Raw genomic sequence first — 460,000 nt, 5'->3', positions numbered from 1 at the left:
TCTCTCTCTCTCTCTCTGTGTGTGTGTGTGTGTGTGTGTGTGTGTGTGTGTGTGTAAGAGAGAACAACTTTCAGGAGCTAGCTCTCTCCTCCCACCATATGGATCCCAGGGATCAAGCTCAGGGCATCAGGTTTGGCAGCAAGTGCCTTTACCCCCTGAGCCATCTCCCAGCCCAACATGCTACCTTTTAGCACCTAATGCATCAGATTCTTAGAAGTCTAGAGAGATGAATCAGCAGTTAGGCATACTTGCTGTTTTTTCAGAGTTCAGTTCCCAGCACCTACATTGGACAGTTCATAACTGCCTGTAACTCTAGCTTCTAGCTCGCTCCATTCCTCAAGTGAAGGAATACGGTGCATGCACAGACATGTGCTTCTAAAGTGGGGGGGTGGGGAGCACACCTCCATCCCAGAGTAGCTTCTTGAGGACAAGTCCTATTCTAGCCATCTCTTTGGCTTGTCTTTCTCTTTTTTTTTTTTTTTTTTTTCTTTTTTTTTTTGGTTTTTCGAGACAGGGTTTCTCTGTGTAGCTTTGCGCCTTTCCTGGAACTCACTTGGTAGCCCAGGCTGGCCTCGAACTCACAGAGATTCACCTGGCTCTGCCTCCCGAGTGCTGGAATTAAAGGCGTGCGCCACCACCGCCTGGCTTTGTTTTTCTCTTTTACTTCTGCTGTGGATGTCATTCTGTATGCTGTGAATATGTGTTGCTCTGATTGGTTGATAAATAAAACGCTGATTGGCCAGTAGTCAGGCAGGAAGTATAGGTGGGGCGAGCAGAAGAGGAGAATTCTGGGAAGAGGAAAGGCTGAGTCAGGAGTCACCAGCCAGACACAGAGGAGGCAAGATATCAAGGCAGAACTGAGAAAAGGCACCAAGCCACATGGCTAAACATAGATAAGAATTATGGGTTAATTTAAGTATAAGAGCTAGTCAGTAATAAGCTTGAGCTAATGGCCAAGCAGTTATAATTAATATAAGCCTTTGAATGATTATTTTATAAGTGGGCTTCGGGACTGCAGGGGCTTGGTAGGACCTGAGAAATCTTCTGACTACATACTTCACTTCAGATATGGAATGAAGCTGGGTGGTAGTGGCGCACAACTTTAATCCCAGCACACAGAGGCAGGTGGATCTCTGAGTTCAAGGCCAGCATGGTCTACAAATCAAGTTCCAGGACAGCCAGAGCTACACTGATAAACCCTGTCTGGAAAACAAAACCAAACAAAGGAATGGAATGAGTAGGAAGAATAAATAAAACCGAGTGGATGCATAATTAACTAAAAAGCACACCCAACAAGGCAGTGAACCCTAAAAACACAGTGAAGGATTATTTAGATTATCTTCTGGGCATGCCTGTGAGGGATTATCTTTATTAGGTTAACTGAGGTGGGGAGACCGCCCTAAAAGTGCGTGACCCCATTCCCTTCGCTTGGATGCTGGACTGCATACAAAGGAGAAAGGTAGCTAAACGTGAGCATTTGTTACTCTCTGTTTCCAGAGTGTAGATGCAAAGTAACTAGTTACCTCAAGCTCCTGCCCCCAGGAGCTCCCACCTCAAGCCACCTCACCTTCGAACAAACCCTTCCTTCCTGAAGTTGCTTTTGCCAGGGTATTTTATCGCAGCGATAGGGAAAGTAACTAAGACAACGTCCAAAGTTGTGATGTCAAACACGATCATGTGGTTGCTAACGTAGGGATGGGGATCTTAGGGTGGTAAATGAAGAAAAAGGGGGATATTTAAAGGAATACATCAGTAGACAAGTGAGGGTGTTTATGAGGAACAGCATGGGCAGAGTGCCATTGAAGAGGACAGTTAACATTGAAAGCAGGGTGTGTCCACACATGCTTGTAGCCCATGTTGGGAGACAGACAGGAAGTTGCTTCAAGTCCCAGATCCCACAGGCTGCTCTGCCTGACCCAAATGGCCAGCTTCATGTCAGTGAAAGACCCTGTCTCAAGGGACTAAGACAAAGAGTGGTAAAGGAAGACACTAGTGTCCTCCTCTGGCTTCCATATAGGTGAGTGCACTTGCACACACACACACACACACACACACACACACACACACAAAAAACCATACTGTATAGTCAGTTCTTGGGAGCTCAGGCATTAAAATCACCCAGCCTCTCAAAGAAGAAAAAAAACCACAGTGAGATTCCATGTTAGAACAGCTAAACTCAAAAAACATTGACAATACCAAGTGTGGACAAGCATGTAGAGTAACTGGAACACCTCATACACTTTTCATGGAGTATAAACATGCACAGAGTGTAGATGCTTAAGAAAAGAAGCCAGGCCGGGCGGTGGTGGCGCATGCCTTTAATCCTAGCACTCGGGAGGCAGAGGCAGGAGGATCTTTGTGAGTTCCAGGCCAGCCTGGGCTACCAAGTGAGTTTCAGGAAAGGCACAAAGCTAAACAGAGAAACCCTGTCTCGAAAAACAAAAAAAAAAAACAAAAAAAAAAAGAAAAGAAAAAAAGAAAGAAAAGAAGCCAGCTGCTTTCTCTTAAAACGAAATGCCTTCCCTAGGACCCAGCAACTCCACTCCTAGATATTTACCCAAAAGACACACATAAAAAGTTCTACACAAAACAATCACAGCAGCTTGACTTCCAACAGCCACAACTTAGAAACCGTCAAAGTGTCAGGCAAACAGATAAGCTGTTTTTAATAAAAAAAGAAACCAACTATGAATACACACTGTGTACGGACTTCAAAAACACTGCGGAGAAATCAGAGACACACTGTGTGACTCCATCGATCTTCAAACCCAAAGCCAGATGACATTTAAGGGATGTGTCACCATTCAGAAGGGCAGAGCCTGGGAGGGTGGGACAGGAGTTGTTGGGGGCGCTAGAAAGAGGATTCAGGGAACCTTTTGGACTGATGGACCTGTTCTGTATGCCAATGTGATGTAAGGGACACAGAGCAAAAACGCCCACTGAGGAGCTGTGCATTAAAGGGCCTTCGAGAAGGCCCTGCAGGTAGACGTTTGTTGCAGACCTGAATTCTATCCCTCAGGACCCACATGCTAGAAAGTGAAAACAGACTCTGACAAGTGGTCCTCTGAACCTCCACGTGTGCAGCCTGCAACGTGGCAAGCGCGGGCCCGTGTGTGCGTGCACACACAAAAGAATGATAAATGTAAATGCTTTTTTTAAAAAAAAATTAAATCTATACATTTTGTTTCACTCTTCCACGCTAAGTTTTAAAAATTATACCTGTGGTGCTTAAAAGGCACACACACACACACACACACACACACACACACACACACCGACTAAATCAGGGAGTCCTCTGCGTGAGGCCCAGGAATCTGCACTCTGGGGGGGGGGGGGCTCCAGCTTTAGAGAAAACATCAGCCCTCGGGTCCAGGTCCCCAGGGGTGACACCCTCCCGCCCCTCCCCCACCCCGGCCGGGGACACTAGCAACTGGACAGGCTTGGCGTGCCCCCCACCCCACCCCACCCCAAGCTCCCAAGCCCTCTACCCAGTCGCCCCTAGCAACCAAGAAAGGACTTGCAAATCCTCAAAGTGCAGCCGCCCGGAGAAGGGGGGGGGCCCCCGGTGTCAGCGAGACAAGGACACATCCAAACTGCGGGGTAATTGCCGGGCTCCTAATGCGCGGCCCTTTGTGCGGCGGCGCGGAGCCGATGCTCCCAAGCCCCGGCCTTTCAGGCGCGCAGGGGGCCGGACGGCCGCGCTCCCGCGCTCCGCGGCGCATAATTAATCGACCTTCACAGAGTAGGGGACAAAGGCGCCCATTCACCCCGCCGCTCCTCCCCTCCCCGGGATATTGTTATTGCGAAAAAACTGCAGCCAGCTGGGCCGCAGGGCAACGTCAGCGCTGTGGGAGAACCGGGCGAGGAGACCCGGAGTTGAGTTCTCTCTCCTTCCCGAGAGATCGGGGATCAGGGTGGCCGGGACCCGGGGTGAACAGGACCCAGGGTCCCTTCTGAAGGATGCAGGACCTCCTGCAGGCCTTGTGATTTCCGTCGGGCCCCCAGGAGCTGGAGCCGTGGAAATGGGGATGGCACGCGCCTAGGCTGGCTTCTAGGGGAGATGGACAGTACCTGCTCAGGCTAGGCCCGACCTGTGTCAGCCCCTCCCCAACACCAAAAAGAATGGGTCTGTGGTATCAGCAGTTACAGTGAGGGCCTCCAAGGAGTTGGGGGTGGGGGGGCCTGCCTGGGCCTCACTGTACCCTTACCAAATCTAACTTCTAAAGTGTGAGCCCGATGTACGAGATGGATAAAGGTGCCTGCCATTAAGCCTGGAGACCTCCGCTCAGTCCCTGTATCCCACATGAAGCATGAAAGGAGAGACTTCTGCATGTGTCCATCTCCACCCCAAGCATGTCACCCACCCACCCATCCCACGGTAAAGGTAAATAAAATTATTTTTAAAACAAAATAAATTGGGGGCCTTAGACATCTGTATTTTCTTGTTCTTCAAGCCCTCCGACTCCCACTTAATACAGCTGCAGAAGATCGCTCAGCGCTCCACCACCCCAGGTCATGGGTGAAGAGACGGTCTACAGAGGTGAATTGACTTGGCCTGGATCACAGAACGGAGCTGGCACTGGACCCTGAGCGTTCTGACCGTGAACAAAAGCGGAGAGTGTAGAAGCTGCTAGAACAGGAGGCTCCGGCCTTCGGAAGCCCAAGCCCTCCCCGGCTGCTCAGTCCTGGTCTGGGTGTCTCAGTCCCCCACTGAGACTATCTAGCAGGTCAAAAGACTGGCATGTTCTGTTCAAGAGGTCACCGGGGGTTCTCCTGCCCGATTCATCCAAGGTGCCTTCGAGACCAGGCCCAAAGGCTTCATGGCTTTGTGTCAAGGAGGTCACCGCCCACCAACCTCGGTCATGGCTGGTGGTGGCACCAGCCTCTCACCATTCAGAGGACCAGGCCTGTGGGCTCCATTCCTCTTCCAAGGCCAGTGTCCCCCACTCCCACCCCCAACCCAGGTTCCAGAGAACCTGCAGAGGCCCAGGTTCCAGGCTGGCAAGGCTGGGCTTCACCTTTACTACTGAACCCAAGACATTAGGCACCAGTTCATTCCTCCTCCGCAGAGCAGCACCATGGCTTTCCAAAACCTCAGCGTTCTGAATAGCTCCCAGAACAAGCAGGGGGTTTTCCAAAACCCTGCCTGCCCAGACCAGCCCATCTCCCTGAGACGTTCTGTCCCTCAGCTGTGCTTTGGAAAATGTTCCCTTGGCCTAAGACTTCCAGGCTTGAGCAGGACCACAGGACAACGAGCCAGACCACCATAGAGCCCCAGTCCTCCTGGTGAAATGGAGACGGGAAGCCTTCCTTGTTTGCCGAGGGGCCTATTCTGGCCTCCAAGGCACAGAGGGTGCCTGACCAAACTCCCTCTGTAGTCAACATACCATGTCGGACACTGGAAAGGCAGTATCATATGACAAGTCACATCTGTGGGTGGGAAAATGCACAGAAAATTCTAGAACAAAGTGGAGGAAAACAAAGTGAAACAGAGTTCAACCAAGGCCCCGCCAGGCCTCTAAGGGAGCAGACTAGCCAGAAAAGCAAACTCAAGCGCGGCCCCTGAGGCCAACACAGTTTTGAGAAGACTGGGGACCTAGGCAGACCCCAGTGGCCGGGACACCAGCACAGTGTCATACAAATGGGTAGTCGAGCTGAGTCCCGCAAAATAAGCTTTATTTACAAGCTTTACAAGCTAGAACAACCCACCTGGGTCTGGAGGAAGGCTTAGCAGAAAGGAGAGCAAGCAATGTTAAAGGATGTCCTTGAAATTACCCCCCGAAGTAATTAAAAGGAAAAGGTCGAGATGTCTGACTTTTTTCTCAGATGGTTTCAGAAACGTAAACAATGGGTGACTCTGGGGGAAAGGCTACGCAGCGATGCCAGCCTCCTGCTAGCCATCCAGTCTTCTGCAGCAGCTGGGCACACGCACACCACAGCGTCAGCATTCCCACACCCAGGCATGGTACTCACTTCCCTGTTGCCTGCAACCACATCCCCTAACACATTCCCACTCAGAAAGCACCCCCCACTGTCCTCCATAAAGGCATTTTGTGAACCCCAAATCGGTCTGATGATCCTTAAGGGCAAGTCGTGTGTTACTGGTCTCTGAATTCAGCTAACCTTGTGCTTTGTGAATGCTCCACATCCCCCAAACCCGAATCCAGTCATGGATTGCCCATGGATGGATTCCAGTGCTGAGGGAGAAGGAAGGAGAGAGAAATGATCAATAATGTTTTGATGAAACAAAATGTTTTGATAAAACAAAACAAAAAGTGTGGTGGTGTAGACCTATAATCCCAGGACTCGGGGTGTGGAGGCAGAAGGATCAGAAATGAAAGGTCAGCCTTGGCTACATATCAAGTTAGAGCCTGAGCTACAAGAGAACTTTTCTGAAAAATAAAGGAAAGGCCGGTTGGTGGTGGCGCACGCCTTTAATCCCAGCACCCGGGAGGCAGAGCCAGGCGGATCTCTGTGAGTTCGAGGCCAGCCTGGGCTACGGAGTGAGATCCAGGACAGGCACCAAAACTACACAGAGAAACCCTGTCTCAAAAAACAAAACAAAAAATAAATACATAAAGATAGCAGAGCCCACATAGATTTTTACTGTCCTACACACTCATGCCAGAGCTGGTGGGGTCTTTTCTTTAGCCAAAGCTAGTTAGTGAACGAGCAGCCAGGCCCACCGACGGGGCCACCTAGCCTGGACCAACAGGTTCTTAGCTCTCAAGAGAGCACTTCTTAATCCTCACCTCACTCTCTGAACGCTTCAAGTGTTTGATTATTGTCTCCTCAAGGAGATGAAAGATCGAAGTCTTGCTCCCTCCCACTTTCCCCTGGCCACCCTCACAGCTTGGGAGAAACACTGGCCCACGATGAGCCCTCACCAGACTCCAGTTCCGGGAGGAAATGAATTCTGTTGTCTAACCTATGGCACGTCTCACAGCAGCTGACACACACTGGCACTCAAGCGGAGTCCTGAGTGGGGTTAGGTGAGCAGCTGTGCTCACCAGGGCACACCCAGGTGGCTGTTGGACCTCGGATGGTCAATGGTAGAGTAGAGTCAGCACCAGTGAAGACGCACATCCTCAGAGCAGGTCCTTCTGCTACGGCTTAGAGAAAGACCGTGACATGGTTTCTGGGGCTGGCATCCCCATGTTGGGATGGAGTCTGCTCCTGGCCCTGGGCACAGGAACCCCTCTGGAAGAGCAGCTCTGCTCAAGTACATTTCTGGTGGGGGCAAGACCTTCTGGAAGAGTGTTGCAGGTTGACGTAAGTCACGGTTCCTCCATCCCCAGCCATCACTGCCAGGCTCCAGCACGTGAGCAGGGAATGTCTGCTGTCAATCAACCACCCAGTTTAGGGTATCTTATTATGGTGACTTGAGGGAACGAGAGTCGTTCCTTTGACCTCCTATTGGGGGCTGGGTACCTCCTTCCCAGCCTCTGTCCTACCTTTCTGTCCCCTCGGGGCAGTCATCACTTGGGCCTCTGAGGTGACTTGGCATGTGCCCAGCACATTCAACCTTTCCTTCCAGCATTAAAAAAGCCAGGCATCCTGGCTGAGAACTCTCTCTCTCCTCCCGTTGCCCATTTCTCTCTCCCTCCCTGCTCTTGTTCTGCCCCATCCCCCATCCTCTAGTTCCAAGTGACAAAGCACGGATCCAAATCAAACCTCTGTCTTCAGGCCCCTGCTGGATCTCTTCTGGATGACTGCCTGCCTGCCTTCCTCCCCCAGCTCCTCTAGCTGAGGCCTCCCTCAACCTCACCTCCACCCCTCCACCCTTCACCCCACCCCCACCCCTCCACCCCCTACCCCACTCCACTCCTCCACCCTTCACCCCACCCCCTGCCATTCCTGTCTGTGAACGGCTTTCTAAATACAGCCAAAACTTCCCCTTTCTGCCCAAAGGCCTGCAAAATGGCTGCAGAAGGTCAGCAGCTCGGCAAAGGTTATGGTGCAAAGTCTGGCTGAAGCCAACACCCTCCAGCTCCAACCACCGTTTCCCACCTAGGCTCTGGAAGAAACTACGCCCTCCAAAAATGGAGAGAGGCGCACACAGTCCCCCTACCCTCTGCCCACCTTGTCGGGAGAGGGGTGAAATTTATAGACAATTCACTGAATCCAGAGAGGGACGGGATCTTGCAGACAACTCACTGAGGGTCCTGAATGACCGGGTTGTATAGGAAAGCATCCCAAAGGTTGACCTGGATTCTGCCTGCCCCTGCCCCAGTGCCAAAGCCCCCTCATTTCTGGAATGAAGGGCTAGTTTAGTAGATTTGCCTGACCCAATCTCTGGTTCCCTTACTCAGCCATTTCTCCCCAGGATGCTCTTGTCCAATGATTGGAGAAACGGACTTGGCCAGGGATACTCCCCTGAGCCAGGGATACTCCACTACCTTAGAGTAATCACCATTCCAGCCCAGGGCTCCTGTGTGGGACCCAGTGCTCTTTCTGTGATGACACTCTTCCCTCAGGAAAGCAGTCCTCTCAATCTCGTCCACAAAGTCAGGGGCAACTCCTCCTGGGGAGACTCCTCCTGTGGAGACAGATAGACACACACACACACACACACACACACACACACACACACACACACAATTTATTTAACTTTATTTTATGCACATTGGTGTGAAGGTGTCAGCTCTCCTGGAACTGGAGCTACAGACAGTTGTGAGCTGCCATGTGGATGCTAGGAATTGAACCCAGGTCCTCTGGAAGAGCAGCCGGTGCTCCTAACCCCTGAGCCATCTCTCCAGCCCCCTGGGGAGATTTTATAAGCATCCCTGGCCTGTCCTTAGGTCCACTTCACATCAAAGAAGTCAGTCTATCTGAGAAGTGACCAGGTTACTCCGACTGAGCAGTCAGGGGTGAAGGCCCCTGCAGAAGGGTTCCCAGAGGCTGAAGACAGTGCCGTCGGGCCAAGGCGACACATCCATCCACCTCCTCTGCTGAGCAGGAGTCTGGGGCTGTGGAAAGAGCTAGTACAAGTGTCTGTCATGAGCGATGAGGTGGGCGCGGGCCATGTATTTGCGACCCAGCCATGGAGGCCTAGAGGCCCTGGACTAAGGACGTCGTACAACGCCAGCCTCCAGGCTGTGGTCAGCGGGGAGGGCTTCGTCCAGATTGAGAAAGGAAAAATACAGAAGGGAAACCAAAGCGGGCCAAAGTGCGTGAAGGAGATAAAGACCAGAGGAAGGAGAAGGGCTGAAGTCGGAGAGTCATGGCAATAGCGTTCAGACAACAAAGCCTCTCCGTCCTACCTCACTGGCTCTCCTCCATCAATCATTCCCCAGGCCAGGAGGGGAAAAAGCACTCTGCTAGCGGGGCACAGAGCACAGGACACAACACCCCCCACAGGGTCCAGGACAGAAAATCTAAAGCAGACAAGTGCCACCTCTGAGCCAGAGAGCCCTGTGTGTCCCCACTGAGCCAAGAGCCCCCGTATACATACACACAGAGATGCTGCAGACTCCACCACCACCACCACCTCTCCTCAGTACACCAGAACCATGGTCTCTTGCAGTGAAGCAAAATAACTTGGCCATCCCAAGGCCAAAGGGAATGTTAAATCAGATTCTGGAGACACTGGGCTTCTTATCAGGGGACCCAAATGCAGCTGTGGCTGAGCCCTGTGACCCTCCCTGATGGAGACAGCTCTCCCATACTTCATCTGCCTTCTGCAAAGACGTACTAGCAGGAAAGGCAGGCCGTGGACTCTGCTGCCAGCCAGTCCACACCTGTTCCCTCGCCTATACAGCGAGTCAAATAGACCTAAGGGAGAAGACCACAGAAGGCCCGCCCCCAGAATGTGGCACTCATCACAACTGTACCAGGGCTGCCCTTTGCAACCCTAAAGAAAATACAACCTCGAGAGAAAACCTACGGGGAGTGTAGCTCAGGGACAGAGCATTTGATGAGCATGCATGCATGCATGCATGAGGGCCTAAGTTTCGTCCTCAGCACCACAAGAAGGGAGAGGGAGACAGAAGGGGAACTGAGCAAAGGGTGTGAGCAGGCAGTTATCAGAGCTGGAGGGATGTGTGCAACTCGGGGGATATGGAGTAAGCTCACCCAGAGGCCTCCATCGGTGAGTGAGAGCAGTGAGGAATGGGGACATCGGGGATGCTGGATCAGAGTCTAGGGGGCTTTTGTCTCCCCGCCTCAGAGGACACTTGGCAATGTCAGCATACATTTCTAGCGGTCTCCATGGCGGTTGGGCTACTCATATAGTGAGAGAGACCGGGGAATACTGTTTAACATCTCACGCTGCATGGGACAGCTCCAAACCAGCAGGCTCGAACTATCAACTGTGCAAAGTGGAGAGACTGTGGCCTAGATACACTGATAAACAAACAGGTACTGTACCAGGTCAGACAATTACAAAATTAAAAAAATAATAATAATAAGTTGGGACTAGTAAGATGACTCAGCAGGTTAAGGTACTTGGTGCCAAGCCTGATGACCTGAGTTCAAATCCACAGGACAGAAGGAGAGAACTGGCTTCCAAAAGTTGTCCTCTGACCTACACACACACACACACACACACACACACACACACACACACACACCTTTGCATCATGTGCCTAGACATACAAAATAAACTTTTTTGTTGCTATTGTTTTGGTCTTGTTTGTTTGCTTTGTTTTTGGACAGGGTCTCTCTACATATCCCTGACTTTCCTGGAACTTGCTATGTTGACCAGGCTGGTCTCAAACTCAGAGATCCGTCTGCCTCTGCCTCCGAGCTGCTGGGATTAAAGGCGTGCGCCACCACCGCCCGGCCAAATGTCATTTTTAAAAAGACACAGTCTCGCCTGGAGACTGATAAAAGTACATCAAGGAGCCAAGACACAGAATTAATTTAAATAAATAAAAGGCAAGCCCAACAGTGACAGCTCCATAAGCAGCCCACAGTGTGTGTGAGTGCTGTCCTTGGATCTGTGGCTTCCCCGTCTCGACTCCTTCTTCTGTGTACTCCAGCATCCATCTGGGGCCTCGGGCCAGAGGGACCCCCTGTCTCACCCAGAGAGGGAGGAATGGTTTTAGGTTGCAGCTCGGCAGCTGCCTCTGCAGCCAGATGGAGGTCAAGAGCCGAGTGAGGTGCAGTCGGGGAGGAAAAGGGTGGGCGAGAGTGACTGGGGCCAGAGGAAGAGGAAGAGAAAGAGATGCTGCAAGTTTCTGTGTTTCACAACGCGACAAAAATACCAGACAGCCTGGGGGCCACAGGGAGAAGTTCAAGTTGAGCAACAGCTGTACTGCTGTTTTCTAATCCATGGAAAATTCTCCTCTCATTAGAGACTCCCCTGCTCCAGAGAAGTCAGACCCTTCCTTACCACCGCAGTGGCTGAGAAAAGGACATTTGTCCCCTGTTCTCCCACACACCCAGGCCAACGTTCTGCCCTGATTAAGCTTCTGCCCTGATTAACAATAATTAACCAATTATTGTTTACTGATCCCCGCCCCCACTCTGGCCTCACTGGACCCCAACATACACATGAAACCATCACTATAACGAGGTATGTATCTGGCCCAGGATCTGGAAAGAAGCCAACTCTCTCAAAAGACAGCCCACGAGGTCCTCCAAGAGTCTTAAGGTTGACCTCAAATTCGCCTGTAGTTTTCTGGCAACCCAGATGAAGAAAAAGTTGGGCATCTGGCATACAAGTCTCGGGGTCCACACGTCAGAATTCCCTGCCCCCAATTCGTCAGCAGATTCAGCTTTTTGCTGGAAGCCAGAGCCTAAAAATGTCTTCTGCTGCTCATGGTCCGAGGAAGGGACCAGCTGGACAACAACATCCCAAAGTGCACACCACTGGGAAACTCCTCTTCCCAAGTCACAAGGGAGAGGCGGATAAAAATAAAGATTCTGTGACGACCAAGAACCGCTCCGTTTCCAGATCCTCTCACTAGCTGGGGATAAGTATCTGGAAGAATGGATGGAATGTGTGCCCTTTAAGTGACCCCCCCTTGAACTTTATTTCCCTCAACTGAGCTTTTGATAAAACTCAAGCAGCAGGAGGCAGCTGGAGGTTGTAGCCACCGAGCATGGTCTAGCTTCAGTACCCTGGCATGAGGCAAGGGTGGAGCCCAGGGCGCCTGGCTCCTGCAGAGGCATCATTCACGAACTGAGCCAGTCACCGACTCCCTGAAAGGCCCAGGGAGAGCCCTTTGCTCTGGTGAAGTGACTGAGAGAAGAGGACACACAACGGAGACCCGGGGGGGTCGCCCCCCAGCGCCCCCCTCCCCCCGCCCCCGCTATGGGTCCACATCCAGCTCTGAGCTTCCACCTCATTTTGGGTTGTCCTGAGGGAAATAAACACCCTCATTTTACTGTGTGCCCGGACACTAACTATGTCATGGTCCCCAGTTAGTCTTCACAAGCGAGCTCTTAGCCCAATACTATGCTTGTATTCATTTTGCAGAGAGCAAACTGAGTCACGAGCAGTTAGGTCAGGTGCAACGCAAGCCAGGAAGGGTGAAAACTATGTTGCCTGCTCAAATCTATTCGGTTCCGAAGATTATATCCTTTTAAGAGCTAGCTGCCTGAGAGACCTTGAAACCTAGAAGAGATAAAGTCTTTCAGGAAAGTGTAAAGGCAGTTAACTCTCAGTGTGAGACAGAAAACTCAGAACTCTCGAGAAATATTGACAAAGGAGGAGGAGAGGGAATATACAAAATTGTTTCTCCACTTGTCCTTCCTGGTTCCAGGACTCAGCGATACCAGAGCCACAAGGTCGGAGCCCGGGGTACCTGAATCCTGCCTCCATCATATCTCTGCCTTGTCATAGACGTAAAAGCAACGGAGCCACCAGCCCCTCCCATGCAGAGCCCCCTAGGCTCCCCCTTCACTGGTTTATTCCTAATCATCCTTCAAGTCTGGCACTTCTTCAAGAACTTTTCCTGACCTTCTGGACTAGGCGGCATTCGGCTACGCTTGCTTACATAATTGTTAAGATGCCATGAAGAAGCATCTCCCTCGCAGGACCGGACCTGTATCCATTCCGTTCACACTGATGTCAGGAGTCTTATTCTGTGTCCACCACACAGCAGAACTCAGACAATGAATGAATGCAGGTATCTGAAGACCAGGAGTCCCCACACACTGTTGAGGAGCTCACGTCACAGACAATTTTTGGCTGTGATTTTTCAACCCTGATGATTTTCAACAGTGGTGCAAAAGCAACATGCATTCAGTAGAAATTGCACTCCAGGTTTGGAATTGGTTTGTTCTGGCCACCACAGCTAGTCCCCTGTGGGAGGGGGCTCTGCATGGGAGGGGCTGGTGGCTCCATTGCTTTTACGTCTATGACAAGGCAGAGATATGATGGAGGACAGCTGTTTACCTCATGGCAGCTAGGCATCAGAGAAAGCCAGAGAGGACGGGGGTGGGACAAGGATACAGCCTCAAAGGCATCCTCACAGAAGGCTCCAACTTCTTCAGTTCCTGCCTCCTCCCACAGGCCGAGCAGTTAGGAAGCAAAAAGGATGACACTCTCCGTTGATACTGGTCAGCAGCATTGAGCTACCCGGTCCTGTCAGCCTACGAATGAAGGGGTGTGTGTGTGTGTGTGTGAGAGAGAGAGAGACAGACAGACAGACAGACAGACAGACAGACAGACAGACACAGAGACAGAGAGAGAGAATCAGACTGTTTTGATAGCAGTTATGGAGGCTGACATGTCTCAAATCTGCAGGGCTAATATCTCAGTTTCGGTATAAAGTAGCAGGCTGCCTCGGAATCAGGAAGAGCTGTCAATCCAAAGGCTGTCAGATGGGGGAACTCTCTTATTCAGGGTTAACCTTTTGTTCTCTTCAGTGTCCCACTGACTGGATAAGCCCCACCCACATTTTGCAGAGTAATCTGCTTGTAAAGGTTTAAATGTTAATCCTCTTAAAAACACCTTTATAGAAACAGCCAAGATATTTGACCAAATATCTGGGTACCCAGTGACCCAGTCAAGTTGACACATAAAATTGAGCATCACGGGAATCATATAAGAAAGTAGATGTGATCAAAGCTTAATCAGTGTCCAAGGCCAGTGTACAAATGAACAACAGCCCTGGCGTGGTGGTTAGTCACTCGCTCATTCCAAACGCATTTATCACACATCTACGACAAGACTCTTGGTTCTTACTGCTCTGTAACAAACCACTCCTAAACCTAATGGCTTAAAACAACAAAGCTTTATTTGCTTATGATTTTATAGGTCAATAATTTGGGAAGGGCTCAGCTTGGTGCCTCTTCTGTTTCAGGCGGCTTCAAGTAGTTCCCTCATTCAGTCGAGTTAGCTTGAAAAGTCCACAAAAGCCACTCGTCCATACTATATGCCAGGTGATCGATCACTCACGAATCTACACCTCTGTCTCTTTTCAGATCGGTGCCTGTCTTCCGAGAGAATGTTCCAGAAGGAATGAGAAGAGGCAAGGAGGCTCATCAGAACTATGCTCAGCCGCAGTTTGCTGATGTCATGTGTTGTTTTGTTTTGAAGGAGGGGTTGGTTTTTTCAAGACAGGGTTTCTCTGTGTAGCTCTGGCTGTCCTGGAACTCATTCTGTAGACCAGGCTGGCCTCAAACTCACAGAGATCCGCCTGCCTCTGCCTCCGGAGTGCTGGGATCAAAGGTGTGTGCCACCATCACCCCGCTCTGATGTCATGTTATTAAAAACAAGTCACATTTCCACAATTACAGAAGAATAGAACTATACAAGACATTTGTATCAATCGGTGTGGTTCACTGGGGACCCAATACAGCTATCTACCCCAAGATACAAGGGACTCCATCCTTCCTCCTGTTCCCCAAGGATCTGGAATCCTAGTGAATGTCAATATCACTCATGCATCAAGAACGCCCTTATGAATTCCTGATATGTTCTGATGGGGTCCCACACAGTTTTGTTATTGTTGTTGTTTTGGTTTTGGTTTTTGAGACCGAGTTTCTCTGTCTGTCTTGGAACTCACGCTGTAGACCAGGCTGGCCTCAAACTCAGAGATCCACCTGCCTCTGCTCCCTGAGTGCTAGGATTAAAGGTGTGTGCCACCATAAGCAGCTTAATTTAATTTTAGTACTACTGTTGTTTCTAGGTGTGTGTGTGTGTGTGTGTGTGTGTGTGTGTGTGTGTGTGTGTGTGGAGTGTGGCTTAGGCCATGGCACATCATATATGTTGAGGTCAGAGGTCAGCATCAGTTCCCTAGTTCTGGCTGTACATGGGTTCCAGGGACTGAACTCAGGTCATCAGGCTTGTGTCATTAGGCAGCAAGGACTTGATGTTCTGGGCTCTCTCACTAGCCCTCAGAATAATTCTCCAAAGAAAAATGTTGCTACTTGTATGCACTTGTGGGAGAATGACTAGAGATTAAAAGTTCTGAGTCTTGCTGAGAGAGAGGGGCGGGGCGGGGGGGGGGGGAGGAAATTGGATTCTGCTTCCTGGTGGGAGGAGGCAAAAGGAAGAGGAAGTTCAGGAAAGAGGCAAGAGATGCAGATTTCCAGAAACTTCCCCATTGCTTCCTCCTCAGTACAGCTCATCCTGTCTACGCCTACCCTTTGGGGCAAACCCAGTTCCGCCCTGCCTCCTTCTCCCTCCCTCACTTTTAGAAGGGGGGGCGGCTTGTTTGGCACACTTCAAGAGGCCCTCACTCCTGCCTTCTCTTTCCATACCGCCGGTCCCAGCCTCAGGGATGCTGGGCAGGTTGCTACGGGAGACCGAGGAGTCTGACCTACTCTACACACTGCAGGACCTTGAAAGGCACAGCTTAGCTCAGAGCCCACTACAGCAGGTTAGCCAGTGCTGGTGAGGACAGCGGAGGAGGTCCCTCCAGCACCACACACTGATCCACACCCTCAGGCCACCCTTTGCTCCCCTCCATATTTCAGCAGGCTGCTCTTGCAGAGGACATGGGTTCAATTCCCAGCACCCACACGGGGGCTCACAAACACCTGCAATGCCAGTCCCAGGGGATTCCGTGGCCTCTTCTAGGCTCCACAGACACTGCATGCGTGTAGTATATAGACACACGTGCAGGAAAAACACCCATACACACGAAATAAAACCAAAGATACACGTTTTTAAGAAGCACCTCCACTCCCCTCAGAGCTGGCTCCCCGGTCGGAGGTCTGGGCTTTGTTGCCGTTGGCCGTTTTCACAGTCCTGATTTAGTCCTATGTGTTTGAAACCTTACTTGGAGAAGGACCCACACTTTGCCCAGATCCCTAAGGATCCAGGGTACACAGATGTCAAGTTCTAGGATTCTCACACTCAGCGTGAAAAGCCACACCTCACCCCAGAAGCGTCCTCTGCTAGCTTTGCATTTCTGGGGTTCTCTTGATGGATGACAAGCCTTGAGAGCCGAGAACTCTTACGTAACACTGCCTTGGCACAAATGTGCATTTGATTCACTAGCAACAGTATCATCTCTTGGTATTTGCAAACCAGGCCAGGCTGCTTGAGAGCTTCCGGGAGCTACCCCGACCACTGTTGCATTCTCGGAGTTAAATTACATGAATCTACCAAGTAGAGGTTGTGGACCTCAGTGTGAGCCACGCCCAGCCTGAGCCTCAGGAGACAGGCAACAAGGACGAGTTGCCTGGGGGTGATCTGGGTTGGGCTATCTCTGGGTAGAACACAACTTGAGCCCCTTACCTCACTTACGTGTGGGGGAAGCTGTGAGGAATATTGCCTGGATTAAGCAGAAACAGAGCACCCCAGTTGTATAGATTTGCAGCAAATAATAAATAACTTTTTAATGTAAATATCTCCCGTGTAATATTCAAGACATGTCTATACTGAAAAAAAAAAAAAAAAGAATCATGTGGTATCTGTCTGAAGCCACTGAGGCAGGCAAGCACATGGAAAAATTTAGAACAGCCAAACTCAAAAACATTGGCAATAGTAAGTGCAGACAAGAATGTAGAGTAACTGGAACATCCCATATACTTTTCATGGAGTATAAAGATGCACAGAGTGTAGATGCTTAAGAAGCCAGCTGCTTTTTCTTAAAACGAAATGCCAGCCAGGTGTGGAGGAACACTCCTTTAATCCCAGCAGAGTGTCGGGCCAACCTGGTCTATGGAGTGAGTTCCATGACAGCCAGGGTTACACAGAGAAACCCTGTCTTAAAAAAAAAAAAAAGAAAAAGAAAAGAAAAGAAAAAAAAAGAAAAAGAAAAAAGAGCAAGAAAAAGAGAAGAAAAGGATGCTTTCAAAGCCAGTACAGCCTCTAAGCCTAGTGTTTCTTGGGTGGGCAGGCTTGTATGGCCTCTGTGCACTCTAGTCCACAGTCATTCACTCCACTGACATTCCCACAAGAGCTGCAAGGATTCTGTCAGAAAGGACCCAATGGCTAGGTCCCCAGCCACACACACAATTCTCCTTCAACTGAACCCAACTCATTGAAGGAGAGTGAGGCCATCAGAGTGTCAGGGGTAGACTCACAACCATTCCCTGAAGGTGAGACCTAGGCCCACATGGCTCACTCCTGGCATATACACATCTCCCACACACGTCTCCCTCCCTCTCTCTCTCTCTCTCTCTCTCTCTCTCTCTCTCTCTCTCTCTCTCATACACATACACATACACACACACACACACACACACACACACACACACACACACTCAAACAGATCACAAACTACAGTCACTTAACTGCACACACTGACATACACACAGTCCCTGAAGATGACAGGAACCCAGTCAATCCTAGCTGCATCCTCAGACACCTGCTTGTAGTTGTCATGAACCCAAAATGTCTGAAGGATTTGGGGAGGCCCATTTCCCCCAACTGCCACACTCCAAGGCTCCCAGAGAAAGATCCTTGTCTTCACTCTGAGCTAAAGCAATAGACTGCCTTAAAACTTCATCCTAGGAATGAAAATGGCAACTTTGAAGATTATATTAATAGTCATAGCCACTGCAGTAGCAGCAAAATCTACATTTGCCAGCATTTATTGAGCACCAAATGTTAATATTCTGATCCGCACCTTGAAATCCCACCCCTTGGTGCCACCCTGCATCGTGACATAAAAGCCTCATTCTAAGAAAAAACTCCTCTCCTTCCTCTCTCTCTTTTCTGCTTTTCTCCCATGAGGTACTCTCTCTCTCTCTCTCTCTCTCTCTCTCTCTCTCTCTCTCTCTCTTTCCTATCTTTCTCTTCATCTTTCTATTATAATAAACTCTCCATGTGGATGCAGTGTCTGGGTTGTGAATTACTGGCCACCACTGCCGCATGCCGCCACCATGCCTGCATGGCATGCATCTGCCCAGCCCACCACTGCATCTGCCCAGCAAGTTTCCCTGAATGCACTAGATACCCTCAGGGGTCCCCCCCAATCCTGCACAATAATTCATAACATTGGAGCCCCATGTGGGGCTGTTAAACTGATACCCTAGCCATCAAACATCAGATCTGAGAAGGATAAATTTAAGAAGTGAGACAACTTTCCAGCTACCTAGGCAGCAATCCCAAGTCTCTCCATGGTCGCTGGGGGGACAGAGGCCCCAAAGGCAGCACTTCTTTAGCTGGTAGGCCCAGAAGATATAACAGATTTTTTTCTGTGGAGTAGAAATTTGGGAAAATTGACCCACCTTGACTTTGCAGTATGGGGCAATTGGTCCTCCATTGTTCCACTTATTCACAGTCTGGACAGGATCTCAGCTTTTTACTATGTGGCCAGCCTTGCCATGAGCTTCTGAATGGAAGTTCTTTTTTGGCCATCCGTCTTCTTGGAGGGCATATAGGATGCTGCCAGGAGTGGACATGTCTCTTTATTATATTTATTATATAAATATAATAAATATATTAAATGTTCCCTGCCTGTACAGCCAGGTCAGATAACCACATGCTTCTGACAAATGCCCAATGCCCAGCCTTTGACTGCCTTTCAGCCCTTTTGGGGCCCTGACAACAACGCCCAATGCCAGCTCAAAGCAGTTCCAGAAGAGAATACATCATCCCATATGTTCCCTGTCCAGAATAGGCTGAAATACTGGGTCAAAAGGCAACCCTCTGGCGTAGAGGACTGATTGGCTATCTAATGCCCATTGATGTTTGTTAATTAAAATGGTTCTACAATAAGAGACTTGGCCCTCTTTATGCAGAACCAGGGAGGTATTGTATGACCTTAAGAAATTTATTATTTCTATATGAATCAATCAGGATGGAGTTTCTGGTCCACCAAGAGGGTCCTTTTCCTCTTTGCAGAGAGTCCTTTTCTCAGAGTTGGGCTGCACCCTGACTCCAAGCCCTTTTCTCCTGTTCTCATTCAGCCCCGGGATCTTTCCCCTGTCACTCTTCTTTGCCTTCTCAGGAGACAGCAAGTCCTAGCCTTACGGAAGCTGCTAAGATATGAGAGACTTAGGGAATATTAGCTGATAGTCAGCCATTCATATCTAATAGACAGGCAGTCCTCAAGTGCTCAGAGATCTGCAGAATATGGCATTTAAAATGTTAATCAAAAAAGCTTATTATATCAGACAGAGACTCCCAGATGCTAACAGTTACCCAAGGTCTCTGAAGATGTCTCCATCTGGATGATGGCAACACTGACCTCTGGGCAAGTTGCCCAAATGCAACACCTGCCTCCAGGACCTGGCCCAGACTGTGGACAAACAGCAGGACATCAGGGACTTGATTGCACCCCATTTTGCCTAGGCAAAATAAGATCAGCCTTCTTTATGTCCCTCTTCTATGGGAAAACTCCCACCTCATGGTCCTGATGGGCTGAAGAATGATGCTGTTCTGATACTTCTGCCAATAATACGGAGACCTGGGTATAGCTAACTGGGTATGGACTGGTCCCTGTCATTTTTAACAGATTTGAAAGCTGCTTGGTCTGCACTCAGTCAGATATGATTTATCCTTCTCAGATCTCTGATTCCATTTGATGACCAGGCTTTGTTTCAGCTGCTTTCTCAATTCTCTAAACAAAATTCACAAGTCCTCGTCTCCTAGGTGCTGGAAAGCTCTCTCACTTCTTCTTAAATTTATCCTCCTCAGATCTGACAATGTTTGATGACTAGGGTATCAGTTTAACAGCCCCATGTTGGGCGCCAATGTTATGAATTATTGCGTGGGAGTGGGAGGGACCCCAATGGTATCCCTCGCATGCAGGGAAACATGCTGGGCAGATGCAGCAGTGGGCTTGGCAGATGCACACCATGTGGGCATGGCAGCAGCAGCAGCAGCAGCCAGTAATTCACAACCCAGACACTGCATCCACGTAGAGAGTCTATTATAATAGAGATATGAAGAGAAAGATAGGAAAGAGACAAAGAGAAAGAGAGAGAGAGGTCAAGGGTGCATACCTCATGGGAGGAAAGCAGAAGAGAGAGAGAGAGAGAGAGAGAGAGAGAGAGAGAGAGAGAGAGAGAGGAAGGGGAGGAATGTTTTCCTAGAATGAGGCTTTTATGTCAGGATGCAGGGTGGCACCAAGGGGTGGGATTTCAAGGGGCAGATCAGAATATTAACATTGGTTTCCAAGGGGCGGGTCAGAATATTAACACCAGCTACATACACACAAGGAACTCTGGTAAACCCTTCTGTTACCTTCCCTCCAACTCTCCCAACAACCTAGAAAGTGTAGGAAGAAATGTCACTAAACCCATTTATGGATGAGCAAACCAAGGCTCCGGGGAAATTAAAGTTCTTGTTTCCTGTATATTGCAGCATCCGGCTCCAGGGCTGACTCCAGAACATACCCTGACCCACAATGCCATAGGGTAAGATCCAAGGATATTGGGCCTGTTCCCATGCCTCACATTATGCATATACTCCTGGCCCTCAGGAGATGCTGTGGGTGGGGCTTAGCTGTGGAGAATGTAGGAATAGTGGTGTGTCAGGGAGTCTGAAGTCCTGTTCTCAAAGCCCTACCAATCCCTTGAAAGGAAAGGCAGGTGGGAGACCCCCCCACAGAGAGATGCTTCCATCTCCATGGCTTGAGAAGGTAAGAGAGCCTCTCAGAGTCCTCACCTCCCTGCCCCTCCTTTGGAGCCCCATCCCCAGAGAATGGGAGCTAGGCCCCCATAAATTCTCCACAGGAGACAGAGGCCTCCACTGGGCACCAAGAACCCTGGATTACCCAAGCCCACCTAGAACTGTGCAGAGGAAGGCTGTGTCTGGGTAACTAGCCTCTGGGACATTCCTAACCCCAGCTAAAGGGGATGCCTTCTGCAGCCTCTACTGCTGCCCTGGGGCCTGGCCAACAGCTGTTCCTAGCTGCAGGCTCGCTCTGTCCCACCCACCCAGTCATCCCCTAGGAGACATGCAAGCAGCTTTGATGTGCCTGTCAAAGGTTCTTGACAGCCGTCCCCCAGGAGGGCAGCTACTGTCATAACCACCTCCCACATCTGGCTGTGGGACTGAGAATCAGTGCCCCACCCATCAGCAGACAGAAATACTTAGCACACAGGGACGGCCCGAGGACCTCGGCCCATTGGGACTGAAAGGGGTCCCTCCGTCCCCATTTATAGATGAGGCCAGGCACTCCACTCCCAAGGGGCTCGCTACACTACCTCAAGAACTCTAATCCAGGCCTGGATTCTCCTCCTTGCCTCAGGCCCACCTCCACTTGCACAGGCCCTACCAGACCAGAAAAGTATTTCAGGACAGAGAAGGGGCAGTGAGACTCCACTCAGTGGACTGACCACCTCTCCTGTGGGACCCGCCACTCTTCCTTTTTTTTTTTTTTTTTTTATTTATTTATTATGTATACAGTGTTCTGTCTGCACATATCCCTGCAGGCCAGAAGAGGGCACCAGATCTCATTACAGATGGTTGTGAGCCACGATGTGGTTGCTGGGAATTGAACTCAGGACCTTTGGAAGAACAGCCAGTGCTCTTAACCTCTGAGCCACCTCTCCAGCCCCCCGCCACTCTTCTTGGTCACTAGAGTAATACCAAATCTGAATTCATTTTGATCAGCATTCATAACCTGGGCACTATTCTTGGTACCCTATAGGACAATGCATCCCTAACATCCATTATTTATTTGTTTGTTTGTTCGTTTACTTATTTATGTGCATTGGCATTTTGCCGTGAGTGTCGGGTCCCCTGGAACTAGAGTTACAGACAACTGTGAGCTGCCATGTGGGTGTTGGGAGTTGGACCCCTGTCCTCTAGAAAAGCAGTCAGTGCTCTTAACCACTGAGCCATCTCTCCAGTCCCCTTGACATTTATTCTTAAGATGCCAGTAACACCCAGCCCCCACCCCAAACCTCCCATTATCAACAGACATTGCCAATGTGCCCCAGGGGCAAAACCACACCCAGGTGAGTACAGCTGATTTTAAAATAACTTCAGTCCCAGCACCTGTGAAGCTGAGACAGGCAGAGAGTAAGTTCAAGGCTAGCCTGGGTTACATAGTGAATGTGAGGCCAGCCTGGGCTACACGACACTATGTCCAAAACAAAACAACAACATGTATGATCTGGTCCAGGAAAAGAGGCAGCATAAGCCTTGCCTCCCGTGATCCCAGCTTCTAAGGATGTGCTCAGGACAACGGAGTATGTGTGCAAAGTCATGAAAAAAGCCTGGAGCCAGAGAAAAATCATTCAAGCCTGGGGCCATCTAGGAAGGCTTCCTGGAGGAGGGGAGAAATTTATTTGTCCAGATACAGGTATCCTGGAAAGAAAAGAGTGTGGAGGAAGTCAGTCTCAAGAGCAGTAAATGATGTTCGTGGTGGGGCGGAGTTTACCAGCTTCCCCAGAGGCACTTGATAAAGCCACCAGAGGAGACTGTACAGGCAGGGCTGAAGGTTACCTGGCCTCTGATGAGGGGCAGGGGCAGGCCCAGGGCAGGCAAGCCTATCCCTGTCTGATGTTTCCCCCAGTCCCTGTGGGCTTTCTGGGCTTGAAGAGATGTCAAGGGCCCAGAAAGCCTAGTGAACTTTGTCTTGGGAGTCTGGCTCCCCGCATCCCTTCCTCAGCCTGGACTTCCTGCTGCCTAGGTGCACTTTTGACTCACAGTGGACTTCCAGAGGGCGAGACCCCTCCTGGAGGTCACAGCGGAGGAATGTGGGGTAGGGGCTGCCCACAGGGCGCTTCTGAGAGAACTTGCCAGCAGGGGGCGCTGTGGGCTCAGGCACACAGCCCAGGCTGGGGGAGAGAGAGGCAGCGGCCACGTGGTGAGGCCTCAAGGCTGCTAGCCTGATCTCCACCCCAGGGAGCTTGCCGGCCTGCCTGTGCTCAGCAGGGTGTCTGCCTCCTCACAGCTTCCCACCCATCCTTCCCACCTCATCCGAAGAAGCAGCAGCGACTGCGGTGCCCATTGGTCAGGGACCGCAAAAGCATAATACAACAGCCTGCAGCAGACGCAGCTGGCCCAGCATGCCTCCAGTCCCCTGTGGCTGGGACAACCTTTAGGCCTTGTTGGCAGGCCACGCCGGTGACAGCCTACCCTGTCCTCGGGGTGACATTGCAGGCTATAGGATGGTGTGGACAACCCCACGTCCTGAGAGGAAGTTCTGGCCAAGGGGAAGAGGTGCTTGCCCAGGCCCAAGTCTGGCGGAGCAGGGTGTGACCAGCGCAGCGGGCGGGCAGAGGGTGACAGGGCACTGTCCGATCTGCACTCTCCACCCCAGCACCTCACATGGATGACAATGATCCATGGACACCACCGTTTCACACCGGTACCTCTGTGGCGGCTGGGTACCACGGCCGGTACCCATCTGAGAAGCAGCTGTGACTAAACCAGCCCATTTGACAGATGAGAAAATGAAGGCTCAGTTAAGGTGGCCTTGGAGGCTTGCTCTGAGGTTCCCAGCAGAGAACCAGTATAACCTAGCCTGCATGGATGGCACTTGCCTGTGATCCCCACACTCTTGGTGGGCCTAGCAGTTTAGGTGAAGAGAGAGTGGAGCCTGGTCTGTGGCCAAGGTCCTAGCTGAGTTTGTGGCTGAGGAGGGCGCCACTGAGGATGGAGGGGGCAGGGGAGGACTTCCTGGAGACCCAAGGAAGGAGTCCATCAAGCCAGCTGGCTGTCTCTAGTCAGAGGCTGTCCTGGAGGGGGCGAGCCTTGGGCAGCCTGAACAAAGGCAAAGAATCAGTTCACACTAGCCAGTTCCACTGTGCACCTGGCTTGCCTGTGCCCAGCAACATCAGAGTCCAGCTAGAAAGGAAGGCAGGAGCTGCCAGGACCCTGGGCACCATGGACCTGGGGAAGGGACACCAGAAGATTGTGCGGGTCCCATTGGTCATTCTTGGTAGATGCTGACCTGGGGAGGACAGAGGAGTTGGGCCTGGTAGCACACACTTGTTTTTTCCTCACTTGGGAGGCTGAAGCAGGGGGATCTTGAGTTCTAGGCTAGCCTGGGCTGTACGAAACCCTGCTTCAGAAAATCAAACCAATGAACAAAGCTACCACCCCAAAAAGGGAGCTGTGGGTGTCACTCATCCATAAGACACCTGCCTAACATGTGCAGGGCCCTGGGTTCAATCCCCAGTAGGGTAGGGAAAAAAGAAAATGGGATGAGAAAGAAGAACAAAGCCACTAGGTATTAAATTAAATTGTCTGAAGAGATGGTTAATTGGGCCTGTCACCCCAGCTCTGGGGAGGCTGACACATGAAGACTGTAAATTCCAGGCAAGCTCCGGACTACACAGTGACACGTTGTTCCTCCTCAAAAACATACGGCTAATCGAATGTGGCAGATGGAAGATGGGGTAAGAGTGATGGCGGCTAGCTTGGGTAATGGAAGAATGTGACTTTGAACCAAGACCTCGCATCCAAGTAGAGGAACGAGCTGGAAAGAGATTGCCAAATTCAATCTGGAACACTTGAATAAAATGTGTGGACTTGGAAAGCCGCGGTGAGCATTGAACACAGCGATGAAGAGGGCCGGGCTAGCGAGGGTGGCACAGTGAATAAAGGCGCTTGCCGCCAAGCCTGACAACCTGAGTTCAAATCCCGGAACCCACATGGTGGAAGGAAAGACCCAACTCATATGAGTTGTCCCCTGACCTCCACACAACCACCATGGCATGTGCACTCACACACACACACACACACACACACACACACACACACACACACACTGAAACATATGTTTGTTTTTGTTTCCTAAGTGAGGGAAATGAATTCAAAGGACCAGGCAAAGTGTACTCTCTCTCCAACAAAGACAATCAGGGTTGAGCAGAATCGGAACCGGGTCTGCAACCAAGGAAGGAAGCACAGCAGTAGGAACCCCCAGGAGACCTGGCTAGCCTGTGTTCTAGAACCTGAAGAAGGATCCAGAGGTCTAAGCAGGTCACAGGAAGAGTTCAGCGGTGAGGACGAAATTCAACCGTGTGTACTTCTCCGGCAGCATGAATGAGAATTCAGCTCAGGGCAGAAAGGGGACCCAAGAGCTCTGAGACCGGGACTACTCAGCTGTCCTTAACTAAGGAGTAGGCTCTTACTTCTCTGAAACTCCCTGCCACCCTCTTCCTGTGCCCAGGACTCAACCTCTCTATTATCACAATGCTTGCTTAGCAGCGGCTCTGTGTGGCAAGCCAGTGCTGGCACCGGGGAGGGGACAGTGAGAGAGGCCAATGCCTCGGGAGAGACAGGAGCAGGGAGACAGGATGCTGCTGGGCAGAGCTGCAGGCTCCTAGGGCCGGGCTCTGGTGCACCAGGCTTCTCTGGGGCTCTGTTTCTCAACTGATGGTGGGGATGTGACCTTGGTGGTAGGCTGTCTTGCCTCTGTGGCTTCCTGTCCTTTTTCTGTCTAAGGAACCATTTCTTTGGGTCAGACAACTAGAGGAGAAGTGGATGCTGTTTAAAAGCCTGTATGTGAGCTGTCTCTTGGGGGTCCCAGAGGGCATCTTGGTGGGCTGACATCTCTCCCTGCCTGTTCTCTCTGCCTCCTTGGCCTGCCAAGCTTGGGCAGCCTCCTGGCAAAGGGGCCAGCCTCTCATGAAGCGCTCTAGCCTCCGCTTGTGGTCCAGCTCAAAGGACAGGGAAGATGGGTGTGGATCCACCCTTCCATCCTGCCTCTGCAATGGAGCCCCATGTGCTCCCGGCCACCCCGTTCCTTGCTCCACTGATCCTCTGGCATCTTCCATATGGCACTGACCATAGATCAGCATTGAGAACAATGACAAGGCCAAGGAAGAAAGAGATACAGGGCTGACCTCGGCTCGTAAGAGGTGGCCAGGTACACATGGGCAGAAGAGGCCACAGTGGGTCCCAGAAGAATAATTGTGCAAAGGTGCACAAAGGCCAGCCAGGTGCCACAGTCCGGGCCTAGGTGAGCTAGGAGGCCCAGTGACTCCATCCCAGAAGCTCCAAGGCTTCCTGGCCAGCAATAGGCAGAACTTGGGGAGCCCCGACCCAGGCCACAAGGTGTGGGATTCAAAGCTTCTCTCCAAGAATGCAAGTGGGCATCCTTCTTAGGAGATCGCTGGCTGAGGAAAGGGAGGGAGCAAGAGAGGGCCGGTGTGGGAAAGGGCTCACGGCACTTAACTCCATCTTGGTAGCCTATCCCTGTAGGTAGACTGGGACTTGTACAGCAAAACCAGGAGTAAGAAGCTGAGCCTCCAAAGACACCCCGCCCCCCCGGGAGCTCCCCTGGTGGCCTCTGACAAGAGCCTTACAGGCCAATGCTCCCAGGACGTGTCAGGTTATTAGGCTACAGTGCCGAGAAGCAGAAGACAGAGGTGGGTGATGTCACCCAGGAATGAAGCAAGCGAGCCTATTGATAACATCGGCAGCCAGGCTCACTGTGGGCAAGGTGACTCACAGCCGCAGCCACCGGGCCATTGTTATTGTGCCCAGTCAGTAGGACTGGGAGGGTTGGCTCCTGCAGCTGGGACAGGTCCCCACTGAGGCCTCTGTCTGGTGAGACCTCAGAACACAGTGTCCCCAGCCTCCGGCACCCTACCACCTCAGGAAACAACCCTCTCCACAGCGGTTGCCATTATCTTGGTCCCCGGCATTTGGTGGGTGTCTGTGGGGTGTGCCGGGTGATTTCCCTACCCACCCACTGAGCACAGCAGGTACCAGAGACTGCTAACAGCAGCACGCCAGTTGCTCCCCCTGGGTTGGACAACTGTCTTTGGAGACAACACCGGATGGCAAACTGCTAACCACGACCACGTGGCACCCTCGTGGAGGGTACAGCCTGTTCCTCCTGCTGAAGACACCCCTAAGCCTGCCTCCAATCCATGCATCCGTGCCACCCCAGAGCCTGCTGAGGCCAAGGCTTTGCCCTCCCCCCACCTGGGGGGGTACCACGTACTGTTGCCCAAGTTGGAGCTGGAGAAGACACTGTTCATCTTTGAGGTCTCTGTCGTCAGACCACATGACTGGTCATGGTGGCCCCGTTCCTTCTCTTTTTAAAAGAACTTCTCGTTCCCCTCAGCTGCCTAGAATTATCTATTTGGCTTGCCTTTAGTAACTCCGCCCTCTCACTGCACTTTCTCCCACTCAGCCTTCTTCCACGGCCCGACTTTCTTCATTCATTCATTTATCTATCCTGTGAAAGAACAGCTGGGTTCCTGCAAGGCACTCCTCTAAGCAAGGGACCAGACAGACGAGGACCTCTGAGGGTCATGTTCCAGCTGGGGGATAAATAATAAGCAGATTAACTGGATGCACAAACTAAGTAGGCAGCCCTGGTGGCACAGGCCTGTGATCCCAGCTGTCTGGGAAGCTGAGGCAGGAGCATGGAAGGTTCAGGCTGTGTGTCAGGGCCAGAGAGTGAGTTCAAGGCCAGCCTGGGCAACCTGTGGAGAACTTGTACCCAAGTGAAAACATATGGAAGAGCTGGGGTGCAGTATATGGAGGCTCCCAGCTTTTAATCCCTGCACTCGGGAGGTAGAGGCCACCCGCTGTCTGCGTGTTTGAGGCCGGCCTAATCCAGATCACAATTTCCAGGCTAGCTGGGGCTACACAGTGAGACCCTGCCTCAAAAGAAAAAGCACCACTAACAACAAAAATCAAGAAAACAAGCAAACAACAACAACAACAACAAAAAAGAGCGAGGGAATATTGCTTAATGGCAGAGTACTCGCTCGCCTAGCATGTGAGAGGCCCCGAGTGTGTTCTCTCCAACACTGAAAACGGCAAACCGGACTAAAAACTGTAGGTAGTAGCAAAAATCAGGCGGAGGGCAGAAGGTAGCAGGCCCTGCTGCAGCCGGGGCTTTCTGAGGCCAGCCCTGGAGGTAGCGATGGGGGAGCTTTCCCAGCAAAGGCCCTCCCACCAGGCTCCCTTGCCAAAGAACATTCTCCACCCCAGCAAGGTACTGCCAGGATCCCATGGCATGGCCCGGGGCGCTTGCTTCCTTCTTAATAAACAGGCGGCCTCTGAGGACTCCTCCAGGATGAATGAACTCTCCGACCCCTCCACACACTCCAGCTAGCCGGAGCCAAGGCAGAGCGGGCAGGTGGGCAGGCCTGCTCTGCCACCTCATCTCAGGCAGGTTCCCTAGCGTCACCGAAATGGCCTCCTCGCCTCTAAAGGACAGGGTGGCATCGAGGCTCAAATGAAGACGTGGCTATGAGGTTATCCAGCCCACAGTGGGTGCCATCCATCTTTCCTAGGGTGGCCCTTGGGGAAGGGTGGCCATGATCGGGCTGGTTAACAATAGGTCTGCTGGTCACCCAGAGTGTCAGTCACTGCCACCTGGTGCCCTGCCACCAGGCAGTGGGGGCGGGGGTGGGGAGGCACTCCCCATGACATCAGCAGGAGATGCATGAGGCCCTGGAACTGTCCTACCACAGCCCAGCTCTGACTTCCTCTGGGCAGGGCACTCAGCATGCAGCTTGTCTTCCTTCCTTCTGCATTTGGAGAGAGCTACCCACCCTCTCAAGATCCAGGGCAAGAAGGTGGAAACAGTATGCCCAGGTGTTGGGGGGGAGGGGCGGGCAGGGACAGCCACAGTCCGGTCACCTGGTATCACCTGTGCTGTGGGGATCCTCAGACCCTTCACACTCAGACCCAGGGCTTCAAGGAGTAAAAGCTGCAGGATTCTGGGTAGCAGAAGAGATGCAGGGCAGAGGCTTGGAGGGGCTGTGTGAAAGCTGGGGCCATGGCAGCAGGACCCGCCTGAGGCTGGGTTGAGAGACCTGTGAAGGGTTCCTGTCCTACAGAAGATTGGAGATGGAAAACGAGATTTCCCTCCCAAGCTCCCACTCCTGCAGCACCAGGAACCTATGGGGTGCCAGAGCCCCCATGAAGCCCCCAGGGTCTTGGAGGTTTATTGGCTGAGTCTGCTAGGCTAGAGCTGACAGACCACGACTGGTCCCCTTGGAGGCAAGAAACCCTAACAATGGCAGCCTGTCTTTGCTGACCACACTTCCTGCACAGTAGACTTCACGGGAATTCACAGAGCTCTGCAAAAAGAAATAACGTGACGAGGCTATGTAGCCTGCCTCAGGTCCTACGCAGCTGGCACTGAACCCGGACCCTGGTTCCAAAGTGTCCCCCTCAAAGCCAGCAAGCCTGGAATAGAAACTGCAGCCTGGGGTGGACTGGCGTTTTGGGGGAAGATCTCCCAAAAGCCAGGCGGATTTCTGAGCATGAGCGAGCTTGGCCACCATGGGTGCCCCTGTTGAGCATGGAGTAAGCAAGCGGGGCCTCACTGAGGGCTGAGTGTGGAAGCTGGCCCATGGGGAAGTGGTTTGAACATGAGAAGGCGAAAGAACCATGCTTCCCCCCAAGACAAAACCTGATAAACAGCCGGGTGCCCTCTGCGAGGCACAGAAAACCAGAGGTGGAAGTTCAGAGGCAGGAAGGTGCCCTCGCCGCTTCCTCTACCTCCCCGTCCTTGGCAGGGTTGAGTGCAGGGGGCTGTACCTAGGTCTAAGGTCTAGGGGCTGCTGGGCTAGAGCAGTTGTTTGTCCACACGTGCATGCTGAGATGTGCAGGATGTGTGTGTGTGTGTGTGTGTGTGTGTGTGTGTGTGTGTGTGTGCAAGCAAATGTGTGGGCAGGATCTGCTTTTACACACACACACATACCCGCACCACAGCCTCAGAGGACAGGATGCTCCATCTCTGGTCTACCCCAGGGGCTCCAAACCACATGCAAAGAGGCTGAAGAGGAGGTGGGTGTCACCTCCACAGGGTTCATAGCTTGGCACCAGCATGTGTGCATGGGGTGGTATGCATGTCAGTCACACCCCTATTCTTTTGTCCTGTCTGAAGCCTCACCAGGGCTTTGGGGAGGGAGATCCTTCATTTCTACATTGGGTGCTCGCCCCTCTTGTCTCTTGTCTAGACAGCAGCAGATGCTAGAACACGTTTCTAAGCACCTGGGGACACCAGGGTTCTGCAATGCTCCCTGCACTCAGACCCTGTTTATATTGGATACAGTCTAACCTGGCAAAGACAAGAGCAGCCAGCAGTGAGCAGCAGCACCAGGTGGTCCATACAGCCCCATCATGAAAGCAATATTTCAATACCCTGGGGGAGGGAGCCACACAGGGTCTGGGGAGGATGCTCCTCTAAGTCTGTGCTTTGTATCACCCCTTTCTTCTCACCTTCTCCTCCCTCACCCTGCCTCCTGAGGGCCCCAGTGGTCTCCCAGTACCTCAGGTTACCCTCCTGGCTCCTCCCCTAAGACTGACTCAAGAGACAATCTCTGAACGCGATGTCCACGCCACACCAGCCAACTGCAGCTCCATGTTTTTTCCTCCTTCGCTCCAACCCTTACTTACCAGCTATCAACTGTTTCTCTTAAGATGAAGTCTGGGATAGCAGAGATGGTGATGATGTCTGCTATGATCCCGGGCTTCTGGAATTGTACCTGGGTCAAAGGATCCAAGAACTATAGAAGGAGGATGGATGGATGGATGGATGGATGGATGGATGGATGGATGGATGGATAGGTGGGTGGGTGGATGGATGGATGGATGGATGGATGGGTGGTAGGTAGGTGGGTGGATGGATGGATGGATGGATGGATGGATAGGTGGGTGGGTGGTGGGTGGATAGATGGGTGGGTGGGTGGATAGATGGATGGATGGATAGATGTGTGGATGGATGGATGAATGGATGGATAGGTGGGTGGATGGATGGATGGATGGATAGGTGGGTGGGTGGATGGATGGATAGGTGGGTGGGTGGGTGGATGGATAGATGGGTGGGTGGATGGATGGATGGATGGATGGATGGATGGATGGATGGATAGGTGGGTGGGTGGATGGATAGATGGGTGGGTGGATGGATGGATAAATGGATAGGTGGATGGATAGGTGGATGGATGGGTAGTTAGGTGGGTGGATGGATGGATGGATGGATAGGTGGGTGGATGGATGGATGGATGGATGGATGGATGGATGGATGGATGGATAGATGGATGGATGGGTGGGTGGGTGGATGGATGGATGGATGGATGGATGGATGGATGGATGGATGGGTAGATGGATGGATGGATGGATAGGTGGGTGGATGGATAGATGGGTGGGTGGGTGGATGAATGGATGGATGGGTGGATGGATGGATGGGTGGTTGGGTGGATGGATGGATGGATGGATGGATGGATGGATGGATGGATGGGTGGATGGGTGGGTGGGTAGATGGGTGAGACTGAAAACAGAGAAGCATCTATAAAGCCAGGTTGGTGGAACAAGGCATCACTCTGTTCCAGAAATTATTGTCCCAACATTTTCTTACCTTCACACACTGCACATATGGAAGGTGAGAATTGTTCTCATTTTACAGGTAAGAAGCCTGAAGATCACACAGGTCATGACCTAGGTGGCTGGCTGCCCCTGTCTGTGGGGAAGGCTCTTCCATCTTCAGAGCCAGTGTGTTTCTCTTCCCTCATCCCATCCCCACTACAAGGCTGTGACCTGCTGCGGCCAGCAGAATGTGGCAAAAGTGATACCAGCCACTCAGTCTGCAGGGTGTAAAGCCAGGTCCACACACAAATACACACACACCACACACTCACATACACACACACTCTCATACACATGTTCACATACACGTTCACATACACATATGCTCACACACACAAATACATGTATATACCACTTACTCACATACATACATCATATATTCACACATATACCATATATTCATACACATATGCTCACACAATGCTCACCCACACACACAAACATGCTCATACACATACTGCATGTACACTCATATATATATATATATATATATATATACACATATATATACATATACATATATGTATATATATATATATACACATACGCACATACCTATACACATATACTCAGACACATATCCTCAGACACACAAACTCACACATACCATACACTGCCATACACATACACACACTCACATGCACACACACTCACAGGTGCACACAAACACTTACAAATACACACACTCACATACACACATAACATTTTAAATATTGTTATGGTAGCACACAATTACAATCTAAGCACAAAGGCAGAGGCCGAAGGATTAGGAGTTTAAGATCGTCTTTAGTTACACAGCAAATTCAAAGCCAACCTGGGACACTCGAGGGTCTAGCTCCAGAGAAAAGGGAGGGAGGGAAAAAGTACTGTTCTTTTGTTTGTTTGTTTTTGTTTGTTTGTGTTTGTTTTTGTAGACAGGGTTTCTCTGTGCAGCTTTGGAGCCTGTCCTGGAACTCACTCTGTAGACCAGGTTGGCTTTGAACTCACAGTGCTTAAAAGGTAGAGGCAGGTGGATCGCTGTGAGTTCCAGGCCAGCCTGGTCTACAGAGTGAGTTCCAGGACAGTCAGAGCTACACAATGAGACCCAGTCTCAGATTTAAATTATATATATATTCTAGGGTTCGAACCCAGGGCTTTATGGCATGTTAGGCAAAACTTTTGCCAACTGAGCTGCATCCCCAGCACTCTGGCTACTCCATCAGTAGCTGGTTATACAGCAGCTGATGACCGACACAGGGCTCAGGAACTCAGCATCGGTGGGAGAGCAGGCCTCGTCTGAATCTGTCTGATCCAGTTCCCGGGTCTACATTCCTTTCACCAGCACCCAGGTCTGCTCATAATTGTCCCCCAGTTTCCTCTGGGTCCTTTTCCTGGTGACTTGGTAAGCCTGAGGTTGAGCGAAGGCTAAATGCCGCTGGGTTGTGACAACTCCAAAGGATCATTAACACACTGAGGCAGCCACATCTGGACCTTGACGTGGGGAGCAGGGGCTTGCTGGGCAGGTCAGAGCTGAGAAGAGGCCCACCCCTGTCCAGGCTGAGCCTGGGCCCAGCAGGGATCCTGAGCACATGTCTCCTGTCCTGACTCAGTGAATGAAGCCACTCTCTCCTCAGCCCCCAGCCTCCTCCTTGGCCGAACCGACAGGAAGTAGGAGTCAGAAGAGGGTGTGGGCCCCTCTGATGGAATGAAGGAGATGCTGGGTACTGAACCAAGCTGGGGTGCTCTCCCCCTCTGAAGCAACAGGGGAAGGCTGCTCACGGCCTCCCTCAGTGAGGGAGTCTGATTTTCCTCACCTAACATGGTTCTGTCCTGTGGGTGGTGGTTGGTTCTCCCGTTTCCACCTCAGACCTCAGAGCTCTTTTGATGACAAGAAGCAGGAGATGTCTACGCAATGTCCTTGGACAATAAGGAAAGCACATTTTCTCACAGAACAATAAGTCCAGAGGAAGGGCTTTTTCAAGACAGGCTGACCCTGGGGCTCAGCATCATCAAGGATCCAGGTTGTTCCCTCTTCCCCTCCCCTCAGTTGGCTGCCTTATCCTTGGCTAGCTCACTTTAGGGTTGCAAGATGGCTGCCACCACCCCAGACATCACATCATCGTAAAACAATGTTCCCAAGCAAAATAAACAAATAGCAGGAGGCATCTCGCCATCTGTCCCACTGTAAGATAAAGGAAATCTTTTTTCCAGAAGCACTCAGGAAACTGACCTGACCAGACGTTGGCTAGAATGGTGCCACATCTCTGGACAAGGAGGACCTTGGTACCACGCCTGCTTCAGCATTGACCTTTATGAGGAGGGGGACAGAGACCTGGACTGCACGGATACCTGGGAGAGACCAGTAAGCGGGACAAGGGCTCTGGGGAGTCCCTGCTGGTGTGCAGCGCAGGTCAGGCTCCCACCCAGGGAGCCCCAGTTCATCAGTTTCCAGACAGCATACTTGCAGGGACTGTACCCTCCCGAGAGAAGTGTGCCCCAGAAGTAAGTAAAAACCCGCCACTGAGGCAGATGCTTGGCGTGCACTCTGACCACGGACTTGGTTCCTAAGAGCACTGCTGTTGGAATTAGACACAGAGCTGTTTTCTGGTTTGTTTTTGGTGTTGTTTTGCTTTGAAACAAGGTCTGTCTGTCTGTCTGTCTCACTTTGCAGTTGGACTTCACTACGTAGCCCAGGCTAGCCTATAATTTACTATGTAGCTCGGGCTGGCCTGGAACTTCTCACAATCTTCCTGCCTCAGCCTCCTAAGGGCTGGGATTTTAGGAATTCATTACTGCCTGGCTTTGCCCAGATGTGAATTCTGACCCTATTCCTCTGTTCTTACTTTTTAGATATGGAGTCTAGTTTTGTAGCCCAGGTTAGCCTTGAATTCAAGATCCTTCTGCCTCTGTGTCCTGGGTGCTGGGATTACAAGAAATTCTTTATTCTCTACCACTCTTTCTTTGTATGAAAAGTAAATGTTAAAAATACCCAACTAGGGGCTGGAGAGATGGCTCAGAGGTTAAGAGCACTGACTGCTCTTCCAGAGGTCCTGAGTTCAATTCCCAGCAACCACATGGTGGCTCACAACCATCTGTAATGAGATCTGGTGCCCTCTTCTGGCCTACAGGGATACATGCTGTATACGTAATAAATAAATCTAAAAAAAAAAAAAAAAAAAAAAAAATACCCAACTAGCGCCCAGTAGTGGTGGCGCACACTTTTAATCCCAGCACTTGGGAGACAGAAGCAGGTGGATCTCTGTGAGTTCGAGGCCAGCCTGGGCTACAGAGTGAGTTCCAGGACAGCCAGGGCTACACAGAGAAACCCTGTCTCAGGGGGAAAAGGGAAGGAAAGAAAGAGAGAGACAGAGAGACAGAAAGAGAGAGAGAAGAAGAAAGAGCGAGAAAGAAAGGAAAAAAGAAAAAAAGAGAGGGGGAAGAAAGAGAGGGGAGAGGGAGGGGGAGGGAGGGAGGGGCAGGCAAAGGCTATGACCTACTCGATCTAGCATTTGACACTTGTTCCCGGCTCAGTTTCCCAACCTACAGAGCAGGAATGGGTGGCCCCGGGCAGGGCTGGCAGTCTGCTCACGCCCATGGTGGAATTATCAGTTCTTGCTCTGAGCTCAGTTCCTTCTACACCACCATTCTGTCCCCAGAAGCTGGAGTCCTGAGGATAGGGAGGGCCAGGCAGGCCTGGACAAGGGGCTGCGACTGGGCCCCTCTGCCTGATCCCCCGAGGGGACATTCCTCCAACTCCTCATTCCAGGATGTCCTTTTAAGCCAGAAAAGATGGTCAAGAATCGGTCCCTGAGGCTAGGGGTGGGAGAGCAGTGTGTGACAGGCCTGGTGTGTGCAGGCCTGGTGTGTGCAGTGTGACAGGCCTGGTGTGTGCAGGCCTGGTGTGTGCAGGCCTGGTGTGTGCAGGCCTGGTGTGTGCAGGCCTGGTGTGTGCAGGCCTGGTGTGTGCAGGCCTGGTGTGTGCAGGCCTGGTGTGTGCAGGCCTGGTGTGTGCAGGCCTGGTGTGTGCAGGCCTGGTGTGTGACAGGCCTGGTGTGTGCAGGCCTGGTGTGTGCAGGCCTGGTGTGTGCAGGCCTGGTGTGTGCAGGCCTAACTAGCACAAAGAGTAGAAACTGCTTTTGCTCCCATTCTCCCTCCCCACCTCCACTCTCCCCCATTCCTCATTCTCTCCCTTCCCCTCCCTCCCTCCCTCCCTCCCTCCCTTCTTCCGTTCTTTCCTCTCTCCCTCCCCCTCCCTCCCTTCCTCTCTCCTGCCCGCTCCCTCCCTCCCTCCCTCCCTCCCTGTTTGGAGACAGGTCTTACTGAGTAACCCGTACCCACTGGAGCTCAAACTCTTCTGCATTAACCTACCAAGCACTGGTGTCTCAGGCCTGTATCACCATGGCCAGCTTCAGACTATTTTCATGTATCATGTATACATACATATGTATTCTTTTATATATATCTCTCTTTTATAGACTACATATATTAGTATAAATCTGGTTGATAAATTAATAAATATATATGGAATAGAAAATATAAAGCCAATAGCAGAAAGGATGGATGGAAGGATGGATGGAAGGATGGATGGAAGGATGGACGGGAGGAAGGGTAGATGACAGGTACCATCTGTTGCTGCAGAATATTACTTTAACTGTGCAAAGGTATGCTACTTTCCTTTATGCTACATTTGTTTACTTATGTAAAGATGTGCTGCATTTGTTTCACTTTGCCTGCCTAAGGCACCTGATTGGTCTAATAAAAAGCTGAGCGACCAATAGCTGGGCAGGAGAGGGGCAGGCGAGGCTGGCAGGGAGAGAGAATAAAACAGGAGGAGGAATCTAGACATGGGAGAGGAAGAAGGAGGAGGAGGAGGAGGAGAGAACAAGGAGATGCCTGGGGCCAGAAGCCAGGCAGACGCCAGCCAGCAGACACAGGAGCAGTGAAGGTAAGATACATAGAGGTAAAAAAAGGTAAAAAGCCCGAGGCAAAAGGCAGGTCAAGAGAAACTGGTTCATTTAAGTTAAAAAGAACCAGCCAGAAAAGAGCTAAGCTAAGGCCGAGCATTCAAAACTAATAATAAGTCTCTGTGTGATGATTTGGGAAGAAAAAGCCTGTTACAATCTGTAGGGAGGGACTTTGGAGCAGGAGACAGAGGACAGAGCCAGGATCTATGGGAATGTGTAGGGAGGAGTCAGGAGCATCTCTCAGGAAGCCTGGAGCATGTAGAAGGCTCAACAAAGAGAAAGGCAGATTGCCGTTCTGTCCCAGGAAGTCTGTCTATCCTTGTCCCCCTGAAGCTCCTCCCTAGAGCACATTTCAAACCTGGAAGTTCTAGTTCCCAGCCTGATACTTGGTGTACCATGGTAAAAAAAACAAGAACAGGTTGGGAGGTGGTGGTACACGCCTTTAATCCCAGTGTTTGGGAGGCAGAGGCAGGTGGACCTGAGTTCGAGGCCAGCCTGGTCTATAGAGTGAGTTTCAGGACAGCCAGGGCTGTTAGACAGAGAAAACCTGTTTCGAAAAACCAAACCAAACCACTAAAAACAAAAACAAAATAGTGGTCGATTGAATGGATGGACTCAGTCACCAGTTAATCCCAGACCAAAGTGTTAGTCACTCCTGTCTTCTCCCCAGACACCTCCCTCCAACTCAACAGCAAATAACTCTCTAGACTGTCATGGACAGCTGCACAGGCTGTCTGCTGCCCAGAGCCAACGCCGCACACAGTCATGTGAATAATGCTTCCTAACATGAGGCATGCGGTGCATTTACAGATCACTGTTCCTTCCTCTTCAAAGCTCAGGGAGAGTAAAGTCACATCGGGCGCCTCCCCCACCCAACACCATGGGCTCTTCCCGACTTTCCTCTCTGGTTCTTAATGCCCCGTCCTTTGCTTCTTTCTAGTCTGGGCTTGAGATGACTTTAGGCCAACGGACCGGTTCTCTGTTCCTAGACTTGAGTCTTGAGCTTCAGTGAGGTCTTGGGTGTGTCCTAGGACGTCACTGCATCTCAGTTTCCTCCTAAGAGAAAAGAGTTAGGTGAGGGCCCAGCTGGCCATTGCTTGCCCAGCATGCGGGAAGCCCTGGGTTCCATCCGCAGCGCCAGGGCCCTGACCACCTGTGTCTTTCAGCCACACAGCAGCCTGCCTTTCTGGGGAAGCAGCATGGTGAGCCTTAGGATGTGAGGAATCAGTGCAGGGTAAGTTAGGGTTCATGTGATGGTGCCATTGGGTAGCATGAAGGAGGTGGAGCCAGAGATAGAAAGGAAGGGGCCAAACTGTCCCCCAAAGACACCGTGAAACTGTTAAGCAGGTGTTTTTTTTCTCTTCCCCGCACTCTGCATTTTTAAAAGGAAATGGAGCCCATTGTTGGAAGGGGTCAGGTGAGGGAGCAGCCCAGGGCTGAGGGCTCGGGACTGGGGGCACGAGAATTCCAGGTACCTGTACCTCCTCCCCACCTGCCTTCTCTCCTCACTCCCCAGCCCAGAGGAGTGTCCCATCACCCCCCGCTGGGTGAGGGCATCAGAACCTTGCTCATGTATGTGCACCCACATGTGTGTGCACGCATGTGTGTTAGCCTCCTCCCGAAAGCCTGCCTCTGTCCTAGTCCTTAGCCCAAAGTTATACACAGTCAATATCCCTGCAGTCCTATTGCATGGCAGGGTGGATTCAGGTGGGACCAGCCTGAATCCCACCCATGTTCGGTTCTAGTTGCAGGCTCTGGACCAATTGTCTCACTCCTCCCAGCTCAGTTTTCTTCATTTTTATAAAATGCATTAAAAAAAAAAAAAAAAAAAAGCCAGGCAGTGGTAGCGCACACCTTTAATCCCAGCACTCGGGGGGCAGAGCCAGGCAGATCTCTGTGAGTTCGAGGCTAGCCTGGTCTACAAAGCGAGTTCCAGGAAAGGCACAAAGCTACACAGAGAAACCCTGTCTCGAAAAACCAAAAAAAAACCAAAAAAAACTGCCAAGCAGATGACACAGAATGCAGAGGCGTGCATGCTCTGGACTCCAGCTCTAACTGCCCTGACCTTGCTTCTCAAGTTTCAAAGAGGGAAAGTGGCCTGAACAGAGCCCGAGACACAGCAGGAGCGTGTCCTAGCCTGGCTGAGGGCTTCCTGGGAGGAGGGGACAGAGCCCCACAAGAAAGGATTCATGTCACCCACCTGTCTTAGTTAGGGTCACTATTGCTGGGATGAAACACCATGTCCAAAAGGAACTTGAGGCAGCAAGGGTTTATTTCACTCACAGTATCATATAACAGTTCATCATCAAAAGCAGTAAGGGCAGGAACTCACACAGGGCAGGATGCTGGAAGCAGGAGCTGATGCGGAGGCCATGGAGGGGTCCTGCTTACTGGCTTGCTCCCCATGGCTTGCTCAGCCTGCTTTCTTACAGAACCCAGGACCACCAGCCCAGGGATGGCACCACCCACAATGGGCTGACCTCCCCCATCAATCACTAATTAAGAAAATGCCCTATAGGCTTGCCCATAGCCAGATTTTTTTTTTTTTTTTTCTTTTTGGTTTTTCGAGACAAGGTTTCTCTGTGCAGCCCTGGCTGTCCTGGAACTCACTCTGTAGACCAGGCTGGCCTCGACCTCACAGAGATCCGCCTGCCTCTGCCTCCAGAGTGCTGGGATTAAAGGCGTGCGCCACCACCGCCCAGCTAACCTATAGCCAGATCTTATGGAGGCATTTTCTCAGTTAGGATTCCCTCCACTCTGGTAACTCTAGCTTGTGTCCAGTTGACATAAAACTAGCCAGCAGACCACCAGAGAGAGCCTCAAAGCTTGCCTTTCTATCAAGAGCCATAGACCATTCTTTAGTAGAGGAGGATCCAAAGGATACAATGTGGCTGGATCCCCGGGCCTTCCACTTCCCCACCACTGTCTGGCGTCTAAATGTGTCTGTCACTCCACAGGGAGGGGCTTCTGAGATACAGCTCAGCTCTACCAAGCGTCCATCCAGAGACCAGCAAAGACCAAGGAAGGACCCAGCTGACTAGGGACTCTGGGACAGGCTGGATCTCCTCTGTGCTGTCCTCCTTGGGGACATCTGGATCAGGAAGTGGAGTCTCAGCGCTGGCCCTAAGGGCTGTTGTAAGAGTTCACAGGCATGAGGCATGGCACACAGGCCGAGGCCTGGAAGGTTCCGGAGCTCTGGGCCTCCTTCAGGGTACCCAAGCCTGGGAGATAGGAGGTAGACCTGCAGATGTGAGCATAAAGGAGGGAAGCTAGGATTTTCCTGTTAGATCAGCAGAGCAGCAGAGCCTTGTTCCAGCCCACCCTGGTGAGCTAGGCCGGGAGGCTACTCCGTCTGAAGGGTGAGCCTGCCTGCGTGGTAGAACGCAGAAGCACTGGCTCTGACAGGTTCCCTCTACAGGGAGGCTCGCTGGGCCCTCTCCAGCAGCTGGGCACCTGAGCAGGTGTGGAGGCAGGAGCTACAGGCTGACACGTCTAAAAATAGAGTGCCATAGCCTGGGAGTGAGTCAGGTGTGTCTGCCACGTAACCTCCCCAGCACAAACACCCGGGCCAGATCCAGTGAACACTGACTGGGGCCTGGCCCTGTGGACGGTTAGGCCCCCTTATCCAAACTCCCATAAACAGCAGGATGTCTCTCGAGCCCTCTGACCTGGGACATCAGCTTCTTGAGGTCAAACCTAATGGCTTCCTCTGCGGCTGGCTGTGTCTTCCTTGTCGATAGGAGTCCTGGCCTGTGGACTGCTCAGAAAATGAGTGCTCCATCAATGGCTGCCTCCTCAAGCCATGAGAGTAATTTGTGAGAGAATCTCTGTTGGTAAAACACATCTCAATTTAAACCTCAGGGGCTGTGACTGTAGTTCTCTGTTGGTAGAGCACAAGCCTCTGGGTTCAGTCCTAGGCTGTATAAAGCCAGGTGGGGTGGCCCATGTCTGTCATCCCAGAACTTGGAAGGTAGGAGCCAAAGGAACAGAAATTCAATGTCTCCCTTGGCTACGTTGAGACTGTGAGGCCAGCCTGGAACACGTGAAACCCCATCTCAAAAATCAAAACACAGCCGGGTGGTGGTGGCGCACACCTTTAATCCCATCACTCGGGAGGCAGAGGCAGGCAGATCTCTGTGAGTTCGAGGCCAGCCTGGGCTACCAAGTGAGTTCCAGGAAAGGCGCAAAGCTACACAGAGAAACCTTGTCTCGAAAAACCAAAAAAAAAAAAAAAAAAAAATCAAAACACATTTAGTCAACAACAGTATATGGGTATTTTTAAAATCATGTCATGGAGGCTGGCAAGATGGTTCAGTGGGTAAAGGTGTTTACTCCAAAGCCTGACACGAGTTCCCTCATTAGGACCCATATGGAGAGCCAACTCCTGAAGGTTGTCCTCTGACCCCCACATGCCACTGCGCGCGCGCGCGCGCACACACACACACACACACCAAATAAATATAATAGTTTTCAAAAAATTATCTCATATTTTCACGAAAATGTTTGCTGCATTTTGCAAAATGTCAGCTCTCCAAAAGTATGTCCATTAAAAAAAAAAAAATGTACGTCTGTCCAAGTCTGACATTTACTTCCATGGCAATTGCCTGGATCCCAAATGTGTCCTCGTTCCCCACGGAGTGGCTCCTAAGACATGGGAGCATGTTGGCACACAATTGTAACCCCAGAACTTGAGAGGTGAAGACAGATGGATCCCAAGTCAAGGTCATCCTCCGTTACATTGACTTCTGGGCCAGCCCTAGACCACAGGAGAGCCTGTCTCCAAAAAAGAAAGAAAGAAAGAAAGAAAGAAAGAAAGAAAGAAAGAAAGAAAGAAAGAAAGAAAGAAAGAAAGAAAGGAAGGAAGGAAGGAAGGAAGGAAGGAAGGAAGGAAGGAAGGAAGGAAGAAAGAAAGAAAGAAAGAAAGAAAGAAAGAAAGAGAAAAGGCCAAGGAGAAAAGGCTCCGCAGTTGAGAGCACCCACTGCTCTTACAGAGGAGTTTGGTTCTCAGCACTGACACTAGGTGACTCACACCTCCTGGAACTTGAGCTCCAGGGGACACCACCTGCTGGCCTCCATGGGTACCTGCGCTCACGTGCACATACCCACGCACAGACAATCATGCATAGGCACAAATAAAAATAAGTCTTTTGAAACAACGAAGAGTGCTCAGGAGTCTCTCCTCCCACTGTATTGCCCGTCCAGCGCTGCCCTGTGATGCAGTGTCGTACCAACACTTGGGTTCATGCAGCAAGTACAAGGTGCAGCTCAAGAGAAAACATTTCATTCGAATCTGAACGCGGCATCCCTAGCACAGGGTCTGTGTTCTGCATCTCCACACAGTGCTCCGAACTCTACGAAGCCCTAGCTAGGGCAGATCTGGGCTGCCGCTCCCACCCAGGATGCTAACAGCTTCAGGGGAGGGAGCTAGACCCAGAAAGCAAGAGGATTGTGGGGAGCAGCAGCTTTGAGCCTTGTGGGAGGTGAGAGAGGACCCCCCCATTTTTGACAGGAAAACCTCCCTAGCCAGAAGCTCCGTGCTGAGAATGAGAGGTCGGGGAGTCATCAGACTGTGCCTAAGTCACAGATGACCCCGATCAGTTTTCCTATAATTTGTACATGATTGCAACAGATGAGGACCTAGGGATGCCTGAGCTCATGGCCCATGGGTGAGTAGCCAGGAAGACACCCCGGAAGAGAGGAACTGCAAATTTGAAAGACCACAGAACCTACTAGAAAGGGAATGGAGGCGTAGCTGAAGTCGTTGGTGGATTGGGGTTTTCTGTTCTGTTTTGTTTTGTTGTTTTTAAGTTCAGGGCTGGCAAAGTGGCCATATCTGTGCTGGGGCCTCATGACACCCACTAAGGGGGGGGGGGGGGTAAGGACTGAGCATCAGGAATGAGGAGGGTGTGCCATGACAAGGAGATCCGTCAACAGGTCAGGCCCTGATCCCATCTTGCATTGGATGACTTGAAAATGGTGTACCTGAGGAGGCCGGTGATGAAGGGGAGGCAGCCCGCAGGCAGTCACGTGTCTGACCAAAAGCAACTTAAACGTCCCACTCACAGTCCATCGTTAAGGGAAGTCAGGGCAGGAACTGAAGCAGGACAGGAGCCTGGAGACAGGAGCTGATGCAGAGACCGTGGAGGAGTGCTGCTCACTGGCTTGCTCTCCATGGCTCCCTCAGCCTGCTTTTTCATACAAAACCCAGGACCACCTGCACGGGGGGGGGGGGGGGGGGCGCACAGCCCAAGTGGGCTGGGCCCCCCGGCATCCATCATTAATCAAGAAAATGCCCCCACAGACTTGCCCTACAGGCCAGTCGGATGGAGTCATTTCCTCAACTGAGGTTCCCTCTTCCGTGATGACTCCAGCTTGTGTCAAGCTGGCAAACAAAACAAAGCAAAGCAAAACAATGCTAACCGGCACAGAGTGTTTCGTGTTTGTGTAATACAGGTGGGTACACGTGCACTTGTGCGCACATGTGAGTGCACGCGCATGCACACCACAGCATGTGTGTAGGAGTCAGAGGACAGCCCCAGGTGTCGTCCCTCACCTTCCCCCTGTATAAGCCTGGCTAGCGGGTGCCTTCTCTCCACAGAGGCCCGCTGGGGTTACAGACCCCTGCGCTGCTACATCCAGCTTTATGTGGCTTCTGAGGACCAGAGCTCAGTGTCAGAACTGCATGGCAAAGGCTTTACTCACTGAGCCAATTCGTCTGCCCTCCCCACGTGCCTCCTGGCCAGCATGAAGTGAACGTCTCTGTTCTGCTGAGCCCTCCCCACCATGACGGACTGAGATCTCTGAGACCATGAGATCACGAAATAAATCCTCCCTGATGCCATTTTTTTTTCACGTGTTTGTCAAAGCAAGGGAACACTAAGATAGAGGTAATGCCCCTCGGGTTTACCCGTGTGACACACAACTGGGCCTCCAGAAATGTTTGTTGACTAGATGAAAACGTTAGAGCCAGGAGCTGGGTAAGAACCAGCCTGAGAGGGGCTGGAGAAATGGCTCAGAGGTTAAGAGCACTGACTGATCTTCCAGAGGTCCTGAGTTCAATTCCCAGCAACCACATGGAGGCTCATAGCCATCTGTAATGAGATCTGGCTCCTTCTTCTGTATACATAATGAATAAATAAATCTTAAAAAAAAAAAAAAAAAGAACCAGTCTGAGAAGTCGGCATGGACCAGAGGCTCTGGTTCTAGTCGGAGCAGGAAGTCCGCACAAACCTGGGCTGGCTATAGCAATGAGCGTGGCCAGCACCCAACAGCAGCGGCAAGGGCTGTGGGGTGCAAGCGGGGACTTCAGCCAACGTTGGGGGCTCCCCGTCTCCTGCTCTCCCACCCACCACACCTCAGGGAAGCACAGTTAGTTAGTGCCCGGGCAGGCCCTCTGCCAACTCAGCAGGAGACTTTGGATATGCTGACAATGGTCACCCCACCACGCCCTCTGCCAGAGCTGTGTACCAGCCTGGGCCTGGGAATAACTGGATGACAGGTAGTTTCATTTGCTCAACAAGGACCAACACACCCGTATGGTATTTCCTCGGTGTAGAGAAGCCCTTTCCTGGACAATTCGGTTCCGTTCGATTATTGTAATGATGCTATGTATGAGGGAAACAGTGTATATGTATATGTATAGTATATGTATATGTATATGTATATGTATATGTATATGTATATGTATATGTATATGTATATGTATGTAGGATGGGGTATATATGTGAGTGTGCTCACCTATGTGTACCACGCAGAGGTCAGAAGTCAACACTGGGTGTTTCCTTCTACGGATCTTGTCCTGGGCTAGTTTACGTCACCTGACACAAGCTGGAGTCAACTGTAAGGAGGAAACTCAACTGAGAAAAGGCCTCCATAAGGTCCAGCTGTAGGCAAGCCTGGAGGGCATTTTCTTAATTAGTGATTGGTGGGGAGGGCCCAGCCCAGGTGGGTGGTGTCATCCCTGGGCTGGTGGTCCTGGGTTCTATAAACAGGTTGAGCCAGCCATTAGGGCAAGCCAATAAGCAGCACTCCTCCATGGCCTCCATGGCATCAGCTCCTGCCTCTAAGTTCCTGCCCTGTCTGAGTTCCTGTCCTGACTTCTTTCAGTGATGAACAGCAATGCAGAAGTGTAAACCAAACAAACCCTTTCCTCCCCGACTTGCTTTGGTCACGGTGCTTCCGCACAGCAATAGTCACCCTAAGACGTATCTCCTCCCTATTTTTGAGGGAGGTCTCCCTGACCCTGGGGCTTGCTCTTTGGCAGGGCTGGCTGGCCAGCAAGCCCCAGACTTGCCTGAGATGTCGGCCGAGGGATGCTGTATAAACTCCCCATAGATCCGGGCCCTGACAGACCCTCCTCGCTCTGCTTAACTCAGAGACCTGGCAACGACCCCTGAGCCCAAGTTCTGGTGAGCTCTGGGAGGAAGGAGCAGTGTAGGGTCTGAGGACAGGGAACTGACCCGGCCTGGAACAATCCAAACTAGTAACGCCACGTATGGGCTGGCGAGAGGATTTAACAGGTAAGGGAGGCTTGCTGCCAAGCCTGAGGACCTGAGTTTGATCCCTGGGACCCACAGGCTGGAAGGAGAGAGCTGACTCCCTCAAGTTGTCCTCTGACCTCCACGCCCACTCCGGGAGGTGTGTGCCCACACACACTCTCACAAGCTCACACCCAGCTGTGTTCTGACAATATGAAATGTCCTGGCATGGGGCTCAGGCAGCTAGGAAGGAGAATGGGGCTGGGTGAGAACAGGGTGTGTGGGATAGAGCCTTCTGGGTCACCCACAGAGAACCTTCCATGCTGAGGAGCAATGGCTGAGAGATGGAGCTGTGGACCCCTTCCCTGGAACAGACAGTAATTCTACTCATGTGCTGATCTCCCATTTTACACACACACACACACACACACACACACACACACACACACACACACACTCCCAGACTCCTCTTCACCCCTCAAGGTTCCCTCCCACCTACCCAAGCCCTGTAGAAAGAACATCTAGGCTGGTAAGACGGCTTCAGGGGTAAAGGTGTTCACCACCAAGCCTGACAACCTGAATGTGATCTCCAAGCCCCGCGTAGTAGAACACAAGTGACTCACAAGTGACTGTCCACTGACTTCTGTGTGCTTGTTGTGACACATATGCATCCACACGCACACACGTGCAAACAAACAACAAATGTAATAAAATAATAATAATAATAAAAGAAAGGCCATACAAGTCTCACAGTCTTGGACTTCCCTCAGCTCTGTAGTCTGGGCAGGACCCGGCAGTCAGTCTCCGGGTCCCTCTGCCCTGGGGACCCCGACTCCGCCCCCCCACCATGATGCACACGGGGTCACGGTTCACTCTGCGGTGGGTGCCGCTCCACGCAGCTCCATACACCTTGAGCAGTCTGCTCCCGCCACAGGGCACAGCGGCTCCGCTGTTTCCAGGGTGGCCACCCCGTCTGCCTTGGAGTTGTTTTCCCATGCTGTTTGCTCTGCCCCAGACAGCCCACGCCTACTTCCTCACCACCACAACATCAGCTGTCCACACAGAGGCACCCTATCACTCCGTCCCTGAGCTCTAGACACACGGATGCATCTGCTGCCCACAAGGCCTGTGAAGAAAGTACACCAATCACACCCGTTGTATAGATGGAAACGGAAGCCGGGCGGACTTGATCTACCATCTGCTACTCTCCCAGGGTCACATTCCTTCCCAAGGACTCCCCCTTCCAACACCCGCCCCCAACACACAACTCCTGGCAGGCAGAACTTTTTCTCTTCCAACCACCGTCCTCTGAGGTACTTCTGGGTACTCCATCCTCAGAGACTGACTTTTGTTTTGTTCTGTTTTTTTCGAGACAGGGTTTCTCTGTGTAGCTTTGCGCCTTTTCTGGAACTCACTCTGTAGCCCAGGCTGGCCTCAAACTCACAGAGATCCGCCTGGCTCTGCCTCCCAAGTGCTGAGATTAAAGGCGTGCGCCACCACTGCCCAGCTCGAGACTGACTTTTGCCTTTCTTTCTATGGCACAAACTCTGTGACAGCCGGGGCTGGACCTGGCCTGTGTCACCGGTCACCTTAGACCCAGCACTGAGCTAGCAAACTGGACCCACACGTGGCTGCTGTTTGGAGAAGTAGGCAGTGGAAAGAACGGAGAGGCCTTCTTCCTTTACTGCCTCTTCCCCACATACCTATCCTCAGTCGTCTCCCGTCTGTCTCTTCTCCCCACGCGTGACCCGGCCACATGTCCCTGTCTTGCCTTGCTCTGGGGTTGGACCCTGCAAATTACGAAGGGGAACTCATCCTGGGCTCAGTCTGGGAGGAGCTAGAAACAGCAATCACCCCTTCCAATGCCTCCCCAGCTCCAAGTGGGTTCAGCCGGGCCCAGCACCTGGTCACCTGGAGGCTTTAGGCATGTTTGTATGTATGAGGGGCAGAGGAGGCACACAAAGGAGGAACAGCAGACGAATCAACTGGGATCCAGCTCCAGCAGCACGTTATTTAATGGGCATGGAGTTAAAAATAGCGCCTGAGAGCAGGCAACAGACAAGGGAGCATTCTGGGAGCCCTGGGGACAACAGAGCCGCCTCCTGACTCCCCTCTTCCCAAGGGACATGGGTTGGGGATTCTGTCAAGTGTCACACGCTCATCCCTACGTTCCTGGGTGGCCCCAGTAATAGGTTCCGTGCGTCACACACTGGAGTGTTTCACAGCATGAAGAGTGGACTTTAGACCCCATCAGAATCCGGCAGAGGATGACTGAATACCCGTCCCCTCGCCACACCAATGCCCAGAGTGAGGGACTGAGGTTCAGGGAGAGGTGACTGGCTCAAGGTTGTGCAGAGAGGCGAGGGCAGGCCCTCCTGGCTCCCACCTCGGGCTCTACACAATGTGCCACGCGGTGTCGATGGGATCAGATGTCACAGGCTGGGATGTGTTTTATTGCGTGTTGTTGTGTCAGCAGTGGGGAGGGGAGTGGCTAGGAATGAGGGCTGGAAAGAAAAAGGTGACCAAAAAGGCAGCAAGGCTGAGGCACAGGCGGGGAGACCGGCCCTCCGCTCCCCTGAGAAAGCCGGTCAGGTGTAGCGGGTGTGGCCAGGCTCAGCACCCAGTGCCCTAATTAGCTCCTGGTGACAGATTCTGGTCCTGTGTGTTATCACCTTGGGCCTCTTATCTTTATCAGAACCAAAGGTTGATTGGAGGCCCTGGCCAGGGCTCAAAGCAACTCCAATTCTACAGAGCATTTATGACTACGGTGAATGAACCTCTCTCCCCAGAGGTGGCTCCCTCCCAGAGGCCTCTCTCTGTTGGTTCCTCCCTGGGCTGTGATCACTCCCTGAGAGGATCATGACACTCTTTCTTGTCTGGCCACTGGAGAACTGCAGGGCCTCGGCTGAGCTGGCTGGGACCCAATCTCCTGATGGCTACTCTCTGCATCCCATAGTTGTGCCCTCAGCCAGAGACCTACCAGAGACTTACAAAGTATCCCTCGGTGTTTACTCCACCGCCACTCACTGGGACAAAGGTTCTGGGTTTATCAATGGAGGGGGAAAACATTCATCTGACTATCTCCAGCCCTGACCCCCTGGCGGCCTCTACTCTCCTGGGGACAGGTGTCTATGTCTGAGGACAGGCGAGGTAGGAAGGAGATGGCCCTGAATGGGGTACTGTCCCCTCAGATTCCTGTTTGGTCCCTTGGGGGAGTAGGCCCTGAGTCTGTTAGCACACAGAATACCTGAGTGCTTCTTGCTCAGCCATGGTCTCCAGCCTCAAGCCTATGGTAAGTCCCTACATACCAGATCTCAGCCTCACCACCTGCAGGTTAAGTGGACTTTGAACTGTGGTGAGTGAGACCCTTACTCCTGTGAGACTTAGCCCCTGAGCCAAGTGATCTACCTAGGACAGGATCCTGACCCAGGGCAGAATTGTTTTGTGTTTCACACTCACTGGGCCCTACCTATAACCCTTGGCATCTGGTCCAGAGACCACCTGAGGAGGCAGGGGTGCCTTGCAAGAATGTCCTAGAGACTTCAGCAGAGGTAGGCTGAATTCTTGATTGGTGTGTGTGTGTGTGTGTGTGTGTGTGTGTGTGTGTGTGTGCCCGTGCCCACAACACCCTCCTGAGACATTCATTGTATAGAGGGACACTGTCCGCAGGCCAGGCGGTTGCCTTTATGGCCAAGTATAAAAGGTAATCATTGACCACACGAATGCCGCCCTGCGCGTCACAGCCACCCAACCTCGACCCCGCCAGGCCCTGGATTACTTTACAGTCACATAAAAGGAGCCTCCAGACTGTTCCCTGAGGACTTTGGCCCTCAAAGTGGGGGGAGTGGTTCCCTGGAGACAGCCTTTTCTTATATTTACTTGACCAGCGAGGAGACCCATGCCTTTTATCAAACACCGGGATTGTCTCCGCACAGCCCGCTGAGCCACACAGCCTATCTACATCTGTCTTCCTCCACCTGCCTCTTCTGTCAGGACCCTCCAGAAGCCCAGACCCACTCAGCAGGGCCCTCCCCAACCCTGGAGCTTGGGCAGAGCTGAGAAGTGTGGTTTCCTTCAAATGGTTTGTCTCCTTGAGTCCTTGTGTCCTGAGTCCTGTGTGGTAGGCACCAACATAAGGCCACCCATTTCACAGACGGGAAAGTCTGGGATCAGAGAGGTCAAGTGACTTGGCCCTAACCACACAGCTTCGAAAGAGCCAAGCCCCCAAACAGCATGGTCTCCAGACTCAACTATGTACTGCTATCATTGAAAAACAACTCGGCGTGTACTTTACTATGTTTACTTGTACTCATAAAGCATACGTCCTGTGACCAAAAGTCTGTGTGTCACCTATCAGTGTCAGCACCCGAACCAACTCAACAGTCTTCCCACGTCTCAGGCCCAACAGGGGCCTCTGGGCTGAACTTGGGAGGGAAGATGGGCAGGTAACGTGTTAGGAAACGCCATGCCCACAGAAAAAAAACAGCACGAAATGGCCGGGAATACTTGGCACGGGTAAAGCCCCGGGGACGAGTACAGCCGGACAGTTTCAGCAGAGGCTGAAGTTGCCTCTGCCTGCCAGTGCCAGGCCTTGTCTAGCTTGTCGCTGGGAGCCACAGAGGGCTCATGAGCAGAAGCGTGACCTCACCAGAGCTGGGTTTCAGAAACTCCTCTCTGGCCCCAGAGAAGAGTGTGGATGGAGCGCCACAGTCTTAGATTCGTATTTCCCGAGCTTCGTAAAGCACCCCTGGGGTAGAGGGGCATGGGACCGAAGGTCAACTGGGGTCGTTTCTGGGTCTAAGTACCCACACTGCGTTTATTAGCTGCCCACCTCAGTGCCCTTGGTTTTTCATCTATAAATGGAGATGGTAATAGTGCACAGCCTATAGCTACCAGGCTGGGTAGTGGTGGCTTTTCTCGTTAGTAAGAGGTACCACGGTCTTCGCTCTCCTCGAAGGCCCACCCCAGCCCTTCATATTCATTCTGAGCACCAATATTCTTACGGCTTCCTCCTCTGGGCTCGCCTAGGCCTGGACTCCCACGGGCGATAAGCACTTAGCACATCACGTGACCCTTGCTTGCACATGTATCTGTCACCCCCATCATCTGGGTGCCTCCATTCCACAGGCTAGGCAGGTCTGGGTGAAATGTTGTGGCTTGGCTTAAAGGGACATGACAAGTGACTTTAGCATCAGAAGAGGAAGGTGGGGTGGGGAAGAAGCACATTAAGGGTGCTCAGCTAACCCCATTACGTGAAGGAGTTATCAAACTCCCATCAACAGCGAGGTAACAGTGGCAGACAGGAGGAGGAAGTTTACGCTATAGCTACAAACATCTCAGGCCTGGGATGTAGCTCAAAGGTAGAGCACTTAGCTTAGCTCTGCAAAACATTTATTAAAAATAAATCCCAAATATTCTAGAGGCTTAGAATAGCAAAGAAACCAGTGTAGTGGTGTATACCCTTAATGCTAGCATTTGGGAGGCAGAGGCAGGGAAATCTGCATGAGCCCAGTCTCCATTACAGAGCGAGTTCCAGGCTGGCTAGGGGATACATAGTAAGGCAAGACCAGAGTAAGCCGCCAGCACACGTCTTTAATCCCAGTACTCAGGAGGCAGAGGCAGGCGGGTCTCTGAGTTCGAGGCCAGCCTGGTCTACAGGATGAGTTCCAGGACAGCCAGGGCTCCACAGAGAAATGCTGTCTCCAGAGCATTGCAAATCCCTGGCAGATTCTGAGCTCTGCTGTCTTCACCAGGAGACAAAGGCTGGAGAGGAAACAGAGCGGCATCTCTGTTCACGACTGCCATGGCAGCAAGGCCAGAGGAAAACCCATGCCTTAGCTCTTACTGCGGCTACTTCCTTCCTGCAAGGGGCAAGGGTCCATTCAACTCGAGTTCACTGGCTCAAGCCATGTGACCACGCTCGCCTGCAGTCTAATGCAACTGTCAGCACAAAGACCACCATCTCCAGTTGCATGAACAGCCAGCTGTTCCCACTGGGGCCTCGAAAAAGCCTTCTTTGTGGCAAAGAGTTGACTCCACCCTTCTAAGGGACACCCATCTCCTGTATCTAGAAATGCTTCCCACAGGTATCCACACACCAGAGTCTGGGCCAGTCCTTTTCCAGGAAACCTGAACTTGTGGAGGAGTCCAGCCTGGACCCTGGTGAGGCACAAAGACCACAGCCAGATTTTTTTTTTTTTAAGACAAGGTTTCTCTGTGTAGCTTTGCGCCTTTCCTGGGACTCAATTGGTAGCCCAGGCTGGCCTCAAACTCACAGAGATCCACCTGCCTCTGCCTCAGGAGTGCTGGGATTAAAGGTGTGTGCCACCACCGTCTGGCAGGATTCCAAGTCTTAAAGAAAGCCTTCCAGCCCAGCAGTGATGGCGCACGCCTTTAATCCCAGCACTCGGGAGGCAGAGGCAGGCGGGTCTCTGTGAGTTCGAGGCCAGCCTGGTCTACAGAGTAAGATCCAGGAAAGGCGCAAAGCTACACAGAGAAACCCTGTCTCAAAAACACCAAAAAAAGGTGCTGGGAATGCACCTCGGTGGATAGAGTGCTCATGTAACATACACAAAGCGCTGGGTTCAGTCTCAGCACTGAATAAGCTGAATAAGCCCTGAAGGATGGCTCGCACCTACAATCCCAGTACTAGAGAGGTAGAGGCAGTCAGACCTAAAGGTCATTGTCTGCTGCAAATCAAGGTCAGGTCCATCCGGCTACCTGAGTTTCACATGGGAACCTAAGGGAAGGTAGAGAGAATGGACTCCAAAGTTGTCTTTTGGCCTCCAAACATGACACACACACACACACACACACACACACACACAAAGATAAAGAAAAGGCACTCCACTCCCTAAGTGTGTGCTTAGCCAACTCCCTGGGAATTCCAGCACACAGGAATGGCCTTAGCCATGGACATTCTTCACTTGGTTCTCTGCTCAGAGTCGGGAAGGAGAGGGCCTTGACAGGAAGTTGGAGAGAGACCAGGGAGACTCGGGCAAACTCTTAGTGTACACACTGCCGAGAAGTGGGGGCTGAGGTCAGTGAGAAGAAGGAACACAGATTGGAAGTCTCCTGCTTACTCATTTGCTCTCCATGCCTCAGTTTCCCTCAGGTTTACAGAGAGGTTAATGAGAGCTGGGAAGTCACAAGGCTGCTTATAGGCAGGAGTGAGCTTGTGAGGGACGCTAGTACAGGCTTGACCCCAAGGAACTGGGTAGACAGAGCCCTGCCCTGGAGGCTAAGCCAGTGGCTGGGTTTCCCCTGGCCCTGGGGTGGGGTGTGGCCCGGTGAGCAATCTTATTACTGTCTGGGCCTATGTGATCTATAGAATGGGGGCAGACGTGCCACCCAGGAGAATGGCTGAAGGAGATTGGCTACCTAGACAGAAGAGCTTGTCTGACCCCCTAGTCCTGCTGTCGGTGTCGCAGGACTTTTGGCTCACGTGCTGGCTTTCAGAATTGGAGGTCTTAAAGGCAAAAAAAAAAAAAAAAGCCAAAAACCTTTAGGAGCTCACAGGTTAACTGGCTCACCATTCAGCATACAGGAGAAAGAAGCGGGTTTGGAGAATGAACAGTAAGGGGCCATGTGGAGGCAGGAAGAAGCTGGAGCCTGCATGCCGTAGAATTGGGGGGGGCGGTGTACTGCACACCACCACAAAGGCCTGGACCAGTGACTGTGAGGCAGGTCAGTATCGATGAGGATGCTATAGAGAGGAACAGAGGCTGAGCCATGAGTGGCTGGGGAACTGAGAAGGATAAACAGAAGTGCCACGGGGCCACATCTGGTCAGCCTTGGGCGGGACAGCTACAGCACTGGGTGAGGATGTAAGGCAAACTCTGGGGACTCAGAATGCTGAGTGCACCGCACCGCCACCACCCAAGTGCATACAGCCGCTGCCTCTAGATCGGCTCCTAGCTCCCCTAACCAGCATGCCAGGGGATAGCTCCCCCACACACACACACTGCAGGCCCCGACTGTGTTGACAAATGGGCCCTTCCTCCCGCCCCATGGAACTGAACTATGACATTGTAAAGGTGGAAGTGAGTCATAGTGTTCTTCCTTCCTTCTCTTCCTCTCCACTCTGCCTGCAGACACCCCTACATTCCCATTCTCTCAACCCCCACACCTCATCTTTTAAAATCCATAAACTACATATAAGTGGCCAGGAGCATAAATGCCCCCCAATCCAGGCTGGGGATACTGAGGAGCTTGGCAAGGGCCCTGGATGTGGGGTCTGCACATATGGGTAAGCAGTCTGGGACACGACAGGTGTCTGAACCTGTGAGCTTGCTGAGGTCAGTAGGGACCTGAAACGTCGCTGTCTGGGAGGTTATGGTTGGGGTGGAATTTCTAGAAGCATTTTTGGAACTGACATGGGTGCGTATTTGTCAAGTGCTCTACTATTGAAGGGGACTCTGTGAGTGGCGAGTGTATGTGGGTCCCAGTGTGTCTTCACGAACATCTGAGCAGTAAGTGTGGGAGGAGATGGTTGCCCTGGATGGTGGAGGTTACCCTGCAGGGTGGAGTGTTTCTGTCCCTGGGAAGGGAAGGGGTTGGAGAAGCAGGGGATGGGGGTCTGCCGCTGGACAGCCTGCCTTGGCCTTTGGTAATACAGGATGTGAGCGGGCTGTTCTTGGAGTGAGCCCACCATTAGACCCTCCGATCCAATTTCCTCATCAGGCCCAGAGTGTCAGTTAGTGGCCGTGGGTGGGGGGCTGTGTCACTTTCCCAGGGGACAGCAGCGGGTAGGGAAGCTCATCGCATGTCCCAAGGTCCTTGCAACCCACCCCCACCCCCACCTCCCTCACCAGAGCTCAGCGGGAGAGAAGGACCACCAGGAAGGTGGGCCACAAACACCACTCAACAGCATCTTTCTCCTCCCTGCCTCAGTCTCCCCGAGTGGAAAAGCAGGACAATGGCCTCGACAGAGAGACCCTACCTGCTTGGAGTCATGGCCCACAGGGAGCTTAGCCCTGCATGTGGACTTTCATTTTCATACCCACCCTTCCCTCCATCAGAGACTCCCTGGCTGAGGGCTGCAGTTATCTCCAGGAGGTACTGCCAGGCAGCCAACCCAGGCTCGAACCCGTCTACAGATGATGTAGAAAATTAAAAAACCCATGGCAGACCTGGGTGAGTCAGACGGGGGCTTAAGGAAGTTCAGTGGGAGCCTGGCAGGGTCTATCTGTGCGATGTGTGACTTCTCACCCATTGGCCGGAGGAAGAACACAAGAGGCCCCCTGAGGATAAAAGCCCAGGGTAATAAGGGATGAGAGCACAGCATCACCTTGTCCCTGGAGGCTCCACTGCAGGGGCTGTGAAGGGGTGTGGGGTAGAAATCGGGTCTGTCTTCTTCTCTTCTTCAACGCTGGCCTCCCCATCTGTCAGTGCCCTTCAGATGGCCATCCTCAGTCCCAGGGGCTCCTAACAAGCTGACTGACGGGAGTCATCCCCCATCATGAACTCTGGAGGGAGTCCTCCCCAGGACTCTCTAGCCTTCCAAAGATGGCTGTCTTCTCCTGGGATTTTTGCCCATGGTACCCGGGGGTCCTCGGAACAAAGCCAGCCACCACCCCCACCACCCCCACCCCCGCCACCAGGTTCAAGCATCCCTGGGTGCCAACATTGCCAGGATGAATTCTGGGGGTGGTCTCAGCTCGGGAGGAGCTGGTTCCCTGCGCTACCCATCCATAAAGGGCGTTTGTGCCCAGGAAGCCCCCTCCCACCTGGGGCTGCTGCTAACACAGTGTGGCAGTGAGAGGCGGACAAACGGGCCTGTGTGCGCCTGGCTGAGGTGTGGAGGAAGCGCAGCTGGGCCCGAAGTGTTAATGGGCCCCCTTCCCTCCCAGCCTGGGCCAGCTCCTCCAGGTTCACCCCTTCTCCCCAGAAACGGCTCTTCCTCTCCGGGTCCCAGCACGCTCCACGTCCCTGGCTGCAGATCTGTCCTACTTTGACAAACATCCCACTCAGCCCTTGGGTTTATGGCTTTTCCGAGCGCCTTCTTTTATGTGGTTGGGAACCGGTGCTGTGGTCCTGGCAGGGTGGAGGAGTCTGGGCTAGGCATGGGGGGCTGGGCCTGGCCAGCAAACTACAGGAGCGCGAGGGCCAAGCGGCAACATGGAGAGGCACACTTGCCGGGCCAACCTGTGTGCAAGGGACAGGTCGTGGGAGCCAGGAGGGGGTCCCAGAAGCTGCTGAGCTTGGAGGATAGAGAGGACACAGGAGAACATTCCTGAAGGGGACAGCAAGTAGCAAGAAGTGAAGCTGGGGTCCCCATGGATTGGTCTGCTTGCGGACTTTGAGACAGGGTCTCACATATTCCAGGTTGTGCTGGAACACACTATTTTTTTTTTTTTTTTTTTTTTTTTTTTAGCTTTAGCTATTTGCTTCTTTTATTTTATGCAGATGAGTGTTTTGCCTACATGGACATGTGTGCACAGCATGCATGCCTGATGCCCATGGAGGTCAGAAGAAGTTGGTGGATCTACTGGATTAGAGTGTGGACGGTTGGCAGCCACCATGTGGGTGCTGGGAACCGAACCCTGGTCCTCTGTATGAGCCACAAGCGCTCCTTAACCACTGAGCCACCCCTTCAGCCCCGGAACTCACTATTATAGCTGATGATGACCTTGAACTTCTGACCCTGCTGCCTCCATCTCCCAAGTGCTGGGATTATAGGCGTGTATCACCACACCTGCTTTTATCCAGTGCTGGGAATCAAACCCAAGGCTCCATCCGAAGGGCGAAGAATGATATCTTCAGGCCTTTGGTTTGTTTGGAAATGTCATATTTGTTAAGTACCGGCTGTCTTATGAATTCCTTATCTCATTTCCACCAAAAAAAAAAAAAAAAAAAAAAAAGAATAAGAATAAGAATAAAAACATACTGGGGCCCAGAAAAGTGACATAGGACATACACACTGTAGAACCGTTGGTTGGAGGCAGAACAAGCTCTCATGCCCAGGCAGATGGCAGAGGAAGCTGCACATTGCTAGAGAGAAACCACCACACTGTTCGTTCATGTCAGGCATTGTGGAGTGTTCATATCTGGGCCTCTGACTGCTGGTTCTGCGCTCCAGGAAGGCTGATAAAAGCTCACTCTAGTCCGGAACTATCTGGGGTATCTTTGATACCCCAAGGTCCAGGGTTCCTGGGGGCCGTTAGCCTTTTAAGTATCTGCATCTTCCCCAAGCTAATGTCTCCCACATAGGGTACCACATGTTTAACGGACATAGAGGTTACTGAATAGACTACGTACTCTAGGGCTGGGAATGTAGCTCGATTAGTAGAATGCTTGCCTAGTGTACATAAAGTCCGAGGTTTGACCCTCAGTATCCCATAAACCAGCCTTGATGGTGCACGCCCAAAATCCCACTACTCAGAAGGTAGAGAAAGGAAGATAAAAAGTTCAAGGCCAGGGGCTGGAGACATAGCTCAGAAGTTAAGAGCACTGGCTGCTCTTCCAGAGGACCTGAGTTCAACTCCCAGCACCCACATGACAGCTCACAACTGTTTGTAACTACAGTTCCAGGTGATCTGGCACCCTCACACAGACATACATGTGCATTTTATAAAAATAAATAAATCTTAAAAAAAAAAAAAAGTTCAAGGCCAGATTCAACTATATAAGGAATTTGAGGCTATCCTGGGCATATTGCTCTCCACCAGGATTCCAAGTCTAGCTGCTATCCCAGGAACCAGGCCTATAAACCATGTTCACTGTGAAAAAAAGACTTTTATTTCAAGAGCTCGGGAACCACTTTGCAGACAAAGATACTGAGGTAACATTTGGGCCAAGTTTCAGAACAACATGGGACACAGTAGGAACAACCAGACCTCCCGGGGCTCCTTGTCTGTCAGGACAGGGCAGCCCCTCAGTCCCAGGAAGCAGCCCAGTTTGTGGTGGTACATGCCTGTAATCTCACACCACTGAGGTAGGAGGGGAGAGACAGGAGTTTCAGCCCAGGCTAGACAGCCAGGGCTAGGTAGTGAGAAGCAAGTAGCGGGGGGCTGAGGCAGGAGAATCAACTCAAGTTCAAGGCCAGGCAGGCAAACACAGCAAGACCCTGTCTCAGGAAAAGAGGAGAGAAGAGAGGATACAGAAGAGAAGCAGTGATGGGAGGGGGGTGTGGGGGTGGTGGCGTGAGGAGAAGGCCTCTGTCTGGAGGGAGTGGGTAGAGGCATGAGCATCAGAGACTAAGGAGCTAGGAGATGTTTGGGGACAAGCTCAGCCTGTCTCCCAACAGAGCAAGGACAATTCCAGGAACCATGCAGCCCCTGGACTTGCCTGCCACCCATTCCTTGTTTCTCAAGCTTTTTAGAAGTCTAACACGGCCAGGCCAATGTTGGCAGGTCTGCTGTGGAAGGAACCAGCTTTGTATGGAAAGACGAGAGAAGCTCCATCCTGCTTCCCCTACTGTGCTCTGGGCCAACCGTTCATGCTGCTGAGGGAAGGAAACCCAGGAGGGACCTTCTGGAACACCCACTGCAGGTCCGTTGAAGTCTTTTGTCTTTTCAACTTCGTATTATTTATTTATTTATTGTTTGTTTGTTTGTTTTTACCCTTGACAACCCTGTAAAGGGAGTCTGAGGACTCCCATTTTTACACAGAAGACTCCGAGAAGTCAAAGCGATTCAAAGGTGAAGCCAAGCCCCTCCAATCAGGCAGGCCTGATCCTGGTAGTGGGGGCCTCGAGGTGGGGAGGGGAGAGGAGAAGGTGTGGGCTTGAGGGGAGGGCGGGGGCGGGGGTGGGGTCGGGGACGGACGGACCGACACATCCTCCTGCCTGCCTTTATTGTTCACAGAACCGAAAAAGTGATGATCGCTTTCCTTCCTGTCTTTAAGAAAACAACAGAATATGACAACAAACAGAGAAGGGGAACTCCCCTCCCTCCCTCCCCGCAGTCTCTGCCAGAACTAAAAGGAAGGGCTCCCGCGGACGGCGACCTGTGCTACCTCACGCTGGGACAGAGGCGGCTAATCCAGCGCCCACACCCAACCCGGGGGCTGCGATGTCCCTGCATGCAGAGTCCGGCCTTGAGAGGGACGCAGACTCCCCCGAAGGCAGCTTTGCAAGTCCAGGGCCCAGGAGGAAACAGAAATATACAAGTCCAAGATCTGAAACCAACCGCTTTGCAAATAATCCCCAGTTATCACCCAGGGCGCCCAGGCCCCACCTCATTTCTCACGCCTGAACTACCCACACTTAATGAAGTGAGGAAAGGGGGAATCACCTCCCTATCTACCTGTCCTGGACTTGCCTATATGTTGCCTTGGTGACCTTGCCAACAAAGTCTAGAATAGCCACCGAGGCCGGGGGGTGGGGATGTGGGGTGCGGCTCCTGGCAATGTAATACCCCCACCTTACCCAGATCTCTTCTCCTTGGGTCTTTTAGTCCCAGGGAGCTTGTGATAATTGGTTGTCTAAGGCAACCAAAAGGATCTCTGCCCCTCTGGACACAGGGCTGAGGCCCCAAAGGCTCACAGTGTCACCATTACTAACCCCACAGTGACAGTGTTTTACCCTACAGGTCCACGTGGGTCAGCCTGTGCTTTAAGGCCATTTGCACACGTCGAAAGCTTTAGTTCAGTTAAAGAATTTGTCTGTGGTCTGGGTTGACAGTGAGTCGGTAGCTGGGAGAACAGTTATTCTCCACGGAGGCTAATTCGTCTCAGAAAACACTTAAGGGAAGCCCGCATTATGCACGTGGGCCTGCACCTGCTCCTTTGGGAAGTGTCGGGTGTCTCCCAGGGCTTGAGAGAACTGGGGGAACCGAGAGGCGTCTAAAGGGGAACTCCTGGGAGGCTGGACCCGGGAGAGCCGCGGATGTGACGTTGCTATGGTTGAACAATTGCTCTTCCCTCCGGCTCCCCACGCAAGGACTGGCTTGTTCTTATCCCAGGTCCTGCTGGATTGATGTCAGCTGAATGAATGGTCGCTGCCTGAGCTTTACGGGCAGCAGATGGTGAGAGGTCGGGGGGGGGGGGGGGGTTGCTCTCTAAAGACCAGGCTAGAGCAGAGCTGAGGCTGGATCTTCTAAACCCCCCACCCCACCCAGATGGCCCTGCCCTCCCTCCAAAGGTTTTTGCTGACATCCCATTGTTTGTTTGTTTGGTTGGTTGGTTTTTGGTTTATCAAGACAGGGTTTCTCTGTGTAGTTTTGGTGCCTGTCCTGGAACTCACTTTGTAGCCCAGGCTGGCCTCGAACTCACAGAGATCCTCCTGACTCTGCCTCCCAAGTGCTGGGATTAAAGGCGTGCACCACCACCGCCCAGCTGCTGACATCCCATTGCTTAGTGGGTAAAATTCTGGTCCCTTGGCCCAGGGGTTGAAGGGTATAACTGTCACTTTCTTGTATCTCAACTCTTGTCCTGCATCTGGGTTGAGTATGGTGGGTAGAGGGCAGATGTGTTGGGAGAGTTACCTCACATGTAGCTGCGTTCCCAAAGGCCCAGTTTTTTTTTTGTTGTTGTTGTTGTTGCTGTTTTTTGTTTTTGTTTTTTTGTTGATTTTGGTTTTGGTTTTGGTTTTTCGAGACAGGGTTTCTCTATGTAGCTTTGCGCCTTTCCTGGAACTCACTTGGTAGCCCAGGCTGGCCTCGAACTCACAGAGATCCGCCTGGCTCTGCCTCCTGAGTGCTGGGATTAAAGGCGTGTGCCACCACCTGGCGAGGCCCAGTTTCAAGAGAGCCACCATAGGCTCTTCCTTTCTCTCTCCTCTCCTTCCTGAGTACTGTGACTCTAGGACCTTGCACGTACCCGGCAAACCATCCTGAAAGCTGTATATCTCATGTAGCCCCGGCCTGGAACTTACCCAAGCTGGCCTCGAGGCTCACAGAGATCCACCTGCCTCTGCCCCTGCCTCATGAGTGCTGGGATTAAAGGTGTGCTCCACCCACTGAGCCTGTCTTTACTTCATCTTTTGAGACAGGCCCTCACAAAATTTCCCAGGCTGGCCTGGAATCCTCCTGCCTCAGCCTCCTAGGTAGCCTAGACCTGGCTAAGACCTCTAGAAAACTTCCTGACCCACAGGTCAGGCCAGGCCCCGCAGCATCCTCCCTGCACACAGGGCAGATAAGGCTTGTTCGTACTCTATTGTAGAGCAGTTATCTGTTCACACAGCTGGCTCCCCCGACCCTGGGCCTCCCCAACCGCCCCATCTCTGGAGTCTGGCTCAGCGGCACTCCAGCCAACTTTGGATGGATGAATTTGCTCTGTAACTTCCAGCCAATTCTCTCTGCTCTTTTGTCATCAAAAGAAGACTCTTTCTGGGTAACTGGGAAGAAGTAGCCTATAGGTGGAGGGGGCCGTAGAGGACGGGGGTGGTTTGTGATACCCACCAGGGTCTAATGGGATTCACCACGAGTATCTACATCGACTCATTAGTAAATCCTGTGCTAGGCAATTGTCCTGTGTCCTCATGTGGCTCTCACAGGAGACCTTGGGGCTACATGGAAATGCATGGTGCCTCAACAATGGGAATGTTTTTAAGAAGTCTGGGTAGGGGTGTATTTCAGAGGGAGGGCACTTGCCTGGCATGCGTGAGATCCTAGGTTCCACCACCAGCAACAAGCAAAGAAATAAGTAAAGAAATAAATACACAAATATAAAAAAGGAAGTCTGTCCAAACCTCCCACAATCTGTCTTCCTCTTGCGTCCACGTGATCTCCAGTGGTCACCCACTGCCCCCCCCCCCAAGCCCTCACCTCCACTAAAGAGGCTTCAGGCACCACCCTAAGCAAAGCCTGGGACTGGGGCCCAGAACGAATCCTGGCTAGCCATCCACCTCTAACTGGGGAGTTGGCGCAGGCCACGGGGTTTCAGGTTTCAGCTCTCAGAGTGTTTTCCTGTCTCGGGCACTTTCTATTTTTCAATACTTTTCCTATCACAGCCAAATAACAGAAAAAGGAAATTAGTTGAGCCTCCTAAAGACCAAGGGGTGGGGGGTGGAGGGGTGGAGGGGTGGAGGGAGGGCAGAAAAGCTGGAGGCTGGGGGGCTAGGTCACCAGGACCACTCCCCCTGTTCCCTTCCCAGGCTGACTCATTGTTTTCAGCCAAACAGCCCAAGAGCAGGCTGGGTGCAATCCTGGCCTCCCAACAGCTGGGCCTGCCCCAGAGCAACCGAGTTATCTCTGCCTGCACCCACTTCATGAGGGACAGCCACTTGTTCCCTCAAGGGCCCAAGCCCTGCACACGCGTGAGAAGACAGGAGCATGGGCAAGGTGGTTTCCTGGAGCAGCTCCTTTCTAACTAAGTTCAGTCTTCTCAAAGATGGGGGGTGGGGGGGCGAGAGGGGTGGTGACTGAGCACGCCTCAGGCTCCCAGTCTGTAACTTGTTGGAATTTTAGTAACCCTGCATCTTAGAGGTACTCGGTGAGTCAATAACTTTATCTTTATGAAAGGCTGTATCAATCACGGAATTCTTTCGCACGTGTGGCATGCATGTAAGTATGTGTGCATTGCTCATATTGCTCAGGTCAAGCCCTGCGTTCTGCATCCTGGGCTACATCCTTCACCCTAACCATGTGTTTCTCTCTCTCTCTCTCTCTCTCTCTCTCTCTCTCTCTCTCTCTCTCCCCACAAGGTCTCACGCAGTCCACGTAGTTCAGGATGGCCTTTACTTCCTAATCCTCCTGATTCCACCTCCTAGTGTTCTGGGGTTGCAGAGACATCACCACCCCCAGTTTTAATGACACTCATTTTCTTTAAAAAAAAGAGCTACGTGTAAGTGTTGTTGACAGGAGTAAAAAGGTGTTGTGGGGGGAGCTAGCGTTAAATAAAACACACCCAGAACCCCAGGCCAAGGTCAGAAGGAATATTCAGCTGTGGGGGTTGGAGGAGGGGGCTCCCTCAGGTCCCAGCAGGCCGAGCTCCGGCAGCACGGTGAGTGAAAGTATTGATGGGTCCCAGCGGGATCTGCCCAGAGCCCCTAAAGCCCTTTTCTCATGGAAGCTGTGCTGGGCAATCCTCTAGTGAGCCAGGCGCCAGCATCCAGCTGGCTTTCTGCCCACCTGGGCCATTGCTGAAGAGGCTTTGGGTTTCCATCCAGAGCTTTTGAAATTTCAAAACGATAGACCTGTGGGGATGGTGTGGTGGGGGAGGATAGCCAGGCTCCAGCGCCCCCAACAGTGAGGCCAGGCCCGTCTGTTCTTATCTGAGTTGGTGATCCAAATTGCTAATTTGGGGGGGCCCCCCCGGAGATACAGCTCAACAGGGGAGCACTGGCCTTGCATGTCTAAGGTCCTGAGTCTAATCCCTAGGATCATAAAAAAAAAAAAAAAAAAAAAAATGGAAGGGAAAAAAAATTAGTGAAATCAACCAAATAGCTGCTTTCTTGGGCTGGAATTGTAGGTTCGAATTGGGCTTGATACCCTGAGATACCCTGAGCCAGAAGTTTCTGGCATGTTAGCTCCTATCTTTACCTATCCGTTTCCTTGTCAGTATCAAGAGAAGAATCCTTGCCTTGCATGTTAGGACAACACAAAGTGCCACAGACACAGCTGAGTGGCTAGTCCATGTGGAAACAGGACTTCTTTAGCTTCCGCAGGATCCCCACCCCCCACCCCACCCCCCACCCCCGCGCGACCCCAGCTTTACTCAATCTCCGCCAGCTCCGTCCCTCAGCCATGTACCCTCAGGCCTTGTACAGGTCAAGTCTCGGTCTTTGCGTCCCTGCACCTTAGCCTGACTCTGTTCACAGTGGCCCAGTGGCCCTTCCCAACTGCCTTGTCATTTTGACTGAGCGTCAGGCCTCAGAGGTCTGGCTGCTCGGCCACTTTGTGCCGGCCACTTCATGGTGTGCCGTTAACTCCAGGAGTTAACCATGCTCGCTTTGTGCGCCATATGCATGCCTGGTCTCTTCAGAAGCCAGAGAGGACAGCAGACTCCCTGAAACTAGAATCACGGACAGTTGTGAGCCACCATGTAGGTGTTGGGAATTAAATCAAGGTCCTCTATAAAAAAAAACAGCCAATGCTCTTAATTGCTGGGCCATCCCTTCAGTCCCAGGACCTATTTTTAAACTTTATTTTTGACATAAAGTCTTAACTCTGTAGCCCTGACTGTTCCAGAACTTGCTATGTGTACCAGGCTGGCTTTTAAACTCAAAGAGATCTGCCTGCCTCTGCCTGTCCAGTGCTGGGATTAAAGGTGTATACTGCCATATCCGGGGTGTGTGTGTGTGTGTGTGTGTGTGTGTGTGTGTGTGTGTGTGTGTCTGTCTGTGTCTGTGTGTCTGTGTGCGTGTGTCTGTATGTAGGTGCCTGAGGAGGCCAGAGAGCTCTGATCCTCTGGAGCTGAGGTAACATGTGGTCATAAGCCGTCCAGTGTGAGAGCTAGGGCCTGTATTTAGGTTCTGTGCAAGAGTGGTAGATGCTCTTAACTACTGGGCCATCTCACCAGCCCTAACAATGGCCAATTTAGGACCCAAGAGATTAGGATGATGTCTGGGCCTCTCCATTGACTAGCAGTCAGTGTGATCCCACACAAGTCCTGAGTCATCTCACACCTCCCCCCCTCCCCCGGGGGGGCTATGGGAAATGATGCAAGGAAAGCCCGCAGTTAGAGACAAGGAGCTGTGAGGGTCCATATGGGAAGCAGCACCTTCACTTCCAAGAGATAAAAGCTCAAACTGGCCTTAGGGATTCATTCAAAGCATTCCGATAGCTCCCGCCAGCCAATGAAGAACTTACCACCAACCCCCATGCCGAGGGGCAAAACGTGCCCGCGTGCACTGTGCCCACCTCACGGCTGTCTGTGACAGCTCTGTATGACCTGCAAGTAGGGTGACTTTGAAGGGAGTTTCCTGGGAACCCCTCCTCACCTGCCACGGACTGAGGCCAGTTCCACAAACCTTCCCGGGGCTCCATTCAGTGTCTTCTCTTGTACAGTGGAGGAGCCTGTCCCAATGTCCGTCAGGCGTCCCTGGGGACCAAATAAGGGAGCAGATGTGCACACCAAGGACGAATGAAGGGTTTTGATGTCATCCAAATGACCAAATGGAAACTTTGCTACCATTTGTTGTCCTGTAGGAACACCAGTTTACGGTGTGTGTGCGTGTGTGTGTGTGTGTGTGTGTGTGTGTGTGTGTGTGTGCCTTGTTTTAAAGTAGACACATGCTGCAGTCACTATGGTCGACAGTCTAACCCAGCTAATATCAGATCTACACTTGCTCTTGCTTTGGGGCAAGGAAGGAGCCTTAGGAAGGAATGTTGGGAATACAGTATTTCCCAGCCTTTCCCTCCCGGCAGATTGAACAAGGAGAGCAGTATAAACTCCTGCCCCCCCCTCCCCCCAAGACAGCTTCTGGAAGTCCCGGGAAGAGATCACTTCCTCGGACTCTAGAGATCCCATCGGAAAGAGTGGCGGTGCAGATCTCCCAGGCCTGAGCACTCTGGAAGGGGAGCAGCGTACCCCAGATCAAAGCAGGCTCCCCAGTCTTTGATTCCCAAACAAGCAGTGTGGGACTGTTGCTTCATGAGTTGGAGACCACTGGCCTTGGGGCCCAGGAAAAGTAGTGAGAGGCTCTGGCCAACTCTCTCTCTCTCTCTCTCTCTCTCTCTCTCTTTCTCTCTCTTCTCTCTGCATAACAGCTTGGCTGTCTAACAAAAGGACAGTCCTTAAAAGTTCTACAGGGCTGTTAAAAGCTTCCGCAATGGTTTAATTGGGGGCGATTTAAAGTGTCCTCCTCAGGAAGGCTAGCCCTTCAAAGGCCAGGCAGGCCTGGCTCTCCTGTCCTCCATACCCACGGCTCCCCCAGAGCTGGGCCTACCCCAGCCTGTCCCTCCTCCCCCGGCTCCCTGCAGACCTAGCAAGTCAGTGGACAGACCCTTTGGCCAGCCTGTCTGAGGGGATTCCGTCTCGGCCCCTGGCCCGACAGCACCATTTGCTCACACAGTTTGGCCTCCTCGTGGCTGGGTCTGGAGCCAGAGGGAGAGTGGGAAGGCTGAGCCAGACACACACAGGAGTTGGGGGACCACTCAAAACACCTTGGTTGCCCCCCCCCCTTATCACTCCTTTTTCCCTGCTTCCCTCCTTCCTCCCTCACTGTCTAGAACTCCATGGCCACTGCTGCGGGGTCTGGGGAGGGGGTGTCCATCTCTAACGAAATGTTAGCCCTTAGCCTTCCAGACGTGACATCGGTTAAGCACACCAACTGGATGGTATTGATGACTCAGAAGTGACCAGACGCGAACCAGACCTGTGGAGCGGGAGATAACAAGAGGCAAAAGCCTTAGGGTGTGAGGCGTGAAGTGGGGCTGGGCAGTGGAGGGGCGGGGCTTCTGGAAGCACAAAAGGCCTGGTGTTAGAATATGACCAGCTCTGCTGGGATCACCGGACGACCCTGATGATAATAACAACACCATAGCCAGCTTCACGAAGGCTTTAGTCACTGAACCAACGCAGGGTCCCGAGAGAGGAAGCGGGAAGACTTTGCACCCAGTCTAAAAGTGTCCCCCTAAAAGCACAGGGACAAGTGTCTTCCCTAGAGCTCCGGCACATCTGACCTGTGGGAGCTGTGTGAGGAACTGCCCAGGATACGCTGTCCTCTCTCTCCCCTCTAGCCCTCCCAAACCCTTCTTCTCCCTGCAGGGTGCCTGCTCCCCAGGAAAGCCCTGTTCTTGTCCCTGTCTCCGATGCCCATCTGAAAAGGGGCTGGGGACCCGGAGTCTCTGAGACACCTTCACCTGCTGGCAGGGATGAGTGTGGGGGTGGACCCTGACAGCAATTGCTGTCTCAGAGATGAGCTGCTCACATGTGTGGTCTGCAACCCGGCTCTCAAACCAGAACAGCAAGAGTGGAGTGCCCAGAGCCCCTGCTGAGAGAGGTCTCTGTCGGAAGTCTAGAAATAGACCACCAACTACAGCAAATCAGCAGCCCGTCCAAGCCTCCATGGGCACAGAAACCCTCTGGCAGGGAATCCAGCTCTATATTGTCACCTCCATATGTAAGCAAGTCCCTCTAGTACAGATGCAGGATGCCCCTGAGGCCAGGTGGAAGGGCTGGGAACTGGACAAAGCTTCAGCCCTGCCTCCTACCTGCTGCTCCATCCCCATCACCCGCGTCCTCGATCACAAACCCAACATTCATCCATTCACTCCAAAAGCGGCCACCTCTCCTTGGGTGCCTCAAAGGAAGAGGGTTCCCTGGAAGAAGGTCTTTCAGCTTTAAGACCTGACAAGCAGCCCTGCTGGCATAGGTCTGTGGAGTTTCCCAGGAAATGTGGGAAAGCCCCAGGCAAAGCGTGGAGACTTAGTTACCTTTGTGATTGCTTCATGGTCTGTTCTCTTTGCTATTGGTTCCCTGAAACAATGCCTCTTCTGGTTTCTCTTGCCCCGTGGGGGTAGGTGGGAAGGCTGGGGCTGCACCCAAGGGGCCTGGAGGGGTCAGGGTGGGGGTGGGGGAAAGGATCAGGGAAGTGACAGTGTTAGAGCTACTCCAGCTTTGCACAGCTTGTGTCCTGTCTCCTTGGGCAGGTTGCAGGCCTGTGCCCTTTATCACCTTTATGCTGTTTGGGCTGCTGGAGAAGCACCCCCTCCTCACCCACTCCAGCTCTGTCAGGACTCAGATAAGCTGAGGCCCCCCTCTCACCCCAGCCCCGGGAAGAAAGAAGCAGAGCTTTGGCCTGGCTCCTCCCCCAACCCTGGGCCTCCACACTTGACATGGGCCATGCATCCTTCATGTATGTAGCCGCAGTAGTCCTTGCCACTAGAGGTGGTGGTGGTGGGTATACGCTTCTGTGCCCACATGGCGGTTGACAAGACAGAGGCTGGGAAATGACTGGCCTATGGTCATCAGGCCAGAGGCACAGAAAGGGACCTCAGTGGGCATGCCAGGGGAATTTCATGGAGATTTGTACTCCAAGTCTAGCTGCGGAACCCACAGATGCAAACCCTGCTGGTCCTGCACCAGCTGCCCAGCTCCATTGGCGCCCAAAGCTTTGGGCCCCTCTTGTCCCTGCTCCTGCCCCTCGGGACTAGCTGTCTCAGACAGACCATCCCCAGCCTTACGTTGTTTCTTCCTGCCTCTGCTTGTCCCTTCTCAGGGAAGGAATACGTCCCTTCTCCCTTGCTGGAGGGATCCTGCTAATCCTCCAAGAGGGTATATGACTCTTCCCCCAGGAAGCCTCACTGAACATGCCAGTCAGGGACATGTTCTCCTTCAAATGGCCGCCCCACTCACAGTGCACCACAGCATCGGGTCCTGGGTTTCATTACAACACAGCCATCACTGGGTGGTGGTGGCACTCAGGAGGCAGAGCCAGGTGGATCTCTGTGAGTTCGAGGCCAGCCTGGGCTACAGAGAGATCCAGGACAGATACCAAAGCTACATAGAGAAACCCTGTCTCGAAAAACAAACAAACAACAACAAAAAGTCAGCCACCATAGGCAGCTGGCACTTGACTCTCGTCATTCTTGGTCCCCTTACACAGCTAGCAAGGCCCAGGGATGGAGACATGGCTCACTGCTTAAGAACACTTGCTCCTGCAGAAACCCAGCTCCAGTTCCTGGTACCCACATAACGGTTCACAGGCACCTGTAACTTCAATTCTAAGGGACCTCTTCTGACATGGGTACCAAGTCCGTGTAGGGTACATGTACGTACATGCAGACAAAACACACATACCCATGAAATAAGTCAAAGTCTTTTTAAGAAGAAAGAATCAGAGTCAGAGCGGGATCCGGCCCAGCTGGAAACGGACAGACAGGATTCAGGCTCTGGACTCAGGGCTCAGTCTGAACTCTTAGATAGCAGTGGTCTGTCTGGTGGCATCTGCCATTCCTTGTGGGTGTCTCCCTGGGTCACTGTACCCTTTTATTCCCCGTCTCGTACACACCGGACAGGGGTCCTTGAGCAGGAAGCCCACGTAAGGCCTGGCTTCCTGCAGAGGAGCCTTCTTGAGCAGAGATCTCCAAGAGACCCCCTCCTGGCCCATGCAGTCTGCAGGGCCGTGCTGGGCGGGGCACAGGGAAGCGCAGAATTCTGTTTCTATCGACTGTTAGCCGGGCTTCTCGGGAGCCGGGCTTCTTCTTGTCTTGGCGAACCTGGGCCAGAACTGAGCTTGACGTGTGGTCACTGGGTGAGGGTTGGAGACTCAGGTTCTGGGAAGCTACAGGAACCCCCAGAACCCAACCCCCTCCTTAAAGGTCAGCTTTACACCCACCTCCTCCAAGGAGCCCCATCTGCGCCCCCTCCGAGGCTTGTCTCACCCTCCCCTATCTAGGGATGTCTGGAGTCTCTGTGCCCTGCAGCTCCTACCCAGACCCAGGGATTACACAGTCCTCAGCGCTGGGTGAGAGAGACTCGCGCCCTCCCTAGCTGCCCATTGCCTGTGTGTACCTGCGTGGGGACTAGCCGGTCACAACAGGGTGTGTCTGGGGAGTCTGTGATGTGCCTTGTACCACGGGTTCCAGTGTGTCACAGTACCTATCAGAAGGGACACAATTCCTTCTGATTCCCGGCCGTCTCCCCGAACCCTCTCCTTACTGACTCACCCCTGAAGTCGGCCGGCTCTGATCCTTAGCCCACGCTGCCCTTCCTCCCCATGCCCCCACCCTGGTGACCCTCTGGCCCTGACCTGTTGACCTTCCTTACAAACACTGCCTCTCTTGTTCTGATTCAGTTCTGGAACCCGGTCACCTTTGCTCTCTCCCCCCTCCCCCCTCCTCCCTCCCCCTCCCCCCCCTCCCGGGGGTGGTGGTGGAGGGGGAGGAGGTTGACTGTTGTTTTTTTTTTTTCTTCACGGTTAGCCTTGCAGCCCAGTTTGGGACCTGGGCAAACAGACTCGTTAATAACCATTTGATTACCCGAATTAAAACCAGCTCCAGGACGGAGCAGGGCGGACAGCTGAATGGAAACAACATTGCTCGCTCTGTTCTTTCATCCTTGCGCCTTTTATGGCTCTGCCCCGGCTATCTGCTTTCAACTCCGCACCTTTTTGTGGGGACTGCCCTTTTCGGGAGTTGGTGCTGTCTCTAACCAGCTTGCTATCTCCGTCTTCGGTCTAGAAAGTACTTCCTTATATGCTCACATCTCATTCAAATCTCAAGACAATCCTTTCAAGCTCTGAATACGTTTCCTCATTGCGAAGATGAGGGAACGGGGAGGTGAGGGTCGGGGAAGCTGTGTGCCTTGCCCAAAGTCACAAGGCCTGTAAGGAGATAGCAGTCATTACAACTCTCATGCCTGGATATCACTCCCAATCACTGGCCACCTAAAGAGCCCCTGGGTTAGGAGATGCAAGGTCTCGAGGGGACTCTTTCTACTGTCTCCATGCCCTTAATTACCATAGAAAGAGCCACACCAGGACCCCCAGGACCCTGGATGACTCCCACCCAGCCAACACCCCCCAGCCTAGCCAGGAGAGGCAAAGACATCTGTGGACATTGTTCCCCAGGCCTGTGGTTACTGATTTGACAACAGCCCTTCCTCCCCAGCCAGCCAGAGAGTTAATGATTAAAAAACGGATTAAATATTAACCACCTGTCGGGCTGTGGCGTAATGTCTCGGTCTGTACCTGAGCCTGGCTAAAAATACCTGCCCCTGCTGCGGGCTAGCCCCACACAGGGCCTCTAAGCCCCTGTGCCTGGCCACCTCCTCCCTAGGCACCCCATCTGGGGCCTTGGATCTGCCTTTGGTCACCTGGTCCCTGGCCACCCCATGCTGTCCCTCTGCATCCTGTTTACACACTGCAGTTCCATAGCATGCTCCATACCACCCCCAGACACTCCTGGTGGGCTTCCTGGAGGAAGAGCCAGCTGCTACTTGTTCCTGGGAGAGGGGGGCGGGGTCAGTGGGTTACATTCCTATGTGGGACCTTGTTTATCAGCATTCTTGTGTCCTCTGGATCCCTGTGATCGCTACATCTCCACAGCCCAGGCCCCAGCACCCCGGGCTATAGCAACAGGTCATGTATTTCACTGAAGAATCACAGAAAAGCTCTTCTTGATCTTCTGGAAGTTAGGACCTGGGTGGCCGCCTCCAGGAAGCCCTTCAGATCAGCTTAGGGCCTGGGATCCCTGTAGATCTTATTTTCCAGGTGTTCAGGCTTGAGAGACTCAGGGCTGCTTATCTCCAGGAAGCTACATCTGTTAGAACAGCCCTGGGACCCTCCACAGGTTAGGGGCAAGAACCCCTGAGCCTGAGTCCTGTACATGGGTCAGCTTCTCCACAGCAGGAATTGCAGGAGAAGGGTGTACTCAGTCTTGTCCTAGAAAACTCCTTTCTGTCTTTCTGTCTTTCTGTCTTTCTGTCTTTCTGTCTTTCTGTCTTTCTGTCTTTCTGTCTTTCTGTCTTTCTGTCTTTCTGTCTTTCTGTCTTTCTGTCTTTCTGTCTTTCTGTCTTTCTGTCTTTCTGTCTTTCTGTCTTTCTGTCTTTCTGTCTTTCTGTCTTTCTGTCTTTCTGTCTTTCTGTCTTTCTGTCTTTCTGTCCCGTCCCCCCCCCCCCCCCCCCGGAGCTGAGGACCGAACCCAGGGCCTTGTGCTTGGTAGGCAAGCGCTCTACCACTGTGCTAAATCCCCAACCTGAAAACTTTCTTATTCAAGTCCTAATGTCACAGATTAGCTTCTTAATTAGAATTACGATTAACTTCTGCTTCCTGGGGAACCCTCAGGGAACCACACACAGTCCCAACCACCCTCCCCAACATCTTCCTGAACTGCCCTATGCTACAAACCTAGTTGTTGACTTTATAACTCCTTTGTAGATTGGGAGACTGAGGCAGGCCAAGCCTGCAGGATTCAGCTAATTCCAAAGAGCCAAGAAGGAGCAGAGACTGGCCCGTCTTATTAGAAATCTGAAGGATTTGGACATATGGAAGCCCTGTTTCTCTCGCAGTGGCTATAACCAGACTTAGCTATTCCTGGGCCCCAGTTTCCCAGGCCACCCCTGCATGGAAGAGATGATACCAGCTCTTCAGCATTGTGCTTCCAGCCTCAGTGGAGACCCAGGGACTACAGATGGAAGTTTCAACTTCCTTGGCAAAAAGGTTCATGGTTTTCAGACCCTTCATTAACTCTTCACGAAGGACCCACTGGGACTCTGAGTTTGGTTCCCAGCACTCACTGTCAGGGAGCTCAAGGAACAGGGGAGGTTCCGCAACACCTCTGGTCTCTGTGGAGACACACAGACATGCACCAGTGCACACAATTAACAATGACAATAATACAGCTTTAAAAGAACCTCTGAGCCAGGCAGTGGTGGTGCACGCCCTTAATCCCAGCACTGGGGAGGTAGAGGCAGGCAGATCTCTGAGTCTGAGGACAGCCTGGTCTATAAAGTGAGTTCCAAGACAACCAGGGCTCCAGAGAAACCCTGTCTTGAAAAACAAACAAACAACAGGACCTTTGGTCTCCTTCCTACAAGAGCACCAAACCAACCCCGCAATGGGGAATGCCTCGATGGCACCCCCCACCCCCACCCCTTGAGTCACCAAGCCGTGATGGAGTCGAAGAAAGGATGATTTCAAGTTAGCACTGAGGGGCCATCCTTTTGGGGTCACAGTCTCCTGTCCCAGACTCAAAACTGTCCCCCCGAGTCCCCCCACCCCACTCCCAGGTTATCCTTGTAGGTTCAAGTTGCTCCTCTCTTGCTCTGGCATCCCTGCTGTGGAGTGTTTGTTTAACAGGGCAAAGATGTGTTACATTCGTTCATGCTGCATTTGTTCAACTCTGCAAAGATGTGCTGCATTCGCGTTAATGAAATAAAGTTAACCTGGGTTCAGAGAGGCGGGGTGAGCAGCTAGTTGACAGGAAGTAGCAGGTGAGAGGTTAGTGTGGGTTTTTGAGTTGAGGCGGTGTGGGAGGGAGTGGCTTCTGGGACGCCAGCTAAGAGAGAAAGTTAGTCAGTTGCTACCCTAACTCTCTGAGCTGGCAGGTTTTCACCCTAGCCTTTGAGTCTCCAGTTTTATTAGAAGGAGAGAGATTTAGTTCAAGCTGCCTCTAGCGGGGGCGCAACAGAGCCATTGTCTGGAGGTGCAGAATGCCCCCAGGCTGTGGCCTTAGCGGCCTGGCTGCTAGTGGTTTAATGTGAAGCCACTCTAAGGAAGGTAAAATGGCACATCCCTGGACTTCTGTCTCCAGCACCCTACCCACCTTGCCCTTGCCAGTGACCCCAAGGTTTCCTAGAGCTCAGGAAATGTGTGTTTGTCTGCTATGAACAGTGTTCCCACCCCAACCCCACCTCCACCTCACTCCTTCACCTCCCGCCCCCATTCCCTTTGACCCTGTCACAGGTTCAGATGTCACAGGTTCAGGTGTCACAGGTTCAGGTGTCACAGGTTCAGGCGTCACAGGTTCAGGTGGCGCAGGCCAAGGAAGCAGTCTCCGAAGGAGGTGCTGGTTTTATCGCAGACGGTCAACCTGGGTTTTGTGTACATTTGCGTGGGCTTCGCTGAAAGTTCCCCATTTCCCTAAAATCAGTGAGAGGTAACGGGTTTGTGGGTCCCGGGGACATGAAGGTATCAGCCACCACCGCCTAACAGGATGTGGGTCTGGGATACAGAAGCAGAAACAAACAGGGTATTGATTCAGTAGGAAAGAGGGAGAGACAGCAGCAGCGTTCAGCCTGGTCTGGAGGAACCCTGGGCCTTGACTGCCTTCTGGTGACACCGACCCCTGTTCCAGGGTCTTATCTAGTCCCAGGCCACTGCCCAGCCGGACTAGAAGCAGCAGGCATGGAGTTTTCAAAGGTCAGAGCATGCTGAGGTCCAGCTCTAGGAGACCAAGTACAGAAGCGGGTAAAAAATAAGGGTGATGCAGAGCCAGAGAAGCAAGAACCCAGGGCCTAGAACGCCATGGTCTGGCGTTCATGAGGTCAATGGAGACACTGCGGGCCCATGCTAGCTGCCCTCAGGGGTACAGTCCCAGCTTTCTGTAGAACTATAGATAGAAGTCTAGGCAAGCAGAAGGTAACCTGGGCAACACTCTTCCTCTCTGGGCCCTAGTCATCTCTCTACTAAATGAGGAACAGGTGGGTTTTCAGCAGGTCCTCTCAGGTCTAAAAGCGGGTACCACCCTGGCCCAACCTCACTTCTCTGTGGCTCAGGAATCTTCCATGTGTACCTAAAGCTCAAATCTGAGTGTCCTGGGCTTGGCATCACCTAAGTAATTAGCCTTATCCTTCGCTGGTTTTGACGTTCCGACAGAGCCAGCTCTTCCCTGTCCCTTGGGGCCTTGCTCCAGCCTTCTTTCCTTTCTTCACGAGGTTCCCCTCTGTGGAACACTTGTCCCTCTGCAAGGACAGCTTCACGGACACACTGCCTGTGCGGGCTCACAGGGTCCCAAGCTAAGAAAAGCCCAGGGGCTGGTGAAACGCTCTGTTGAGGACATTCTGAAATGTTTGTTCACTGCGATGCTGAGACTTGAACCCAGAGCCTTGCACATGCTAAGCAAGTGATCTACCGCTGAGCTGCATCCCCCGTCCCCATCTGAAATGGAAAAGGTGTGAGCAAAGCTTCTGTCACTTCGTATCTGTTTATTCATGCCTTTTAGTTGAATGTTTCAGTTTTCTACACATGCGTTTTTATAAATTACTTGCTGGATTTATTTCTGACTCTCTTTCTTTGTCTTTTGAGATAGGGTCTTATTATGCAGCCCTGACTGTCCTGGAACTCCTTGCTCTGTAGACCAGGCTGGCCTTGAACTCTCAGAAATCTGCCTGCCTGTTTCCCGAGGGCTGAGATGAAAGGTATCTTCTAATTTTCTGTTTACTACGAATCATCTCTCCCAGAACTCCTCCTCAGCTACAGCTCCCTGTGATGTCTTCATAGGCACTTTCAGGAAATATGGCCCTGGGTGGCCAGTTGAACAGCCCATGGCAGAAGCAGAGAGGCCTGCACATCACGGGCCCAAGCTTATGTCACTTGGGACAAAGACATAGACCTGCTAGGGGTGTGGAGAAGAGAAACAGGTTTCCTCAGGAGACAGGGCTCCTGCTGCCAGAATGCCCCAGAACAGAGAGGCTAAGTGCTAGCCAGGAAGGTCTTCATCACAGGGCAAGCAGGGTTACTGTGGGGGGCAAGGGTAAGCACATCCTGTGCTTCACTTTCACTCTCTCTGGGACTCTTGCCAGAAAGAGGACATGTAGCTATTCTGGGGCTGGAGAAAGAGAAGCTGGGGTCCCATGGTGCCCCAACTCTCACCTGCAGAATGCTTATCTCAAAGCACCCCTTCGTGTAACCCCAAGTGAAGCGTCTTTCTTCCACACTTTATCAAGAGAAGGTAACTTTTCATCTTGCAAGGCGCCTCACCTAGGGGTTTCCGAGTGGGTGTGCCCCTGGTTGTGGCTTCCTGCCTGCCTGCCCCATCCTCCGTGGCTCCAGAGTCTGGACGCAGACTTATGCCCCAGGCTGACTCCTGTGTCTCCAGGGGCTGTGTGAATTGCCTGCTCCCCCCACAAACCCTGGGGTCTAGAGGTAGCCTCCCTCAGCTCCTGCTCACCTTCAGAGGTTGACTGCAGGTTGGTAAGGGGGTCCGGACCCGCAGGGCCTATGATCCCATAGATCCCAGCAAACAGAGGGAGGCCTTAGGCTGCTGGACCACTCTCTGGGGACTGGAGTCAAGTTGGGATGAGCAGATGAACTGGCCTTGGGGTGTCTTCTCCCAGTTGCTTCATATTTTTTTTTGGAGGGGGGCGGGTTCTGAAACAGGATTTTTCTGTGTAGCCTTGGTTGTCCTGGAACTTGCTCTGTAGACCAGGCTGGCCTTGAACACAGAGATCTCCCTGGCTCTGCCTCCCAAGTGCTGGGATCAAAGGTGTGTGTCACCACTACCCGCTTCCCAGTTGCTTCTTTAATTACATCCCTGCCCATGCCAGGTGCTTCCTTGTGGGCCTTTGCTATTGAAATACCCTTACCCTCTTTCCCAAGGACCTCTATTCCCCCTCGAAATTCTGACTACAGGACATTTCTATCTGACACTGAATACTCCCGTGTGCTCCCTGAAGTGGATACTTAGCACCGAGACTCTGCCTCCAACTTCAACTCAGGGCTTCCTCAGGGTAGGAAGTTCTGTCCTTTACCCCTGGAGTCTGTGGTACGTTCTGGAGCTGGGATCCAGTCTGTGGGTGGGAAGGGGCATCAAGGCTGAAGTCAGAGGTGAGGGGTGGTGGGTGGTGTGGGTAGTATGGCAGTGAGAGACCAGTGTTGTCCTTTGTGAACCCAGGCACCCGGGAAGAAGCTAGGGCTGGGCTAGATAAGTGGGGAGTAGGAAAGTCTGCCCACAGAGGGAGACGATGTCCCAGGCCTCAGCTGCCTGGCTCAGATATATCCTTCAGGGAGCCAGGTGCCAAAGCAACCCACCAGTCGCAGGCTGCAGGTCTGAGGAGTTGGGCCCTCACAGGGCTTGTCTCTATGCTTGCTAAGCTAGCAGGCCCCCAACCCACTCCCTCCTGAGTGGCCCCCCTACCATCAGGCCAACTGGCTCTGTTCAGCTGCAGAAACGGCCAAACCGTCTCTCTGGAACCCAAACAGGAAGCTGAGGAGGAGAGGGCCAACGGCTGGGGATCTTTGAGCCTCCTCCAGGAAACTGTGGGAGACAGGAGGAGGCACAAAGACAGGCCCAGCTCTCCTGCCCCAGGGCTGGGAACCCACCAGAGTCTCTCTCACTTCCTTAACTCTCCCCCACTAGCCATCCCCAAACCCAAGTCCCTGGCAGCAGGGACCAGAAAGAACCCTAAAGGAGAAAGACCAGAGGGACACTCCTTCTCCTGAGCCATGGTTATGATTGACAGGTTTTCTTTTTTTTTTTTCTTTTTTTTTTTTTGGTTTTTTCGAGACAGGGTTTTGCTATGTAGCTTTGCGCCTTTCCTGGAACTCACTCTGTAGCCCAGGCTGGCCTCCAACTCACAGAGATCCACCTGCCTCTGCCTCCCACATGCTGGGATTAAAGGCGTGCGCCACCACTGCCCGGCTATTGACAGGTTTTCTAGCACAGGCTGGCCTCGAACTCAGAGTGCAGCGGAAGATGACCTTGAACTGATGATCCTCCTGCTTCCACCTCCCGAGCGTTGGGATTACAGGTGTGCTGTTGTTATTTAAGTAGATGGGTTTTCTAGAGTCTCAGGTTCTGGAGAAACTGAGCAAAAAGAACAGAGCTGCCGCCGCACACGCCACCACTTTCCTGAGCGACCAGCATCACTGCGGCGTGGCTCACGGGTTGCAGCAGATGAGGGAACATTGACACACTGCACCCAGAGTCCATCATTTATATTAGGGCTCCCTGTCAACGTGGTGCATTCTGAGGCCATGAGACAGACTAGTTTCCTGCCCTAAAAACACTCTGGCCTCACCTGCTCGCCCCCTGCCCCTGCCCCTGCCCTCAGGCAACAGCTGATATTTGATCTCTTCCCTGCCCTTTTCCAGAATGCTACCCGGAATGTAACGTAGCCTTTTCGAACGGACTTCTTTCACTCGTCAATATCCATGAAGTTAGGGCTGGAGTGGTGGCTCAGTGGTTAAAGGCGATTGTCGCTCTCACAGAGGACCCAGGTTCTAGTCCCAGCACACACCTGGCAGCTCACAAGCATCTCTAACTCCAGTCCCAAGAGAGGCAATACCCTCTTCTGAACTGCGAAGGCACCAGGTGCACACGTGGTACACTTAAATACAATGCAAGCAAACCCCTCATACACATAAAATAATAAGATAAATCTAAAAAATATGCATGGGGCTTCTTCATGTCCTTTCATAGCTTGATGGCTGAATAATATCCCACTGTATAGATGTACCATGGTTAATTTGAAGCCTTGGAGAACATTTTGGCTGTTTCTAAGTTTTGGCAAATAGGTTATTTGCAAAACAAAACAAAACCTATTTAAACATGTGTCGGGTTTGGGAATGGATATACTCGCCATTCATTGGGTAAATGTCAAAGAGCAGCATAAGAACATGTTTTCTTGTCTAAGGAACTGACAAATTACCTCCCAAAGTAGCTGGACCCCCTTGTATCCCTACTAGCAGTGGATGAGAATTCCTTTTCATCCTGGCCAGCCTCTGATGTGACTGTGTTCTGGTTCTGGGCCATTCTAATAGGTGTGGAGTGTCTGTCATGGTGTCTTTTTGTTTGTTTTGTTTTTATTATCCTTTAAAAAAATGTGTATGTGGCTAGATATGGCGGTTCATGTCTTTAATCCAGAGGTAGAGGGGTGTAGATCTCTTTTGAGTTTGAGTTCAAGCTCAGCCTGGTCTATGTGCCAAGTTTGAGGCCAGTCAGGGATACATAGTAAAGACCCTGTCTCAAAAATAGATAGATAGATAGATAGATAGATAGATAGATAGATAGATAGATAGATAGATAGTTGTGTTGAGTGAGTCTGTGCATGTGAGTGCAAGTGTCTGAGGAGGCCTGAAGAAGGCATCAGATCACCTCGAGTTGGAGTGACAAGTGTTGCCAGGCTCCTGACATGGGTGCTGGGAATTGAACTCACGTCCTTTGCAAGAGCTGCACACTCTCTTAACTGCTAAGCCATCTCTTTAGTACCTTATTATCATTCTTAATTTCTGTGGTGCCGGGTTGGAACCCAGGGCCTTGGAGATAAGCAGCTTATACTGAGGTACATTCCACACATATCCCAACCCTGTTGGGCTACACCCCCAACACCCCAGTTCTGATGCTTTACACCCCCCTCAACTATTTGACCCCACACATATCCCATCCCTGCTATTTTACTTTTTTTCTTTTCTTTTTTTTTTTTTTTTTTTTTGACCCAGCATCTCATGTGGCCCAGGCTGGCCCTGCACAACACACCATATAGCCAAGGATAACCTTAAACTTTGCATCCTCCTACCCGCGCCTCCAGGGAGCACACACAGGCGTGTGTACCACCACACTGTATGTGGCCTTAGGGACTGAACCCAGGGCTTTGGGGTCAGTCTACTTACCAAACACTACTCACTAGCCGCGCTACATCCCCAGCCCCAGTGCTTAATTTTTGAATTCACAATTCTAGATGGTACTTGAGTCATTTCTTCTCAGAACACTCTAGAAGCCAGACGCTGTGGGTCTCGGGCCTGTTCCATCCTCAGCTCCCCCTCGGGTTGGTAGTCACTCCCCTAACCTGGGCCTCAGACTCTCAGCTTATGAGGTGGCACTCTGAATTGGCAGTGGGGGGGGTGGGCGGTCTGTCCACAGGGTTGACAGCAGCAGCTTGGCACAGTCGTTAGCCACAACCACTGACCTCGGAGACTACAGCCCGCCGCTTCGCCATGCCGGGCCAGCGGTGACGGCAAACTGGGCAGTGTGGGCACCTGGAACTGAGGAGAAAGTTGAGTGTGGCCGCTGAACCCTGTAATCTTCCGCACACTCTGAAGGTTGAGGCAGGAGGATCTAAATGAGTATGAAGCCAGCCTGGACTTGTAAATGTGTTTGAGGCCATCCTGGGCTACAGAGTGTGATCCTGTCCGCCCCCCCCCCCCCCCAAAACACAAAACCAAACAAACCACCGAAAGACCTCAAGGGAGAAGAGGGCTCTCAGCTGCCCAGGCTTTCCCCAGCTTGCTGGTGGGGAGGGCCCCCTGACCTCACATCTGCCATAGAGAGGTAGGCAGGTTCCTGTGAGGGCAGGACTTGGCATAGGGCACCTGGCCACTGTCCTCAGGCACTGTTGGGTCAGGGGCTCAGAAAGCACAGGCAGCTGGCAGGGCACAGACGATGAGCAGATCTGACGTAGAAGAACGGGGCCTGGCTGGTGCCCCATAGTAAAGGAATCAAAACTCCTGGAGGCCCAGCTTACACAGGGGAGATGGCCCGAGAGCCTAAGGCCTGTCCTGGGTCCCTCAGAGACCATCCCAGCCAGAACTAAGGAGCAACAGTTCGGTGGGACTGTTCCCCAATGTGCTGGCCCCTTCCAGCCCCTTCCAGCCTCTTGCCCCAGGAAGTCTCCCCGTCTTCAAGAGCAAGATCTGACAAAATCACACCCCGTCCTCACCAACTCTCAGCACCCGCTTCCTTTCTGACTACAGAGAAAAGAACAGAATGGGTCCGATAACATCTGTTGACGTTTAAAAACAGTAATAATATACGCACGGCGGTAAAGCAGTGAAACAAAAGAGAAAGGTTTTGAGTAAAAGGAAATAGCTCCCTCCCGCTGACCCAGCCCCGCTTTGAAGGTGACCGGTTCACGGTGCCTACTGCAGCCTGCTGGAGAAGCACGCACGCCGGTTAGAGGCAGGTCTCCCCGCACAGAGCATCCCCGCTGGAACACGCTGTTCTTCCTTCATTTTTACACCTCCACCTCGAGGCCTGAACACTCTCTACTCAACACAAACAGCCCTATCATTTCCTAGCCAACCGGAATCCATTTCACAGCCGGGCTATGGCAGCTGGGGCCCCTGCAAACAGGGCCTCTGTCCAGTGACCTGGGAGAGTATTTAAAATGTTCACTTACCTCTTTCCTAATCGCCCCGGGGCACTTCCGGGACAGAATCTGGTTGGCCCACCTCAGAGCCCAGAAATCTGAGCACAATTAAAGCAAGACAGGCAGAGAGGCCTCAGGGCACAGAGGCCCAAGTGGCCTTGGGCAAACGATCCTACTTTACTGGAACCTGGTTCTACTTTTGTAGCTGGGGGTGAGCCATGAGATTTCACACAGAATAGTTGAACGAACGGGCTGCCTAGATCTTTCTGGACCTTACTGCACACCTGGGTTTCCAGGGCATGGTGAAGCAGAGGGAGTGAAAGCTGAGGAAGCCGGGGCCCAGAGAGACTGAGACACTTGCCCAAGGTCACACAGCCTGTAACTGGGAAACCTAGGATGGAAGGAGCCAGTCGGGTTCCTAGGTTACATTCTGGAACGTTGGATGGGCAGGAGCATGCAGAAGTGTCCAGGGGAAGGCTAGACCAAGTTGGGGAGAAGGGATACCAGGTGAGCAGGCACTAGAACAAGGCGTGTACCCCCACACCCTTCTAAACGCCCCCACTTCCCGCCCCCCCCCCCAAACCCTGGGCAGAGTGAGGAGCTCACAGGTTTCTGTGGACTTTCTCTCCCGCAGAGTCTGAGGCCAGGAGGAGCCCTGTGGGGTCCAACTGCATGTGAGAAGTAGCCCCATGGGGACTGGGGAAGGCCCTGACGTTGTTGAATAACACTGTGTGCCAACTGGGTATATTTTACACATTTTATTTAATCTTTGAATGAAAGATTCCTGCTGAGGGAGGCTAGGCATTCTAGTTCTAGGACCATAACCTGCTCCCTCCTCCGAAAGGCCTGGAATGGGGGTGACCATGTGGGGCAGCCATCTCAGGGAACAGAGGGAAGAAGACAGCGTAAACCCGAGTCCCCGGGACCTCCCGATCTAGCATCCCTGAAGTGTAAACCTGAGTCCCTGGGACCTCCCGATCTAGCATCCCTGAAGTGTTACCCTGAGTCCCTGGGACCTCCCGATCTAGCATCCCTGAAGTATAAACCTGAGTCCCTGGGACCTCCCGATCTAGCATCCCTGAAGTGTAAACCTGAGTCCCTGGGACCCCCCAACCTAGCATCCCTGAAGTATAAACCTGAGTCCCCGGGACCTCCCGATCTAGCATCCCTGAAGTGTTACCCTGAGTCCCCGGGACCTCCTGATCTAGCATCCCTGAAGGATACTTCCTCATAGCTTCAGAGCTAGGCTCAGACACCTCTCCCCAAGCTCCCCGTTTTCTGCTGCTGTGGCCAGAGGGACCTTCTTAAAGCCCCCTGGCTGCAGGTCTCTGGGTCAGAACCCAATCCTCCTGGGGCCAAGAAGCTCATTTTTGTCATCTCCTACTTCACTCCCACAATGCCCTGCCTTAGGATGGCTGAAATTGAACCCAAAGCAGACTGCCCCTCTGGTCTAGAGGAAAGCACAGGCCTCATCTCTTGCCCTGAGGCCAAGCTGGTGGGAAGCAAGAACCCTGACTTCCTAAGGGTGGACTGGCCCACACACAGCTGACCTTGTACCTCTGGGATTCATCCTGAGACTGAAGAAGAGAAGAAGGCTGGGGCTGGGTACTATCAGCCTAGTGATGAGGTCAGAGAGAGGAGGCTGGGCTATGGCAGATGCAATCCCAGAAGCCTCCCTGCAAGAGGCAGCATGGTTCAGGCGACAGCACCAGGAGCTTGCTGCTGTGGGAGACGCTGGAGCAGGACTGAACACCTGGCCTGAGTCCCACAGCAGAGGGGTGGAGAGGCCTCAATGACTCTTAGATGCTTGGTAAAGCATCCACTTTTCTCCAGGCTATTTGAAGAATCTGGAGGGTTGAGGGTGGGGCTCAGTGGTAGAGCACTTGCCTAGCATGTACCGGGCCCTGGGTTCCACCCCCAGCACTGCAGAACAGACAAAGCACTCATGAACACCAGCAAGGAGGTCTGCTTTCCTACGCCTTGCCTGTGAGTTTCCTTTCCTGGAGCTGACGTTTTAGTGGCAGCAGACCTTAACAGACAAACGTATAAAGTATGCCCTGTGTTAGGGATGGAGGGATGGGGGGGGGGGGGGGAAGAGCAGGAAGAAGAAGGGGGGTAGAAAAGGGCAGGAGGAGCAGGGGGTGGGTAGAGCCAGGGGTAGGGGGCTTGTGCAGAAACAGGACTTGCCCCTAAGCAGCATGGATAAGAGGACAGAAATAGAGAGTAAGGGGAAAAATAGAGTCCTGTGCAGGGAAGGAAGGAAGGCAGGAAGGCCGGGTGGATGACTGTGCTGGGGCAACCTGTGGCCTCCAGACCTTTCCAGAGTGGGCTGATGGGCAAATCACCCTGACTGGGTATTCTCAGCATCGCCTAGACCAGAGGTTCTCAACCTGTGGGTCGCAACCCACCCCGACCCCCCCACCCCCACCCCGCGCCACAGATCAGATATTTACATTGTGATTCCTAACAGTGGCAAAATTACAGTTATGAAGAAGCAATGAAATCATTTTATGGTTGGGGGTCACCACGCACAAAAGTGCCCCATAGACCTCTTGGAAACTTTGTGAGGAAGTGCCCTGGCTAGTCTTCACTTTGCACCCTGAGGAGACAGGCTCAGAGATGCCCAGGAGCTGCTTAAAGTGAGCACGCCCTTTACATGCCATTCAGGTATATCCTGCTCCTCTCCCCCTCCCCGCCCAGTGCAGGAGATCCGTCAAACCCAGGGGGGGCTTGTACGTGGTAGCCAAGTGCTCTACCATTGGACTATATCACCTCTCTACCCGCTAGACGCAGGGATAGCCACGGCCTCTGAGTATATAAAGGCCGGCCGGAGCTGGCCGGCCAGGTGGGTAAGCGTCAGGGAAGGCAGGCCTGGGTGGGATTTCCTGCCTTCATGAGCCTGAAGGTGTGAGGACACGGGGCTTGGGCACAGAGCTGCCAGCCGCTTGCACAACCATGCCCACGGAACCTGGGGCTATACACTTCACCCCTCTCCACGGGGATCTTGCATGTAATAGCAGGAAGTGCTTTATTAGGGTTGGTGTGACAATGACATGTCCCACGAGGACACCTCCAGGGACTGGGTTTGGCAGAGCGAGGCCATTATTATACACTGTGGCCATCATTATGAAGATGCACAGCTGGAGAGCAGCGGACAGTTGTGCAAGGCCAGATGTCTAGCTGGCCATTCGGAGGCACCCGAGGGGTTCAGAGCAGAGAGCTAGGCCTCCAGGGCGGCAGCCTACGTCCAGCACAGGTTTCTGGAAGTGGAGGTCTCAGGTATAGGGTTCAAGGGCTGGAAGGGTGCGGGGCCGGGAGGGGGAACACAGTGTGTTTGAGAGAGAGATAGGGAGATTGGCCCTGAGGGCACAGCACAGGGCAGGTAAGCTATGAGGTTCCGACATGGGAGCTGGTCACCCAGGCCAATGAGATGACCAGCTCCCATGTCAGGGAAAGGCCTTTGGGCCAAGGGAACCCCAGAGGCTCTAAGGAAAGGACCGCTGTGGGGGGAGGGAGGTAGTGGGCAGCTTTTGTGGAGACACATGACCCCCAGCAGACTCCTTGGGCCAGTATCAAGAGCTGTAATCCAACCCAGAACTGCAGAGTGCCTGTGACCCCTGGCCTGGGCCCGAGTGCCCAGCCCAGCCCCCAGGTCCTTGGGCTGTGGGAACAGAGGACAGGAAGTGCCTGGCTATCCAGGGGTGCCTGCTGGAGGGCAGCAGGAAGAGAGAAGAGACTTTACATCTTCTCTCCTTTTCCTCCCCAGGCGGCTGGCAGTTATACCACTGTGGTTTGCTGGCCCCAGGGGGCATTTGCATTACATAACGCGGGACCCAACCGCTCCTAAAACATTCTCACACCACCACAGGAGAGTCACTTGACTCTTACCACATGCAGCCACACACACTCATGTACATCTCCACACACCCTAGGTCACACGGGCAGGGCCTCCCCCAAGGCTAAGTCGGGTTTCTTCCTAGTCTTTGTCTCCCAGGCCCCAGGAGCCCAGTGGGACTGACCCAGGCCTGTCCTGGTGCTCCCAAGGCAGAGGGTAGAGAAAGAGCAAATAGACTCCAGGGTGGGGAGACCTTGTCCTGTCCACTCCAGAGCTACAGGCCAGGCCAACAAGGAGATGAAGTGGGAGGGAGTATGGAGGGGGGCGACAGAGGCACAGAGGTGGGAGAGAGATAATGTGACTATGAGATAATGTGACATAGAGAATTGCTATGATGGCAGGGATTTGTGTGTGTGTGTGCGTGCGTGCATGCGTGTGTGTGTGTGTGTGTGTGTGTGTGTGTGTGTGGTGTGGTGTGTGTGTGGTGTGGTGTGTGTGTGGTGTGTGTGTGTGTATGTGTGGTGTGTGTGTGTGTGGTGTGTGTGTGTGTGTGTGTGTGTGGTGTGGTGTGTGTGTGTGTGTGTGTGTGTGTGTGTGTTTAACTTTTTTTGAGACATGGTCTCATACAGTCCAGGCTGGTCTAGAACTTGCTAGGCAGTTGAGAATGAATTTGAACTTCTGATTCTCAGGGGCCTTGCGCGTGGTAGACAAGCACTCGGCTTTTGCACTCTATACCCAGTCCAGGCTGTCAGCTTCTGAATGCACATGCATGCTTCACGCCACGGATAGGGAAGAGGCACCTTGAGGACTGGTCTTGCACAGCTGGGGCTTTGTGAGACCGAGTGCTGGCCCCAGGGTCTGAGATACAGCTGCTCAAGCTGTACCACTTAGAAAGGCAAAGCCATCGGGTAAGGGGGCAGGGGTAGGGGTGGTGAGCATCCATCCCCAGGGTCCACCACCCTAGGCATGGTGCAGCCGTGAGAGGCAGCCCACGTGTGATGTGAGGAGGCAGAGAGCTCACTTTGTGACCCTGAACTCTGTGTGTGTGTGTGTGTGTGTGTGTGTGTGTGTATGTGTGAGTGTGTGTGTATGTGTGAGTGTGTGTGTATGTGTGAGTGTGTGTGAATATGAGGAGATGGGGGGCAGGGCTGCAGGGATGGCTCAGCAGTTAAGAGTACTTACCCCTCTTCCCACCTCTGCAGAAGACCCCAGTTCAGTTCCAAGCACCTCATAACTACCTGTAACTCCAGCTCCAGGAGGATCCACCACTCTCTTCTAGCCTCGGAGGGTACCTGCACTCAGGGGCACAAAACCATATGTAGATACACATATATACAAGTAATTAAAAATAACAAAAACAGCTAGGCACTGGTGGCTGTGAGTTCGAGGCTAGCCTGGTCTACAGAATGAGCTCTAGGACAGCCAGGGCTACACAGCAGAGAAATCCCGTCTCAAAAAGCCAAAATAAATAAACAAACAAATAAATAAAAATGCATCTTTCTTACTTGTGAAGAGCTGGGACCCTGGGGGGACCCTGGGGCCTCACCATCCCTGAGTTGGGACACTTTGGGCAAGTGTCTTCCCTTCTGTGGTCCTGAGGCAGTCTCGGAGTGGGGGTGGGGTGGGGGTGGGGGGTGCTAGTGTTATCATGTGATGTTAGTGAGGTGCTGTTAGGAGCCAGCCTGGGGCAGCAAGAAGGAATGTGGGTGCTAGGGAGGTACTCACAGGCTGGAGAGAGACACATAAGCAGCCATTGTGGGACAGTGTGATCAGCCCCAGGAAGGCCTCCAGGGAGTCAGGACAGGCCATAGGGGTGGCATATGGGCTGGGTTCTGTTGCTGCTGCGATTGGCCGGACTGAATTCTAGGGAGGGAGGAAACACCAGGAGTACATCCCAGAAGAGGCCTAGGGGCAAGCAGCATCCTAAGGTCATTGCGCTGCATGGACAGCCAAGAGAGAGGCCCACAAGCAACAGAGCCTCCACGGGTGTGTTGGACGCTTAGATTTGAGCTGTGGGGGATAGGAGCCGTCAAAGAGGAACAGGCATGAGCGCCTCCATGCTACACCTTGCTCTGTAAGAACACTGCCTCTGCAGCTGTCCAGGCCTGCCCTGCAGAGGCCTGCCCTGCAGAGGCAAGGGGACGGAGTGAGAGAGCAGAGGCCGGGTTTCAGTAGATAGGAGGAAGAGGACTGGAGGTAAGGATGGAGGAGAATGCCATCGGAGGCTGCCTCCATAGACGGGTGTCACACCTTTGGACACTGAGTTGACTAGAGGAGTCAGTGTGAGGGGCTGTAGGGGAGGAAGGTCCAAGGCTGCTTGCTGGGTAGAGGTGTGGGCCAGGGAGAGCCCAGGCTGGCCCCTTCACCAGACAGCATGGTCTTTGGGATGAAGTCGCGGTGTGCGGGTATTCTGAATTTTCTGGAACAGAGGTGAGAATGCTCTGAATGTTCCTGGACAGAGGGAGAATCACCAAAGGCACTGTGGCTGTGTCCCAGGGCATGCTGTACAAAGGACAGTTGTCCAAGGGTAGGGTGACAGGCTACCTTCCGCGTTGCCGTTTGCATCTATTTTATGTTTTCCTGTTTGCAGTGCTGGGGTTGAACTCGGGGCCTCAGACAGGCCAGGCAAGCTCTCGACCACCACCCCACACCCCAGCCTCCCAGAGGAGAGTAGGCTTTGTTGTGTCTCCAGGCAGGACCTCACGCAGATCAGGCAGGTGTTGAATTTGCTATGTAGTCAAGGCTGGCATTGAACTCTCCATCTTCCTGCCTCTGTCTCCCGAATGCTGGGGTTACAGGCGTGCTCCCTATGCCCCACATGTTGTTTAACTGTCATTGATTCAGGAAAGCTCAGCAGGGAGCGGTGTTTGGTGACAAGTCTCTGGCACACGTGCCTGTTCACCTGCGTAAGAAAGTGCTCGTGTGTGTGTGTGTGTGTGTGTGTGTGTGTGTGTGTGTGTGTGTGTACAAAGTTAATCTGAAACATTAAAAACAATCATTTAAGCAGCCATGTACAGGAGTTTGGGGGACAGATCATCGATCCTTCCTGATACCCCTCAAATTGGAAGCTGCAGAACAAGACTAAACAACCCAAAGCCCCATTTCTAAGGCTGGTTCTCTTCACAGTGCTTGCGTCTGACCATCTTTCGAGAAAGGCCCTGTCTTGGTTAGAGTTTCTAGTGCCATGATGAAACACTGGGACCAAGACAAGTTGGGGAGGACAGGGTTTATTCGGCTTACACTTCCACAGCACTGTCCAGCACTGAAGGAAGTCTGGACAGGAACTCAAACAGGGCAGGAACCTGGAGGCAGGAACCGATGCAGACGCCATGGAGGGGTCCTGCTGACTGGCTTGCTCCCCATGGCTTGCTCAGCCTGCTTTCTTACAGAACCCAGGACCACCAGCCCAGGGATGGCACCACCCACCATGGGCTGACCTCCCCCACCAATCACTAATTGAGAAAATGCCCTCCAGGCTTGCTTGTAGCTTCATCTTATGGAGGCATTTTTTAAACCTGAGGTTCCCTCCTCCCAGATGACTTTAGCCGGTGTCAAGTTGACACAAAAGCAGCCAGCCCAGGCCCTGACATTTAGAGTTAGGAACCCGAGGCACCAACCACAGTGGTTGCCTGCTTGGACTCTCACACATATTCTCACATTCATTCGCCAGGAACAGAGGGGGCCTTGGCCCAGGTGGCCTGGGCTGCTAACCGCATTGCTCAGATTGGAGCCATCCCCTCCCCTCCCCTGTTCGTTCTGAGGAAACCAGGGCTCAGAGGTTGGTTGGAAGTTATACAGGTAGGGAACTGTGGCAGCCTGTTGTAAACCAAGGCCTCGCTTGCCACGGTGCTGGTGAGGCCTACCCGGCCTTGCAGCAGCCGAGGGGCAGGGGCAGGGAGCCAGGGAGCTGTCACAGGGCTGTGGTAGCATGCTCTGCCCATTGGCCCACTGATCACCTCAGTCAACTCTTCCCACCCCACCCCCCAGGCCCCTGGACAGAACACACAGGAACTAGTTAGAAGGGAGATGTGACGGGGGATCCTGGGGAGGGGGGTGAGGGATGGATATGATCCACGTACATCGTATACATGTATGAAATTTCCAGAGAATAAAAATTTAAAATGGCTGTTTCAAGTTGTTGAGAGTTTTATAAAATAAAAAACAAACAAACATTAAATGAAACATTCTGGAATGGAATTAGGACAGAATTTCCAAAATTTCTGAAACGCCTTTAAATGTATTTCTGTCACGTTTTGCCATCTGTGTCTGCGAAGTGCTGTTCTCAGAATTAACGGATGTGAAATCCAAGTATCGATCAACTCTGGAGAACATCTTCAGAGCTTTGTGTCCTGCAGAGTCAACTCTTCATCCAGTGTTTATTTATATAAAAACCAACACACCTACGGCGTGCAAGTTTGTCTTTGATAAGTTGTAAAATACGTGTATGTGAAAGAATTGTTTTAAAATGAACTACTTGCCAGGTGTGGTGGCACACATCTTTAGTCCCAGGTGGAGCTCTACCAGCTAGGGGCCAGCCTGGTCTACATAGTGAGTTCCAGGGCAGCTGGGGGCTATATAGTGAGAACCTGTCTTAAAAATTCTTTTTGTTTTGTGATAAGAGAGAGAGCGAGAGAGAGAGAGAGAGAGAGAGAGAGAGAGAGAGAGAGAGAAGAAAGAGAGAGAGAGAGAGAGAGAGAAGAAAGAGAGAGAGAGAAGAAAGAAAGAAAAAGAAAAAGAAAAGAAAAAGAAAAAAAGGAAAAAAAGAACACATAGGAAACACCCCATGAACTGATCAGCCTGAGGGATGGGCAGAGAAACACCTGGAATTCAAGGTCATCTCTGGCCATATACTGAGTTCAAGGCTAGCCTGGGCTACATAAGACCCTTTCTCAACACAGAAAAAGGATGTACAGTGGAGCGGAGCACAGTGCACTCTGGAATGACACCCAGGGAGGAGGGACTTCTGGGCCGGACAGCCAAAAGGAGTCAAGAGTCAGCTGACTCTTGGAGGACAAGGCAGGGGTCCCTGGAGAGGACACCCTCACCCCCCCCACCCCACTCAGGGTTCTGCAGCTTCTCACACCATTCCCTCACCTTTGAAATGGGAATAGTGACCCAGCGTTTGGGCTGTTAGGAAGAGCGTCATTAACATATGTAAAGCCTTGGTTTAGGGCTACAGGGCACTATCTCTATGAGGGACGCTATTAGAATTTCCAAGGCCTTCCTGGAGACCCCTGGGCTTGAGGCTTGAAGTGGGGGAGTGGGGGGCAGAGTTGACACACTAAGAGGAGCTGGCTGGTCCTTCTGACTCACAGACTCGGCACCTCTAAGCATCCATAATTTCACTAATCCTTAGAGCAACTATGGATCAGCAGAATTTCCAGATGGAGAAACTGAGGCTCAAATAGATTGTACTCAAGGAGTCATGGGCAGCACCTGGGACCCTTCTCCTTTGTGGCAGTAGAGTCCCAGCTGTTCCCACTTGCAAGAACATTCTGGGCTCTGGGATGAAAGGTCCAAAGGAGGCATTGTATGCGAGGGATGGGGAATTGAGGGCCATTTATGTATTTGTTTTTTGAATATTTATTTTATTGTTTTATATGTGAGTGCTTATCTGCATGTGTGTCTGTGCACCACACATATACAGTGCCCTTGGAAGCCAGAAGGGGGCTTTGGGTTCCCTAGAACTGAAGAATTAAAAGTGGTGGTGAGCGGCCATGCGGATGCTGGAGTTGAACCCTGGTCCTCTGGAAGGACAGCCAGTACTCCTGCTCACTGAGCCATCTCTCCAGCCCTGTATTTGTTTTAAATTAACCAGTTTTATTTTATTTTGAGATTTTTTGCTTTTGTCCAGGCTGGTCTCACGTTCACAGCAACCCCACCTCAGCCCTCCGAGTGTGGGGATTATACAGGTGTGAGCCACTAGCCTGATTAGTTTGGGTTCCATTGTCCTGCAGAGGGTCACGACTACCAGCTTGGCCCACACCTAGCTTAAGTATGTTTTTCTGGGGCTGAGAGATGGAAAGCTAAGTCTGTCTTACTGTCTTACCCTTTCTTTTCACATCCTGCATTTCAGCTTACACGTACACCTTTTTTTCTTTTAAGACAGAGTCTGGAACTCACTCTGTAGCCCAGGCTGGCCTCAAACTCAGAGCTCTGCCTTCCTCTGCCTCCCAAGTGCTGGGATTAAAGTCATGTGCTACCACACCTGCTTTAGTCTACCGTCATTTGAAAGTATTATTACTATTATTATTTCAAAGGTCATTTATTCTATGTGTAGGAGTGTTTTCCCTGCACGCATACATGTGCACCCTGTGTGCCTGTGTCCACGGAGTCCAGAAGAGGGGATCAGATTCCCTGGAACTCGACCTCATTGGTTAATATATAGTTGAGGTGTTCCCTTTTTTATTTTCCACTTAAAAAGTCAGGGTCTCATGTAGCCAAGGCTACCCTCAGACTCACTATGTAGCCTAGGATGACCTTAAGTTTCTAGTTGTCCTGCCTCTGCCTCCCAGATCCACCATACCAGTGGTGTTGGATCAAACCCAGGGCTAAACACAAGCACTCTTGACCAATGAACTACATCCTTAGGCCCTGTTTCAAGTTTTTGGCTATTAGGATTAAATTTAACAAGTTCTCTTTCAGGCTGGATAGACGGCTTGGTGGTTAAGAGCACTGGCTGCTCACCCAGAGGTCTGGGGTTCAATTCCCAGCAGCTCACAACTGTCTGTAATTCCAGTTGCAGGGCATCTGACACCCTCACACCAATGCACATACAATAAAATTAAATAAGTTGCTTTTAAAAAGTTTTCTTTCTTTCTTCCCTCCCCCCCACTCCTTTCTTAGACTGGGTCTTGCTTGGCCTGGGACTCACTCTGTAGCCGAGATTAGCTTTGAACTCATGGCAATCCTCCTGCCTTAGCTTCCTGAGTGCAGGGATTACATTAAGCACCACCATGCCTGGCTTTCCTTTCGGTTTTTCAAGACAGGGTCCCTCCTGGCCCAGTGTGGCCCTGAACTTGCTGTGTGGCGGGGGATGCCCTTGAATCCCTGCTCTTCCTGCCCCTCCCTCTGAAGACCAGCTGGAGTGAGTTCCAGGCTAGTCAGGAGAACCTGCCTCAACCAAACAATTCATGAAATACCTATTTTGGCTAGGGATGTAGCTTAGGGGTGGAAAGCTAGCCCATGTGAATGCCCCACCCCGACTTCCACCCCCAGCACCACCAAACAGCCGAAACAAACAAACAAAAAATTACATATTACTTAATATATTAAATATATATTACTGATATATTACTTTGAAAACGGTGTGGTAGTTCCCCTAAAAGTAAACATGGGTCTGGGGGTGTGGCTCAGTGGCAGAGCTCAGACCTAGCCTGTATGAGAGTTTGATCAGAGTATGGTCCAATAATGCTACTCACAGGTGTCTACCCCACAGGGCTGAAGCCAGACATTACCACCAAACTTGTACCTAACTATTCCCTAGCAGTGCTTTTTAACAATCACCAAGTGTCCACCGACTCTGGATGACTGGTTAAACAGACTGTGGTATATCCATACAATGGAATACTTGGCAACCATAAAAAGGAGCGAAGTGCTGATGCCCGATCTACCACGGGCAAACCCTGAGACCTCATCTGTACACTCCCTGAAGGCAGCAGCAATCAGTTTACCCTTTACCAGACAGTGGGAACTCTCTGTGGAACAAAGGAGAGGTCCTGCCCCTCTGCTGCCTGCCCAATGGGGGATCTGCCAGCAGGTGAATCACAACAGCTCGGCCTCACCCAGTGTGTGCACTGACGCAGTATCTCTCATCCATTAACGTTAACAGGTGGCTTTGGATTTCTGTTGGGTTCCACCCACCTCTGGGGCAGTATGCTGGGTCTGGGCATACTGTAGGGGTAAAGTCCTGGGACATTACCCTCAATCATCCTGAAGTCTCAAGGGCCTCTAGGTCAGGGAGAGACACACCAGGTAGGAATATCAATGTACCTATGCCCCCACCTGTTTCTCTCCTCTTTGAGACAAGGTCTGTGTCCTGAATCTCAGTACGCAGACCAGGCTGGTCTCAAACTTACAGCCTCTGTCTGTCTCCTGGGTGCTGGGATTCAAACTGAAAGCCAACCCTGTCTAGCCTGTGTCTCTCCTGAAGTGGACTCTGCCCATGGTGTTAGGGGTACTGATGGTGGCCATGGGTAGGGACAGCAGCTTTCCAGTTACCTCGAGCCTTCAGTACGGTGGACGTGGCGTGGTAGTGGTGAATAGTGGTGAATAGCCTAACACTGACCAGACTCCAGGGTTCAGCCCCGGCACAGCCAAGCAACAACAGCAAAGTAAATGACTCTGAACCTCTTTTGGAGACTCGAAGGTGACCCACTCTGCCATGGCTGCTGGAATTTACTCGGACCAGGCCCAGTTCTCTTCTATATAAACAGGCCTGGAGTCCAGAAGAGGGGCCACAGGCTGCCCACAGCTGGCCTGGCCTCCTGCGGAGGGGTCACTGGGAATTCTGTTTCATCAAATATTGCTGGGCTACAGAGTTTTATTTGAAAATAATTTTAATTAGCCGGAAACTAGGAGTTTAATAAATGGAAAACAGAGAACTTTCCAAGGCCACAGCTGGGAAACACTCGCTTAAAAAAAAAAAAAAAAATTCCGCCTTGCTTCCCAGGCCAGCTAAAGCACCCTGACTGGAGGACCCTGAGTGCCAGACAAATCCACAAGAAAAACAAAGCTTATTTTTAGAGAAATATTTTAAACTTGGTTTCAATGATCTCAGGAGTTTCCTTCCCCATCCGTCTTGGGTCCTTACATCTTCCCTCTATTTTGGGGCGACCTCCCCGGGCGAAGAATGAGTATCGGACAGGAGCTATTTCTGCCCAGATGAAAAGAAGAGGCCCCTCCCTCAGCCCCCCAGAGAATGGATTGTTGCTAAAAATGTCCCCGAGGCAGCCAGGGGCCCCTGAGGCCCGTCCTTGGCAGGTGTGCCCATCATGACGGAGGCTCTGGGGTCCCTGCAGGCTTGGAGACTGCGGCCACTCTCCTGCTAGCCCTGTCTTGCCCCCGCCCAGCAGGAAGCGGGTCGCAGCCTGGCAGTTATTTCCGGGTTTTGAAAGCAGTTTTAAACTTGAAAGAGGCTTGTTAAGAAGGGCTGCTTGGCCTTTATAGGTGTGGGTAAACCTCCACCCCCACCCCGGACAGACACACCCCCGTGCCCCGGCGGACACCACCAGACCCAAACACCGCAAGCGGGACATACCTCTTCACACACTGAAGGCCCACACCCCCTCCCCCACAGCTGCAGCCACATACAGACACGCCCAAACCCACATTCACTACACACACACACACACACACACACACAGAGCAGGGCACAAGGACACACCCACCAGAGCAACACATACTCAACACGCACACACCTGCACACACACACACAGCCCCCACATCACGACACCCATGACCCTAACACAGAAACACCCACAAACTCCCACTCTCAAACCCTACAACCCTAAATACACAGCACAAACCCAAACCCACACTCCACACACAGATCCACAGCCCCCTACTACAGGCAACCCATACATCACAAGATACACCCACCATCATCAGCACCCACAGACCCTTATACTCCGTAAGATTCCTAACCCGCTGGGCGGTGGTGGCGCACGCCTTTAATCCCAGCACTTGGGAGGCAGAGGCAGGCGGATCTCTGTGAGTTCGAGGCCAGCCCGGTCTACAGAGTGAGTTCCAGGACAGCCAGGGCTACACAGAGAAACCTTGTCTGGAACAACAACAGAACTGCCCTGAATGTCTAAAGCTCACTACATCCTCCAGAATAGGAAATACAACAAAATGAGATCACAGTTGGGCGTTGTGGGGCACACTTACAGTCCCGAATCAGCTGGAGGCTGAGGCAGGAGGATCTGTAGTTACAAACAAACAAAAAAGAGCTTGACTGGCCCCAGTCCAACAGCTGGTCAGCCTGAAAAGAGCTGCAGAGACCCAACTTCCGGTTTGAAAAAAAACTGGGTGCGAGTCATATCCGCCTTCATCTGTCACCACAAGCAAAGCTGGGGGACAGCGGTTGTGTCTGCAGGTGGGTTTCCTCCTAAGGTTTTAATGTTTCCCTGTAGACCCCCACCGGAGCAAGGGCTTTCCTGAGGCCCCCCAGCAGACTCGAACACCGAGGACCCTCCGTCAGCAGACCGGGCAGTCTGGAGTCCGGCCTACCAGCTTTCCTGCATCAAGGGCCCTCCAGGCCTGCCCGCTCCCAATCCTCCACGTCTTCACACACGTCAGTGAGGCAGGGTTCAGCTGTGTGCTGTCTGTCTTTTGCACGTCCAGCAGGAGATGCAGACAGCAGGATCCGTACTTACACACATCCTCCTTCTGAAATAGTTTATAAGGCGGGGCACACTAGTTGGCTTGTTTCCAAATCTCCCCAGTCTCCACGCAGTCAGTTGGAAGGCCTCTTGGAACCACTAGGTTCTGGGCCTACAACGGCCCCTGAAGGACTCTCTAGACTCAGCCCGATGCCTCCGCTCTCTTTGCTCCATGATGGCAGCCTGAGGTGGCTACTCCTACTTTGTCCTTACTTGCAAGTTTTACTTTTAGATCTTGGATTTACAAACAAACAAACAACATCCTCAGGGTGATCAAGGGCAGGCTGTTTGCTATTTATTCTGGTTGCTGCCGAAACACAATGACCCAGAGCCTCCACTGATGTGTGTGGGTGAGAAAACTTCTGAATGACAACCTACCTCCCCAAGCTTTCCACGCTCCAACGCATCTAAGACACAAAACTTCAGAGCCGAGCAGTTGGGCTTTCAAACAGAGCAGTTTTTAAAAAATGAATGTGGCTTACCCCAAAGAGAAGTCCAACATTCCAGCTGATCAATAGTACTTGTTCAGAAAAAATAAGTTTGGGAATGAAGTGGAAACAAGGTCTTTGAAATGCAGCCGGGCCTAAATAGCTCCACAGTGGAGCTGTTTCCTCCTGATTGCACATTCTTTATGGCCCAGAGGCCAGACAGCTGCAGGGGCTTCACCCAACCCCAGGCCTTCTTGGCCTCAGGCTCCCTCCACCCCCAAGGCCCAACATCTGGGAGAACTTTGAAACTGTTCCTCACTCTGGCAGCAAGCACATAAAAAAAAAAAAAAAAAAATCGCTCCAGCGAACACCAACTCCATCCTCCTTAACGAGAAACAGCTGGCCAGCCTGGCGATGCATCCCTCAGACACCCCCACCGCTCCTGCTCAGCTGTGAGTCACAGGAGACCCTGGCCAAGGCAGGCCCAGCCAGAGTGGGGCTAAGATTGGTTGATAGAGCCCAGCTGCTATGGATAAGAAAGCAAACTATTGTGGGATCTCCTGCCTACTTTGGAAAAGGTGTCTGAACTGTGTGTCTGGGGGTTGGGGGGAGAAAAATCCAACTGTCCCAGGAGTTTAAAAGTCATGGTTTTAAAACAGGGTAAAAACAACAACAACAACAAAACCCAAAACCACAAGTGACTTTAGCTTGCTAAGCTTTGAGAACCCGGGAAAGCAAGGCAGTCTTGTTTCCCTTCTGCAGAAGTCGGGTTGAATTTGCTTTCTGGCCTGTCCGGTCTTCCTTTTGCATAAATAGCCTGAATGTGCTCATTCCCAGAGGAAGTTGTCTGTGTAAACAATCACCCAGATAGAAGTTTAACCCGCTTAATCTTCCTCCCTCCCTGGACAAGGACATAACCCAGCTTTTTTCAAAGTCCAAGCAAAACCCTGGACTCCCAACGCCTGGCCCAAAACTCCACGTCCAGCCCCCCTGTCAAGGCTACAGGCCCTGGTCAGGCATCCTAGAGAAAAATCAGCCCTTCAGCTGCCAGAGCAGCCACGTGATCCACTGGGTGACTCACAGGCCGGCCACACCCCTTGCAGTCTCCCGCCAGGCCCTGCCACCAGCCAGTCAGCCAACACTGGGATGCATCTTATTACCAAAGGGAACAGCTAACAAATGCCCCCTGACAGCCAAATAATTACTGTCTTTCAGCTGAAAGGACTTGCTAGAAAATAAATACAGGTACAAGTGGATGCAGGCTCTTGTGAGGTCTGCCAGCTCCCCACATCCTCCCCCACACCCCCTTCCCAGACCTGCAGAGGCCATGGAAAGCCAGGAAGAGAGACCAGCTTAAAAAGAACACTCCTTTCACTCAGGAATGCTTTTTTTTTTTTTTCCCAAAAAATTTTATTGGGGGAAAACTACAAAACATTTACAGTACAATGTTTACAGTCACAATTTGTAGTGAACTGATTCCCCAAAATATATTACAACTCAAGTTGACTTATCTTGTTACATTCAAAAACCTACTTCTGTCAAAAGTAGTCCAGAGTACACTCGGTGCTCCAACTGTACCTACATACAAACTAAGCGCCTGCTCATTCCTCCGCCATCCAGGAAGGCCTGGGAGACATTCCTGCCTTTTTACATTGACAAATAATAGTACAAGTTTTGGACTGTCACGAAACAAGGCATATTCATGTACTACAGACCATTTCAGCACTAAGATGGCCCTCTTCACTTTATAGCTATATAAAAAAAAAGTGGTAAAAATCTCTTCCTTTTGTGCAGGTGAACCCATCCGACATTCAAATTCTCTCAAGCACTAATGAAATACTTATTTGGTTGAGGAAGATTTAAGGCAAGTTCGGGCCCTGTGAAGGCACTGAGACCATTTCCCCATTATTGCTACATGTCTTTATACTCAATGTCACAGTAGATCTGGTGGAGTCAGCAACCATTTTTTTTTCTTGCTGGTTTATAAAGCTGGAACTAGAAAAGCATGCCACATGTGAGCCTGACTGCGAAGTATGTGGTCATTCTTTCTCTTTAAAGCTGGATGGGCCACAACCATTATACATTCTAAGAAAAACTCAAAATGTTCCTCAAACTACTTCCACAGCATCAAGATAGATAGATTTCTGTAAAGAAATCATGCAATCTTTTGAAATTTACGTAAACAAGGAAAGAAATTAATGAAATAAATATTACATACAATCTCTTAAATTAAGATTTTTTTTCTTACTCATTTACAATAAAATAACCAAGTGAAGTTACAAAAGGCATATATTACTGTGAAAAGAACATACACTCCACATTTTGCCGATTAATAATGGCAATTATAATTTAACATAATAAAAGAATATATATCTATTGCTTTTCATCATACTCGATAAATACAGTATGAACAACATCCTCAATGTATACTTTTCACAAGATAATAAATAAGTTAAATAGTTTTTTTTTTTTCATATTGAGTTGTGGTGCCGTGGCGCGAATCAACTCAGAACAGCTAAAAATGAAGCACACTTGTCTCCCAACAATGACGAACTGAGCTCTGCTCAAGGCTTCCAGAGAGCAGAAGAAACGGTTCTAGGCTCAGCACCCACTGAGCGGTGCAATGAGACCAGTATCAAACTTTGGAATGCAAGGTTCCCTCCCCCCACCCCCAAACATATATAACTTTGTTAAAAAAAAAAAACAAAAAAAAAACAAACAAGGAAAACCACCGCGCACACGGGCCGAAGGCTACTCGTTTCAAGGCATGTTCTTGGCATTACATTGAATTCTATAAGCTTATAGTTTAGGGAGGTGGCAGCCGGCTGGCTCACACTGGTCTGAGACAATACATTTAGGAACCCCTTCCAAGGTTAAGAGTTCTCACATCTGGACTGTAACTAAGGCTTTCAAGTGAAAGAAGAGATGGAATGGTGGTTTTTTAGCTGCTGGTGCTGGGCCGATTTTTTTTTTTTTTAACTAGAGTTTCAAAATCATCTGAGACCTAACCAAGTGTTTGGTATCTTTTGTTCTACCGTATCACAACCGCCTGTTGTGACTATTTTTGTTCATCCACACAAAGTTCGTTGGCTTTTATTACAACAGGAACGAAACTCTTTTATGTAATAATAATAATAATAAAAATGATTAAAAAAAAAAACAACGAAACGAGAAAACCGAAAGGGAAGGGGCGGGGCCCCTCCCAGCAGAGTTCGAGTCCAAGTGCTCGGCAGGGGGGCCTGCAAGTCGGGCCTGCGGCCGTGTCACCCCTAACCCGGTGCCCCCCGGCGGCGCCTCTTCCCAACCCCTCGCGGGCGCCCCCTTGCCTCAGTCGTCGGAGATGGAGAGGCGGCTGAAGATGGGCAGGCGGCGGCCGGGATCCAGGCTGGGGGACTCGGAGCCGCTGAGGCTGCCCGAGCTCAGCGAGCCGCTCAGGTAGCTGTCGCGGTCCGACAGCGAGTCCGGGGGGCTGGGGGGCGCGTCGAACACGGGCGACTCGGACAGACGGCGCGGCAGCGGGAAGCCGAAGGGCGGCGAGGGCGGCGCGGGGGCCGCGGGGGGTTGCGCGGGGCCCGCCAGGCCCTGCTGCTGGCTGCGGTAGTAGGCGGCGGCCGCGGCGGCGAAGCTGTGGGTCTGGATGGCAAGCGGCGTGATGAGGCTGCTCAGCTCCGGGCCGAAGGCGAAGGCGTTGTTGGCACACGAGGTGGCCGAGCAGGTGGCGCACGGGGCTCCGGGGGGCAGCAGGTCCTCGGCGGCGCTCCCGGGACCGTAGAGCAGCGCGGCCGCCGCTGCAGCCGCCGCCGAGGCGCAGCACGTCGGGGCGCCCGAAGGCGTGGATGCGGCCGACGTGGAGGAGCAGGAAGAGGCGGAGGAGGAACAGGATGAGGCCGAGGAGGAGGGCGGTGGCGGCGTGCGCGACGTGGGGCTGTCGAGCAGCAGCGGCGACTCCAGACCCCCCGGGGGCTGGTGGTGACCCGACGGGAAGCCCGAGAAACTGAGGCTGTGATGCAGCTTGGGCCGCGGCTCCCGGGCAAAGCCCAGGTGCAGCGCGTCGCGCGCGCCAAAGGCCCGCAGGTCCCCGGAGGCGCCCCCCGATGGCGCGGGCCGCCGCTCCTCCGCGTTGTGGATGAAATGGCAGCGCGGGCCGTAGGGGCAGAAGCCGATGGTGTGGAAGGTGCGGCACAGCTCCGTCTTGTACTTGGGGTGCCGAGTGAGGCTGCGCAGCTCGTGGAAGCCGTGGGCGAACTGGCACTTCTCGCCGTACTTGCACGTGCCGCTCTCCTCGAAGGGTCGGCACAGCTCGGTCTTGTAGCGCGTGGAGTTGATCTGGGAGCCGCTGCCCCCCTTCTGCTGCTGCTGCAGGTGCAGGAGGTGCTGGCTGCGCTCGCCGTTCTCGCTGAACGAGCGGTCCCGGAATTTGCTCTCCTTGTTGACCAGAGCGGTGCCGCTGCCCCCCGAAGGCTCCTTGAGCTGGCCGTAGGAGGCCGGGCCGCCCGCGCCTGCTGCGGGGCCGCAGCTGCTGCCGTTGGGGGCGCCTGGGAACTTGGGCGAGCAGCTGCCCGGGCTGGGCGCCGGGTGGGCGAGCGCGTGGAGGTTGCTGGCCGAGTGGCGTCGCAGGAAGCCCGGCGTGAAGCTCGAGCTGTTGGCAGCAGCCACGGGCGTCCCCACCGCCTTCTTGTCCAGCATGTTGTTCAGATTGAGGTTGGCCAGGGATTTCTCCGTCTGCCAAAGGGAGGGGAGCGGGGACGGGAATGAAGATCGGAAGGGGAGGAAGAGTCGGGGAGAACTCAGCCTAGTCCCAACTGCCCACCTTCTTTTCTCCTGCGGATTTCAATGCGGCCTCCACCGTTACACTCGCGAAAACCAGGCCGGAGGGAGTGGAGGACGCCCACCCGGGCCGCGGCCGGGTCTAGCCATGTGACCCTGGGCCCGTGGCCACGGGGTGGGCGGCGCAAACACTGTCCGGGAAGTCCCGGCAGCGTGGCCGTGGTCGGCCCGGGAGGAGCGCCGCTGCTCCAGCCGCTACTCGCTCCCTCCCAGCTCTCCACGCCCACAGTCGCAAGCACACAGGGCTGCTAACTCCAGGACTTCCCTCCACCCGAAAAGTCAACTTGGAAGGGTCCCCTCCCGCCCTAACCCGGCCCGGCAGCCCAAGTCTCGGAACTCCAGGGGTTCCAGGCGGACCGCCGTCCTTCCCCGCTCGCCGGCTTACCTTGCACAAGAAGTCGATATCGTAGAAGGCGGACAGGAGTGTGGTCGACATTTTTTTTCTGGGTCCTGTAATGGTCGGAACTGCAAGCGGGGAGGGTTGGGAGGAGCCCTCGGTGCGGCGCGGCGCGGCGCGGCGCGGCCCGGCTGGAATCGAGACGAATAACGGGCGAGGGGCGGGGAGGGACGGAAAGTTTGCTTGCGGGGCCGAGGAGGAGGAGGAGGAGGAGGAGGAGGAGGAGGGAGGAGGCCGCGGCGCGGAGTGGGGGGGCAGAGGAGAAGCGAGAGCGCAGCTCGGCGCCCCGGCCCGCCCCCCGCGGGAGCCGACGGCAGCTCGCGGACTGGTGGAACTCCGAGACCCGCGAGCGCGCGCCCTATATAGAGCCCGGGAGCCGCGCGGCGGCGGGGCCAGGCGCACCCGGGGAGGGGACTGAACGCTGACCCGCCGGGGTCTCCAGGCAACGCCGCCCGCCGGCTCGCCGACGTCAGGCGCCTTCTCGGCCTCTCATTGGTCGCCGCCAATTTTTCCCCCCTCGGGGGAGGAGGCGGGGCGGGGAGGGGCGGGCAGCCCGGGCGTCCGGGCGGCGTGGGGAGCGCGGCCCCTTTGGGTGCTGTTGGGTGGCGGCGGCGGCGGGAAGATCCCGCTCTCCTCTGCCTCTGGGCCTATAACGTTGGAATGCGCTTTCACGTTCTATCTGTGACCCGGACCGGGTTACCCTGGACGTGCCCTCCCCCGCCCGATCCTGCTAGGCCGACTGGCACAGCTTTTATCTTCCACCCTTGGTTTTTGCACGGCGCGCGGGAATTGCAAAATGCAACAATATTGCAATGATGCGTGTTGCCAGACTGGTTGGCAAAGGGTGCTTAGGACTCGGGGGCGGGTGGCGGGCTCGCGGCCTGTCCCGTAGGTGGCAGCTCGAACCCAGCTGCACGTGGAGACGCAGTAGGGGTGGGGGCGGGAGCGGCCAGCCTGGAGGAGCACTGGCCCGTTTCTCCGCCCCTCTCCCCGCCCAGGCTCAGTAAACAGGACTTGAGCGCTGGGGCCTGCCGGGCAGGGCTGAGTGTCTGAGGACAAGGCGCTGGCTTTGCTAATCACATCACAAGACCTTGAGCCTGGGCCAAAGGCGCGGAGTGGCGCGGGGTGTCCGGGGCGGGAGAGCCCGCTCGGGGAACTAGAGGGAAGTCGGGGGGGGAGCACTGTGGACATGGAGGAAGTCACTTCCTTCACCTTTGTGTCTGCTAGTTGGCCTGGCCTCCCCAACCCTCTTAGGGGTGGGGGTGCAGCTGCTGGCCAAGGCTTCCCGCCCTGCACAGCCTTAGCCTGTCGAGTCCTGCAACTTTCCCTCTTTGGCTGTGGGAGGCACTGCGTCGAATTTAAGCTCTGTGCTGGCTGCCGGAGGTGGTGGTTGCTGAACCGCCAGTCGGGGGTGTGTGTGAGGGGTCCCATTCTCTTGGTTTTGGTGCAACTTCCACTAGCTTTCGATAGAAAATGCTTTCCCAAAAGTCGCCCGGCTCTTTCTGAGAGGGGACAGACACTCCCACCTAGCGCCCAGCGAGGCTAAAGCCACTACCAGCTTTTGTCGGCCCGCCGCCGCCGCCGCCGCCGATCTGGAGTCAGGTCTTTCCTCCCTACACCGAGTCCACACTGGCTGCCAGAAGGTGGAGTTGGGCCCATGATTTCACCCAGCTGGCAGCTCAGGCTGGCCTGGGTGGAAGGCCCGGCAGCTGCCAGGGAAGGACGCTTGACCTCCACCCTCCCACGTTGCTTTTCCTGTCTGCTTGCAGTCCAGTGTGCACCTGGGCTCTATCAGTTAACCTGGAAGGGAAAGAGGTCGGCCTGTCTGTCACTCAACAGGCTCTCCTGAGTTCTGAGTGCATCTGCCGACACGGTGGCGCCTGCTGCCCCCGTAGCTAGAGCCCAGGGCAGAGCTGGAGGACTTTAAAGTCACAAATGTGGTGCTGAGGAGGCTGAGTTGAGTTTTAGGCCAGCCTAGCTCAGCTCTGTATGAGACCCTATCTCAATAGAGAAAAAAAAAAAAAAAAAAAAATGAAGTTTCGCCCCTGGTAAGTCACGTGGCCTGGGCAAATCACAGTCTGTTTGGCACTTGGGTTTTCTTACTTTTAACACAAAGATAAAATTTGTCCTTTACTGTCACCTCTGTCAAGGCACAAAATATCCAAGGAGGTGTCTACAAGATAAACAAAGCCCACACCATCTTAGGTATTAAAAGTATTCTGGCTTTTGGGGGCTGGAGAGATGGCTCAGAGGTTAAGAGCACTGACTGCTCTTCCAGAGGTCCTGAGTTCAATTCCCAGCAACCACATGGTGGCTCACAACCATCTGTAATGAGATCTGGTGCCCTCTTCTGGCCTGCAGGGATACATGCTGTATACATAATAAATAAATAAATCTTAAAAAAAAATAAATAAAAGTATTCTGGCTTTTGGCTGTGGCCAGAGCAGAAGGCCTGAGGGTCACAGAATAGGAGTGCAGAGTCAGGGCCATCCAAATCTTAGGGCCCTAAAGCTTGGAGCCAAAAGCAAGTAGTGACTTTAGGAAAGATGGCTGGTTCACTCTTCCTGCCCACGCTGGCTTTGTCCCCTAGAGAGGGCTGGGCACCTGTGGCTGCAATGACCCCAAACATGAACATGAGTCTCTGTGACTGAGGTTTTCCAGGTTCCTCTCAGCAAATCATGGAACCGCCATACCCCTAGCTGCTGCTGGTAGGATTTCAGATACAAACCTGTGGAAACATCCATCCCTCCTGCCCTCCCAGGCTGGCCGTAGCCAGCCAAGATCCAAATCTGCGGTATTTCCCAGCCAACAGCAGCGAGAACACCCACTGGGTAGACTTGGTAGGATGGACTTGGAGATAACATAAACGTGTTCTGGTACATGCTTTGGTGCGGCATGCCTGCTAGTGTGAGACAGTTTTATTGTTATGTAACTGCTTTCATTTCATTCTAGATGGCAGTTGAGAGGGGACGGTTGGCCTTTGTTGGGCCCTGGTCAGAATCTCCCACTTTATCATCCCATTACACCGCCAGCCCTCTCACCAGCTAGATCTTAGAATAAAAAAGTAGTGTAAGGCTGGACATGGTGGTGTGTGCCTGTAATCTTGGCACTCGGGAGGCAGAGGCAGGAAGATGAACACAAGTGTGAGGCCAGCTTGGTGTAAAAAGCAAGCCCCTGACTCAGAAAAGCGAAACCCAAAACAGACTAAAAAATGTCAGGCTTTCAATTTTTCATCAAGGGTGGGCTACCCTGGTGCCTAACCAGGTAATTACTACCGGGTCATACAGTCCCGCAGCTGGTGCTGGATGTCTGCAAACCACCTAGGGGTTTTCTGTTCCTCCTCAGAGACACCATGGACATTGCTCCTCTTCCCTCTTCGTGCAGACCAGTTCTCCACGCTTCTTTATGGTGCTGGGTGGTTTTCTTCCCAGAGACCAGTTACGTTTGTAACCTCAGCCTTTCTGCAGAGGGAAATGGCCCAGCAAATATCTTTCTAGTCTGCACATTCAATTCTCTTTCCCTGTAATCCTAAGTGACCACTCAGCTGGGAAGTATCTGGCTGTATTTATAGGCCCTACAAGTTTCTAACTATGGCTGGTGTGGTCTTTGGAGATAACTAGGAATGTGGATCAGGCTACAGCACTTACTCTGGGTGGGTGACACTCACTCTGAAAGTATACATTAACAGTGGTAAGCCGGGCCGGCGATGATACGGCTCAGTGTTTGATAAAGGTGCTCGCTGTACAAGCCTGAACCTGAGTTGGATCTCTAAAACCCATGTAAAGGTGGAAAGAGAGAACTGATCTGAAGGTGTCCCCTGACTTCCACAGACATGTGTGCTGTGGCATGGGTACTCGACCATCATACACAGTTGCCGAATGGTTTGAAGTAAGTTTTAAGCTGGAAAGCGAAAGAACTAGACTAGCAGCATACTGTGTGCAAGAGTGCCACCTACTGGGGATCCGAGGAAGCCTGTTGGCTGGGCTTGGAACTGAGAAAACCCCTTAAGGTTTCTAGATGGAATCACTGAGGTGGATAAATGTGTTTATTAACCTCTAAATAAGAATCATTTTGTTGCTTCCAACAATCACAGGGCAGTAAACAGGGTAGGTATCAAATGAATCATGCATTTGTTCAGGCTTCTCTTTCCCCCAGGCTCCTTCGTGGAGTAGAAACAAACAATGGGCAACAAGCAGGTTTCCAGCCTCCACAGGCCTTTCTGGGGGAGACAGGCAGGACTCTTAATATGGGCTTCTGAAAGATTTGAACATGGAGATAATAAAACACAAGTATTTGCATGGGGTAGATTCTTAATTTTCCCAGAATCTAACACTTGGGACATATTTCTCCTTTGCTAAAATGGAATAAAGTTTAGAAATATGACCAAATAGGCTGTTTGCTAAGTAATCCAGCTCCTATACAGAGCCCAAACCCAAACAAAAAGAAGCGTGTGTGTGTGTGTGTGTGTGTGTGTGTGTGTGTGTGTGTGTGTGTGTTTGTGTGTATATGGGGAGTGGGAGGACTTGTGTACTAAAACTCTATTCAGTATAGTCAGTGTCTGGGAAAGAGGGTCTGGCTGGAATAGCACTTCTTCAGGACAGAAAAGGCTAATTCAGGCCTGCAGGTGGCCTGCACCTGGGACAGAGTAAACATTCAACATAGTGGCCTCACTTCCTACAGGAGCCGCAACAAACTGGGCTGCCTTCAATGAGTGTGCACAGGACAGAGCCTCTGTAGGAAGAAGCCTAGACTCCCCGAAGTGGGGAGGTGCAAAGGAAAGACTTCAGTTTACGTCCAACATGTTCCTTGTAGACCCGAGTTGGGGAGATACTCCACCCCCTGCCCCAGCCTTCTTTCAACAGGCTGCGTCTGAAGCCCTTGGGGCCATTAACTGTCTCCATTCGCTAGGACAGTCTTCGGCTCTGAGACCGTCCTTTCCTTCCAGGAAGGCCAACAGCCTCAGGGCAGCCAAAGTCCTTTCCTCCTGAACGCGTAGCCTTGTGTACTCCACTGTCTTCAGAAATTCAGCCAAGGGTGGAAGTTCTTTCAGGAGCTGAGAGACGAGGAGACGCTGCTCTGATGCTACTGTCTGCAGGTGACAGAGCTTCTGGGAGTGATGGGACGGCCAGCCAGGCTGACAGAGAAGGAAGAGCGGCCTACACAGGTACTTCACCAAGGTCAGCGTCTCAGCCCAGAAGTTGACTTCTGACTTTTCAAATATGTGCTCGTCTTCTCCCTACATCAAATGAAAAGCCCCACAGTGACCTTAGAGGGAGTGCTGCCCAGCCCCAGGCTCACAGGGCCCCGCTAGATGTGAGCGCTGTCTCCTCCCTCCACAGCTGACAGAGGGCCCACTCGGGCCTGTCAACACCCGTGCCCACCACGTGCAGCTCTGCAGTCACTCTTCTGCTGTCACTCTGTCCTTCTCTACCAGAGAGGAATGGCTTTCTCCCAGACGTAACATGACCTTTGATAAAGATGTGTGTGTATGTGAGTAGCTCAAAGCCAAGATATTTTGGGGAACTAATGGTGAAAAGAGGACCTTGCCAAGGAAGTGATCTTAGATTTAAGGTGTACTGAGACATCAGAAGAGGAAGCAAGGGAGATCTCGGCGCCAGAGCAAAGACTTACTGAGCGCATGCATGATACCAGCCTTCCGAGACTACATTTCTAGGGTTTTCAAGGTCATATAACAAACACTTTCTACATCTCCACATTTCCTATAAACAGACTGGGTTTTGAACTCTATCTGCTCAGGATGCCAAGTCAGTTAGTAGAGTCCCATGGTTGGGCACAGATTTCTGTCTTTCCCAATGCCTGGGTTGCCTCTGCTGGTCTTCAGTTTCCAGATGTGCGTGACTGCTCCCTGTTACTTGGGAAGAGGGGTCAAGCACCTTGTTCCCTGGAAGGACCCTAACTCTTGGGAAATGCTTAGACCAGAGCTGTGAGGACCCTTGCCCACGCTAAGGTCAACAAATATGCATTTTCCATAGTTTAATTCTCAGTATTCAAGGTGTACTTTTCAAAGTGCCTGAAAGCTTGCCACTGAGACCTCCTAAGTAAGCCTCAGTGAGTGTGTGCTGTGTGCATCCTCCAGGAGGCTTTCTCCTAACCAGTCTCTACATTAGAGCAGCCTGAGGCACACTTTTACCAGCCAGAGACTCCTCAGGCCTGTCGGTGCTACACCCAGAGGACACTTCTGCCTCCCAGCTCCCTGAGCAGCTCCGATTACCTGCTGTGGGTCCTGCACGAGGTCCTGGGGGTCGTCACCCTCTCCTAGCAGCCATCCCAGGAGAATGGGCAGTCCTGGCACCAGCTGGTCCCACTGTCGGAGCAAGTCACACAGAACAGCTAAGGCCAGGGCCAGAGCAGCGGAGGCATTTACCTGGCAGAAGGCAAATTCTGTAGAGAGAGGAGGGAGGCAATCAGTGAATGTAGCTCAGGGCCAGCCCCAAGAAGCCCCGAGGACTCTGGGGACATGAAGAGTCTCAGATGAAATCCCTGTCACCACACTGGGGGTGATGGTGGTGATGGTGGAACTGCTCACTGAAGGTTCCTAATCCCCCCTGGGTCCTTCGCCTGAACCCCACCACCTGTCCTACTCTAGAGCAGCCCCGTCTGGAGGACTAGACTCTTCTCTTCTTAGCCCCTCTAGCACACTGGAAGGAGAGGGAGCTTTGCCATCTTAAAGTGGCATCATACTTTTCCTCACTTGTTTTACACGGTCCAAGCATTATAGAGACAATCAATAGAGACGGTGGCTGTGTGCCAATAAAATGTTATCTCTGCATGCTGCCATTCAAATTTCAAGTGTGGAAACATACTCTTCAACTTTCCCTCTCCTCAACATGTGGTCTCACGTAGCCAGGCTGGCTTCAAACTGGATGTGTTGTCAAAGATGACCTTGATTTCGGATTCTCTTGGGTGCCTGATTACAGACATGTGCCAGCACACCTGGCTTGTAGCCAAGGATGACCTTGAACTTCTGATCGTTTCTCCCTTTACCTCCCAAGTGTTGGGGCTGTAGGTATATGCCACTGTTTTATTCAATACCAGAGTTTTATTCAATACCAGAGTAAGCACGCTAGGCAAGCCTTCTACAACTGGGCTGGTCCCCAGCTCTCAACCATTTACGAATGTGAAACCCCATGCGCCTCACAGGCCATCCAGAAGCAGGTGGTGCACTGGGTTTCGGTCCCAGTGTGCTCTACAAGGTGTCTACCACTGAGCTATGGCCTTAGCCTAGGGGTTTGCTGACATTTTGTTGCCTCTGTATTGATAGTAAATTCCCTCTTCAGCCCTGACTTCCTGGCCTTCTGAGGTGAGGTGCTGACAGAGCAGGTGTAGAAAGAGGAAGCAGGTGTCTTGGGGGAACCTGCTTACTTGACTGTCTGGCCTCAGACCTCAGTGTGGAGTTGCAAGCAGGTTCAGGGTATTGACAATGCTTCTCACTCCAACAGCAGGTAGCCTGAACCTCAAGACTCCAGTTTCTCAGCTCAGAGAGGAGGTCTCTGTGGAACGCTCCTGCACTAGCACCCTAATGATGTATTTCTATTGAACCCTCCTGTCTCTCAAATCCAGTCCCAGCTCCAGCCTGGCTGTCCCCACCATCTGATGCCCAGCTGAAGCTGCTCAGCACACAGGAAGAGGTTGAAATCAGGAATAGAAGGCTGAGTCCCCTTCAAGGGGGTTGAGCCAGGCTTATGGGAGCCACCACGGAAGGTCTGCGGCACATCTAGCCCTATCGAGGGCTTGGTCTCCAACCAAGTAGCTGTGCTTTTTTACTTCGATTTTTTGGTGGTGCCGGGGCCTTGTGAATGTCAGACAAGTCCTGTGCTTCTGAGCTACACCCTCAGCCCCCCGAAGTCTAAGGACTGGGTGTTACTATTTCTGCTTCACAGATGAGGCTATCAGGGCTCAGGCTAACCCACTGTGTTCACAGAACTCCAAGTGGCTCTCAAAAACACAGAATTGCCAACAGTTTTGTTACATGTGAAGCAAAGACTAGGAGAGCAGCAGGAACGTTCCAGAGCGTGAGTGGATAAGCAGGTCAGTGACTGTCCGGTAGAGCAGAGCTTTGGCTCCCTTAGGCAACCACAGGGCTGATCCCTCTGCTCTCAGAGCCTTTGGTGTCTGTTGGCCACACTTCAGCCATGCTGGTGTTTTCCCTTTTAATCTTTTAAAAAGGCACAGGTGTGAACCTGTATTATGGAGTCAGCAGCAGGCTGCTGATCCTGACACCTTCCAGAAAGTTTATCCTCTGCCTGGCTTTCCTCTTCCTTTCTTCTTTTTCTTTTTTTTATAAATTTATAAAAATTTCTCCCACCAGGCCAGGTGTGGTGCTACACACCTTTAATTCCAGCACTTTGGATGCAGAGCCCCACAAGTTCAAGGCCAGCCTGGTCTATCTACACAGTGGGTCCAGGTCAACCAGGGATACATAACGTGTCTTAAACAAAATTCACTGAACAGTAAAATCAGTGCCTGTAACACTGATGACAGATCTGTTGGGCGTGACTGAACATGCCACCAGGAAGGCCAGGTTGATACACTGGTCCCACCTGACAACAAAATGGCTTCCCTCTGTGCCGTGAGTCATTCTTAGGAGAGGTAGAGGCCAGGATGACAGGCACAAAAAGAATGTGTGTGGTGTGGCTGGACATGCACCTGGAGATTATCACAACCCTGGGCACCAGGGAGGAAGCCAGGAGGTGGGATGTTGGGATGAGATGGAGTGGGTCTTCTGCTTCAGGGCCAGGTGCAGCCTACACATTCCCTGGCTGGCTGACGACCTGGGCCTAGACTAAACTCAGTCAGATGAGCTGGGATCTGCTGGCCAAGTCGCCTCTCAAAGGGAGGCTGGGCAAGAGCGAAGGGGATTTTCCACTTAGCACTCGGCTGGCAAGTCCATCAAAGAAATGAGAAAGCCATCAGCCAAGCCATAAGTGTGGTCAGGAGTCTGCTGTGAACCCAGCAGACCCAAAGATTCTTGAAAAAACAGAAACAAGAACTCAGGACACAATCTGAGAACTCTCCTTTTTGGATTTCAAAATCTCCCACAGAGCTATGGGAATCAAGGCAGTGCAGAGTGTGTGAGAGTGTGCTCGTGTTCCCGCTGGGGATCGAACTGAGGGCTTCACGCAGGTTAAGTAATCACCACCAGTGAACTACACCACTAGCTCGGCAGACATAGGGATTAGTGGAACCCAAGTGCAGAATCAATGGGTCTGGGGATGTAGGTCAGTTGATAGAGTGCTGTCTACTACGTCAAGTCCTGAGTTCAATCCCCAGTACCTCATAAACCAGGTGTGGTGCATGTCTGTAATACAACACTCTGGAGATGATGGCAGGAAGATTAGGAATTCAAACCGAGCCTTAGCTAGCTACATGGTGAGTTCAAGGCCAGCTGGGTTAACCAAGACGCTGCCACAAAACAAAACACCCCAAAACAAGAGGGCTTGAGTGATGGCTCAGCAGTTGACATTTAATGCTCTTCCCAGCACCCATGGCGGGCAGGTCACAGCCACTTCTTTTTTTTTTTTTTTTTTTTTTTTTTTAAAAGATTTTATTTATTTATTATGCATACAGTGTTGTGCCTGCATACCAGAAGAGGGCGCCAGATCCCATTACAGATGGTTGTGAGCCACCATGTGGTTGCTGGGAATTGAACTCAGGACCTCTGGAAGAACAGCCAGTGCTCTTAACCGCTGAGCCATCTCTCCAGCCCCCCACAGCCACTTCTTATTCTAGCTCCAGGGGATCAATGTCTACTTCTGGCCTCGGCAAGTACCCAAGTACCTGCAGACGCGCGCGCGCACACACACACACACACACACACACACACACACACACACACACACTCTTAAAAACAAAAGACGTATCACCAAATTGAAGAAAACCAATAAACCCCACAGAGATATTACTTCTAAATGCCTAGGGTGAGTGTAGTAAACAATAAAAAGGCGGGTATGTTTTTAGTCAAGGTATGGGGGTGGGGGAGAAAGGAAGAAAGAAAGAAAGAAAGAAAGAGAAACCCCTCCAGTTTGCTGGTAGGACTAGTCAGTGATGTAGCCCCATTGGAAAAGTGTCTTTCAGTTCCTCACAAAGACTAAGCCACAAGACCCATTCTACTCTCAGGCATATCTAAGAGAAATAAAAAAGAACCTGTGTTCAAACAAACATCTGATGAACATGCAGAATGGCCTTGTTCATAATGCCAAGAAGCAGAAACAAACATCGGCCGCTGACGCGTGGATAAATCCAATGTGGTATGTCTATGCAGCGCTCCAGCTGGGAAGGTAAGCCTTCACTAAGGATAACATGCACTCAATGGAGCAGTCCAGATCCCAGGAGCCATAGAGCTGGGGATGGAAGAGGTCAGTGTGAGGAATAAACCATCTTCCATACAGGCGGCCCCACCCCAGTGCTCTAAGTGGGTGGCTGGATGGCATAGTCCTGTCTGTGGTAGGTCTGCACAGGGGTGGGGGGATCAGCAGTCACCCACATGAAATCACGTTGGACACACAAGCCAGCATCTAGGATTGACTAACTCAGTGCCTCCCGTCCTTACGAACGGAGTGCAGAGGAGGGAAGCAACAAGCCCAGGGCTGCAGCACAGCGGACTTCCTCAGGGCTCTCCTACCCAGGCTCTAGGGCCAGCGGAGCAGCCATGGGCACCACTCCTCGCCCACACTTCTGCTCTGCTTTGTTCCCACTTCCACCAAGAGGCTTCCCTTGGGGCTGCTCTCAGTCCATGTCCTCCACACTCAGGGACATTACTGTGACTATCTAGGCAGGTAGACAGGTACCTCACAGGTGTCAGCACTTTTCGACTGTACTAATATTAAAAGGAAAGTGTTGGCCGGGCGGTGGTGGCACACACCTCTAATCCCAGCACTCGGGAGGCAGAGGCAGGCAGATCTCTGAGTCTGAGGCCAGCCTGGGTTCTAGACCAGCCAGGGCTACACAGAGAAACTCCAACCAGTGCTTTGCTGTTTGCCCTTAAATCTATGTTCTCCCTTTGCCCTGCTTGATGTCTTGGATCTTGATCCCTATGACCCTGTCACCCAGGTCTCCTAGCCACTGGGCTCCCAATTGGATTCATCCACTGGGAAATGGATATTGGGATTGTGGAAGGGCGGAAGAAGGAGAAGTTGGGAGTTCTTCTTTCCTGTGCCCTTCTCTGCAAGCTCTCAAGGTTCGGTAGTGGCTAGACCCTGCCACTGTCCTCCCCACACCAGCTCTTCTGGACCCTAACCTCCTCTCTGTCTGAGGGGCAGTCCTATTTCTGCCCTTGCTTGTTCCTGAGTACCTCCGGTTCCCTGCTGCTTCCCTTCACCTAGTGGCTTTCAGGCATCCTTGGAAGCTAGAAGAGGATTTCGGATCTCCTGGAATTTGAGTTCTAGGCAGTTAGTTGTGAGAAGCCCATGTAGGTGCTAGGATCTGAACTTAGGTCCTCTGGAAAAGCTGCAAGTGCTCTTAACCACTGAGCCATCTCTTCAGCTGCCCCACCAACATGCTTTAAAGTTGAAATAACAATAACTTAGAAAATACAAATTCACATCAAAGAACTGAGAAAATGCATCCCCTCCTCCATTTTAATTATTTATTTAACTTTATTTTTTGTTTTTGAGACAGGATTTCACTGTTGCCCTCAATGACCTGGAATTTGCCATGTTCACCATGCTAGCCTTGAACTCACAGAGATCCACCTGCCTCTGCCTCTCAATTTAAAAGACAGATGCAGCTGGGCTGGAGAGATGGCTCTTCCAGAGGACCTGAGTTCAGATCCCAGCATCCACATCCAGTGGCTTACAATTGCTTGTAAGTCAAGGTCCATGGGAGCCCATAGCCTAACTTCTGGCCTCTGCCTCTTGGGGACACCTGTGTTCACATGCACATACCTCTTCCTGCTACAGGTAATTAAAAAATTCTTCAAAAAAGTATGGCTACATCCAATTTGAACCCAAACAAGCATCTCCTAAGAGTGTGCACCTCTGGTCCAGTAGAGCCAGAGTTCAGGAAAAGGGTTAGGTTACAGTGCTTAACAGCAAGCTAGGAGAAACTGACACAGCATTTTTGCATTCCAATCACACTAAAACATAAGGATGGGACTCAGACAAACATTCCACCTTCAGTAGCCAAGTCTGTGAAGAGCACAGGTTCTCCAAGGACTGAGAGGCCCCAAGGCCATCAGGGAACTTCTGATATATAAGTGTTATGTGTTTTCTGTGTTGTTCTCCTGAGCTGCCGGGTCTCTCAGTGCCTGTGCCTGCACAGGGGAACAGGCCTGCCACGTGGCCCTGCTAAGTAGAGGACTGAGCCCAACCTAGGCTACTTGGGCCTTCACTTGGCATTCTCCACACGGCAGAGTCTCTGGCTCTTCTCCAGGAAACCACCACCTGTACAACCTCTGGTCACTAGGCCTGCTCCTGGGTGGCTTCCTTCTGCTGAATACCCAAGGGTCTCATTCAGGCAGCTCTGAGGATGGTGGATGGGTGTTATTCCTGGAAGGGCAATCTGACCCCACCAAAGTCAGAGCCAAGGACGGCAATGCCTACACACTGGGAAGCCCTCGTGGGGTACCAGGAAGACCTGGGCTCCCTTTCCATGGGCTGCCTCTTCCCTAGCCAGGGCAGAGCTCAGTGGTTTTGCATGCACATTCTACATTCCTCACTCACCAGATACCCTGAGACATTTCTCGTCCCCTTCCATGAAGTCACTTCAGTGTTCCTTAGCTGATTTCACAAGTGAATGTCTCTCTTAGAAGACATTTCTTCTAAGCCTGAGCTCTGAATCTCCTGGCTACACACAGGGTCTCTCTGTGTAACAGCTCTGGATGTCCTGGAACTTGCTCTGTAGACCAGACTGGCTTCGAACTCACAGAGATCCACCTGCCTCTGCCTCCTGAGTGCTGGGATTAAAGTCAAGCACCACCACCACCCAGCTCAGCCTGAGCTCTTAAGACTAAATGTCTCTTATGAATTTGCAAAACCACTGTAGCCCACAGTCACTGCCTGGCCCTTGTCCCTTGGCTGACACACACATATACACAACATACTCACATACCATAAATAAATGCAAAAAAAAAAAAAAAGATTTAGAAACTCTGTTCAAAATGTCAAGTACCTATGATCTCAAAGTTTTTGGGAATCACTGCTCTCCATCTGGGACTGAACCCAGAGCCTTGTGGATGCTGGCCAAGTGACCTACCACTAAGCCACATTCTCAGCCCTAGGAATTTTCTATCTTGAAGCTAAATTTATGCTCAAGCGCCCCTTAACAGCCTTACCTGTTCCATGTCACTATTACTCCCCAGCAGCTGCCCTGGAAATACAGTCCCCTCCCTGGGACCCACCTGCTGACATGGCCCTAGACTGCTAGAAATGGGGAGCTGAACTTGAAGAAGGCCGGGGAGAGGGAAGCAAAGCAAGGACATAAAAACCTCTCAAGAACAAGGCATGGAAGAAACACCAGTTCAGAGGAGGGCAGCAGTGAGGCCAAGTGAGCAGGAAGAAAGATCAAAAGGTACAGGGTAGATGCATGCATTGATTTTTAAATTTTCAAAAATTGTGTGTGTGTAGGTGGGGTGTGTATGTATAGAGGATGTTTGTGTGTAGGTTAATATGGGTGTGTAGGTGTGCGTGTATAGGTGTGTGTGTATAGGGGATGCTTGTGTGTACGTTTATGTGGGTATACAGGAGTGTGTGTGTGTGTGTATAGGGGATGTTTGTGTGTAGGTTTATATGTGTATATAGGGGATGTTTGTGTGTAGGCTTATGTGTGTATATAGGGGATGTTTGTGTGTAGGTTAATGTGGGTATACAGGTGTGTGTGTGTGTGTGTGTGTGTGTGTGTGTGTGTGTAGGGGATGTTTGTGTGTAGGGGTGTGTGTGTGTGTGTGTGTGTGTGTGTGTGTGTGTGTATGTGTGTAGGTGTAGGCCAGAGGACAATCTGCAGGAGTTGGTTCTTTCCTTTCACCTGAGTGGATCTAACTCAAGGTCATTAAGGCTCAGTGCCTGAACTGACGTCCTGCCCCAGCTTCCCGAGTACTGGTATTACGGGTGTACATCATCACCCTACTTGAAGATGGGTCTATAGTAACAAGGGTTCCAGTGAAGTCCCCTTTCCTCCTATCACTGTCCGGAAGAAGCAGGTTGTTTCTGACGTTGCTGTGAATATGATTAGCAAAAATCATCAGTACAAAGTCAGACTGGCTACAGCACACGACAGGCACCCTAACCAGAAGCCATTCTGTTAGTGACAAGGAAAGCTGCAACAGCTGTAGGAACGCAGGGCACTGAGACTCGGTGGAGGGGACACAAAACTAAGTCAGACACAGTCTACAACTGCGAGTGGAAAGGCTTTTCTGGAGTACAAATCCTGACAACGATAAGATATTCCCCTTATTAAATTTACACACGGAGGAGTTGCTACTCGAGACAAGAATGGAAACCGTGAGACTTGGTCTCACTGCCTGCCCTCTACAGGAAACTCATCTAGGAGTTAAGTTGGCCTCATGAAGTTATGATGAGAGTCATTTCTTGAAATTACCTAGAAAGTAATCCATGTTGGTATAATTCAGATTAAAATTTGTTTTTTACGAAGTCACAGTGTCCTCCAGGTCAACGATGAGGTCAAACACACTGACGTTATTCTGGAATGTGTGTAGGCCTGGGGGAGAAAGGAGGCCCGCTGCCGTGTGTGGCCTGCCCCAATGTCCTCCTGTCTTGGCATTCAGGGCAGCTGGGCTCTACAGGTGCTATGCTTTGGGGCTCTCTGGGACTCTTTTGTCCTGGCCTCTGTCCCAACAAGGGATCCCTGGGACCCACCCGCTGCAGACTTGCCCCAGCTCTGTCCCACTCATGCTGCTGAGAATGACCTGTCAAAGCAGCCTGAGCAGCTGGGCATGGCGGCCCATGCCTGTAATCTCAGCACTTGGGAGGCGGAGGCAGGAGTACCAGGCATTCAGGACCATCTAAGGCTACATGAGACGGCCTCAAAACCAACCAACAGGTCAACCCAACCCAAACAAACCAGTCCACAAACAGAAGCAGCCCCGACCAAACTGCGCCTTGGGGAGTCTCACTCTGCCTCCTTCCGTGGCTCTTTTCTCATGGGAGTATGTTCTCAGGTCTCTGGGCTGTGGCTCCTTCTGCTGCTCAGCTCCTTCTCCGTCCGTCCTAGTCACCCTTCTCTAGGTACCTCCGATCTTTTCATCAGCCTATGTGAATCCCCCTCCCCACTTCGTCCCCGCTCACTGTCCTCTCTTTGGAGCTCTCACCCATCTAAGGAGACTCGAGTACCTTGCCTTTACTCCTTTTGATTCTTCCCAGAATTAGCAATCAGGGTAACGTGCTGACTCCCACTGTTTAAGGGGTGTAGAGGGGTACATGCCTGCTGTGCCTTGTCAGAGCCGACTTAGTGAGAATATCCGAGAAAAAAGACCTCCACTATCTCAAAATAGTTAAAACACATAATTGCCATATGACCTGAAACTCCACTCCCAAGTACAGACCCCAAAGAACTGGGACTTAACAACATGTACATGGACAATCAAAGAAACACTCTTTTCAACAGTCAGAGGGAAGTAACAACCCAACGCCCATACATTAACAGATGCATATAGAGATAAAACACGGCATGTCTACATAATGGAATATTACTAAGCCACAAAAAGTAAGTCTTGCTTCAGCCTACAAAGTGAATGTGCCTTATAAACACTATGAATAAAGGCGAGAACAAGCGCATGTTATACGGTTCCATTACATGAAGTATCTAGAGAAGGAAGGTTCCTGGAGACAGGAAGCAGACTGCTGGCCTTCAGGGGCTGCTTAATGGCTGTACTTCTTGAGAGGAGTGATAAAAATGTTCTGGAACCACACAGTAGTGATGGTTACATAATACTGCAAATATATTAAATGTCACTGACTGTATACTTTCAAACGGTTCATTTTGGGCTGGCAGGATAGTGGACAAAGACGCTTGCCTCCAGGGCCTGACAACCTGACCTGGATCTCCAGATACCACACAAAGGCTGTCCTCCTGGCTCCACATGCAAGCTATGGCAGGGCACTCCCCGCCCTCAGTAACAATAAAACTTTAAACGTGGTGCTGGCAACTGAACCTGGGTCCTTTGCCAGAACAAGTGCTCTTTATCACTGAGCCACATCTCTAGCCCCTAAAAAGGTTATAATTTTATGTTATATAATTTTCAAATCAATTAAAAAAAAAAAGAGTTTAGGGGCTGGAGAGATGGCTCAGAGGTTAAGAGCACGGACTGCTCTTCCAGAGGTCCTGAGTTCAATTCCCAGCAACCACATGGTGGCTCACAACCATCTGTAATGAGATCTGGTGCCCTCTTCTGGTCATACATGCTGTATACAAAGTAAATAAATAAATCTTTAAAAAAAAAAAAAAAAAAAAAGAGTTTCAAGGAAATGTGGCAGGGCAGCATGGCCAGAAAAGAGGACTCTCGATAAGGCATTCAAGAAAAATGGGAGCTTAAGAAGTGCCTGTTCCATGAGCACTGTCCTTAGACATAGTCCCTAGGCCTGAAAGGGAACAGACCCAGGGTTAAAGGGCCTGTTCCATGAGCATGTCCTTGCACACAGTCCCTAAGCCTGAGAAGGGAACAGACCCAGGGATAAAGAGTGAGGAGGCCTGGGCGCATAGCTCAGTGGTGGGGTGTGCTTAGCAGGCATGACACCCTGGATTCCATCCTTGGACAACAAAACAAGCAATGAAGATCGGTGGGAAAGTGGGGAGGCTACCCTCCTCCCTATGGGCGGGCCTGGGCTCGGATTAGGACACGGTCTAGGGCAGGAGGACTAGAGTGTGTGCAAGCCCAGGAGGGTGGTCGGCACAGCCCCTAAGCAAGGCTGCTTTCCTGCACCTCAGCCCAGTCAGCAATGAAGCTGGGGTTTCCCATCCAAGACACCTGCCTGGCTAGCCTCAGATGGCAGTGGACTCTGAGGCCTGGAGCTCCAGGGAGAGCAGGGATGGCATCACAAAGCCGCAAGGAGAAATCTCTTTCCCCAATTACGCAGACCCACATGTCTGCTTCATAGTTAGGATTTTCATAAAGCTTTTAAGGAAGGCCGTTCCCTGACATCACACGTAAAAAATGCCAAATACAACCATATCACTGAGAGCATTCTTGGAAGAGAAGGCAGCCTTGAGGCTGGCTGGGGTCCCCCCTCTTTCTTCTCCCTTAGAGTCACTTGCTGCTCTTGATCCCAGCCCCCTGGGTGCCCCCCTCTGTCAGCTCAGCTGTCCAGTGGCCCTCATCTGAACAACACTGGAGAACTGTATGCTCCCCAGAGATGTGGTAGAGTTTCTGGGGAGCGGCATGTGTCGTTCCACCCTGGGCCAGCCTACAGTGGGGGTGAAGGAAGGGAATCTCCTTCTACTGGGATCCTTAGGAGTCACTGTTAAACTGCCTTTCCACTTCCCAGTTCATTCTGCATTCAGAAATGTTCCAGGCTTGGGAAACAGAGGTTTGCTTTTTTTTTGAGACAGAAACAAACAAACAAAACAAAAACAGGGTCTCTCTAAGTAGCCCTGGCTGTCCTGGGACGCACTCTGTAGACCAGGCTGGTCTCAAACTCAAAGAAATCCATCTGCCTCTGCTTCTGGAGTGCTGGGATTAAAGGCCTGTGCCGCCCCCACCACCGCCACCGCCACCGCCACCGCCACCACCACCACCCGGCTTGAAACAGTGATTTTTCTTAAAAGCCTATTTTAGATGGCTTCTGGCTTCGGAAGGCTCAGGGACAGGGCACTTGCTCAGCATGTGTGAGGCTCTGGTTTTGATCTCCAGGGCGAGGGGAGCCATTATGAAAACAGTTCTTCAGTCCAAATCTGTTGTGCGGGGACACACTCATCGCTCCTGTCATCCTCTGTGTCCCCTTCCTCCTGGCAGAAGTCACTGTACTCCAGCTCTCCACTGCAGCCGCGCCTTCTCCTCCCGGCCTCTGCTTTGGATACCCAGCACGCTCACCCGGCCTGTCTCTCCCTCTGCAGTCCACCCTAAGCTCTTTGCAGTCTTGTGAACCTGAGCAGCGGAGCTGGCCTTCTGCTGCACGTTAGGCATACTCAGTGCCCTTCACATCAGGAAGATGTCCTGTTGGCATTTGCTTTCCTCGTCCTTCAATCCGTCAACCCCAGTTTCTGTACTCCCAGTAAGTACTGTGGTGTTTAGATTAGTTTGGTTTATGGTTCCAGGGGACAGCATGGCAGCAGGCGGCAGAGCAGGAGGCTGGCTGATCACGTATCAGGAAACAGAGGGAACTGCAGTGGGCTGAGTCTGGAACTCGCAAAGCCCACCCCCAGTGGTGGACTTCCTTGTTCACAAAGTTCCAGAACCTCCCCAAACAACATCACCAACTGGGACCAAATGTTCAAGTGCATGAGCCTATGGTGGGGAGATACACATTGAAATCTATATATTTATTCAAACCACCACATTTGGCGCCTTTCCCCCATAGGCCTGAGGTCATCTCAGGATGCAAAATGATGTTAGTCCAACATTAAAAGTCCCCAAAGCCTTTAACAGCTTCAACACTGTCTAAAAGTTCAAAGTCTCTTAAGTCTCAAGGTAATCTCTTGACTGTAACCACAATAGAATCAAAACACAAATTACTCCCAGCATAGAATGACACAGAATATACACTCCATCCCCCCCGCCCCCAGGAGGGGATGGCCCATAGCAAGGAAATACTGGGCCTAAGCAAGACTAAGACCCAGCAGGGCAAACACCCAATCTTGCAGCTTCACGCCTGGTATCTGGGGTTTGGTTTCAGAGGGCCTGGATGGCCCTGCCTCTCCACCTTTGCTGCCCGGGACACACATCTTTCTTTGGGGCGGCTTCCATCCCCATATGCAGCCCTTTGGCAGATGTCTCACAGCTCCGGCATCTTCAACATCTTGGCGTCCTCACTGCAACCTAAGTTTCACCTTCACAGCTCTATGCACTATCCTCTCATGGCCTTGCAGGGACTCTAGCCCTGTCACACAGGGCTTGGCCTCAGTGATCCTTGCAACCACCGAGGAAGAACTCACAACTCCCTCCTTCTTGTATCTTTTAAGCCTCCAAAGATAGTAAGTAGCACATGGACAACACTGACATGTTTGACTCCCAGCTTGGACTCACACTAGCAGCAGCTTTTGTATGCAGGCTCTTTCTAAAAGCAAGAAACTCCTTAGGTTCTCTAGCATAAGTTGGGGGTTTAACTAGTGGGGTCTTACCCTTGAGGAACCTTTCTTATTGTTTCAGTACAGTGGGAGAGACCTCTTCTTACCTAATCTTAACAACTACAGACTTTACATTAAGCTTCCTAGTGCGCTTTACTTGGCAAGCTGTGTTTTGTACTTTTTTCTGTTCCACTTACCTTGTCATTTTAGACCTGCCTAAGAGTAATCAGTAATAACCACGCCACAGACTCAACATTATACAGTCCTGAAATTTTGCCATCAAAGAAATTAGTCCATTACATTTAAATTTTGTCCAAGCAAGTTCTTAGTATATGGGCGGAAAGCAACCACACTCTTTGCCAAGTTACCACAAGGATGGCCTCTAGCCAGTTGCTGACAGAGACCTTGTTCCCTTCTGAAAACCTCATCAGCCAGGCCTCTGCTGTCTGCATCACTCTTAGCACGACTCCTACTAGACTGGCCTGTTAAGCTCTGCTTACAGCTTTCAACTGCTATTCTAATCCAAAGTTCTAAAATCTTCCACATTGCTCCAAATAAACAAACAAACAAACAAATAAAATAAAATAAAATAAAATAAAATAAAATAAAATAAAATAAAAAACCAACCATGGTCAAGCGCTTCACAGCAACAACACCCCTTTCTCTGGTGCCAGCCTCTGTACCGCTTTATTGTTGCTGTGATACAATGTCATGACCGTAGCAGCTCACAGAGGGAAGGGCTTACTTTGCTTTATGGGTACAGAGGGTTAGAGGCCCATAACGGCCTCCATAGGCTCATGTACTTTAACACTCGGTCCCTGCTGGTGGTGCTGTTTGGGGAGATTATAACTTTTAGGACAAGAAGTCTTACGGGAAGCACATCAGTGGGGCAGGTGTACCCCACTTCCAGTCTGCTTCTGTTCCCTGGAGTACTGACAAAATGTGACCAGCCTGCCCTCTACTCATCTGCTGAGGTTCAGCTCTAATGAACTCCCCTCTGAAGGGCCTCTCTTCTCTACCTTCGCTCAATGACAAAGGCTTGTGAGAAACTACACACGGACAAGGATCCCGGTTCTACATGATGCAGAGACCAGCCCCCCCCCCTCGCCCCCACTCCTTCCTCCTCATTCCTCAGGGCCTGGGACTTGCTTTCTCCACCCTCTCACTTATTCCAGCTTCCTATTTCCACAGCAACAGATCACAAAGGTTTTTCTTCGTACACTGCTTTGCTCAGAGTGCTGGCAGATTTTTAAAATAAAATATACTACTACTACTACTACTACTACTACTACTACTACTACAACTGCTAGGCCCAGAGAGGAAGGGAAAAGGAGCAGAACATGTGGCCTTTTTCCCATTCACTCGTACCGTGCAGCGGGAAGTGCCACATTCCTCTCTGAAAACATGTTTGGGTTTAATGTAGGTGCAGGTTATTTTATATACACATATAAATATCCTACCTTTTGTTCAAGGTGCCTATTTGCTCTGCACAGAGACCATTATGAATACAGAAAAGTGTTCATTGTTAAATATGGCATGCTAAATGGTTTTGCTCCTGGCAAAGCTCCAAACCATAATTATTAAGGGACTACAGCTGCTGAGAAACTCTTGGGTTACAGGAGGCTTTGATCCTATCCTGCCTACTTCCCCCAACATGAATTGCCACAGGTGTGGCTGCTCCTCAATGCTGGCACTCTGGAGGTGCGGGTCAGGCCTGAACTTAACTGCAAGGTGACCAGGCACTTCTCACTTAGACCTCGACTATCAAGAGAAGGCTCTGCTTCCCCTTTGCTATGCTGAGACCCTGTAATCAAGAGAATTTCCAAGATGAATCCTGTATGGGAACTGGAATGCTGTGGCCTCTCACCTTCAGACCCCACACACAGTGGGCAGCTTCCTCACGTTCAGACCCCTACACAGTGGGCAGCTTCCTCACGTTCAGACCCCTACACAGTGGGCAGCTTCCAGGGAACTAAAGTCTGCACTAACGGCTCTGCAGGACTTTGCTGGCAGAAGGCCGAGGGCTTCCAATGGGTGAGGGGTTCTTTCATTCTCATCAAGGGGAGAGGACGGCTGGCAGACTCTCTGGGTAACAGCTATTTGGCAAGCATGGTCCTCAAATTCACCCCAGTGCCTCCTTTAGAGTAAAAAAGACACCTGCTTTCATCACAAACATCGAGTTACTACTGTGATTCAGCAAGAAACTGAATGGCAGACCCAGGTTTTCAGCCCCTTAGAAACACTCAGAAGTCCCTAAATCCCCAACAGAAGAAAAGAGCCTCCAAAATTAACGTGCTTAGGACCCCACTTAGTGAGCAAACAGGATTGTACAACAGACACAAAGTGTCTGATTTTTCAGCACGAAGAAACTACTACCTGGCATTTGGGTCAAGGATGAACCCTGTTTGTCTTTTACTGTTGGTTTTTATTTGTGTTTTGATGCAGATGTTTTGTGAGATATGGAATCCCCCCATCTTATGGATGGTGAAACCGACACCCAAGAATGGTGCCAACTAGTTCAGATGGGAAGTCACTTCTGATTCCAGGTCAGCCGCCTATCTCCAAAACAGCACAGCTCTGCAAAGCTCTCCTGTCCAGATGGGAACACTGGCCTGGGTCAGGAGATGCTCTGTGCTGGGAAGAGGGATGGAGAGATGCACACAGAGAGAATGGGCAGCAGAGTCCGAGGCAGTCAGTGGATTCTGATGCAGGGGAGCTCAGAGGACTGTCCAGAGTAGACTATCTGGTGTTTGGAGGGAGCCAGAGCACGAAAGCAGAACACTATGAAGAATCCACCATAACTGAGAGGGGCCAACTTCCCTGGTTAGCCAGGCCTAGGAGGATTCTAAGGTTTCTTCTGATCAGGCCAACTTAGTGGGAATCTTCCCCCCACCCACATCATTACAGTCTAGGCCACTCCCACCTTCCCCAGGGGCATCTGTTCTAGGAGGATGCACATGAGCTCAGCCTGGATATGGGAGCCCTTCCTTCCCGCTCAAGGTGAAGGTCAGTGATTCACATGGCTAAAAATGAACTGAAGGCCACCCATTAAAAACAGCAACATGCTCCCAAAAGTTCAATTCCCTTGTTACCACAAACGCTTATTTAGTCACTGTAACTCTAACTGGCACTCAAACATGTACATTGAACTGCAGCGAGAACAAAATGAGGAAAGAGAAGGTCAGGGTGGGAAGCCACAGAGACACAGGCGGCCCCCCCCCCCCCCCCCTCAGGAGTGGGAGGGTCTGCGGCCCTGACAATGTGTCCTGGTTCTAATACTGCTTCCTGCTGCTAGGGCCTTTACCTGGAAGCTTCCAGAGAGAGGGGAGCTAGGGTAAATACAGCCACCGGGCTTCATTTGAATTTTAGGTAAACAATGGATTATAATTGTTCACTATCAGTATTTCCAAATAATGTCCGGGGTGTTGAAGTTTATGAGTGAGTGAGGCGCTTTACTAAGACATTTAAGTTGTGGTGAACTCAGGAGTCAGGATGAGGGGTGCGGTGGGTTACAGACCTCCTGCCATGGTCCCCTCTGTCAGCTCTTGGTCTCTGAGCACTCTCCTCTTCAGCTGAGACTATTCCGCCTCTGTCCCTGCCGAGGGGCTACAGAAACGAAACCCAACTTCACAGGACTTCCACTGGACTGCAAGGAACATGGCCTGTGGGAGGCTTCCAGAAGGTTCTGGAGGTTCCATGGTAGGAAGTAAGGTTGCGGGAGCACAAAGGAACCCTCAACACTAAAACAAACATTGTCCCTAAGTCCTAGGGAGTTCAAAAAGGAATTTCAATTCAGTTTAGCTGCCACACAGCTTTCTGAGTAGAATGCCTAAGCTGGCTTCCCCAGCTAAGGGAAGAAAGGAGCTTTCAGTTCATTATGGCACGTTCACTTGGCACTGGCTGAGGACTCACATGATGGGCGACAGGGATCACCGCCATTTGTTAAGGAGCCAAAAGAGGCTGCCTTGAGACGAAAACAAATAGAGTCCATGAGTCCCAAAGTCCAGGGAGTCTTCAGTCATGGCTGCTGGCTAGGGAAACCTGGCAAGGTCACACATCACAATTGGCTATAGCTGTTTAACCCCGTGCTGACTGCCCGTCCTGGCTGTGCATCCACACACTTGCACTCCTTGCTAGGTCCCTGCAGTTGGAGGGGACTGGAATGTATAGTATAGCTTTCTAGATGTACAAGTCCTGGCTGTCCTGGCTCTCACATTGTAGACCAGGCTGACCTCGAACTCACAGAGATCCGCCTGCCTCTGCCTCCCGAGTGCTGGGATTAAAGGTGTGCACCACCACCACCTGGCTTCATTTTCTTTTTTTAAAATAAAAAAAATCTACATTTCATTTCATTTCATTTCTTTATTTCTTTCTTTATTTATTTTGTGAGCGTTTGTGGATGTGTGTGTACAAGTGTGTAATATGTGCCATATGCATGTGTGTAAAGTCAGAGGAAACTTGTGGGAATTGGTTCTGTCCTTCTACCACGTGGGGTCCAGGGATCAAATTCAGCTTGTCAGGTTTGCTGGCAAATGCCTTTACCCACTGAGCACCTCACTGGCTTCTCTTCCTTCCTTGAGACTTGTTATTTAGCCCAGGCCATGCTTGAACTTGTGACAATACTCCTGCCGATGTTAGGATTACAGGCATGCACACAATGCCCAGTATGTTCTGTTTCTTTCCCAAACAGCAGTATCTCACGGTGCCTGTACATGCTAATTCATATGGATCTACGCCATGACTTTTACCTTTTGCCATCTATGAAGGGATTCAAGTTTATTGAATTCTTTGGTGTACACTTGGGTTGTTTTATCTAAACAGTAAGTATTAAAGGGCTTGCCACTGTCCCCCCTGAACATGGAGGGCCTCACAAATCATAGCAGTGTCTCTGTTGTTCAAGCTTCTCTTGGAAGCACTGGTAAAGGGATACCTCACACTTTACATTTCACTTCTATGGGACTGCTTCCATCGTACTAAGCAACTTAATTTGGAAACGTAGATGTCAGTGCACTTCATCCTCTGAGTGTGTGTCCTCCAGGATGCCTGTTCACGTTATTCTTTCCTTTTTATTTCTTCTGGTGCTGCGGACGGAACCTAGGAACTACTTGCATGCTCTACCACTGAGCTACCTGCTCCCCTTAAGCCTACTTTCTCCTTCAAAAATTTTTTATTTTACATGTGTGGGTGTTTTGCCTGTGTATATATCTATGCACCACGTGTGCCTGGTACACAGAGGAGGCCAGAAAAGGGTATCAGATCTTCTGGATGTAGATGTTGAGAATCGAACCCAGGTCTTCTGGAAGAGCAGCCAGTGATCTTGACCACTGAGCCATCTCTCCAGCCCCCCCCACCCCCCCTTCTGAGACAAGGTTTCTCTGTGTAGCTTTGGCGCCCTTCCTGGAACTCACTCCGTAGACCAGGCTGGCCTCGAACTCACAGAGATCCGCCTGCCTCTGCCTCCCGAGTGCTGGGATTAAAGGCGTGCGCCACCACCGCCCGGCTCCTTACTCTCTTTCTATAAGCATTGTAAAGCTGTGAAAGTTTCACTCTGTGATCTGTGAAGCCATACTACGATCACCACCTATGTCTACTGTTTGAAACACACTCTGTTCTTCCTGTTGCTGTTTACCTAGAATAGTTCTAAGCATCCCTTTATTTCCAGAGACTGTGTTATTTAAGGGGCATCCCTTTATCAAAAAGACAGAGAGGTACCTGTTCCCTTTAGAAAGATTAAGTCTAGGTAATGTGCCCAGCCCATTTCTTTGCACACCTCGCAGTTAAGCATGATCATGTTATTAAATGGTAGCTGATGAAATAAGTGGAGTGTGCCACAGAACTCTGGGAGAATCCTCAAAGGGGAAAAAGACATGCTCTCGGATGTTCTTTCTTCTCATGTGCAATGAGTCTGGCGTGACTAAGGCTTCCAGCAGCCATACTGGTCCAAGCAGTAACCTGGGAACCTGGGGATGTCTAGGATAGTGAGGCAAAGACAGAGCAAGTTTGGATTCCTTGAAACACAGAGCTGTCATTCATGGCTCCCTCATTGTGAATCATTATTTGGTTTGTCTATGACATGCAGATATCAGGATTACCAAATGCTCTATTAGATTTTTGTCTTAAAAAAAGTGCTGTACCTGATGGTCCACACCTGTAATACAAGCTGTTCAAGAAGCCGAGGCAGAGGGGCTGCAAGTTCAAGGCCTGTGTGGTCCACAGTGAGTGCAGACTTCATGAGACCTTATCTCAAAATGAAAAGTAAAAAGAATCCCGGGGATGCAGATCAGTGGTGGAGTCCTTGCCAAGACAGCGCAAGAACCCATAATCAGTCCTCAATAAAAAAGCCCTTAACCTGACATTGTCATTACCATTCTTTCCACTTTCTTGTATCAGGTGGACCAGCAGTTGTTCTGGAAGGGCTGGAGAGATGCTCAGTGGTTAAGAGCTTGCACTGCTCTCGCAGAGGACTTTGGTTAGCTTTCTGGCACTCCTGCCAGGCTGCTCACAGCTGTCTGTAGTCCAGTTCCAAGGGAGCTGGTACCTCTTGGGCCTTCATGTGGACTTGACTTATGTGCTCTCTCTCTCTCTCTCTCTCTCTCTCTCTCTCTCTCTCTCTCTCTCTCTCTCTCTCTCTCAAAATATGTTTTAAAAGGCATAGCAAATCTGATGATCATTTATTTTCCAAGATCACTACCCCATTGTTTTTGAGACAAGGTCTCATGCAGTCAAGGCTGACTCTGAACTCCCTACAGAGCAGAAGATGACCCTGAACTGATCCTTTCCTCTCTACTTGACAAGTGCTGGATTACAGGCATCCTCCACCACGCCGAACCCAGGGGCATCTTTTTAGGGTCTTGCCGCGTTCTTTTTACTGCATGAAAAGAACCTTTACTGAGCTGTTCCCCTCCTTCTGATTTGGAGTGCTAGGGTGGTATCTGAGGTTGGAAAGCCAGCATGTGGGCTCTGGGGACACGGCTCAGTTGGTGCAGTGTTGCCATGCAAGCGTGAGAACAGAGTTTGGATCCTTGGCACCCATGTAAAAAGCTGGATGCAGTGGCATCTGCCTGTAACCCTAAAGCTGGGAGGCAGAGACAAGAGGCTTCCTGGCTAATTGGGGAGCTCCAGCTTCGGTGAGGGACCTTGTCTCAAAAACTAAGGTGGAGCATGGTCGAGGAAGATCCCAGTGTCAACCTCTGGTCTCCATATGCACATTGCACACACGTGTACCACCCCCTCAAAAGACACAAAGAATGCTTGGCCACTGCGGCACATGCCTTTAATCCCAGTACTTAGGAGGCAGAGGCAGGTGGATCTCTGTGAGTTCGAGACCAGTCTAGTCTACCTCAGAAGTTCCAGGTTAGCCAGGACTAAGATAGACCCTATCAAAAAGACCTGAAGAGCAGTCTTTGGTTGGTATCTATCCCCCTCTCCTAGCTTCCTTCCTCTTCCTACCTGCTCCAAATTCACCCTCCATTCATTTTCCCCAGCTCACTTAGCAGGGAACTAAGATGAGCTCTACTGAACTAGAACAACCATGCATTTATCCCAAGCTACGCCTTGCATTAGAAATATCATCCTGTCTCCTCAAATCTCCCAACCCATCAAGTCCAGCACTGTAAAACACAAACAGTGGGAGTTTCATTCCGTTTTCCTGGTGACGGCCAGCCCCATCTGAGGCGAACCCTGTGACCAGCTCCCTTTCTCTCCAGGTGGCTGGCCTTGGGTCTAGCAGGCTGTGTCATTGGGCATCTTGCCTACTGGGTACTTACTTAAAAAAAAGTCTGTGGCTTCTGGGGAATGGATGTTGTGAAATGGAGTGAAAAGAACTTGAAGTCTGAAACTAGTGAACTTTCCCCTCCTCACATGTGAGTAATGACTTGCTGATAGGAGCGGCTCTTTCAAGGATGGAAAACAACTAAGATTTATGGACAGGTCTGTTGAAAACGGCCAGCACTGCTCGTAGCCAAGGTGGAAAGGTCAGGCGATTCCTAGATCTATTCTAGGTTGAGAGGGTGAGCAGGAAGAGGATGTGAAGAGAGAAGGCAGGAGGCCAGGGTGGGTACAGAATGTAGGCAGGCTGGCCCGCTGGGAGACTTCCTGTGGATATTCTGAGTTTTATGCTGGTGTGAACAGAACCCCTGTGTACAGCACAGGGTGGTCAGTGAAGGCCTGTGCCCCCTGCAGAGCCCTGCTCCACATACTCTGAGGGAAATGGGGTAGGGATGACTGGACGGATGGAGATGGAGGGGTGTTGTCTCAGAAAGACAATTCTGCTTCTGAGGTCTCTGACCACTCACTGTGTGTTGGGAAGCCACCAGAAAAATATCCCTGCCAGTTTCTCAGAGTCAAATCCAATTTTTGGCCAGAAGCTATCCATGTTTGGATCAGTCTCTTACTTATAACTCCTGAAGGGTGAGGGAGGAGCGGAGGCCCAGACTAAGGGTGCTGGGTATAATGTGATACTGCACATGACGCCCTCCTGAGCCCTGTGAGTGCAGAGCCAATGATTTCAAATGTGGTTGTATAATCACATCTTCATCTTCAAAGTATAAAAATAGAGCGTGGACTATCCAACAGGCCTCCCCATCACTTCACAGGCTGGAGAGGTCAGAGGACTTCCATCATCATGGCCTGGTGGCAAGGCTTGTAATGGACTTTTACTCTCTGGTATGACCGGACTGAAGTGCTTGGGGAACCTGACCAACCCAGCCTGCAAGGCTCATTCTGGCTCGCAAGGGGCCACTGGGTCTACAGGAAGGCCAGGCAGGAAACCCGACCACCTCGAGGTCCACAGCCATCTTCATCTCCAAAAGCAGAGTGCTAGCGAGGCCAAGTCACGGCCTCAGGCAGCCACTCTCTGTGCTGGTGTGCCTGCCGACCTGCTGGCACTGGAAGCCTGTCCTTCAAAAGCTCCTGGTGTGGGTGAGTGGATGAGTCTCCTGCTGGAGAAACACCACAACTGAAGAGGGTGGGTGTGACCAAAGAGACAGAGTGCTGAGGTCTGAAAGGCTGTGTGGACAAGGAGGTTCAAGGAACTGCCTGGCCTTAAGAACCCAAGACACTTATGCAGGCTGACCCAGCACAGCCCAGGACAACACTCACATGCACATGAAGTGCGTATAGGCAAGGTGAATCTACACGGACCGGGGACTCTACCCACTCTTGGGTCCTTCCCAAGTATGACTCTGCCGTGGCCCTCCACATCTCTAGTCTTTAGACTCTAAGTGCCACCACCTACTTAATTCTCCTTGCGGTCGATTCTAATTACATGCTGATGTAACCGCAAGGCTTGTCTTCTGACCAAGCCTTTGCATTTTGGGTGGTGGATAGGGCCTGAGAAGTAGAACAGGGATCCACACTTACATTTATGAAGATAGTGACAATTTTTCAATCAAAATTCTCATATGATTTCCCTTTCTCATAAACGTGGCTGTGTGAGTTACTAAGATAACACAACATGGATGCAAGTGAGGTGAAATCTGCTGTCTGTGAGTGGTACCACACTGGAGAACAGGGACTCCCAACAGCCAAGGCCAGGGGCTCAGATTCACGCATGTCTGAGTCCCCAGCTGTTCGTGTGTATGCTGCTGTCTCTCTTCAGTACTAGGACTCTGTAAGGACAAGAGGATGCCAACAAGATGGCATGTGAGAGGTGTACATCTATTTTCTAACCCATCTCCCCATCACATGGAGAAACAGACTTTTAGCTGAGCATGTGGGCACTTAGCTCATCTGACAGTCTGGGGGCTTTGGCTGGGACCTGTAGAGCATGAGCAGGTCTTGGCTGCTGAGATTGATGGGGGGAGTGATGTACTATTACAGTGGCCTTCCTTCCTATTCACCACTGTGCAGATGGAAGTGGGGCTGGACATGCCATCTCGAACCACAAGAGGGATGGCACACACAGAAGCTGCAGCAGCAGGGAAGAAGGTGAGGGTCCCTTATGACAGGACCACCACAGCAGCCTGCTGGGCCGTCCATCAGGCAGTGAACCGCAGAGTTGTGTAAGCGGCCATGAACTTGGTCTGTGTTACAGACATCACATCCATGCCTACTAAAACACCAATGGCTTCTAGCTTGAAACCGGAGTCCCCTTCAACATATGGCTCATTGGTTCTATCTGGTACTGTCATTACCTCTGCTGGAGGTGAGGGGAGGGAGGCAAGATCACAGTGGAAGGGAGGAGCCGAGAGAAGGCAAACCACTGCCAAGGTCAGCTTTTTGACTCTCACCGTGTCGCTCCAGCTGGCCTGGAATTCAGAGCTCTGCCTGCCTCTGCCTCCCAAGTGCTGGGATTAAGGTCATGTGCTACCTACCACACTCAGCTAAGAAATTCATTTTGACAAGCTCCCTCAGTACACTCGCTGCTGAAGATATCCTGTCCTTTTAGACACACAGGACACTTGCCGCCTCAGAGCTGGCCAAAGCACAGCCCCTAGGACCCTGTCCAGGACCATACATAAAGCCACATCCAAACTACTGTCCTGTGCTCTTTACATATGTTGGGATTCTGCTGCGCTCCAGCTGCATGACTGCATATGCGCAGTACACAAGCTAGACAAGGGGTCTTGAGTCTTATGTCATCAGTGTGTGCAGGTGATTACGTATGCGTGGCTGTGGTCACGCAATCTGGGCATGTGTGTTGTAGCTCCATAAGCCCACCTGTGCCTTAAAGAGCTGTGACTCAGACCCCACCCTCTCTGTTCTGTTCTCTCTTCCCCCCACCATCTCTCTCTCTCTCTCTCTCTCTCTCTCTCTCTCTCTCTCTGCACATGCTCCTTCCCCAGGTCTGGTTCTCTTGTTCCCCCCCACCCCTCTTCCTCCTAATAAAGCTCTAATACTGATACTGGGGTAGTCGTGCCGGTAACCGGCGCCGCTTATCATTCTTACAACATAGAGACCCCGAGGGACATTAGGTTTACAAAACGACACTGCCTGAATGCACACATGTACTCCCAGCATGGGCCCAGGTAAAATTCCTCTCTGAAGCATCCCAACAGCAGCCATTTTCCTCCGTTCTGCTCTGCTTTGAAGACCTCCTGTCATGTGGATTCTCAGTCAAAAAGGGGGCATAGGAAGAAGAAAGCCCAGGCTAGCCTACTCCAATCAGGCCACCTGAGAACAGGATTTGGAGGGTTTTGTGGGTAGGATAAAGGTTTTCCAGAGCTCAGACAGCACTCTTTACTTGCATGGTGGCAGGATGTTAAAGAACAAGTGCTGTGGGATGGTCTGTATGTCAAGTGTGTTGCTGATTGGTCAGTAAATAAATCACTGATTGGCCATTGGCTAGGCAGGAAGTATAGGCGGGACAAGGAAAAGAATTCTGGGAAGTGGAAGGCTGAGAGGGAGACACTGCCAGCCGCCATCAGGACAAGGAAGATGTAAGGTACCAGTAAGCCATGAGCCATGTGGCAAAGTAAAGATTAATAGAAATGGGCTAAATATAAGAGTAAGAGCTAGACAATAACAGGCCTGAGCTAATGGCCAAGCAGTTTAAATAATGTAAGAGTTTGTGTGTTTATTTTATAAGTGGGCTCTGGGACTGGCGGGACTTGGTGGCGGGAGCTGGAGAGAAATTCTCCAGCTACAAATGGCGTCCAACGTGGTGGCAAGAGTTTCCACCTAAAAACTTAGAAAAAAGATTCTAAAACGGAACTAAAAACAGCTTCCTAATTGTCTCTCTCAAATGAGCGGCAGCTGCCGGTTTGAGCTACTGGCGGGTTCCTAGTGTGCACTCTCGACCTGCAGTATGGTAGGAATGAGGCCTCTGCAAGTAACACATTAAGCTATGTGGTGGATTTAGCCTTTGCTAGTACAAAACAAAAAAAAGAAGTTTCTGGGCTACATGCTACTTTGGTAAAAGTGTAGACCCACTATTTCTGAGAGTTACGGCTCCCAGAGCTGGCGGAAAGCGGACCACCGCCATGTTGGGAAGCTGAAGTGGGCGGAGCCAGCAGCCACTGCTCCATTTCAGGCTTAGAAGGCTGCAGTTTAAAGCAATAGGCTCACGCTAATATAAAAAAATAAGCCACGTAAAGATGGCTACCACACAAAGAATCTGGATTATGTTCTCTTTGATATTCGTAACTGCAGAAAAACATTTGATTACAAAAGCTGTTGAGTTATGCCAAAATGTATATTTTAAAGGTACCTTGACTTCAAAATTTGGATATAAGGATATGTTGCTTTGGAAAAGAGTCTCTGCTCTTGTTTCCACAGAAAGCCAGAGACTATGGATTTGTTCCAGATTAAGATACATCAGGTTTGACCAGCCAAGACCCCCTGAAAGGTCTCCAATGACACCATGGCCCAGATGACTCAACATCCAGAATGGTTCCAAGGCAACTGGCTCAGACGATACAGCCTCACGGACTACTCCATGATCCTAAAATTTTCTTTATGTCCCCATAAGATACAGCGCCCCCCTCCAGCAGGAAGTAGTAAGAGAAGCTACGCCCAAATTCCCAAATATACCAAGCTGGCTTTAGAGATGGAATTGGCTCACTCCCCCTCTAAACCCAGACATATTGCTCAAAAAAAAAAAAAAGGTTAAGAGATTCTTGTGTCCCAAATCAGAAGAGCCCTCTGGTGTGGGACAGAGAAAAACCAATATTTTTATTTAAATCAGGTTGATTATAAATACAATCTCTTTCTAAAACAAAAAGGGGGATAGTTTAGATATGATAGGATGAAAGGGTAGATTAATGAACCTACTTTTAAAGAGTAACAACTTGTTTAAAATGTTTTACATTGCTATAGATTTTAGTTTATTGATACAAATTTAAACTTAATTTTGTTATACTGTATATATATTTCTATTCTTGTTTGAGGTATTATGTTTATGTAACTCATTTAAAATTATAATGGATAATTAAAAAATAGATTAATAATTAGTCATCTATGATAATCATATTTGTAGCCATGTTAGTTAAGTCTTTTAGGTATACATAGTTATATTTCAGATAGATAGGTAGTCTTCAAACACTTCAAAGACCTACAGAATATGGCATTTAAAATGTTTTAAAAATTTAGACTTTCTGGACAGTGAGACATGTCTGCTCCTGACAGCACCGATTTACTTCAGAGAGGAGGATGGGCATCGAAGACACTCCATACGGAGTTTATCTTCACCTTGACAAAAATAGCCATTTGGGCAAGAAACTGTTCTTGCCTGGACTGCCTGATCAACTGGACATGCAGGACCCATACAAAGGTGACCACTGAACTTTGCTTGACAAAATGGTCCTTCAGGTTCCTGCTTTGCAGAGAAATCTGCCAGACATTCTACAGGACACAGAGAAAAGTGAATAAGAGACTCTAGGCCTGTGGGCTGAAGACAGATGCCCCAACTTTACAAGAGAACTTTGAATGACTGTCCAGGCTGCCAGCTGTCTCTGTCTACCCTACAAGACTCCTAAAAGTTGCTTATATCCTTCTCCATTTCTCAGGTAGTAGTATATCCTTCTGAGGTCTTTGATGTGGTTAAAGACTAGATACTTACAATTTTCCTTAGTTATAATAAAAGATAAGTTAGATATAAAACCTTAAACTTACAAATATAAGATAGATAGGATCTCTTCTTTAATATTGTAACTGTAATTCTTGCTTGATAATTGTTTTGTTATATGAAATTTTACTATGTTAAAGTTAAAACCTTCCTTTTTAAGAAAAGAAAAGGGGAAGTGCTGTGGGATGGTCTGTATGTCAAGTGTGTTGCTGATTGGTCAGTAAATAAATCACTGATTGGCCATTGGCTAGGCAGAAAGTATAGGCGGGACAAGGAAAAGAATTCTGGGAAGTGGAAGGCTGAGAGGGAGACACTGCCAGCCGCCATCAGGACAAGGAAGATGTAAGGTACCAGTAAGCCATGAGCCATGTGGCAAAGTAAAGATTAATAGAAATGGGCTAAATATAAGAGTAAGAGCTAGACAATAACAGGCCTGAGCTAATGGCCAAGCAGTTTAAATAATGTAAGAGTCTCTGTGTTTACTTGATCGGTCTGAGTGGCTGTGGGACTGGCGGGTGAGAGAGATTTGTCCTGACTGTGGGCCAGGCAGGAAAACTCAAGCTACAAACAAGGGCTTCAATATGGCCTATGCAGGGCCTATGCAGGGCTTAGCTCTGAATGTGCCAAACCTCAGGCTATATAATGTTGCAACAGCATGGATTGGACAACTGTATGGTAGTTTTGGGAGAAGATATCTGGGGCTGAATGAACTCAGGGGGCCAAGGACATGTATCTGCTCCATGGAATGCTCAGACACTAAGGAGGAATTGGGGGAGAGCTGTTCACCAGCAGGCTCCTTAAGTCACCTAGCCAAATCAGGAGTGAATGAGACCAAAGCCTATCTCCTTCACCATAATTCCCTTACCAGCTCAGGTTCCAAGAGGAAAGGCTTGGGAGAAGGCGCAGCCAGTAAAACGCTTGCTGTGCCAACCCGAGGACCTCAGTGTGATCCCCAGCACTCATGTGAAAAAGCCGAGCACAGCAGCACACAGCTGTAATTCTGGCCCTGGGAGCTTGGAGAGACAGATTCCTGAGGCTCACTCCAGCCAGCCTAGCCTAATCAGGTAAGCCCCATGCTAGTGAAAGACTGTCTGAAAAGGAAGTGTAAATGGTCCTAGATCTGCAAACGAAGAAGGTGCTTGCCCTGGTGAGCAGAGAGAAATGCTGCGTCCTGTGTAGTCCTACCATGGCCAGTGAAGGCTTCCCCACAGAAGGGAAGCCAGGGAAGGAGGGCTGAGCCATGAGCAGTGGCTAGCAGGCACAGCTACCCTTTGCTAACTGGGACAGTGAGACCCTGCCAGCCGCGTCAGCACCAGATGGCTTAAGTCCTAGACTGTGGGCTTATCGCCGCCTACAGAGGTCAGTCACCTCAGGGTCAGTGAGATTGGCTGCCAGGAACAGCATGAGGAGAGGCGAAATAATGCAAAAATGGCCTCATTTCCTCGAAAGGAGCTTGTTGTCTCTCTCTGGGGCTTAGTCACTGGGAGGCCATGGAAACAATCCCATCACCCCAGCAACAAGGCTCAGCCAGAGTACTCATGGACACCTGCAAGCTGCTCCCAGGTAGGTGTGTTACTTTGTATCTGTTTCTGTACAGCATGGGAGCCAGCTGACGCTGACGCACTGTCTGAACACAGGTGGACGTAAGTCAGGGGCCCAGGCTCCCTGGGAACAGCGACAGATGGGAAGGTCAATGTGGTATGTAGTCACTGGAGCTCCACTATGACGGTCCTCTACAGGCGATTCGGGGAAGGGGTGGAGCCTCCAGCCCACCCTGACCAGATGTCCGTGACTTGAAGAAATGAATGAGGAGACAGAGACCATTCCTTCTGTGGCAAACTGCAATGCCTCCCTTCCTGTGTCTCCTCCACCAGAACCCCGTGACAGAAAGGAACACCCTGGCAATTGGAGGCAATGGAGGAAGCCCAGAGCTGGCCTTGGGGTGGGGTTGTATGGAGGGAGATGCTGGCTTCATAGAACATTCTCTTCTTCCACCCAGGCAGCATTTTCTTCCCTGTCTCTCAGCTCACCTGTCCTAGGAGTCTGCACTGGTCTCAGAGGTCACACCTACATTTCTGTCACTTTCTCTGTGAGAATCAAGGTGTCTGGGAGGCATAGTGCTTCCCCGAGCCCCATGAGGTCCGTGTTTCAGACTCCGTATCCCACTAACAGTGTCCTTTACCTCTCCTTGCCTTTAGGTCCCTCATCTGTAGGTCACAGCTGTGACCGTGCATCCCTGTGTGACTCCCCCCTCTTGGAGGAGACTGGAGGACAGGAACACCGCAGTCTGGTTCAGGACCGCCTGCCGTCTCTGGAAATGACACTCTCCCATTTTAATTCTCCCGTCTGTCTCGGCTCTAGACCCCAATCCACATTCTCAGCATCTACCTTTAGTGTCTGCTATCACACGATAAGGAATTTGGATATGGTGGCACATACCTCTAATCCCAGCATTCTGGAGGTGGAGGGAAGAGGAGCAGGGGTTCAAGGTCATCCTGGGCTACACGAGAACTTGAGGCCAGCCTGGACTACAAGAGAAACATCCCCAAACACTGAAACAAAGAGAACAAACCACCCACAGTAGTTTAGAAAATCTCTAGTGTCCCTGTGCTCTCGGCTTCCACTTCCTAGTCCTGTAGCCTGCTCTCAGAAGAGGGCACAACAGGGCAAAGCTTTAGTCCACACAGGGTCCCGGGGCTCGGGATTTACTACTCACAACTTTTTGTCTGGCTTCGAATGAGGAAAAGCATCGGTGTTCTTCTGGTGCTACAGGCTAGTGTGGAGCATTCAGAGGTGGAGATGGTTTGTTGCATCTGCCCAGAAAACCGGGACTTGAAGGAAGTGTCCTTCAATCAGGGCAGCTGCCACTGCAGTCCCCGAGGAGGATGTGTACGTCCTTAGTCCCTAGGCTGGGCCTCCCCAGGGTATGTGCTCATAAATGAACTTCCATCCTGGGGCTGGACACAGGGCTTAGTGTTGAAAAGCACTGGCTGTTTTTGCAGAGGATATTTTTTACTTATTTATACATAAATATTTACTTAAAATTTTAATTTTATTTTATTCTTCTGTATATGGGTGTTTTACCTGCATGTATGTCTGTGCACCATGTGTGTAGCGCTCTCAGAGGCCAGAGGAGGGTGTTCAGGTCCTCTGGAATGGAGTTACAGACAGTGTAGACTAACCATGTAGGTGCTGGGAACTGAACCCTGGTCCTCTGGAAGAGCGACCGGGAGTGCACTAAAGCACTGAGCCATCTCTCCATCCTCATCAACACATCTTAAAAAGCCATCCTGCTTGAGAAAGCAGGGGTGACAAGGGAGAGAACAAGGAAGTCTGGATATGCCACAGGCCAGACGGAGTGGATGCTTGATGGGATCTCCCACTTCAAGGCAACTTCTTTTTTCTCTGTTCTTTTTCTCTCTTTGAGACAGGATCTCTCTACATAGCCTGTTCTAGAACTCCTATGCAGTCTCACAGAACAATTTTTTAATAACTTAAAATCCAAGGGGGTTTATCTCCATCTCTCTCTCATTAGGCCAGTGCTGAAAACACTAAATCCTTATTGTTTTGAACTATTTTGACTGATACATTCTTTCAATCCATCCATCCATCCATCCATCCATCCATCCATCCATCCATCCATCCATCCAACAGATTACACAGTGATTTTTGGTGGATGCCAGGGTCTAAAAATCAAAGCAGGGAACAAAGACAAAAATCTACTCTATACAGCAAATGGGAGGCTGGAGCAGGACTACCAAGAGTTTGACACCAGCTTGGGTTATGTAGTGAATTTCAGACCAAGGCACCCTGGGCCACAGGGTGAGGCCTTGTCTGAAAAACAAAACAAAACAAAACAAAAACAATCAATCAAACAAACCAACCAGGACCAGAAAGATTGCTTAGTGGGTAAAAGTAGCTGCTGCCATGCTTGATGACTTGAGTTTGATCCCAGGTAGAAGAAAAAACTGACTTGTGCAAGGTTCTTTGACCTCTACCATGTATGCTGTGGCACACTTGTACCTGTGTGTACACACACACACACACACACACACACACAACCAGTTCTCCTCTTTGGGAGCTGCTGTTCTGCTGGAGGGATTGAGAACAACATGCACTAAAAACCGCAGAGGATGGAGACAGCAGGGGAAGGGTCAGCGAACGCCTGGGGGTGCACCACAGTCTGGGTGGCCAGGCAGTCTCTGTGGAGTGGTGCTGAGGCTGAGACAGGCATGGGATCAGTGGGTAGGCAGGTACAGGAAGGAGGAAAGGCCAATGCAGGAAGAGCAGGGTGCACAGAGCTGAGGTCCTCAGGCTGGTGTGACAAGCCTCAGGAAGACCGTGGTGGCTGGAGCGGGAGGAGAGAGAGCAAGAGAGGGTCGGGTCAGGCGGGCTTTGGGTGCTGCTCAGGGGGCCAGGTAGGGAAGTGGGCAGGCGAGCAGCAGCATGGACAGCTCTGTCACTCTGGTGAGCCCTCTCATCAGGAGCCCCATGGACAAAGTGGGACAGGAGGAGGCATGAAGCGCAGGCTGATGGACCTGAAGAAGTCCAGGGGAGAGAGGACAGGGCTCTAACACCAGCACGGGAAGTAAGACTGAGGATGGGCTTTGTGAGTGCTTGCCGAACGGTGGACATGGCTGATCTCATTGTTTCTTCCTTCACATATGCAGGATGCTACCTTCAAATGGAGTGGTTCTTAGCTTTTATGGTCCTCCTCCTCCTCCTCCTCCTCCTCCTCTGTTTTTAAATTCCATATATATCTGTATGTAAGTATGTACACATGAGTGCAGGTGCTCATGGAGGCCAGAGGCCTCTCCCTTAAACTGGACTACAGGTGGTAGTGAGCCTCCCGGCTTGAATGCTGGGAACTGAATTTGGATTCTCTTTAGGAGCAGTATGCGCTCTTAACCTCTGAGCCGTCTCTCCAGCCCCTGGTCCCTCCCTGAAATGATGGCACACACAGAGGACTGATTCTCAAAGGCTTTAGAGACAACGCACCTGAGCAGATTAGGAAGAACCTACAGGAAGGCAGAGAGGAGGGAGGAGATGCTTGGAGACCCCTTCTGGGCCCAACCCCGCAAAATGCCGGTGAGCTGGCAGGAGGGACACAAAACACAAGTCGACCCCCAGGTCTGAGGCTGGGGGGCAGTCTTCAAAGGTCGGAGGTGGAGCCGCCTGTGACTCAGCATAAATCTCCAAAGGCCCGAGGCTCTGCTGACTGAGCTCTCTCACCATGAGGCCACTGCGAAATGTCACAGTGACCTAGTACTCTATCTCCATACTCAGGCCTTCTTCCCTGATTGCTCAAGGGTTGGAACATATGAGGAGTGTCCATCTTTCATGCTGGCTCACTGACTCTGTGGGTGGCAATGGTGCACACATGTTCTGTGTGGTGATGATGTTAGGGTGGTGATCGGAGGAGAGCACTTTGCGGGGAGTTGAGCAAGTGTGGGTTTTTCCCTCCTTTGTTGCCCAGGGCTACAGGGCTGCCTGGGCTTGCTTTATACAATGCCACCTGCCTATGTTCTAATCTTAAACACTTACCTCCCATACTATGCTTCCATTCACTCTTCTGCTTCTCTGCCAGGGCTCACTGTGACTCTACAGTTTTTATGGGTTATCATGCCACGCCTAGGAGGTTCCTTCAGGGTCTCCCAGTTAACTGTGTCCATGGCCTCTACCATCGCAGGCTGACTCTCTGCTCCACCATCTGAGTCCCAGGCAGGCCTGAGAGGGAGAAGAATGGGGCCTAGGAGAAGGCTGGCAAACTGTAGACAGTGAGGGCCTGTTACAGCTTGTATGATCTACTTCTTGAGTACTGGGACTTCAGGTGTGTGCCACCATGCCTGGTTTACATAGAATCTAATTCTATGAATCTAATTCTGTAGCCCTAGCTGACCTGGAACACACCATGTAAGCCAGAGCAGCCTTGAACTGTCAGCAATCCTGCTTCCGCCTCCCCAGTGCTGAGTTGACAGGCATGGACCTCTATACCCAGCTTCTAAATCCTTTCTATCCATCAGGATGAGCAACACAAAGTCTGGTAAGGAGGCTTTCTTAAGGAGACTTATACAGGAGTTTAAGATGCAGAAAGGTTCAATAAAAATTAGTGATCTCGCTTTCTTATGAATCAAGCTAGAAGGAAAGTGAAAGTGATAATATATTTGTATCATAAATGAACTTGGAAAACTGAAAGAAATAAAAAGAGAGCAAAGACTACAACTTTAAAGATACGAGAAAGCGGCCATCTGTGAATTCACTGTGAAATTCTTGTTGGCATCTTAGGCAGAGCAGGTCCCTGGAGAACACGGGTATTACACGTGCGCCTCCCCCGCCCCCAAGAGTCTGCTGTGTACTTGCTGCACATCACAAGGATCCTCCTAGGAAAAACTGTGGGTCACACGGTGAGAGGGCTGCCAGTCCTCACGACCTGGGGTTCGAGCCCAGGATCCACAGTAGAAGGAGAACTGACTCTTACAAGTTATCCTCTGTACACCCCACCCGCCCCTGCCATGCGCGAGCACACACAGACAACTAAATGTTAATAAAAAGGAAAGGCAACCTTCAATGGGAAAGGGATGACTCCACAGGGATCATTCACATGGAAGTGGTCTGCAGGTCGGCACTGGTGTGCAGAGCACTTCTGTACACCACTCGGAGCTCCCTCTTGGCGCTTCACTGAGAGGCCAGGTTGGTCCTGGCTGAACCTGCCTTGGAGTAACATAACTGCAAGACTGTGCAAAAACTAGCTCCTTCTGTCCATGCCAAGGAAAACACACACACCATAGCTGAGGTCTCCACAAGCTCGAATATTGCAGAAACCCTCCCTGTACAGACCAGTACAGTGCTTCAGAGAGTGGTCCTTGCCTGTGGATACAGTTACAATACTGGAGAGCTCTGTCCTCTCCTGTTCAGCTGTCCATATGGGGAACTTCTTTGCACAGCTGTGATTCCTGCCTCAGAATGGCATTCATGCTTCTCATCAGGGTGACTGGCCCAGAAACATCCTGCAATCCAGGCCGAAGTATTCTACATCCATAAACATAGTCCCTGTCCCAGATGGTCAGCTCACCCAGAAATATGTGACCTTGCCTCCATTCTAACTTGCTTCTCATCCCTTAGGCCAGCAGCCCATGTCCTCCCTCAAGAGGAGTTCCTTTTTGCTTCCCTAACACCGAGATGACCCCAGGCCAGGGCTGCAACGGTTGTAAAGTGAGTGAGTTTAGCACTACCCATCCAGACCTCTGTCCTTCTGCCTGACTCCTGTCTCTTGGGCTACTGTGGTTACGAAATAAGGAACAAAGGCACAGAAAGGCAAAATTCAACTTACACATATGAAAACTCATGTAGGAACAAAATGGCGGCTTAGTGATTCCTGGCTTATGTAACCATATAGATAATCAAGATCTGCCCTTATTTAAAACTTGACAATGCAACCAAGAAAGGATGCTGTATATTAAATTTCTACATTTGAAATCAACTTTCTCTAGGAGGTTCTAAGTAGAGTCCACAGAATATAGCTGGCAGATCAAATTTGGGAAGTGACCTGTTTTTCTTCATTTTATTGGAATCTAATTGCTCATTTGCCTATGGTTCTGGCAGATTTCCCCTTACAATGATAAGGCTGAGGAAGAGGCTGAATGGTTAGGCAAAACGTAAAATATTCACTCTACGGCATCTTAGAGCCAAGTTTGCCAATCCTGGTCCTGGAGCAGAAGGGAAGATGCAAGGTCAAGAACAAGGTACCTGTTGACTGGCAAGTGTTCCCTTGTGACGTGGCTGTTGTCACGATCTCCGCGGCTGCCTCTCTGACGGTTTGTTCCTCACTCTGCAGAAGGGTAAGGACACACCTCCAGAGAGAAAGCGTGTCCTGCAGTTCTGTAAAGAAAATCATGTCAGGAATTCATGTCATTCATGTCTACAGTGTCACTGACAAGCGTGTAGTAAGACTGCTTCAACCACATGTGGGAGGGACATTATGAAGAAGCCACAGCCATTCCTTTAGGGAGGGGGTGTTACTGTAAGACAGGAAAACCTGAGGATCAGACCCACACTGGAACAGAGAGGGTCCTGCTGGGGGAGCCTGGAAACATCTTTTTTTGTAGGAGGAAGGGCAGAGTCTCCAGAAGGTGCTGACTGGCCTACAAAGTTCTGGACAACTCTCTAAAGTGGCACAATTTATGCAACAAGAATGCTTTTTCACACGGTTAATCCCAGTACTCAGAAGGCGGGTAGATCTCTGTGAGATCAAGGCCAGCTTGGTCTACATACAGAGTTCCAGGACAGCCAGGGCTACATAATGAGACCCTGTATGGAGTGGGGGCTTGAGCTACATGGTGAGAACTTATCTCAAAAAACCAGAGTACTTTGCAGAAGTTAGTTTAGTGTGGTTTAGGAGACTACGAGAACTTTCCAATTCTGAAAAGCAAAGTATTAATCAATATCAGGTTTGGGGGCAAGAATCCAAAGTAGGGAAGGCCATGACAAAGGGCCCGTGTTACATGTCTCTGGGGCTTGTTTTCTGCTGCCACTGGCCCTTGGCACGGGTTCTGCTGGTTACCATATGGTACTGCTATGTACAAACAGGCGGAATCTGCTGTGAGCAGCATCGAGGGCCATGAGATCTAGAATATAGGTAAAGAGCAGTCACAAATGATGCTGGGTGACTGCAGGAAAACAGTGAAATGGACTCCAGGGACAGATTTTAGGAGGGTTTCATTAGAGTGCAATGGCAGAGCACCACCCAGCGGCCTCGAAAGGGGCAGTCTGAGCTGAGCTCCCCCCCCCCCCCCTTTGCCAACAGCACCTTCTGGAGTTTAGTTCTCCACTCCCAGATCAAGCTTTACATTTTACTCCTCCTTACAGACTCTATGCTTTTTTAATTTTTTGAGACAGGGTTTCCAGCAGCCCATGCTGCCTCAGATTCACTCTGTAGCCCGAGATGGCCTTGACCTCCTGAGACCCTCCTGCTTCCACCTCCCAAGGCTGTGATTCTGAGCATGTGCCGCCAAAGACTCCACCTTGAGTTTTCTCAGCACCAAGGTCATTGAACCTCTGAAACATTCCCCTCTTTAGTCCCTTTCAAGCTGTCCTCACGTCTCTGGCTGGCTGCTGCTCTTGATGAGCTGGCCACTGGAAATCGCTGATCCTCTTCCTTGTTTCTGGCATGCCATCCCTAGCATCAGCAGCTAACACAAACTAAGACTCAATTCCACACAAGAATTTCAGGTTGTCTTACACAAATTCTACTTGTTGTGAGTGACAGAGTAACCAAGGTTGTTCAGAAAAATGTGCTGCAAAATGGAACTGAGCTCACTGAGAATGCTTGACACAAAAGAAGAAACACACTGCCTTACAGAGAAGGTTTCACTGTGCTGTCTAGGCCAGTTTACCAGCGTCAGCCTCTCAGGTAGCTAGGACTGCAGGCACAGACCGCCGTGCCTGACCTAACCAAAGTATATTAGCCTCACTGCTCTGGGTTCAGTGATTAAATCATAACCACGGGAGGGCCGCTGGTGATGTCACTCAGAAGAAGAAGGGAAAGGATAGCAAGACAGAGGCTGCACAGGTCTCACTTAAACTTCAATGTCACCACCTCAAAACCGACTCTTCCCCTGACCTGGAAATCTGTCACCACAACAATACTGCAAGCTCCTTGGGGGCTAGACCCCTGCCTGATTCTTGGGGCCAAGCATGAAAGTAGTCAAGAGAAACAGGAAGTGACCACATGCAGAAGAGGACAGGATCTGGGCCAGAGCCTGGCTCTGTGGCCCTGGGTTTCCTTTAATTAAACCCTGTATTTACAAATCAAAATAAACTCCAAAGCAACACAATGAAAACATGAAATAACACCCCCGTGCTCTTCATCTTCTGAGGCTCTCCTCAGACTCCATTTCCTTCAGCATCGTTGGCACGAAGCTTCTCCCTAGGTACTGCTCTCTAGGTATGAGAGTGGAGAGAGGGGAGGAACCTAGTTCAGAAGCCAGCTCAGAGCTGCACATCCATTTGACTTTGGAACAGCGCCTTTCATATCCCAGGGTTGATTTCAAGTTCAGTTGAGTAGTGAAGGGAACCAGCAGCCCTGTGGGGACATCAGACAAAAGCCTGGAAGCCAGCCTGGCCCCTTCTTAACCTCAGCAGCACGGAGTCCTGGGGAGCACTTCCCTGTGTCATTTAAGGAAGTCCTGGCTTCCCGGAGGAGGAGAAGGCTGGGCTGAGTCTTGAAAGGCCAACAAGTCATCAGGCAGAGTTTGTTTATAGAGAGCTGGTCCCTGCTGATGACAAACAGGCCTGAGGAAGGAGTGGCAGATGATGAGGCAGGAGGATGGGCCAGGGATGAAACAGAAAAGCAGAAAGAGTGGAACAGAAAGGGCCCAGTGAGCCATGTTAAAGGATGTGTGGACTTAGTCTGGAGACCGTGGGAGCCCATTCAAGGCTCCGCAGCAGCGGAGCATGGTGGTGTACACTGTACTCCCAGGACTTGGGAGCCAAGACAGGGAACTTCTCAGGTTGCAGGTTCTCCTGGGCTACACAGGGACACTGTCTCAAATGGGAGTTTTTTACAATGGACTACCAAAAGGGTCACATTTACAGACAGGAAGCGCAATGCTCCTGGGTGCCCTGAACAAGTGCCCATGGGACGGCTTCAGTTCCGAAGACAGAAGGGAGAGAAGGCAAGCAGCTGTTGGTGACAGTCCCAAGAGGAACCAGGACAGACAATCCAGAAACACGCAAAAGTGTCCCACATGCCGCCTTTTACGGTGTCCCCTCCTTTAGGCTGGGCTCTCTGTCTCTTCCCGTGTTAGCCGAGGGGGGTGCAGTGGGCGCTCTGCTCAGCACACTTACCAAGAATGGGCCGGGGATTGGTGAGGAACAGGGGTGCGGTGCTTGTGAGGACTTCAGCAGCAGCCAGTCTAGACGTAGTAGGAAGATGGTCTCCACAGGACCAGACAACCAGCTGGACCCACTGCCTCAGCTCAGAGGCCATGGAATCCTTGTTCTGAGAACACAAAAGGAGCTCGTGAGTGATCTCCAACAGCGAAAGGAAGGCGGACTCCGGCCAGCTGTACCTGCAGCCCCAGGAGACAGCAGCAGCTCTACGCAAAGCCCCACTGTTTTTGATAACAAGAGCTTTATTGGTGCATAATTTACATTTTTCTTTTAAGACTTTAAGTGACACTTAAGACATGTACATGTCTGTGGCACATCCGTGATACTCTGACTTGTATGTGCTTTGTGTGACGTACAGGTCAGAGTAAACACATTCCCTTCTGCAGTCAACTTCAGAGCACTTCCCCAAGAGGACAAGTGCCACGCCTTTTCCTACCATGCTCCATCCCTGTCCCCTACCCCAATCCTTTACTCTCCAATTCTATTCTAATTGGGCATGCTATATAAACGGGGGCATATAACATGTAATCTTTTGTGAGTAGCTCCTTTTCACCCATTAAGGTTTTCTTTTCTTCTAGGCAGGGTCTCCTATAGCACAGGCTGGCCATGAACTCTTGACTCTTCAGCCTTCTACTTCTCAAGTGCTGGGGGATTCCAGGTGTATACCACCACATCCAGCAGATTAAGGTTTCTAAGCTTTATCTCTTCCTTTTCACGGCCAAATAATATTCTCCTCTGAGTTCTGGCACTTGGCTAATTTTTAGCTTTTGTACTCATTTCTCACTTCTCCTATAAAGGAGATTCTCATTCCACGTGACCTACTTCCTGGTATGCTTCGGTGATTTCTTCCCAAGGTCATGTTGAGCTCACACTGCTGCTGTGACATGTTATATGGGACAGTGCCCTCTGAGAGGTGAAGAGAGTAGGGTCCTCATGACATTAAAGGGTAAGTGCTGGTATCTCCAGGCTGGGCTAATCCTTACATGAGTAGCTCTGCTGCACAAGTGATTTCTTCTGTTTGTCTGTCTGCTCCCTTTCTCCATGCCTTCTCACCACATGCCACACTCTGCCATGTCTGAGGCAGAGGAGAGCCTCAGAACTGGGAGAAAGGAATGTCTTTTGCTTATGAAACCCACCACTAGAGAACCAGAGGGCAGTCTCCACGACACTTCACCAAGGAGCTGAACCTCTTTAGCGGTACCACATGAGCCTGCAGATTCCTCAGAGCTGCGGGGCAATGGCTCTATGGATCGAAACTGACGTTCTCAGCTGCTAATGGCAAAGGCCAGCTCCCTCGCCAGAGCTCTGGTAATGTGTTTCTCCACGTCGTTCTGTGGCGCTTTCTCTCCCTAGACAATGTTCCAACTTCACGGCATAATACTTCAAGTTCCAAACAGCTACCTATGGAGGCACTGGTGAGGAGCAGCTGAACCGGTTTCTCCGGCAGACTTGCTTCGGCTGTCTAGACTGCTGCCTTCGAACTCGGGGCTATTGTGTTTTGCTGTCGCTGTTTATTTCCTGAGACAGTTGTCTCTCTATGTAGCTGTGCTCACAACTGTGGTCCTTCTGCCTCGGCCTCAGGAGTGCTGGGGTTACAGGGGCAGGCATTGGGTTGGCTGTAGTGCTGGGGAGGTTTGGAACCCAGGGCCTGGTGCACGCTGGGCAAGTGCTTTTCTTTACTGAGCTATAGCCACAGACCTATTTCTCTTTTAAGCAAATCATGTCTTTTCCATATCTCTCCTACACTTCCAAACACTGTTTTCGTCTATTTATTTTAAAATTTTTGTATCTCCTAGTGGCCTGTGACCTAGGTTGGGTCCTCAGTTGTGCCTCTGAATGACAGAGCATGGAATCTGCTTGCTTGCTTGCTAATGCTAACACTGAGGTATTACCCTGGCCTAGCCTTGGGTAATCTGATTTTTGTTTCTTAAATTTTGTCTACTTATGAGTGCTCGATCTGCATGTATGTCTGCAGACCAGAAGAGGGCATCAGACTGCATTACAAATGGTTGTGAGCTGCCATGTGGGTGCTGGGACTTGAACTCAGGACCTCTGGAAGAGCAGCCAGTGCTCTTAACTGCTGAGCCATCTCTCCATCTCTCCAGGCCATCTGACCTTTAAAAACCTCCTCTCTCTAGTCTTCCTCAGTCCTCAAGCACTTCCTCCTTCCCCTTGGGTTTCTGAGTCCTGCCAGTGACTCGGCATTCTCTTTCTTCCATTAGTCTGCACTCTAAGGTGCTCATCTCAGCATCTCGGCATCTCTTGGTGATTATGCAGAATCCACCACCTTTGCCTCCACCAGCACAGTAAGGAAAGGTGTAATTGTACTGCAGATTGGTCACTGTCCGCTCACTACCTTGAGATGATGCTGCCTTTCTGTTTTTATAAGTCTACAGAAGTCCATGATGCATTCTTATTGCTCTCATCCACCTTTCTCATCTCTTCCATCTCTGTCCCCCTCCCTTCTTCCTTACTACACTTCTCCACACCATGTTTTGTTTTGTTTTATTTGTATTACCCTGGGATTGATTAGGATCATCTGTGTTGTGTGGCCTTGGTACTGAAGCTGCAGACTGCAGTCTGGTAGGTTCACTAGTGGTTACACAACTTAAGATGACTGCTCTCTCCGAGTCTATTGGTAGCCTATGATTCAAGGGGCAGAGTCCCTCCCCTATCCATGACTGACTGCTGGGAGGGCCTATGCTGTGCAGGCCTAGTGTAATAAGTAACACTGCTGCGTCCTGTCTAGAGGATGGCATGTCACTGCCCTTCTCCTGTCTTCCAGCTCTTCGATTCTCTCTGCCCCCTCTTCCGCAATGTTTCTGAACCTGGGCACCATGCCTCTGGAATACACTTAGGTATGTATCTGTCTCACGGCCTTTCCCAGGAGGCTTTTTTGCTTACTTTAATTCCACTTTACCCTCAAAGGGGACGTAGGACAGGTCGGGCCCACGTGAGACTCGGTTCAGATACAGCTCATTTACACAGCAGGCAGAGTATTCCAGCCTGTGCAACACATCGTCATCCTTAGCCCATCAAGTTGTACTCCAAGATATCCTTGACTTGACTGCTTAGTCCTCTTCAAACAGTCTAGCTACCGAAATGGGAGAAAGCAATGGACGTATGTGTGTCGGGGAGGGGAGACTTCACCCAGAGGCTCTAGTCAAAAACGGCGACAACGAGAGAGAAGAAGGCCCGTGTTCTGAGTCTCTGCAGGTGATTCCCAGAGTGAAACTTCAGGACAAGTGACGTTCCTGTTGAGTCGCTGTGACCCTGCCCCCTGGGACAGTTCCCTTTCACCACCACCCTCTGGGTAGGAACCCAGGCCTCGGGACAAGGACAGAGTCAGCCTCACCTCCTCACATGTCTGCACGTGGTAGGCAATCACTCTGGAGGCAAGTCTCAGAGCTACACTCTGGACTTCAGATCTGGAAAATGAAAGGAAATGAAAACTCTCAAATTCTCAACAGTTACCACACACATAAGTCAAGTTAAACACCAGAGATGACAGGGTCTCATGTAACCAAAGCTCGCCTCAATCTCACTACATAGGCAAGGCTGACCTTGAACTTCTGATCCACCTCTTTTGTGCTGGGATCACAGGAATGTGCTACCACATCAGCTTCTGTGGTGCTGGGAATCAAGTTCAGGGCTTTGCTGATGCTAGATAAGCACGCAACCAACTGAGCTATATTTAACATATTTTATGCACAAATGTTTATGTAAATAGCTTATTACCCTTGTAAATATTAACTCTTTACCTGATTGTACAAGTTCTTGTACCCTTTGGTTACTAGTGTGAGAACTGGACACTCTTCTATTACTGGAGTTTAGAACACAGCTCTTAGGCTGAGGCCGAGAAAGGAAGCCAGTCCCTGAGCCCTTAGGGAAGGACAGCGAGCAGGCTCCCTACATGATGACTTGAAGGGGCATTAGTCACAAGACTGCACAGAAGCCCTGGGGCAGACCTGTCCTTGGAAGCAAGATCCACAGTCCAGATGAGGAACTCCTTTGGGGAGAGGTGGACACAGCACTCTGTCTGGGGAAGCCACTCACTGGGGTTCATACGACAGAGAATCTTCAGGACCTGTGGGTCAAATCCAAGAAAACAAGATCAATAAACACACCGGGAAAAGTCTTGTGGTCCTAAATCAAGATTGTTTATAACAGTAAAGAGGGGAATCTATTTTCAAAGGGCCCCTAAATTCCACTGACTTCGTCTTCTTTTTTTTTTTTTTTTTTGGTTTTTCAAGACAGAGATTCTCTGTGTAGCTTTGGAGCCTTGTTCTGTAGATCAGGCTGGTCTCGAACTCACAGAGATCCGCCTGGCTCTGCCTCCCGAGTGCTGGGATTAAAGGTGTGCACCACCACCGCCCAGCTCCACTGACTTCCTCTGTACCATCTTTGAGGAACCGAGGCAGGGCAGAGCAACGACAAGCTTGAGGGTCCTTGGTGACCTGGTATCAGCGCCAGAAGCCTATGTGGTCTCACACATGCTAGACTGAGCCAGATTCCCTTCCCTTTTTCACTTTTTAATTTTGGGACAAAGTCTCACTAAGTACTCAGGCTAGCTTTGAACTCACTCTGTAGCCTAGACGGGCCCCAGCCTCCTAAATATCTGAGATGTCAAGCCTGGAAACCTCACTTTCATTTTGAGCAGGCTTTCCAGATAGCCATTTGCCTGTAATTAGGCATATCAGTCAGGATAACCTGAGATGTGTCACAGCTAATGGAGGCCAGAGGTGACATCAGTTGCTTTCCTTGACCCTTCTCCAGGTCTCTCACTGCACTTGGAACTTCCTGGTGTGTCTGGTCTAGCTAGCCAGCTTTCCCCAGGGATCCCATCTTCACCCTGAGTGCTAGCATTACAGGTAGGCTGCCATTTACATGGGTGCTGGAGATCTGAACTCTGGTCCTCAAGCTTGTGGGTGAGCACCGCCTACTGCGCTCTCTCTCCACCCCACAGCTAATTCTCCATGACCTTTTCTAAAGACAGAGTGGCTCGACCTACAACTGATAGATCTTTACGAGCAGTACCACTGGCCTCTTGGAGTTCTGCACATAAAGCCAAGCAACACAGAGGGCCCTGGTCTTAGGGATGCTAAGCTGCTGCCTGTTGCCCCAGAAAGCACAAGCCTGGCTTGCTTTCCTCGTTTGTATCTTCCTGGTGGTTTCCAAATAAATGTGGGACACAGAGGGGTGTCAGTGCAGCAGAGACCCTACCCGGCAGAAACATCCTGGGTGGGTTTCCTTCATCGCCAGCAGCAGGAACTCCTCTCTCATACTACACAGCAAGGGAGGTAGTCCCTTCTCTCCCAGTTCAGAGGACGTTGCCCTTTCCAGCAGGGTATCCAGGGTTAGCAAGCGTACTTCAGGAAAGGAAGACTCCAGAAGCCGAGAGAAGGAGAGAGGAATAGCAGCCGCCTGCCCTTCAGCCTCAGTCAGCGATGCCCACACTTCAGGGATGGCTAGTTTGGTAAGGCTCTGCAGGTACTGCGGCAGGCCTGGCACCTTGAAGGTCCAGGGGAACCCTGTAACCAGCTCTGATCCCAAGACGATTCCTCTCACATCTTCCCAGAGGCCAAGACTCTCCAGAGCTAGACAGCAAAAAAAGCAGGGAGAAAGAAGTCATGTTTTCACGTGGTTTTCTAGGAAAGGATACAGGAGAATGGGAGACATCACTGAAATGAACCCCTGCATCTCTTCTGGACCCTCAATGCAAATCAGTCACCTCTGCTCAGGAAAGCCTCAGAAGTGCCCAGGGCAAAAGTCCAAACTTCCTGTAGGACTTGGGTCCCTGTAAAGCACCAGAGGCTCTGGGGTGGATCCTGTAGTGACGTGAAGCTCATGAACGAGCAGACTTCGTTGTTAGTGTAACTAATTGTCACAGAGATTTTTCTCGAGCTCCACTCACTGTCCTAATTCTGCCCCCTGATGACAGCCCTGTAGGCATCTGTTCACCATTATTTTAGTCCCTCTGTTTGCTTCAGATGGGATTCCTCTTCCTGTTGCAGCGGAACTGCTACAGGCAGATCTCACCCTTCGTAACTTGGAGCATAGAATGGTCCTAACCCTGAATTAGCTATCCAGGACATTAACCTCCCTTGCTCTGGACACCAGGACACTGGCCTTACAGCTGGATCCTGATGCTGTCAGCGGAAGCCACGGCCTCCCTCCTCTTACATGATCACTGAGAGAGGAGCTGCCTTGTACCTGGAACTTAGGGCAACTTGTTTGCTTTGTTGGGTTTGATCTTATGAAATCATCTCTACCTGTTAAGTTTTATGTTCTGCTTTTCAGTTGTGGAGATTTTTAAAATGTAGTCTTAGTTCTGACTTAAAACCATTTTGTCTGCTTCCTATGTACTAAGCATTAGACGGAATAGGATCACTGTCCTTAAGGAGATGGTAGTCATTGTTAAGAAAAAGACATGTGCTGGGTGGTGGTGGCGCATGCCTTTAATCCCAGCACTCGGGAGGCAGAGCCAGGTGGATCTCTGTGAGTTCGAGGCCAGCCTGGGCTACCAAGTGAGTTCCAGGAAAAGGTGCAAAGCTACACAGAGAAGCCCTGTCTCGAAAAACCAAAAAAAAAAAAAAAAGAGACATGTATGGCCCATGATTCCCATATAACGGTGCAAACCAAGGGGAAAAGGCAAGAATGTGGTGGGCCCATCAAAGCCCAGGGAACCACCTGAACAAAGTGATCCCATGGGGAGTTACAGGTTGTCTGCTTCCCTAGAACACAGAATGTGAAGTGAGGAAGCACGGGAGGAGGTAAGGAAGGAAGATGGCCAGGATGTGAGGTCCTCCCAGGGCAGGCATAGAGACAGTTCAGCACCCTGGAACCTAACTTAGTTTTGGGTGACACACATTCCCTCTTGTAACAATGTACTTGGCAGCCTACTTTCTTAACCTGCATGTACTATGTACACTCCCCTTTCAACAACGTACCTAAAACCTCAGCTCCCCATCCCAATGAACTCCACCTGCATCAGGCTACACGCACTCCCATTTCTGAACAATAGCTTAAGTTTTCCAGTCCCTAGTGATAATCAAATTTAGACAGTTTCTATTCAAGTGTTCTGCCAGTGTATCCAGGAATGAAGAAGAGAAAGGCTGATTAGCCTTGAACTGGCTTTGGGTGTGTGTGAAGTAAGGCAGAACCATGTCTTCTAGTAAACTCTAGGGAGAACACCCTATTCCCCATTCTTATGCCTCTCACAATTCATGTACACATGATTAACATCGATGCATAATTGAGGAGACACGCTCATCAGGAAAAAGATGAATGTATGACCTAATCTGTCAACCAAAACAGAGAACCATCCAAACTATGGCCCTGAGTAACCAACTCTTCCTTCCCCTAGACTCCAGGGTGTGGCTTGAGGTCTTTCAGTGGTTCCCTTACCAACGCAGCCCGCTGTCAACCTTGACAGTGTCTCCCTCTCTAACCTGCACTACTGCTTTGCTCCAAGTAAACTTACTTGGCTTCTACTGCAAACTTTCGTGAGTCCCCATTTTCAATTCTTTGGCTAAGAGGCCAAGAACTGAGGCTGGAGAGATGGCTCAGTGGTCAAGAGCCATGGCTGCTCTTGAAGCAGACCTGGGTTCAGTTCCCAGCACCCACATGGCAGCTTACAATTGTGTTTAACCTCTGTAGACACCAGGCACCATGTGGTATACATACTGATATACATAAAATAAAAATAAATACATCCTAAGGGGGGAATGAGGCTCAGACTCTGATCACTGGTAAGAAGACCATGTAAAAGAATGTACATATTCTGTAGGTAAGAGAATGCCACTGGGGAGCTGGTGACCTATCTATTTTTTTTTTAAAAACTTTAATTTTATGTGTATGCATGGTTTTTTTTTTGGTTGTTTTGTTTTGTTTTTTTAAACTGGAGCTGAGGACCGGACCCAGGGCCTTGTGCTTGCTAGGCAAGCGCTCTACCACTGAGCTAAATTCCCAACCCGTATATGCATGTTTTGCCTGAATGTTTGTGTACCAACTGTGTGCAGTGCTTACAGAGGCCAGAAAAGGGCACTGGATCTCCTGGAAGTGGAGTTACAGATAATTGTGAGCCACCACATGGGTCCTCTGCAGGAGCAGCACTCTTGACTACAGAGACATCTCTCCAGTTCCTACCTATTGTTTCTTGAGAAAAGGTCTCAACTAGCCTTGAATTCACTGTTTACCCAAGGATGACCTTGAACTCCTTCTTGGTCTTCCTGCTCAAGCTGCCTAAGGTTCAGGCTGCCCTTTAGCTTGTGATCCTCCAGCCTCAACTTCCAAAGTGCTTGCAGGTACATGCTGCTACACCTGCCTGAGAGGTTAACAGTCAGGAGAACATGCTCACTGAAGTCTTTTTATTGTGGAGGGGGTAATATTACAGCTGGGAAATCAGGTGAAAGACCACTATGGTACCTCGTGCCTATAATCTCAGTACTCAGGAGGTACATTAGGAGTTCAAGGAAAGCCACTAACAAAGACCTCCTGTGGTGGCTTGAAAGAAAATGACCCCCAAAAGGAGTAGCACTGTTAGGAGGTGTGGCTTTGCTGGAGTGGGTGTGGCCTTGTTGGAGGAAGTGGCTCACTGTGGAGGCAGGCTTAGAGGTCTCATATATGCTCAAGCCATGCCCAGTGTTTCAGACCACTTCCTGTTGCCTGGAAGATGTAGAACTCTCAGCTACCTCTCCAGCACCATGTCTGCCTGTATGCTGCCATGTCCCACCATGATGATAATGGATTGAACCTCTGAAATTGTAAGCCACCCAATGAAATGTTTTCCTTTATAAGAGTTGCCGTGGTCATCTCTTCATAACAATAGAAACCCTACCTAAGAGAACCCACTCCCCCGTAGTCCAGGAGGGAACTGTAAGGCCTCAGAGAAAAAGGTTCTATGGTTTGAATGTTTCCACTCAAACCTCTGTTGAAGTGTGGTTACCAGTGGAATGGCATCTAGAGGTCCACTTTTGGTTTTGCTTTTTCAGACATGGTCTCTTTCTGCAACCCAAGCTGGCCTGGCATTCAGGGTATTCCTCCTGCTGTACCTCCCTGTGCTGGGATGACAGGTGTGCACTACCATGCCTGGATTAAGAGGGGAGCTTTCAGAGGTGATTAGGTCATGAGGACTATGAATTGGATCCTCTATTGTTCTTTTAGTTTTATGCATGCTCACTTGTCCTGTCATGTCATAGAGACGGGAACTTCTCCCCACCTCACACTCCCCACCCCACTCCCAGTTCTGGACTTCTAAGCCTCCAGTGCTCTAAGTTAAACAAACTTCCACCATCAGTTCTAATGCACCTAGGTTGTGGCATTCTTTTTTATAGCAGCAGACCATGGACTAAGACCGAATGGCTAGGGAAAAAGATGGCTTAAGGACTGAAGTGATAAAGAATCTGGGACTGACTTAGGGGAGAGTAAGGTCTCTCCCAGGACCCAGTTCTTCATACAACAACTCATCATCTGACAAAGTTCAGGTGGCTTCAGTTTCTCAGAATGCTGTAAGTATCACAACCAAACAGTTACTAACAACGTCGCTAAGCAGGCAGGAGACAGTTCTGCACTGAGTGTTTGTATACCTGCCTCCCACTCTACTCAGGTCTGAGCAGTTCCTCGCTGGTTCTAGTCAGCTGCAGTTATGTGCTGCTTTGAGGGTTTTGTCTACAAGAACATCAGGGGAATGTCATCCGGCACCTTGCTGAAATTCAGATGGTCTACCAACAGCATCTGCACAAGGTATCAGGAAGGTGAATGAGCTTCCCCTGGATGGCTTACCAGGGAGCATTCAGGATACAAAGCACTAAATATCTGACATCTCAATGTAGCTCAATAGACTCTGCTGACTTGTAGAGAACTATCATAAACAGGAGGGCGAGAGAGTAAGTTAATGCTTAGGAAATGCTTTGAACTTAAAAGATCCACATAAACTTATACTAATTCTAGAATTAAAACAAGGAATGTTTATACAACACGGGTTCTTTCAAAAAGATGCCAACCCTGGAAGGTATTCCAGTATGGTAAAGGGATGTGGTGGTTAGTGTGAACTTGCCACAACCTAGCATCACTGGGGAAGAGGCTCTTAATTGAAGAACTACATCAGGTTGGCCTGTGGGCATGTCTGTGGGAGATGGCCTGGGTCTGTGGCACCATTTCAGTGGCTGGGCCCTGAACTGTGTAAGAGCAAACAAAGCTCGCTGAAGAAACAGTAGCAAGTAGGCAGCGTGGCTGGGCCCGAGTCTCTGCTCTTGGATGGGGACTCAAGAAAGTTCCTGCCTTGACTTCTCTGTAACCTGGAATTATAAACCAAAATAACCCCTTTCTTCCCTACCATGTTTTGGGTTTGGATGTTTTATCACAGTAACGGGAATGAAACTAGAGCAGGCCACACGACCATTGGCCACGTGTAACGCCTCTCTGTGGTGATATTTTAACTGTGCTGAAATGTGATTTTATTTGTATGTCAATAAACAAAGTTTGCCTGGAGATCAGAGGTCACATAGCGAGGTCACATAGCAAGCCATAAGCAGTAGTCCGGTGGTGGTAGCACATGCCCTTAATCACATGGCAGGCAGAGTCTCTGTGTGGTCAAGGACATACAGAGACAAGCCTTTAATCCCAGTACCAACCATAGAGACCTGGAGGTCTATATAGACAGGCAGTGACGAAGAAGTCATGTGGCTGGGCTTAGAGCCAATGAGAAAGCAGAACAGAAAGGCAATAAAAACACAAATCAGACAGGAAGAAGCTCTCTCTCTGGGGAAGCGAGGGCGGCGAGGTGGTAAGGTAAGGTAGTTGTTGCTCTCTGATCTCTTTGGCTATTTCCTCTGTATTTGGCTCTGTGTTTCTTATTTACTAAGAATGTTTAGAATTTCGTCTCCACCTCTCCTCCTGACTAACATCTGAGCTTCACTGCAGGAGGCCAGCATCTGTTACAGAGACCAGGAAGCCCCTGGAGCTGGGATCCTCAGCCATTCCCACTGTTAAGATCCCACTCCCAGTGTGGTGCAGTGGAGAAGGCCTCCATCTCTATGGTCTTTGGGTGCCATTTCCTACCCTCTCCATCCATTGCACTGTAAGGACAACATTTCACTGGAGAGAAGTCAGGAACATGGCTCGAGATCTGCTTCTAAGAAGGGTTTGGAGAGATGGCTTAGAGGGCAAGAGCATTTGGTGCTCACGCAGAGGACCTAGGCTTGGCTTCTAGCACCTACAAACACCTACAAATACGGTGGTTCACAACATCTGTGCCGTAAGTTCCAGGGACCCAACACCTCCTCTGACCTCCAGGGCACCAGGCACAGATGTGGGACAAATACATGCATGCAGGAAAAATACTCTTACACATGAAATAATAAATCTTAAAAAAATATCATCAAGAGCCAAGCTGGTGGTACATGCTTATTATCCCAACAGGCTGAAGACCGAGGCAGAAGAACAGCAAGTTCCAGGCTGGCCTGGGCTACAAAGGAAGACCTTAGTTCAGAAAACCATACCAAAACAATAAAACTCAAATGTAACTAAAACCCACACTGCTTGGATCATTTTGTATAAGTTTTTGGAGGAACCTACTATCTGTAGGGGATGTTCCAGGTAGAGTGTTGGTCTCCTGGACTCTAGAGTGGGACATCCAGAACCAGCTTGCTTCCTCTGGGGTCTTGCTAAGTTCTAGGACTAGGGGAGGGGCATGTTCAAGAAAGTCCCTGGGGTAGAGACACCCTAGTCTTCCTTGCCAGTGGAGTTGATGCTCTGAGTACTCTGGGACACAGGATGATTCAGACTTGACAAGGAGAACAATCTATTATAGAAGAGCCTTAAGACAAAAGGGGAATAAAAGCCATGCACACAATATTGAAAAGGCAACTGTGAAAATTTCAAATGTCAACCACTCAGACACACATCCAAGGCTTTGAGCTGGCACTCCCCAACTATGACCTGCTGGAGCGTGTGAAGGCACTGGTCCTCTGGAGCCATGGCTGCAGGCTCTCCATGACTCCATCTGGGCAACAGCAGGATATCAGAGAGGAGTTTCTGTGAGGGTCCAGTATTGGTGGTGTAGCAGAAGCCAGAGGCCCTGAATCTGACCAACAACACATTACACCATGAACATTTCCAAGTGAAGCTAGTAAGGCTGTGTGGACAAAGGGCATACTGCACGATACACTGCAGCTCCCACCGCCATAAGGATGAATGAAGAGGGGAAGGAGGGCAGGAAAGATGGAGGAGTGAAGTGTTTTGGTTGTTTTTCTGGTTTTTGAGACAGAGTTTCCTCTGCATAACAACTCTGGCTGTCTTGGAACTTGCTCTGTAGACCAGACTGTGTTTGTTTTTAAATTAACATTCTTATTTGTATTTTTTTTTTTTTAAAGATTTATTTATTTATTATGTATACAGCATATATGACTGCAGGCCAGAAGAGGGCACCAGATCTCACTACAGGTGGTTGTGAGCCACCATGTGGTTGCTGGGAATTGAACTCAGGACCTCTGGAAGAGCAGTCAGTGCTCTTAACCTCTGAGCCATCTCTCCAGCCCCCTCTTATTTGTATTTTTATTATTCTTTTTTAGTTTTCCTTGGGGCGGGGGGGACCACAACAAGGTTGGAGGCAGATATGGAGGGACTGGGAGATGAGTGGGATTGGGGTGCCTGGTGTGAAATTCCCAAAGAGTCAATAAAAAATTGTTAATAAAAAAACCCTCAAATGTCTACTGCCTAAAATTGCCAGTGAATCACAGAGGTCAGTTGTTGAGTATTTATGTATCAGGTACTGTTTTGTTATTATAAAATATTATATACCTATTATTTAACATTATGAATAAGAATGGCTTTTAAAATAGACACTGTTGGGTGTTTCTCTACCCATTTAACTACTCACGAATAAGGCAGGCTCTACTATTATTATTCCTTTTTCACAGATGAGTCAAGTGAGAGGTTAAACTATTTGCCCAAGTCACCAATGAAACAATAGGTTAGTCTTATGTCAACTTGACACAAACTAGAGTCACTGGAAAGGAGGGACCACAACTGAGAAAATGCCTTCACAAGGTCTGGCTGTAAGACATTTTCTTAATTAGTAATTGATGGGTGAGGGCCCACCCATTGGGGGTGGTGCCATGCCTGGGTTGGTGGTTCTGGAAGAAAGCAGGCTGAGCAAGCCATGAGGAGCAAGCCAGTAGGCAGCACTCCTTCATGGCCTCTGCATCAGCCCCTGCCTCCAGGTTCCTGCCCTGACTTCCTTCAATGCTGACCAGTGGCGTGAAGTGTAAGCTGAATAAACCCTTTCTTCCCCAACTTCCTTTTGGTGATTGTGTTTTGTCACAGCAATAGAAACCCACCTAAGACAGGTAAAGAGAACACAAAGGCTGGAAGAGAGACCAAAGAGAGTGCAATAGGTACTACTGAGAACAGTTAAAAAAATGCCTTTCGGGAGCTGGAGAGATGGCTCAGTGGTTAAGACAGCACTTGCTGTCCTTGCAGAGGACCTGAGTTCAGTTCAGTTCCCAGTACTCACCCTTGGATCTGACACCCTCTTTTGGCTTCTACGGGTACCATGTGTGCATACACAGACATAGACACACACACACACACACACACACACACACACACACACACACACAGACATAAATAAAATAAAGTAACTCTTTGTTAAAAAGGAGCTTGACTGGGAGAGCTCGCTGAGAAGAGATGGAAGATCTAGGACCATCTAAGGGGTCTGCTTTACGTCTGTACCATGAGGTAGAAAAACATCAAACTATGTTCACGCCATACTTTCTCCAGATTGCTGTGACACAGAGATACACCAGAGCTAAGCTTCCCTTCATTTCACTTATCATGGCAGAAATGCACGGCACACCCACAGAAGCAGAGGACAAGCATGTCGAGTTGATTCTCATCTTTCACATTTACATGGGTTCCAGGGATCAGACTCAAGCACTTTTATCATCTCTCTGGCCCCAGAATTGCTGAAACACAAGGGTGCCTCCCCTGGAGGGATCAGTCTTATTCCATTTTAGCTAATTAACCAATTAATTAACTAATTGCTGAGACAAGGTCTCAGGTAGCCCATATTGGCCTTGAATTTGCTACATGGCTGAAGATGACCCTGAACTGCGGACCCTGCAAATCCTCTATGCTGGGTTGCAGGCTGGCATCACCACACCTGGGTCACACAGTGCTAGAGCCTCAGGTAGGGCTTTAGGCACGCCAGGCAAGCTCTCTACTATGTTTTTGGTTTTGGAGAAAGACTATCCCAAAAAGGTCCTGGTTGGCCTGGACCTTCGTATGTATGCATTTGTGGTAATTCTCCTGCTTCAGCCTTCCAACTGCTAGGATCACATGTGTGAGCCACCATGCCTGGCCAAGCCACCAACCCAGTTCTCAGTGAGGAAGTCACACCTCTAGCCCTTACAGGTGCTGCTGCAGCTGCTGCTAACCCAGGCATTTTTTGAAAACCACAGCCCTTGAGTGCACGCACGCATGCACAGATCCTAGCAGGTTTGGATTCTGCTGGGTTCAGGTTGTGCAGATTACTGCCTTATTAAGACGCTGACAGGTGATCCTGTGTCCCAGCCAAGAGGCACACTTGGGAGAACTCTCCCAAGGGTCTGCTGGGTTAATGAGTGGGGAGGCAAAGCGCACTGATGCTAGCTTGGTACTTCCTGGAAGGGAAGAGGAAGGGCATTCACCATGGTGCATTTTCTCTGTAAGGAAGACACCAAAGGAAGTGTGACTAAGAATTCAGAAGAATGAATGAGCACGATCCCATGCTGCTGGCAGGCAGAGGGGTAGTGGGCTTCCACAGTGTAGACACTGGCATGCCACATACAGTTGTCTTCTTGTCTCTCTCAAGACTCACGAGGTGGTGAATTGAAAAGACCAGCCTCTGCTTCCACGGAGGTCCCATGGGTGGAAACTGTGATCTAGAACCGAGGGACGGGGCCTCTAGGAGGAACAGGCGGCTGGAGGGAGGAGTGTCCAACTTTTTATTATAAGCAACTGCAGAGATAACAAAGAATTCCTTTCCTACAGCGGTTCTCAGCCCAGGGAGCGTGTGAAACTCATCGGGGAGATTTAGGAAAACATGTTCAGGGACACTTGATCACATGTCTGGGAGAGTCTCAGCAGTTTAGTTTTAAAGTGACCCAGGTCATTCTGGTGTGCATCTGGGACTGACAGCTACCGTTACTGGCTGGTGGCTCCACACAGACGGCAGTGAGGACTGCGTCTTGGGATATCTTACATTTTCATTTTTATGAGTACCTTCTGTCAGCAGGGCACAAGAAACCGACAGCAGCTCTTGGTCACAAGTTCAGCAGCCTCTTAAACTGTACCTTTCCATTGGTCATCTCAAACTTGATTGCTTTGGGTTCCTTATTCCTTGGGAAGCCATGGTCTCACCGAAAGGATCAAGTCCTCATTTAACTGGCCCTACTGTTTCTGCACTAGGTTCAGCCGGTTTTGGTAGTCCCATTTTAACTGGCCCTACTGTATCTGCACTAGGTTCAGCAGGTTTTGGTAGTCCCATTTTAACTGGCCCCTACTGTATCTGCACTAGGTTCAGCCAGTTTTGGTAGTCCCATTTTGCATGCGACTTTCCCAGCCTTTCCTGTTGGGCAGTCTTTGCATGTTCCCATCAGGGTGGTCAGCGCAGTCAAGAATGTGTAACTGAGTCTCACGCTCAATCTGAGTTCATCTTCAGATATGTTTTTCGTTCATTCTTCAGAGTAAAGTGTATTTCTAATCCTTAGCATAATGACTTAATGGCTGGATTCACATGGAAGGACACTACCTCCTGCTATGTTATGTCCTGCCTCGTTGGAGAAATATTCCCCAGTAAAATGTTATTGGGCTCATCCTGTTATCCTAGCACTTTGAAGGCTGAGGCAGAGGGATCACTATGAGTACAAGGCTATCTTGGGCTACACAGTGAGACTGACTTTGCCTTTAAAATATAAAACAAAGTCATAAGTAATGGAGCAGACAGCTATAAATTACCAATTTAAAAAATACGTTTTATTTTAAATTATGTGTATGCATGTGTGTGTGTTGGGTATGTGCATGTGAGTGCTGGGAGGCTAGAATTTGGCACCAGATCCCACGGAGCTGGAGTTACAGGCACAGTGAACTGCCAGATGTGGGTGCTGGGAACCAAACCTCTGTAAGAGCAGTATGTGCTCTTAACTATTAAGCCACCTCTCTCTAGCCCAGTTGCCAATTTTTTATTTTGCTAAGTAAGAGTGTTAAAAAGCTAGAATTAGCCAGGTGTGGTAGTACACTACTGGAACCCCAGTGCTTAGGAACAGGCAGGAGAGTCAGGAGTTCAAAGCTATCCTGGGTTATATCCTGTCTCAAAAACCAAACCAAAAGAATCAAACTCTACTACTATCTGGGCATGGTGGCTGATCCATGTGTATAATCCCAGCACTTGGGAGGCTAAGGCAGGAGGATTGTAGCAAGTTTAAGTTTATCCTAGGCTATGTAGAATTCCAGGCCAGTCTGAGCTACAGAGTAAGACCCCGTCAACAAAGACAACCAAAGCACAACAAAATACCCCACCACACACATCATCACACAACAGAGGAAATGGAACCATATAGTGCCAGTGCAAACTGTTGTCTAGTTCTGCGGGTTGGACCTGGGGTCTGTCCACGCCAGGCAAGCAGATTACCAACATGCTCTATCTCCATACCTAAGGGAAATGGAAACAATTTGGCTTTAAAAAGTGTGCCACAGCATCATCTCCCTGCAGTTTAACCAAGGTCTGGTGAAGCATCACCAGGGCCAGCACTGGTAATGGCAGGTCTGGAAAGCTGACAAAAATTTCCCGAGGGAGTATTTGCAATGCTCAACTCTCCTGAATACACGTTTCTCAGGGAGGAATGAAGGAGCACACACAGAGTCACGTCTGTGTGCAGCTCAGGAGCCACTCACCCTGTGTCCTCGAGCGAGCTCAGCTGTACCATCTGAGCTCATCTCAGTTCCAACCTGGGGATTTCAGTAGTACCTTGCACCCAGAACAATGGCACCTAAAGTTAACCTAGAACCTCAACTCTGCCATTCCTAACTAGCCAAGACAGGGACACTGACACTGACCAGGCTGCTGATAGATGACTCAGCAGCAGCATCTTTAGCAAGTTTGGGAGGAAGAGCTAATCTTAGCGGCAGGCTTACAGACCACCATAAGTCAGTATAAAGCTGAATGTGGTAATACACACCTGTAACCTCAGTATTTGGGAGGCTGAGACAAGATCATGAGTTCAAGGCCATTCTGGGCTACAGGGCAACAACTTGTCTTAAATGTATGTGTGGATGACACACACACACACACACACACACACACACACACACACACACACACACCCCTCAGTTGGTAGTATGTATGAAGTCCTGGGTTCAAACCTTCTACCTGAAACGAATACCCCCTTCTACACACCCTAAAACCCAAATTAAAGATGCATATTAGTTTTAACAAGGGTATTCTGAAAAAACGGTGGCTGATATCACTGCCACATAATTATGGATACATTGGGGTTACAATATATTTACAAGGTATTTAATTTGAGGACAGGAGGTGGGGGAGGGAATGAGAACATACACAATTAAAGGAGAGGTCCAACTCTCCAAGAGGACTAGGAGTCTCGAATTTTAGTTGCTCACCCTAGAGTTTCTGACCAGTAAGACCCTGCTAGCATGTTTGCTAGCAAATTGCCAGGTACTGCTGATGCTGTAGAGTGGCAGGGACCACATGCACTTTACCTCGGCCCATCTGGGATCATCTGCTCTTCTGGGTGCCAACACTTGCCTTGCTGAATGGAATTTTGAAGTCTAACTGGTGTTGGCTTTGGCAGAGTGTTCCCTCACCAGAAGCCAGCCCCTTGCTCTAGTTCTCAGCCACAGAGCTCCAGAACACGTACAATGCCTGGTCTTCACTGTGATGTCATTCAACAAAACACCCCAACAGTCCTGTGCTCAGCTGTTCAAAAGACAAAGGCCAGGAAGGAAAAGTTGTACAGGCTGGAGAGATGATGTTTCCTCGGTCCTGGCAGAGATGGTTACAGACAAGCTGCAATGCAGAGGCACGGATGGGAAAGGACCCTCCTCCAGAGAGAAACAGACCGCCAAACAGAACGAGGCTCGAGCAGCTGACCAGCAGCTGACCAGCAGGTCACAATGAGACTCACTAGGTTATCTTGGGGCTCACCTGCCACTGAGACGCAGAGGCTCTTACGCTGCTCCTGCCACCTCAAGTGAGTGAGTCTCTTTCATATTTTGCAAGGGTGCTGAACTCTCTGCTGCTGCTAGGTTGGCACAAGTTTGCAGACGTGCTGCGGATAGGCCTGCTGTGTGTAAGGCCCTGCACTTGATCCAGCACTGCATAAACTGGGGGCGGTAGTCTACTCCTGTAATCCCAGCATGGCAGAGGTGGGTAGGAGGATCCTAAGATCAAGGTCGCTTGGCTACACAGTGGGTTAAAGGGCATCCTGGGATACACAAGACCCTGCACCTCACCCCAACCCCCAAAAACTAGGTTTGCAGACATAACTGTTCTAAGTTTTCTCCCAGCATCCCTTAAAGGAGGGGCTAAGAAAGACTGAATTCGCAGTGGGGTGTCCCACCTTCTTTCAGTTCTGTGAGGACTAGAATCTGAGCCAAATGAAGTTCTTCTGTGAAATGGCTGATAAACTGGGTCTAAAAATAATCAGCTGATAATTTGTACTCTGTGAATGTTAATGTCTTGTTATGCAATTTCTCAGTAAAAAATGTTAGTTGTACAGAACAAGAAACCATAGGAACTACAAAAACAACAACAACAAAAAAATCAACTGATTTATTAATTCTTGGCTTCTCCTTATCAAAGGGAAATTCCATTCTTCTGTCTAATCCCCTGCCTCTCCCAGTAAACTGTAATCCTGACCCCAGAGGCCCTTCCAGTCACAAACACAGAAAAGGACCTGGGAGAGGACTTGGAAACTGGTCTTCCCTGACCTGGTCCTGGCTGTTCTTTCTTGCCAGATTTTGTTTTTCGCTCTCTGACACCCTTCAAAGATGCATACAGAGGTCAGCCCCTATCACATGTATGGCCCTCTGAGAATATTCCCTTTTCCCTTGTGTGCTGGCTCCTTTATGTCAACTTGACACAAGCTAAAGTCATTTGAGAGGAGGGAACCTCAATTAAGAAAATGCCTCCATAAGATCCAGCTGTAGGCAAGCCTGTAGAGCATTTTCTTAATTAGTGATTGGTGGGGGAGGGCCCAGCTCATGGTGGGTGGTGCCATCCCTGGGCTGGTGGTCCTGGGTTGTGTAAAAGAGCTGACTGAGCAAGCCATGAGGTGCAAGCCAGTAATCGGAACTCCTCCACGGCCTCTGCATCAGCTCCTGCCTCCAGGTTCCTGCCCTGTTTGAGCTCCTGTCCTGACTTCCTTTATTAATGAACCCTTTCCTCCCCAGCTTGCTTTTGGTCATGGTGTTTCACTGCAGCACTAGGAACCTGAACTAGGATACTTTGGTTGTCCACGTTCTCAGAATCATAGACCTTCATCTCATCCCCTAGGACATATTTAGGCTGGCATGGAACTTCATACCTCTGTGCCTGCATTTCAAGTGCTAGCTAGCATTATAGGCTTGTGCACCAGGGCCAGCTCAGAGGCATGTATGTTTAAGCAAAGGACTCTTATGGGCTGCAGGGGTGGATCTGCTAAGTATACTATTTGAAGAGCACTTGTTAAGCCATAAACTAAGAACATAGCCCTTCTAGCTTGGGAATCAGAAGAGTCCAGAAAAGATGAGTGCATCAGGTTCATCCCATGCGAAGGGACCAACATTTTTAACTTCTTCCCTCCGTCTCCATCCCACCTAGCCTTTGCTCAATACAGACAGCAAACCAGGAAACACTGGGGATAAACACAGGACAAACTCAAACGCAAACTTGCAGTTATTTCCCAGCACAGACTGCTTCTGCTTCTTCAAAGAACTGCCCTGCAGTTGCCTCCAGACTAGCGGGAGTTTGCCCATCATGGCACCCCATCACTTGCTGCCCCTCTCATTTAACCTGACTCCCACAAAGGACTTTAGGCTGCTCTGGCACCTTCAGACAACTGGAGACAGCACGGAAGCACTCCGAGGAGGACAGCGGTGGACAGGCTCCTCTCAGCACCTGGATCTACCTCTGCGGCCTCACCTCCATAGAGAGGGACAGACCAACCATCTCAGACCCTTGCCAGTATTACGAGACAGTCTGAAGACTGGGCCTGAGCTCTGACGTGTGCATCTTAAGAAACAGAAGCGAAGGCCAAAGAGGTCTCTGGCAGCACTGGATCGCGGACAAACTGCTGGAGGCGTGGTCACAAGGAGGGGCTCTCAGCTGGCAAGTCCAGCAGAATCCGGTTGGCCTGGGAAGCCACAGGAGGTGAGCCTAGGGGGAAGTGCACCCAGTGTTACTGTCTGAATGTCCCTACCACAACTCAAAGTGAAATTGAATATCCATACGAGGCAGTAAGAGGGGGGACCTTTAACTGGGTGGTAATAAACACCAGAGGAAGCTATGAAATTGAGGCCTGATCCAGGATTGTGGCTTTATAAAAAGAGGAGAAGACACCTGGGCCAGGAAGCTTTCAACGCGTGTGGCCCTCTGTCATGGATGACAGTGCAGTAGGCCTTTGTCAGATGTCAACACCACATTCTTTCACTTCTAAAACTGTGAGCAAAACAAATTACTTTCTCTCTAAATCACCTTGTCTATGATGCTTCTAGCAACAGAAGATGGTCTAAGACACCAAACATCTGCTTAGAAGCCCCGCCCCCCATGTCATAACCGTCCCTTCTTTGCTATCAACTTAGCTTCCAGACAGCTGCGCTTTCACAATGTTAGCTTTTGCTCTTTACGACTTTTCCGTAAGTTTTCACAGTTTTTTTTATGACTTCCATCTGATCTTCTGAGGGCACTGCCTTTATCTTATAGATGTAAAGATAATAAGAGGTGTCAAATGAAGTAGAGGAAGTGATTCTGTATCTGCACTGTTCTTGAAGAATTACTGTAAGAATCATCGTCAACCATCAACAACCAGAAACTGGAAACTGTATGAAATTCTTGCTTTTACACACTGGACAGGGCAGGGCATATCCTCCTGGACAGAACCAGAGCACTAGCACAGAGGTGAATGATGAGATTAGCGTTGGGAGGGTCAGGCTGCAGACAGCAGGGTACATTTCGGGGGAGGAAGAAGCCCTGGCGATCAGCACAGTTATAGGGCAAGGGGTCTTGGGATCTGGCTCCACACCTCTGTATGCAGAAAGAGAAACTGCACAGGGCGAGGAGTGAGGACAAGAAAGCCACAGAGGGCTGAACAATTCAATTCCTATGCTCCCAAAGGCTCATTTTAGTTTTGCTTTCCTATCCAGAGTGGGGCCCTTGTCGTGAGGGGGGCATCACACACGTAACCGGCATTGCCGTACAGTGGACCTGTCTGCTTTAAACTAAAGGCTCCTCTTCAGACTGACCCTTCCAGGACGAGGTTAAAACCAAGCCTCAAAAGACCCCACGTGACATGACTGTGCTGAAACAAACTCACACATCAAATGAGCAGCACAAATCCAGTATCCTACAGCAGAAAGCTAACACTTTGTGTATCCAACAGTAACCACTAGGCAGAAGTAGGAAAGTGTGACCCAAGATGAGAGGGAAAATTAATTAAAAAAAAACCAAAAAACCAGATGCAGAAATAATATGTAATGAGAAATGTGGTCATGAAAATGCTCATATAAAATACATTACTCATGGTAAAGACTCTAGAAAAATACTAAACAGGAAGAGAAATACAGAAGATATAAAAGATATAAATAAAACCTCTAGAGACAAACAGTACAATGTCTGAAATAAAAATACACTGGATAGATTAGATAACACAAAAGAAGAGTTAATCTGGAGATATAGAAATAGAGGACAGGAGAACTGAAACACATATTAACAAGAAAGATAAAGAAGCCTAAAACACGAGGTACCTGTAGGACAACTTCAGGTGACCCAACTTATGTGACAGGAACCCCTGAAAGGAGGAAGGAGGTGGGCAAGGGGTAGAAAAAAGTGTCAAAGAAATAATGGTGTGAGAAAAACTAATAATCACATGAAGACATTTACCTCCCATCACACACAGGAGTTAGAGAGATGTAGATCATGAAACATAAGTGAAAAACCTAGAAACATGAAGCTTTAGAGCTAAGGATGCAGCTCAGGAGTTGTGTGTGAGTGCTTGCCTAGCAGATCGTAGAGCCTATCCCCAGCACCACAAATCAGCCAGCCAGCCAGCCTACTAACCAACCAAAACAAAATCCTAGTAGGTTTTAGAAGAAAGTGTGACCTTGAGATAACAAAGACTTCTTAACTAGGGCACAAAAAAAGCAGGAAGCATCCAGGGATGATGGTGCACACCCATTATCCTAGCATTCTGGAGAAGGCAGGAAGATGGTTCAAAGTCAGCCAGGACTACACTATGAGTCTAATGGTGTAGCTATGAGTATAGCCAGCCTATGCTATACAAGGAGACCCTGATTAAACCAAACCAAACCAATCAACCAAACAAAAAAACCAAAAAAAACCAAAACAAGTTCTTCCACAAAAAGGAAGGGAGGGAGGGAGGGAGAGAGGGAGAGGAAGAGGGAAAGAAAAAAAAAAAAAAACCAATCAACTGGACATCATCAAAATTAAGAATGTGTCCGCTTCAAAGACACTGTTAAGGAAATGAAAATGAAAGTCAGAGAGGAAAAAACTATTCTCAAATTTCTCTCTCTATAAGAAACTCACATGCAGAGTAAGAAACAAAACCTCAGGCCTACGAGATGACTAGGTGGGTAAAGCTCCTACTGCCAAGCTAATGACCTCAGTCAGATTCCCAGCACCCCCGTGGTAGAAGGAAAGAACTGACTCCCACAGGCTGTCCTCCCATGTGTCTGAGGGCACATATGTGTGTATACACACACCCCAAAAGAACCTACGGCTCCACAATAAGACAAACACCAATTTACAGGAGAGTTGTGTAAATGTTGGATATTTTGCAAAAAAGATGGCAAATACTCAAAGATGCTCAACCTAATAGAAACACTACACACGCTCAGTGCAGCGGCCTGGCTGCCACAGATAACACCAAGTGCTGACAGGAACACGGAGCAGCAGGACCACCCTTCTGGTGGGAAGGCAAAGTGGGCAGCTCTGGTGATAAACATTCCTGCTGTTTCTTTTTACCTTATGGCCTAATAATCTCCTCCTTACCTTTTTTTTTTTAATCCAAGAAAAATCAAAGTATCTAACCAAACAATTCTTTGTGGATGTTCAGAGCTCCATCTCTGACATTCTCTAAAGAGAGAAAACAGCCAGCATGTCCATAAACTGTTCATAAACTATCCATAAACAAACTATATAAACATTAGAAAACTAACTTAGCATGTAAAAGGTCACAGTTCACATTGAATAAACACAATCAAGAATAAAAACCATACTTTCAGAGTCTATGACATGCATGGCAGCTCACACCTGCAATCCCAGGACTTGGAAAACTGAGGCAGAAGATTAATGTGAGTTAGAGGCTGGCCTGGGCCATGTAAAAAGTTCTAGACCAGCCTGAGCTACACAGTAAGATTCATTCTCTCTCTCTCTCTCTCTCTCTCTCTCTCACACACACACACACACACACACACACACACACACACACACACATATATATATATATAAAATGATATCACCAGCTTGACAGACATAGAATAAGCACTTGTCAAGATTTGATACATTTTAGTATTTTTTAAAAATTCAACCAACTGGAAACAGAGACTTCAGCAGTTTGACAAAGGCATTCATGAAAACCCACAGCATCATCTAGCATCATCCAGCTTGAGATCAGGAACAAGACAGGGATGCCTGCCCCTGACACTCCTATTTTCACAAAGTTCCAGAGATTCTAGCTAGAGGAATCAGGCAAAAATAAACAAAAGATATCCAGGCTGAGATAAAGAAGGAAAAACTATTTCTATTGCAAATGACATAATCTTGGGCACAGAAAACCCTAAGGGATACACCCCCACACCCCCACATGCTAATCAAAGTTAATGCATGAGCTCAGAAAGGCTGCAGGACAAAAGATCAGTAATGAAAGACACACATGGTGTGGACCCTAAAAACTATAGAACATCACTAAGAAAACAAGACAAATCAAAACAGAGTCTCATGTAGCCCTGGATGGCTTCAAACTCACTATGTAGTCAAAGATGGCCCCTGATCCTTTTACCTCTGTCTCCTGAGTGCAGGGATTACAGGTGTATGCCATGAGAACCAAGTTTATGCAGTCCTGGATATCAAATTTGGGGCTTATCCATGCTAAGCAAGCATGCTACCAACAGAGCTACATCTTCACTCCCCCAGGCTGAAGACTTTTAAATAAATTGGAAGTCCTTCTCCGTTCATGGATCTGAAACGACTACTGCTATGATGACAACACTCTTCAAACTGATCTACAAATTCAAGGCAATCCCTACTGAATTCCAGCTGGCTTTTCTTTCCCATTCTTAATATATTGACAAAACTGATGTAAAATTCTTATGAAAATACAGGGAATCAGTAGCAAAAACAATCTTGAAAATAACTTGGAAGACTCACTGGCATTTCTAAAGTTACTACACAGCAGTGGTAATGAAGTGTGCTCCTGGCAGATGGCCAGGCATTCAGAGCAATGGAACAGAATTAAACACTCAGGGAGAGGCAGAAGAAATGGCCCCGCAGTTCAGAGCTCTTGCCGCCCTTCCACAAGACCTGAGTCCACAAGCCCAAGTTAGGCGGCTCACAACTGCCTGTGAGTCTAACCGCAGGGGATCAACTTCTTCTCTAGCATCCACAGGCACCCTACACACATGTGGAACACACACACACACACACACACACACACACACACACACACACACACAATAATCAAGAATTAAAAATGAAACTCATAATTTATGGTCAGTTGATAGCTTTTGATAAGGAAGCAGAAGCAATTTGTTTTTTTTGTTTTTGTTTTAACATACACCTGGACAGTCAAAGATAATATGCTTGTATTGTATCTCATACCAAATTAAAAAATTAATCCAAATTAAAAAATTAACCCCAAATGGATCATAGACCTATAAAGCTTTCAGAAGAAACAGGGATGGAATCTCTGTGATTTTAGGCAATAGGTCTTAGGTATAATGTCAAACACACAGCAACAAAGGGAACCACAGATTCGGCAGACTTTATCAAAACACAAACCTTTGTCCATCAAAAGATGCCACCATGAGAAGTGATGAAAAAAAGTCTTGAAGAATAGGAAAAAACATTTGCAAACGTGTGGTTTACAAGGGATTAAAATCAAGAACATCACAGAGGACTTTCACAACAAGAACACAACATAATTATTCCAATTTAAGTGTGCAAAGGAGGGCTGGAGAGACGGCTAAATGATGGTTTTCTAGAGGATCAAGTTCGGTCCCCAGCACCCACACCAGGCAGCTCCCAACCAACCTCCTGCAACTCCGGCTCAGGGAATCTGACACCCTCTTTGGTCTCTGTGGAGATCCATGTACATACATGGAGACACAGACACACATAAATATGAATAAATCTTAAAAACTGGGCAAAAGGTCTGACTAGACATTTCTCTAGAGAAAAAAGACCAATGAGCAACAGGCAAGATGACGTGTCATCAAGAAGGAGAGCTGAATCTCAGCACTGAGTGCCACTCCCCACACAGCGGGGCGACTGCAGTCAAGCAACAGCAAGTACTGGAGTAAGTGGGAGAACTGGAAACCTCAGGGGCTGCTGGCAGGACCGTCCCCTTGGAGATGTTCAGCCATTCCTCAAGAAGCTGGTTAGAGCCCACAACTGTACTCCGTGTGCATGTTATTCGGAACTAAAAAAAAAAATGCCCATGAATATTTATAGCAGACCAAATGTAGAAGCAAACCAAATGTCCATCGGTTTTTAAGTGACCAAAAAAAGAAAAAAAAAGTGATTATCTCCACTATGGAATATTATTTTGCTATAAAAAAGAAAAGTGCAGCGTTAAGCCACAATATAGATGAAACTTGAAAACATTAAGTAAAACAACCCAGATGTGAAAGGCCACAAAGGTATGCTTTCCATTTATGCAAAATATCTGGAACAGACTTATTTATTTATTTGTTATGTATACAGTGTGCCGTCTGCATATATCTCTGCACACCAGAAGAGGGCACCAGATCTCATTACAGATGGTTGTGAGCCACCATGTGGGTGCTGAGAATTGAACTCAGGACCTCTGGAAGAACAGCCAGAGCTCTTAACCCCTAAGCCATCTCTTCAGCCCTAGAACAAGTCTTAAAAAAAAAATAATAACCTATGTGCATTGTAATTTAATAGACAGGGCCAACTAGTTTCTGATGACTGGGGATGAAGGGCTAGAGAGGGGAGAGGCGGGAACATGTAAAAGGACAGAAACCACAGAGTTCTGAGATCATCCTGCACAGGGGAACAGTTCTTTCTCGGGGGGGGGGGGGGGGGGGGGTAGGAGTGCAAGTCGGAAAGTTTCAGGACAGGGTTCTGTCACAGACACAGACACTCAATCCAAGTGTCACACTGTGCCCCGCATTTAACTTGGATCACTGAAATGGCAGGGACAGTCTCCATCTTCCTACTAGACAACATGAAACTGCAGCTCTAAGAGTGGGCTCTGTCCACACTACTCACTTGAAGTTAACATGGCAAGCATCACTTTAACTTACTCATCCAATACCGCCCTGAGTAAGGGAGTTAGCTGCTATGTCAGAGTGCACTGTTCCCTGGGAAAAGCAACAGTTCAGACCAGAGTCCAGTCTGGAGAAAACCAACTAATCTATTGATGACAAAAACCTCAGCAATTTCCTTGAAATTTCATAGGTGCACGCTCAGAAACCTGAAGTCCCCAGAGGCCTCTAAACCCTGTTCTGCACCCCCTCCCCTCGCACCCCAGCTGAGAGGCTCACCCCAGCTGTGTCACATTAGACAGGTCTGCGCGCAGTAGTACTAAAGGCATACAGCCAAGGGACAGTGCAAATCATGTTCAATTTGTTCAGATGGAATTGGTTACCTTTAACCTAATTAGACTGGATAACCAAAGCAGGTGTTTGTAGGTTGCCAATGTTTTTATTCTCTGTAACTGTTCAGCTGCATTTCCCAGTAACTCCATAGAGGAAGTTCTTAGGTCATAAAAATCATGGACTGTATTTCTTCACATCGTGCATAGAGTGTCAGTGTTCTGAGCAATCAAAACACAAGCACTGTTGAAGATACTGCACACACCTCACCATTTGGCTGTCCCAGCACTTAAGCTGGCTGAGGGGAGGGCTGGCAGCACCCAGTGTTGTTAGAGGCCATTGCTGAACCCATACAGGTTTGTCTGTTAACCATTTTAAAGGTAGAGCTGTTGGTGTCTTTGGGAGATCATCAGTTGTGCCCTGTTCTTGTATAATATGGATGGCTGGTGACCACTCATTAGAATAATATCTTCTAATATTTCTCTCAGAAACATGTGCTAGTTTATGATTTGTTTCTGAGGTTGGAGGGATGTTAATCTGAGTATTCCATTGTTGCAACAGGTCTTGACCCCACAGATTCATAGCTATGTTAGCCACATATGGTTTTAATTTTCCTCTCTGTCCTTCTGGACCTATATATTTGAGCCATCTTGCACTCTGTTTCACTTGAGATAATGTTCCAATTCCTAACAGTTGAACATTTACCTCCTGAAGAGGCCAAGTTGGATGCCAAAATTCTGGTGCAATTATGGTAACCTGTGTTACCAGCACCTGTGTCTACCAGACCAGACAACAAAACACCATTTATTCTTAATGTTAATTTTGCTCTTTGTTCATTTATAGAAGTTTGCCAAAAAACTTCTTTTCTTTTCTACAAACCTGAACTGTAGTACGGAGTGCCCATGTCCTTATCTAACACCCATCTACAAAGCACACTGGTCAGCAGTTAGACTAGTTAGGATTTGGACTTCACTCTTGTGAGCTGGTCATTTTTAGGGCATCTAGAAGAAAAATAGTAACAATTATAAAGTAAGATTCCAACTGAAGGAGTGTTTATTGTACTTGGCAGAGTGATGAGATCTGACCTATAAATCCCAAGGCACAAAGAAACCACAGAACAGTCTCCAGCAGCCTGCTACTGGGAAGTGTTGGTGTGGTGGCCCTAAGAACGTCCATTTTCAAAGGAAAAAGAGGGCAGGTCCTGCTCAGAGTGGCAGGTGCTCTCTTTCTAGTAATCCATCTGAGTCTCAGCTACACTCTCAGATGACCCCACACTGTCTTAGGCAGGGAAGACACTGGAAAAACTGTGATCTAGAAGCTGCAGCAGAGAGAATGATGCCTGGGGCTGAATCCAGGAAGGGTGTTCCAGGCCTCCTGCAGAGGGGTGGAGAGCTCAGGCTCTGACACCTTTGGACACACATGAGTTCTCTCTACCTCAACACGGATATGTACAACGAAGGAACACCAGCACCTCCCCCATTCATGCACACGGAATGCTGGGTAGAGCGCTGGGCACAAGAGCTATGAAGCAGTCAACAAAAGTTGGCCATTACTGTTAACCATGACAAGGGAGACGAAACTGAAAATAATGTTTTCTAAAATTGAGAGCAGAAGGCCTATACATCCCAGGCGCAGGGAAGCCGCCTCCAGAGACCCATGTACAAAGGAGTACGAAGCTGGGCCTGGGGACACAGGCCTGTAGTCCTCACTACTCAGGAAGCTGAAGTAGGAAGATGGAAAGTTCAAGGTCAGTCAGGCACCTTAGCAAGGTCCTGTCTGAAAACAGTGCGTACAGAGTGCTGAGGACACAGGTCAGTGGTAGAGTGCTGGCCTAGCAACTGCAAGGACCTGGTTTCAATCCCCAGCATCACCAAAGAGTGCAGGAAGGACATGTTCTTCTCTAGCTAAAACTGTGATGCCAGTTCTTCATTAACAAATGCCTTCAAGATTTCCTATTTCAATAGATTGAAATACATATGAATACAGATAAGTATAAAACAACTTTCACAAAATTAGTTAAATGGGGTTGGCTGGTAGGGCATGCAAGAGGCTGAGTTCAGTCCCAAGCCTGGCATAAAACCATGCTAGATTCAAGGTCATCCTTGGCTACATATTAACTTTGAGGCCAGTCTGCACTACATGAGACCCTGTCTCAAAAAGAACAGCAACAACAACAAAATTCATAAAATGTAGGTTAGGAAAGGAAACATATATACATAGCATAAAATGGAGTCTAAACACATAAGTATGATGTTTATTTAAATATGTGATAAATATTCAACTCAATAGCTGTGAAAAAAATTTAAGGGGTGGATTTTACAGGCAAACAGAAAGTCTATCTGTCAGAGCCAAGGGAATAAATATTGTGGTAATTTGAATGTAATTGGCCCCCATAATCTCATAGGGAGTGGCACTATCAGGAAGTGTAGCTTTGTTGGAGTAGGTGTGGCCTTGTTGAAGGAAGTGTGTCACCATGGGGGCGGGCTTTGAGGTTTCCTAGGCTCAGGATACAGCCTAGTGTCTCAGTTGACTTCCTGTCACCTACAAATTGTAGGACTCTCAGCTACTTCTCTATCACTATGTCTGCCTGCATGCTGCAATGCTCCCTGCCATGATGATAACGGACTGACCTCTGAAACTATAAGTGAACCATCCCAATTAAATGTTTTCCTTTGTAAGAGTTGCTGTGGTCATGGTGTCTCTTGACAGCAATAGAAACCTTAACTAAAACAAATATTTAGCAAGTACCAGAGAATATTTTAGCAAACAAATATTTCAGTGGATATTTTCCTACCTGAAAAAAAGGTAATTTAGGTTGGATTTAAGATTAGCTTTAAAGTTCTGTCTTTGCATACCCTAGCACAGGTCTATAACCCAGCCCCTCTGTCTTTGCACACCCTTGCACAGGCTTGTAATCCAGACCCTCTTTCTTTGCACACCCTTGCACAGGCCTGTAACCTGGCCCCTCTGTCTTTGCACACCCTTGCACAGGCCTGTAACCCAGCCCTTCCTTGGGCCTGTAGAGTTTTGCTTTTTCTCAGCTGCAGCTGAAACTAATTTTTCTTCCTGCAGGAGAATGATATATGTATGCTAATAAAGACAGAAAAGGGAAAAAGAATACAGGGGACAGAGTGTCCATGTGGGTTTAAATCACTTTAAAACTCCAAACATAATCCCAGATTTGGACTTTGAAAATGCAGTTAGTGGGTGAGGAAACCTTGAAAGATTTAGAAGCACTGTGATAAACGTTTGAAGCACACAAAACATGTCACTATTACAGGTTTTTCTAATGACGCTCTCGGCCTCCTCCTTCTAGGTTTTTTCTCATTGTGTCCCCAGCCCTTCACTGTGGTTCTAGGACATTTCAGAGATAGGACTGGCCTCTCAGTGCTACCTACAGGACAAGGTTTGAGACGGGTGGGCGGAGTCTCCTCTATCTAAAACCCAACCCCAACCTCCCTGAAAACTGCTTTATCATTCCGGTAATCAGCCCATTTATTAATACATTTATTATGGAACTGATGCAGACAGGCACGATGGCTCAGTGGGCAAAGGTGCGTGCTGACAAGTCTGATGTCCTGAGTTCAGTCTCCAGAACCACATGACAGAAGAGAACAACTTCTCCAAGTTGTGTGTGAATGTTCGCACACGCAGCACACACAAAATTGTGACGACACAGTCAAACGGCCCCTTGGATTTTGGCCTATGAGGCTCTCCGTGACTTCATGTCTGCCTTGTCAGCTTCACTTTTAGTAATACTTGCTTAGCTTTGAACCCCAAACTTCAAATACCCCAATTCTTTGAAGATGGTGCAGACTCCCTCTCTGTTGGCACTACCCACCCTTTGTTCATCTCCCGAACCCCTGCTATTATTAAAATCTGACTGTGACCTCCTCTACAAAGCCCCCAACCCCAAAGAGAAACAAGCTCCCCGCCGTACTTCTTAGCCCAGGGCACCGTTCACACTAGCCCTGGATACACGAACTCAACATAAATCTGACGCTAGCATCTCTCACGAATACAAGTGAAAACAAACCACCACCACCACCAAAGCCCTTTGTCCCCATCAGTCAAGTCATCACAGACAGCTGTGACCTGACAGCCTGCTGGGAAGTGAGCAGTTCTCTTTCCCTAAACGTTAACCACTGGCAGGAGAACTGAGTGTGAGGGAGGAGCACAGCCATGCCAGGCAGCAGGACCGGGCTGGATGTAGGCTTCCAGGTGATGATGGTGGTGGGCATAATGGAATCCACAGGAGCCAGCAAGTACTGAGTACTTGCTGTTACATGAAGCATATTCTCTGCACGAGGCTTACCATGTATAACGGCCGACTACTCTGAGACACAGACTCTTTGGGGGAAAAAAACCACTTAATTATTTTGGCAACTACTTTACATTATTTATGGAGGGGATGAGGATGTGTGACGCAGCACCTGTGTGGAGGCTAGAGGATATTGGGGAAGGTAGGGCTCCTTCCATCATGGCAGTTCTGGAATGGAATTCTGGTTGCCAGGCTGAGCCATCTTGCTGGTCCCACAGACTCTTTCATTATTCTCACTTACAATCGAGAAAGAGTGTCTCAAAGAAATTAAGTATTGAGCTAAGGTCACAAAAAGAAAAAAAAGAAAGAAGGGAAGGAAGGAAGGAAGGAAGGAAGGAAGAGAAAAGGCAGAAACTGTATTCAAAATCAGGGATCAGGCCTCAGAGTCTATGTGGCGTAATGACTATGAGTTTTGTAAGATAATAATGCAGACACATATATACATAGTTATAATTATATATACACACAGAAACAACACATTTGAACCTAGGAAATTAATTCACATCAGATCGACACATTAAATTAAGCAAGATTGTACCTTTTGGGAGGAGGACTTGAGACAGGGTCTGTGTAGCTCAAGCTGGCCTCATACTCATTATGTAGCTGAGGATAATCTTGAACTCCTGATCCTCCTGCCTCTACCTCCCAAGAGGTAGGATTACAGAGTGGGCCACCACACCTGGCAAGACTGTATCCTGACAACCAATGGACTGTTTCATCCCTTTTAAAAACTGATGCAAACTGTATTTCAATCAATCAGTTAATAATCGACCCATTTCATGAGGGTCTGCCACAGTGCTAGCTAGTGATGAAGAGCCCAGGCCATCGTCCCTTCTCTCTGGGAGCTCACAAGAGGAACCTAGTATGATGATGTGACTTGGAATCACACAGATCTATACAGCCTAGTAAGGGACCACTCATTTGGTGGCAGATTTACCCAGTGCACAGGTGCTGCTGTCAACTATTCATGAACCAAAGAGCAGACTTTACTATTGCAAGATCACTGTTTTGAACTGTGAGAGCGCTGTCCATTCTAATAACTATCTTGCCTGAAATTTGGTTAATTCTAGAGACCTAGTTCTTCACAGGAGGGAAAATGCACTATTATTGCTATGTGGGCACATTCTATGAATACAGCATTCATATATATACACATATACATACATACATACACACACACACACACACACACACACACACACACACACACACACACATATATATATATATATATATATATATATATATATATATATATATATATATGTCTAGATAGGTCATGTACACATATATCATGTATTTTGTGGCTTATGAGGTCAATTCCAAAGGTCTGGACAAAACCAGTGCTGTCCAGATGATATGAACAAAGTGTGGAACTTAAAAATTTCTATTCTCTACTTTTCCCTTTTCACATCACTCCATCTGACAAAGTTAAGCACATGTATTCAGTGACAGCTTTGTTTTTCTTTCTTTTCTTCTTTTCCTATTTTAGTAGTAATTTTTTTTTTTTTTTTTTTAATTTTTTGAGACAAGGTCTCACTATATTCAGCCTTGGCTGGCTTGGAACTTGCTGTGTGGACCAGGCTGGCCTCCAACCCACCGCCATTCTCCAGTTTTGGCTTCCCAGATACTGGATTACAGCTCTGAGCCACTGTACTTGGCTTAACAGTTGAATCTGCACATGCCAGGCATATGATGTATCACTGGCTGTGCCCTTAGCTCCTCACAGTTTGAGTAAGTGGTGGAAAAAAACTCATGACATTAATTTCAATCATACATTTAAAATTTCAATGTGATCAGTATAAAAATTCGAGAATTTCTCTAGCTTTAATATTTGAACTCTATTTTAATTAATTAATTGTGTATGTGTGTGGGGGCATGAGTGTGCCATGGTGAGTGTGTGCAGGTCAGAAGACAACTTTTAGAGGTTGATTCTCTCCTTCCACCACATGGGTTCTGGGGATCAGTCTCAAGTTCTCAGAGCTGGCAGCAAGTGCCCTTACTCTCTGAGCCATTTCCCAGTCCTGCTCATTTAAAGACAGTGTTGCGAAATGTAGCCCAGGCTGGCCTTAAATTTGTAGTCCTCTTGCCTTACCCTCCCCAATGCTGGAATTCTCTGAAATCTGTTATACATTTTATACCCACAGAGCATCTGAGTTTGGAGCAGCTTCATAGCTGAATGCTCAATGTCACTTGGGGCTAGTTCCTGCCTCCCTGGGCAATGCAAGTATAATACATTTAGAGCTGCGGCTGTCACTAGAGAAAGAGGAGAATGCTCTGTTCCCGCCATATCTTACTCCACAAACAAAGGAGGCTAAGAGGAGCAATAATGCATGCAAGAGAAATACTGTTGAGTTACTGAAGTTACTGTGTGATTACTCTTAACTGGGGCAGATGTTAAAATTAATGCTAAGAGTTTAGAGGACAGAATTATTAAAAAGTCCCAAAGACATTTTTCATGGAGTCATAAACAAAGGAAGAGAAAGAAGGTGGGGAAGCAAAGGTACATTACAACATCCAAGGACTGACCCTTTCATACCAGACTAACCACAGTGCACATCTGGGTGAGGTGGTTTCATATGCCCTTTGCCCCCACAATGCACTTTAAGGTAGCTTGGGTTTGAGAACAGGGTTCAATATGGATAGAGCTGGACCAACAATTTCCCACACACAGCTTTGCCATACTCTGGTGAAGAGGTTAGCGAGCAGGCCTTTTAGACACATCTGCAGTTACAGATACGGAATTTGGATGAGATATAGAAAGGCAAAAATCTAGGAGAGCCTGTTTGGTAGCATCAGGTTTATATTCTTTGTATAATCTCTGGGCCCCAGTTAACTCACAATCAACTAAAGTGGGTGAACACATAGGTTCCTCACAGCTAGAATGACAGGTATTTTATCATACAGACCTGGATAAGGGACAATATTCATAACTGCTGTGATGAGAGCTACAAGCTGAGACTTTACCTTCTTTTTTTTTTCTTTTTTTTTTTTTTTTGAGACAGGATCTTTTGTAGCCCAGGATAGTTTAGAACTCCAGTAGCTGAGTCTAGCCTTGAACTCCTGATCTTCCAGTCTCTACCTCTCTAGTGCTGGGATTACATGCCTGGTTAAACCAGGATGTGGTCCCCATAAGCCAATGTGATCCTCTACTACTGGATGTGGAAAGGATTCTGTGTTCTGATTATCTCTGCGTGGCCCCGGGGACTTTGTGAGCTAATACACATCAATCTGGGTGAGGCAGCTTCAGCCCCCCCCCCCCCCCCCCAAAATGCTTTGAATTGCTTTCAGTTTGGGAGCAGAGGTCCATATGGACAGAGCTGGACTCTGACAGTCGGAACATATTTACTGAAGGCAACAAATCACAGACAGGCTAAATCCAACAGAGGAAAGGCCTGGCCTGCTTGTACTCAGAAGCTCCTTGGACAGGCCTAATCAATTAGGAGAAGCTTATTTTAACCAGTTGCAGGCTCATTATCCTGCATTCCACTCTGGATTGGTGAAAATCCGTTTCAGTCTGTGGCCTGGAACACATGTACTGCACTTCCCGAGGCCTCTTATATAAACATATCAAATTATTTTTATTTGGGATGTCCTTCTCTAATTCACTTTATGAATCATGATTAAAATAGAACAATTGTATGTGGATCTACAATCAGACACACACATGGTCTAGAGACATGTATGAAGGCAGAGCCCAAGGGAGGAACTCTTACACAAACTGGTAGCGGGTGGATTGAGACCAGGAACTCAAATATCCACCAATAAATGAGCCACTCAGCTATCTCTACAGGATGGAATAGGACGAACCATTACCGAAAATGATGACATTTTCAGAGAAAATGATAAAATAGCAAAGGCCAAGGTCTTCAAAACACAGAGGGTATCTGAGTAGAGTTCAGTCTTCTCTGGATGGACAAATAGACCATATTTAAAGGTGAAATTGCAAGCAAACAGGGGCAGAGTTCCTTGAGACGCTTCTAGGAAGGAGCCACACGGATTGTTGGTCAGTCTCACACACTTAGCTACGGGTGAGTGTTCGGTAGAGCTGCCCAAAACTCTCACCTGCAAAGTTCTAAGGTAGGATGTGAGTCATACCTGGTTGCTTGCCTTCTGCAGGTCTGTTCAGGCAGTTAGTCAGCAGGAAGAGAATATCAATGTATACAGCTCTGGTCACCAAGCATGGATTTTGCCTACAAAAGTAAAAAGTAGACAGTAAACTGCCTGGGCCGTAGGGAAGAGAAACACAGGCATTCTTTACTAGGAATGTCACGAGGTTCAGGCAGCCACATCACACTAACAATGATGGACTACTGTGGGTAGGAAGAAAATGGGCCATTTGTAAAAATGAGTCCAGGAGCCTGTGGCAGAGGCTAAGTCTGTGTCTCAGTCACTGTTCTCTGGCTGGGAAGAGACACCACGGTCGAGGCAACTCTTATAAAAGAACACATTTAACGGGGATCTTGCCTACAGTATCAGAGGCTCAGTCCACGATGGTCATGGCAGGCTTGTGCAATAACCTTTACCCACTGAGCTATCCCTCCGGCTCTCCACCGTGTTTTGAGATAGGGTACTCACTGAACCTGGGGGAGACGGGCTGAGCAGCAGCCTCAGGGGTCCTCCTGTCTCTGCTCCCACAACACTGAGATCACAGGCATGCGCTGCCATGCCCGGCTTGTACGAGAGTTCTGCGGTCTGAAGGCAGATCTTCACGAGTGTGAGGCAGGCAAGCACCCTGTCAACTGGCTGAACTTTCTTCTTTCCCAATCCTGCCCATCATTTGCCTTTCTCTTGTTTTCCTCAGGTTTCTCAGTCATAATTCTTTGTTGTGCTCTTCCCTCCACAAGTGTATCACTGTTTAACAGCTGGGCCAACCCTGCCAAAAGGCTATTCAGGGAAGAAGGTCAGAAAACTACAAGAAGGAGGCCAGCCCTGGGACAGGAAAAAAAAAAAAAAATCAGTCATCCACCAGATGTCTAGCACAGGGCTGAGGAAATGGCCCGGTAGCTCTGTGCTAGGGCTGAGCAGAAGACACACAAGGAGGGCATTAGGCCTCTGAGAAGTCTGCCTACTTATGCAGAGACAACAGAGACCCTGGGAGAAGACCCAAGGAATGAAGAGGAGAAACAGACTAGAGTGCCCTGGAGAAGTGGCAAGGGCCTGTGAGAATGCCAGTGCCCTTTGCTGTTGTTTAATTTGTCTCGTCTTTTTGGGCAGTAATGGGGATTGAACCTAGGACCTCAAGCACAAGAGTCAAGTGCTCTACCACTGAGCTACAGGCTCAGTCTTCATAATGCACTTGGGCAGGGTAAGGTGGGAAGAATTCAGATGGACAAAGTTGACCAGACGGCATTTTGAGACATGACTACAGATGTCGAAGGGATTGGTTTGGATCACAAAGAACTGGCATTGTGCTGGGGAAGCAGATGAGGCTCCTCTGATGGCTGCTCCTTAGTCCTGAGTCACTGTGAGCTGCCATGCTGCAGTGTCGCAGCCTCCTGCCTCTGTTTTCTAGACACAGCCATAAAGACAAACACGGGAAACTGGTTTGCTCAAACTCAGTGAGTAATAAGCCTTTTTTTTTTTTGGTGTGGGGGGGTGGGTTTCGAGACAGGGTTTCTCTGTGTAGCTTTGTGACTGTCCTGGAACTCACTCTGTAGCCCAGGCTGTCCTCAAACTCACAAAGATCTGCCTGGCTCCGCCTCCCGAGTGCTGGCATTAAAGGCGTGTGCCACTGCCACTTGGCAAGTAACAGGCTTTTACAGTGAGATTTTTAGCTAAGTTAACATCCTTTTGTCATCGTCATTGTCGTCATTGTCATCATTATTGATAGGGTGTCATACAGCTCAGGGTGGCCTTGAACTTATGTACCAGAGGATGACCTTGAACTCCTGATCCTGTTTCCACCTTCCGAAATGTCGAGATCATAGAACTGTGCCACTGTAACACCTGCTTTTTTTTTTTATTTTTTATTTATTTATTTATTTTTTTCGAGACAGGGTTTCTGTGTGTAGCTTTGCGCCTTTCCTGGAACTCACTTGGTAGCCCAGGCTGGCCTCGAACTCACAGAGATCCGCCTGGCTCTGCCTCCCGAGTGCTGGGATTAAAGGCGTGCGCCCCCACTGCCCGGCTTTTTTTTTTTTTTTTTTTAAAGTCAAGGTTCAGTGTTCAGTATGTGGCCCAGGCTGGCCTAGAACTTGCAGTGATCCTCCTGCCTGAGCTTCCCAGTGCTGCATGCAGCAGCTAACATCCTTTTAAACATTTATAAATGAACAGAACCCCCTGCGTGTTCCCTAAGCAGACACTGCAGAGACATACCGCTCTGGCTCCTCCGTGACTGTGAGGCTCTGGGCCAGCTTGCTGTAATCAAAATTATGGAGGTCCTTTCATACGCTGCCACTTTAGACAGTCAGGGTCAGAACAGATCCCATGCTGGCTCTGAGGAACTCAGAGAGCAATTCTGGCCTGCAGCCCACCATTCACGGCTCCACCCTCCAGGAGAGCCACAGAACAGGCCATGTGTAGGAGGGACTGGGCTCTCTCTGTCAGACTTCTCAGTCAGGAAAATTCTTTTTCTCTTTCTTTCTCGCTTGCTCTGACTTGGAGACAGTACATGTGAGTTCAGGGTGAGCCAGAGGTTTGTTCTCGGCCTGACAAGCCTCTTTGATGATGGGACAGGAAACAAGCCACAGGGTTTTGGGGGGCTTGGAGATTTTTTTCTACCTCCAAATGAAAAAATTCTGGCATGGGCATAGTCCAATGAAGATTTATACTATTTGAAAAAAGTCCAACTGGCAGGGTCTAAGAGATGGGTTCAAAACCAGCAGAGCAGTAGTGCTGGAAGGTGCAGAAAGAAGGAGGCGAGCTTGGGGACTAAGTTTACATAGAAGAAATGGAATGAAGGGCTCTTTTGAGAACCTTGTTTTTCTTCCACTGCTCTCTAAAAAAATCATTTGTCTCTTGACAAACACCCACCCGAGAACCTGATGAGTATGTCTTTGCCTTGGGAAATTTCTGAACTCCATTAAACCTTCTGCCCTCTGTCCTGGAAGCCGGGGGTTGGGGAGAGAAGGCAGGACATGTCCACAATGGCCCCAGTGTCTAGAGGATGGCAGGAGCTCTTGGGAAGCCTGTGATAAATTATTTACCTCTCTTGGCCCTTCCGGAATCCCAGAGGCTGCTGATCCGTTTTAACTGAGGCCTATTCATTCAGAAAACATTTACTCAGAAGTTACATGGAGCCAGGAATAGTGCCAGGGTCTGGAAACATGAGGATGACACAGTCACTGCCCTCAAGGAACTTAGAGTCCTGAATAGTGGTTTTCAAATTGCAGAGTATGTAGGATCCACTTCATCAGCTATGAAATAAACTAGCGGATGGTGGCCAGTGAAAGACAGGCCGGAGAGAGGAAAGAGGAAAACAAACTCCAAGGTATCACAGTAGTTTCAGTACCTTGTTTGTTACCGGGTTTCTAGAAAGTTCTTGCCCAGAATGATGAATCTTATGTACCTTTTTTTTCCTTCTTCCAGACAGGGTTTCTCTGTGTAGTTTTGGTACCTGTCCTGGAACTCACTCTGTAGACCAGGCTGGCCTCGAACTCACAGAGATCCACCTGCCTCTGCCTCCTGAGTCCTGGGATTAAAGACGTGTGCCATAACTCCCAGCTAATCTTATATACCCTTAAATGAGATATAATTACTGAAATGCAATTAATTTTAAGGAAAATATTGAATATTTTCCCTAACTTTTAAATTCCTTTTCTAGGGAACGACACAGCTTACACTGTACTGAAAGGATGGTATCAGTAAGACTATGGATCTGTAGAAAGCTAGCATTCCTAACTCACATCTGCTAAGTCTTAAGGAAACTCCATTCAATTCCTCCCCCAGTGTGTATTTCTGAGACAGGATCTTACTGTCTAACTCTAGCTGGCCTGGAACCTGCTGCAGTCCTCCTGTTTCTGCCTCCCAGAACCAGCTGCAGGTTTTTGGAGGTGAGGGGACAAATTATTCACATCTTAATTAGCTATTATTCACAATTTCAAACCACACTAGATTTCACAAGTTAGTGTGTCTACTGTATCTGTGTGTATATGTGTACAGAGATGCACATTTAACCATTGGCTACCTGTAAAAAGTTTGGTTTTTTTTTTTGGTTTTTTTGAGACAGGGTTTCTCTGTGTAGCTTTGCGCCTTTCCTGGGACTCACTTGGTAGTCCAGGCTGGCCTTGAACTCACAGAGATCCGCCTGGCTCTGCCTCCCGAGTGCTGGGATTAAAGGCGTGCGCCACCACCGCCCGGCAAAAGTTTGTTTTTTTGGTGTGGTATTTTTGGCTATTTAAAACAAAACACTTGAAATCTACTAGTTTAGTGGGATAAACATAACCTGATATTAGCCTCTGATAGTACCATGAAAGAGAGACCAACAGAGAAACGAAGGCTGCTAAGGAGACAGGCTTGTCTACCTGGTGAGGAGTCTGGGCAGCGGGCCATGGCCATGACCCCAGCAGAGGAAGCAGTGCACGGAAGGCTTGGGTACACAGCACCTATAGAGAACGCGGATTTGAGAAATAAGAGGAGAGAGGAACAGAGGGTGGTGGTACAGGATGAAGGAACAGGGGCCCCAGATCCAGAGCTCCAAAGCCCTAAAGGATTCAGGACCCTGTGGGCCCTCTCAGCTCAAATCACACCAGAGGGCTTGGTGTCCACTCAGTACTGTGAACCCAGAGGGACTCCCTTGAAGAGACAATCCACTTTGGCTATGTAACAGCAAACTCTTCCAGAAGAACCCATGGTTATGTTCAGAGGGCTGGAAACAATTGTCCTGCTTCAAGCTCCTGGTGTTGTTACGGTTTCTAAGTCAGGAAACCTGATCGGGACTTCAACTGAATCTGGGGCTGGTCACTTCACTTCACTCCCCAAACTCTGGGTGGAGCCAAGGCTAACATCTTGAGCACTGTAGGGGCATCCAGCGGAGGGAGAGCAGAGGAGAAAAAGAGGATCAAGTTTTGACCTTACAGAGTATACGGTGTTTTTGTGGGGAGGGAGAAAAACGAAAGGCAATGAAAAGGAATGCCATGAAGGGGGAGGGGCTGCAGACATGGTCAGGAAAAAGGAGGAGGCTCTTGAGTCTCAGCTAGGCCTCATCAGTGTCTGGGCTCTTCAAGTCATGGCTCCAAAGGCGGCCAGAAGGAGGAGAACAAGCGTCTAAGTGGAGCCAGCAGTGAGTGGACGCAGAAGTGGCTACAGCAGGGCTCACACGGGGCAGTGGGTGGCCAGCGAAGAGGGACAAGGGTCACCAGATCAGGGAAGCAGCAAGGTGAACAGTGCGGGTGCCAAGGAGAGGAGAGGAGGCCGGGGACGGCAGAGCAGGCACCATCTACAATGTCGTACACACTGCTAGGACCGGGCTCCGGGCCCTTGCCTGTTGTGTTGGACCCTTCATTTAAAATGCCCCTCAAAGCCTGTCCTCTAGGACATTTCCTGACCAGCCTCCCAGGAGCTGCAGGCTGGCTTGACCAAGGCATTCTGCTGACAGTCCCCGGGTTTTCCAGAGGTCCCTCTGCAATCCCAGCAGCTCAGCACTGTTGTGGAGGCTGGCCACGGAGCTCTGTTTGCAGACAGAGCCCCTGTGGCTAGGACTTAGGAGGTCTTCCTTTGATGCAGCTACATGAAGCCATGTAAATGTGGAAGTGTAAATTAAATAAAGAGAAGCTCCTTCTCCCATTCTGATTTCCATTTTTACCACAGTCTGGCCAACTAATCAGCATATGGCATTCTTGGAGAAACAAATGGAGATTTGTTTAAGCCATGATGCCAAATGGTCATGAATTGCAGAATATGTAATTTTCAACAAGCTATTTCCCTCCACTGGACCAGCTAGGATTCAGATCTGCAGGCAAGCCAGCTGGCAGCAACACGCGGGGTTGGCAGGTTCCCCAGTCCCTGAGATCACCTTGCCTTCATGAGGGGGTGGTGCTGGTGGGCTGAGTGATTATGGCAGAGTAAAACCATCACCCCCCAAATGGAGAAACTGCCATGGAGCCCTCCTTCTCGGGCCTCCCCCCCCCCCCCCATGCCCTGCTCTGGTGTGGACCAGCTTCCAGAGAATTTGGAGAAAGACGGTAAGTTGGACATGTCTGGAAAAGGAACAAAGGCCCCAGCCATGTGCTACCCCTTCATGGTCTCCTCTGGGGAAGAAGCTTTGCTCCTAAGAGAGAGGGTCCATGAGGGCTGAGGCCTTTACCCTTTGACCAGGATCTTGGTGAGGTACTCCATGAGGCCCACCCACAGTGGAAAGCACTGGGGTCCCCTGTCCTTCCCTCTAGTACCACTCAAGAGGAATCCTGCAACCCCAGCCCAGGACTTCCCCTACTGCCTGAAGGAAGGCTCACCTGGCCTTTCCAGTAGGCCCTTAGGGACCGCTGCACTCCAGAGACTCTCGTGTTTTTCCATCTTTCTAGTAGGCATCTTTTTCTTATTAATGCACTACTATTCAAGCTGTGTGCAGGGAATGATGAAAAAGAGACCTTGTGTGGGGTTTGGGATTTGTTCAAAGCCTGGGAAAGTGTTTTAGAGTGTGTGTTTTATTCCTTTTATGAGAGATGCATGTTTCCCTCCCTCTGTGACTTGTTTAAAAGTAAAGTTTAATATGCTGCCAGAGAAATTGCTGGTTAATAACTTAATAAGCTATGAGCTGGGAATTATGGGAGAAAAGTAGTATCTAAGAAAACCTTTTTTGTAGTTTGGGCTTGGGAGGCTACATAGCGTTGATTATGCTATAGAATGCTAACAGAGTCTCTTTTCTTCTTCCACTTTACTTTCCAGGAGCACGACAAGCATAACTATGCAAGGAGAATGGGAACTCCTGGATGCAGAGCGACAAGTCTGGACTTATCAAGGGAAGAATTGCTCGTAGCATGCTTGACAAACTATGAACTTGGCAAGGTATATGCTTGTACCTCAGTCCCAGCAATATGAGCAACAGAATAACAATATACTGCATTTTATGAAACGGTTATCTTTAAAAATATTCTTATTCAACTTTATCTTCTTACTAAGAAACATAAACATTATTTTTCCATTTTTCAGAATCAACAACACTGTTCATAGGGTTCAAGTGACCGCCTCAAGATCAGGGCAAAGCTAAGAATAGTGTCAAGGTTTTCCAGACAAACACATTGTATTTATGTGTCTCAAACACAACTCCTGAAGAGAGACAGTGTGCCAAGCATAAAGGGCATGTTGGTGTGCAGCCCCACACACATGGCTACCTGATCATAGGTATCTCCCTCATGTGCTTGGCTCTTTCACACTGCAAAAGCCATCACTACCAGGTCTTCTCCAGCCTCTTCCACTTCCTACCCTAACTTTCTGTTTTCTTTTTTTCCTTTTGGAGACAGTCTCACTGTGTAATCCTGGCTGGCCTGGAACTTGCTATGTAGATCAATCTGGCCTCAAACTCACAGAGATCTGTGTGCCTCTGCCTCTCAAGGCCTGAGACCTCACAGGCTTATACTCCATCTTTAGAGCTTTCAACTCTGAAGACAGAAATGGAGCCTCTGGACGGCACAGGCCACACTAGTGGGCTTCAGGGACGCATGACAGTGCTTCTCCTGACTTCAGCACAGCATGGTTTTTATTTTTTCAGGCTTGAGGCTTCCTGATAAAGTAGTGCCTTAAGAAGCAGGGCCTTCTCAGAAGACAGGGCTCTTAAGACTCAAAGAGGAATGAATCTCTGAGCCTGCACAGGAAGGTGTTTCCAGAGATGTGTAGGCCATTGTAATCACTGAAGAGGCCTGGGCACAACAGGTAGCTGAAGGCAAGAAGTAGAGAACAGTGAGGGAGTGGAGGGCCTCTTCCAGGCTGCCCCTCAGTCCACTCAGAGACCAGCCCCTTCCCGAAAGAGGGCTAAACCTGGGGCATACAGGGCAAATGTACCAGGGCTTAATCAGCTCAATGCTGGGGCAGAGAGGGGGCACAGCACCAGAAAGCCTGTGGTCAGAGCTAACTGACTCCAGAGGTACTACCTCTCTCTAAAAGATCACTGCTACAGAACAGCTGGGTGACCAGGAGAATTATCTTCCTTACATGCCAGAATTTATACTCTGCTTGGTAGAGAAGAGGCAGCAGGCTGTGGCAGGAGGCCTCTCAGGAAGAGGTCTAGAACAGTGGCCTTTGATGGCAAAGTCGAGGGCAGCTCCACTGTGCAGGCTTGCAGGATCTACTGCAAGCATGATCAGGCAGCAGCAGCAGACTGCAAGAAGCAAAACAGAACTTGCTACACTCACTCCTAACCGGAACCGTAGTCTGGGGACCACACATGTCTGTGAGGAAGGCTGCCCACCTTCTTGTCAAGTATCTCTTCTGCAGTTTTGTTTTGATTAGTCACTGTTTTCAAACAGGGAGTCGGGGAACCTCACAGTCCCTTCTGGGCTTCCAATCGAAGCCATGCAGGTGGCCTCCAGGCCCCGCCCAAGCCTGAGCTATCTTTACCATCTCTCCTAGGCTAGGCTAGCTTCAGTGTCTTTGAGTTTCCACAAAGGCTTCTTTTTGAGGGAAGAACCTCACAAGATGCGACTGTCTTTACATTCCCTTTCCTAGTCTAAGCTCCATGGCTCTGAGGACCAAGATAAAGCCACGCTATTCCCATTTCCAGTGACCCAGGTGACTGCAGGGCAGGCTGCTGCCAGGGAGCTTCTGGAGCTTTGGATTTCAAGTGTGTCAGACAGAGGCCTAGCACCAGTGTCTGCCTGAGACCAGCGGTTGTATCTTAAGGTCCTGGACCAAGTGCAAATTCCTTTGGTGGCCGGCCTTTAAGGGCCACCACATCTGGTCTCTTGGCCAGCCCTGCACAGCGCCCCCTCTGGTTCTCTCCCCGCTGCTCACGAAAAGTGCTGCCACTGTGTCTTGCTGCAGTTTCTAGGCGCGTTCTTCTCCATCCTCTGGTGTTTTCCAATCACACCCCTGTTCTGGCGACTTTCAGACAGCTGTCTCTCACTGTGCAAAGGCAGCTTTTGTTCTGAACTGCTGCTCTCTGAGCTCCACGATGGGATAACTGTTCGCATGGACAGTGGACTGCACTGTAACTGGGCCATGACAGCCGAGGCCTACCGAGGCTCTATCCCACATGCCTACAGCGCCCACCACAATGCTGAGCACCGGACTGAGGCTCCTTGGTACACGGGCAGCAGACAATCTTAATTTACTCCACAAAGGCTAGTCTGTATTTATATACCCCTCTCATTCTCCAATCAAAGAAAATTAGCCTGTCGAACAATTAAACCTCACCCAGCCTGTTCAGAAGTCTCTTTCCTCCTGGAACACTTCCTTGACCCTGTACCTTCACAAGCTAGCGTTTATTTATCCTGTCTTAGCTCTACTATAATTCGTTTTAGCCCTTAGTAAATTCTTACTTGCTTATGTTTGATCTAGTCTTGTCTTAGGTTTTTTTTTTTTTTTTTTTTTTTAATTTTATGTGTATGGGTGCTTTGCCTATATGTATGTCTGTGTCATGTATGCCTGGTGTCTATTAAAGGTCAGAAGAGGGCATCAGATCCCCTGGGACTGGCATTACAGAGAGTTGTTAGTTACCAGGTAGGTGGTAGAAACCAAATCCAGGTCCTCTGCAAGAACAGCAAGTGGTCCTCAACTCACTGAGCCATCTCTCTGGCATCCATCCCCACATGGTTTTTGATACAGGGACAGTATCTTCCACCTTATGCTTATGTTTTGGCTTTTGAAACAGGGTCTCACTATGCAGCCTAGGCTAACTTTGAACTTGCAGCAATCCTCCTGCCCCAGCCTTCTGAGTGCTGGAATTACAAGGCCACACACTGTGCCTTAGTAATATCATTCATTTTTTGTTTTGTTTTGTTTGGTTTGGTTTTTTGAGACAGGGTTTCTCTGCATAGCCTTGCGCCTTTCCTGGAACTCGCTCTGTAGCCCAGGCTGGCCTCGAACTCACAGAGATCCGCCTGGCTCTGCCTCCCGAGTGCTGAGATTAAAGGCGTGCGCCACTACCGCCCGGCAAATATCATTCATTTTTATTCTCTAGCATGCTACTACGTTGTTCTGTGCTGTCTGTGAATTGGAATAGGCTTTAATTCACTGGAAATGGCTCAGTGAAGGTGGTGGTTTATCCAAAAGACAGAACGTTACATGCTAACAGGAAAAAATACCCCACTGTACGAGGGCTCTACACAGCATTATGGAAGACCATGACAGTGTTGTCCAAACCGTCTAACAGAGCAGCTCCCCCAGCCCCTCAGGGCCAACAGCTACAAATAGAGGAAGAGCTATTTCTGAGCCTTCTAGCCAGCTAATACCAACTCCAGGCTGGGGTTGTCGATTTCTGTATTTAAAAAGCAGGAGGCATCAGCAGTTGGGGAAGGATGCCTAGTGTACAACTGTGTGAAAGGACTGTCTATTCTTCACTTTCCACTGCAACAAGAAGAAGCTTTAATGCTACACAATGTGCTTCAAGGCTCAGGTGAACACACTGATCACACAGGACTGCTTTTACCCTGACTAGCTTGCAGAAGCCGAGCTTTCAGAACAAAAACAAACACTTCCTCTATCTTCACACTTTACCCCTCCAACAGCTTGCTCCTTCTTGCATTTGCAAAGGAAGTGTTTAATAAAGGAGATGTTTTGTACCTCGTCCCACGGGTTGGGTTGAAATGTAACTTCATGCTTCTCTCTGTTGTTTTCAAAATACAAACAGGATCTCATCTCAAGGTATCATGGCCTTAAACACCCCTGAGATGTCCGAAAGGGAAGCAGTTTGGTCTAAAATGCACCAATTCCATTCCTTGCTGCAGGTGACTTCAAATAGGCTGAGCTAGAGGATTAAAGATGGGCCCTGATGACAGTCTCTTCTCCCCACCACACTTCAGAGCTGACAGGAAAGCAGCGGTCTGTTCTCCCCATTCCCGCCTCTCTGCCTCTCAAATGTAGAAAAGGACTGGGAAAACCTTGTCGACGGAAGACGGGAGGGGAGAGAGGGAAAAGGAGAGGTAGGGGAGGAAAAGGAAGAAGGGAGGGAAGGCACCAAGCCTGCAAACACCCCCATCACACACACAAAAGCAGAGGCCCAGCCAGCTGTGCCTGCACGCTTGCTACGTGACTAACCAGCCTTGTTGAGACTTGTGTCCCTTCCAGTCTTGGCAGGGACCACAAATGATAGCCTTGCAATGCCCCACGATCACCGGAATACACCAGCCCTCTGGCTGGACTCCTGTCAGTGGCACGGAAGGAGTGGGGAAGCAAGCTGCAGCATGGCCGAGGGCTGATGCCACACTGTTTCTCAGGCGCTGCAAAAGAAGGAGCTGTTTCCTACAGAGGGCGGTGGGCAGGTCCACAAGACAGGAAGGAGACTGGGGAAGGGCTGGGGACAGTGGGGACAGTGGGATCAGACCCAAGCCCTAGTACTTCTGCCCTGGAAGGGTAGTCTCTCGCGTGGATAAATCCGGTGGTTAGGAAAGAAACGCTGTCTTCAGCTGTTGTAAAGTAAAATGGAATTCTATAGCAGCATTCTGCAGCTGGCCGCAGACCCCTGGGGAAGAACGGGAATGCCACACATAAGCAAGCCCCGGCCTAGTCTCTACAGCACATTTTACCCACATGCTTAAACCCATAGGCCTTCAAGGGGCCCAGTGCTCAACTTCGTGGGGACCAGTTAAGTGAGTATACAGGGGTGGGAGGAGCACTCCAGGGTAAGTTGAGTAGGAAGTAGATCAATGTCACAGTTCACAGTTTGCAAGTCAGAGTTGGCTTGAGGCACCAACTACTGGAGTCGGCCCTAAAGCAGCTCTTCAGCAAACAGGCTCTCCTGTCCCTGCTCCCTTCAGCAACACTGTTTTACTCGAAAACTCCCTCAAGGCTGCTTTCTTACTAACCTTGAGGCCTGTTCTTGAACTCCCAAAAGCCTGTTTTCCTCACCAGACTATCAGGCTGTCACTTTACAAAACGATAAACACTCAACTGCATGCCAACAAGGCACTGGTCCTCCCCCAGGCACTGAGACCACAGGGATGGCTGCCTGGACCAGGGAATATCATCTTCCCACAGTGTCCTGGTGCCACAAAGCCCCCGATATTGGGAGAGAAGGCAGGCCTGATGTCTTTGGTAGTCTTGGGTCTGCTCCTGCAACTGCAAGCTTTTACCCAGCCCTTGAGAATGAGGCCATGAGGGCAAGAATACTTTAAACTGGAGGATATATAATTATAGTGGCTGATGTCTTAGTCTTTACTACTTAAGTATGAATTATGTCCCAGGGCCAAACAGTGGTCTCACCTGGAGCTGGCCAAGTATGTAGGCTCTCAGGTCCCACCTCGAGCTAGTGAATGAGAGTCTTCATTCTAACAAGTGATTTCTGGGCACACATTCTTTCTGAAAACCTTATTCTAGATGCTTATGTCCCTAAGTCCCCAACATAATAAACAGTGTATGGACAGATGTAGGCAGTATGGCCTGGAAAAAGCCTGACAAGGACTTGGAAGCTGAGTCTTCAACAAATGTTAGTAGTTGCCAGTGGGGTCTGCTCCTGGTCAGCTATGTGCATGGATGGGATCATCTGACCTCTGGGGCTGCAGCTCTCCACATGCATGTGGCTGGGGAGTGAATGGATGGGATCCTCTGACCTCTGGGGCTGCAGCTCTCCACATGCATATGGCTGGGGAGTGAATGGATGGGATCCTCTGACCTCTGGGGCTGCAGCTCTCCACATGCATATGGCTGGGGAGTGAATGGATGGGATCCTCTGACCTCTGGGGCTGCAGCTCTCCACATGCATGTGGCTGGGGAGTGAATGGATGGGATCCTCTGACCTCTGGGGCTGCAGCTCTCCATATGCATGTGGCTGGGGAGTGAATGGATGGGATTCTCTGACCTCTGGGGCTGCAGCTCTCCATATGCATGTGGCTGGGGAGTGAATGGATGGGATCCTCTGACCTCTGGGGCTGCAGCTCTCCACATGCATGTGGCTAGGGAGTGAAGTTGCACAAACTTCGGGGGTTTTCCACATCTAAAATTCCAAGCCCATGAGTCTGCCTGCAAAGACTGTCACCCTCCTTACACTGTAACTGTGATTTTCAGAAATAGTTGCAGTACTTAATACAGTCCGGCCTATGTCTAGCCTGGGGAAGGCTGGCAAATGAAATGATCCCAAATACAGTCTATTCTACTTTAGCCACACCTTAAAAGATGAAACTGTGACATGAGCTTCTAGGATAACAACCACAGAAGGGTACCAGCCTTGAATGGACTTAGGAAGGCAAAGGCATGGAATATCTAAATCAGTCTCTAAGGGTGGGAATCAACACGATGGGTTTTAAAATCTTTCCAGGTGATTCTAGCCTGAGCATTAGGAACTATTATTTAGAATGAAAACTTACTACCAGCCAACCTGGCATTTGATAAGTGCCAGGACCAAGAGTCATAGACTCCTGTGGGGATCTAATGGGACAGCTGTGACGTATGCAAACCATGCTCTATTAAGAGAGAGGACCAGAGCCAGAGTGGTAGTGTACCACTGTCATCCTACATCCTAGTGTGGATGCCTGCAGCTAGAAGGTAGATGTGAGTCTGATGCCAGCCTAGGCTAGAGAGCAAGACTGTCTCAAAGCACAATTAGAACAATCACCACTCCCCTAGGGAGAGGGAGAGAGAGGGAGAGAGGGAGAGAAGAGAGAGGAAGAAAGAGAAAATGAGAGAGATGCTTACATTCATTTTTCAACAAATGGCATTTTCAAAACCTCCCTAATTAAAAAAAAAAAAGGGCAAAATTATTATTTTTTTTTTATAAAGATGAGTGGTGGATGCCAGGTGGTGGCGGCGGCGGCGGCGGCGGCGGCGGCGGCGGCGGCGGCGGCGGCGGCGGCGGCACACACCTTTAATCCTAGCACTGAGGGGGTGGGGGCGCAGAACCAGGTAGATCTCTGTGAGTTCGAGGCTAGCCTGGTCTACAAAGCGAGTTCCAGGACAGCCAGGACTGTTACACAGAGAAATTCTGTCTCGAAAAACAAAACACAAGAAGATGGGTGGTGGTAAAGCTAGGAAGACAACAACATAAATGAAAACAACAATGACCTTGAGGGAGTTGACAGTGCAGAGAGATTTCTGTTTGAAACATTTGCTACTTTCAAATGTTTTAAGTATCAAGTTACTGTCTTAACCTCAGAATTCCAACTTGTAAAACTAAACTTCATGCCCATTAAACAGCAACACTCAACTCTCTACTCTGTCATATGCTGCCAAGGCCATTCTACTTTCTTTCTTTTTTTTTTTTTTTGGTTTTTTTTTTGGTTTTTCGAGACAGGGTTTCTCTGTGTAGCTTTGCGCCTTTTCCTGGAACTCACTTGGTAGCCCAGGCTGGCCTCGAACTCACAGAGATCCGCCTGGCTCTGCCTCCCGAATGCTGGGATTAAAGGCGTGCGCCACCACCGCCCGGCCCCATTCTACTTTCTATGTCTAGGACCTCAACTACTCAGCTTACCATTCCCAAGCCACCTCCATGTTGTAGCATGTGTCAGACTTTCCTTGCTGGAATATAGCTGTGTGGTAGAACTCTGGCCTAGGATGTGCAAAGTCCTGGGTTCAATCCCTAGCACTGGGGTCTGGGAATTTTTCTTTTAAGGTAGAGTAGTATCAGTGCATGCATATATCATATTTTGCTTATACTGTCAGCAGCAAACATGGCTGCTTCTGTGTTTTAGCTACCAGGAATAATGTTGCTATGAGCATGGTTGTACAACTATCTAAGTGCGCGCGCGTGCGCATGCGTGCGTGCGTGCGTGCGTGCGTGCGTGCGTGTGTGTGTGTGTGTATGTGTATACAGGCTTAGGAGAACTGCAAGATTTCATACTAATTCTATTTTTAATTTTTTTTTTTTTTTTTGAGACAGGGTTTCTCTGTGTAGCTTTGCGCCTTTCCTGGAACTTGCTTTGGAGACCAGGCTGGCCTCGAACTCTCTATTTTTAATTTAATTTTTAAATTTTAAGTGTGATACTATTTTCTGCAGCAGACATAAAAAGTGTTAAATAATAATAATAGCAAATGCTTCCATATCATCAAGTGAAAGAAGGAAGCTGTAACTTTTATACTTAATAAAACCTTAGCTATGGAAAAAAAAAAACTATGAAGTAACCACATAAAACTGTTAACCAATAACAGTGGTTTCCATTGGACTGTGGTAAGAGTAGATTTCTTTTCTCTAGTCTTTTTCAAATCTGTGCTGACTATTTGTCCTTGATATGCACTGATAGCTGGGGAAAAGCATGAAAGAAGTTTAGTAGAAATATATTTCCTTTTGACCATCATATCATCCACCCTACTGAGTCTAACGTACACACAGCTCACCAAGTTTTCCTTATCTTTTTGATTTTGGTTTTCTTCTGTTTCTTGAAAAAGTTTCACTGTGTAGCTCAGACTGGCCTGAAATTTGCAACAATCCTTGACTCAGAGCCCACCTAAGTAGTAGGATTAACAGATGTGTACCAACACACATGGTTTATTTCATCAAGTTTTCTAAAAGGAACATCCAATACATATTTACTCTTTTATGACTGACAGAAACACAGGTAACAAACCACTTCTGAAAAATCTGAAGCCCAATATAATTGTAATCCCAAATTATAACCAATGTAAATAAGCCTTTTCCTCTTCTTAACCCTGCTGAAAGAGCTTTTCCAAGTCCTTCCTGTCTGGGCAGGGCAGCAGAGCTGGAGCCTGCAGATAGCAAGGCGGCAGGCAGGGCCACCCTTGGGGACGAGGCTGCATCCTCAGGGGCACCTCTAGACAACCTTTCCAGGCCAGAGGCTAACTCTAATGCTCACTTGGTTCCTGACCTGGGTTGGCTGAGTTTTCTGCCGGGAGTTGGTGACTGCCTCCTTCACACCAAGAGAAAGACTGGCTGAGGAGGCAAGCCAGGAAAAGGGAGAAGGAGGAGACACAAAGGCTTAACGAGCTGATTTCCATAAAGGCTCTGACATCTTGGAATGAAAAGCAGCCTATAAGAGAAAAAGCCTAGTCCTTTACTCAAACCACATTGCCAGCTGGCCATTTATCACCTAAAATTCCCCCAACAACCCCGTGTGTCCTGCTCAACCAGCTCATAGAAATAAATTCTTATTAATCTTGCAAAATCAAAACATGAATATAAACAAAAGTCTTTATGTGCTCTCAATTTTAAACTGCAAATTTAAAGATTCAATTGATTATCCATAGCTCCAATAAACTGTTTTAGAACCCTCTGGAACAAAAGGTTAAGTAACTGGCACACGCCCTAGAATTCTTGTGCTTATTGGACGGAATTGAACTCAATGATCAAATGAACTTCAGGAGAAGAAGGTGTTGCTGCTAGAACTTAAACTAACATTTTCTTTGCCCAGCAACAGTAATTTTTCATAGGTCACAAGAGAAAGATACAGAGAGGCCTCAGTGAGCCCGAGGCACATTTATCTTTCATGTGCAAATAAGCAGGAGTACAGGGCCTCTTCAGCAGTAGGACCTGGACTACTCTGCACTGTGACATCCTCAGGGCAGAGGCAGGGAAGAAAGGATCTGCTTTGAGGGGACTGCCATGACCCCAAATGGGCTCATCTGAGCACGCAGCTAACTGGTATAGAGAAATACCTCCCACAGCAAGAGGCCCTCAGAGACAAGGTAGGCATGGGGCAGGTGAAGGTTTCATTACCTACATGGAGTTCTACGGTCCCCAACTCAGGGCCTGTGGGCACTCCTCAATGATGTGGATAATACAGAACAGCTCGTGCAAAGCTCTGGAATGTGCTGTGCTTTGGCAGCAGGATTTCCTTCCAAACTCTATTCTAGGCTCTGAACACACCCTGATTAATCTTTGTAAAAAAGTATGTTGGGGAGTAAGAGGAGGTCTGGTGTTAGCAACCATCCGCAGACCACCCACTGAGTGGAAAGTTCACACTTGGATAATAGAGAGTTGACTGTCTTGGAGACAGAAAAGTGGCTGTCCTGCACTCTGGGCAAGGAGGCCGAAACCCAGCAAGGCCATGTGACTCACGGCTTCCCTTGCCAGGCTATGGAGATGGGAGGAAAACTCAGAGGAGGTTGGAAGGGACGCTACACTGAGAAGGCTGACTGGACAACAGCGACAGGGACCGTGGGGACACTGCCAAGGCAGGTGGGTTGACGCCACGTCAGCAGCTGTCTTCAGGCACTGAGAAACTCACGTCATCACGGGCTGGCCTGTCCCCCCATCTTCTTCCTCATGCCACAAGAAGGCACGGACTCAGGAAGCAGGCAGGAGACAATTTCCAATGAGCCGAAGCAAAGGGTAGATAGAACTCCTCCTTCACAGCGGCTCAAGAACCAAGGCTTGATACTTGGAGAAGTTATGGCTGGAAAAGGGTTTCAGCAGAGAGACTTCTGGAGGACCTCTACTTCCTGACCCCAGAAATAACAGTGAGGAAGACCTGACCTGTTACTTGGTGAAAAGCTAAGGGACAAATGTGACCCCACGTCTCTGTTCTCCCAGGAAGTGTATCTTAGAGAGGCCAAGGGCACCAGGGCTGCATAGAAGGTAAACGGTATCAGCTGCCATAACTGTATTGGCACTTCAGACAGAAAAGTGCCAATGTCCCTGCTCACAGTTTTAAGTATTACCTGAAACAGTCATCAGACCCCCAACCACCATACACACCACCATGGACACCCACCACTGACTCCCCTTCACAAAAAGGTTTCCTTCAGGAGCTTTCAGTGTGCCTGTGTGATTTTCTCTGCCTCATGGAGGGTTATCCCGTCATTTCACATGGCCACCTTTCTATCTATGCTATTACCTAAGCCTGGAATCCTCCCTGCCTTGGCCATCTGGCAAAACTACCATCTCTGAACGAGCCTGCTGCTGACCCTCCCCCAACTCTGCTCTGGGTCGTGCCTATACTGCTTACATTGTATCACTCTTGTTACCATATCTCAAACACTGAGTGGAAACCCGTGGTCTACTCATCTTTCCAACCTTCCAGGAGCCAGGTCTAGCTCTTAGCTCTTCTCTTTGCATCTGTCTGCGGATCCACAGATCTGCTGACTGACGGTGGCCTGTGGCTCACCAGTACTTTGTTAGTCAGGGTGACTGGGGCCCTCACAATGCCCATTACTGACTTCCCATACAGGGTGGGGATTCTAGCAGAAGTAAACAGAAGCACAACATTTACCAAACAAAACAGAGTGGCTGCTACATTAGACACCAAAATACCAACTCAAAACCTGAGGGAGCATGCTATGGCGTGGGCTAAGGGGTACACTGTCCTCTTCCTCACTGCCTCTGCCGGAGCCAACTCACTCAGAGGCCCTTGCAGGGACAGTCTTACAGGAGCTGGGCACCTAAACCAAGACTTTGAACATGGTGTTAGAAAGACTATTCTCTACATGTAACAAATTCTTTTCACGCCTTATACTCTAAGTTCCAGAATAAATACTGGAACAGAAAGACAAAAGAAAAGAGAAGAAAAAGCCAAGTGCCCATTCCACGTTGCTTACAGATGCTATCCTTCTCTGCACCTAACCATGGCAACTTTGATTTCCCTTTCCCGGTCAAGACCCGTTCAGTGCCTGCTCAAGTCACCCAAGGGTCTTGAAGCAGTAAGCTACCATGGCTCCGAAGGGTTTGTACAATGCAGACCAGTCAACTGCTGTCATTTGTAGTTACAATGTCTACACAGGTACCTGGTAAGGGTAAGAAATTTCGGACTGTTGAATCTTATCACACCTCTGACTCAGCAATTATAGAAAAACTGTCAAGAAAGTATTTTCTTAGCCGGGCGGTGGTGGCACACACCTTTAAATCCCAGCACTTGGGAAGCAGAGGCAGGCGGATCTCTGAGTTCGAGGCCAGTTCCAGGTCAGCCAGGACTGTTACAAAGAGAAACCCTGTCTTGAAAACCAATCCCCCCCCCCCAAAAAAAAAAAGAAAAAGTATTTTCTTTACCACAAGGGTCTAAAATATTCTAGTAAGTCTGAGAAACTCATGTGAATAATTTAAAACTCCTGACAACTAGAAACAGCAATTCTTGAACACACTGCTAACCCGGTGACGCCTCCTCACTTGGGGCTTTTTACATACCTCATGGCTAGCCAGAGTTTGGCTTTGGTACCAGCAGTGACATCACTCAGCTCCTGCTGAAAATCTGCAGTGGTTCTGTGTCTGGAGTCTGTAACGTAGGCTTGTAACAAATGAAAAACCTGAACAGGAAAAGAGAAAAGGCAATATTTTGCTGTGAAAACGCTTTTCATAAATGCTCAGGTCCTCTCTTTCAGATTTCCTCAAAATAGTTCCCTCAAAGGAAACAGACACCTGCAGAGTGTGGCCCTGGTCTGCACAGCGAAGCATGCTGAAAGCTGTAAGGTGGGGAGGACACAGCAGTGGTGAGAAGTCCAGGGCCCAGCCACACCTGTGCTCTATGTGACCCAGTTCCCCAGGTCGGGATCATGGTGACCACATAATCATCTGCCTCAAGAGCTTCTTAGTTAGAAACAACCTATACACTGAGTTGAGCGAAGAAGAGCAATTACTGCTAGGCCTTACATGAAACTAAACTCCAAGTCTTCGTGTAGGAAGGAACTGTGTGTCTAAGTGGTTTAGACGTAAGTCTGGGTTCATTACGACAGTGTGGGCTAACGAGGCAGGCACACCACAGCACGCCTGTGTGGACGGGAAGTGGTGTCTGTAACAGATCTCTCAGACTTTCCCTTGGCAGACAGGGGAAGGGACAGCAAGGGTGCACGCTCTTGACACGTACATGGCAATTATAAACCAGAATTAAAATCTGACAGGGCAGATCCCGAAGGCTCTCTAGTGTTTATATTTAGGATGGTGGCCCTGTTTCACCACACAGGCAAACCAGACCATGGGCAAATGTGTGTGGACTCCACTCAGCAACGGCCCACATTGCCTCTGTGAGGAGCACAAATCTTTGGGGAAGAATGAATGAGACGGAGGGTAGATAAGGTTCTCTGACCTGAAGGACTCACAGTAGACCATTGTCTATATATGATGAGGACGACGGTGGAAACAAAGTACCAAGAAACACATGAAGAACTTTAAAATCTATTTTATTTTATTTTGTTTTTCTGTTTTATCCTCTGCCATGAGTGCTGGGATTACAGACACATGAGCTGCCACCTCTGGCTTTATGTGAGCTCTTGGGATAAGTCCACATGTAAGTATTTACCCAGAGTGCCATCTCCGGGTCTGGGCCTCAGTCTTCCAAGTGCTGGGATTACGGGTATGAGCCACTAGCCCGGATTATCCACCCCCCTCCGCCTGAGATAAGAACTCAAGTAGCCCAGGCTGTCTCAAACTCTCTATGTAGCTGAGGCTGGCGTTGAACAGGATCCGATCCTCCTGCCTCTGCTTCCTGATGGAATTACAGGTGTAGGCCACTGTGCCCAGTGCAGCTTCTCTCTGAAGCAGGAGTCCACAGGAGTGTGCACTCCTCACCCTGTATGAACACCGAGACACGTTCTCTCTGACAAAGGGCCTGTTCTTTCAGACATACCAGGCCAGATGCTGTTCCCTCACCACAGCCTGCAGGGACCAAACCACCCGGCATGGAGCCTGGAGAACTGGGCTGGCTGGGGCTTCTGTTCCTATGTGGTGACTGCCAGAGGGAAAAATACCTCCCTCGGCCTCAATCCCCACTGTCCCGAAAGAGCTGGCAAAGCCACTGGGCCTTGCTTTCTTTTCTACACAGCTGCACTAAACCAACCACCAGGGCTTTCATGTGTCACAGCGCTGTAATTAATCAGCAGACACCAGCAAAACACACGACTGTGGAATTTACTTGTCAAGAGAGCCGTGAGGTTTCCAATGCTTCTCATTTAGAGGCAATCACTTCAGAAATAACTCCCGGTGGATGTTTAAGCTCTGGCCTATATTTGCTCACCTTGCTTGGCAAAAACAAGAGTGTTTTTGCAACGCTTGGTAGCTCTGGCTTATGAATGTCAGCCTACGGGCCCATCAATTCTGTCACCCTGGGCACAAACCAGACAACAATTGCGACCCTAGTCACTCCCCAAGGACAGAGAGTGATCTGTCTGCACCCGACAAGTGGATACAGAGGTGCATGTAGGCAAACCTGGCAGAAACAAGCAAGTGGCAGAGCAACCCAAATTGAGCACATGTCAGAGAAGCAGACGAGACTGGGGCAGGGAAGGAAAAGGAGAAGGATGAGAAGACAGGTGAAGGAGAGGAAAGGCTTGCAAACAAACGTGAAGTAGATTAGTGTTTCTGAGAAATACTAATGAAAATACTGGAATGCACAACCACCCTCACATGTTGTTTCTAACACTGGACTCAAGAAAAACTAGACAATCATTAGTGTGAAGTTCAGAGAGAAGGCCAGGGAGCTCTGGAAAGAGCCACCTGCTCCTCAGCTCTTGGGGCAGGCAGATGTAAGGCCACTCTTCTCTCTCCCCACTTTGCCTAAAGTGTTGGTAGAGTATGGTTGAGCCCAGGCCTGGGATAACCTGCAAACAGCCGGAAGCAAGTATAGAGAAGCTAGAGCTGCCAGCCAGAGAAGGATCAGAACTCATCAGACACTGGGATGCCGCCAAGGACAGTACTAGTGTGGACCCCAAGTCTGCAACAGGACTCAGGGCCCCCAAGTCTGCAACAGGACTCAGGGCCCCCAAGTCTGCAACAGTACTCAGGGACCCCAAGTCTGCAACAGTACTCAGGGGACCCAAGTCTGCAACAGTACTCAAGGACCCCAAGTCTGCAACAGGACTCAGGGGCCCCGAGTCTGCAACAGTACTCAGGACCCCAAGTCTGCAACAGTACTCAGGACCCCAAGTCTGCAACAGGACTCAGGGGCCCAAGTCTGCAACAGGACTCAGGGGGCCCAAGTCTGCAACAGTACTCAGGACCCCAAGTCTGCAAGAGTACTCAGGGGGTCCCAAGTCTGCAACAGTACTAAGGGGCCCAAGTCTGCAACAGTACTCAGGGCCCCAAGTCTGCAGCGGCATTCAAACACCCAGCCCACATATACTTATTAAGTAGTACTAGTACCAGAAAGTGTCCTAGGAACTGCAGCAGAGACCAGTCCTTCCTCTCCTGCAGCTTATGTTAGTCACAGAGAAACGGAAAGCCAGCAGCCTCCCTGCTGCTGCATGGGCACATCATCATCACCTACCTGGCTTTTCATGATTGCATGCTTGTGACTCCAGGGCATGGCAGGAACTCAACAAGCACTTCCTGTATAGCACAGATGCTGGTACTTGGTATCTCTTCTAACATTAACTCTCTCAGGGCACACTCCCATGGACCCTGTACACTTGCAGTAGGTACCAAGTGTGTTCAGGGTAGACACACAGCTAAAAGATACTATGCTCCTCACACCCCCATGACTCCCAATGTAATAGGACAGCAAGGTCTAATGAATCCTGAGACTCCCATTCACAGCACACACTCTGGAGGCAGACATGGCTGTAAACCAATGACTGGCTATGTCCTTAGGTCCACTGACTTAACTTCTTCTGTTTCCCAACAGTGAATAGATGGCAGTCTCTTCTTTCTTTTCAGTTATTACTTTGAGAGAGAGAGAGAGAGACAGAGAGACAGAGAGACAGAGACAGAGAGAGAGACAGAGAGCACATGCGCACACGTGTAGAGGTCAGAGGACATCTTCTGGCAACCAGTTCTGGTGATGGAACTGAAGCACTTGTACTCTCTAGGCTGAGTCATCTTGCTAGTCCAGTAGCTCCCTCTGTGGGAATATGTTCCAAGATCACTGGTGGGTACCTGAAACCTTGCTTTATATAAACCCTACTGAACAGTATATTTCCCCCTCCTCACTGCCCCCAACACCTCTACAAAAAATTTAACTTTCACACTAATCACAACAAAAAAGAAACAACAGTAATAAAACAAAAAACAACAATATACTGTAATAGACGTTACTTAAAACCTATATATGTCTATTTCTGGAACTTACTTTCTTCTCCTTTTGTTTTCTTTTCTTTTTTTCCCAGTTTCCCTGTATAGCTCTGGCTGTCCTGGAACTTGCTCTGTAGACCAGGCTGGCCTGAACTCAGAGATTCACCTGCCTCTGCCTCCAGAGCACTGGGATTAAAGGTATGGGCTACTACCGCCCAGTTTGGAACTTCAGTATTTTCAGATGGCAGCTGATGGTAATTGAAACTTCAGAAAGAGCCACTAATGGGAACAGAGGGACAATAATGTTTAAATAATGAAATAATGTTTCTCTTTTGACTAGAGAGATGTGCTTATTTTCACACACACACACACACACACACACACACACACACACACACACACGCACACAAACACCCCTACCTATCTGGCATACATTACATTCCTACTGTGCATGCATTTGTCTGTCTCCTCCCTATAAACCCCATTCTGAAAATAAAGACGTCATTATAGAAGGACTGATATTCTTACCTGTCATGAAAAGAAACTTTCTGGAGTCAAAGGAAGAGTATGTAACCGGGGAGACTGAATTTGAAAGAAAAGGAAAGGGTCCTATCACCCACATGGAGGCTCATAACTGCATGTAACTCCAGTTCCAGAGGATCTGATGCACCATTCTGGCTTCTACAGGCTCCAGACACACATGACAGACACATGCACATACTCACATAGCTATAACAATTTAAAAAAATATCTTTAAAAAGTGTTTAATATGCAATATTGGATAGCTAACTGTAACAATGTGGCACACTAAATGAAAACATTAATAGGAGAAAATTAGGGATGGAGGAGAGGAAAGTACATGGAAATCTTTTATACTACCAACATAGTATTTTTCATAAGTCTGAATTTGTTTTCAAATCGACTACTAATCATACAGGGTGCTGGGACGGCTCAGGGGTGAGAAGTGGTTCTATCTGATAAGAGGATTAGCAGGCTGTGTGTCTCAGGCTGAGAAAGACCTCAGAGACAACGTGATGGAACTTATGCGGCCAGCAGAGTCCTCTTCAAGGGAAACATCAATGATAGGAGCTGTGCCTTGGAGAGAGATGTCAAGGGTAGATGGAGGCTGTAGTAGACAAGGCAGGAGGCCCAGGACCATGGCAGAAGTCTAGTGAAGAGGTGATGTGTGGGAACCAGGGACTGAAGACTAATAGTCTTGTGGGCTATGAGGCCTCATGGCCTACACAGTGCCTCTATAAAACCACTGAGAGCTGGGAGACATACCAGCAGCGTCCCTATTTTCAACTTCTTTTGAAAACTCACAAGATCAACTTGTAGTAGATGCAACAAGTCACAAGTCACCTGTCCACAGTGGGATGGCAGGAGTTACTTACTGCCCATTACCTTGATTGCTAAGGGGGTATTAATGCCATCCATCACTGCTCATTTCTTTTTTTAACTTTGGAAAATCAAAATTAAAATAAAATATTTACAGAGTCTAAGACTGTATCAAAGGTCTGAAAGGAAAGGACAGAGAGTCATGAGTTTAAATGATCCCTCTAGGTTTCTGTCCAGGACAGCATTCTGATTTTGTGGTACCCTCTAACAACCACATCTAAACGCTAGCAGCATGAATACAGAGGAAAGCACACATGTGATCTTCTTGGGCTGGCAAGCAGGGCAACAGCTGGGGAAAAAGAAGTTGGGCATCAGGACAGCCACTCTTGACTTGGGAAGTTGGGCTACCTTTCAAGAGGGTCAGAAGGGCATCCCAGCAGGTCTGAGAATGAGGGAGGGGACTGGCTGAGCTTGGACTTGACATCTCATTTACTGAGATGTGGAGTGGGGACCATCTATGTGATGTGTTCTCTAGTCAGTCATTTGCTGTACAAAACGGCAATTCTCTTGAGATGAAAGGGAACTCTGCTCACCTCGTCACCTTAGAACAGAGGACAGACAGTTTACCTCTGGGTATAGCAGGTCCCTATGGTAGATTCAGAGGTGTCATCAATGAAAAACAAAGTAGAAGAAAGCTTTGTTGCTGAAGATAAGTATGACCCATGGCTCGGCTGGCAGAGGTTCTTGCCACACAAACCTGGAAAGGTGAGGTCAGAACCAAAGTCCAAGTAGAAGGAGAGAAATGACTTTACACAGTCACTCCCTGACCTTCACACCAACACTGTGGTACCCCCGCCCCCCAACATCACCTCAGTCAGAAAGAGGCAGAGCTAATCCGGGCTGGCAGCAGCATGTCCCACTATCACAAGCATGGGCTGGTCAGCCCTGCCCCAGGGAGGGGTGGTCCCTTGAGGGGATGCACTGAGTGAAGGGAGGGATCCTATACTTCTTGCACTGAAAAACCAAGCCTTAATGAGACACCACATTGAGAACCTGGAAGCAGTTAGAGTCCCCCTCTACCCAGACTCTAAACACAGAGAGACTGGGGGGTGGGGTGCAGGCATCTGTGGGAAGCACAGGGCCCACTTGGGCAGCCCAGAATCTTAAAAGCAGCTCCATAGCACAAATGTAATGCATTCTGAATAAATGTTATGGGTCTAAAAAGTCATGAGGCGATTCCCTAAAAAATAAAACCTCACACTACACTAGTAAAGTATGTCTGGTTTATGCTGCGGAACTAAAACAGTGACTTGTGTGGGACAAGATCAAGATGATATATGGCTGTTTGGGAATGCAATGATGCCGAGACAGGTTTTCTTCTTCACTGAGCGTGGCCCACTTTCAGGCCAGTTTCCCCCTTAAATCAACAGCAGCTGAGCTCCAGGAGCCAGCAGGCCCAGCAGGCCAGGGCAGGCCTTGAGAAGGGCCAACTCTAGTAGGAAAAGAGACACTCCAAAGGTTAGACCTAAAGGGGGTAAGTAGATAGAACCATCAATGATCCTAAACGATGATGATCAAATGCTAATCGATTTACTTTTGCGGTTGGATTCTGCTAAAAAAAAATTAAGTCCAGTCTTTCCCTCTTGCAGCGTATAGACTGGGCAAGCACTGCGTTCCTATTCCACTGAGCCCAGCACACCCGCCTGCATCTGCCTTCCTGCTTGTCTTCTGCATTGCTCTAACCCCCCAGCTAAGTCAGTGCCACATTTTTCCAAGCTCAATGTTTACACAGGATTTTATTTCGACTGGTAAAACATCTGTATTTTTTTAGGGACTTAAATAAATGATCTATGCCAGGAATGTACAGTATAGGGTGATGTCAGACCCCCACACCCCCACTTTATCGACTCACTGGTCAGAACAGGCAAACTGTTTAAGCCTGTAGCTGGGAATGTGAATGTTTATCCTGTCAACTTAATTCATACAAACAGAACTAAAGGCAGGCAGGCAGAAGTATTTTATGGCTTTAAGTCAGACTGAAAAGGGGGGTTAGGAGGAGGATGGCTGAGGGAAGAATCTAAACTTTCTAATTCACAGAAGCATGCCTCATCACATAACTGCTGGGAGTGGATATAACAACACTTCAAAGGCAGATCCCGCACATACGTATGCGTGTGTTACTGGGAAGGCCAGGGAGAAGATCCAGCAGCACCCGTCCGTCAGTTCCGATCACTGCAGCCAGGCTTGCAGGATTAGCTAGCTCTCTGCTTCAGGCACACTGGAGACCCAGGTAGGTAGCCTGTAGCTTCTCAGGAGCACCCTTCTTGTTGCTTGGGCTTGCTGGGCACATGCACTTTTCTACACCACTTGTACACAGAGCCCAGTGAAGTGGTTCTTATTGCCAGCCACACTGTCACAGACAGTGTGAGTATGGGCTTTAGACAGCACCTTAATGACACTTGAGTTCCTGAGCTGGGTCAGTCCTTAGAAGAAGGGCTTGTGCCACCCACAATCATCCCACAATGGACTCTCTATTAGAGAGAAGGGTAGGAAGTATTTCCAGTGGCTGCTCCCCCAAACCTCAGCCTGTTTATGAGATGAGAGAACACATCCCGTGAAGTTCTTGGGCAGCAGTGTTGTTGCTATGTGGAGAGGACACTTAATCCCAGGTGAAGCTACTTCTCGCTTGAGCAGCCTAAGGAGTGTGTCACTGGGAATACACCACATACGTGGAAGGACTGAAACACACCAATCCCCTAAAGGAGTGTGTGGAAAGTCACCATGTCCCGCCTTTCTAGAGCTCTCCCATCAGACTGGTCAGGGGCACAAAGACCTTGCACCTGGATGATGTCTTTCTTCCAACAGTTACTTTGACATATGGCTGTCAGTTTTCCTAAAGGCAAGCCCTGAGGGTAACACTCACAAGTTCAAAACCCTCTTCAAGGACTTGCTGGCCCTGAAAGCTCAACCTACCTTTCCACTTCATAAGCCTATTCTGAGTCCATAGGAGATGAGCTCCCACTCTTGACAACCTAACAAATGCTACTTGGTCCAGCCTGGCCCTTTCCATTTTCCTTCTACTCTCTCCAACCGGGCTATAGGAATTCTACTTAAACCACAGGGCCAACTTCAAACATTTCTGGGCTGGCCTACTGCGCTCGTGCCCCTCCCTAAGACTCTCAATTCTTCCTTAGTGCTCAACAGTCTTGTCCACCGCCCCTCCACCCCTCCAAAGGGAGCAGTGCTGAGGACTGAACTCAGAGCATCCTCATGCATGCCAGGCAAGCTCTTTGTTACTAAGCCACATGTCTAGCCCTTTGAACCCGTCTGTCATCAGTTATCAATCTGCAATGTTCTTGCCTAGAGTAGAGGTCCTCAAAGCAAGAACTGTGTCTTATTCTTCCCCACAGCTCCTCGGGGCCCCAAGGACATTGGATTCCTGTCTGGAGGAAGAAGACTCACTAAACCGAGGGACTTGTTGATTAGGAACTCTACCACACTCACTTAGGAAGGGAGGACGAGCTGAATCTGAGTTTGCATTCGTTCTGAAAGGTCATGACAGTGCTACACATTTTACAATGCCATTAGGAACCTGGCTCCCAGAAGCAGTGTCAAGGAAGCTATTCAATCTTTATCTGTTCAAACTAAAAAACTTTTAGCTTTCACTGCTGAGAAACTATGTGTAAAAATTTAAACATTACAATTTATTTGCAAAACCAGTCTATTTAAGTCACCCCTCCCCCCATCAGATAAAGTCTCACTGTAGCCCAGGCTAGCATAGTACTTGCTATGTAGCTCAGGCTGGCTTCAAACTTGTGGCAATCCTCTCCTTCACCTCCTTAGTGCTGGGATTATTGGCACGAGTCATTATGCCTGGCTAGGAGACCATTTAAGTTTTCTGGATAATAACTGGATCCTTAAGGACTTGAGATCAATAGTGAAGTCTGTGATATAGCAAAACCTATCAAAAACCAACCAAGTAGAGGCTGGAGAGATGACTCAGCAGTTAAGAGCACCGGCTGCTCTTCCAGAGGACCTGGATTCAAACCCCAGTACCCACATGGCAGCTCTCTGTTTGTAACTCCAGGTCCAAAGGATCCTGTGTCCTCTTCTAGTCTCCTTGGGCACCAGACATGCATGTGCTACACATGCAGGCAAAATACTCATATACATGAAAACAAACAAGCAAGCAAGCAAGCAAGCAAATAAATACCAACCAACCAACCAACCAACCAAACACAACTAACCAATAAAAATAACAGACAATTTCAGTCAAGAAATTCAGTCAAGTTAATTTAATACAGGAGCAGGTATGTCGGTGGTGGCATAATTTAAAACAAAATTAGTCAAGAATGAATTATGCTGAAGTCAACTGATGCCCCAAGGATTCTTTTTTGTTTGTTTGTTTTGTTTTGTTTTGTTTTTTCAAGACAGGTTTCTATGTGTAGTTTTGGTGCCTGTCCTGGATTTTGCTCTGTAGACCAGGCTGGCCTCGAACTCACAGGGATCCGCCTGCCTCTGCCTCCCGAGTGCTGGGATTAAAGGTGTGTGCCACTACCGCCCGGCACCCCAAAGATTCTTATATTACTTGTTTATATCTGAAAAACTATAATACAGAGCTTAAAATATTTAGAGAGGGTAGAATAAGAGAAAGCATGCAGGAGGCAGAAGCAGGCAGATCCCTGAGCTAGAGGTCAGCTAAGGCTTCATAGTGAGACTTTGTCTCAAAAAGGGGGCAGGGCTAGATCTCCAAACTTACTTAATTTACACACAATATTTTTTTTCATGGTGCTCTCTAGGCCAAAGGAAGTATCTAATGCTTTGAATTCATTGAGTGAGTAGGTCCAAATGACCCAATTAACAACTCTGTGGCTGTTTGAAAAATAATACACCTAGGCTAAAAGGACTTCTGTGTATGACTCCCTTTCAAACAGCCACAATACTTACTAATGGATGGATATGCCCTTGACTTCCCACGCCCTGGACTCCTCTTACTGCTGCTCCATGTTCACTTCCTGTGACACTTACTCTCTATCAGAGCAGCTACCCTGTGTCAATTCTACAAAGTCCCGACAGCATCAACGGGCGGGCGGGCACCAGCTAATGTTTCTAACTGCGACTCTGAGCTCGGGGTTCACACGCCTGACAGATGTCCAGTATCATGCACTGCTCTCCCAGTTTGAAAATATCCTATGCCTTGGCACATCCCTTTGGGAACTGTAAATATTAGCAAAGAATATAAACAATGTACAGATGAAATATAAATAACCAATAAACATACAAGAAAATGTTTACTTTCACTAAGGTTTAAGGAAATGAATAACAATGTTTTTTCCTCTTAACAGAAAGCAGAGGGTTTCATAGGCATCTTTACACACCTATATCCTTTACTCTGTTCTTACACACGCACCTGATCGTCTTCCACCTCTCAGGCCCCAAACAATGTATTTTTAAACCAAAGTTATTTGACAAAGTTTTTGAAAAGGCAAAACCCAATTAATAACTAGCTAAGAAAATAAGATTATGAATTCATCAATAAGCTAGAAGTTGACCAGCAAAGCCATGTTTTTATACATATAACGTATTATACTTTACATGGGAGCTAGGCAAAGCAACTCCACAGCAAGTTTGCCAGTGGCTATCAAAATGGAAAACATGTACTTTCTTCAGTTTACAACGTCCTATGTGTTTCCAGGTGTTTATTTTGCAGACATAACTTCCAGGTGTGGTTAAAGGAATACATGTTCAAGAATGATCTCCAGCAATATTAATCATAATAGGAAAGCTTAGAAACGATTGATACAGAACCAGTTGGAAAAACTATGGCATATTCTTGTGAGTATCATAGCCAAACTGTACAGCCATTAAAAAGAATTGTAAATGTACATGTTCTTACTGGGAACGTTTCTAAGTCATACTGTTAAACAAAAAAGGAAACTATAAATGCTAAGATCATATTTGTATTGCTGTCCAATTATCAACAGTAGAGGTTGGGTTTTTACATTCAATATTTTAAATTCTGTAATTTATAAAGCTTTTTAGTAAGAATGCATTCTCCTTCTAAGTTTTTTCTTTTGAAATAATTACAGCCCCCTTCTATTTGCTAAAAAGTAATCTGTGTACCTTTTGCCAAGTTTCGTCTAACAGTAACAACTTAGATAATTGCCTTACATCAAACCCAGAAAATCTGTCTGGGTGCGAGCTCCTGTTTATAATCCTGGCCCTTCGGATGTAGGGGCAGGAGGATTGGGAGCTCAAGGGTACTCTCAGCTACAAAACAAGTGTAAGGCCAGCCTGGGCTACAGAGACCCCATCTCAAAATGTCAGCCAAACAAAACGAAACCCAGAAAATTCCCACAAGAGCACTGCTCTTAACCTTAACCAGCTGGTGGGCATTTCTCCATGCACCGTGCGTGTGTGGAGGCCACTCTGCGGCAGGCACAGTTGTGATGCTGTCACATCAAGTGACAGGATGGTCCCATCACCATAGAGGAAGAGGGCATCACTCATGGAACCAAACCAACAAAGATCAAAATATACTTTAAAAAATACAGTATTCCCCAACTCCACACTCCAAAGGAAACCCTGCATGCTCATCACTGAGACAGGTGGCCATGTGATATTTTACCAAGAGATTAAAAAGAAAAAGAAAGAAAAAGAAAAAAAGAACATCTCAGAGACTCAGAATGGGAGGCTCTTCAGACATTCTCATTCTACAGCAGTGGGGCCCTCCTCCTCCTCCTCTTCATCTCCTGTCTTCTTCCAGATGGCTCAAGCTTACTATGTAGCCAGGATGACTTGAACTTGAGATCCTCCTGCCTTAGGATCCTGAGCACTGGGGTGGCAAGTGTGCATGTACTTTACCTGGCTCCTGGACTTACCCTTCAACTTTTTAGTTTTTTTGTTTGTTTGTTTGTTTTCGAGACAGGGTTTCTCTGTGTAGTTTTGGTGCCTGTCCTGGATCTCGCTCTGTAGACCAGGCTGGCCTCAAACTCACAGAGATCTGCCTGCCTCTGCCTCCAGAGTGCTGGGATTAAAGGTGTGCGCCGCCGCCGCCGCCGCCGCCGCCGCCGCCGCCGCCGCCGCCGCCGCCGCCGCCACCACCACCACCGCCCGGCCTCAACTTTTTAGTTTTACACCTAGTGGTCCCTGAAGAGCAGCAGGCCAGGGAAAGGCACCAGGGGGAGGTGGGTAGCAGCACTCTTGAGCACTTGGGTGACATGTCCAGCGCTGTCTTTTGGCAGGCAAGGCTAACAGAAGCATAGAGCCGTGATGTTGATAGACAACTTTCTGGGTTTCAAAGCAGCTATAATATTTCCCTTGTAAAAAAGTCTGAATCGGAGAAAACAGTTTGGCATTTAGCATCTGGTCTTCGGGCTGATTAGTGAATATTATCCAAGCCACCCAGTTAGGGACTTGGACAAAGTGCCTTAGGAACTCCCTAAGGCCCTTCAAGGCTGCACCTGGGCCAGAGCCAGAGCTCCGGAGGCTGCTAGAATCCATGTCCTGTGGTAACAGACAGACTCCTCTGTCTGAAAACTGAAGATGGAATTTCTTTTTTTACATGCTGTCAGTTGTAGCTTATTTCAAAGGTCATCGAAGTAAACAAAAGGGAGAGGCTGACTCTTTAAAAGTCAGAAAGTGACAACTGTTTATAAAGTGACTGTTTATATTTTCACATGGAGGAAGGAAAAGTATGATTGCTCTAAGTCCCTAGGAATGGAGATGTGGGCGGCTTCCCTGTCACCCTCCCCCAGTCTGTTTGTTCCTTTGCCACTCAGCCCCTCCAGCAGAGGGAACATCTGTGGCACTCATTTTTGGGAATTCGACAGTTCTAGCCAATGGCTGGAGCCGGTGCAATAAGCGGGGCCATGTTTCAGGTGGCCTTGGAGCCCTTTAGTGATAACTCGGCCTCCACAGCCCCACCGAGCCTGTGCACTCTCTTAAAGCCATACAGGCAGGCCGGAGCAAGTTCTCTCCAAACCCTGAGCCCAGTTTCCTTTGAGGACACTTCAGGGAACAGTGATTCTGTGAGATCTTACTGCAGGGAACAGCCAGCGAAAGGGACCCCGGCAAGCCTCCTTTGATTTCCAGTCATCACATTTGGCCGAGATGACAATGAACTCTGGATGATCAGCATGCATGAACTTGTAAATGGATTTCAATCATTCCTAGGCATATTCGGTGATAATGAGACCCAGATGGTATTGCAATAACCACCTAAGTGGCACTGTGCATGAGTCAATCAAAGTGAGACTCTCTGATAAGAACTTCCTATCTTTCTACTTGTTTGTTAAGGCTCAGCTCACCAACTCCCTCTATGAAGTTCTCTTTAACAATGCCAGGTCATGCTGATGTTGATTGAAATACTATTTATCCTTTTATGTAAACCATGTCCAACAGAATCTTCCTAGAGTAGAAAGTTTGTCCATTTGATTTTTAAATGTAAGGCAATTTCCAATCAGTACTCACAAGGTTAACTTAATTGTGGTATACATCTGTAATCCCAGGGAAAGGGCTGCCATGAATTCAGTGCCAACCTGTGCTACACAGCAAGGGACTGTCTTAAAAACAAAAACAAAACAAAAGTCGACCAAAGCGGCTGCAAACGGGAGAGGAGGCGAGTCCTCAGGTGGACTATGCTTGGCGAAGGGCAGCCAGCCCGTCTCCCTGGCTTGTTGAGAAGTCACGTTGTTTACCTCAGATCCCCTGTGAGGGCGTTTGCAGTCTTCCCTCTAAACCGGCTTCAGCTTCTGAAGCTACTCTCTTGGCCTCATTTGCTGAACAGCTAACAGAGCGAGGACTGCTGGGAAGGAATCGCCCTCCCCAAGCATCAGCTGCTCTGCCTCCCCATCACCGTACTGCTGGGAGGCTCTGAGGACCAACCTGGGGAAGGTCTGAAGTTAGAACGGATGTTTACACAGACAAGCTCTCTCAGCCATTATTGGGACAGACTGCAATGGGACAAGAAGACATCCTTGGTTCCCATCAGATTCACACTGAGAAGCTTTTGGCTTTGGATCAGTGGTCCTAACTATGCCATGATGTTACCCCTGGAACATCTGGCAATACCTAGAGCATTTCTGGTTGTCACAACCTAAAAACTACCAGAACCTCCAGGTCCAGACCAGGAATGCTGGTAAAATGCTCTACAAGGCACAGTACACCCTTTCATAACTAGGAAGTACCCAGGCCAAAATGGAGGAGCACTGAGGTGAAAAGCTTTGGTGACCTGTCAAATCACAGGCTCCAGGCCAGGCCAGGCTGTGACTAAGAAGACTGCAGCCTCTTTGAGCTTTACTTTCCTCACATGTAAAATGGTGTTCATGAGACAACGCATGTCATGGGGTAAAATGAGGTCTAAAAAGCACCTGATGTGAAAAGTGCTTGGTGATTATGCTTTAACAACTGTCGTCCTGAATAATGAATGGCATGCAGTTTTAATTTTTCTGGGCAGTTTATGACTCCCCTTGAAATAGGCACAGAGAGAACCTGGCCACCCCGGGCACGGACCCTGTTGCTACTTACTTATAGCTGTCTGTTCTCCTCAGCAGGTGTTCTGAGTCGGCCCTGGGACTTTCTGCCAGGATTGATCCTTGGCAGTGCTTTCCATAGTGGACTCCGGTAAGTTTCCAAGACAGTGTGCTTTTCATCAACCATCTTATCATCGCCCCCGTCCCGTGTATGGCAGAGTTACATAAGAATGGTCATCCCTCAGGTGCTTTAACAAGTATGGTTGTTAGAAGTTTGGAGTTTTGTTTTTGTTCTTTTGTCTTAGCTAAATTTTCTGTATTTCTGATTTACAACATACATGAATTTATAGCACCATGAACGGTGAAGTCAATCAGATACACATACACACACACACACACACACACACATGCACACCTCTAATGCAGCCTGACTTCATTCATATGAAGTATTCAAATTCAAAAAGTACTCATAGTAACACAAAGTACAACGGTACATGCCAGGCTGAGAGGGAGGAGAAACAGGGAGCTGTTTAATGGGTACAGAGTTTTAAGTCTGCAAGTTAAAAATGTTCTGAAGACTGGCCGCACAACAGTGTAAATATGTTGAATACAACTGATGTGACAGCTTACAAATGTTTAAGACCACAAATTTTATGTGTACTTTATCACATTGTTTTTAATTATAAAATATTCCTGGCGCACTCACAATAGAGTGCCTGAGTGACAGTCTCCCCAGGGAAACTACAGGAAACCAAAAAGGCTACGCAGGATGGACGAGAGAAGGAAGGACAAGAGGTGACTGATCTCTGCCACAGGGGACACCGCCATGAAGCTCTGCTTCACAGACCCGGGGTGATGGAGGTCTCTGAGGTGACTGAAGCCTCTCAAACCCCTTCCCAGCGCCCCACAGTTCCAATACTGCACTCCCTCTCCCACATTTGAAAACAAGGAGCCTGACTGCTTCCGCCCAGCCTAGGAATGGGCACCCCAAGTCTGTTGTCCATTCACCAGGCAGCCATGTTCTGAGTGGTCAGGTCATGTGATACCACAAAGAGCCAGGCAATGGACTGAGACCTTTCAGGACTAGACGTGGTGGGAGAGACAAAGTACGGCTTCTCTACCCACCCAGCAAGAACAGATACCACAGGACAAGGTAGCTCTGCTCTGAAAGGAGCTGTCTCTGAGGCCTCTGGCCAACCCCACTGTGTGGAAAAGGAAAAGCAGGGGAGAGGAGTTAGGAGGAGGGGAGGGAGGAAGGACGAAGAAAGGAAGTCAATCAACTGTAACAGATAGAGACAAGAAAGAGGGGAATAACAGTAACGGAGAGGACTCTCTCACCTGAATCACAGGACAACTGTCAATTATTTTATGTCTTGTATAGAAAATTTTGTGACACACACACACACACACACACACACACACACACCAAATAAAAATCACCTACATCAAATCAGCGATGCTCAATACTATAATACTATACTTAGTATTATTTCCTCAAACATGCTCTGAATTCTCTGATTATCGAAATTTTTATCTACCCAAAGTGCACAGGAGAGAGGTTCTTGATGCTCTTTCAAAGAACCTGAATTCTGTCCCCAGAACCCATCAGGCAGCTCACAACAGTGTGTAACTCCAGCTCCAAGGGACCTGACACTCTCCCCTGGTCTCTGTAACCACACACATGGCATGTACTCACACATACACATAAATGATTCTGGGGGGTGGGGCATTTCAAGAAGGTCTCTCTGTAGCCCTGGCTGTCTTGGAACTTGCTGTGTAGCCATGCTGGCCTTGAACTTAGGGTTTCACAGGTCTCTGCCTCAAGTGCTGTTAAAGCTGTCCACCATCAAGTCCAGCTTAAATATTTTTTTAAAGTGTATAGGTGAGGGCAGGCAGCAGTGGCGCACACCTTTAATCCCAGCACAAGGGAGGCAGGACCAGGCGGATCTCTGTGAGTTCGAGGCCAGCCTGGTCTACAGAGCGAGATCCAGGACAGGCACCAAAACTACAAAGAGAAACCCTGTCTCGAAAAAACAAAACAAAACAAAAAAGGTATATAGGTGAGGTATACGAGTTTCATTTAGATGATCAATTAACTGGTGCTGTAAGCTTGAACCCCCAGTTCGGCTTCTTCACCAGGTGATGATTGTGAAGAAGGACATCTGTAAGGGACCGAGTGTCATGTGATGCTTAGACAGACACGGATGTCTAAGTGGATGCTGAAGCACAGTCCAGGGCTCTCCAAACCCCATTGTCCTCCTCGTTGTCCTGCTATCACCATGAAGGAGAAAGCCTACAGGCCAAAATCTCAGGAAAACTACGGCTAAAAAAAAAAAAAAAAAAAAAAAAAAGGTTCACCATTGCACATACTCCCGCCCCCGCAGACTTAAAAATACTGATGTTTTCCAAAGAAAACGTGTTTGAAGTGGCTGTGATCTGCATTACATCTGCACATCGTCTTAAAGAGGTACAAGTTCCTTCTAAAGGCTGTGCTGGGCCATCTCTTTTGCTGGGCATGTCACATGCTTTCTCTGTGTGCAGTTCAAAGTCCTCTCCCTCCATTCTTCCTGGTCCCACAGCTTCTTCCTTGGGTGCTGAAATCTACTCTCCTCCTCAGCTCAGCACCCAGGCAGCCCTTTTCTTCTTCTCCATCCTCTCAACACCCACAGGTCAGAAAACCTGTCCACTCAAGCTCCCTCTCTAGCTCATCTCTATGACAGAGGCACCCCTTCTCAATACTAGGTCTTCAGCCCTGGAATGAAGTAATACCATCAAGATGAGGGTACCATGAGATAAAGAGTTTATGTGCACCACTGACCTCCTGGATCCTAGAAGATGTGCGACACACAGTTATGATTATCCCTGCTATCTGCTCATTTCCACAATTCTTTCTTCATGCCCCTTGATCTTGACCATAAAACAACGTGCTATTGAACTGCTTCCTGTACCCTGCCTTGGGCACTCCTGCCAGCTCCCTTTAGACTTGGACACTTTCCCCTGCATCTGCCAAGTGGACACCAGGAGCTATTTCAAAAGCTTCCTCCTCACTCATGGCTCTCTGCCTGCTTTCCACATGAATGATCAGGAACACCCTCCCTAAGGTGGAACAGGTTTGGACTGGAATGTAAGAAATAAAATGAAATCCGGGAAAACTTTTTGTCCACGCAACTGTTCTAACGTGGAAACTGCAGGCTTTTCTCATGGCTCTGTGTGGCCCTTTCATCTCACAGAGATCGTGCCTACTTCTCTGACTTTGCTGTCTCTCTGGACTTAGCACAGGTTTCTTAATGAAGTTGTGACATAGTCCCTCATTTCCTCCTTCACCTCACCTGTCTCCACACTTGTATGACAAGACTCACTTAAGTTGTCCCTTTAGAGAGAAGAGCCTGGGGTCTGACTTCGGTCTGACACAATCAAAATCTCTGGAAGAGAAACTCTGGGAAACACGGATAGCCTATCAACTCTGCCAGTGTCCTAACATCACAGAGGTCTGACATGTCTTGCCAAATGGCCTCACTTATTTAGGCCACAAAGATTCTACATATTCTAGCTATGCTAAGTCTGGAATTACAATTAATTTGGACTTAAATAGCATTACTATTGCAATAACATTATTAATTAATACTAATCAAGTAATTAAATAATAAAGCAATATTGTAATTAAATTACAATTAATTAGACAATCTAATTTTTCTATTGAGAATCTGTTGGTTAAATCCAGTCATGTTTAAAGCCCCAGGAATGACTTTATACCGCATTATTACCCTACTTGCTACTATGCATGTCCTTGGAACTCACACCAACCTGACTGACTTGGGGGCTGCAGAGGTTGCTTAGCAGTTCTGAGCTGCTTTTCCAGAGGACCCAAGTTTTGTTTCCAGCACTCATTCTTTTGTGGTTCACAATTGGCTATAACTCCAGCTCCAGGGCAACCAATGTACACTTCTGGTCTCTATGGACACACACACACACACACACACACACACACACACACACACACACACACTCATACAGACACATATACATAAATAAAAACAAAACTTTAAAAAATCCATTAATGACTGAATTAAATAAAGCACCATCCAATTAAAAGAAAAAAACCCCTCTAAAAATTCAACATTGTGTGTGTTTTGAAGATCTCATCCAATGGCTCTGGAATGCTAAGTAAGTGCTCTCCTGATGACCAATATCCTTAGCCCTTGGCTCAGTATCTTAAAGTTCCCCTCACAATGAGTTAATGAAAATGAAAATAAAAACTTGGGGCTTGTATGTTGGCCTGAAAGAATGTGACTACTATTTAGGAATCTGGCTAGATTTCTAGAAACTTCTACTTGGTTCAACTGCCTAAATTTCCCAGAACCAACATTCTTTTATCTTTTGTGGACTGTTGTTTGACCCAGTTCTCTCTCACTACCATGCTGGGAAGAGTTCATAGTTAACGAATGGCACCAGACAATTCAGTACAAAATCCAAGCAGCAGGTGCTTCTAGGCAAGGATACACAGAATGCCCTTCTTAGAAACGAATAGAAGCTTCACATTAAGCACTACAAATGTTCAAGGATGCTTATCTGAAAGTATACCTATTAAAAATATAAAGTCCATTCTGAATTAAGCTATAAATGAACTAAATGCAATAGAAGAAATTATACGCCTTTTTAAAGACATGAAATGTCATCTTTATATAATATCCAAAAACATAAAATTAAACAAAACAAAACAAAAGCCAGAAGCAAACTCACTGTGGCACACTGAAAACAAAATTTCAACAGAGGTGTATCACAGCTATGTTTAATGTTACATGTTTTTTCAAAAGGATGAAACAAGAAGCTTCAAATGTAAATAATGAATAGTTCCCACAATGAGATTCACCTCTGAAACTCAGCAGATTGCAAATCAATGCACAGATGAAGTTATTTATCAACTCTACTTCCCATCAACCTTAGCACGCTGTCAACTAACAATAACAAGTTAATGTTTTCCAGTAATCTTCACTGTGCTATTTAATTGCCAGCACTTAGGCCAAGGTAAACGGGACAGCAACAAAAAATCTAACATCGCCATCAAAGAACAAGATTAATGAACACTCCATCTCTGCTTTGAAGTAGGCGCTGAGAATCATGCCCACACCATATTCCTTTTTAGCCACTGTGACTTCAATTGTGCCAAACAATCTACACAGTGATTTGAAGGTACATTTGAAAATACACCCTTTGTTTTAAGTCGCCATGTGCTTCGTTCCTTGAGGAAAGCTTTAAATAGCATCCTCCCTATATAATACAAACTAGGTTGCCCCCGAAATCACAGAACACACTAAACTAAACCCTGACCACTGTTCCTAAATAAAGCTTTTTAACACTGAAATATAACTTACCCTCTGTGAAGTGTACACACAGCCTGATGAGTCTCTATATATACACCTAATTAACCGCTGTATTAACACTACTGACAACCCCGAAACTAAGATGATTCTATGACACTTGTTTGAACCCTGGCTGAAGAGCAGGAGCTCCACAACGCCATCTGACTTTAACTAGATCCTGGCCGCTCAGGGCACAGAAGACAGAGGTACTCATGTCTGTCTGTCAAGGAGTCAGCTCTACATTGAAAAAGGTCTAGGAAGAAAGTGTTCTTATAAAACATGAACAAAGAGTAAAAATCCACACTGTGAGTCTTCTGAGACCACTGACTGCCTTCAAGCTTCTTGATTCTTTTGTGAATTCACTCTTGAATATATATCAGCTCTTTGGCAAACAAAGTAAATTAGTCCTTGGAGGTTTCTCTAATTCTCAAACCTTTACTGTCTATGGACTGAATTACTTGTCTGTTTGCCAAACTTCCAGACACAATTTGGCCACTTAATTGCCAGGGTGTTTGCTATCATTTCCCTTTCCTGGTGTGCCAAGAAATCACTTGCCATTTCCAGGTTGCTCATGTATTAATTTTTCTAGTTGTTTAAGTATCTACCCTGACCCTCCGAGCCAGGGATGGAGTATAAAACCCAAGCCCGACACCTACGTACAACCCATCTTTTCCAGATGGTTGAGATAACTGGACGTGAAGTGCTGAGTTTTGTCAGCATCCATCCAAACTTATCTCCCATCTTCTAGTTGCTTGTTGGTTACCTTCTCACAACGTAAAATCCCTTCAGAGTGCTCAACTAAAAAGTGTGTGTCATCGCCGGGTGGTGGTGGCGCACGCCTTTAATCCCAGCACTGGGGAGGCAGAACCAGGCGGATCTCTCTGAGTTCGAGGCCAGCCTGGGCTACCAAGTGAGTCCCAGGAAAGGCGCAAAGCTACACAGAGAAACCCTGTCTCGAAAAACCAAAAAAAAAAAAAAAAAAAAAGGTGTGTGTCATCAGTACGAATATCTAAAAAAACACCAAGGTTCTAGATATAAAATACTAGGGAAATAATTTCTAATGCACAGGAACTCTATTCAAATAAGCTTCGAGGGACTTACTAACTTACTGCTTCATAGAGTCAGTAATGAAAACACAAACAAGCCAGGGGGTTGAGGTAGTTCAGTGTTCACGCACAGGCTTAACATGTGCGAGGCTCGATCCCAGTCCCAACCAGAAGGCTTCCAAGTGACTATCAGATAGGGTTTCTTTCTTGAACCTGAGGGGGATTGGAAGAGTCATTTGTAATGAACACCACTGATGAAGGCCAGTGTTCATGGAGTCCCAGCACCAGAATCACATACACATGAATTAAACAAAACATCCAAACAAAACCAAATTCCTACAGCAGCAAAACTCAAGTTAACAAGCTCCTCAATGTAGACAACCTTACACTTGCTACTGAGTGATGTGAGGGCTGAAGAGGAGCTTACATGGCAAGCTCTGGATTTTCTACCTACAGAATGTTGGCAGCACAGTGTGAAGGCCGAAGTCCCATCCCACCCAGAGCTAAGGCTCACAGGGTGGGGTGAGAGCGGCCACAGCTGGAGATTTTGCTCTGCTGTTCTTTAGGAAAGGAAAGAGGCCATCTAAACTGCATTTTGAGGTGTCAGTGATCACCCCAATGTTACAAAAGAAGAGCGTCTAAGAAGCAGCACTTAACTGTTCCACTGTGTTGGCCTGGAAATATCAATATTCCATGGCTTTTGATGACTCTACAGCACCATTCCAGAATTGAGTATTTAAGGTTAAAGGCTATTGGAGTATGGAAAAGAACTATGAGTGTACATTATTTTAAATGAAGTAGACAACATGCAGTTTATTTATTTATTTTTATTTTTTCTTTGTGTCTTTTACATCATGCCTCCTAATCCCACCCATTTCCCTGGCCCCAAATAAAACAAAAGGAAGTTTAAGAGAAAAAAAAAAAAAGGAAGAAGAGGGAAATCTCATCATGGAAGCTGCAGTGTGACAGAGACAGTCACTCAGAAAACCGCTGTATTTACACATTTTTACGTGCAGGCGTTTATCACAATGAATCATTGGTCTGGTTCCCATGCTCACAACTTGGGCTGGCTCACCCACACCTCCACCAACAGGGTCAGCTCTACTGTGCTGCCCAGTCGAGGTGCAGGGTCTGCTCTCCCAAGTGACAACATACAGTTTAAATAATGACCCAAGAATAATAACAGCAAGGGGTTGGAGAGATAGCTTGGTGATTTAGAGCACTTGTTGCTCCTACAGAGGACCTGGTTTTGACTCCCAGTACCTACATGGTGGCTCACATCCACTTAACATCCTCTTCTGACCTTCATAGATACCTGGCACATATGTGGTTCACAGGCATACATACCAGCAAAACAGTCATTCACAACAAATAAATTAATCTTTGAAAAAGTTAAAAATAATATTAAAATGAAAAAGAACAAAAGCCAAACAGCTTCAGAATTCTTATGAAAATTATGAATTTAAAAAGACTTGAGGTGGCTCGGTGGTGATGTACACCTTTAGTCCCAGCATTCAGGAGACAGAGGCAGGTGGATCTCTGTGAGTTTGAGGCCAGCCTGGTCTACAGAGTGAGTTCAAGGACAGCCAGGGCTACACAGAGAAATACTATCTCAAAAAATAAAACAACAACAACAACAACAAATAATAATAAAAAGACGGGGTCTGGGGATATATCTCAGTGGCAGAGTGGTGTGCTTTCCTAAAATCCTAAAAGCCCTAGGTCTGTTCTCTAGGATTGCAATATTTTTCCTGTTCAAACATTTTTTCCTAGACATAAATTACCTAAAGAAAATATTAGTAAACCTAATTCAGCAACTACTTAGAGAAAATAATACAGTAAAAGACATGGTATAATACATTTTTGACTGGCCTTATATTGAATATATAAAGTAATGGGGTTACTAACCTTTTTAAAGCCTAATTTTCATGTAGGTAAAACGCTTATTCTTTGTAGATGAATATAAAATGAACAAGTATAAAATGTTTTGTTGGATTCACTAACTAAGAAGGGAACTAGTAAGATCAGTACAAGGTTGACCCAACACTGGAAAAGAATGCAGTTCCCCATTATCACTACAACGCAGACATGAGAAGCATGAGGCTGAGAAGGCAGTGGAGGTGCAGCGCTTGTCCACACATAAAGACTCTAGGTTTAATTCTCGGGATAAGGAGAGAGGAAGAAAGAGAATGAACTCGGTGACTGTGGAGATGAAGCTCACCATCACTCTCCTTTCCACTTGGTTAGAAGACAACAGACAATCTACCTTCCATGAAATTCTTTCCAAAAGACTGTTCATGGGAAGCACCAATGAACTACAACAGAATTTTACACAAAGATAATTTGTAACCATTTTTATTTCCTACACACCAAGTCCCAAAGTGGGTCACTGAAAATCTGTATCCCAAAGAACAGAATACCTAATATTTGACTTCCTTCTGCTGGGCAGTAAAGCTCTTGAACTTCTGTTTTTGGAAATGGTGGTATCCCTTTAATCCTGTGTACAAAACTGCTGACAGGGTAAGATAGCAAAGGAAACAGACTGAGAGCTTGTCCCAGCAAAGGCTCCAGAAAGAGGAAGAAAACAAAGCATAAGCAAGCAAATCATTTTGCAAAAGAATTTTGTGAGATCTGTGTTAGTATTCACAGCTCAACTCAAAAAACGCCACTCCTGTGCAAGCCACTTACTTCCCTGTGCAAGCCACTTACTTCCCTGTGCAAGCCACTTACTTCCCTGTGCAAGCCACTTACTTCCCTGTGCAAGCCACTTCTTCCCTGTGCAAGCCACTCCTCCCTGTGCAAGCCACTTACTTCCCTGTGCAAGCCACTTCTTCCCTGTGCAAGCCACCTCCCTGTGCAAGCCACTTCCTCCCTGTGCAAGCCACTTACTTCCCTGTGCAAGCCACTTACTTCCCTGTGCAAGCACACTGGCCCTGAAGCCAGGCCAGCACTGGTGGAGCCCCAGAGCCAACACTTACAGTGCAGTTTGAGGTGCACCTGTAGAAAACAAAACAGCCCTTCTCTGTGTCTGTTGTCTGTCTCTTCACAACCAGAAAACCTTTGGTATGAGGAGACACCACCGAGAAAGCACCTGTCCTTGCCCGCCTCTGTCTTGTGACATTTAAACTATCAGTGACACACTCTCGGGTGCACAGTCTTGAACTCAGACCCTCCCCAAGCAGCTAAAACAACCCAATTTTTAACAAGTATTACCACATGCTTTTCAAAAATGGTCTCCTTTACACTGTGTGAAGATTTGTCACTGTGACTGGTTTAATAAAGAGCTAAACGGCCAATAGCTAGGCAAGAGGTATAGGCAGGACTTCTGGACAGAGAGAGTTCTGGGAAGAAGAAAGGCAGAGTCTCCAGCACATGCAGAGGGACAGACATGTAGGAGGAGAGGTAAAATCCACGAGTCACATGGCAACACAGACGAATAGCAATGGGTTAATTTAAGTTATAAGAGCTAGTGGGACAAGCATAAGCTACAGGCCAAGCTTTCACAATTAATGAGTCTCCATGTCTTTTTTTGGTGTGAGCTGGTGACCCAAAAAGAAAAGCCTCCAGGGACACAAGAACCAACCTGAGCCTACAATGGCTGAAGCCAGACCATCTGGGCGACAAAATAAATGATATAATACTGGATTAAAACTTAAATGATAAATACCGATGAGTCTATACTTATGTAAATAAATGGTTGAAAATATCTATTAATGGAGAAGAGACATTTTCCAATTAGAATGACACATTTGTGAACATATCCACCTCTAAGAAACAAAAATTAACTCCTTTCCCCTACCCCTAAGTAAAGGCTGAATTTCCTAACACCCTTCTAATGAGTGGAAGAGTGGGGAGGAGGGGGGCTCAACAGTAGGTAAGCTTGGCAAACATCACCTCCAAGCCATGGGATTGGGTTAACGGCAGCAGTGACGAGCCATGCAGGCATGTGTCAGCCTATAATCCTTGATTTTATATATATATATATATCTATATATATATATATATCTATATATATATCTATCTATATATATCTATATATATATCCCATAAGGCAAATGGCAGCCATCTTTGTTGCCTCCTTCCCAAACCCTAATCCCTAGCTTAGCCACAAAACAAAACACCCCCAAAACCCAAAAAACAAACTCAAGTGGAGGGACTTTGGGACCAGCAGTTTATATTAAGGTCATTAAAAACAAGGAAAGCCCTTGAAAAACTGTGATGGACTAGAGGAGGCTAAGGGGATAGGACAACTAAAGGTAATGTGGCCACCTGTATGGACTTCTGAGACAGAAAGGACAGTAGATGAAGACCAGAGAAGGAGACCGTTGATTCCAGTTCAGTTTACAGTAAGGAGCCGGTTACTTGATGAGTGGGACAAATCCCACAACAGTCCAGGACAGTGACAGTGGGAAAACCGGGTGAGGGATGTACGAAAACCTGTAATGTCTTCACAACTCTGTAGTAAACCTCAAACTACCCTAACCAAAAAAGTTTACCAAAAAAGGAGACAGTGACTCTCAGATTAAATACAGAATGAAATCAAATCTATGCTGTTTATAAAGGACAACTGTAACTGTAATTTAATAAGAGAGAATGAATGGACATGTACATATGTATATATATATGGATTTAATAAACTTAGGCAGAAGAGAGTTGTTTTAGCAATCTCAACATTAAACAAAAATAGCATATTAGCATACAACCCTAAAAGGTATAGAGACAAAAAAGACATTACTCAGTGATAAAAGAACAATTCTCCAAAAACAGCATTAAAAAAAATCATGAAAATTTCAGACATTAAGAACACTGCTTAAATTTTCTTAGACAATACACATTGCTAAAGTGTACAGAACTAAAGAACTACAAAAATTCATGTTGCTTATAATTTTCAACTCATATTGCTATCAGGCAGCTGAAAAGGTAAGAATAACTTAGTTAACTAAGCTAACTGTAGCATAGTTTTCAAAATATACAATTCATAAATAATCATATCTCATACCTCAAAAACGGCCTTAATAATCTCAGAAAAAGGAATGTTATCATCAGAGACGTCCTCTGACCATACAGTTAATATTTTAAGAAAAATTAACAATGACATGTCTATGTAAATGTTTAAACTTCTAAACAAAAGTAGTAATGCATTAAAGAAAAAAAAAAGTCCGAATAGAAAGTCCCAATATTTAGATCTAGACAGGAATGGAAGTATCACAAAGCAACAATGTGAGATGGAGCCAAAATGGTATTAAAGGAATGGCCATAAATGTGTATATCAAAAATAAAGATAAAGTATTAATGAAATATTTGCCTAACTTAAGAATTTAGTTGAAGAAACCACAGAATGAACTCAGAAAAAGTCTAGAAAGAGAAATAAAGATAAAAATATATACTACTGAACATAAAATAAAACACCACATAGAAATGACCAAGTACTAAAACTGGTTCTTGGGGAAATCAAACAGACCTAGTGCTTAGCACTAGGTGTTTGGGAGACACCACACAAGGGAAGTGCAACTCTTCTTGGTAGTGCTAGAAGATGCTATGGACATCAGGGGCAGCAAATGAACTGGCATGTAAGGCCAGCAACAAAGGCATGATCAAGTACTCACGCTGGCTTCAGGGCTAAGCACCTAACGACAGGGTTGGCTCCAGCACAGTATATTGACAGGGTCCATGTGGATTAGTACTTTTTTTTTTTTAAAGACAGATTGCTGCCCAGGCTAGCCGCGAACTCACTTTGTAGCTGAGAATGATCTTGAACTCCTGATCCTCAGACTTCCATTTCTTGAATGCTGAGACACCAGGTAAGCACCACCATTCAGTTTATATGGTGTGAGGGATCAAACCCAGGGCCTGTGTATGCTCGGCAAGCACTCTACAAACTGCGTGACAGTCCCAGTCCTGGCCCAGTACTTTTGTTACTGCAAGCAAGCAAGCAAGCATGTTCTGGAAATCTGGTGAAAATACAGGCTCTGATTTAAAAGAATTAGCATGGCCCAAGGGCCGGGACTTCTAATAGTTTCAGTGATGCCCAGCACTGTGGTCACCCAGCAACCCTTGAGAAGTAAGGTTCTTCAGACTGCCCCAGGTGCACAGAAAAGACCACAGCAAACTGCTACCTCTACAACAGTCACCAAGGAAAAACTTAAGCCACCAACAAAATCCTGATATGAATTTTAAAAATGACAAGACTCACTGTGACTAAGCACCTGATACCTAAGATTTAATTCTGAAGTGGACAGATAGCTCAGAACTGTGCATGTCCATCCATTTGTGTTCATTTCCTTTGGGAGAAGAGTAAAAATTCAGGAAACAATAAACAGAAAAAGGGAGGACAGGGAAGAGCAACAAAGTAAGTTATGCACTGATCCACAATAGGCAACTCCCTCACCATGGAGACGCTTCTGCAGAGCAGTACCGTCTTCCTGTGAAAAGGTACAGCGTCCTGGGTACAGGGAGCATGAGCCTGGGATGGAAGGGCGCTGCTGGTGACTTTCATCAGAAATCTACCACCTGTGCCCTCTGGGTTAATAGCTGTGAGTTGTGTTACATCTCTAATTCACTCCAAGTCTCCTTTACAAACAAGGGCTTGATGTCCAGGGCTAAAGTGTGCAGGCCCCTGTGCGTGCCCATGCAGTGTGCATATTCAATCATGAATTTTAACATAAATTACCATCATGTATCTTTTGCTCTAAATATCTCTGATCATCAGACTTGAGGATGACTTAAATTTTTCTCAAATAAACTGATCAATGAATACTACTTTCCATTGTAAGATTAGTACTGAAAACAATCAATTATTAAGCAGGAAACTGACACTGTATGTCAGAAACTGTTGTCCAAGAAGAAAGAAAAGGTTATCTGCCATAAATGAGTATAAACTTATTGTCCATAACCAATAAAGCTTTTTTAAATACTTGAACACTGGGGGCAGGGGTGTCAAACAGCACATAGATGATGTAATTACACTGACTTCTTGGAAGATTAACAGAGGTGATACGATTTTCTGGCACTTAAAAACTTTTCAGAGTCACACACACACACACACACACACACACACACACACACACCCCTTAAACCCACTCGCTATAAAGGTGACTGCAGGAAAACAATTTTAGAGCACTGTGCAGAAACTCAATTTTTAGGCTGTCAAGCAGAATGCCCCCTTTCACTAGAAATTTGAGAGATTTCAAAATCATCCCAAATAAGAACAAGACCAAGACCAAGAAAAAACAGGCACTACCCTCCATCATGAGTGTCACCTAGTGATAAACCATCACACACTGCACACGTCTAACCGGGCACTACCCTCCATCGTGAGTGTCATCTAGTGATAAACCATCACACACACTGCACACGTCTAACCGGGCACTACCCTTCATCATGAACGTCATCTAGTGATAAACCATCATCACACACTGCACACGTCTAACCGGGCACTACCCTCCATCATGAGTGTCACCTAGTGATAAACCATCACACACTGCACACGTCTAACCGGGCACTACCCTCCATCATGAACGTCATCTAGTGATAAACCATCACACACTGCACACGTCTAACCGGGCACTACCCTCCATCATGAACGTCATCTAGTGATAAACCATCACACACTGCACATGTCTAACCGGGCACTACCCTCCATCGTGAGTGTCATCTAGTGATAAACCATCATCACACACTGCACACGTCTAACCGGGCACTACCCTCCATCGTGAGTGTCATCTAGTGATAAACCATCATCACACACTGCACACGTCTAACCGGGCACTACCCTCCATCGTGAGTGTCATCTAGTGATAAACCATCATCACACACTGCACACGTCTAACCGGGCACTACCCTCCATCTTGAGTGTCACCTAGTGATAAACCATCACACACTGCACACGTCTAACCGGGCACTACCCTCCATCGTGAGTGTCACCTAGTGATAAACCATCATCACACACTGCACACGTCTAACCGGGCACTACCCTCCATCATGAACGTCATCTAGTGATAAACCATCACACACTGCACACGTCTAACCAGGCACTACCCTCCATCATGAGTGTCACCTAGTGATAAACCATCACACACTGCACACGTCTAACAGCTGCCAATGCAAGCACGGAACACATCCCATTTCCAAGCCAAAAAAAAAAAAAAAAAAAAAAAAAAAAGTGGACAGTGAGGCAGGAAGGCATCCATCATTTGGCAAACAAACAAAACCCCCTAAATATTTGCAAGTACACATTTTTAGCTCAATTAGCAACCCTATTTACATGAAGTTTTCAAAAAACACGAGTTTATCCAAAATAAAAGCTCCATTGTACTATGTCTAGTGAACTTCCCACCATGTACAGTGTTAGGAACAGAGTCCCAACATGCTAGGCAGGTGCTCAACCACCAAGTTACATGCCCAGGACTACCTAAACACACACACACACACACACACACACACACACACACACACACACACACTCACGGATATGCAAAATAATTATCTGACAAATTCTAAAAGAGGTATTAAGAATGTATTTTAAAGTTTTTTATTTTTATTTATTTATTATTTTATATTATTATTATTATTATTATTATTATTATTATTATTTTGGTTTTTCAAGACAAGGTTTCTCTGTGTAGCTTTGCGCCTTTCCTGGATCTTGCTCTGTAGACCAGGCTGGCCTCGAACTCACAGAGATCCGCCTGGCTCTGCCTCCCAAGTACTGGGATTAAAGGTGTGCGCCACCACCGCCTGGCCTATTTTAAAGTCTTATTTTCATATATCCTAATATTTTTCAAATTATAAATTTATTGGATTTCTGCATATTTACATATATAAGGTCCATATAACATTTAAGAGGCCCTTTTAATAGATACAATTACTATGATCACTATTTCCGCATCACTTTCCTAAAGCTCTCTCTGGTACACAGAACCTAGAAATGGACTGAACTCCCCGAGTCTGAGGAGGGCAAATCTAAGTCTCAAGAAAACACAGTGCAAGTGGGTCAGAGGCAGGCTGGGACAGGACTTGAAGTAAGGTCTTAAGGAGCTGGCTTCCGTGTTCACAGTGCTTCTGTGTGTGTGGACAGGTGGGACTGGGGGCGGGGCAAGGAGAGAAATCTGGAGCTTCCACCTGACCTCCAGTCCGAGTTCTGAAGTCCCTACTCACTGTCTCTATGCAGAGTTCATCAGCCTGCCGAGCCACAGGCTGTTCCTAGGACAGGAGGGAGGTTTTCATGGCCATGAGTATTTAAGAGAGCTGTATCCCATCTTGTCCAGCAGGATGACAGAGGGAATCCACAGGTATCATGGAGCAAAGGTTTTCAACAAAAAGCAGATTACCAGGTAAAGGGGAGAAAACCATGTGCTTTACATCAGGAAATAAGCTCTATTTCCTTGAATCTTTCTTTAGGCCCATGGGCTCATTTTATTGTAAGCCTCTAGGAAATTGTTCTCAGCCTATGGGTCACGACCCCTTTGAGGGTCACATATCATATACCTTGCATATGGATATTTACATTATGATTCATAACAGTAGCAAAATTACAGCTATGAAGTAGCAATGAAAACAGTTTTATGGCTGGAGGTCAGCACAACCCGAGGGACTGTATTAAAGGATTGCAGTGTTAGGAAGGTTGAGAACCGCTGCTCTAGGGTGACTGCCAAATTAACTCAGTATCCTCAATTACAGTGCTTTTAAAGGCCATCAGTTCCTTAGTAACTGAAATAGAGTGGGTATCCTAAATGAACCCAAGGTCTATAGAACAAGTACACACACTGTGCAATTCCTCAAAATACTACACCAACAAAAGCAACGAGGGATTACTTTTTGCCTGTTAGCTGACATCCTCTAAAAACAAACAATAAATAATAACCTTTTTATGGGCTGGGGGAACCCCTCCCCAAAATCTCCATCACATGATGGGCCCATATACCACAAGCTATCTGACAGGAGTCCTAGGAAGTGACAGAGCCCCCACTCTGTACAGTGTGCTGCTTTCTTCTGACGGGTTTTTAAAGGGTACTCAGAATTATCTCAAAACAGTAACAATGGAACGAGCAGGAGGGGCTGGAAAGACGAGGATGAAAACGGACTAGAAAAGTACTAGATTATTCTATCTAGGCGGATCCTATATCTCCTTCCACTTTATGAACTTCAAGTTCCCCTGGGGATGGTCAAAGCGTTCTTTGTCTCAGACAGTGTACCAGTGTTCTTTGGCAGACTCACTGAGTTTCTGATGGAGTCTGAGGGAAAGGATGGAATTCCAAACGACCCAGGTGCACAGGATAACACACTGATGGGCAGGAGCCATGCTGAGGAACCCGAGGGAAGCGCGGCTCCCGTGAGGGTGGGAGGGCAGTGAGTGACTACAGACCCTTTGTGAAGCACTGTCAAAACTCACAACTGACATGCTCTCATGCACACACTCAGCACACTCACAGGAATCTTCACATTGTCTACTATGATTTCAATATACAACATTAGTTTTCCTAAAACAGCTTTCTAAGCTCAACATCTCTTCTATCATTTCTAGTCTTTCACATGCTGACCTCTAACTTCCCTCAGATCATAGTCTCCTCAACGCACCCCTGAAAACCCCCACTGGCTAAGCACACGGTCCCCATGCAAAGCCTTTCTGCTGTTGGTTTATCTCAAGCCCCACGGTCCACGAAGCCTTCGCACTCACTCCAGTCCACCCTGGCCTTGCCTCAGGTGTGTGACTATGGCATTCCTTTGGCACACATCATCTGCTGTCACAGACTTCTGTGTAGCTGTTTGCAATGTTGACAGCTCATTTTTCAGAGAGGATCATGAGGTCCCTTCTTGAGGGTGGAGACCATGTTATAAACAAACTTTTCTTTGTACTCTCCCTGGTACCTGGCACAACTATTTACACTTAAAAACTATTCAGTAAATATTCCCTAAATAAACGCAGAGACATTCTCGAGTTCACTCTACATCTGTCTCACAGGCCCAGGTACAGAAAGTACATGACAAGGCTACACTGGAGCACAGAGGAAGTGATGTAACAGTTACTGTTCTCTTTTCTGGAACCGACTCACTGTGCTCCTAGAAGAACAGGGCTTCAGAGAGGCTCCATGAATCCAGAGCATGGAGCTTCACTTGAGGGGCTTCTAAACTGTGGCATCCTTCCTACCCTTGTTCATCCACCACGTCCACTCTGTTGGCCCTTCTCTGTGGAAAAGACAGTCTCAGGCACACATCTGGCAAACCTACTTACGAATCTATGTGAGCAGTGCAGTTTGAGGAGAAACAGTGTTTACTGTCTAGTCCCCTCCAGTCTCAAACACCATCACGTCAACAGCGACTGTTCTGACCCTTTATTTAAAGCTGCCATCTGCCTTCTGCTCCTGCTCACTCCAACTCCTCTGGTCTATCTGACCCTTTTGGCCACAACAATTAAAAGCCTCCAAGAAACTACATAATTTACCTACTATATGGACTATAAATTACAGTGAGTATTATGTTATTATTTATTATTGTCTCTCCCCCAAGTTCCCTGCTATAAGAATATTAGCTCCATGAAAGCTGATTTTTTTTTGTGTTTGTTGGATTTTGAGACAGGGCCTTATGTAGCCCATGCTGGCTTTGAACTCACTATGTAGCTAAGATGACCCTGAACTTCTGATCCTCCTGTCTCTAGCTTCTGTGTGCTGGGATTATAGATTTATTCAGTGCTGGGGATTGAATCGAAGTGCTCTGGGCATGCTAGGAAAGCACTTTGCCAACTTAGCCACATCATCATCATCCCTGAGAGCTCATGTTCCTGAACAAGGATCCTTCTTTTCTCTGATGTATTCCATGTGCCTACTTGAGACAAAGCTAGTGTTAATCAATCAATAGCACTTGAACAACCCAACAGCCAATGTTAATTTCCCATGGTGGGACCCTGAAGGCCTCACAGTGACTCATTTTTCTCTGAAAATATCCTTTTCCTCATCCATAGACGTAGTGCACTATAATACAGTATAATATGACAATGATAAAATATATAACATGTACACATATATAAAACAGTATAACAGAGTGTAATGCATATAGCATATTACAGTCTAATACTGTGAGCTAAGAGCACAGCTCAAAAGCTTCATGGGAGCCTAGAACTGAACTCCTGATCTACTTGCTACCAATTATACTTGTATAATTTTGGGAACATCTCAGTCTTTTACCCTCATTGTTTCTCATCAGCAGGACAGGAATTATATACACCTTCGAGAAGGACCTCTGTAGGTACTCAGTAAGTGGTAAACCATCCATCCAATACATATCACACAAAGCAAACAGGGAACACATAGGTACACTCTCTCCATTCTAATCCCAAACAGTAACAAACCCCTGGGGAAACATGAAGTGACGTCCTGTAAATTCAACACACCCTTGACTTACATTCGGTCTTCCTTGAGAGCATTACAAAGCCACAGGAGGGCATTGCTCGGGGAACAACGACCACGTATGACAGCCAGTGCTCTGGAACTGGGAGCTGCCTGTCATACATAGCAGCTGGGAGATAGCTCCCAACAGGTGGAGAAGGCTCTGTAAGTAACACACACCAAATAAAACCTTTCACATGTTTATAAGGAAAGGATTAATTTATCCCCAAAAGTAGTATTTTAATTAAAAATGACTTTTCTGGGTTTATATCCAGAAAGCAATGTATTGCCAAAGGTAAGTTTGGTCCAGGGCTTCCTTTAACTTTTTAAAAAGAGCCCAGTGCCATTCAGTGCTTTTCACATCAAAGCAACAGACAATAATTGTTCTTTTGCCCCCAGGTTAAAACAGATGCTGCCACCCCTGCTGCAGGTGACCTCTGGGAGTCTCCAGCCCTCTGCTATACTCCCGCTCTCTGCGAACTATAGGTTCAGCAGAGACCGTGACCCCCGCAGCACATGGGCAGAGCTCTGCAGAGCCCTTGTTGGACTGGGAAGGTCTCTGCCACCTTAGCTGTGCTCCTTTCACAGGTGCTCAGAGAGAGAACAAACTGAGCACCTGTCACAAACGTGTTCTCAGCGAAGTCTGGAAACAAAGCGTACTGACAAACAATCCATCTACAACTTACAACATCAGCATCATTTCATGCTTTTGTTTTTCCATCTGAAATTGTATTTTCTGAGCATAAAATAAACAGTGGACACAGGTCACCAAATGGGATCCATCAAGTACTATTCCATTTCTGGACAACTTGAACATTTTAGGTTTCACAATTTTGTACTGTTGAGAAACATGGAAAAGCTATTAAAATTCTTAAAGTCCAGACTGTCTATTACGGGTATACTTTTAAAAGATGGAAATAACTCTTAAATTATATTTAATTATAAATACTGATGCAACAGTATTAGTGAAAGGCTGTCTCTACTCTGATCTTTTACTTCCTTCTATTGCTTGGGTCTGGGAAAGCACTGAAGGATGCGCGTGCAATCCATCCCTCCTCCTCCTCCTCAACAGCAGCTGCTAATTTACACACCTAGCTAAACTGGTCCCCCTGTACGTCTTTCGAGTTCCCGCTTGTCTTTGAAGGAAGTCACTCCAAGATCACCCTCTGCTGCAGTCCTCAGCTGTCTTTGCCACAGTCCTGCTCTGCTGCTCCCATCTGTGTGCAGATCCTGACTCGAGCAGAAAGGGCCTCATTTATGTCTTCCTTCATGTCCACAGCCCTTGTCTGTCTGTCTGTCTGTCTTCCACCTCGGCTTCACTCACTCCTCTGTCCCTGCCTACAAGGAGCTCACTGAGCTCCCCAATTGGGAGGGAAGTGCCCCAGGGGCAAACTCCTCCTCTTACTCCACAGGCCCTTAAATGGGCAGGCAGGCTGGGTTTGCTTTACTGACTCAATCTTCACCGCTTCCTGGTGGCCCCACCCTTTCCTAGATCCATCACTCCTTCTGCTGCTCAAGTCCAAGGTTTAGGGATGACAGAGGGTGTGGTTGCTGTGACTTAGCTACAGTCTGGGAGAATCCTGTTGTTCCAGTTTTAGGTAGATAACCAAAGAGAAAAAGGAAAGAGGAGGGAGGAAAGAGACAATACATCCTTTCCATTGTATCTTCTCTGGGTTTTAGTACTTCCCTGACAAGCTCTGACACAGGCGGTCTCACTTTGCTTCCAGTGTTGAGGAATCACAACACCCCGAATTTAAGGAGACCAGCCAACTGGTATAACAGATGAAACCAGAAAAGAGATGGGTTCTTGGTTTAACGTCCTAGTCATGGGAAGCTGTCCCTCTCACCAGCTCTCAGGCAGGAAGCCCGTTAGAAAGGGAACGTGGGCTTTAGAGTGAGGCGCATCTCTACTGCTGACTACCTGTGGCTCTGTACAAGTCACCCATTCTGGGTTATGTCAGCTGGGCGCGAGGGAGGGAGGAAATGAAGGGACACCTGTCTGGCTACTCTGTGGGCATGCTAAGAGATGAATAAACTCACCAGTGGTCTAAATGTTCCTTTCATGGTAAACTAAGCTGTCCACCTAGGCCATCTGAAGCCCGTCCCTGGCTAGTATGTTGCACCACACAAGTAGACAGTGCTACCACAGACAGGAAAAGAGGACCTTTTCTATCTCAGAAGTCTCAAAGTGGAGAAACCAAGTCTCCAAATTGGAGAGAAAGATGAAACAGTTGGGTGTTTGACATGTTCTGTTGGCAAATCAGAAAGAAACGTGTGGGTTTCAATTGGCAGGAAATGCAGCTTGTGCTCTGACACCAAGGGACGTGCGGCACTTGAGCCACTATGTAGATGGAAGAAAACCTTGTCTAGGATATTCACAAATATTCTAGGATAGTTATACACACCGTCTTCTCATCCTCTGGCAAGCTCCATTACGTAGCCTGTCTACTTACAAAGGAGCTCTACAACAACAAGAGCAAGGCTCATCTTTTCTATTACACCATCAGAAACCTGACCAAAAGACACGGTGGGAGAACAGACCTGAAACTCTCCCCTCAGAGGCTGTAGACTTCTCCATGGAACACCAAAATGTTAGTGAAGTACACAAGAATCAGAACAACCCTTTCCTCAGGGGTGCTGGCCAAGTGCAGTCTTAACAAGAGAGCTTTCTGAACGGCACACTGCAACTTCTTAGGGGTGATAAGTAACCTAGTAATAACACTGAGTTCCTAGCATGAAGAATTCTGGCAATAAAAACAGACAGTTAATTCTACTTAAAAGACAGGGGCCCTGCCAGTGCTGCTCCAAATGAGGTAATGTCCATGGCTCTTATCAGGCCTTCCTTTATTGAGATTTAATGTCATTTACCCTGGGCTCTTTAGAACCTGCTCTCCACCCTCACCTTCCCTAATGTGGGCCATTTCCTTCCACTTCAGCACCGCCATTATGAACCTCTGGTTTTGAAATGAACCCACATGTTCTTATTCTGCATGCCCTATCATCTGAGTCTTTCCCACTCTCAAAAACTCAGGCATCAGCACATTTTTGTTTTTAAGGTATACTAAAGAAATACTCTGGGGTTTGATATGACTATGTAAACATCTTCAAAGAAGTCAAAATGTATAATTCAAGAAAACGTTCTGTAAAGAATTTGTTTTCTGATTACAAAATGATTTCCTGCTCTTGAAAAACTAACAGTTTTGTATTTACTTAGCTGGCTCTGAAAGTCCCATGGAGAGTATCACTCCTCTTAGTCCCTAACATCTCTCTTCTAAGTACAAGTATTTGCTGGTTTCAAAGATAGCTTTCTGTGTAAAGACCCTACAAGCTGAAGCTTCCTCTCCGACTTAACCCTTTAGATGTTCTCCCTGCAGAGACACTAACAGTCCAGACAGACCAGAATACTGCACACACCTCTGACTTCTTTTCAACCAAAGTGAACACCCTTGACAAATACAGGAATCTGTTAGACCAGCACAGTAAATGCCCAGCATCCAACTATGACTCCTCACTCCCACCCCCAACCCCACCCCCAATAAGCCTTTCATCAACACTTAGGAAGAAGAGCAACAGCAGTACAACCCCAGAATTGGGGGCTTTTTGTCTTTCCACAGAGTTCCACACGCTAGTCAACAAAGTAAACCTGAGAACACGAAAGGTGGCCCACATGCCGAGCGGGAGGTCATGTCTGGTTGCTGGGCAGACTGGCACAACAGGCAGGGACTGCCATGGAGGAGGAGGAGGCACCTAGTTAAGAGGCCCACCCGTACCTGGAGAAGAAAGGAGAAACAGCTCCACCCACTCGGCAGCCTACGGCTCACCCTCTGAGGCTTTGGGCATTCTGTCTGAATGTGTACACTCTCAAGATTGTTTTGCTACTTTTCTTGTCACTAGTCTGTTTCCTCTGAACAGAAGCAGAGCTGGGGGCCAAGAGATCCAACTTGTTTGACTAAGCCAATGATGATCTCTGGGCCTCTACGGCCTGGTTCCAAGGTTAAGATAACCTGTGCCTCTCTTTAACACAGGAACGAAGTGAGGACCCAGAAGGTGTAAGATTTTGTTAGAAGAATCACATGGGACTGGAGAGATGGTTCCCTGGGTAAAAGTGCTGCCATACAAATGTGAGGACCTGCTTTGAACACACCAGTCCCAGGGTAAAATCCAGAGGTATAGCCCATGGTGACGAAGGAATAACCCTGCAAGCCTGTGGACCACTACCCCGGTATACAAAGCAGAAAACCAAGAGATCCTTCTCAAACAAGGAAGAAGGTGAGGACTGACATCCTGATATCCGAGGCTGTCCCGACCGCCACCTGGGTGCTGTGGCATGCACTCCTGCCCTCAAATGCTACTCCCTTCCTAACAAAGAAACCACAAAAACCTATAATATATACAATGTGGAGCAGATGATCTGAAGTGCGTTTTGAGACTCTGTGTGTGTGTGTGTGTGTGTGTGTGTGTGTGTATGTGTGTGTGTGTGCGCGCGCGCGCTCTGGTAAGTTTTCCAGGGTCTACAAGGGATGCAAGGATGCCTTCCCTGGCGATAAAGGAGTATGTGCTTTGGGTTCCTATGTCTTGATATTACCTCAGATTATTGTCGAATTCAACACTGAAAGCTAATACCAGCTTGGGCCCTCTTTGACTTCCAGTGTGTTTTGTCCTGAGAAGCACTGAAGTGGAGTTCCTGCCTGGTCCAGAGCTGCAGTCCCAGGAGTGCTGTCTTCTTGTCTACGTTACTCTGTGATGTTCTCTCTGCACAAGGGACTTCTTCACCATGGCTGACTGACTGCTTTCAACCTCCGTCTAACTGCCACCTGCTCTGAGATGCTTGCCCTGATTTCTCCAATTCAAGTCCCATGGCCCTGCCACATGTCACCCAACACTTAACATGCTACATTGGGACTGCCTATTTTCTGCTCTTTATGCTGTCCAGGCCAGGAAGGACTTAAGTCACTGTTCTATGATACAACAGTACATAGTAGGCATTCAGTAAAATCTTTGCCAAATATATAAACAACCAAGGAACAAAGACAGAAACACAGATCTACCTTTCATTTCACCTATGGGGAATTAGTTTTCACCATAGGGCAAGCTCACTAAAACTGTGGTAATAACCATCTGTATGTCTAATCATGGACCAGGTACATGAGCACTTTATATGCACTGACTGATTTCAAAACTGAAGATGCAGAAGGACAGGTAGTGACGGGTGGCTACCTGACGCAGAACCAGGCAGTCCATCTCTGGAACCCACACTGTGAACCGTTTCACACACCGTCCCCCACATCAGCAGGGTAGACTGCAGGTTTAGAATAATCTAGTAACATGACCTGAATTTAAATCCATCCCCATCCATGCCCAGGTGAGCAATCCAAAACAGCCATGTGAATAGATTTTACCAACACTACCCGTTCCCAGGTTAGGGTTTTAAAAGGAAAATTTCAATGAGTTCTCATCCATTTGTTGCACTTAAGTAAAAAGAACAACAAACTTCTATATTTACTTAAAACAAGGGCCAGCAAGATGGCCTAGTTTTCCACTGCTGTGATAGAATAAAATGACCAAGGCCACTTACAGAAGATCTATTTGGGCTAACAGTTCCAGTTAGGAGACCTTGGCGGCAGAGTGAAGGCATGGAGGCAGGAGCAGGGAGCTGAGGACTGACATCTTGAACCACAAGCAGGAAGCAGAGAATGCGAACTAGAAATGGTGCAAGTCTCTACACTCTCAAAGCCTGCTGTTAGTGACACGCTCCCTCCAACAAGACTACAAGTCCTAAATCTTCCCAAACAGTGCTGCCAGCTGAGGACCAGGCATTCTAATACCCAAGACTCTGGGGGGACATTCTCATTCAAACCATCAAAGCCTGAACAAGGAATGGCCCAGAGTGTTCTATAGGCATACCTGATGGAAAAGCATGTTGCAGAATTTAATGCACAGGATAACCTGTCAAATCAGTATATATTGATTCATACTTGAGGTGTATGAAATCCTATTTGGGAGACAGCTGGTAATTAGGAAGTGGAAATAAGTAAGTTCTACAGATAAACTTAAAGGCCTGTGTATCAAGTCTTCACCTGCTAAGAACACACGAGAACTCAAGTTCATCTTGTGGTGTCCTATGGAAGTCACACAGAATCACTCTACTTACTTGTAGAAGTGTCCCATGAATATGGTTTTGTCGGAAACACTGGTCAGTGCTGTTGGGGAGTGAGTCTAGCAGAGCACGGAGGGTGCTTGGTATTTGGTCTATCGTAATGAAGGGGACCAGTGCACGAGCCGCCATTTCACGGGAGCGGTAGATAGGTGAGCGACCACACCTAGGGAGAAATAAAAACAGTATCATTAATGCTTGTTTCAACATCTGTATCTCTGTATATGTTTATTATTTACAGGATCAGTACCTCGTTTCAAATGACTCTTCTTATTCTTTCCTTATTCAAATGGTGTTTTTCTTTGTATCTGTGTTAGTTTCATAGATTACATTACTTTTGTTAAAAAATAACACTGGCATACATAATCCTATCATGGGGGGAGAAGATACTAAACAGGTGATAGCAGAAAAATGGCTTATTCCTCAATGATGAACAAACATGAACTGGATACCTGTGAAGAGCAGAAAGTACTGTGGTAAATGCCATCAAGAGCAAGACTATCTCTGAGCAGTCTGTAAGCTGGCTGGAAAGATGAGATGCACATTTGAAATGATGAGCAAAGCTAAGGCAGTACAGGGAAAATGATAAACAAGTGATCTTGATGTTATAAGCAATGAGAAGAGAAAGGTCGGGTCAGGAGGTATGGTTCTAGTTGGCCAAGAAAAACAAAGGTTGGCCTGGCCAAGAACAGCAGTATCTAAAGCACGGTAGAAGTGCTCGAGGGACAGGTGGCTTAGGTGCTGATGAGGACTGGGACATTAAGGCTAAAGAACTGATGGGTTGGGCCACAGCAAGGAGCATCACAAATGGCAGGCAACATAGATGAAGTTCCCGTTAAGAGGGCAAGACATGAACCCCAAGGCTCCAAATCCTCACCACTGGGCTGACTCACATCCAAAGAATGGGAATAAAAGCAAAGGACAGCCATCGACAAGTGGTATTTTGTGATGTTAACAGAGTACTGGAAAGGCAGGGCATCTAAGGGCTCTTAACCTTGTAAACACTCAGCTCCTGAGAAGCCACAACCACTTCGGTGAGTGAGACTGTGAAGCTGAAAGCTTTCAAAGACACAATACAGACTGCAAGAGAAGTCCAATATGGTAAAGTCTCAGCTTAGTAAGTACTTTGTCAGAACTCTTTTGACTTCATAATATTTCACCCACTTACAAAAGTAACCCAATTTCAGAGTTGTCTTAGATGCCAAGGCAAAAGGACCAGAAGACAGTAGGTTCTGCTTGGCAAAGAGATGGTCTCTCAACCTTCCCCCAAAGCAAGAAGTGTTGTAAGGATCTGCATGTGGTCTATTGGGGCCATGGCCATGGAGGTGTAGGATGCAGGGGGCAGAGTCATAGGAAGAAATGTCTCTAATATTTCACAAGGACCACTAAAGTGTACCTTAATATGAGAATAAAAACAGGTAACATTTCTGGGGCCAGAGAGAGAGCTCACTTACTACACAGGCCTGGTGACCTGAGTTTGATCCCTGGAACTCATGTAAAGAGAGAACCGATTCCACCAAGCTGTCCTCTAACTTACAGACACATACGCCATTGCCCACACATGTGTACACACACACACACACACACACACACACACACACACACACACACACACACACACGATGCCATTTCTGTATAAACAAAATGACTTAAAATTTCATCATGGGTGTACTGGGACCCAGGACGACAAAGGAGGAGAGGAAGAGTAGCGAGGAGTGAAAGACACAGTGGGCCCCTCAGTGCCTGAGACAGACCGGAGAGATGCCATCAGGTGGTACAGAACGGAAGACAAGCCAAGGCTACAGCACGCAGTCAGTGAGTTCCTTCTGGACTTTAACTAGGCTCTGACAACTCACCCATTTTCTCACTTATTTTTCCTTTAAAACTATTAAATGTTTAATCTGTAATTGGCAAATACCATAAAATGTTTGTTTTGGCCCACGGGGGCAGAAAACTTCATTCAACAAAGAAAAGAAAATATTCTGAAAATGCTTCGCAATCTAATTAGCAAATGATTTCACTCTGCACAGCCAATTTCTGAAGCTTTCCAGTCTGTCCCCTACCCAGCCCCAACTCACACTATGTGGTATAGTGTTTTATGTTACCAAAGGGCTCTTGTATATAAATGTTTCCTTTCAAATACAAATAACTCCAACATGGTTTAGATATTTAGTTTTCAATTAGCAGCAACCTTACACTAAAGAATGGCCTGCCTTCTGCTCCTGACCTTTTGCAAATGGTGATTTCCCAAAGGAATCTGGCATCTATACAGGGCAAAGAATGGAAAGTGGGAAAAGTTCCAGAATGTTCTGCTTTCCATACCCCACTTTAGGTACTTACTAAACCCATAAAACCAGGTTAACAAGCAAAACTAAAACTATTCTCAGAGAGTAACAAATGTTTACTGGGCATGCTAGTGCATGCTTTTAATCCCAACAATTTGGAAGGAAGAGGCAGGTGGATCATTATGTAGAGACAGCCTGGTCTACATAGCAAGTTCCAAGGCTTGATTACTGAGATTTGCATGGTAGAAGGAGAGAACCAACTCCCACAACTTGTCCTCTGACTTCCACACACGTGCTGAGGCATGCATGTACCCAACCCCCCTACACCACACATAAAATAAATAAATGTAATTTAAAAATTTCTAAGGCAATACAATTGATAAAGATGGCAATTTGTAAAGTAAAATTTAATTAAATGACATTCATTATGAAGCAATAACCAATGTAATTTCACACTCTTCTAGTGGAGAGTGTATAAGCAGGAAGTTAGATTACAGTTAGATTCACACATATGTGTATACACACACACACACACACACACACACACTAAACAAATACACACTTGCAAGTTTATTTTGACAGTTGTGGAGGACAAGGAACAAAATATGTTAAGAAAATTTAGAACCTAGGGGGCTATTAAGATAGAAAATCACACAGATGGGTTTTCATTCTGCTTTGAACACTAAATTTTGTGACTCAGATACTGCCCCTCACTAAACCTGCTCATGAATGCCAGGCAATTGTGGTCTGCTTTCCACCCAGCTTGGCTATACGCCCTTGGGAGATGGTACCCACTAGTGACTGAGACAATCCTACCATGCAGGGTATCTCTGAAGGCTAGGGGAGGCGCAGCTGGCTCCCAGTTAAGTGTTGAAACAAAGCCTGCTCTGCACTTAGGTTTTGTCAGCTCAACTACTGCTCCATTTGTAATGTTTTAGAATGTGCTTTGAACCTGGAACCCTTGGGGATCTTCTCTCCATCTGAATTTTAATAGGGTACAAGCTCCTTTGTCAAACCTTGTTGTACCACCTCTGAGAAGCATTTGCTTTTATTCCTCTGCAGTTACTACAGCTCTGTGTCAGCACAGGGGCTGCATGCATTCATCCTTCCCAGGGCAACCCTGGCCACTCTCTTGTCCGCTACACTGAAAGGACACTGAGCGCACACAAGACAGGAGTTAAGAACACGTTCTGGAATCTAGCATGGCTCAGTGTAGACTCGAGTACTATCACTTCCTGTGGGGGTCTTAGGGTAAGCCAGTACACTTTCTAAGTTTTCCTTCCCTGTTAGGCTATCATGGCTTCAGTGAGATATGAATGTAAAGCCAGTGCCTACCACACAGGAGGTCGGCAGCTACTATAGTCTCATGGGCAGAATCGTGAGGACTTAAAGCCTCGGGGAACAACATATTCCCTGTTCTCTCCAGTGTTCTCTTGCCGACCGATAACAAGCATACTTCATGTGCTCTGAGGCCCACCCTTCACTCTCCATGCAAATGAGCTGTAAAGGAGAGGGGAACGCTTAATTTTCTCTGGGCCAACTGACTCTCTGCCCTCACACTTTTACTCTACAGGCCCAGGGCTACAATTCATGTTCTGTTCACTCCACTGCTATTATACCAAAGATTTTTGCTTTCTCTTGTATGCTGTTCTAATGTTGCCTTCAGAAAAATAATCCTGTATGGGTATGTATGCATGCATAAAAGAAAGAAATACAGTATCCAATAAGTTTGATAATCTAGACATTTCTGAATGGCATCTTCACATTCTCGGAGAGTTCAGTGATGGTCCAAGTTACCAGATTCTCTGCTTGTTCTTCCTAGACCCTCCTAAACCTGTGTTTAATTCATCAAGGGCTCTCCTGCCACCTGAACTGGCTCTTTTTCTTGCCCACTCACACTGCTAGCTAGAACTTAACAGCTGCACTTACTCTACCCTCAATTCAGCTCATCATGCGTTCCTCCATTCAAATATATCAAATATAAATGGACAGGACTTTTGGAGTTAAATTGAAAAAAAATCCTTCCTTTGGGTTAATGAGAGAGTAGTAAGAACAGTAGGTACTTGCTAAGCTAAAAAGTACACACTGTCAGGTCTAATGAGCAAAACAAAACAAAAAATATGTGTCTGAAGGTAAAATGTTCAGATTAATTATATCTACTGGGCAGCTCTTTGCAAATTAACTGAGATTGATACACCAAAATCTTATGAAGAAAACACTGACACTAATAAGCCACAATAGAACATTAGAGAACTACAATGTGACCACTTGGGACCAGGCCAACATAGGCCCAAGCTTGGGCCTTAGAAGATGCGTGACTCTGTGGTCCCTCGATTCTGATGCCCACTTAACCAGTCTTTACCCAGTCTCACATGCCCCAGGCTGCCAATTCTAAGTTAAAATGGAGCTGCATATCTCTACAGCAGCACCCAGCCATATCACATAGCAAGGACAAAGGACCACAGAGGTAACGGTGATGGCTGCTGACATGCATATCATTCCTTTCAGTGCTGGGCAATGAAGTGAACAAATTTCCCAAAAATAAGACTAGAAGGTACCACACTAAATGGTGTGGTAGCTATGTCCAAAAAGCTCTTGGAACAATACACTTTCATTATTTGGAATTACAATTATTTCTTCAATAATGGAGGGATGCATGGCTTTTAAATGTTAATTCTCGATTCCTTGCTCTTATCAAAATACATACGAAACATAATCTTCATATTTCATCTGAAATTTCATTTAAATAGTTCATTGTCTTTTTTGCCAATAATAAATGCAATTTGAAACAAAATTATTGAGATTCTAACCAAGTGTTTTAGACAGCTAGGAAAGAGATTTTTCTCTGGCATACTGAAAAACAGTCTCCTTTAATAATAACTTTCCCAGCTTAGGAGGAAGGCTTTACAGCGATGTCCACACAAAGACACCGGAAATTCCAGACTAGAGACTTCAGGAAAAGAACTAATTTCAGTTCTTATCAAAAATAAAAATGGAGCCAGGCGGTGGTGGCGCACGCCTTTAATCCCAGCACTCGGGAGGCAGAGCCAGGCGGATCTCTGTGAGTTCAAGGCCAGCCTGGGCTACCAAGTGAGTTCCAGGAAAGGCGCAAAGCTACACAGAGAAACCCTGTCTCCAAAAACCAAAACCAAAACCAAAAACAAAAAAAAAAAAAAAAAAAAAATGAAGTGCTATAAATATATAAAGATCTAACAGGAACCATTTCCCCTGTCAGTCCTTCTGGGAGCTTCTCTTCAAAATGGAGCAAGGATCTGCACCTTGGTCTGGAGTCTCCACCCACAACAGCTGGAAGAGCATTTCCAGATCTACATTGGAGGCTCACAGGGTGCAGATTCTGCAAACTGAATCAAAGCCTTTCAGGACCCTCTGCTCTGTCTCTATAGGGACTAGAAGGGTGCCCCAGACTCTTTGGTGGGGGTTCTGAATACAGCACCTGGGCTCAGGGTGTCTCCCTTTCTTGCAGGCAGTGGACAGGTATGGAAGTCAACAGAACAGCCTGCCTCTCCTTTCGCTGTGTTCCTGCCGCAAGTTCAAGTTCTCAAAGTGATTAATACACTTGGCTCACACCATCAATCTTCGAGAGTGGTTCTGTGATTGACTGATTGATCCATTAAAGAAACTATAGAAAGGTACTAAGAGTTCACCCTCTTCTTTTTAACCCTAGCATGTGCCTGGGAGAAGGTTTAGAAAGAACTGTATTTGTTCCTATATATATTAAAAAAAAATGAGATTTCAAATATTCACAAACCTAATTGCTCTCTATTGGAAAATTAAGACATTAAAAACAATTCTGATACTCAAAATACCCTAAAACTAGCCCAAGACCAACTAGAGAAACCATGGGTGCCAAATAAACTTTTTTTGGCCAACTTAACTTTTTGAGTGCCTATTATTAATATCTGAGAAGATATTATTAGGTAAGTGTAAAAGTGATTGTAGAGTTTACAGTGTTAAAATTTGCTGGGTAATGTAGGGATACATTCCTAATAACTGTGGTTATATAACATTTTAATGTACATTTCTTGCTTTTTAAAATTAATAACTTATTAATTTACATTTGTTACATGTTTACTTTACACTATGGAAAAATGTTAGACAAAAAGCAAATTTGAGTGATTTTCTTATTAGAATTCCAAATGAGCGGTAAAGCAGGAAAGACAACTCTCAATGACGACAGCGAACTTAGCACAGAAACTGCTGATGAACAGACAGCAAGGGACAGCAGCAGGAGTTCTGCAAAGGAACGAGAGCCTTAGAGCTAACATGCCTGCCCCGGAGTTGATGGTGACCAGCTGGCTGCAATCATGGAAGCTGATGCACAGCTACATCCGAAGTTGCCAAGAACTCAACATGGACCATCCAATGTTTGTCTGGCATTTGAAGGAAATTGGAAAGGTGAGATCTCAGTAAGTGAATGCTATATGAGCTGATCAAAAATTTTTTAAAAAAAAAGTAATGCTGTTTTCTGTGTAATAATAATGAATCTGTGATGGAATCTGTGGAAGCTGCTCCAAGCACTTAAACAAGCAAAACATGCACAGAAAAGGTCATGATCGCTGAAGGCTGGTCTGTGGCCAGGCTGATCCATCACAGCATCCTGCATCCCAGGGAAACCCTTACATCTGAGAAGCATGTCAGAAAGTTGAGGAGATGTACCAGAAACTTCAACTACTGCAGCCAGCGTGGTCAACAGAAAGGGCCCGATTCTTCTCCAACAACCCCTGACCACATACCATATAACCAGTGCTTCAAAGGTCGAATAAATTGGCTACAAACTTTTGCCATATTCATTCATCTGCCATATTCTCCTGACTTCTTGCCAACCAGCGAACAACCACGTCTTCAGCACCTTGACAACTTTTTACACTTCCACAGCCAGCAGGGTGCAGGACGTTTTTATGCTACAGGATAAGCAAACTTACTGTCTAAAATTGTGTTGATCATAACAGTTCCTATTTTGATTAATAAGCTTAGTTGTAATGACTTAAAACTGAGCCTGAAACTAAAAATCCTTTTGCTCCAAACTAATAAAATTAATGAAATAAAGCTGAGTGGTTCACACAATGACAGTTTCAATATTTTTGAACATAAACAGCTTGATTAATTTCCCTTGACGAGAATTTGTTTTGTTTCTGAAAGAGTCCAATACCTATGCAGAAATCCAAGGAAAGCGAAAGGCTGGAGGTGGGTAGTCTAGGTAGTTTCAAATATTCTCTCTCCTCTCTCTCTCTCTCTCTCTCTCTCTCTCTCTCTCTCTCTCTCTCTCTCTCTCTCTGTGTGCGCACATGTGCATGTGCGTGTATGTACAGGGTGTATGCACGTGCGTGGGAGTAGGTCCATGTACATGTGGGTGAATGTCATATAGAAGCCAGAAGTTAACACCAGGTGCTGTCTACTTTGTTTTTCAGAGTCTCTCATTAGACCCCAAGGCTCACCAATTCGACTAGACTGGCTGGCTAGCAAGCCCTAGGGATGGATTCTCCTGTCTCTGCCTCCCCCGCAATGTGATTACCAGGGGACACGACAATGCCCAGGATCAAACCCAGGTTCTCATGCTTACGTCGCTATCGGTTTACTGACTAAGCTATCTCTCCTGCTGCTTGTCCTATTTTTAGTACTCAGATAAGCCTTCACACAACATTCTGTGAGTATACGTGTTTTTCACTATAGACAGACCAGTGGGAACATGTACAGAACAATGAGTTACCAAATAAGTTTAACCACAACCAAATAAAATGCCTTGTGCCAGTTTCCTACTGTTGTGATCATGGGTGTGGAATCCTTAAGAAGCAATTTATCCCACTAATTCCAATGGCTGGAACTCACATTTGCAGATTTCATTCACAATAAACTGGCAGCATAAATGCATTTCCTCCTGTTCAAACTAGTGTTTTTTGTTTTGTTTTGTTTTGTTTTGTTTTTAAAAAAAAGCCTAAAGCTTTGTAATGTACTACCCTTAAGGAAAGCAAATTAGTCACAGGACTTTGACCCAAAGCCACTCACCAAACTACAGACTTTGTAGCCCAGGCCAAGCAATGGTTTATGAAGAACATATATCAATGGGACAGGTTACACAAAGGATGTGGCAATGTCCTCTGCTGTCCTCTATCATTATTAGTCACTCCAGATCAAATCATCTAGCCATTCAAAGTACTGTATTTGTTCATGAACATAAACAAATTTTCAAAATGCACAAGAATAGAAAGTTTTAACCTTTCTAGTGACAAGCATGGATACACACAAGTTTGCACATTAGCAGAACCTTCAGGGCTCAGGGAAAGATAACATACACTGAAGTGACTATTTTAGTGAGGAGAAACAATTACAACGCTTCTTTGGTGACATACATAACAACTGAAACATGCAAATTAAAATACTAATATCTGTACCAGCTATGGGGCCACAGGCAAGTTAATGTCCCTTCACATCTTCATCTGTAAAAGAGAATATTAGAAATAATTTCTAAAGTTCCCTCTAATAAAAAAATCCTATAAATCAATGAGTATTTGAACATTCCAGTTGGATTACTATCTTTTTTATTTTAACGTATCTTTAGGACCTCTCTTGACTTGTTCCATTGCTAAATCTCATAACAATACTGATGCTGATAATAAATTTTTACGCCTAACACTAACCATCCTCAACCTTTCTACAGTCGGAGCCAGTTTTCTTGAGTGTGGGCCTCTGTGAGAGTTGGAAACAAATGGCAGTGTTCTCTACACAGGAGAGCCCTTCATTAACCCTACTGGAATCCTGTCCTTAAAGTGCCCCTCACTCTTCCCAAGACCACAACAACCCCACGACCTTCACTCATCTGCATTCTCTAGAATCTGCTCATTATTTTGCCTCTACAGAGAGGCATGAATCTGCCTGACAGTACCAACTAAAGGCCTGGGGCTCCTGCTGGAAGAGAGAAAGTGGAGCACTTCTTGTAATATGATTATTACCCTGCAGAGACTGCAGTTGGTTTTTCCAAATGCTAATTAATGCCCCTAAATAACCTTCCTTTTATTTCCTAGCAACAATTCAAACTGAAATCATGAAGAATGAATCTTTAAAAATCAAGTACATAGAAAGGCTTGAAAAGTTCCAAAAAGTTGCACTATTTTGGCCTAGAAAAAATAGCACAAAACAGGAAAGGATATTGAGATGTTAGCAACAGACTCATCTCCAAGAAATGTTCTTTCTGAATGAAGTAAACTGAGTCACATTCCAGCAGAACTATAGTACTACTAACGGACTACTACCAGCCCTTTATAAACACCCCAGGAAAAGTTTTACATTGCCTTTGCACCCAAACCCATACTTAGACTACAGTGGTACAACAGTCAAAAAGTACTGCCTTTGGTATAATTACCCTTTCTTGCTGCAATTTAATTTTGTTCTTCTGGTTCTACATGCCAGAGAAATCAATGAATTTTATGCCTGAAAAACTAGTGTCCAGAATATATTTAGAAGAAGAAAACAAACAACTTAATAAAAAACTGAGTCAAAGCTCTGAATAGACACTTCAACAAAGGCGATGGGAAGTGAACACATGTGAAGATGCTCAACATATTGAGTTACTTGGGAAACTCAAAGTACATTACATGGTGATAGGAAAATGTGTTTGTGTAACCCAGTGTTACAGGATGAGTAAACACTAGTGAAGATAATATGAATTATTAATAGATTTAATAATAATGATCTACCACTACACACTCAGAAGAAATAATAAATGAAAATGACTGAGCTTACTGAGGCTAAAGAGATGGCTCAGTGGTTAAGAGCACTGTCTGTTCTTGCAGAGGACCCTGGTTGGGTTTCCAGCACCAACATGACACCTTGCCATCATCCATAACTCCAATTCTAGGGAATCTATCACTTTCTTCTGGTCTCCAAGACCACTAGGTATAATACACACAAGCAGGGAAAACACTTATACATATGGAATAAAAAAAGTAAGTCTTAAAAGGAAAACAAAAATCTGAGCATGCAAAGTGTGCGCCTGACCACTATTATACTTGGCTGGTGGGAATGTGAAATGGTTCAGGAACTATGGAAAACAAGTTTTCAGTTCCTTAAAAAGCTAAAGCAATGACACAACCCTCCCATTTCACTCCCATGTATTTAATCTAGAGAAACGAAAGCTAATATCTATACAAAAACATGTACATGAATGGAAGTTCCTAGCAACTTATCTACAGTAGCTAAATTTTTATACAAAACAAATGTCTATCAACAGTTAAGTAAACATATTATGGTTGATCAATATAAGAGAATTTCACTTTGCTATACTTAACAACATGCTGAATCTCAAAATATGCAGGTGAAATACCAGATAAAATAGAATGTATACAGTATGATTCCCATTTTTTTTTTTTTTTTTTTGGTTTTTCGAGACAGGGTTTCTCTGTGTAGCTTTGCGCCTTTCCTGGGACTCACTTGGTAGTCCAGGCTGGCCTCGAACTCACAGAGATCCACCTGGCTCTGCCTCCCGAGTGCTGGGATTAAAGGCGTGCGCCACCACCGCCCGGCATGATTCCCATTTTATGAAATTCTAGAAAATATAAATTAATCTATAGTGACAGAGAACAAAGCAACAACTGCCAGATGTCTCGGGGAGGAGCGTTGGGTAAGGATTATAAAGGACGATAGAAACGTGCACTATACATTTTTCTAATTGCACACTTTGGACATGTGTAGTTTAAGTCAGTCAGATCTTAGGTTGTTTTTAAAGAATATCTTTTTATTAGCCTTTAATTCCAGCACTTGGGAGGCAGAGGCAGGTGCATCTCTATGAGCTGGAGGTTAGCCTGGTCCACAGAGTGAGTTCCAGGACAGCCAGAGTTACATACTGCGACTCTGTCTCAAAACATCAAACAAATGAACAACAAGAAAAAAAGAGTATCTTCTCATATACACTAGAAAAATGACATTATAATCCTGCCTTGCTTTTTTTTTTGGGGGGGGGGGTGTTTAAAGGCGTGCGCCACCACCGCCTGGCTCCTGCCTTGCTTTCTCTTAAGTGTTTTCCCCAGATTAAACAAGCCTAGTCAATTCTCCAACTTTTTGACCAGAATTAACTTTTCCTTGTGATCACTTATAAAATAAAATCAGTATTAAAGGCCAACAATCACACAAGAACTAGGTCTCTATTCTCCATCCTGCACAGAGAAGAAGCTCAGCAAGGTTAACTTGCCCAAGTTCACAAAGGAAGGAGATGGACCAGCTAAGACTCCAAGTTAGACTGTCCAGCTCTCTACAGCCTGTACCAACTGCAAAGCAAGTGTACCTCAGCTCTGAGGAGTCTGCTTTCTGTGTCTCGCTTGTTTCTGAGACAGGATCTTGAATCTGAAGAACTTGTCTTACCTTCGAACTTGTGGACCACCTGTCTTAGTCTCCCAATACTGGCATTACAGTTACATGTCACCCTACAGTATCTAAGGTATTTTTACAACCTAAGTGCTGAATAATAATTATACAAATGAAAATGAATTAAATTGTCACTTTTAAATACAAATTATAAACTATTCAATTTAGTGGTGTCAATTTTGTTGGGGCAGCTATAATAAACTCATCTGCATTTAGGATAATTTTCCATGTGATTATTAAGGTAAAACAAATATTTCTCCCCACCTTGAGTTTATTAAGACTTCTAATATCTTGAACAGTCAAAAACTTGACTTGTATCATAGTGAAAAAGTAATTTTCAATTCCTAATAATTCAAATTATCCTAAATTCTGGGAAAATAGAACCCAGACCAACATCCTATTAATACATTCTAAATGAATGCACAATGTAGATTGCTGTGTAAAGTCCACAGATGAAACAAAGCTGATTACACATGTGCCTGACCTGGCCCCAATAAAAAGCACACTAGTGTTACAAGCACACAATCTCAGTGGTGGGATCTTTGTTCAGAAGCACACTACATCCCTTCATCACTGAAGCATTCCAGTACTTAACTGGGACGCTACTAATGATCAGGGGCATCATATTACCCACAAGTCCTTTCCTGACTGTGACCTTGACTTAATACATTAATTTCATGGTGACTGTGTTTTAAGATGGGGACATGTCAATAAAGAATACTGGCCATAACCTCTAAAATATCCAGGTTTCTGAGACCATAGAGCACTAGAAAACAACATCACTGCTAATCGCCATTGCTAGTTTCAATAAGGAGATACTTTTTAGTCTAAGCATAAGAAGCATTAAATAAGTCTTCAAAGAAGACATACGATGAAAGTAAACAAAAAATAAGAAAGTTCTTAAATATCAGTCTTATTTCTACTCTAGCTCAATTAATAAAGGCAGCTTCAATGCAGTCTCTTTATTTGCTAGCTTTCCTCTTTGTCTATCAAAAATAAATAAAATAAAATTAGTGTAGAATGTCTGAGTCATTCTTCAATTCTGCCAAGGACATAACCTTTAACCCCAGATTAAAAATAAAGTACTAACTGTGAAACCCAATACTGCTTAGCTTTGGGTACAAAACCCTAATAAATATAATATTTCAAAAGAAAACCAAACAACCTGGATTGCTTCCACTCATTTTCACCATCTCGTCAATAGATTTCTATGGCTTTGGCTACATTTGCTGGTGGAATTTGGCCTCACTCATTTACAATCTGCATCACCAGCCCGTACAAGGTACAGAAATGCTCTTTACTCACTCCCTCATCTACTTCAAAGCACTTCGTTTACTATCCCAGTAGTTATCCTGACAAAACCATTAGTCAAAAGAAAGCAAAGGAATCCACTTTTTAAAAAAAATCATTTATACCAGACTGTCTTAAACATCCATGCTATTTCTAGCAAGTCTTTGTTTCATAAGGAATATATATTTTGAGCCTATTATGCAGTGGTACATACCTGTAATCCTAGTACTCAGTAAGTGGAGGTAGGAAGCTTGAAAATTTTAGGTCACTTAGACCACCTAAATACATAGCAAGTTTCAGGTCAGCCTGGGCTATACAGTAAGACCCTGCTTCAAAAACAAGACAAAACAAAACATTTTCTTCCCTCCCCATTCTTACCTGTGAGAAGGTCAAAACCTATTTCTACTGGATTTTATTCAAAGCGCACACACACACATACATACACACACACACACACACACACACACACACACACACACACACCTCCTTAACTTATTCCTAAGTCACTAATGTCTAACCTCTTCTTTGAAAAACACTCAACTTAAATATAGGAAAGATACTGCTGACATCCTCATGGTTGCCTTCAAACGGTGACAGGACGGAGGGGATAAGAGGTATCGCTTAGTTATAGTTTAAAATACAAGGTTTCCACCTGGCAAGGTGGTTCCAGGCCAACTAAGGTACATAGTGAGACTGTCTCTGCTCCCCACCCCACAAAAAGTTTTCAAAGTTAAAAAGAACAAATGTTTCATTATTTAAAAAAATGAGTATAGTCTTCTACCCCTTCCTCCCTTCCTAAAACTTAGATTGTAGCTGTATCACCAGATAGCATGTTCATAGGGTTTGAGAATGTTTTTTGGTCTGAAAAATATGGCAGTCTAGTGCTCAGAAGCTGAGAGGGCGGCCTGAGTCTGTTGCAGTTGTCTTATTAACAAAGGCAGAACCTAATGAGACAATGTAAGGTCAGATTCAAATTTCTTCATTAATAGTAAATAAACTATTTTATTTACTAATAGTAAATAAACTATTATTGCGTTTGGCCACTTAACAGTTGCCAGTTCCCACAGACAGTTAATTTAACTAATAAAACTTATCGTGAAGCACATCACTGCCACTATTCCATAGACAGAGCAATGGACACTGTTCTTCCAGCCGTGAAGACACAGAACACTTGAGAGAAGTGACTTCTCTCCCTGGTTTATCTGCAGGACAGTAGCTACCATGGTTTAAACAATCCTTTTAAAGACAAAACAGGCTTCTCCAATCCCAAACTTCTCCATACAGCTAATGTGATAGCAGCAAAATGCTCTTACCTCTTGGGTTCCTTAAAGTGTTCAATATTCATAGCCCTCTAGTTCTTAAAAGGCTAATCAATTCCTTATATGCAACAGTAGTCACACTCACGTTAGGGCAGACAATTCAAATCATATTGCATTTCCTACTATGCCAGAGTACTAGAACGCTCCAGCGCAGGCCTTATTTATTTGTTAAGGTGAAATACCCCGAACGTAAAATTTCTCAGTTAGCCTTCTCACTATGTAGCTCTCCCTAGCCAGGAACTCACCATGTAGATTAGGCTGACAGCAAACTCAAGAGATCCACCTGCCTTTAACTCCCAAGTGCTGGGACATAAGGCACGTGTCACTAGACCCAGTCATTTTTAAATGCCTGGATCAATGCTGTCAAGTATATTTACCAGGGAGTTTTCCTCTGGCCTCCATGTCTGGATATCCAATTTGTTGCTGCTTGACATTCACGGCTTCAGATATAAACGCTATTCTACTGTCAGGCTAGTGTTCAGAACCAAAGCTCATAGAGCACACTGGAGTCTGTCTGCTTGAGGTGGGGAGGCACTAACTGCAAATAAAGCATTGTCCCCTCAGATGATAAAAGACAGAGACTTTGATCTTCTCTTCCTTCCCATTAAGCCTTTCTGAAAAGAAGAGACCCACTATTCCCTGACCTTTGGGAGTTTTACAAACTTCAGACTGCAGTTCGGAGCTCAGACAAGAAACTGTCCAAGAAAAACATGCCCCGAATGAACAGGATATAAACAAAGCTGTAAGGAGGTAATTAACGGTAGAGACTTGACTCCCTCACTTGCGGCTCTGATAACAATCTGGCATTTTATCAGCAGGGTCTTTTATCTGCAAGGATTCAATGTGTTCTGCTGCCTGAAACTATTTGGGGAGGGACAAAGACAAGCTTTCATCTTGAAAAGGAAACAGAGCTACATCTCTGAAGGGTAAGGAAGAGTCAAAGCTGTAAAAGGCTCCAGTGATTTCTCTGACAGGAGAGGTAAATGGAAAATAGGACGTCACTGAAAGCATGGGAACCAGTTCTGGAGGGGAGAAGTTATGGCGGTCCTCTACCGGGCCACAAGCGTGAGGAGAACAACATGCTTCCTTGTCCCCATTCTGCATCTTCTGCCAATGTCTTCTAATTGTCTTCTTGTTAAAAATCAAAGAAACATAAACTAACTCACAGTGTGGCTAATGACTTAAGTGTAGTCTGCCTCTCACTGCTTTAAAAGGGATCTAAACTATATACTAAATGAACCCTCGAGGCTCAGCTCAAGATGAAGGTGGCATCTAAGAATATGAGGTGGCCTGAGGGCACTGTTTAAGAACACCACCGTCAGAGCAAGTCAGTGCTTGCCAGGGTCTGCAGCAGCTTAGCAGCACCCCTAAGGAAAAGGGATGGTTCAGGAATAGCAGTGAGTAGCAGAGTGTTCTCCTACTGCCCTCTAACTCTGTTCACTCCACAGACTGGTTGTGAGACACAGAAAAAAATAGGGCTTTGGATTCCCCATCTTACTTAGAATTCAGGAATATTTATCTAAGGTTGAGTCAGGAGAGCCACCCATTCAAGAACCTACAGCCCAGGGCTTCTAAACCAGAGCAAACTGCCCAATAACACTAGCTACCTTAGTCAGGCTGTATGCAATCCCATGGCATTCTCTAGGCTCATATCCAATTCCCTCGTGACACCAGTGCTTTAGGTGTGTGGCCTGGTTTACAATGGAGAATACCATCAAGTTATGGCATTCTAAAGCTACTACTTTAGGGACATGCTCAACCAGGCAGCAGAATGCAAATCTCTCTCTAGGAAGTCCCCAACCCTCACCCCTGCCTTTCTCCATGTAGCTCTGGCTAGCCCGAAACTCACTCTATAGACCAGGCTGGCCTCAAACTCAGAGATCTACCTGCCTGTCTCCCAAGTACTGGAATTAAAGTCATGCACCACCATGCCCAGCAAGAATTCCATTTCTTTATAAGTTTCTCTTAAAGTTTTATGGGTTATAATTAGTATGTTAATTTTGCATTTTTGATTATTTTGTCCACACCCAATGAAGCTATACCTTAAATTCTGGGTTTTATAGAAAATAATGACTCTTATAGGGAAAAAGTAAATAAACAGTCCAATAAGAAACAAGCTAATACCACAAGGACAGCTCAAGGGACTCTCTTTGAAAATATTTCTGCCCACTATTTGTAAATTATTTCCTCGTCTGTGTGACACATCTTTCAGCAACAACTCAGCTTTTTCTTGGCTATCTGGATCTATTTCCATGGTTTGGACCAGAACAGACAACCTTTTCCAGTACGGCTGGCTGCAGTGATCAAAACTGAGTAGGCTTCCTTACGTGACAGTGCCTTCTAGACACACAACAGCATCACTCTGGATGCTGTGTGGATGAACATGGATGACAATACCCCCTCCCCCCCCCCCCCGGGGGGGGGGGGGCAGACACTGAACTAAGTTCGGCCAGTGGAGGACAGAAGTGGGACTCAGTACATACAAAACATAATACAAACAAGAAGAGAAGGTTTTAACCCACTTCACCAGCTGCTACTGTCAGGGCCCCCCAGATGGTTCCCTGAGGTCCCTAGACGCACTTTGGAGCAATGAAACCACCCTCCGCATCCACACTGGCCTTTTCTGAGTCGGTTTAGGGTTGTCAGATAAGAAAACACAGGCAGCCGGGCGGTGGTGGCGCACGCCTTTAATCCCAGCACTCGGGAGGCAGAGCCAGGCGGATCTCTGTGAGTTCGAGGCCAGCCTGGACTACCAAGTGAGTTCCAGTAAAGGCGCAAAACTACACAGAGAAACCCTGTCTCGAAAAGCCAAAAAAAAAAAAAAAAAAGAAAACACAGGCAATTAAAAACATTTGACTACGAACTGATAACCATGTGATTCTGTTCTCTAAGACAGTAAAGATGAAGAAGGAAACTGGTATATATGAAGAGAGTACTTTGTAAACTTAGGTAAATGAAATGCTACTATTGGTTTCCTTCATTCTCAGCAACCCCAAAATCTTTCCGAAATTATAGAAAGCTTAAACCGTGGAAACTCAAGATGACACACTGGAGTCAGCGAGGACGCTTTTCTAATAGTTTTGAAAGCATGCATGAACAGCAGCCCACAAACAAGCTGGGACTGTATGCATCTCAGCCCCAAGCCACACTTGCAAGTGTGCAGTGACCCCAAGCTCCCAAACAAGGAAGATGTCTTTTGTAAGAAGGTCTCAGGATTTCTCAAGAATCTCACAACTTTAGCTGAGCCAGTTTTATTTAGCAACCTGTCACAAGCATGTGGGCTCAACTGCAAATTTTTCTTCTTTTAGTGTTGATTTCAGATTGGAAAACGAGACCACTGCCAACGCCATGCCTCAAAGGAGAAACATCCAAGAAAACAAGGCAAGCCCAAACACCTGTTAGATAAAACTGTAGGTTAGCCTTTGGCACACTGAGAACTAGCTTGTCATGTTTCACAGATAGAACATCAGAAATAGGTAGGTGGGAGAGCCTGTTGTTTGGTGAAGAACTAGGGAACCCAAGGTAAAAGGGCTCTGGAGCCAGGCCACCTGGCTCAACCCATACCTAGCCCACACTAGCTATATGACCTGGGGTGTATTTCCATGCCTCCTCTTTAGATGATAGTAACAGCAACAGCAAACGCACCCCATTGTCTTGATGATTAAATGGGCTAATATGCAGAAGGACCTATCATAGTGCCTACTCTACCATAAACATCTGCTAATTACCATTTATCACTACTTAGGATGGAAAAATCTGAACAAAGAGAGACAAGAAGCATCATAGCCAGAACACTTCAGATGACAAAAACCCTGCCCGACTCTCCATCGCGGTTTAGTGCCTCGGTCTTCTCGGGAACTCCTGTTGGGTGAATGAATAAATGGTCCAAGCCTGACTCCTCAAACAGTTCCTACGGACTGTAGATACATTAGACTTCCTTCTCCTGGGCCCTGCTCCGGGTGCTGCAAACTGTTACGAACCAATGCAAGGACAAAGAGCCCATCATTTCAAACTTACTGCAAGGCTGGCTTTCAGGAAAAAGCCAGGGATTTGTTTTGGAGCAATGCTCCTGCCAGTGAGCAAGCATGACCGGTCAGATCCCTGAGGACACTCGGTTATGTTGCCTGTGGAGAAGGGGAGTGTTGACAGCAGATACTGCACTAGATCCTACGGGGGTGGGGCGGGGGCTTCTCATAGTGAGCAGGGGCAATTGAAAGGGCTCACCTCTGGAGGTCTGTGGGATAGGCAGAGAGAGATGTCTGTGCAAACAAAGTCTCTGAAAATGGAGCCACGGATTAAGACTGACTCCTTAGCGTAGGCATGTGGCAACCCCAGCGAGTGCAAGGGAATGAGAAAAGACTGAGGGCAGGACAAGGAAGTGGACGGTGTTTGAAGAGCAGCAGGAAGAAGGTGGAGTGGGAAGGAACAAGAAGAGGAGATACAATGGCTCGAGGAAGCCACTGTGGCCAGCGCTGTGGAGGAGGGAGTCTGCCAGAGAGAGCACTGGGTCAGGAGAAAAGCAGAGACCACTGCGAAGCATTCAGGGGCTTTGGAAAGGAGGCAGTTTCAGGGCAGTGATGGCAAGGAGTGACGGGGCAGGGCAAGAACGGGGACTGTGAACACACAACTCTCTCGGAGTCAGATCACAGAACACAAGGCAGCCTCGGGCGGGGTGTGTGTGTGTGTGTGTGTGTGTGTGTGTGTGTGTGTGTGTGTGTGGAGAGGCGCTAGTTAGTGGTCTCTAATGTCTCTTGTAAACACAGGGTGAAAGGTGAGGGAATGGGTTAAAGAGGAGCACAGTAGGGTCTCAGTAAATTCAGCAGTGCATGAACGGAGTGGTAAAGACTGCTATACCTGCTTCGAAAGGAGGAGCGAGGAGATGCCAGAGCGAAGGGAGAAGATGGGGATGGGGACAAGCAAGCAAAAGCAAGTCTCCGGAAGTCCTGTGACTAACGCAGCTGGTTTAACTAGACTGGAGATACTGCTGTCCCCTGCTTACTTGAGGTCTGCTTTCCATGGTTCCAGTTATCTGTGGCCTCAAAGGACTACTTGGAAAATGTCAGGAATAAACAATTCACAGGTTTTAGTTTGTACATCATTTGAGGTACAGTGATGAGATCTCATGTCACCCCATACTGTGCGGCTCAAAACATGAACCATCCGTTTGCTCAGCCTATCTCCAGTGCACATGCTACCCACTTGTGAGCCACTCAGCCATCTCATTTATCCGACTGACTGCCACAGTCAAACAGTGGTTCGGTTCAAGTCTCAGTTTACTTAATGGCCCGAAGCATAAAAGCAGTGATAAAGCTAGCAATACAGACCTGCCAAGGAGCAGTCACAACACCAACACACTGTAAACGAAAAGGTGAAAGCTACCCACTGGGACAAGAGAAAAACTGGGCTGTAAACCTAAGATGCATGGTAAAGACGAGCCTCCCATCCATGAGACTGCACCAGGGGTGGGGGTTCATGGAGGTTTTGAGATTGTGCAACAAATGCAAAAGTCATACTTTCAGTATATATGTCTTATAAGAATAAATAGTGTGAGGTTCAATATTAACTGTGGCTTCAGGCATTTACTAGGGATCTAGGAATATATCCCTAAGAATAGCAGGAGACTATTGTAGTAAAGTAAGAGTCAAGGTCCAAAGGGAGAAAGAGAGAGACAGAGACAGAGAGACAGTAACAGAGAGAACAAACCAGGGAAAGATAACCAAAGTCATGTTCCTATACTACTATATTTAATTTTTACTTCCTGCTCTGTTCCCTAACTCATACTTTCTGTCTGAAGAGAAAAAAAAAAGTACAATTTTGATCTAAACTGTTCATTACTACAAGGGTAAATGAGTGTTGCATTAGCCAGCATGGGGCCTGATACTATGTAGCCCTTCAAGTTAGCATTAAAAATACTCATGAACACCTTGGCAAAATTTTTGAGAAAATATTTAAGATCAGAAAATAAAAGCTTCATATGGAAAAAAAGATTATTAAAGTAATTTTTTTTTTTTTTTTTTGGTTTTTCAAGACAGGGTTTCTCTGTGTAGCTTTGCACCTTTCCTGGAACTCACTTGGTAGCCCAGGCTGGCCTCGAACTCACAGAGATTCACCTGGCTCTGCCTCCCGAGTGCTGGGATTAAAGGCGTGTGCCACCACTGCCCGGCTATTAAAGTACTTTTAAATGTGTATTGTTACTGAATTTAAAAATGCAACCTCTGGGACAAATACTATTCTTTACTAAAGCTGCCAGAGATTTGTGATCAGCCGTTTGTCCTGTTAAAACTGCAAAGCATTATCATTGTGTATTTTCTGGGTCAGCCTTAGTTCAGGTAGAAGCAGTGCTCTATAACCAATCAGTTCTGGGTTATAAATCTAGAACTATCATAACCCTCCCCTAGCTGGGTCCCACTGTCTGCAGAGTGGTATGGCCTCACTTTATTCTTACATGACATCACAGTGGATTATTTCTAGAAGTCTCTAAAATGGCGGACTGAATTTCCCTGAGATTTTTCCTGCCCTGCTACTTAGGAAAGCCTGCTAGACTTCTGCAACTCACTAGCCTCAGCCCTTAGGCTGTGGATCCCACAAAGTGGTTAATGTACACACGATGTCGGTCACAGCCTGCACTTTATCTCACTGGCTCTACAGCAAACCCTTCAAAGATGAAGACCCCTTTCTTTCCAGCTTACCCACAACCCAGCACAAGCTAGATACACAACAAATGTTTAGCAAGCACTTGGCGAATCAATCAACTGGTTGGATTCTAGCTTTTCAAGCAAACGACAGCAACAGGCCATGGATCATCATCACTGTCAGAATCTTCACCTAAGAATGAGACTGTTTGCAGATCTAACCACTTGTTCTAACATGACCTCAACTGGCCTGTCGAGGTAACAGATAGCACTGAAGAAAAGCTGGTCCCTACAAGTTTTGTTTTTCTAGCTTGCTTTGTCAACGCATTCCATAAGAGGTGAACTCCTCATTCCTGTTGCTCAAAAACATACTTGGAAAAAAGTCTTAAAGAGATCTGACACCCCAGACTGAGTCAGCCAGGCCCTGCTCTAGGAACTAGGAGGAAAAACCAAAATAAATGAGTTTTGTTTGTTTGTTTGAATGCCAGAACTTGGGGGCACACAACATAGAAAACACGATTTCATTCCACATGCTCAACTTCAACTACCCCTGGGTGGAATCTGAAAACTCGGAAGAGCATGAGCACAGCTCTCAATAGAGCTGGATGGGGTCACAGGAAGAAGGAAGCGGTTAGCATAGCACCAGGAACCCCCTTCCATCTCTGCTTCATGGCCTCCCTATAAGAGACCGAAACTGCTGCCACTAGAGACATGTACACGTCTGCATCACAATTAGCTCAGTGAGCTAACCCCAACCGAGAGAGGAGTGGGTGCCAGTCTCACTTAAAGACAAAAGGAAAACGAGCTGCTAAAAAGTGCCTGAGCAGAAGTGAACCTCTGCACTTGGCCATCTTGTCCAAAGCCCGATCTGGGGTCCATAGTCTCACTCGTAAAACCAAAGGGACAGAGTTCTAGACTGACAGAACAACAGGTCTCTCTGGGGATCTCTGTCCCTATGACATTCAGTGGAAACCACAGGAGAGCCAGGGAGAGAGAATTCTTCATTTGCAGTTCCAAGAAGGCCCAATTTTAGGTGTTTCCATGTGCAATAGGCAAGACTTGGGGACTGCAAAACTCTTTCCCCAGGCGTCTCTGTTCAAACAAGATCCATTGAGAACTACGGACAACAAACAGTTATTTATTCCAGTCACTTCAGAAGAGCCACCTCTGACTTCTCAAGACTCAGATGTTCCTTATACTTGTCAGAAAACAAATGTAACTTAAGCCAACATCTGGAATGGAAGAAAATACAGCAACCACAAAAAAGATAATTAAATCAATAAGGAGTGCTTTTCAGACATAACATCACACAAGCCAAGAGTGTTCTCAGAACCATCCAGAACAAAGTTAGAGAAGTTACTTAGAAGCTACATTTAAGTGGATTAATTCCTGGAGGGCAACACTTAGGAATAGACCACCACAACTTTGTGGGTCATGCCAAAATGGCTCCCCCATTCTTTTCTTTGTAAGACTGGGGAACCCATAAAAGTGTACAAATAGGTGTGAAACATTTAGAACAAGGCTCATCATTTGACTCACCACCCACTTGGGAACTGTGGCTGAGCTATTCAGTGTCCTGAAATAAGACATCCCAAAGAGACAGATGCCTTGACAGTCATCCTACCCAACCTCAGATGCATCACAGAGACCCTCTGGGACGCATGTCCACCATCTGATCGATCCATCAGTTTTCCTCACGCACTCTCATTGCTGAGCAGCTCAGTATGAGGAAATCTAGTCATGTGATGATGGAGAACACTGCCTTTCACAAAACTCTTCATGTCTTCAGAGCTGCACTCTCTCCTACTTCCCCACTGGGCGGGAAGATGACAAATTACGTGCCTTCCCATACGTCTCGAGTATGTGAAGGCCATTCCCACGTTGCCTCTACCCAGTCTCCCCGCTCTAACTGCTTCCAGATGTCTCGCTTCCTCCACATCGTGGACACTGCCCCAGATAAATATTAGCCTATCACTGGCCCTCCTAAAGTGGGGATCCCAGAGCAGAAGAATAAACAGAGGACCCAGGGAGTTCAGGAGGACTACAGCAAGCTCTGCTCTCCCCAGCAGCGGCACCATCACTGCCCCCGGTTCTCCGATATGAAAGCAGACACCCCTCAATCCTAACGTGGTACGTATCTCTAGTCTCAACCCACCAATACAGTTTCCTAAAGCCATTTGGAACGTATATTTACAAAAGCCCTTATTGTGTCGAATTCAGAGGACCGCTCGCAGGAGTCAGATTTCTCCTTTTACCATGAGGGTCCTGGCTTGGTGGCCTTGACCTGTTGAGCCAACTTGCCAGCCTCTACTTTCAATCAAGGAATATATCAGACATACAGAAAAAGAAAAACAAAGGAGTATAGAGACTAATAAGACAGTTAACCATTTGGCCAGTACCAAGCATCAAAAAAAAAAAAAAAAAAAATACACACCATAAATAAAATTAAAGCTCTGAGTTCATGGTTCCTCAGTTGCCTCCATTCCCCAAGCCACACAGAGGTAAAGGGTGTGGGTCTGAGTTTGTATTTGCTACTCTCATTTCTGAAGATTTTTGCATTTTTATTCCTTTGCCTATGTTATACACACATTTTATAAAAGTTGCAATCGTGTCTATTTTCACTTAAGTAATTCAGATACTGAATAAAGCTGTACATCCACCAGCATGGTAATGTCACCCAAACACTGAGGTGACTCAGATATGACTTATTCTTGGGGAATCCTTCCTAGTTCTCAGCAACTGAAGCCTAGAATACTCCTAAGTGCTACACTTAAGAACCAGTCGGGAACAACTGCTATCAGTACAACTACGTAGTAATATAAAAATATGCCTTCTTGCTTTTGAAGGCTGCTGGCACAAGATTTCCATGCCCCATAGCCCCCAAATTGCTGGCACGACTCTGAGCTGACTTTTGAACCCGTGTCTGTCAATTATTTGAGTCCTGGGACATGCTCTTACTCACAGAACACTGTGCACACTTCCTAGTACCCAAACTTCATCTGGCTTCAGGGTTTTCCTTCCCATTTACTGGCAGAGACATGTCAAAGCAAGTGCAAAAAAAAAAAAAAAAAAAAAAAAAAATAGCCTGCTCTTTCAGAGTCTTAGTGTTCTGTCTGAGGTGGTGCACTTGCACTGATATGCACTACACACCGTACACATGTGCTGGAAAGACACACTGCTATTCTGCAAATCAAATACAGATAGTAATATACACCAGTTTGTTTTTTGTTTTTTTGTTTTTTGTTTTGTTTTGAAGACAGGGTTTCTCTGTGTAGTCCTGGCTGTCCTAGAGCTCTGTACGTAGACCAGGCTGGCCTCAAACTCGAAAAGACTCTCCTCTGCCTCCCAGGTGCTAGAATTAAAGGTGTGCACCACCACCACATCCAGCCATAAAAGCCTCTTCTCTTCTTCCGCTATTACAGACGATTAACTCTAGAATTCCTTCACACATAAACAGAAGTGCTATTCTGTAAGCAGGACATTTAGCCCCATCACACTGAGGATCTCCTAGCTGGTCCTCCATTCTTGCTGTATTAGTCTGGGGGGCTTTCCCTTACATGCCTGGCTTATTATAACTGTATGAATTTCAACAGAAAACAGTGCCTTGCCTCTTCTTCTATCCTTATCCATTCAGGCTTCTCTCCTATGACCCTAACCCCTGCAGCAGGGTACTGAAAGTCAAGACTTTCACAGGGCCCCTCTAATGGACAGCCAGGGAGGAGTTCATAATCCAGGAAGGTCAAGGCTCATGAGGCCAGAGAGGACCAAGGTAACATTCAGTCCAAGAGCTTAATTTGATTGAAATTGTTTGAAAAGGAAACAGCAAGTCAGAGAGGTGAATCAAAATATAAGCAAATGTCAAAGCTCCTAAAAGAACAGAGGGCTCCTCAAAGGCCAGGTAAAACATGGAACCCGGCTGAGGCTCCTTTCTATATAAACCATGACCATGGCTACAACATGTGGTTCCAATAATACAGGGCTGGAAGTCCTTGAATACTTCAGAATATACAAATCTGCTCACACACAAAGTTTTGACCCTAAGCTAGTTTCATTTTTGCATTACTCAATTTAACTCGGTGCCCAAATCTGTACTAGGTAGAGGAAAGCGCCACAAAACACCAACGCCAACAGCTGTTCTGCATGTTAGGAGATTACAGTTTAGGACGAGGGGCAAGCACTGAGCATTACAGTATAATCTAACAGTGATAACGACAAGGAAGGATGCTCTGCACTCTGAAGGAGAGGAGCAACCAGGAGCCCAGTGCACAGGAAAGGGAGCAGCACAGACTTCTACCCTGGCGATGTTGGAACCACGCTGCTTGCCTCTTTTGTCTCTAGAAAGCCAATGTTGCCCTCTACTTATTCTAAAAGGAGTCTGGGAAATCAGAGCGAGTACAAATAAAATGTACAGATGCATGACATGTAGTTAATTCCTGAGTTCAATTCCTAGCACTGCATAAACTTGGCACACTGGCACATGCCTATTATCTGGGTGCTTGGGAAGTGGAGGCAAGAGGATCAGAAGTTCAAGGTCATCTTAGGCTACATACAAAGTTCAGGAAAGTCTGGGCTGCATGAGAATCCATCTCAAAACAAACACAAATAAACAACAACAAAAAAATCCAAAAAAACAAAAGCAGCAATATAATGCACAAACTTAAAGGAGAGCTCCTGGCACCAGAATCTCAAGTGAAATAGAAACTCATTACTATTTCCTGTAAGACCCACAATACTCCAACACAGAAGACAAACTGCCTTGCTTTATAACCTGGGGAAGGTGCAACATAATCATCTGCATTATGTAATATTCAAGGGAAACAAGCCAGAGTCAGTATTATTTCCCAAGGTCACAGGCTTACAAGGACCAACTCTCGGTTTTTCTATTTCTACCTTCCTCTTTGGTAAAACTGGTACAGTCCTAAGGTTCCATGAAATGTGTTTAAACACACGAAACACAAGCTTCCTTATTCCTTGTTGACTAGATCCACATCTCAACGTAAAATGTCCCCCACATAGGTTTCTATGCATGATGCCTATGGGTACATGTTAGGTTTGTCGTCGTCGTCGTCGTCGTCGTCGTCGTCGTCGTCGTGGGTGCTTAGTATTTGCCAGAGAAAGACAGACAGCGGTTATCACTTTAAAACTGAGAGCAGCGAGTAAATAGATTGGGGGAGATCGGTACTGAAAATAAATGAAGCTGAAAGAAGGGGGTGCTGCAGGGTCTGGGAAACGGGGAGAAGGACGTTTTACAAGGGCTCTCCAAACAGTGAACTGCAGTGAGGAGATTTCTCCAGGTTAGGGAGGTCCTGAGCTCTCATGTTTTTAGCAGGAGGAGGCACTATGCACACAGAGAGAGTACCATGTCAGTCCAGGGCAGGAGAAATGCTGGGTGCCAGTGTCACAGCGGGAGGTCACACAGAACCGCGTCTCCTCAGGCTGGGCCTTTGCTCTGTTCAGGCCTCTCCAGTCAGGGTTCTAGGATGGCACTATGTGGTCTCCTGGAATTTTCCACTGGAAGCTCGAACTTGCCTGTCAAAGGGAATTCAAAGACTCCTGGCCCCTTTTGGCCTCAGAAAAGACCTCTGGCCTCTAGAAAGCCAGACAAGTAGGCACTGGTGAGCTACATTCAGAAAGCCACTTGGGTTCCTTTTAAAACATGAATATTCTGTGCTATTGCAACTGAAGGGTGAATGGTCTCAAATGAAAGGCGCCTCATTAATGTGGGAAAGGGCTGTGCATCTGGATGGAGAACAGAAAAATACACAAGACCTTAAAAACTGTAAACAAGATGCTGGGGCTAACACGAGCATTTCTGTTCCAAGACAGTATAACAGTCCTAACAGCACCCACACAGAACACGGAAAATCCCAATTAGTAATTTCTAAGATTCATGCGGACAGAGAAACAAGCTCGGGCAGACTCTTTCTTTAAAAATCTCTTAGATTTATTTATTTTATGTGTATGGGTGCTCTGCTGGCATGTATGTGTGTGAATCACGTGCATGCCTAACGCCTGTGGAGATCCAAAAAGGGTGCAGGAGTCCCTGGAACTGGAATTACAGGCAGTTGTGAGTCATCAAATGAATCCTGGGACCCAAATCTTGGTCTGCTTTGATAACAAGTGTTTTTTTTGTTTTTTGTTTTTTCGAGACAGGGTTTCTCTGTGTAGCTTTGCGCCTTTCTTGGATCTCACTCTGTAGACCAGGTTGGCCTTGAACTCATGGAGATCCACCTGCCACTGCCTCCTGAGTGTTGGGATTAAAGGCGTGCGCCGCCGCCGCCGCCGCCGCCGCCGCCACCACCACCACCACCCGGCTGATAAGTGTTCTTAATTGCTGGACCATCTTTCCAGATCTTTTGGGTAGATTTTTAAGCATACAGGGCTAGAATGCAGCTCAATGGTAGAGTGCCTACCAAGCATGAGCAAGGCCCTGGGTTTGATCCCCAACACTGCAAAACCAAGTAACACAAAGGAATCAAACAAACTAACCCAGACTATGCTCTAATCTGGTGCCACATCCTTGCACAGTTCGGGTCCTAGAACCCTAACTAGGTGCAACAAGGGAATGAGGAAAGGACAGACAGACACACAGACACAGAAAATCTAGGATCAGGTAGTAGACTCTGTAATAGCACATTGGAAGCTTAGTGTGTATATTATATAGTTATACATATATATATTTGAACAGTGAGATGAGAGTGTTGCATACAGCTAGCTGAAGGACGCAGGATTACTACATAGATAAACAAGAAGGCAGGGTTGTTCTACACAACTGAAAAAGGAGGCAGGTTTAGCTAATCTCGATAGGAGCAGTCTTTGTAAAGGAGCAGTCTTCAGGCCATGAACTTGGGCTCACAATGTGGGTCGTGGGGAGCAGCTCTGAACATTTCCTACAGACACTATCACCATCGCCACAAGGATGAAAAGGCTTTGTCATACCTCTAAGCTTCACCCAGGGAAAGGTTTTGCCATTCCCATGGGTCTGAGGTACTGGGGTCACTGACGTGGCCACATATACATTAACAACACACTAAGCTGGTTTCAGAATAATGTTTAAATCTTCTATATTAATGTAATCTTTGACTATTTCTCAATACCATGTATATACTCAGATGATATACAAACAGGTTCATTTGGAAGGATATTTTCAATACAGCAACTTCCTGCTTCTAGAAGCAGCAGACCACAGAAAGTTTATAAAAGCCTCTGCAAAGCAAATGTTCTCAACACAGACGATGAGGGTCCATGGCATATCCTGGTTTCTGATGTACACTGTGATTCTCTGTTTGTACCTTTCCCCTTGTGTTGACTTTCTGAAAACACCACTTAGCCCCCACTTCCTCCTACAAGTGTTCATGAAAGAGAATACTGTTAAGGCTCTTGAAAGTAAAATTTACCACCCAAATTTCTAAAATGAATCACCAAATGCTGAATGAGGCAGTCAGTAACTGTGTATCAGGAAACAGAAACCCGTCTGAGTGAGTCATCTCTGTGATCAAAGATAACACAGCCACAGCCCTAGCTCCGGCAAACAAATGGTCAGAGCAATCACATGTCAGAATCTTGTGTTTAATGGTTTCTCACATGGAAATGCGTAAGTCAGGTACGTGAGACCAGGAAGCAGAGCCCAAAGTACCACACAAACAATAAACACACTCTCTCAAGTTTCATGTTTTTGTCCAAGTCCATTTCAATCTTTCAGTAGATACATTAAAGGCACCAACTAGACAAGAAATTAAGGAGAAAGGCGAAAACTGTTAAAACTACGACAGCTAGAAAATACAAATGCTTTTTGGAGGTCGGCATGTTAAGGTGCTTCATCCAAAATAAAAGACATCAGACAGTGACAGACACCTCCAAAGAGGTAACAGAGCCTTTGGTCCCTCCAAAGAAGCTGTAGCAGCTGTAGTTGGTGTGTGTCCACATGCACCCTATGCTTGGAGATTTTTTTTTTTTCCGAGACAGGGTTTCTCTGTAGCTTTGCGCCTTTCCTGGAACTCACTTGGTAGTCCAGGCTGGCCTCGAACTCACAGAGATCCGCCTGGCTCTGCCTCCCGAGTGCTGGGATTAAAGGCGTGCGCCACCACCGCCCGGCGCTTGGAGATCTTTTTAAGCACTCCAAGTTTGAAAGAGAAGGTAAGTGGGACCATGGGCTATGTGGCACTGGCACAGGCATGCCAGGTCCTGGATGCTCTGACCCCACCAGAGTCAAGAGCCAGATAGACGTTCTGACAGTCTTTTAAACCGCAGGACGGGGAACATACGCTAGGATCACGCCTGCTCCACACACGTGTTGGCTGGCCCAGTGGAGTATAATGCGAACCCTAGGCAGTGTTTTCAAAAGACTATCTCCTGTCAACACCACACAGCCATCAGCAGGTCTCCATGGGAAATGCTACCGACACAGCAGCTTCTAAGGCGCCTGCACCACACCCACAGTCTAAGCACCTCCTTCCTCTGAAGCACTAGAGACCAGGCAGGAGCATGGTGGAAAGCCTCACCGGCCCGATTTCACACAATGGCTTCCTAAGACAATATGCTGATTATAATTCCCCAAATAAGAACAAGATAAGGCATTTCCCTCAAGTTCCCTACACCAGGACACTACCTGATAATGAAAGGAACAAAGGGTGCCAAGCTGAGTGCAGACGACGTGCCATCCATCGGAGATGGGTAGAGTCTCTCCAGCACCAAGAGTAAAAGGAACATGCTGGGGTGGCGATCAGGCTCTCCCGTCTCGCTGCAAAGAAGATATTATGCGTCAAAGATTTCAGACTGAAGAAGTCAGGCACTACTCAGACACAGTTTGTCACTTTCCCCTTCACTTTAACGTGCACACGCGAGGTCTCTGGCAAAGCAAAGCTGCCGCACACATCCTCTCCTAAAGCCAGTCTTTCTCCAGCAGGCTGTGTGTCCAGAGCAGGAAATGTGAAGCTTGCCACGTCTGATGGGGTTGAGAAAGCATGAATAGGCCATTACTCACCAGGATCAGAAAATCCTACCCGCACAAACCAGCAATTAGAGAAAATGTATCACAACAAAAGTAAATGTCATCGATAATAATTACATCTTCCCACTACAGACAAGTCGTATGCATTCACACCAGTACAAAGACGTGAAAAAAAAGTACGTTCTAAGATGTCCGTAGTAAAGTCTACTATCATCTATAGACTAAGACTGAGAGGAAAGGAGAACACTCTCTCCAGCCCAAGGGGCCGCAAAGCCCTCTTAAACAACTCTGCTTTATGTTTCTAAAATCATTGGTCATTTTGGCTCAGGTAGACCTACATCTGACCACAGGTGACCTGATTAATTAGCAAACTGCTGTAGTTTAACAGTGGTGAGCTGCAACAGGCCAGAAATACAAAATAGTAAGAATCTATTAAGCAAATTTAGTATCTAAACAGAGATCTTAGAAAATAAGAGGAAGAAATAATTCGTGTGTGTGTGTGTGTGTGTGTGTGTGTGTGTGTGTGTGTGTGTGTGTAGGCAAGGGGTCAACCTTGGATGTCAATCTCCAGGAACTGCCCGCCTTAGCTCTTTTAAAACTTCAATTAAAAGGATATTTATTATTATTGTGCATGTGATGGGGAGGTCAGAGGACAACTTGTGAGTTGGTACTCTCCTTCCACCTGTAATGTGGGTCTGAAGCACACAAGACGGGTCATCAGGCTTGAACCATCTTGCCAATCCCACCTTGTCTTTCGAGACAGGGTCTCTCACTGGGGCCCGGGGTTTACCCAATAGGTTAGTGTGGCTGACTAGCAAGCCCTAGGGTCCTTTTATGTGCGCATCACCAGGACTGGAATTACAAGTGTACATGCCACTACATCAAACTTTTTATACGGGTAGTGGTGATTGAACATAAGTCTTCAGGCTTGCAGGCTTTCCACTTTATGGAAAAACAAATTTCTTTAATCCAAAATTTAAAAAAAAATTTCTCTCTCTCTCTCTCTCTCTCTCTCTCTCTCTGTATATATGTATATATCTATGTGCATATGTGTATATACATATATAACCATGAAGACCAGAAGAGAGTATCAGATTCCCAGGGACTGGAGTGAAAGGCGTTTGTGATCTGCCTTGACATGGGTGCTGGGAACGTGGGTCCTGAAACAGCAGCAAGTGCTCTTAACCACTGAGTCATGTCTCCAGGTGATCTGATGCCCTCTTCTAGCCTCTGTGGGCACCCACGTGCATGTACATACCAACATGCAGACAGACACATAAAGTATACGTAGTGATAAGTGCATATGAAATTTCTGATCCTCTTTCATGCCCTCCTACCCGCGATCCCCTCTGATTTCCATGAGTTTCATTACAGTTGGTTGAGAAGCAGGGGTGAAGGGCTATCCACAGGAGTATGGTTACTCACTAGTGGCTGTACCACCACTTACAGACCCTCAGGGAGAGGGGGAGCCTCATGAGCTCCTTCACCTTGCTTGGTGTTTGGGTTTTTGTTTTTAATTTTTAAACTTCTACTTGCTGTAAGACTGTGTCTTCTAGACATGTCAGAAGCTATATCCAAGTAGTTTTGCCAACATGGCTGCCTAAACATAACCAAACAAAGACACCAACAGACATGCTAATGTGGAAGAGGGAAGTTCGTAAATATAGGCAATTATGGAATGCTGGGAGTGGGAGGAATATCTTCCTGGGAAAGAACACACCAACTGGTAATCAATACCAACCGGTCTGCCCTGAAAACATATGTATATAAGTAACATATGACTGAGCAGGTTATATTTATGAATCCAGGAACACACACACATACACACACATACCAACAATTTAAAAAATTGGCCAGGAATTTGAAAGAGAGCAAGGGGAGGTCCATGAGAGGATTTAGAGGGAGAAAAGAAAAAGGGAAAATAACGTAATTATTATCGCTAAAATTTTTTAAAAATTTGTTTTAAATCCTCCCCCGCCCCCGTGTGTGTACGTGTCAAAGCACACTTGGGAGAGTCAGAAGACATTTCAAGAGCTGGCTCTCTACTTCCACAATGCAGGTCTCAGAAATCAAGCTCAGGTGTCAGGCTTAACCCACTGAGTCATTTCATCTACTCCAGTGTTTGCTTGTTTTTCATTTTATTATTTTATTTGATGTGTACAGGTGTTTGCTGCATGGATGTCTGTGTACCTCACTCACTGTACCTGCTGCCTACAGAGGCCAGAAGAAGGCACTGGATCCCCTGACCAGGATTTACAGACAGTTGTGAGACCATGTGGGTATGGGGAAGTGTACTAGGTCCTTTGGAATACCAGACAGTGTTCTTAACTGCTGAGCCATTTCTCCACAGCTCCTCCTCCCCCAGGATTTGTTTTCTTGAGAAAGGTCTGCCTATGTAGCCCAGGCTAGCTTTAAACTGGTGGCAATCCTCTTATCTCCATCTCCTGAGGGCTGGGATTACAGGCATGAGCCACCCTGTCCAAGCATTGTGACTACACTTCATCCAGTATGTTCTTGCCTTACCTGTCCACTGTACTGGCTACAGTTTCCAACTGTTTGAGAAGAAATGGATACAGTTCTGGAAAGCGTGAGAAAAACTCTCTTCCTGTCATTCTGTGGAGGAAGAAATAAAAGAGAATTGTTACCTTTGATATCCTCTGATTTGATAAGAAAGCCCTCACCTTCCCTCTTTAAAGGAAAACAGTAAGGTCATATCTGGCTATTTAATGAAAACCTACAGCTCTTCCATTTAATAGTCACCACACACGATGCACAGCTGGAAGAGCTTCTGATGCACGGACTCATCTCCATAGTTAAGATGACATACACTTACAAATACTTGACATTAACTCCAGTCAGGGAAGAGATACGTAATGGGAACACGCCAAGTCTGCACAACTGACTGGAGCGGAGTACAGTCAACTGACAGACGGACTCAGAGACAAGGAGAGGCCTAGAACAAGGTTCCCAGCCTTGGCACCATGTGATTTTGGACCAAGCAATTCTTCAGGGGTGGGGGATGTCCTCTGCGCTACAGGATGGTCTCGACCCACTAGATGCCAGTAGCACAGCATCCTTCTCTCGAATCGTGACAATGACAATGTCTCTAGACACTACCAAACGTATGTGAGAAGATCTAACGAGAAATGACTGAGAACCACTGCTCTGGAGAGTGGCACCACAAGTGAGAACTTGGTGAGTAAGCCCCTACAGGCACTGCTCCAGCCGATACCTGTAAGGGTCATCTTTCCCATGTTTATAGAAACTACTCGAACTCAGAGAAGGTGCTAAAAATAGTTCCTCAGACTGCACACACAGTAGGCCAAAAAGCTCAAACTTAGTAAAGCATTTAGGAAAGAGGCCTGTCTGTTAAAGCGATTAAAGAAAAGGCCTAACTACAAAGAAATACTCACAAGCTGCTCACTGTTTCAACTCTAGACATACGCTCCTGTTAGTGAAGACGCAGGTCACAGTTTGTTAAACTGAAGCATTATGCAGACAGCAAATTGCTCAGATCTTGTCTTGCCAGTCGGCTCACACATACACGCAAATTGACTGCCATCAAGACTCATGATTTCCCATAATGCTCCTTCCTCAGCCAGCTCCTGCCTCTCCAAGCAACCACTGATTTCATTTCTATTACCACAGTTTAGTTTCATCTATTTTAAACTTTCACAAAAATGCAGTGGTACATTTTTTAATTTTTGTCTGGCTTTTCTCACTTGGCAGAAAGTTGCTGAGATTTGTCCACAATACTGGCTGCAGCCGCAGTCTGGCTTTTTCTGCTAATAAAATTCCACCATGTGCATACAGAAGTCTGTAATTCATTCTGTTGGCAGGCACTGGCACCTTTCATTTGTGGGGGGTATTCTGAATACAATTGCTATCCTGACATTCTAAAACAAGGTTTTTCTTGATCATATTTTGTCATTTCTCTGGGCTAATATCTGAGAATAAACATGACATCTGCTTACCATTTAGGAAAGTTTCCCAAACAGCTCCATGACTCTATACTCCAACATCAGAAAGTCAAGGTTACGATGGGTCTCCACCATTTCCAGGGCTTGCTGATGGCTTTTACCTTGTTTTTCCATTTTAGTCACACTTGTGACATCTGTGATTTTGCTTTGCATATCCTGGATGGCTGATGATGTTGAGCAATCTTTCTATGCTTTAGCCATCGTGTGGCCTCCTATTCAAATATTTTTTTATCCATCTTAAAAACACATTGTGCTTTTCCTTTGTCACACACACAACATAGCCATTTTTCTCCTGAGTCAGCTTACTTCTTCTTTTTTTTTTTTTTTGGTTTTTCGAGACAGGGTTTCTCTGTGTAGCTTTGCGCCTTTCCTGGAACTCACTTGGTAGCCCAGGCTGGCCTCGAACTCACAGAGATCCGCCTGGCTCTGCCTCCCGAGTGCTGGGATTAAAGGCGTGTGCCACCACCACCCGGCCAGCTTACTTCTTAATAGTGTCTTTAGATGAGAAAATTTTAAATATGAAGTCCAGTAATTTATCATTTTCCTTTCTGTGATTCATGTATTATACAACCTAAGAAATCTCTGCCTCCTTCAGAGTAACAATTTTTTTCTGAATGCTTTATGGTTTGGCCTTTCACACGAACGTCTATGACCTAGATTCATCTCAAATACATTTCTGCATTCAGGGCTTGCTCTCCTTTCTTTTCTTTTTTTCTCCCTCTCTTCCTTTCTTCCTTTCTTTCTTTCCTTCCTCTATGTGGGTCCCAGGGATTGAACTCAGGTTTTTAGGTTTGTTGGCAGTCAGAGCCTTTACCCACTGAGCATCGTACCTATCCTGTCATATTTTTAGGAAGAAGATGCTCCTGAAAAAGGAAGACCGCTCCACACTTTGCACAAGGGCTAAAACATTTGCTATTACACAGATTAAACTCCCAATCTGTACACGTGCACTACAATTCTCAGACAAACTCTGTGCCCCGAGTGTGGAAGTGACGAGCAGAGATCCTAAAACGTGTATGAGACACCACAGACCACCAGGAAAGCACAAGGCTGAGGACTCATCCAGTCACGGTGCAAGACATACCGGAACAGCTTAGCTACACAGGAAATTCAGGGCCAGCCTGGGCTACACATGACACTTCCACAAACAAAAATGAATTCCAGAAAACCAAATAAGTAAATAAACAAATCAATAATGATAAGGTAATTCATTAAAACTGAATCTTAGCTGGGCAGCAGTGGGGCACTCCTTTAATCCCAGCACTTGGGAGGCAGAGCCAGGCAGATCTCTGAGTTCGAGGCCAACCTGGTCTACAATGTGATAGCCAGGACAGGCACCAAAACTACACAGAGAAACCTTGTCTCGAAAAACCAAACCAAACCAAACCAAACCAAACCAAACCAAACCAAACAAAAAGCCCCCTAAAACGAATATATACAAAATTAAATTCTACTGTACCTAAGGCCTAAAAACAGCTATAAAGAAAAATATGAAATAATGAAAACAAAGTTTTTAACAGTCTTGACTTTTGGGGAGTTTTCCCATGAGGTCTCCATGTTGTTAGCCCTGACAAATTAAGACTAAATCCATGCATTTGGTCTAATACATCATTTAATTAAATTGCTGTCAATGAAACGGATGCAACCTTCAGTATTAATATTAGCTGTAGCCCCTAGCACCTGATATATAATCAGTACCACAGTCTGGCAAACCCAAGGCTCTGTGGTTTTCTATATTGTCTTTTCATCTAGTCTTCAACATTAATCCAGAAATAAGGGCTGGGGCTGAGGGTCTGGCTCAGTATGCTTGAAGCCTTGGGTTTGATACCCAGCACCACACGAAACTGCATATATCGGCACACGCCTGTAATCCCAGCACTCAGGAAGTGGAGGTAGAAAAGTAAGAATTTCAAGGCAACAGTTGGCCACATAGGAAGTTCAAGGCCAGTTTGGAATTCATGAAATCCTGTCTTAAAAACACCAGCACCACTAAAAGAGAGCAGTAGATGGAGGTCATCGAGACAGGTGTCTAGAAGTTCTTCCATGATCACACACTCTGCACAGTGAAGCAGCAACTGGTCTTTTCTATGGACTCCATTCCAGGATGCTCACATACACAGAGCCTGGAAGGCACAGCGCCTCCCTCTGGACAAAGTATAGACATGTTCAATCCTGAGTTCCTCTTCTGTAAATAACCCACAGCAGGCACAAGTATCAGTCTCTCTTTTTATTACCCTGTGGTCACAGGAGCTCAAGGTATGGGCACAAAATTGCTGATTCCTAGCTCCTGGCATTTTCTAGGACAGTAAATCAATACTTAGACAACTAATTAAAAAAATAGCAATGATGCTGGTACATATCTGTAATCCTAGAAATTGGAAGACTGAGGCAGGAGGATTGCTATGAATTTGAGGCCAACCTGGTCTATAATACATAGGGAGTTCCAGACCAACCAGGGCTGCATAGTTATGAGCTTACCTCAAAAAAACAATGATGATGAAGGAGGATGAGAAGGAACACACACACACGCACACGCACACGCACACACAAAGAAATCACCCATATCATCACCTATAAAATATTCTACCTAAAGAAAAGTTAATCTAAGCTAGGCAGTGATGACACACGCCTTTAATCCCAGCACTCAGGGAGCAATGGAAAGCAGATCTCTGTGAGTTAGAGGCCGGCCTGCATGGTCTACAAAGCAAGTTCCAGGACAGCCAGAGCTACCAAGAAAAGTCCTGTCTCAAAAAACAAACAAACAAAAAGAACCCCAATAAAATAAAAAAAGGAAAAGTTAATCTAAATGTAACCAAGTTTGTACTTCTAATGCCATTTTCCTAGAAATATGGAGGATCAACAGAACAAGCTAAACAATATTGCAAGAGCACTCAGAATTGTGGATACTGCATAGGAAAACAGCTAACTTCTACTAATAAGGCAACAGCAGCAGAAGAATATAAAGTGTTACAAAGCAAGAGGCTTTCAAGACTCACACATTCAAAGAAATGAGCGAAAGTAGACTCACTGCAATGTGCAGAAGCTGCCTGGTTCCTGGCTCTGTAAATCAAACACAGAGAACCTTGTAAACCAGCAAGGGACGTGTGCATATGGAGGAATTGACTTTGTTAGATGTGGTAATAACACAGTGGTATTTCTTCTTCAATTCCTTTAGTCATGTACACCAAAGGGATTTATAGGAAAAATGACATGGTGTTTACAAGCTCCAGGAAAGTAAGAAATGGAGGAACTAAGATGGGCAAAATGCTGACCACAGTTGAAGCTGAGCAATGGAGGTAACAGGGGTTTAATACATTGAAACTTGTAATAATAAAATGTTTTCAATTCAAGACAGAAATACAAGTCACAAATGGGACTACACAATTGGTAACCAGAATATATAAAGAACTACAGGGAACCAATAAGTAAAGGGAGACAAGTCAACACAGAATGGACAGACCTATTAAAACAATCACAGGAGGAAACATCAGTTCATTTGCCCATACACATCTCTCTATTTAACTAACACACACAAAAAGCGCACATCATCCTACAGAGGAACCAGTTAGTAACTGCCAGGGCAATCAGTCATTCCCTACTGGTCTGATATCTCTAAGGTGAGATAGGAAGACAAGCAGTTTCACTTATACAGACCATATGGCTGTGATCTAGAAATTGTCCTGATAGATAACTAGGCTCTGTTGCCCATAATATTGCCAGATAAAAGGGCTGCTGAACTACTACTCAATGATTAAAGGCATTATTTTAATTGAATTGAAGCTAACTGTTCCAAATAGCAAATTACTTCATTCAGTTATCTTAGAAAATATTTACTAGGCCATCTATCCTAGAGGTATACGGTACATTACCTTAAAGCTAAACTTTATTGTGTGAACTTTTTAACTGTTTTGTTTCTCGGAGCTGAGTAGTTTGTTTTATTATATCTTTTTTGAAAATACACAGTTGTCTCTCAGTATGGGAGGAGGGGCTTGCTCCAAGACCCCTGCAGATAGGAGAATTTATTGGTACTCAGTGGCCTAGTCCTTTAAGTCATTCTATAATACTTGCCATACCCACACAATATGAATGCTTTGCACATATTGTTCTACTGCACTGTCTAGGGAATAATGTAAGAACAGAAGTCTGACCACGTTGAGAACATATGCAATGCTTCTTCCAAATATTACCATCCCATGATTGGCTGAGCTCATGGATGAAGATCCTAAACACAGAGGGTTCACTGTTTTGTTATTGCTGCTGTCCTTCTAGAGGCTAAGGCCCATACGCACCAGTGTGTTTATCAGGTATTAGCAAAACAAGTTGTTTTCTAAGGAGACATCTGACTCTGAGAAAATAGGTGTCCTGGTCTAAAGTCCTTAATAGCCTTACTTTAAGAAAACACTGCTGTGGGATGTTCTGTATGGCAAATGTGTTGCTAATTAGTCAAGAAATAAAACACGGATTGGCCATTGGCTAGGCAGGAAGTGTAGGTGGGACAAGGAGGAGAATAAAGCTGGGAAGTGGAAGGCTGAGTCAGAGAGACACTGCCAGCCGCCACCATGACAAGCAGCATGTGAAGATGCCGGTAAGCCACGAGCCATGTGGCAAGGTATAGATTAATGGAAATGGATTAATTTAAGCTGTAAGAACAGTTAGCAAGAAGCCTGCCACAGCCATACAGTTTGTAACCAATATAAGTCTCTGTGTTTACTTGGTTGGGTCTGAGCGGTTGTGGGACTGGCAGGTGAGAGAGATTTGTCCTGACTGTGGGCCAGGCAGGAAAACTCTAGCTACAAAACACAGTTTCTCATGTAGCTCACCTAAAGGGCCAAGGGCTACCAAAACAGAAGACCTGAGCTCTATATACTTGCCTGCAAGGATTCCCACAACTTATCATGAACCAAAAGTTCCTAAAGACTGTGCTAAATATCTTTCTTTTTCATCTTTATAACTAGTCATATAGAATGTCTTTTAATGCCATCAACACTCTATGTTCTGTCTAGCCTCCATATTCTGACAAATGTTGTATCTTCTCTGGGAGTATGTCCCCCATGTTACCACTTCTTTTTTCAGGCTAACTCCAGATGAATCTTCTGTTTTCAACTGAGGCAAGCCTCTTCTAAAACATCTTTCCTGAAATCTCAAGTCCAAGACAGTTTTACATTAGCTCTAACAAGATACCTAAGGTTGGGGAGCTACACAAAGAAAACAAGTTTATTTCTGTTCACAATCCAATAGGTTCATGGGTATGGTACCGGCATCAGCTTGGCTCTGGTAAAGACATCAAGGTAGATAGTATCACATCTATAAGTGTGTAGAAGGAAAAAATGTAATCAGACAGGAAGCAGAGAACTAATCATAAATCAGGGTGTGCTGGATAGTTTTATGTCACCCTGACACAAGCTAGAGTCATTTTGGAAGAGGAAACCTCAACTGAGAAAATGCTCCCCTGAGACTAGCCTGTGGACAAGTCTGTGGTACATTTTCTTGATTGATGATGATTGATGGAGGGCTCACTATGAGCAACGTCATCCCTGGCCTGGTAGTCCTGGGTGCTATAAGTCAGGCTGAGCAAGCCATGGGAAACAAGTAAGCAGCACTCCTCCATGGCCTCTGCATCAGCTCCTGCCTCCAGGTTCCTGTCCTGCTTGAGGTCCTGTCCTGACTTCCCTCAGTGGTGGACTATGATGTGGAAGTGTAAACTGAAACAAATCCTTTTCTCCTCAAGTTGTTTTTGGTCATGATGTCTTATTACAGGAAAAGAAACCACAGTAAGCCAAAGGATTATTCTTACAACAATATGCTCTTATGAGAACTGACTCAGGGTCCACTACTTTATTCCCTTCAAAGGGTAGTACCCCCGATGGCCTCCCAAAGAGGTTTTAACTCTTAGAAGATCCACCTGTCAACAGCTCCATTCATGAACTGTTGTGGGGCTGGCAAGATGGTTCAGCAAGTCAAGGTGCTTGCTGCCAAGCCTAGTGACTCCGTTCAATCACAAGGACCCATACAGTAGGAGAGAACCAAGCTCCTCTGCATGTTGTCATCTGACCACCAAACATGGCATGCCATGGCACAAATGCTACACAGGCTTTGAAACAGACAAACAAACAAACAAACAAACAGAAAACACATCCACACCAAAGACTCTGGGTGAGGTGTATTTCCTTGGCTCTACCCTACAGTCCACGCTGTCCCCATCTTATCACTTACAGCAGTAATCCACGCAACTTCCTGCTCACCTATCTCTCGAGTAAGAGTATACTATTTTCCCAGGCGGAGACTAAAGCTATCTGCTTTCCCCACTGTATCTCAGACACTAAGTATGATGCCCAGCTTTGAACAGCTGCAGGGCTGGGACTGTAGCTCAGTTCTAAAGCATTGCTTGTTGAGCCTGTGGGGCCCTGGGTTCCATCTCTAGCACCCAAATGCAAGTAAACAAAGAAGAGCTGATCATCTCAAAACAAATAAGAACCGCAAGAAACAGTTGCTGAGTGTGAGAAGCAAAGGAATAGACAGACAAAGAAAAAGGAATCAGGAGCAAGACAGCAAGAAAATAATCCCACCAGGTCCTCGCTGGCAATCCGGAAATGGCGCTGTGGGCAAACTGAGACACCCTGTGAGGATTGACATTTCTTAAACACAAACAGATAAAGCTTATCTCATTGGCTTGCAAACAGTTCAATTCTAGTTCACCCCAACAAGCAAACAGGCTGATGTTACCTCTGCAGATATGAGAAGCCCTGGGGGTAAATTCTTCAGAGACAAACAGGGTATTTCAAACTTGTTTATCTATGTACTCAAACTAGCCCAACCACCTTCTTAGACAATAGAAAGGATGAAAAAAAGAAAAGAGCTGAACTGCCGTCAGCTCACCCTCCTAGAGAGAGCAAAGACAGCCCATCGGTGTGAGTGGGATAAACAGGCAGCCATGGCAAAAACCAGCAAGCCAGGGCTAAGGTGACACACAGCAGCTTTCCCTCGGCCTGTGCAAGACGCAGCAGGTAAGGGCATGCCTGCCAACCAAGGACACACCTGTCGGGGCTTTGGCAAAACGTCCCCAAAATATGACCACAGGACACCAAATACAGCATTCCAAAATATACTTCATAGGCATATTTTGGCCTGGCTATTCTGAGAAAGTAGTCATTGGGTAGCTACCAAAAACTCTTATTCCAACATCTATATCTGTATGAAACCTGCATTGGTGAGAATATGTATATAGGAAACAGGACTGCTCAGAGACAAGCTGATTTGTGAAATGTGGTTGCCTTCATTCACCAAGGAAATAATTTCCCTCAGCCGCCTTTAACTAAAAAATTCCATGACTCTGTTCCTATTTGTAGTTGTAAAGAAGCTTCAATCATCTGGCTCTTCAAGTCCAATATGTGGTAGGATTCTTGTGTGTATGCACATAATTAATGTGTTTTTAATTTTTATTGTTAATCTCTATGTGTGTGTTTGCATGTGCTATGTGTGTATGCATGTCACTACACATGTGTGGAGGTCAGAGGACAACTCAGGTGTTTGTCCTTGCCTTCCACCTTGCTTGAGACAGGATCTTTTGTTGTTTGTACCTAGTATGTCAGGCTAGGTGGTCCACGATCTTCCAGGTCATTCTCCTGCCTCCATTTCCTATCGCACCATAAGAGTGCTGGAATTAGCCATATACTTTACTGTGACCAGTGTTATGGACAAATGCTGAACCCATGAGCCACCCTCCAACCCTTAAATATTTGTTTAACTGTTAATCTGTTGTCTATCAACTTAACTCACAACCCAGGCAAAGGATATACAAGAATAAGGCATTCATTTTGCCCCGACCTGTAGGTCTTGGGTTAACACAGAAGCTATATGCAGAACTCTACCTCTCTAGAACCCCTCTATGGTAAAAGGAATCAAGTAGCACAGTGCTGACTCTACAGAGCCTGGCCAATGTCTGGAGCAAAGCAGGTAGGCAGCGGAGGTTTACTAAACTGATGGAAATGTCTGCTTGGTGCTGATTGGTTTTATTTTAAAAGTCTTATTAAAATTATGCTAGCCTAACTTCTTGTTTTAAAAAGATTAAAGAGTATTTATTTATTTATGCATATCTGTGTTTGCATGCATGAGTTTATTTGTACCAGGTACATAAAAGCAGCCCAAGGAGGCCAGAAGAGGGTGTTGGATCCCCTGGAACTAGAGTTGCAGGTAGTTGTGAGCCTCCAAGTGGGTGCTGGGAACTAAACCCAGGTTCTCTGCAAAGGCAGCCAGGGCCTTTAACTACTGTAGACCATCTCTACAGCCCCTATGCTTACTTTTGTTTGTTTAGAAAGGACTCACTATGCAGCCCTGACTAGCCTGGAACTGACTATGTAGACCAAGTTAGCATCAAATTCACAGACACCTGACAGTCTCTAGCTCCCAAGTGCTAGGATTCAAGTCTTCGTACCACATGCCTGCCTAGCCCTACTTTCTTTGTGGAAGAAAGCCCAGCTAATAAAACCCCACAGAAAAATCTAAAAAATAAACTCAAGCCTCCAAGTTCAGTCACCAGTTTTAAGTGTTGATCTGTCCATCTATAACTCTTCCTTCTCCTTATAGATTACTCTATGATCTGCTTTTTTGCACTTACAGATATATCAAGGATAGTTTCAGCCAGGTATGTTGACACACTTGTGTAATTCTAGCATTTTGGAGAAGCAGGCAGGGTGATCCTGAGTTTAAGGCCAGTCTAGGCTACAGAGTGAAACCTTGTCTCAAACAAAACAAAACACACCCACTCCCGTGTCCACCTGAAGCCACCTTATGACAGCGGCTTCTGTGCAGCATACTTTGGGTCTCTCCCAGAGTTCAGAAGTTCCTTTGGGGACACTAACCAGGAAATTAATACGAAAGGACTTATCCTCCTCGGCTAACTCATGTAAACAGTGGTTTCCATTCCAGCCATGTTCTGCAAGTTACTAGGTCTGTCTGCACATTCCATATCTAATCATGATAATGCTCTAGCCCTTGAATTCTGGAAAAGCATCTGAGCTTAGGCCATGTGGTATACACTAAATCCAGCCCAATGTTTAACAGTTTTAAAAACCTTGGCCTAAGGTTAAGAGCTTTTGCTGCTCTCCCAGAGAACCTGAGATCAGTTCCTAGCACCCAACTGACAGCTGCCTGTAACTACAGCTGGCCTGAGAGGGTACCCACATACACATAGCATATACTTACATAGACATATACACATAGATAAAAACTTAAAAAATTATAAATTCCAGTAAGAACATGTATTACACTTATAGAGGACCTGAATTTGGTTCCCAGTACCCACATCAACCATTCACAAGCACCTATAACTCTATCTTCAGGAAATCCTAGATGCCTCTGATTTCTCTGGGTACCTGTGCACCCCCCCCCCCACACACACACAGAGACACTCGGTGGGTAACAGCACTTACTGTGCAAGCCTGAGTTTGATCCCTAGAATCCACATGAAAAGCTGGATGCAGAATTGCTTATCTGTAATCCCAGCACATACTAGGTACAAACAACAAAAGATCCTGTCTCAAGCAAGGTGGAAGGCAAGGTCAAACACCTGAGTTGTCCTCTGACCTGCACACATGTGTAGTGGCATGCATACAGTGGGACTGTATGCATGGGATTACATGAGATGGAAGACAGAGACAGGAAAAATACCTGGAAGCTAGTGGGTCAGTTAGCTGGAGTAGATACTGCAGAAATAAGACAGACAAAAGCAGCCTCAGAAGAATGTGGAGAGCAAGAACTGACTCCCCAAAGTTGTCCTCCACACATGCATGTTTCCCGCAACTATTTCCCTTAAACTGAGCTTCAGTCTCTTAGAAACTCTGTCCTTACGATCTGCCACATAGAGGAAAAGTTAAGATGCCAGAAGTCTATGTGCTGGAGCTTTAACAAAGGCATCCCTACAAGCAATAATGCAATGAAAAAAGGCGTTTAGTTTAACATGTATGCAAGAAAATCAGGTTATCCCACAAGAGGCCCGATACATGCCGCTCATCACTCTCAATCATCTCAGAAGAGGGATCAATAGAGTAACGCACAAAGGACTGAAAAGAAAAGCAAGCAAGGGCAAGCAAAAGCAGGCAGGCCTGAAAAGCTCCACAGTAAACAGCAGCAAAGGCGGAGGCTGTGCCCAGCTTTGAAAAACAGGACTGATTCACAGGCCATGGAGCAAACGCCATAAACTCTGTTGTTACATGGAAATAAACGCTGACGGCAAAAACCTGGAGGTTTGCAGCTCCTGTTTCAAATGGGACCCAATAAACTATGAAAACGGGGCTGCTCCCCACATTCTGGCCAATAAAACCAGCCCAGAGGAGAGAAATTCAGCTAAGGGCCTTGCCACAGTGACTGCTGATAAAACAGTAAACTCATCTGAAGAAAAACAAGGTCCCCAAATGGAAACAGGCCTACACAGAAGACAAAGCGCACACATGAATTAAAAGGATACGATCAAATGCAAACTAATAAACCACAGATGACTCAGGAAAAAGAAGTCTGGATTTGGAACCCCACCAGACCATCTTTGACTCTATTCTTAGAAGTTTATCCCCAATCCCCACTGGGTTGGCAGCAGCACGCACCCTGCAGTGGTAAAGGTCAGCGCACGGATGAGTGCGGCAATGAGAACGGAAGAAACCCGCTGTAAGGGCTGCTGCACACCTATAATCCCAGCGCTCGGGGTGGAGGCAGACGGACCACCAAGTCTGAGACCATCACCATCAGGGCCTACCTACAGCGGTCTCGTCTAAACAACAACAACAACAACAACAACAACAACAACAACAACAACAGAAACTAAGGCTGGTACCAGCAGTTCAGAGTCCGTCTACAAGTCAAGCCCGTGGACAGGGATGGAACCGACAGAACACCTGTGGCAGAAGTGGAGGGCCTGGCTTTGACCCTCAGCACCCCCAAAACAAACCCCTCAAGCCTCTGTGACCCCTGCAGTGATTCTACCAGGACAGAGGAAAGCCTTGGGCCTCAGGACCTCTATGAAAGTGCTAAAAGGGATCACATCTCCTCTCTTCTCTCTGCTCTTTGCCTCCTTTCTTGTGCTCTGGAGACAGCTGCCAGTTTCCTGGACTTGCTGAGGGCTTTTCTAACCCGATCCTTTCAGAAGCTGCTCTGGAGATGGACAGTTCCCAAGCTGCTAAACTGGCTTTAGATTACTCTATCCAGAGAGAGGGGGGAGAAGTCTTGGTTCTGGAGTGTTCTGGCTGCTAGTCATCCCCTGGGAAGCCAGTGGTCCAGGAGAGGGCTTGGAAACACATCTCTCATTCCACTGCCAGGAGGTGAGTCAGTATGCCTTCCTTAAACTCTGCTCATGTGCAAGTTTCCATCCCCACAGCTTATATGGCCTTTTTTCTCTTTTTCTCATAAGGAATTGTTGAATTGTTTCTTAGAAAACGTTTCTAGGGGTGGAGAGATGGCTCAGCAGGTAAAGGCACTTTTGCCAAACTTGGCAATTGAGTTCAATCCCTGGGACCCACATGGTGGAAGGGCAGAACCAACCCCCATGAGCTGGCCTCTGACCTCCACATGTATACAACAGCACGTAAGTACCTCTACACACACACACACACACACACACACACACACACACACACACACACACACACAAATTTTTTTTCATTTCAGGACCTTCCAGAGGTCCTGAGTTCAATTCCCAGCAACCACATGGTGGCTCACAACCATCTATAATGAGATCTGGTGCCCTCTTCTGGCCTGTATGCATACATGCAGACAGAACACTGTATACATAATACATAAATCTTAAAAAGAAAAAAAAATTTTAAAGAAAGTGTTTCTTGTTGAAGTCCATCATCTCAGAAGTCTCAGCATCAAGTCATCTGTAGCAGTTTGATTCCATGATCATTTTGTAAGGGATCTGTGCTAGACTGTTTGCAGAGATGACCAGCAGGCTCCTTCCCCTGGGTGTATGTTTCTCCTTTCTTTCAAGAGGTAAGTTTTCTTCCCAACTCCTTGCCTCCAGAATGCCTTGTGACTTGCTTTGATCAAAGGAGGCCGTGGAAATGGCACTGTGCTAGTCTGGGTTTAGGCTTTTAAGAGTCAAGGCCACTTCTGTATTCACCCTCTTGGCGCTCTAATGACCCTGCTGGAGAAGTCCCATTAGCCTCCGGTCATTTGTGCTCCTGCTTCTAGGACTGGAATATGAACGTGAGCTCATCTTAGCCTGTCCAGCCCTAGTTGAGGTCATTTTAGATGATGTTACACAGTACAAAAGAAATATCCGGCTGAATCCAGCAAACCCTTAACACTGTGGGAAATTATAAGCTGTTATTTTAGACATGAAATTTTGGGGTGGTTGGTTGTACAGAAAAGTGTTATAATTAAGGGCATTGAGTTAGGCTGTGGGAAAGACTCAATAGCAAGCAACATACAAGTTACTTTATTGTGTTAAATTACTATGTTCTTGAGGCCAGAAATCTGAAATTAGTACTGAAGGTGTCAGCAGGGTCCCTTTGGAGGCTCCCTGAGAAAATTCCACCTTCATCTCTTGCCTTCTGGTGATGGCCAATGTTTCTTGGCTTGTGGTTACATTATTCCAATTTCTGCCTCTGTGGCCACACCGTTCTCTCCTTTCTGTCTGTCTTCAGGCATCTAAGTGACAGACTACACCTCAGCAGATCACTTGCTGGGTTTGCATAACTGTCTAAAGTGCCTCTGTCCAAAGCATCATGTGTTAAACCTGGCTGCAGCTGCCCCCCTCTGAAAGCCAGACTTGGAAAAACAGGAACCATATTTATAAAGATACTCAGAAAGGGAGTCCACACCCCCAGTGACGAGGTTCATGCTTCAGAAGACTGGAGAAGAGCTCGTGTTTACCTCGGGCTTACTCCCAGCACTAACACAACCTTCAACAATCAAAACACCAGCCCAATTTCTCACCCCTGGGGACAGGTAGAAGAATCTGAATGCTGGACTTACACTAGACTAAAATACACAGTTTTGGACAAAAAGAAAAATCACCCATTCACAGGGGGAAAATACACCAAACCATCCCAGAAAAGACCAGTGGGTGGACCTGCTAAATCAAGACTGTAAATCCACTGTCTTAAAGATGCATGGAGAAAGTCAAGAAAGAATGCATTAACAAAACCAGATCACTACAGAGAGAAAACCCTAAGCTTATAAACAAGGACGAAAAGAAATTCTAGAGCTGCAAAGGAGAATAACTGAAGTGGAGATTTCACTGAAGGAGAAAGAGGGGAATGATCAAGGTGGCTGACGGACAACTGAGAGACTGCCTGAGGAACAGAAACAAACATCTGCTGACAGAGCCTGGGGGCCTGGGGACACCACCAAGGAGCCCACCATAGACACCATCAGTTTCTAAGGAAAAGGAGGAAGGAGCAGATAGGATCTAAGGAAAATGATGCACATTCCTGTGTGAAGGAAGATGAGGATCAGCACACAAGAAGCTCAGCGAACTCTACGGAGAGATCCAAGAAAGCTCTACCTAAGCATGTGGTCATCAAATGAAGACAGCCGCAAGCAGTGAGAGGAAGCGGCCTCCACCACAGGAGCCTGAGGAAGCCTGCCAGCAGATTTCCCATCAGCTACCCAGGAGCTCAGAGTGGTAGCTGAAACAAAACCATCAACCAGGAATCATGGATTTGGTAAAGCTAGGACTTAAAAGTCAGGGAGAGAGAGGCAGGGGTGGTGACGTTTGCCCGGACCTGCACCACGTGTGGGAGAAGGAAGGGAAAAATGAAGACAACCTGGAAAAAACAGAAGCAAAGTGAGCTTCCTCCCCTGACCTGTCCTGCAGGACCCACTGAAGGTGCCCTGCGGGCTGAAATGCAAGGGCACTGAAAGAGTTGAGGTCACACGAAGAAGAAGAAATACCAGTGTCAGGTAGGGAGAAGTGTGGGCAACTAAGAGACATTAGTGAAAGGTATGACTTCACTTTTTTTTTTTTTTTTTTTTTTTTTTGGTTTTTCAAGACAGGGTTTCTCTGTGTAGCTTTGCGCCTTTCCTGGAACTCGCTTTGAAACCAGGCTGACCTCGACCTCACAGAGATCCGCCTGCCTCTGCCTCCCGAGTGCTGGGATTAAAAGCGTGTGCCACCACTGCCTGGCATAACTTCACTTTTCAAAAATAACCCCAGGACTTGATTTTTGCATTTGAGTTTCTTTCACTTTAGAATGAGATATGTAACACGTATACAACTTGGGTTCCTTTTAAAATGTACACTTCTTTTTTTGAGATTCTAATGACATCATTTGCCCCCTAGCCTTTCCTTCCTCCACCCGCCCCCACAACAAAGAGCTTAACCATGGCCCTGTAGGTCCTGGTCCAGGACTCTACCTCATGGAATGGTACCACCTATACTCAGGATGCATCTCCCCACCTCAGCCAAACCTCTCTAGAACTGTCTGTCCCACAGTGATGCTCTGGAGCATCTGTAAGGGTGGCTACTCCTATGAAGCTGTGGTGTATGTTCTGAAAGAACACGGTACTATCCCAGGCATGGAGCCAAGTCTCTCGTGGAAAAAGCCACCGAGGATAGTGCTTTTGAAGCTGTGGCTCCGTGACTATGTTGCTACAGACATGATGCACTCCACCTGAGACCCTGGAGATGGCAAACATTTACAGTCATCACCACCTATTAAAAGACTCAAGATTCTGTCTTATATTTTAAGAAAATTTTGTGATGAATTAAAAAAATCTTTGTTACATATTTTTAAAGAAAAAATAAATAAAATGGTAACTACCAGGAGTTAGGGGAATGGGGGATACTGTTTAATAACACTCTCCTTTTCGAGGATAAAAAAGAATTCTGGGGATGGGTGGTAGGAATAATAATATAAGAATGTCACACTATTTCTGAGCTTAAAAATAGTAGAGATGGTAAAAAATCTGTGCACATTATAATAACAAAATGTGTTATTGCATTAAAACAAACCACAGATTCTGGTGGAAGCAGGCTGTGTTGGGTGATGCTCAGGCTGATCTCTTTTTGCAACATCACCATGAGCTTCAGGGCACAGTCTAGACTTTGTGGCATTTGTAAGGTTAAATGAGACTAGAACCACTATCCCTGCTCCCTCCTCCTCACTTCCCGCCACCCCCGAATTTCCAGCCTCTGGCTTAAGCAGTACACACCATCTACCAATCCCCACCATTCCTTACTCACAAACTTTAGCTTTTGTATAATGTAAACAGTTAATGGTCTTTTACTGAAACATGCTTAAAAATTATCTCCTCACTAGAATGTTGGCTCCTTCAGCCCCAAATCTTCCTTGTTTCTGCTCTAATCCCAGTATCCAGAATGGTAGACAGCATATTGTAGGTACTTAGCAAATACTGTCCTCCCTCGGTAATCCACTCTACAAACCCTGCCCCAAGTAAGAGTGGGCTGTCTTGTCAACCAGAGGTCTCAATCCCTTCACCCTGACTCTGCATACACAAAAGATCAACTCACGCACAGGCACTGAACATGCACTTCTGTTGCTGGCCGTTTCATCTAGCAGACTTTTAAGCCATCATCTAGCAATTTCTATTTCCTTCATTAAGAATTAATAGATTCGCATAAATCCCAGTATTTCTATCTCTAACATTCTGTTTGTTGCCCTTTAAGTTCCTAGCCTAAATTATACAGATATTTTCATTAAGGCGAATATTATTTTGTCAATTCAAGTCACGCAAGGGAAGGTGAGGTATCACCATAGTCCCAGAATTTAAGGACAATGTTAGGACTAAGAACTGCCCCTGAAGAATATCTAATTGGATTATTAATCGTTAGGAATTAAGTGAGCCTCCCAAGATGGAGACACAGGTTGGGTGTAAGCACAGAACTAGGTATCCCAGCTCTTTATTAGGCTGGTATCTCTACCCATGGCAGGCAGCTGCTTAGCAAGCCAAGGACAGACTGTGACCCAGACAGGTCAGTTTTCAAAGGACTTCATGTCCCTGTGGTTTGGTCAGACAGCCCAGTCCAGTGAGATAAAGGTCCCCACCTGCACTTTTTCCTTCCACAGGCTCCTGGCTTCTGAGCCAGGATCACTGACTGAATCTAAGCAGGGTATATGAACAGGGAAGCTAACAGCTAAGCTAACCTGTTAAAACCCACTCATCTGCTCTGACAAAGTGTGTCCAGAGATCACTGGCCATTATCACAGATAATTCCATCTGGTCCAGGGAGTCTCCTGTCTCTCCTGTATTCAAATGAAGAGAGCCTCACCAACACACTAAAATACCTCTGACTTTCTTGGTCTCCCACAAACTTTCAACTTTCATGCAAGTTAAATCAGAAAAGGGGAGGGAGCATGGATTTGTTCTTAATCAAGCTCGATACTTCATTATTCCCAGTAGATAAATTCCCAAGATTTATTTACAAAGAAAAACCAAACTAAAAAACCAACCAGACATCAGGTAAATGCTTCTCTACTTCAATGCTGTCCATAACTAGTAGGATGTGATATCCACTGACATATTTTCCCAACAACTAAGTGAAAGAAGATTGAGAATACTCATTATACAGTATGATTTTCCTTTGCAACAGAATTAAGCAAGTCCCTGCTTAGTGGTGTCTAGCTCAGACACCTGGTAAGTGTATTCCCACCCAACACCTGCCTGAAAGTACTCAAAACATGGGATAATTTTCCAGAAGTTGGTAGATCTCCAGACAGGGGAAAAGCCAGTGTTTGGCAGATTTGGAAAAAGAACATTTATGGACATCTTAGCCATTTGTTTTTTGAGCAGCCAGAAAAAATAATCTGGAGTAAGTATAGCTCACTGTTGTTGTTATTATTTTAAAAACAAATAAAACAAAACAACAACAAAACTCCTCACCCTGGCTCCTGGGGCTGGCAATGGGAAGCAGGCTGGTTTCTGTGTAAATACAAATAGAATGTATGTATTAACCTAGACATCTGAGATTAGAGTCTGTCTGTGCTCCTCTCATGAAGGCTGAAATTTTAGAGTGCTCTCAAGTCAAGCTGCCACCTCTGTTGATCTTAGAAAAAGCAGTACTCGGCTCCAAAGCAGCCTGTCCACTGAGACCACACTGAGCCTGGCTTTGAACATTCCTTATCTGACTGGAGCCATTGAATGCCCATTCCCTTCCATGCCTGATTCCCCGAACAACCAGACCCAAGTTCCTCAAAGGCTGAGGTAGTGTTTGCTCTTCAGCCACATACCACAGCACGCAGGGGAGGGGACAGGCAAACCATGCATTTCCTAGTTTTTCCCTCTAATTTTTCTCTTAACTACAATTAATATTTGCCCATATAAAAAAGGCAAGAAATACACAGTAAGACATCCCAATCCTGTCCATTCTAGAGCTCTTATACACACATCCACAGTGCCAAACTGCACATATACTTACGCTATGCTGTTCTAAAGGAGTGACAAACACAGGCTAGTTGAACAGTACTGTAGGCCGAATTATTTTAATTGACGTTTAGATGCTATACTTGCTTTTGTACACTGGCTTTTAGTCTCTCAGTAGCAGAATAAAAAAGGTATTATCTTCCTTGTCCTTAATTCAAATACACAGTTTTATCTTCAAGTTTGGTTAATAATTTTAGCCAAATATAAAAAAACAGGAATGGAATTATGTATCTTCAGAATTTTAAAGGTATTGCTATTTAATTTCTTTTCAATTACAAACATTTTTTTCATGTGTTCTATCTGCTGTATGTCTGTTCACCATGTGCATGCCTGATGCCCACATTGGCCAGAAGAGAGCATGGGATCCAAGTTATGGATGGTTGTGAGGCACCATGTGGGTGCTGGGAACCAAGCTCTGGTCCTCTGCAAAAGCAAGTGCTCTTAACTGGGAAGCCATCATCTCTGTAGCCCCACGGCTGGGCACTGCCTTCCATTCACTGTGCTGGGACCCAGGCTCCTCAGCCCTAGGAAATCTTCTTGTACTACGTCTGTCATAACATCCTAGCCTTATTTTATTTTCCTTTCTGAACTCTTAAACTGGATGTTGAGTCAACTGAACTAATTATCTGATTTTCTTCTCTCCTATTTGCCCCTCCTTTCTAGTTCAACTTCTCAAATTTCACATGGATGATCCTATTTTTTAATTTCCTACAGTACTCTCTTATGCTCACACTGCTGCTTTAAAGCTCTCATTCTGGGCACGGGATGGTGGCACACCTGTAATCCTAGCATTCAAGAGGCCAAGGCACAAGAAACATGAGGTCAGGTCACTCTGGCTCAAAAAAGATGGTGGAAGATGCAAAGAACAACTCAACCTGTCCTATTTTCTTTGGGTCCCTGATCTCTATATCTGCTTCCAATGAATTTCATTCTTAATTTCTACTTTTCTTCTATTACTGACCATAAATTTCAAGTGTCAGTATTTCTTGGTATGATTATAGTACTTCTTTTCTCCTAACATTCTAACATGGAGGTGGCTTCTCCTCTCCCCTCCTTCCCTCCCTCCTTCCCTCCCTTCCTCCCTCTCTCCCTCCCTCTCCACATCCCAAAGCAAACAATAACTCTGTCAGTTAGAAACAGAAACGCTAATTGTTATAATGTATCAAACACAGGCTGAAAGGCAAGCCAACTAGAGAAGGACTCAAAGGAAGACCACCTGAATAAACAGGATGGTGCAAGCGGACTGATGAAAAGCTAGTTCTATTCGAGTTTAGACTTGTCCACCCAAATTATCTACCACATGACTCTAAAGAACACCTATTCTAAGCACAAAATTAAAAGTTTTCTTTCTTTTTCACCCCCCAGCCCAATTCAGCCATGATTCCAAAGAAATGGAGGATAACAGTTGGGAGGGAGGGAAGCAAGAGGTCCTTCCGGAGCATTTGTACACCTTGTACCTCTGCTGACCACACTTGCGAGTCTTCCTGACTTCCTGACCTTGTTTCCGAGACCATCACTTGCACGCACCGTAATCTGGCAGTAGAGAGGCCTGCATGTCAAGAGCACTGTGCAGGCTACTTAACCTTTTTAACAGATGCAGCACAGACACCAGGCCTTAGTGAGTCATTACCTAACCTTGCAGAGACACGCTGTCCACTAAATAGCCTATGTATAGAAATACTCCAATGATTTTTAAAAACCTATAAAACTCACAAACGTTAGCAAAACATCCATCCTCATTAAATTATATTTAAAACAAAATGCTGTGAGTTCAGGCAAATCTAATAGCATGCCACAAAACCAAGGCAGTTCAAGTATTATATCTGTCTATATTAAAGTCTATTCTAACTAATGGCAATTTTTGTAAGTAATGTGAAAATTTTATTTTAGAAAAGGCTGCTCCTACACCAGAGAATAAAATCTGAACCCATGTTCCCTAAATTTGTTATTCTCTGATGGGACAGTAAGGAGGAAATGAAATGTGGAAAAGGAACAAGCGTGAGACCTAGCCGGTGTGGAGGAGTAACTGCTCACTGACAGCGTGGCCTGGCTGATCCGTCCATCCGTGCTGAGCGCCCGCCTTCCCATCTGTTTTCTGTAAGATGGGAACAGTCACGCCTGCTCAGTGGAGTTGCTGTGAGAACAGAGATAACACAGCCACAAATCTAACTGCGTTCCTTCTCCGCAGATTACAAAGCACTGCTCTTTGGCCTTGGATCCTGCCACTCAGTCCTCCTCCCCTCCCTCCCTACTTTGAAGAGAAGATGAAAGGAAGAAAACAGATATTAGTATAATAATTAATTAGATAAATTATCATGAAGGTCAACATACTAGAGTCCAACAGACCAGAGAATACAATGTACTTGTTCCTGTGGTACAGATAGCTTTTCAAAATACATAAAATACAGGCATTGAAAATATGATTAAATTTAAGTTTGTCATAAAAATTTACTAAGCATTCTGATAAAGTTAACACCTATAATTTTCAGGGATCAAACATTAAATTGTTTCATTAAACACTGAACATATTAAAGTGCCAAAAGCCAAAAAAGGGAAGCTAGGAAATGAGATAATATATAGTTAGCATTCATAGAAACACAGACACCCACACATGGACACACACACACACATAGACACACGGACACACACTTACACACACACAGAGACACACAGACACCCACACATTGACACCCCCACACACAGACACCCCCCCCCCACAGAGACACCCACACATTGACATACACACAGACACCCACACATGGACACACACACACACATAGACACACAGACACACACTTACACACACACAGAGACACACAGACACCCACACATTGACACCCCCCACACAGACACCCCCCCCCACAGAGACACCCACACATTGACACACACACACACACACACACACACACACACACACACATTCACACACACGCACGCACGCACTCACTCACTCACTCACTCACTCACACACACTGGGACTAAAGGAGATGAATGTGGTGGTCTATGCATGCCTGTCCATGCATTACCAGAAAGCAATGTTTCCTTTTGATGTATCCCCATTCTAGGAGTAAAAACAGACACTTCTATAACTGGACATACATATAAAAAGGTGCAAATACTACAAGAAGTATTTATTTCATCCTTAGAAAACTATTCTTACATTATTTTATAATTACAATCTACTGACCATGGCTAAATTTACATTGAAATAATTTATCACTCTTAACAGTTTTCCAATAATATCTCAAATTTGTCAGAAAACAGCAACAACAAAAGATTGATATATAAGGACCAAAGAAGTTCTACGGCATCTCCTGTATTTTAAAGTTGTTTCACAGACCAGAGGATTCTGTGGTGCACCAGCCGTGATGTTTACAAAGCCATCACAGGGAAGCGCCCACGGATAGTTTCTAACACATAGTTTTCCTTTTGTCTAATTCAAATACTATTGTTTCACCTTTTCCCTCTGTAAGTCTAATTTTGTTCTTTTTATGCACTTCCTTTCTACAAAAAAACAAGACTGCTATAAAATCTATCCCATTCTTTCTGGAATTTATATGTACCGAATTTAATCTACAAAGATACTAAGGAAAAGATTTTTTTTAATTTAAAAATAAGAGAGTGGTGGCAGGATATAACCCCCCACCCACCCACCCACACACTCACACAGCCTCACTGTGCAGTAACATTCATAACAAAAATCCAGGAGAAGGATGGTCAAAGCTTATTTATAGAAAAGACAGGAACAGCAGAGAATGAAATGAAAATACAGCTGAAAAAGCTACTTAGCATCCTCTGGCCTCCGTAATAAGGTTACCCAAGTTCAGTGGATTGCTGCAAGATAAAGAGGAATCAAAAAGTCATCATTAAAACACTGTTTTAGTCCAAAGACCAGTCATGTATGTTTTGACCTAAAAGATATGACTCACAGGGAGGCCAGGGCTCCTTTTCTTTTCTTCCCTGAAACTGTGAGTAAAATGAAAACCATGTCAGGGTGCTCGTATCGTGAATGGTGGTTTCAGTTCTGCTATTCATCAGATGTGTGATGGAGGTAAGTCACCCAACTTCTGAATCCAGTTTCCTCATCCATTTTACAGGGATAATTGTGCTACCCATTTTTGCTAGTTAACAGTGAGATTAAGTGAGGTGAGATATCAGAAAGGGCAGAGATACAGACAGACAGACAGACAGATAGACAGAGAAAGAGAAAAAAAAAACCACCAAAATAAAATGTTTAAAAATTAAATAACTACCTTTTTTAGATTGGGGATATATATGTATGATGAAATGTCATTCACTTTATGGTAGTTTAGCATCCTTATTTAACAAAATGAAAGGTTCTACTGTGAAAAAATTAATTATGCTGGTTCTCAATTTCAAAAAAACAAGTAGGTGCTGTTGTATGAAATCCCAAAGCCTGAGTTCCAAAGGTCTCTACTGCTCTAACCAACAAAACCACTCAAGTAAACATACTGCTCTCACAGCCCTCAGCTTTTACATATATTTTCTTCTTAGATTTGTTTGTTTGTTTTCTAGTACCGAGGATTGAACCCAGGGCCCCATGCATGCTGGGTAAGCAAGCACTCTACCACTGAGCTATGTCCCCAGGCCTGCCTTCAGCTTTTAGTTCCAACTCAGTTCCAGTGTATCTCCTCCATACAGCAGCCAAACTGATCATCTAAACCAAACCCAAGCCTCCACCCGTATTTAAACACTTGCTTGTTCCCATGCCCTCAAGCTGGCTGCCAAGGTCCCCCATTTATCCCAAGCTGCTCTTCTTCATTTTGCATAGTTTTACCCCAAGAATTGCAGAGGTGTGACTCCCAACTCTCTTTCCCAACCAAATGGCCTCACAGCTCCTCTCCTGCCTCGGAGGTGCTCTCCTTGATCCCCTCCCACAAGCTCAGATGACAGCATGTATCCACGTTCTTTCACAGCAACACTGACAGCCTTATGTGCCCCATACAATGAAGGAGACAAAGGCCCACCCCAGAAGTTGATGGCCCACTAAGAGAAACCAGGCCAGACACAAACGTCAAAATAATAAGGCTAGAGTTGTGTGCACACTGGTATTGGATAGTTAAGAGACAAGAAGATTAAGGGTTCAAAGCCAGCCTGGACAACAAGAGACGCTGACTCAACAAGCAGACAGAGTCAAAATAGCTATGACTGCTTATCACTGTTTCCTATGAGCGTCCCACTAAGTCTAGCTCCGAGAAAACAAATGAACAAACAAACAAACAAAACTAAAGAATGAATCCATGCAGCAGCGTCAAAAGGTGCTATGGGATATGAAAGAGTGCCCACTGTGTGCACAGGCCTACAATGCCTTATTGAACTCCTCCCCAGTCGGGTAAACAAGCTTCCGAAGCCTCCAGCATGCTGGTCCGTCACACTAGGCCATTCACTATTTAGACTTGGCTTTGCGTTTGGCACAAGTGCTCCTTTACCAGTCATCTTCAGATCAGATCAGTTCAGCACTGCAGCCTTCAAAGTCCCAACTTGGCAAAATATGCATCTTCCTCAAACTCAAAACACAAAATGAAAAGAAAGCCAGTTCCTTATATGGTTTGAATTCTAGGATGCTGGCTCCATGCTATCTCTAAAAGGCTAACACTGGAAAAGTCAATAATGACCGTGAACAAGAACCTTGTCAGATCACTGTCAGGACATAATCCCACCTAAGTTATCACCTGCTGAAGTCAATTAAAGTCAAGAAAGTAAACATTTAATGAATATTCACTTGCCCTTGGTCCAAGAAAAGTCTTAGAAATAAGCTTTCCTTTAATTAAAAATAAAAATAACCCAGAAAGCTGAAATAAGATCTGAGAAACCCTGGCGGCGGGTCAGCCAGTGAGCATAAGAAAGAGTTGGCAGTGCCAGGGGACAGTGCTCCAGTGTGTGACTGTAACACCATTCTGTGCGAGTCAAGATTTGGAAACTGGATGTTCTGGGCAGAGTTAGGTCTAGCTTTTCCACTACTCTGCTGACAAGCCAAAAAATAAACGTGGTACAAAGGTACTCAGTGGTTCTGAAAATAGTTCACTCTTAGAGACTACAAATACATCGAGCCCAGGCCCTGAGACACAAAACCTATCCATCAACAACTGACAAGTCTTAACTATTATGCTAAACGCTCCAAAGGACATCCTCACATAGAAGATAATTACAGGCCCCAAGGACTTTTAAATCAGGTTTACAAAACAAGACACAAAGGGACAGAAAAACTACAGAAAAACCACCTGAGAGAGAGTGGTACACTACTGTTCTGGAGGCCTGAGCAGTAGGCAGGAGCCCCAAGGGGAGTTCTCCAGGGTTTCAAAAGTGGGGTACAGAGGCTGACAAGACCAACTGCTCAGATGACACTTGGTCTTAAAGGACAGCTGGGGTTTACCTCTCCTAGGACTGTTGGGGTACAGAGGCTGACAAGACCAACTGCTCAGATGACACTTGGTCTTAAAGGACAGCTGGGGTTTACCTCTCCTAGGACTGTTGGGAGGCATGGATACTCCTGAGGCTGATGCCTCAGGCTTGTCTGGGACAATGGAGAGCCGGGGAGCTGGATGTGGGAGGTCTGAGATGCCAAGCTAAGGAATCCAAGGTCTTCCTTTAAAATTCTGGGAAACTGCCTAACTTTTGGCCTAGGAATAAACATCATAAACTGTGTTTAGGTCTGTCTGAAAACAGTTCAAGTAAGTACATGGTGCCTACACAAAAGTGGAGGGGCATTTTAAAAATTACGTTTTATTTAATGCTGGGAGGAGAGGGAGCGCGCACCTTTAATCCCAGCACTCAGGAGGCAGAGAGGAAGCCTGAACTACATAGTGAGATTCTATCCCAAAAAATAATACTAAATTCAACTTTTAAAGAAATAAATTGTATTTTTAGTGTGTGTGTGTGTGTGTGTGTGTGTGTGTGTTGTGTGTGCATATTTGTGCATGCATATGTCATAGGATGTGTGGGAATCAAAGGAGAACCTGCAGAAGTTGGTTCTCTTTCTACTATCTAGGTCACAGGGATCAAATAAGGCATCAGACTTGGTGGCAAGTGCCTTTACCCACTGAGCCATCCCACTGGCCTGAAAGAGGTTTTTGTTTTGTTTTTTTTTCCAACACGTTATTAATTAGAAATGCACATTGCATAGGTATTTAAATAAGGTCTGTCACTGAGACTGTTTAGATCACAGAGTAAATCGCATCTACCTGACCAGGTTCTGAACATTGAAAAGTCCATCTGAAGCAACACTGGAGTTTGCTCTAACAGCCTCCTCCTCAGCCCTCACTGGAGTCTGTATTCTGCTTTCAGCACTACAGATTTCCTTACGTACCTCGAAGGAAGAGCTGTTAGTCATCAGTCTGGATGGCGTAAGTTAACAGTAATAGGGTCTTTGTTAATTACAGGCTTCAACTCTGGATGAATGCAAAATAAAAACACTGGAGGGACTCTGCAGATCTGTCAACTAAGCAGCCCCAAGGGTCCCCACCCCCAGCCTCCCTGAGCACATCTGCAGTAGCAGTTTCTTCCCTGGTAGCTGCAGCATGGCCCATCTTCTATAACTGCTGCTGGCTCCTCTGGCCTGGTCTCTGGCTGCCTGGTAGCTTTACCTCCAACAAAGGCTTAAAGATTCTCCCAGGTGATTTCAGCCTTTTCTTACCTCCTAGAAGCTTATGCCTCAACACAGGCCACAGCCCTTCAACTGAGCTGGTTTGTACTGGTTCCAGGTAACCTCAGAGCCTTCCTATCTTCGTTCCCCACGAGACTCTGCAGGAGAACAGAGTTCAAAACCAAGCTTTAGTCTACCTTGACACCAAGCAAGTCTACTCCGGCAAGCACCTGAGAAAGGATGCTGAGACAGGGTAACTGGGTATCACTTACGATCTGCTGACGACCAGAGCCAGCAGGGTTTAAAGCTACAAACTAGAAACTAACAAACTGCAACAGCCACAGCTAAAGATACAAGATTCAGAAAACTTCCTGGGCAAAAAGCAAGAGAAAAGTGATTAGTAAAAGGCCTGCCTTCTGACCCTGGAGCCACACTCAGGCACACTTCCACAGAAACCTGGATTCCAGCCAGTGTCACAGGAGGCAAGGGTGCTAACCCAGGCGGCCAGAGAGAGCAGCTCAAGAGCATGGCGAGCACAAGGAACCCTGAGTGCCTGAGAACCCTCCTAAGGCAGGGACAAGTGATGACAGAATCTCCAGCTAAAAACACAGGGAAAACCATGTTAGCTTCAAACAGAAGCAAACGTTACAAACTTCAAACATTCAGGTTCCTAGAGGAAAGGAGTATGGAAATGTAATTCATGGGACTTGCTGAGGCAACATTTAATTACAAGGAGAAAGAAACCACTCAGGTCATTTGGGAGGCAAGCCTGCAGTTTCTCTTCCTTTCTGCCCTTCTTTCATTCACCCAACACTATGCTTGCATTTGGGGGCTGCAAAGAGGGACTTTAGTATTCCTCCCCCTCAGTTCTGGGGACAATTCCAAATGGAAGCCACAAGGCAACCCAGCAAGCACTGCTGTTTGTAAAGTAGCCTTACACGTGAAAAGGCACCTCCCTTGTTCAGAATGCAAAGGTGACTCTTCCCACAGAGAGCTGACTATTTGGATGGAGACATGTGGTAAACATTCCCTCAGGAAGGAGCAAATGAAAAAGGTCAAAGGCAAAAGCCTGGAAGGGCTGCAACATCTCATCAAGCTGCAGTCTGAGCAGCGAGGTGGGACACACACAGCTCCAGTAAGAGCCCAGGGTTCAAGAAAAGCTCCGGCTTCTCTGCAGTGAATACCATGACGTCTCTTTTCTTGTCATAAAAGCAGCTAAGTTGATCTAGGAAAATATTCTCTTTTCTAGAGTTGTTGGTGCATAATTACACGACTTCCCTTGAGCCCTGGTTTCCTTCAGACGTGTTTATTCTGCACATCTGCTCTCCCAATACCTGATCACACAGAGGTATCATAAAGAGCAAAGCAACAGGTATAAAGGGACCAGCCCTCAAAACAGATCAAAGCAAACAGCCCGTGGAGCGCTTTGGAAATCTTGGCTGGCAGCTCTTGTAAATAAAAGTGCTTCTAAAGCAGAAAGCATTCAACTACCGTATTTATATAGGGCATGATTGACAGGTCAGTTATTAACTTCATAAAAACACAGGCAATGTTAACTAGCAAGAATGTTTGTTCTAGCTGTTCTATCTGAAGGAAAATGAAATCCAAGATAGAATGGCTTGCTCTCTGTTTCTTTTAAGTATTTATTTTAGAACCGTGCAGTATAAAAGAATGTTTTTTCAAGTCAGTGAACTTAAGCTATTTTGCTTACTGTTCTGGAATTTAAGTATGTTGTTATAATTCTTTAGAAAACAAATGTTACATTTACTAAAGGCAAATTCCAATGGTGCACCATGATCTTTTGAAGCCCTCAAAAGATTTTTATTCTTTTGAATTACTAAAACTAAAGAAATTTTACATTAATTAAGCTCTCTTCCAGTAACTAAAGTGGATCAAGTCAGAGACTCAAAGGGCAAAAAGGCTTCCTCTTGTGCCCAGGACACAGGCCTGTGCTCCTTGAATTTCTTAGGCAGCAGCTACGGAAGATCTGCCAGGAGGAGGTCAGAATAAATCCATGAGTATTTTATCAATATTCTATTAAGGTTTTAAACTTTATCCTTATTATACTTCATCACATGTGACCATTTACTGAAATATTACACAGTAGCATGTTTTATTTTTTAAAGTCTTAGAAAATATCAGCAACAGCATGTAGATGTTAGGTCAGGAAATCCTCAAGAACTAAAATTCAATTTTGCATGCAATCTGTTTTTTTTTCCTTCTCTTGAAGCTTAATACAGTTAACACCCATACTCATCCCAGCAGGTCCAATGAAAATGTCAGCTAACAAACAAACATGTTTCTCCAACTTGAAGTGTAACATTTTGGTAGTATAGTAGTTCAGAGTATCTATATAGAGAGGGTATCTAAAAACATTTGCATTTTTCCAATCTATACTCATCTTCATTTATAAAATATTTTTATATAACAAAGAAACAAACAGAAGAAAAAGTTAGAGGAGAAAAAACAAGTTTTGCCTTTTAGAATCAATAATGAATATTTTTAAGGCTGGAGTCATATAAAGTTGGCATTTCCTAGCCAAATAACTGCTTATGAAACAGATTGTGTTTCCGGGAGGATCTGTTTATGTGTACTTAATATCTTTAGGCCTCAAAGTTTTTTCCATGTAAACATCAGTTTTGTTAAATACCTCTTAAATCTAATTTAAAAGGCTATTTGTTATCGAATGCTTCACTCTTAGAAAAGGCTGTCATCATATAAGCAGCATACCAAACCCAAGAACAACCCCAGATCCCTGGGACACCCATCTTTGCTCATCAGTCACTTCATGTACTGCAGCCCTGCTTCCCCCAGCACTGACGAACAGCAGCCTTTCAGAACACAGAATTCTTATGAAATAAATACTCAGCCTCAGAGCATGCCCTGGCTCCTCTGCTCCCCCTCCTCCTCCCTCCCCTGCAGGACTATATTTTCAAACTAGAATATTTGTTTTGACAGACTTCTGCTTGCTTAATTCTCTGGCAAAGGCTTTCTTGTGCACTCCTAGCCAGCAATGCACATTTTGCCAAAAATATGCAACTCTTGGCAGAACAAGAATAGGGGTGAAAAAAACCCCGCTGGCAGAGCCTTCCAGAACTGAAGATAAAAGCAGGTACAGTGGATAAAGAGAATCCTTTCCTTAACATATTATAATTTTCTGTTTCCGTGCTTCTCCTATCATGAGGGAAATTTTCATCTGCCAGTTTTACATACTTTCTCTGCACTATATAAAGCAACAGAAGTGATTCCTCCAACCTTGCTTTCCGATTCAAGAACTACTTTTCCAAATGAAAAACTTAAGTTAACTAATCCTTCTCTGAGAGCAAATCTCCCCAACAATTTCTTAATAACAGTTTGTCAGAAAAATTAAAATCCATTGAACTTGTTTAATCCAGAGGATACTTTCATTATTTCTCCAATTACATTTAAAGACTTAACACTCAAAACTTAACAAAGCAAAGAGTCCAACCTTCCCACACTAAGTTCCAAGAGTTGGGCAGAGTCAGCAGACTCCTCGGAGAGAGCTCCAAGGTTCGAAGGTTAAATGCCTCCTCACAAGTACCCAGAGTCTGGGGACAAGCAGCCAGGAGCACATGTCCTCCATGGGCAGACTCAAGTACTTTGCAGAAAAACAAAATATTCACTGATTTTGAAACACATAAGCACACATGCCTCGCCTCCAAATGTGATTACTGAAACAGTCTGACTCTGTTGGGAGATTTTACTGTTCACATCATTTAACCACTGATGCCTCTGGACACTATTCTAGTCCTTCGGTGATCCTGTTCACTGGGGCATCAAATGCCATCTACATGTGGAACACTTTGTCTAGACCAGACCTCTCTCCTAGGCTCCAGACCCTGTGTATAGAACTGCAAAGTGGATATGCTCCAGTGGATCTCCCTCTAGCATCTCAAGACTTGGTCAAAAGTGAACTTTGAGGGCTGGGGATGTAGTTCAGTTAGTACACTGCCTGCCTAGCATGCATAAAGTCCTGAATTCAATTCCCAGTACCAAACAAACAGGGTGTGGCAGCTCACACTTCAGTGGTGGAAGAGGGAAGATAGGAAGTTCAATGGGCACAGCCTGAGACACAAAAGGCCGTGGGGGGGGGGGCGGGGGGAGGGGGAGGAAAGGAGGAAAGAAGGCAGGTAGGGAGCAAATTCTCCTGCTAATCTGTCTCTTCAATACTCACCTCCATAAATGACACCAGTAGGCTCAGAAACTGTTGAAGATAAAACCCTGCTGGACCCACACTTTTTCTTTACTTGTCTAACTTCTGTTCCTTTCTCAAGTTCAGACTCTGACTTTTACAGGAAGCCTTCCCCACAGGTCATCTCCACTATACCCTGCTTCCGAAGCCCTCCTAAATGGCCCTGAAACAGAGCACTCAGGCAGGGGCATGCAGTTTGGAGTACACCTACTCTACTGGACTCGGGGTCTTTTTTTTTTTTCTTTCTTTTTCTTTAGTTTTCTTTTTGTATGTGAGAGTGCTTGAATGTATGTATGTGTACCACATCCATGCCTTGTGCCTCAGAGGCCTGAAAAGGGGGTTGGATTGCCCGGAACTGGAGGAAGCCATCAAGGTGCTTATGGTAACCAAACTCAAGTCTTCTGCAAGAAGAGGAAGCGCTTTTCACCAATCAGCCGCCTTCTCCAGCCCCAGATACTAAGATTCTTGAAGCTAAAAATGTAAACTTATTTTTCTTCCACTACTGAGCACATTACTCGGTACACAGCAAGCCAACGACGTCCACTGAACAAATGAACCTAACAAAGGCTAACTGTTCTGTACCAGGTACTCTCTCAGCGTTGTGTGCACAGGAGGAACGCAACAGTGTAAAAGCCTAGGAGTTATTTGCCATGTCTGATACATGAGGCTACTGAAGCTGGGGGAATGGATGGGCTCCATTATTCCTCTAATATGACCTGGTGTTCTTATCTCCAGCAGAGGAAACATGAGTGATTTTACTTTACCTCTCAGGAAAGTGGACATGATGAAACCACTGGCAAAGCTCTGTTGCTGTTAGAAATCATGTGTATTAGTCAACAAAAAAGCTCTGCTATAATGGAACAATAACTAGGTTAGGACTCATTGCCGAGTCTCAGCACCAGCTCTGTTTCACACCAGATATGAAATATGTAGCCAATTAATCATGGAAACTCCCAACTATGTCATCTGGACAGGGCAGTACATATCCTAATGGGGAATGCCTGGGAACACATGAGATAAGGCAAAGAAACTTCACAGGCTTTTTATAAAGCTGGGTATACTAATGTTATTTCAACCAGGAACAATATAATGAGATGATATTTGCCTCTGCATACAGGAAGTACCATGACTGGTCACTGTATACTTTTATTTTGATTTTCCTTTTCAACTAATTGGAAAAGTTTTCACATTTGCATAGCTGTTTCTACTGCCACATCTGGTCTATGGCTTTCAGTATAAAATTAGAAAATTAAAATATATTGAGTATTAATGGAAGTTTGAGAATAGTTTCAAAAATTTCAAAAAATCAAACTATGAGCAGCACAAGGAATTAAACTCCCCACAATGCGGAGCCTATACTGGTCTGTCACCAGTGGATCTTCTATAAAGGCAGCAGTACTCCCAGCCCTGCAGACTCTGAGCAGCTCAGCAGATAAACCAGTGAGCCTCCACATCAAACAGACTGGAAGAAATCAGAGGCCGCTGAGCTAAGCCAGACGGGGCTGCTGTTTTGCTTTACTGGTTAGCTGTTATGCTTGGAAAGCATAAAGCTTCACCATGTGGCCTGAGGTCCAGGGGAAAAGTGCCGAGTCTTTAGTAGAAATACTGATCATAGCATCTGTCACTAGTTAAAATAAGTGGAGATCTTTATCCAGGGTAGTTTTTGTTGTTTACATTTTAAATAAATGAAAATAGCCTGTTACATGGTGACTAAACATGAGTCACCATTTCAGCTTTTTGAGGATGCTTGGAAATCCCAGGTGTGAATGAGAGAGTAACAGTATTGTTAATCCAAATCACAGGACAGTTAAAGGAGCAAGAATCTGCTTTGGTTTACAGCTTCTTATGGTATTAGTAAGCACAGGTTTCTGACAAATACTAATGAATACAACCCTGTATGGAAAAGTAAAGTCGGCTGGTATAATTTGGATCTTTTAAGGACTTTCTACGATTAACTTGGTCCACTTGGCTGAACAAGCGACAAAACCCACCATTTTGAAAAGGCCCTGGGATAGAGTCCTCCTAAACTCCAGCAAAGGTTTCTGGAAGACCGAAACTGAGATCCTCAGCTCTGAAGCAGCAGCACCTTCCTTTCCCTGTACTAACGCCAGCCAGGACTACTCAAGCAGCAGCTCCACAGCGTATGGGACACACAAGACCCACACTACACTGCTCTCCTTGGTATTTCTTTGAGATTACAAAATTAATTTACAGGAGACCACGTCTAAGGTGTAAAAGGAGCAGTCCTACTGTGGATGTGCAGACTGATGGCGAAACACTCTGGAGGCTGTAGGTTCAGTCCCTAGTACTGCATAAACCAGGGTGTTGGCACACAGGTCTGTAATCTCCACACTCGAGAGGTGGAAGCAGGGAGATCTGGAGTTTAAGGGTGGCCTTGGCCTCAGACAGTAGTTCCTGGCCAACCCCGGCTACCAGATATCCTCTCTTAAAATGTCAACAACCAAAAGAGAACAAATACTGAGATAGTGGGTTTATTTGTTCAACTAATTTAAAATACAAGCACTATCTCTCCCTTTACCACCCCCACCACAAAAACAAATCAATCAAACAAAACCCACAAAAATGCTAAAGACAGACAAACAAACAAAAAGCCCCCCATCAAGTAACTAGAACAAATAAGCAAACAACAACACAAACCCACCCTGTGGATTTCATTTTGCATTGGCCAAGTGCTCCTATGCACGGCGCCTGCCCTGGAGTGTGGCTGATACACCCAATGACACTCCATTGGAGATTGATTTTTTTTCCCTTTGCCAGTATGTATCAGTTGCAAATAGCTTTTTGGTTAAGGGTGGGACCCCATGTGTACTTTCCAGCTCTCAGTGCTGGGATGCCAACTGGCTTGAACCAGTGTAGGTCTTAAAGAGAAAACAACATCAACAAACACCACACATAAGCACTAAAATGAGTTCCTGACCACCAAGCACCAGCACTTTCTTCCTCACAAACACTACAGAACTAGATATTATTATTCCATTTCCTGAGAACGCTATACGATGAAAAAACCAGAGCTTAGTGCACTAAAACATGCGCATGAAGGTGAATGAATCCAGATTTGTCTATCTCGACATGCTCCTTATGGGGCACAAGGAACGTGGGACCGGAGGCAGGCATGCCACTGTCATGACAGCCAAGACTTCCGAGACTAAAAAGACTGCAGCAGAATCTGAAGGACAAAACGCTTTGCTTAAGGAGGAAAGAAGGGACAGGTATTCTAAGAGTTAAGAAAAAGGAAAAACGTAACATACTCAAAGGAACAATGAGAGCTTGGCTTGATTAGAGGTTATGTATTTGTTGGGTGGGAGGCAGCAGCCCAGGAGTTTAATAAATATTTGTGGGTTTAAATAATAGGAGATAAAGGTGAAAAGGTCAGGTGCAAATTATAGAGGGTCTTGAAAGCAAAGCCGAAGAAAATACAATTAACCAACAAATAATGTGGGCAAATGTCCAACCTCCCTACTAATAAAAGCAATGGAAATTGAAACAACATGGCCATTTTCCCCAAATTCCCTTATACACGCATTACAGAAAAATAATTATACCCACTACTGGGAAGATTATACATGATGGTAAATTTGTAAATTGATACAATCTCATTTTAAAAAGGTCTGGCTATCAGTTTCATGAGATGTTGATAATCTTTAACCCAGTACTCTCACTTCTGACCATTTATTCCAAAGAGATAATCCCCCCAAACATGGCTAAGTTTAAAATTTTGCATGGGAATATTCCTTATGCCATGTTTCATACCGTGAAAAAATGAGATGGGTTATAAGTGCTCAATGAATGATAGGCAACTGGTTTAAACAAAATGAAAAGAGCCTTTAAAAAAGGTGGAGTGGGGAGCAATTAGAGGGACACAAACCTCAGAGGGTTAGCAAAAGAGAGCTAAGACTATCACAGTTCTTAGAGGAAGATCACATGGAAATCTATTCTTCAAGATCCAGTTCTTTAAAATATCTGACAATCACAAACTGAAGCCAAAGACAAGTAATATGCAGGGTCCTAGAAATTACATGCAGGTGACATGAGCGAAAGAAAGGCGTTTTATATATATTAAAACACTTTACATATATGTAACTATGCTGGATTAATATTTTTAAAACTAGGAAAAAAGAAATATTTAATAGTAATAGAATTATTTGCAAGGTAAGGTGGTGCAAGCCTGTAATCCCTATACTCAGGAGGGGAAGTCAAGAGCATCAAGAGTTCAAGGTCATTCTTGGCTACATAGGAAGTTTAAAGCCAGCCTAGGCTACAGGAGCCTGTTTCTCAAAAAAACAAAAACAAAAACAAAAAAAAAAGCAGACAAACAAGAACAGCAAAAATAGCGATAGAAATGTCAAGAAAACTATACCTTGTTTATTATAAAGAATTTACTTCAGCACTGAAACGCTTTAAAACTGCCAAGATGGCTAGGGTTAAAAGCTCTTTGCCATGTATGGCTGACACGCAGAGTTCTATCCTCAGAATTCACAATGTAAAGAGAGAAACCAACTCCCCCAGATTGTCAGGGAAGCAAGACTGTTGTTACCATCATTTACTATTCCCCAGACAGATACTGACAATTACAGATTGTCTGTGCTCACAGAGAGCACATCCACAGGCCGGGACGCACTTCAGTTGCAGAGTGCTTGCCTTGCACGCACCGTGCCCTGGACTGGATCCACAGCCTCCACACTCTTCACACCTCACCTTAAAAAGAAATATATGTCAAAACTCACGTTGTCCCTCAAAAAAGTACCAAAACCTCTTAAGAGTTGGCTGAGCACCAAGTACTTCTTACACACACAGGTTACAGCGTGTGTATCTTAGAAAGAATACTGAAGAATCATCAGATGCTTGCCTCTTGGGTTATCCTAAAACAAGAATACAACTTGATTCCTACTTAGCAACCATCTCCTCTCTCTTAAACAAAACTACCTTCATTTCATTTGAACACTTATTCTTCCTTAATCACTTGGCCTAGGGTTTTGTTTGGGTCTGTTTCATTGCAAGCACATTTTCTGTTGCCCAAGATAGGTTGTTCAGCTGTTTTCCTTAGGCCTAGCACTAAGTTCATCACACAGTTGACGATGTCTCTCCATACACACTCATTGATGGTATCAGACCATGTGCACAAAGTTACTCCAGAGTAAGACAAACTGCTACACTGACTTTTAAACACTTATAATGAACAACATTACAACACACACAGAACTCTGAAAATCATTAAACTTCAATTGAATGGGAATAGGGACAAAAAGGAGTTTTCAGAGAAAGGAACACCACAGAAAAGGCAATGGAATCCACAGAATTCAATTTTCTGAGAACGTCAACCAGCTGGGCAGTATGTAAGGGCAGTTTTGAAGGCAGCCAGAGATGAAAACAGGAAGGGTAGAGACAACTATTTAAAAATGGTCAGTCCATCTTTGGAAAGGTGATGGTTTTCTCTCATAACAAGTGAGAAACACTTCTCAAGGACATTCATGTTATAGATGGTGGCATTGCAGGCACCCAACAGAAACGAGTTATTTCACTACGGAACCATTATATTTTTATAACAATCAAAAGTCAAAGCCAACAGTGATGGTTAGTGTTAAATGCCAACTTGACAGGCTCTAGAATCACTGAGGATTCTAACCCTTGGGCACGCCTGTTGGGGGAGGTCACGGTTATGCTGATTAAGAGACATCTTAATTGTGTGCAAGGCTGTTCCCTGCTGGCATCCCGAAACTGTGTAAATGAAGAAGGAAGACTGAGCAACAGCACAGCTTGGTCCTCTCTGTTTCCTGATTGGGGATACACCACCAGCAGCCGCATCAGGCTGCCCTGACACTCCTGCCATGATGGATTCTACCTTGAATTGGGAACTAAAATAAACTCTTTCTCCCTTAAGTTGCTTTTGTCAGAGCATTTAGTCACAACAACAGGAAAAGACACTAAGACACCAACCTACTGGTAAATAAGCAAAATGGGAAAGCACCATTCAAAACCTTTTATTTCTCTGAAGTGTTGACACTTAAGAGAAAGCTTAATTAAAGCATAAAGGAGATAAAGATGATAGCCTACAGTGGGCTTTTGTTTCGGAGAAAACAGTGCACTTCCTACCTGTACAGTGACACTGTGTTTCTTTATGTTATCACTCCACGTCCAAATAGAAGTCTAGGAGATAGTACCAATACTGCTCAGTACGTACTCCTTATGCTGGAGGATAAGGAAGTAGATAAAGAATAATAATACACACATGAGGAAGAGATGGAGAAAGGAAAGGTTTTGAAGGACGTAAGCTTAAAGGCTGAGTAAGTGTTCTGCTAGAGGTGCATTTGTACAATGAGGCTAAAGTGAAGGACTCAGGGCATGCAAACTGATCCTATGAAGGAGAGCAAAGTCCAGAGTTCTTATACCTCCTCACCTACTGACAGTTAGCGTTAGGAAGCACCCAAGTACTTTTCCTCAGATCCAGATCATATTTTACAGTGTCTAAACCCCATGCTGTGCTGTGCTGTGCTCAGAGCCTTGAATGAATGACGAAGGGAAAAGCATTGGGATCACTGGACACCCCAGACACAGGAGGGTGGAACTATGGATGGGAGTTGGTAAAGGGGGTCAATTGAATAAAGGAGCAGAACTGACAACTCTCTGGATCCCAGTCTGTTCAGAACCTCAGTAGTCACAGAACTAAATCAGCAAAGATGACGATGTCCTAAAAATAAGATGAAGATGTCACAGAACTGAGCTCATAGGGTGAAAAATTCTAGCCCTCCAAGATTTAGCAACTAGATCTGACCATCCAATGAAGCTAATCTGATTCCGTCTTCTGTTAAGCCCAGCTGATTTGTCCTGACTCGGACAGCTTCATGCTCCACTTCTATAGAAGCAGTCTGTACAGAACAAAACAGTTCAGCATTTAGAGGACAGAAAAGAAAAACTTGGCTGACAGAGAAAGGGAGATTATTCAGAACAAATGGCCTAATTGGAGCTCAGAGGCCAAAAAAGTCAGATTAAAATACCACATTCAATTTAAACACAATAGGGATTTGGAACCCAGAAATAAAAATAAATCAAGTACCAATTCCAATAAACTTAGATTACTTGACTTTAGACAGTTTTACCTTTCAATAAAAGAACCAACATTCTAACATCTGGGTCAAATTCCAAAGTGAATCCCAGTTTACAATTAGCTTTAACAGCTCAGCTATTAGCTTCCTTACTTTCCTATTGCTATGCTAAGATGCCATAATCAGGGAGACTTACAGAAGAAACACTTTATTGGAGACTTACAGAGGGTGAGTCCATGACCATCACTGTAGGGAGCATGGCAGCAGGCAGATATGGCACTGGAACAGTAGCTGAGAGGTTACAACCTGATCCACAAGAACAAGGGAGAGAAAGACACACACACACACACACACACACACACACACACACACACACACAGAGACAGAGAGCGCGAGAACTAGCTAGCAACTGAGTGATGTAGGCTTTGAAACATCAAAGCCCACCTCCAGTGACACACCTCCTCCAACAAGGCCATACCTCCCTATCCTTCCCAAACAGGTGCATCAACTGGGGACCAAGCCTTCAAATATATGAGCCTATGGGGGCCTTTCTCATTCAAACCACCATAGCTATGATGTTAGGAGACATTTCATTTTGCAGAATAGCATGTTCAGTCTTAAAAAGTGATTGCAGGCCGGGCGGTGGTGGCGCACGCCTTTAATCCCAGCACTCGGGAGGCAGAGCCAGGCGGATCTCTGTGAGTTCAAGGCCAGCCTGGTCTCCAAAGCGAGTTCCAGGAAAGGTGCAAAGCTACAGAGAAACCCTGTCTCGAAAAACCACAAAAAAAAAAAAAAAAAAAAAAAAAAAAAAAGTGATTGCATTATAGTAAGAATCTCCATTTTAATGTTCCCCAAAATGTTGTTCATCTGAAAAGATGCACACTTCGTTTCTGGAAGCTAAATATAGAATCGATGTAGTTTGTCCCTCAAAGGTACATATTCTGGAAATTTGGCCCTCAACGTAACAGTTCGGACATGATGCAATCAGTAAGAAAAGGTAATTAGGTTACAAGAAGATTCCACAACGACAAAAAGACTCTGCTATCTTGAAGGATGGATCACATCTCAACAGAACAGGCTGTTATACAGCAAGGCCACACATTTCCTTGGCCCTGCTCTATGGAGTTGTTTTCCTTTCTGTTTCTCTGCCATGTTGTAAACATAGCCAGAGGGACATCTGCAGAATGCCAGGACCATATCACTCTGACCACTTCCAGCCACCAGAGTCATGAATCAAACTTATCTATTAACTAGCATTAGGTAGTCTGATAGAGCAACACAAAATAGAGGAAGACTAGGTGACAGTGTTTTTAAATGAAAGTTGATTACAAAAATGATGTATATAATACCATAGTAACTACAAGAACAGTAGCGCCACTTCACATCTGTTTATAATTATATGTGGAAAAAACATAAAGGGAAAAAACTTTTCTATTAGGCTAAAATGAAATACTTGCATAAATTTTATCTTCTAACATTAAAGTCACTATTCTTTTGTTTTGTTGTTTTGAGACAGGGTTTCTCTATATAACAGCTGGGGTTATCCTGGAACTCACTCTGTAGATCAGGCTAGCCTCGAACTCACAGAGATCCACCTGCCTCTGCCTCCCGGGTGCTGGGATTAAAGGCGTGTGCCACCACTGCCCAGCCTAAAGTCACCATTCTTTATAAAATCATTTTCAAAGCTTTTGAGATGGCCTAGAACAGCAATTCTCAACCACAGGTCGTGACCTCCTTGGGGGTCTAATGAGCCTTTCACAGAGGTTGCCTAAGAACACAGGAAATATCAGATATTTACATTACGATTCATAATAGTAGCAAAATTACAGTTATGAAGTTGCAATGGAAATAATATTATGGTTGGGAGGTCACCACCACATGAGGACCTTTATTAAAGGGTCACAGCATTAAGAATGTGGTATTAGACATCCTTAACTGCTTAATAAACATTCATTCCCCCACCTCATCATTCCTGCTAATGGAAGATAACTTTAGTTGGAAAGCATCCTCCTCAGAGCAGTTGTACGCTTCAAGGAAGGGCCCAAAGCATTTCTGTTACTTTAAACCTGGTCACTACTCTCCCCTGGCCCTGTCTGCTCCATCTTCTTTTTCAGGTCCACACAACCCACAGCCCAGGGGACTGGGCCCTGATCTTCCTGATTAGTTCACCAACCATGCTATTAGAACTATTTTCCCAAACCAAAAATCAAGACTTTGGGAAAATGCAATGGATCTCCTGATAAAATGGCTGAAGATTCTAATACAAAATATGAAGCTTTCCTTCAAAGAGGCATTTTAATTTCTTGGAGAATTTTAAAGTCCATAATCATGAAATGTCCACAGATTCACATTTACTGACCATCGACCATACTTAGGAGTCTATGTTAAATTTAAGCTCACAATTTAGGATAATTTATGGCACAATTAACTACAACTAAAACTAAGTCTTTCTGTAGATGTCAAGATAATCTGAACTAAGTCTCTCTCTTTGTCTTACTCCATGTTCTGTTGCTGTGAAGAGACACCATGACCACAGCAACTCTGATAAAAGAAAACTTAACTGGGTCTGGCTTACAGTCCAGAGGTATAGTCCACTGTCATCACGGTGGGAAGTATGGCACATGCAGAGAGAAGGAGCCGAGAGTTCTAGGCAGAAGGAAGAGAGTGACACTGGGCCTGGCTTGAGCTTCTGAAACCCCAAAGCCCACACCCCAGTGACACACTTCCTTTAAAAAGGCCATAATGTCAAATAATGGCACTCCCCATAAACCTATGGAAGTCATTTTCATTCAAACAACCATACTTTCATATCTGGTGATGTGCATAGTATCAGAAATATGCCTTTTACCCGCCTTAATCAGTTTCTTTATAATATCATTCAAATCATGTCTGTTGCAACACAGATGGTAGACAGTCTTTGAAATACTGAAAGAAATCCAAGGTCAAATAAACAATTTAGGGCAGTACTACATGACATATCCCATTCTTGCAGATTCACAAACAATTAGAGCACTTAAATGTCCTAAGATGTCCTATTATATACTTTTATTTAATGCATCATTTTTATTTAGCAAAAAAGATGAAAAAAAGAAAAAGAAAAAAAATAACCAAAAATTGTACTATGTACCTTTTAAACTCTTGGGAAAGATAACCTTCATGAACATATAATGTATACTCCCCATTAGTACAGATACTGGTGAACTCAGGAGTGGCAAAAAGAATGTATGCTACAAGTATCACACTAAGCTGGCAGGACTTGCAATCCATGAGCAAAACATCTAAGGAGCCTTGCATTGTGTTCTCCAGTTCCACTAGCTAGTGACAAAGGATTCACTCATTTTTCAATGATTAAAACAAAAAAGATTTTTGTCAAGGAATCCTCAAATACAGGAACTGATGAACAATTCCTAATGCTGTACAAAATTCAAACAAACCTTGATATGTCTGCTCATAAGCCATCATAAGCCAAACAACCTATCTGGAACAGGTGGCCAACCAACCCTTGTTGTAGATATGGGTGATGAAAAGACACATCACGCCCTTTCTGTCCTGGCTGCTTTGTCATCAGTCCTCAGACACACGTAATACTGTCTCCAACCTCCATCCTTCTGTGCGCCATATACTATACCATTATAGACCATACAGTACCACATGCAATCCTCTCTTCTCTACACAGCCAAACTCTACCCCTTCTTCCAAGTCAAGAACAAAACAGAACTGCTACTTGGGATGACCTCATTTCCTCTGGTCCCTATCCCTGACAATCAATACTATGAAGTCTGATAATCATATTTATTGAACAAGTTCAAAGTTGGTCTTATCTCTCACTAAACAATAAAGTCCTGGAAATCCAAGACCATGTCATGAACTACTTTTGTATGCACTAAAGTGTCAAGGTACATAGTAAGGATTCAATGAAAATTTTTATTAATTATATTTTAAAAGTTTAGTGTGTAACAGCTGATTCTAACAACAAGTATCCAATAACAATTCCTAGAATTTCAAACTATTCAGTACTCAAAAGAATGGTTTCAAGGCCTAAGTTATGAATGAGAAGAAATACTATCCATAATCAAAGGAAACTGGTCCCTCAGTCTTTAACCTCTTGGACTTCATCTTCTCCTTTGGAAAACAGCTCTGTGAGATTTCTCTACAGGTACTGTTTGTAAAACCCCTGGTAAATGAAGACTTTATCTCATAGTCCTGGAAGCAATGCTGACGTCTCAAATTATGTAATCTTGGTATTACATTATATTAGTCTGGCTCATATAAAATTTGAGCTACAAAAATACCAAAGCTAAGAAAAAATATTTACTCATGCTTTTCTAGGATGCAGACAGAGGATGCATGCATTGCCAAAATTCCATAGAACATGCTTGAACGAAAATAACAATGCCTTGGTTATTAAAGGAGGCAATGGCCTGAAGCAGTACTTAAGAACAAAGATTACTTGGTTCATGCAAGAGTCAATATTTAAGAACACAATGACTAATTCTCATTTAAGTTTATGAACATATTACTTTTCAAGAAATTTTTTTTTTTTTAGTTAAAAATTTGGTGGTTTTCTTACCTAAAATTCATGAACCCAGTGAAGAGAAACTTGAAACACAGAACTCTTCAATGGGCCAAAGGGCCAGATTAGATTTAACTCTGGCTGTAATAAGTATTTAACAATGGCAAAACAAGATGTGAACTTTTTCTTGGTCTCTAAAGAAACTTATTTATCTTCTCTGACTAAAAAATGAAACTGTTGGTCTACAAATATCTATGGGAAATGAATGGATGATACCTCCAAACCAAAACACAGGGCTCTTAATTTTAAATCACTGTTTAAAATCCTAGGACAAGTAAAGTGTCTCCTCAGAAAAATAAAATTCATACTCTACATGAGAATCACTGAATCCAATTTTGTATTATTGTTACTAATAGAACAATCTGCAATTTTAAAAATGTTGTAGAAAAGGTTACATGTGAGCTAAAAAATAACCACTAAATTTTACTGCCAGTGCTCCTTGTGATGTTAAAAGCAAACCACTTCGCTTTTCTGTACCTCAATTCTCACATCTGCAAAGTGTGAATAGAGCTGATCCCTTCTTAGGTTCTCCTTAGGACAAAACCAAGCAATGATGATTATTATAATTAGTCTCATTTTAATTAAAAACATGAATGAAAAACATAAGCATGGATTCTGAAAAACATTTAGTTAAGTCTAAAAGAAATCACATTACAGGAAAGAATTTTTATAAGCCCCCCAATTCCAATCCCACAGCACCAAACTACATCAAATATAAAAGTTTTACAGAGTTAGCTGTAGAAACAGCCAATGTCTTCATAGAAACTGACCCCTTACTGGGCAGTAACTGCAACTGCAGACCAGACCTCTACCTTCCTGGCTCTGGAGCATGGCCCTGGAATCCTTGAAGCCCTGCTGTCCTTGCCGGCTATGGGTGGGAAAACAGCAGGGGCTCGGACAGGGTAAGTAACACTCACTGAGTCAAGAACAATACAGTCCACACGACTCCACCTTCCACAGGAAGATTCCTAGTAGTCACCTCAAGGGCTACTTTTTCTTGGCTTCCTTTCACTTTCCCTAAAAAACACAGGCTATCACTTCAGAGATGAGAGAGTTCCCATTCACAATCAGACACTGGGGAAGAGTCTCCACAGCTTGACAACGTCAAATGTAGAGCCAGACTACAAAATGTGACTTTCTATCAATGGAGGCCTCATGTGAGTGGAACCAGTGGGAAGGAGCCTGGCGCTCTAGCCCTGCCAGACTCTGCGTGTATAACAGTAGGCAAATGACCAAACTGGAAAAGGTGAAATTACCTACCTACCACCAGGCTCATCAACACTAAACTAGATACATCAAAAGGGCCTCAAGTGCGCAAGCATGGAATGGGTAACAGGCACCGAGGAAATGCCACCTCTTCCCAGAACTCCTCCTGCCCTTCACAGAGACTAACATCAGGGTATAGCCCACTCTTTAGACGTGGAATATTTGTTTGCCTGTGTAAGCTTGACGGGCAAGGGCAGAGGCATGTGTGCACTCAGGGGACCACTCTGTAGTCAGTCTTTCCTCTGCCTTCATTGTGTGTCCAAGAGATCAAATTTAGGGTTTCAAGCTTATGTGACACATGCCTTTACCTGCTCTGACACCTCCCTCCCTCTCCTAGATTTTTTTTTAAGACAAGATGTCCTGTAACCAAGGCTGGCTTCTAATTCTTAAGGATGAACTTGTGTTTCCAACCTTCCTACCTCTAACTCCCGAGTTGCGCAAGCACCTCCACCTGGGATTTATGTGGTACTGGAGACTGAAGCCAGGGCTCTGTGTGTGCCACTCAGGCCCTCTCCTGACTGAGCTCCATCTTTAGCTCGGACATGGAATACTTCTGAACCCTGTCTGCATCCCACTACCTGAGCCAGAGTAAGAACACAACAAACGCTCACTTAGTGCCGAAAGATGGGAATTCTTTTGCTCTCTAAGATGTTGATATAATCCTGGCCACTGTCAAAGAAAATTCTAGTTTTCAGCTTGGTCAAATAAGTACTTGCTGCAAGCTAATACACAGTTCGAATCAAATCAGCCATTCTGAATTCTAATAATTACGTTTTCAAAAACACAAAAGTCCACGCACCCTACAGCTCTCATTTTTAGTTTTGAGAATCCAATTCTTTCCTCAACAATGGAGTGGGTAACCACAGAAATTTGTGGAATCTATTTTCCTAGAAAACATGAAACCAGGAGAAAAGCAGCCGTTCTGTCTGGAAACTGCTTCAGTCTTCATGTGAGCAGGCCGCGGGGCTGGGGAAGACGCTGGCTAGCCTGGGCACCAAGATAAGACAAATGACTAAAATGGTTCTGTCAGTTACAGCCCAGAAAGTAAAGTCACTGTAACATCTGCACACACAGTCCCTGGAAATCACTTTACTTGGATCTAATAATGCTTTTGCAGACACATTTTCTTCTTAAATTGTACAAAATCTCCCTATACTGTTTGGACACGAGCTTCCCTTTAGTGAGACAGAGCAAAAACTGTACATAGCAACAGAAAAGCAAGTCTTTTCCTTTTTAGACTTTCTCTCATGTAGCCCAAGTCTACTCATCCACCATGTCTTTTAGGAAACGATTTCACTCCTGGTATCATGTTGTGCGGCCAACAGTGTTTTCTATTGCACCTGATTCACAGTATCGATCCTTGTCTCCCCAGCTGACTGTGAGCTCCATGATTCTGGGCAGGTTACAGACCCTCAATGCTCCTCTCCCTGTAGTATTGAGTCACAGGAGGTGCTTGCTGTGAGCTCAGTACTAGAACAGAGGAGTGCAAAAGCTGTCCTGATTCATTCTGTTACTCTACGCAGAGCACATGAATGCCATACGGCCAAAATTCAGGCTTTTCAGACTGCTATATATATACTGACTGGTCACAGAGCTCGAACCCAGCTACCTGAAGGCTAATTCACACAGGGATTAAAATAGGGAAAGACCCAAAGGCCACAGATATTTTGCTCCTGCTGTAAGGAATGAAAAGTCATCAAGGCAAAGCCCTCCATGCAGATGGGGGCTGTGTTAGAAAGCACAGCACAGCCTACACATCACAGAACCTCTCAGTCAGGCCACATTATAAGTTTGTTAGATGACAAACATTAAGGAAAAGAGTTTTAGAAAGTCTTAATATAATAATATTATTTAAGAACATGCAAGTAGGGGGCTAGAGAGTTGGCTTGGTGATTAAGGGGATTGGCTGCTCATCCAGAGGACCTGGATTCAATTACCAGTACCCACAGGGCAGCTAACAACCATCTGTAAGTTCAATTCAACAGGACCTGACGACCTCTTCTGGCCTCCATGGGTAATGCACGCGCATGTTGCACAGACACATATGCAGGTTTACCCATACACATAATAGAAAACAAATTTAAATTCAAAGACTCCTAGCCACTCATTCCAGGGTAGTGAAACTCTGTGATCATAAAAAATTATATATATAAACATGAATGCGCCTCACAGCTTATTTGTAACAATACAAGACATCCTTCAGATGCATGGTTTAAAACACACAAATAAAACATTAATTCTTCATAATGTAAAGAACACATCTAAAACAAGGCCAACTGGCTCAAAAGAACATTTGTTTTAATATATTTACAGAGGGAGATGGACCCCCTGATCACTTCTTTATGCATGAAAGTAATTTTTTTTTTAACCCTACTATGTGGCAGGCATTAGTCTATGCACAAGGAATACAACACTTAACCAAGGTTGCAACTCTAGGAACCTATGGAAAGCTCGAGCTCAGTATTTTAGGACCTCAGGGCTGTTCCAAAAACCCTCATTTTACAGGAGAGAAACTCAAGATACAGAGAGGACAGCTAACTTGTTTCAGTCAATTACTGCAGCCATCTGGGATAAAGGCAGGAGAAGCCAGTTTTCGGATTCCCTTGTTTAGCATCAAAAATTGCTTTATTTATTAAGCAAATATGTCTGTGAGTCTCCTACATGCAAGGCGGTATGTGAGGCATCAGCTACACAAAGAATGTCAAGATACTGATCCTGCTTTTCTCAAACGCTATCATCTAACAGCAACCTGTGGACAAGAAGGACGACAGAGCAGTAACAGAAGAAAAGAGCAGATTCGCCTCTGTGGAGGACTCCAACACTGTCATAAAAAGACAGCCACAGTTAGTTCTGTGCTGACAATAAGCCCATGAGGACATGAGTCTAGGTCTTATTCCTGGGACGATGGTGAAGAAACTGAAATGCAGAGTAGCTAAAGGAGTCTATTAAAATGATCTCCAGGGGCAACAGAATACCTAGAAACCAAGCTGTTTACTCCAAGAGACATGGTTTCCACAGCTGACTGAAAAGGCACATGTTCTTTTCCCATCAACTCATTTATGACCAATAGCACATATCTGCAGGTCTCTGGGCAGGACAGTAACATCCTGAGAAATATTACCAGGTGAGATTAGTTATGTGATGGCCCCCAAACTAGACAATGTACAAGTCATAACTTTTCAGATTTTTTTTTTTTTTTTTTTTTTTGGTTTTCCGAGACAGGGTTTCTCTGTGTAGGTTTGGTGCCTGTCCTGGATCTCGCTCTGTAGATGAGGCTGGCCTCGAACTCATATAGAGCCACCTGGCTCTGCCTCCCGAGTGCTGGGATTAAAGGTGTGCATCACCGCCCGGCTACTTCCAGTATTCTTAAAGGGCCCCATTTTATATATATATATACACACACACATATATTATATATATATATATAATATAAAATAGATGGAAAAGGCCCTGCCCTTGGGGACTTAGTATTATAAGAATGAGCAAATAAGCATTTCAACAAAGGGTGACATAACTAAATACAGCAGAAAAGCAGAAGACTTGCTGCAAATTTGCATCAGTAAAAATTTTAGAGAGCAAGTCCAAATGAGAGCTGAGCCCCTTTCCAGTCAAGAAGCAGAAGCCTGTATAAGATGGCGCAGACAAACCCTCAGATTACCAAAATAAAGGCTCTTACCAAAAGTGGTCATCAATTTAAATAATCCATTTCCAACTTCCTCCATGCACTTTTCAATTGCACTCAAACTCATTCTGAAATCACTCACTTGCCCCTTTCCAGGAACGTTGTCAGTCCCACCTCTCCAGTTCAAAGAGAGTGAACAGACAGTAGGTGTCTCCATCAGTATAACTTCGGCAAAAAGATGAAAACCATGCGTATCTCTCACGACCCTATTCTCCCACCTCTTTCAACCTAAATGAAATCACTTTCTCCTGTGTAAAACTTATATGTAACATCCAAGAATCACTTCACAACAACTATAAGAACAATCAATTTACTTATTTTTGCTTTCCCAAGACAAAGTCTCATATAGCCCAGGCTGGCTCCAAACTACCTAGGCAGCCCAGGGTGACTTTCAACTCCGGAAGCTGCTACACCTATATTCCAAGTACTGGGGTTACAGGCTTGTACCCTCAGGCCCAGTTCATATCACTGCTAATCATGGTTTAATGAGCAGACTGAATTATGTGAAACCTTAGGACACTTTAGAATTATTACCAAAGTACACAAAACTGAAGAGAAATAGCATCAGTCATTTTATATTACCAAATGGGCAGATTACTTTAAGAAAAGCAAAAATTATAATCATCCTTTCAAACAATCAATGTTTTATTTTAAAAATAAAACTCAGTTTTTAAAACAACATAAAAACTAGAGAGATGGCTCAACAATTAAAAGCACTTGCAGCTCAATTGTGTGAACCAGAGTTCAGATCACAGAAATCACATCAGGTGGCTCACAAACACCTGTAACTCCAGCTGCAATGGATCTGATGCCCTCTCTAGTCTCTGTGGGCACTGCACAGACGTATATATACACTCACATAGACAGATGCACATCGATAAATTAAAAAAATAAAATATAGTAGTCTAGTATTTTCATCAAATTCTTGGGAAATTCATACTCACACCCAGTTACTTTCCTTTTAAATAGTTGGTGAATTTTACAGGGTGATAAATAGCTATTTAAATTCAGAATTACCACACTGTTTCACTGCCAGCATAGCATATATATTTTTTTTTTTTAGACAAGTTCACTCTGTAGCCCAGGCTAGCCTCAAACTCATCATATGGTCTCGGATTCCAAATGCTCCTCCTATCTCAGCCACTCTAGCACTGGTGTTACAGGGGTGTGCCATAGTGTCTAGAACACTTTTGAATTCCTAAGACTTAGTTCCATCACAAGAAAATATATTCCATAGGCATTAGGCCTAAAAGAAATTTGGAATATAGCGACCTTTTTAGGTGGGAGGGAAAACTGGGCCTGGATTCACATCTAGGTCCTCCAGAGAAAGACCAACAAAACTGGATCCTACCCGGTGAGGGAGCAACTGAGCACGCAACAACAGTGACATCTAGTGTTAGCAACTGTAATCCAACGGGATTAGCTTTAAATCATCTTAAGAGCTGAACAACTCTATTTAATAGAGCCTCTTTTCTTTAGAAACAGATACAACTTGTATATCACATTAAAATCTCCGTAATCAAAATGGTTTCCTAGGCTCAACAAAGATATCTTGTTAAGAAAAAATACGTCAGAGTGTAAATTCCAAAAAGCCAAAACTGTTTCTTCTAAGTGACCGAGTTTCTGAGTGCTCCACTAAAACGGGAATCAGGGACAAGCACTGCTGAGCAGAACACAAAGAGGGTTGCATTTCTACCTACACAAGCCCAGACAGCACGCTGCACAGTACTTATACATGTCCAGAAAAGGTCATGGGGGGAACCCTCGGAATATTTGGAGACGGTAACAAGGAAAGACAAAAATCTCTGCTCACTGTACTGAGGTCACTCTGCATTTTTGCCCTTCCAACCCTGCCCTACTGAGGAGCTGACCTGCCCAAGGACTCGGGGCACTGGAAGTCACTGTAGTGTCTTTCCAGTCTTGGATCACCATGAGTCTGTGAGTTCGGCCTCCCTCGAGCCGACAGTGCTGTGAAGGTGAGGCTGGAAGACCTTACCGGTTTGTTTTGGAAAGTTCATCCTTTCCCCTTTTAACTCCAAAGATTCTTGTGATCAAGGAACTGAAGAGAAGTGTGGATGAATTTCTCACCTAATGTAAAAATAAACATAAAATAAGAGTTAAGAGATAGTCATGGCATGAAACCAACATTAATAATGTTTAAGCTAGATATTTAAAACCATTTCCTAAGTGGCAGGGGAGGGCTAAAGAAAGTAAGGGTTGTGTTCATAAAATAAGGCAAATGAGATTAAAAAAAAAAAAAACTTTCTGATAATCCACTCTATGACTGAAACTGAACCAGCTGCACAGTTCAATCATATGCATACAACAGCTTTTTCTAATATTATTAATTGTTTTATCATATACTTGTATGCTTCTAAAAAACGATGCAGACTTCTTTCCCCACATTCCGATGATGAACATTCTGAGAAACCTCAACTTCTCCTTTTCCCTGTGAAAAATACTTATTTAACTTTATAGAATCCATGTAATTAAAACAGCCAAGACATCAGTTAATACACAAGATGTTGTTTATTAATCTTACAATGCAAGTAATTTTAGCTATGAAATTATTTTGTGATAACTGATTAATAAAAATGAAGCAAGACACCCAGTCATGGCAGCACAAGCCTGTAATCCCAGCACTTGGGAGACCAAAGCAGGAGAATCATGAGTCGCAAGCCAGTCAGGACTATTCAATGAGACAGTCTCAAAAAGAAAGAAGAAAAAAAAATCAGGCTGGAGACATGGCTCAGCAGTTAAAAGGACTGGCTGTTCTTGCAGAGGACCCATGTTTGGTTCCCAGAACCCACGTGATGGCTTACAACCATACACCTCTCCAGTTTTAGGAGATCCAGTGACCTCTTTTGACCTCCTCGGAAACCAGGCATGCGTATGGTGCACTTACATGAACAGAGGCAAAACACTCACATGGGAAAAACAAAACAAATAAATCTTTTTAATAAAGGAAAATTATTATGAATAAACTATAATTATTTCTCCACGATACTAACAGAGCCTATCTTTACTAAACAAAGCATGTCAAGATACAGAATCACATAGAAATTGTGACTATCCTAACTTTATCATCCTTCCTGAATTATCTTGTCAAATCAATGTACACTGAATTATACCAGAACCCTGGAGAATATTCAGAATCAGAAATTAAAAACTGCTATGACAGAATCTATATTCTAACTGGATAGGTATCCTCATCATAATATATGTCAACTAGTAATATAAGCTGAAAGATCATCAAAACTAAGAATGTGAGCCAAGAAGAAGGCTCAACAGGTAAAGGCACTTGCCACCAAGCCTGATGACCTGAGTTACATACCTATATGGTAGAAGGAAAAAACTGACTCACACAAGTTATCTTGTAACTGTCACACATGACCCATACATTTATACATGCATGCACACATAAATGTAATAAATTTCTAAAAAGAAAATAACATGAAAGATTTAGAAAACAACTTTCTGAAATTGTTGCAGTAATGGCCACACACTCAAATGCCTAGGACAGTGACAACAAAGACATCAGTGCACTGTGTCCAGGGCACTCACTGTCCAGCTTAGGCGGACTGCTAAGGCCACGACTGCCAGCCAGATCTTCTGTTTTTTTCAAGAGAAGCCAGAAACCCTGATTTTTATGTGAAATCTCACTATTTGGAAATGCTGGCAACAAATTAAAGAAAAGGGAGGAATCACCATGGAAGCCAAATAAAACACAGCAGCAGACCACATCTGTCCTATGGCCACCCACCACAACCTCTCCTCTAGAAGCTCAGATGGCCAGTTCATCCACAATACCCTTGAAAATGGACTTTATGGATATATCAGCACCATTCACAGCATAACCCCCCAACTGGACAGAGATCTCCTTATATTCAATCAACAGTCAGCAAATAACGAAGCCCTGTCATGGCCCTGCCGAATGTCTCCAACCAGCAAGCCATCCATCTTGTCTGTCACCAGTACTGTCTCTGCCTCAGGTCAGACCTGGATTATCTCAGCAGTTGTTAATGTCCTTTTTAAAAAATTCTAATGGGTGGTTTTGATTTGTATATCCCTAATGACAAATGCTATTAAACATCTTTCTATGTGTCTACTGGTCATTTTAATATCTTCTTTAGAGAAATGTATTCAGATTCACTATGTACCTTTTAAATGGGGAGTCATTTTCTTACTGAGTTTTAAATATTCTTTATTTAAAACCCAGGGCCTTACCCATGCATGCTAGGCAAGTGTTCTGCTACTGGTCCATAACCCTAGCTGCCATTTTTGTTGCTGTTTTACAAGACAGGTTCTTGCTATGTAGGCCAAGCTGGGCTGGAACTTTGCTATGCTCTTCCTCAGCTTCTCTGGGATTATAGGTGTGTACCTGCTATAGTTTGGTCATTTGAACATAGTATCAAATAGGGGCTATATTACTCACTTTCCTACTGTTACCACAAAACACCTGACAAGAGGCAATCAAGGAAGGAAGCGCCTGTTCTGGTGTACAGTTGCATCATGGTACAGAAGGCAGGTGGAAACTGGTGACTCACACTGTGTACAGTCAGGAGGCAGAGAGTGAGTAGGAAGTGGGGCGGGGCAATAACGCTTCAGGACCTGCCCAGTGACCACTTCTTCAAAGGCTCTACCCCTGAAAAGTTTCACAACCTTCCCAACAGCGTCACTAGCTGCAGACCAAGTGTTCAAACACATGGGCCTATGGGGGACACTTCATATTCACAGCACGAAGAGGGTGGAGAGAAGCAGAGGAAAGAAGGTGGTGGATGGTTTAACCAAATCCAAAGATGTATGAAAAACCCTTAGGGAAACCCATTCTTTTCGAAGCTAATTTTTAAAATATAGTAATAACTTTTAAAAGGAATTTGAGTACAGTAACCCTGCATGGGAAGACAGTGCTTCTCCCAGAATACATGAGTTATTAAGATCTCAGTGCCAGGTATGGGATAGCTTCCGATGTGTTGTTGGTCAGGGAGGTCCCAGAAGCCCCCAAGACAACAAAGGCTAGTGCCATTGTTCTTGGTTGTCTACCAGAACTAGATGGTAAGACTCTACTGCTAAAGATACAACACATCTTGGATAAAGGAATCCACAGACTCTGGAAGATGCATTAAAATACTAAGAATTGTTCTGCTTCTAGACCAGTATCACTAGTCACTCTGGAAACGCAAATCAAAACCAGAATGGGAGGGTCTGTAGTAAGAGCTTTGTTGCTCTTGCAGAGGAGCTGGGTTTGGTTCCCATCTTCCCACATGGTTGCTCACAACCATGTAACTCCACTTCTAAGGAATCCAATGCCCTATTCTGACCTCTGCAGACATCAGGCATGTTAGGTGTTACACATATATAAGTAAAAGCAAAACACTAATTCATATAAAAATAAATAAACAAGTCTGAAGGTTTTTTCAAAAACCAGACTAGAATTCTATTTCACACTTACTAGGATGGGCTATCATTAAACAAAAGGAAAATAATAACTTGGTGATGATGTAGGGAGACTGGAGCTCTTGTGCATGGCTGACGTGAATGTAAATGACTCTGCCACTGTAGGAAACAGGTTCCTCAAATGTGAAGCAGAATTACTATGTGATAGACCCAAACAAATTGAGAGCAGGGATTCAGAGAACTGGTATACAAGTATTTATTGCTGCACCATTCATAATTAAAAACTTGGAAACAATCTCAGAGTCTATCATCTTATCAATAGAATAAGAAAAAGCAGTACACTGGTATACCGGAATACTATTCAACCTTAGAAAGTACTGAAATTCTGATCCATGCTACAACATCCCTGAAACACACCAAATGTGAAGGGATGTATATTTTATGATTCTACTTATTTGATGTGTTAGGCCAGACAAATCCACGGAGAGCAAAGCACAGCAACAGGCACAAGGGCTGAAAGAAGGAAGCTGAGGAGTCAGTGAATGGGTAAAGACCCTTCTGTTGGTGGTGAAAGTTCAGAAATATGCAATAGTGATAACACCATTGTACTTAATGCCACTGTGTTGTGTACACTTCCAAACGGCTCAAGTGGTAAATTAAAAAGAATGATAATGGACCATTTAAAGAAAAGAAGTAACAACCTCGTATATGGTGTTGTTATATATAACAACCTGTATATAGTAGTGAGTCACTATATACAGCAAAGAAAAATGTAAAGCGGTAACAGCCCAAAGACTGAGATAAATAGAAGCATACTATTAACAAGTTCTTACACTTTATACGGCATAAGACACACAAATGCCAAATCAACCACAAAATATAACTGTTACTAATGATAAATCAACAAAGGAGATAAAAAGGCCCCCATAGGACATAGGGAGTGGCACTGTTAGGAGGTGTGGTCTTGTTGGAGTAGGTGCAGCCTTGTTTGAGGAAGCATGTCACTGTGGGGTCGGGCTTTGAGGTTTCATATGTTCAAGCTATGCTCAGTGTGGCTCACCGTGTCCTGCTGCTGTGTGTGGATCAAGATGTAGAACTCTCAGCTCCTTCTCCAGCACCATGTCTGCCTGTGTGCTGCCATGCTTCCCGCCATGATGATAATGGACTAAACTTCTGACACTGTAAGCCAGCCCCAATTAAATATTTTCCTTTATAAGAGTTGCTGTGGCCATAGTCTCTCTTCACAGCAACAGAAACCTTAGCTAACACAGAACCATAAAATAAAATATAGTCTGATCAAAAAACTTATCCCCTGAAGAAATTAGTTGATAAAATGCAGCATATATATTTTGTCACCAGGGAAAGGTCAACTTATCAAAAACCTATTAATCAAAAACATAATTAACTCAATGGGCACAAATGGCAAGAACACTCACTGCCCAGACAGGTGATGTGAAGCCCAGAATTGCAGCCTTAGCTCCATCAGCAACAAAAGGAATAATGTTTTCTCCCAGACGTGTATCTCTGAACAGGGCTCTGAGGATATTTAAAGCATGAACCTAGAATAAAAAGTTCAAGATCAGTGGTGAATTTAAAACTATGGCAATTCTAGATCTGTGGCCAGTTCAAATGAAATAGTACATTTAAGAGAATACACTTACGAACTGAAAACCTAGTAAAGAGTTTATCAAATGGAGCAATACAATTAAAAAAACTTCATCCACTCAACACATGTAGAATTCTGTACCTAATAAATAGGAACAATGGGTTCTTTACAAAGATACATGGAACAGTTATTTCATTTTTAAAAATGATCCCAAACCTACCCACAAACAGAATCTCAATAAGTATCAACTATTGCTATCTTGTAGATTGTGCTCTGATCACAGTGTAATTGGGTAGAAACATTATTTTAATGCTTTTAAAATAAATACATTTTAAAACACTAGTCAAGGGGCTGGCGAGATGGCTCAGAGGTTAAGAGCACTGGCTGTTCTTGAGGAACACCCAGGTTCTGTACCCACAGGTGGCCCACAACCATATGTAACTTCAGTTCCGCAGGATCTGACAGCCTGTTCTGACCTCCGTAAGACCCAAGTACATACACTCTACATATACACACATGCAGTCAAAACATGCATACACATAATGTAAATAATTATTAAAAATTTTAAGTAATGATCCAATTTTTTATTATTTATAGTTGAGTATTACCAAGGCTTCTAGACATTGACATTGACACTGTAATTGTAAGTGTACTTCAACTGATTCTTAAGAAAAGAAATGTAAGCCAGGCAGTGGGGTCTAACACCTTTAATCCCAGCACTGGGGAGACAGAGGCAGGCAGATCTCTGTGAGTTGGAGGCCAGAACAAACAAACAAAAACTTTTAAATGCACATCTTCAATGACCTTATTTAAAAATACTAAACAAACAAATGTTAGGTGTCCATTTAACCTGTTAGAAAAAGAATACTCAAGACAAAAATAAAATAAAGTTGTTTTAAACAGTAAAAATACAACTAAGATCATCGTCACCTTTGTGGTGATGGAGACCAGTCCCAAGGCTTGCACACACTAGTAGAGTGCTGAGTCACTGATCTACATCCCAAGAATAAAAGCTGACTTTTAAAAATCACATTTTTCAAAACCCTAACAAGGCAGAAAGAAAGAAGTCACAGATAAACATTATTATTATTATTATTATTATTATTATTATTATTATTATTATTATTATTTTGGTTTTTTGAGACAGGGTTTCTCTGTGTAGTTTTGGTGCCTGTCCTGGATCTTGCTCTGTAGACCAGGCTGGCCTCGAACTCACTGAGATCCACCTGGCTCTGCCTCCTGGGTACTGGGATCAAAGGCGTGCACCACCACTGCCCAGCAAGCAATGTTATTGATGCCAAAGAACCTCATTATTTGTCAAAGTTCCTGTCAACTCAGGCCTTTTTCAAAGTGGCCACCTAAAAATATATAAGTAGTTATATTTCTCATATTTCAATGAAAAATGTCTTGATATGGTCTTTTTAGAAAAATGATTAATAATATGTTAGCTACTTTCCCCAAAGAATTCTCTCACAGCAATTGGCCACTATGTGTATGTTAACAAGCAGCATACTTTCTCCCAGTTGGCCCATATTATGGCCCATGGCACCTGATGACTTAAAACCAAGTAAACTTACTTTTCTTTTCTATAAACTTTAGCTCTGTTCCCTAACTGAGCATGGGCCTTCCACAGTAACATCTTACTAAGAAGTATTTAGCAAGGAAATCTAGAAGACAAGGCATACATATTATTTACTACCTAGTAGTAGAATACAGCTATGAGGAGTGTTTGACCCAACTACATATTGTGAGACCAAAATGAGCCATCTTAGAAATAAGACCAAAATGCTTTCACCCTAAAATTAAGGCCTAAGATTTTTCCTTTTGGGAATAGGCCATTAGTTACTGAAACCAGTCAGTTCAGATTCCAGAAACCAGGAAGTGTAAAAGTACAGAGTCACAAGATAGTCACGAGGTAATGCCTGCCAGACTATGGAATGTCCTCTCCCTGGTTTCCAGGGTAACTGACCATAAAAATGCCCTCACCTGAGGGCAGCCAATGAGAAATGGTGGCGGGCAACCACTCCCTTAGAAGTAATTTCTAGAAGCCCCTAGAAGCGAGCCAATCAGAATTGTACCCGTACTAGCACCCTAAACGATGTAACCTTGTGACTTTTCCCTTTAAAAGCTGAGCTTGCAGATAGGTGGGCGCTTCCTCCAGCCTCCACTGTGTTGGATGTATTGGATGAAGTCCCTGCCTAGGCTTGTATTGCTTTTGGATATCCAGAATTAAACCATGCTTTTGCATTCCGGCATGCTCGTCTTTGGTGGTCTCTCTGGGGGTCACGATCTGGGCACAACACATATATACAGTGACTATAAAAAATTAAAACATTGCTTAAAATTAAAATATAAACATATTAAAAATAAGACATCACATTTTAAAGAGAGATTCAACTGCTCAACTACAAAATGTACATCAACTCAAGAAGCACACATGAAACTCGTGTGACCACATACTCAGTTTCAAATTTTTCAATGCAATAGTAACAGTATAAAATATCTTATCAGCCGGGCGGTGGTGGCGCACGCCTTTAATCCCAGCACTCGAGAGGCAGAGCCAGGCGGATCTCTGTGAGTTCGAGGCCAGCCTGGGCTACCAAGTGAGTTCCAGGAAAGGCGCAAAGCTACACAGAGAAACCCTGTCTCGAAAAACCAAAAAAAATAAATAAATAAAAAATAAAAAAAAATAAAATATCTTATCAACTGAATGTGTTCAACAGAGTTTAAAAATCATTCACTTTCATCAATACCTATCAACCAAAGCAAGTTTATTTTGTGGATAGGAAAGACCAAAAAAGCGAAACTAACAGCAAACCTCCTAAATACTTCACATTCCTCTCTTCAGGAGCTCTCTGTCTTCAGGAGACACTTTTGAAAACTACATACCCAGCAGAGCCCTGACTGCCCTGCCCTCCAGCACATGAGTGCACTTCCATCCTTACCTGGGGGACTGCGCCCTTTGAGGTATCTACAGACAAAGCCAAAGAGATCAGCTCTCTCATTGTTCTTTTCAACAAGTCCAATCTGCCCTTCTTTGGTTCAGATGCCAACAGTGCCTGTGGGGGGAAAATACCAAAATCAATGGGCTTTGGTTTTGCATACACCTATTTGTCGGTTGGAATTAATCCTCAAATTGAAAATACCCTCTATAAAAACAAGACTAACTAAGCTAACTAAGCCAGGCTGCTTGAACCAGGTAGCTTAACTTCTCTTCCTTGTTCATGTAATAAAATTAGGCTAAGGTGAAATCATGTCAACTCCACAGACTCTTCTGTTTGCTTATTGTGTATATACTTATAAGCAGCTAATGAATAAATGACTTGGATAAGCCACCTTGTAAGGACCAAATCAGGTAAAACAGCAGATACAATAAACAAGGCACTTCCAGAAACAAATTGATCAAACAAGAAAATTTTCCTTATTTAAACAGTTAAGAAAACATTCTGGATTAGATTTCTTCTAAAGGTTTTCAGGCCTTCTAGATATTGATCAACAATTTCATTTTTGACAGAAGAGTCTCCTGAAAGTCTAATTGTACCACAGCATTTGAAACTCCATAGGATAACAAGAAGCATTACAAACTCCAAAGGGATTTTGCACTTGGATTTCAAAGGAGCCACTTATTTACTTTGTGACTAGCATCCAATAAACAAAATAATGGGCTATCAGCCCACTTAAGGCAATATAGTAAAAAGAAATGAAGTACTGATTATATATATATATATGATAACATGAATGATTCCTGAAAATGTACTGCTAAGTCAAAGAAGCCAGACACAAAAGACTGAATATGGTATGATTCCATTTACATGAACTGTTCAGCACACGCACATCCACAGACATAAAGATTAGTGGTTGCCAAGGACTGAGAGCAGCAGAGGTGGGTGGAATGGGGAGTAAGGGCTAATGGGTGAGGGTTAGGAGATATTCTAAAATTAGATTGTGCTAATGGTTATCGAGCTCTGAGAATATACTGAAAATCACTGTATTGTACACATTAAATGCATAAACTATTGCCACAAGTCAATTTCATCTCCACAAAGTTGTCAAAGAAAAACCACTTTAGCTACATTCTTGAACTCTTGTCCTCCACGTCTACATCTTGTAAAATGTAGCTTCTGGCTCCCTAGAGCCAAAGTGTGCAACTAGTCTGCATTTTCTATCCATGACAAGCTATGCAGTAAGAATATAGAAGACAAACATATAAACAGACTTAAAATAATTCATCACAATATATCTATGCTCAGAAAATATGCTTTAAGAATATTTTAAAAGTGTCTGTTTATACAAAGGGTAAATGCATACACTAAAATGGTAGTTTTTCATCACAGCTACCTTTAAACTGCAGCTGTCAGCAGAACAAAGAGTATTACTTTATGGTACATCATCCTAAGAAAAACAGGACCCTCTTTGAGAAGATTTTTCTGATAATTAAAACTTTATCCCACTAACATAAATAAGAAAGCTACACTCAATTACTGAGCGGTGTTCTTCCCAGAAACATGACTCAACTCACCTTGCCTCAAAGAACTGGGCAAAAGTATCGCAACATTGCCTGCTAAGTCTGGGCTTGGGAAATGGACTTGGTGGTCACTCTATAACTATGACCACTTGGTAGCACAAGGTGAATACCCTAGCACATAACACAAACACTGGGCAGGATCCTCAATTACCTGACATTTGTCCTCAGAAAAGAAGGTCACACAACCACAGCAGGTCAGAAGGAACCGCAAGTCAGAAACTAAATCAATCACACTTAGCTAGACAGGAGGTATAGGCAGGACTTCTGGGCAAAGAGAGCTCTCCAAAGAAGAAAGGGGGAGTCACCAGCTGGATACAGTGGAAACAGGACATGCAGGAGGAGAGGTAAAAGCCACAAGCCACATGACAGCATGTAGATTAATAGAAATGGATTCATTTAAGTTCTAGGAGCTAGAAATAAGCCTAAGCTAAGGCCAAGCTTTCATAATTAATAAGGAGTCTCCATGTTATTAGTTGGGAGCAGGTAGGACAGGAAAAGACTCATTACAGAAAAGTGGCTGGGATCACATAGAAAGCTCACTTCTCAGGGCTGCCCAGTGATCTCAGTCAATCACTTCTGCAATTGGTGCCCCACTGGCCTCAAAAAGTCATGAAGAGACTAGGAATAAGAGAAAAAAATAAGGGCTGGAGAGATGGCTCAGTGGTTAAGAGCACTGGCTGCTCTTCCAGAGGACCCAGGGTTCAATTCCCAGCACCCAAATGGCAGCTCACAACTGCCTGTAAGTAATTCCAAGATCTGACACCCTCACACAGACATACATGCAGTCAAAACACCAATGCACATAAAATAAGAATAAACAAATTAGAGAGAGATAGAGAGAGAGAGAGAGAGAGAGAGAGAGAGAGAAATGAAAGAGAAAAAGAAAACCTGTAGGGGTTACTTTATTTACTTCCACTGTGCTTATTACACTCCCCAATTCATGGGCTTTGTCTTACTATAAACAAGGATGGAATCTGATTTAGTACTGCGAGGGTATTGGTGTTTATTCTTTGAGATAATGAAGAGATAGTCTCTTATTCTCTATCCCGTCAGCAGCACTAACAGCGTATGGGGATATGAGCAGGTTGTAAGGTACAACTGTTTCAAAAAGTAAGTGTCCAGCATGTTCCCATCTGTGTTCAGGAACTGTACTCACACACAGTCTCTCATGAAAACGTGGTCAAGAGTCAGATGGACTGAGCTTAAGCTCTGGGAAGTTTTACATCCCCATGGCCTTTGGCAGGTCACTTCCTCAGTCCCTAGTCTCTTCACTTAGGACATATTCATATGATAACCGTACCTATCTCATAGGGTTTAGGCAGGGTTCAAATGAAGTAACAGATGCGATATAATCACCACTAAATGTGAACTATTAAGATTATGATTTTTATGATGGATATGTTATAGAAGGACTCAATATGGGTACTTCCTAGAAGTAAGCAATTGCTGTGCCACAATGATTTCTGACTACTGAATACACAGATGGAAATCTATACTGCCCTCTGTTTATATTACAGGACTGACCTCCTGATCCAAGAACAGATCTGACACAGAACATACTGTCCACACATTAAAACCAAGTCACATAGGAGACAGAGAGATGGCAGGCACAGTCAGTAAAGGTGCTCGCCACCAAATGTTAACATCCTAAAGTCAATCCCTGGGGTCCACATGATGGAAAGAGAGAACCAACTCCAGCAAGTTGTCTTCTGATCTCCACATGTGAGCCACAGCATGTGTATGCCTGTGTACATATGCACACATAAATAAACGTAATAAAAATTAAAAATAACCAAGTCGCAAAGGCCGTGGTAGGGAGAAGACGGAAACACCCTAATGTTTCTGTACATTTCCTCACATATTAGGGAGGTGAAAAGGCAGTTTCAAAGCACAGAGAGACCAGGGTGGTGGTCTCGGGTGGGTACCTGTATGTAGAAAGGGATTCCCGCACTGCGCCTTGTGGCACAGAGTTTGGAGGAGGGATCGCTGCTTTTAATGTCATCCAGCACACTGCACAACCACCACTCCGGCAGCTTCTGCAGACTCACATTAGAGCACCTAAAAGGATGAAGGAGCAAATATTTGGAAGGGTTAGGTTCTAAGAGGTCAAAGTGCAAACTAATGATGTCCATTAACACCGTCACAATAATAAACACGTTATGTTGAGAAGGCAAACTAAAAAGTGTCTTACTTGTACTTTTAACCTATTATTATATACCTATTATACGTTACTCTCGACATCAGCCTGGTGAGATCAAAGTCACCCCAGAGACAAGCTTTGGGGCGTGCCTGTGGGTGATCATCTTTAGCTGAGTTAAAAAGCGCGAGCAACTGTGGGTGGACTTTCTAAGGAGAGGGTGAGCTGAGCAGAGGCATTCACCTCTTCTTTCTGGCTATGGGTCCAGCGACTTCCAGCTCCCAATGCCTGGACTTCTCTGTCACGATGACTGCACCATGAACCAGAATAAACCCTCTCCTCCCTCAGGCTGCTTTCTTCAGGAAGTTTCATCACAGCAACAAGAAAGTAGCTAAGACCCCTCTTTACTATGTGCCTTGGGACTTGAAGCCATTAAAGGTTCTCCTTACTACAAATAGTGTGTGTAAAGTCCGATCTCATCTACAAGTCAGCTTGATCACACAGGCTTGCCTCCATACCCCAATGGTCTGAAGAAGGCTCATAGAGCTCGAACAGATATCCATACTGGGAAACTCAAGGTTTCCAACAAAAACATCACACATAGTATAGTTTTCTGTAATTGACTTTTATTTATAGATTACACATAATCAAAGTAAATTAATGAATTTAAACTTACATCTTAATAATTACTTTCATTTTACTTAAAATGTGGCTTCTTACAAATAATATTGTTTTCTAATCTGTAGAGTATTAAGAATGAAATTTATCTGGGAAGAGGCAAAACATGTTAAAAGTTTATTTGAACACTATATCAGAGGATGTTCTTAAAATTGTATGTGTGCATGCATGTATGCATGTGTGTATAAGTGTATGTATGAATGCATGTGTGTGTGTAAGCGTGTGTATGTACATGTGTATACATGTGTGCATGTGTATGTGCACACACAAACAGGCAGGAACGCCATGGCATAGGGGTCCGAGGACATCTCTCAGGAGCCCCTTCTCTCCTGTCCCTTGTGGGATCTGCGGACAGGCTGTCATGTCAGTGTTTAGGAGACCTGCTGACTGTCGCACTCGGGCTCTACTGTGCCGGCATTAGCTGAAGCAGCAGCATGCTCCAGGGCAGGGAGACAGCCACCTTGAAAAAGGGCAGCTCGACCGAAGGGAAGTGCTGTGCAGGTCAGGCAAAGGTTCTACTGCTAAGCTAGATCCCCAGTCCTGTCTGGTTTTTATTTTGAGAAAAAAGTCTCCATAAGTTGCCCATGCAGGCCTAGAATTGGGCAATCCCCTGACTCAGCCTTCCCAAGTAGGAATTAAAGACCAAGATCTGCTTAACTGAAATTAACACATTAAAATAAACAGATATCAAGTTGGAAAAAAATGCTTCTATTGTAAGTAGAAGAAACCAATCACCAGAAAGATAACTGGCTGTAACCTAGGGCAGGAGTTGCACCTTAGACACACATTTGGGATTTGTCTTTTTTCTTTATCCTGTTGCAAAACAGGGAACTTCCATTTCTGACGAAACATTCCAGACAGCAACTGAAATTTAGGTAAATGTTCCACAGTGACTTAAATACAGAACTAACACCACTTAAAACTGTGCCACTGTAAGCCTTGACATGAACGGAAGCACGTCGTTCCTAAACATTAGACTCAAAGCCCATATACTCAGCAGGCTGAGATTTTAAGGATTTCCTCACAGAATGGATTAAAATCCATCCGCCCACCCCCTTCTTCCCACCTGTGTCCCTCAGCCACCAAAACTCTCACAAGTTTAAACCACTGGCTGGGGATGTAGTTCAGTTGACAAGGAGTTTGCTTGCCATGTTCAAGGCCCTAGGTTCAATCCCCAGTAGTTAGGTGTAAAAAAAATTCTGAATCAAGAGACTAAGAACCAAAGGCTTAGCAACAAACTCTACTGTGACAATCTGGTTTAGACCTCCATTAGGCCGGGCGGCGCACACCATTAGTCCCAGCACTAGGGAGGCAGAGCCAGGCAGAGCTCTATGAGTTCGAGGCCAGCCTGACCTGCAGAGCAAGACCCAGGACAAGCACCAAAACTACATGGAGAAAACTACTGTCTCAAAAAACAAAAACAAAAACAAATACACCCTGATTAGAACAAATAAAATGTAAGAACGATACCACCAAGTAATATAAAAATTTATGCATGGTCTAGATATAGCCGACATCAAGGATGTAACCATGGCGTTGAGACACAAGGAAAAGTGTCCACACATTTTTAGAGACACATACAGAAAGTCCTGGGAGTAAAATTCACAAATCAAGATTAATATTTTAATACTTCAACAACTACCATGCAAAGGCACAAAGCATCTGTGGCAAATTCTGATAACTGTTGAATCTGAGCAATGAATAAAGGCAACCTGATCTTTTATTCTCCACTTTTAAACATGTTTGTATACATGTATATACATACACATATTTATATTTTAAGGACCAAAGTTGCTTCCTAGTCTATTATTTTAAAGATAAAGTCCTACGTTGGCTGCACTGGGGATAGAACCCAGGGCCTTGCACGTGCCAGGTAAATACTTTTCCAGTAAGCAACATTAGCAGCCACAGGTAGCAATTTCTTTAGCTTATATTATCATTGCCAACTTGGCGGCTTGAGAGATGGCTCAACAGTTAAGAACAGGTACTGCTCTTGTAAGAGGACCCGAGTTCAGTTCCCAGCACCTATGTTGGGTGGCCCCAAATCCTCCAGCTCCAGAGGACTCAACACCTTCTTCTGACCTCCAAAAGCATCTACACTCACATGTACATGCTGACACACAGGCACAGAAATAACCATTAAAAAAAAAACCCTAACTTGGCATAATCTTTCATTTCCCAATCAAAAACTGAACTCCAGATTGCTCAAAGCAAAAGCAATTATTTAAGTGCTAATGATATAATTATAGATTGGACTGCTACACTCTTTGAGTACTCTTTCACTGAAAAACAGGAAGAGGGCCGGGCGGTGGTGGCGCACGCCTTTAATCCCAGCACTCGGGAGGCAGAGCCAGGCGGATCTCTGTGAGTTCGAGGCCAGCCTGGACTACCAAGTGAGTTCCAGGAAAGGCGCAAAGCTACACAGAGAAACCCTGTCTCGAAAAACCAAAAAAAAAAAGGAAAAAAAAAAAAAAAAACAGGAAGAGTATATATGGGTTAATTTAGCTCATAGTAAGTAGACAAGAAAATAAAAAAAAAAAAACTAAAGCAAAAGACATTGTGTGTGTGTGTGTGTGTGTGTGTGTGTGATATTCAAGAATATGCTGGAGTTACACACAGAAGCTGAGAAAGTCACTTAGGGTGAATTTCAGTTCCTTGCATTTTCTGCTCTGCTGAAGGGCTGGCTTCAGGAAAAGGCTGCAGTCTAAGGCAGGTCAAGTCTCCAGTAAGAACTCAGTAGGCAGGAGAGACAGGGAGAAATGAAGTGCAGGTCAAGATAGGAATGTGCGTCCTATCAAGTGCACTGAAATACTAGTACAGTAGACACCAGCTCAACAACGCTTCTTCCTGGGCCAGCGAATGAAGGCCACAGAAGGCAGGCAGCTCTGGGTCAGTGGCTACTTCACCAAGAGTTAGCCTTCCATGTATGAACTGACAACTGCTCTAGACTACCAATCAAATCTTGATTTAGATGATGATATTCTTCTTAGTCTGAAAGGTCATATATGACCTGGACCTAACCTTCCTACTTTAACTTCACCAACTTCTACACAGATATTGTTTTAATAAGGTTCTTCTCTTTGCTGGTTTCTACACTAGCATACAACACACACACACCAAATATGCACAACCCATACTTTGAACAAAGCATCTTTCAATAGTCTCCACACATACTCCTGCATCAAAATTGATAAGCTTTCTAAGTTATATGGAGCAATTACTAGGCACAGGGCACAGAGGGCTGGTGGTGTCATGGCAGGAACGGGGATGTAAGCTAGACATTGAAGGGTGTTCAGAAGAATGTTAGATAGTCTACAGAGCAGGGTCCAGAAAGCAGGACACACCAGGAAACAAGCTTTAACCAAGGTCCCAAAGACAATTCCCTCATTTAGATTCTTGGCTATCTGAAATGTAAACACTTAGCCAGACCCATTTATTCCCTTGGGTATTGCATACTAAGGACCAAATGTTCCTTATTAATTTGGGGATTTCCAAAACAGGGCCAGAAGAATGTTCTACAACATTACAGCTGGCAAAGTATCCTCAAAAGAGCCCTCTGTGCCCACTGAAGACCCAGCAACTTCAGGACGAGCTCCGAGAAATGCTTGGGGCATTCATTCCTGCCACCCAGTCCAGACCTTGTTCTGCTCTGGAATTCCCCAGCACCAAACCAGCTTTTCTGAAGAATTCTTTAATTGGCTGGTTTCCAGTCTGGGCTTTGCCGTTGAATTCCATTTCTTTGATTCCCTGGCTTCCTAGTTCTGCTCCTCTCTTGGACTAGACCTCTCACCCCAAAGTCACATACAAAAATTTGGTCCAACAATATAAGTCTCACTCTCTTTATTCATATGAAACACACTGTATTCCAAACAAAATTTTAAAGGTTTTATTTAAATTACCATACTAGCAATATATCCGCCTGCTACATGGAAAGAAAACATTTATTGCATTTCTGTTATGCATCTAGTCAACACTACCCTCTACACATCTGGTCAATACCACCCTCTACACATCTGGTCAACACCACCCTCTACACATCTAGTCAACACCACCCTCTACACATCTAGTCAACACCACCCTCTACACATCTAGTCAACACCACCCTCTACACATCTAGTCAACACCACCCTCTACACATCTAGTCAACACCACCCTCTACACATCTAGTCAACACCACTCTCTACACATCTAGTCAACACCACCCTCTACACATCTAGTCAATACCACCCTCTACACATCTAGTCAACACCACCCTCTACACATCTAGTCAATACCACCTTCTACACATCTAGTCAATACCACCCTCTACACATCTAGTCAATATCACCCTCTACACATCTAGTCAACACCACCCTCTACACATCTGGTCAATATCACCCTCTACACATCTAGTCAACACCGCCCTCTACACATCTAGTCAATACCACCCTCTACACATCTAGTCAATATCATCCTCTACACATCTAGTCAATACCACCCTCTACACATCTGGTCTTGCATCATCCCTGTAACAAACAAACGCCAGAGAAAATACCATTTCCTCAGACAGATGGAGGTGTAAACACAGTGGTTAAGGACAACAACAAGGAAGCCAGGGTGGACAAGCATCTAAGCTGGTGTTTAGGAACACCAACTATGGAGCCAAGTTACTGGGTTAACTCCCTTCTGTGCATGTAAAAGCTATGTGACCTAGGACAAGTCACAGATGTTCGACTTGCCATTTTTCTCTTCTATCACATGAACGCTGTTACACATGAGTTTCCTATTGGACCATGTGTAGTAAGTTCCCCGGAGGCATTTGATAAAATATTATCTGACTATGAGAAATGTAAGTCTGAAAGCATTTCACTGAAGTCTCTGATAGATACACTAGTTGGCTTACACTTTGAAAAGGCACTCTCCCACACTCACCCCACCCATGCATAACACCCAACATACACACACACACACACACACACACACACACACACACACACACAGACAAAGCCCGAAAAGCAGCTAGTGCAGAACAAGACAACCACAGGGAACGACAAGAAGTGGAAACACTGACACAGGAAAGAGGCTTACAGCATGGCAGATTTAGAACTGGCAGCGGGGGCCACCAAGTCAGCTCTGGGGGGTAACCAATCTTTCCTCCAGAAGGGAACTTCAGTGGCTTCCTCTCTCATGAGAGGGGACTGCATAGGGGTGACTGCTGGAGCTGGGGCTACAACCAAAAGCCATAATCCAGGAAGACTCTGAGCCAGGCTGTCTACAGACTTGGTAGTTAAATCTGTAATATCCCAGGGGGACTAGGAAGAGATGGACCAAAATGACACCATCTGACCTACCTCCTCAGAGGAACAAATCCAAATAGGCACACAAATTAATCAAAAGGCTCCTAATTATAGCCAGCAAACCAAATCTTACAACACAAAGAATTTTCTATTAAGGACAGCTAAAAATAATTAGAACATAAACTGACTCTAAATGAAACTAATTGTATAGGGCAGACTGACAAAGACCTTACAATAACTTCATTTTAGTATGTTGAAGAAACAATGAAGGAATGATTTCTTCTTAAGAAGTCTAGGAGAACTGGGATGTAGCTCAGTGGTAGAGTGCTCATCTAGCATATGCCAGACCTGGATTCAACACCTATACTATACAGGAGGAAACACAAAAGGAACATTTACCTGCCAGGTATGGAACACACTTGTAGTCCCAGCACTTGGGAGGTAAAGACAGGAAGATCATGAATTTAAGCTCAGCTTTGGCTACAGAGTAAGTTAGAAGCCACCCTTAGCTACATGAAACTCTGTCAATTTTTTTCAAATGCAAGCAGGCATAAATAAAAATACTGGAAACATTCTGTATCAAAATATAAGGCAGAAGCAGACAGATCTCTAAGTTCAAATCCAGCCTGGTCTACAGAGTGAGTTCCAGGACAGACAGGGCTACACAGAGAAACTGTCTCAAAAAACAAACAAACAAGCTTCTCATTATCAATAACAAAAGACACAGTAGTATAGTGAAAATGCTGAAGGAGAGTTAACTGTTGTTGGAAGTCTACACCTCATTAAACTATATTCAGAGGTGGAAGCAAAAATCTAGATTGTTTGAGACACATTAGAAACATATCTGCTGGGTGGACTAGTGTCTCAGTGGGACCTACACAGTGCAAAGAGAAAACAGACTCCTTCAAGCTGTCCTCTAACCCTCACATACTCACAAGTGGAACACACACACACACACACACACACACACACACACACACAGAAAGAGAGAGAGAGAAAGAGAGAGAGAGAGAGAGAGAGAGAGAGAGAGAGAGAGAGAGAGAGAGAGAGAGAGAGAGTTAGCTAAATGTAATAAAAAAAAAAGTCTCCCTGGGACTCTGAATGAAAGAAATCCTGAAAGATGTACTCCAGCAAAGTTCAATAAATCTAAGTGGTGCCGATGGAGTGTGCACAAAACAAAGTAAACTTGACATACCCACACTAAAGCCCTGCTCTGCTCCAGAAGCCTACCCTCCCAGACTCCACTCTCTACCTTGACATACCCACACTAAAGCCCTGCTCTGCTCCAGGGCCTACCCTCCCAGACTTCACACTCTACCTTTACATACCCACACTAAAGCCCTGCTCTGCTCCAGAAGCCTACTCTCCCAGACTCCACACTCTACCTTGACATACCCACACTAAAGCCCTGCTCTGCTCCAGGGCCTACCCTCCCAGACTCCACACTCTACCTTGACATACCCACACTAAAGCCCTGCTCTGCTCCAGAAGCCTACCCTCCCAGACTCCACACTCTAATAAAGGAGTAACAAAGAGCTCTTTTCAAGTCAGAAGTCATCCTTCCTAGAAAAGTCACATCTGAGCTGTGAAAACCATGACACCTCTGTCTGAATTCAAGTCCTACTATGACTTCCCAAATGGTGTCCACTTTTACTGTCATCCTTTATTCTTAACACAGCATCATCCTTTCAAAGGCCAGATCAAACCTGGTGTAATATAATCCTAGCACTTGAGAGGCAGAAGGATTCTGAGTTTGAGGCTACCCTGGGCTAGGTAGTAAGACCCAACTTCAAAAAAAAAACCCACAAGGCCAGATCATGTCTTGAATCTCTTTACAAACCACCACTGTGCATCCCTGGTTCCCCACAAGGAACCCCCGCCCCTGCCTCCCACCCCGAAAGTCTCCACTGATCTCATTGGCTTGTTTATGGTGCAGTAGTTATACATGGTTTACTCACATTCCCTAGTTTAAATTAGCCAACTACTGTCTCTCAGATTTTTGCACTTTTTGTAAATTGGGTAAAAAAATAAAAATAAAACACCAAAACTTCAGTTTAATAAAAAAGCATAATTTCAGGCCAGGCGACAGTGGCGCATGCCTTTAATCCTAGTACTTGGGAGGCGAAGCCAGGTGGATCTCTGTTGAGTTCAAGGCCAGCCAGCCTGGGCTACAGAGTGAGTTCCAGGACAGGCACCAAAACTACACAGAGAAACCCTATCTCAAAAAACCAAAACAACAACAACCAAAAAAAAAAAGAAAGAAAGAAAAGAAAAAAAGAAAGCATTACTTCAAGGGAGCTAACCTTATGCTCCATTACATTTTTGGCTTGATTTGGCTGGTAATAAAGATACTACCAGCTTCTATTATTTGTTTCAGTGGATTTCACTCCCAAACAAACCAACACAACCCATCAAGGAGAAGTAGCTAGTATGTACTGTGCTGGACCCTGGAACTGACTTCCAAAAGGTGTTTATTCAGAAAGCACTTTGGGGTACACTGTTTTAAGGAAAGTGTCTTCCTAAATGTAAAGAAACAGAAATCACCTTCCTACTCATGTTTCATTCAGGTCATTTTCAGACTGATTTCTGTCACTGAACATTTGTCATCAGAATTAAAATGTTAAAGTAGTGCTAAACAGACTGGAAGCATCCTGGCAATCAGAATATCCTACAGAAAACTCAACTGATGGGAACCCACTGGGCCTGGCATGCAGAGAACTGTGTCTTATCCACTCTGGAGGTACTCCAACTGATGGGAACCCACTGGGCCTGGCATGCAGAGAACTGTGTCTCATCCACTCTGGAGGTACTCCAACTCCCCAGGGGAACTGGGAGAACTCAGTCTTGTTACTACACCACTTTCTTATATTAACTCAATCATTCACAATGGCCTAAAGAAACTTTCACCTGCAAACATAAAGCAACCACTTTCACATTGGAAAGTGAAATACATGAAAGCTAAAGTATGAAGCAAATTCCCAGAAATGCACCAAGACACAACCGCTAAGAAATCAATCATGTACAACCTCCCCGGCACAAGGCCAAGGCTTGTTCCTATACCTTTGTTTACCAAATGATTCACCCACCAAGCTACTATCTCTAAAGGCTTTTAGTACAAAAGAGAAGTCCTTCCCCTTGCTCATCAAAACAGGCAAAAGTGAAAACTGCCAAGTTTAAAAACAGCTCTAAATAACAATTTGTTCAGTTAAGTTATGGTGTCGAGAAAAATCAGTATCAATAAAAATAAAGCTATATATACAGTCTGACTGCGGATCAATTTTCACATTGCCACACCCCTTTACTTCTCTGTCCTTCATTTTCATTTGACAATCATTTAGATAATTTTATATAATGCCAACAAAAACTTCGAGAACAAGCTGGAATTTGATATAAAATACGTGGTATGTGTTAGTTTCAGCTCAGCAGAATCAGCCACTAAAAGCTAGCTATTCAGAATACCAAGCCTTTAGATCTCTAAAACACTGTGGACAGACACAAGAGTTGCAGTCATGTTTTAGGCCAGTACCAGGTACTCTCTCCTGGTTGCCTGTACACTGAATTTACTCTGAATGTGTTTCACAGGAAACTAAAAACCACGCATCTCCATACATATTTAATCCATTAAATTTAAATCCATATTTAATCTGGGCTTACAAAGCCTTACATATTGGACAATCTCATTACATTTCACTTTACCCCATCTTGCTCTCGGATACCCAATGACTTACATATTAGCTGTTCCACACAACTCTGCTGCTTCAAGTCACTCAAGTCCTTTCAAATACTACTTGAGTCTAAGAGGAAAAGGGGGGGCTTTCTCTACCACCGAACTATCACACCAAAATACACATGGCTAAGTGGGACTTGAAGGTGCACATCTGTAATCCCAGTACTTGGAAAGTCGCTGATAGAAGATCCCAAGTTTAAGGTTATCCTCAACTAACCAGTGAGCTCAAGCCTGGCACCTGCTGGCCATCAGCATAACCTACCAGGTGAGCTCTAAGTCAAACTTACTCTCGGTTCTTGAGGAATTACATCCTGTAGCCTCTACACGAACCTGCTACAGGCGGACCCACATGAACACATAAACACACTCAAATAAAGCTCCCTAGAGCAAAGCCCACATTTTCCCATTCTTTGTATCCTTACTAGGGCCTCCCGTCACAATTCCCTTCATACAGTAAGTGATCAACAAACGCCTCCTGAACTGCTGGTCTCTAAGAAATACTCCCCCACCCCGATTTAGATTTTAGTGCCAGTTCTCTCAACTAGTTGTGCGGCTGTGAACATAGTGTTTAAAAAAGAAAACTGTTGCAGAGGTGCTTTGAAAAGTCAAGACGGGTGTGCTGGCAAAAACCTTTAATCTCAGCACTCAGGAGGCAAAGGCATGAGGATCTCTGCTCTCTGCAAGTTCAAAGCCAAGCCTGGTTTACATAGCTTCAGGACAGTCAGGGCTACAAAGAGTGACTGTATCAAAGAGATACTCTTTCACTCCTTTAGTGACTGTTACAAATAGAGATGGTATCACCCTAAATATAGGAACTATCTAAAGCCCCTGATGAGAACGGCCCTCACCACAACCTCACATAAGCCTGGATTAGGCCCTACCAAATGTTCTCTAGGTTCCCAGTAACTCTAGCCTAGAACATTGTATTTTCAGTGGTCCAAAGAGCTTGTCCTGTACAGCATCTGGCACACAGAACATGTTCTAGAAACTTTCTGTTGAATGACTGAATACAAGCAAACCAACCTGGGGTTGAGCTGCTACACATTGGCTATGTCTTCTGGTGGGCCCCAAACTGAAAAGGAGGTGTAGGAAAGAGAGGCTGTAACCTTAAGATTTCTCAACTCAAGGTCACAGTAGCTATAAAATGAAACACCCTCAAGCTTTGGTTCTTCACTGAACCTTCTGTCCATTCCCCAGCAAGGGGAGACTGCTTTATAAGGGAGTGATTCCAAAACACCAGGGCTACTGGTGTTTGCCGTAAGGAAGGAACTGCCAGGTAGAAATGAAGCCCGGGAAGACTCCAAAGAACAATACAGAAATTCTAGTTGTTTGTTTTGGTTCCTCATCACACAATCCAGGGGTCAGGAAGGAAAGTAGCCCGAATGAAGAACTGGTTCTTGCCAACACTATGCAGTCACCAACCACAGACCAGGGGAATTCCAATATCCTGCTCTGTGAGTAAATGCCTCCCGAATAAAGAGGAGACACCACCTTTGTCTGAAGACTCTTGCTTTGACTATCTTGTCAAACTAACACAAAACACACCATATGTCTGTCTTTAGCCTCAAGAATATCCTACAATTTTAAGTTCCTACGTTACTAAGGGTTCAAGTCTCATCAAAAAATAATTCCTTAATGCTACATATTATTAATCTATACCATATGCTTATGAAACCAGTTTGCCAGTTCTAAAGGGAATTTTTAAAAAATGTATCCAGTAGCAGGGCTGTGGAGATGGCTAAGCAGGTCAAGGTACTCACCACATAAGAAACAAAGGAAGGAGCTGTGTAGCAAAAGAAGGTGTTAACCAGCTCCCCCAAGTTGCCCTCTGCTCCTCACATGTACACCATGGCATGTGCATACCCACACATACACATCACTCACAAAAAGGAAAGTCAGTTTAAAATATCTCCAATTTCCTATCATCTTTCACACCTAAGATCCCTAGTTTCACAGAAATCAGACGGCAGCACTGTACAGAGTGAGTGAGAAGGCCTGAGCTGAGAGGAGCTGAAATCTTCCTTCCGTTACTGAAAAGGGACACAGCATCTCAGACAGGTGAGATGGTTACGCTGTCAGCAGCTAGCAGTGAACTCACTTCAGTTTTATCTTTATATGTTGTTGTCTGTACTTCAAACCACGGGGGGGAAAAAAAAAAAAATCAAGCCACTGTGATCTTTCTTCTTCACAGGAAGATTTTCATTGTTGTTTTCCTCTTCAAGTGGTATGCCTGAGCCCATACTAAATGTAACAGGGAGCAGGGGCTACCCTTCAACGGAACACTACCTACCTAGCATGCCCAAGGCTCGAGATTCAATGTAAAGCACTGAAAATAGTAATAATAATAATCATTTTTAACATTTTAAAATGAGAAAAGCAGTAGAAATATACAAGGCAAATTACAGCTGATATTCAGGACTTTGTTGTCTTAAGCAGATCACTGAAGCAAATTACTATTCCACAAACAGATTAGTCCAACTTCTATCCACAGAGTTATCTTACTCCTAGCGGAGAAGTACTTTAGATAGGAACAAAAAGAAAAAAAAGAGCCCCCAATACAAGCTCACATGCACCCCACTAATTGGTCATTAGACTATTTTGCACCAATACATCAGATTCCCTGAGTACAAAGGAGCTTTCCAACCGCTTCTTCCATCCACCTATGTAGTACCCTGGCTATTTTCTTGTTGAGTTTGATTAGTTAGAGTACTTGTTAGTTGTTGTTAATTGAGATACTCATCTTCATTCTCCGGAACCCTTTTGGTATGGTATTATTCTTCATTTTGAAATTTTTCTCCTATCTCCAATTATTTCGTAAGTGAAACTCTCTATTCATTCTTTCTTCCGGTATTATGACTATTATTTGAAAGTTCATGCCTTTTGTCTTCAAGTCAACTACCCAGTGACAGATGTGTGCAAGAAGACTGTATGCACCATACCTTTTGTCTTCAAGTCAACTACCCAGTGACAGATGTGTGCAAGAAGACTGTATGCACGGCAGCAAGTTTTTAAAGGGAACACAACTCTGAGGTATGGAGAAACTTTCAATCTGAAGAAGGATTTGCACAAATGTGAGTGTGGGAAAACAACATTATCAAGAGAAGCCATCTTACCCGCCCTCACCAACACCACAGACTGCACAGGTTCACGGTAGGTAAGGACGGCAGGAACCACTCTGAGCCTTAGCTCCGAGCACAGCCAACGACAAAGAGCAAATCAGCGAAGAGGCCACAGGAAGAACGGGAAATGCTACATACATCAAGTGGTAGTAGTCTACCAGAAACAGACTTAAAGACAAAAATTCAGGGGCTGGAGGGATGGCTCGCGGTGGTTCCGATCACCTGCTGCTCTTGCCGAGGGGGCTGTTTTGGTTTCTAGCACCCACAGGAGGCGCTCTAGCAGACCCGATGCCCTCTTCTGGCCTCGGCGGGAACTGCATGCACCAGGTGCACTTACATGCAAAACACTCACGTAAAATAGGTAAGAAAAATGAAAATTCAAAGGTCACTAACAACGTGGTAACCACAATGACTCAGGAAATCAACATTAAGACGTTCTAGTTTTCACAAAATTCTTTTAATCTACTAGAGAAATGGAAAAAGAGAATCAGCAGGGTGGCACAGGCATACAGCCCAGCACAACACCTGGGCCAGCATTGTCTGCACCGCAAGTTTTATGGCTGCCAGAGCTATGTAATGATGCCTATTCCTATGGCTCAGACTCTCCTAATTTGTACGGCCCCATGGAGTTTATAACTCCTCAGAATAAGCTTATAACTTTTTTTTGGGGGGGGGGGCGGGGAGACAGGGTTCCTTTGTGTAGCCCTAGCGGTCCTGGAACTCGCTCTGTAGACCAGGCTGGCCTTGAACTCAGATCTACCTGCCTCTTCCTCTTGAATGCTGGGATTAAATGGCTGCATCACCACCACCCATCTATAACTTATTCTTAATTTAATTATTCACATTTCAAATAAAATTCATAGGACATTCAGTGAGGAATAAATATCTTGTTCAGGAATATTTGTCAAATGAAACATGAATACAAGTTTAGACAATATAATGTTAATCAGAGTAGAATGGACCTCTCCCCTCCAATATATTATACTTAACATATTTTTTTGTACAATTGCATAAAGATACGTTCTTTTGTTCTCCAGAAAAGGAGGAGAATTTAGTTTTTACTATTATATTCCAATTTGCTCAAAAAGGTTTTCACTTGGATTTGCATCATAGGAACTATAAATAATTGATAAAAGATTGATTATCTAAATTACTCCTGCCATAATTATAGACATCAGGAGTCCTCACTAGTGTTTTCTAACTAAAACTGCTAGCTGTCAGTAGTTCATTGGGGGGGTCAATAATGTGAATATGGTTCTAATTACAACAGATATTTGTAGGATGCCCACCTTTCAGCAGACAGAGCAATTCTCATACAAAGAGTAAGATACCACGAAGTACGCACAAAAGCACCTTCTACACGTACAATTCTGCTCAACAATTTCCCCCCATACAGTTAAGCTTTCAACGTGGATAAATCAAAGTCCTCAACTTCACACTCTAGTTTAGGAATCTTTAAATTAGAACTAACAACTTCAAATACAAAGGTCATGGAGAGTTCCATTTATGAATTTCACCATAAATTTGAATTTACTCATAATTTAAAAGTACTTAAGCACTCCAATTAAATGTTTAGGTAGCTAACTATGCATAAGACCATCATAGCTTCAGCTTATTTTGTTGTTTTGGTTTGATAGAGGGTCTTGCTATGTAAATCCTCCTGCCTCAGCCTCCAGAATACCGAAATTACAGTATTCAAGTACACAATCATACTTGGCAGTAATGGTGTTTTAAAAAAAAGTCTGAATAGTTCATCAAATCCCAAATAGAAATCACTACATGAGAAAATCAGATTACAGAAAATTAACTCCACATTTCTGTTTGTGTTATACATATAAATATTATTTTCAAAAAATTCCCCAGAAAAAGGGACTAGTATCTCCCCCATTCTTGTTTATCCCCAGATAATTGTTTAATAGTGAAGTCAGTTTACACTTGGAGACATTTTAAATAATCCTATTAAAAACCAACTTAAAGCATGTAGCTCATGTTTAACTCTTCAGTTCTTTGTCCATTAATCATGTTAAGTGCCTTCTTCCTTGACACAGCTGTAGGCCAAAGTAGCCAGCAGCTGGCCTTGACTTCTATGGGTCTTCATGATATCCAGATTTCTTTCTTGCAAACTTCTTAAATGCTATATGCCTAAACAAGTTTTTCATCACTTAAGTCCTTACTAACCCTTCCCCCTAAAGAAGGCCAAAGGAAACAGATTTTCTTTTAAAAATAAAAAGCAACCTAACTAACAGAAGCGACACACATGACAGAGATATTCTGAGCAAACAGTCAGGTTTGAAATGTCCCCAAGGGGATGGAAAACCACTGCGCTCAGAGGTACCAGATGAGAACACCTAACATGGGTGTGAGCCAACAGTAACAGCCATGAGAGGATCTTTAAAACCGATTAGGAGTGGCCGGACCCCAGGCACTGGGCCTTCCCTCATCTCCCATTCCACCTCTTGGGAATGGCTTCTACTGTACCATTACACAGTGGTTCTGAAATTCACACGAAGATGTGGCACTTCATTTCATGCTCGGCCTCACACAAAGCCTCTGTCCTTGCTTCTCTGTTCTGTCCATTCCTGCTCTTCCCTGAAGATTTCAGTCCTATCAGCAGTAATGATTAGGGAAACAATTCCCAGATCTATGTCTGTTTCAGCTACCTTACCTTACCTTCAACATTCCTCTACTCCAACCGATAAACTAAGTATAACTAACTACCAGGATAGTCCATCATTTTCTCACATTCAATACAGGCAAACTAAACTACTCTTCTTTATCAAACAAACAAAAGTTCCTCTGGCTTTGATAACATCAATCCCATTTTTCCGGTCACTAGGACCGAAAACCAGAGGAGCCATCACAGTTTCCCTGGTAACCTCTATCACTTGCATTCAACTGCCATGGTGCCACCACAAAGTAGACTACATCTAGTCTGTCCTAAAGACTCTTTATAACCAGAAGAATGTGACTGAATCAATACTAAGACGCTTGCCAGGCTACTGGGCCAGAAAAATCATATAGCTTCTGCCTGGAGCTTGCTGCTACCTCAAAACTGCCATGCTTAGTAAGAGGCCATTCGTGGTCCCAACCGTCAGGTCCAAAGCAAACTCCAATTCCCCACACTCCAAAGGGGAATACATTGCTGGCTGGTTAGAGGTCGCAGTCTGCCATAGTCTGGCAGCTTTCTCTAAGCTTGACAATATGGAAACCCCCTTCCTCCCCAGCAAGCCTTCCTGCTCTCTACCTGCCCTTATCTGGAGAATGTCCCTGGGCCTGTAGGCCTGATCTTACCTAAAAGCTGTCTCTAAACCAGATGCCTGATTCATCTTTAGCTTGACCCTTGGCACAGACCCCCTGCTAAGTAGACTTGTGCTAGGGGCTCTGCTTTAGGAACCTACTGCCACATCCTAAGCCTTGTGATAGGAGCCTGCCGCTTAATGCAAATTAGGGTTTGTCTCTAATCCTATACGTTCCTTATACTCTGCAATAAAGTTGAACTGATTCACCGAAATCTGTCTCCCAGAGGGCTGTCTCCGTTCGTCCTCAGGGGCTGCCTACAGAGCTTTCTGTCGCCCTTTCTGCCTCTTTCTCCTCTCAAATTGATGGCCGACAGGCTGAGAGGGAAAGTAGACTCCCATAAAAAGGCAGTCCAAACATTCAGAAATGAGCTCAACCTGGACCGTAGGAGGACTTCTGGCTATTAGATAAAAACCAGAATTCCTCAGAAACTTACGAAACTGGCTCTTACCTGCCAAAAGGAGTCATTTCCCTTACCCCTGGCAAAAAGGACATATGACTCTCCAATTACCATATACCTGTGGTGCCCATCAGTATATCAAGTCCATGCTAGGCTCTAGGTTCACCCAGTCTCTACTCACAAGTTACACAAGTTGTTATCCATTTCAAAGTCCATGCTAGCATCCTAGACCTTCTCACCCCGTCTTGGACCCTAAACTCTCTCCAGCCCACCAGCCTCTCTCACTACTCACAGCTCCCGCTAGTCTCACTAGACTTTTCCTATTCTCTATACCCCGCTCTTCTCTCCTCTCTCACAGACAGCCCTGGCCTTGTCCAGTCTGCTGCCCACGATCAGTCTACTTTTTCTCTCTGTTCTAGACTCTACCAGATGCTTCTGGCTGTTCTCTCTCATATCTACAATAAAGCCTTCCCATGCCATAGAGCAGTCATGTCGTTAGTTTATATGCCAACTAGGTCCAGCCTTCTAGCTACCCTATCTCTGTCAATCTCAGGCCATCATCCTGGAGGAAGCCCTCATCACCCCAGACTTAGATTGCAAAAACTGAATCTGGGTTCTTTCTAACAGTCACTAAAATCTATTGAGCCAAATGTTTCCAGCCAGAGACCACTACACTGCACACTACCTCCAGAAAAACATCACTCTCACAATATTTTACATCTGTTGGAAACTACATATTGCAAAAGAATTTTCAAAAATAATGCATTTTCTCTATACAACAAAAGTCAGAGAGACCTGCCAGTAGAATAAACACTGTTCTTTAGAAACGAAGAGACCAGAGGCTAAGGAGGTTAACTTTAGTACAGTCTGTTAGTCAGTGGGACGGATGTGCACAGAACTAGGAGCTTGAATCACAGACTGCTGTTTTTGGATAAAAAGCCCACAGCGCCTCTCCCCTTCCTAGCACAGCCAATCCAGTTGCACAGAACAGAACAATTTGATCTAACCCCTCCTGCTCAGCAACAGCACCACTAAGGAAGACTCTGCCTAATGATTAGTCATCTGAACCTAAGCTCTGCACTTGCTCATCTTTCCTCCTTTATCCCCTATGTCCTTGAACCTCACTCATGCATGCTCACAAGTTCACTCCTCCACAAAGAGCTAACAACACTTCCTTGCTGCTTCTCTCTGGAGTCCCTGTAAGATTTATCAAGTTCATATAGTATTTGGCAATCTGTCCTGTTTGCATACACAGATCTTCCTTTCTCAGCTGGTATTGGGATAACACACGTCCACTGTGATGCCGAGTGCTTATAACCAGTGTAGAGATTATTAACATACTTCCTGTTAATAATCTGAATTTTACCCTTGCTTATTTCCTAAACTAAACCAGCAGCTCTTGTCTGGAGGCTATAACAAAGGACACATACATCCTGTACTCTGAAAGAAAGAAGGTCATCCCTTGAAGTGAGGATGCAGCTTCAAGAAGGACATGAGAGAACCATTAAGGAGGGCGTAGACACTGTCCAGTCAGACAGAATAGCTGAATCAGTCCTGTCCATCAATGGGGGGGGGACAATGCTGGAGCCAGACTGTCTTCACACCTCCCAAGCGCTTTAGTAACAGAAATCAACGCATGGTGAAGTATTACATTCTTCAAGCCAAGCACAACGCAAAGTACACAGCAACATTAACTGATTTGAAGGAATGATATAGGTTGCACTATGAGGAAAGAATACTCATATCATGTCTACAATAGAAACAAAGAATTAAAAAGATAAAGTATTTTTTTAGGATATATTTATGTATGTATATGAGTTCTATCTGCATGTATGCCAGCATGCCAGAAGAGAGCATCAGATTCCATTACAGATGGTTGTGAGACACCACACGGTTGCTGGGAATTGAACTCAGGACCTCTGGAAGAACAGCCAGTTCTTAACCACTGAGCCGTCTCTCGGGCCCAGAAAAGATAAAAAATATTTTCAAGGTCAGCACTTTACAGATCTCAAAGATGGCTCAGCATCTAAGAGATCTTACTGTTCTTATAGGGGACCAGAATTTGGTTCCTAGAACCTGTATCAAGTGGTTCACAACCACCTGTCACTCCAGATTGAGGGAATTCAAAGTCCCTCTCTAGTCTCCATAGGCACCTGCACTCCTGTCCACAGACTCACTCACAGACAGACACACACACACACACACACACACACACACACACACACACACAATTAAAAATAAAATAAAATGTTTACAGATCATCAGTTTAACGTCAGGAACATTTTTAAAAGTATCACTTAAAGATACTCTGTGCAACCTATAACTAACAAGACACTTTAGAAATGTTTTTACCAGCAGTGGGAGGAAAAGTTTCACAAATAATCAAGATGTAGATCTTTCAGCAGCCCAAAATAAAATGTTTGCTGAAGCTACCAGACTGGCAGAATGCTTCACTTCAAAGTTTCCAGGCAATATAAATGTTTTCTTGGAAAATACTACCTTTTATTTAGAGAATGTTTGCCACAAACACTTAGTCATTAAGTAACTGAAGGTTTTCTTACAAGCCATTTAGAGGAAACCTATTTTATGAATGAATGAATGAAATTTCCAGCACCTATAAAGTTAAAAATACACATTTGCTTAAATACATGAGATCTATCTATGTATTTTTCCAGGTAAGATGAATTATGTCTATTTATTGTTATTATAAGATTTTTCTATAAAATAAAACTATAAAGAAAAAGACAAAATCCTTATGTTTATCCTTGAAACAAAGAAATCCAGGATTATTTGATTCCAAATGCCAAGTAATTTTCAAACAGACAAAACATTCATTCATCCATGAAAATAAGCAGTAATCTCAGCCCAATTTCAGCCACTTCTTTGAGTTCACTTTGAATCAGCTTTTGGTGAGAAAGCAGTGTAAGGTGCACATCTCCCTCAGTCATCCGTAGTCCCTCACACACTGAACCTCGAAAGCCACCTCTGACGACCTCTGTAGCCAGCCAGGCTTCACTCTTTCCAACAGAAAAAAGACACATAACATCTACTCCATGCACATGGTCTAGAGTCTGCTCTTTAAAAAAAACCTACACAAGGGCTGGAGAGATGGCTCAGAGGTTAAGAGCACTGACTGCTCTTCCAGAGGTCCTGAGTTCAATGCCCAGCAACCACATGGTGGCTCACAACCATCTACAATGAGATGATGCCCTCTTCTGGCGTGCAGGGACACATGCAGGCGGAACACTGTGTATATAATAAATAAATCTTTAAAAAAAACAACCTACACAAACTGCTATTTGTTTTACCTGTTTAATACATCAGTGAGTTTCACGAAACCAGTGTAAGCCAGCTCAAATGCTCCTCTGTGTCTGGACTGTAAAAGTTGCTGTTTAAAGTAATCTCCCATTTCTTTTACCTTTAAAAAAAATGAAAAAATGTTCAGTTTATGTTTAACATATAGATGCATTCATACATACCAGCAATATAATTCAGAACCTGTGCCTAGGTATCCATCCAACATTGACTTATGTGACAAATCATGTGTTAAGCACTTTTATTTTATTTTTTGAGACAGGGTCTCAGGTAGCTCAGGCTGGCCTTGAACTTGCTATGTAGTCAGAGATACTTGTTCTTCGCATCTCTGGTGGGGATTACAAATGTGTGCTAGCACACTTGCCTTAAACTTTTTATAGCATCTCATTAACTATTCATAATGAAGTCCATGAAGTAAATACTACTGTTATCTGTAGTCCACAATAGGGAAACTTGGGCACAGAAGGGCTACATAATCTAAGGTCCCACAGCAAGTAAGCAGGACAGGAAAGCAGAGAGTCATCCACCTTTAAATGCTGCACTAAACTGCCCAATCATAGCAAGCTCTGTTAGCTCGTGTCGTTCATTCAACACCAACACAAAAGTCACAAAGAGTAACAAACTCACATACATATTCGGAAACAATTATGTTTGCTCTTCAAATATTCTGCATTTATTGTGGTAAAATTTACCTAAGAAAATTTACCATTCCAACCACTGGTATAGTGTACAATTCAATGGCACTGATGAGCAACTGTTACCATTACCCTGCAAAGACCTTTTCATCTTAAACTGAGAAGCCATGTCCATTCATATTGCATTCTAGAGATACACTAAGACTCCAAGCCAGGCTTAGGAAAAGGCTCCTAGGAGTCAATAGGCAGCACTCTGAGTCAACCATGGAATCTGCCAGGAGGCCATGCCACCATCCCCAACATGATGTTCTTCTCTAGGTAAGATTAAACACAACACACCAATTAACTTTAAAGAAAACATAACTGTCAAATGGTTGCATTTGTTCTAAACAAAGAAAGCTGCGGAACTGGTTAATCCAACCGGGCTTTTTGTCACTTGCTGACAGATTTGGTGGCTGCTGACTTTCAAAAATCCAGGCTTTATATAAACTCTGGGCCAAAACTGCAAAACTGGACCATATCTGTTCACTGTGCATCCACAGACCACAGTGTGGTGAACAGGGAGGCTGCCCCACAGGACCTCAGATCTACTTACCCAGAAACACCTTCACCCCAGCAGTGTTCTACATCCATCAGACATGACAGAATGAGCCGTAAACGAGCAACTATGCTCAGTGGTCTCATTTTCCTCTTCTGTACGCTAAGGGCACTAATGGCACTTACCTCATAGGCGGCTGTGTTTCAATGACTTAAATAACAAGTTTGGAAGAGGCCAATTATCTATAACCTAATTCAGTTCGACATGAGCTGTCTGTTCTAAACAGAGGAAAGTATCTACAGTCAGTGCGTATCTGTTCTAGAGAGTGGAGAGAGAGAGAGAGAGAGAGAGAGAGAGAGAGAGCGCGAGCGCCTGAGACCAACAAAGAACCACACAAGCAGTACTTGATGAATCTTAAAAACTGGATTCTGGATTCCAGGGTAATATGCTTCTTTTCAAAGCATCATTTCTATCATTACAGATGTAAGAGGTTACGAGAAGGTATTTCAGAACAGATCAAATAAAGACCAAAGCCTCTTAGTCAATTCTTTTCCCTAAACCGTTTCAGATACTGTGGCATACTTCAATACAGACTAACTTATTCCTGCAGAGCTTCTCTGAGGACTTGCACAGCTCACTACCTTCCCTTAAGCAGAGGTCACTTTCCCATTGCTTCCTTCATACTAACACCTTTCAAAGGGCTCAACTAAAAAGTATATACTAAAACTAGAGCCTTCAGAAGTATGCCTGTGGGTGCTCAAGCGGACCTTCAGCCCTAGGCAATCCTGACCTTGGCAGTCAGAATGAAACTCTACGGATGAGTGATAGGTACACAATTTTTCATTTTATTTCACACTTAATCTCTAAACAAAACTGTGAATTTTTGCCCTTGCAGACATATACAATCATTGTCAAGTGTTTCTGACATCCTGTCCAATGCTGCGGAGCTTACTGAGGCAGACGAAGAAGATGAAAACAGGACGTGTGACCTCAGCAGGCTGTCAGTTTAGACCTGTAGAGAAAACTAACATGCTGGGTTGTAATGAGAGCTACCCAACAGTTCCAAGAAACCAAAGGCCTATCTGCACTAAAACAGAACAGAGCTCACACTCACATCTTGCACAGGGTATATGTGCTTAGGGAGACCAAAAGAGAAGAGGATATTTAGTATGTGAAGAGGCTATACATTAAGCAAATAAACAGTTCCTAAGCAGCTGCTATCAAGCAGACACTTTAATGGGTCCAGATCTAACATACACAGGCTAGGTTGGCAGACTCAGATGAAGGACCTAGAGACTCTATACTAGACAGCAGGGAAAGACAGGCATGAAGAGGAGGTGAACCCAGTTCCTAAGGGTGGGAGAGTGAGCAGGACAATGGGCTCTGTGAGCAGCAGCTGGACAGAAGCATCCTACTGACATCCTCTCAATGGGTAACCAGACCACAGAGAACAGAGTTGACTCAAACCATCAGAAAATGGCTAACAATAGTAACAATCAGAAATAGAACTTTAAAAACTTACCACATTTATGTATTTGTGTGTATGTGTGTGTGTGTGGGGGTGCCTGCGAAGGTCAGAGGACAGTCAGGGATCAACCTTGGCAGGAAGCACTTTACACATTAAGCCACCTCACTAGCCCAGAGATTTTCCACCTAATCTTTAAAATGAAAAGGTCCTCTGAAAACCCAATTGCATCATTAGAAACCACCAAGTTTATAGAGTTCAAAGCGTTTTCTTTTTGGACACTGTGGTTTTGGGTTTTTTTGGTGTTGGGTTTTTTTTTTTGTCTGTTTTGTTTTTCTTTTTTGTTGTTGTTGTTGTTGTTTTTGTTTTTTTTTTTTTACAAACTTATGATAAAAAAATAGATTCTCCCAAGAGGTTTTATTATTATTTTTAATTGATACAGGATCTCATTTTACAGTTCAGGCTGGCTTGGAAGTCACTACACAGCTGAGGCTGGCCTTGAATCCCTGACCATCCTCTTGCCTCAGCCTCTCAAGTACTGGGATTACAGGCACGAGTCAGCATATACACATCTCAGGATATTTAGAAGAAAATGAAGGTAAAAGTGAATAAAAAATAAGATACTGATTTTTAATCTTAAAATAAACATGTCACTATCTCTTAAATTTAACATATCCTACTTCAGACTTTTTATAGAACTCTAAAGCAAACTGGCATCTTTTATGGATTTATAGGTCACAAATCCACAGGGTAAACAGCTACTTGCCATGTCTCCAGGCGTTTATAGCTTACCATCAGATAAATTAGTAATCTATAAATGTCTACTTTTGGTTTGACTTTGCACTATAAAATAGGAACCCTTAATTCAAACTCTGACTTTAAAGCAAGTCTACAGTAAGGACACGCTAATTCCATTTTGGTTACACAGGATACTTCACATTTAAACCCAAAACAATAATTAATGTTTAAAACCATTCCTTCTCCATTTTAATGATTTCTAACAATCTGAATTTTTTCAAAATCCAAATATTGTTCCTCTATATAATTACAATGGTTTTCTGGTTGGTGTGCAGACACTGTCTTACCAGAAAGTTTAGTTTTTGCTTTCTAGCAGATTCTCAACATGGGCCCATCCAGCCTGAGTTTTCAAAGTTAACCCTACTTTGTTCCAGTAATGTGTTACTAAGTACTCTGAGGTCAGAGAACCACATGTGAGTCTTCCTAGGTTCCCACAATATCCACGTAGGAAGGCAGTTAATAAATAGACAACTAAATGATGTGTTCTCATCTCAAGTTCACGGCAAACCTTAAGAGTTACAACTTTTGGACTAGAGAGACAGCTCAGAGGTTAAGAACACTGACTGTTCTTCCAGAGGTCCTGAGTTCAATTCCCAGCAACCACATGGTGGCTCACAACTATCTGTAATGAGATCTGGTGCCCTCTTCTGGCCAGCAGGGACACATGCAGGCAGAACACTGCATACATAATAAATAAATAAATCTTTAAAACAAAGTTATCTTTAACTCATTATAGTTCAATATACTTATTTATAATTTCTAAAATCTAAATATAAACAAATAAAACAGAAAGGCAATTCCTTTATGACTTATGAATACTAATAAATGTAAATTCTACTTGTACTTCATTACAAAAGAATTAAATAATGAAACAAGAGAGGAAATCACCAACACCATCAGCACTACCAATCACTCAAGTAACGACAGAATCTATGGCAGGAACGTTCTACTTGTTGGCAATATGTTTGTTCACGTGATTTCTGTGGTAATAATTACTAGAGGGTATGAGGTGAGGCAGGTATGAAAATTTACCCAGAAGCCTCTTTTTAGAAATATTAGGTGAAATCTCCAATGAAATTGATTTTCAGTGTAGAAGTTGTTTTAAAAATCAGTATCAGCCATCACGCTGGAAAGAGGTCCAACAAAATATCAAGCAGAAGTCTATCAGCAAAAGGTAAGGCTAGAAACCTAGACACACACCAGTGAGTCAGGAAACCGTGAGATAGGGCTGTGTGCACAGCTCATTTTGAAGAGTCTCGACTTCCAGCCCTCAAAGAGGCTTTCTCTCTGCCTCTAGGACAGGGACACTATGAAAGGACCTTTCATTGTGTGATTAGAGAGCAGGAGGAAGCCAGACATGCCACCAGGTGAAGTTTCCTCTTGAAGAGGCTAGCAAGAGCATACTGCTTCACACCAAATGCCCTACAGGAAGGATCAGGTACTAAACACTTCACACCAAATGCCCTACGGGAAGGATCAGGTACTAAACACTTCACACCAAATGCCCTACGGGAAGGATCAGGTACTAAACACTTCACACCAAATGCCCTACGGGAAGGATCAGGTACTAAACACTTCACACCAAATGCCCTACAGGAAGGATCAGGTACTAAACACTTCACACCAAATGCCCTACAGGAAGGATCAGGTACTAAACACTTCACACCAAATGCCCTACGGGAAGGATCAGGTACTAAACACTTCACACCAAATGCCCTACAGGAAGATCAGGTACTAAACACTTCACACCAAATGCCCTACGGGAAGGATCAGGTACTAAACACTTCACACCAAATACCCTACAGGAAGGATCAGGTACTAAACACTTCACACCAAATGCCCTACGGGAAGGATCAGGTACTAAACACTTCACACCAAATGCCCTACAGGAAGGATCAGGTACTAAACACTTAAAAATAAAAAAGTTACCTTCCATTGCTTTTTCAGTAGAGAAAACTGGCTTAGGTAATGGAGAAGGGAGAAATCCAACTTAAAGAACACTTAAATGAGCTGCTCAGGACAAAGAGAGCACTGTGCCAGGGGAAGCCATGATGGGAAGGAGAGAACCGGGTTCCCATCTGAGGGAGGCAAAGCAGGTGATGACAACCAGGGCTTCGGTCTCCTCCTATCTCAGGGGCTGGAGGACATCACGGCAGTGATCCTTCCATCACCCAAGCACTGAGCACTCAGAACAAAAGACAAGTACCAGCTCTCCTCTCAGACGGCAACACAAGTCCCCAAACTGTCACCCTGCTTCCTGTCCGCCTGTTATAAATCACTTTCATGTGTGCTATGTAAGAACCACCCCTTAACCAAGGCATAAAATCGGGGTGATCTTCAAAGAACTGGGGGGCGAGGAAGGTGAGAGAGGAGACTCCTAAGGACAGTAACTTAACTCTACAGAGGAGAGTGTGCTGGAGTCACACTCATCTGAGAGGTAAACTGTCACCAGTAACTTAACTCTACAGAGGAGAGTGTGCTGGAGTCACACTCATCTGTGATTGATGGTTTTGTCACCAGTAACTTAACTCTACAGAGGAGAGTGTGCTGGAACCACACTCATCTGAGTGATGGTTTTGTCACCAGTAACTTAACTCTACAGAGGAGAGTGTGCTGGAGCCACACTCATCTGAGTGATGGTTTTGTCACCAGTAACTTAACTCTACAGAGGAGAGTGTGCTGGAACCACACTCATCTGAGTGATGGTTTTGTCACCAGTAACTTAACTCTACAGAGGAGAGTGTGCTGGAGTCACACTCATCTGTGATTGATGGTTTTGTCACCAGCTACAGCAAAGGCAGCGTTGCCAGAGCAACTGCGTCCTTGGATGTATGGATGAATTTCCTTAGGTATGGCCAGGCGCCCTGATGTAAACTATGCTCTTCTGTCAGTTCTATTTTTAATTCTTACAAGAATCAAGTACATAGGACTATTTTTTTATTTATAGAAGCAGAATTTACAACTGGCTGTCATTCCAGCACTCGGAAGGCCAGCCTGGGCTACATAACAAGACCTTGTCTCACAAGCAAGGAAATAGGAAGGATGAAGAGCTAGCTCAGCAGTTCAGGGCACTACTGTTCTTGCACAAGGATCCCAGGGATCCGTTCCCAGCATCCACATGGTGGCTCACAAGCACCTGTAATTGCAGTTCTGGGGATCTGATGCCCTCTTCTGGCCTCCACAGGCCCCTAGAACACAACTATGCACATGGATATGACAGCAAACACAAAACAAGCAAACCTAAAATACTGAAATTAAAAACACTTTTTTTAAAAGAAGCAATTTTATGTTTAGAAAAGAAGAAGCCCTATAGTAATGTAAATGACATTAATGTCTGGAGACAGGACTTTCATGGACTAAATGTTCCTAAGCTAAGAAGACATTTGTTTAAAAGCCAAGAGTAAAGCTTTCTACAGAGAATAGTTTCTGTTAGCACATGGCAATGACATGAACCCCATTCTTCATCAAGCCAGTGATGTCTTCTCATATAGCTACATGTGAGGTTATCGTGTAAAAAGTGCACGGGAAGACTATGTGTGTCATCAGAACCTCCGTTCTGTGATGCTTTTTTATTAATGGCAGAAGTCTACTTATAAATGCAAACGGCCACTGAAGAATTCTTTACTTTATACAACTATTTATTTGTTATTTTTAGTTTCTTTTTTAAAAAAACCAAACATTTCTTTTACGTTAGTTCCCAATTTTAACATGGTTGTTCCACATGAAGTCATTACAATACAAACTTTGGGTATAATGGAAAGGGTATCAAGGCAAAATAATTTTCATGGAGAGCTTTCAAGTTTTCAAGAGCTTTCTCAGTTACAATAAAAAGCCAAATGTATTTTCCTCAATTTGTCCTTGAAAGGAGAAGTTGACAAGTCAAGGATTTAGCACATGCTTACTTCATAACAAGATGGTGGATTCACACCACTGAAATGGCTGATCATAACTGGATTCCTCAGCAAGAAATAGGCATTGGCACTCCTGCCAGTCAGAGCAATGACTCCAGTAACTCTAGGACAGCAAGGCCTATTTAATCTGATGAGACTGAGGAAGGAACATGCCGCCCACAATGTGCTATTCGCCTTTGCCCTGTGCTTTTCCAAGGTCTTGCAACATCAGTGGCCCAGCTGTTAGCCAGATGCAAGCACATGCACCCAAGTGTGAGAACAAAAACATTAGCATTATTTCCATGGCACTAGTCACATGGGTATTGTAAGAATAATCAGCATTAGCATACTACAGTATTTGTTTTGTTCTTGAATGTTGTAATACCCTACGGGGGGCGGGGGGGAATTATCTTTATTTGAAAAAGGTTAAAAATGAAAGCGCATGTTTATATCTTTGCTGGCAAACTGTGGGAAATGGATTTGTTGAAACCATATGGAAAGGAAGAAGGAATCAATTAAAAAGAAAAATCTAATAAATCTACAGTATTTCCAAATGAAATGTCTGTGGTGAGCTAGTTTCTTGTAAACACAGCCCCAGATGCTGAGCTAACTTGTGGTCTGAAGTGAAAGTCAGCCAAAAGCATCAAGGGCTGCAACTTTATTACTGAAGGGGGGGGGGAGGGCCGGGGGGAGCAGGAGAGCATGAGCAACCAATGCTACTTTTTTATTCCTTGAAATTTTTAAGAGACATGTGGAGTCTTACTAAACAGATCATTTCAGCTAGAATTCAAGTTTATGTACGCTAAAAAGATAAAAATTTAAATAATAATGCTGCAGTCCAAAGTGAGGCAAATCTAGTTATTGATATAAAATATTTCTTAAAATGCCACATTTTTAAAATATAATGTTAAGATCTAATAGCCTAGAATTACCATGAACCTTTTTCAGCTAGCATCTGTAAATAAAAGGTAAAATCGAAGCCTTTTTTAAAAGTTGATCTGCAAACAACAGCTTAGACCCTGGCCAAAGACAACACCTGGAGGGAGGACCATCATCTTACCTGCGGCACTGTTAGCAACACATCAGAAGGTTCTGGCACAGGCTGCATGGGGAGAAGCTGGCAGAGTGTGCCCAGAAGTAAAGCGACTTCCTTCATACTCCTCCAGCAGCACACCAGGACCATCTGAGCAGTGACGTCACATGCTTTTCCTTCTTTACCTTAAGGAACAAAACAAAACCATTGCAACACCAGCTATGATTCCTCACATCCCAGTTTTCTTAGAACACACTTATTCGTAATTTCCCCAAGAATGATTTGTTTGAACAAACCAATTTGTCATATGTTCTGTTTATTCAGAGAAAACAAGATACGCTAACATTTGTAGAGCACATGCTATGAGGGGGAAGCATGCTAATTTTTTAATTTGTTACTTTCAAAAAACCTTAAAATGAAACACACTACCTCCTCCAAACTTAGGACTAGCATTTGAATGTTACTGAGACAAACTGTGCACCTCTCTGGCACCCATAAAGCACTGCGTGCTTGAGTATTTAAAAGAAAAAAAAAAGTACTTCTTTTTTTTTTTTTGGTTTTTTTTTTTTTGGTTTTTCGAGACAGTGTTTCTCTGTGTAGCTTTGCACCTTTCCTGGAACTCACTTTGGAGACCAGGCTGACCTCGAACTCACAGAGATCCGCCTGCCTCTGCCTCCCGAGTGCTGGGATTAAAGGCATGCGCCACCACCGCCCGGCAAAAAAAAAAGTACTTCTTGTTTACTTTGGTGAGAACAGTTGCTTTATCAGGTAAGGAGTGGATAAAAATTCTGTGGTTGTTTGTTTTAGTTTTGTTTTTTTACACACAGGCTCTCCAAACTCACAAGCCTCCTGACCTACCTCCTGAGTGTTAGGATTACTTTTTTCTTGTCAGAGAGAAAGAGAGAATGAATGAGAATATGCCACATGTGTGAGAGTGCTCGTGGCGCTCAGGAGACATTTGATTCCCTGGAGCTGGAGTTACAGGCCACTGGGAGCCACTTGACATGGGTGCTGGAAATAAACCCAGATCCTCTGGAACAGCAAGTGCTCTGAACCACAGAGCTACTTCTCCAGCCCCTAAGACAGAACTTTTCCTGTTTCTGTCTTTTTTAATGCACATGGGTGCTTGGCTTTGCCTGCTTGTGTACCTGTGCCCCGCGTGCGTGCCTGGTGCCCACAGAGGCCAAAGGAAAGCACGGGATCCTCTGGAACTAGAGTTACAGACAGTTGTGAGCTAACACATGGGTGCTGGGGTTGCATCTAGATCCTTCAAAAGAACAGACAGTGCTCTTGACTGCTCAGCTCTCTCTCCAAACCAAGACAAAACTTTTACAATCAATAGACTATACCAACTACCTTTCAAAATATGTTTAAATCACAAGGCAAACAAGCTAAATGTCCTCCTATTTACTCTTCTCCTAGTTTCAGGTGTGTTTTAGTACTGACATTAAAAAAAATCCTATTAAGGCAAAAAAGGAAGTTAACAAAACCATTTATTCTCTCTCGCTTTATAAAGAAAAGCTCCCTAAGCTAAAAGAAAACACACTTACACATAAATACACAGCATGGCTAGAATGGCGTACACAAAATGGTAGCAGGGTAGAACTGGGGAGGAAATGGAACACAGCTTTACTCCGTTTTAAATTTATATTTCACTATTACAGTGAAAGCCTATTTTTGTAATTTTAAAAATACAATTGCAAAGAGATTGTTTAACAAGACAATAACCCCATCTAGTGGAGAACATAGTCACAGGGTGATCACTCAGAAATTACTTCTTGTGATAACTTTTTTCAGTAACAACTGATAAAGCAGGCCATGCAGACTGGAATTCTGGTGGCTTGGTGTAACACAGGAGCTCACATTCTGCTTGGGGATAAGGTTTCCTTTAAAAGGACGCTGACTTCAAGAACTCCCACAGAAGACAGCAGTGAACTATGCACAGGGAGAAGATGAGGCCAGATCCCTCAGCATCCTGTGTCCCTCCCTTCCCAGCTAGGCCACTCAAGAGTTTTATGCTCAAAAGCTTTGTGCTGTAGCATCGTCGTCTATGTTGAACTAAGGCATATCATTTTCTGATAAAGCTCTTGCAAAGTCATTCCAAAACCCAAATTGAAAAGAAAAGTCTTTGTTTTCCAGAAATGTTCTGCAAATCTAAACTCTCTTTTATTATATCCAAAGGGCATTTTGGGGCTGGAAAGATGGCTCAGCAGTTAAGAGTGTATACTGCTGTTATAGTACCCAAGTTGGGTTTAAGCATCCACATCAGGCAACTCACAACTGCCTGTAACTTCACCTCCAAGAAGATCTTACACTTCTGACCTCCACAGACACCTGCACTTAGGTATTCTCTCTCTCTCTCTCTCTCTCTCTCTCTCTCTCTCTCTCTCTCTCTCTCTCTCTCTTTCACACACACACACACACACACACACACACACACACACATACACACACACACACACACTTACTTTAAAACAAAACAATAAAAGACAGTCTACATATTTTACATTACTAAAGTACTTGTGGTCATCCTCCCCACCCCGGGACACAAACACCAAAATACTCCACTGATTACATTATCAATTTCATGTATCTCACCTTTGATTTCTGCACAACTATCAATATTTGAGACACTGGTACTCAAGTCTTCCAAGTCAAAGCTATCACATTCTTTCAGTAGTTTGGCTTGGCTGAAGTAATCATTAGTATCCCGTGGTTGAATCTCATTGAGAATCACTTGCAAGCGGTTTGCTGACTCTGAAGAAAAGATAAGCATTCATGAACACCAAGTTCCACGTCGTGCAGACTTCCCTGAACTAACTCCAAGGTGCTGCAGTTTCCAACAGCGGCAATCCCTGGGCTCACAGGATGGCTGACAGGAAGTTACTTACAGGGGGTCTTCATGACACTAGAGTGTGCTCTTAACAAAGTTCATGAAGACATGACACACACACAGTTCAAACATCCCCGTTCACAGGCTGCCATCGCCTTTCCCATAGAGTGGCAATGCTTACAATGTGAGGGAAGTACAGTAAGGTTGGTTTGCCTAGCCTACAATGTAAGTCAGTAAGACTCAAAGATAAAAATGTGTTCTACTATCTAAAAAAATCAATACCACACAATCTTTTGCAACATAGGTTTATGAAAATTCCATATTTGGTTTAGAAAAGCGAAAGACACAGCCATCTCAGCATGCCACACAGTGCCAATGTTTCGTGCAATGTCTTTTGGTAAACTCCAGGAAGACAGCCTTCATTCGCTGTGAGTCACCAGTGCCTAGAGTTGGCTCACACACAGGTTCGGGGAATTGGGCTGAACAAATGGGATGATGGATGGGTAGTTAGAAGCCACCCAAGCTCTAATTTTTAAAAAGTACTAAATCACAGGGAATGAACGGAAAAATCTAAGAGGCAGTAAAGATGGCATACATCTACTCAGGCACTATGGGAAATACACAGGCCCACATTGTGTTAATGGACATTCAACCAACACATATACTCATTGGTTGCTTCCTTGAAATTCTGTCAAAAAAGCAGATTTTAACAGCCAGAAAACAATAACACCACCTCCCCTCCCCTCCCCCCACCCCTCAAAAAAAAAAAAGCTATGAGAAGAGTAAAGGAAAACAGAAACAACCAGAAAGGTTTTCGGAATCCTACCCATCCAACTCTTCAAGGGGGTTCAGAATATATGGCCTGTAAAACAGGGAAGTGGCAGGAAAAAAATATAAAGACCAAGGCAAGGGAGGCAGAATTCAGGAAAAGTCTGTGAGGTAAAGTAGTATCTAAGACCAACCTTTTCAAATTTAAAATATTTTTTATTCTTCCCAAATTTTTTCATGCAGTGAATTTTGATCATATTTTCCCCTCCCCCAAATCTGTCCAGCTCCTCCCCACCCACTCTTAAATAATAACAAAACTCCTTATGCACACTCTACAAGACCAACCTACATTAGGGAACTGAAACGTTCAGGATTGCTCATTCAGAATCGACCAGTACTTGCCTGAGCCAAACATTCAAGATGTACTATCTAAGTAGGAAAACTAAAGTACCAAGATCAATACTGAGGTTAACGTGAGTTGGAATAACTAACTGTCTTGGTATCGTGAACCATCACTAATTTTCATCACACGGCAGGAACACAGAGGCACCATTCCTGTAAAGTGAGTTCCATGAAGGACAGCTCCTGGGGCCAAGAGCACTAGGAGACAGACCTCCACAGGGCACGGTCGGTCGGAGAACACTGCAGTGTCAAAGTGGGACAGCACAAGGGGCTAAAGACGACATGCCATTCAAAGGATAACTTACGGGACTAGGAAAGTCATCTGAACTTTATTAGAAGGAAATGGAAGAAGGGAAATCCATAGGGAAGCATCTAGGATAACCTAAGAAAACAAAAAAATTACCTGGAGAGAGTGGGAAAGGTGCAGAGAAAAAAAAGATTTAGGGGTTTTTAAGGGTAACCCTGAAAGAAAATGGAAATGGGCATGAGAAGGGAGACTTGCAAGCAGTCCTAAACCCCTGACTTGCAGATCCACGGAAGGAACATATGCAAAGAGGCAGGGACTGGGAGGGTAAAAGCAGATGAAGTTCAATCTGGAGAACTATTTCCTTCCATTCCTTCCCAAGAATTGCTCTTTGTCCATTTCAGATTCCCAGTAAGCAGTCTTCTCTACACACCTCACACATCTGGACTACTTGCTCTGAAAAACAGTACTATAAAACCCAATCTATCTTGTTTATTACCTGGTTCTCTGGAGCTGGGACATCTCATATATACAGTGTTTAAACTCTAATAGATGTTAATCTAATAGATATTGGTTATACATATGGGACTAATGATGAATATAATGTTCTGTTTGTTTGGGTTGTTTGTTTGTTTGTTTGTTTGTTTGTTTTCGAGACAGGGTTTCTCTGTGTATTATTGGCGCCTGTCCTGGAACTCACTCTGTAGCCCAGGCTGGCCTCAAACTCACAGAGATCCACATGCCTCCTGAGTGCCGGGATCAAAGGCATAGGCCACCACTGCCCAACGTGATGAATATAATTCTATAGCATATTGCGATCATATTCACTTTACATGACCCTCTCCTGTCCTCCTCACTCCCACTGATCCCCTCTGTCCCTCGTCTACTTTCATGCCCTCCTCTTTTTCTTTATAACTCACTGAATTACCTTAAGTCTGCCTGTGGGAAGATGGGTGAGTTTGTTTACAGGAACAGAGTTTGTTTACTACACCACTCTGTAAAATGTCTCTCCTGCCAGGGGCTACTTTTTAATAGTTAAAAATATTACTAAAAAAATTAAGACATAGCATGAAAAAGATTTTTCCCTTAATTTAGTTTTTGTATCTCTCCAAAGGAATAACGAGATAGAGACGGAGACAGAAGAATCGCACTGGCCCTCGCCGGCTGACCTGAGTCGGTGTCCATAGGGATGAGGCCTTCAGGGGAGGAGCTCTGGATGACAGGAGACACCACAGCAGAAAGCCTGTAGGCCAGCAGCAAAAGCCTCTCCACCACCAGCCTCCACTCGCTCACCAACTGCAGGGCACTTCAACAAACACAATAGAGACATTATACTCAAAAGCAAAAAATTCATCTTAGAAATGAATGAACACAAAAAAAAGAATTTGTGGCTTAAAACTGTGGGATATATGAAATATTAGGAGCTTAAAAATATGCATATATGGGTAGACAATGAAATCTAATTTTCAATTCTTTTTAAGACACACTCCAGTAAGAAGCTAAATGCCACGCATACGTGTATTTCTAAACAAGAAAGTTGTGGGTATTCTTACTTCAAAGGCAACCTCTGGAAAGCTCTTGTTATACAGTGGACTCTTCCATACATTGGAAATGAGGATGCAGCCTGAAGCAGAGAGTTCTCAGCCTGAGATATTTCATCCTCAAGATTTTCCATCAAGCACTTCATAACTAGAAAAAGAAGCAAACAAAAACTGAAATACCCTCAGTTATAAACACTTATAGGAAAGAAAGCACACCCAGCTCAACTAAATGTTATACTAGGGCAGTGGTTCTCAACCTTTAATACAGTTCCTCACTTGGGCTGACCCCCAACCACAAGATCATTTCATTGCTACTTCATAACTGTAATTTTGAGACTGTTATGAATCGTAATGTGAATATCTGTGTTTTCCAATGGTCTTGGGCGACCCTTGTGAAAGGGTCATAACCCACAGGTTGAGAACCACTGTACTAGAGGTTTTGTGAGTGTACACGTATGTACACATGTGCAGATGTGCAGGTGGAAGCCAGGCAGCAATGGTTGACACCTTCCCTGATCTCTCTACCTTACTTTCTGAAGAAAGACCTTTCACTGAACCTCTGAGTCACTGATTCAGGAAGGCTGGCTGGCTGGTTAGCCTCAAGATGCTCCCTGTCTCTCCCTACCCACGCTGGAATGACAGATGCACACTGCCACACCTGGCTTTTTACAGACACTGACAAGTCCACCTCAGACCCTCAGGTGTGCACAGCCAGGGCTCGACTGAGTCATCTGCCCAGCCCCACATCAGGGGTTTAGAATCAAAGGTTTTTCAGGGCTATCAAAGCCTGTTAACAATCTCTAGTTAAGACACCGTTAAAGAATGGAACGCATTCCCTTAATTGCCGGGATTAATGACATTCACTCTGAACCAATCCTTTTAGATACCCTCTAGCTGAGTGTCAACTCCAGGACCATGTAGCATGACCTATTTCACCAAAAGTGATACTTAGTAACGGTATAATCAAGATACAACTCAGACACCATGCAATTCATACATTTCAAATGCACAAGTTGGGCCAGTAAGATAATTCAGTGGGTAAAGGAGCTTTCAATCAAACCTGACGACCTGAGTTGGATCCCCAGGTCCCATGTGGTGGAAGAAGAGAAATTTACACTGTTGGGTGTGCGCGCACGCACGCACGCACGCACGCACGCACACACACACACACACACAAATGCAGTAAAAATTAAGAGTGTACAGTCAGTGGCTGGAGAGATGGCTCAACAATTAAGAGCACTGACTACTCTTCTAGAGGACCCGAGTTCAATTCCCAGCACCCACATGGCAGCTCACACCTGTCTGTAACTCCAGTTTCAGGGGACCCCGACACCCATGGCAAAAACACAAATGCACATAAAAATAAAATTAGATAAAATATAAAATAAAATAAAAATAAAATAGAGAGAGAGAGAGAGAGAGAGAGAGAACAGTCCATTTTTTCCATTGTCAGATATATGCAAACACTATCCCACAACATTTTTACTGCCGACTGACACATATACACCCAAAACTAAAACAGAAACCTTCACTCAGAAGCAACAGTCACTCTCCTCACGGTAGTTCTACCCTTGCTCTGTGCTAGGTAACTACTGACTAGTTCTGTCCCTACAGAGTTGCCTATTCTTAGCCAGGTGTAGTGACAGATACTGTCTGTAATGCTAGAACTTGGGAAGCTGAGGTGGGGAGATCAGGAATTCAGGACCAGCCTGGCTACATAGCAAGTTGGAGGCCAGCCTGGGCTATATGAGATCCTGTCTAAAAAAAAACAAAAAGAAAAAAAAAAAGATTTGCCTAGTCTAGACAGATCATAAATAGAATAAAATAACACATGACTGACTCCGATTACTTATCATCATGTTTTCAAAGTTCATCAAAGCTGTATCAATAATTCATTCTTTCCTATGGCTGAATACGAGTCCACTGTACAGGCGGACACATTTTTACTTATCCACTCAGCAGCTGATATGCACATGGCTTATTTCCATTTTTAGACAAGTCTGAATAGTGCTGCCACAGACATTCTTGTGCAGCTCTTGTCTGGGTGTATACTTTCAGTTCTCCAGGTATTTACAGGCTGAATGCTTGTGTGTACACCCTCCATCCTTGCAGTGCATACTCTATTTTCTCCACAACCTCAAGGACATTTATAATCTGGGGGGTTCTCCTTGGCTACCCCGTTGGAATGAAGTCTTTGCGCTCTGTGATTTCAGTCTGCATTTCCCTGCAGGCTGATGGTGCTGAGTATTGCTTCCTGTCCTTGCAGTTTGCTTGTCTGGCAGGCACGACGTCCTGGGCTCAGTCCCGGTACTGCACTGCGTAACTAGGAAGGCAGGAGGAGCAGAAGCTCAAGATCACCCTTGGCTACGCAGCAAGTTTCAGGCTAACCCAGGCTACAAGAGCTCCTGTTAAAGAGAGTAGGAAGTGGGGGAGGGAGGCTGAGAGTTGGCTGTGTTATACAAGCATGAAGCTCTCAATTGGAATCACCAGCACTGATACAAAGTTGGCATGGTGGCACACATATGTAATCCCAGTGGAGGGATGGGACACAGAAACAGGCAGAGTCTAGCAGAAATGGCAAGTGCCACGTTCAAAGAGCCTCTGTCTCAACAATTAAGGTGGAGCACTGGAGAGACACCCAATGCTATCTTGCTCCGCAAGCATGTGGAGCTGAGTTCCAATCCGAGAGCTGGGTCCTGGCGAGCCTACAACCCTAGCACTGTGAAGATGGACAGGAGGGTCTCTGGGGCTTTCTGGCCACTGGTGCAGCTCCAGGTTCAGGGAGAGATCTTGTTTTGTGGGAAGAAAACCCAGAGTGATAGGACAGAACATCAAATCTTCTCTGGCCTCCATGTACATGCACACATGTGTGCACACACTACACAAATGCACTCACAAACAACATTTCAAGTTTTAATGTTTTAAAATAAGGTGGAGAAGTGATTGAGGAAAATACCTCAACAAAGTAACTCTGCTCTGTTCAGACATAATGAGGATGATTTATTTGTGGTCACAGGAGAACTATCATACAAAAACGGCATACTCGGAGTGGAAAAAGAAAAGATGCCCCTTTTGAAATGTGTCCATCAGTGTGTCTAATTACTTAGCATAAGTCTTCTGTTTAGAAATAGGTGAGCATAGTGGCACACGTCTTTAATCCCAGCACTCGGGAGGCAGAGGCAGGCGGATCTCTGTGAGTTCGAGGCCAGCTTGGTCTACACAGCTAGTTTCAATACAGTTAAGGCTGTTAAACAGAGAAATCCTATCTCAAAAAACAAAACAAAAAAAGGGAAAGGAAAAAAGAAAGACAGACAGGAAAAGAAAAGAAACAGGTGTTAAAGAGGAGTAAATTATTAATTTGCATAAATGGTACTGGTGTTCTTATGTGCTGGCAAACTCTTAAAAACAAGGAAATATTAAACCATTGGTTACTCTAAAGAAAAAGAAATTAAAATACAGGGTTTGCTAAGTGACAGCACAAGATCGCTTTCTCAATACAAACCCACTAACGTGTTCCTTTCCAGCACGGCAGCCTTCTTTCCAGCTCCACGTGTGAGCTGCTGTGCTGAGGAGGCCGTCAAGGAGGCTGGCAGAGCATCCTGCCATATTAGCAAGTTCAGCAGGTAGGAGGCTGTCACACAGTCGTAGGGTTTCGCACTGGTGCTGAGCTCCAATGCTGCCTGGAACAGGTCTTGCAGCTTCTCAGAATCCTAGAGCAGAGCACAGTCTTGGTCACCACGGCAGAGAGGAACTACAGTGTACTTAAGTCCATACACACCATCTGGCTGGGACTCAATGAGAACATTAATGACTATGAACTGCTTTTCTCCATGAACATAGGCTACTTCTCCTATAGTACTTGGTGACGAACATTAATCACTTCCGAGATGAAGACCTTGAGTATAATTGCAATTAGGAAACTCAATCAACAAACGGATACTGTTTCCGTGTGAATTTGCTAGGCCTCCAAGCCAGACCACCTCCATGTGTCTACTCAGAGCACACGTCTCAGTCAGCTTCATTTCTCTCCATTTCATCTGAACACCACATTCTCGTTCTTTCCCCTTTTCCCTTCCCACAGAACTGGTTGCTTGAATGAAGGAGACAAAGAAAGGCTCCTCATGGTAAAACTCCACACATGAGTGAAGAAGAAAGGACCAGATCAACCTCAGAAACTTGGCATCCAAACTCCTACACCTGTGCCTCAGTTAAGTCTCCACTCGCGTTGTGCTAAGGAACACAGAACAAGGGGAAGGTCGCTGTAACAACCAGGGAAAGGCACTGGGTTGACAAGGGGAGACATGGGTCCCAGTCCCACAGCTGACAAGCCACATGGCCATCAAACCACTCGGAACATCAGTGTTTAGTTGCTCAGTAATATTATGATTCTTTTTGTATTGTTCCATAACTATCTAATAAGAGGGGTTAGAAACTCCTTTCTGGATTTGATTATTAGTACACTGACAGTTAATGATGTCTAACAATTTCAAAACAGTAGACAGCAAATGTATTGATTTGCATGTCAGTTGATTTTTTATCTAAATTCTTTTCTACTTGACATTTACTTTTCTATAACCTAAAAATAACTTTTAAATAGTGGCCAAAAAAGTGAACTCTAAACAATTATCAGAAGGTGCTAAATGAACATCTAAGTCATTTTTCTACTGAGAGTAAAAATCTTAAACTATACTACCTATAAATCAGTAAGAAAATAAACAGCCTTGTACACACTATGGCACTCACATGGAGGTCAGAGGACAACTAAAAGAACTGGTTCTCTCCCTCTACCATGCAGAGGTCAGGGACCAAACCCAGACCACAGGCTTGGTGACAAGTACCTTTATCTACTGAGCCATCTTGCCTGCCCCATTTTAAAATCTTGAATGTTTATGTCAATGGCCACTTGACTAACATGCAACAAGACCAGATACTATAACCAAAATCCTAACTTACACCATGTGGAGCAGAAATTTCTTAAATCTCACAGTATCTCTATGGCAAGCACATGTTTATGGAATTAAAGATGCAGAGGTCCTCCCAGGGCCTTTCACAGATTCTGTAAGAACCAGTTCTTTCTACAATTTACCTTCTCACTCCAGATCTTCTCAAAAATGATTTGAAAGGAATGAGGCATAGCTAATGACAAAAGGCTCAAGACTCCAGATACAGGCAGATCCTGGGTAGCCACTCCTAACCTGTACCCAGTCAGGACAGTGACACCGAGACCCTGGGATGGCATACCAAAGACCTGGAAACAGCACCACAGTGCAGTCTTGGCCAGCACTGCTCCTCGGAATCCCACATCTCTAAGATGATGGAAGGCTATACGTGTATATATACATACATATATATACACCTATAATCTAACAGCTGCAGCCCCCTCAGGCCCCTCAGCCTCTGAGGAGTGCTAATGGAAGGCTCTAGGGAAGTTCTACACCCACTGTGTTCCTGGTGACCCCACATCCCCAGAGTAAGTTGAAGAGAAGGGTGCCTGGCTAGGTGTTTCCTGCAGACCTGCCCTCCACTGTGCCTGCACTCCTCATCCTATCTTAGAGTCCTACCCCGCCCAAGGCAGGAAAAGCAGTGTCACGGAGAGGGCTGGGGCCAAGCACCTCTGCAGAGAACTGCTGCTAACCTCAAATAGTCTGAGGTTTCAGTCTCGGTTTAGCTATTGCTTATTGGAAGACCAGAAACACATTCTCTACCTCATTTACACTCAGCCTCTCAATCTTCTAATCAGGAAGATTATCTTCAAAACCTCAAAATTACTGTAAGTGATATGTTTTGGGCAAATATTACAAGCCCCAGGGAACTATGGAGACCACATAGCTGAAATCTACCAATAATCTTGTAAACAGCAAAACCTACTGCCTCCTACACCTCCATTTCCATCAAAGCAATTTTAAGAAGTACAGCTCAGTGATGTGGATTTTTACCATTTCCCGCCCTTGCTAGACCAGAGACAGAGAGAAACTGAAAGAAATACTCAAAAGACCTAAGGAGGCAAAGAGCTCGGACAAGTGACTGCCTTCCCTAGGCTGAATAAAAACTCTACGAACACACACGTTACACAGGTGAAGTCCAAATACCTGGAACTGCCCGACTGTTACCGACGACGACAGCTTCATCAGAAGGCCAAACGCTAAGGTTTTCACGTCCTCAAAAGTACTAGTAAAGCATTCCATTAGTATTTGGAAACGGCCGGCATCAATATCATGACTCAGCTGATACACTGTCTGGATGTTACCTTCAAATTTTAAATGAATGAAAATCACTTAAAAGTGAATAAAAAAAATCAACTGCCCAAAGTTATCTGGTCAAATATTTATATAAAATCAGTACAAAAATTCCTACTTCCTGCTTACCCACAATAACATTTCACTTCATCCTTTACACAGCATACACTATGCAAAATAGCATACACTGCATCTCTTCAAATGAAAAAGTTAAGAACTACAGCTTTACAAATATGAAACAGACATTTTTAAGACTTAAAAACACTTTATTCTCTTCCAAAAGGTATGAAAGATCTCTCAGTTACTTTTAAAATAAAAATGAACAAATAAATTTAGGAACACATGTTTTTAAAAAACCTTCATGGCACTGGAAAGACGGCTCAGTAGTTAATTAAGAGCACTTGCTGCTCAGGTTCAGTTCCCAGTAACCACATGGTATCTCACAGCCATTTGTAACTCCAGTCCCAGGAATCCAATGCCATCTTCTGGCCTTAGTGGGCACCAGAAAGACAGAAGACGTACATACATACATGCAGGTGAACATTCATGTACATATAATAAAAATAAATCTTAAAAAAAAAAAAAAAAAAAAAAAAAACTTACTGACCCAGGCCGGGTGGCAGTGGGGCACACCTTTAATCCCAGCACTCATGAGGCAGACCCAGGTGAATCTCTATGAGTTCGAGGCCAGCCTGGTCTACAGAGCGAGATCCAGGTCAGGCACCAAAACCACACAGAGAAGCCCTGTCTCGATTTAAAAAAAAAAGAAAAAAAACAACTTACTGACCCAAGATCCAAAGTCTTAGAGTCAGCTGACACAGAATGACAAGCATGACATGTCCTGTGATCTTATTTGGACCCATACCAATTCCAGGGATAAATTCCACATGGTTGTAATGCACACTTTTTTTTTCTCTTTATTTTGGGGAGAGACAGGTTTCTCTGTGTAACAGCCCAGGCTGTCTTAGAACTCACGCTGTAGACCAGGCTCACAAAGATCCACCTGCCTCTGCTCCTGAGTGCTGGGATTAAAGGCATGTGCTACCATCGCCCAGCTGCATACATTTTTTAAAGTTATTTATTTTTTGATTTTATGCGTATGAGTGTTTTGTCTACATACATGTATATGTACCACATACATTCCTAGTGCCCACAGAAGTCAAAGGAGGCATAAGATTCCCTGGAGCTAGAGTTATGGATGGCTTTGAGTTTCCATGTGGGTACGGGGAATAGAACCTGGGTCTTCTACAAGAGCAGGAAGTACTCTTAACCATCTTAACCATCTCTCCAGCCCTGTGTTCAATATTTTTAATATGCTGCTGAACTTTGTTTGCTGTAGTATTTTTTAAGGTTTTCTGCAAATGTATTCATAAGAGATATTGGTCTACAGTTTTCTTACACAGGCTTTATTTTTAATTTTTTTATTGCATTTATTTATTTAAGGGGACCTTGGCACACACATGCCATGGTACACATGGAGAAGTCAGAGGGTGATCTGGGGGAGTTAGTTCTCTCCTTCCACATGGGTGTTAGGAACTGACCGAAGGTCGGCAGGCTTGGCAGCAAACCACTGAGCCATCTGGCTGGCCCTTCTATGAAGCCTTACTTGCTTTTCTAATGAGCTTTACAGAATGAGTCAGGAGGTCGTCCTCCTCTTCAATTTTGTGAAAGACTATGAGAAGGTATAACCGTAAATATTTGGTGGAATTACCAGCAAAGCCACTTGTCCTGGACTAGAATATTTTTTGATTGTTTATTCATTTTGTGACAAGGTCTTGGCTAGGTAGAGCAGGTTGGCTTCTAATTTGAGATCCCCCTGCCTCAGCCCTTCAAGTGCTAGAATTAAAAGCACATATCATCATACCCAGATGCTAGGAGGTTTTGTTTACTGCTTTAATCTCTTTACTAATTACAGAGTTCTTTTTTTTTTCATATTTTTTCCTAGAATCAACTTGTACATTTTGTGCAGATAATTTAATTTGTTGGTATGCTATGTTGTTTGCACTACAGTATGTGATTTCTCAAAGTGTGGAAATCGTCAAGCAGATGGTATATATGAGAAACCATACTTTAACCACAAAGGCTCACTCATCTCTTTATTAAATATAAGATAAAGCATTATGGTTTTCATTTTAAACTTAACAGATGAAGCCCTTTCTTATACCAGCACAAACAAATGTGGCATTGAGGTACGGGAAATCTTGGTGAGGTAAGCCAAGACGATCCATGAAACATGGCAATGTGTTTGGCAGACAGTGACCAACAAAAAGAGGAGACAGGTCCTTCCCAACCTACCTTCACTAGCAGCTTTAATTAGGTCCAAATGAGAGCTATGTGTTAAGAGAAATCTATAGAAAGACAACAAAATGCTGACCAACTGTATGTTTCCCACACATTGTTGAAGCTTACCTTCTGAGACAGGGAACACTTCAGCTACTGATCCTAAAATGCTTAAAGCTGAAAACCTAGTTGAGTAGGAAGATCCAGGAAACAATGCTTCAAAAAGGATGTTGCAAACAGATGACATGAAATTCTAAAATTAAAAACAAATTACAATTAAGTATAAATAAGTTAACTGGCAGTTAGTAAGTGCTTCTGTTCCATTTAATTAAAGAGTGAAGACTCTTTGAAGCTGTTTGATTATTCAGCCTGACACCTACTGGAGTTTGGACAGTTTATGCCCTAGAGACACACATGCTTCAAGTTTGACCCCCCAGTGGGACAGTATGAAAGTTAATAGGCAAGGCCTGGTGGAAGGAATTAGGTCTAGGGTACTCCACCCCTAGGAACCGATTAGTTCTGTCAGGAGTGAATCAGGTTACTTTTAAACTATTGGTTTCCATGGGAACGGCTGTTCCACTGCAGGTTTATTTTCTCAGCTTGCTCTCTTGCCTTCACTCCTAAACACATGCTCCTCCCACACTGCGCCCACCACTCTGCGATCTCATGGCATGGCCAGGGAGCCCTCACCTCTGCTGCTGGATCTTTGCAGCCACTAACATTCTTCTTCAGAACCTCTTCACAACTTTCCAAAGTACCCTCCCCAGGCATTTGACACAGCAACACAACATGGGCAGTACTCAGGGCACAAACTGCATCAGGACCTTACTGAACCCTGTCTTCACAGATTCAGCGATAAAACAACAAGATCTGTTCGGGCCCTGTCTGTGCCAGGGCTTGATGAATCCTCACTTCTCCAGACACAAGTCTTCAGGCATCAGGAGTATGCAGCTTTCCAAAGTTTTAGAGTAAACAGAGAAATAGCCAATACAGACTACTAAATGGACTGTGACACGATTTATAAAAACATCTAACTTGCTATGCAGCAGAGGGTGACCTTCAATTTCTGATTCTCCTGCTTCCACTTTATAAATGCTGAGACAACAGGTATGTGCCACCACATCCAGTTTACAGATCCCACATATCCACATGATGGAGCCCACACCCAGGCTGGGATCCCACACGGGCTTTCTGCACGCTAAGACAGCACTCTACTGACTGAACTCCATGCCCAGCCCAGGCCCTAGCTAACTTACGGTTCCTAGTAAGATTTCCAAATACCATAACCCCTCCAGCACTCTCTCCGTCCATTTCCACAGTCGGTGCCTGTCACTCCCCTCCTGCCTTCCACGTGCCATGCTTACTCACAAGTGAGCTCAGTTCTCCAAGTCCTCCTATCGTTCATCTACCAGCCCCCTCAGGTGGGGCGCCTCCAGTCAGGAGCAAGTCTAGCCTGGGGTACTGACTGGCTCTACACTCGTGGCTGAGGTCACTCAACATTTTAAGCTTCAGTTTTCTCACTTGTTACAGTGGGATAAGAGTGCTTAACCCACAGCCTTGTTATAAAAGAGTAAACGAAAACACAGGTACACGGTGTTTGCTAAGTTTGAAAGTACTCTGGACATTAGGATTGGTTATTTAGGTAAGAAATAGCTCCAGTACCCTAACAGACATCTTTATCAACTAACAGCCTTCTCCCTCGGCACTTGGTCTGTAGTTGGCACAGGGCCTATCTATCACACACTGCATGGCATCCACTGGAAGGATGATGGTAACACAGAGCAAAGGTCACAACCTCCAAAAGCCACAGACTGTTAAGTTATAAGAAATGATCATAACCACAAGATTGACTTCGATTGTTCAAAAAAATGCCTATCTGTTGGGCATGATACGTATGACTACACTCATAGCTCTGAGAAAACTAAGACAGGAGCACACAGTTTAAGGCTAGCCTGGGCTACACAGTAAGACTTTGTCTCAAGAGAGGAAAAAGGAGTATCTGAGCCAAAACTAAAACAAAAGCTTTTGTGAAAATCCAGACTCTCAATCCACACAGTAGATTTTTATGTCCCTAAGTGGTTAAGTGACATTTCATGAATGCCATGTCACTCCTTTCATTAAGAGGCAAAGGAGATATGCACCCTCAAATCCAGCAATGATCTAAGAGAGGCCAATACACATCACACTCACTCTCACACACAGGGCAGGGCTCCATATACACTCTAAACCACTCTCAATGGCTTCTAGTGAGACTTTTTTTTTTTTTTTCTTTTCAAGACAGGGTTTCTATGTGTAGTTTTGGTGCCTGTTCTGGATCTCATTTTGTAGACCAGGCTGGCCTTGAACTCACAGAGATCCACCTGCCTCTGCCTCCTGAGTGCTGGGATTAAAGGCATGTGCCACCACCCCAAAACTTTTTATTTTTATTATTTTATTTGTCATGCATGTATTTGTATGTGAGCACCAAATGCCACTGTGCCCATGTGGAGATCAGATGACACTTTTCAGGAGTAGACTTTCTCGACACGGATTCCAGGTATGGAACTCAAGATATTAGGCCTAGCAGCAAGCCCCTTTACCTGATGAGCCATCTCCTCAGCCCTCAATGAGTGTTTACAAAGAGTTTTCTCATTTAACCCTCAAAACCAAGTTGTTAGGGATTTTAGTTTGCTTGTTTGTTTGTTTTGGTGATTTTGAGGTTTATTTGTAGGGTTTGGTTGTTTGATTTTGAGACAGAGCTCACATGTAGCCCTGGATGACCTACAAAACAGGAAGGTGGGAAGACAGGCAGGTGGGTACAGTGCTTGTTATACAAACATGAAGACCAGAGCTGGATCCCTACACCAAAGCCCAGGGTTACAGTGCACACCTGTGAGCTCAGTCCTGGACCACAGAGACTAAGGGATGCTTACGGCTTGCTGCCAACCAGTAGCTGAATCAACAAACTCCAGGGTCAGGAGGGACCTGGCTCAAAAAGTAAGGTGGAAAGTGGTCAAGAAAGGTACTTCCTATCTACCTCTGCCACCCACACATATGCACTCATGACCACACACACAAATGTTCTTTCTCTCCGTGGGGTCACACACAGCCACAGCTGCAGCAGAGTCTTCTGCCCCGTGAAGAGGTGGACTTTGGAGGTACCAACTAAGCAAAGGTCAGGAATAAGTAAACTGGCCCCACAAGAAGTAAGCTACTGAGGTGACCCCAGGTATGTCACTGTGTCACTCAAGTCCTCAAGTACTGCTCTGGTTCCACACCCCAGGCTACCTCCAGGGGAGTACCCGGTCCAGAAGGACTATGGAACACCCAGCATGACAAAGGAAAAGCACCAAGCCACGAGTCACCAGAGATCTGGCTGTTGCCCTCCAGTGCTTATTCACAGTGTTTGGTTTGGGCAGCCCTGTGTGTCTGGCACATTACCTACCTTATACTGCTGTAAAGACACAGGAGGCCGCTCTCTGCTGCACTCGCTCTCTGAGTCAGGGGGGGACTGCCTTTGCTCCAACTTATAAAGTACCTGAGAACTTTCTTGTATCCTACAGAACAACTTTTAAGGAGAAAAAGACATTTTTTAAAAAAGTATGTGAACCACACAGTATAACATCAGCCTGCAGGGATAACTTAAGACGAACGGAGGACCTGGGTTCTCAAATCTTAAAATCTGCAGTTTCTTTCTGACATAAAATTAACATTTCATAGTTTTACCAAAAACAACAATCAAAGCAGTTTTCCCATTTCCTTTAAACTGGTGTGACCCTGAAGGTAATACAGTCATTTCTCTACCTTACCAATTCCCTACCATAGATGTATTACACAAATGATTCAAGATGAATTACCCATGAAATTGCCATTCCCTGAGGTGCTTACGAACCAAGTGCTTCCTTCCCCCGTCACCAACACGCTCTTCAAACTGCCCACGCTCCAAGAACCCCAATGCTGGACTTTTTTGTTTTTTTTCTTTCCAAAAAAGAGCCTGGGCTGGTGAGATGGCTGAGTAAGGGTGTCAGCCACCAAGCCTGACGACCTAAGTCTTCTCCCAGGCAGCAGATGGAGAGAACCAACTCCTGCAAACTGCTTTCTGACCTCCATAACTGTACCCCAATATTCACGCCTGTCCCCTAAATAATTGAATAAAATGTTTTAAAATAATACTTTTAAAGAGGTCAGAGTTTTGGGTTTTTTTTGGGGGGGGGGTTGAAATAGGGATTCTCTTTTTTTTTTTTTTTTTTTTTTTTTTTGGTTTTTCGAGACAGGGTTTCTCTGTGTAGCTTTGCCCTTTCCTGGATCTCGCTCTGTAGACCAGGCTGGCCTCGTACTCACAGAGACCCGCCTGCCTCTGTCTCCCAAGTGTTGGGATTAAAGATGTGCATCAGCACTGCCTGGCCCTGTGTGGCATTTTAATCTCACATGTAAGCTTGCTGAACTCAGGGCAAGATGCTGGAGCCATGCAGTCATGTGGTAGCCCAATACCACAACCACTCCACACTCGCCCCAAATCTGGGACCTTCTCAAAAAACCATTTCCAGAGCAATTATTACTTTCTCACTCTGATGAAAAAGTCTACCTTTTTAAGGAGCGAGCAAATCTGCTGCCGCTCCCCTGGAGACTGGCTGTTGAGATTGTATGTGATAAAGAACTGAACCCACTCCATTTCTTCTGCAGAGACCACTTCTGTGCTCCGATTGCTTTCACAGAGCAAGCCTAGTGTATCGATCCGCACCTAAAACACACCAAACAATAAAAGGTTAGTTTTCCCATGAAATAAGAAAAGCCTAGACTACTTCCAACATGATATCTGTGTAAGCTACCAAGGAAAAAAGTAAACTGCACGTTGACCACATATACCTCAGAAAGGTTTCTTAATCCAAAGCACCTTGAGTTAACTTTTTATAAAACTGTCCCTACATGTATAAACTGAGGCTACGTACATTCACAAGCCAAAGCCTTATTTACATAGCACTCAGCTACATCCTCTCTTGTCTTCTCAGGGCTACCTCACTCCAGGCCTTCACAGCTCACATCTAGCCCACACTAGCCTGTCTCCTGGCTTCCTTTTGCTCCTAATTTCATCTCTGACTCCACTGACAACAATGAACAAGCCCACGCAATTGGTAACTGGGAACCAATGACATCATCAGTCTAGCATCAGAGCTTTCCCAAACATGAACTTGGCTTCCATTCTGTGTGCTGTTCTAACACTCCATTTCCTAACCAGCCACCACCTACACTGATCAGGCTCTGCTAAGCCTTCCAGATAAAGCCCCTTACCAAGGCATACTGACATCTAGGCTGTCCCTCAGAGCTGCAGGTTCTTGATGTAAGCTGTTCGTGCTCCCCAACTAGACACTGCATAGACTAAGTACAAGGATGCCACTGTCTACTATCATAATGGACTCCCCTACAACTTAGCCGCTAGCAGGACTCCTAAAGCAATCAGGTTATCAGGGACTAATGTGTGCAACAGAAAGTTCCTTACTTGGCAGTGTTGGTGAATTAAGCCTTGCTTTATCCGTGCACCGCACACAAGGTTCTCCCAGGCATGAGTTGCAGACTGAAGATGTCCATGAGCTCTAGCTGTTCGTAGACATGCCATCAAAGCTCCCAGAGCCCCTCTGCGATTACAAGACCCTAAGAGAGAAAAACCTGTTCTTGTCTTAAAGGCAAAATAGCAAAGACCATTCCTGTGCTATGCAAATGACTATGATATGCCAACTTTTATGTTCCAATTAATATTAAATTTTAACTAAATTCTAAGACGAATTAAAGTGCTTATTCTAAAATAAAAATGACTGAATATAATTGTTCATGCCAATAATTTCAAATAAACGTAATTATGTTATTATAAAGAAATCATAACTTATTCTCTAATAATTTTACTTTTGGCCTTAAAACTTAAAGAAATCCACCCTTATGTGAATTAGAGGAAAAACATCAAATAGAAAAAAGTTAAAACCATTATACAAGAGTAGTAGAAACAGTGTACTAGTTCAAAGATTATTTTTTCTTGAAAATAAACATTGACCCTCCACATGTATTTTGGAGCTGTTCTCATTTATAACGAACATAAAATGTGGTCCACAAAGACCTCCTGATTTCAGCAGAACATCAGCCTCCAGGAAGCTGTGCTCTGAAACAGCACTAGAAGCTGAGGCTCTCAGGACACCTTACCCAGAACAAACACACGCTAACATCAGGACAGCTTCACAAAGCCATAGCCTCAGGTGGTCTCCCAAAATGCAAGAACAACTATTAAACATTATCGAATAACACATTGTTTTTGTGTACAGAAATCAAAATTTCCTCTCAGAATCAAGTTAAAAAACTTTGACACTTCTATGTTCAGGGTTAACATTTTATATTCATTTTCAATCTAACTATGTATCTATGTATTTAGAGAGTATCATGCAGTCATGACCTACCTGGAACTCACTATGTATACTAAACTGGCCTTGAACTGGAAGCAATCCTCCTGTATCTATCTCTCAAGTGCTGGAATTAGAGACATATACCACCACATATGGCCACACATTCATTATAAACCATTAGTTCTTAAGGACTCCCAGGTTTCAGTGGGATGTTCCTCGTATTCTAAATCACTACATAGTTCTTTTTTTTTTTTTTTTTTTTTTTTTTCCTTCTTTGTTTTGGGTTTTTCAAGATAGGGTTTCTCTGTGTAGCCCTGGCTGTCCTGGAACTCGCTTTGTAGACCAGGCTGGCCTTGAACTCACAGAGATCCACCTGCCTCTGCCTCCTGAGGGGGGGACTAAAGGCGTGTGCCACCATCTCCTAGCTCTAGTTCTTTTTTTTTTTAAGTTGTGGAAAACTCACCTGTTTTTATTAAGCCTGCCTAAAGCAATTTTAATTGCTATCTTAATTACCTGGATAAGAAAATTATATAAAATACATACACTGTTACTCTAGTTTGAGAACAAAAAAATAAATTAAAACCTTGTAACTAGGCACTGGAGCAGATGGCTCTGTAATGAAGAGCCTTGGCTGCTCTCCCAGAGTATACAGGTTCAATTCCCAGTACCTACACGGCAGCTCACAACTATCCGTAACTCCATTCCAAGAGATCCGATGCCCTGTTCTAACCTCAAAAGGCATGAGACACACATGTGTTGTCCATGTAGACACTAGACAGGTAAGCACACCACTCATACACATAAAAATCAATCTTTTGCCGAGAGGTGGTGGCGCACGCCTTTAATCTCAGCACTCGTGAGGCAGAAGCAGGCGAATCTCTGTGAGTTCAAGGCCAGCCTGAGCTACAGAGTGAGTTCCAGGAAAGGCACAAAGCTACACAGAGAAACTCTGTCTCAAAACAAAACAAAACAAAAAAATTATCAATCTTTTAAAAAACAACACTTTATAACTGGAATCATTCTTTGCTTGGCGAAACTACTTCAACCAAAACCATCACTCAGCTATTGAAAGTCCAACCTGTTTCAATCTCAAGTGGCTGTCATTGATAGCATTCTGTACCACTTATAGCAGGGCATGACAAGCATCTGCACAGGGACCTACAGTTAAGTATCCTAAATAGAAATTACTAAGACAAACTATTTCTCACCAGTTTCAGTGTCAATAGATGCCTGAAGAATCTTCACCATGTATTGCAGGCTTTCAGGGCTGTAATTCAGTAACCTTGGCAAATAATAATCGATCACATACGACTTCTGATCCAAGTTCCCTCCACACAGTATAGAAAGGAGAGGAGAAACCCACGTCTCATGCCACTCATCCATCCAAGTATTGGTGACAGTTTGGGACTTCAAATGGCTCCTATGATTTTTAAACATGGTTTCCAAAAGGTCACTTGCATAAGGTACCAATGACTGGTCTCTCATCACCTCTAGGATTTGAGATGGAATCGTTTTATCTATTGCCAAAATATGTTCAATTCCAGTACTCTCAACCAAACAGCCAAGGCATGCGTACTTCCCTTTAATATGCCATTCTAACTGCAGAAGACTCTTGGTCAATTCCACAAAGAACGGGTCAGTGACTACATCCTTCCCTTCCGTAGTGAGCCGGTGCATTTGCAGAAGATTTCTGAATATGATTTTGGTTTGGTGTCTCAGAGCATCCAATGGATGTTCCCAGTGTGTATAGACATATTCCAAAAGCCTCCTCGCTATGCTTGAACCTCCATTCAGACAGTCCTTTAGGCTTGGGGAACTTGATTCAAGGACATGTAAGGCTGAATTGGTCCAAGATGCCAAGACTCTAGACAGGAACATTTCTAATGTTGACTCCTTAATCCTGGAGAAAAAGAAACCATGACATATATTATTATGAATTGCCTAGGAAAAGAAATTAGACAAACATCATGACTTTTAAATACAAAGAATGAACAGAAAACTCAATGAAATTTACAACAACAAAATTACAAATAAGGCCAAACTTAAAAGGCAAATTTTCAATCTTTTTACCTTACAAAAAATAAAAAATGAATACATGGAAACCTTTAGGAATAAGTGAAGTATTCACTACCTTTACTGTGATGGTTTCATGGATATTTTAAATTTAGTGTGTGTGTATGTGACAGAGAGAGAGACAGACAGACAGACAGACAGAGATATGCATTCAAGTGAGTGTGGGGATGCATGCACAGAGACCAGAAGACACCAGGTGTCTTTTTCTCTAGCTCTTTATCTTACTTCCTTGAGACAGGGTCTCTTACTGAACTACAAGCTGGCTACTTCAGCTAAGATGGCTGACCAGAGACCTCCCAGCATTTACCTGACCTTGCTAATGCTGGGGTTAAAGGCACATGTGGTGTTTGGGATTTGAACTCAGGTCCACACACTTGTACAGCAAGTACTCCTACCCTGAAGTAGCTTCCTCACTTCTCATGGGCCCAGCTGGGAAAGGCTGGAGAATCATGTTTTGGTCTTTGGGTGTCTGCCGTTTTAGGATGATGAAAATTTATTTTGAGAAAAGGTCTCACTAGGTTACCTAGGCTACACTCATCTTGTTGCCTCTGCCTCCCAAGAGTACCACCACGACCAAGAAGCACTCTGAGGTTGACTGTGAGATGGTTGTGCAAGTCCATAAACATACTAAAAGAAACACAATTATGCACTTTACATTTGTGAATTTATAGTACGTGAATTATATCTCCAACTTGTAAAAATTATTTTAGAGCTTTATGCTTATTTTAATAGTAATGCTTATAAAGCTATATTCATAGTCTGACTTTTTTTAAAAAAAAAAAAATGTATTGCAGGGGCTGGAGAGATGGCTCAGAAGTCAAGGCACTGGCTGTTCTTGCAGGGGTCCTGAGTTCAATTCCCAGCACCCACAAGGTGGTGCCCTCTGCTGGCGCTCAGTAGGTTGGCCTGCACCAGTAATTTCTATGACTGTTTCTCATTACTGTCTTTTCTCTCATGCCTATTTTATTCTCGTCTATCAATCGTAATTTAGGATTCATCCTAACCACATTTAATTGAATTGACTTGGCTGGCTCAGTTGTGCCCTTCAACTGTCTTAGAAGCAAAACAAAATATGGGATAAAAAAAACCAAACTCACTGTGAAGTCAAGGTAAACAAAACATGCACAGTGTCCAGGAGCAAAGCCTCCCCGCTCGGGCCCATGCTCCCATCCTGCCAGTCCAGCATTGCAAGCGTTCCGTGACACAGGAACAACAGCGTGGAGACTGGCATGTCAGCACTGCAAAGGCTCCCACAGCAGTTCATGAACCACTCAGGGGTGCTGCTGCAGTCAACTGACTGGAGAAGCAGGCTGCTGATCTGGAAAACAACAGAGGGAATAATATATAAATACCTTAAATACAAACCTACAAATCTCTTTCTTGAAATATTTCCTGAAATAGTCTAGGAAAAGTAATGTAAAACACAAACACTAACATCATTACACTAACTTTAGAAGGAAAACAATGAACTCTAAGCACATGAATCTTTCTGCTGAGATGAAAGTACTGGAGAAACACGAAGCTCACTACCTGCAGATGGACAGAGGATGCTTTTAGAGGTGCTCTGAGAAAAAAATTCAGTCTCATACAAGAATAACCATTTTGCATGATCTCAGAATACACAGACGTCTAGACAAAATGAGTTTCTAGATAATACTCTGAGAGGAGGGAAGAATGCTAGCAGCCAGTACAAAGACTATGGTCTACATTACCAAACTACACTTTCCTTAGGGACCAAAGTCACTAAAAATTGACCCAAACATGCCTCTTATATTACATGATAAAGTACGATTAAGTATATTACAAAGTCTGTTCTTAATAAAAAAAAAAAAAACCCTATCAGAAAGTTGTTACCATGTGTTTAAACACCAGTCACTGCATAGCTGTAATGTTCTATCTCTTCCCACACTGACACACAGAACTGAAAAGACGGCCCTACAGAAACTAAGAGGGTTGTCAGCAAACGTTAATAGTGGTTACCTGTGCAAAACTGACTTACAGACAGCTGTGACTGCCCTGTCATCGTCCCCGCCACCATGTCGTCTGTGTACTTAGAATTATCATTCTAAGAGAAAAGAGCCTCTAGAAAAATCCCAACTATGCCAAACAAACTTTTTAAAATTCAGCTACTGCAGTTGAAACATTGAGGGGCCAGTGAATAGTTGAGTGGGTAAAACCATGTCAAGTTTAACAACCTCAGTTTGATCCCCAGGATCCATGTAGTAGAAGAAGAGAATCACCTACCACAAGTTGTCCTCTGACCTCCACACATACACTGTGACATAAATAATAATCAATAAAATATTTAAATTAAACCAAATTGATGTCCATCTAATTCTCGGTGAAGGGAAGTTCTAAAAAGCAGATGCACTCACCAACTCAGGAAGTTTTTCAGATGGACAGAACATGTTCTTCACAAAAAGAATAACAGCTAATCCTGACGTGCTCTGAACAGTCTGCAGTAGGTCACCTATTGGGGGAGGGGGAAGCAGTCATCATGTATTAAAGATGGAGAGTCTGGTGTGCTAGAAAGAGGAAGTGCTTTGGGTCAGAGAGGCCTAGATAGCTCCAGCTTGACCATTTCCCAGGTGACAAGATCCCAGACAGGTTACTTAACCTCCCAGGAACTCAGCTTTAAAAAAAAAAAAAAAAAAGAGAGAGAGAGAGAGAGAGAGAGAGAGAGAGAGAGAGAGAGAGAGAAATAACCCATACCAGAAAAGTTGTCATAAAGTTTAAAAGAAAATGAAAAGAAAGGCTAAGCCCAGCACATATTCAGTGAATGAGCTTCCCTCCTCTCTTGTCCAACATCTTACACTCATCCTCGACATCTATGCCACTAGCATACCCAGCAACACCGCCACCTCCCTCCTGACAGTGATGCCTTTGGATCCCCACTCCATGAACAATTTTCCTTAAAGAGCTCTGAAGTGCTATGTGAAAAAAAATCCACACCAATGCCAATCAGAAACCTTGCTAGCACAGCACTCAAAGTGACCAGACAATTTTGATTCGCTTTCTTCTTTTCGTTTGCATATACATTAGCCTCCAGTAATGTGAATTACTCAACTCAGACTAAGAAGTATGACAGACACCTTAAGTTAACTATTAAATATCCACTTTGCCCTCCATCTCTGGGAACAAAACTGACTTTGGGTAGCCATATGCTTAGCCAAAAGCAGGATTCTTGCTCCTACAATCTTCCTTGAAACTAAAGACAGCCACTGGAGGGGTTCAGGCCAATGAGCTATATGCAGAAGTCCCTTAGATCTATTAGTTTTTCTGATTACGATGCAAGGCCCTTGAGCTGGAGAGATGGATCAGCATTTAAGAGAACTGGCTGCTCTTCCAGAGATTCAATTCCCAGCAACCACATGCTGGCTCACAACCATCTATAATAGGATCGGATGCCCTCTTCTGGCATTCAGGTACATGTACAGAGCCTAATACATTAAAAAATAATAAGAAGAAAGAAAGAAAGAGAGAGAGAGAGGGAGGGAGAGAGGGAGGGAGGGGGGAAAGAAAGAAAAGAAAAGAAAAGAAAAGAAAAGAAAAGAAAAGAAAAGAAAAGAAAAGAAAAGAAAGGGAGAGAGAAAAGACGCAAGGCCCTTCCTCTTGCCTTGAACAAACACATGATGCCTACAGCTACAGCAGACAGGTGCAGACACATGGGAAGACACCAACATAATAAAAATGCCACAGCAGAAAGGCAGTGCTGGGTCCTACATTGGTGGCAGTAGTTCTCGGTCATCTGCCTCTAAACTTCGTGACAGTTTTCTGTTACTCACAGTTAAATACTTTCTAACACAAAAAGCTTTAACTACTTAAGAATGGCACTGATGAAGTGCCATCAACTTTTCAGAAAATCACGTCTCATTAAACTTATGTCTGGACTAGAGATGACTCAGCAGTCTATAGTACTTGCTCCCCTTACAGAGGATCCAGGTTCATTTCCCAGCATCCACATGGAGGCTCACAACCATTTATAAGCCTGGTTCCAGGGGACCTGCTGCCCTGGTCTAGCCACTACAGGCACCTAAATTCACATGGTATACACAAACTCATATAACCACACACATATACATAAAAATAAAATAAATTCTTAAATTTTCTTCTCTGTATTTCACCAAAGTCTTTTACTTTTCAGATTTCTAAATTCTCCTTTTAAAAATGGTAAATATCCTCTGAAAAGTTGTCTATAAATTCTGTCTTGATGAAAGTAACTAATTAGGGTCTGGAGAGATGGCTCAGAGGTTAAGGGGCTTGGTGCTCTTGCAGAGGACCCAAGTTTAGTTCCTAGCACCTACACTGGATGGTTCACAAGCACTTACAAGTCTAACTCCAGGGGATCAGACACCCTCTTCTGGCCTCCTCCAGGAACCCATGTGCACATACTCAGAGACAGAAACACATACATTAAAATTTCTTATTTTTTTTAAAGTAACTAATTTAATTTCTTTTAAATTCCTAAAAGTCCAAGGTAATTTTTCCTAGTTACCAATGTTAAAACAATTATCCCAGCAAAGGCAGAGTAAATCATCATTTCTTACAAACAAGAGTTCTAAACAGGGCCCCATAGTGTTTTTTGTGTGGTGTGGTGTGTGTGTGTGTGTGTGTGTGTGTGTGTGTGTGTGTGTGTGTCTGTCTGTCTGTCTGTGTAGGTCAAAGGACAACTTATAGTACTCCATTCTCTGCCACCATGTGAGTTCCAGAGATCAGGCATCAAGCTCAGGTCATCTGGCCTGGTGGCAAAGTCTACCCACTAAGACATCTTGTCCAGCCAATGTCTTCATTTTTTAAAATTCTGTGTGTGTGGCTGTTTTGCCTGCATGTGTGTCTGTGCACCTTGTGCATACAGTGTCCAAGAAAGCACAAGAGGATGTCGGATCCCCGGAACTGGTGTTATAGACGGTTTTGAGCCACCAAGTGGGTGCTGGAAACTGAACTCAGGTTCTCTCGAAGAGTGACCAGTGTTCTTAACTACAGAGCCATCTCTACAGCCCCTTGGGTTTTTTGTTTTGTTTTTTTTTGTTGTTGTTGTTGTTCATTTATTTTTTAATTGTGTTTTTATTTAAGTTAAATTCATATATATTACTATACAGAATAGCAGATGGCGAGAAATGACAATTTAACCTTTTCTGTAATACTTAAAATACTATGAAACTCCTTTGTTTAACAAAGATTTTATATATACATAAACAGTTAAATAAATTATAGAACTTAGCTTCCAGCCCCAAAGACTTACCCATGTACCTCATCCCATATACCTCACCCCAACCAGAATGCCCTTTCAGACTCTGAGTACACACTATTACAACTTTCCCAGTAATGACTTCCTTATATTCTTCAACAGCATTAACAAATGAGTGTGCATTTCTAGACTTTTAAATATCTTCTACAGATCTCACAGTACAAGCACCCACCTCTCTCTGCTATAATTCTCCGATGAGGAACTCTGGCCGATCTGACTTGCAGTTCCTTCAACAAGGATACTGTGTTTGTTTATTCCTGGTAGATCCTCTGTCCTAATCCAGTGCAGTCCTGACTCCTGCCAACTGGCAGCTAATCTAGAGACAGCATCACTCTCAAATTCAATCCCTTCACAAGATGGCAGGTAGTAGCTACAAGAATCTAAGAGGCACATTTTATCTGGTTTTGTTTCTGTGATTATTGGTGCTTAATGCCACCTACATCAATCACTGGGTATTATAAGAAGTCTATCATGTTACTTCATTTTAATTTATTAATTGAAATACTCTCATGAAGAGAAATTTCTTTTCTTCAACTTAGCTTCCTAGTGGTATAGTTCTCATGGACAGAAGAGATATTGGGAGGAATTAGGCAACCAGGCTCATAATCAACAACTATTGTCATTATTTGAATATAATACCATTAAGAATTCAACTCATCTTTCTAAGTCTTTCTTAAATTTGGTAACTGCTTCTAAAGAATTTTCTAAAGTCTGTGGCTTTCTAATAATGAGAGTATTGAATGTGTTTCTCCCTTATACACAATAAACATGCTGACATACATACACACACAACCTGGGAAAAGCTGTTCAACATCCCTTGCTGAACTCATACATTTGAAAAACACAAAACAAGCATTAAAATCATGTAGTTCAGGTCCTTTCTCCACAGGTTAAACAGACTGGCATGCAGTTATGATCATCATTTTGTCACACTTACCGTCATTTAAAAAGTCGGTGAAAATGCTTAGCAAGCTACACATAGTACGCCAGATGAGAAAGTTAGAATCACTCCAAAGATGGCCCTCGGGATTTGGTACTTTCTGTACTAATGTCATTGAAACTCTAATGCCCACCAACAAGTCATTCATTAACTGTGTTTGAACAATGTGATTTCCAGCAAATTTTCTACAAAAAAGAAGAGGAGATTTCAAAAGGAAATTCAATACAAATGTGACCACTTCTACCCTCTTTAACACCAGCACATGGCTGCATCCAAGGGCCAAACTCAGTCTGAGATAAGCATTCCTGTTACAGACACTAACTGAACTCCTGAGTACTCTGACTGTAATAGGCCTCTTTCTCAGCCAAACTAACCTTCCTCCCTATTGTACAGCAAAAGTAAGAAACCTTTAAAAAGAAGAAATGAAGAGCTAATGAGACAACTTATAGGCATGAACACTCAACCTGCACGTTCTTCCACCTGCCTTTAACATGCTGTCCTAGACTTTCTCCTAGACATGACTAGATAGTTCTCTTCTCCCTAATCTATTTATCCATCTAACTCTCTCTCGCCTCCCTCTCATGCCCCGCCCCCTTTTCGCTGGTGTGAAGGACCAACCCAAAGCCTCAGGTACACTCCAAGATTCAGTCCTACTCAGTTCTCTATTCTCATCTAATTCTCTCCCTTGATGCTTTAAATTATATTCTATAGGCTAACTACTGCCCAACTTTGGGCTCTAACCCAGACCTCTCCCATTACAAACTTGTATTTCTAACTTCCTACTCACAATCTTCATTTGGGTATCTAATTAGTATCTCAAAATATGTGAATTTATCCTGGACTCCAAACCTGCGCTATCTCCTGGGATCTCTAGCTCTGAAACTACTGTAATGGTGTTGGCCTCTTGGTCTCTCTATCCTATCTGTAGGGAGATCTGAACCCATACCATGTCCACAGCTACTGTCTGACCTGAGCCGTTCTCACATCTCTTTGGATTACAATAGCTTCAACTGCTCTCCAGCCTTCACCCTCATCCTTCACACTCTATTTTCAATAGGGGAGAATAGAAAGATCCTATTAAAACCTAAGCCAGGGAAACCCATTTGTAACTTCCTCAAAACAAACAAAATTAGCATAGGTCCCGCTATTCCACCCTTAGGTATGTATCTCCAAGAACTGAAGACAGAGCCAAGTGTGGGAGGCACATGGGGGGGGGGGGCTGAAGCAGACAACGGATGATGATGCTACTATAAATCCTGCCCCCCGCCAGGAGCATGACAATGACTTAATGGATTCCCCTAAGAAACAGTCCAAACCTGCAGTCAACCCCACCCATATGCACAGACTTACATCAATGTTTAATGACCTAGTCCGGAATATTTGTCCAGCCAATAGCACTAGACTTCCGAGGAAAGATGTAGAGGCCCAGATTACTCAAGGTTAGAGAATCTGAGCTTGCTTTACCCAGCAGGGCTGCATAAGGAGATGATTTGGCCACAGGCGTGTTTACCAGGTGTTTGGAAGGGTCTACACTTGGCTGTACGGTGTGTTCTGATCTAGCAAGGGGGAATCTTTTGCCTCTCCCTTGGCATATTATAAAAAGCTTTTTGAATAAACCTTCAAGGCCATTGGGTAGTGTTTCAGGCCCTCCTGAAGCTATCCTGTGTTTCTGTCTTTCTTCTCATCAACTAGGTCTCTCTTTACCTAGTATTTCTTATCCCTCTCTCATAAGAACTAGAAAAGTAGGAAAGGTAGAAGCTGGACTCCCATGGCCTCCCACAGAAAGTTTCTTACCAAAAATACAGTGAGCAAACACAGCAAATAGGGGAAAAAAAAAAACTTAGACAAACCAGAGACTATGTAAATCTAAGAAAACTTTTTTAAAAAGTAACTATTATTAATATCTTCAGAAAGATAACAAGAAACTTCAACCATGAAAATATCAAACACTCAAAGCTAAGGGGAATGACTGTTCTCTTTATTAATAATTTTCATAATAATGATCTTTATAAATTATCTTTTGAGCACAGTGGTAGATACTTGTCATGCCAGCACCTGAGAGGCTGTGGCAGGAAGATTACAAGTTTGAAATTACTGGATTACAAAGTGAGACCCTGTCTCAAAAAAATCAATCAAATATTATACCTCTCTGTTTGTGTGTGTGTGTGTGTGTGTGTGTGTGTGTGTGTGTGTGTGTGCATAACTTCTAAATACAAATTTAAATAATCACACCAAATGTTGGAAAGGGCACATTCTGAGCCCTTTAAGAAAGCTTCTGTTGGGCTGGAGAGATGGCTCAGAGGTTAAGAGCACTGGCTGTTCTTCCAGAGGTCCTGAGTTCAATTCCCAGCAACCACATGGTGGCTCACAACCATCTGTAATGAGATCTGGCTGGCCTGCAGGGATACATGCAAACAGAACACTGTATACATAATAAAGATAGATAGATAGATAGATAGATAGATAGATAGATAAATAAATCTTTAAAAAAAAGAAAGAAAGAAAGAAAGCTTCCGTTGATACCCAGTGAGGCCCACCCCTAGGACCCATTCCTGGGCCCCATCCCTTGCCCAGGAACACCCGCCCAACTCAGCCCCAGTTGCCCGCCAGCAGGCAGGGCTCCTGCGGGAAGGCTCCCTGTTCACCAAGACCTCTGAGCAGCAGACCCTGCAATCTACACGCTCTGCCCCTACTCCTATCCGCCCGAGACCCCAGCCACTTCCTGAGGCTTGGAAATCAAGCCCCAGCTCTATCCGGACCTAGAGAGATTGGAGGAGATGGGCAGGCGTCAAGGCAGAAGTACATACAACAACATAAAGAACAATACAGCATCACCAGAACTTAGCCCTCCTCCAACAGTAAGACCTGAACATCACAAGATAATAGAAGCAGAAGAAAGCAACCTTAAGAATATCATCATGAAGATGCTAGAGGCCTTTAAAGAAAAAAATGAAAAATGAAATGGAGGAAAAGATAAACAAAAAAGTGGAAGAAATCAATAAAGAAATTGCGATAAAGACAAACAAAAAAATGGAAGAAATAGAAGAAAAGATAAATAAATTGGAAGAAAGCAATACATCCCTTAAAGAAAACCATGAAAAAGCAATTAAACAGGTGAGGGAAACAGTTCAAGACCTGAAAAGGGAAATAAAAACAATAAAGAAGACACAGAGGGAATGCTGGAAATAGAAAATCTGAGTAAATGAACAAGAAACACAGATGCAAGCATAACCAACAGAATACAAGAGATGGAAGAGAGAATCTCTGGTGTAGAGGATACTATAGAGGAAATGGATTGGTCAGTCAAAGAAAATACTAAAGCCAAAAAAGTCGTAACACAAAATGTCCAGGAACTCTGGGATACCATGAAAACACCAAACCTAAGAATAATAGGGATAGAGAAAGGAGAAGAATACCAACAGAAAATATATTCAACAAGATCATAGAAGAAAACTTTCCCAACTTAAAGAAGGAAATACCTATGAAGATACAAGAAGCCTATAGAACACCAAACAGACTAGACCCCCAAGAAAAGTCCCCTTGCCACATAATAATTAAACAACTAAACCTACAGAATAAAGGAAGAATATTAAGAGAAGCAAAGGAAAAAAGGCCAAGTGACTTATAAAGGCAAACCCATCAGAATAACACCCTATTTCTCAATGGAGACTTTGAAAGCCAGAAGGACCTGGACAGATGTAATGCAGACACTAAGAGACCATGGATGCCAGCCTAGACTAATATACCCAGCAAAACTTTCAATCATCATAGACAGAGTGAACAAGACATTCCAAGACAAAAACAGATTTAAACAATACCTATCCACAAATCCAGCCCTACAGAAAGCACTAGAAGGAAAATTCCAACCTAAGGAAATCAGATACACCCACGAAAACACAGGCTATAGATAACCCCACAGCAGTAAACCCCAAAGAAGAGAAGTACACACACACTACCACTAAAAGATAACAGGAACTAACAATCACTGGTCAATAACATCCCTTAATATCAATGGACTTAATTCACCTATAAAAAGACACAGGCTAACAGAATGGATGTGAAAGCAGGACCCATCTTTCTGCTGCATACAAGAAACATACCTCAATTTCAAAGATAGACACTACCTAAGAATAAAAGGCTGGGCAAAGTCTTTCCAATCAAACGGTCTTAAGAAACAAGCGGGTGTAGCCATCTTAATATCCAGCAAAATAGACTTCAAACTAAAATCAATCAAAAAAGATCAAGAAGGGCATTACATACTCATCACAGGAAAGATCCATCAAGATGAAGTTTCAATTCTGAACATTTATGTCCCAAACACAAGGGCACCCAAATATGTAAAAGAAACATTACTAAAGCTTAAATCACACATAAAACCCCACACATTAATAGTGGGAGACTTCAACACCCCACTCTCACCACTGGACAGATCTGCCAAATCGAAACTTAACAGAGAAATAAGGGACTTAACTGATGTTATGGCTCAAATGGACTTAATTGATATCTACAGAACATTCCATCCTAACAAAAAAGAATATACCTTCTCAGCACCCATGGAACCTTCTCTAAAATCGGCCACAAAGTAAATCTCAACAGATACAAAAAAAAAAAAAAAAAAAAAAAACGGAATAACCTCCTATGTTCTATCAGACCACCATGGTATAAAGTTAGATTTCAATAACAACAAAAATTACAGAAAGCCTATAATCTCATGGAAACTGAATAATGCTCAACTGAATCACCAATGGGTCAAGGAAGAAATAAAGAAATTAAAGACTTCCTAGAGATCAATGAAAATGAGTATACCACATACCCAAACCTATGGGATGCTATGAAAGAAGTGCTAAGAGGAAAATTCATAGCACTAAATAAATGACCACATAAAGAAGTTGGAGAAATCTCACACTAGTGACTTAACAGCACACCTGAAAGCCCTAGAACAAGAAGAAGCAAAGTCACCCAGGAGGAATAGACGCCAGGAAATAATCAAATTGAGAGCTGAAATCAATAAAATAGAAACAAAGAGAACAATACAAAGAATCAATGAAACAAAGAGTTGGTTCTTTGAGAAAATCAACAAGATAGACAAGCCCTTACCCAAACTAATCAAAAGGCAGAGAGAGAGCATTCAAATTAGCAAAATCAGAAATGAAAAGGGAGACATAACAACTAACATTGAGGAAATCCAGAGAACTATCAGGTCATACTTCAAAAACCTGTACTCCACAAAACTGGAAAATCTAAAAGAAATGGATAATTTTCTGGACAGGTACCACATACCTAAGTTAAATCAAGACCAGATAAACTATTTAAACAGACCAATAACCCCTAAGGAAATAGAAACAGTCATTAAAAGTATCTCAACCAAAAAAAGCCCAGGACCAGATGCTTTCAGCAGAGAATTCTACCAGATCTTCAAAGAAGCATTAATACCAATACTCTTTAAATTGTTCCACACAATAGAAACAGAAGGAACATTACCAAACTCCTTCTGTGAGGCTACAATTATCCTGATTCCCAAGCCAAACAAAGATGCAACAAAGAAAGAGAACTACATCTCTCTCAGAACTACATCTTTCTCAACAAAGAAAGAGACCAATCTCTCTCATGAACATTAATGCAAAAATACTTAATAAAATACTGGCAAACAGACTCCAAGAACACATCAAAACAATTATCCACCATGATCAAGCAAGCTTCATCCCAGGGATGCAAGGGTGGTCCAACATACCAAAGTCTGTCAATGTTATACACCATATAAACAAACTGAAAGAAAAAAACCACATGATCATCTCACTAGATGCTGAAAAGGCCTTTGACAAAATCCAACACCCCTTTATGATAAAGGTCTTGGAGAGATCAGAAATACAGGGAACATACCTAAACATAATAAAGGCAATTTACAGCAAGCCAACAGCCAACATCAAAGTAAATGGAGAGAAACTCAAAGCAATTCCACTAAAATCAGGAACAAGACAAGGCTGTCCACTCTCCCCATACTTATTCAATATAGTACTTGAAGTTCTAGCCAGAGCAATAAGACAACATAAGGAGATCAAGGGAATACAAATTGGAAAGGAAAAAGTCAAGCTTTCACTATTTGCAGATGACATGATAGTATACATAAGTGACCCCAAAAATTCGACCAAGGAACTCATACAGCTTATAAACACCTTCAGCAATGTAGCAGGATACAAGATTAACTCAAAAAAATCAGTAGCCCTCCAATATACAAATGACAAACGGGCTGAGAAAGAAATCAGAGATACATCACCCTTTATAATAGCCACAAATGATATAAAATACCTTGGGGTAACTCTAACTATACAAGTGAAGGACCTGTATGACAAGAACTTTAAGTCTCTGAAGAAAGAAACTGAAGAAGATAGCAGAAAATGGAAAGATCTCCCATGCTCATGGATAGGTACGATTAACATAGTAAAAATGGCAATCTTACCAAAAGCAATCTACAGATTCAATGCAATCCCCATCAAAATACCAACACAATTCTTCACAGACCTGGAAAGAACAATACTCAAATTCATATGGAAAAACAAAAAACCCAGGATAGCCAAAAGAATCCTGTACAATAAAACAACCTCTGGAGGTATCATAATCCCTGACTTCAAGCTCTACTATAGAGCTACAGTAATAAAAACAGCTTGGTACTGGCATAAAAACTGACATGTGGACCAATGGAACCGAACTGAAGACCCCGACATTAATCCGCACACCTATGAACATATGATTTTCGACAAAGAAGACAAAACTGTACAGTGGAAAAAAGAAAGCATCTTCAACAAATGGTGCTGGCACAACTGGATGTCAACATGTAGAAGACTGCAAATAGATCCATATCTGTCACCGTGCACAAAACTTAAGTCCAAGTGGATCAAAGACTTCAACATAGATCCAGTTACTCTGAACCTGATAGAAGAGAAAGTAGGAAGTTGTTTGAACATATTGGCACTGGAGATCACTTCCTAAATATAACACCAGTAGCACAGACACTGAGAGAAACAATCAATGGGACCTCTTGAAACTGAGAAGCTTTTGTAGGGTAAAGGACACAGTCAATAAGACAAAACGACTGCTTACAGAATGGGAAAAGATCTTCACCAATCCCACATCTGACAGAGGGCTGATATCCAGAATATTTAAAGAACTCAAAAAGTTAGACATCAAAATACCCAACAGTCCAATTAAAAAATGGGCTATAGAGCTAAACAGAGAATTCTCAGCAGAAGAAGTTCAAATGGCTGAAAGACATTTAAGGAATTTCTCAGCATCCTTAATCATCAGGGAAATGCAAATCAAAACAACTCTGAGATACCATCTTACACCCGTCAGAATGGCTAAGATCAAAAACACTGAAGAGGGCTTATGTTGGAGAGGATATGGAGCAAGGGAAACACTCCTCCACTGTTGGTGGGAATGCAAGCTTGTACAGCCATTATGGAAATCAATATTGTGTTTTCTTAGAAAATTGGAAATCAACCTCCCTCAAGACCCAGCTATACCACTCTTGGGCATATACCCAAGGTATGCTCAATCATACCACAAGAACACATGCTCAACTATGTTCATAGCAGCATTATTTGTAATAGCCAGAACCTGGAAACAACCTAGATGCCCTTCAACTAAAGAATGGATAAAGAAAATGTGGTATATATACACAATAGAGTACTACTCAGCAGAGAAAAACAATGACATCATGAGGTTTGCAGGCAAATGGATGGAACTAGAAAAAAATCATCCTGAGTGAGGTAACCCAGACTTAGAAAGACAAACATGGTATGTACTCACTCATAAGTGGATACTAGATGTAAAGCAAAGGATAACCAGACTGCAACTCACAACTCCAGGGAAGCTACCTAGTAAAGAGGACCCTGAGAAAGACACAGGGATTGCCCAACAACAGAGAAATAGATGAGATCTACATGAGCAAACTGGGGGTGGGGAGTAATGGAGGGCAAGGGTCAGGGGAAAGAGGGCTTAGGGGGACGGGGGGTACCAGCTGGATCAGGAGCAGTGTGGGAGAACAGGGAGGGAGAGACCATGATGAATGAAGACCCCAGGGGAATAGGAAGAAGCAGAGTGCTAGAGAGGTCCCTAGAAATTCACAAAGATACCTCCACTGTAGACTACTGGCAATGGTCAAGAGAGTGCCTGAGCTGACCTGCTCTGGTGATCGGATGGCTGAACACCCTGACTGTCATGATAGAACTCTCATCCAGTATCTGATGGAAGCAGATGCAGAGATCCACGGCCGAGCCCCAGGTGGAGCTCTGGGAGCCCAATTGGCGAGAGAGAGAGGAGGGATTATATGAGCGAGAGATATTGAGACCATGATTGGAAAAAGCACAGGGACAAATAGCCAAACTAGTGGAAATGCATGAACTGTGAACCAATGGCTGAGGAGCCCCCATGGAACTGGAGCAGGCCCTCTGGATAAGTGAGACAGTTGATTAGCTTGAACTGTTTGGGAGGCCCCCAAGCAGTGGAGCCAGGACCTGTCCTTGGTGCACAGGCTGGCTTTTTGGAGCCTGGGGTCTATGCTGGGACACTTTGCTCAGCCTTGGTGTAGGGAGGAGGGGACTGGACCTGCCTCAGCTGAGTCTACCAGGCTGGGCTGACTCCCCAGGGGAGACCTTGCCTTGGAGGAGGTGGGAAAGGGGGATGGACTGGGGGGGAGGACTAGGGGGTGGGAGGAGGGAGGACGGGGGAATCCGTGGCTGATATGTGAAATTAAGGTAATCATAAAATAAATATATATCAAAAAAAAAGAAAGAAAGAAAGCTTCCATTGTACAAGACAATCCCCGTGTGCACACAGACATGTGCACAAGCATGCAAACATCCAGCACTCGCCTGTTTTCCTCCAGGATGTCAGTTAAACTCTTGTACAGAAAACGAAGCACTGAAAGAAAAAGAACAGAATGACGGGCTGGAGAGATGGCTCAGAGGTTAAGAGCACTGACTGCTCTTCCAGAGGTCCTGAGTTCAACTCCTAGCAACCACATGGTGGCTCACAACCACCTGTAATGAGATCTGGTGCCCTCTTCTGGTCATACATGCTGTATACAAAATAAATAAATAAATCTTTAAAAAAAAAAGAAAAAAGAAAAGAACAGAATGACAAACCAGAGCTCCAAACTAAGTTTCAGCTTCAGTACCAGGAAATCATAAAATATCTACCAAAAATGACCTCATGGAGAAGCAGGAACTGCAAAGGGTATGGTCTACTTTAGTTATCTGGGAGTCATCTCTAAAACAACTCAGCACAAAAGAAAATATCAAGACTTACCAATTTTAAGCAGATAAACAACACATGCTGTACCTGCAGGTGGGAAAATAACAGTGTTAAGGAGCTTCTGCCAAAATGACCATTTTAAAAAGGTGATGTGATGACAGACATTAGCAGGAAAAGGCCCTGAGAAGTGCTGGCTTACCCACATTAAAGTTCTCCAGGCAGGAAGATATGTTGTCCATCACTTTTCTATAAGAATATAAGTCAGTAGTTTCTAAGTCTTCTTGAAGGTAAAAAATAAAACAGTATGTAGCATCAGTTACAAAATATTCAGGTAGGCCATTCAGTGAGCTGCAAAAAAAGAAACAAAGGATGAAAAGCTTCTATTACTGGGCTAAGTACGGAGAGCGGAGAATATACAAATGTTAAACACTGAATCACACCTTCAAAATACAGCCCCAAATAGCCTGCACCACCACCACCGAAATTCACTGATCTACCATTTCTCGTCCCTGGTTCTATTTTGCCGTTTCTGCTCCCCAAGCCTTCTCTCAACAGAGTAGCCAGAGCAACAGCACCATGCAGTCAGCATTTACTATGAGGATGGTTTCAGAACCAACCAGGAAAAAAACTGGGGGATGCTCAATCTCCTGTATAACACACAGAGCATTTGCATTACACCCTGTGCAGATTCTCCCATACGCTCTAAACCATCTCTAAGTTGTTTGCAATGCCTAATGCAATACGGATGCTATATAGACAGTTGTTTTCTCTGTCGTGCAAAGGACAAATAAAGAAAACAAGTCTGTACATGTTCAGTACATGACCTGAGTTTGCCAAATGCAGAACACAGGGAGGGACACAGAGACCTGACCATCTATCTACCTGTAATCCTCTAACAAGCTCCACACACAGCTGCACTAATAAGCACAGCTCACAATAACCCACAGGCCTTTCAAAACCTTCCTTTCTCCCCTCACCATTAGCCCTCATCCCAATCCTTAATCACTTAACTCTGGCTAGATGACTCTTCCTTGTTCTGAGAGCTTATCTACCAAAATCTTCACTTATTTCCTCCATCCAGAACACTCTTCCTTCAAACACCTCAAATCTTGTCGTTCAGTCTCAAAGTCAACTACCCCAAGTGAAGGAAGGGTGAGACATGGCCAAGCACACATCAAACCGACAGTCCACGCTGGCTCCCCCTTTCCCCACTCTCAGCTTTCCTTTTCTTCACAGCTCTCTGGCCATGTTATCCTGCACATGGTGCTGGCTTTTCCATTTTCCCCTTAGCATCTAAGATTTCTAAAAATCTAAGCTGTTCTATTCGTTTTAACCTCAATTCCTATAAACGCCCTTGGAACACAGTACTCAACGAAAATTTCCTTAATAGAAAGTTATGCCAATATTAGTCCAATTAAATCAAAACAAGCTGCACATACAGCTGCACTAATAAGCACAAATAAGGTTTTATTTGAAAACCTCACTACTCTTCTAGAAGAAATAATCTAAAAACTGGAATAGTCCAAAAAAGAAAATTCAGTAGAAAGGTAACTAATTCTGTGTAACTGAATCATATTATCAAAATAGTAAAAGAAGAGTGGTATTGGTATAACAAATACACACAAGTCTAAAATAATCAAACCTGAGCTTTTATAAAAATACATAATGACTGAGCCAACAGTCTGGGAATAACAGAGATTCTATATGAAACAGAAAACTAAACTAGACCCTACCTCACCCAATCCTTAAAACTTGATTCTAGATGGATTTAAAACTGAGCAAAAAAAGTAAGATAGGAAATAACAATCTTGAATTAGAAAGAGCATAAAATGAGCAAGGCATAAAATTTAGAAATATATATAATGAAAAGTATTATTAGGGTCATGGTCTTTTTTAATTTTGTAAAGACAATATATCATGCAGAAAGTAGAAAAAATTCATTTGGCACATAATTTATATAGAGCACTTATAAATCAAGAAAAGATTATAAGACAATGAAAAGATATACTTTAAAAGGTAATCAAACTGCACACATTACAAAATGTTCAACCATGAGTTGGGGATGTGGTTCAGTGGGAGAGTATCTGCCTAATATGCACACCCCGATGGGGTCAAACCCCAGCACCAAGTTAACATTAATAATCTGGGAAAAATAAGTGATAATAAAAGAGCATTTCTCATCTTCAGATTGTAAAAATGTAAAAACTGGTGTCATCCAGTGCTGGAGAGACACAGAAATAAGTAGTGTCACTCACAGCTGGAGAAGTGTTAATAAATAGCTTAGGGGAAGTACAGTCAACAACATCTGCAAAATGGTTTACAACTCCCCCTCTAGTCGTTCCTACACATGATTACACATACTTTATGTATGCAAAGAATATCACTGCAGCACTTCTGGAATAGTGAAATCTAAAACACCAGATAGTCATCAGTGACAAGGAGACTAAATAAACCAAATAATATGCATCATAATTCACATTTTGACATATCATAATATGGAGTATGTACATAGAAATAAATACAGACAAAATACTCACTCATAAAATGAAAATAAGTGAATATATTTTAAAAGGGCTATCCTGATACAGAAATTTCTCTTAATATTCTATGTGCTTGTTTACTGAGGGGGACACATGGGTAGGTACCACAGCACACATATGAACATGGATAACTTGCAGGAGTTGGTTCTCTCTTTCTACCATGTAGGAGGCAGAGATCAAACTCAGGCCATCAGGCTTGATGAGAATTACCCTGACACACAGAGCCATCTCATCTGCCCTCCAAGACATTCTTTAGTAAATAAACCAACTACAGAGTACTGTGTAGAGTATAATCCCACTTATGTAAAAAATAATAAAACTAAAACACAGTATATATGTTAAACCCAAAGAAAAGGTTTCAAAAAACAAAAACCAAAATTAAAGTGAAAACCTTTTCCTAAAGAAAATGAAACAAGGCAGAAATGGTGGAATTCAGGCCTACTTTACACAAAGGATATACTCCTGTACTATCTGTGTTAGAATAGATGGGGACAGAGAACAGGTATAAGATGATAGATTTAAACATCCAGGTAAAAGAACTGACCCAGCAATCTGTGAACTGGGACCCACAGAACAAAGGTACAGCTTGTTTTTTTAAATCCTATAACCTAAGGCTTTTTGCTTTCTAAAGACCTCAGACAGATACATGGATAGATAGTATAAATAAAACTTGTAGTGTTATAGTTTAATTTTACCAAAACAGTGAATGAACTTTGCTTTTTCTTTCTTCTTTTTTTAAGTGCTGGGGATGGAACCCAGGGTTCTCCCTACTAGGCAGGTGAGCACTCCACCACTGAAGTGGATCCCCAGGCCCCAACTATTTTTTGTAGCATTCAACTTAACTTCCTTCCTTTCCTTACCTCGCCAAGATTTTCTTCAAGGGATTCTTCAGAGTCAAGGAAAAATAAATGCTTGCTATAATTCTCAAACAATTTTCAATAGCAGGATCATACACACCATTTTTATCTACCTTCTCCAGGACAGGCACAATCTATAATTAAAAAAAAAAAAATTCAAAGCAATTCTTTCTAATATCAAATACATCAAACTAAGATGATTACAGATATTCTTTTAAGTCATTTTTCTTTCCTTTGAAGGGAAGAGGGAAAGTGACCTTGACCTTCTGATATTCTGGCTTCTACCTCTTGAGAGTGGAGACTACAGACATGTGTCACCATGTCTATTTATGTGGTGCTGAGGACCAGACCAGGGCAATCACTCTACCAACAGAGGACATTCCCAGCCTGATTCCAGTATTTATAAACCTTTAACGCATGCCCCTCCCTCTTTACTTCACTCACACTGAGAGTCACATGCCTAAGGCATAGCAATACAGAAAATCTATAGCACTCTTTAAAAGTGAGTAATAAGCCAGGCATGTTGGCGCATGCCTTTAATCCCCGCACTCGGGAGGCAGAGGCAAGTGGATCTGAGTTCGAGGCTAGCCTGGTCTACAGAACAAGATCCAGGACAGGCACCAAAACTACATGGAGAAACCCTGTCCCCAAAAACCAAAAAAAAAAAAAAGTGAGTAATAATGTATTTAACTGATTTCAAAGTAAGTGTGCATGTGTGGAAAATCTAAATGCTGAAATACAAATAAGAGAAATCTATATTTTAAATTAACTTTCAAATGTGCCTGCCAAAAAGTTTTGAAGATTCAAAATTAATAATAATTAAAAAAAAAATATTGCCGGGTAGTGGTGGCACATACATTTAATCCCAGCACTTGGGAGGCAGAAAAAAGTGGATCTCTGAGTTCAAGTCCAGCCTGGTTTACAGAGTAAGTAAGTTCCAGGACAGCCAGAGCTACACAGTGAAACTCTGTCTCAAAAATCCAAAAAAATAAAAATTAAAAAAGAAATTGCACACAATTATCTCTTGTCTACTTATAGTCCCATTGATGGTAGAAGCTTAGATACTGTTTCTATTGCTTCTCTGAATAAAAAATACAATGAACAGAAAAAGGAAAAACTATCATTTGGTGATAAACTGGCATTCAATAACCGAAGCCAGAAACTGTCAGTTAATTTTTAAAATCCATTAACAGCATGGTAATATTCGAGACACAATCATGAACAAAAACTCAGCATTACCTGTTTAATATAACGGATTTGTGACACTCCGTCCGTGAGTTGTACACAATGTAACAGCAAAGAGGCTAGATTTTTCCCTTCTGCATCAGCAAAAGCTAAGGAACACAAACAAGAACTTACTGCCGTAACTACATACGGATTAACAGTACCTTTCTTCTACATTCTACACAACTGCTAAGGATACAAACCAGGGCAGTGAGATGGGTTAGCAGGTAAGGCGGCTGCCACCAAGCCTGACCTGAGTTTGACCCAGAACCCATGCAGTGGAGGGAGAAGAGCCGACTCCGAAAAGCCGTCCTCTGACCTCTCCACCTGTCTGAGGGCATGTGTACGTCCACACAGACACATACTGGCTTAGTTTGCCTTCTGCTGCTGTGAGAAGACCATGACCAAAAGTAAACTGGGGAGGAAAGGGTTTATCTTACAACTCCCAGGTCACAGTCCATCACTAACCAAGTCAGGGCAGGAAGTCAAGGCTGGGACCTGGAGCTGGGACCGAAGCATAGACCATGGAAGCAACACTGCTTACTGGTTGTTTCACATGGATTACTCAGCTTGCTTTTATTATACAACCCAGGACCACCTGTCCAAGGGTGTCACTGCCTACAATGGGCTAGGCCCTCTCACATCAATCATTAATCGAGAAAACTCCCCCCCCCCCCAGACTTGCCCACAGGCCAATCTGACAGAGGTATTTTCTCAATGGAGCTTCCCTCTTCCCAGATGACTCTAGCTTGTGTCAAATTGACTCACTCACACACACACACACACACACACACACACACACAGGGAGAAGGAGAGGGAGAAGAAGGGGGGGAGAGAAAGAGAGAGAGAGAGAGAGAGAGAGAGAGAGAGAGAGAGAGAGAGAGAGAAATTACAAAGTAAAAGTAGACATAGAGGCTCTGACATTAAAGGACCCAGGTTCAGTTCCCAGCATCCATGTGGCAACTACTACCCTCCATACTACAGTTCCTGGGGATTTGATTACCTCTTATGACCTCTGTGGGCTTCAGGCACACACATACATGGTGTGCATACATACATAAATCCTTTTTTAAAAAAGTATATAGGTCAAAATAGCAAGTAGAAATCAGTCTAAAGGAACATAATATTTAACAAAACTATCTTTACCCAAAACTGAATGCAAAAAAAAAAAAAAAAAAAAATAGAAAAACGAAGCAGAAAGAATTTTAGCATTATATTCTACAGGGTCCCAGAAATTCAAATACTCTGCTTGCAAACTTACAAATTCATTCACTAAACAAATGAAATTTAAAAACCACATACATCTCAAAGTTTCCAGGTCCTCAGGACAAACAGTCAACGCAGCGACCTGCATTTCTCTTTTCTTCTTCACACCCATTTTAGACAGGACGAACAGTAGTCTCTGTAAGAAAGAATAGCTTAAGACACTGGTCCAGTGGAGGGTTTCTCCTGCAGCACTGACATTTGGAGTCATATGAGCGTTAGTTGAGGGTGTTGTCCTATGCACTGTAGGATGCTCAAAGCTTCCCCAGTCTCTACCCCATCAGACGCCAGGAGTATCAACATGTTAAGACAACCAATAGATGTCTCCCAACAGTGCCACTATTAGAGGGTACAACTGCCCTGGGCTGAGAATCACTGAACTGAGGATATCTGGTTTACAAAGGAAAAACTGGGCTTTTTGTTTGCTTGTTTGTTTGTTTAGCGGGTTTGCTGCTGTTGTTTGAAATGGGGTTTTACTATGCAGTCCTTAAAATAGGTGCCGCTTTGAAGGGGAGATTTCTTTTGTCCCACTGAAGGATTAGAAAGCTTGTCAAAGGAGACCTCTGTGGTCCAATGAGGAATGGGCTACCTTCAGACTCTCCCAGGCAGAAACTGACTCAACACATTTCACCTATACTCCTGACACAGCTTCCTAACTGCCTCCCCCACTCCAAGAATCCATTCTTGTCAATCATCAAAGTAATCCTTTAAAAACACTAACAAATGCCGGGCAGTGGTGGCGCACGCCTTTAATCCCAGCACTCGGGAGGCAGAGCCAGGTGGATCTCCGAGTTCGAGGCCAGCCTGGGCTACCAAGTGAGTTCTAGGAAAGGCGCAAAGCTACACAGAGAAACCCTGTCTCGAAAAACCAAAAAAAAAAAAAAAAAAAACTAACGAAGTCTAACCTCGCACTTATAAACTTCTCAAGGGTTTCCAATGGTGCTAAATGCAATTTATTAATTACTAATGTCCAAATTTGGGTGTTGGCATTCACAAGCCTGAAAACAATCTGGCCCCAGCTTCCTCTGCTATTCACTTCAAATCAGTCTACTCTGCCACCTGAAGAGCTCTCACATTTCCTGATGCTTATCATCACCTATGAAACTTCCAGATCTGCCAATTAATGCTCTGTCCCACACATACGGCAAGGCCTTATTTCTTATTCTCCAAGTTTGTGATTAAATACCACCCAAGAGAAGTTTTCTGGAACTTTATCTAAATTGTCATCATTCTGATACACACATCACTTCATTATTTTTTTACAGCATGTATGACTACCTGAAATTACATTAATTTGCACATCTGTACACTGTCTGGTTTTCCTAGTAGTAAACTCCATGAAGGTGGCCATTTTAATGATGTGTTCAGTGTTTTAATTCTCAACTCCTTCACCATTCAGGCATGTAGATGCTTTATAAACATTTGTTGGACAAAACCAAGGAATTAACATTTGCTAGAGACATTCTGGAAGGGACAAATACCTTTAATGGCAGAAAAGTGGACCACCTGTTACCTAAAAGTACACGCTACAGCCAAATGTCAGGCTGCTCCTGCTACTAAAGAATCTATAGTCCATTTGGACAACAAGTCACTACATTAAAGGCAAGAGAGCCGCCCACCAAAAAGTTAAGAATGAACAAAGCTAGACATACAACAAGGAAAGAATTTGAAGTTCTTCGTTAAATTTAGGAAATAATTTCCTAAACGAGCAGCCCGCGTATCAAGTGAGACGGTACTGAAGAAGGACACTGTGGAGACAATTCAGGTAAATGGCCAGTTTGCAGCAGTATTTGATCCCGGAGTCCTAGGGGCTGCTCAAAAAACAGATTCGGTGATTCTGCATGTTCTATAGACAAACGTGTGTCCTGGTGAACTGGGCCTCCCCAATGCGTAAAATCCACCCTGTCCAGCCTGGTGCGTTCCTGCTCTTAGGTACCATCTGCAGCTTCCCTCCCATCTACATCTTTCCGACTCCCACGTGGAGCCCCAAGAATGACAGAACGACAGACGTAAAAGTGGTTAAAGGGCTGTCTCCATGGAGACCCAAGCGACCCAAGCCAGAGGCTGGCACCGCCGCAGGGCCACGGCTGGCAGCCTCGGGAGGCCCTGCAAGCCGGCCCGGCCGCGCTGTGGAGAGTCGGTCCCACGCGCCCGCGCGCCTGGCAGGCAGCACGCCCGCGAGCCAAACCTCGTGCCCGGGGACGTCGGCAAAGAGTCGCCGCCTCTGGACGAGTCCCGGAAGCCCGTCGAGTCTACAGCGTCCCGGCTTTAACGTGGTTCGCGATGCACCAGCGGTCCCGGTGCAGGGAGGCAGACCGGGATCCGGCAAGGAGATGTCGCGAGAGTAGCCGGACGCTGCTCCTCCAATCAGAAGTGCGGGAGGGCCGTGACGTCATCAGAGAGGGCGTTTGCGCGTGAATTTGGATTGACCGCGACATCAGAGCTTGGCGTCGGGGTTGTGTGTGTGTGTGTGTGTGTGTGTGTGTGTGTGTGTGTGTGTGTGTGTGTGTGTGTGTGTGTGTGTGTGTGTGTGTGTGTGTGTGTGTGTGTGTGTGTGTGTGTGTGTGTGTCTGTCTGTCTGTCTGTCTGTCTGTCTGTCTCTGTGTGATCGGGGCTGCTGTTGGTTACACACGCTTTACCTTCTTCTGGGTGGCAGGGCTGCAGCCTCTAGGTGTCTGGCCGGCGTTTCTCCCTCAACCCAGTCTTTCCACACTCACTGTGCCCAGAGGCGGGGCAAAAACTACCCGCGGGGACGGCTGGGCCCGGGAGTGAACTGAAGCGGCTAGCGACGACTTGAACTCCACCGTCCCAGCCTTGAAAGTTGCCTTAAAGGGTGTACCTTTTACACAGCTCACAAGCTGTCTCGCAGTCCAGTCCTTAAAAATGAGTGAGAACTAGAAACCTATCACGGCCGTAGGAGCTAGGGCAGGGAACTAGATTAGAGAACAGACAAGATGCTATCTTGAGGCGCATTAGTCGGGGGAAAATATTGAAAAATTGGTTCATCAGGTGGATGTTTTAAGCCTTTAATTTTTTTCCCTCAATTTTATATTACTGTGCTTTGTATTTCTTTGTGGTTTTGCCTCGCGTATCACTAAACAATAGCTTGTCATTTGTTTGATTTTGTGTATATTATCCACCGATTAGCATCTTTTGGCAGTTTTTCGGGTCACCCACCCAAAAATGGGTGAGGTTAATTCTTTGATTCACAGTTAACATAATATGCCGTTCTCTACTACATTTATGCATTCATGCTAGTGCCTCTGGACATTTGTTCTGAAGGAGTCCAGATGAGAGGCAGACAGAGAGAAAGAGATGGCCATGGATAGGGAAGCAGGGATGGAAAAAGCATGTGAGTTGTAAGTAGGATGAGTAGCTGTGGGGAAGGGAGGCCTATGACCTGGAGCTGCCGGGGAGTTTAGGGTAGAGGAAGAAGTACAAAGGGCCAGGATGCTAGCTTGGATGCTGAGATGTATAACAAGTATATGTGAAAAGGAGCAAAAGAGGAATCTGGAGCTAGCATTAGCTTTGGTATGCAAAAAGTAGCTTTGGTCTAATCTGCCAGAGGAAGGGGAAATAGGGAAAAGCAGACAGAAACAGTTTCACAAATTCCTGAGGAATGCTGGAAATGTCAGCCAGCAATCTTATAGTCCAGCATGTGCTGAACCAAGACTGTCATTTTGGACCAGGTCAGTGGGCCTGCCCTTTGAGGTGCCTGGGGTTTTCCTAATAATAGCAGACTATTGATACACGCTAGGGGTTCTGAAATGATATGGTCTGTGGGTCTGGGTTGTGTTCATTTTCTCTGCCAGTTAAAGATTGAAAAAGCAGGAGAAATCTGGAGCACAGGAGTCTCAAACATGGTGGATAGAGTCAGCAATTGAAGAAAATCCCTGCTCCCTGATCAAAAAAAAAAAAAAGTATGGGAATTCCTGGGGGTGGTTAGATACTGATAATGAGGTTTGTTGAGACAGCCAAGCCCCTCTCTGCCAACACCAGGGGTACCCAGCCTTTAGAATGGACTGAGACTGAGCAGAGGGCCTTCAAAGTCTTGAAAAAGGCCCTGGTGTCTGCCCCAGGCCTGGCCCTCCCAGAAATTACTAAGCCTTTCCACTTGTGCATGGATGAGGCCAGAGACATTGTCTAGAGGGTCCTCATACAAACCCTGGGACCCTGGAAAAGACCAGTGGCATATCTGTCCAAGAAACTTGATCTGGTCACAGCTGGATGGGCAGCATTTATAAAGGCCACCATTACTGCCACCACCTTGCTGGTAAAAAGAATCTGACACTCTGTTGAGGCCCTTTTGAGAGGAACACCTGAGAGATGGATATCTAATGCCCAAGTGACCCAATAACAAGCCCTGCTTCTTGATCAACCCCACATTTGGTTCCATAAGACATTAGCCCTCAACCCTGCCAGTCTCCTAGGAACCAGACAACTCCTCGGAGGTTACTGACCTGATCTGATTGACGTCCCGTTGGAAACACCAGAGGAGGTATTGTTCATCGATGGGAGCAGTTTCATCCAAGATGGGATCATTTTGGTGTGCAGGGGCAGCAGTGCTGATCCAAAAGGAGACTATCTGGGCACAGTCTTTAAGTAGGGGAACCTCAGCTCAACAAGCTGAACTTCACCTTTGACACTTCTCTGGGAAAGACAAGGCTCTCACCATAAACACTAACAGCAGATATACTTTCACCATGGCCCATGCCCATAGGGAAAGAGGATTGCTAACCCCAGTAGAAAAGAAATCAAAAATAGAGAAGAAATCTTAGCCCTGTTGGAAGCTATCTGATTACTCAAAAGGGCAGCCATTGTTTATTAGACACCAAAAAGGAGATTCCCCAGAGGCCAAAAACAACAGAGCGGCTGGCTTGGCCACCACAAGACGTGGCCCTAAAGCCAGTGAGGACACTCCAAGTCTTCAGAGCCCTGCCTGAGCCCTGCTTACTGGACCACCCAGAATGGGCCAAACAAGAAGTGGCTAGACATCATAAACAAGGTTGGTAGATGCTGCAGGACCGAGTCTGGGAAGGCAACTGGTGGTAGATCTCCATGAAGTCCTCACCTAGGGACTAGGAAAACCGCTGAGCTCCTCAGATCCAGGTATTCTGTTTCAAATTTGAAAAGGCTGATTAGAGATACCACTTTTAGATGTGCCACCTGGGGAAGCACAAACTCCAAATGGGGAAGGAACATCCTACAAGGGATCTGGGCTCCAGGAAATGGGCCAAGGGAGTCCTGGGAGTTGGACTTGACTGAAATCAGGCCTACTCATTTGGCTATGAATATTTGCTGGCATTTGTAGATACCTTCTCAGGATGGATGGAGGCCTTCCCCCCTCCCCCCCGCCACCCCCAACAGAGACTACTCCAATAGTTACTAAGAAATTTTTTCAGGAAGTAATTCCTAGATTTGGACTGCACTGAGCTTTGGGGTCTTGACAGTGGCCTGGCCTTCACAGCCAAAGTGTCTCAAAATCTGACAAAGACTTTAAGGAACTCGGATTCTAGACAGACTTAGACCTAGATCATTTGGAGAATTCTGTTTCCAGGCTGGAGAGCCAAGTTAACTCACTCACAAAAGTAGTCCTACAGAATTGAAGGAGGCTGAACCCCCTTTTTATGAAACAGGACTTTGCACAGCCTTAGGAGAAAATTGTTGTTTCCATGCCAACCAATTGGGGGTGATTGTTGCTTGGATTCTAATGGCTCCCTCTGGGGAGGAGGGTGAGAAGGCATGGACACGTGACACAGACACCAGGGGTCCATTGAAAGCAAATAATGAACTCATTTATTCAATAACAGGGAAGGCCTTATAGACCCTCCTCCCAGTGCACAGTCTGTGTAGTCATCCCTTATTGGCTGGACACAATCAGGAACTTTGACGGCGACTGTTGTTAGGTCCTCAGGCAGACTTGGCATGATCAGGAACTCTGACAGCAACCAGGAACTCTGACAGCTCCTGTTGCTAGGCCCTCAGACAGACTCCAGGTTGTCTCTTGAGGAGTATGTTATGTGCATGCCTTGGCTACTGGTCTGAGCCAATTTCCTCGACCCTATGGGCCTGTCCTACTACAGGTAATTATGGAAAACTTGTCATGCTCAAAAGGGAAAAAAAAATTGGTGTCAGCCTTTGTTTACCTGGTCCCCATGGCTGACCACCTTACCATCAGTATTAGCTGGACTGTTGCTTTTTATTCTGATCAGGCTAATGATTGAACCCTGCATTCTCAACTACATAACAAACTACATCACAGAGAATAAATTCAATTAAGCAACTGGTCCTTAGGACCATCTGTGCCCCCCTAGAACATAAGTTAACCATTTGACTCAAGTCCATAGAACCAGTAGGGAATGTAACAAGGCAAGACAGTGCAGAGGTTCCTCCATCTTTCATGCTTGCTGAGGCCATTTCAGGCTTATCTAGAGTTTGATCTCCTTGATGGAGAATCCCTTGGAAAACTACCCAACTCTATTCTAGGAACCCAGGGTCAAGATGCCATGGCTAGCTTATCTTAGCTTCTGTTAAACTGCCTGCTTGTGCAAAACCCCCTGCAGCGAACTGCTTAGCAAAGCCTGAGTGCTTAGCAAAGCCTGAGTGAGATGCCAAGACCTGGATTTTACCTTCAAAAGCCCTGTGCTCTGGACACTCAGGCCTACACTTCAGTCTTGAATACCTGAGTGAAGTCCCAGATGGCTAGAAAAAGACTTTTAGTTGTCTATAAACAGTGTCTGAGTGCTCATCTCTGGTGGACTTCCTGTAACACACATACATAACCAAAACAAATGTTTTGAAATATTAATCAGGAACTTTTAGACTGTGTTTTCTTGATTCCGATAAACATAATTTTTATCATTTTGCTTTGCAATGTTGAGGATTGAAGCTAGCACCTCCTGCATTCTAAGCAAGTACTCTACCACTGAGATACATCCCTAGACCTTTTGCTTTGTGTTTTGAAACAGTGTCTCATAAGCTATCAAGGTAAGCCTTTAAACTTGTGGTCTTGCTGCCTCATCCTCCCAAACAGTTATAATTGCAGGTCTGTGTCCCCAGTTCTGGCTTACATGTATTATTTTAAACATTTTAAGGCTTAATGTAGTGGTTTGTGTGTATCATAACGCTTAAAAGGTAAAGGCAGAAGGACCAGGAGTTCAGGGTCAGCCTCAGCTACATAAAGAATTTAAGGCTTTCCTGGACTCCATGAGGCCCTGTTAGGATTCATGTTGATTAATTAGGATGTACAATCAACTAAGAGACAAAGACATGCCTGTAGTAAAGGACTGTCTAGATTAGGTTAGTCTTTCGGCAGGGTTGTTAGGGATTGTCTAGATAGATTCATTGAGAGGGACAACCTACCCTAGTATGGGTAGCATTGTCCCATGGCCAGGGTCCTGGACTAAATTAAGGAGGAGAAAGTGAGTGAGCATTAGAGAGCATGGCTCTCTGCTTCCTGACAATGTAGTCAACGTGACCACCTTCATCAGTCTTCCCCAAAGGTTTGTTTTGGGACCAAAACAAACCTTTCATAGAATGTTTTATTGTAGCAACAAGACAAGTATCTAATGCAAACCCTGTCTCCAGAAAACTTTGTAAGGGCTGGGCATAGTGGCGGGTGCCTTTAATCCCAGCACTGCTGAGGCAGAGGTGGGTGAATCTCTGTGAATTCAAAGCCAGCCTGGTCTACATAGTTATTGAGGACTATTGGGATCCAGCCCCTTGATAGTCCTCTCCCAGGGTCTGGGAAGAATCTACAACCAGCTGATAATCTAATCTTAGCTGATATGAAATGAATCTACATACACAATACTTTTTAGTCCATACACTTTATTCTTCTGAGTCAGTTCTTTCTCTACACAGCCTCTATTCTGCTCTCATGCCTAGCTCCTTTCTTGCCTGATTTCTTTCTACATTTATCTGCTGTCCTCTAAGTTCCATTTTAATTCTCTCATCTTAGTTCTGCCCCATCTAGGTTTTCACCCATCTAGTTCTTTCCCATCTTAGCTCCTCTCCCATCTCCTTCTCTCTCATCTTGTTCTTCCCCATCTGGCTCTTCCTCATCTTCCATCTCATTCCTCTAGTGCTATCTTCTAGCCCTTCAATCTAGTTCTTCCCCATCTCAGTTCGTTCCTCTCCAGTTCTTACCCATCTAGTTCTTCCATTCTCTTTTCTCTTTGCAGTCTCGACCTCTCAAGTCTCTGAGGCTTACAGTTATATACCCGTGCAATAGCAATGCTCTGGTTAAAGCAAGGTCACCAGGCTTGAATTACCTCAGGGTCAAAAGGAGGGGCAATAAGATCCACACAAAGGAGAAGTAATTGCCAGCCATCATCTGCAACCCAAAAGGGAAGTGACTAATGGGGAATAGAATCAACTGAGGGCTAAATTCGGTTAATATCTGAGCAAGGGGGATTTTATGTGCTCCACCATATTCTTAGAAGTGGTGAGTTAAAGTGTTAGGAGTATTATCAATGATGAGTGAAAATAAAACTGCCTTATTTTCCTTTGGCCCCTTATCTGTCCAAGCTACCTTGGCTACTGCTTTCTGGCAGGGCTGAGGAGTGTACTTGGTGGTTGGGCAGCCTGAGTCAGCTTGATGGACCTATAAGTAAAGACCCTTTAGTTCTGAGTTAATAGTTAAAGGTAGATCTAAAACTAGAGATAAGACTTTGGAAAGGGGAACGTTAAGCTTAATTAGCACATCCACCAGGCCTTCTCAAACAGATAGTCTGGATGCTTAAGTCTGTTCTTAGAGAGTACAGAAGTATCTCTGATAAGATACTTTCGTCTGCCCAGGGATGGTCCTGGCCAGATGCTGCTAATGACGATAATGACAGAAAGGCCTGAAATTAGGGATCCTGGCTGCGTCATTGCACAGAAGGTTATCTAAATATTCCTTTAGTAGAGGGGAAATAGTGCCCAATGAATGGTGGAAAAGCTACAATAGCACACGAGAAATTCAGAGCAGAAAATGGCTAATCATCAGAAGCTAATATCACCAAGACTCCTTGAGCCTCAGCTTAACCTCTGGAAGGCCTTTGGCTTCTTCCAGGTACTACCTTGTCATAATCAGCTGAAATCCTACTTCGTAATATTATGGCTTGCAGCACATGGTGAGTTCCAGGAAAGCCAGGGCTATGTAGAGGCCTTACTTAAGAAAAAAAAAATTAAGTACATGTGTGTTTAATATATATTGCTTCCAACCCACTCTAATAAGTATATAACTCTACAACTCTCAATGGATCCTAACCATTTTTTCCTTACTAATGTATCTGAAAATATGAAACAGACATTGTGACCCTTCTTCTACACAATGGGAGATATTGTAGAAAAAGATAAATGGAACAGAGCTAAGAATGTAGCAGAGTTTTGTTGTCATTTGGAACAGATAGGCCAAGTAGAATCACTGAGCAAAGATTTGCAAGAGATGTAGACACCCAGGGGAGAGGAAAGAATTCCATACAGAAAGAACAGACAGTACCAAAGTCCTAGGGCAAGCACTTGCCTATTGGGAGATCAGCAAGGAAACTTTGCTGCCTGGAGCCAAGAGAACAGTTAAGTTCTAGGAAGTGAGATTAAGGAGTTCCTATCATGTGAAGCCTACAGATCATTGTTAGAACTTGGACTTTCCATGTTAAGTGAAATAGGGAGTCCTTCTGAGCAGAAAAGCAATGAGAGTTTGGAAGAGGCCTTAGTAAATGCAAGAAACCCAGCGAGGAGGCTAGTCTGTGAATTAGGGCAGCAAAGTACCAGTTGCTCAACCCACTGGAGAGTGGGAAGAATGGACAAAAGCTAGATAAAATTTAGAGTAGTGCTAAGAAGGCTCTTCAAAGGATAGGGTAGGGTTGGGAAGAAAAAGAATGAGTCAAAAATGATTCCAAGATTTCCGGCCTGAGCGAAGGATGTTGTTGTATCTGTGGAGAGGTTGGGGCAGAGGTTAATTTGGAGCAGGTTTGAATCAATATGAGAGGAAAAGAAGAGGAGCTGTCCAGACAAAGTACAGTGACCCTTAGACCCTTCTCAAGTGGCATCTGCACATTCAAGCAACTGTAGATGGTGAACATTTTGGAGGCAGAAGAACGAGTCTGTAAAGAAATCGTGCACGCTTTATTGTTCCCTAAAGAATGGGTCTGTAAAGAAATCGTGCACGCTTTATTGTTCCCTAAACAATACAGTAGGACAACGATTTGCACAGCGCTCACGTTGGATTGGGTATTGTATGTAATCTAGAAATGACTCAAACTGCGTAGAAGAATGTGCACCGGTTCTATTGAGACATTACCACTCTGGACACTAGACACAGAGCCTTGAACAGCCTTGGATTTTGACATTGTTTTGCAGGGAGAAGTCCTAAAACGAATGCCTTATAAATGCTGAGGGACACCGGCAGAGGCAACTCCCGGTGTTTATGAGCAAACGAGAAGATAAATAGAAGAGTGATTCCTAGAGGAAGTGAGGACAAGAAAAGGGTTGGTTTGAGAGGTCGAAATCATAGCACATGTGGAGAAAGTAGTCTTGATTTGGGTAGGGACCTCGGTGCTTTTACAAGTTGTAATTGATTTAAAATCTTTAGGTTTTTCAAAACCCAGGAGCATGAATTTGAACCATAAGGTTTGTTTGTTTGTTTGTTTGTTTGTTTTGTTGTTTAAGTAACCATGAGACCAGAGAGATGGTTCAATAAGCAAAGGTGTTTGCTGCCAAGTCTGGTGACCTAAATTCAGTCCCACATGGTAAAAGGAGAGAAGAGACTCCCAGAATTTGTCCTCTTCTACACATGCTCATATGTGTGTATGCGCACACAAAATGTGCTTTTAAAAAAACTATTGTATTTCTAAAACTGTATTCTAGAGGAATTTTAAAGGATTTTAGGAGTATTTATAATATTAAAAATATGCATATGTAGATTACTTTTTATGATTTTCTCTATCCTATTTCTACTGTGTCATTTAAGTTTGTCTTCATTTATACTTTAATATATAAAATAATCACTTTGCCAGGCGAGGTGGCACACACTTGAAATCCCAGCATTCAAGAAGCAAAAACAAGAGAAATGTTGCAAGTCTCTGAGGCCAGCCTGGTCCACACAGGAAGTGCTTCTGGGCTATCCAGAGCTACATAACAAGACTCTTGTCTCAAAGAAAAGAAAAGAAAAGAAAAGAAAAGAAAAGAAAAGAAAAGAAAAGAAAAGAAAAGAAAGAGAAGAGAAAAGGAAAGAAAAGAAAAGAAGAGGAAAGGAAAGGGAAGGGGGAGGGGAAGGGGAAAAGGAAAGGAAGAGAAAGGAAAGGAAAGGAAAGGAAAGGAAAGGAAAGGAAAGGAAAGGAAAGGAAAGGAAAGGGAAGGGAAGAAGGAAAGGAAAGGAAAGGGAGAGAAAGAAAAAGAGACCTGGGGTTTCAGCTCACTGTGGAGTACCTGTCTAGCATGATTGAGGACCCTGGATTCCATCTCTAGAAAATAAATTCCCTTGAGTTAGAGAAAGGAGGTGGATTTTTAAAAATAATTAGTAGTATGTTTTCAGATACGATTAATTTTTTTGCATTCATAAGATGAAAATCCAGCCTTTACAGGCACAAGAAAAGGCTTTGATTTCCTGCACAGTTGCTACCTGTTGTAAAGCCAACCTTGAGAACCAGGTCAGCTGTCCAGGCAAAGGCAAGGCTCTCTTACAATTTTTTCCATACAGAAAGCATAATAAAGCCTCCCAGTTTCATAATCACCATTCTAGTCCCCCAGATTATAATATACAGAATTATAATATACAGTAATGTGCCATCAATGCAAGGTAATGTATATTCATGGTCCCTATGAAAGCCTTTTTGAATAGTTTTATATCTAAGATGAAGTCCAAAATGGTATACTAAAAGCTGTGAGTATGAATATTTTAATACCAATATAAGATGTTTTTTTTGTTTTTAATATAAATTTATCCCAAAGTCAGTAAAAATATTTCTGTTACTTATCAATACTTAAAACACACATTTAATTGTTTCTGTGTGGGTTGGAAATCCAGGAGTAATGTGGCTGGGTAATTTGGGCTGGGACTCTCTCCTTAGATTATAGTCAGAAATGTTGGCTGGGGCTGCAGTTACCTGGGTGGGGCAGAGGGTCTACTTACTGACTGTTGCTTGTGGCTTACAGAAGACTTCAGTTCCCTTACTACACAAGCCTGTCCCCAGGACACCAATCTTAAATCACAAGTGGCTGGCCTTCCTCTCAATGAGCAAGAGAAATCCTGGTAGAAGCTTCAGTAACCTTCACACAGTCCATCATTTTGAATGTATCCTATGGGTTTAAAAGGCAATCCATATTCTGTGTAGGAAAGTCTATATAAAGGCACAGTAGCAGATGACCAGTATCAGGAGAGGGTCATGTAAGAAGCTGGCTATCACGGTACTATAAAACATCTACAGACACCCCTTGGCATATAAAGTATACTAATTAAGTAATGGCTTACTTAAGATATATTTGCATATAACTTTCAGTGACGTGCGTGTGTGTGTGTGTGTGTGTGTGTGTGTGTGTGTGTGTGTGTGTGTGTAGGTGAAGGTCAAAGTTCCATCTTGAGCGTTGTTCATAGTGTCTTCCACCTTTCATTTGAGGCAGAGTCTCTCATTTGCCTAGAACTTGTTCTGGGGGTAAAGGAGGTATAGGGTTTAGGTTTGAGGCATCCTTGGAGATTGAGCAGGAAGAAGGCAGAAGACACTGGGAACCTCTTAGCCATCCAGCAGACACTCATCAAGTCTGCACTGGGGGAGATGTGGCTGCAGTTATTTCAAGGCTTAGGATTGGATGAGATCACAGGGAGTGGGGTGAGGGGGACTGGACTGCAGAGGAGCTGAGGATGGAGACCAGCAGACTCCAGGGGTCCTCCCATCTCCATCTCCCACCTCACCACTGCTATGATTACAAGAGAATGCTAGCCATATCCAGATTTTTTTAAATGTGGGTGCTGGGTCTCGAACTCAGGCCCTCATGCTCGCAAGGCAAGCACTTTATTGGTTGAGCTACCCTCCAGAGGCCTTCTCGTGACCCTTAAAGTGTCCATGTTTTCATGCAAAGTTTTGTTTTCCTTGAACGACATACATAATTTGAACACAAAACTAAGTTGTTTCTGAGTAAGGAACGTTTCAGATGTTCATCAGACCTTCTCACCAATTCTCATCCCTTTCCTGTAAGACATAGCCGTAGTCTCTGTGACAGTCCCCCTCTGCCTTCCCCATACACCAGTCTCCTTGAAGGACCTTCTCAAGATTCTTGAAGGCACTGCTATAAACTTCCTCACACATGAGGACAAGCCTTGACGTCACTTTTTTTTTCAAGATTTATTTTTATTATGTATACAATTTATTTTTATTATATATACAGTGTTTTACCTGCAGGCCAAAAGAGGACACCAGATCCCATTACAGACAGTTTGAGCCACCATATGGTTGCTGGGAATTGAACTCAGGACCTCTGGAAAAGCAGCCGATGCTCTTAACCACTGAGCCATCTCTCTAACCCCTCGACATCACTTCTTAGATAACCTGAGGAGTCCCTCTCCTCCTCTTGTTCTTGGGTTATTCCTCAGAGCACTGTCACTTTGTCGATGTAGAGCACTTACTTCTGCATGCTCATTAGACGTCCTGATAAGTTAGTTCCTGATGGTGGTTCTCAACCTGGGGGTCACATATCAGATATTTACATTACAATTCATAACAGTCGTAAAATTGCAGTTATAAAGTAGCAATGAAATAATTAAATGGTTGGGGGTCACCACAACGTGAGGAACTGCATCAAAGGGTGGCAGCATTAGGAAGGTTGAGAACCACTGCGTTAGGATTTTCCCAATACTGAGACCATGTTTAAGTCCCTGGCGACTGAGCAGTGCCAGGCATAACCAGCTCCACAAATGCGTGCTGAGTGAAAACAAGGCCCGGGAGTTCCCGCCAGTTTTAGTGCACAGCAACACATTCTTCACCACTGTGTGGCAGCAAACTACAGAATTCCTGCCACCTTCCAGTTAGGCGGTCAGCCAGCATGAATATTCGCATGTTGTTGTGAGAATTCCCTTCCTGACAAGATGTGAATAACATCTGTTCCCTCTTCATAAGGTCCCAATGACAAACGAAAGGCCCTTTCACCCAAGTTCGGCTTGGGAACCAACGAGTTTGTTGGGCTTACTTACAAAGCATACGGTGCTCTGGCTGGTTTTGTCGCCTTGACACAGGCCTAGACGTATCTGGGAAGAAGAAATCTTGAGAAAATGCCTCCACAAGATTGGCCTGGTAGGCCAGTCTGTAAGATATTTTCCTCATTAATGATTGATGTGGGAGGTGCCACCCCGGGGCAGGTGGTCTTGGATGGTATAAGAAAAGCCAAACAAATCATGAGGAGCAAACTGTACCTTTACATCACAGTCCCTCATTGAAGGAAGTGGAGGCAGGAACTGAAGCAGAAGCTGTGGAGGAATGTCGACTTCCTTCAACGATGGACCATGATGTGAAATCATACCCTTTCTTTCCCGAGTGGCTTTTTTTGATCATGGTGTTTTATCACATCAATAGAAACCTTAATTAAGACAGCACGGGTAAGAGGCTACCTGCTGAAGTTCAGGTGACCTCACAGCTGCCACACTGGAAAATCTTCACCCAGCATGGTTGATGGCTTTTCCATGGCTGCATCGACAGAGCCCCCTGAGGTGTCTTCCCCTAGCCTACATAGTGTAGCATCTTCTAAGACCCACACAGGTAGGGCAGAATTGCATACGCATGGCTGGAGGAACAACTGGATTCTGAGATGATGGTCCAGTGAGCCATCCTACCTCCTCCTCCTATGAGAGAATAACAGGAGTCAACCAGCCAGATTGCGACAGACCCTTCCAAGCAGACCCAGCTAATCTGATAACGATGGCACCTGCTTTACTCAGAGCCTGCATTCCAGAACACTGGGTTTTAGGAGAGTGATAATATAGTGTGACCTCACAGTCAACGCTGTGTAGTTCTGTGTTGTTTGAATAAAGTTTTTTTTTTTTTCTAGAAATAGGTTTTACTGTGTAATCCATTCTGGCCTAAAACTCTTGATCCTTCCTCTGCCACACACATACTGAGATTATAGGCAGCCATTATAATAGCATTTTAATGTGAAATTCAGCATTGATACCATAAAGTATATAAAACAAATACTTATAAAATATTTTAGCTTATTTGCCTCCTACTAGAAAGTATGTAAGAATAACTTGTCAACTTGGTTTAAATAATATATGTAATACCTGGCCTGGTGGTGCACCCCTTTAATCCAATTGGGAGACAGAGGCAGGCAGATATCTAAGTTTGAGGCCAATCTGGTCTATAGAGTGACTTTTAGGACAGACGGGGTTCTCTGTGTAGGCCCAGCCACGTGGGTGCTGGGAATTGAACCCAGGTCTTCTGGAAGAGCAGCCAGTGCTCCTGACTGCTGAGCCATCTCTCTGGCCCTTAATTGGGGCATTTTCAGGAATCAGCGAACATAGTCAATTAACACTTTTGATGATTCAAGGCAAAATCAGGTAGAAGCCCTGAGTGAAGTCCTAAGTGAATGAGTATTGTTGACATGAGCCGGTCATGTCAAGGACCATAGCCTCAGACCCATGGGAAAATGGCACCCCTCACTCCCAATGATGAGACTCAGAGGATGGCAAAGCCTTCCTTTGGTCCGTGCACAGATGTTGATAGGGTGTGCAGAATGTCTTCCCCATAGCTTTCTCTCCCTGAATGTTTATGGCTGAAGACTACTACAGAGACTGCTCCTACCCAGAATAACTAACCCTGTCTTCCTGTTCGGCTCTATGGAATAACCCTGCTGAGCTCGGGGGTGATGAGGCTTCTCCATCTGAGAACCCAGGTTACCTGATCCGGTTTTTCTCTGTGTGTCTGTCCTTCCCTCACTCCCTCATCACCCTAGTGAAGGCCGTCCCTGGAGCCATCTGAGCATGACAGACACTCCTGGAAGAAAGTCTACAGGGTAGGGCCATTTTACTGTATACTCAAACATTTTACAAAAACCCTGTCTTCTTTGAGCAACTGGGTGCAGTACTCTTAGGTGACTCCTGACACTGTCCCTGTGGCAACATCTGCCCACCTTGGCTGGATTTAGCTTGGACTGAGTGGGACTTTGTCTGCCAAAGTGAGCAGGAATTTGAGGGAGGAGATCCCAGGGAGAGATGGGGCCAGCAGACCGTGAGCACCACCCTCAGCCCCTTACAGATGATGCCATCTCATTCCTCACACAAACCCTTGAGCCACTTACTGTCCCTTTTTACAAATCAGAAAGGTGTTTGTCTAGGTATTAAGGAAAGGATTGAACAGTTTAAAAAACAAATCCTAGCACACTTGTAATCCCAGTGCTGGGGAGGTGGAGACAAGTTGACCTCTGGGGCTCATTGGCCAGAACTCCTGGCCAATAAGAGACCTTGTCTCAAAAAAAAAAAAAAAAAAAAAAAAAAAAAAGTTGGATGGCGCCTGAGGGTAAATGATACCCAAGATTGTCCTCTGGCTTCCCCACACATGTGCATGTGTACACACATATATGCACACAGCCATACACACAAAATACCCTAGCATGAAACTCTAGTACTGAGTAGTAAAATGTTGACCTTACATTTTAAAAAAATCCTGCAAAGTCACACAGAGTGGTTCACATACTTAAGAGTGAAGCAGGAAAAGCAAGAGTTCAAGATCATTCTCAAGTAGATAATGAGGTCAAGGTAACCCGGGCTGCATGAGACCCTGTCTCCAATAAATAAGTAAGTAGATACATAAACAAATATAATGGGCTGGCAAGATGGCTTGGTAGGTAAGGGCTCTTGCTGCCATGCCTGACAACCAGAGTAAAACCTCCAGGACCGCACGCCTTTAATCCCAGCACTCGGGAGGCAGAGCCAAACAGATCTCTGTGAGTTTGAGGCCAGCCTGGTCTACAGAGCAAGATCCAAGACAGGCATCAAAACTACATAGAGTCAGGGGAGGGGTGGTGGCGCACGTCTTTAATCCCAGCACTCGGGAGGCAGAGGCAGGCAGATCTCTGTGAGTTCGAGGCCCGCCTGAGCTAGATAGTGAGTTCCAGGAAAGGTGCAAAGCTACACAGAGAAACCCTGTCTCGGAAAAAAAAAAAAAAAGCTCCAGGACCCACATGGTGAAAGGAAAGAACAATTGCTGAAAGTTGTTCTCTGACTTCACACACACACACACACACACACACACACACACACACACACCCTTCTTTGATACACTGGTGTGAGAATTAAATGAGATGGTACGTGTAAAGGATCTGTCATAGTTTCTGAAACACAATGAGTGTTCAACAAGTAGTCTCATTCTCCTTAGACCCTAAACCACAAATTCTCAGCAGGCTGAGTGACATGACCCCAAAGGTGGTCATACGGTAATCCCAAGATGTAGGAATATCATATCTAATTTTGTTAAAAAAAAAAAAAATACAATGGCTGGAGAGTTTGCTTCGTGGTTAAGAGCCCTTGTTGTTGTTGCAAAGGACCAGGCTTCCATTCCTAGCACCCACATGGAGGCTCACCATCTCCTTGGTCACCAGGCATGCACATGGTGCACAGATATACATGCAGGCAACATGCTCATGCACATAAAATAACAAAAAAAAATTTTTAAATTAAAATAAAAAGCCAAGGAAAGAAATCTCCCTGGAGCCTCTAGCTAGCACAGATGCTGCTTTGATAATTAGAATCTATTTCAACTTTGGACCACCAGAACAATGAACGTGTGCTGTTAAGCCACTAACCGTGGGCTCTTTGTTACAGCATCAGTGGGGAAGCTCATACATTCCCTAAGTTTAAAAAACTAGGACGGGAGAATGACAACACACTTCTCACTCCATCGGCCTCTGTTTGTAAACAAGGCTGGCTTCCCAGTTCTCACCTGGCTGTCTACCCCCAGCCCATTTCATTGACTCACACACTCTGCGTGGAATGAGACAAAACTCCAGCAATACTGCACAGAGCAAGTGCACTGCCTTTGCTGAGGCCAGCTGCTGCCCTTGGCCAGCCATGGGTGTGAGAATAGGGACATCCAGACAGTGGAGTGTGAAAAGCTCATCCAAGCTAGGTCAACCAGCCACCACCTCACAGCATGCGCAAACAAAAGGGGACCAAGATGTGGATTCCTGGGAGAAATAAAGTGCACTGTCTGCCCCAGCATGTAGGGGAACTTGGCGCTCTTCTAAATATTTGGGAGGGCCTCACAGAGGAGGAAGCAATGCTGGGCCCTGGGGTCTGGTTTAGGCTGAAGGGTATATTATCAGGACCTTTTTAGAGAACGCTGGGACACAAGGGGCCCAGGCCAGGTGCCTCTGTTCACCCAGAGCCTTCCTGGACTGGGAAGGAGTACAGCCAAGCACCTACCCTTCCTCAGTACGGACCCATGAAGCCCATAGACCTGGAATTCTCATCTAGTTGACAGATGAAGACACGGGTTAAATGGGGCAAGTGGCTGGTGTGCAGGGATCCTGACACTTAGACAGGGCTCTTTCTAGTCTCTTCCACACACTTCTTTTCCTAAATGCAAACAAAGCTGTTTGCTGCAGCGACACTTCCCTACGAAGCGCAACAATGGTGTAATGACAATGACTTGGGGATTAATGGCACTAAATGGGTAATTTGGGTTTCATGTTAAACCCTGGCATAGAGGACCCAGGGTCAGAAAGATCGGCCTTCCAAGTGTCACCTCTGCCATCCGTTGGTCAAGTGACAATATAACTACAACAACTGGGCACCGATACTGTCATCATGTAAGCCATGCACAACCCTGAGGTCGGGTGAATGATTCGAGTGTGAGATCTGACCTGTAAGGCCCGAGATGACAAACTGAAATGTTAAATATACAAATAAAGGTCAAATGTTTTCCACAATATTTCAGCTCAGGACGAGAACTGTGGGAGAGCTCCTTCATTCATTTCTTCAGCAAATGTTTATTAAACACTGTCTTAGTTGGTTTCCCAGGAAACAGACTTCAGGCAGAGACGTGTGTAAGGGAGGGTTGGCTGGGGAATACTCTTGAGGACAATCCTTGTAAGGGCTTGAGAGAAAAAAAAGAACTGGCTGAAAAGATTTGAACTGGGATGAACTTGCAACAGAGACCTGGGCCAATCCTCCTATGAGCCATGAAGTTGGCTGGGCAAACAGACTGAGCCTTGACATTTCTGAATCCAGTAGTCAGTAGACTAGCCATGAGCTACCATGGACGACATGACTGCATATAGGGAATAGGCACCTTGATCCTAAACAGTAGACCTGCTCCACAGCATCCACCGAGACATCTACACTTGTCAGAGCCCTAACCCTCACCCTAACCAGGTCTAGAGGTATAGAGTGGGGCAATATAACATCTCTGCCTCCAAAGGCATCCAGAAGCACAGAGAAAAGAAAGAAATACACAGAGCTTTAAAAATCAAAAAGCAACCACCCTCAGAAAATGTATTCTCTAAGACTGTGGCAAAGAAAAATCTCTGCTTTTCATTATGACAACAGAGGATGTTGAATGTAAGTGGGGTGAAACATGAGTTCCTCTCTGCTGATATGAAAAGTGAAAGAAAAGATCCTCCCAGAAACAGTTCTAGAGATATTCAACCAAAGCAGTGGGAGTTGTCGTCCATGTTCATCTATAACAGAGCCTGGCTCCTTTTGTTGTTGTTGTTTTCTTTTTCGAGACAAGGTTTCTGTGTGGAGCCTTGGCTGTCTTGGAACTCCATCTGTAGACCAGGCTGGTCTCCAACTCACAGAGATCCGCCTGCCTCTGCCTCTCGAGTGCTGCGATTAAAGGCGTGTGCCACCACCACCCAGTAAGCCGGGGTCCCTTTGTTCCCTTTGGCTCTACCTAGGAAGAGATGATGGGCATTGCTTCTATCCTGGTGCTCCAAGAGTTGTGCACGTTGGGAAGGAGGGCTGTCGACAGGCAGGTGCCATTCCTGTGGTTCCAAGGCAGGTGCCGATAGATTGCTCTCCCCATAGGGTGCACTTTGGTGCCACCAGGAAAGCTGACTCCTTATATCTGCTCCAGGGGATCCTGGGAGGATTTTTTTCCCTCTGCTTCTGCCCATTTGGTGTTCTCTGACCTGACAGGCAGTCTCAGCCATTCTTTCATCTGCATCCTTTGGTCCTTCCTCATCTCCCACTGATATAAACTTTAGTTCCTCTCGAGGAAAAGCGATACGATTCTCACCCATTGTCCCCAACATGACAGTGAGCTCCATAATTTTAGAAAGAAGTTTAAATACTTAAAACGCACAAAAATATTTCTGCAAGACGATTTTCAGGAAAATATTTTGGAACTTAAAAAAGCGCCCCCCCCCCAAAAAAAATTGCATTTCTTAGGGCTGAGTGTGGTCCAATCCTAGTACTCAGGAAGCAGAGGCAAGTAGATCTCTGAGTTCCAGGCCAGCCTGGTCTACATAGCAAATTCTAGGCAGTCAAGGCTATGTAGTAAGACTCTGTATTTTTTTTAAAAGGCATTTCTTGTCCCCCTAATTTATCTGTAGGCTTCATTCTCTAGGATATGAGAGATGGACTGCCCCGAGGTCTTGGCATGGCAGAGGAACCCGAGGCCATCGTGAAATCCCTGTCTTCAGAGCTTCCGGTCTGGATCTCCTGCCTGAGGACCACTCTCCCTCGCCTCTCTCTACCCAGTGCTTCCTCCTGAATTCTTTGTGCTAACCTGAGCCATGAGCAAGAGAAAATTCTGGAAGGCTTTCTTTACTCCCCCAGCTGATAAACCGTCAAGTCTTAGACAGCTCCACATTTGCTGTCGCTGCCTACGTTGTGACACTGGAAACCCCCCCTCCCCCGGGAGCTTCTCAGCCTCGGCACGTGGGACATTTGTTTCTTTTCTTTTATTAAAAATAGAGGTTTTTTTTTCATGTAATATATTCTAATCACGGTTTCCCCTCCCCCTACTCCTCCCAGCTCCTCCCTACCTTCCACCCATCCGGATCCACAGCCTTTCTGTCTCTCCTTAGAAAACAAACAGGCATGTAAGGAATAATCATGAAATAAAATAAGATAAATTAAAAAAAAACACAAACAAATCAGAATATGACAAAACAACCAAACATTAAAAAAGAGCCAAAGGGAAAAAAAAACACCCTCCAAATGCACATAAATATGGAGACACACACGTTCATGCACTCAGGAAGCCAGGATTCCTGCTTGTGGGAGCTGTCCTGGGCATTACAGAATTTTTCTGTGGTATCTCTGGCCTCTGTCTATCAGATGCCAATCAATAGCACCCACTAGTCATGCCAGTCCAAAAAAAAAAAAAAAAGAAGAGAAAAGAAAGAAAGAAAAGAAAACAAAGTCTCAAATACCCATATGAATAAATAAATAATTTTTTTTTAAAAAATGCCTCCACCGGGGCGGGCTGAGGAGCTGGCTCAGTTGGTAAAGGGCTTACCACACTAACATGAGAACCTGCGTTTGGGTCCCTAGAAGCCATGTTTTTTTTTTTTTGTTTGTTTGTTTGTTTGTTTTTTAAAGGCATTTAGCATTGGTCTAGAAGAGGCAGAAATAGGAATATCCTTGGTGCTCACAATCCAGTTGGTATTGCCAAATCAGTGAGCTCCATGTCCAATGAGAAACCATATCTGAGAAATTAAGGTGGAAAGGGATCAAGGAGAATGCTGACATCAGCTTCCGGCCTCACACGCACGCGTGCACCTGTGCACACACATACAAACACAGACACGCATATGCTAAAACACTCACGCACACACCTCCAGATTTGTACTGCGCCAAGTCACGTTGGAGCCTAAGGCAAAAGGGGGGGGGGGAAGGTGTGCTCAGTATGCATTTACCGAAATGTCTTCTCATATTTTGAAACACAAGAGTTCTGGAAAGTCCCATGGTAACAATAAAGAAGAAGGAATTCACTCAATTCAGAGGTAGGTAAAATTTGAAGGGGGAAAAAAACCCAAGAGTCGTTAAAGAGAGCCCAGCACAAGATGAAGACGCAGGGCCCCCTTTCCAAAAAATGTACTAAGAATTTCAAAATAACGACGGCATTTATGTAAGCACAGGACCTTCTAAGTGTGAGGTCCTCCTGAACGTGGGGGGCACCTGTGGACTATGTGAGCTACCATGTCTATTCACTTGCCTTTCTCAGCCTCCTAAGTGTGCCTGCTGGGGAGCGTAAGAGCCTCATGGGCCTTGGGAACCCAAAGGCTGGCTGGCAAGAGCGGTCCTCATTGCACAATAGCCTGGCTTCCTGAAACAAACAGGCAGTCCTTACTGGAAACGTTGTTCATCTCAGGAAAGCTGCATCTAATCTTTATTTTCAAAAATATTGTGTTAAACGATGGCTTATCTTGACTATGGAGGGTTTTGCTACCCTTTTCAATCTTGCACCTGAGCGGAGCTCTTCACTGGCCTTACCCTAACCCGACCGACATTGTCAGCGTCCCCACCGGGTCAGAGCAATGGTCCTCAAACTTCGGCCTCTATCAGAAACTTCTGGAGGACTTGTGAAAACTGACTGCTCAGCTTACTTCCGGGTTCTGTTCAGGAGGTCTGGGAAGATGGAGCCTGGAAGCTGTTTTTGTTGTTGCTGCTGTTATTTACTTTTTGTTGTTATTTTGTTGGTTTGGTTTGGTTGCGGCACGGGAGACCAAAGCGTGGTCTTTGTGCATGCGCTACATCCCCAGCCTAAGAATGTGTTTCTGACAAGCCTGTACAGTGATCTAAAGCTGCTGGCTCAGGCACACTGCAAACTCCTCCTGCCGTGCCAGTACAGGTGGTTTTGAAAAATACATGACACTTCTTTGCTTAGAACTCTTTACTGGAGCCGGGCTTGGTAGCGCAAGCCTTTAATCCTAGCGTTCGGAAGGCAGAGGCAGGAGGATTTGAGTTCAAGGTCAGCCTGGTCTACTGAGTAAGTTCCAGGACAGGCATGGCTGCACAGAGAAACCCTGTCTCAAAACAAACAAACAAACAAACCTCTTTAATGGATCCCCATGGTGTACCCATGCTACTTGGCGACCTTCCCAGCCTCCTCTGTGATGAACATGCAATACAATAAAAACTTGGGGTTGACTGATTCTTCCACTGTTTTGAGACTCAGATCATCTGGCACTGCCCTGAGGAATCTTCCTTTTAAAAACTTTTACTTGTATATATTAACTATAAGTAACAGTGGGCTTCATTATGGCATTTCCATACTTTTGGTTGTGGGGGGGGGCATTTCAAGACAGGGTTTCTTTGTGTAGTTTTGGTGCCTGTTCTAGATCTCGTTCTGTAGATCAGGCTGGCCTCGAACTCACAGAGATCAGCCTGGCTCTGCCAGGTTACATGTATTTATTTGTATGTGCTTGATTTGTTTTGCCTTCTTGTACGTCTCTATTCTTCCAGAAGACTCAGGTTTGATTCCTCGTACCCACATTGTAGCTCACAAGCATCTGTAACTCCAGTTCCAGTGGAACAATGCTTTCTTCCAGACTGCAGGCAATACACACACCATGGGGTACACAGACATATATGCAGACAAAAGACTCATACACTTAAAAATAAATAAATTTTTTAATTAAAAGTATGTAAGTAAAATAAAAAAATTGAGACAGAGTCTCACCGTATTGTTGCCCAGGCTCATGTCAAACTTCTGACCTCAAGTAATAATCTTGCTTTAGTGTCCCCAGTAGCTGCATTATAAGCATGGGCCATCACTGAGCCGTGCTCCCAGCCCTAGCAAAATTCTTCCATGATTTCTGTTATGTTGAAAACGTTTCAGTAAGTCAGTAAAGTTTGTTACTTGACGAGTCAACTGAAGAAAGACTGTCTACTATAAAAGAATAACACCAAACAACTTGAAAGCATGGGGCTAGAATATGAAGTTGTTTAAAATCGGTTTGGATAGTTGGCTCCTGATGTCATGGAAACGGGCTGGAAAAATGAAAGTCAGAGGACAGAGGGATCTGCAGTCTGTCATGGAAAATATTAGCCATCTAACAGGGCGAAGCAAACCCAAGTTCTGGAACAAGAATGTTGCCCATCAAATGTAAAGGAAGCGACATTGACAGCAGCCTTGGACCCCAAGTTCCCTGAGAGAAACGTATTCCTAGCATATTTCAGGGCAATTAGTTCTGCCATACATCTTGGATACTTGCCCATAGTTTAAAAATATACACGTTCTTGGGGCGAGGGAGACAGCTTGGTGGGTAAAAAGACTTGCTAGCAAAGAATGAGGATCCGAGTTCACATCCCAGCATAAATATACAAGGCTGGGCATGGCTACCTGTGCACCAGTACCCTTGGGAGGACCAAGCAGGCAGAGACAGGAGGATTGCTGGGGTTTTCAAACTGCCAACTTGGCTCCAATTCTAGTGAAAGACCCTGTCTTGAGGGGATAAGGTAGAGAGACTGAACAGAACAGCGATGTCTTCCTCCAGCCTCCACGAATGCACAGGCATGCTCATCCACTCCTCCCCCTACACAGGCTTCTACACCACATGTATGTCCCACACATATAGACACTCACCAACACACACCCCACACGCTCACGAATTTTTTAAATAAAATAAGCACATTAAAAGGGTTTACTTATTATTTGCTTATTTTATATGTATGAGTGTGTACGATGTGTACCATGTACATGCCTGGTGTCCACAGAGGTCAGAAGAAAGCATAAGATCCCCTGGAAGTGAAGTAATGGATGATTGTGAACCACCATGTGGATGCTGGGAACCAACCCCAGGTCCTATGCAAAAGCAACAAGTATCCTTGACCATTGAGCCATCTCTCCAGCCCCCACACTTTCTCATTAGAGAGATTTGAATATGACCTATTTATTTAAGATCATGACTTATGATCTTATGTTGTTTATGTTTATGGGGAAAAAGGACTGTGGTAAATACAGAGATCATGTCCTCCTTGGATGCTGTTACCAGATATCTCCGGCTGTCACTCTTATTAGGGGCTCTCTAAACCATTGCCAAAGGTAAACACACACCCTTCACAAGGCTTTCAGAATACAGAGGTGAGTAAGTGATTGTCTTAGTTAGGGTTTTTATTGCTGTGAAGAGACACCATGACCACGGCGACTCTTATAAAGAAAGCATTTAATTGGGGCTTGCTTAGAGTTTCAGAGGCTCAGTTCGTTATCATCATGGTGGGGGAGCATGGCAGCATGCAGACAGACATGGTGCTGGAGGAATAGCTGAGAGTCCCACATCTTGCAGGCAACAGGAAGTCGACTGAGACAATGGGTGGTATCCTGAGCATAGAAAACATCAAAGCCCACACCCACAGTGACACACTTCCTCCAACAAGACCACCCCTCCTAAAAGTGCCACTCCCTATGGGCTTATGGGGGCCAATTACACTCAAATTACCACAGCGATCAACAGGCTGAGCCCCCACCACCGCCCCACCCCTGACATTCCCAGCAGAGGGAACAACAGCTTGTGCAGAGACCAACCTGGAAGCAGATTAGCAGGTCCAGGAGACATGAGCCACAACTTCTTGCTGCTCAGACTTTGCCTAGATCGTTCTCAGTTGGAAATACTCTCATTTTTTTTTTTTTTTTTTAACTCAGATTAACCCCCGGTCTTCACGTCTTTGTTGAGACACTGCTCCCTTCAGGAAATGCATATTCTCCCAAGTCTGAGCTTGATGAGTCTGACAGGGTTTGTGGGGTGTCCCATGTTCTAGCAGTTTCTTTGCCCATCACAGCACTTATCACATGGTGTTTTAATTACCAATTCACTTGTACATGTTTTCCCATGACTCAGCCACAACCTCCTAATGGCAGGGCTTAGTCACTGCTGGTCACCAGCTGTCAACACAGTGTTTAAAGAAAACAGAGGCCCAAGGCTTTAACTCAAAGGTAGAGTATTTGCCTAGCATGTGTGAGGCCCTCGACTCCATCCCCAGCCCTGGAAAAAAGGAAACTTTTACTGAATATAACAGGCATGGTTTACGGGATGAATAGATGAATGTGTTCAAACACAGTGGGAGATGAGAGAGCAGACTTCTTGAATCATGTTTATCCAGCATTATTAGGTGCTCTCCATTTTTAGGTATCAAGAATAACACAAAATGAAACACAAACTCTCATGAAGGTCGGGTTTGCAGCTCATTTGGTAGAATGTTTGTCCAGCATGTGTGAGGCTCTGGGTTCTGATCCAAAGACCACATAAACTAGGCATGGCTACATACACCTTGGTTTTAACACCTTTGGGAGGTAGAAGCAGGAGGATCAGAAGATCAAGGTCATCCTCTACTATGTAGACAGCTTGGGCTATGTGACTCTCTCTCTCTCTCTCTCTCTCTCTCTCTCACATACACACACACACACACACACACACACACACACACACACACTTTACATTCTAATAGAGAATGTAATGATAGACAAATTCCTAAAATGCAATAAGCAGGAAGATAGGGGAGAAGACATTTCTTTTTTTTGTTTTGTTTTGTTTTGTTTTTTGTTTGTTTGTTTTTCGAGACAGGGTTTCTCTGTGTAGCTTTGTGCCTTTCCTGGAACTCACTCTATAGCCCAGGCTGGCCTCGAACTCACAGAGATCCTCCTTCCTCTGCCTCCCAAGTGCTGGGATTAAAGGCGTGTGCCACCACCGCCCGGCAAGAAGACATTTCTTAACCAGAGAGGGAAATCAGGGGAAACTTTACTCAGAATGTTATATCTGAGTGAAGATCCAAAACAAATGATAGACTCACTTGTAATGACAAGACAAATAAGACATTGGTAACATTATAAACAATGCTTTTTAAAAATTGCCCCACCATGGGCTGGAGAGATGGCTCAGCAGTTAGGGCACTGGTTGCTCTTCCAAAGGACCAGGATTCTGTTCCCAGCACCCTCATGGCAACTTACAACTGCTTGTAACTCCAGTGTCAGGGGATTCTGTTGGATACCCTCTCTCTTCTTCAGGCATGCGCACACATAAACACACACACACACACACACACACACACACACACACACACACACTAATTAAATAAACATTCTTTAAAAACAGCTTTACCGAGGTGGGTCAATGTTTCGTTAGTCACTCCAGCGTTGCTGTGGTTAAATACCTGACATAAACTACGGAAGGAAGGAGAGACTTATCTGGGCTCAAGGATGCAGAGTTTCTCATCCATTGTGGCTGCTTCCGTCACGTTCATCATGAGGCACAACATTCTGGCAGCAGGAGTATGTGGAGGAGCTTGTTCACCTTAGGATGAACAGAATGTAAGAGAGAGGAAAGGGAGTAAGGACTCTATACCCTTCAGAGGCACACCTCCAGTGACCTGATTCCTCCAGTGAGACCCTATTTCCTAGTTGACAGAACCTCCTAAAATATAACCACTAGCCGAGGACCAGTCAACATATGAACCTCAAGGGATGTTTCATAGTCTAACCATATTGCACATCAGGGCTATTCTCTTACTGCTGTTCTGGGTGATGTCATGGAAGGATTTTGCTAAGCGCTCTTATTTTTGGCTATCTCTTTAGGTCTGGCAAAATGTCCCAGGATGCACAAATTGACTGTCCGTTTTATAAAGCCTCCTATAATGGTCAAAAACTGTCTCTGTTTCTAAAGCATTTTGAAATCATGGGCTAACACAAAATTTATCAGTCTAAATATTTTCATCTGTTGTTAACCTGCTGAATAATTAATTCCAGCACTAGACGAAATTAGCTATCAGGCTGGGGATGTGGCTCAACACCTGGGTTCAATCCCCAATGCCACAGCAAATTTCAAGGATGGATTCAAGTCTGTGACAGCATGTCCTGTTTGGCAAATTTTAGTTTTTTTTATTTTTATTTTTTTTTCAAGTATGAGTTCTGAAAAAATTAAGTCAAGAATGTTTAAGGCAGTCCTTAGAAGGTCCACAGGGCTGGAGAATTCTCTAACAGGGTTTAAGTCATGGCCGGGTTCTCCTTTTTCAAAGCAGGGGAAGGTGAGTGGCTGTGGTAGCGACATTTTACAAAGGTTGGGTGACTTGCTGCGAACTGATGGGTGTCTTCTATTCACAGCAGAGTCTGCGGAGCTCATCTCTTCCCACACAAATCCCCTCTCGCGGGCCACGCAGAAGCTGCTGCAATACGTTAGAACCTCTAGAAGCAGGAGCTAAATAAACTTAAAAAAAAAACAACCCATTATCCAGCCTTGTGTATTTTGTTACAGTAAAGGAAAATGAGCAAATATACCATGTATGTGGGTTACTAGTGTTTATTGAGACTTCCTATAAATAAAAAGGGGTGTGAACCTAGAATCCTAAGAAGGGAACCAGAGATGTAGCTCAGTGATGAGCACTTACCTAAAATGCATGAGGCCCTGTGCTCGTTCTTCAGCTCTGCAAAAACAGATTCAGAGAGAGAGACAGAGAGACAGAGAGACAGAGAGACAGAGAGAAGGACAGAGACAGAGACAGAGAGACAGAGAGAATCCTGAAAAAGTGTTTGGGTAGTCAGTTCATATACACTTTCATGCTTATAAACATGTACTAACTTTTTTTACTTGAAAGCGTACAGTCGCTGGGGCTAAGGATGGCTCAACAGTTGAGAGCATTGACTGCTCATCTACAGGACCCAGGTTTGATTCCCAGCACTTACAAAACAGCTCACAAATGGCTGTAACGCCAGTTCCAAGGGATGTGATGCCCTCTTCTGGCCTCCTTGGGCACCAGGCATGCACAAGTGCATGGGCATACATGTAGGTAAGACACTCATACCCATAAAATGAAATAATATTTTAAAAATATACAATCATAGAACAATATTTGTAGCAACACATTTTACCTAAGTACAAATTGCCTAAGAAGAAAAATCCATCGCTATTGTCCATCTTACTTTTATATTCTAAGTTTGGGAAACAAAAGAATCCTTATACAAGCGAGGCAGTGGTGGCGCACGCCTTTAATCCCAGCACTCGGGAGGCAGAGCCAGGTGGATCTCTGTGAGTTCGAGGACAGCCTGGTCTACAGAGGGAGATCCAGGACAGGAACAAAAAAACGACACAGAGAAACCCTGTCTCAGAAAACAAACAAACAAACAAACAAACAAACAAAAAACAACCCACCCACCCCCAAAAGAATCCTTATACAGTTTTGAATTTGCTAACCTTTGGAGAGTTTTAGACAGATGTAATTATTTCCCCCTTTCTCTCTTCGGTGTCCCTCTGTGCTCTGTTTTCCTTACGTCTCTCAGTTATGTGGCTATTATGTGAATGTGGGGCCTGTGCATGCTGAGCAGACACTCCACCTTGAGCTACACCCCTAACCCTAAGTTGTCATATTTAAAAAAATGGAATCAACTTCTCTTTGCTCCAGACACAAAAGAAAATTTAGGGAATTTGAAGATCAAAACCTGCTCAGCTACTTTTTCCCACAATGCTTATTTTATGTAATTCTAACAAATTTGAGGAGGCTGAAATATCCTAAGATTACGGATATGAATAGCTAGGTAACTGTTCTAAATGCATTTGCATATTTGGTGAGTCTTGGAGATTTAAGCAACAGAAGTAATTTAAATGTGTGTTTAGTATCAGTGTTCTATATTTCCTTCTTGGAATCTCTTTGAATCTGAGCGTTATCTAGTTGCCTGATCATTCATCTGAACATTGTACTTCATCAAGACATAAATCCTTATGATTTGTAACGTTGTACAGAGTTGGTGAAGTTGAACCCTTTGTAAGCAGATGTCCCTTATGATTTCATTTAGCTGAAGACAGTTTTAGATCCATCATCATGGACTTAAAGCAAGTTATAGAAACAGTGAGGATTGATTGAACTCGTAAAACCAATGTAAGAAGTTTGAATTGTAAGATATTTGACCCCAACCTTGAACAGACTAAAGAACTATACTGACATTACTTTTATATAGCAAAGTAATTTTTACAGACACTCAATCAAGACAAAAAAATCTTCTTTTATCTTAGAATAAAAGCCCCCTTCCCTCTTATCTCTAGCTGTTAGATGGGTTATTATGCAAATATACTTCTTAGTGTCAACAAGAAGAAACACAGCTTAATAACTACTTTCTTTCTTTCCAATACTTTTGACTGCTTATCTGCCCTGTATTCCTTCAGGGGAGCCTGCAACTAAATACTTCTTTAAAAGCAATTAATCTTTAAAGTTTCCCGAGAGAAGGAAAACAAGGAGAAAAAGAAAAGAAAAAAATGTGAGGTATTCAGGTTCAAAAAAAAATACAAAATTGTTTTGAAAAAGGCTAATTATTTTCCCTTTGCAAGGAGAGGAAAGAGTTTTAGAAATAGAAAAATAAATACTCCACATATACACACAAAAGAAGGCGACATCGTTTGAGTCCTTGACAATTTTATCAAGCCATACAATTACAATGTCAGTTCTTATTAATCTCCCAGCACAAAAATGGAGCAGGGCTTGTTTCTGAGGTTAAACAAAAGTTTTTGCTCTTTTAGACAAGCAAGACAACAATGCTCTCCTGAGAGTTTCTTCATTCTTTTGTTCCGATCCACCGCCTGAATGAACAATCTTGTTCATGTCAACATTGCCTACAATTGGCAATAGCATTTCAAATTCTCCCTGGTAAAACTATGCCATTTGGAAAACTAAGGGTACATGTTACCATGCATAGAAAACATAACCACGAAGGAGGCAGGTGTTAACCTGGAATTGGCATGGCTGTATGAGACCCAAATGGCCTTTGAGGAAGGTACTTGGCTCTGTGTCTCAGGAGTCTGGCTCAAGACCAACTGTTGTTGCTGATCCAAAGACGGATAAAATCTTCCAGTTCAGTGCAGCTGGAACAAAACAGAGCTATTCTGGGGAAAACAAAGACAAAGGCTGAAGATGAGTCCTTGTAAGGGCTTTTTTCTTTTTTCTTTCTTTTCTTTCTTTCTTTTCTTTTTTTTGTTTGTTTTTTGTTTGTTTGTTTGTTTTGTTTTGTTTTTGGAGACAAGGCTTCTCTTTGTAGCTTTGGCTGTCCTGGAACTCATTTTGTAGACCAGGCTGGCCTCGAACTCACAGAGATCCACCTGCCTCTGCCTCCCTGAGTGCTGGGATTAAAGCGATGCACCACCACCGTCCGGCTTGTAAGGACTTTTTCTTTTAATTTTTTTTTTTTTGTTTGTTTTTCGAGACAGGGTTTCTCCGTGTAGTTTTTGGTGCCTGTCCTGGATCTCACACGGAGACATTTATTCAAACTCTGCATACAGACTGTGCTAGACTCCTGTCATTCCCTTCCTATAAAACCTTGCTCTTATAAAAAAAAAAAAATACTTAAAATGCCGATTGGCCAGAAACAGGTGTGAGAGAGCTAGAAAACCTTTTCACCAAATAATACCATTGTTTGTTAGCTTTTTGTTGAGAGAGGGAAATGATTTAGAAGCAGGAAGACTTCTTTTGGCCCGGGTTTCGGGGAAGTCATCTGTGTGGGCCTGAGGTGAGGCGAACTATCATGTCAGAAGGGAAAAGTAGAGGAGGTGCTCACACCAGGGAGGTAGAGTGGGAAGTGGGTAAAGAAAACGGAGAGAGAAAACGAGACTCTGAGGAAAAAATACATCCTGGAAGGTGTACCGGCCCCCATGACCCACTCTTGCCTAACTGGCCCCACCTTCTACTACCCCATTCAGCTATGACTTATCAATTGGCGAGGCTAACACCTTCAGGTCCAATCATCTCTCAACAGCCCCATTGGCTGGAACCAAGGCACCAACATGTGAGCATGGCTGAGGGAGGCAGACTTCACATACAAATGTGAAAAGCAGAAGTCTGGTCGTATAGAGCAAGTGAACTCTCTTCCAGTATGGGCAGGATACGCCGGTACTTAGGAGGCTCCTTGGGAGGCTGAAACCAGGTGAACTCTTAAAGCACAGGGGTTTGAAAACAGCCTAGGCTACGAAACAACATTCTGTCTCAAAAAGAGAAAAAAAAAAAATCTAAGCAACCATATTCCAGGGAGAACAAAATAAACCTAATCCCGAAGGGTTTTGGTGAAATTGACCAGAGTTCGATTCAGCATCTGCATATGGAGACGCAAAGTCTCCGATGTGTACACTGTTAGCAAGTTGAGGTCCTGATCCAAAGCCATAAAGACTCAAATGGATTTCATTAAACTTCCAGTTATTTTTAAAATTGCATTGATATTCTTGATATTCTCTCTGTCTCTGTCTCTCTGTCTCTGTCTCTCTGTCTCTCTCTGTCTCTCTCTCTGTCTCTGTCTCTCTGTCTCTCTCTGTCTCTCTGTCTCTGTCTGTCTCTCTCTCTCTCTCTCTCTCTGCGCATGCGTGCGTGCATGCGTGCGTGCGCACAGCACAGCGTGCCTGTGGAGGTCAGAGGACAACCTGCAGGAGTCAGCATGCTTCTTCAACTTTGTGAGTTTCAAGGGATCCTGCTGAGGGAGTTAGGCTCGGCAGTAAGTACCTTTGCACACTGAGCCATCTGGCTAGCCCTGAACTTCTCCTCTGTCAATTCCCCGTAGGCAATGACTATGAGGACAAAACTTGTGGCTGAACAAGTTCAGTGCCTTGCTCATTGCAGTGACCATGAATGAATACACGCTGGGGAGGCATGATGTCTCAGTAAGACCCTGTGAAAAGAGCTTTGCTCACTCAGAAGAGGAAAGATGTTATCAAGAACTGGATATAGGTCAAGTCGATCCAGGTTATCTACAAATAATTCTTCATTGTTTAACTTTATTATTTTTTTTAAGATTTATTTATTTATTTTGTATACAGCATGTATGACCAGAAGAGGGCACCAGATCTCATTACAGGTGGTTGTGAGCCACCATGTGGTTGCTGGGAGTTGAACTCAGGACCTCTGGAAGAGCAGTCAGTGCTCTTAACCTCTGATCCATAAATGTGTAAATACTTCCAAATAAAAATGTGAAAAATAATGAATCTATTATAGCAACCCCAAATCATGTATTTGGTGGCAGTCTAGGGGGTATTCAGTGAAGTGAGGTTCTGCTCCGGGTCAGATGCCATTAAGACATGAAGACAGCTGGGCAGTGATGGTGCAAAACTTCAATCCCAGCATTTGCGAGTCAGAAGGAGGTTGCTCTCTTTGAGTTCGAGGACAGTCTGGTCTATAAATCAAGTTCCAGGGGAAAAAAAGATAAATCTTGTACTGGGATCTAGCCAGATAAATAGATGGAACTAGAAAGATCTCATTGAGAGAGGTCACCCAGACCCAGAAAGATAAACATTGCATGTTCTCTCTCATTTGTGGTTGCTAGCTCCAAAACTTCAAATGTGAATACGTAACCTGGAGTAACTAAAGAAACCAGGAAAGTAAATAGGGACCGTTGGGGTTGGGAAAGAGGAACAATAGAGAGGGGTTGTGGCAGTTTGGATGCAATTGGCCCCTGTAAGCTCATAGGGAGTGGCACTATTAGGAGGCGTGGCTTTGTTGGAGTAGGTGTGCTCTTGTTGGAGGAAGTGTGTCACTGTGGAGGTAGGCTTTGAGGTCTCATATATGCTCAAGCCATGCCCAGTGTCTCAGACCACTTCCTGTTGTCTGCTTATCAAGATGTAGCTCCTTCTCCACTCTCAGCTCCTTCTTGTGGGAATCCACAAAGGCTATCTAGGAAGAACTTATTCAGGGTCAGAGATTCTGACCTTGCTTTACCCAGCAGGGCTGCATAATGAGATGATTTGATGAGATGGTTACCAAGTGTTTGGAAGGGTCTACACTTGGCTGTATGGTGTGCTTTGATCTAGCAAGGGGGAGATCTTTTGCCCCTTCCCTTGGCATATTATAAAAAGCCCTTTTGAATAAAGGATGAGGCTGTTGGGTATTGACCCAGGCCCTCCTGAGTCTATCCTGTGTTTCTGTCTTTCTTCTTGTCATCTAGGTCTCTCTATCTATCATTTCTTAAATCCTCTCTCCTCCACCTAAGAACCCTCAAAAGGTGGGAGACAGACTCCCACACCTTCTCCAGCACCATGTCTCCCTCCATGCTGCCATGTCCCACCATGATGATAATGGACTAAACCTCTGAACTGTGAGCCAGTCCCAATTAAATGCTTTCCTTTATAAGAGTTGCCGTGGTCATGGTGTCTCTTCACAGCAATAGAAACCCTAACTAAGACAGGGCATGGCAGGTACAAGTGATCTGAAGGTAGAAATAGGGAAAATGGGGGTGGGGTGGGGGGCTTAACTAGGGAGAGGAAAGGAAATTAATATGAAGAAAGAATATAAAATAACAGTAAGAATGTCTGAAAAAGTCATAAGGAATCAAATTTTTATCTACCTACCTAAAATTACATATAATACACACAAATCAGTGCATGCATATGCATATATAGTTTAAATAAAAATTTCCCATCTGGTTTGACAGTGCTTTCCCAAGATCTATAGACTAATAAAACCCCAACACAAGACATCAGCAACCCCTTTTTAAGTTGTTGGTCAGGGATGTCCAAGAGATTCCCCAAATGTAGGCTATTTCCGTTGCTTTTGGTTGCCTCCCAGAGATGGAAGGTAAGTCCCTGTTGCTGAAGACACCATGCACTTTGAATACAGGACCCAGAGGATCTGAGCTAGATCTGACGTGAAAGCCTCCTCCCTGAAGACTAGCTTTCATGGTTCCAGAAGGCATCATGCAAGAGTGGTGTACTGGCTGCTTTTTTGTGTCAACTTGACACAAGCTAGAGTCGTCAAAGAGGAAGGAGCCTCAGTTAAGGAAATGCCTCCATGAGACCCAGCTATAAAGGATTTTCTCAATTAGTGATCAATGGGGGAGGGCCCAGCCAACGGTGGGTGGTGCCATCCCTGGGCTGGCGGTCCTGGGTTCTGTAATAAAGCAGGCTGAGCAAGCCATGGAAAACAAGCCAGTGAGCAGCACTCCTCCTTGGCCTCTGCATCATCTCCTTGCCTCCAGAATCCTGCCCAGTTTGAGTTCCTGTCCTGACTTCCTTCTCTGATGAACAGCAATTTGGAAGTGTAAGGCAAATAAACCCTTTCCTCCCCAACTTGCTTTTTGGACATAGTGTTTTGTTGCAGCAACAGAAACCCTAACTAAGACAAGCAGGAAGCAACCAATAGTCCTACACAGCCATGACACCTATGAATCTAAAAATGGCAAGCATAGCACAAATCATGCCTGGTACTGGAAAGAGCCAACTACCAGGAGCTAGTAAGGTCATGGATCTTAAAAGAGAACCTGCTACTGACACTTCATCAAGCCAAAATAATTCCTAACTACATTCTAAATCATTATCCTTATACATACAAATAGGTACCCTCATAAAGAAGTATCTCCTTGCAACAGAGATCATTACAGAAAACCACACTGATCAAAACGCAGAGGGCGTTTGAGCGTGTGGGGCCCAGACCCAACTGAGACATCCAGAACACAACACCTACTCCTAACACTCGGTATCATAGCAGGGGTCGGGGTGGTGAGACTGTCCAATCTAGAAGAACAGGAAGTTTGCTATGCCATTGTAACTACTAGAAATGTTAGAGAAGCCTAATTAACACGGCTTCCCAAACAAGACCCGAACAAGGATAACATCAATAGACTGCTAACAGAAGAGAGAGAAATTTCCTGGGGCCTCAAAACAAGACAGAGAATTGTAGCCAAGCATGCTGGGCACAGAAGAAAAAGTCTTTCCCAGGGAACCCCTAGATTTGTTATCCAATACCAAGTGGTCAGCCCTGAAATCTTATGCATACAGATAACTTTATAATGATTAAGCAGGTTGTATTTATATATTTAAGTGTGTGTGTGTGTGTGTAAAACAACAAAGAAATAGAATCCATGAATTTGAAAAAGAGCAAGAAGGGTACAAAGGAATGGTTGGAGAAAAGAAAGGAAAGGGGGCGAGGGGAACAATGTAATTGTATTTTAATTTTTAAAATGTAGGTTTTGTTTGTTTGTTTGGTTGGTTTTTTTGAGATAGGGTTTCTCTGTGTAGCCCTGGCTGTCCTGGAACTCACTTTGTAGACCAGGCTGGCCTCAAATTCAGAGGTCCACCTGCCTCTGCCTCTCAGGTCTAAAGGCATGCACCATCACTGCTAGGCTAAATGTATATGTGTAAAAATAAAATAAAAGAATCCCTTCCATCAAAAAGAGAACTGATGATAGGCACCTTAACATGGACCTGGAATCCCAGCCAGTGGGGAGGTTGAGGCAGGAGTTTAAGATTAGCCTGGTGAACATTTCATGATTTCTGTCTCAAACAAAAACACAAGACAGCCGGGCGGTGGTGGCGCACGCCTTTAATCCCAGCACTCGGGAGGCAGAGCCAGGCGGATCTCTGTGAGTTCGAGGCCAGCCTGGACTACCAAGTGAGTTCCAGGAAAGGCGCAAAGCTACACAGAGAAACCCTGTCTCGAAAAACCAAAAAAAAAAAAAAAAAAAAAAAAAAAAGGAAAAAAAACACAAGACAAAACAGCACAGATCATTCATTCTGTGATTAGATGTTGCAGGAATTCTTACTAGAGAGGACAGAGGACTAGAGGGCTGCCCAAGTTGGAACTGAAAAAGAGGCTGTAGTCAATCCTGGTAGCCAGAAAAGAACAGAGGTTTGAGCATTTTGTTGTTGTTGTTGTTTGCGTTGTGATCTACATTTTGTTTGTGCTTGTTAAAATTGTGAAATATTGTTTTCATTGGTTTTGTTGCATTGGTTTCAGTTTTATTTTATCCGGGGAACATAGTGCTCTTGTCTGGGATTGCTGTTCTGTAAGATTGCTACTGTCCAACAGAACACTCAGGGCTGCCTGTGACACCTTACATTCTCATCTTACCACCCAGACTGGACTGTAGTGTTAGACTCACTCAGCAGTCTTCTCAAGATAGGTTTTCCTTGAACATTTCATACATACAGACATTGAGCATACACACCAGCAGTTCTCAACCTGTGGGTCACGACCCCCACAGGGGTTGCATATCAGATATTTGCATTACGTTTCATAACAGTAGAAAAATTACAGTTATGATGTAACAACAGAAAGTATTTTATGGTTGATGGTCACCACCACCATTGAAGGGGTCGCAGCATTAGGAAGGTTGAGGACCACTGACACACATCTCCCCTCCTTCCTTTAATCCTTCCTGGACTCCCTCAACACATTCCTCTCCCAATGTTGTCTCTGTTCCTTTTCCCCCACTCCTGCCCCCTCCTCCTCCTCCTTCCAATAACCCACCAAGTCCAATTAGTGCTGCCGATATGTGGATGAATGTTTGAAAATTCACTGGAGTGTGGTCAACTTGCCAGGGATCACATCCCCGAGGGAAAATGACTCTCAGGAGCATCTCCTCAGCTAAGGAGCAGAGTTTCCTGAGTCCCTCTCCCATTCATAGATTTTTTTTTTTTTTTGAGACAGGGTTTCTCTGTGTAGCTTTGTGCCTTTCCTGGAACTCACTCTGTAGCCAAGGCTGGCCTCAAATTCACAGAGATCCTCCTGCCTCTGCCTCCTGAGTGCTGGGGTTAAAGGCATGCACCTCCCGGCGCCATTCATGGAATTTTGATGGGCTTGATCTTGTGCAGGTCTTGAGCACGTAACCACAGCTATTGTGAATTCATGAGTGTAAAAGCCATATCATATATGGAAGATAGCATTACACACACACACACACACACACACACACACACACACACACACATCCTCTGGCTCTTACATTCTTTCCAACTCCTTTTCCAAGATGTTCCCGAGCCTTTCAGGGGGAGACTTGCTGAGATGTTAAAGGCTGATCCGGCACTTAATGAAGAAGACATTGGTTCTTGGACTCCACATACATGTGTACACACACACACATACACACACACACACACACACATGTGCATAGACACACACACAGTATTTACAAATGAGGGATTTAAGGTAGTTTTAGTTTTCTTCTTTGTTCTCCATTTTTTTTACATGTCCCAATGAAAATATATTTATATTGCTTTTATAAACAGGAAATGAATTTTTTGGTTTTTCCAGACAGGACATCTCTGTGTCGCCCTAGCTCTCCTGAAACTCAATCTGTAGACCAGGCTGGCCTCGAACTCATAGAAATCATCCTGCCTCTGCCTCCTGAGTGCTGGGATTAAAGGCATGCGCCACCACTGCGTGGCTAAAAGTTTTTGTACCAATTTAGTATGTAACAGAGTCTTAGCACTGGAGCTCCAAATACGAGGTGACCGTGTGAGTGTGGTGAAGAAAAAGACATTAAAAACAAACAAGGATACACATCATTACTTTTTCATCTCAACTGTTATTTCAAACTGTTGTTGTCATCTGGAGGGAACCCAGCCCCTTGTGTTCACGGACTCTCCTGTGTTTCTCCGTGGTCCTTTCTCCGGTTACGTTCCCCTGTCTTCATCTGCTGTGCTGCCAAGCTTTTCCCATTGTGTGTCTGCTACTTTTCAAATGTTCCTTCCTGCAAGCCTCTAACCTCTATCAAGCACTCTGGGATCAGACTTGACTCGTGGAACCAAATACCTTTTCATTCAACTTACCAAGTTACTGGGAGCCTCCATTGTATATTCCACAGACAATAGTGCAGAAGAAAAGTTAGACAGACATTCCCAGTTGTGTTGGGATGGATCGTGTCAACATCCCCACAGTGTTAGCTCTTAGGTTTGAGAGTCTCAGAACCTACGGCTGCCAGGATGGTCCAATCTCCTTTACAGACATAACTGCGACCATCACTCACTCATGCTCACGCTCGTGCCCACAGGTGCATGCCAGCAGAGTCTGCCTCTGCCTCTAGCACTGTAGTAACAAGGTCCTTCTGATGAACTAAATCTTGCTCCAGTTCGGGTCCCATCTCACTGGCTAGCCTTTCCCTATGCTTCTTAAAGATCCTGTCCATTTTACAGTTATTACACAGCACACGCTCGTGTTCTTATAACATGTCCCTTTCTGACTGTTAGTCTTTGGGGACACTGTGTTTGGTTTTGCTGTGGTTCTTTTGTCCTTTTTCTTCTGGCTTAAGCTGTCATGTTACACAACACAAAAACGAAAGGGGAGACTTTTAACTGTCAGCTAGAATAAAAACTTCTGCACTAGAGTGGCTGCCTCTGCCAGCCAGGTACTGACCCTAAATGTGATACATCATCTGTTCACACTGAACACATAAAATATCATTATAGTGTGTGTGTGTGTGTGTGTGTGTGTGTACACAACATCTGGGTGTGTATTGGACACATGTCCTCAGAGGAAGACAACTTTGCAGAGCTGCTCCTCTCCTGCCTTTATGTGGGATCCAGGCATCAAGCTCAGCTCACTAGGATTGTTTAGCAAATACAAGTAGAGTGCCTTTACCCGCTGAGCCATCCTGCCAGCCCACATCTGACACTTCTATACCATTGGGGCACTGTTTTCTTGTGTGATTTTCATATGTAGTATCTTAAATAAACAAACAAAACCCCACAGAGCAAACTACAAAACACCTTAAGTTCTGAACAAACCATTGCAGACTTTTTCTCCAAATGATTAAACACTTTGATAAAACACATACGATAAAAAAAACAAAAAACAAAAAAAAAACAAAAAAAAAAAAACCCGCCGGGCGGTGGTGGCTCACGCCTTTAATCCCAGTACTCAGGAGGCAGAGGCAGGCGGATCTCTGTGAGTTCGAGGCCAGCCTGGTCTACAGAGTGAGATCCAGGAAAGGCGCAAAGCTACACAGAGAAACCCTGTCTCGAAAAACCAAAAACAACAACAACAACAAAACACTACACACTTCCCTGGAGATGGTTGATGCCCAGTTTACCCGCTTTTCTCTACCCTCTGAACAGACTTATTTTTCTCTGTGAGATCTTGTTAATGCCCACTAAACTCTCATGAGCTCTGGAGGTTCTGAGCTTAGCCTATCACCCTCTGAGGCTGCTGTCCACAGGCAATGATAACACAGGGATACAGCTCACTCAATGGGGCGAGGTCAGAGCGAGTGTGGTCTCCATTGAAACCCAAAGGATTGAGAGAGCCATCCTGGCCCAGGCACTGGGGTACACTGCTATACTTTAGGTACAGTTTGTCCCCCAGAGTTCATGAGCTGGCAGCTTGGTACCCAGTGAGGTGGTGGTGGTGTGGTGGGATCTTTAAGAGATGGGGCCTGCTAGAAAGGTAATTATGTCATTGAGGCCCTTCCATCGTGAGTGAATTTGTACTGTCTCTTGAGAGGGCAGGTTTGTCGGGTGTACCTTAGTTCCCTTGAGAGTCTTTTTAAAGAGGAGTTTGACATTTCCCTGGTCTCATGCTTTCTGTCCTGTGTAATTTCTTCCTCCCTCACACACTCCCACTGTGATGTCATCTGCCACGTTTTGATATAGGCAGCAGTAATCTCATCTCTTTTTTTCAGTGACATCAGAAATGTTTGCATCATGCACAGACCGATATTTTGTCACAGAAGTCCAAAATGGAGTATGACATGTACCAAGAAAGCTGCATGCCTTGGCCACCCCATGGGGAGGACCAACTTGTTTGTACACCCCCTTGTTTCCAGAGACACTTGTTTGTTGAGACAGGGTTTCTCTGTGAAGCAGTCCTGGCTGTCCTGGAACTCACTCTGTAGACCAGGCTGGCCTCCAACTCATAGAGCTCCTCCTGCCTCTGCCTCCCGAATGCTGGGATGTGCCACCACACCTGGCCGAAACTTTTTTTTTTTTAAGGCAGTTCATAACACACACTATTTTGGACTCGAGACAAGGGTTTGAGGCTGCATTCACGCATGCTGCATGGCAGAGTGGCACGTGTACTGTCAAGTGCATGTGTTATGTGGTCAGGAACCAAAGCTGCAGTCAAGTTTGGAAATGCCACCCGGGCACGTGCTTTCCAGAAGCACCTCAGATACCTTCTGCTTTCAATCTCGATTGAATTTTTGGATACTACACTTTCAGAAATCTTTCCCTACTGACAATTTTTCTCAACCTCCTCATTTAGCTACATGACCCCATATGCGGGTGTAGCCCATGATTTAAGATGCAATGGTATGGCTATAATGTAGTTATGACATTACCATGTAATGTGCACCCTGAGGGCTTGTTAGTCCTCACCCTGACCATTGATCCTGAATCTACATTTTAACCCGAATCCGGCTACAGGGTGAGAAGCCCTTTCTTCACAGCCTCATCTGGGACTGGCTCCTTTCCTTCCAGGCTCGTCCTGCCATTCTTCTCTCACTGTGCTCCCGTTTCTACGGCTATCATCCAGTCCCCTTAATACATCAATCTCATCTCCACAAATCCTGGTACTGGCCGTTCTCCCAATCCACAATGCCCTTCCTACCCTCTCCTTGAATGTTCCTGGTTAATTTTTTCAGACTTGATCTCAGAAAGGCCTTCTTGACTTCCGAGCCTGCAACATCTCCTGCTTATCATCTGCCTGTGGTATACCATGGGCACGTCCTTCACAGCATCTAATGGTGAACACACAGCTTTCTCACCGGACTGGAACTCCACGAAGACAGAGAATCTAGACCGATGTGGTTTTGCTCACTTTTGTGTTCTCCATAACTTAACACAGGGCCTGGAATATCACAAGTATCCAGTAAAACGCATCCTTTGCCATCTTTGTCTATCATTCGATAAACATTTATGGTGTATCTGCTACGTGCCAGGCCCTGTGATCCACGCTGGGCATACACTAAGATGAAAACCAGGGATTCTGCTCTCCTGTCACCTACAGTGTAACAGAGGAAGTGATCAATCACGTTGCCACAGAAAACAGAATGTAACTACTGAGGCAAATGAGTGAATACAGTACACACTGCCATGAGCATTTAAGAGGGCTGATCAGGGACCTCCTATCTTCTTCTACTTGATATAGAATATAAAAATGTAAAATTCAAGCTTTCTTTACAATGGTGTGTGTGTGTGTGTGTGTGTGTGTGTGTCTGTGTCTGTGTGTGTGTGTGTGTGTGTGTATGTGTGATGTATGCATGTGTGCTTGTGGGTGCATGTGCAAATGTATACATGTGTACATTGAAACCAGAGACAGACATCAAGTATCTTTCTTGGCTGCTTTCCACCTTATCTTTTTTGTTTGTTTTTGTTTTTCAGGACAGAGTTTCTCTGTGAAGCAGTCCTGGCTGTCCTGGAACTCATTCTGTAGACCAGGCTGGCCTCAAACTCACAGAGATCCTCCTGCCTCTGCCTCCCAAGTGCTGGGATTAAAAGTGGACCACCACTGCCTGACTCCACCTTATCTTTTGAGACAGTCTTTCACCGAACCTGGAGCTCACTGATTTAGCTAGGCTGGCCAGCCAATGAGCTGCAGGGAATGTGCCTCGTGCCCCTGGAGCTTGGGTTATAGATTAGCACCACCCTGCCCAGCTTTTCCATGCCTGCTGGGGATCCAAATCCAGGCACTCCTGCTTGTGTGGCAGGTACTTTACCATTAAGACGTCTCTCCAGCCCCTAAAAATACCTTTGAGATGGAATTCATAGAGCACGCAACTCATCCATTTAAATGATACATGTTCATGGCTTTTAGTACAGTCAGAGATGACATCATCACACGTTCCAAAACACTTTCATTGCTCTCCCCTCCAAAACACTTCATTCCCCTAGAGCAGTGGTTCTCAACCTCCCTAATGCTGTGACCCTTTAATACAGTCCCTCATGTCGTGGTGATCCCCCAACCATAAAATTATTCCATTGCTACTTCATAACTGTAATTCTGCTACTGTTATGAATTGTAATGTAACTATCTGATATGCGACCCCAAGGGGGTTGTGACCCACAGGTTGAGAACCACTGCCCTAGACGAGCGCCCACATCTTTCTCAGCCCAAGGTAACCACTAGTCCACTTTCCATCTCTGTGAACTTACCCAGTCTGAGCATCCTGTATTAATATGTACAACATTTCATATTTTGGATTGGATCTTTTCACTCAGTGTATTTTCAAAGGCTTAGTGTGTAGCTTGATTTCTCTCCCCCAAACCCTGTCTCTTTCTTCTGTCTCACGTAGCCCAGGCTGGCCTCAGATTTAGTATGTAGCTGACAATGATCCTCCTACCTCCCGCTCCTAAGTGCTGAGATAACAGGCTTCCACTTCTTTTTTAGTGCTGAATAATATTCCATTATATCATATGGGGCTTGGGTTTTGTTTGTTTTTACACAGCCAGAAACAGGATGCTATTGCACTTTTTTTCCCCCTCTGTAGCCAAACAAATTCGGTTTGTCATGTTTCTAGAAAAAGGTGACTGTGAATAAATGTTGGCTGAGTCTCACAAGGATGGCAGTCGTGTTTAGAAAGCTGCTTTTTATGAGTGAGTTTATTCACTCAGCACACTTAGTCTATTTAGTATTTCTGACTCACAAACGGAAGTGATTCTATTTTGGCATCCTCTGTCTTTTCCTTGCTGGGTCTCTCCTGACTTGCTGCGTTAAATTATGCAAGTTACTTTAGCTCTGTTTATTTAAGTCCTGCATGCTCTGTAAAATAAGCCCAGTCCGGCCTGCTTGTTTGCCAAGGCTGTTTGGAGACAATTTTTCATATGATATGCACCATCAGCTCCCACAGAAGGCAGAAGGAATTTGATGTGTGGGGGTTGTCTGGGATCCAGTCCAAAATTAGTGCTCATCTGGAAGAAATATGGACGCCTGATGCTTTCTTGCTGGTCTTTTATTTGTTTTCATTTATTGCTCTCCCTCTGAGGAACTTTGCAAATCTTCATCATTTTAGTGTTTTTTGTTTTTTGTTTTTTCCTACATAAGGTTGGCTTTTTCTTTTGTAAAGAGATTGAAATGGGAAAAGCCGTCTGATGCTTCTATTAGTTTACTGTGTATCAAAGAGTAATTTGTCTGACCTAGTTTTGTGACCTGGGGAAGGTCTAATATCCAGAATTTGTCCCTCCCCTACCCCTCCCTTCCTCCTCCCCTCCTGTTCCCTCTCCTCCTCTCCCAAGACCGGCCTCTCTAGGCCCCAGCTGGGGATGTGAAATCCAACCAGATGGATGATCATCCATGTGCTCATGCAAGATGCTTTGTGCGATAGGCTGAGAAGGCAGCAAAGAAGAACGCAGCAGATCTTAGCTTTCAAACGCTCGCTGGCTGATGGTCGCAGCAGGGGAAGGTCAGGAAAATGTGTGCATGCCGAGAGCGGCAAAAACTGGATGTGCTGAAGGCAAAAACAAGGGCAGAGGTTTCTGCTACCTGGGGCGACAGGGACCTTCAGGAGGAGACTTGCGCTGGTCTGAGAGGATAGACAGGATTTTTAAAGAAGGGAGGGGCAGGAAACAGCGTGTCATCCTTCCCAGCTGGAGTCTTCAGAATGGGGACGTGGACCACGGTCGCCTGAGGTGTGAAGAACAGCTGTGTAAACTAAACTTGCACAAGTAGGTGGGAGCTTTGCAGGCCTGCACATGGAATTTGTTCTCGACTGTTTAAGCATCAGGAAGACAGTAAAGGCCTTCGGCAAATTGCACACCTACTCTAGTCCCTGGGTAGAAAGAGGAAGGGTTGGCAAAAAGAGAGAGAGTTCAGGCCGAGAGACCACACAAGAGGTTGGTACACAGGTACAATCGAGGCAAAGGGAATGGGAAAGAAGTGACTAAACGCTACAACAGGCCTTGAAGTCTAGGTATGGGGAAGGCGGTGGAAACACCTCTTGGGCCAGACCTTACTCTGAGGGGCACCGGGAGGAGCCAAAGTTATAAACACCTCCTCCAGTGACGACAGGTGGTCGGCTCCGGCCTCCGATTAGCTACTCCGGCCGCCAATCCCGGAGGAGGCGGCGCCGTCCCGGCCGCTCGGGGCTCCGAGTGTGGCCGGCGCGGGCTGGGAGCCGGAGAAGCCGGCGGAGCCGGGTAGCAGGCGAGGCCGGGACATCGGGCGCCGCCGCAGAGGTAGGCAGGTGGGCAGGGCGCGGGATCCGGTGGCCTCGGGGACGCTGCCCTCGGGGACCGAGCCTCCGGGGTCCCTCACGCCGGGGACCACGCCGTCCCGGATCGCCGGCGAGGCAGGGGGCAGCGGGACCGGCGGAGCGGACGGGGATGCAACGCAGGACGCCGCCGTGCGCCCCGGGCTGGGCCTGGGTCCCGAGTCGCCAGCACGAGCCGGCTGGGGGCGGCACTACGTACTCCGGGCTCCTGTGACGTTCTGTTAGAAAAGCCGGGCCCGGGCTTGTGGCACCGCGGGGGGCTTGTGGCACCGCGGGGAGTCGTCGAGCGGGCGCGCTGCGGGGCAGCCCCGCGTCCCCCGCGCATCGTGGGTCCCATCGACGATGCTGTAGGTTCGGCCTGAGCTTCTGGAGAGCGGGGCTGTGAAGGGACATCGGGGACCGAAGTTCTCCAGCTTTCCGTTTTTAACACCTCCACTTGCCTGACTGCCCGACGCCAGTGTCCTAAGGTGACATACCCTGAAACGAACACACACACCCGCCCCCACCGAGAAGTTGAGACGTTTTGTTTTCCAAAAACTCTCCTAGTGCCGGGCTACCTGCAGGTCACTGGCTTCTTTGTGAAGGCTCCAGTCTTTGCAAGCCTAGACCTCAGGACGATGCGTGTGTCCCGGAGGAGTGTGTGAGCAAGCAACAGGCTGGCTGTTCTGGGCAGTGTCGAGGACCGGCAGGCGTGGCCCAAGTGGGGTTAGGTGGTGGTAAGGTTCTCTAAACAAGGCGTCCTTCAGTCTAGTTAAGAAAGACAGCTTTACTGCTTTAGGGGGAAAACGACACAGCTCACAGCCCAAACTGTTCCTAGAGACTGTGAGGGGTTTACGGGGTTTCTCCAAATTTCATCAGCATGAGCCTAGGTAGCAGTGTCCTTCTTCTTACGTCCCTCTCTCTCCCTCTCTCCTCCTTTTAACGTCCTCCTCCTTGTTAGGATTTGGAAAAGAAACAGGAAGTCAGAGATTCAGAGAAAAGAGCACTCACTCCACAACTGTAAACAGTTTATTTTGTCAGTAAATTATTTCCTAAGTCACTGGAGGTCTTTGGAAAACCTCTGCTTTTTCCTGCCCCCTGCAGAGAAGGTAGATCCTCTCAGAATTCAAAACTTAGGACATTTTTAGAAGTGGATTATAGCCCCCAAAGCTGTCCCGTTCTGTCCCCACGGACGATGAAACTTCAGAATTAGCGTTCTTAGCTACTCAGGGTGGTACTTTCGTATGTCAGCTGCCGGCTACCCAGTCACAGGATTTCAGAGGACACGCGTCTAGACCTGGGCCATCACAAAACCAATCTGCAGTTTTGAGTTTCTTTTATTATGACAATTACTGGGGACTGAACACGCCAAATGCATGTTTGATAATAAAGCTTTTGTACCTATAACTACTACAACTAAAGAAAAATAGATGTATTCAACTTTTAATTTTCTTATTTCATTTTCATAGCGAAGTTCTAGGTAAGAGGTATGTACCATACTTTTCCTAGTTGAGGTTAACAGTTCCTGCTCTATTATTTGAGTTGCTGGTGAGATTCCTGGCAGGGATAACTACTCATAATGAATGGTTAAATCGGCAAATGTGGTCTTAGTATATACCCATTCTTTCCTTTGTTTGTGTATGAACCTTTTAATTGAGATACAATTCACAAACCGTAAAATTGTACTTTTGAAACTGTATAGCTCAGGGGATTTGGGTATAAGGTTGTGCACTTATCACCACCACCTAATTCTAGAATATTTTCTTCAACCCCACCCCCCTAAAAAACTCTAGGCCTTTTAGTAGTCGGTCTCCATTGCCATCCCTTCACAATCCTTGGCAACCTTTGACCTGTTTTCTGTCCTTTTGATTTATCTGTTCTGGACATTTCATAGGACATATGACCTGGAGTTGTGGACCGTAGGATAACTTTAAACATATGAGGAACTGTTTGACTATTTACAAAGCAGTTTCGACATTTTTATAGTACCAGCGTATGCAGGAGTTCCAATGACTGTACAGTTTCATCAGTTCTTATTAATCCACGTTCTTTCCTTCCTTCCTTCCTTCCCCTTCCTTCCTTCCTTCCTTCCTTCCTTCCTTCCTTCCTTCCTTTCTGAGACAGGGTTTCTCTTTGTAGCTTTGGAGCCTTTTCTGGAACTCACTCTGCAGACCAGGCTGGACTCGAACTCACAGAGATCCTCCTGTCTCTGCCTCCCGAGTGCTGGGATTAAAGGCGCGCGCCACCACCGCCCGGCCATATTCTTTTTCATTTCATTATATTGAGCTAATTTGGGGAGAAGTGGAATGTCATCACAATTTTGATATTTCACTTTTTGATTTTTTTTTCTTGTAGTTAATGATGCTGAGAACTTTTTGTGTGCTTATGGACCATTTATATATTTTCTTTGGAGATGTATCCATTCTTTGTGTGTGTGTGTGTGTGTGTGTGTGTGTGTGTGTGTGTGTATTTGTACTTGTTAGCTTTCTATTTTTGTGATAATTACCATGACCAAAAACAACTTGGGGAGGAAAGGGTTTATTTCAGATTACAGTTAATAGTCCATCATGAAGATAAGTCTGGGCAGGAACTCAAGCAGGGCAGGAACTTGGGGGGCAAGAGCTATAGCAGAGACCATGGAGGGGTGCTGCTTACTGGCTTTCTCATGCCATGCTCAGCCTGCTTTCTTATACAGTTCAGGAACTGCCCAGAGGTGGCACAGCTCCATATGGCTGGGCACACAGGTTTTTGTCAGGCAGACGCGAACCACATCACTGTTACACTACAACCTTTCCTCTCTTGCTCATGTCAGCCATTAATAAAGACTGCCCTACAGACTTGTCTACAGGCAGTCTGGATGGAGACATTTTTCTCCATTGAGGTTCCAGATAACTCTAGCTTCTGTCAACTTGACCAAAAAACAAAAGAAAAACCAACTAAAATAATTGACGCCTTGTCAACTTGTCATCACTATTAAACCATAACCTTTCCTATCTTGTTGTCCCCAAGATGCCACGTTAATAATAATATGACAATACAAAACACTCCAACTTTTAAAAGTCTCACAGTCTTTAAAAACGTCAACACTTAAAACTCCAAAATCTCTTTAAAATATTCAAAGTCTCTCCAAAAAATCCAAAGTCTTTTAACTGTGGGTACCTGTAAAATAAAAATATATACATATACTGTCTTACTCCAAAAGGGAAGAATTAGAGCAGAGTCACATTCAACTCAAACAAAACCAAAGGCCAACTGTGTAAAGCTCAGCGTCAGGCGTGGCACCCCTGATCTTCTGGCCACCCAAGGGCTCCAGTGGCTCCACCTCTGTGGTTCTGCCGTTCATAACACATGAAGCACGTCTCATGGGTTGAGGGCAGCTCCACTCCACAGCTGCTGCTGTTCCGTGGTGGTTGCCCCTTACTACTGGTATCTCAAATATTCTGCTGCAATTTAGGCAGCAGCTTCACCAATAGCCTAGGCTCTCTTCAGGGACTCTGACCCTGCTATGTGGTGCCAAGCCTCAAATGGTCTCCATGAACACTTCAGTCTTGGGGCTTCTACCTTCAGCAGTGACCTCTGCTGGCCTCTCACAGGGCCAAGGGTCAGCTGCTCTCCATGACCCCCTCCAAGCCTTCAAAAACCAATACCAACTGGGAGACTCTTACACGTTACCAAGTTTGGATGCCAACATGAGTTGTAGCCTTGGCTTTCTCTGGACCACAGCTTCTGTGTGCTGCCTTGAGGAAATATTCCCAGGAAATTTTACCTCAGTAGTACTGATCTCTTAATCACTGATAATTTCTCGGTTCCCGCTAACCACCATTGACTGTCCAAGTAAAGCGAAGGTTTCACTTTAGTGGTTCTTGTATTTTCTTAACCACAGTTGATTCTTCAGCCCCAGCTGCTCAGATTCTTAATCCAAAGTTTTGAACGACCCCAACAGAATCTTTAAGGTACTCTCAAACTTCCTTCTGGAACTTCACAAGCTAGACCTCCTCTGTCTTTACTACTCTTAACATTCTTATCGTTCATGCTCCCTACAACAGCTCCCTGAGCTCCGAGTGCTCAATGGCTTTTCCAGCCTAAAGTTCCAGACTCCTTCCACGATCCTTGAAAAACAACATGGCCAGGTCGGTCTTAGCAACAGTCCACACACTAGGACAAATCTCTGTCTTAGGGTTTGTTTCTGTCGCTGTGCTAAAACACCATGGCCAAAAGCATCTTGGGGAGGAAAGGGTTTGGTTCAGCTTCCAACTCTCAGATCACACACTCATCTTTGGGGAAGTCAGGGCAGGAACCCAAGGCAGGAGCCTGAAGGTTCTGAAAAAGAGACCCTTGAGGAATTCTGCTTACCAGCTTGCTCCTCATGGCTTGCCCAGCCTGGTTTCTTATACAGCTCTGGACCCCTTGCCCCAGGGGTGGTCCTGCCCTACCCCTATGGCTTGGGCCCACCCCTGTCAATCAGCAATCCAGAAAATACCCTATAAACTTGCCTGTAGACAATCTGAGGGAAGCATTTTCTCATTTGAGGGCTTACATGACCAGCACTTTGCCAAGTAAGCCTTCATTTCAGTCCCTAATTCTAAATTAGACTGTCCTTTTTTGTTTTTTCTTTTTCTTCTTCCTTCCTTCCTTCCTTCCTTCCTTCCTTCCTTCCTTCCTTCCTTCCTTCCTTTCTCTTTCTTTCTCTCTTTCTTTTTTTCTTTTTTGGTTTTTGTTTTTTTGTTTTTTCGAGACAGGGCTTCTCTGTGTATCTTTGGCTGTCCTGGAACTTGCTCTGTAGCCCAGGCTGGCCTTGAACTCACAGAGATCCACCCGCCGCCTCTGCCTCCCGAGTGCTGGGATTAAAGGCGGGTGCCACCACTGCCTAGCTTTTGTTTTGTTTTCAAGATAGGGTCTCAGTATGTAGCCCTTGGCTGTCTTGGAACTCACTTTGTAGACAAGGCTGGCCTCAAACACAGAGAGATCCTCCTGCCTCTGCCTCCTGAGTGCTAGGATACATCAAGCCTGGCAGGTTGTCTTTTTTTTATCGAGTTGTTTGAATCATTTACATATTCTGGACACAAGTCTTTCAAATCTTTTCCTACCTTTTTGTAGGCCGTTACAAGTTCTTCATAGCGCATCAAGAGCAGTGGTTCTCAATCTGTGGGTTGAGACCCCTGGGGGGGGGTGTCACACATCAGATATCCTGCATATCAGATACTTATATTACTATTCGTAGCAGTAGCAAAATTACAGTTATGAAGAAGCAACGTAATAATTATATGGTTGGGGGTCACCACAACCTGAGGAACTGTTTTTTTTTTTTGTTGTTGTTTTTTGTTTTTCGAGACAGGGTTTCTCTATGTAGCTTTGCGCCTTTCCTGGAACTCACTTGGTAGCCCAGGCTGGCCTCGAACTCACAGAGATCCGCCTGGCTCTGCCTCCCGAGTGCTGGGATTAAAGGCGTGCGCCACCACCGCCCGGCAACCTGAGGAACTGTATTAAAGGGTCGCAGCATTAGGAAGGCTGAGGACCACTGCCTTAGGGTTCATAATTCCTAAATTTTGATGAGGTTTCATTTATCTGTTTTCTGATTTTTAGAGCTTTGGGTTACATTCAGGCCTTTGATACATCTCATGCTAATTTGTGTGTCTGGGCTGAGGGAGGGTACTACATTCATTCTTCTGCATGTGGATATCCACTTGTACCTCATCATTTGTTAAAAGTACTATTACCTTCCCTGGTGAATGGTCTTGGTAGTCTTGCCAAAAATGAATTGATTGTCAACACGAGGTTGTATTTCTGGGCTCAGCCTTACTCTGCTGATGTCTCTCTTCATTCCTCTATCTTGGGTACTGTAGCTTTGTAGTGAGCTTGGAAGTTTGAATATGTGACTCCTTAAGCTTTATCAGGATTGCTTGGTTATCCTTGGTCCCTTAAAATTTCTCGGTGAGTTTTAGGATCAATTTACCAATTTCCGGAAAGAAAAAAGAAAATCAGTTGGAATAGTCACAGTTATTGCATTGCTAACCCATTTGCAAGCCTCGTCACCTGCACAGATTGCAGACCGTGAACAGGCCACGTCTTCATTTATTTAGGCTTAATGTCTTTCCTTGATGATGTATTGTTTTCAAAGTATGAATTCTCGTTTTGTTAAGCATATTCCTAAGTGTTTCAGTCATTGTCATGCTATCCTAAATGGAATAGTTTATTAATTTTGGAGTTTTTTTTTTTTTTTTTTTTTTTTGAGCTGAAGATCGAACCCAGGGCCTTGTGCTTGCTAGGCAAGCGCTCTACCACTGAGCTAAATCCTCAACCCCTGGGGTTTTTCTTCTAGTGTATAGAACTTGATTTTTGCATATTGATATTGTTTCCTGAAACCTTACTTACTAGTTCTAATAGGTTATGTGTGTGTGTATGTGTGTGTGCATTTTTCTTAGAATTTTCTATGTACACGATCATATCCTCTGCAAATAGTTTTACTTCCTTTCTAAATTTAGAAACTTTTAATTCTATTCTTGCCTTGGCTACATCTCATAATGTAGTGCAGAAGTCGTAAGAGCAGACATCTTTGTCTTTTGTTGGTTTTGAGGGGAAGCATTCAGACACCGAGTGTGTATGTTGCCTGCTTTTAGAGCTGTCCCTTACCAGGGTGAAGGACTTCCTTTTATTGCTGATGTGTTGAATGCCTTTCTTATGTAGAGATGCTGCGTTTTGTCAAACTTTTTGTGTTGTTGAAATGATCTTTTTTTTAATCCTTTATTCTATTTATATGACACATTGCCTTGATCTTTTTTTCATTTGTTGGAAAGCATTTATGTGCTATTTATAAAACTATAGGCTAGGAGTGTACGTTATTGGCAAAGCATTTGTTTCATATACAGAGTCCAGATCCCAACCAATCAAAGTAAAGAAGGTGAATACCTTTTACACTGGGACATAAATGTTATTCTAACCATAGAGGAAAACTTACCCAACATAAAATAGATTATATTGCTTGAGATAGAACAATGTCTATATTTTTCTGCATAGTTGTTTGAATGGTTTAAGAATTAAGAATGTCATCAAGTAGTGGTGACTCATGCCTTTAATTCCAGTACTCGGGAGGCAGAGGTGAGTTTGAGGCCAGCCTGATCTACAGAGTGAGTTCCACGACAGCCAGAGCTCTTACAGAGAAAACCAGTCTCAAAACAACAACAACAACAAAACAAGACAACAACAAAAAGAATTAAGAATGTCTATTTTATTAGTTTTTAAAAATTTTAAAAATTCTTTTAAAATAAGAAATATTTTATCTGTATTTTCTTTCCCTATATTCCCTCTAAAGCTAATAGAAATGCTAAGTAACAGTAGAGTGGAGTTTGTGATACCGAGATGAAATACTAATAGTAAATGTTAATACGGTAACTGAAAATGTTCATAAAGCTAATATTAAAAAAAAAAAAACAACCACAACAGCAAAACCCAGAAATAAGTAGGGTCAGGCTTCTATAAAAACAGGAGAATTCTTGCCAGCTCTTCCATAATGTTTCTGGTGTCTGTGGCCAGGATGTAGGGGTGTCTGAAAGGTGTGCAGTGCTTAGGGGTGATTGTAACAAAATATTGTTGCCTTTGGAGAACAATTCTTTTGTATTCATTTATTTCTAAATTACGGAGTGATGATTCCAGTATTGAAGTGAAAACTGTCTTAAGCACAAGACACGTATTTTTGTGTTTAAGGAAAAGGGAATCTTTAGTAGCTTGCTGAGTTTGTGTTTGGTTGCTTGTTTCCTTTTGAGACGGTCTAACTATGTAGTCTTGGCTGACCTGGAACCTGGAACTTCTGTGTCGCCCAGGAGGGCCTTGAGTGTACCATAATCTCCCTTCCTCAACCTGCCAAGCGCTAGGATCGTGGAGGAAGCTTGTAGCTTGCAGTTTTTAAAAACTGGCATATGTTTAAGGAACGGGATACATTACAGTAAATTTTGGGGGGAAATTTGTTGTATTTTTTCCCTTTTCCTTTCCTTCCTTCCTTCCTTCCTTCCTTCCTTCCTTCCTTCCTTCCTTCCTTCTTTCTTTCTTTCTTTCTTTCTTTCTTCCCCCAGAAAACAAAAGAATACTATTATGCACTTCAACAGCTGAATCTTTGGAGTTCTGAGAATTTATTATCTTTGGAGTTCTGAGAATTTATTCTCTTTTTTGTTCTCCTACACTGGGGCCTGGCTCCTTCGGGAAATCCATTCCTAACACCGATTTCATCAATTCATGGCAAAGGTCATTCAAGAATACAATAGGCCAACAGACCATTAATAAACATTTAAAACTACTTTCAGGAATCCCAGAGCCGGAAGTGGCCATGCTTCTGAAATCAAGTAGCCCTGTAGACTTTCAAGACAGCCTCCCTGACCTGGAGCCGCCTGCTCTACAGCGAAGCTTCCCCCGCCATTAACCTCCTGCAAAGGGGCGGTTAGTGTCATAGAAAACACTGAGTCTGGATTTACTAAATTGTAGATGACATCACATTTCATCTTTATCTGTTTTCTCTTCTTTTTTTTTTTTTTTTTTTTTTTTTTTTTTTTTTTTTTTTTTTTTCGTTTTTCGAGACAGGGTTTCTCTGTGTAGCTTTGCGCCTTTCCTGGAACTCACTTGGTAGCCCAGGCTGGCCTCGAACTCACAGAGATCCGCCTGGCTCTGCCTCCCAAGTGCTGGGATTAAAGGCGTGCGCCACCACCGCCCGGCTTGTTTTCTCTTCTTACCCCAAATGAAAACGTACTTGTCAGGCTTCTAGTGACTTCCCTGGTTAAATAAGCCAGAGGTTTTTTGGCTTGAGAGACTTAGCCTGGACCCAGACAAATCCAAAGTGATACCAAGTCATCGTTTTAGTGCAAATCTTTAGCACAGGCCCGGTATTTCCATAGGTTATTAGATCATATTACTGGCACATTGTGGTATGTCTGTACATCTGTGAGTGTGAATTTTGAGTGGATAGGCTTTTGAAGTCCTACCTGTCGGGAACAATTAAAAATACAACAGTCTCTCTGGGCTGTACTATCGTGTGGTTCAAAGTTCTATTGGAAGCAGCCTTATTTCATTTATTCCTCATAGCATGTCCACGAAGCTTGTGATTGTTAGCGTCTGACTTTCTTTTAGCATGGGTAAACTGAGGCAGAAAACAAAGCAGCTGGGTATGGCTTCCAGCCCTGGTTTCTTGTCTGTCATTTAAGTTCTACGCACTGTGGCAAGTGCTGGCCTTATCTTAGAATTTAAAACTTGTCTGTGGATGGCATTCAGTTGTCCACTGAGACGTTCCTTACGTTGCCTTCAGTGCCAATGTGTGCGTTGTTTGACCGCCTGCTTTCTCTCTTCTAGAAGAAACATGGCAGAGCTCTCGGAGTTAGAAGGACCAGTCGATTGGAAGGAGCGATGCGTAGCTCTGGAGTCCCAGCTCATGAAGTTTCGAGTTCAGGCAAGCAAGATCCGCGAGCTCTTAGCAGAGAAAGTAAGCTCCTCGCCCAATCTTCCGCGACTGTCAGTTGCTGGATCCCTGTTTCACATATATTAAGTAATCCCATTACTCCCGGGAGTCAAACATTTCAAAAATAATGAATATAGTTTAACTTTCTTTTTATGAAGTATTTGAAGCTACATTTGACATGTTCTTTCACCAAATATGGGACAAAAAAAAAAAAAAAGCTTTTATTTGTGAGCATTAGTGGAGTTTGGGAATATTACATGTTGGATGAATACAGAGTTCATTCATTCCAGAGAGAAAGCTATAATTTATTTGACTTACTAAAGGAATTTAATAGCATTTTCATCTGCTCTCTGTTGAAGGATATAGTTTTTAAGCCAGGTATGGTGCCACAGGTTTGTAATCCCAGCACTGAGGCCAGAGGACCACAAACTTAAGGCCAGCCTGAATTACACAGCAAGACCCTGTCTCAATAAAACACAACAAACAAAAAATCGTTTTCAAGTAATTATAGAACTCTCTACTGATAGTTAAATGTGTTTATAATACATTTGAAAGTATGTACCTGCTTAGAATTTCTACTGATTATATGTTCCAAAATTATCATTTGGGCTAGAATTGAGTTCAGTATAGTCCGTCTTCTATTGATAGTTCTAGTAATGTAATTATAATTTTGTCACAGGAAACATATAGATATAGATATATCTCACAGTTACAAAACTCACAGTAAACAAAACAGCCCTTGTCTCTGGTTCCTGGGAACTTGGATTCTGGACTTTGCCATCTGATATAATATCCTATTAGTGTCCTTTCTAATACTATGATGAATACCATGACCAAAAGGAACTTGGGGAGGAAAGGGTTTACTTGGCTTGGATCCCAGTCCACGGCTGAGGGAAGTCAGGGCAGGAACTCCAGCAGAAGCAGAGGCAGGAACCAGAGAAGAATGCCACGTACTGGGTTGCCTTCAGGCTCATGGTCAGTCAGCTGCCTTTCCCAGGACTGCCTGCCCAGGGTGACCGCGCCCACAGTTACCTTTGGCCCCTACATTAATCAAAAAGCGTGAAAATGCCCCCCACAGACATGCCCACAGGCCAGTCTGCAGGAGACAATGCCTCTCTTGAGATTCCCTCTTCTCAGACATGTCTGGGTTTGTGCCAAGTTGACAAAAGCAAATTGGCATGGATACCTACGTGCCACTTGTGACTGTGGCACATTCGACTGGGCTAGTTCAAACTGAAGTAGGTTGCAAATGTAAAACACAATCCCGGGGATCAAAAATTTCCTATGAAAAGATAAAACAGTTCAGCTTGACGCAAGCTAGAGTCAGCAGAGTGGAAGGAGCCTCCGCTGAGGAAATGCCTCCATGAGATCCAGCTATAAGGCATTTTCTCATTTAGTGATCAAGAGGGGGAGGGGCAAACCCATGATGGGTGGAGCCATCCTTGGGCTGGTGGTCCTGGGTTCTATAAGAAAGCAGGCTGAGCAAGCCATGGGGGAACAAGCCAGTAAGCAGTACGCCTCCATGGCCTCTGCATCAGCTCCTGCCTCCAGGATCCTGCCCTGTGTGACTTCAGTGATGAACAGCAATGTGGAAGTGTAAGGCAAATTAATTCTTTCCTCCCCAACTTGCTTTCTGGTCGTGGTATTTTGTCATAGCAACAGAAACTTAACTATGACAGTGTGTCAACAGTATTTTGAATATTGAGTTAAATGAGCAATATTATATAATTCTTGTTGCTTTTTTTATTGTATGTTCTAGAGAATTTAAAGTCAACACGAGGTTCTCATATTTCTAGAAAGTGTTATCTAGACAGACAGATGAGTGATATTGCTAGTAACTGGCCAGAAGAATTTACAGGTGTTCTTTTGGGATGGAAACGGGTACATGTGTCATTTCTCCATAAAAGCCTTACATCTTTCTTTCCTGTTGGCCAAGAATCCCTTTGAAGTGTCCTAATAAAATCCAGGAAAACATCGTTTTGTGTGAGCCTTCATGTATCCCATCCTTAGCTTCTTTTAAGTGGAGAGACTAAAGTGACCCTGTTCACCCTGCTTCACAGATGACCAGGGGCCAGGCTCTGTGGAATGAGGTCTCCTTATTAAAGTGGCCTGTTTGTTCATTTTAGGATAAAGATTAAAGCGTGGAAAGATTCCACTTTGAATAGCTATAGCTAAGGGAAGCTTAACTCAAAGCTAAGTCTCGTCCATGGGCTGTTATTTTTTTCCCCTTTCAATATAAAAATCATTTCTCATATTGAAAGGTGATTTATATAGTATTTTCTATGACCTCAATGACCAAGACACTGATTTTTATATAGTTACATCAGCATTTCCTTGTGAATAACCTACGTGGACACTTCATCGTTGTTACCTCTGCTTTTTTGATTATTATCTGTATGCTATTGTATTTACTCTTTTTTCAGTGAATGAGTATTAAAAGGAGAATTTTTTTTTTTTTTTTTGATTCAGAGTTTCTCTGTGTAGCTTTGCACCGTTCCTGGAACTCACTCTGTAGACCAAGCTGGCCTTGAACTCACAGAGATCCACCTGGCTCTGCCTCCCGCGTGCTGGGATTAAAGGCGTGTGCCACCACCACCCGGCTAAAAGGAGAATTTTTTTAAGTCTAATTTATAACTCTGGTTTTAGGCCTTTAGAAGATCTAAGAGGTGGAGTCAGTCAGATGTATTTTACATGCTGGAAACCGACTTTGTGTGCCAATTACTCATGGTTTCCTAGTAAATACTCTCAACACTGGAATGAGAGTAAAGACATTCACAGTGTTTTTTGTTACATTCCGCTATGAAGTATTTTTCTCAGGTTTGAAAAATTTCTTTGGTATCCACCTACGCTTTAATGAAAATGCCAAATATTTATTGACTTCTCATGTGTTAAATATTTTATAGGTATAATGTACTAAATTCATCTAACAACTTATGAAGTTAAAAATTTTGTCTCAATTTTATGAATTAGGAAACTGATGCTTAATATCGCCAGTATGTATCCTAAGTAATTTATATATTTAATCTTCCCAATAATTTTTATGAGGCAAATACTAGTATTTTCTATGTTGACACAAAGGGATAATTAGGTACCAGAAGTTACTTAGCTTGCACGAGTTCATACCAAAAAGAAAGTGATGGGGGACAACATTTAAATCCAGACTTTCTGTCTCTGAAGCCTAAGGTGATTTGTCTGTTGTCCCCATGTTGCTCCTGTGGTCTGTCTGTCCACTCTTCTGTTCTGTCTTCTGTTCCACCATGCCTCAGAGAAACGCGTCACCGTGTGTTCGTCATATATATGTTTGCAGCAATAACCACTTATGTAACAGCACATATTTTTCAAAGCAAGCCCTGCTGCATTGATGGTATGTGCCAGACTGAGTCAAATGTTGCATTCCTGAGACGGTCAGGTCCCACCTCCAGCTTTGGCTTTGTGCT

At 45.8% G+C, this 460,000-nt stretch overlaps 3 protein-coding genes and 2 long non-coding RNA genes across 10 annotated transcripts in view; 1 reads left to right on the top strand and 4 right to left on the bottom strand.

The window, feature by feature from the left end:
* Window positions 1–37,336: 37,336 nt before the first annotated feature.
* On the bottom strand, window positions 37,337–68,584 carry LOC131897512 (uncharacterized). Its single transcript, XR_009375712.1, has 3 exons — window positions 68,510–68,584; window positions 40,206–40,364; window positions 37,337–37,593 (listed from the first exon to the last, which is right to left on the bottom strand). It is a non-coding gene; the product is annotated as an uncharacterized LOC131897512 (long non-coding RNA).
* Window positions 68,585–97,229: 28,645 nt separating this feature from the next.
* Zfp36l2 (ZFP36 ring finger protein like 2) lies at window positions 97,230–99,402 on the bottom strand. The gene is made up of 2 exons (XM_059248285.1): window positions 99,225–99,402; window positions 97,230–98,734 (listed from the first exon to the last, which is right to left on the bottom strand). The coding sequence occupies exons 1-2, from the start codon at window positions 99,273–99,275 to the stop codon at window positions 97,340–97,342; spliced, it is 1,446 nt and encodes a 481-aa protein (XP_059104268.1). The 5' UTR covers window positions 99,276–99,402; the 3' UTR covers window positions 97,230–97,339.
* Window positions 99,403–103,709: 4,307 nt separating this feature from the next.
* On the bottom strand, window positions 103,710–404,690 carry Thada (THADA armadillo repeat containing). 3 transcript variants are annotated; one of them, XM_059248542.1, is made up of 38 exons: window positions 404,554–404,690; window positions 402,405–402,504; window positions 401,118–401,212; window positions 399,882–400,012; window positions 396,681–396,829; window positions 396,536–396,568; window positions 396,100–396,148; window positions 387,227–387,414; window positions 383,417–383,511; window positions 382,139–382,359; window positions 380,177–380,868; window positions 378,080–378,231; window positions 377,168–377,323; window positions 376,028–376,150; window positions 372,733–372,856; window positions 370,177–370,334; window positions 367,590–367,797; window positions 364,100–364,235; window positions 363,716–363,852; window positions 360,898–361,056; window positions 358,327–358,484; window positions 349,934–350,043; window positions 329,917–330,049; window positions 326,412–326,525; window positions 323,297–323,419; window positions 318,460–318,551; window positions 269,236–269,325; window positions 266,371–266,502; window positions 236,859–237,027; window positions 197,298–197,416; window positions 178,298–178,392; window positions 148,048–148,421; window positions 146,793–146,911; window positions 146,180–146,252; window positions 142,780–142,933; window positions 139,681–139,812; window positions 105,469–105,638; window positions 103,710–104,472 (listed from the first exon to the last, which is right to left on the bottom strand). In XM_059248542.1, exons 2-38 carry the CDS (start codon window positions 402,478–402,480, stop codon window positions 104,092–104,094), a joined length of 5,820 nt encoding a protein of 1,939 aa, XP_059104525.1. In that variant the 5' UTR covers window positions 402,481–402,504; window positions 404,554–404,690; the 3' UTR covers window positions 103,710–104,091. The 3 variants fall into 3 exon arrangements, with proteins under 3 accessions (XP_059104525.1, XP_059104526.1, XP_059104527.1); XM_059248543.1 differs by lacking the exons at window positions 103,710–104,472; window positions 105,469–105,638; window positions 139,681–139,812 and adding an exon at window positions 139,819–142,224; XM_059248544.1 differs by lacking the exons at window positions 103,710–104,472; window positions 105,469–105,638; window positions 139,681–139,812; window positions 146,180–146,252 and having other exon boundaries at window positions 142,796–142,933.
* A 10,832-nt stretch (window positions 404,691–415,522) lies between these two features.
* Window positions 415,523–417,269, bottom strand: LOC131897533 (uncharacterized). Its single transcript, XR_009375718.1, has 3 exons — window positions 416,947–417,269; window positions 416,533–416,576; window positions 415,523–416,023 (listed from the first exon to the last, which is right to left on the bottom strand). It is a non-coding gene; the product is annotated as an uncharacterized LOC131897533 (long non-coding RNA).
* Window positions 417,270–447,093: 29,824 nt separating this feature from the next.
* Window positions 447,094–460,000, top strand: part of Plekhh2 (pleckstrin homology, MyTH4 and FERM domain containing H2) — a 103,862-nt gene continuing 90,955 nt past the window's right edge. For 2 of the 4 annotated variants that reach the window (XM_059248583.1, XM_059248578.1), the window contains exons 1-2: window positions 447,391–447,615; window positions 456,458–456,587. In XM_059248583.1, the coding sequence (XP_059104566.1) occupies window positions 456,465–456,587 (123 nt within the window). In that variant the 5' untranslated portion in view covers window positions 447,391–447,615; window positions 456,458–456,464. Of the gene's footprint in view, window positions 447,114–447,390; window positions 447,616–456,457; window positions 456,588–460,000 lie in introns of those variants that run through there. The other 2 variants (XM_059248579.1, XM_059248581.1) reach the window with 2 other exon arrangements.

Source organism: Peromyscus eremicus, chromosome 22 (genome assembly GCF_949786415.1).
Source record: "Peromyscus eremicus chromosome 22, PerEre_H2_v1, whole genome shotgun sequence".
NCBI lineage: Eukaryota > Metazoa > Chordata > Mammalia > Rodentia > Cricetidae > Peromyscus > Peromyscus eremicus.
This window is presented reverse-complemented; position numbering and strand designations above follow the sequence as displayed.

What these genes read in the sequence shown, in the direction of transcription:
- Zfp36l2 (XM_059248285.1), bottom strand. Translation starts at nt 99,275, where the DNA reads ATGTCGACCACACTCCTGTCCGCCTTCTACGATATCGACTTCTTGTGC. An exon ending in ATATCGACTTCTTGTGCAAG is followed by an intron (nt 98,735 to 99,224) that starts GTAAGCCGGCGA and finishes TCCCTTTGGCAG; the next exon opens with ACGGAGAAATCCCTGGCCAA.
- Thada (XM_059248542.1), bottom strand. Translation starts at nt 402,480, where the DNA reads ATGGGTGTGAAGAAGAAAAGAGAAATGCAGGTCGCTGCGTTGACTGTT. An exon ending in TTGTTTACCTTGACTTCACA is followed by an intron (nt 380,869 to 382,138) that starts GTGAGTTTGGTT and finishes CTTTTTCTCCAG; the next exon opens with GATTAAGGAGTCAACATTAG. An exon ending in TCGTGCAGGACCCACAGCAG is followed by an intron (nt 104,473 to 105,468) that starts GTAATCGGAGCT and finishes CATTTGATGTAG; the next exon opens with GGAGAAGACGAGCACATATT.